General features: G+C 32.3%; 10 protein-coding genes, 4 long non-coding RNA genes and 1 pseudogene across 26 annotated transcripts; 7 read left to right on the top strand and 8 right to left on the bottom strand.

The window, feature by feature from the left end:
* Positions 1–15,405: 15,405 nt before the first annotated feature.
* On the bottom strand, positions 15,406–21,339 carry LOC139493157 (uncharacterized). The gene is made up of 3 exons (XM_071281328.1): positions 20,867–21,339; positions 18,532–18,687; positions 15,406–16,622 (listed from the first exon to the last, which is right to left on the bottom strand). Exons 1-3 carry the CDS (start codon positions 20,930–20,932, stop codon positions 16,449–16,451), a joined length of 396 nt encoding a protein of 131 aa, XP_071137429.1. The 5' UTR covers positions 20,933–21,339; the 3' UTR covers positions 15,406–16,448.
* A 7,216-nt stretch (positions 21,340–28,555) lies between these two features.
* Positions 28,556–30,214, top strand: LOC139493156 (uncharacterized). Its single transcript, XR_011656931.1, has 2 exons — positions 28,556–28,649; positions 29,668–30,214. It is a non-coding gene; the product is annotated as an uncharacterized lncRNA (long non-coding RNA).
* A 6,135-nt stretch (positions 30,215–36,349) lies between these two features.
* Positions 36,350–40,099, top strand: LOC139492315 (uncharacterized). Its single transcript, XR_011656788.1, has 2 exons — positions 36,350–36,507; positions 39,454–40,099. It is a non-coding gene; the product is annotated as an uncharacterized lncRNA (long non-coding RNA).
* Positions 40,100–63,762: 23,663 nt separating this feature from the next.
* On the top strand, positions 63,763–65,266 carry LOC139492194 (uncharacterized). The gene is made up of 2 exons (XM_071280376.1): positions 63,763–64,930; positions 65,259–65,266. The coding sequence occupies exons 1-2, from the start codon at positions 63,763–63,765 to the stop codon at positions 65,264–65,266; spliced, it is 1,176 nt and encodes a 391-aa protein (XP_071136477.1).
* Positions 65,267–71,546: 6,280 nt separating this feature from the next.
* On the bottom strand, positions 71,547–73,544 carry LOC139493155 (small conductance calcium-activated potassium channel protein-like). Its single transcript, XM_071281327.1, has one exon. It carries the CDS (start codon positions 73,047–73,049, stop codon positions 71,667–71,669), a length of 1,383 nt encoding a protein of 460 aa, XP_071137428.1. The 5' UTR covers positions 73,050–73,544; the 3' UTR covers positions 71,547–71,666.
* Positions 73,545–110,195: 36,651 nt separating this feature from the next.
* LOC139493161 (intermembrane lipid transfer protein VPS13A-like) lies at positions 110,196–258,440 on the bottom strand. Its single transcript, XM_071281335.1, has 88 exons — positions 258,331–258,440; positions 254,444–254,588; positions 253,678–253,721; positions 241,497–241,517; positions 240,370–240,412; positions 234,873–235,070; positions 233,852–233,919; positions 228,554–228,712; positions 227,989–228,087; positions 227,211–227,268; positions 220,719–220,852; positions 219,630–219,820; positions 219,115–219,259; positions 218,435–218,558; positions 212,429–212,523; positions 211,851–211,987; positions 211,633–211,724; positions 210,567–210,682; positions 208,972–209,115; positions 208,310–208,386; positions 207,530–207,608; positions 204,041–204,128; positions 203,604–203,727; positions 203,233–203,386; positions 200,592–200,733; positions 199,853–199,910; positions 198,506–198,774; positions 197,731–197,772; positions 195,625–195,698; positions 194,663–194,805; positions 194,020–194,174; positions 191,520–191,630; positions 190,184–190,287; positions 187,659–187,703; positions 186,493–186,627; positions 186,096–186,170; positions 185,067–185,287; positions 182,960–183,101; positions 182,126–182,210; positions 181,121–181,272; positions 180,146–180,303; positions 179,794–179,882; positions 179,130–179,386; positions 178,003–178,116; positions 177,214–177,375; positions 176,879–176,966; positions 175,856–176,031; positions 175,106–175,234; positions 174,384–174,612; positions 173,745–173,963; positions 168,812–168,981; positions 166,275–166,343; positions 165,769–165,810; positions 165,209–165,333; positions 164,305–164,467; positions 163,897–163,974; positions 162,054–162,077; positions 161,255–161,335; positions 159,841–160,034; positions 159,121–159,232; positions 158,225–158,359; positions 157,387–157,476; positions 156,887–157,114; positions 156,292–156,393; positions 155,777–155,887; positions 154,112–154,264; positions 153,250–153,375; positions 152,216–152,349; positions 150,740–150,878; positions 149,721–149,820; positions 149,219–149,379; positions 148,108–148,158; positions 140,725–140,964; positions 138,412–138,555; positions 135,282–135,433; positions 134,886–134,991; positions 130,367–130,432; positions 130,041–130,097; positions 129,553–129,689; positions 128,866–129,061; positions 128,029–128,104; positions 126,944–127,029; positions 126,374–126,497; positions 124,272–124,395; positions 123,782–123,848; positions 123,031–123,179; positions 111,631–111,760; positions 110,196–111,266 (listed from the first exon to the last, which is right to left on the bottom strand). The coding sequence occupies exons 2-88, from the start codon at positions 254,535–254,537 to the stop codon at positions 111,147–111,149; spliced, it is 10,620 nt and encodes a 3,539-aa protein (XP_071137436.1). The 5' UTR covers positions 254,538–254,588; positions 258,331–258,440; the 3' UTR covers positions 110,196–111,146.
* On the top strand, positions 258,346–274,561 carry LOC139493164 (citramalyl-CoA lyase, mitochondrial-like). Of its 4 annotated transcripts, none has more exons than XM_071281343.1 (9): positions 258,346–258,478; positions 260,651–260,930; positions 261,446–261,634; positions 263,301–263,499; positions 264,017–264,130; positions 265,160–265,338; positions 270,913–272,991; positions 273,059–273,557; positions 274,177–274,561. In XM_071281343.1, the coding sequence occupies exons 2-7, from the start codon at positions 260,652–260,654 to the stop codon at positions 271,006–271,008; spliced, it is 1,056 nt and encodes a 351-aa protein (XP_071137444.1). In that variant the 5' UTR covers positions 258,346–258,478; position 260,651; the 3' UTR covers positions 271,009–272,991; positions 273,059–273,557; positions 274,177–274,561. The 4 variants fall into 4 exon arrangements, with proteins under 4 accessions (XP_071137444.1, XP_071137442.1, XP_071137445.1 ...); XM_071281341.1 differs by having other exon boundaries at positions 273,059–273,756; positions 274,390–274,561; XM_071281344.1 differs by lacking the exon at positions 258,346–258,478 and adding an exon at positions 258,880–259,065.
* Positions 272,554–468,029, top strand: LOC139493162 (protein TFG-like). Of its 5 annotated transcripts, none has more exons than XM_071281337.1 (8): positions 272,554–272,566; positions 456,380–456,557; positions 460,608–460,691; positions 462,602–462,814; positions 463,547–463,702; positions 464,157–464,438; positions 465,569–465,849; positions 466,536–468,029. In XM_071281337.1, the coding sequence occupies exons 2-8, from the start codon at positions 456,386–456,388 to the stop codon at positions 466,719–466,721; spliced, it is 1,374 nt and encodes a 457-aa protein (XP_071137438.1). In that variant the 5' UTR covers positions 272,554–272,566; positions 456,380–456,385; the 3' UTR covers positions 466,722–468,029. The 5 variants fall into 5 exon arrangements, with proteins under 5 accessions (XP_071137438.1, XP_071137441.1, XP_071137440.1 ...); XM_071281340.1 differs by lacking the exon at positions 272,554–272,566 and adding an exon at positions 455,046–455,143 and having other exon boundaries at positions 462,602–462,748; positions 463,550–463,702; XM_071281339.1 differs by lacking the exon at positions 272,554–272,566 and adding an exon at positions 455,046–455,143 and having other exon boundaries at positions 462,602–462,748.
* On the bottom strand, positions 293,615–315,816 carry LOC139492193 (nidogen-1-like). Its single transcript, XM_071280375.1, has 8 exons — positions 315,771–315,816; positions 314,918–314,971; positions 312,171–312,245; positions 304,863–304,973; positions 301,342–301,494; positions 300,449–300,685; positions 299,500–299,685; positions 293,615–293,742 (listed from the first exon to the last, which is right to left on the bottom strand). Exons 1-8 carry the CDS (start codon positions 315,814–315,816, stop codon positions 293,615–293,617), a joined length of 990 nt encoding a protein of 329 aa, XP_071136476.1.
* On the bottom strand, positions 333,736–336,065 carry LOC139492314 (uncharacterized). Its single transcript, XR_011656787.1, has 3 exons — positions 336,027–336,065; positions 335,066–335,164; positions 333,736–333,925 (listed from the first exon to the last, which is right to left on the bottom strand). It is a non-coding gene; the product is annotated as an uncharacterized lncRNA (long non-coding RNA).
* LOC139492156 (uncharacterized) lies at positions 378,093–406,437 on the bottom strand. The gene is made up of 9 exons (XM_071280298.1): positions 405,639–406,437; positions 390,447–390,599; positions 389,661–389,897; positions 387,977–388,162; positions 386,129–386,347; positions 385,813–385,965; positions 384,298–384,534; positions 379,532–379,717; positions 378,093–378,184 (listed from the first exon to the last, which is right to left on the bottom strand). Exons 1-9 carry the CDS (start codon positions 406,435–406,437, stop codon positions 378,093–378,095), a joined length of 2,262 nt encoding a protein of 753 aa, XP_071136399.1.
* Positions 407,264–438,808, top strand: LOC139493154 (uncharacterized). The gene is made up of 7 exons (XM_071281325.1): positions 407,264–407,391; positions 428,846–428,985; positions 430,780–431,705; positions 432,285–433,103; positions 435,152–435,354; positions 436,457–436,525; positions 438,665–438,808. Exons 1-7 carry the CDS (start codon positions 407,299–407,301, stop codon positions 438,785–438,787), a joined length of 2,373 nt encoding a protein of 790 aa, XP_071137426.1. The 5' UTR covers positions 407,264–407,298; the 3' UTR covers positions 438,788–438,808.
* LOC139492097 (uncharacterized) lies at positions 415,913–425,309 on the top strand (annotated as a pseudogene).
* Positions 445,455–454,880, bottom strand: LOC139493153 (uncharacterized). Its single transcript, XR_011656930.1, has 2 exons — positions 454,770–454,880; positions 445,455–446,266 (listed from the first exon to the last, which is right to left on the bottom strand). It is a non-coding gene; the product is annotated as an uncharacterized lncRNA (long non-coding RNA).
* Positions 468,030–472,062: 4,033 nt separating the features above from the next.
* Positions 472,063–521,618, bottom strand: LOC139493151 (DNA-directed RNA polymerase III subunit RPC2-like). Of its 6 annotated transcripts, none has more exons than XR_011656929.1 (28): positions 521,480–521,618; positions 515,635–515,691; positions 515,470–515,502; positions 514,286–514,350; positions 503,666–503,741; positions 503,085–503,185; positions 501,422–501,637; positions 499,645–499,876; positions 498,814–498,930; positions 496,761–496,946; positions 495,701–495,814; positions 495,137–495,247; positions 494,320–494,409; positions 492,424–492,586; positions 491,510–491,663; positions 490,988–491,062; positions 490,424–490,522; positions 489,598–489,725; positions 488,920–489,005; positions 488,478–488,601; positions 487,552–487,710; positions 486,738–486,864; positions 485,418–485,561; positions 484,897–484,971; positions 483,069–483,174; positions 482,733–482,829; positions 480,710–480,907; positions 472,063–472,590 (listed from the first exon to the last, which is right to left on the bottom strand). XR_011656929.1 is itself a non-coding variant. In XM_071281321.1 (28 exons), the coding sequence occupies exons 1-28, from the start codon at positions 521,528–521,530 to the stop codon at positions 472,368–472,370; spliced, it is 3,399 nt and encodes a 1,132-aa protein (XP_071137422.1). In that variant the 5' UTR covers positions 521,531–521,612; the 3' UTR covers positions 472,063–472,367. The 6 variants fall into 6 exon arrangements, 4 of the variants coding, with proteins under 4 accessions (XP_071137422.1, XP_071137424.1, XP_071137423.1 ...); XM_071281321.1 differs by lacking the exon at positions 515,470–515,502 and adding an exon at positions 483,913–483,930 and having other exon boundaries at positions 484,923–484,971; positions 515,602–515,691; positions 521,480–521,612; XR_011656928.1 differs by lacking the exon at positions 515,470–515,502 and having other exon boundaries at positions 515,602–515,691; positions 521,480–521,614.
* Between the last annotated feature and the right edge of the window lie 55,098 nt (positions 521,619–576,716).

Here is a 576,716-nt window from a genome sequence, read left to right as displayed (position 1 = left end):
TATATAGAACGTCGTGTTTGAAGGTTTGTTATTGTATCAGATATCTGTATATAGAACGTCTTGTTTGAAGGTTTGTTATTGTATCAGATATCTGTATATAGAACGTCTTGTTTGAAGGTTAGTTATTGTATCAGATATCTGTATATAGAACGTCTTGTTTGAAGGTTTGTTATTGTATCAGATATCTGTATATAGAACGTCTTGTTTGGAGGTTAGTTATTGTATCAGATATCTATATATAGAACGTCTTGTATGAGGGTTTGTTATTGTATAAGATATCTATATATAGAACGTCTTGTTTGAAGGTTTGTCATTGTATCAGATATCTGTATATAGAACGTCTTGTTTGAAGGTTTGTCATTGTATCAGATATCTGTATATAGAACGTCTTGTTTGGAGGTTTGTTATTGTATCAGATATCTATATATAGAACGTCTTGTAGTGGTGGTCAGTTGCAGTTTTGAACGCTCGTTTTTGTTGAAAGGGATATTTCCAACAACAAAAAATTAGAGGCGGGTTATATCAATGAGACATCAAACCTTACAGGTCGATGAAACATTTAAGACGCCATGGCTTAAACCGAAAAACGATTAACAAACACAAATTAACAAATCATCAAACACTACGTAATGACTAGTCACATTAATAATAAGGATGATAGTTCAAATAATAATAATGACAAATGTCATCATTAGTATGAATGTCTATAAATCTGTTGTTACATATGATATGAATTTGAATAAAAGTAGTGAAGGCACTATACATTTGTATATGACACCAGTGGATCATATATTGTCGATACTCCCTTATTGCATGAGTTAAACATAGTTTTCTATGGCGTTTAAGTTGCTGAATCTTAAATTTTCTGCTAAGTGTTTTGTGGATCGTTGTTCGTATATTAGTTCGTCTTGATGTTGTCTGAATTTACCAATGTTTTTTACTACCAATTGGTATCTTGTCCTTTTATCATTTAGCGGGAAGGTCTGAATTAGTTTTATTCTCATAAACCAGTTAAGACACACTCGTGGTCTTATAAAAAAGGCTAAAATATAACTTGAAAATATTTGAACAAAGGTGAAATAGTATTATTATACACATATACATAAACAATCTTGAAAATAAATTCTTTTATAATTAGAATTAAACATTTCTCTCTGTAATATAGTCAAGAATGCATCGATACACTTCTCTCTCTAATATAGTTAAGAATGCTTGATACATTTCTCTCCCTAATTTAGTCAAGAATGCATTGATACATTTCTCTCTCTGATATAGTCAAGAATGCATTGATACACTTCTCTCTCTAATATAGTGAAGAATGCATCGATACATTTTTTCTCTAATATAGTCAAGCATGTATCGATACATTTCTCTTTCTGATATAGTCAAGAATGCATCGATACATTTCTCTCTCTGATATAGTCAAGAATGCATCGATACATTTCTCTTTCTAATATAGTCAAGGATGCATCGATACATTTCTTTTATATAGTCAAGAATGCATTGATACATTTCTCTCTCTAATATAGTCAAGAATGTATTGCTACATTTCTCTCACTAATATGGTTAAGAACGCATTGATAAATTTCTCTCACTAATATAGCAAAGAATGCATTGCTTCATTTCTCTCTCTAAGATAGTCAAGAATGCATTGCTACATTTCTCTCACTAATATGGTCAAGAATACATTGATACATTTCTTTCACTAATATAGCAAAGAAAGCATTGCTTCATTTCTCTCTCTAAGATAGTCAAGAATGCATTGATACATTTCTCTCTCTAATATAGCTAAGAATGCATTGCTACATTTCTCTCTCTAAGATAGTCAAGAATGCATTGCTACATTTCTCTCTCTAATATAGCCAAGAATGCATTGATACACTTCTCTCTCTAATATAGTCAAGAATGCATTGATTGCGGTTGGAGATTTAACAGTGCATCTCATCAAACGTTTACTGTTCTAAGATGTCTAAATGTCATTAAAATTTAGAAACATTTTCATATTGAATTTGGTTTCTATTCAATTTAGTTTTAGGATGTATATGATAAATGGTGCTAAAAAAGCATTAAGACAATTGGTGAAATCTTAGAAATGATTTAAGGAAAGCAAATTGTAACACATTTTTAATAGAACGTTTGTCATACGAATACAATAAACAACAAAGTATAAAAGACATGTAATTGTTTAGTTTCTTGTGTACAATTTGGAAATTAGTATGGCGTTCATTATCACTGGACTAGTATATATTTGTTTAGGGGCCAGCTGGCCAGACAGGGAATTTCTCGCTACATTGAAGACCTGTTGGTGACCCTCTGCTGTTGTTTTTTATTTGGGCGGGTTGTTGTCTCTTTGACACATTCCCCATTTCCATTCTCAATTTTATGTAAAAACAACTCAATTTAACTTAAAAACAATATAGGTAGGTGTTGATATAAGAAAGTTTTATCATATTTTGATGATTTTTTTGTGTCAAATTTACCATGCTGTCAATTTTGTAAAATAGTGATTTTTGTCAGTTTTAAGAACGAAATGCATATTATTTCAACTTTTTTGTTTTTAAATAAATGAAAAAATACATATCTAAGAAATTTGAAAAGACAAAAATGATATGGGATGTACATGATACTTGTAAAATCATTTTTTGTATCCTCACCCATTTTCTCAAAATTTTGGCTAAAAAGACTGACTTGATTGGTGTAAAATTTGAAAACTGGATTACTCAAATACTATTCACTATAAATACACAAATTTTTCAAAGAGTTATTTTTGATTATGATATTTTTAAAATTCATTGATATCTTCCACTTGCATCACATGTTTTGAAAATAATTCCAGAACCAGATTCCAACGAGACTGAAACGTCAGAAGAATACATCCTTAACGATTTCAATAAGGATACAATGTCAGGCATCAACGTACCTTGTTAAATATAACTTCTGATAATAAACAAGTTTTATATCTTTATCGATACTTGACGAAATTTGATTGAAATAAAGCTTTTAACAGGTCGACGAGATACTCTGAATGGAGATGTATACAACACCACTTCAACAAAGTGTTTATGACAGAGATATAATCAGAATAACATTCTAAACATCGCTCCCTAGAAAAGAATATAATGTTTGTACTGAAAATAGACATATCTTCTTATATCTATGGTTTCCTTTTATGTGACAAAGTGCGTAATATGCACAGCTGGAGGTTGAAGGTCAGTGGAAAAATGATTTTGTTAAGAAAAACTATCAGAACAATTGTAACATGTTCATGCCTATAGCAGCACGTGCTTCGAATTCCCAACATCAACTGTTTCAAAGCAATATTAAAAGAAAATCATGGTCATCATATAATTAGCTACTCTTAAACAAAGCTAGTAATGACAGCATAACGATAAACTGTATCTGTTTATTTCAAATCTTCAACTTCAGCGTAAGAGAGCTTTCGAATGAGCAAAAGTCCATATTATTCAATTTGAAAGTACATGCATGTAGATTGTATATGAATCATTAAAAGGTAGTTCCATATACAATTTCGTAAATGTATAATATTAGTCCTTTAAACATTAAACACCATAGACTCAAAGTACATTCCACACAACGAATTTTAACGATGGTGTATATCATTTAGCTAGTTGCTCTCCCGGTCTCGCTGACGACATTTCATGTATTGGCACAACCCCGTCAGGTTTACAGCTGACTATGCGCATAGATGAGGATTTTGTTTCAATGCGAAGAAATCATGTGTAATGCAATTCTCCCTAAATCATCTAGAGGTTCGGTTACTATACGATTGGCATATTGCGAACAGTATTCTTCCGTTAGCAGCAGATTATACTCATTTGTGTATTGAGCTAAACTATAAATTTAGATCAGCAGAAAGGACCACAAACGCATGTAGAAGAGGCAAGAACACATTTTTCGCTCTTAATGGTGTTTGTTCAAAGTCAGCAAATCCATGCGTTCTACTAAAACTTTATAAATCTATTGTGTTACCTACTGTCTTGTATGGTAGTGAAATTTTGGCTAATTTAAAGCCAAACGATATAACAACGTTGAATTGTTTCCAGTACATTATAGTTAAGCGTATTTTGGACTTGAGAACTTCCGCTAGATCGGATATGTGTCAAAGTATACTCGGACTACATCCTATTACTTCAACTATAGATATAAAGAAGTTGCATTTCTTACAAAAGCGTTGTAACCTTAGTGGCAAATTGTTAACGAAAAAACTATTTCTTGTACGCCTGTACACTTATTTTATTGACACCGAACGTTAACATTATGGGTTCATTCCAGAAACTATGGATATCTTATACAAATTATCTTATTGAATATGTGATAATCTTTTTGCGAGATGGAGTTTTCCCTACAAAGATACAAAGCAATCTTTGAAAGTTAAAGTAAATAATACGGTTGACAAAGTACAAACTGATGAATGGACTCGTCGAATACAGAGTGACAATTACTTTTCTCGTTTTAGAAATATTCACCTCTCGGTGAAAGTCCCTGATTGCTGCAAATGCGCAAGATCATAAAGAGAAATTATAAACGCATATTGCATAACGAAATTACTAGCTGACATCCCTAGAAACACGGGAATCATTTGCGAACTATGCAACAGACCATTTCTAGATGTATACGTACATACATGTTGTATTTGTTGTGGTACTCAATCAATCCGAGATATATTGTTGGATTTCATTATTGAAAGTTTCCCATTACAATTATTTGTTGAACTGTATTCATACGATGATGAACAGCTTTACTGCATTCTTTTGGGCAAACAAGTAACATCAGTCAATATTGACACTTAGTCTAACAGTTTTCGCAATCTGTGCCACGTACACGTTGCACACTGTGTTGCTGAGTATAGCGCGTTACGAGAGGGATGATACGGTAGCGTGCCAATACATGAAATGTTCTTTTGGTAATATACTATAGTAATTGTACAATTGGTAATATACTATAGTAAATGTTCTTTTGGTAATATACTAAAGTAATTGTACAATTGGTAATATACTATAGTAAATGTTCTTTTGGTAATATCCTATAGTAATTGTACAATTGGTAGTATACTATAGTAAATGTTCTTTTGGTAATATACTATAGTAATTGTACAATTGGTAATATACTATAGTAAATGTTCTTTTGGTAATATACTAAAGTAATTGTACAATTGGTAATATACTATAGTAAATGTTCTTTTGGTAATATACTATAGTTATTGTACAATTGGTAATATACTATAGTAAATGTTCTTTTGGTAATATACTAAAGTAATTGTACAATTGGTAATATACTATAGTAAATGTTCTTTTGGTAATATACTATAGTAATTGTACATTTTGTAATATTGTATTGTGTTGTCTGTTTTGTAAACTTTTGTAATTAAATCTGTTAACATATAGTATGTTGTTCATTGAATCTCTTGATAGAGGAAATAAAGAAATGAATGAATGATAACCCTTGTCTGGACATGTATTGAAATATAAAACTAAAACAGAGAGAAAACTCTTTTAACAACTACATAACTACATAATGGAAGATACACATCCTCAAATAAATTGAAAGTCCAAAATAAAACAAAATTGCTTCCAATTAAAATTAGGACAGTTCATAAGTTTATAATTTTAAATTCCGAAAGTAAGGAATTTGATAAAGTAAAGCCATGCTTATCGTTTTATTTTTTACGTAAATTGTTCTGCTTTAGATTAGGCCGTTAGTTGCCTATATTTGCTTAAATCCGCTTCTTTTGAACTTTGTAGATTCTCATATAAAAATCATTTTATTTTATAAGAACGGATTGAGTAAATTCGTTGTATTTAAGAATGTTAAAAATACGGAGTTTTAAGACAAAATTAATTTCAAAATATTGTGACTTTGTATAAAAATTTAAACTGAGAATTTATGTATTGTGTCATGAAATTGATTTCATGCATTTGAGTAGGACTAGAAAAGAAAACAGAAAAAGTTAATCAAATTTAACGGTGACTAAAAATCCAATCAAACTTAAAACAAAGGGGAGAATAAACTTAATTGAATTGTTTTAACCAGGAAATAGGCTCTGTTCAGCTGACACAACATGGATATTAAATCAAAGAAAATACTAGCTCAACTAGAAAAAATAAATAATAATTTTGATAGTTGATAGTGTAAACATTTGGCACAAGTACATTCAAAATAAACATGCATGAGCAAGTATTTGAGATATTCAATAAAAGTCAATTAACTGTCAAATTTGTGTTCATCGGTTTGACTAAAATTCATATATTTGATTTAAAATAACATCTTTTAACGTTTAACCAAATTAAAATGACTCAAAACAAACAAACAAAAACCAAAAAGCAATGCATGGACTCTCTATAATGTATCAGCATTTCACTGAACGACATCTACCAAACCTTTGAGATGACTCCAAATACCGACAGTCTAATCACCAGATACAAATTTAATTATCAATAGAGAGACAAGCACGGACAACCGTATAGGTGTCAGACCACCAATTAAAAATCCCTATCTGTTCAACCAAATTTTGCAATTTTCACAGCTTTCTAAATATTTTACCTTAAGTTTAACTTCATAGAAACCAGGTATATCCTTAATGGTACATGTATCAGCTTTCTACATGCCAATTTTCACCATACCTTTAAAGCCTTCTAACAAAATAACTGACCATCAAACAGAGGTACTCCAAAACAAAAACCTGGTTTTCTGGAAATCTAAAATTAGTATACTAGGGAGAGCATTAATCCTCCGTTTTTAATGCAAACTCATAGACAAGTAAATTTTGGCTCAAAATGATCCAGATATGTTTCTCTTTCACCAACAGTTTCATTTCTGCAAATTTGTTGGTTAGTTTAAGTAAACAAGGACATCAAAAGCACTATTTTGTGTCAGAGTAGGGCTACTTTTACATACGTTCTAAATTGGAGGGAGTAATTGGTGGTCTGACACCTATAATGAACTGAATTGTCAAAAATGTAAATATTCGTTTTACCTGCATACATGTACAGTCAATGAAATTGTAAGTACTGGTGAGTCCATTATTTTACTCTTTAATGTTGATATTCTTTTCTGTTTAATGAATTAAATCCTGTTCAATATACTCCTGCCAGCTATCCACACTTTACCACAAAAAGAGTAAAATTCCGATGAATATATATATATATATATATAATGAAGGTCTACCAACTCGTCCCATCAAAATATTATTGTACGCCATATATGCGTATTCATGTTCTTGTTTCTGGTGTTGACATGTCATCAAGTGCTCGTTTTGTGTAATCATGCCAGAGATTTTCATAATTGTCTTATTGTGCAAACCTATTATTTGAGAATAAAATTATATAAACACCTATGATTCTTGAAAAAAGAAAAAAAAGAAAAGACTAACAATGTTATCAGTACACAAAAACAAACATAGAAAACAAAGGACCTAGCAATACCCCGCAAAATAATGAGGGTGAATCCAGGTGCTCTGAGCAGATTGTGCTTCTAATAACAATCCGATTAAAAACATGTTGTGTAAGCAGCTTATTTATATCATAAACTACCATAAATGATTACAGTTTTATTTTCTAAACCATAAATAATACATCTTAAAACTACCGTACAACATTGTAACAAAACTAATGATGAACAGTAAACAATTACAGAATGTTTTATAACTCTCAACAAAATGAATTAATATTTGCATGCTGATATCCATTAATGTAGTGCGACATTTGTAAGCCGGTACATTTCCTTTAAAATGTTAGATTGTAATGCATTGAAGACATTGATGAACCTTTATAACGAGTCTTGCAAGAGTTGTTTATGTGTGAAATAAATGAAATATCAATTGTACAGACAAAGACAACTTTGGTCTGATAATAAAATCGTTGTTTGCCAAGCAATGATTACCAGTATTCCCAGAGGACGTTATATTTGGGTATACAAATTCAATATCCTAGCTAGTTAGTGACGTCATTAAATCTCGGAATAAAAGATCTTGCTGTTCATATATAGTCTTTCTTATCGAATTGTTAGATTAATTTCAAGTGCAAGGTAAATATTGATTTTCATTGTCTTCCATAACCTTACTAAAATAAAGTAAAATCACAAAAATACCGAACTCAGAGGAAAATCCAATCGGAAAGTACATAATCACATGGCAAATTCAATTAACAAAACACATAAAAAACGAATGGACAACAACTGTCATATTCCTGACTTGGTACAGGCATTTTCAAATGTAGAAAATGGTGGATTAAACCTTGTTTTATAGCGCTAACCCTCTCACTTTGATGAAAGTCTCAAAATTCCGTTATATTTACAATGATGCGTGAACTAAACAGACATATCAAATAAAATAGTCAACCTTGTTTTTGTCAAAAGTTACATTTGCTATATTGCAAAAACGATATTAACTTATTTTAAGGTTTGACCTTGTCTCTCATTTTTTCGAATTTGCAAACCACTGAAATATGACGTCAGACTATAGATTTCATAAATTCAAAGGAAACACAATTTTGTATGAAAAAAAAGAAAAGAAACATAAAATGTGTGAAGATACCTCATTAAAAAGAGTTTGAGGAAAGTTAAAATAAAAAATGTTTTCTTGATATTATTCATAATCGGTAAATCTAATAGACACTTCTGAAATACAAATGTACCAGTTTGGTTATATTCCCTTATTTGCCTGAGTCGATGTGATTTTAATACATCTACATGTAGTTCATTTTTAGCTTTCTTGACCTTTTGTAATTTTTTCATATTTGTGAAGTATGGCCTATTCTAGACCATCTGATTAATATAAGACTTGCTTGAGGTAGTTTGTATATACTTGTATATGACCACAGACATTGTCTATCAGATAACATATGGATATATAGAGGATCCGGAAATACTATAATTCTAGACTTGATAACACCGCATGTAATGTGTCCAACGCCCAAAACTATTTGACCAATTAAGTTATAATATAACATTATTGCTGTCGCTGGTCAAATAAGTCTTTCCTCGTATGTTTCATCTAGGTTTATAACATATTTGACTGTTTTCTTGTTATTAAGATTATAACACAGTGTTGACTGCTGTACCCCAATATTTGACATGTTTACCTATTATGTCTGTTTGTTTTGTTTTGTCCACAAATCGTTATCAATATAATGGAATTTTATGCATTTTATACATGTAGCTATAAATAAAGGAAAGCGGTGGTCAAAAGTCATAAATCGATTCAAAAATTCCAAATCCGGATTACAAACAAACACAAGAGAGAAACACATCAACTATAAGAGGAAAACACATCAACTATAAGAGGGAAACACATCAACTATAAGAAGGAAACACATCAACTATAAGAGGGAAAACACTTCAACTCTAATAGGAAAACACATCAACTATAAGAGGGAAAACACATCAACTATAAGTGGGAAACACATCAACTATAAAAGGGAAACACATCAACAATAAGAGGAAAAACACTTCAACTATAAGAGGAAAACACATCAACTATAAGAGGGAAACACATCAACTATAAGTGGGAAACACATCAACTATAAGAGGGAAACACATCAACTATAAGAGGAAAACACATCAACTATAAGAGGGAAAACACATCAACTATCTTGACTTACATCTAGAAATTGACAATGAGGGTCGGTTGAAAACAAAACTTTACGACAAAAGGGATGATTTCGGCTTTCCAATTGTGAACTTTCCATTTCTAAGTAGCAACATTCCAGCAGCACCTGCATACGGGGTATATATCTCCCAATTGATACGATATTCCCGTGCTTGCATTTCCTATCATGATTTTCTTGATAGAGGGTTACTGCTCACAAGGAAGCTATTAAACCAAGAGTTCCAAATGGTGAAGTTGAAATCATCCCTTCGTAAATTTTAAGGACGCCATCACAAGTTGGTTGACCGTTATGGAATAACCGTTTCACAAATGATATCGGATATGTTCCTTACTTCGTAACTACAATCCCCTTCCCTTTCATGAATGTGACCTACCGAATTAGACTATTGACCGGATTTGTAATCACATAAGCAACACGACGGGTGCCACATGTGGAGCAGGATCTGCTTACCCTTCCGGAGCACCTGAGATCACCCCTAGTTTTTGGTGGGGTTCGTGTTGTTTATTCTTTAGTTTTCTATGTTGTGTCATGTGTACTATTGTTTTTCTGTTTGTCTTTTTTCATTTTTAGCCATGGCGTTGTCAGTTTGTTTTAGATTTATGAGTTTGACTGTCCCTTTGGTATCTTTCGTCCCTCTTCTATAAGAGGAAAACACATCAACTATAAGAGGGAAACACATCAACTATAAGAGGGAAAACACGTCAACTATAAGAGGGAAAACACTTCAACTATAAGAGGAAAACACATCAACTATGAGAGGGAACCACATCAACTATAAGAGGGAAACACATCACTTAGAAGAGGGAAACACGTCAACTATAAATGGTAAAACACATCAACTATAAGCGGGAAACACATCAACTATAAGAGGGAAACACATCAACTATAAGAGGGAAACACATCAACTATAAGAGGAAAACACATCAACTATAAGAGGGAAACACATCAACTATAAGAGGGAAACACTTCAACTTTAAGAGGGAAACACATCAACTATAAGAGGGAAAACACATCAACTATAAGAGGGAAACACATCAACTATAAGTGGGAAACACATCAACTATAAGAGGGAAAACACATCAACTATAAGAGGGAAACACATCAACTATAAGAGGGAAAACACATCAACTATAAGAGGGAAACACATCAACTATAAGAGGGAAACACATCAACTATAAGAGGTAAACACATCAACTATAAGAGGGAAACACATCAACTATAAGAGGGAAACACATCAACTATAAGAGGGAAAACACATCAACTATAAGAGGGAACACATCAACTATAAGAGGGAAAACACATCAACTATAAGAGGGAAACACATCAACTATAAGAGGGAAACACATCAACTATAAGAGGTAAACACATCAACTATAAGAGGGAAACACATCAACTATAAGAGGGAAACACATCAACTATAAGAGGGAAAACACATCAACTATAAGAGGGAAACACATCAACTATAAGAGGGAAAACACATCAACTATAAGAGGGAAACACATCAACTATAAGAGGGAAACACATCAACTATAAGAAGGAAAAACAGATCAACTATAAGAGGGAAACAAAGGAGCAGCAGAAACAACGAAGTTCAACAAAACATACGCCCAAATACATAGAAACAAACTATTTGCTATCTGTCATATTCCAGACTTGTTACAGGACATATTTTGAGAGAGAAAAATTGTAGGTTGAACCTGGTTTAATTGCATGCCAAACCTCCCGCTTAATGACAATATTAAAAAAAATGTAACTGAAACAGTACGTCACAGAAATACATCACAAACAAATGCAAAAACATTCATAACAGAGAAACACACACACAAATAATATAACAGTCGACAGAGCATGCAAACCCCGAACAACAACAGATATATTCTATCAACGATAAACACCTGCGGATATCAATAACAGTGACGCGTTTACGTAACTAACATGCAATCTCGCAATTTTTACAATGACTAAACAAATACTTCATCCAAACCATTTTCCTGACAGTGATGTTATGGAAAGGAAATTTTTTAATAATTTGGACTACAAACGATAAGACATACATGTAACAGGTTATAAAACCAGGTTTAATCCATCATTGTCTTCATAAGAAAGTGCTCAAACCAAGTCAGGAATAGGACAGTTGTTATCCAATCGTTTGATGTGATTCAGCTCTTAATTTTGCAATTTAAATAGGAACTTTCCGTTTTGCCCGGCTTTTTCTTTTTCTTTGTAACTTTAGTTTTTACACAGAACAGGATATATGATAGCACGTAAATGTTAATATAATATATCAGATCACTGTTCAGCAATAAGGGAAGATAGTGACAAAAAAATATCTCTCATCAAAACCGCTGATTAGTTTGGAGATTTTGAAACATAATGACATGCACCTGATTACCTTATTGATGCAGATAATTATTCCTTTTATTGTCTACAGTACATATTCAAGGTCACACCGAACTATAACATTGATTGGAACTTGTTCCCTCTTCATTTTCAGTGCATCCTGTAAAGTATTAGATCTGCACACATTCCTGCATTTGATTTAATAACCTCATCTCATATTGCTAATGGGATTTGTCCAATCAAATGTGACTAAAAATCTATTGAGAATTATAATTATAAAATCAGATTTCTTCATGGTTTTGATCATATTAAATAGATTTTCATTTACATCAATATGAATGCATCAAAGTACAATCAATTATATCAAACCCATTACGTCACAACATTGTAATGTTAAATAGTATGTGAAGCTGTTATGTCCTTTTTTTGTTGTTTTTATTTATATTCTTTTTATCTCCTCTGAAAGAACCCTGAGCAATGTAATACATGTATATAGACTTATATTTGTAATACGTTATATAACTATTACTATTGAACTTGTCCATAACAGTCTCAAGTAAAAATATTAAAATCGCTGCATATTTTTATAGTAATGGTAATAACTCATTATTTATCAGGATCACAAATACATACAACCTAAGAGTTTATTCAAACGCCTACTTTTAAACATACAGATTAGGGAAAATACCTTCGAACAATCGTCATAGACACAACTTGGTTTCTAATTTATATGTAGTTCCGACTAGTTTCATGACTCGCCAAAACTAATACGTTGTAGCTTCTACACAAATTTACACGTATTTCATGGTAAGCAGTCTTCTTGATATCAAAGAAAATTGAAATAAAATAAATTGCAATAACTTATGACTGGGGTTTCACTTTTGCTCGAGGTTTCTGGAAACACTGTACATTGTAAGTTTCACACAAACGAACAGTCAAAGACTGAAATATATCTTTAAAACAGGATGCATGCAATTTTATTGTATCTGTTTATTTGCTTATTTAGAATGTTCGTCAAAAATATTGAGCTTCAAAAATATTAATTTAAGGCAAACTGAAGATGCTACAATGTAATCGTGTCTATTCAAAATGTGTTGACGGAAATACCAAATTAAAACAACACACGGTGTCTTAATTGCCTTTCTGGATTTACCTTCATCCGGAACACTCGACGCTCGAGTATTTGAAAGCCAAGGATGTGTAGGAAAACCGAAAGATTTGAAGAATTATATGAACTAAAAGCAACAGACAGGTCAACTTCGCATGATGGAGTTATGGTTATATTTGAATAAGATTCTCGATTCAAACTCGTTTATAAATGTTTTTTGTCTATATGTCTTTTTCCATTTGTGTATCTTTGCTTTAAGCTTTTAATGACAAATTTTTACAAAGAGAATAAAAAAACTAGATTCCTCATATTTACTGCATAAGAGTGTTGTGCTTACTTAACTGGAAGAATTACACAAGTAAAAGCGAGTACCCAAAATTTACATGAACTGTATTGATGACCACGCAGAGACAATAAATCGTTCAACAGTGAGGTCGTTTGAAGGTATTTAAAGTACTAATTTTAGATATGGAAAACAAATGTGCTGAGCCAATGTCAAGTAGCAATTACGAAAATTAAACAGGAATACCAGTACCACTGCTAAACTATTACATTAAATAATTAAATGTTTTACTGTCAAACGGAACATTGGCTATATCGATTCATACTTACTTAACTGTATTTCGTAATGACAGACTAGACATGCAGAATATATAATGAAGATGTGACTGAATTTACATTACAAGTTTCACGGTAACATTGCTAAATAAAGGCAACAGTAGTATACCGCTGTTCAAACTCGTAAAGCCATGGACAAAAAACAAAATCGGGGTAACAAACTAAAACTGAGGGAAACGCATAAACATAAGAGGAGAACAACGACACAACACTACAATGTAACTTACACTAAAAGTTAATTGTATGAACAGTTAAAAGTGACATTCAATTAGCATTAGTGAAGTCCAATAACTACAATAACTAAAAACCAAAAGGAAAATAGTTCAACTAATAAACTGACACCTCATAACAATATGTCAAATCCGTATTCTGATTTTGTTCATGTATTTTGTTAAAGGTACATGTATTTCTAATTAGGTACAGGAAGTTTTAATAAGGTACTAGTATTTCGCATTGTAGCTGTGCATCCGTTCTCGCAACCTTTGTAGTTTATGGGATTCCCTCAAGTTTTATTTCATGGTTATGTTGTTTTTTCTCTTATAGGTAAATTTTCGAGAAATAACATAGGTAGATTACTGCAGTCCTAATTCAACACATAAATATGCCATCGGGAGGCAATGAAAATGAAGATACTCAAATGTTTGCATGACATAAAAAAAACTTCTTTGCATGAATCAACACATGCTTTGAGGGTAACCCGTTTGGCTGTTACGGTTTGACGAATTTACATTTATTCTGGTTGGAAACATTGTATATGATTCCTCGTGAAAGTAGAGTTCCATGTTCCCTGAACGCTCAGAACTCTTTTACAAACATACCTTCATTTCCAGCGACAGTAAGATAATGTATGTCCTATATCTGGGTCAATTTACCTTTTTGATTTATCACATTTGTTCTTTTCCTAAATATACATGATAGACCAAAATGGTTTACTTTTACAAATTGTGACTAGGATGGAGAGTTCTGTCATTGACACTCATACCATATCTTCTTATATACGAAATCATGGCTTCTGAACGCAAACAGAAAATCATCAGACAACCAAAAAACATCTTACACACTTCTATTTTGAATATTGATTTTTTAAACATTTAGGAGTTAACTGTATTGTATATTGAACTACGACGGCATCTATTGGGGATTTGATGGTCGCAAATTAAGTTTACTTTCGACTCGTTAGCGGAGACAGTAAACGGGTATTTGCGACCATCAAATCCCCAATGGATGCCGTCGGAGCTTAAAATACAATATTGTTATCTCCATTCTAATGATACTGATAGCAAATAACGTTAAAACATGTATTTAAAATCTGTCATATGCCGTCTGCGCTTGCGCGTACGTCCGATAGCATCAATTGTCAATTGATGGCATGTAGATAAGTGACGTTATCCAATCAAAATGGATATTACAAACGTTGTTGCATTAGAATTACTTATAAATGTTGATCTAGGATAACAACAAAGTCAGTGACCTTCTGCCATCACGACAAAAAAACGTAAAAACACTATCTAAAATAAAAAGGGAATACAGAAGTTACTTACAGATTTGACGTGGTTTCACAAAACATAATAGTCAAGATTAATTATAAACAAAACACGCTTCCATACTCCCAAAAGGGTTTTTGAAGAAAATTAATACTCAAGTTTACTGAACCATTAGTATTTAATTTTTGCATTTGACAAGTCAATCAAAACAAGAACAAAAAACAAACAATTTTTAAAAATATAATTTTATTCATAAAAAATACACGGAAATAATAGATAATACAATGAAAGAAGAAACTTGAAAAGTTTTGCTAACATAATTGATTATATTAGAACGGGAAGGCTTCGGACAAAATGTTTATCACTTCGGAAATAGAAAGGAGGATATAGGACATAGCACCTAAAGGGATTGATATGTACAGATTAGCTTAACAAAATAATGTAATGGTAATGACAAGTTTCTGCCATGTAAATAAATGTTTAGATTCATCACACATACCTATGTAAACTCTCAAACGTCACATGACAGGTGCTTATTGAGAACTTAACCTGTAAATGCTCTATCTCGACAATCATAAACACCAAATGGAAACAATAGGTATAACTGATTGATACAGCGTTGATTATCAACAAGAAAGTTTATGTGTGTCTCACCTCTTTTGCATATTTCAGCCAACTGAATATGTTTAAATTGCACAAGAAAGTTCAACACAAATTAATAAAGAAGCTGATGTATAGAAATAATGCTTGTCTTTCAAAATTGCAACAAGTAAATAGATGTAAATAGACATTAGCAGGCGCTCTTATCTGGACATTATGCCTCGTTAGTAGGTTTTGCCAAACTGCAACATTGAATGGTCTATGAATGGAAATGCAGGAGCGATTAAAAAAAATACACTTTTAATCCCGTCTTATAAATCTCCATCTTTAAGATGACAGAAATATCTATCTCTAATTTCCCAATGACAATAGTAGAAAATGATTGTAAATAACTTATTCTACATGCACCTAGCGTTGGCTTGTTCCTCCTATTATCTCTCCCCACACCCTATAGTGGTAAACGTTGTATGCTGTCTTCGATTGTTTATAATGAATGAGAAACTGATATGTATAGGTAGTTAGAGATGTTGAATTTCTATAAAAATTTTCCTCCTTTCACGCCATAGAGAACATCTTTACAAATGATTCATATAACATGCAGCAGAGTAAAACAGTATTATTCCAGTTAAAAAAAAATCCACTAATCCATTCACTCACTGTACAAGATAAGGACTACCGAAGATAATCAACACATTCAACAGCCAAGGCAGCAGATGGTTGGTTGAAATAAATTTTGGGCACTAATCCTTCACAACATATACGAGTGCCATATTTGGTTGAAGCCACTTTTGAGTCAATCATTAGTTTGCCTCGTTTGGTACAGTCCTTTTTAACTTCTGATCTATCCTAGAAAGAAAATGATTATTGTTATTAACACATACAATACTATATATAGCTCCCTTAGATATTGTAAGGAAAAGTTATTATAATGCACGACTTTTCTACTATGTCTACTAGTATTAAGATCTTAAATTATTTCGTTCATTGAATTTCTGAGTGTCTTTTTGTGGTATGTGTCGTCGGGTTACAGTATCATTGACGTATACCCTTCGTCGTTCTTTCATATTAAAAATGATACTTAAATCTATCCTAAGGCAGAGATAATAATGGTACCAGAACACTATACACAGGCAAATTTCACTCACATCAATTTCACGTGAATATAATTTCATGTGAATCTCACGTGAAATTCACATCAATTTCACCTCAAACGAGCTTATACGTGAAACTCACGGGAAATCAGTTTTTGTGAGTTTTTTGTGAATCTTATGTTAAACTAATGTGAATTTAACATCAAAATCACGTAATTTTTTTTCATGTGAAATTCACATGAATTTCTAAAATAGAATATTTCAAATAACATCTAAATTTTCAAATTTAATTGAAATCATGAAAAATGTCAATTTTTGTTGTTGTAAATTTCACATCAGATTCATGTGAATCTCAATTCCCTTTTACACAATAGTGCTTCTCTTTATTAATTTTTAGCTTTTGCTAATATATATTTTAATTCTGTATTACTAGCTTTGCTAGTCATGTGCACTTATGTCTGTGTTCTTGCATAATTAGTTGTATGTTTGTACTTTAAGAACGTTGGTTTTTAAAGCCTTACTATTTTAGCGACAATCAAAAAATTTGGTTTGTACCACCTCACTATATATTATATAATAAATTACAATCCATCGAAGGACATACCTTAAGGCAGAGGTGGCAAGTGTACCAGAATACTATACGATATGTTTCCAACATATTCTAAGACAGAGATTACAAGGATACCAGAACACTATACAATGACTTATTGTACACCTGACGATTTATCCTAATGACGAAAGAACAAGATACCAGGACACTATACAATGACTTATTGTACACCTGACGATTTATACTAATGACGAAAGAACAAGATACCAGGACACTGTATTATAACTTACCGTACTTCGGAAAACATATCCTAAGGCAGCATGTATTATTAGTTACATAGTGTGCTAGTGACCTAATACGGTATATATATGGAGTCAGTAAATTCCCATATGGAATTTACTGACCCCATATATACCATATTACGTCACCAGCACACTATGTAACGAATTTATCTTACCGACTATCTTAACGTGTAAAATTTAGACTTGTGATCTATCAAAATGACCAAGCCAGTACTGTTAGCATTGAGAAACTACTTCCATTGATCCTACAAGAATAGCCAACGATAACAACGTGTGAGGTTTAATTGTGTTTAATGAATTTATTTCAATCTTAATCATCCATTTCTTCGTCTGTTGAAACTTCAATACTGTTAGCATTGAGAAACTACTTCCAATGATCCTACAAGAATAGCCAACGATAACAACGTGTGAGGTTTAAATGTGTTTAATATACTGTTAGCATTGAGAAACTACTTCCATTGATCCTACAAGAATAGCCAACGATAACAACGTGTGAGGTTTAAATGTGTTTATAAGAATTTATTTCAATCTTAATCATCCTTTCTTCGTCTGTTGAAACCTTTAAGATTTTTTCTCAGTTCCGTTTTGTTTTTATAAAGGGACGTAACACCCCTACTAACCGTGTTTGAAATAAGCCCCTCCTCCTACTACCTAATATGGTATATAAAGGGACGTAACTCCACTACTAACCGTGTATGAAATAAGCCCCATCTCCCTACTAACCTAATATCAAATATACACGGTCTTCACGCGGACGCTTTTAACCAATCACATTCCTAGAAATGTATAGGAGGTAAGATAATATAACTTACCGTACACCGGAAGACATATCCTAAGGCAGCATTTACAAGAGATACAGACACGGTTTCGCTTGAGTTACAACATTTTAATGATGAACATGGCATATTATAATAAGCATAGCCAAGAGTCCCATTACAACATGGTCCGTTGGAATCAAATTCATATATCTGTAAAAAGAAATGGAATATTTCTTTAATTTTGTTATGAGTTTGCTTTTATTTCTCAGGGGATTATATATTGATTTATTTATTATTATGCAACTTGATATACACATTAAACAACTTAAAGGCACTACGTTTGTCAGTTAGGCTCCAATATTTACGTTTCACTTAACAGAAACTGTTTTATTATATCAAATTATTGTTTATATTTATCATGTCAATTTATTAAAGTGTTTTTGAAATTTTGCATTGATATCGAAAGCAAGTTAAGAAAATTACAGCACTTAAAAGCTGTATAATAATGGATCATAAAATCATAAAAAAAATGTTTTAGATGTAAACTTGGAAGTTTGCCGTTTCAAGTGACTATTTATGGTATTATTCTATGTTTTTTCTAGTCTTCTGTCTACAAATATTGGTTTACAATAACACAGATTCCTTGTAAAGGGTCTTCGCATAATCTATGTGCTTTGTCTAGTAAGTAAACTCGTAAAAATAGGTACTGCTTGTATTTTTATATATGTGTAGTCAACAAAAAAACATGGAGATGGTGGATATAAGATATCTTATCATACATAACTATTCTACTTTATGTTAAAAGAAGTGAATAAAAAACTAAGCGGGATAGTCAGTTGGTATTTTGATTATATATAAGGGGGTAAACCACACAAAAGAAAATACTTCTGTAGAAATGAGAGATTTTTTTTTGCCAAGTGAAATAGAATCAAAGTTAAAGTAGCAGTCCAACCATAATTTAAATGAATTTAAAATCTTTTTCTAAAATACAAAACTGAAAAAATTAGTAAGGTCCACCAAAATTGTCCATCTCTCCTATATTAATATAGTTTGGTCTAAAAAAAATACATTTTCGATGTACGTTTTAATATTTCTGAATTGACAAGGTTTTCTTATATTAATGTCGCTCCTTTCGTGTCTTAAAGTTACAATGTTAAACTTGATATTCGAATATATCTGTACGCTTCTATTTGAAGGAGTCTCATAGGAATATATCTGAACGCTTCTATTTGAAGGAGTCTCATAGGAATATATCTGAACGCTTCTATTTGAAGGAGTCTCATAGGAATATATCTGAACGCTTCTATTTGAAGGAGTCTCATAGGAATATATCTGAACGCTTCTATTTGAAGGAGTCTCATAGGAATATATCTGAACGCTTCTATTTGAAGGAGTCTCATAGGAATATATCTGAACGCTTCTATTTGAAGGAGTCTCATAGGAATATATCTGAACGCTTCTATTTGAAGGAGTCTCATAGGAATATATCTGAACGCTTCTATTTGAATGAGTCTCATAGGAATATATCAGAACGCTTCTATTTGAAGGAGTCTCATAGGAATATATCTGAACGCTTCTATTTGAAGGAGTCTCATAGGAATATATCTGAACGCTTCTATTTGAAGGAGTCTCATAGTATTTTTATTTTATTTCAGCTCGACGTCAAATCGTTAACTTATGTTTATGTTTTGCCTTTTTGTCCTTGTAATCTTTAAATACATATATGATCTGCAGTTTCAAAGGACAACAATTACAGAATAAAATAAAGAAATAACCAAATGATGTATATCCTTAGTCTCATATATTTCGTTTTACCGAGGAGTTATATTACTGGAAACTTTGGTGTACTGCTTTCCACATTATAGACTAGTTTGCGGCTTGATAAATATAAATGAGTAATAATTATCTCATCATATTTTATCAGTTTACAAAACTTTGAATTTTTCGAAAACTAAGGATTTTCTTATCCCAGGCATAGATTGCCTTAGCCGTTTTTGGCACAATTTTTTGGAATTTTGCACGTGTTTGGCTCTATAAACATTTGTATATGAGCGTCACTGATGAGTCTCATGTAGACAAAACGCGCGTCTGGCGTACTAAATTATAATCCTGGTACCTTTGATAACTATTATCAGCAGGTCACTTTCAAGGTCCAGGAATTTATATTAGTATAATGTTGTTAAATATATAATATTTTTGGGTATGCTTTTGATACAACAATAAACGCTCTTCCAACATATTAAACAAACAATAAAATATCGAGTAAATAATATAGAATTTCAACTGCTAATAGAATATACCATAAACAATTTCTGTAATCAACTTTAAATAATTTGATGAGACAGTTATTAAGCAAAAATCAAATCACAACAAATTTCTCTAGTCTTACCTCACTATTTATATCACTAAATAATAAAACTAGAATTGTAATCCAACATAATAAATCACACATCATATTAACCTGGACAGAGAACGTATATAGATAACCATACTATCCCTTCAAGCTTTAGACATGCACAACTTTCTGCATTTGATTTTATAACTGCTGTAATCCTTTACTTTATATTGTTAATGAAATCTGTCCAATCAACGCTTGAACAAAATCCTATGGAGAATTATAATTACAAAATCACATTTCTTCATGGTGTTGATCGAATTAAAAGTATTTCCATATTAATCGATATTTCAACAGCAAAGTAGCTATCAAAATCAATTATATTATAATAACTGAGTTTGATAACAATTATTTTGATAGTTGTCTGATTTTTTATAGTCCAAAAGAAGACAAGATAAATATTTGAGGTTATAACGTGTAGTGACGAGTTCCTGACAACAACTATCAGATTACCTACAAGACTATGCTTGTAACTTATAACGAAATGATTTTACCAATATTTTTAACACGACCAATCATTGTTCGACATTTAAACTATTACATTTGACTACCATTCCCATTTACAATATGAGATGCATGTCCAAAACCACAATCGAGATTCTTTTATCAGATAATGGGTAATGTAGAACTGAAGTACCGTTCTGAGATTAGAAATACATTAGGAAAAATAGAATTTCACTCATCCAAAACGTCATTAACTGTTTGACTAACTTTGCTGTACTTAAGGACTATGTGTGAGGTGTAGCGTTGATGGTTATTCAGATCTTAGCTGGGTGAATTAGGAAATAATGTATAAATGTAACATGAACTTTATAAACATTGCTGTGAGGTGCATTTTGGGAATGAAATTACATTATGTGTGATGAAAAAACTTCAGCGGTAGGGATAAATGACCTACTTTTTAAAACTCCTCTGAAACAAACAGTTGTATATAAACATTTGTGCTATATACGACTGTACCCGTTTAGAAAGTGGTTGGTTGAGCGCTCACAATCTTGACGTAAAACCCAGCCATATTTTGTATGTACCTGTCCAAAATTACGAGCCTTTCATTTAGTGACTCTTTGTCATATATCTTTTTCGTGTATATTTTTTTCATATATAAGAACTCGAAAGAAACTTAAATACAGAAAGTCCCTCATTTAATACAAAATGTAAGCTCCAACACATCAAAGGATGCAAACAACTGTCATATTCCTGACTTGGTCTGGCATTTCCTTATGTTGAAAAGGGGGATAATAACTTTTTAAAACTCTGATATGTATGGTAATTTCCAATCTACAGACATCTTGTGAGAGCTATAGTTTTCAAAGGTACCAGGATTATAATTTAGTACGCCAGACGCGCGTTTCGTCTACATAAGACTCATTAGTGACGCTCATATAAAAATATTAATAGAGTCAAACGAGTACAAAGTTGAAGAGCATTGAGGATTCAAAATAATAAAAAGTTGTGCAAAATACGGCTAAGGTAATCTATTTGGGATAAGAAAATCCTTAATTTTTTCTAAAAATTAAACGTTTTGTAAACAAGAAATTTATAAAAATAAAAAATGACCACATTATTGATATTCATGTCAACATCGACGTTTTGACTACTGGGCTGGTGATACCATCGGGGACGAAATGTCAACCAGCAGTGGCATCGACCCAGTGGTGTAAATAGTTATCAAAGGTACCAGGATTATAATTTAGTACGCCAGACGCGCGTTTCGTAAACATAAGACTCATCAGTGACGCTCATATCAAAATATTACTAAAGCCAAACGAGTACAAAGTTGAAGAGCATTGGAATCCGAAATAATAAAAAGTTGTGCCAAATACGACTAAGCTATAACGGCCAATAGTAATTTTGAAAGTATGAAAGATAAGGAATGGGTGAATTTTAGAAGTAAATTGTATATATCGACGCGTAAAAGAAAACACATCAGTGTAGATGGATATCAACAGTTTCAAGACAGACATATTGTGTAGTAGTAATATAAAGAACTTCAAAGTTGTGTAAACCATTGTATACCTCTGTTTGGTTATATTATTAAAATGAAGGACATACATTCCAACTGGTCAAGCTTAATCAAATGTCGATGAATGAGTTGCAAAACACTACATAGATGAAAGATTGACCAACACTAACTCCGTAAAAGGTGAAGTTTCGTAAGTAAAAGTAAACAGTATAAGTGTAATGTATAAAATAAAAAATCAACAGAAAAATGACGTTTGTTAGAACTTTGAGGACAACAGTAATATCATTCTCAAGAATTACATGGAAAATTTAAGTGCAACAGTACGATTCTTCTGAAGAATTACAGGAAACTTTAAAGGACAACAGTCAGATCATTCTGCTTTCATGCTTCGAGAACCGTAATTAGCCGCACAATGACATCCGTTAGATATCACTTTCTCTTTCTTATATTCCTTGATTATAGCTAATGATGATTCTCAATAACTCCTACAGATTATTCTAATCAACTGGAAATATTGCAGAGAAAAAGGAAACTAGAAGATAATAACCCGTTGGACATTGATTCCCTACTGGGTTAAATAAAGCACAGATAATTATTTCCAATGTTTTGATATTATCCTTTGTCTGATATTTGAAACGCCGATACATTATTTCTTTCATTTGATTCCATAACACAAAAATAGTTATTGCATACTTTTGATGATTCCACAGTTATTTCTTTCATTTGATTCCATAATACAGCAATAGTTATTGCATACTTTTGATGCTTCTATAGTTCTATTATTCACTTGATTCCATAATACAATAATCGTTATTGCGTACAGTTGATGGTATTTTGTAATGGTTGATATAATTTTAGTCCGTTTACTGTTGATTTTTTTTCAAACCGAAGTCATGACCCAGTACCTTGTTATTGTCATATTCTTTCGAAACGTTAGATATTCATCCATTAGGAGTAAAAGATATAATTGTATACACAATAAAAAAAATGTCTATCACAACTTTTAATTCTGTAGTTAATACTTTAGAATGAGTGTTAATATGATTACTATAAAATACCGAAATATGTTAGAGTTTGAACAATGATCTGACAAAACTACTCCTACTTTTCAATTTTTTAACGTCAAAATAAAACGATGCTTCTGGGTAAGGTATTCTATGCCTTTGGTATCTTCTTTTAAATAATCCATTTGTCCTTTGTGTATACCAATAGCATAGTTGGATTAATCGTAATATGTAACGTCCAATAATATATTTTTTTCTATTTTTTCAAGGTTTTACAGATCTGTCTTATAGAACTGTATTTTGGTAGACATTGATCATTCTGATCTGTAATTGTAATTTCTTGTGTTGAAACGTTGTCAAAGTTTAGTGTGTCATCTGTTGTTACAGTACCATAACTGCAGAGTTACGCGCGTTTCTACACTGATTGTTTTGTATGACCTTTCCTGTACCATTTGCTTTTCATTGAATCGATGTTAAAAAAGGGGGATATGCCAAAGGGACATACACACTCCAAAATCGGACCAAGGAAACAAATTTCAGAGAAGGAGGTTTGAGATATAAATTATATTCGTATAAACCTACCACAAATGCATGTGTCCATCGAAAGTCAGGAACCTTGTCAGTGGAAGTCTTAAGTCTTATTGTTTTATTATTTGTATAATTGATGATGATTGCAGATTTTAAACATTTTCTGTTTATGTTCAAAACTTTTCAGATACGAGCAAAAGTAAAGCTTTAAATTGAAAACTTTTTAAAATCTTCACCCAAAAATCCGTGAAATCAACCAATATACAGTTTCTTAATTAAGTTATATAGATGAACTTTTGAGGAACTGCAAAAATAGCAGAAAATAAAAGAATATTTACAAGTGATATACAATGTAAGCCATTAGACATCTCTGTGACATTAATCCGATGTTGTATTTGGAGACATGAAGCAATTAGGTAGATTTCCAATCTGAGAACGAAGACTTGATTATTACTGTATTTTATCAACATTAGTCTGCAACACCTGGTGCCGTCTATTTATCCTACAATATTTATAGCTGCCAGACAAGTAAATTCAAATTAGTTTTTTTCATATAATAGAAGGAATGTTCATCTAAAGATACAAAAAAATCAGGTCTCAATTTAAGGAATAATTGTACACTCCTGTTGACTTTTTTAGCTCACCTGGCCCAAAGGGCCAAGTGAGCTTTTCTCATCACTTTGCGTCCGGCGTCCTTCGTCGTCCGTCGTCGTCGTCGTCCGTCGTCGTCGTCCGTCGTCGTTAACTTTTACAAAAATCTTCTCATCTGAAACTACTGGGCCAAATTTAATCAAACTTGGCCACAATCATCATTAGGGTATTTAGTTTAAAAATTGTGTCCGGTGATCTGGTCAACCAACCAAGATGGCCGCCATGGCTAAAAATAGAACATAGGGGTAAAATGCAGTTGTTGGCTTATAACTCAAAAACCAAAGCATTTAGAGCAAATCTGACAGGGGTTAAATTGTATATCAGGTCAAGATCTATCTTCCCTGAAAATTTCAGATGAATTGAACAACCCGTTGTTGGGTTGCTGCCCCTGAATTTGTAATATTAAGGACATTTGGCTGTTTTTGGTTATTATCTTGAATAATATTATAGATAGAGATAAACTGTAAACGGAAATAATGTTCAGCAAAGTAAGATTTACGAATAAGTCAACACGACCGAAATGGTCAGTTGACCCCTTTAGGAGTTATTGCCCTTTATAGTCAATTTTTAACCATTTTTCGTAAATCTTAGTAATCTTTTACAAAAATCTTCTCCTCTGAAACTAATGGGCCAAATTGAACCAAACTTGGTCTCAATCATCATTGGGGTAGTTAGTACAAATAGTTTTAAAATTGTGTCCGGTGACCCGGTCAACCAACCAAGATGGCCGCCATGGCTACAAATAGAACATAGGGGTAAAATGCAGTTTTTGGCTTATAACTCAAAAACCAAAGCATTTAGAGCAAATCTGACATGAAATTAACTGTTTATCAGGTCAAGATCTATCTGCCCTGAAATGTTCAGAAGAATCGAACGCCCCGTTGTTGGGTTGCTGCCCCTGAATTGGTAATATTTGGCATCTGGTTGGTTATTATCTTGAATATTATTAAAGATAGAGATAAACAGTAAACAGCAATAATGTTCAGCAAAGTAAGTTTTACAAATAAGTAAAACGACCGATATGGTCAGTTGACCCCTTTAGGAGTTACTGCCCTTTATAGTCAATTTTTAACATTTTTCATAAATTTTTGTAGATTTTTCGAAAATATTTTCCACTGTAATTACTTGGCCAAGTTCATTATAGATAGAGATAATTGTAGCAACAAGAATTTTCAGTAAAGTAAGATGTACAAACACATCACCATCATCAAAACACAATTTTGTTATGAATTTATCTGTGTCCATTGTTTAATATGCACATAGACCAAGGTGAGCGACACAGGCTCTTGAGAGCCTCTAGTTGTATTATGCAAGTGGTTTCCGAAAGATTGTTTAATTGTAACTTGGTATTCTAAACATAGGAAATAATTTTTCATGAATGTATATTTTTCCTTCGTGCATTTTAAGTTAATTTGTCTGTATAAGGCTATCCCAGTAAACACACGACGTACTCCCGACGTCGGTTAATGGTCGTCTGAACGTCATGTCGTGAGTTTACGTCGTACCAACGTTGTGGGAACGTAAAAATCCAACGTTGGATGCAGACGTACAGACGACGTTATAAAATTACGTCGGATTCACGTAAATTTAGTACCTTGTCAGGACGTAACATTTTATCACGTTGTAACAACGTGCTTATAACTGTCATAATCCGACGTAACATTTTGTTACGTCGTATCGACATTATAAGAACGTAGTGAATACATTGTAAAAATCTGGTTTTATGGGACGAATTTTTGGGGTATGTCATAATGAGTATTCCTGGATATATCGATCATTCACCTTCACTAGAATATATTTACGATTTTTTCGATTTAAAAAAAAAAACTCCCCCTTTTTTCCCGCAGACATAATTTGCACCAAGATGTCAAAGAAAATATTACAAATCCAATTTTAATGTTTTAATATATGTATTTTATATGAATATCTATTGTTTAATATATCATTAAAATTGTGTCATCATTGATCACTTGGATTTCATTATCGTTTTTTACGATTTGATTAGTGTAACGTTCAGCAGTACTCGGGTTTTACCGCTGCATACTATGAAAAGTCTGAGCATGCGCACTTTTGCCGCTTGATATTTGAAAACAGTGAGAAATTTGCAGTGGAAATTTAGCTTGATGCAGATTCCAGAACAAAGAAAAAGGTAAAATAATGATTGCACATTACACCAAATAGGTTCTCCATGATAAAAACAAGTTTGATTGATGAAAATAAAACAGCTGTTACCGTGTTGGGCGCCTCTTTCAAGTCTTATACGTGACCGTGTTGAAATATGATACTTTTTCTTATACTGTCAATATATTGCACTGATACAAGATATTTTAGCCATAATGTGTGTTATTTGAATCCATTTATCAAATTGCTTGATTAACTTGTGTTGTTTCTGAAGATATATGCAATTAAAAATAAGTAATAACTGTAGAAGGTAAAAAAAAGGGGGAGGGGTGCACAGCCACAAGTACTTGTTTTCTATCTGTGACAAGAGCTACTATCCCTATATATTAAGGCTACAAGTGTCTTTTGCTCTGTTATTTTTTGATAATCATTGAAGCATAAAAGTCTTATCCATGTTATCAATATCAGAAAATGTGAAGCTAAACATCTCAGCACTTAAGATATCTGGGTCCATTACAAACTCCGCACATTTCAAACTTGGCATATTACCAACTCGGCCTATTAATGATAATACTGCATATATCACTGGGGGTCGTCGCTAACATGCATGAAATATTTGCCACTGGATGTCGAGCAACAAACGATCAATCATTGTATCACTGGGTCTGACATGGAAATAGACAATTGTGCCAATATAAAAGATGTTGTAAAATATAGGCGTCACAGAAAAAAATTAAGATAGCCATCAAAGTTGTCGTAATGGGACTAGGTTGTTGTAGGAAGGCGTCCCAGAAAAAAATAAAAATACAGCCTTCCAAGTCTTGAAAGTGTCATAATGATTTAGACTAGGATCTAGCCTTGTAAATTGGGTAAAATTTTCTTGTTTTCAGGGTAAAACCCAGTTTACAGGTGTTAAAAAACAGAACATAGGGACATCTTTTTTTCTGTACAATTTATAGTATGAAATCTACATGTTTATCAATGACGAGCTACATGTACAATCACTAAATATGTGATCAGAAACAATGTTGTAATCAATCATAAAACATATGAATTTTGGAATGCATTTTAATTTTAAATTTGTCACTTTGTTCTCCTAAAGAGTTGTTGGACTAACATGCATACAATTTTTTTTATATAAATAAGGCGGTGAATTTTCTCGTTTGAATTGTTTCACATTGTCATTTTAGGGCCTTTCATAGCTGGCTATGCGGTATGGGCTTTGCTCATTCTTGAAGGCCTGACGGTTACCTATAAATGGTAATTTCTGTGTCATTTTGGTCTCTTGTAAAGAGTTGTCTCATTGGCAATCATAACACATCTTCTTTTTTTTATGAAACAGACAGAAGAATATAAAAGATAATTGAATGTATTTTTAATTTTTTTTCCACAGTCTTGTATATAAATCCACAATCTATCCAATGTGTCTGAGGTTGAGGAAATCATTGCAGTAACCATGTAACAGTTAAGCATGCACCAGCTCAAAAATTTGGACCAAGATTTTAAAAAGGTAAACATCAGTTGATCAGCTCTTTTTATGTCCTCCTTAACTGAGTGATATAGTTTAACTCTTGTACTGTACGTACATACATGTACATTGAACTCAAAATTGGATTCTGTTATCTAACGTTTGCCTAAACCACATGTTATGCAACTAATACACAACGCTTATTATCATAAAACGCAGAGTTTGAATTTGGAGAGCATCTGCTTTACTGTTCTCTAGATATGTCCTTTAAATTAAGTTTGATAAGATATTTGTGGATCATGGACACATTCTTCTTATATTAATTTTATTTATCAAATTATAATTTGTTGATTTTATAAATTGCGTTCATTGGCATATGCTATGAGGTCTTGTTGTATTGATGTACATTCTAAATTTATTAAGGTAGAATCCTTTGCATATCTTAAATTAATTGAAAAATGACAATATTGTGAAACCAAATTTCCTTTATTTATTATTTGGACTCATTATTATTTGTAGAATAACCACTGGTTGCTCCAGAAAATATGATGTCCCCTCTCCCCCAGGGAAAGCTCTTTTCTTAAATTTTATTTGGGGGTGGTTGTGTATGAAATACCAAAATGCAAAGGGAGTGTTGTTCTTATTAATTTTTAATTCTGTCGGTGCTGGGATTTTTTTTTAAAGGGCTTAGGGCTGTCCCTTAGGGGCCATCATAGTATTTTCTGGAACAGACATAATATTATTAACACATGTTCAATTTAACAACAAATTTATTTTTTAAATAAGAACAAAGGTTAATCATAAGTTATGAATAATTATATACTGTTGAAATTGTGTTTAATTTCTAACATACATCATCAAAATGTGTATAATTGGCAAAGATACAAACATCTCAGTAACAACACAACATAATTATGAATCTGCAGTTTATTATAGGACCAGCAATAGAAAAAATATTGATTATGTTTAAACACAGGATAATTTTAAAGAACTGCTGTAATTCACAAGTTGGGATCAATTTATTTTTTTGTATTTTATAATTTATGATTTTTTTTTTCAGAGATCTGAAACCAACACAAGACCAGCTGGGTCAATATTCCTAATGCGCCTCCAAATGAGGAACTAATGCGCCATCAAATGAGGAACACAAAAGTTGTGTGTAAACAAAAATGGTCTCTGTAGTGATATTGAACATGTTTCATTTTTAACAAGTGACTGAGCTTTACCATTTGTTTTGATCTGGAAAGTAGAGGATCATAGTATAAATATGTAAAACTATGGAGTTTTTTTAATGTATTCAAAGTATTAAATTTTCAAAGAAATTGTTGCGTGAAAAAAAATCGCACTTCGTATTCTGAAAATTTAACCACATATATATGTGAAAATGTCTTAGCTTCGAAACAAGCCATCCTACATATCCAGTGTACTATATTGACTGAGCTAGAGTAGAAAACATTACCAATACTAACTACATGTATGCAGAAACAATTGTGCAAATTGCCCAGCTGAATAGAGGGCAGAAAACCAACATTTGGAATGACATGTACAATGTATACAACCAACACAAGACTAAAATTTGGAATAAAAATAAAAAATTCAGAAACAAACTATTATTTTTTTTATTGGTTCATGTAGCTACATGTACATTGTAAGAAAAAAGAAGTCTTAACTTTTGGATATGTCTATCATTTTGGTCTCATTAGCAATCATACCACATCTTCTTTTTTATACTATCTCTAGTTGGTCAATGGAAAAAAAGCAATAGTTAGTTGAATTGAATTTCAGGTATTTTCTTCATTTGGGATATTTTTAGAAGTGTGTATGAATTGTGTAGAATATATATATTTATAAATTAGACGGTCAGATTTTGGGCCGATTTTCCTAGCTTGTAATCTTGTGAATCCAGCTGAATGAATTTTCAGTAAATATTAAGGTAAATGTGGTAGTTTGTTGTATTTCTGAATAATTCATTAAAAATGGTTTTCCGTCGTCAAAGTGAAACCTAGCTGTCTACATTCTAGAATTTCCGCCATCATAGTGAAATCTATTTTCTAGGCCACTGAAACACTAAACATTCAGAATTTGAAGCATGTACCAAGATGTCATGTTGAAGGCTGTACATGTACCTATAATTGCTAACATCATCAATATTTGATTTAAGGATAGAGGGTTGTCTTATTGGCCATCATACAAAATATCCTTTTTTGAAAAGTATTATGTGTTAAAAGAAAGAAAAGTTGCATTTGTTAAATGGAAATGTGTAATTCTTGTACTTCAGTATTGCAAAAGTTAAAAACTTAAGACTTTATTAACCTTAAACAACTATTTTTGGGAAAACTAGATATTTATACATTTCACACTGAAACCTGCCAAAAAGATTAAAAAAAAAAACTTTTTGACAATTTCATATACAGCTGGCAGTTTGGAAATAGAGTACATATCGACATCTGTCCATCTTTCCCACATAGAAAAATTTACAACTTAAAACGGGTCAAAAGGAAAAAAAGACCCTGTTTACATACTTCTTCAATGGAATTGCATTGATTCTATCAATTAAATGAGGACAACGAAACATTTATAGTTGTGCTGTGACGTTGTTACAACGTTTTATGATGGTAATAAATTACGTCACAAATTACGTTGTGCCAACGTTGTGTGGATGGTTGTCAGCACGTGCCTTGGAGTCCACAAAATTACGTTGTACTAACGTAATTTTACTACGTTGTCACAACGTAATGTCAACGTTGGATTGTTTACTGGGATAGTATTACAATAGTCTTTTTTGACTTATATATTCTCTTCAACGAATGAGGTTTTTTTTCATTTTTAAACGTTTTGTCTGAATCATAACTCGAGAGTAATTGCAGAAAATTTGGGTGTAGTGCATGCTGAGTAAAATGTGTACCGATTAGTAGTATTACTCTGTCAAATCACTCAGCTCGCTTCTGTTGCAATTTCATCAGTTATTTTTTGCTCTGATTATTAGCTACTAAATGAATTTATGACATATTCGACATATTATATCGTTCAATTATCGCGCTTTTGAAAAGTAACACTTTTAATATCCCCGTAAAATAATTTTCTTGTCTGTTCGAAATGTGTTTCTAATTCAAAACGCTTGCAATCAGCATTAATCATACGGTTGTTATCCAGATACTTTAGATCTTTTGCGTTCATGTTAAACACAATTCACTAGGGTTTTTTTTCAGTTAGAAATAACAATGTCAAATATAATGATTTCGGTGGAATATAATTCATTGATTCCCTCACTTAACATCCTTGTGTTCATGCTAAGAGCACATTAGACAATGTTTCTATACATTCCATTGTGTTCCTACTGTCTTTTGTTAATGGAAGTTTGTTGAAATATGAAACAATATACTTCACGATATCAATCATTAATGATTAATTAAAGCTCAATTTCTATGTTTGAATAATATGGATTTAGTTGTTATTATTTGCAACTTTTGAAGCGAAATGGAATGCATTATTGTATATCAATAAAAGATAATTGTTTAAAAATTAATGAAAACAACCATAGAAACCCATTTAAAACATTTATGTGTTTCTGTTATGGCATGTCATTCCATAAAGTTTGAATTTAACTGTAGAATCTAAATGATATGCAGTTGGTTTCCTTTCCTAAAAGAGTTATCTTAAAAAAGAGTTTTAAATTTAGAGTTAAGTCAAAGTAAATAACTATTTGGGTGGAAGATTAGGAAGAAAAATTTCCAGAAAACCACAAATCCAAAAGAAAACACGAAGGATGTTCAAAATGAATTGCATGTCTTCTATTGTTGCTCTTATGACACATACAAGCCAATAGTTTAGACGTTTAGAGTGAGACGGGTAACCCGGGTTATATGAAATTGCTGTTTACTCTATATATTATACACATTTCTAAAGTATCACTTGTTTGATTTCATCTCATTATGAATTATTTCTGTTTATTTCCTATACTGGTGTTAATGTTACGAGTGTTTTATTTCTAATATAATTCAGTCATTTCTGTTGACATGATCGTTAAACTAAAAGCTTTTCAAAATGAACAGTAATGATCTTACTGCAGTAGCAATATTTTACATTCAAGACATATCTCTGATGGCTGATAAACTATAATGCATCACATACAATGCTACGAGTGAGACATTTTGACTAAAAGTTCAATACAAAGCCATTCTTGCAATCAATGAATGATATCTGGTTTCATGTTTGTTTTTGAAATGTGAATTTCTTCTTGCGCGTTATTCCCTACAGACATAACAGCATATACGACAAAATCTAAAGCTGTCATAAAAGTGTAACACTAATAGATATGGATGAAATTTATGAGGGTATTGATGGGATATACAGAATAGACATAAGAATTAATTGGATCAAACGTAAAGACAAAAGAATAATTAACAGGGAATAGGGCGTCATTCAAAGAATAAAGATAAGGTTGCAAATAAATAGAATGTAATGAGATGTTGAATTTGAAAGGAAAACATCATGTTTTTCTGTATATAATGATTCTTTTTTAACATCCTTCTTTTATGTAACGATTTCCGGAGACAACATTTTTTATTTGAAGAGTTTGATGCGATTGAACAATACGTCAACAATAAAAAAAAATTACTATTAATGTTTAAATTTATTCAAATCACTTCTATTTTTATGCTTATTATGACACTTGATAACATGTATCAAAACGTTTGTTTCTATGTGTTGTTGCGTTTGTTTTTTATTGCACTTTGGTGTTTCTGTTGTTATTTTACCGATATTTTTTAACATTGTCATACAAAAAGTCGGTTCAACCCACCACTTTTTTATTGAAATGTCATGTACCAAGTCAGGAATATAGCAGTTGTTATCAACAATTTCGTTTTTATGTATGTTGGCGTTTGTTTTTGTTGCACTTTATTGTTCATGTTCTTCCTTTGTTTTCCTTTTATAGGTTGTGTGTTTTTTCAGTTTTAGTTTTACCCCGATTTGCTTTCTCTTTATCGATTTATGACCCTTCAACACCGGTTTACTACTCTTGCCTTTATTTATTATCCTCATACAACCATTTAATCAAGTGATATGTTTATCTTTTCTTGCAAGTAACCTGTTGAAATAATCATTGATAACTTAAACAAGACTGTTGTAAATTCAAGTTGAGAATTGGTATATAGTTCATGTGATTCCTTCAGTCGCCTGAATTTATTTGGTTCAACAAGTGAAAATGACAAAAATCAAATTATATTTGTGCGAATCGCTTTTCTCAATTTATCTCAATTTGAAACGCGCAAAATATACCAAATTGATGGTCAATGATTTTTTTTTAAATATGTGAAGAGCTATATGGGTTGAAAATATTTTTTCAATTTGCAAAGAAGAGTTTTTTGGGAAAAAATACCGATTGTCCAACAAAAGCAGTATCGTTTTAAGGGGACGTTAAAGAAAGTTATACTTTACATTTTAGTTTTACTTTCCTTACCCGTATACGTCAATTACACCGACTTCGTTGCTATAGAGATCAAATCCAAATAATTGCTTAGTTTAGACAACATAATCATTCCAGTAAGTTTTATTTTCGTCGCAGCGTCTTCGTGCATATAATGACAACATCTTGTTTCATTTAGTCGCTGATTAATGACTGATTTATGTGTTATACAATCGTTTAGTTATGCCAACAACAGAAAACATGAACTCGTTGTAATTGTAGTCCCGAAACGTAACTTACATCCTCCTTCGATTTCCATTTAATTTACTCAAGATATCTACCAATTTACAGAGAGTTTAGGCTGATGAGCTCGTATCTTTAAAAAATCACAAAAAGTAAAATCATAAAAATACTGAACTCAGAGGAAACTTCAAAACAGAGAATCCTAAGTCAAATGGCAAAATCAAAAGCTCAAACACATCAATCGAATGGATAACAACTGTCATATTCCTAACTTGGTATAGGCATTTTGTTTATGTAGAACATGGTATTATAGCTAGCTTAACCTATCATTCATGCATACTTTATTTAAATTGAGGACAACCCAGAGATTATACAAATGGTATTAATGCAACAATTTGAAGTTGTGGTGATTGCGATTAGTACAATTACATTTTGCAGTTTAAAAGCATGCTCGAAATACAATCATGTTTGCTAAACATTGCATATGACCATCGGTCAATTATCTCTTGAGAATTGACAATAGCAAAAAGAGATGAAATAATAAAAATACCTATCCTATTTCTATTTGTTAACAGTTTATACATTTCTATCAAATGTGTAAAATGTAATTATTCAATGCTTGTTTATGTGATAGAAATAAAGAAACATTCTATAACAATTTCTTGATTTAGAACAAACTGTATGGTTTCAAAAGACAAAGGAAGCAGTTTCATTATGCCTTAAGAGATATATCTAATTAAATTCGACGGATCTTTTGATTAAAATGTGTTGCACTCTGAATAACCCGCATTCGCGTAATTCAAAAGTTTGTACAATATTGTTTAGGTTATTTCATATAGACAGGAAAATATTGCAGTCATTCCTTAAAATGTAGTTAAATTCCATATTAATGAATCAACCATGAAAAAACGTTGACGACTTCAAGGTCACATGACAAAATTATGTGTTTTTAGCTGATAATCAAAACATATTTCAGGCCATCAGAGGATATGTGACATTCAAAATTCAATTATTTGTTCATACAACGGTTAACGGTGTCATTTATAAGGTTCATGTGGACTCTATGGCTAAAATGGTCGTATTTTCACCTCAAAATTTACTCTGAGTACAGACAAACCTGCACATCTGTAACAAATTTCAGGCATAGCATGCCCTAGATAAATGAATTTTAAGTTTGTTTCATGTTTTAAAAAAAACAAACACTTACCAGGATTTTGCCGTGCACTTTTTTTCATTCCTCCAGAAGGTGCCAAAATAAACTAAGTTGGGAAACAGGTTTGAGAACTTCCCAACAGGTAAAAATTAAAGTGAGCATTTTTATTGATATGGACATTACATGGACAATAGCTACCTGACAATAATTGGTTATTTAAACTGTGTACCTGAGTGGACCATATCAAGATAAACTCAACTGTTAGTTAATTTTATCATCTTCTGCAGAGACGAAAAAAAGTGTACGGCAAAATCCAGTTAAGTTAAGAATTTTCTAAATCATACAATGCATTTGAATTCTATTTATCTAGGGCATGCTATGCCTTAAAACTTTTCCAGATGCACAGGTTTGCCTGTACTCAGAGAAAAATTTGAGGTGAAAATACGGCCATTTTAGCCATAGGGTCCACATGAACCTTAATGCAGAAACTTTAACAACAATATTCAAATGATCATGCCATTTTATAAGGTAAAAACTAAAGGTATAACTCGGTCAACTAATCTCCGTGAGTGAAATAAAGTCACAACTGAAGTTGCGGCAGTTCATCAACAAAAAAATTCAATGACATGGTCGATTGTTGTTCATTAAAGAAGAAGATCAACATGCGTATGTGTTCGCAAACAATATCAATAAACACATATTAACCAGTATACGGTACGCATCTTTCGAACATAGAAAGGTAAATGATACGGTGTGAACTTAAAAGTAACAGACAAACACCGCCTCCGGTTAAATTAGTTTTTAAAATAACTAAATTATTACTCCATTGGATATTTGGTGGATATTTACTGTGGATTATTTTATTTTTATTCTGTTACACCGTTCCGTAATTTATATAGTTCGTTTCATTATATTCTTAATCTATTTATGTGTTCCAGTCTAGGAGGATTATTCATCTTAAACGTTAAAACATCGTACCGTCGCTACCTTTCCCTCTCTCATTCGTATCCGTGACAGGAAAATTGCAAGGTCATTACAATCACGAGGAACATTTCGTCGAGACGTCATCCTGGACACAATTCGTGGCTAACCACAGAGTGAGTTAATTATATAACATTGTATTTAAAGCCTTCAAATTGCCTTTCGTATGATTGAACCTTTTCTCCGTGAAATACTGGAAATGTAACCGTTCTTGAAAGTACAACATTTTCTTGGATTCAACGGACTGTGCAATCAATTATTTTGGACATTTCATACACTAGACACATTAATTCAACACATTGTAAAATTGTATTTTATTTGTTTTTCAGTTTTTTACCTTTTGTTAGATTGGTTTAAGAATAAATTGTCAGCACCTGATATTCTTATTGCTTGCGCCCAATCGTGGTTATACTTAATGGTCAGGCCATTACAATTTTCGTTGTGCTAATTTTTGTGGATTGCGGAAACCTTGCACTTTTGTGGATATTTGATTACGTGGACAAAGTCTGGATATAACTTTATAGAAATTTGTTTTTCGTTGAACATTTAAATTCATGGTTCACCTGTACCCCGAAATCCACGAATATTGGTTTCAAACGAATAATAATGAATCCATATAGTAGTTGTCTCATTTGCAATCAGTAAAATTTTGTAAAGATATTAACCTTTATATCGCTACTTTATGTTGCATGATATATTCAAATTCACGAGTATGATGTATAGTCCGTTTGACTTCTATAAATCTTCAAAACATAATTCTTAAAAATTCATTTTTAAAGATAAATAGTTTTTTTCTTCATGTATGTTAATGTATGCTATATACGAACTCTGACTATGAATAACATAATTTTAAACCTATAATCAAGAAAGTTACTCATTAGGTCTCTATGTTACTTCAATTTATTTTAATGTAAAATACTCAATGGAGTATGTATGAGTAGTGTAACAGCCTTCCATTCAAAACAAAAACATTAGACATGTGCTCTTAACCTGTTTCATTGTACCATGTGACTTTACTCATTTAAATAACTCTGGTCATGTGTGCATGCTTTTGTATTTCTCATTGAATACAGAAAGCTCAGTAATCACATGACCAGAGTTATTTAAATGAGTAAAGTCACATGGTACAATAAAACAGGTTTAGAGCACATGTCTAATATTTTTGTTTTGAATGGAAGGCTGTTACACTACTCATACATACTCCATTGAGTATTTTATATTAAAATAAATTGAAGTAACATAGAGACCTAATGAGTAACTTTTTTGATTATAGGTTTAAAATTATGATATTCATAGTCAGAGTTTGTATATATCATACATTAACATACATGAAGAAAAAAAATATTTATCTTTAAAAATGAAATTTTAAGAATTATCTTTTGAAGATTTATAGAAGTCAAACGGACTATATATATTCTTGCTTTTGACCTATCTTAATGACAAACCTTGAAGATATCACAAAAACTCCTAGATTGGAAGAAAATTGTATGATTTCAAAAGACAAAAACAGTCAGTTCCATTAAGCCTTGAGACATATTCATAATTACTTTTGCCTTCGACGAATCATTAAACTTGTGTTGATTGAAAGAGAAAAAGTTATTACACTATATCAAGGTTTTAAAAAACTAATCATATTTTCAGTGGAAATCTTTGAAGTGCACATAATGTATATATTGGCTTCTAGCACATATATCAAAGGAGATTTTTCTTCGTTTTATGTGTATGCTTTGTGTAAATACATATTTTACCACTTCGTTTATGCATTAGTGTAATGAAACATGATTATTGCTGCAGTTCGAACGTGACTTGTGATGTATGTAGACAGATTTTATTTGTTATGATTACCGGGATGCTGCCGCATTGGAGCGCGTTTAGTATCTTCTATTATTTGCAAATAATCGTGACGAAACCGGTACTGAAAAGACAAATGAGTTTTGAGCAATGTGAATCGCACTTAAAATCCGATGTAAGAGTACTTTATCCCCCCACCACCCCCTAATAATACAAAATGTATCTGTTATAATGTATAATGTATAATAAAATTTTACACACAATTCATGCATCAATGGCGTTATATTTACTATATTGTCTCATAAATGACATAAAGACGGTTTTTAAACTTATTTCGTGTTTATTTGCTATTGTTTTATTTATATACACACAATAAATCTTTCTGTTAAAAAACAAGATACATTGTGTTACTAGGAGCTCTTTTGTTTTATGTGTAAGGTTCCTTGTGTTACAGAACATGATAGATAATCCCTCACTAATGCTAAACTAATTTGCAAGAATCTGAAATACCGATTTAACTTGGTGTTGAATTTCGCTGTGACAAAAACGGTAAAATGTACAGTAAAGCATAGAAACGGACAAAACAACAACAAAAAACACGGCGTATAGATAAAAAAAAAAAACAAGAATGTGTCCATAGTACACGGATGCCCTACTCGCAGTATCATTTTCCATGTTCAGTGGACCGTGAAATAGGGGTTAAAATTTTAATTTGGCATTCAAATTAGAAGGATAATAATACCATAGGGAACATGACTGTGTACTTAGTTTCAAGTTGATTGTACTTCAACTTCATCAAAAACTACCTTGACCAAAAACTTTAACCTGAACTTCGCACTATCATTTTCTATGTTCAGTGGACCGTAAAATTGGGGTCAAAACTTTAATTTGACACTACAATTAGAAAGATCTTATCATGAGAAACATGTGTACTAAGTTTAAAGTTGATTGGACATCTACTTCATCAAAAACTACCTTGACCAAAAACTTTAACCTGAATCCGGACGAATGGACGAACGGACGCACAGACGAACGAACGGACAGACGGACGAACGGACCTACAGACCAGAAACATAATGCCTCTCTACTATCGTAGGTGGGGCATAAAAACAGAAAACAGTACAGAAACAAAATGATCATAACGAACACCAACAACACAGAGTATGCAATCTGTTGCTATGGAATGGTATGCATTTTTTCATTAGTGGCACAACTTGTGAAGTAATAACAGTTAAGCAAACCTAGATTTCAGTAGCGTTTCTATATTGTAGAGACAGATCCATGACAATCTGAATAAAGACACAGTACTATTGCAACTAGGAATAGGTCAACGTAATGACGAGTTCACATCAGCAATTTCTTTTTGTCCCGTCCTTACAAACACGGTACATGCGGGAGATGTAAATCAAATGACCACACATGACCAGGTCAAGCTGTAGTAACAATGCCACTTCATAAACCTTCAACTCGCAACGATAGTTTTGAGACTGAATAAGACTGCTACCTCAACTGCTAAACCGTCCATCTGATGCCAGGGCAGACAAATTAACACCAAAAGAGTTTCCAGTATACTGAAATGCCACAGAACGATACAACAAAACATTTTAAGGTTTAAGGTTATGCAGTATAATTGTCAGACAGAGACCAAATCAGAAGAAACAGCACTGACCTCAAACATCCCCAACAAAATTGGTCGACATCTTTGTCAGTTATTTGTTTTCTCTCAATCGATTTATAATTTATGAACAGCATTATAATACAGTTGTCTGTATGTACAACTATTGTCAATTGAAAATTAAAAATAATCTAGTGTTGCGTTTTAAATACACTTGACAGGTCGTCTGTGTATTACGGGATTTAAATTGTGCAAATTGTTACTGTATAAAATGTGACTGTGTCAATAAATATAAATATCAATATTCATCCGCAGTATATTAACTGAACACACCATTGGTCAAATTGATATTAAAGTTGTTTATTCTAAAAATGTTTAATTGTATTGTATCTGCAAAATTCAGAAATATTAATGTTCATTGACATTTTCAATGTGTGTTGTCACAAAGCACTCAGCAGCAACATTATATAGAAAATAATTGTCATCAAACAATGATTGTTAGATGTAAAATTAATCCCAGTGGGTTTGTTTTCTTTAGAAAACACAAACTGTAGTTTGTATAATATAACACTATCCTGGTTATCTCATTTTACATTTTTTTTTTCAAATATGTTATGATAACATATGGTTTAAAAATTGTTTGTATTAATTCGTGTGAATCGAGAGAAAAAAAAAGTTCGAAAGCAAAAAGAATTGAAAAAAAAAGTAAAATCACAAAAATACTGAACTCAAAGGAAAATCAAATCACATGGCAAAATCAAATGACAAAACACATCAAAAAACGAATGGACAAGAACTGTCATATTCCTGACTTGGTGCAGACATTTTCAAATGTAGAAAATGGTGGATAAAACCTGGTTTTATAGCGCTAAATCTCACACTTTGTTGCCAGTCTCATGAAATTCCAATGATGCGTGAACTTAACAAATAGTCAAAATATGGGTACAGCAGTCATCATCGTGTGACAAATTTAAAAGGAACAATTTATCAGAACACAAAAACATCGATCTACAAACACAGTCTTTGTATCGCGTGTCTGACGTCAGAAAATTCAAACTATTCAATAATCATATGTGCAAAAAAAAAATCAAAAAAAAATATTGAACCATCTAGTGTATCTTGTTTCAATCCATCCCCCTTTTACATACATACGCAAGCATGTGTTGCCCAGGAAGATGCTCAATTAAAGCAATTGTATTTATGAAAATCATTGATTATCATAGTTCTTTACTTCAGGTTGTCAACAAACGTTGATTACAGAAAAAGGCTTAGAAAATGAATTGTAGTTTGTTTAAATTTTAGTTCACAGAAATTCATAAGTGGAAAACCTCACTTAAAAAAACAGAATCAATTGCAATTGGATCAACAGAGCATACAAAATACGAACGAGTGCGTTTGGTTCGTTAAACACCTCTTGTTGACGCCATTTAGAAACTCTACTAAACCTGCCAAATAGGTTGATGACGAGTTAACTGTTGGTTAAGACGATCAAACGTAGGGTGGTGTTCGATTGTCAGTCGAGTAAACTCGACAGCTTCTACTAACATGAGTTTGAAGAATGAAACGGAATTTAATGAGGCTGTCATTAAAGCGAGATGGTTAGCGCTATAAAACCAGGTTTAATCCACCATTTTCTACATTTGAAAATGCCTGTACAAGTCAGGAATATGACACTTCTTGTCCATTCGTTTTGATGTGTTTTGTTATTTGATTTTGCCATGTGATTATGGACTTTCCGAATTGATTTTCCGCTAAGTTCAGTATTTTTGTGATTTTACTTTTTATTGAAGGTTCCCATTTTACTGCAACATATGAGTATTTTATCAATAAATTATCCAACTTATAGATTGAAAATAAACTGACAACCCTAAAAAAAAAAAAAAAAAAAGAAAAATCGTTGCTTTGCTAGGAGGTACGGAAAGGTTGTGGGTTTTATCTGAACTATTTATTTAAAAATTATTAAATCGACACAAGCATTTTATTGAACCCAGCTTTAATCGTTATTAGTTTTCCCAAACCTTGGTTAATCTATTTAATGGTTAAATATTACGACTATTAAACTGGGTTATCTCACCATGTCTTATCAAATTTACAATGATTTAACACGTTCTTTCTGGAAATTGACTCATTCCATTTTATTTGTTTCTAAATTAATGAGAGCTTCGTAGTATAAAATTTATTTTTATGAGGGAAAATATATCCATGTTAGCTATATATCATTCATAATCAAGAAAAATGTAAATCCTGACTTGATAACCTAGACTATCAGTTGCACTGACAGTAATTCAAGACTAAGTTGGAACAATTTTTATCACTAAATGTAAAAATGATGAGATTGGATACGGAATTAATTGTGAAAAAATGTGAACTTAGTCGACAGTCAGGAGACAAAAATGGGAATCACTAAAATGTGATCTACAACATATGAACGAACTGGAGAAAGGAAACTATAGGATAACAGTTGTGTTTACAAAAATCAACTGGTAATATGCCAAAGCTATTTAAATTGTGTTTACATCCTGTTTAGCTGATACACTTATATGTATACTTTTATATATTTCTCAGTCTTTGGTTTCCTGTTGTTTTTTGTGTTACACTGTTTGTCTGTTTGTCTTTTTCGATTTAAGCCATGTTGTCAGTTTGTTTTCCACTGATGATTGTGATTGTCCTTTTGGTATCTAATGCCTCTTTTGACATTGCACAGCGGCATGCCTTTCTCAGAATGTTTACGAAGTCTATATAATAAATCCGTTGGAGTTGAAGAATGTAAATAAGTTTTCAATAAGTTGTTATTGGCTTTGAACTAGCTTTCAATAACATCTAATTCTACAAAATTGTTATTTTATTTATGTTTTTGTAAGTTGCTTTTGTTGTTCATACCAGTATAAAGCCATTCCAGCTGTTTCTTATAGCTTGTGCCTGTGATGAGCTCTAAATCGTTGTTCCATGTTGAGGATGATTAAGTGATCGCAGATATATTGAACTCCTTTTCATTTTTGTATCTGTTTATATTTTATGTTGTCTTTTACAGTAAATTTACGTTGTTTGTATTGTAGCAGGTCCGCTTCATGTTTTGCTATTTTCCTCGATTTGGTCAAGGATAGGACACTCTAAACTAGAAAGTTTGCCAACCATTTTTCAGTAGTAATATTCCTTCTATTCAATAGAACGAGATGTTTGAATCTCAGTTAGTACAATATGCTCGTGCATTTACGGCCTCCAATACCTAATTGATCAATCGATACGATGTGTTGCTGTCGAAAACTCAGAAGACACATGATTTCGTGGTTTAATATCTTACAACATATTGAAAAATCTTAATATGATCAATATGATTATAGTATTTTTAAAATATTTTGCAAAATTGCACAAGCACTGTCAATGTTTATGATAAGATTGCAACTATTATCATCTGATCTAAGTTTATAAGTACCATTCATTTTTCTTCCGACCGCATTTAATACAGAGTGATACAACTAGAATGGAAATTATACCATATTTCTTAGCCTTCCCTAGAAAATGTCTCAAATGGATTTGTTCTTGATGAAGTCTAAAGTTTGATTACAATGACTCCCTGGAGATTTGCTGTAAAGCTTTTACAAAATGAAAGGTGTCAATAGTCTTAACATGAATAGTAATATACAACCATGATTCCTCTGTTAAACTGACATTTATATCTCAATGTAGTGTGTATTAGCACAAAATAAGACAATTTCTTTAAGAAAGAATAGCATGTTTCCTTGTCAACATATGGGGTTTATTGTTTAAATTAATGATCCCTAGAGAATAATAAGGTTTTATACTCTTTAATAAATAATGGTGAAGCAAAATTTTATTAGCAATAATTGTTTATTTGAGAATGTAAGAAGCTTTGATATTCGACAATCAATTATTCATTTTATTATTTGGTGGGCCCGAGACATGTAGTAAGCCGCTGAAGAAACAACAAACATATAGCCATAATGTAACTAAACATTTGATTGCGAATGCGAGAACCTTCGGTATTCGATAAGCTATACATTTATTGTTTATTGGGTCTCCAGACGTTTAGCAGGCCGAAGAAGAAACAACAAACATATAGCCATGATGTAACTAAACATTTGATTGCGAATGCGAGAACCTTCGGTATTCGATAAGCTATACATTTATTGTTTATTGGGTCTCCAGACGTTTAGTAGGCCGAAGAAGAAACAACAAACATATAGCCATGATGTAACTAAACATTTGATTGCGAATGCGAGAACCTTCGGTATTCGATAAGCTATACATTTATTGTTTATTGGGTCTCCAGACGTTTAGCAGGCCGAAGAAGAAACAACAAACATATAGCCATGATGTAACTAAACATTTGATTGCGAATGCGAGAACCTTCGGTTTTCGATAAGCTATACATTTATTGTTTATTGGGTCTCCAGACGTTTAGTAGGCCGCTGAAGAAACAACAAACATATAGCCATAATGTAACTAAACATTTGATTGCGAATGCGAGAACCTTCGGTATTCGATAAGCTATACATTTATTGTTTATTGGGTCTCCAGACGTTTAGCAGGCCGAAGAAGAAACAACAAACATATAGCCATGATGTAACTAAACATTTGATTGCGAATGCGAGAACCTTCGGTATTCGATAAGCTATACATTTATTGTTTATTGGGTCTCCAGACGTTTAGTAGGCCGAAGAAGAAACAACAAACATATAGCCATGATGTAACTAAACATTTGATTGCGAATGCGAGAACCTTCGGTATTCGATAAGCTATACATTTATTGTTTATTGGGTCTCCAGACGTTTAGTAGGCCGAAGAAGAAACAACAAACATATAGCCATGATGTAACTGAACATTTGATTGCGAATGCGAGAACCTTCGGTATTCGATAAGCTATACATTTATTGTTTATTGGGTCTCCAGACGTTTAGTAGGCCGAAGAAGAAACAACAAACATATAGCCATGATGTAACTAAACATTTGATTGCGAATGCGAGAACCTTCGGTATTCGATAAGCTATACATTTATTGTTTATTGGGTCTCCAGACGTTTAGCAGGCCGAAGAAGAAACAACAAACATATAGCCATGATGTAACTAAACATTTGATTGCGAATGCGAGAACCTTCGGTATTCGATAAGCTATACATTTATTGTTTATTGGGTCTCCAGACGTTTAGTAGGCCGAAGAAGAAACAACAAACATATAGCCATGATGTAACTAAACATTTGATTGCGAATGCGAGAACCTTCGGTATTCGATAAGCTATACATTTATTGTTTATTGGGTCTCCAGACGTTTAGCAGGCCGAAGAAGAAACAACAAACATATAGCCATGATGTAACTGAACATTTGATTGCGAATGCGAGAACCTTCGGTATTCGATAAGCTATACATTTATTGTTTATTGGGTCTCCAGACGTTTAGCAGGCCGAAGAAGAAACAACAAACATATAGCCATAATGTAACTAAACATTTGATTGCGAATGCGAGAACCTTCGGTATTCGATAAGCTATATATTTATTGTTTATTGGGTCTCCAGACGTTTAGTAGGCCGAAGAAGAAACAACAAACATATAGCCATGATGTAACTAAACATTTGATTGCGAATGCGAGAACCTTCGGTTTTCGATAAGCTATACATTTATTGTTTATTGGGTCTCCAGACGTTTAGTAGGCCGAAGAAGAAACAACAAACATATAGCCATTATGTAACTAAACATTTGATTGCGAATGCGAGAACCTTCGGTATTCGATAAGCTATACATTTATTGTTTATTGGGTCTCCAGACGTTTAGCAGGCCGCTGAAGAAACAACAAACATATAGCCATGATGTAACTAAACATTTGATTGCGAATGCGAGAACCTTCGGTATTCGATAAGCTATACATTTATTGTTTATTGGGTCTCCAGACGTTTAGTAGGCCGGAGAAGAAACAACAAACATATAGCCATGATGTAACTAAACATTTGATTGCGAATGCGAGAACCTTCGGTATTCGATAAGCTATACATTTATTGTTTATTGGGTCTCCAGACGTTTAGTAGGCCGAAGAAGAAACAACAAACATATAGCCATGATGTAACTAAACATTTGATTGCGAATGCGAGAACCTTCGGTATTCGATAAGCTATACATTTATTGTTTATTGGGTCTCCAGACGTTTAGTAGGCCGAAGAAGAAACAACAAACATATAGCCATAATGTAACTAAACATTTGATTGCGAATGCGAGAACCTTCGGTATTCGATAAGCTATACATTTATTGTTTATTGGGTCTCCAGACGTTTAGTAGGCCGAAGAAGAAACAACAAACATATAGCCATGATGTAACTCAACATGCTTTTTTGCTTCATGCATTTGTTTGAGACTTCAAACCTAATAAAACAATTAATACCGCAAATATTTCATCCGAGATGCTAGCGCTGCTGAGTAGACAAAATTAACATGCTATATATCAAAAAGTAAAATAACAACAAAAAAAAAGAACTCCTATATAAAAACTCCAAAACGGGATGTCCGTTATCAAATGGTATAATTAAAAGCTTAAACACATCAAACGATTGGATAACAACTGTCATATTCCTGACTTGGTACAGGCATATGCTGATGTAGAAAATGGTGGATTAAACCTGGTTTTATAGGTAGCATAACCATTCACGTGTATTACAGTCCCATAATAGTCAAAAATCTAGCAAAACATTGTGTATTGAAAACTGTGTCAACCTTGGTGTGTATACCTATAAAAAAAAATTATATTCTTAAGCAATCATGGAGATTTTATTGTTATAATTTAAATTGATACTAGTACTTCATAAAGCAGTAACGTCATTTCCTTAAATCGGTACCTTGCGTATTTTGTTTTTTGTAACTTTTTGTAATACTTTGGTTACGAGACAGTTTTTTGCTGTATCTGATTTCATTTTACATACAAACGTCACGTGATAACATCAGAAATATATGAAGTGTTGGATCAAACAACAACGTCTGCATTAAAACGTCAACAAGAGAACAATTTCACCTTACTGTAGGTTTTCATTAATTAAGGAGTCAAACTAGAATAGCGTGGTCGACAATGTTAAGTTTAATCTATTTGAAGCATTGCTTTTGCTTTATTCGGCTGTGTATATATATATATGGAAGTTTTTAACGACCTTGACTGGCTATACAGCCCTTGCACGGTCGGCATTCGGCTGTGTATAAACTAGTCATGAACATAGAAAAAAGTTCATATGGCAGTACGGTTCTTTCCATTTGATTTTTAAATTACTTTACATTTTATTCTGAGGTTATTGTGTTATAATTTATTGTTAAATGTAACGCGTCTTCTTACTGGCTGACAGTGTTTGGTTTATCAGCTCATAGATATAATTTTGTCATGTGACCGTGATGTCATCGACGTTTTTACACGTTTTAACCAAGTTTACAACGGATTTTAGAATTAAATTATAAGCAATGACTGTAACATTTGTTCTGTCTATTCGAAATAACATACGCGTATTTTTCAGTGTGCACCACATTTTTTATGTTATTTCTTCATAGTTGTAAAAGGTACCAGGCTTATAATTGAATTTGCCAGACGCGAGTTTCGTCTACATAAGACTCATCAGTGAAGCTCAGATCAAAATAGTTATAATGCCAAACAAGTTCAAAGAGGACCCAAAATTCTAAAAAGTTTCGCTAACAAATAAATTAAACCCTGTCACATTGTTTGTGCATGAGCCTCTAGTCCAGTGGTTTTCGTTGGTTGCTGTTTGACATAATTGTTTTTCAGTTATTCACACTAATCAGGCCGTTACTTGTGCTTTGTACGTTTTCTTTTTCAAATAACTTTGTATTTTCCTTTTAAATAGTACAATACGGTATGTCTTTCCCGTTTGCTTGTTTTCTTGTTTTTGTTCTGTTTTGTTTTGTTTTGTTTAATGTATCTTTTTTTCAGCATTAGAATGTAGTTGAAGGAATAATTGTAGCTGATCACTTATACTCAAACAATAGCTTTTCCTTAAGAAAGAATGGAAGAGAAATGTACAACTTGCAAAAGACTGAAAATAAAATTATAACCAAATTAGGTCGCAGACGTTTTACTTAATCGAAAAAAAATATATTTGATCCTTTATTGTCCATTGAGACAAATAAAACTGTAAAAATATTGCCTTCCAGTTCATTGACAATACAATGTCGAAAGGTCGATGCTTCATTACAGTAAAAAGCTGACGTTATGTACGACTCCCGCCATTAATGTGAGATTTATCACGTCTTTACAGTGATTAGGGTAGGAAAGGTTACTACTGATTGCATCTTATTGCTTTTTTAATTGTCTCTATTCACTTACTTTCACCAGACACACTAATTGGACGAGAAAAAATTGCCGAGAAGTCAGAAAGGTTATGGATGACCGATTTATTTACTCACTAGATCATGGGAACAATAATATTTTCATTGCCATTTCTCAAAGTATTTTAAAACGATGTACGTATACCTAACATATTTTTAATCAGACTACACTACTAGATGAAATATCATTTAATTTCATTAAATCTAATAGACATTCTTTAATAAATAAATCAAATGTCTTCCAACGTCTTTAATTAATTTACAAAATTGGTTTCCAGTCATTTAAAGAAAGGATGCATTTGATTGTGGAGGTGGGATTAATAAAATAAATGTTTGCTTTGACCTACCTCTTTATACTTGCAGGCTAATTTTGAAACCTTTGTATCTGTGCGATGAAGACAATGAAATACAATTTTTCTCTAAACTCGCTAATAATTTTCTGAACGGACGTAGTCATCACTTTACAACTATCCTATTACTGATCGTGCAATAAAGTAATAAACTAGGAAATTTTATTTATGGACAGCCATACCCATTTTGATATGGCAATACTCTCTTTAGAAACTTATGAGATTACAACTGAAAAACACGCATTCCAATAAAACTAGAGACACACTTTGGTTCTTAAGAAGGATAAGCGACTTCGGCTCCCCTCTTGGCACCTATCTTGCTGCTCAAGATAAAAAACATATATTAAGAAACCAAAAGAGAAACCAAGCGAAAGCAGGAAATATAACCCAACTAGATCACCGTTTTCATTTATCAAATGACAATACGAACACTAAAAATCCTGGCTAAGAATAGACGTATTTATCCAATTAAGTCTTGGACAGGGTTTGTTCTAGAACGTATAGAAATGCATATATTATTTCTGTAAAATAACAAGAATATGACACTGATGAATGAGTACTAAAAACGGCCCAAATGTACAGACCAACACGAACAATCAATGTAGATGATTTATATAATATATACAATGAAAATTCACGGATGCCGAAAACTTACGTAATCACTATGTTTATCAAAGTTCTAATTTGAAGCTATTTAAAAAAAAAACTAAATTAAATATAAACATAAAACTAAATTGATTAAATGTAGCAACAAGGACGGTGTATTTTAGTTGATTTCATTTAAACACTCATATATATTGTAAACCTCTCATGTGTGAAAAAAATTTAAGAACACATCTGTAAGGACACACCATTTAAATTTCAAGAAACTTAAACAAGATATAAATTATATGCCATAAATTACAAGAATTCATACCATCAATAGTCTGAAATAAACGGAAAACGGGAGGTAAGTCATTGTATGCATGGTAACTTTTACCTTAAGCTACTTGTAACATATTACATTGTATATTCGTTGACTTCGCTATATCAACACGCTTAAATATGATATAAAAAAAAAACATATTCGAAATTAAATAGTAAACTACGTGTACGCGCGGAGCTAGTATGCATAATATAATTTATTTTCAAATGTATAAGATGTTTTACATCAAATGATTTATTTACAAATGTAAACACAAGATAGATTAGGGTTTGTTTTAACGATGAACGTTAAATGCGATGTTCGTTTCAAATATATAAATAAAGGCAACAGTAGTATACCGCTGTTCAAAACTCATAAATCCATGGACAAAAAACAAAATCGGGGTAACAAACTAAAACCGAGGGAAACGCATTAAATACAAGAGGAGAACAACGACATAACACTAAAATGTAACACACATAGACAAAATCCCACGAGAATAACAAATATAACATATATATATAACATCAAAACCAAATACATGAATTTGGGATAGATAAGTACCGTGACACGTCTTATCGCAATGTGAATTTACACTCAAAAATAAGAGAAAACAAACGACACAACGTTAAAAACATTTATCAATATGGAGTACATGATAATGTGGCTGTCTAAAGTAAAATATCAAACATACCTAACTCACAGCAAAGTTCAAAACGGAAATCCGTAATCAAATGTAGAAATGAAAAACTTAAACACATCAAACGAATAGATAACAACTTGGTACATGCATTTTCTTCTGTGATAATAATGGATTGCATCTGGTTTTAAAGCTAGCTAAACCTCTCAGTTATATGACAGTCGCATTAAATTCCATTATATTTACACCTATATGTGAACAGCAAACAGATATGCATGTAATACTATGATAAAATGTTAAAATAGGGTTACAACAAGCAACATTTTGTTTTTATAATCTTAATTACTATAAAAACAAACACGAAAAGGCATACACAAAAAGGCATACACAAAAAGAACATAAGCAAACATTTAAGACAAGAATGCAAAAAATAACCATAGCACAATAACCCGATGACAGGATGTATAAGTACAGAACAATGTCATATGTAACAAAGAAACACATAAGCCATATAGACAAAACACTTAAAGCCATATAGACAAAGCACATCAACAAAAGATGAAAGAACAATAACACAATAACGGGATGTATAGGAACAGAGCCACGTCAAATAGATTACACCAAAAACAGACTTAACAATAAAAGTAATAATCACAAAGACAAATAAATACATACTGTAACACGTTATTAAATGAGGAATAACGCCAGTATCCAGAATCTATACTTCAAAACCATCGTATATCATTTGTAAAGACGATACGGAATATTTATCAACGATGTCTCGATACTTTCAGAAGATTTTATTTTTAGAAAAAGGACGAGACGTTCTTTGACACAACCCTGGTTCATTAACTTTTTACTTTGGAACTGATGACATTTTACAGAGTCTGAGTAGCAGCTGCATGCGCTTGAATACCTAATAAGTTGGGAAATATATATTCCATATTCAGTTAAGTTAGATTTAAGTTAAGGTAAATTGCTACTTAGGTGGAGGAAACTATCTCGTTTGTCATAGATTCTTGTACTGAAATGTCAAATTTGAGGTATAAGTCAAACAATGAAGAGGAACCCGTGTTTGCTGTATTTACTATTTTTTAGTTCTGGGGATATGTTTATGGAATCGAATCAGAAACGTTTCACTTGACAATGGATAGAAGATTATCAATATATCTGAATGTGAAACTAAAACCGGCTTCTTCGATCTTCTTGCTTTAGGCAAATGTCTGAAGGAACTCCGACTCATATTAAAATAAGGAGAAGTCGACAAGGAGAGGCGCACAGTTTGTTTCCATAGGAATTTCGACAATTAAGGAACCTTTATAATAAATATTATAATTTCAATATAGGAGTAGAAAAACCGAGCACAAAATATTCAAAGACATAGACATAAACTATACGACTCTTTGTATACCGTTAATTATGTGCACTAAGTCGAAGTTAAGAAATCTTTAAATTTTTACACAAGCGAAAATAAATCAGGACAACATATGGAAAGAGGAGGTTAATCAACAAAAAGAAACCAATTAACACACCTAACATAACTCATTATGATTAATGTATAAGCTAAGTCGTTATAACGAGATAGCCAAGTCGTTATTTTGAGTCACCTATGCCGTTTTAACGAGTTAGTCTAGGTAATATGCTGAGTTATATATGCCTGTAACAAATAATCAAGTTCTATAATGAAAAAAACTATATCGTTTAACAAGTAAGCTAAGTTGTATAACATTTTAAAAATAAAACGACACCCTGATGCTTCCTTAACAACCTACAATAACAGCCATAAAGTGGTTTTTTTTTACTGATTAGAAAATAAAACGTATTGGCTGTAAGATGAAACTATGTGAAATTATTTGGCATCAATTGATTTCAGGAAGAAAATGAAACATGTGGACAAATATTTCGATTGTAGACAGTTTTCTACATAAAAAAATGCTTTTGAATTACGAGCTCCTGATTTACAGTGTAAAATAGTGTGCCCCCTTAAAACTCATTTTCTTTTCGAACAAGCTTACATTATTTATGTATGTGCCTGTCCCAAGTCAGGAGGCTGTATATTCAGTGGTTGTCGTTTGTTTATGTGTTACATATTTGTTTTTCGTTAATTATTTTACATAAATAAGGCCGCTAGTTTATTCGTTTGAATTGTTTTACATTGTCTTATAGGGGCCTTTTATAGCTGACTATGCGGTATGGGCTTTGCACATTGTTGAAGGCCGTACGGTGACCTATAGTTGTTAATGTCTGTGTCATTTTGGTCTTTTGTGGATAGTTGTCTCATTGGCAATCATACCACATCTTCTTTTTTTACATTTACCAAAACTTAAGCAGATTCTTGATTTCTTTTCTTCAATTTAAGGTCCCAAAAATACCAATTTAAATATAATGTAAAATTACCGCCATTTATTAAAATTAAAATATTTCGAAAAGGAGATTAATAACGATCAATATTTTCCATGTTCTTAACTTATGCTCTTATAACTTATAAAATCCATTTTTAATTCTAGATTTTATTTAATTTCTCCCAACAAAATAAACAATCACTCGTTTAACGCATGTACATGCAGTCGATAGCTTTGATGTCGGCCTTTGCATATTGTACATAATATATGACCTTCTGATTAGACTCGTAAGTGATAAGATAGCTTAATATTTTAATATCAAAACCTAATACATGATATTTTGTAAATATGTAAACACAGTTATCATCTATCTATTAATTAATCTCACTCAACATACATGATTTTAATTATCAGTCTTCTATTTAGAACTTCCAAGGTGTCTGTTCGATAAATGAGTAACGGTAAGACACAAAAATATATACGTTGAACATAATTTTATTTTATTTTGTTTTCATTTGCAAATTCAAATAAAGCAATTTGTTCAGATACCACTTAATTTTTATGATTAATTTGCTGATCGAATCGAAGATCCGCAAAAGGCCATTATAATAAAACTGTTTAAACAATCTGACATTATTTTTTTAACATTGCACTTGTTACTATACTGTCAAATATTTGGCTTTGAACGTTCCTGATGAAGTAGGTAATAGATATCAGAAGATGTTGGATGAGTGCCAATGAGTCAACTCTCCATCCAAGTAACAATTTATAAACATTAACCATTTTAGGTTAAAGTGTTGTCTTAGTTTAAACATATTTATTTATAGTGGATTGGGAAATAAGTTTTGCAACTTATATTAATCCCTTTCCACTTTGCGGGTGCGAGTGCTGCCTTGTAGCGGCATTAGCCTACTCTTTTTCGAAATCTACAAGGGTGTCTTTAACGTGCAAGAGATATGGCTCTCTCTTAACACGGTTCAGCCATTTATCGTCCCCTTCCGACGGACTATCATCGTTTCCTCAAGACCATACTCGCAGATGGTGTCAAGGGAGAGCCGAAAATTGGGTCCTGAAATTTTCATCCCAAACGGGAATCGAACCAGGAACCTTTGTGTTAGTAGTCCGATGCATTAACCACTACACCACGGCTCTTCAACACCGAACAGCAAGCTACACTTCTACTTGTGCATAGGTACTATTTCTGTACTTAAAATCTGTAGTACTCGAAATTTATTTTTAATATTTCGTACTTTTTCATCACTTTATTTTTTTTAATTTTTTTTTTGTTATATTTACGTTCCTGTATTTCCAGTACTATATTAAAACCTACCTATTTTTTTTTAATTTAAATTTATTCAGATTGGTTCACTTCATCTTTATTGAAAGTATGAAAACTTTTTTTTCATACTTAGGCCAGGGCTATCGTTTTTTGTAAAAACAACAGCAGCCATTATAAGAATGACGCGCTGCCAATTTAGCTCTTGAAAACCGATAAATTTATCCACATATCACCATTACGATCCTTATAGGTCCGTTGTATTTTAAATGTATCAACTAGCTAATGGGCATTAGTTAATGTACTTGCCTGCATGCAGTCCAGTCGGAAACCAGGTTGAAATAGAACAAAAGAATCGAAGCTCTTTGTTAGAGAAGGTGATAAATGTTTACTGTATTGTTTACTATAGTGACAAAATTTTTAAAAGTTAATAGAAACAAACAAAATTGCAATTTTCTTCTCAATAACGAGGTGTTTTATTTTAAAAACACCATTTGCATAAGTTTTCAATTTATCTAGTACATAGTTAAGCAGAAAAATTAGATATCAAATCGACGACATGGGTATCTTTCAAGTTGGATGAAGAAAATGCATAACCTCCGATTTTTATGAAAAAATTACCACGGACGGAAAACATATCAATCTATTAGTTCAGTAATTTTCGTGTCTGCCCTTCCATTATGTGACTGAAGAAAAAATTCCAAAAATGGGTAACAGTTGTATCGAAAAGAGAAAATCGAGTGCACCTTTTTATGTTCGGGCGTGTTTGAGTTGAGTATTTCGTCTTGATATCGTACAAAGTAAGAATATTTTATACATCGTCTCGCTTCAGATTCTATCATTTTTATATATTAAAGCTACAGGTTGACTTTATAACACAAAAGCATCACAGTACTAAAAGATGAAATATATGGGTCAAGTGAAATACCTATCTAATGAGTCACAAAAACAGAGAAGGTGTGTTCGAATAGCTATTTTTTTACTGAAAGTACTTGACGACAGTCTTTCAAGTTGGATGATGAAAATGCATATTTCCGAAAAATTCTAATTTTTTGTCTGTAATTACTAGGGTTTACAGTCTTCATACACTAAAAATATCTAGTCTGCCCTTCCACGAAATATTTAATTAGAATTTTTTTAAATGTTTATGAATTTTCGAAAATTCCACCTGACAACCGATCAGACAATAGTCTTAAGTTGAATCAATGCAGACAAGATTATTAATTGATACTCATTAGTTAATTGATACATTTGTCTTTTAAAATACAACTGACATATAAGGATCGAAATAATGCAATGAGGATAAATTTGTCGGTTTCCAAGAGCAATTTTGGTAGCGCTTCATCCCTTCAATGGCTCCCATTTCTACGATTGTGAAAATGAACTGGTGTAATGGGGAGATAGTTTTGACGAAGTAGACTCCTGACTGACTCGACTTAAAACTAGTGTCTGATCGGTTGTCAGGTGGAATTTTCGAATATTCATCAACATTTAAAAAATTATAATTAAATATTTCGTGAAAGGGAAGATTAAAAAATTTAAATGGTTGAAGACTATAAACCCTAGATATCTCATACAATACTGACGTTTTTTCGAAGATATGAATTTTTAAGATACAACTTAAAAGTCTGACATCAAGTACTTTTAGTAAAAAAAAATGTGTTATTCGAACACACCTACTCTGTTTTCTTGTGTTTCATTAGGATGGTATTTCACTTGACCAATGTATTTCATTTTTTGGACTGTAAATTTTCGACGTTATAAAGTCAATCTCAATTCTGTAGCCTTAAATATGTAAAAATTATAAAATCTGAAGCGAGATGATGAATCAAATACTTTTGCTTACTTACGTTTATAAGAAATTAAAAAATATGCAAACACGCCCTAACATAAAAAGGTTTTCGATGCAATTTTTACCCATTTTCTTCTTCTTTTTTTTTGTAGTCACATAATGGAAGGGGAGAATACTAATTAAGGAAAAAATAGACTGACATATTCTCCGTCCGTGGTAAAAAAAAATCGGAATTTATACATTTTTTTTTAGATCCAACTGATTAAACACCCATGTCGTCGACTTGATATCTAATTATTCTGCTTAGTTATGTAATAGATACATTGAAACCTTATGTAAATTATGTATATATGATAAGATACTTCGTAATTTAGCCGAAACTGTCATTAAGGTCTTTCCTTTTTCAAAAGGGAAAGACCTTACTGTATTTCTTCTGTTTATTATTATTATTATTCTTTTTCCGCCAAACTTTGACGAAGTTAGCAGCCTTTACCGTAAGACGTGTCGCTTTCATGTTCACACTTTGTATCTGTGTCATGAATACCTATCCGGAACTCACCATGTGAGTCGAAATATTTTGTCGGTTCGGAGTAATCCCTCCAAAACCCAAAAACCTTGTTATCGTTCCAACACCGTAACCGTAATAGGTAGAAAAAAAAACGAAGGGTGAAATTTGTTCAGGAACAGACCTTGGTTCTTCGTTACATTTGGATCGAAAATATTCAACGACTCATTGGTAGGGTTATGCCCCTATTAAAATCGACCGGTGTTGATTGGCCACCAAAACCTAGGATCTTCACCATTTATCATCAATTCATGTGACTTTGAAAAATACCTCAATAATAACTCTTGTTTTATGTTTCTGAAAAGTCAAAATCAGCTTTTACTATATGACCAAAGGTCCTAGACCCATAAACATAATTAAGAAGTGGTTTTCGTATTTTGATAAGTTTGATGAAGAAAAAAAAGAAAATTATTAGATCGTGAAAAATGTAAAAACAATTAATATGAAATTCAATGCCGCTACCATTACTTTCGCTGTCTTCTCATTGCATACCCAGGTCCTAGGATCTTGGACTAACTTCTTTATCATTTAACAAAATTTTATCTGAAAGTATAAATAAGCACACAATAAATACATACGTGTTATAGGTATTTTGAGTTACTTGTTGCCTAAAAGACCATTCACATTACGAACTTGTTTTGCATCATATGTGCATTTCGAAAATAAACGTTGTTTAGTTATGAAAATAGCACTGTAACATGATAAAACAATTGGGTCAACCCTTATAACAAAAGACTATTAGGACGATATAAACCTTAAACAATATGATTGATATAAGCGTTCTTATATGCAATATTCCTTTCTTTACACGTAGATCCTACAATGGCAGACAGCTACCAAAACCAAAACCAAAACCAAAACCAAGACTCCGTTAACGTAGACGTGGGCGACGATCAAAATACTGCTATAGTAAGTAAAAATATTGATGTGATATTATAATACGCTTTTATCATTAAGGTTGCTCGTGTACACGTTTCTTCTCAATTGCTATGCAAAATTATTCGTTTTCCTGTACTAGAGGAAACAACCTGTATTGTGAAAATATTTTGAATAGCTTTAAAATCAATCTAATTAAAATATAGATATCCAATTTCGTTATACTACGTTATTACATATCTCATATGTTTTAATTAGATTGTAAAGTTGCTGCCTACTTGGAATCTAGGTGGTGAAGTAAAAATTATTTAATAAAAAGTTTTATGGACACCACCACATATTGGCTGACTATTTTGAAATATATTGTGCATAGATGATAAAGGATATGGTCTAATTGTCGTTAATTTTCTCGTTTGAATTATTTTACATTGTCTTATCGGGGCCTTTTATAGCTGACTATGCGGTATGGGCTTTGCTCATTGTTGAAAGCCGTACGGTGACCTATAGTTGTTAATGTCTGTGTCATTTTGGTCTTTTGTGGATAGTTGTCTCATTGGCAATCATACCACATCTTCTTTTTTATGTATTCTCCGAATTACACTTATCACTTATTTACTTACATAAGCAACACAACGGGTGCTGTAGGTTCTGCTTTTCCATCCAGAGCAAATGACATAACCTCAGATTAGTTTTCTTTTTGTAATATATTTTTCAATAATTTGGTCTACACTTTTTTGTTTGTATATAAAACGTAGTATAACGAAATCGGAGATCTATATTTAAATTAGATTGCTTTAGAATGCAAAGGTTACAGTCAAGTCAAGTCCTTGATTATTTTGAACTTTTGGTTACAAGATTCAAAGTAGGCAGCAACTTTATACCAAGTCAATCATAAGATTAAATGTAAGCTCTGGAATATCGTATCACCATTAATAGCATTTGTTGTATATTTTGTTTTATGTATTAGATGATACGTGTCAACTGACCTGTATCCTGCGGGTCATACCCGATAATTTTATCAAAACATACCCGGGTTTTTTTAAAGACCCGCCGGGTCGTCAAATAACGCGTAAATTCGGAAAATGGACCGTTTTACACTGATTTTTTAGCCCCTTTTAAACAGATTTATAAGTGATTTTCCTTTTTAAAGTTTTAAATATCGGACAATTCGGAATTCTACCTAGGCAAGAAATTCAAATAACTATTTTAACTGTCAAATTATGTGCCCCATTAAGTCCATAGCTTAAGGTCGTAAATAATTTGTCTTTTTAAAAATAGTTAGAGTTACTTCCCCTTGTGTGTATTTATTTACCTTAAAATTAGAACAATTAGAAAATAATATTTTGAAAACAATGTTTATCTGCACTGCCTTTGAATTGTTAATTTTTCTATTATATATTAATAATCATTCTACCAGTCGATTGCATCGGATGATTCATACTGAGAAGTTATACTTTAATATATCCCAGCAAACTAGCAACCAATCATATGGAGCTACTCCAAAAAAATCTCAAATCTGAACCATCCCTGTCAGATAACATTCAGAAGAAGCCCCTAACGACAAAATATAAGAACAATGAAACGTAAGGTCAATAATGGTGAAGATAAAACATACATAATTAAATGAGAAAATTAAATTTAAAAAAGCTAAAATCCACTCTTGAACTGCAAAGTTGATTACGTCACAAAAATGAGCAACCAGAAGCAGCATTCTTAAGCATAAATTCTTCACAACACCTTCAAATCATCTAAAGTCTTACCATCATAGTTATGACACTGTATAGCAAAGGTTCAGAATGATAGAGATGCAGATGATGCAGAATATGTTTATGATAAACATGCTAGCAAATCAAAAAATGCAATTTATGATGAAGCAACAACAAATGATACAACATCAACAAATGATGCCACAACAACAGTATTTACACCAACAACTATTACAGCAATCATCTTTTCGACTAAATCTGGGTTTCTCAATGTATTCCCACAAGTCAATACCGGGACATATTTCATCGCATCCTGGCTGTCTTCAAAATATTATAGCAAATGTTCCCATTGAAATAAATCAGCTTCTTCTCAATTATCAACAGCCAATCTTCAAACAAAACGCATATCAACAGCACATGCATCACTCTGCTAATTATCAACCCATACACAGAGAAAATAGAAACAATATGCCACCCCAAGCAAGACCAGCAGAATTTAACAGAAGCTCAGAACGACCACCATACATTCTTGAAAAGCATCACAACAGGACTAACCAGGATACATCCCCAATTCCAAGATTCCATAGCCTAAATATGAATCAAAATTCTGCACAAGCGTCTAATAATCAGTCTTAACAGAAGGCTCAAGTTGAAACGAACTGCATAAATCATTCATATGGCACTACATTATTATTTTCACCTAGGGAAATTCCGTGCAATAAAACTTCGGCTAATATAAATCTGCGAGCAAACCTACAATAGACACTTCCTCAAGATGATACCTATACAACCGAAACCATGCATAACTGCACGTCAACGTCTGTAAGAGCTACATCCCATCAGGCAAATTTAGACAAGTCTTTTTTAGGGGTTGACAAAATCAACTGATCCAAGCATAGTCAGAATCTCACAAAGCCAGTAAAATTAAAAACGAAAAACGAAAAAGAAAATATCAAAGAGTATCTAAACTTAACCAAAATTAATCACTGATTATATGAATTTCAAAAACAAATCTTCTGATGCCATCTGTTCAAGTAATACAATTCAGAAACTACACTGTAATAGCAGTTGAGCTAAAATCTCCGTTTAACTTATGTATTTATCTATCTTCCCGTCAAGGAGTGGACTCATTTTTAAGTGTATATACTCCAGCTTATTGCAAGTGGCTCAGTCTATATGCCTACTAACTCTGGAGACTCTTATCTGACATACACTGAATGTCTCGATATCGTAAGCTCCATCTTATCATGATATTTATTTAGACTGTATTCTAGACAATACCACCTCTACAATTATCTCTAAACTATAAAACACATGATAGATGTCCATCAAATACTTTAAGTCATGTGCGTGTAAGTGCACAAAATCGAAGTAACATTAGTTTTAAAAGTCGCAGGAGTTGTCGTTCCATCAGAGATCATCAAACAGAAAAGTCCTAAATTCCAGGCATCACCAACAACCCTAAGCTTTCTTCAAATCTGTAAAGGAAAATATCATCTTTGGAAATCGCATTGTAAACATGATGACCATTTCAAGTCTGACAAAATGTTTGCACAACGCAATCTGAAAAGACAAATGAGGAGAGAACAATACTTAGATAGAGTCCATTTTCACAAAGAAGTGAAAGACAGTCCAAGCAACGAAATGTTCCATAGGCTAATTCGTCGTAATAAAGGCGAAAAAAACAAGGACTCGATATGCATAATGGAAATGTTGAACTTCAGTATTCTGCCACTTATCAAAGCTTCTTAAAATATTTCAAGATCCCGGCTCTCCCCAAAGACAAAGGATGTGAGTCAGAAGTTCTTGACCTATGTTATGTCTGGCACAAAATCATCCACCAATTGAGCGAGCAGGAAAATATGGCAACCGAATTCAGCACTTAAAATATCTGCGATGTCATTAAACAGCTTCATTCCAGCAAATCAACAGATGAATTAGGTTCGCTGCTGAACATTCTAAAAATTCTTCAGCAATACTTACACAATTTCTATAGACTGTTTTAATAATATCATGCATTCAAGATAAACTTATTCCACATATATTTAAATCTGGCATTGTAATACCTGTGTTAAAAAGTAAATCCAATGATGATGGACAACTACAGGGAAATTGCAGTCACACCTGTTGTTTCAAAATTCTTTGAATGTACCATACTACCATCTCTGACTCAAAACTCTATACAGTCAACTCTTCAATTTAGATTTACAAAGGGCATGTCTTAGCTTATGGCTGGGATTATTATCTCTGAGACTAGAGCAAAAGTTAAACATCTCACATTTGACCTCTGTACCTGATTTTTGTTGATTGTCAGAAAGCATTTGATGTATTGGATTATATGATAATGCTGGATGAAATACATGAATACACATAAAATCATTCAATGTAGACTGTACGGATGTATAAGTACCGGGCCACGTACACTTGTATTTTTATCCATCTGATGAGTTAAGCCTTTTTCAACTGATTTTTATAGTTCGTTCTTATGTTATACTGTTATACCACTGTCCAAGGTTAGGGGGAGTGTTGGGATCCCGCTAACATGTTTAACCCCGCCACATTATTTATGTATGTGTCTGTCCCAAGTCAGGAGCCTGCAATTCAGTGGTTGTCGTTTGTTTATGTGTTACATATTTGTTTTTCGTTCATTTTTTTTTCACATAAATAAGGCCGTTAGTTTTCTCGTTTGAATTGCTTTACATTGTCTAATCTTGGCCTTTTATAGCTGACTATGCGGTACGGTGACCTATAGTTGTTAAAGTCTGTGTCATTTTGGTCTTTTGTGGATAGTTTGGCAATCATACCACATCTTCTTTTTTATATGTAGTAAAAAAAACTTATACAGTGGTCTAGTCTCAAAGTTCAAATAGAAAGGAAACATTGGTAATAGCTTCCAAATTCATCAAGGCGTACGCTAGGATGGAACCCTCTCTCCATTTCTCTACAAAGTATATGTCAACAATCTCCTTGAAGATCTTAAATCACATAGCTTAGGACTTAAAATACGCATGACATATGTTGGCTGTCCAACATATGTAGAGACGATGTAGCCTTCATTAGCAACAGTGAACAGGAATTGCAATGTATGCTATCTGTCACAAATCATTATGCCAACCAGTCTTGAGTAACCATGAATCTAAGGCAGTCATATTGAATAAACCTAAAACTAAAAACGTTAACCGATCTGACTTACAATGGACATTTGGCAACATCTCTATATATCCTTCAGAAGATACTACTCACCTTGGTCTAATAAGAGAAGACATAAAGGAATATGAAGTAAACATCGAAACACGTATCAACATTGCTAGAAGATCCTTGTATTCCTTGATGAACACTGATCTGCATGGCACAAATGGTCCTAATCCGCAAACTTCTTATAAAATCTATCCTACTACGTCATTCCACGTGTATGGAGATTCTACCACTTAACAATAAGCAAATAGACATCTTGTCACGCTTCCATAAAAAAAATCCAGTCAATGCCTGCAAGAACAGCTACTGAAGCAGTATACCTCATCATAGGCGCACTGACACTTAAGGATGAAATCCATAAAAGACAACTATCTTTCCTTTATAACATTGATTCACGCGACAACTCAAAAATACAGGATCTGGTAGATAGACAACTAGAATTTGGATAATCTACATGTTAGCTATTTTCTGTAAGGTCACAGGTACGTTAACCTTGTATGATTTGCCAAACGTTGATTCACTAAAGCAACGGCCACCATGAAAACTAAAATTGAAGAAATAGTATATAAAACTACTTTGGTGCACCTGGATAGAACTCTCTTAAAAATTGGATCTGTACACCCTGTTTGGACCAGCTTATCATAAACAATTTCAGATGTGAAAAAAGGAGTAATTAATGAAAATACGTCTTTTAACTGGAACTTACCTTTTTGAGTCAAATAAACACAAATTTAGTTTTGGGAAAAGAGTCTTCCTTATGAAGATGCTGTGGAACATCTAATGAGGACATATCACACTTTTAACCTCTCTGTCCTGCATTATATCAGCAAAAAAAGATATATTTAATTATTGGCACGTCAGGATGGACCGCAAGATTTAAAAATCAATCAGATAGTTAAATTGATTATTGACAGTACGTTTTTGTTGCCTGATATTAACAGTCGTACCGATTTCGACAAAATTCAGAAAATGTCTACCGATATGTGTTATAGGTTGATAACCAGAGAACTTGTATTCTGCAGAAATCAGAAATCCATCCAATTAACTGTAAATAAAGTGAAACCGTGAAGTGAACATTTGTGGTATGGGCTGTTTGTACATATGTGATAAGGTAGAGGCAGGGGTGTCCCTCTTATTTTATTGTATAAAGCATAAGTGATCTCGCTTTTTTATATTTTAATCTATGAACCTTGGATTTTAGTGTGTATATTCTTAGTTTTACTAGAAACTTTTATGTGTGTGACATTAACTTTTTTATAACTCCTCATCCGGGAATAATTCAAACAAGAAGGTGTTCCATAATTAGAATTTAATACGTGTAGAAGAAGAAGAAGAAGACATTGTTGTGTGATATTTTGTGTTAAATGTATATATCTATTGAAGATACATGTTATTTAATTGAATTATGATAGAAGAAAATATTCATAATCAAGTCCTAGAGTGAATTACAAAGTCTAATAACTAAGTGCTGTAGCTTGAGCTTTGATAAAGAACTTTGAATCATCTTGAATGGCATATGGAGAGGAGTGTGGCTAGGCTTGAAATGATACGGTTTATTAAATACATTAAAATGGCAACGGCTTATGCAATGCAAAAACAAAATTAAAGCATATTTTCAATAAGTGATTCAACATGTGCTTTTGCCCTCACCGTTCAACGATTTTTAACACTGTCTACAAAATCGTTATAGTTGGGTCAAAGTATGATTACTTATACAATTGAGTCAAAAAATTGTTGGGGTAGTTAAGAAACAGTGGAACCATGTTACAGAATAGTGTTCATCTGCTTCTTAAATTAACAAAAAGAATGAACGTAATATTTATACATCACTTAACTAGTATATAATTTACGACTTTTTTAATATTTCAGGGAGAAGCACCTTTGAAATATGCCGAATTATATAATCAATTGAAAAGTAAAGAAATTGGAAAGTTTGCACATTTCAATTCAAAGTAGAGAGGAAAAGAGCATGTTGTAGTTATAACCATCACTTTATGTTATTGGAAATTTTGAAAGGTCCTCAAGAATGTGAAGAAAATGAGATAGAAATTATCGAGGTAGTTGTTGGCCACTATACATCATCGATAGAGATATGTACAGATGATAGTAATTTTGGAATAGGAAAATTTGTCTGTGAAATAAAAGAAATAAAACGCGACGGAAATTGCGAGCTTTTTGATTTTTCATCGGGACTTTTTCTTATAAAACACAAACCGTCTACGTCAGATAACAAAAGGCAAGAGCGTCTTTGTGAACGATTAGGTGAGCGTGACTACGACTTTAGACATAATAATTGTGAACATGTAATAAACTATATTATATCTGGAGATGAACAAAGTGATGAAGCTGACCAGAACTCTTTTTGTGCTGATTTATGCACAACTACAATTGGTGACATCAAAGAAGTTGGTTTAAAAGTGGCACTCATTATAGCATTTGTTAGTTCATTGGCAGGTTCATTAATACGTTATTCCTATGTAAGTTTAATTGTTGCAGGTACGATTCTCTATACGTCCCATGAAGGCGTAAATGGGACTTGTTCTCCTCAAGAATGGAATCACATTCCATTTGGAAAAAATGTCATTGAGCATGCCAAACACGTGTTAGAACATCATATTAAAGTAAATTTATTAGACGATCCGTCTGGAGAGCGAATCATAGCGGATATCGAATCAACATTTGATGAGGCTTTTATCTGTAAAATTGCTTTCGATTTGGCTAGTGATGCCATCTTCAAAACAATCTACTTTTCTATATTGGTAGCGGTGTCAGTTGAATCTTTCTTTCTCATAATGAAAATACACATAACATTTTTTCCCCTTTGTAAAAAACACAAAGGTCCCCTTTATGAAAGTCACCAACGTTCCCGGTGCTGTTCCGAATGCTGTACAAGGTACTGCTGTAACAGTCGTCTTTTGTGGAGAAAAATTATCGTTAGGGTTTATGCTGGATATTCATCAATTTGTGTTGGAATTTTTTTTGGGTTCTTAGGACAAGCAATTATTTCACCTCCAGCGGTTTATTATTTCATTTTTAACCTGATATCTAGCATTGTTTCCCGATATATTTTTTCTATTTTCATGGGCAGGTTTTTTGATTGTTTGTACACATGTTGTTGCAAGAACTGTGGTGAAAATGATAGGGATAACTTTCATGAAAGGTGTAAAACCGCGTGTCGTGAATGTTGTATTGAGACTCTATGCTGTAGAAAAAACAAAGAAAACCAATCCGCATCCACTTGCTCATGTTGTTGTTTATCAAACTGTTCCAGTAGATGTTGGAATGGATACGCTAGTATAAACGGTAGCCATGAAAGCACATGTAAATGTAGTTGTCTTTCAAAAAGCTGTCTTGCACGATATATTTGTTTTATCATTTTAATAGGTATCTGTATTGTAGGTATAGTATATCCTTGCATACATTATTTAGACTGAAAAACTTCTTAGAGATGTACCGTTATTTCTAATATTTCCTTGTATGTTATTTACAGACTTTTGATTGCGGATTATATTATTTTTCGACGGATAACATCATCTGTGGTAATATACCCTAGTACTCGGTCAAGAAAGAACAACTAAATTAAGTAAAATCAAACATATACATTACGTTTTCGTCATAGAAATACATATTACCATACATAAGAAAGCATGCTGATGATGGAATACGAATCAAAACAAAAAAATAGAAGAAAAAAAACCAACAGCAAAACATCGGTATTCTTACAAAAGTTTCGTAGTTTTGGTAAAGTCTCTTATCTTAAAAACAATATTACAACAGCAAAATATTAAGAATAATAATCAACTTTTTTTATCATTTTATTACATTATAACTATTTAAAAATTCACATACATAAGCTATAACATAGCCCGGATATAAAGTCGGTTCCGAACCGATACCGGTGTTAACACCAAATCGTTTTTATTGAAATTGTTTGGGATGTTTTTACAATTTTCTTCGGGAATAATAATATTTATATGCTTTAAAAGGAATTTCGGGTCCTTTGTGCTCTTATCAAACTTTTGTGGGATTCTTAGTGCTCCTTTGTGCACAGATGAGGTCCTTTGTTGTGTTTTTAGAGACCCCTTTAATATGGTTTAATTGCCTCAGTACATGTGTGTTTTACATGTAAAAAGAAAGCCCTATGTTCTTTAACTCGTGTATTACTTATTTAGTATATTCAAAAGGTCTTGTTATCTAAGTTAAACATGAAGTTGCAATTTTGAATAAATGTTATTTTGACTTTAATACCTCTGACCAGGTGTGATCTTACTAATAAGTTTGATCCAAGCTTAGGTACATTTTATACTTCATACTTCACCACTAATAAGATGAACAATTTTATTAATTCCTTGAATTTTATCCATTTTTGATATAAATTATATATAATATAAAAAAAAATGTATTACAAAACATAATAATAGATATATTTCTAATATAAGGTTTAATACTTCATTGTTTTGTTGGCTGTTGTTATATATATCAATTAAAAAGAAATATATTTCAACAGTTAAAAAAGTAGAGGTTATTTTGGTCCTGTATGGTTCAGACTGGTCGAGTATTGTTCAGTTCTTTGGTTAAGTATGGGTAAGACTGGGAAAATAGGTTGAGTACAGATCGAGAATGGGTTAAGACTGTTTCAGACTGGTCGAGTAATAGTTCAGGCTCTTTTCGATGGTAAAGATAAGGGTCAAGTACGATTCAGTACAGTCGTGTGTGGTTCAGACTGGGGTCGAGTAATGTCAAGTAAAAGTCAGACTAATTTAGACCGGTCGAGTAAAAATCAATACAGTCGAGTACAAATATAGGTCATATCAGATTTTTGCTAGTTTGTAGTATTATGTGTTACATATTTATTTTTCGTTCATTTGTTTTACACAAAACGTTAGTGTGCTCGTTTGAATTGTTTCACATAGTCATTTTGGGGCCTTTTATATCTGACTATATGGTATGGTCTTTGTTCATTGTTGAAGGCCGTACGGTGATCTATAGTTGTTAATTTGGTTTACTCCTTGTTTGTTTACTTCTAATTCTACCAATTATCTATTAGTAAAGAAAACAAAAAGGACAAAAGGTTTAATGAGCATGCAATTGTATAGTCTGTTTCAACTTAAGTATACGAATACGAATCCCAATTTGTTTATTATAGTGACATTGTGTATATACACAGTGTATGTTAATACAATGTTTGTACACCCGGCCTATTAGACCTATAAGTCACTAAAAATATAAATCTTAACATCATTTCAAAGTAGAGTCCTGTTGTTCAATTATTCACATAAATGAATTGTCTGCGTTTTGTAAATGCTTGTAAAATATATTTAGCTGTTCTTCCTGAAAAATAATTAAGAAGTTGTATTTAAAATGGTTCACACTGGTGTAGTGATAAAAATGTTTCTTTGACGTGTATGGTTGAGTAAATTTCATTACGAAGTTCATTTTATAAATCACAGATAATAAGGAAATGAATTTCATTTTCAATTTGATTTTACTGCACATTTTACTTAGTCTGCTGTCATCAGGTTCGCCACTATTTTCATCAATATTTTGGGTTAAGGTTCACGCATGCTTCAGCAGAGAATTTTGTTTTTTCAAAGTTTTGTATGTTGGCAGTTTTTAATAATGGTATATATTAAGGTTTGTGAACCATGTATATAGTTTGTTAGTGTTTTATATATATTAAGGTAATTGTATAGAAAAATAATAAATAAATCAAATATTTGTCAAAAATTTAATATCAATTCAATCAATTCATTTAACATACATGTACAATGATAAAACAATGACATTCAGTTATTAAAGAGTCTTTATAATTCGTTAGTTTCTGAATGATTTTCATGACTTAAAAATATAAATACACCAATACAAGTTATCTTATATTGCAAACATATTTTTTATAACATATGAACCAATTTTATTATTCTATTGCATAAGAAAATAAATAGTGCACTATTGGAAAATAAGTAATATGGAGCACTATATGTAAAAGACGAGAAATACACATCAAAAGTCACAAAACATTATATCACTTAATTGTTCAGTTCAAATGGAGAAGATAGGATGCTGCATCAAAGTAATCTATCACGTTGATGAGTCCTTGTTGGTTTCTGTCTATCAGAAGTTAGATTTTGATGTGTATTCCTCTGTATCGTCGTCTTTTTGTGGGCGGGGCTTCTCCTGCAGCATACTGGATGATATTACATTCTGTTAGTGCCTTGGTCTTCTTCAGTAACTCGATGATATCGTAGATGTTGGGGTGGGCATGTTTGAGTCTCTTCTTAAGTTTGTTGTTCCATCCTTCCAGGAGTGCAGGGTCATTCTGAATGAAGTTTATTTCTCACAAAACTACATGTCATAGTAACAGAGAAAATATATATTTTCTATACATTGTATAAGCATGGACATGTGTGAACAAAACGTAACTTAGCTTGGAGTACTGACTTTAACCTTTTTATTTTTATAAACTTACATAATTAATCTAAAATGATAGTATTGTCTGAATTGAATAAACCATTAAATTTGTATGTTTTTTTTTGTATTTACAGTAAAATTCAGGTTAAAATTTCTTTCTCTAATTCCTAATAAGTTTTGCAAGTCATAGTATAATGAATTTTACTTGAATTCATAGATGACAAAGTCCGTCGTTTCGTGACAGCCTCGTCATCTTCCCGTTTCAATTAGTAATCGGTGACTACCACATCTAAATTTGAAGTATACACATAATAAATAATATATATACAATATGTTGAGATGATTCTTAAATTCCAGATTATTCTTAAAAATTCTTTAACAAAGGCATTTAGGTAACAGGATAAATTATTAATTCTACTCTTCAAAATAGAATACATAGCCTTTATTCCTTGGTCTCGTAAAGCGTGGCTACTGAACAGTTGCATTTATATTCGATTTGTTGGAACTAATTGGATCTTGTTTAAATCTAATTTCAGAACAGTGTATTTATTAAAAAAAATTTAAATAATATTTCAAAAAGTAAAATGAAATTTGAATGACATATATTCTAATCTTTAGTTTCATTATTTTACTTTTTTCAGAATGTACCAATAATTAAAACTGATAAATTGTTAAAAAAAAACAACATTCTTTTGCACATTTTTCCCCTTTTCTTTTTTCTGTTTGTCAAATTTAATACCTTTTTTCTGCACATTTTCCTTGATTAAATAGCAGAATATAATAAAAAAAAAAATACAGTAAAATAAAGGGTAAAAAATAGTATTTACGGAAGCCGTAAGGGGACACACAAAACATTAGAAAATATTTTTTTTAATTCGAGATCACGATAAAACATTACCGTTTTACCGAGATCTCGATAAAAAATATATCGTTATCTCGAGAAAACGAAATTGTTATATCGAGATCTCGATAAAAAATATATCGTTATCTCGAGAAAACGAAACTGTTATATCGAGATCTCGGATTATTATATCGTTATCTCGAGAAAACGAAACTTTAATATATCGTTATCTCGAGAAAACGAAACTGTTATATCGAGATCTCGGATTATTTAATCGTTATCTCGGTTTAATATATCGAGATCTCGATAAAAAATATATCGTTATCTCGAGAAAACGAAATTGTTATATCGAGATCTCGATAAAAAATATATCGTTATCTCGAGAAAACGAAACTGTTATATCGAGATCTCGGATTATTATATCGTTATCTCGAGAAAACGAAACTTTAATATATCGTTATCTCGAGAAAACGAAACTGTTATATCGAGATCTCGGATTATTATATCGTTATCTCGAGAAAACGAAACTTTAAGATATCGTTATCTCGAGATAACGATTTAATAATCCGAGATCTCGATATAACAGTTTCGTTTTCTCGAGATAACGATATATTAAAGTTTCGTTTTCTCGAGATAACGATATAATAATCCGAGATCTCGATATAACAGTTTCGTTTTCTCGAGATAACGATATATTTTTTATCGAGATCTCGATATATTAAACCGAGATAACGATTTAATAATCCGAGATCTCGATATAACAGTTTCGTTTTCTCGAGATAACGATATATTAAAGTTTCGTTTTCTCGAGATAACGATATAATAATCCGAGATCTCGATATAACAGTTTCGTTTTCTCGAGATAACGATATATTTTTTATCGAGATCTCGATATAACAATTTCGTTTTCTCGAGATAACGATATATTTTTTATCGAGATCTCGGTAAAACGGTAATGTTTTATCGTGATCTCGAATTAAAAAAAATATTTTCTAATGTTTTGTGTGTCCCCTTACGGCTTCCGTAGATATCTTGAATGATTTTATAGGCCAAGATTTACTGGGAAATATTATAACGATTTTATAAGATGTACGTTTAAATTATTCAACACTGTCCTAAATGTCATTGGAATCTGGGTATAATCTGGTTTACGGTAAATTCTGTTACTACACTTCCTGGTTTGTTGCTAATAGAAACCAGAAACTAACGTTATTGCAAAAATCTGAGATTATTTATATACTCAAGAAAATCTTGAGCCATTCTTTGACAGTATTAAAAGATTCTGTGGAGACAAATTGTTTTATTTCAGTAAATAGTTTTATGTAACAACTGAATTTACAAACACTTCAATTTTATTAATGAAAAAGTACATTTGACGTTTTTATTTCAATCAATGGTATGTTAACGTTGGACCGACATTAGATAATTGTGTTCCGCTTCATCCTTACTTGACAACTGAATGATTGTTTTTCGTTGTTTTAATGCTAACATTCGATAAATTTAATTTGTGTCCTGGACTAAATCAACGTTACTTTATTTTCTAAAACCAACATATGGGATTAAAATGTCTCGCTTGACATATGATACAGAAAACTAAATGTTGGAGCATTTTTTTCTATTTTCTTTTTTTCATTTACTGTTTTCAAGTATCATAAATGATTTTAATTCTGTTAATTGACATTTGCACATGAATTGATAAATTACTTAATATACACAATATTATCGCTCTATTTGCTCTACTACCTTGCAGTAATAGTTATGTTGTATTAGATATATCAATCAGCAGAGATATTCGAGTGGTATGCGATGCATAAAAGTCATTTATTTACTTTTATTCCGAAAATTTTGTAAATAAGATGGTTCAGAAAAATTGCCATACCTACGTTCATTTTTATATTATGGTATCTACATATGAATATATTATAAGAAAAAAAAACATTTGAGGTTCAAATTTTCTTTCCGTTTAAAGGTGAAGATCAAGTTTTAGTTATTGACCAAGCAAGTCGGTATACATCATTAATCTGCACAGGTCGGGTGACCCTCTAATAAAGAATGTGTTTTTCTTTATCGAAATATTATATGTTAAAGAAAGGACAGTAAAGATTTGTAGTATACTTGCAATATAATCAACATTTCTATTAACACTGACGTTGTGAGTTTGAATACCGCACATGGCATGTGTGTTCGAGTCCAATCTTAATTGACTAGCATTGTTAGTGTTCCTGTCGAAGGTCTTTGATTCTCTACAGGCACTCCAGCTTCCTCCACAAATAAATAATTACCACCACGACAAAGTCAATTATAGTGCATAAAGAGGCGTTAAACACCAATATTATATTTCATTACAGGCAAATAAGGAAACGTTTGTACAGAAAGGAAGAAAACAGTCTGATGTTTGGTCGGGTTATTGTCTCTTTGACACATTCCCCATTTCCATTCTCTCAATTTTAGTTGGTCCATTTTATGGTAAATTTGTAAGAATTTTCAATACGCAATTGGTAATTTTATTTATGAGATAAAAATGAAATGCACAGTAAAATGATTTATTGAATATGTTTAGTCTGACTGTTAATCTTTGTAAATTTCAACATAAGCATTGAAATTCCCTGCCAAATAGTAAGCGGTGTTTATCATTGTATTTACTTTATGTTATATTTTTTTCTGTGTTACAGCTGTATGGATAGCATTTAATTTTTCATGAATTGAAAGTATCTTTGATTCTAAGTTGTCCATTTTGTCGTCTAAAATTCCTTGCCTTACTTTTACATTTTCGACTGACCTTGCCATTTCGGAGTGAGATTTATAAAGTTCCACTAGTGTCGTAGAAGAATCAACCAATCGTCTTTGTGCGGCTTTTATTTCACGGATGTTGTATATAGCCTCTAGTAACTTCCTTTGGTAATTTAAACTATTGGATGAGTTCTGCTTGATTCGTCTATATTTGTAAATGAACCACCCAGACCTCATTACATTCGCTGCTTCGTTTTTTAGACGTTTATCCAAATCGACATCAATTACAAAATCATGTACATATTTTTCTGACCTTGAAAGTTCAAGTTTTCTTGCCAGAACCGCCACAACAAGTGCGGTAACTCCAGCACCAAATATTCCCGTAGTTACTGCTATTCCTCTTCCACAGTACGTACTTGGTACAATATCCCCGTATCCAACGGACAGGAATGTTATAGCTACTAGCCACATTGAATTTAGGTAGTTCGCATGAACTGCTTCATCGGGAGAACTATCATACATCTCACATAAACGTAAACACCAACTAGCTACAAAGAACATACACACAATGATCAATGTCAAAATATAGGTTGGATGTACGGCCATGAAAGACTTAAATATAAACCTGAAATTAAAATGAATTCGATTTAAAGCTCCTAAACTTTGAGATGACGCATCTTGATAAAGACGGCTGTGTAACATCACTGTCCGACATACCAAATACAGACGTAAAAACATTGGTAGAGACAACACAACGTCTAGTGGTACGTCGTCTGTACGACTTATCTCCCCTTGAGAAACAGTTCGTTCCCACCATATTGTAAAATCACCAGGTATTGGATGTATAATACATGTACAGAATTCTACAACAATTTTTACAACTCGTCTTGGACTCATTGCAATTTTCCAGTCATCGACGCTGTTATCTACGATAAAAAGTTTAACATCAAGTCTATGATAAATAAATAGAAATATCAAAAGCGCAACTGTTGAGGCAGTTACCATCATTTTGATCAGATACGATGGAAGATCTCTCCTTGTAAATACTCCAGCATGCGTTAATTCAGTTTCTATAATCATTAAAAATATTCCAGCTATAGCAAATCCCAGAGCAGCATCATTTGCACGTTTGCGCCGATAATATAATTCTTTCCTCTTCGCAAGACGGCTACCCACCGTTTCAAATCGTCCTATAACTTTTGGAGTCACACTATCTGTAGACTCGTTTAATGTCTTGTACTGGACGTGATTCCCGTTCATTCCGACGAGAGGAATTCCAGGATCTTCAACCACTGAACTCATAGCACTGTCATCAAATGCTCCCACTAATAAATTTTATCAGCTAACATTGACCAGTCTCTCACCATATTTCATAATTAGACAGATAACCGGTTTTCTCCTTGAAATAAAATGCAACATTCTAAATCTACGGTAGTTTTAACAGCTCTATATACTGGTGAATTTGTCCCTTTTATATGTTCCATTATTCCATGTTTATACTACAGATGTTATAACAGTGTGTCATTACAAATATAATATCTTTTACGTATCTCATCAATTATTTCTTATCCTTCAAACAAAATGTCAAATAGAAATTGTATCTGTATCCAACCAATAACACGTTACGACCCTGTCCATTTCTTCTCTCACTACATTACGTCTGCGCATGTGTTTTCAATACAAAGGTTAATTCCTAAAAATTAGAGACAATTGTTTTCAAATATATACATAACCACCTCGCGGATTTGTATCACTAGAGGGGAGTATATTGACAACACTGAGATCAATACATTGACAATAAATGCTTGATAAAGTCTTGTATTCTCATTATATCTAATTGAACCGTTGATATTTATGATTTTATTGATATTTTTTTTTCTCAAAGAATAAAATTTATTGTCGTATCATCTTCATCTTTGATTGGCTTCTATAAAATTCCATTATTCTGTGTTAACAAACACTAATGTAACGTAAAAACAATTAAAACTTTCGTTCTATAAGAAATTCTGTTAAAATTTTATTGTGTCAGCACAGTGTAATTGGATTATGAAAGTAGATATTGATTTTGTGTTTTGTATTGAGATTAATAATTAACTGTTATCGTGGGTTTGATTGGTATTTTCGACTGTTTGTAAACACTAGAATAATGCGTTTTAATGTCAAGTATAGAGAATATAAGCTTTTTTAGCATCATTATTTGCAGTTCAGTAAATATTTTTTTTATCACATTTAAAAGCAAAATATTATATGATAAAAAAGAATATTAGTAGGATATAATATATCAGTTATTGACCAGAAATCACTGTTCGCACATGACAGATTAAAAAGCAAAGCAATAACGGTTTTATGGCTATTCTTCATCTCAATGTCACATTTGAATGCGTCAGAATGACGAAAACCCCTAACCTTAATGCAAGTCCAATGCGTACGACTCCTATAATAGCATCGGTTTGAGGGGAGCTATTTATCAAATATTGATCACGCTATATCTATGCATTATATATTGAAGACATTCTGCAATATTTTCGCCTGAAACCACTTTCATTCAATTTTGATTCGCTTTATTAGTGAAAGACGAAGAAAAACACAGCTGCGAGGTAAGATACAAATATATGAATTGTATTTGACATTTTACTAATAATGTCAAAAGTTGTCCAAAATTTTCACTCAAAAATAAAGAAACATTACAAAATTTTGACAACCGCAGTTCACAACGTTAGGTAAAATGTCGTTGAACAACAATTTCCGTAAGCAAACTTGCAAAAGACGAAAAAAGGTAGACTTGTATATACACATTGGAGAAGTCATTTAAAGAAAAATGTAAACATCTAAGAGCATGCACCTCAAGCAAGGGAAAACTGTACAGAACATGACAGATGAACTATCTTAATATTACAGAAAACTTTATATTGACCAAAAAAAGATACTCTGGAGTAAGAAGCTTAATTTAGTTTAATAAAATTGAGAATAGAAATGGGGAATGTGCCAAAGAAACAACAACCCGACCATTGAGCAGACAACAGCAGAAGGTCACCAACAGGTCTTCAATGCAACGAGAAATTTCCGCATCCGGAGGCATCCTTCAGCTGACCCCTAAACAAATATATACTGTTCGGTGATAATGAACGCCATACTAAACTCCAAATTGTACACAAAAAATTAAAAGTTAAAATAATACAAGACTTACAAAGGCCAGAGGCTCCTGACTTGGGACAGGCGCAAAAATGCGGCGGGGTTAAACATGTTTGTGAGATCTCAACCCCCCCCCTATACCTCTAGCCAATGCAGAAAGGTAAACGCATAACAATACGCACATTAAAATTCAGTTCAAGAGAAGTCCGAGTCTGATGAAACATATTTTATTTGCCGAATTAAAGCAAAATGGATTAGACACAAGTAAATCATACTTAGGAAGTCTTCTCCATAATACAATATAAAGTTACAATAATAGTATAATGTAATGGACATGCATATAAAACAAACTGTTTATACAATATAATACTAGCTTTCATAGGTGAACAAAGAGGAGAGAAAGTAAAAAGAGAAAAAGAAAGTTTGAAAAGTCGTATAATTCTGTGACGATGACTTGTGAAGTGATGACAACAATGACGTTCTGTGTCAGTAATAATAACGCTCTATCAAGGCATAAGAAATCTGTTTGACCTTTTTATGAAATTTTGAACATGTTTGAAAATTTGAATATTTGGTTCGTTCGAAAGTTCCAATTAAGTGTCCGCAAATTAATAGTTTTGTATCTAAAACAAAGTTTTCAGATAGCCAGTTAAGGTTATGGAATAAGGTTTTTCTACACAATGTGTATTTTGTGCAAACGAAGAAGTAGTGGTAGACATCCTCAATATCGGACCTACAATGGCAAGAAGGATCATCTATATGACTATTTACCGGATTTGTAATCACATAAGCAACACGACGGGTGCCACATGTGGAGCAGGATCTGCTTACCCTTCCGGAGCACCTGAGATCACCCCTAGTTTTTGGTGGGGTTCGTGTTGTTAATTCTTTAGTTTTCTATGTTGTGTCGTGTGTACTATTGTTTTTCTGTTTGTCTTTTTCATTTTTAGCCATGGCGTTGTCAGTTTGTTTTAGATTTATGAGTTTGACTGTCCCTTTGGTATCTTTCGTCCCTCTTCTATAATATTAGCTCTAAATAGGTCATTGTTTAAGAATGAAGCGGAACATCGCGATTGCGTCAAGATAGTATTTAATTTCCTTGGGCCGTACAAATAAAACGTTTCAATTTTACATAATAGACTATCGTTTTTTTTAATTCTTCCTTAAATTTAGAAATAGAGTCGACACTGCGAATTTTTGGATCAAGTTTATTCCATTCACGTATAGTAGAGGGAATAAACGATTCAGTAGTTAGGGAAAGTCTACAAAATGGAAAAATAATATCATGACCATTTCACAACGGGTAGTTGGTTGTAATTTGTACACAAGGAGGTACAAGATTACATAGATATTCTGGTGCATGCTTTTGGTTCATGTTATGAAACATCTGTAATTTTCTTCTCCTTCTTCTTTCAAAAAGAGATTCCCAGCCAATCTCAGAATATAAAGTTTCAGTTCTTGTAAATATTGGTAGACCTGTTACTATATTTGTGGCCTCTAATTGCAAATTTTCTAATTTATGTGAGTAGCCTATTCCACAATAATCCCACACTTCCGTGGCATATTCAAAAATGGGTCGAATAAAAACTAAGTATAGTTTTTCTAAATTATTTCGAGATAATCGGTATTTACGTTTACGTAAAACATTTAAGTGTTTCTTTACACTTATAATTATACTTTCAATATGATTGTTCCACCACTGAAATTAACTCCCAGGTGCTTATGAGATGTACTTAAAAGGGTATTATTTTACCATTTAAGGAAAAGCTAAGGTCTGGAGTCTCAATTTTTTTTAAAAATGATCATAATTTCGGTTTTATCTGGGTTAAATGACATAAGCCATTTAGAAGACCAAACATTCAGCTCTTACAAGTCGCGATCGATAACAGATTTCATCTGTTCTCCGTCGTTACCAGAATAAATGAATGAGTGTGTCGTCAGCAAATAGCCGACACAGTGAAGTAAGATTATCAGCAATATCATTAATATATAAGACAAAGAGAAGAGTGCCCAGAACTGATCCCTGGTGAACACCAGCTGATACATTACAGAAGGAAGAAGACGAGTTATTTAATACTACTCTCTGTTGTCTGTCGTGCAAATAATCCGGAAACCAATTCAATACGTTTCCGTCAACACCAAAAGCTTTCATTTTACATATAAGACCCCTAATATAAATCTATAATTTAATGGCAAAGATGAATCTCCCTTTTTGAAAATGGGTATCAGATTTGCTATCTTCCAGCTAGTTGGGTATAATTTATCCCCTCTCTTCGGAATTTATTAAATATAATATGGAGCGGAACTGCTCTGGACACAGCTTTAGCATCTTATGACTGATCACACCAGGACCAGGTGCTTTGTTTGGATCTAATATTTGAATAATATATATTTTTCTTTTATATTTACTTGGATATCTGAAAACTTACTATTAGTTTTTGAATCACATTCGGGCAAATCAACATGATCATTATCTAGTTTTGAAATCATACTAAAATATTTGTTTAACAAATTACATTCTCCTCATCTTCATATCCAGTATCATTCAGTTCATTATAATTTATGATATTTTGGAGAGGGGGTATGATTTCTGAACCTTTTTTTGGATTTAATTAACGTTTTCATTAATTTCCAATACGTTTTTGAGTTTGAGTGTTGTTTTGATATTAGACAGTCCAAATTTGTTTCAAAATTTTCTTTTGCGATTTTTTTCATATTATTTACTTTATTTCTCTGTTTTTTGTACTTCATAATATTATTTTCACAATTATATTTAATCGCTTTTTTTCTTAATCTGTCTCGGATGCGAATTTCACGTCTTATGTCATTATTGAACCAGTGTTCGACATTATGTCGTACAGTTACTGTTTTAGTAGGAATGCATTTTTTTAGCTATTTTCAAGAATTCTATTGTAAAACATTCACACATCTCATAAGGGGTTTTACTTTCGGGAAGCATAGTATTCCAGTCTATTTCGTCTAATTTCTCAACAAATTTGGATTTATCAACCCGATCGTATAGCCATATTTCTCTTTTAAAAGATTTAAAGTCGGACATTGGACATTCGAGTAATGCAATAGGTGCATCATGATCACTAATTGCAGATGGAGTTTTTAGAACATTTGAAAAGGAACATGACATAGAGTCACTAATAATAATCGGATCTAGCAGAGTGCTACTATGGTCCGTTACTCTAGTAGGTAATTCAATAACATTGGTTAAATTGAACAAATTTAATGTGTCAATCAGTTTGTTATAATGCGTAGTAAGTAAGTCAGAGTTCAAATCGCCCGTTATTACCATCTCTCATTGACCTGCAAACCCATCCCAATTGCGTGATTTAATCGTACCCAGTATGTTTAAGAAGCTTAAATGTACGTATGAGGAAAAAAAGATATCTTTGGTCACATAAAAGACCAGTTCAACAGCTTCATTAAAAGTCTAAAAGTGTTTCTTGCCATGGAAGACCGTTTGACCGAACAATGTTATTATCTAATTAAATCTCAGCAAATTTCTTGGTATTTATTCTTCCTCTGAAACCTTGAACAGTTCATACCTTTTCTGTCTTATGCTTTCGAAAAATAACTTTTTCAGGAAAATGAGTTTACAATTTATGAATTGCTAAAAATTACTTGATGTTGCTTAAATATAATGTTGAGAATTCTTCTATTGGACCTATGTTTTATTAAATGTATGTCAGAGTGCTTCGCCAAAGGTATGTTCATACTATGCTAAGTTATTTGAAAATATTAATTTCATCAAAATCAGGCTTTGAATGCTTAATTTGAGATAGGGTTTGAGTGGACGCAATATTACTCACCTTTATAATACACGAAAACTGTCTCGGTGGCAAACTATGTACATGTCGTTCTACAGGTCATACTGGCATAACATAACACTTCAAATACAATACTGGCAAAATCTATATAAATAACATATACAATTAAAATGTCAATTGTTCTTGAACAATTGAGAGGTCTTTCCTTTTTGAAATGTAAAGTACATGTTCCTATAGGCGTAAAATGCATTGAAAAGCTCTCAAACACACACAAAACCGTTAAAAATGACAAAAACAACAAATTCGATAATTTGGACATGACCTTGACTTTTGACTTTGTAACCTTTGTGAAGGTCATTGGTCCATAATGTCATTGTAAAACACCCCATGGGTCTAGGAATTTTCGTTCAAGAGTTAAAGCTAATTTTACCTTTTTAGAAACCGTTAACGGGGGTTATGCCCCTTAAGAATATGTCAAATCCTTTCGGTCAAAATGTAAAAAAGTTGTGCCTCAGTCACCTAAACATTTTTCACTGTTTACTATTTCTGTAAGATTAACCGTTTTTGAGATATCGACAAAAAAGTTGAAAGGTCAAAGATCAAGGTCAACCTTAAAAACATTTAAAACACACTAAAAATTCTTAAAATAAGGTCAAAAACACATAATTCGCTATCTGGGACATGACCTTGACCTTTGACCTTGTGACCTTTGTCAAGGTCATTAGACCCCAATGTCATTGCTGAAGACCCCATGGGTCTAGGACCTTTGGTTATATAGTAAAAGCTGATATTGTCTTTTCAGAAACCTAAATCAGGGAGTATGCCCCTTACAGAAAGGTCAAATCTCTTCGGTCAAAATGTAACAAAGTTGCGCCTTAATGATCCAAACACTTTCCACTATTCAAAACTTCTGTAAGTATAATAATTTCTGAGATTATCCGGTTACAAGGTGTTAGGTCAAAGGTCAAGGTCAACATACACATTTGACCTTGAGGTATTTTTCAAAGTCACATAAATTGATGATGAATGGTGAAGATCCTAGGTGTCTACGACTTACGGTTTCTGAGTTTGGGTGGCCAACCGACACCGGTTAATTTTAATAGGGGCATTACCCTACCAATGAGTTGTTGAATCCTTTCGATCCAAATGTGACGAAGAACCGGGGTTTGGTCCTGAACAAATTTCACCCTTTGTTTTTTTTCTACCTATTACGGTTATGGTGTTGGAACGGTAAAAAGGTTTTTGGGTTTTGGAGGGATTACTCCGAACCGACAAAATATTTCGACTCACAGGGTGAGTTCCAGACAGGTATTCATGACACCAATACAAAGTGTGAACATGAAAACGACACGTCTTACGGTTAATGCTGCTAACTTCGTCAAAGTTTGGTGGAAGAATAATAATAATAATTAAAAACCAATTGTTCAGAGAACAATTGAAGGTCTTTCCATCAAAACAATGTATTTTGATATGAAAGTTGTGAAACTGAGTTTAAAATGTCATTTCAATCGTCAAATGATAGCTTCTAGTACGCTGATTCCAAAAATATTTGGTTTCCATACATTTTTTTTTAAATAAGGGAGATAATTTGTTACTTCCGGTTTGAAAAAAGTTACTTACGATTATATTTGAATATTTACTTGACACTGATTCCAAAAATATCTGGTTCTATATACTTTTATATTAATAAAGTACAAAAAATAGCTACTTCCGGTTTACAAAAGGTCACTTCCGGTTGTTTCTTTCAAGGTTAAATGGTTTGATACCTTTTTCCAAAAGTTTCATAGCTTTATAATGTATACATATAAAATAAAAGCAAAGGTCAAAATCTAGAACGTCAAATTAAGCTATGACCTTGAGATCAATTTCAAGGTCATGAACTAAGGACCTCAAATCAAAAGACCATAGGTCTTAATTATATTTGGTTAATGACTTATATCACCAAATACGTATTTTTAAATACAAGAGGGGAGAAAACTCCCTTTTACTTTCAACGTGCCCTTGCAATAAAAATCTATGTGTTACGACATGTCGCAACTAACAATTTAGTAAAAATAATTTGTTGATATCTTATACGGTCTTTGGATATAAGTGAAAATAAGCCAAATTCAAATATTAGAATATGACCTTGACCTTTGACCTTGACCTAATTTTCATTTTTTTGGACCAAGGACCTCAAATCAAAAGATCCTAGGTCTCTATCACTTATGGTTTATAAGATAGAAATGCATATCACTTATATCAGATGCATAAGGGGAAATAACTCTCATATGGAGCAGTCATATTGCTTCGGTCAAAATAGGACAAATCATGCAAAGGATATAACGAGCAATTTTGTAAAATAAATTTGTCGTTATCGTTTACGGTTGCGAAGGAGTTGTGCGCACAAGGAAAACAGTGTTTGGGGAGATAACTCCTACAAAGAAAAGTATTCGGTTACTCAGGGTAAATTTCAAAAGCGCATAAACTGTTCGATATCATATACCAAATATCAAAGCGACATATTGCGAAACAAATGTTTATCGCGAGAACAAAATTTGGCGGAAGAAAAAAAAAGAAAAAAATAATCAGAAGAAAAACAATAGGTCTTTCCACAGAAAAGTGGAAAGACCTAATAAACAGAAGAAATACAGTAAGGTCTTTCCCTTTAGAAAAAGGAAAGACCTTAATTATCTGTTTACTAATCTTCAGTATCAAAAAGACCTCAGCATGATGTTATTATAAAGTTAGAAATATGTAAGAATATTAAAACGTCAATTAAAAGGAATATATGGAGTCTCTTTATAATAATACTGAACTTAATTATTTTCTGAAGAGTGGATGAACTTTATTTTATAATTATGTCTAATACTCGTGAGAATAGTAAAATAAGTGACTTTGAAACTCTTTTGTTCATGTTACTATTTGTAATGGAAGTAATCTACAGTTCTCATTAACAAACTTATCTTTAATACAAACATCACTCACTGGTTGAGCAAAGAATGTTTCATATGTCCGCAGTCTTCCATTCGAAAGTCAAAAGTTGTTCAGAATTTTATAGCAGTGCCTGTAGATTGAAATGTTTTTTTGTTTTTTGTTTTTATTTTTTTGTTGTCTAATTAATTATGGTGGGTTAGATGTTCAATTTTGATAGTACAAAGCTAGAAACATTGTATCATAGGAAACAGCAGGGAATTATTTAAAAAAAAACATGAAAAGGGGGGTTTTAACACAAGACGATTTTGCTGTGTTGAAAAAACAAAACGCGGACATTTTACGTCTTCTAGTAAGTGTTGTTCAACCATGGATGTATAACATAAATGTATAGAAATCTGTTACTAGCCAAAGTTTTGTTCTCTTGTCTTTGATCGTCGCTGCCATTAAGTATAATACAGTTTTGAAACTCTTGCTGTCTTCTGCCATTATGTACAAAATAAAGGTTTAGAACTCTGTTATTAGCTGGAAGGTTTTTCGGTTCTCTCTTAGCATATATCATCGCTGCCAGATTTTAGTTGGTAATATCAATCTTTTCGACATGTTTATACAAATAAGTTAATAGAAAGGTCAAGCCTATTATAGTCAGCGTACCATTCATACACAGTCATCAAACAAAGACCATCTTATTGTTAATATAATATTCCAGCAGACGACTTTGATTAAAACGTCATTTCCACTTGCCAAAATTATCGATCGGTATATCTCAAGTTGGAATTATTATGTCAAATTGTGACTTTTTTATTGTATGCTTCATATGAAGTAAATTACAAGGACAACTTTATCATATATATTTTTAAGTATATCTTCATCCTAAATCTCAATAACAAATCATATGACAATATCTTAACCAGAAATCAAGGACGGAACCAGACTAGGATGGAAAACTGTCTTGGGATAGTTTATTGTAATGATAAATGTTCCATATATCAACTTGTTGTTTAGGCTTTACCGTATTATTACGTTTGTAAAAAAAAAGAGGCGAAAGATACCAGCGGGACATTCAAACTCATATGACGAAAATAAGATTATAAGACAAACGACAATACACAAAACACAACATAAAAAAATCTAAAGACTGAACAACACAAAGCCTACTAGAAACTTGGAATGGTCTCTTGTGCTCCGGAAAGATATTAAATGTCGATCTGCAATGCATTCGGTCGAATCGTTGATGTTTGGTTTTAACTGCATTTGAAAATGATATTTGTCGAACGTAAGTTTTGTTACTTATTTCTTAGATATCAAAATGACTTTGCCCTGATGTTTTTAATTTCAAATTAGACAAAATATCTAATTGAAATTTCACCACTGATACAACAGATTTTTTGGCTTTTTATTTAATATTATTTTACTTTCTTTCTCCTGTAATGAATTGTTTCATAGTCAACTTTTCCCTTCTCATTTTTTGTTTGTATGCGATTGGTAAGGATTGGATTCTGCAAACCAAACGATTGAAACCAGAAAATATACACGCAAGTGCTGAACTAAAGTTGGATTTTCAATGATTAATATACAGTTTCCTATATCCTATACTTAATGTGTCTGTTAACTTACATGCCTTAATGTTTTCTTAAGTATTGAATGGTTAATTTGGTAAGTTCATATAAATAAATAAAATAGATACAATAATTTTAGTTTCTTGCATGACATATATTTCAAAGTATATCTAAAAAATAAACTAATTATATAGTTTCAATTCTGATGTGTGACCTTTCACTAACCATGAGTAACTTTGTTATATTTCAGACAATTTCCATCAAAACCCAACAATCTTGTCGCTTTTAAAGTGCCTAATAAAATTCTTCACATTACAGACAATTGTGAAATTGAATATAAAATCTTCAGATGTAATCCCGAAAACACTTAATTCACGCAAGGCGGTCATATCATACCTTTTTCAAGTTTGTCTTATTCCTTTGACATCAAAACAAATTTTGTATTTGCAATGACAAAACGACAATTACCCTTGTTAGAGAAGGACCAGCTCAGCCTTTTTATCAGATATAATAATAATGTTAACAACCTTATTTTGATGGTGAATTTTCATCTGCAAGGAGGTTCTTACACAGCTTGAGAATAAATCCATGGCTGATTGACAAAATCCAATGGTGCAGTACTACCATAATGGTTATACATAGTAGTTTGTTCTCTAATTTATTGACATTACACTTGCTGTAACATATGTCATTTTTGTATTCAATTAAATTACCAAATTATTTAAAGAAAATAAAAGTTCAGGAACATTACAAAATTCTTGGACATGTTTTGAGCATATATGTATAGTTCTTAGAGAAAAGTTTCTTCAAATAATATAAATATGTGCTTAAAAGTTGTTTTTAATGTCCTTACACTGAGGGGTTATCCCCTCATTTTGGTGTGTTGTTCCCAACCTGATAAAGGTCCTTCTTTGTGCATGATTTTTACTTGGAAAAGTCAACAATCATTTAATATCTTAACAGTCTTCTAGGTACATGCTCAACATTTCTAATGATATAATAACTAGAATCATGCAAACAAACTTAAGAAAAAGGTTTGTAAGCTCATCATACAAATTTGACACTTTTTCTAGACCACAAAACAGCACACGCAAAATACGTCGGAAAGAAATGTAACCTTTGAAATTGCTGTTGCGCACTAAGACCCCCATGGACACTTTCAAAGGTTGGCAGGTATGGAAATCGACTCAGGGTTAAGATAAGTCAAGTAAGTAGTTTCGGTAACGTGGTCTAAGGTAATAAATCACAATGGACCAATCACATTTAAGTATGCGAAATCATGTGAGAGTTACCAACCAACCACCGAGCCAACCACCTCTAAATGCAGAAGGTATACAACAAACATTCTATAGTGACTATGATAGACATTTATTAGCAATTGATTTATTACATAGGGTATAAGCAGCGGAGAAGGGGTCGCTTCACAGTAAAGATTATATTCATCCGAACTTACAGACTAACATGGCACCATATTTACTGTCTAAAGAACAACAGAAACAAATATAATCAGATTTTTTATATCTGGGGAATACATCTGGGGAATTATATCTTCTAATTAACAAAATTGGTTATTAAATAAAATATAAAGAAAGACATCTAAAACTTAATAAGTAAAAATGCCAGTCGATTCCGGAGTCGATTCCTGAGTATAATCAAAAGTTACCTTATTAGAAGATTTATCTGGGGAAATGTGTTTTATCAAGCGGAAGTGAAATAGCAGCAGTGTGTCGTCATATAAACATGCCTATACACCAGTGACGAAAAGAAAAATAGTTTTTTTCCAGGCTTTTCATGGAAGTTTACAGTTGTGATAAAAAGAATTAAAGTTGTTATTTTATGAATTTGGTACTGGTAAATTTAAACATTTCATTTTATAACGAATTTTAACAAAACAATGTCATTAAAATAATAAACTATTTCTCCATTTTTAGACATTTTTGGTAAACAATGAGCTAATATTTCGCTACTAATTGTATACTAGTTGGTAGCCTAAATCATTGTAAGTTGCGACTCCATTAACATACTTTTTGTTTAAAATTTCTCAAGGTCTATTTCAAACACTATTTAACTCACAGCAATTTCAAACAAAGACTAAAACACTGTAGAAACATCACATATTTTTAAAGGGAAGGGTTAATATTTAGTTTAAAGCCGCCATATACACAGGTGCATATTTGTCTAATTTTCGATCAGTCTTCATCAAATCTCAACCGTATCTACATGTAGCTACGTTTTTTCAATAATACTACAATACAATATCGTATGACAAGATCATGACATTTATCAAGCAATCCTACAAGCAAATAAAATTTAGAAAAAAATATTGTGCATCAAAATTTACAAGTCAGCTTTAAATCTTAATTTGAATCAATTTGTATATCTCGAATTGTGATATGTCTGGTCTGTATTAGATAGTTATGTATAATAATACAATACATTTTAACATGTTATTCTGTTTATCTGTAGACGCAACAACACTTTAGAACATTACTTGGTGATTAGAGAAGATTGCAAGCATATAAGTAACTAAACCGATTTGATTAAGCCAAAAAGACTACTAGAGTGATAAAGTCACCCAACAACACAGACAAACACAAAGACATTTAACGTGATGCATCACACAAGACAATACAAAACAAAAGAAACAAGAAAAACAAGACAAACAATAACACAGAAAAAAAGACAATACAGAACAACAGAAAACAAGACAGTACAATACAACATAAAACGAGACAAACAATAAAACAGAAAACAAAACAATACAATACAATACAACAGAAAACAAGACAATATAAAACAACAGAAAACAAAAAAAGGTACCATACGACAAAAATGAAGACAGAACTATACACCAGAAATACAAATTAACATAAAACACGACAATAAAATACAGTCAACACAAACAAAAAACCCCAAAAGAATATGATAATACAATACAAAACAAAACAAAACAACAGAAAACAAGACAACTCAATACAACAAAAAACAAAACAATACAATAGAAAAAAGACAAAACAATAAAACATAAAACAACACAACACAATACCGTACATTAAAAAAAACTAAGACAATACAATACAATACAAATTAACAGAAAACAAAATAATACAAAACAACAAAACACAAATCAGTACCATACAACATATAACAAGACAAAACATAAAACAAGACAATACAATATTACAGAAAACAAAACAATAGACAACGAAAAAGGTACAATACAACAAAACAGAAGACAGAACTATACTCCAGAAATACAAAACATCATAAAACACGTCAATAAGAAACAACACAAAACAAAACAAAGAAAATATGACAATACAACACAAAACAACAGAAAACAAGTCACTCAATACAACAAAAAACAAGACAAACAATACAACAAAAAACAAGACAAACAATAAAACAGAAAACAAGACAATACAAAACAACAGAAAACAAGACAGTACAATACAACATAAAACAAGACAAACAATAAAACAGAAAACAAAACAATACAATACAACAGAAATACAAAACAACATAAAACACGTCAATAAAATACAACACAAAACAAAACAAAGAAAATATGACAATACAATACAAAACAACAGAAAACAAGACACTCAATACAACAAAAAAACAAGACAAACAATACAACAAAAAACAAAATAATACAACAGAAAAAAAGACAAGACAGTAGAACAAAAATCAAAACAATACAATACGACAGAAAAAAGAAAAACCAAGACAATACAATACAAACATAAAACAAGTCAAATCGAACAAAACAACAGAAAAAAGACGAAAGAAAACAAAACATTACAACATAAAACAACACAAAACAACACAAAAAACAAGAATGAGTCCACAGTACACGGAGGTCCTACTCGCACTATCATTTTCTATATTCAGTAGACCGTGAAATTGGGATCAAAACTCTTATATTTGACATTAAAATTAAAAGGTTCATATCATAGGGAATATGTGCACTAAGTTTCAAGTTGATTGGACTTCAATTTCATCAAAAACTACGTGGACCAAAAACTTTAATCCGGAGGCGGCACAGACGAACGAACAGACGAACGACCGTACGGATGAACGAACGGACGCATAGACCAGAAAACATAATGCCCATGAATAGGACAAAACAATTCAACATGAAATAAGTCGAACATTACAGTAAAATGCAAGACAATAAGATACAACAGAAAACAAGACAATAAAACGACAATAGAAAGTAAGACAAAGCAATTAAGTGAACAATACAGCAGATACCAACAAAACCTTATATAGAAGAAAACAGGACAATGCATTACAATAGATAACAAGACAAAACAATTCGATAAAAACCCCAACACAATACAATCCAATTCAATCTTATCCAACAGAAAACAAAACAATGCAATACAACAGAAAACAGGACAAACCAAAAAACCAGTACAACAAATACATTTTGTAACATGAAAAACAATTAAGTAAAAAACAAGACAATACCAAACATAAGAAAACATAAAAATACAACACACAATAAAGTGGAAAACAAAATAAAACTATGCAACAGAACACAACAAAACACAACACAACACAACAGAACACAACAAAACACAACAGAATACCATGCTACAGAAAAAAAGTTAAAAACAAAAACAAAAATGGAGTTTTATTCACTTTTAACGTTTGACGTATTTATTGTTAGAGGCATAATGACAAAATAAGAAACTACTCAAACCAAACAAAACAACATATAAAACATAAGAAGGTTCCTGGACCTATGTGGCATCATAAAGTGTTGACGATTGAATCAAATGTTCAAGCGATGTTGTCACAAAATGTCAGGAATGATTATTGGCTTGCTAAAACGACATAAAAAGCGGTAGATGTCAAGGTTTATATTGCTTTAGTGCACTTTAATTGCCTGTAAGTTGTTTTCTTGGAGACAGAAAAATAGGTCAACTTACCAATCAGATAAATGTTTAGTATAGAATGAAATCTATTAGGTGAAATCAAGCTTCTGTATGATTGATATTGGTTTGATTAGACGGCTCGCGTGTCATGTTGTGCTCCCATTATAGTTTCAAGGAGGACATTGACAGTAAGAACAATGCCGCAGTAAAAGAATATTATTGAATTGATAATCGCGTGAGGATACCACAGTAGCTATCGTTTCTTATAGAGTTTATAGAGAGAGTTCTTTACAATCAAATCATTGACCATAATTAATTGACTGACGATAGTATACATAGCGGCATGGCTTTGTTCATTGTTGAAGGCCGTACGATGACCTATAGTTCTTCATTTCTGTGTCATTTGGTCTCTTGTGGAGAGTTGTCTCATTGGCAATCATACCACATTTGTTTTATATATTTTTTTATGTATACAATTGTGAGAATGGTCCTGTTATAGACTGTAGGTTCTGCGGGCGGAAATTCAAAATCCACGATAAAAAGCAACAATGCAATAACGTGGGGGTAAATGGGGAAAACGTAATGTTTGGTAATGTGTTACACATGAGCCCAATTGACATGGAAAATATTTGTCTATCAGTTTTTATACAATGACGATTATAGTCGATTTATAGTGCGTATAAAGCGTTTGTATATCATACGTCACAAGAAACCCGTCATCTAGTGATTTCTTCCAAATAAAAACCCAGGAACTATTACACAACTTCACTACATGTAGAAAAACACAATTGTCGTATCTATTTTTTTTTTATGTTTTTTTACAGAATTCCGTGTCTTCAGTTATACTGAGTCTTTTGATTTGGTCCCAGACTCTTGTTGAGAGTTGGCATCTTGCCATATTTTCTTATTCTTATATTGTATACATTATTGACAACGGTATAGACTCGGGACGATTAAATGTTTGTCTTGTTGTATATAGACACCAATCTATAATTGTTAATAAAATATAATTTGACTTTATTTGTCGCTTCGTAGCTTTCTCATTGACGTATTACCCCTGGTACTTCCTTATTCCTTCGTGCTACAGTACAACTCTGGATACAGTCATATTTACCAGTCTACTAGGAACGATATCACTCTCACATTACATATTACCACTGGTACTTCCTTGTTCATTTGTGCTACAGAAAAGCTCTGGATACAGTCATATTAATACCAGTCTACAAGGAACGATATCGCGTGTATTAACTTGATCACTACTTAAAGAAGATTTATAATGTCTTCAGAGATCAGAAAATCTATATTTCAAATGATAGTCGGTGTAAACCTCTATTAATAGTGAATAATCACGTACTAGGTTTAAATGCATGTCTTTTATATAAAATATGAAATGAACTTTGGTTGAACCTGAGGCTAGATTGGTAAGAAAAAAAAGTCTAATGTAAAATTTTCCTCTGAAGAACGTAATCAATATGCAAAGGTCTGGAAAAGAAACAAGACAAACAATAAACTTCTTATATTAACGGAAATGAATTCTTGTGTCTAACAAAGTCAATTTATAATGGTAATTGTTTTCTTTTAGATGCTACTGAATTTGTATCGTTTAATTGCACTGGCTTCGGGAACATTAAATTTAGATATCGTAGTTATATAAACACTCTATAAAATTAAGTTTGTATTTTAATTTAAAGACATTGTTTTATTTAAAGGATGAAAGAAATTTCATTGATTGAGTAAGGGGTTCTTCTGTTGATCGATGTTTGCTTTGCACATACAGTTTATATAGTGTAGATACATCTATAACAGACCAACAATATAGATTCATCAATACATTTATATACTTGTGTTCTATAATTTAATTATGCTATGAGATAAGTGTTAATTTTAATTAGTATCATTGTTCCTGTCATGTAATTGCGGTTATAGTTTGTATCATGTAATTGCGATTATATTTCGTATCATGAAATTCAGAGTATTGTTTCTGTCATGTTATTGAATCAGGGTTCGTATCATGAAATTGCAATTGGAGTTCGTATCATGTAATTGCGATTAGAGAATTTAGCTCGTATCATGTAATTGCGATTAGAATTCGTATCATGTAATTTCGATAAGAGTTCGTATCATGTAATTGCAATTAGAGTTCGTATCATGTAATTGCAATTAGAGAACCTAGTTCGTATCATGGCATAGCGATTAGAGAACTTAGTTCGTATCATGTAATTGCGATATGAGTTCGTATCATGTAATTACTATAAGAGTTCGTATCAAGTCATTGCGATTAGAGTTGGTATCATGTAATTACGATTAGAGTTCGTATCAAGTAATTGCGATTTGAGTTCGCATCATGTAACTACGATTAGAGTTCGTATCAAGTAATTGCGATTTGAGTTCGCATCATGTAACTACGATTAGAGTTCGTATCAAGTAATTGCGTAAGAGATCGTATCATGTAATTGCGATGAGAGTTCGTATCATGTAATTGCAATTGGTGTTAGTATCATGTAATTGAGATTGTTTATATATAATCCAAATTGTCAAAACGTTTTTTTTTTTTAAATAAGTACTAATAATATAAGTAGACGAAAGAATAGTGTTAAACTTGTCTCCCTTTTCAGATTTTATTCATGTCTGGAACGGATCAGAAAACTCTGAAGAAAATGTGATTTGAATACAAAGAAAATAACAGGTCTGAATCAAAAAATGGTTGTCAGTTTTTATGTGACATTCGGATTAAATCTTGAAGCAGAGAACTTGTGCAAATACCATCAGAAGTTTGATACTGAGTTGTCAATGCTGAGATTCTACAATACAGGTTTGTAGTTGAGAAAGGTGCAGAATTAGATAGGCTTTTTGGTATATATATAAAAAAAAGTCATGTTTAATCCTCGTTGTCATTTCTTTGTTCTTTGTTAGAAAATGATAATTTGAGATCGTAAGAATAAATAGCGCATTCGTGTAAATTTATGTATAATACCGGTAATTTCAATTATCACAAGCAAATAGCATCAGAAGTTTGATACTGAGTTGTCAATGCTGAGATTCTACAATACAGGTTTGTAGTTGAGAAAGGTGCAGAATTAGATAGGCTTTTTGGTATATATAAAAAAAAAAGTCATGTTTAATCCTCGTTGTCATTTCTTTGTTCTTTGTTAGAAAATGATAATTTGAGATCGTAAGAATAAATAGCGCATTCGTGTAAATTTATGTATAATACCGGTAATTTCAATTATCACAAGCAAACAAAACTCCGCAAAATAAGTCTTAGAAAAGTGAGATTATCGAAAGCAGCTCTAAACTCCCATTGTTCAAGACCAGTTTGTACAAGACGTGAATTGAATGGTGATTATAAAAAAACCTTTAGTAAATATTTACTTAAAGTTTCAGAGGAATATATCAGATTGCAATACCACTACAACTGATAAGGGAAAAAACATTACACTTAAACATTTAATTCTATATAGCAAAATGTGAAAAAAATATTATATTTAGTTTGTTTGACATTTTTACAAATGTTCTGCTAAATTTAGCAAACATGTATTAAAACAATTCTTCACAAACCTACAACATTCACACAGTGATTCTAAAACAATGATTTTTCCCAGTGTGTAATTTACAATGTTGTCAGACAGACCAGAAAATAATTATCTGGATGTATAGATGAAAAACAAGATAATCCGTCAGCGTCATCCTCGTCCTGCAATATCAGGTGTAAATTTTGTGTTCTGGAATCCCATAATTGTAGGTGTGGGTGCTTTACTCAGTAAATGACAAATCGAGTCTGTTGATACGGTATCGATGAAACAGAGGTACCCAGAAGGGAAATTTTATGTTTATATTCAATCATCTTAGTATATAAATGAGTTCATTATGTTTAAAGCCTTATATATAACGAAATTTTTCAGATATGATTCGATTGTTGTAAAGTGATGGATGCAAGATCGTCTGAGACATTTCCGAATGTAAATCTGTTAGGAGCCTATAAGATATCCGGCGTTATAATGATAGCCGGGAGAATCACTCTTACATCATCATGCCATGGTAATCATTGGTCGTTTGGGTAATACAATAGAAATGAATTCCGAATCACAATGCAAAATTAGTAATTTAGGTGTCTTATTCTACAAATACAAATTCCCAAAACATTTGGATTGGAATGGCATCGTGTCGGGTTGTTATTATACAATCGATATCAATAGATATAATCATGTGACCTGATAAAATATCAGATTATACAAACTATTTTATGATGTAGAATTATATTAATATGATATTGTGTTTATTTAATTTGTAGACTTTTGTTCTCTACTGTTTAATAAAACCAAAGATTTGTACTTTACAAATCCTGGATAAAACACAGCAATCTTTTGTGATTATGTCCCGCTGAGTACGAGTATCAGGTACTCGCACCAAGGAATTGTATATTTAAATATACAATTCCTTGCTTGCACTCAGAAATTATCCAGTCAAAATGCTATAGATTTGGTGTTTTGTGCTGAAATAAGCTGCCTGTATTAATCAGATTATCTGCGATAGAGATATCAATATTAATTTCGTGCTAAGTACCAACATTAAGAGCATTTTGGTTAAATAATGTTATTAAACACGTAATTAGCTTGAGATGATATTACTGAAGTCCAGTTCGTGTTCACCGTATTCTCGCCGTTAATTAAAATTATCAGATAAATCCAAAATATATAATTTAGATGTTCTTTGGGGTCCAAGCTTTGCACGCTATCCTGATTAAGGTTTATATGTAAATAAAACTGTATTTACTTGAGGTTAGTGTATCTGTTGAAATTGACCAATCTAATTAAAAACCGATCTCTCATCGCTCCCGTTTTCTGATATGTCGCGTAAAAACCGATCTCTCATCGCTCCCGTTTTCTGATATGTCGCGTGGGAGATCTAACGAAACCCGCTTTGAGGTCACATGTGAGTGAACTAGAAGTTATGAATTTATAATGATATGCAAATAAGTTGACGACCTATTAATAAGCCAATCAAAAAAGTTTATGAATTATTTTGACTGACGATTTCATCGTAAATAAAATGAGTTACATCCCTTTACCTTACGATAAACTTTCAAGATCGTGGAAGACTCAATTTCATTGGTCGAAAAAGACACACCTACGAGGTCACTCACATGTGACCTCAAAGCGGGTTTCGTTAGATCTCCCACGCGACATATCAGAAAACGGGAGCGATGAGAGATCGGGTTTTAATTAGAATGGAAATTGACATTATCGTTCTTATAAATCATTCAAGTGAAATGCGTATTTCTCTGTATCTAAACTAAGCTGTCAAAAATACTCAATTTCATTCAGTTTCAAAGCTTTTATAGTGTGTGTATGATTTCTGATTAAGGTGGGTCATCGGTTTATTACCTCAAATAGAATGTTTATATACTTTGCCGAAATGAAGATTCTATTAATACGATTTTTCAAGAATAAAATAAAAAGTATGAGTCAACATGCTAATTTTCAAGCTTCATGTCGTGCAAAATTACCCGAATATCAAAATTGCATAGATTGTCACTCATTAAAAACACATTTTGTAAATAAAAAGAAATCCTTGAACTTAGAATTTTGAAATAAACATGAGAATATGCAATAAGAAAACGAAAAAAGAGTGTCACCAAACTTGTTTTTTTAACACTAGAACAAAGTAAAATTTAGTCCAGTATAAAAGTTTATTTATTAAAGTTATCTCCCCTTAATTGGCTAAATTGAAAAATTGATTCTAAACATTTATTTGGTTTTTACATTTTTTTGGAAAATGCAACTAATCCCTTATGTTGTTTTTTTTTTATAATCAAAGAGCTGATAGCTCTGAGGTGGAAGAAGGTGAATAAAAGGTAATTTGAATAACCATAAAAGCAGCCCCACTAACCAAGGCTGCTTTCTTCCATTTATTGTTTATTGAGATACGGAGGGACATATGACCCCCCCCTTCTTTTTTCTTCAAAAAAACTAAATATCACTAAAATAAAATTTTGAATCAAAACCAAAAAGTATACAGATCTTTAGATTAATATAACAAAGAAGTGTGTAAAGTTTTAAGCAATAATCATAAATTGTTTTTGAGATACGGCGCGACATGTAAAAAACCCCTCCCCCTTTTTTACAAAATACTAAATAACAGAAGAAAAAAAAATTGAATCATCACCAAAAAGTATACAGATGTTTAGATAAATATAACAAAGAAGTGTGTAAAGTTTTAAGCAATAATCATAAATTGTTTTTGAGATACGGCGCGACATGTAAAAAACCCCTCCCCCTTTTTTACAAAATACTAAATAACAGAAGAAAAAAAATATTTGAATCATCACCAAAAAGTATACAGATGTTTAGATTAATATAACAAAGAAGTTTTAAGCAAAAAAAAAGAAGAAGAAGAATTTAAGAAGAAGAAGAGTTTGTTTGCACTTGCAGTTTTTAAATCCTATATTTAATAAAATAAATCAAAATCAAATGTCCTGAAATATTTATGTGAATTATTATCTTTCATCCATAGTTTGTCTTGACTTGTCAAGTAAACAAATTAATATCCATTTAGACAATTATTTACATTTACACACAGGTAAACTAATTTGGCTATAAATAGATCAAAGCATGTCTGTGTAGAATCTCTAATCTAAAATCGTAATCGTTATAATTCTATTTCTTTAAATAATCAAATTTAATTTATGAAAATCATCATGATTGATAAAATAGTATTGCATAAAGTTTACGTTTTCGGAAGACTATTTATGTTTAGGTCATGGTTCTAGAGGCTTCTTCACATATGTGTAAACAAACCAATATGGCCACCACACGTGATTACCTTTGTACATGTGAAACAAATATTTCTGACAAAAGTCAGATTTCTCTTGTCAAAAGGGATTTAAATGTATATTGCAATAAATTATACAGTTTAGATTATATTTCTTCTTCTATGAGCATTTAGAGTTTAATCAAAATTCTCCCAACAGCAACGTACTCGGCTCTTGTCAACTGAGTCTTGAATAATTTTATAAATAGATTCAAACGATTTGAAGTAGAAAGGCATCTAATTCACATGACAAAGGAAAACAATGAATAAAGACAACAATTTAATGAGAAATGGATCCTTTCTATTTATTTAATACAAAATCTTCGATCTTGTCTGCAAATTCGTAACTTCAAGGGCGAACATGTATACAGGGCGATTTGTCCCGATACTGTTACTGTTACTGTTACTGGTATGTTCCTCCTACCAAATTCACGCATGCGTACTTTAAATATCCACAGTAAAAACATTCGGTTACAAGTAAACAAATAACGTTCATGCAGCTGAGATGAAATCTAATAATTAACATAAATAAAAGGGTACATATTTACGATAGTGATTGTTTTTCAATCCTAATTTACAAATTAAATGATTCAGATGCTTAATCATGTGTAAAAATCGGTGTTTATAATATGGAAAATGAATTTGGGTAGTATAATTAAAACATTAGATGACGGAAGAGAGCGTATACAATGCGTGGAAGTCTTAGGAAAAGATAATAACAATCTGATATTAATATCTATTTATTTGCCATCAACTGGAAGTCGAGATCATTATGAGGAATTTAAAGACACTATAGACCAACTTAATGAAATAGTGCTAAAATATCAAGATACACATTACATAATAATTGGAGGAGATCTAAACGAAGACTTAGGAAACATCGATAGAATAAACAAGAGAAAGGACTATCTGGAAAAATTTGTAAAAGAGACTGGGCTTAATTACGACAATGAAGGAAAGACATTCGTAAAGGTCAATGGAGAAGAATGCTCAGAATTGGACTACTTCCTACATAAACTTGGAAAAATCAAGCCAACACACAAGCAAGTGCTAAACAGCGTTATGAACAACACGTCGGACCATCATCCTATAAAAATGAAAATATTATATGAAATCTCGAATGATGCTGATTGCAAAAATCTAACTAAGGACTGTACAAACCGAGCTGTCAAATGGGATAAAGTTGATATTGACCTATATGTAACCATTACAAATGAACAGTCAGATTCTATACTGAACATGCCGCTAGAAACATTAGAACAAGCTACATCCGTCTTAGAGCAGGTACATGGATTTCTAAATGATGTTGCCGCTACATGTGCCTCAAACAAGCCTAGGTACAACGCAAAACCTAAATTGAATGTATGGTCTCCAGATATAAAGTTAGCCCTAGACGAGATGCGTAAATATTATGCGCAGTGGGTCAAGCAAGGAAAAATAAAGGACCCTGAAAATAATATATACCAACAAAGATTAAGAACTAAAAAGGAATTTAGGCGACAGGTGCGAATTGAAAATGCTAAAGTCAACGATACTGAGAAACAACGCATAATGGAAACAAGAACAAAGGATACAAAACTATTCCATCAACTTGTAAAAATCAATAGAAAGAACAGGGGTAATGCTATCATGGATCTGCACGTAGGAGACATATGTATGTCTGGTGAGCAAAATGTTATGGAAGGCTTCAAACAGCACTTTAGAAACTTAGCAACTCCAGAGGAATATACAGTCTTAGAGAATAGACAATATCACCAGCAAGTAGAATATGAAATAGGATTAATTACAGAGATGGTGAAAGATAAGAATATACCACCAGCCACACTAGAAGAACTACAAAAGGCCATCAAATCAATTAATAAAGGAAAATCTGCTGATATCTATGGAATCACTGTCGAACATATATTGCATGCAGGAAAAATTTGGAAATGTTGCTGCTGAACCTCATAAACATAATATTCAAAGAAGGCAAGGTGCCAGACATGCTAAAGGAGGGATTACTCACCCCCGTGTTTAAGAACAAAGGCGAGAAAAACATGGCAACAAATTACAGAGGAATCACTGTATTACCTGTACTAAACAAAGTGATAGAAACAATTGTGAAATTAAGGATCAACCCAGCAGTACTTATAACACAAAATGTAACTCAACGAGGATTTACAGCAGGCTCAGGACCGGCAAATGCAGCATTACCGGTCGAAGAAATATACCGTGAAGCCAAAGACAACAATCAAGAATATGAACTTGTACTGCTGGACGCAAAATCAGCCTTTGATGTAGTTATACATTCCCATCTAATGAAGCGGCTCTATCATGCGTGAATTGATGATAAACACTGGACAATCATTAAGAGTATGCACACAAATGCAACAAGTGCAGTTAAATGGAATGGCAAAACTTCAGAGCTATTTAATGTACTACAAGGAGTACGCCAGGGAGGGATCCTAAGTATGGATCTATACAAGCTTTACATCAATCCTCTACTTAACATGCTGGAAACATCAAATTTAGGATGTAGAATTGGAAATATACTCTGCAATACTAGCGTAGATGATGTCGCACTCATGAGCAAAAAGACAACCGATATGCAAGTGCAAATCAATATGGCAAACACCTTTGCTGGCATGGAAGGATATAAACTACAGCCAAAAAAAAGCGTCACTATTAACATCAAACCTAAGCCAACAAAGAAAGAAACGCTACTGGAAGAATATACATTGAATGAAGCTATTATGCCAAGAGTTGACTCAGCTATGCATTTAGGAATAATCCGAACGAACTCTATGAAGCAAAATATCATAGCAAATATTGAGGAGAATATAAAACAATCAAGAAGAAGTGCTTATGCTCTACTTGGCAGTGGCTTCCATGGTGAAAATGGACTGGATATGGAAACTATAATACACCTGTTTAAAATCTACATCTTGCCGGTGTTATTATATGGAATGGATCTACTAACACCACAATCTCTGGATCTAGAGAAATTGGAAAAATTTCAAAAGAAAATGCTCAAGCAACTGATGTCACTACCAACTAATACACCAGATCCGACAATTAACATCTTGACGGGAATACTACCAGTAGAAGCGCAAATACACTTAAAGGTCATGACCCTATTCATAAATGTATGTACCCAACCCAACGAAAGTTTAGAAAAACAACTAGCAAGGAGGCAATTGTGCATCAAGTCAATGAATAGTAACCGCTGGTTTATTCAAGTAAAAACAATCATGCTAAAATACGACCTAGGAAATGCAAGTGAGTGGCTAGATATTCAGATGAAAAAGGATGAACTGTTAAATAAAGCTAAAAAAAGGTATCAATGCCTACTGGATTGAACGAACAACATCTCTAGCTAAGCTCTATACCGGCCTTCGATACCTTAACAGTGATATATTCATGCCAGGAAAAATACATCCAATATTTCGAATCAAGCACCAATCTCCAAGAGACAGCAAGAGAGTACCTACCAAGATCAAACTATTAACTGGAACTTATATTCTACAACCTCTAAGATATAAGATATACAAAGAAGGAACTGAAGATCATTGTATAGCCTGTGCGTGTAAAGAAGAGACATTAGAACATTTGCTTATAGAATGTGAAGCGTGGAATTACCTGCGAGATCCAATATTACAAACAATTAAGAACCTACTAACCACAAACGGGAATGTGCGAGTAGAAGATCTCACATGTGAAATGACAATTCAAGTATTAATGGACATTACAAAAATACAAAAGATGTACAGAATCACATCTGACCTGATATCTCAAATAGAATTCCAATCAAGAAGACTAGTGTTTCTCATACACAACGCACGATATCAACTGGTGATGAAAGACCAAGCAAAGAAAAAGGCTGCCTAAGAGTGGGGGCAAGGATGGGAGGACAGCAATGTAAAATTTAAACAAAACATTTTGAAAATTTAGTCTACTTAATACTATTTTTAACAGTATAATCATTCTCATTAAATCTTAAGAGTTTCAGTTCATAAATATTCTGTGAATTAACTGTAAATAGTTGTAAAAACATCATCTTTCTAATTGTTCTCATAATACACAGTGAATAATTAATGTCAAATTATCTTTAAAGATATAAAGGCGACTTCCTAAAGATCAAAGACCAAAATCTTGTCTTTTTTCATTTTGTAAATTATCTAAAAAGTGAATTATCTAAAAAGTAAATATGTGACCTAATCTGTAAATATTATATTAAATATTGATCAGTAAACCAAAAATAAAAAATCATAATTTTTCCTTTAATTATATGTTAAAAGTCTTAAACTGTAAACTTCCTATGTAAAGGTCAAAATAAAACCTGTAAACCTCCTTTATAAAAACACATAAAGACTTAAAAAACGTATATAGTGTATATAATGTTGTTGTGTTACGATTGTTAATTTATTCTTCAATTATTTTTTTGGTGGTGGAACTGTTCGACGTACAAAGTATGGTTACCCTATAAAGGGTGTAAAGATCCAGAGAAGAAGAAGGTGTCAGGAATCAGAAGTTGTTATGAAATTGTAATACACAGAAACGAATGCGGCATACGGAGAATTCAAAGATTTTAAAGTCGGCACTTGAAGTCTTCTTCCACCAAAAATAAATATTTGTGCACATAAATTGCAAATTTGTGTCAAAATTTGCAGATTGAGTCAAAGAACTAGGCTGATTGTGTACTGGTATTGTACAACCCAAGATGGCAGTTTGCAGTTTATTTACCTTTAAGGGGGCTCCTGGTTACAAATATTTTTTTTTTCTAATATAGGATTTCGCTATATATTTTTTTGTAAATGAACTTTATCATATACTTAAAAGAAAATTGAAATAAAAAAATGGGGTCACCGTTCATTTAAGCTCACAATCTGCCTCCAGTAGAAGCATACATTTTTGTTAATGTCCTTTTTTCTGTTGAGCTAAAATAGGAGAAATAGAGGGAATATCGAAATAAAAAAATAATTTAATTACAGAAATCGCTTAAATTTTACAACTATTTAGTTTATGTACAGCTTATTTGAAAACAATAATAAAAAATATAGGTCACTTATTTGAAAACAATAATAAAAAATATAGGTCACTGATGAGTTAAAGATATTTCAAATCAAGGACGTATATTAGATGTATGTTATGTTAGTTATACGTCCTTGTTCAAATTTAATGCAAAAAAAATGGCATTTTTGCACCAAAGGGAGATAATTTGGAGCGCTTTCAATGATATAAACATTTTAAAAGTCGTCTGGGGCCAAACTGAATCGTTTTTTGGGGTTGATTTTTGTACCATATCATAAAGTAATAACTAACAGTATAATAAATAAAATTTGTAATGAAAAAACAAAGGTTTAATTTTTTGCTGAATTTTTTTTACCCACGAGCCACCTTAAGAGCAGAATGTAGATCTAAAAAATGTACCAACTCTACATAATGCTTAATGTGTGTTATATTGTATAGATGAGGAAATTTGTGGCAGTTAAATGTACTGTTGACGAAGGTAGATGTATACATCAATGATACAGCAAACCAACAACAAAACTATCACAAATAGCAACATACTGTTCGAGTCTTTAACAAATTATATACTAGTGTGATGATTTTGTATCTAAGGCTAGATTGTTTATAGTAGTAACTGTTCTGCAGAAGCCTTATTTAATGCGTTTGTATATAATTTAATAAAACATAGAGAAGAGTAAGATGTTTCGCGGGTAAACTTTGGGTCAGGTCAAACGTGAAGGGGTGTTCCAAAGGAAACTGTCAGTACGAGTATGTATGTACTGGTAGATTCCTCCGTTATTCGGAGCACCCCTCGAGAACTGCGAGGGTACAGTGGAATCCGTGTACACTCCCTTTCGGGATTAATGGAGATGTGTCACTAACTTATTTACAATGTGCAATATTTACAAGGACAATCCCCACCCCAACACAAAGGGAGTGCTAGGACACCGGGATATCTATTATTATGGTGGAGGAAGCCGAAGTACTCGGAGAGAACCACCGGGACACTCGGCGGAAACAGACAAACCGAAGAGATATCAGTACCTGATTGATCTCCAGGTCAAAGCAGGGGACAACTTTGACCAACCGAGGCCCCCAAAGTACCCATCCTAGTTTAAACTCCGGTCTGGGTACAATGCAGAGACGTGTGTGAGAGGGTGAAAATCACCCTTCTGATGTACTGATATTTTTAGCATCCCGAGTCAGAATCGAACTCAGGACCTTCAGCACTGTAGCCATCGGTCTTAACCACTAGACCACGAACTCACACAGTAATGAGACACTTTGGAAGAACACCCCTCCTATAATAATGGTACGGCTACCATTGGGGTATAAAAGCTGGAGAGATTCCTAGCTCAGGGTCGATTGTTAGAAGTCTTAGTAGACTTAAGACCACGGTACGTTGATATTCGAGATCGCTCGCTCGTATATATTATATATTATTACTAAGTGTAATAAAGAACAGGTCGGTGCCTGTTATAAATACGGACTTGTACATTTACAAGCGGAACCGTATTGTACCGTATAGGACAAGTGTGAGTCTGTGTGACCACCTTGTAAAGTACATAATTGTACCAGAGGAACAAAGACGAAGTGTGTAAACTTGTAGGGTACATTATTGTACCAGAAGGACAAGTTTGTTCCTGACCTAGGACAAATTTGTACCAGTTGTGTATATATATATATATATTGAAGAAGAATTGTTTATAGCTAGTTTATTAAAGATTGCAAAGAGCAGTTGTACATATTTTGGTTCATTGATGTTAATTTATAAATAAAGATTGTTGGCACTGGCTACGGTTACATGGAAATGTAACAATAATAAAAATATTATTGTTACATTGGAGACTAATTGCCGGAATGCAAAGTTGGGTAAGGAACCGATTAATTACGAATGTAACAATAATTATTGAGGCTACGATTACATTGCGTTATTGTTACAAGAAAAACAGCAATGTACGCTAGATTTATTGAAACGAAACGAAACTGAAACAATATCGAGACACAAATTTCATACAGCTATACAAAATTAACGCACTTATCAAAAATTGAAACATCAAAAGCAAAGTTTGCTAACTGTGAACTAACACTGTGAACTTCTGTTTACATGTATACAATTGAGAATGGAAATGGGGAAGGTGTCAAAGCGACAACAACCCGAACATAGAGCAGACAACAGCCGAAGGTCACCAATGGGTCTTCAATGTAGCGAGAAACTCCCGCACCCGTCGGAGGCGTCCTTCAGCTGGCCCCTAAACAAATATGTATACTAGTTCAGTGATTACGGACGTCATACTAAACTCCGATTTATACACAAGAAACTACATTAAAAAATCCTACAAGACTAACAAAGGCCATGCAAAGGCTCCTGACTTGAGAAAGGCACAACTTGAATTGCGGCGGGGTTAAACATGTTTATGAGATATCAACCCTCCCCTATACCTCTAGCCAATGTAGAAAAAACAAACGCACAACACTACGCATAGTAAAACTCAGTTTAAGAGATGTCCGAGTCCGATTTCAGAATCCATGGAGGACGTACTATAAAAAAATCCAAAAATTGTATGTTATACTTGTATGTATCGTAAATATAAGATAATGTCTTCAACTTTTATTATTTAGTACATATTACTAGTCCCATCGAACATTGCTGTTTTAAATGTAACAATAACACAATGTAACCGTAGCCTCAATAATTATTGTTACATTCGTAATTAATCGGTTCCTTATCCAACCATGCATTCCGGCATTTAGTCCCCAATGTAACAATAATATTTTTATTATTGTTACATTTCCATGTAACCGTAGCCAGTGCCAAGATTGTTTGTTATATATATTTTGTAAATAGAACAATTTTGGATCCAGTATCAAACTGGTAACGAACACATTCCAAATAGAAATAGACACGCTTACCCTGTGTACACGTTACACTAGGAACATTTTTTGCTAGTTTGAAAAAAAATGTCCGAGAAAAGAAATTTCTTGTAATTTTATACTAATCTTTTTTAACTTTTTTATTATGCAATCTTCTCTCTGAACCAATTTTGTATATCAAACATTTTTCAGAAACAAATGAACCTAATGACTTCATACATGGTAAGCAGCTTGGCAGTTATGAGTAATAACCTCTAAGACACATATTTCCTCCTTTCTCAATTACAAATGAGGGATAATATACTTTTGCAGAACAGTGTACTATGCATATTCTTATTTTAAGTATAAAACCAGGGGCGTAGCTAGAAAGAAACGATGTGCAAGCAACTACAGCTGAGCGGAGCTAGGCGAAAAAATTTTGGGACCCTTTTACGCAGATTTTTTTTCTTTTTCGGTTTTCGGTCATAGGACGGTTAAAAGAGGAGCTATATGTAGATAGGACTTATAAAAAAATTATGAATGTAAAACTATTAATAAATCTTCTGAATAGAGTAATACATAAACAACACATATATGTGATACAGAATTTACTCAAAATTGTCCAAAATCTGCTCTTCAGGTCTATAGGCAGAAACAAATTTCTCTATTACTTTAATTGTCAATATTCACACTGAAATCCCGATGAATATGCAGAAATGCTAGTAACTGTCGTTGATCATTGTTGATCGTACATTTGTTTTCAACATACGTAGTACATTGATAGATTTCCATGGTAGCACTCGCGAGATGTTATAAACCATGCAGCGTATATGTGTTCGGCATCGAACGACCTCCCAATTGAATTCGTCAAAATTACATGCCAGGTCAGTTTCGTACTGTCTCAGACAATGTTGAGATTTGTTCGTTTGTTATAATTTTTACAACACGATGAAGCAGATACAGCGCAAAGAAGCGATTTTCTGATAATACTAGACGCGACTCTCCAGTTCCCTTATCATATGGTCTATGAACGCAAAAAATAATGACTGTTTTGGCGTGTTTGCAGGGTGATTGGCTCTGGTAGTCTCGGCATATATTCAACGATATCATAGGGTTCTGATATTTCTAATGCCAATTGGTACATCTCATTCCAAACTGATGAACCGTACACTGTAAAATGTGCTCCAAAAACTACATGTCTTAGACTGAGTATTACAAATTCAAAAAGATACAAGTTACTGTCCGATTTTGTCATAATCTCCAGTAAAACTTTTATTTTGAAACCAAATGCTGTTATTTAATGATATTTCATCAATTAAAAAAGTGACAACATAGGTGTTTCCTTTGACATTCAATCTATAAATTTTTATTTTGCCATTTTTTTTTTGCATGCCGAATCAATGTGCACGCAACTGCGTGTTAGTGTATAGGGAGCTACGTGCCTGAAAAACATATCAGATTCGTCCTAATAGACAATCTTCAATCATCATATATACCTATAAATGTTGAGGGTGGTTTTTTTACAACCTTGACTACCCATGAAGGTCTTGCATCATCTGGAAATATACTAGTACAGTGTAACCAGTGTTATTAAACACACTGGGGGACAAGAAAAAAATTAGGGATTAAGCAGGGTGTCAGAATACTCAGGTTTTTTCTGCAAAGATAGGCATATTTTGGAACCATGAAAATGTGACAGTTAAAGCAGGATGTTCAAATATTCAGGTGTTGGATTAGACAGGTTACACTGTATACCTAATCAGAGAATCATCACTGTAGTCTTACTGTCTGAAATAATTATAGACCTCTGATGTTTTATAAGATTTTATTTATACAACAAAGACCACAGACTATTATAAACGTGTGTACTAACAATTATTATCACATTATGTTTGTTACACATAAAACACATTAATAAATAGTCATAGCTGTAATATGGCTAGAATACAACAAATATGGAAACTTAAGATAACAGCGCTAACAAATATTGAATATAAAAGATTTAAGTTACAAAATTTAAAGTTGTCATGGTTTTTCTTTCAGAATATATTAAACATAAATAGAATTAGATTATTAAATATGATTAACTTGTGGTATTAGCTTTTTTGGGAGGCCGTGACCTAGATTTTTTTCTCTATCAGCCACACTGATTTGTTGTAACTGACTGTGTCAGAACTTATAAATCTTATATCCATGGTTACTAAATTGCAGATTGTTTTGACCTTAGAATTTCTTTTTTCCATGGCAGTTAGAATGTATTTCTTTCCATGGCAGTTAGAATGTATTTCTTTCCATGGCAGTTAGAATGTATTTCTTTCCATGGCAGTTAGAATGTATTTCTTTCCATGGCAGTTAGAATGTATTTCTTGCAACTACATGGAAAGCAATGATTTTGTTTCAAATGGAGGAAACTTTACAATTATCAATGATTTGAGTCTGGCATATCTATAGAGAGAATATACAAATTATATTTAAATACCTCAATATATGAACCAATATACATTATTTATAGCACATTTATACTTAATGTGTTGATGGCAATACCACAATCTATTGGAAATTTGATATAGTTTTAAAAAATTTAAAAAGGTAAATAAAATGTAATTGGTTCTATACACCAAAAGCTTAATTCCAGGAATATTCCAACTGATCTTTTGTCTATTTTTTAACTATATATATAGCTATGAAAGGCTGTTGAAATATTGCAACTAGAAAAATAAAATATTAAAGCATAACCTATTCACCATATTTTAGTATAATATTAAAACAACTGTGGTTAAAGTAATATTACTCTGTTCCAGTTCATCTCTGTTTTACTGTTACAGTAACACAATAATGACACATCCAGCACTGGCCCAGCAGATTGTCAACAAAATAAAAACATAGTAATAATCTATATGACAATGACAACATTGTGAACAATTACCCTATCAGCTGGTTTTAACAAGAATCACATGACTTGTTACTCTGCATCATGGAGCAAACTCACAATTAATTATAATTAAATACAATAGGGAATCGTATATTTTACAAAGAAAAGGAAGTCTATGAATAATGAATCGGTTTGAGAAATATATAACGTGTTTTGATGTTTGACAATTTAAAGTTAAATTATGTATAAATATCACCAAAGTTCACGGTGTGAGTGCAATGAACTGAAATAAAAAGTCTTTTGTTTACTGGTATTCTGACAACGTATTTATTAGGAACAGTGAAGCTATAAATATATAATAAAATAATTGTGGAGTAAATTTATAAATATTAATTACTTTTATTATCCTGTGGGAGAAAATAAACTGAATGCATTGAATGGTAAAATAGAATAATTAAAATATCATTAAAAAAATATTAAGATTAGTGGAGAAGAAATTATATAAAATTAAGAGATACTAGTAGGATTGCCAATGAGACAACTTGTTATAATATTCATCAGATTTGAAAGCATGTGCATGTAAGCAATTATAGGTCATTGTACGATTCATTCATAATCGTAAAAGTTATCCTTTTACCTGAAGGACTTTTATGCACTTTATTTTATGACGATTATTTTATAGTCTAATAAAGTCATTAATGATGAAGAGAAATTTTCCAATTGAATGACTAACATAAAAAATCCTTATTCAAATTATGTGTCAAAGTAATATAATAAATGTGTTTGCTAACATCTAGTTGACCCTGCTCCTATACCAATGGGTCAATGAGAAAGAAAGGGGTCAAGTAACTTCAACTGCTTAAACATAGTAAAAGGTCTATATGCTAATGTCTATAATGAGTAAAAGAATAAAAAAATAAATCTTAAAAAAGATATAAGAAAAAATTAATCTGAGAATTTTACATGCAGTAATTCAAAGAAATCATAAATAACAAATAACTGGACAAGAGGTAGCAAAATATGACCTTTCACCTCATAGATAGAAATAATATAAAAATAAAACAAGAATGTGTCCATAGTACACGGATGCCCCACTCGCACTATCATTTTACATGTTCACTGGACCGTGAAATTGGGGTCAATACTTTAATTTGGCATTAAAATTAGAAAGATCATATCATAGTTAACATGTGTACTAATGTAAGTTTCAAGTTGATTGGACTTCAACTTCATCAAAAACTACCTTGACCAAAAACTTTAACCTGAGCTTCACACTATCTTTTTCTTTGTTCAGTGGACCATGAAATTGGGGTCAATACTTTAATTTGACATTAAAATTAGAAAGAACATATCATAGGGAACATGTGTACTAAGTTTCAAATTGATTGGACTTCAACTTCATCAAAAACTACCTTGACCAAAAACTTTAACCTGAAGCGGGACGAACGAACGGACGAACAGATGAACAAACGAACGAAGAACGAACGGAGGCACAGACCAGAAAACATAATGCCCCCCTACTTTTGTAGGTGGGGCATAAAAATAAATTAAATTCTGAAGATAGTTAACTGAAATCCCTTCACAGTTTAATAAAAACAGAGTAGTCGTATGAATACCAATCTTACAGTAATCCACCAAAGACCAAAGATGTGAGCATCCAAAGGTCCTCTAATGTTTGCTCATAAAGAATTACAAAACAAAGAAACAAAGTTAAAGAAAAATAATAAACATAGTATGGTAACAGACTAGAATATTAAATATATATACAGCTATAACATAACAATAATTATTAATCATCATTAGAATATAAAAGTATTAAATAAAAGAATGAAATAAAAATAACTGATGTATATAAAAAATAAAAAGTGATATAAATAATGAGTAAAATGAAAAATGAGTACACTCAGCAAACTTAACTTTAGAAAATCAAAACAGGTGAGTTGCACCTTCATAGCTTGACTAGGGTTACACATATGTCATTCTATTATAGGGAACATTGTAGTCCCTTCGTAGCTTGACTAGGGTTACAAATATGTCATTTTATTATAGGGAACATTGTAGTCAATGTGACTATGTGTTTGTTAGCACTTCCAATATTAGGAAACATAAAAAAAAACCCAAAAAACTAGATTTCAACTTAAACCTACAGGTATGACAAATGAATGTATGAAGAAAGATGAAAACCTTAAAATCTACTTTTAAATTGATGTTTCATTACAATTTTGAGTATCTTAATCTTTTATGAAATTCATCTTTTTACCTCTTATTAGCTACCTAGTATATTATATAATACATGCAGAAGTTATCAGCTATTAAAACGTCCTTGACGACATATGGAATATAAACAGTTTAACACATGGAATGTTAAAAGTACTGGTCTTGGATATATATGTGTATAATATTACTGGCTTTATATATGTATATACTTATACTGACTATGTAAGAAAGCACATTGCTAGCACTTTGGCTGTAAAATTGGATAAATATGAATTAAATACATGGCACTTCTTTACAACATAAATGGCTTTAATGTATCCATGGCAACAAGTAATGATCAATTTTAATAAACCCAGATTTCTATAAACATAATTTACTATTAAATGATATCAATAACATATTTTGAATTTTTTATAAATATGTATTCTTCTTTTTTTTGCCAAAATTGTTTTAAAGCATTTCTTGCTTTAATATTTTGAAGAAATGTTATTTGAACATGAGTAAAGGTTAACTCAGGAAATTACTATAAATTCAACTGAGTTGCATTGTTTGGGTTGACCAAAGAGGATCATAACAAAATTTTCTACTATTTAAATAGCACTTAGATGTTAATATTAAGATGTAAATTATCCCCCTTGAATGAAGAAAATGACACATTATATTCTACGCAACTGTAACAATTATAGACCCGTCATTACAAAGCTAAATAAAAGAGTGCAACGAGAGAGTACACTATACATAGACAAATGTATGGATGAAGTCAAAGTACAATAGATGAGAATTATCCCCCTTGATTGAAGAAAATCAAACATTATAACTTCTAAAGTACTGCAACAAATATAAGACCCGTTTTTGAAAGAAATTACATTCTACATTGACAAATATTTCTTCTTATGTATGGATTAAGTAAAAGTAAAATAGATAGTTATGTCCCTTGAATGAATAAAATCAGGCAATATAACTTTCCACAGAACTGTAACAATTATAGTCCTGTCATTAGAAAGCTAAATAAAAAGAGAAACAATGAGAGAGTAAACTATCCGTAGAAAAAATTATTTCTTCTTATGTATGGATGGATGAAGAAAACACATTTTTTTTTATTAAAGAGCTTACCTATAATTAACAATAAATATTTCCATAAATGTTAACAAAATGTAATGAAAACTAGAGGCTCTAAAGAGCCTGTGTCGCTCACCTTGGTCTATGTGCATATTAAACAAAGGACACAAATGGATTCATGACAAAATTGTATTTTGGTGATGCTGATGTGTTTGAAGTTCTTACTTTACTGAACATTCTTGCTTCTTACAATTATATCTATAATGAACTTTGCCCATTAGTAACAGAGAAAAAAAAATTGACTAAAAAAGGCAATAACTCCTTAAGGGGTCAATTGACCATTTAGGTCATGTGGACTTATTTGTAGATCTTACTTTGATGAACATTATCGCTGTTTACAGTTTATCGCTATCTATAATAGTATTCAAGATAATAACCAAAAACAGCAAAATTTCTTTAAAAATTACCAATTGGAGGGCAGCAACCCAACAACCGGTTGTCCAATTCATTTGAATATTTCAGGGCAGATATATATTGACTTGATTAACAATTTAACTCCTTGTCAGATTTCCTCTAAATGATTTGGTTTCAGAGTTATAAGCAAAAAACTACATTTTACCCCTGTTCTATTTTTAGCCATGGTGGCCATCTTGGTTGGATGGCCAGGTCATCGGACACATTTTTCAAACAAGGTACCTCAAAGATGATTGTGGTTAAGTTTGAATTAATTTGGCCCAGTAGTTTCAGAGGAGAAGATTTTTGTAAAAGATAACTAAGATTTACGAAAAATGGTTAAAAATTGACTATAAAGGGCAATAACTCCTAAAGGGGTCAACTGACCATTTCGGTCATGTTGACTTATTTGTAAATCTTACTTTGATGAACATTATTGCTGTTTACAGTTTATCTCTATCTATAATAATATTCAAGATAATAACCAAAAACAGCAAAATTTCCTCAAAATGACCAATTCAGGGGCAGCAACCCAACAACGGGTTGACCGATTCATCTGAAAATTTCAGGGCAGATAGATCTTGACCTGATAAACATATTTACCCCTGTCAGATTTCCTCTAAATGCTTTGGTTTTTAAGTTATAAGCCAAAAACTGCATTTTACCCCTATGTTCTATTTTTAGCCGTGGCGGCCATCTTGGTTGGTTGACCGGGTCACGCCACACATTTTTTGAACTAGATACCCCAATGATGATTGTGGCCAAGTTTGGTTCAATTTGGCCCAGTAGTTTCAGAGGAGAAGATTTTTGTAAAAGTTAACGACGACGGACGACGACGGACGACAGACGACGACGACGCCGACGGACGCCGGACGCAAAGTGATGGGAAAAGCTCACTTGGCCCTTCGGGCCAGGTGAGCTAAAAATAACAATAATATTGCACATGATTTCTGACCGCCACACGGAAGCCATTATAAAGTAAATATTGTTCTATATACATGACAACAACAACACATAGCATATAAACACAGTGGCTTAATACTTGTCACTTCAACACTTTCATCAGATCTGTACTCATTAATATACCATATCCCTTTGTTTCTATTTTATATAGTGCATACATGCCATGGCATACACACCATATTCATCTATCATTAGGTATTCAATCAAACAAACTTTATATGATCAATTTGAAACTGAAAATAAGAAAATGTTATCATAATTTCAGAGTTTTGTCAAAAAATCAGAAAATGATTGTTTTTAAACCTAATTTATTTCTTCAATATACTATATTCAAGAAGTCCACATCAAAACATCTATTTTAAATGTCTATAACAATTATATATGCAACATTGAAAATGTCATTTCTTTTCAAAAGATTTTTGACATGTTCATGTGTATTTTAAACCATAAACATTATATTTCTAACATTTATAAAAACTAACAAACAAGATATCACTAGTAACACAATTCTTAACAATATGTCATTCATTTTTCCAATCTTGAACATCATAACATTTATTTGTTCAGCAGATGATAAAATATTTTTGACATCCCCTCTATAAAACAACAATGTATACTCTAACAACCATGACACGTGTAAACCATATCTTATAAATTTTTGCATGATACATTTGAAGCAAAAAATATATATTTTTCACAATACAGATTTTTATACAAATAGTTATAATTTTCTGATTCCCTTCGCTTAAAATTTCACAACAAATATCTTTTAATAATTTACACCTAAATTATATTGCCTTACAACCAATTTTAAAATGTAATTAGCTATGATAAAACATCATACACACAAATTTTATCTTGTACATATATATGTAAGTTGATAAAGCACATATCCCAGTAGAATAGGTGACCATTTATCTGTATATTTGTTGTTTGAGAACGTTTTCTATCCTCTCATGTAACCATTTCATTATTCCAGAATCTTGACTAGAAATGTCAACATGGTTCCCAGAGAAAACAGTTCCTGTATTGTCCTGTAACAGATAATTACCAGGTCAAATAAATGGAAAGTAATTCAAAGCTTGAACATTCTTATTTTCACTTTTGTATATACTTCTGTCCATGTAGACACTCCACATTCCAATGTTGACTTTGGAAAGAAAAAAACATGCTCAAAAAGTGATACAATGAAGGATAAATAAATTGCTTTTTTCTCTCTCTATTTATAAGGCTATATATTGACTTTTGAGCTGGGGGATACTGACATTCAAAAGAAAGAAATAACTGGTGGAGAGTTGTCTCATTGGCAATCATACCACATCATCTTATATTTATACTGGAACAGGTGTCAGAAAGTCAAGAGATAAAAATGTTCTCCATATGTAATAATTACTTTACCTTTAATGTTATCACTATTTTCTTGTCTTCGTCCAGTAAGGCAGGTACTCCAATTATACTCTTTAACTCTATTTCCCATTCCACATCGTATCCACTGGAAAATCTATTCCTATCTAGGTACAGAATATGTCTGTTCAAATAGAAATAACAACTATTTATTACCCTATCATTCATTTATATACTGATGATAATGGAAAACAGTGAGAACTTTAAACTGACAAAAAGTATCCTGCTTACTATAAACAAAGCTTTTAAAATAAAGGATTGCATACTCTAGATTTATTAGTTGATATTCAATCACTTTTTGTAACTATTGGAAAAAACTTCTCTGATTGATTGTTTCTTTAAAGTTTTAACACACATCTCTAGCATATTCAATACAACAAAATTACTGAATTTCAGTCCTCAATGCTCTTTAACTTCATACTTTATTTGGCCTTTTTAACTTTTTTGGATTCGAGCGTCACTGATGAGTCTTTTGTAGACGAAACACGCATCTAGGGTATATTCAAAATTTAGTCCTGTTATCTATGATGAGTTTATTTACTATTAGTTGTGCATGTAGTGTTGTAAAGAACATCAGAGTATAAACACTGACCTGTTGGTTATAACAACCAAATCTGCTCTATCATTATAACTAAGTGGAGCAAAATCTATAAATAAACACTGACCTGTTGGTTATAACAACCAGATCTGCTCTATTGTTATAACTAAGTGGAGCAAAATCTATAAATACAACACTGACCTATTGGTTATAACAACCAGATCTGCTCTATCGTTATAACTAAGTGGAGCAAAATCTATAAATACATTACTGACCTGGGTTATAACAACCAGATCTGCTCTATCGTTATAACTAAGTGGAGCAAAATCTATAAATACAACCCTGACCTGTTGGTTATAACAACCAAATCTGCTCTATCGTTATAACTAAGTGGAGCAAAATCTATAAATAAACACTGACCTGTTGGTTATAACAACCAGATCTGCTCTATCGTTATAACTAAGTGGAGCAAAATCTATAAATACAACACTGACCTGTTGGTTATAACAACCAGATCTGCTCTATCGTTATAACTAAGTGGAGCAAAATCTATAAATAAACACTGACCTGTTGGTTATAACAACCAGATCTGCTCTATCGTTATAACTAAGTGGAGCAAAATCTATAAATACAACACTGACCTATGGTTATAACAACCAGATCTGCTCTATCGTTATAACTAAGTGGAGCAAAATCTATAAATACATTACTGACCTGTTCATACCTGCCAAGTTTTGAAAGTGCCCATGGGGGTTTTAGTGCGTGACAACAATTTCAAAGGTTACAATTCTTTGCGACGACTATTTTGCATGTGCTGTTTTGTGGTCTAGAAAAAGTGTCATATTTGTAAGATGAGCTTACATGCCTTTTTCTAAAGTTTATTTGCATGATTCTAGTTATTATATATCAGTAGAAAAGATGAACATGTAGCTGCAAGACCAGGAATTAATTTCATGTGTAAGGATATTAAATAATTGTTGACTTTTCCAATTTAAAATTATGCACAAAGAAAGACCTTTATCAGGTTGGGAACAACACCTAGGGGTATCCCCTCAATGTAAGGACATTAAAAACCACTTTTTAATGTAAAAATTAGCACATTTTCTGAGTGATATTCATATTATTTGAAGTAACTTTTCCCAAAGAATTATACATCTTATGATTTATCTGGTATAATATGGTCAACACATGTCCAAGTATTATGGTATGTTCATGGCCTAATATATCATGTATATCTTCTTTATTTTTCAAAATAATTGGACCCTACATTTAGAACAGTAGTTCTAAATATAATGTCAGAATTTCCCATTTAAATTAAGTTAAATAAAAATCTACATTTTTCATTTTTATTTTTCACAGAAGTAAAATGACCCCTTGACTAAGGGAAGTCCCTCATTTAAGGGATTCCTCATGTGGGTTTTTTTGTTTTGTCCATGTGAAAAACGAAAAATAGTACATTACTGTAAATGATTTGGTATTTTAATTGAATACATATCATTTGTTACAGCAAGTGAAATATCAATAAATTAGTGAATGAACTACTATTTATTATCTTTATGGTAGTACTGCATCATTAAAGTTTGTCAATCAACCATGCTTTTATTGTTATTCTGTGTAAGAACCTCCTTGCAGGTGAAAAACCATTTGCCATGTTTACGATTTAAAAAAAACAGGAAATCAACACAAGTCTTTCTTTCTTTTCTTTTCTTCGTATAAGCTTCCTATTATAAGGAACACCCCTTAACGGGTAATATTAAAATATCAAAATATTTAAAAAGGGGGAAGAAACAAGGATAAAATATATTACATTAAGGTAAAATCCAGAGGTGGTGCACTATACATAGACAGTGAATTGCATAAAAAAACAAAATCATATCATATAAAATATAAAATTATTTACATAAAAATGATAAACCGATCTACAGAAGTCATTTAAATCAAACAATTAGTCAATCATTTTACCAGTAAATAGGTTCTTATAGTTTTATAACAACACTGAATATTTGTTATAAAATATAGTGAAATAACTATATATACTATAACATTAGTTTATAAAATTTAGTCTTCTATTTGAATTTTCCATTGTCTATATTTCAGTATCTGTATCTTAATGATAACTGTCATTCGTCTAGCTTTTTCAGTAGAGATATCCTCTTGTAATGAAGCTTGAAACAGAAGTGTCTTGAAAGCGATTCCAGTTTAAGAATTAACTCTTCTTTGAATCCAAGTTGTTTCGTATACTTTGTACAATCCAATACCAGTTGTGTAACTGCTAGTTTATTGTTAAATAGCAGCTCCCAAGTTCCAGGGGGAGAGTTTTCAGTCACAAGTTGTTTAATGGGAGTGAAGTATTCTTTTCTCTCATTGCATAGAACTGGACACTGTGTAAGAATATGCAGTATATCCTCTATTTCCCTGTGGCATAGCAGGCAGATGGGGTCAATTGTATATTGGCTGAACTTGTGCTTGTCGGCTTGCACCATGTAAGTCCCTGTGAGCATCCTTACTTTAGTTGAGGCTTTTCGAATTTCTATCAGATTCTGCTCTACTGAGTCCCATACTGGATGAGTTGAGTCTGCATTGCCAAAGTTGAGGTTTAGAAATTTTAAAGAGGACATTTGTTGAGCTTCCTCTTTGAGTTTGAGGGTCCAGAGGGATGTGATTTCTGTTTTTACTAGTTTCTTCCAGGATAGTTTTGATGGAATTGAGATGTTTTTGTCAAAGATATCTGGTAGATTATATTTTGCTAATAATAATGCAGTTTGGAAGAAGAAGCTGTTGTTGTTGTCAAAGTTCACTGCTATTTGTCTGTTGATGATTTCTTTTATTTTATTGTTGGAGCAGGTTGTAAGAGAATGTAAGAATGTCAATTTTCTCTTGTGAATTTCTGCTTCTACCGGGAGAACTCCGAGAAGTAAGTATACCGCAGGTTTTGCTGTTCTTGTGGCAAGAGTTTGTATTGCACGCAGTGTACCAATATGGAACCTCTCCAAAATCTGAATCTGGGTCTTTGTTAAACAAAGGATTTCAAGACCATATAGAAGTCTTGGTAGCACATATGTCCTATATATTGTGTAGGAGATTTTAGGGCTTAATCCATTTGTACCATGCAGTCCTGAATTCATAAGGGCATATTTCGTTCTTCGTGCAGATTTTATACGGTCTTCTATATTTACTTCATTTTCCTTTTTGCTTGATCTTTTTAGGCCTAAATGAGTAGTTTCGTTTGAGAGTTCAATTGTATTATCTGATAATTTCCAGGTGTTTGTTCTGTGATTCATTGCAGATCCGTAGCAGATAACTTTCGATTTTGTTGGGTGGATATTGTAATGATGTTGATTTGCATATCTTCCAATGGTGTTTAGCATAATTTGTAGTTCTGCTGGATCAGAGCTTAACAGGGCGATGTCATCGGCACAGGTAGGCGCTCCACAGTAAATATCTCCCAGACTGAATCCTGTTGCATTTTTCTCTAATTCTACAAGGAGATCCTCTACAAAAATTTTATACAGATGAGTTGATAGTATACCTCCCTGTCTAACTCCTTGGAGTATATTAAAGCTGTCACTAAGTTCTCCTTGCCATTTGACTTTGGAAGTAAGGCCAGAGTATAGGTCTTTGATGACAAACCATAGATCTGGGTGTATATTCCTATCTAGCGTTTTGTCATGGAGTATCAGATGCTGGACTACATCAAAGGCAGATTGCACATCAACAGTAGCCAGATAAAGAGTGTTGTTTTTCCGTTCACATTTGCATTCTGATATAATGAGACTAGCTATAAGTGGACATAACCCTTCTGTAAATCCATATTGTAGATCAGTGTTAGGAGTAATACTGAGTTTGCCAAGTATACAGAGTTCATGGAGTTTTGATATCACAGGGGTTACAGTGATTCCTCTATAGCTGGAGACTAGGCATTGATTTTTTTCCTTTTTAAGTACAGGAGTTAGAATTCCAGACTTGAATTCAATTGGGACAGTTCTGTGAATGAGTATGTCATTAAATATCTTTGTAAGCGTTGGTGTGACTGTTTCTTTAGCAAGTTTTAGATGTTCTGCACATAGTCCGTACTCATCAGGTGATTTGCCACTGTTTAAATTGTCAATAGCTTTGGAGACGTCATCTTCTTTGTATGGTTCTATTGTTATTTGTTGGTTATATAGAACTTCTTCCACGAGATGCTGCCTTATTTGGCATAGTTCCAGATATGAGTTATCAAATTTTGATTCTTTTGGTATACTAAGATCTTCATAGTACTTTGCGAATGCCTTTCTCTGTATAGCAGGATTAAATTCTAGTTCGCCCTCTATATCTATACCCGTTGAATTTGTTCTAGGTTTAGATCTATTCCTGTTTATTAATTTGTAAAATAAGTCTGTGGATGGATTATCCATAATTTGCTGATATAAATTCAGTCTATCTTCAGCATGTTCCTTTCTTTGCTGACTGCGGAGATTTTTCTTTTCTGCTTTTAGTTGTATCCTAACTGGGTGGTCTGCTTTTTTGCCTTCGGATTTCCATTTTGAGTATAGTTGTTTGCAGTTTTTTAGATGTTTTTTTACTCTAGGTGATGCCTTCCATTTTGGACCTTTCAGTTTGATGGGTTTGGTTGGTACTGCTTTGTTTGAGGCTGCAAGTAAGGCTTTTGTGATATTTTGGATACTGTTAGATGGTTTTTGAGTCAATTGCAGCTTTGAGATTTCAGTCTGAATAGATTCTGTGTAGAGAGGGAGATCGGTCTGGTCCCATTGAAGTTTATGAACTGTTTGGATTTCTTTATTGGCTTTGGTTACATCAGTTGGAATGGTAATGTTAGTTGTTACTGATACTGGCACATGAGCTGAGACATTTGAAGATGAACTATTCCAAATTGTATAGTTTTTAAAGAGATTTTCTTTAGAAGAGAAGATATAATCTATTTGGGAACTTGATTGTCCTGAATGGTGAAAGAAAGTTTGCTTGTCAGATTTATCTTTATCAGCAGCAAGGTCAAGTTCTTGAATGAATTCCTTTAATAATTGATCATGCTTATTATTTCTGGTTTGTAGAATTGTCCCATTCAGATCCCCGCAGAGTATAATAGCGTGAGTATTTAGATATTTTGTTGCTATGTTATGAATGAGGTCGAGACATTCTCCATATTCGTAAGACGAGTCTTTGTCCATAGTTGGCATATAGACGTTTATAAGACATACGTCAATGTCTGATGTCAAGTTCAAAATCTAGGATGTTAGAATTATCTTGAGAGAAAACGTTTTTGATTGGCTGATTAATTTGATCATGAGAAACATAGAATTTGATTGGCTGAACACGAATGTCTTCCTTGGACACAGTTCAAAATCGGGAACCATTATATTTTTCGTGTAGATTTTCACAAAATCGTGTTTTAGAGGGTTTTTCACGATCACGATCGTGCAATCGTGACAAAGGGTCAAAATCGTGTAATACACGCCTAAATCGTGAAAGTTGGCAGGTATGCCTGTTGGTTATAACAACCAGATCTGCTCTATCGTTATAACTGAGTGGAGCAAAATCTATAAATACATTACTGACCTGTTGGTTATAACAACCAGATCTGCTCTATCGTTATAACTGAGTGGAGCAAAATCTATAAATGTAACAATTAATTTGATCCCCCCTGTAAAATGGTCCGGGAGATAAAATGTCTTTGAATATTTTATCCTCTAGGATAGAAAATTGCCACAAATTATATCCCCAACACTAAAAAAATATCCACAATGATGGATATTATTTTAGTGTTGTGGGATATAAAATGTTGCAATTTTCTATCCTAGAGGATAAAATATTCAAAGACATTTTATCTCCCGGATCATTTTACGAAAAAATAAAAACAGTCCGAAGTAGGAATTTTGGGAATATCTGTATACTACATGTATTATAATCTGTGGATATTATTTATGGGATAGTTCTATTTTATCTACATCTTCTGATCCATGATCGATATTTGATTATTTTTGGGTTTAAAATCTCTTTTATTAAATTCAAAACATATTTCAAAACAAACACTGTTAATTATTGATGATTATACAAATATAAATATAAAACTTACCTTCATTAATTCTGTAGTACAGCTTATTATTTTTAATTAAGAAGCTTTGGGCACGTTTTCGTAATGCTTGTGTCTCATTTAAAGAGCTGTTTTTGGGGCATTCTTTATTCAGCAGATATTTGTACAAAACGTTATACTCCTCTCCATCCATCTTGACACAAATGATTATCTATTATCATTTTACTTGTTTCTTAAAAGCAATGTGCCATTTGTTAAAACACTTCATTGATCAAGATGCAGTAGGATAGTATTTACATGACATTGTATCCCATCGGATATAATTGTACTGAAATATTATCCCAAATGGATATTATTTTGTAGAAATATTATCCCTAGAAATGATAAATTTCTTGGTAATATTATCCCATGGGAAATTATTTTACTACTCACTTTTATCCTTAGGATATATATCTACATTGATTTTATCCTTCGTAGCGGATAATCTTTTTTTAGTAGGGTGCCCAGTATCGAAAAAGACGTCTAGTTAACGAGTTTAAGTTAACGGATAACATACGGCTATATGTATATGCAAACGATTGGAAAATCATTATATTTTTTAATCATGAATGTCGTCGTATGCTGCCGTGGTCAGATTTTTCAAAATTTTGTGGTTTCTTAGGGTACCCACAGATACCTCATCATACAGACCATCTTCAACACGAAAATTAAAATTATTGCTTTCTGTGTTATTTGTTCAAATGATACTTATCATTTAGCTTAAAAATTAAATTTATCATATAACGAAAGCTGAAAAGATTTATATAATTTAAGCATAGATATTTCATGATTTTAGTCAGGCTATTTTTTTAGCTGAAATTTACCACATTTTGAACAAAAGAAAATTTATTACGTGTTACTTTCACGGGATTTTTACTCTGATTACATCAATACCACATGGTCCATATGTGTGCCAAATATCTTTTGTGTAATGTTAATCGGTGAGAAGAAAAAAGCAATTTAAAACACAAATTTAGTGATAATTTTGCCTTGTTTCAAACACGCCTTTTCTCGTGCCGTTAATCGTTTTGTAGCTTACACTACCAGGTCATTAACTAGGACCATTGTCACTTATTTCATTTATTATATTTCTTGCTTATTGTATGGTCAAATTGTATATTTTGAATAGTCCAGTTAGTTTGAAGATCGTTGTTTTGTAATTAGAAATATTTTTTGTTGATTTTATACCTTTAATCTTTTTTTGTATTGATAGTTTTGTTATAATTGTAATATACAAATCAAATCCTTCGATCACGTTTCAGACCCGGAATATGGCACACATTTACAGTCATGTTAAACTATGCCCATCAAGCCAGAAATGAATTAGCGTGAAAAACAAGGGGATAAGTGTGTTATATGTCAGTGTTTTTCTACTGAATTGCTTATTAATAAGCGAGGAATAAGCACAAACAAAAGCTTTATCGAGGCTATGGGAGCACGGAAAGATTTGAGTTTATTGTATGATGCTTCAGACCTAGACCATTTTCGTACTGATGATTACAAAATGTTGTAGCATCATTCTTGCTACAAATCTTACACTAGCAGACACAACTGAAGTTTTTTTTAAAGCTGAATCAAGTTCTTGTTCGTCTGTTAGCATCATGATATCATAGATCAACAGTAACTATGATACACAATAAAGTCATATTCTAGCTAGCACTTCCAAGGACCCTATATCAGCACAGAAAGAGTATTTAGGTTTTAAGAATTTGTTGTACGCCCGATGTCATAGATACTCGCATGATTTTACATAATTATGCATGCTATTCATGAAGACAAAGAGATAGGTTGGAAAGGAATCAAGGGTAGGATAATAAGAAAGTCACAATATAGATGGTATAATCTTATGCTTTCCTTGCATCCACTCCATGCAGCATACACAGGAGCTATGGTTTCAAACAGACACTATAACTTGTATATAAGATTTTCGCATCTATATAGATATAGGAAGATGTGGTGTGGGTGCCAATGAGACAACTCTTCATCCAAATAACAATTTAAAAAGTTATCCATTATAGGTCAATGTACGGCCTTCAACACGGATCCTTGGCTCACATCGAACAACAAGCTATAAAGGGCCCAAAAATTACTAGTGTAAAACCATTCAAACGGGAAAACCAACGGTCTAATCGATATAAAAAAAAACCGAGAAACACGTATAAGTTACATAAACAAACGACCCCTTCTGTATACCTGTCCACGAAATATATAATAGTCTCGGGTTTGCCATCTGTAACTTTCTGCCATGCTGTTACATGATGCGATACAACGTATTGGACCCTATTTAGGATCAGTATGCGCACTGTTTTTTTAGTCTTGAAGGACAGTCCAGATGATTTTACCGATTTGTCAAACCTTTCTTATTGTGACTTCGCTGAACCTATAGATGCAGATCGAGATCTTGTTGTCAGGTTGAATGATCTCAAGTCAAAACTAAAAATAGATCACCGTGACCTAAACAATTTGGGCGTAAAATTGGCTACAATTTAAAATTTCTCACTTGTCAACCTTGCGAATCTACTTTTAAACAATATGTAATAAGAGTTTCACTCCAGACGTAAATTTGATGTCTTCCCATGTAGCAGAACTACCTTAACATTCTCCTCTTCAGAATGGACAATGACTTGTTCCTTTCTATCTCGAAGGTCATATGTCATCTGAATTGCTGCAATATTTAGTTTCTACTTGTAAGGGGAATTCTGTGTTTTCAAAGGATTGCATTTGCTTCGAACAAAATCTATCATGTATAGATGTATGCCCATGTCAGGCAAATGACATATGTCAAAATGTAAATACTCGTGTGGTTGTAGTTAGACACATTGATGACGACGAAGATGACGATGTATAAGATTTCATTTTTCTGTATCAGTATCTTATGATAGTTAGCTATCGAATGAAAATAACGCAGTCCATAATATTTTCTAAATAATAAATAAAACATCTACTCAATTTTGAAATCGTGGGAAATATAATAATAATCTACCTAGTGGGGAAAGATATGTATTAAAACAAATAATAAAAAAACCTACTATATGTTCTTTGACGTTGGTCGGGGAACTACAGAAGACCATAGAATGTAGTGTAGGTAAAACTAGCCATGATCATAATTTTCTGTTTGCATTTCTTTTTCGTGTTTTTGCCATACTGAAGTCTGCTTGTCTTCATTTTATAAGTTTTTAATGTTCCTTTGGTTTCTCACGCCTATTGTGTTTGCAATTGTTTGTAAAATACATCGGTGCTGTACATAACCCTCTCCCTTATTATATTTTTGGAATACTTATAAACATTAAAGCCAATTGTTGCTCATTTGCTCATCTGTATATGTAGGATAGGGTGTTTTACCTGTTTCTAATCACATGTTTTGTTTTCAAAACTTTTACCCCTCCCCCCTTTTCTCTGTTTGTAGTAATTTGTACTTCTGTAAAGCGAAGCTATACATAGAGCTTTATATTCAACCAAATTCGACGTTAATTTCGAAACAAATTATAGCCAATTTTTGCTCATTTGGTCATCTGTATATGTAGGATAGGGTGTTTTACCTGTTTCTAATCACATGTTTTGTTTTCAAAACTTTTACCCCTCCCCCTTTTTCTCTGTTTGCAGTAATTTGTACTTCTGTAAAGCGAAGCTATACATAGAGCTTTATATTCAACCGAATTCGACGTTAATTTCGAAACAAATCATTTATATATACTCCTTCACACCCAATAACAGAAAGTTGATTTTTGCCTAGAAATTGACGAACACCTAACTATCAAAAGACGTGAAAATCACAATTATTTTTTCGACAAATGATTAAAGTTAAGATCTTAAAAACATCTTTAGATGGTACTTGTACTGAATTGAATACAAAAAAATCAAATTTAGAAATTGAAATAGGTCAAGGTCACTGTTATTTAACAGCTTTTTGAAAATTTCAAATCTGCACCCTATATGCAAAAAGTCAATCTAAAGTCATTTTTGGCGATAAGAATATAAAACAAGTTCTAAATGTAGATACAAAAGATATTTTTCTACAAATTGGTTGTTTTTATTTTGCTCAAATTGCATATTTGTAGGAGAAACAAGCTATCTAAATGTGACTGTACATTTTTCTTGATTTTTTGCTTTGACCTTTGACCCTGATTTAAAAAAAACGTGACCACGGCAGACAACGACGACAACGCTATTTCGATGAGGCTTGTTCTCCTCTTTCCAACGATATAAAATATAGCCGTATGTTATTCCGTTAAGGCAAATCGATAAAATTTGTTGATAGGGCACCCTACTATTTAGAGTGGGACAACTTTTAAAGGTAAACAATATCCATTATTTACTAATATTTCATCTGTAGGGATAGTTTTTACTTAATATATTGTCCCTTGGGAACTTATATTCTAAGGATAATATTTAAGTTTACATAAATACATTACTGACCTGTTGGTTATAACAGCCAGATCTGCTCTATCGTTATAACTAAGTGGAGCAAAATCTATAAATACATTACTGACCTGTTGGTTATAACAACCAGATCTGCTCTATCGTTATAACTGAGTGGAGCAAAATCTATAAATACATTACTGACCAGTTGGTTATAACAACCAGATCTGCTCTATCATTATAACTAAGTGGAGCAAAATCTATAAATACATTACTGACCTGTTGGTTATAACAACCAGATCTGCTCTATCATTATAACTAAGTGGAGCAAAATCTATAAATACATTACTGACCTGTTGGTTATAACAACCAGATCTGCTCTATCATTATAACTAAGTGGAGCAAAATCTATAAATACATTACTGACCTGTTGGTTATAACAACCAGATCTGCTCTATCATTATAACTAAGTGGAGCAAAATCTATAAATACATCTGTCTTGAAGTACATTCCTCCTTTCAATGTGTTCAGTAGATGACAGCCTCTGGCCATATACTGGGAAAATGGCTGCAAACCCTGAAATAATAGATGAAAATTATTAATATTTAGCATTGAATTTTTTGGTTTGAGGTCAATGTGTGGATTGACATATTTTAGTCCCTGTAACAAAAAATTAACACTTTTTCTATTCAAGTATATATATACGCCATTCAGTCATTGTTCGTATAGTGTTCTGGTATCATTCTGACAACTTTTGTATAGCATTCATTCAATGTTCAGTGATTGTCCATACATACTTCATTTAGCGTATGGTATATAGTATAGCTTAGGTTATGATATACATCATTGCTAGGTGTATGGTACATGTCATCATTAAGGGAATAATTAATGGTATCGTTCAACTTTTTGTTTAGGGTATGGCCTATGGTATTGTTTACTGTACCTTAATGATATGATATATGTCATTTGAAAGACATACACTAAACCATAGGATATATGTTGAAAGAGCTTTTGGGGTAGGGTTTATGATATGAACTACATTTGGTCAGTGCTTTGATCTGCGTTCAGAAGTATATGCACATTTTTTAGGGATCGTTCGTACATGTTTGGGCTATCATTTGCGTTGTTATATTTCAGAAGCCTCATTCTGACTTTTCTTATGAATGACTTTTTCTTACCCTGTATGGATTGACATATCTTGGCAGCCTCATTCTGACAATAAATCCACCATCCATTTCTGCTGTTCTAAATTATAAAATAAACTACATTGATAAAGTAATAATACAAAATTGATCATAACCGCATAACCCCTAGTGTTTGCAATCAAGATCACGATAGCTATGCCCATGACTTTTTTATCAAGAAAATAGCAGAATATTGACTTCACTGCAAATAATTGGTGAGAATGCTGAAAGAATTTTCATATAAAAATTGAAGAACAATTTTTCTTTAAAAGGATATACAAAACAACAAAATGCAAAGTTGAACTAAAGAGGTCACTCATTAATATGCATCTAAACACCACAAAATACTTCATTATCAGCAAGCTTGCTAAAAATGTTGATATGATATCTTGGAAGAATAGAATGAGAAATAAGAGAGAATGGAAGGGCAAACCTATATAACACTAAGGGACATGGGCTAAAAGGTATTATAATTATATCTGACCTTCTAACTCCATCAAATGCCAAGCTGACTAGATCTAGGACTCCTCCTATAGGCTGTGTTATCAAGCCTAGCAGTCCTTTACCAATTCCTTTAAAGAATCCTTCAACCCCGTCCTCTGTAGCACCTATAAACAGAATACAAATTTTATTACTTTCATTCAGATCTTACATCTCTTTCTCCTATTTCTAAATATAAAGTAAAATTCATGAAAATAAAGTCAAATTCATTAATTTCATATCAAATGAAACTATACACTATGCATTCATTTATTTTGGTGGGTGCAAACTTTTGTGGATTGAGTGAAATTTTGTTTTTTTTGGGAAAATTTGATTTCATAGTTGGCCGAAGTCTGCGAAGAAGTATATCAAAATTTTCTACTGCCTTAAATTCCCAGGTTCAGGTTTAACCACGAAATCCAAGAAAATTGGTATACCACAAATGATAATGAGTTCAAATCAGGTCTTAACTATGCCACATCAAAACTACCTCATCATGAAAGACCCTGCTGAAATATGAAGACCAATGTCATATATTCTCTGAGGCTTTACTCAAGATCTGCACAATATGTGACTCTCCAACCAGTTAAAATATGACAGTGTAGTAAATCTCTGTGTTGATGTATGAATTCATCATATGGCCTGTAGACATGCTTGACCTGATCTTTTATGGGATCCAGGAGTCGGTTTCACAAAAAAACTTAAGACTAAGATTGGTCTAAGTCATGAACAAATCAGTACACTTAATATCAATCTAAGGCCGTGTTCACACCAAAAGCAATGTACAGTAAACATGTTTACATTTAGTGTAATGCGATGTACACTGGTTTCACATTAAATTTGTTCACATCTATAAACCTTGTTTAGTTACCTGTACATAAGATTTGTTGACACTTGTAAACTATATGTCACTTAAATGTTCATTACGTAGAACTGAATGCAAAATTTTCGAACAACTTTTCTAGCAGTAAGAGAACGACCATTTGACTTCAAAAAGGGGGATGTTTTAAAAAAAAAAAAAAATATGTTGATCCCCAATTTGATAAAAAAAATATTCTGGTCATAGAATTGATAAAAAAAATATTCTGAATCCAGAGTTTCCCCATAAATTACAGTGTTAAATATTGAAAAAGTTATTTGACTGCTGGCATCTAAAAATCTGAATAAAAACGTTCAAATCTGACTCAGGACCCACCCCCCTTTTTCAAATTAAGTGGTTGCTCCTTTATGAAAGACATTTTGACGACTTGCAGTAGTTGACAATACTAAAGATGTCTCGATTATGCAGCGTAGGCTGCAGCAGTGTGCTTACAGACAAAGAAAAAGGTTTGAGATGTTAAGGATCACTACATGTATTTTTTATCTTTTCTGTTTCTTTCAAATGCTATGTCTTCTCCAAGGAGTATTTAAAAAAGGGAGCTGTTGATGTTTTTTTTTTTTACTTCTAAGCTTATTTTAAACGGATCTGAGATAGTAGACAAACAATACAATTTACCTCACACTTTTTTTAGTAATGCATTTAAGAGTGAATCGTTTTTTAAGTAAAGACCAGTGGCAACTATTTCAGTGTACGTCCATTAGATTCGAGAAGACCTTTTCAAATGAATTATTTGTTCGGCAATGATGATGCTTTGAGTCTTAATTAAGGGTTAATAAAGCTACCTAAAAAAATTTTTTAACAAATAATTATATCAAGTTGAGACAAATATTTCTGTAAAGAACTTTATTAATAATTGTTAAAAATATCAATTTTATTCAAAAATTATTCCTTTCTTAAATATACTTGGTAAAATTAAAGTTATAAATGCCTACACTTAACCTACACAATGCCTACACTGACTATCGACTGCATGTAGACAAAACATGATTTAAACTACATGTAAACATTGAGTTTTATCAATGGGAACATATTTGTGTTTAGTTTACGTGTGAGTTACACTTACACAAAACCGAGTTTAGGCCGATGTGAACATGGCCTAAGTCACAAGTGATCATAAGTGTTTTGTGAAATCAAATCCAGATCAATTTCTGTTACATTCTATATTTCATATCAGAGAATTCCATCCATGGTTAATTTATAAGGTCTGGGTGCCTGTTCAGACTTACCATGTAGGGGGTCTAGAACAATTCCTGTTAGTCCATATTTAATACCAGATAGGAATCCCTGTCCAGCAAGAGCTAAGCTGTGTGGTAAATCTCTTGGTGGCTGGTTTTGCCTTCTTTGTCTTTTCTGTAAGAAGATTTAAATCAGTTTTTCATCAATAAACTAATTATATCAATGGTCTATAGAAAATTTTCATTTTTTTTCATGAATTTGTTATTGTGGATATTGAAGTCAGAAGTAAAGGTTTAATCACAATGTCACAATTTACTGTAAAAAAAATCTTGAACATTTGAGATGTCATAATGCTTAGTTTAACACCTCACAGTAAGAGTTAATTGTACATGACATTATTTATGTGGATTGACATTGGGTCAACTGTAGTAACTCAGTCATAAAACATTCCTCAAAATTATTCATATATTATGCATAACTCAGGTAAGTGATGCATACATATGAAAAAAATGCCAGCAAATAAATTCCTGTTTTCAACTGAAAACATCCTCTCATTACATAATTAATAAAATATTTTTCTTTAAAAAGAGCCTGAAATCTATACTAGAAAATATACATACTCTCTGGAATTCCTCATCAAATGACATGTATGCAAAGGCGTTCCCTAGCGACCCAGTTACCCTGGCAACTGAATTTGATGTTCCTCCTATAGAAGATAAAATAATGCATTAAAATTTGTAATTTTTGATTGAGTTAAGCCTTCCAATTTACATGTTATAGTGTGTCTTCTATGTTGTAATGTTATACTTTTGTTTCAGAAAAGGGAGAAGGTTTGGTACCATTAAATCCCGCTGCAAATGTTTGCACCTGTCCTAAGTCAGAAATCTGTTGTACAGTAGTTGTCGTCTATTTCTGTGATTCATACATGTTTCACGTTTCTCGTTTTTATATAGATTAGACCGTTGGTTTTCACATTTGAATGGTTTTACACTAGGTAATTTTTGGGGCCCTTTATAGCTTGTTCGGTGTGAACCAAGGTTCCGTGTTGAAGGCCTTACCTTGGCCTATAATGGTTTACTTTTATAAATTGTTACTTGGATGGAGAGTTGTCTCATTGGCACTCACACCACATCTTCCTATATCTATTTGAGTAGTAAAACAATATTTAAAAAATTATTTATGAAAGGAAAGCACTTATTTACTGAAACATTCAGAAGGCCAAATGCATATTAGCGTATAATTATTCATTAAAATAAGATGTGGTATGATTGCTAAAAGAGACAACCCTCCACCATAGACTGAATGATGTAGAAGTTAATGATTATTGGTTATTGTATGGCCTTGGCCTTCACCCTCCACCATAGACTGAATGATGTAGAAGTTAATGATTATTGGTTATTGTATGGCCTTTAACAATGAATGAAACCCAAAATGTATAGTAAGCTATAAATGAGAAATGTAAAACAACTAATGGCTGCTTGATTGAGGACAAAAACAATAGCTATTGCAATGTATAGAACAAAGTAAATCACACATACTGATTCCATGTATGAACCTGGTAAATCTATTAGGATTATATGATATAGTTTCATATTCATTAATTCTATATATCCTATTACCTTGAAAAATATTGATCTCCTTGTCTATAAATAAAATTGAAAGGATATGAATGTCTGTGTTATTAGAATAAGGTGTTTTTACTTACCTACAATATGGCTGATGGCACTCTGGAATCCTCGAGCCATGTTTTCTGAAAAGTTCTCATCACCTCTCAAAGTATCCTGTAAAATAGTATGTAAGAATTTCTTCTCATTTTTCTGTTTTCTATCCTATTTAACGCTATAATTAGGTGTACAAAATTGCAAATTTAGAATTTATGTATCCTGCTTTTTTTTTGGACATAAAATAATTTACTACATATATATTCTTTTCCATTAATCTTTTAACTGTTAAATCAATCCTAATATAACTCTATTGCCCCATGTCTATTTTCTCAATTCATTTAACCTGATTTACAGCTAGGAAAGAACCAAACCAGAGGATTCTCCATGATATTAATTGTGAGTAAATTAATACACAATATTTTTTCTTTTCAAATAAAACAAATTGAAATCAAAATCAAAACTTTACAACAATATGAATTTAAAGTAAAATAAATGTGGAATGTGTCTATGGGGCACAGATCAATGATGTGGCTTGTATATCATATAAAGATATAAAATGACATAACTGAAGAACGGTGAAAGTGACGCTACCCAAAATTGGACTTGATCTAAATTTTGCCAGGTTTGTACAAGTCTCATACCATTTGGTTGAGGCAAACTAAAGTTGGAAAAAGGAAACCAACTTTGGGATTTATGAACAGACAAGGGTAAAACTTAATGCCCACTCCGCTATGACAGGAGCATCAAAACATAAAGGATCTATATAAGTCAACCTATTATGAGAAAAAAATCATTCCCTATGTCTACAGAAATAAAAAGTTAGACACACTGTTTTGCTAAGAATAATCTATTACCAATAAGGTACATAAATGCCTTACCATGACAGGTTCATAAAACAATTCACTGACACCTGTGGTTAGATCTTTAAACAGTCCGTATGGATTACCCAGGACATCTAGACCCAGTATGATAACATACAACTGCATCATCAACTGTTGTCTGTAATGTGCTAAGGCCAATGACCACATCTGATCTCTAGTGATGTGTAATCCCTTCTGTTCAAAATGTACCATTCTGTCAAAATAATAGATGGATCAGAAATAAATAAAACAACACATAAAGCACACTATACCTGCAGTGGCGGTTCCCTTTTTGTAAGGGGGGGGGGGGCCCACTCCAGGCACTTTTCAGTGATTCCCTATATAATTAACAAATTGTTCCCACGAAAGGGGGGAGGGGCCCAAGGCTCCCCCTTGGATCCTCCTATGACCTGGCTTTTAAAGTTACCCATATAGTATGGGTTTTTTCATTGTTGAAGGAGTATGGTGGCCTATAATTGATTATGTTTACTTTATTTGAACTCTGGTGGAGGGTTGTCTCTTTGGCAATCATACCACATCTCTTTATTTTTGTATTAACTCCAGGGTTTGTTGTTCATATCTTTATAGAATGTTATAAAATTTCTCCATTGTCCAGTACTTAATATAGCAGTATACATGGGAGTTGCACATTCTAGTATCCCTCATTAATAATGTTAATATATCTTATAAGGTATAATCACTTACTTAAGTTCATTGTCTTTGATTTCAGTCAAAGTAGCTCCTACTGAATTCCTTAGGAACTCCTTTATATCTGAGGCTAAAGATGGCTGATCTTCTCCACAAGTATGAGGTGTTCCAGACAAGGAGAAACTTACATTCAACTAAAAATATATCAAGCAGAGTTGAAAAGTACAAGAGAAAAAGATTCTGCAACTCTTGATGCAATTTGTGAATCGATCTTTCAGTTCCCTATTTATAGATATACAAAGATGTGATATGAGTGTCAATGAGACTACTCTTCATCCAAGTAACAATTGTCCACAATATAAGATTTTGTTATTTTTACATTTTTAACTATTTTTAACAAAGATTCACTTAGATATACTTTTTAGTGTATCAATAACATTAATAGATAATAGTGTAATTATGCTATTTTGTGAAGGTCATATACAAAACTAATTTCAATCTGAGATCACTCCATTATGATGATGCTAGAAATGTTTCAAAATTACCTTGATTGGGGAAATCTTGAAAAATTCAAAAAATATACGATCTGGTAGACTGGAAGCCTGAAATGACAAAACAAAACATTTGTAATGACAACCAACACTGTCTTTAATTGTTTTTCACAATTAACTTTTTTTACAACAATCGTCACACAGAAATCTATGCAGTAATGGGATCAATCTTGTGAAAACATGGATAACATCTTAAATCAAATTCAATTATGTCTAATTTTACCCTTCAAATACGCTTGCCTAAATATAATGGAAGCCTGTATAATTCATAATGAAACAAATCTTGTAATTAATCTTAAACTGCTTAAATTAATATTTACCATAACATCAGCTATTTCATGGAGGGGTCTCTGAGCCATCAACAAGTCTGATCGTAATCTCTCACTCTGAAATTATACATCAACAAATATAAACATATCAATTTCCATTTTAATGTTATAACACAAAGAAGCTAAATATCCACTTGTTAAACAGATAAAATATTTTTGAATTTTCAAGATGCAGAGATTTATTGTTAGTAAAATCAAAGCTGGACTTTTTCTGATTTTTTAAATATATCAATAACGTAATCCTAGGCAAATCTGAATAAGCTTATTACTGAAAATTAAACATACCAAGAACATTAGTCACAAGTGTTCAAATTACAGAATATGTACATGAAGGTTGTAAATTTCCCAAGTCCAGCAAAATGTGAAAAAAATCTTTAAACAATTGCAAATACATGTATATAGAATGTGCAAAACTTTAATATTTGCACAATTTTTCTGTGAAGTCTTAGGTATATTGGATGAGCAGTGTTGGTGAAGTCAAAATTAACTAATTCAAAATGTGGGGTAAAATAAAAATAAGTTCCTGGAACAGTTAAAACTCAACTTCAATGACATGCATTTTCCTACTGCAAAACATATTCCCTAAAACTGCAAACTAAATAAATACTTCAGTTTCAATATACAATATATAGATAGAGCTCAAATCTGCTCATCAATAGAGAATATTGAAAAGATGTATTTCTTTCTTTTACATTGACAAAACACTGAGAAGGCTGTTTTTAAAGATATTGTAAATTTAACTGTACTGATTTTACTTTAACTTCATGTCTCAGGCATGATTTAAGTTTTTTTTTTTTTAATGGTAAAAAAAATAACTCATGAATAATGAATAGACCCTTCTAATGATAATTCTGGTTAATCTGAGCCAAACCAACACATTAGTTTCAAAATGGTGATTTGAAATAATATCTTTCAGCTAAAAAAGCAAGCATCAAAGCAGAGTTCAGAGAACAATTCATTGCTAGAGCAGAAGTTATAATATAATAAATGGAATTTATACTGTAAGTACATTTCTTTACTGGCCAGTTCAAAATATATATACACTTGAAATACTGTAAAAAAATGTTCCAATTCTATTTGTCTAATGCCAAAATCTGTAGTGGGATACTGGAAGAAATAAACTTGTTCTGTTTTGTATCAATTTTAAAATACCATTGGATTCATTGCTTTAATGATATGCTACATTTACCAAGTCAGTGATTCCATATCTGTCAGATTTTGTAAGGTGCATTTTAGAAAATTGAAAATTGTGATGCTTTTGTGCTCATGTGAATTATGCAACAAGAAAATGCTTCAACGTATGTGTTAACAGGCAAATATCATACATTCTTATAAAAATTGGAAAAGTCATTTATAAAAATCAGCAGTTGGTATTTAAACTAGAGGCTCTCAAGAGCCTGAATTGCTCACCTCTTATTATTTTGCTTAAAACTTTCATCAATGATTATTTTTGCTTTTCAATATATATTAATGAGTGGCTTAACAATGCCATTTAAATGTTAATTGTATCTGTCATATTTTCTTCTAAAGCAAATAAATGCATTTTACCCATATGTTCCATTTAACCATAGTGTCCATGTTTCTTGACATACAAGGAAATAAAATACAAAATTTATACTAGATTCATTTGAGAAGATTTTTAAAGTTAAAAAACATAAACAACTTGTGTAAAATTTCTTTAAAGGGCAATAACTCCTTAAGGGGTCAATTGACATTTTGGTCATTAGAAACTTATTTGTAGATCTTACTTTGCTGACCATTTTTGCTGTTTACAGTTTATCTAATCTTTATCTTCCATTATATTCAAGATAATAACCAAAAGCTGCAAAATTTCCTTAAAACAACCAATTTAGTTGAAGCAACCCAACAATGGAATGTTCGATTAGTCTGAAAATTTCAGGTCTGATAATCTTGACCAATTGAACATTTTACTCCGCGTCAGATTTGCTCTAAAAGCTCTAGCTTTTTTAGATATAAGCCAAAAACTGCATTTGACCCCTATGTTCTATTTTTAGCCAAGGCAGCCATGTTTGTCGATGGATCAAAACTTCTGATACAATTTATAAACTAGATACCCTAAGGAACATTTACTTAAATTTTGAAGGTATTTGGCCCAGTATTTTCAGAGGAGAAGATTTGTTAAATAGTTTACTACGACGACAGACGATGACAGACGACAGCGGACGCCAAGTGATGGCATAAGCTCACATGGGGTCCAAAGACATGGTGGGGTAAATAGGTATGCAAGAATGTATTAAGGAATAAATATTCACAGAAAAAGATAGAAAAATAATGATACAGAAAAATTGAACTTGATTCATGAGACTGTTTATTTTCTGTTCTTCATCTTAAAGGCCATGGTATTGTTTTATTATCATGTCAAGAAATCTGAATTTGAACATTGTCGAAGTTGACAGGTTGAGGGCACCTGTCAATAATCAAATCAAACATTTCATCAAAAATACATCAAACCAGAGTTAATATATTCACAAAAATCAACAGTATAAGAATTATGATTGAAGTTAATGTATCACAGCAGAATTGTGTAGCATATCTATAGAATTGTCTTACTCTTGTTAACATGTCCTGAAATTAATTTGTGTGTTAAACATCATCACTTTACAATATATATTTAAGGAATGACTGTAATATTTTTTCAGTCTATGAAGAAATAACATAAAAAATTTGGGGCACACTGAATAACGCGCGTAGCAGGTTATTGAACAGTGTGCACCACATTTTTTTATGTTATTTCAAATAGACAGAAAAAAATATTACAGTCATTTCTTATAATTTAATTCTAAATTCCATTTTAAACCGTAGAAAACCATGAAAAAACGTTGATGACGTCACGGTCACATGACTAAATTATAGGTCTACGGGCTCATAACAAAATAATGTCAGCCAATTAGAAGACGTGTTACATCCAAAATTAAATTATATATATATAGATATAATATATGCCATGGAAGAAAACCATAAGACCTAACAATTTTGATAACATCATGTCGACTTGAAATAATATGCATCACATTGAAGTTTCTTTTATGCTTTGAATCCTAGAAGTTGACAGACAGAGAGAGACAATGGGATTAATTTCTATGTCATTTCGTCTTTGATGGAGAATTGACTCACTGGTAATTATACCACATCTTCTTATTCTCATATTAAGAAATAAAATACAACAGACAAGTGAAAACTCCAATTTTCCCACTGTGAACTGTCCCAGTTTAGAAAAAATTCCAGTGCTGATACTGAACATATTTACTTGACATCAACTATACAGAGAAGGCCTAAACTCTGCCACTAGGAATTCTTGGCTTTTCATCAATTTGTTGGCTTACTTGTAAAACAGTAAAAACATGTTTTGGAATATCATATCAACTGAAATATATGCAGGTGCTTTTGAAATGTTAAAAAACAAGGCAAGTCAACAAGTGAAAGAATATTGAAGTAATCTTTTTGGTAGGAAATTTTAATTCTTAAATAGTCCTAACAATTAATTTCGAAATGTAGGTATAACATAGGTTCCTTTTCTTAACATGGGTATGAACCTCTTGATTTATACAAAGGTCACATAAACATAACAACAGTTACTGTGGATTCATTTTTACTTGTGGTATACCAATTTTCGTGGGTTACGTGGATCACAGCGAACCACGAATTTAAGAATTCAACGAAGAATAATCCCGATAAATGTGTATGGAGTCGGATGTTTATTTACGGTTATGTTATGCAGTTCTAGTATAGTGTTGACTAGCGATAAACATTGTAACATAACACATGTTTTTTATTGAAAGAAGATACAAGTAGTTTAATAAAATCAATAATAAATATATCGAATATCAGTGATAATTTACTTTTTGAAATTGATTAAAACTGTTCATGGAAAATAACTGCAAGTTGTTAATTACCGTGTCATACTTTGGTTTACTAGTGATTGAAAATCAATAGGATTAAGTATGGGGATATTGCCCATAGGTAATATTGTTTATGACAGGAACATTTATTTTCACACCTTTTACTTATATGACTGTTTATTATATCGTGATTAGGGAAATGAGCTTTCAATCATTAAGTTTTGATTGCCTTATAGAATTCCGACAAGCATTTATAAATTGTAAAACAAACAAATAATTAGTTGTCTTTGTCCATTATTGTAATAGAAATTTTCAATGAACACTTTAACCTAAAATGACCAAGCGAGGATTTTGACAATTCAAAACTTTTTCAATGAATTCCTTATTTTTTGTTTGTTTTATTATTGATTAAACCAAGGAGGTTATATGATCTCCTAAATCAAAAACAAATCAACGAATTATGTATCTGAATTTTTATATTGTTGTTATCAGCGATCCACGAATTTACGTATACCACGAAACGTCTTTTTTTCACTATCCACGAAAATTGATACCCACAAAAATAAATGAATCCACAGTATCTGCAACTAAATCTAAGGAATAATGATTGGTATGATTTGTTTGCCAGATAAAAGCCTATATAATTTTACCTCTGACTGTTCTTTCTGGAACAATGAAGAGAAGACATCTTGTATGGATACAATAAAACCCCAGTCTAACTGTACATTTAATTCTTGCATAATTATCTGGAACTGTCTGCAAAAAAGCAAAAAGACTACTTCAATCAGTGTTTGGTGATATTGATACGACTAGATTATATATGGAATATTTATTTTTAATGATATATTTCATTATGCACTAAAAAGGTTTATTCAGAATAGTCTGTTTTGTTATACTTAGGAAGGTCAGATATTGAAAACTATGGAAGATCAAATACAAACAGAAATACTTTTTTTTCAAAAACCACGATTACAGGTTTAACCATCTAAATTGGTAAACCAGTCCTACCGGTACTCTGTGGAAGTTTAAAAACTAATATACTATACCTAAACGTATCAATATTGTTTTCAGGAACTTTTCTTCTGATCATGCCAAACTCTAAGAATGGTTTGGGTCCTTTCTTCTTAACTATGTACATAGGTATTGGAGAGGAATACAGAGCTGTCTGGAAATAGGCATCTAACAGCTGATTGTCTATCTGTAAATTATAAAACTGGTTAGTTATATACAAAGATATTTATACTGAATCTGGACTGTGTGTACCAACTGTAGATTTATTTGTGGGTATCAATTTTTGTGGATTGAAGACAAATTACATTTCAATGGATGTTGGATTTGATGGATTTTCCAGTCTCTGCATACAAAACCTATATAAAATTTGTAATTTGTTGAACATTTAAATTTGTGTTTCATCTAAAAAAAATAGTATCCAAAGAATAATAATGAATCCATGTACAGCAAGCCGGAACTTATGTCATGTGTTTAGACTGACATGTGATATATTTAGACATACCTGAACTTTGTGTACTTTAGCATGTATAAATGTCTGGTGTTCTGACAGACTGTAATGGAACAGTAGACCACGACGACACACCCTCCTTAGCTCTCCCATGTAGGGTTTAGACATACCTGAACTTTGTGTACTTTAGCATGTATAAACGTCTGGTGTTCTGACTGACTGTAATGGAACAGCAGGCCTGGAGGACACACCCTTATTAGTTCTATGTAAGGTTTAGACATACCTGAACTTTGTGTACTTTAGCATGTATAAATGTCTGGTGTTCTGACTGACTGTAATGGAACGGCAGGCCTGGAGAACACACCCTTCTTAGCTCTCTAATGTAAGGTTTAGACATACCTGAACTTTGTGTACTTTAGCATGTATAAATGTCTGGTGTTCTGACTGACTGTAATGGAACAGCAGGCCTGGAGGACACACCCTTCTTAGCTCTCTAATGAAAGGTTTAGACATACCTGAACTTTGTGTACTTTAGCATGTATAAACGTCTGGTATTCTGACTAACTGTAATGGAACAGCAGGCCTGGAGGACACACCCTTATTAGTTCTCCTATGTAAGGTTTAGACATACCTGAACTTTGTGTACTTTAGCATGTATAAACGTCTGGTGTTCTGACTGACTGTAATGGAACAGCAGGCCTGGAGGACACACCCTTCTTAGTTCTCCCATGTAAGGTTTAGACATACCTGAACTTTGTGTACTTTAGCATGTATAAATGTCTGGTGTTCAGACGGACTGTAATGGAACAGCAGACCTGGAGGACACACCCTTCTTAGTTCTCCCATGTAAGGTTTAGACATACCTGAACTTTGTGTACTTTAGCATGTATAGATGTCTGGTGTTCTGACTGACTGTAATGGAACGGCAGGCCTGGAGGACACACCCTTCTTAGTTCTCCCATGTAAGGTTTAGACATACCTGAACTTTGTGTACTTTAGCATGTATAAATGTCTGGTGTTCAGACGGACTGTAATGGAACGGCAAGCCTGGAGGACACACCCTTATTAGTTCTCCTATGTAAGGTTTAGACATACCTGAACTTTGTGTACTTTAGCATGTATAAATGTCTGGTGTTCTGACTGACTGTAATGGAACAGCAGGCCTGGAGGACACACCCTTCTTAGTTCTCCCATGTAAGGTTTAGACATACCTGAACTTTGTGTACTTTAGCATGTATAAATGTCTGGTGTTCAGACTGACTGTAATGGAACAGCAGGCCAGAAGGACACACCCTTATTAGTTCTCCCATGTAAGGTTTAGACATACCTGAACTTTGTGTACTTTAGCATGTATAAATGTTTGGTGTTCTGACTGACTGTAATGGAACAGCAGGCCTGGAGGACACACCCTTCTTAGCTCTCTAATGTAAGGTTTAGACATACCTGAACTTTGTGTACTTTAGCATGTATAAATGTCTGGTGTTCTGACTGACTGTAATGGAACAGCAGGCCAGGACACACCCTTCTTAGTTCTCCCATTGGTAGGTTTAGACATACCTGCACTTTGTGTACTTTAGCATGTATAAACGTCTGGTGTTCTGACTGACTGTAATGGAACAGCAGGCCTGGAGGACACACCCTTCTTAGCTCTCTAATGTAAGGTTTAGACATACCTGAACTTTGTGTACTTTAGCATGTATAAATGTCTGGTGTTCTGACTGACTGTGATGGAACAGCAGGCCTGGAGGACACACCCTTCTTAGCTCTCTAATGTAAGGTTTATACATACCTGAACTTTGTGTACTTTAGCATGTATAAACGTCTGGTGTTCTGACTGACTGTAATGGAACAGCAGGCCTGGAGGACACACCCTTCTTAGCTCTCTAATGTAAGGTTTAGACATACCTGAACTTTGTGTACTTTAGCATGTATAAATGTCTGGTGTTCTGACTGACTGTGATGGAACAGCAGGCCTGGAGGACACACCCTTCTTAGCTCTCTAATGTAAGGTTTAGACATACCTGAACTTTGTGTACTTTAGCATGTATAAATGTCTGGTGTTCTGACTGACTGTAATGGAACAGCAGGCCTGGAGGACACACCCTTCTTAGCTCTCTAATGTAAGGTTTAGACATACCTGAACTTTGTGTACTTGAGCATGTATAAACCTCTGGTGTTCTGACTGACTGTAATGGAACAGCAGACCTGGAGGACACACCCTTCTTAGCTCTCCCATGTAAGGTTTAGACATACCTGAACTTTGTGTACTTTAGCATGTATAAATGTCTGGTGTTCTGACTGACTGTGATGGAACAGCAGGCCTGGAGGACACACCCTTCTTAGCTCTCCCATGTAAGGTTTAGACATACCTGAACTTTGTGTACTTTAGCATGTATAAATGTCTGGTGTTCTGACTGACTGTAATGGAACAGCAGGCCTGGAGGACACACCCTCCTTAGCTCTCCCATGTAGGGTTTAGACATACCTGAACTTTGTGTACTTTAGCATGTATAAACGTCTAGTGTTCTGACTGACTGTAATGGAACAGCAGGCCTGGAGGACACACCCTTATTAGTTCTCCTATGTAAAGTTTAGACATACCTGAACTTTGTGTACTTTAGCATGTATAAATGTCTGGGGTTCTGACTGACTGTAATGGAACAGCAGACCTGGAGGACACACCCTTCTTAGCTCTCCCATGTAAGGTTTAGACATACCTGAACTTTGTGTACTTTAGCATGTATAAATGTTTGGTGTTCTGACTGACTGTAATGGAACAGCAGACCTGGAGGACACACCCTTCTTAGCTCTCCCATGTAAGGTTTCATCATCCTCAGTTTACCCACATTACTGAAATCAACCTGAAATACAATGTAAAGACTGATACACATGTTATAATTCAAAACTAAAGTAAGTAGGAAAAATGAAAAAATTCTTTCCATAGAATTTCTTATTTTGAGACAAAACAACTTATCAGCAAATTACATTGTCTGTAGAAAATTTATCAGGGATGTCACATTGTGTGAGGAGAAAAGACCAGAAATAGATAGACAGATTTAGTAAAATGTCAGCCGCTCAATTTTGATGGGCCCTCTCAACAAAAAAGCTAATATGGTGGCTGGTGGTTTATAATTTACAATATCAATATGCAGAAAACACGATAATCCATAATTCTACATACCTGCCAACTTTTGAAAGTGCCCATGGGGGTTTTAGTGCATGAAAACAATTTCAAAGGTTACAATACTTAGTGACGACTATTTTGCGCGTGCTGTTTTGTGGTCTAGAAAAAGTGTCATATTTGTAAGATGAGCTTACATGCCTATTTCTGAAGTTTATTTGCATGATTCTAGTCATTATATATATATCAGTAGAAAAGATGAACATGTGGCTGCAAGACCATGAATTAATTTCATGTAAAAGGATATTAAATAATTGTTGACTTTTCCAATTTCAAATTATGCACAAAAAAGGTCCTTTATCAGGTTGGAAACAACACCTAAGGGTAATCCTTCAATGTAAGGACATTAAAAAAACACTTTTTAAGTAAAAATGAGCACATATTCATATTATTTGAAGAAACTTTTCCCAACATCTTATGATCTATCTGGTATTATATGGTCAACACATGTCCAAGAATTTTGATATGTTCTTGGCCTTATATCTTCTTTATTTTTCAAATTAATTGGACCCTTCATTAGGAAAAGTTGTTCTAAATATAATGTCAGAATTTCCCATTTTTAAGAAAAAACATCTACATTTAATGATTTTTCTATTCTATTAAATGACCCCTTGACTACAGTAAGGGAAGTCCCTCATTTAAGAGATTCCTCATGTGGGGGTTTTCGTTTTGTCCATGTGAAAAATAAAGAATAGTACATTGTACTTTAAATAATTTGGTAATTTAATTGAATACCGGTACATAAATTTATAACATTTTTACAGCAAGTGTATATATATAATATCAATAAATTAGTGAATAAACTACTATTTATTATCTTTATGGTAGTACTGCATCATTAAATTTTATCAATCAGTCATGCTTTTATTATTATTCTGTGTAAGAACCCTCTTGCAGGTGAAAACCCATTTGCCATGTTCACGATTTTAACAAACAGAGGAATACAACACAAGTTCAAAATCTAGGATGTTTGAATATTCTTAAGAGAAAACTTTTTTGATTGGCTGATTTATTTGATCATGAGAAACATAGAATTTGATTGGCTGAACACAATTGTACTCCATTGGACACAGTTCAAAATCGGGAACAATCATATTTTTCGTGTAGATTTTCACAAAATTGTGTTTTAGAGGGTTTTTCACGATTACGATCGTGCAATCGTGACAAAGGTTCCAAATCGTGTAGTACACGCCTAAATCGTGAAAGTTGGCAGGTATGATTCTAATGCAATTATTTTGTAACAATTGTTCTGATTGGATAACAGCAAGCGTAAAATTCTCTATCTCCTTGTCTGTAACTAAGGAAGCCGACATTTTGAATTTCGGAATGTATTGACATGTTATTTCTACAATAATAAACAAAAAACTCACTTGTTGCGCCTAAAAATCTTCTTTTTGTCAAATTTTATTACATTCTGAAGCGGCACAGAAGCCAGAAAACGGCCGGTGTTTATGTTTGACGCCGGAAGCATACCTATGACGTCACCTAGTGTAGGGACCAAAGAACATAACATCTTTTCCCGGAATTTTCTTTAATGAACATTTTACACTGAAATAATGATTGAAATTTAATTATAAACTTGTTTTGCATTAGAATAGAGATAACTGTATTGTATTTGAAGCTTTGCGGACGTCCATCGGTAGTTTTACTGTCGCAAATACCCGTTTACCTGTCTCCGCTCCGCGTCGCCAGGTAAACTAAATTTGCGACAGTAAAACTACCGATGGACGTCCTTAAAGCTTCAAATACAATACAGTTATCTCTTAAATATACAGCATCAGAATACAGCTAGACTACAAGAGTAATATATTTTATTTAACTATTGTCCCCTTCCTATCCCATAACAAACCTCAATCCTGTCTTCTAGATTGGCATGTTCCACTGCATGATTCCATTTGTCCTCCAGCCAGGTGACCAGCGTGACATCCTCTAACATTTTCCATTTGTTTTTGACCTCTATCTCCCACATTGAGGGCATACTACTGATGCTGACGTAGGCCACCTCCTCTTGGGCACGGTTGATGATGGAGACACCTATACCACTCAGAGATAACATGAATACATAGTTAGCCTGTTCTCCTTCTGTCATCTGTAACATACATAGATACTAGTAAAACATAAATAAATACAAAGATATAAATATAGACTGGAGACAAAATTACTGAATTCATGGGAGGGTAACTCTTGAAAATAAATATAAGACAATACAATGTCAACTAAATATTTATTTACCTTGGAAACAAAAAAATCTAAAAATTGAAATAAATCTCATGGACTGTAACTACATGTTTTTCAACACTTTAAACAAAATGAGATTTAAGTTGGTCACAGTGACCTTAATATTTGTGAAAAATTAAAAGATGAAATGTGTTAAACAGCTTTATGAAAAATTGAGTGAAAACTTGAACAAAAACGTATCATATTTTTTTTTCTGAACAGCTTTGAACAGTACAAGAATAAAATTGAGAATGGAAATGGGGAATGTGTCAAAGAGACAACAACCCGACCAAATAAAAAACAACAGCAGAAGGTCACCAACAAGACGAAGACTGATTTAGAGACATTTTTATCATATTGCCATAAGTTACCATTGTTTTCTAAAATGGCTCAACTAAGTCTGTCAAGCATGAAATGAAGGTCAGAAAGAATGTTCTAATTGACAAGTGTGTTTACCTAAAATCTACATGTGCTGCAATGAGTGTTGTTCACCCACTTACTACTACCTCAAGTTCTAGAAGAGACTCAATTTTTAATAACGTAACTAGAACAGATGAATCTTAAACACACTGTGATATATGACAAGAGACATTTAAGTTAAGGTAATTGACTCAAATACTTTTGTTGTACTGTTAAATAGATATATGCATTTATTTTTGTGATTTTACTTTTTAATTACAGACACAAAATCAATTTCAATGTTTCATGTTATAGTTATTACTGATTGGAAAGTACAATGTAAATAGGATATTTCCAATTCTTTAACTAGGACCAATAATTTTATACAAGATTTTTCACCGTTTATCCACAATGATTAGCATTAAAGGGAAACTTCGCAAAAAAATCAAAAATTGATATTATGTCCATTCTGTATAAAAAGGCTCAAATTTATAGATATTAAAGTTTTATTCCGCTAGATAAGAGATCAACATCGATTTTAAAATTTGAGTATCAATTTTCTACGCTCCGCCATCTTGTCATCTTCTACGATTATAATCACGATATGTCTATAAAACACAAAGGACCAAAACTACAGTAACCGATGTAGTCGTAATTGCGTGTCGATATCTTGTCAATCGTACGATTGTTTTATCTGACTAACTATAGACTTGATACGGAAAATGTTCTTATTTTTTTTTAAATGACCATTATTATATATCTGTTATTTTTAAACTGTTAATATTGGAATTAGTTAAAGAGTCACAGTTCAAATAATAAATAAGTGTTCCGTGAAAATTGTTTTCAAAAATCTAATTCGTTCATAATTCTTTAAAGTAATAAACTTTATTCAAATAAATTCGGATCTTTCCTCATCTGATCACCAGCATGGCTAAAGGTATTACTCCCAAAGGTATTGTGAGTCGCGTGAGGACTCAGGTGACACGTCCGGGTATTCAAGCGATTTCCTGTCGGGCTTGCAAGTTCATGCATCGTTTCACTTCTGTAGGTATTGATCAGTGTACACGGCAGACTTATAACTTTCCATTTTGAACTATCAGGTGTATAATACACATCTCTGTCTTGTGTGTCCGAAAGTGATATGATGCCAATAATTTAACTCGTACGCTTGTTTATAAATAACATTTCTGGTGTAAAGAATATTATTTATGAAAATATAAAAAATACCACAAAAAAAAAAGATTTGAAGAAATAAAAATCTATATACATATTTTTTCCGAGGGTTAATTTGGGAAAATGTAATTTGTCAATAGTAAAGGACAGACTGGTACATACCAAAAATATTGATTTAAAAAATGTACGCACTTGTCGATGTTGGCTTATACGCCTGGATAGAAAGTTACGGAACTATAGTGCAATTTAAAATATATACATGTATCAGACTATATTGTATACCAAAAGAAGAAGAAGAAGAAGAAGAAGAGAACCAGTTTGATTTAAATACAGGTCGATATATATCTTGCTTTGGTTCATCGAAGTTATGAACATAGTAAAATCCCAGTTTTATGTATCAATTAGATTGTTCTCGAATAAAGGAAGAAATTCGTCATCATCACAATTGTTCCGACATTCATGTAAAATATATGCAACTGGACGTACACTAACAATCCCAAAGGGGTGTGAGTATTTTCTAGGAAAACTATTGAGTATTAAAGTTTCAAATCAATTTCGGGATTTATTTTCTTTCTTGCCGTGATATATGATAGCAATTTAAAGAATAAACTGCTTGTTCGCTTTAGCGGTATCAGAGACATGTATATATGTCTCTGGCGGTATTCTTGCCAGTTGAACAGCCTTATAAGTTACATTCAAAAATAGGGAAAGATGACATAAAATTCGCTGTCTTTTGTTTTTGAACATCGTTGGTCAAATAGATAGAGTATTATACGTTGTGAGACGAGGACTATTTCAACAAATACTATAAATACAAGTGGAAGTTTTCGTTTTTTGCAATTTGAGAGTAAATGATGTATCAAACGTTCAAGAATACGCATGTAAAATGTGTCACTGGATATAAAAAAAAATCAATCTCAAAACCTACTTCCGTATGGAACTTCCCCTTTCAGTGACCTGCAAATTTAACAGATGATACACTTTATAAGATTTGCATGTCCAACAACGACCCACTACTCTACATGTGTTACTGACAGCCTAAGATAGTAATTCTTCTGTTAGGTCAATTCTCTTTCGAACAATACCAGAAAACATGGAAAATAAGTTCTTTAAATTTTGACTCTGGAATTAACACCATTTTTTCGTGCGACAAACTTTATTTCTGGCGATGAGCAGACATGGACGGAAAACAATAAACAGATAGGTTTAATATTTGTTCATTCATTTAACATGTATAATATGAATACGATTGTACTTAAAAAAAAACTTATATAGTTAGTTTCAAGAACAACCGGGTTCAGACAAACTGTTATGAAATCGATGCTGTTACTTATGCATTCACCCAATTCAATATTACGATCAAAGAGAGAAAATTAGTGGCAACATAGACATTCCGTTAATAACGGCATAAGTATGCAGTTAGTACACGAACACCAATCTGTGTTTTAAAAACTAGCGATGGTTGCTAAGGATATCTTGATTTCGGGAACTTTCTGCAGCTTCCATTTTATGGAGCTCTTCTTCGGTATACCCTGGCTCTAGTGCGTACCCAATATGACCATACTCGTCAAAATCTGACTCTTTTGACTGACTGGAACCACTGTTATAGTACTATCATTCTCCGAACAAGATTTTTATTTATGATTTTATGATAAATTTTTGGACCATATATAAACTGTTCTATAAAAACAAGCACGCAAAAATCATAAGATAGAAATATAAGTAATATGTGAGTAAAGTTAATTGAATCATTTAAGTTAATATCCTTTGGGCTCGAATGTAGTTAACTAATAAATGTGTTTTATAGGATAGCTCAAATCCTCATCCAAATAATATAATCTAGTATATGTAATAAAACCCTTCCTACTACACCGAGTTTTAATGCCAAGCGGTAGACATATTTTAGGTACCAATTAAGTAATTGAATGAGTAATAGATAACAATAATTAATCATGAATGTGCAAAGATTTAAAAACAAAAGTATTTTTCTTTGTTCGTACATATTATACTCCGCTTCGGTAGATTTATCTACTTATCTTCAGATAGTTTCAGATATACATTAATACATGGCTTTCAAAAGTCTAAATGTAAGTGTTCTCGTACATTTTTTGCCTAATAAAGAAAATCAAAATGCTTTGGTAAAGCTATTTCTAATTCCCCCTTTTTAATGAGACATACATCAAGGACAAGAGGTGTATATCATTTCATTCTGACACATGAATTAAGTTTCCCGTCTTAACCGAAAATTGTTTAAATTTTATTACTTAGTAAATTAATTTATTTGAATTGAAATAAATGATACAGCAAATATAATTAAATAATTCCACGGCGATCTATTTTTATTTGTAACAAACTTGAAACTTGAATTAGTATTATAGATGTGTATATTGAATGCTCACTTGTTTTATAATCCACTGATCCGAATAGACAGTCACACCTGGCAAGGTGTGCCCTAGAGGCGTGGTTAAATACCGAAGTGCAAATAACAATTTACCTTTCAACAAGCCATCTAAGAGTATTCAATTTGCCACAGAACCGTGAATACACACATCGTATAAATCTAGTCAAAGCAGAGATAGTAAAAGGTCAATAAGAGTACACCAACATATTGTCTTTACAGATTATTGTACTTTAATTTGTTCACCTCATATATCAGTCCGAAAATGCATTAATTAATAAATTTATAACTTTTTTGGTTGTCTACTAAAATAATTCGAATATATACGTTTAACATAGAAAATTTATCTCATGAATGTGTACAATTGCACGTCTGTGCGTCTTATCTTCTTATTATCGGATGTTTATTAGATAAACCATAAGTCATCGGCGCGCTTACGATTACGTTTAAATATCATTAAAAACCAAGACTTTTACTGATTGTATTTTAAATCCCGGCATGCAAAAACCAGGAGAAAACGTCACGACCTACAGGAAGTAGTTAAACAAATTTCATTAATTGTTGAATTTCTCCTTTTTTACTGGACATATAGCGATAAAACTTTGTGAATATATATATTTTGTCATAATGAACATATTTAAACCATAAGTTAAAAATCGCGAATTTTCCCTTTAAGCAATTAATTGGAATCATAGCGAAAATGCTTATTTTAAAAGCTTATTTTTTAAGCTTCTTATTTTCCTTATATTACAGATGCTTATTGAATTATCTCTTATTAGTATGAATTAATAAGAATCATAACAGATCACACATTCTACCACACATTATGGTTTAATATAAAAGATTAAATAAAGCTACATTGATTCGACTACTTCATTCTTGATTAATTTGAGGGAATATATTAAATATGTCATATAGCATATATAATTATAGTTTTTAAACGTACTAATCATAAAAAGTCTATTTATCCATCGATTATCATAAATAATCATAAAAGGTTTTGTGAAACCCTGTGTCTTTCTAGCATTTGCTGCTGTGTAAAAGTCTGATGTTGACTGCTTTAAACTATTAAAGCGCATTTACAAATTTACAAATGAGACTGAATCCAAATATTGATGCTGCTGCTGACATAATATGCATGCAGGAACCATGATTATTTTTCTACTACAAAATGCTGCAGGATTGACAATTAAGATAAATAAATATTAAGTTCATTCAACAAACCGAAAACAGATGGAAAAGTTAGTGTCTGAAAAGCCCAAAAAGTGTCAACACCCTACGACTTATCACTGTGAAAAGTGTGAAAAACATATGCTGAACAAGAGGAGTGATGGAGAAGATGAGTGTAATATACTCCCAACTAATGTGGAGAGGGAAATAGCATTGTATATTTTGTATCAAATTGTGATTTCAGATGTTGAAATTCAAATTAAATCTTGGAACGCTGCATTCAAATAAATCTTTGATATCCATTTTCAATGAATTTTAATTTTCAAGTTTGGTGGAAAACCTATTTGTTTCTAAAGCATGATTTATTGTATTTTCTAACTGTCTAAATTAAAGTACTTCATTTTGTTCATTGTTTAAAGTCATATATATGGTGATATAAAGTCGTTAATTCCTATGTCATTTAATCACTCCTTTATGTTATTTTTATAGTACATGTATAATGCAAATGTTGAAATTAATAATTTAAATCTGTATTTACTTTTTTGTTAATAAGAATAGAAAATAAACAGCTGTGCCATGAGCGCATGATACGGCCGACGTCTTGTGTGGAAGTTTTATGCAATAATCATAAATAGTTTCTGAGAAAGTTTTAAGCAATAACCATTTATTGTTTTTGAGACATGGCGGGACATGAGAAACCCCCCCCCCCCCCCCCCTGTTTTTTTTTTTTTTACAAATATCACTAAAATAAAATTTTGAATCAAATCAAAAAGTATACAGATCTTTTGATTAATATAACAAAGAAGTGTGTACAGTTTCAAGCAATAATCATCAATTGTTTTTGAGATACAGCGTGACATGTAAAAAAAAAAAACCTCCCCTTTTTTACAAAATACTCAATAACTCAAAAATAAAATTTTGAGTCATCACCAAAAAGTATACAGATCTTAAGATTAATATAACAAAGAAGTGTGTAAAGTTTTAAGCAATAATCATAAATCGTTTTTGAGATACGGCACGACATGTAAAAACCCCCTCCCCCTTTTTTACAAAATACTCAATAACTCAAAAATGAAATTTTGAATCATCACCAAAAAGTATACAGATCTTTAGATTAATATAACAAAGAAGTGTGTAAAGTTTTAAGCAATAATCATAAATCGTTTTTGAGATATGGCGCGACATGTAAAAAACCCCTCCCCCTTTTTTACAAAATACTCAATAACTCAAAAATGAAATTTTGAATCATCACCAAAAAGTATACAGATATTAATATTAATATAACTAAGAAGTGTGTAAAGTTTTAAGCAATAATCAAGAATCGTTTATGAGATACGGTGCGACATGTGAAAAAAAACACACCCCTGTTTTAGTTACAAAGTGCCGTAACTCAAAAAGTTTAAATCCTATTTTCACCAAAAAGTATACAGATCATTTGACCATCATAAAAAACAACTATATTAAGTTTCATGAAATTTAGATAAGTCGTTCTCAAGTTACGGTGCGACATGTGTATGCCGGACAGACAGACGGACAGACGGACGGACACCGGACATTTGTATACCATAATACGTCCCGTCAAAATTTTGACGGGCGTATAAAAACAGCACACATCACCTACTGGTATTAACCAAAAATATAAGTAATTATCATTGCTCTTTTTGAGTTAGTTCTCCATAAAATTTAACAATTCTTTTAAATGAGATTACACCAATATATTGTATAAGATACTGAAATTTTGTTATATTATTTCTGATATTTTAAAATACCAACAATACATTTGTACCTGTATATATAAGTATATAACAAAGAACATACACTACCATACAAAGCTAAGGGGTGTATATTAGATTGGATATTAGCCAGGCATTATACCTTTACTCCGGTACCCATGTCATGATCCTTGGTCATACTACCAACGTGGCTCTAGATGGTGCAACATAAATAGAGTTAAATAAAGCAAAAACAACAAGCTAAGCAAATCAAATTATAACAATATATATAATATGTATCTCATGCAAACAATATAATATTAATCACATGCAATGTAGCAATTAATCTGTACTTGCCAAATTTTTCATGGGAGAAAATTTCAGTGAAAATGCATGAAATTACCAACTATGTTGTGCTAAAGACACTATATAACTAATCTAACATGCACAACCCTTTTTTTTTTATTTTTGCATTTTTGAAATGTATAAAGAAATTTATATATTTATGTGGGAGACCAAACATGCAAACTTTTTCTTTCATAAAAATGGTTTCACTTTAAAACCAAATTTTGAAATGAAAAATATAAACATGCAAAAACGTGACTAATAAAATAAAACAATAAATTATTGAACATAACAGTAACTTATACATTTGTAACAATCTACCAGAATTTTAGTGAATCGGGACTGAATATCATTTCTTTCTATCACAAGCTAAAATAAATATACAAGTGTGCTAAGACAATGTTAAATCATTCATGCAGATTACACAACAGAAAAGAAGCATATATTTGTATATATATATAGTCACATGCATCTAAATTACCAGGCTGATGCTAAAGCAAACTGATCTTTTCATTCTAAAAGACTAATCTATATAACCTATCCTTCTTCTATAGAAGAAGTCAGACTAACTCCAAGCAATTAATCTATATCATGGAATTAACTTTCATTTCATTTATGGAATAAGGTCCTCCTTTGTGTGCCTATAGAAACATGCACATTTACTTGTGTTAAAGCCAGTGGAATAGTCTCAAAACTTTTCCCACATAATTTTAGTTACTACTATTTACTACTTACTGAATAAGGTTTAGAACACCATAGACTATAGAGTTTTGTAATTTGACTGTGAAGAAAGGGTACTACAATAAATAAATGACAAAAAAATATCCCCAAAATTAAGAGTATTAAGAAAATTGGATCCATTAAAGAGACTTTTCTTGCTAAAGTTTCAAACTTAATAAATAATGAAGACAATATTTGATGTTAATTACCAGTCTAGCTGCCTCAGCTATTTGTTTATCACAAGTAAACAATACCACTCTCTGTTGACCATCCAGGAATGATACCCAGTATATTGTCATCTTGTACGACTTTGTCTTCATCTTGGCTTGGTGTTTGGGACTATCTACAGTATCTATTACATCACTATCATCTGAAAGAAATATGAAATAATATTCACTTGGCAAAGGTGACCTGGGACTATTTACTGTATCTATTACATCACTATCATCTGAAAGAAATATAAAATAATGTTCATCTGGCAAAGATTACATATCTTGTCTCACATTATACCAAACTTTAATAATTACACATATCACAGCCATAATTTTCAAGTTTTCAATGCAAAAGATTGGTTAGCAGTAAAATGATCGAAAGAATGTAAAACACTTTGGGATATACATTATTGTTTTTTTCCCGAACACCTAATTGAAAATATGATGGCAACTTAAAACTGTGCCACAATGTGTGGCATGATAAAAAGAATACACCTACCATCAGGACTACTATCTATTCTGTTAGACTGATCTTTATATCTGTAAGTATCTGCTACAGGCACTTGCTGTACAGTCAAGTTCTTACAATCATAACTATCCTACAAAAACAACTTGCTTAGATCAAACTTTCTGAGAATATATCTGTCAATTGACATTTAATATACAACTCCTTTATTTTCATCTAAATTGAAGTTTTACATGCATAAAGTAATCCTAGGTTCTGACAGTTATCCCATGTGGTCTTAAGGTGGCTAGGGTGTCTTAATTAAAATTGATAGAATTATTTGATAACTTGTCAAAGTGAAGTTTTTATCATGCTTTTTTCAAAAATATATCAAAAAGTATGGATCACCGGTCTTTTTTTTAGGCTACAGGGTTGACAATTAACATTAACATTAGCATGGAAAACTAAATTTTGTGTAATAAAAAAAAAACGTACTATCAGAACTTGAGAATGAGAATATTGCTCTTATTGCTTTCAGATAAGAAATAGAAAAAAATGGGGTCACCGAAATTTGTTTTCTTGCTACATATCAAAATAGGTAAATTCATAACACTTTCTATTATAAAAATTACTTTATCTGAGTTATCTCCCCTTATTTGGCAAAGTTGAAAAAATCTACTCAAACATGTTTTTGAGAAATTACAGCTGTAACTATAGTATAATAAATTACATACAACTCTCAAAATTTGCACATTTCATCAAATACCTAGACCAAAGCTTTCTGCTTCTACAAAATCCAAGATGGAGGAAGACACCCAAGCCACCTTAAGGGGAATTGAGCTTTGAGATTGGGTCTATACTTTACCTTGGTAATATCTAGCTCTAGATTATGTTTATCAGACCCTCCATACACATTTATTAGATGGGGTCTATACTTACTATAATGATATCAAGTTCTAGATCCTGTTTATTGGACCCTCCATACATGTTCCAAATAAGTTTTTTGGTGCCTGCAGGTTCATCCCAGGTGGTTTTTAAGGACATTGGTACATTAGATGGGGTCTATACTTTACCTTAGTGATATCTAGCTCAAGGTCCTGTTTATTAGACCCTCCATACACATTCCACATCAGTTTCCTGGTGCCTGCAGGTTCATCCCAGGTATACAGCACTGACTGGTCAGCTCCTAACACTGTCATCTGGTGCTGGTTACTGTAATATATTATAATAATTTGGTGGTAATTGGTAGGATTTGATACTATTTTTGGTTGCTGTTAAAAATGATAATTTGTTTTGGTTAATTCTTAACTTAATACATTGAAGCAATTTATGAGTTATTGTGCAGATTTTACAGTTTTTCAGGATTCATGTAAAACATGTTTGACCTATAATGGTTTGCTTTTTTTAAATTGTTATTTGAATGGAGAGTTGACTCATTGGCACTCACACCACATCTTCCTATGTCTATTAACTATATCATTTATTTAAACATAATGGGTTAACTGTGTATTACATGAATTGAAAGTTTTTAAGAATCAACTATAAACTAATAAGTAATGTAAAAAATCCTCGTCACTGCACGTAATACATTATATTTGACTTTTAAATCCTTTCGAATGTTTATATTCCTGACTGCTATACTACCAATGTCGTAATAAATGAATGTAATAGAACTTTACCATTGATGTATTACAAAGAAGACATCCTCACACAAGTTTTCTATCCTGACAGGCAAGTCACCAATGTCATAATCAGTGAATGTAATAGACACTTACCATTGATGTACATGTATTACAATGAAGACATCCTCACACAAGTTTTCTATCCTGACAGGCGAGTCACCAATGTCATAATCAGTGAATGTAATAGAACTTTACCATTGATGTATTACAATGAAGACATCCTCACACAAGTTTTCTATCCTGACAGGCGAGTCACCAATGTCATAATCAGTGAATGTAATAGACACTTACCATTGATGTATTACAATGAAGACATCCTCACACAAGTTTTCTATCCTGACAGGCGAGTCACCAATGTCATAATCAGTGAATGTAATAGAACTTTACCATTGATGTATTACAATGAAGACATCCTCACACAAGTTTTCTATCCTGACAGGCGAGAAACCAATGTCATAATCAGTGAATGTAATAGAACTTTACCATTGATGTATTACAATGAAGACATCCTCACACAAGTTTTTTATCCTGACAGGCGAGTCACCAATGTCATAATCAGTGAATGTAATAGACACTTACCATTGATGTATTACAATGAAGACATCCTCACACAAGTTTTCTATCCTGACAGGCGAGTCACCAATGTCATAATCAGTGAATGTAATAGACACTTACCATTGATGTATTACAATGAAGACATCCTCACACAAGTTTTTTATCCTGACAGGCGAGTCACCAATGTCATAATCAGTGAATGTAATAGACACTTACCATTGATGTATTACAATGAAGACATCCTCACACAAGTTTTCTATCCTGACAGGCGAGTCACCAATGTCATAATCAGTGAATGTAATAGACACTTACCATTGATGTATTACAATGAAGACATCCTCACACAAGTTTTCTATCCTGACAGGCGAGTCACCAATGTCATAATCAGTGAATGTAATAGACCTGGGAGATTCTATTCCTCCTGAGACATTAACACACATTGCTCTCTGAAGATAAAAACATTGTCATACATGTGATTTAGTAATCTAAAAGGACCCTTACGATTTTTTTGCACATGTGAACATATTATTTGTTTCGTTCTTGAGAAATGTATTCAAGAATTTAAATGATTTAATTTACATCATGTCCAATTTATCCCTTTCTGCATACAAGATTTGTCAGTTTTGATCATTTTATAAATATAAGAATAACCATGGACACAGTTGCCCCTGCTAGCAAATATACAGCAATTTCAATACTTTTTTTCTATTTATAAAGTGACATAACATGATAATATTGAAAGTAACATCACCTATTACATATATATCGTTCTTTGTTACTTTTTTTTATTATATACCCCATCTTCCATTCTCATCATAATGTTGATCAGCAGATAAAAAAAAGATGTTAGTATTTTTACATATTAACTAATGATCTTGTCCCTAGGTAACACGGCTTTGATCTACAGGTACAGAAATGTTATTGTTTTTACTTGTCTCTAGGTAAAGCATTTAACACGGTTTTGATCTACAGGTACAGAAATGTTATTGTTTTTACAAGTATGTTTCCCTTTTTATTATGAGTATATAATCACATACAGTGTGAAAAAAGGTATTTAATTATTTGTATATAAGTTCACCACCTGGAGTTCAGTATATTGCACAGAGACTTGATAAAAATTACATCAGCCCTTTTTACAAGGAAACAGTTGATTAAGTACAAAGAAAGCTGTTATTATAGGTAAACTTACCATATGGTCTATCCTACAAATATTTTTACACAATAGTATTCAGAAAATGTACAAAAAGTTGATATTTAAAAAATGCCATTCTCTATTCTAACGAGAAACCCACATAATGTTTGTTACAAATTATTAATAATGCTTCTATTTTTGTTTTTAAACGTACCCCATTTTCCATTCTGAGTACAGTGTTACACACAGTGTTGATTGGTATGTAAGACGAGGATATATTACTGTTGTCATATCGTACACATAACTTCCCATTGTCTGTACACGGCCAAAATGGGCTGCACTGAAAACACAGAAACACAATTTTTTCAGTTACAACTAAGACAAAACTTTCTGTAAAAGTCACCTGAACATTTAAAAATTCTCAAAAAGAAGGAAAATAAGTAACAACAAGAATGTGTCCACAGTACACGGATGCCCCACTCGCACTATCATTTTCTTTGTTTAGTGGACCGTGAAATTGGAATAAATTCTCTAATTTGGCATTAAAATTAGAATGATCTTATCAAAGGGAACATGTATACTAAGTTTCAAGTTGATTGGACTTCTACTATATCAAAAACTACCTTGACCAAAAACTTTATCCTGAAATTTGCACTATCATTTTCTATGTTTAGTGAACCTTAAAATTGGGGTCAAAACTCTAATTTGGCATTTAAATTAGAAAGATCATATCATAGGGCATATGTATACTAAGTTTCAAGTTGATTGGACTTCAACTTCATCAAAAACTACCTTGACCAAAAACTTTAACCTGAAGCGGGACAGACGGAGGAACGAACGGACAGACGGACAGACAGACGGATGGACGAACAGACAAACGGACGCACAGACCAGAAAACATAATGCCTCTCTACTATCGTAGGTGGGGCATAAAAAATTGACATTTCACAAGTTGTGTAAGAACATTCGAATTTTGTGTCAACCCTATTAACTGCTGTCAATCTTTGATATTTCACAGATAGCACAATACGTGTACTATCTTACATTTTTGATAGGTACATAAATATATAATTTACCTGATTTTTCTTCAGGTCTAACCACAGATCTTTTTCCTCATTTTTCTCCATGTACCAGAGGTTGTATGATGATTTATTGATCACCAAGAAAAATGGTGTGATTGTCACAATTCTGGACAGCTTCAAATGTGACCACTGACACTGTAGTAAAAGCTAAATAAAATAAAGAAATTTCATCCAGTCATAATTAAAAGCTAAAGACTGACCACTAAAAAGTAGAAAAGTTATATGAAACAATTATTATCTGTCTCTCATGTTCGATCAATTGTAAATGTGGAGTATAATTATAGATTATAAATGTGGAGTATAATTATAGATTGTAAATGTGGAGTATAATTATAGATTGTAAATGTGGAGTATAATTATAGATTGTAAATGTGGAGTATAATTATAGATTGTAAATGTGGAGTATAATTATAGATTGTAAATGTGGAGTATAATTATAGATTGTAAATGTGGAGTATAATTATAGATTGTAAATGTGGAGTATAATTATAGATTGTAAATGTGGAGTATAATTATAGATTATAGTTAATCATCTCAAAAAGATTGATTTTCTCACTTGAGGTGGTACGGCAAAAGTGAGCAAAGCAATCCAGTTGAAATGACAAATGTTAATCTGCTATCATACTCTAATTTCACAATTCTTCAAACATGGGACACAGATTATTGATTGGTAATTTTTCATATCTCTCTACTGTGCTGAGAAAGGACTTATCAGTCAGTTAGACCAAAGAAATTTTTTGTAAAATAGTGATAATAACCCTAATTGGGTATACCATTTATAAATGTCAGAGCATAATGAAAATGTGTTGAAAGTTGAAAGTTGATATTGATGTAACCACACCTATATTAGATCTTTCAAATTCTTAAAAGTATAAAGAATCACTGAACCCTGAAACTGTAGGAAAATACAAATAATTTAAATCAATAAAACTTTTTAATAATTTCCCAAAATGTAGTTTATATTATGCATTTATTCTTTAAATATGCGTCACAAAATAAAATTAAATATGAAAAAATAACTCTTTTAATTTGTTTTCAAAGAAAAAAATAGAATGAGGTCATGAAACTTGTTTGTATGCTACCAAACTAAATGATAGGTAAATTTACTGTTACATTCCTTTATAAATGGTTATTTGTTTGACTTATCTCCCCTTGTAGGGCTAAGTTGATATAAATTGAATCAAACAAAACATATTAGAAAACAGTTATCTATAGTTGTTAATTTCAGTGTCATTTAATCTCCTGTGGAGAGTTGTCTCAATGGCAATCATATCCCCTCTTTTTTTATAATAAAATAACACATATTATTCGCTTCATTCAGATTAAAAGTTTTACAAATAAATTGCATTCCTCTCTCAGAATTTGCATGTTTCATGAAAGATTTAGACCTATTATTTCCAGAAATCTAACAATCGAAGAATACAGAATAACCCATCAAACCACCTTAACTAATTTAAAAGAAAAATTTCAAGTTGAAGTTGAACTTGGCACATAAATCAGTAGCTCTTTCCACAAAAAATCTTGTGGTTAGAAATACTTGTAAGTAAAACACAATTCAATATAACTTATTATCAATAATCAGAAGTTTTTTTTGTGAAAAGAATTGGATATTTAGAGAAATTATACTTTAGATTTAAAGGTACTATGAATGTAACTTACCCTATACTTGATTTTCCTTTCTTTGTCATAACAGATAACAACACCAGAGTTCCCTACAGTATCCATGGAGAATGACTGGGACCATTTAGACTCGTATACTTTTAATTTAGCCTGAAAACATACATTTGGTACAATGCTGAAATTGATGAGATCAATTCTAAACTGTTCTGTCACATATCTAATCTTTTTATTTTAAGTGTTGCCCGACTTTGCAAACATTGCATACAACATAAATGTTAGCTTTTCTCATGGAGATTTTAACTGTTGGTTTATAATGTAACAGTTTTGAGTATATTAAGACATTCATAATGATATGATACAAATAAGAAGTGTTAATCCTCTATGAAAATCTATGTTATATCTGTTGCTTGATGCATTATTGGGTCTAATTGAGTACTTTGTGCAATTTGCGTACCTTGACATTAGTTTACCTTTACCAAACACATTTTGTTTTTAAGTGTCAACACTAACTATGGATCTTCACATTTTTATTACCTCCTTTTACTATACCTTACCTTTTTTCGTTTGTGCTTTTTAAATCTGAAGAGAATGGATGGAGCAACAGAAGAATCTGCTGATGGTAGAGTACAGTCATACACTGCATCGGAATTAGATCCCTGGAAAATAGAAAATTTATTTAAGAGTGCACATGCTGAAGTTTCTTACCACATTATAAATTTTAACTGATGTGATGATCTTTTGAGATATGTGTTATACGACATGTACAATAATGTATCAAGAAAACTATATATTGATCAATGATTCATACAATTGATTGACTGTTCGATACATTTTTTGTAGTTGTTTATTCACATCTAATGATAAATATTTTATACTAAGGACAATGACAAATTAATACAATTTAGATATATTATGGCAAAACAGACATGTACACTTTACAATATATTTCGAAAAATAAAATATAGTTAACCTATTACCCATAGCAACTGAAAACTGACCACACCACCAAAATTTAGCAATAATCTTTAAACTATGAAAAGGAGGTCAAGGTCATGTGATACCAACCATAAATAAACAAAACATGCACAAATATATACTCTTATGACCAGCTGTTTATAATTTGTTGTATGTTTCTCATGTGATACTAACCCTAATAAGTATAGGAAGATCTGTTTTGTTTATTATCCAGTAGGGACTATAAATATATAAATCTAATGACATTTTGACACTAGCATTAACTATCAAGGCTAAATGTTTGTTAGCATTCTCATCCCCTCCGTCATAAGATGTCATTGTAACTGCTTTGAACTCTTCTAAATTCTGAGAATCCAGCAAATCAAATATTCCTGCCCAATCACAACCTAGGTAATCCTGAAGCTGTAAATAAACAAACAGAGATTTTGTCTGATTATATTAATCTTTAAAGAATAAAGATATGAGAGTAAAATATAAAAAGATGCAACACATTGGTAGTTAAGGAATGAATACACAAACAAAGTTTTATTCAGTTAAAAAGAAATTGAAGTCCTAAATTAATTTTTTTTATAATTTCAAACACATTAACCATAGATTTTCTCAATTCTATTATATTCACAACCAAATGTTATGTGTAACTAAAAAAAAAACAACAACAGTGAAACCCAAGTTACCTGTAAGTGTAGTTTGTAAGATTTGCTGGATTCTACTGTATCCAATGGGGTTGATTCTCCATGTTTTAATTTGCTGAAGTTTCCTGATCCCTAAAAAAACCAAAATTAAAATGCTTCATTAAGTATAGCCTGAGATGACCGCAGAGATCAAAACCAATACTGTGCTAATGAGCAACACTGTGTAATTGAAGACTTTTTGCTATTGCGCATTGGAAAAATGAAAAATTTTAAAGAATTAATCACAATTACTGTTTACAAAACTTTGAATTTTTGAAATACCAAGGCTTTTCTACTAGTAACGTGCGTCTGGCACAAATATGAAATTTCAATCCTGGTATCTATGATGAGTTTATTCACATTTAAAGTTTTTGTAGTAAATGATTCATGCAAGCTACATATTTATTAGATTATTTTTTATATTTATCAAATAGTAGGTTAAATAAAACATCCACATATACCACATACCCACCCCTCGCTTCAGTTTTTAAGGACCATATTTGTTCTATTAGAATAGAAAAAGTTCATGGAGGCCACTGATTTGCTGTATATTTACACATGACCTGGAGTGTTATATTTGTAAAATTCAAGAAAGAAGAACCCATGACCTTGATCTGTTCAAATTGTTAAGATCAGTAGGGTTATTGTACTTCGATCAAGATAATACCTAAAGGGTTAAGAGCTAACAAACTACTCTCCTACAACCAATGCCTGGCCGTGCTTGTTTATTTCACTTTGTTTTTTTATCTAGTGAGAATTTTTGGTTGATTCAGATTTCTGATCTTTGTTGCATAGTAGATGGATTTGCCTTTGTACATGAAAGGACATGATTATAACTAACCTCCAAAGAGTACTGTAGATCATAGGGTAGATAGTTATGTATCAGGACTGGAGGTTTTAATACTAATGTGAAATAGGGCACTCCTTTTGGTACTTCTTGTCTTGGTGTCAACTTTTTACCATCTGCAAGATAGACCTGTACAAAAATATAATACAATGTGTTTACTAATGAGTGGGTCTCATTGGGGTCTAAGCGTGTCGCGGGACTGCCGATTTTTTGTAAGCGTGACACGTGAAAGTCAAATTATTGTGTAGTGAAAACGGGAAATGAGGTCTAACGGGACCCGGGAAATGACAAAAAAATGAGAATTGCTTATGTACATAGTGTAAGCGGGATATGGGAATCTGACAAAACAGTAAGCAGGATCCGGGATTGAAACCCCCCAATGAGACCCCCTAATGAGTTCGGTTTTAATTTAAACAAATATTTGTGTTAAAAGACAAACTTATCCTGCTCTCACTATCACATTTCCTTTTTCCGTGAAATAAAAAATATGGGCAAAAATTCTAATTTGACATAAAATGTCACATTATACAGCACATGTGTACAAGTTTCAAATAATCTACCCATGATTTTATTGCAGCTCAAACCAAAAATTCAGCCATTATTTTGATAACATGGTCTCATCAAAGTCAGCATCAAACATGAACAAGACAAAAGAAAATTTGTCTTGCATTAAACTTTTAGATTTAAGATTTACCTATACCAACAAAATCCACTGAAATTGGTATCTAAGTCACAGTATATTCAAATATATTTAAATCAGAATATTCTGAATAACTTAAACAAATGAAGATTTCTAATTAATTTCCACTTCTCTCTTTAAACTAAAGTTGATTACTATTTGTTGTACTCAGACAAACAATTGTATGACTAATTGTCCACATCAATCTAACCTTGAAGACTTTATCGCCATCAGTTCCACCTGTACACGTGTATGTCTTGGCTCTTTCCTTTGTTCTCTGTATGTCCTTCCACCAAATTCCATTATTATGGATTTGAATACCTCTGAAAATATTTTTACTCCTTTTCAAACTTAAATTTTTAGACATTTCTATGTTTATATGTTATATACTAGTTTTTATGGTTTTGGTTCATTTTTTTGTTTGGAGTTTGAAAGTGTTGTGTTCATCTTTGGTAAACTAGTATGCATTATTGTATAGGGGCCACCTGAAGCCCCCTCTGGGTGCATGATTTTCTTGCTGTGTTGATAACCTATTGGGGGCCTTTGGCTGTTTTCTGCTTTCCGACACATTCCATATTTCAATTCTTAATTCTATACTTCTTCAACACTTTCTTTTCAATGTATTGTTAGTAGTTTAAACAGATGGTAAATATTTGTGACAAAGAATCTTACATGCTAAAAAGAAGTCTGGCTTTCCATGAAAACATCTTTGATACATAAACCTTACTCAAAATAATATCAATTAACTTAAGGTGAAAATAAACTTTCAAATGCCCCAAAAGGCAAGGTCTGACCGTGTAAGGCACTTATGGGTAGTCAAGGTTGTTAAAAACCAACCTCATCTTTGAAACCATGTCTCATATGCATCCAATAAAAATCTCTTTTTCTATATAAGATATGTTTTTCAATTGCAGTGTCTTTTTATACTCACCTGAGGTCTGTAGGAGCAACAAACAGATCTGAGTTATACGCCAGGAACAGTGGAATCACATACTCCTGACCTGGTTGTAATGTCTTTAGCTTGGAGTATTGACCTAATTCTATGTAGGTCACACTGATCCCGTACTGTTTCAGATCTTCAGTTTTACAATAAATATCAACTGCAAAGGTTAAACTGTTCTCCATCTGAAACAGACAATGTCATATAGGAATACTAACTCTTTACAAAATACAATTAAAATGTATGTGTAGATGTAATTTATTCATAGGTCTTTAAGCAACACTTGTGATCATATTTACAAATTATATAAATGTATGACAATAACTTAAAATTGTATATTGGTGGGTTCAAGAAAGAACTGCACTCCCTCCAATTCCTTATGCAGATAAAAAGACTGAGAAATCCTCAAAATATGAAGCTTACTTATTTTCTATAAATAGATACTCAATTATCATATGAATTAATTTCCTTCAATTTGACAAATTTACACCACTGAATAACGTCATTGCATGCATTTTTTGTTGTTGTAAATTTCAAATATGCACACAAATACAAAGCTATAATGTCCAATTTTAAGAATCATACCTTCGTGGATACTAAACATTAATTTCACGATCCAGAGGGAGATATGAAGATTGGAAATATGATTTGTCAAGGGTGAACAAATCTTCATATTTCCCGAGGCCAAGGGAAATGAATGTTTTATTCCACTATCTATGCTTTGTTTACTATCTGAACTTCATAAATTAGTTTGTCTACATTTTTTTCCTTATCCGCTTGTTTGTATTACTATTAAATACAAACATGCACATTGATAAACAGTATGAATAAACAGTTAACTATTTAATTTGAATATAAATAAATTTGAACATGCTAATGATAAAATTATTTGCTATCGCTACTTAGAAAATAAGAAGTTCAAGACATTATGTACATAAACCTGGCATAACGTCGCACGATTTAGTCCCGACATTTCAGAGGGGAATATGAAGATTAGTTCAATGACAAGTGGGATAGTCTCAACCAATCAAATATTGTATAACCTATCAATATGAATAAACAGTGGAATACAAAAACTTCTCTCACTTATTAGGAGTAATCCATTAAAACAACTGCTTGAAGGTACAAAGAGTATATTTTTAAATGGGTCAGGGGTAATAGATGCTTTTATGTCCATCGATCTGAGGTATGCAAAATTATCAATGAAACATATTAGTTTTTGGAGAATTTTGGAAAGGATCTGACTCTGTAACATCCATTTGAATGATATGCCTCTTAAAAGTTCCCTCAAAAACCAGGTTTTATTTCTTGACAATTTTTTTTTCATGACAGAATCATTTGTTCTATATTTTCTATATTTTTGATGACATCCAACCAAGTTACACACCATCCTTATGTTCCTTACCTTGAGTGGCGACATGATTTTTATAACTTTACTACCATGAACGACATCAATATGTAATAGGTACCAGTACTTTGTGGAATGCTGTCAAATGTAAAAAGTTCTTGTCTCAATTATGCATATTTAACAAATCTCTAGTTCATAGTTTCAAAATATTTTATTGTTCAAAATGACAAATGGATCAGATGGAAGTTTAACAACTTAGCAACGTCTTCTCTAGTCCATAACATGCCTTCAATTTCTTGCAACATACTGTTAAGACATTAGCAATCCTTATTCTATATACAACTTACTTAAATCTATCTTATATTATTATGAAGCATGTCACCTAGCACTTTTTTTGCAATAGTCTTCAGAATTGCTGTAAATTAATCAATTTTCTTGTAATGATAAGAATTTTATCACATTCTTTTTACAACCTTTATTTACAGATCAAGAAAGAACTTTTGAAAATTTCCCTTTTAAAACATTGCTTCTAAATTAATATCATTGTGTCTCTCATAAACTATATCTAATACATGTACAACACTATGAAGGTAACTGAGTTGGTATGGTAGGATTTTTACTGAATTTGGATTTGTAAAATACTCTGGATAGTTATTCTGCCAAAACATGCTGGTTCTGAAAATTTCATCACACAACAACATTTAAGGAATAACAACATCAAGCTATATCGTAAATAACACATACTTTATCATGCCTATATCTATTTAAGTATATCAATATAACTTTATCTTAAATGTCATTATCATGATGGTATCATTATATCATATACAACAACATTCAACAATATCCAGTTTACCTTTCTGTCAATTATTTCCTCTGGCTAAGAAAGAAAAAAACCCTGAACATTATAAAAAGTCAAATAACAAAATACCATCTACAAGGAAATTCCAAATTGGAAATTCATTTACCAAATGGCAAAAACAGCATTTTGTATTTGTGAGGATAGCCAATTAATTTATTTCGCCTCTCATAGTTTAATCCAAAATACAATACTTTTGTGTTAATTATACAGTCAGGTAAATAGTATGAATTATTATACTGATACATTTTTACTATTCAGTATTTGTTATTTACAAAATTTCCAATGCAACACAAGTGTAGTATTTTCGGTTGGCATTGAAACTTTAATTTCTGTTAATATGTCACCAAAAAAATTGATCAAACTAATTCTATTTGGCAACTAAACAGGGTGGTAAAGGTTTTTTTCGTGCAACGAGTTTTGTTATTAATTTTCCACGTGCAGCCGTGAAAAAGGTTCATTATTCAACGTGTTTTGTGAAATCGGTAAAAAAATCAACATGCAAGTAATTTTTAATTGTTCCTTCATCATGAAATGGCAATTTTATTTCGCATTTTTCCGTGCAGATACCCCCCTTATTATGTTACGCCCCTCACTAAAATACAACCAAGTAATGTAAATTAAATACTGAGTTGGTTTTTTAATCGACACAAAAACCATGTTTCCTCATAAAGATACAACAAGTGAAACTGCGAGCTACTGCTCACTGATGATACCCCCGCCGCAAGTGGATAATATTAATAGTGTAAAAATATGCAAGTGTTCGGTAAACAGGAAGTTGTCGAGTGATGAATCTGAAAACGCATCACACGGTATAGCTGACTTATATAAATCCTGAAACCAAATTTCAGAAATCCTTGTATTGTAGTTCCTGAGAAAAATGTGACGAAAATTTTTAACTTGGTTATCATGTGTAAAATCATACAAGTATTCGGTAAACAGGAAGTTGTCGAGTGATGAATCTGAAAACGCATCACACGGTATAGCTGACTTATATAAATCCTGAAACCAAATTTCAGAAATCCTTGTATTGTAGTTCCTGAGAAAAATGTGACGAAAATTTTCAACTTGGCTATCATGTGTAAAATCATACAAGTGTTCGGTAAACAGGAAGTTGTCGAGTGATGAATCTGAAAACGCATCACACGGTATAGCTGACTTATATAAATCCTGAAACCAAATTTCAGAAATCCTTGTATTGTAGTTCCTGAGAAAAATGTGACGAAAATTTTCAACTTGGCTATCATGTGTAAAATCAGACAAGTGTTCGGTAAACAGGAAGTTGTCAAGTGATGAATCTGAAAACGCATCACACGGTGTGGCTGACATATATAAATGTTGATACCAAATTACAGAAAGGGTGGATGTGTAGTTCCTGAGAAAAATGTGATGAAAGTTTCATGGGACGGACTGACTGACTGACTGACGGACGGACTGATGGACGGACGGACTGACAGACAGAGGTAAAACAGTATACCCCCCCTTTTTTAAAGCGGGGGTATAAAAAATTTCAGGCAGAAAGATACCTCTAGAATATAAGATGCATGTACATTTCAACCAGAAATGATTAAGCACCAACCTTGCATGACCCTCAATAGAAGGTCAAGATCGTTTGGCATCCCTGTAGTAGTAGAATCGATTCAATGATATAATAGGAAATCTTAAAGGTTTAAAAGATTGTTAGGACTAATTGTCAATACCAAATATACAGCGGTTTTATATTTCAGTATAAAGTTATTGACTAAGACACTTAGGAAAGACTTAATCTACATCTTTGTAAATAAAATTCCATTTGAGTTGATTGTCAAATTATGCTCTGTTTTATATACAACATACAAACCTTGTCTGGAGTAAGGGGAAATAACTGCAGACATGCTCTCTTGTGGAATATTGTTGAAGATAAATCAAAACCATCAACCTTCAAAAAAATTAGCATCAGCTATCATTTGGCATATCAAAATTTCATAACACTTATAAAATGCATTATAAAAAGTTGATAAAAGAAAGAGTTTGCTTTCATAAATAACTCCAATTGAAATCTTAATTTTCTTTTCTCAACAAATCTTGACAAATAACTATAAAGAAATATTGGATTGCCATTTTCTGTCTTTTAGCAGTTAATGTATTGTTATTTTGAGTCTTGCTATTTCACTTTCTATACATGTATTCAGTGATGGTATACTTGACCATGTATTTATACTTTATTTTTGTTACTGCTAAACAACTTTTAATTCTCTAATGTTCTAACCTGAATTTTGAGTCGGTTGATGTCCATCTTGTCACCTGACAGGTAATCTGGGTCATCATCAAATACAAATGCTCCCGATGATGTCATCATGTTACCGAAGGCTGCCAGAGTCTCGGCCACAAAATCATCTGATCGGGACACCAAACCATCTACATCATCACCACTGAAAATACACATAAAAGTGGTCTGAACTTATACAGAAAATATAAAAACAAGCATTTATAGTCAAAATCATCTGTACAGGACGACAATCAACTCATCCCAAAACAAGAATGTGTCCAAAGAACATGGATGTCCCAATCACAATATCATTTTCTATGTTCAGTGGATCGTGAAATTGGGGTAAAAACTCTAATTTGGCATTAAAAGCAGAAAGATCATATCAAAGGGAACATGTGTACTAAGTATCAAGTTGATTGGACTTTAACTTCATCAAAAACTACCTTGTCCAAAAACTTTAACCTGAAGCGGGAAGGACGGATGAATGAATGGACGAACAAATGGATGAACAGACCAGTAAACATAATGCCCCTCTACTATTGTAGGTGGGGCATAAAAATAAATATATATAGAACAAGGAAAAAGAGACATATATATATCATAATTTTTTTTTTTAATAAACTGGTTTTTGTCTACATGTGCTCATAAAAAAACCTTAGAAATTAACTAAATTGTGTTGTGCACATTTAAAGTTTGAACTAAAAATGATATCTAATTGCAGGACTTGTGGGTGAAAATGCGTCCTTTTTTGCAGCCAACTTTATAGCATTAATATACCATATTCTGAGAGAATCAAGTTCTTCTTTGTATCCCACTCTGATCACCCCTTTTTATCGTTCTTCTGTGATATATTTAATTACCATCCTAATACCCCCTTTTTTTATTCATATAAACCAGAACCTACCACTCTTCTTTGATATCAGGTAGATCTATCCTTTCATCGTTTTCATCACGTAGAACTATTTTGACCTGGTTATCATCTTTTCCTTGTCTTAACACATGACATTTCTTTACATGATTCTCATGGACCTACAAATAAATGAATAAATAATCACATGAAATATAAATATTGTCCTAAACATAATAAGGTTGAAAATACATATTTATTTAACCTATGTTATAGATTTCTATGTCCAATTGTCTTTATTTCTAACATCCAGAATTTGTGTCATGCACATCAAGATCATCATCTAGAGTGTTCTTCCAAACTGTTAATAGGACAAGCATTTCCGTAAATCAGCAGCCCAGCAAGATATAAAAAACTATTGAAAATAACCTTTTCAGGAAGGGTGGGGAGTAACTTGTCACAATGTCTAGCCATTTATGAATTTTGATAGATATGGGCCATACAACTCCCATAAATATCTTACTTCCATTTCATTTTACCACAGGTGGATAGTTGTCTCATTGACAATCATACCACATGTATTTTAATATGGACTAGCTGGGAAACTATATACATACCTTGATATCAGGGTGAAGAACCATAGAGGTGTCTAAACCAAGCTGAAATGTAAACAATATACTCATCATGTTCTTATTTCATAGATCTTGATCTTTACAGTAAAATTTAGGGAGGCTTGGCATAAATAAAATTTCAAGGTAGCACAAGGGATAAGGGTTGTTATAACTCAATATCTGACATGGAATCCCTAACAAAGTAAGAGAGCCACATAAACAAATTCTATATCCTATTTTTTCAGAAAAAAAACACCTTAATTGATTGTATTTATGTAAATAACTATGATTTTATATAATATCCACTTTATATCTTCTATGGAATCATGATACAAAATAATTTCAAAATATATTTGAGTAAAGTTAATTTTTTACTGATCTATTTAATAAATATGCTTTTGCAAAGCTCAGAAAAAAATATTATGACAAAAAACTTTAATTGAAAGACAAGTTTTTAACCAGAAATATAAGGTTAAGAATTAGAGAAGTTTTTTAATTGGATTTTAACAAACCTGATTATTGATTTCAAATGCTGGTCTAGATTTGCTCTCGCCCTCCACAGCCTCAGGTGTCATCATAGCCTATAAATAAATATCAATATTCTTAAAACTGTAAAAGATAAGTATTAGTTATAGCAATTTACAATTGGAACAAACAAGGAGCAATATCTACTCTTAAAGATTTACAATCAATTAATGCCATTTGATTATGACAGTTCAGAATGATGTTGGGATATCGTGTAAGTGACTTTTATAACAGCATCGACTCAAATCAAGCTGTAATATCACATTTCAATATCAGTTAAACCTGCGGCTGAGGATGTCTTAGTGATATTTCAGGATTTAGGTTATTCAATTTTAAATCAATGCCATTTCATCCTGTATTATCTGAATAGATACCAATAGTAAGAATGAGATTTTAGAAGACTTAATTTTAGTATTTGTCCAATTCTGAGAGGCAATGACAATATCTATCGCACATGGCGTGACATAAGTTTATAAAGAGCTTGGCTATGAGCGAATGCTATACCCTTGGCTTTTTCAACTAACTCCTCAATGTCATAACAGAAATTCATAAAAAAAAAAACATAAAGGAGATGATTATTTCAAAAGATATAAACCAGCCACCAAAGTTTTATGAAAACTGCTCCATAGAATTTTTCGGGTTACTGTCTAAAAACGGGAAAATTACACTTTTTTTAATGAATAAAACCCCACAACTCAGAAACGTAAAATCTAAAATTTATAAAAATCAAAAGGGAGCTCATGTCAATAGATATAAACAACTCAACAAAGTTTCATGCAAATTGGTTGGTAAATTTTTTTTTGAGTTATTGTATGACATGTTGACAACAGATGGACACACAGACAACAGTATACCATAATACATCCCATAAATGGGCATATAATTATTCATCATAAGAGGTATAGACAAAACAAGCTCTATGACTGACTTACATTAGAGGCCATGATACGACTGACTTACATTAGAGGCCATGATACGACTGACTTACATTAGTGACATCAGTGAGGACATCTATAGCCTGCGGTGTAACATTCAGAAGTAGTTGGTCCTGAGAGGCCATGATGATGTAATACGACTGACTTACATTAGTGACATCAGTGAGGACATCTATAGCCTGTGGTGTGACATTGAGAAGTAGTTGGTCCTGAGAGGCCATGATGATGTAATATGACTGACTTACATTAGTGACATCAGTGAGGACATCTATAGCCTGCGGTGTAACATTCAGAAGTAGTTGGTCCTGAGAGGCCATGATGATGTAATACGACTGACTTACATTAGTGACATCAGTGAGGACATCTATAGCCTGTGGTGTGACATTCAGAAGTAGTTGGTCCTGAGAGGCCATGATGATGTAATATGACTGACTTACATTAGTGACATCAGTGAGGACATCTATAGCCTGCGGTGTGACATTCAGAAGTAGTTGTTCCTGAGAGGCCATGATGATGTAATACGACTGACTTACATTAGTGACATCAGTGAGGACATCTATAGCCTGCGGTGTAACATTCAGAAGTAGTTGGTCCTGAGAGGCCATGATGATGTAATACGACTGACTTACATTAGTGACATCAGTGAGGACATCTATAGCCTGCGGTGTGACATTGAGAAGTAGTTGGTCCTGAGAGGCCATGATGATGTAATACGACTGACTTACATTAGTGACATCAGTGAGGACATCTATAGCCTGTGGTGTGACATTCAGAAGTAGTTGGTCCTGAGAGGCCATGATGATGTAATATGACTGACTTACATTAGTGACATCAGTGAGGACATCTATAGCCTGTGGTGTGACATTCAGAAGTAGTTGGTCCTGAGAGGCCATGATGATGTAATATGACTGACTTACATTAGTGACATCAGTGAAGACATCTATGGCTTGTGGAGTGACAATGAGAAGTAGTTGGTCCTGAGAGGCCATGATGATGTAATATGACTGACTAACATTAGTGACATCAGTGAGGACATCTATGGCCTGCGGTGTAACATTCAGAAGTAGTTGGTCCTGAGAGGCCATGATGATGTAATACGACTGACTTACATTAGTGACATCAGTGAGGACATCTATAGCCTGCGGTGTAACATTCAGAAGTAGTTGGTCCTGAGAGGCCATGATGATGTAATACGACTGACTTACATTAGTGACATCAGTGAGGACATCTATAGCCTGCGGTGTGACATTCAGAAGTAGTTGGTCTTGAGAGGCCATGATGATGTAATATGACTGACTTACATTAGTGACATCAGTGAGGACATCTATAGCCTGCAGTGTGACATTGAGAAGAAGTTGGTCCTGAGAGGCCATGATGATGTAATATGACTGACTTACATTAGTGACATCAGTGAGGACATCTATGGCCTGCGGTGTGACATTCAGAAGTAGTTGGTCTTGAGAGGCCATGATGATGTAATACGACTGACTTACATTAGTGACATCAGTGAGGACATCTATAGCCTGCGGTGTGACATTCAGAAGTAGTTGGTCTTGAGAGGCCATGATGATGTAATATGACTGACTTACATTAGTGACATCAGTGAGGACATCTATAGCCTGCGGTGTGACATTGAGAAGTAGTTGGTCCTGAGAGGCCATGATGATGTAATATGACTGAGGTCGAGGTTCCTCTTTCTCTCCTTCCTCTGTATTATCTAACTGCGGACCAGCATCTAATTCATCATACATACTTTGATCTGTAGAAAGGATGTAAGGTTATTTGTTTTACTCTATCAAACTTGTGTTAAATGCACAAAACAAATAAAATGGTTATACATTTCCAAAACTTTATCGATTTATGCAGTATTACTTTGAAACTTTTGAATTCCTTGGACCACAGAAAATTTTAAAATAAATGCGTATCATACACAACTGAATATAGTAAATAGAAGAAATACATTTATATGGAAATGAATATAAATTATGACACTAAATGCTTTTACTTAAATCATTTCACAATTAACATGTTAGTTTCTTATACCAACTGAAGAGTCCAAAAGCTTATCTTTATTTAACATTGTTCTTCAATGGAAAAACAACAAAACAAATTGACTTGGAAAAAGTCTTTATCTACTTCATAATTGTCTGTATCATGATTTTGATGATATAAAACATAACATTATATCTATAAATTTATTCGACTATAAAGTAATGAGAAATTAACTCAATTTATGCTCTAATCAATTTATACAATAAATGTTAGTGTTTATCAATGTTATTAATTTGTTAAATCAGATATATCTGAATGAGAACTTCATGCATATAAGTCATATAAAGCACACAATCAAACTTAGTTTCATTGTCCCTTTTACACATTTTAGTATATTAGCTGTAATAATAAAGTCATAAAATACAACGTTAAAAAAACGGCAATAGTACCATGCAAATAACAGGATTAAATACTAAATCTACAAAGCGGTTAAACAAAACACCATCTCCAAACAAAAGCAGGCAAAAATTAGTTACTTGTCAGATTTTCAACTATTTACAGAAACAAACCCCTTGTTCTAGTTATAATTTTGGTCTTCATTTCATATTCAAAATAGTGTTATTCAATCACATATCACCAGGTACAAACTGAGTAAAACAAAATACATGTAGAGATTTTGGTTATGACCAGGTCTTGGATGTTAAGTTAGCTTACAATGTTAGAAATATATTTTATAAGTATGAAGGGGTTACTTTCTATTAGTATATAGTCATAACTAATTATTAGTAAAGTACAAATTGCATTTTTTTTATGAATGTGTCTTTCTAGAAGTCTAGTTTTTTAATCAAATATCATGATTTAATTAGAAATGCCAAACTAGTTTCATAAAAGATACAAACAGATTTCAACTTGTCTGTAATGGATGTAGCATATAACGATAATCTGACAAGTAAAAAAAAACATAAAAAAATAACCTTGACAACATGGTGAACAACAGGTAAAAAGTCTTTGTAGTCCGCCTGCAAAAAAAGGTAAGATAAAAATAAAAGTGAAAAAGAAAGTAAGAGAAAAGCTTTCAAAAACTATATCGTAAACATTTATCAACTTAAATAATGTGTGCAGTTAAACAAGCTATAACTAAGCTATCCTACACTGCTAGGAATATCCTAACCCTTTATCACCTTTTCCTTTAAATTTATTCATTCATTGATTTGTGTTTAATACCACTTTAAACACTATTGTGCTATTTTATGACAGTCAGCATTTATTGGTGAAGGAAGACACAGTGCTCACCACAACCTTAGACAGGAAAACTGACAATCCTTGTCAATTAAGGTTGGAGTCAAGTGCACCTGTCCAATGCCAGATTGGAACTCACATCTTTTGTGTTGACAGGCTTGTGGTACAGTAATTTGACAACCAACAGGAAGACCAGTCTGCCACCAAGGCCAGGAGGGATTTGGGGGCATAACCACAAATTTTAGAACCCCTATTGTACAGGCAACAGTATGATTGTCATAATTGAATGAAAACAGAAAAATTACACCCAAACTAGAACATTTTGATTTAAACCAACCATCTCCACATTATTTTCACTGGGTTTACCTTTTATAAATTATAATGTTGTCTTTTTTCGATTAAAACTTTTTGACTGTCCCTTTGGTATCATCCTTTTTTTCTATACATTCTTTAAACAGATGTTATATGCAAAACAGAAATTTCACATTACTGAGCAGTAACTTAAATAAATTCGATCCAGATGCTCCGCAGGGCGCAGCTTTATACGATCACAGAGGTTGAACCCTGAATGGTTGGGGCAAGTATGGACACAACATTCAAGCTGGATACAGCTCTAAATTTGGATTGTGATTAAATAGTTGACACAGCATAGGTTTCTGACACAGAATGAATGTGGTCTAATGAACTTAAAAAAAATTTTTTGCCTTTGAGCAATTCACTATGCTGTTGAATATTAATCCTCTCAAAAAAATGTTTGAAGAAATTTTCTTTTTATTTGTGAAATCTGAAATGAGAAAAATTTAACCCCCCCCCCCATTTTTTTTTTCACATCCCCCTTTCCCTTTTACCAAAACTGATCTCAATTCAAATTTCTAATGGAGTTTGCAACAATAACTACTCATTTAAATACATCATAAAATATTAAAATGTAACAAAAGGTGCTTGTTATCACTGAATGGTAAAGATTGTTTTAATTTATCAGTTGGTAGTAAAAGTGAATATACATTGTATATTGTATAAAACAATGATTTAAGTTGACTCAACTACTATTCTGGACAAAGAAAGATAACTCCAATCAATTGAAAATTTCTTGCTATTGCACAATATTGTGCAATTAGATATTTCATGCTATTGCACAATACTGTGCAATTGAAAATATTTGCTATTGCACAATACTGTGCAATTGAAGATTTCTTGCTATTGCGCAATACTGAGCAATTGAAAATTTCTTGCTATTGCACAATACTGTGCAACTGAAGATTTCTTGCTATTGCTGAATACTGTGCACTTGAAAATTTCTTGCTAATGCACAATACTTAATATAATAATTTTGGATCCTGATTTGAACCAACTTGAAAACTAGGCCCATAAACAAAAATCTAAGTACATGTTTAGATTCAGCATATCAAAAAAGCCCAAGAATTCAATTTTTGTTAAAATCAAATTTAGTTTAATTTTGGACCCTTTGGACTTTAATGTAGACCAATTTGAAAATGGGACCAAAAATTAAGAATCTACATACACAGTTAGATTTGGCATATCAAAGAACCCCAATTATTCAATTTTTGATGAAATCAAACAAAGTTTAATTTGGACCCTGATTTGGACCAACTTGAAAAATGGGCCAATAATCAAAATCTAAGTTCATTTTTAGATTCAACATATTAAAGAACCCCAAGGATTCAATTTTTGTTAAAATCAAATTTAGTTTAATTTTGGACCCTTTGGACCTTAATGTAGACCAATTTGAAAACGGGACCAAAAATTAAGAATCTACATACACAGTTAGATTTAGTATATCAAAGAACCCCAATTATTCAATTTTTGATGAAATCAAACAAAGTTCAATTTTGGACCCTTTGGGCCCCTTTTTCCTAAACTGTTGAGACCAAAACTCCCAAAATCAAACCCAACCTTCCTTTTATGGTCATAAACCTTGTGTTTAAATTTCATAGATTTCTATTTACTTATACTTTAGTTATGGTGCGAAAACCAAGAATAATGCTTATTTGGGCCCCTTTTTGGCCCCTAATTCCTAAACTGTTGGGACCTCAACTCCTAAAATCAATCCCAACCTTCCTTTTGTGGTCATAAACCTTGTGTTTAAATTTCACTGATTTCTATTCACTTATACTAAAGTTATTGTGCAAAAATCAAGAATAATGCTTATTTGGGCCCTTTTTTGGCCCCTAATTCCTAAACTGTTGGAACCAAAACTTCCAAAATCAATCCCAACCTTCCTTTTGTAGTTATAAACCTTATGTCAAAATTTCATAGATTTCTATTCACTTAAACTAAAGTTATAGTGCGAAAACCAAAAAAATGCTTATTTGGGCCCTTTTTGGCCCCTAATTCCTAAAATGTTGGGACCAAAACTCCCAAAATCAATCCCAACCTTCCTTTTGTGGTCATAAACCTTGTGTCAAAATTTCATCAATTTCTATTCATTTTTAAAATTTTTGCGGTCGTATAAAAATAATCTGTTTTCAATAAAAATCTTACAGACCAAACATATAGGTATCAACTGTTACATTGTGATCAAAGTCATGTAATTTTATTGTAAATTTTAACGTTTAATTATATATTTATAGTCAATAGGCTATTAAAAACTAGAGGCTCTAAAGAGCCTGTGTCGCTCACCTTGGTCTATGTGAATATTAAACAAAGGACGCAGATGGATTCATGACAAAATTTTGTTTTGATGATGGTGATGTGTTTGTACATCTTACTTTACTGAACATTCTTGCTGCTAACAATTATTTCTATCTATAATGAACTTTGTCCAGTAGTTTCAGTGGAAAATGATAGTAAAAATTTACAAATTTTATGAAAATTGTTAAAAATTTACTATAAAGGACAATTACTCCTTAGGGGGTCAATTGACCATTTTGGTCACATTTGACTTATTTTTAGGTCTTACTTTGCTGTACATTATTGCTGTTTACAGTTTACCTCTATCTATAATAATATTCAAGATACTAACAAAAAACAGCAAAATTTACATGGGCCAGGTGAGCTAAAAATAGGTCTTTGCATGCAATTCCATAATCCAAAAGTTCAATAAAATAATCTTACTTGGAAGAAATGAAAGAAGAAATGTTCTCCTAAGAAACTCCATTCTGTCTAAATCAAACAGAATCGCAAAATAAAATTTACAACACACATTCACAACATGAAAAACCCTATGGCATCAATATTCTATTCATGACATAGAGTTACCCACAAAACCACATGTACCCACAACATTTAGTTGTCCACAACACCATATGTTACCCCACAACACCAAGTTACCCATTGCTATATGTACAGGTCCTTTAGAGGTTATAAAGACGGGTTTATCAAGAGAAGGATCAACCAAGTCCCCATTATCATCGTTCTCACTTATGTCAGCATCCTCACTGCTGTCACTGTCAGAGAATATCCCTCCCAGTTTGTTGGTTATACTTTGTATAAGTCCGTCTGGTTCTGTGTCAGACTCACCCTGTATACTCCCCGGATGACTAAGGGATTCTGTAATAAGTCACGCCCATTAAACACCGAAATCAAACATTTGTTTGAAATTGAATTACTTTACATTATGTGACTTGTAAGCTTTCCTAAACAAAGTTAGTGAATTGAGATTATAAGTTTATTCTAATCAACTCATTTTTTCTACACAAATGATCAATCTTTTTAATTAAGGCAGATAATTCAAAATTTAAAAAAAATTAAGCAATAACCTCCCATTTTTTATCCAGGAAATTACCTCCCTTTTTAAATGGTTTTCATTTCAATCTTTGAAAGCATACAAGAAATAAGATAAAAAGTGATGCTATACTGTTTACTATTTATGCCTTTTTATTTGAAAATTAGATTTTTTAAAGAACGATCAAATTGAAGTAATTTCAAAATCTTTCTTATCTTAGGAATAAAATAATCAAATATAATTACTGCGTTTACCGAAACTTTTATCACTAGCGATTCTTGACCTGGTCCTGGGAAATTTGTGTCTCATCACAGTTTTCTCTACTATAGAATCATCTGTCTCTGATTCTGATGAACTTGAACGTCGCTTACTCTCCTGTAACAGTTTCTGGACATTGTTTCGGTAAGTGTCCTCCAAACTGAATCCATCCTGAACATAGTTAAATGTCATTGGATAGCTACGATTCCTTATTACCTAGAATAAAAAATATGCATTATCAGTTTCCCATTAATCTGCAACTTAATAATTTCTTAAAATAATAAATCACCACAGAATAACTAAACTAACATCTGGAAGTCATCTCATTATTAAAATTAATGGTGAATGTGTCCATGTGACACAGACGATGCCCTACTTGAATGTAACTTTATAAAGGGACATATCTTAAGAACAGTAAAAACGATGCTAACCAAATCCATACTTGGTCCATACACTGACCTACCTTCATCACACATTCCCATGGTCTATACTGTCCTTCCTTTTCAGAGACTTTTTCTATCAAGGGTTCCCATACACTGACCTACCTTCATCACACATTTCCATGGTCTATACTGTCCTTCCTTTTCAGACACTTTTTCTATCAAGGGTTCCCATTAACTGACCTACCTTCATCACACATTCCCATGGTCTATACTGTCCTTCCTTTTCAGAGACTTTTTCTATCAAGGGTTCCCATACACTGACCTACCTTCATCACACATTCCCACGGTCTATACTGTCCTTCCTTTTCAGAGACTTTTTCTATGAAGGGTTCCCATACACTGAGTTTTTCGTTGAAATATCTGGCTTCCATTTGAATGTCACTGGTCATTTGGAACTATAATGAAACAACTAGGTGTCATCTAAATTGTTTGCTATGTATAAATTATGAAAACTCTTTTCATTTAAACAAAATAACTTTCTATCACTCATAATAGTTCTTATATTTTGCAAATATCCCAATCTTTTAACCTTGAAATTTGACATCAAACTCTGAAAAAGATATTTTGTGTTAATTAAGCCATTCAAATAAGCTATATTTTTATACTGTTCTTCAGTAAACATTTACAGGAAAGGGGGACTAAAGTAATTCAACAATCTCATTGAATAAAATCAATCACATCATATCAAAATATTACATATACATTACTGCATCATCATAATACAAGAAGCCTTCAGGAATTAAATGAAGTGCCTTCTCTTAATCTTAAGAAGTGTCTCTCTTACTTGACTGACCCTGACTTATTAATTCTATATTTCATTTAACTTCCATCAACTAAAGTATTCAACCATTCCCGTAACTTTTTAGACTATTTTGTCCCTCCTTATTTATCATCAATTTATTATAGTATTCTGCCCTTCTGTTAACTATCCCAACTTAATTCTTTAGTATTTATAAAACTACATGTTGAAAGTTAAAGTTCTTTATAATTGAATGTATACCCCTCTAATGTCTCACCTGTTTTTGTAAGTCAGAAATCTTGGCATCAATGGACATCTTAAGATGAAGTAAGTCAACATCATAATCTAGGTTCCTCACTCGGAAGTATGAATTCATCTTTTTGATTTTCAATGTGATGGATTCAGTGGGAGCTTCTGCAGGCACAAAGGGATCTATGGCACTTCCTTCTTCATCTAGAAAACGTAATGTAAACAGCTTAATGATTGGTTTAAAGTAACGTTTTAAAATGTTTGAAAAATTTGAGGTGTTGAACATTTGTTAATTGATGTGTTCCCATCATATAAATTAAAATCGTTACTATATAATGTGACACATACAGTGGATATTCGATCTGTGCTCTAAATTTACTGTGTTATTATAACATTAGCTAGCATGTTAAAAATTGAGCTCAAGTTTCTAGGTGTAATACCACCAAATCATGGTACGTCACATCCGGTTGTATACGAAAATAGGTCGAAAAGAAATATTCCCTTGAATTTGACAGTTGTAGGTAATTAATACTACATTTTATTGTAGTAAAAGATTTCTGTGTCATAAACATATGTCTTGGGTATTTCAAAGGACCATTATTTTTTTATTTGGGATTTCTATAGAATATTTTATAATCTTGAGGTTACATGGTGACTAAACCTTGTACACAGATAAAATAAGGGGAGAAATTTGATTGGTTAACTTCCAGTGATGGTTATTTTCTTATATGCAATGAAATGTTATGTGAATTTTTTTTTATAGTACTGGACAGGATAAAACTTTACACATGCCAAGTATTTCTTTATTTGAAACAAAGATAAATTCTACAGATTTTTTTGAAAAGTGCAAATTTAACAAAGACTAATAGGGGAAAATCAATGGTGGTATTACACCTCAAAGTCCAGTACAGGACAGGGTTCAATTTGATGATATGTAATTCTAAAAATAATGACTACAAGATCTTGTCAAAATGTAAAGTAAAAACTCATACAAAAGGGAGAGGAGATTTCTATTAGCTAGAATGTTTGATATTTATTTTTCAAATCTTACCAATTCTGGCCCTCCATTTATCAGCTGATACAGATTTGACTGACCACATGTCTGTTTCTGGTACGGGTTCTATTGAGGTGTCATCTTCCTGGTAATAAATCAATGTATTGTTTTACAACTCATTCAAAAGATATGGTGTATTATATTTACTATATGCATTAAAAAAAACTATTATAAATAAACAGCCTTTTTAAAGCTGCTCTTTATATTAATGTCACAGTTAGTCTTTCAACACAGCAAAAAAACTTACAACCTACTGAAATTTAAAGACTGACCTAGCACTGCTTTAATCTGTCTGTGTAGCATAAACCTGTGGTTGGGTGTACATGTATTACCTTTTTCTCTGGACCAGTCAGTAATTTAGTGACATCAGCCATGAGATGTAATACTGTAGGTGTTATATAGATGTCCAGTTGTGGTAGTGTTATACTGTAGTCCGTCTTGTTATCCTGAACACAAGAAATACGGGAAAAATCCACATTACAAGGCTTTATTACCTGAAAAACATATTAAATGTCACATAGATACATAGCTTATTCATCAAAACGTTTCATTCTGGTTATATCGGCTTAAAACTGCTTTATTATTTAAAACAATACTGCATGGATGTATTCACTTTAAATTGGTGTCTTAAATTTTGAGTTGAAGGTAACACCAAACCAAAACAGATTCTAGCTTTGAATCTCTCCTTCTGATTATAATTGTGATTATTTAAATTTTGACAGAATATTCATTAAACCTATTTATTTTTTCTGGATATTTTATTTATGTTGTGTCTTGTGTACTATTATTTGTCTGTCTTTTGAGCCATGGTGTTGTCAGTTTATTTACTATCTACGAGTTTGACTGTCCCTCTGGTATCTTTTGTCAGTCATATCTAGAATTAAGCCTTCTTTGGCCAAAATTCACCGTGATTCATTTTTGAGGTTTTATAATTTCATTCATGTACATTGTATTAATAGGAGATCACTCAAGTTTTACATATTCATGCCAATTAATATTCCATTTATTTTTCTACTCCAAAAGTGGCAAAAATAAATGTCTTTTCAATAATAGGTTGGATAACAGTAATAATCATTTTTAAAAATAGTTATGTATATCTGGTTTCTTATTGTTCTACTTACAGAATTTTCATACAGTTCTGATCCATGGAGAGAGGTATACATTTTCATTGATTTGATTGATGCCTGTATTTTCTGTATACTGGAATCTGTGTACATCTCAAACTCTATGTCAGTCTAAAATATAAAACATCAGGGAATTAAATTTAATATACTCTATATCAGTCTGTAATGTAAACATCAGGAAATTAAATATAATATACTCAAACTCTATATCAGTCTGTAATGTCAACATCAGGGAATTGAATCTTATAACCATTTATCTATGTCAATCTCAGCCTGAAATGCAAAACTTTTAAAACATGTAGGGTTTGTAGTATGCAATTTCTGTGTTAGTATGAAGACCAATATATATATTTCAACATGCATTATATCCTTTGAATTCTTTCACATTTTTCATGTCATAGTTAAAACATATTTATATATAGTGGATTGAGAAACAAGTTATTACAACTTATATCAATTCCTTTCCACTTTGCGTTTTCCAAGAGTTGCCTTGTTGCGACATAAGCCTGCCCTTTCCAAAATCTACATGTTGACTAAATGGTATCTGTTTTCTCATTGTTGAGAACTGTCCTACAAATGTTTACATCCACTTCATATAAGCTCTGGTGAAATATTTTTATATTAAGCCTAAAGTCATCTTTATAAATATATCTTATCGTCCTTCCCTACGCCTATATCACCCTGCTCTGTCGCTCCGTAATTCCCGTATCAAGGCTCCAAAACGAGACCAGGCATTATAAGTGACGTCACAATGTGAGAGGAGAAGTTATCAAGCTTGCTTTCGTCAAGCGTAAAACCATCTTAGGAAGAGGGAAAAGACCAGTAAGAGAACGATACAGATTATCGTGTTTTTTTCATATAGATATCGTAAAATATCAGCCGCTGGACATGTGAAACTTTTTAGCTCTTTCACTGCGCTCTCTCGCCAAAAAGGTTCATTGTGGCTCGAGGCTGATAATTTACGATATATCAATGTGTAGAAAACCCTATAATCCATACTTACATCCTTCAGCAATTATAACCCTTTAACGGCACCTTAGTTTCCTCGAATTTACTCACTGCACTTTCAGAGCTAGATATATAATAACCATAATACCATTATCTAAATATAAAACAAAACTTACATCTAAGACTAAAATTCTACTGGTATCTTTCTCTGGATCAGCAAACAGAACAATCTTTGGCTGTTTAACAATTCCTTTCACCTGTAGGACTGAGTTATTAGGACTGGAATCCAGTTGATCTGATACCAGACTGGTTCTCTGTCTAGACTGGTCTATTGGTGGTACATCAGATTGGAAGGCTGATTGGTAGAACTCATTTAAAGCCAATAAATACGGAATGTTTAAATTAATTGTCACTTTATCCATTCTAATATCAGCTGAAAAACAAAACAATAAAATCATATATATGGCTATATGACGTCACAAACTTGAGACTTATAGGGGAAATCAAATTCAACATCTTCCAAAATAATTATGTCAGATATACAACATAAATGTAAGTTTAATGTGTAAATCCCATCATTTAAAAATAATTCCAAATCAAATGAGTGAAAATAGTGTAATAAAAGTAGTAACTTAGCACAATCGACATCCTTACTAACACTAATTTTAAATTCTCCAAGAAATTGCACAAGCATTATTGTGATAAGTATATTTTATGATACAGAAATATTTTTGTTTATATTCAAAATATATGAAAAAAGTGGGATATTGGATGTCTTGGATGTTCTACCTAGCCATACAATTATAAAATTGATGCCCTTTGAGAATAGATATAACTGACCTTCCTGGTGTCCACTTGACCTTGATTTATATACAACAGATATCAATGGTAGGTTTTCTTGTTGAGATATCTGGTGGCAATAAAATATCCTGAAATCAAATTTGTTTCTTTAATTGCTATTAAATTCATTGAAAGGTTTATACACGACTGTTTTGTACAAAATTTCATAGTTATTACATTCAGATTTTTTTCTATAAATAGATCACAAAAGATGCTATTTTGGTTATCAGCTATGCTGTCATGTAGTGAAGTTATAATGCAGTATTGTTGTTATGCAATTACTTATATTCATGCTTATTTCATATGCAACTTTTATTGACCAGGTTACAGTCTATCTTTAGATTTTACATACCTTTTAACAACTGGTTTACTGTCAGACTTAGTGTCATCTAGAGACAGGGAATGTAGTGTAATATTAACATCCATAGTAATGTCAGCTTCAGGGAAAGTGTTAACTCGGATGTTTAATTCTCCAATCTTACATGAACTTAGTTTGTTCCTGTGGTAAATCTGAAATACACAATCTAATGTGTCAAAACTCAAACTCTTTTTATTAAGCTTTTAATATTCAATATGAATAGAAAGGAGACAATACCTTTTCAAAATAAAAGTTTTTTTTAAATGAACAAGAATGCATGCACACTCTTTTTAATAAATCAAAAAGTATAAAAAACAAGAGTGTGTCCAAAGTACAGGGATGCCCCATTGGCACTATCATTTTTTATATTCAATGGACTGTGAAAATGTGGAAAATCTCTAATTTTGGCATTAAAACTAGAAAGATCATATCATAGGGAACATGTGTACTAAGTTTCAAGTAGGCTGGACCTCAACTTCATCAAAAACGACCTTGACCAAAAACTTTAACCTGAAGCTGGACGGACGGACGGAATATCGAACAGACGAACGAACAAACAAACGAACAGACGGCACACATACCATAAATGGGTCATAAAAACCCAGGAAGGAACTGCTCATCAAATATGAAGATATTCTGTTCGATAGAAATCTGAGAAAAGTGTGATGGAAGTATTTATTGAGTAGACAGGCGTTATGACAATTAACTGACTGAAGGGTGGACAAGGTGAATGCAATGTAGCCTACAGAGTAAGGATGATGAATGGCTACATTATAAAAACATACAAAAATAAAGAGATGAGGTATAAATGACAATGAGAAAACTATCCACTAAATTGTAAATGAAGTAGGTGGTAGCAATTATTGGCAACTGTATGGCTTTCATAAATGAGAAAAACCCAAACTGTATAACTGTTTTCAGTACTGTTAACTTATCATTGCTCATGACGAATATTCCTCTAAATTATACCTGGAGTGGAGAAGCTTCAATATCAGTCTTCTCATCATACAAACACAATGTTAGACCCTGTAGTGTAACTAAAGCATTGAAAGCAGTCTCTGACGTGTCTGCAGTGGGCGAATCAACAACGTCTACTCTGGCAACTGGACTGGAACCTACATCTGTACAAACATTGTTATTATTATAACATTGTATATTCAAATAATTCTTATATGATTTGCAGATCTATGAATACTTTATTCCGAATTGGTTTGTTAGAATTATGCCCCTTGGTTAACAATTGGATAGACAAGATGTTGCCAAACCTTCATTGTATTCCATTCATGCGCAATACACATGCATGGGATCCTTGGGGTTCAAAGCAGATGGAGATTGTAAAATAAGTTACATAACAGTGAATGTAATCTATTCTAATGCATAGAACTTAAAATGTATAAAATTAATTATAGAATAACTAATGGAATAATTCAAATAGAGAAAAATATTCAACGAGTGACCTAACAACACATTAATTCATGAATGCGCATAGCGCATGAGTTAAATATCAGTGTTATTCGGTCACGAGTTGAATATTTTTTGATATTTGAATTCTTTAATTAGCTATTCTTTTTATTACATTGGCAAATGGGTTTTTTTTTTTAAAGAAATTAATGTAAAACATGTAAGGAAATAAATCTTTTTTCAACGCATTCATAATTTGTTTTGATCCGCCGTTATCGACGTCTTGACAACGCCTATTGTTGTATGACATCAGAGGGTGAAATAATCACGTTTTTTTATTTCACATGTGAAATAATCGGTTTTTATCAAACTGGAAAATCAATGTAATCCATTGCAACCAATGTAATAATATTAAATAACATTCTGAGATATTTCGTAAAAAGTGTGTTTAACCCTATAATATATTTCTAACAGCAGAAAACTAGTCAAATGGTAGACTTGATATCTTTTTTCTTGCATGCATAACATAAATTCAAACGGTCAAAATAAATTTAAAATTAAAATTGAGCATACCTTGAACTGATTGTGGAGCACCTTCTTTGAAATTTTTCCTGAGTACATCAAACATCAATTTTATATCTGATTGCTGAACATTGATCTATAACAGAAAATGTTGAAATTGATTGTACAAAAATCTCAACACTATATTTTGGGAAATGTCATGAAGTCAATTTTAAGGGTAAAGTTTTGGTAACTGAGTTTTTTTCAGGCATCAAATCAAAAACTTTTAAAAATCAAGGAAAAGGAAACAGCCTTTTCTACATTTGCTTTCTTTTCCACTAGATAGCAAAGTAAAATATTTCCTGATATAGATATTTATAGATTATCGTTGATCATCTCATCAAGATTGATTTTCTCGCTTGAGCCAGTACGGCGAAAGTGAGAAAAGCAATCGAGTTGAGATGACCAATGATAATCTGTTTATCGCTATTTTACCTATGGAGACGTTGTTAATTTCATTGACAACACCACATGCCCCCTTAATTTCCTTTAATATTTTTTCATATCACTTGACTCCTCTGAGAAAGGAAATTATAGTCAGCAAGATCAAAGGACAATTTTATATAATAGCGATATATAGATATACAGGTAAATTTTAATTTCTATTAGAACGTGTTATGAAGGCAAACATATTCTGTAAATAAATGTAAATTCAAGTAAGTATATTAAACCCTATTAGTTCATACAAAAACTCTTTTGGAGATTTTAAAAATAACCATCTCTTATCATAACTTCTCTCTACTCTTCACTTGTTCATACACAAAATTAAGTCCAATTCAAAACACTTATTTACAGGAACCAAATTTTTGGGTACTAAAATTTCCTGAATTAGAAGATTTGTGTTACCTTAATGAGAGCTACATCTCCAGATATGTTATACATCAGCCTTGACCTAAATGGTGCCAAGGCCAATCCAAAGGTCGCTTCAAAGTTCACAGGTTCAACAATATGATACAACATGTGGAATTCATTCTCCTTTAATCTGCCACTGTAATATAAAAAGATAAAGGTTCATCTCTGAACAAGACTTAATGTTTGGAACACAAATTCATTTCCATGGAACAAACTAACAGCCTAAAAAATGACTGAATCTAAAACTTTAATAGTTCAAAAAAAATATATGTCAATTTGTAATTATTATCTGATGTAATTATCTCCACTGGTCTACACCTTTAATAAGCTGGATTCACACAAAAAAAAAAAAACACCCCAAAAACACGCTATTCTTCCTTATGTTGACTGATAAGAAAGGGAAATCCTTTATAAGATGAATCACTGGAGTATACCAGTTCAACTTACACTAGCATTTTCATGCAAAAAGCAAAAATCTGATCAAAGTATGGAAACATATACCATTGTTATATCGTAAAGATAAATGAACAATTTTTTATGATCTTTTCAAGATATATAAAAATAAAGAATTTTAGTATAATTGCCAATAACACAACTATCTATCAGAGACCAAATAACAAGATTGTTTATAGCAATTATAAGTCACTGTACATCCTTCAACAATGAGAAAAAATGTTTAAAAAGGCATATTAGGAAGCTGTGGTCATTTAAACAAAACTGCTGCAAGTTTATTCTCAAATTATCAAAGCAAACATGACATATTACAGGATAACAAAGGGTATTCCTTCACACTATAACTTAGTTAGATACCAACTCAACAATGGTTATGTAATTAACATGGATTCAAACAATGGGAGGTATTAACTGTGGTCTTACCTCATTACCGACATTAATAGCCTCTCTCCACTAAAATATTACAATGGGAGGTATTAACTGTGGTCTTACCTCATTACCGACATTAATAGCCTCTCTCCACTAAAATATTACAATGGGAGGTATTAACTGTGGTCTTACCTCATTACCGACATTAATAGCCTCTCTCCACTAAAATATTACAATGGGAGGTATTAACTGTGGTCTTACCTCATTACCGACATTAATAGCCTCTCTCCACTAAAATATTACTACTAGTTTTAATCTTATTCTTTTGAAATATGACAAGTACAGAAATGAACTGTATTGTAAATTCTGAAATTTTCTAGTGCATTTCTTTTTAGATGCCCAATAATATACAAAACTAAAAGATTAATTACTATAATTTCATGAAATATTGTAAATAAATAATGCTTTCAAAATTTCAATGCAATAGATTTTTTTTTTAATGTGAAACCTATCACAATAAAATTCCCCAAAAATTAAAGCATTGTAAAAGTTTTAGAAATTTCAGTATGATTCACAATCTTTTTTTAAAAATGAAATGATTCATAGTTCTCTTTTCTTTGTATTGAAATTTTTGTTTTCATGAAAATGCCTTAATTGCTTTCCATTTTTCAATACATTTGTCTTTCTGAAAGACTTCATTATTTAAATTTTTTAAATACAACTAGAAAGATCTCAATCCAATCTAAGCATTGATATATATGTACAGAATCCTAAATAAGTGTTTAACCCATATTATGATTATTTCTTTAATTCTGGTTTACCTGTAAAAAGCTAGCTAATGGACACTAATGACATTTTCACTGCTTGAACAATTAAACAAAAATAACAAACAATAAACAATAAACAGAAGAAGAAACTGTTAAATGGAATACAAATACATCTTTTTGGCAAAGTATGCTAAAACAGTTTTATTACCTCTGACTTGACCTATAAAGATATTTCAAATTTGGCTATAGTAATATGTTGAAATGGAGATATAAAAAAAAGTATTTCTGATTAAGCTTATCCAAGACTTCCATCAAAATTTAATGATATTGTATATACAAACTGCAAAAACTGACCTGAACATATACTTAGTAAAACATGTTATTTTTAGTGATAAAATAGAGAATGGAAATGGGGAATGTGTCAAAGAGACAACAACCCAACCAATATTTGTCAATATATATAGTATCAAATTCTCTAGTTTTATGGACATCTTTGAATTTTTCATACATACCGTTTTACTTCCATTTCTTTTAGGTGAGCTATAAAATAATTCCAATCTTGCTCTTGGCCATCTGACAACATTTCTTTTTTAAATGAATTGTCAATTTCAAACATTCTGAATTGAAGCATGAAAATGTCTGCACATGTGGAATGTTTAGGTATCACAATGGTTGGTCTATGCATAGTGACTCTAATTGCTATCCTCATGGCCGATGGGTGAATTTCTGTCACCTGTAAACAAAAAATAAATTGAGAATGTGTCTATGGGACACAAATGATTCCTCTGCTTGTATATAATGTTATAAAGGGACATAGCTCCACAACGGATTTTGTTCAAATTTCATATCATTTTGTTGAGGCAAACCTACCTGTTTATAATGTCTTACACTAATTCCATTGGAAGTTGGATGTGAATTATTTGATCATGTGGATGCATGACTTTTTTATTAGTTGTTATTGGCTTTGAACTAGCTGTCAGTAACTACGAGTACCCTCAGATCTGCACTTAGTGTCTTTTTTGTTGGGATGTACATGTACCAGGACACATCCACTCTGTGTATTTGTCATATGTATTTCTATTTGTACCTATCTGATGAGTTAAGCCTTTTTCAACTAATTTTTATAGTTTGTTCTTATGCTATATTGTTTCACCACTGTCCCAGATTAGAGATGGGTTGGGATCCGGCTAACATGTTTCACCCTGTCACATTCTGCATGTATGTGCTTGTCCCAAGTCAGGAGCTTGTAATTCAGCGAATGTCCTTTGCTGCTGTGTTACATATTCATTTTTTGTACATAAATAAGCCCGTCAGTTTTCTCGTGATGTTGATTTTGGTCCATTTTCCCATAATTTACAACAGTTCAATCCAGAAATGAAAGCTTAACACTGTTTCTTTTATCAGGATCTACTGATATTAGAGGCAAACATTTAAATTACATTAGTCATCTCTATAGGTCTAAGTTACATTAGTCCAGTTTTAAGATTACCTGTTTAGAGACCATGTCCCTATAAGTTACATTAGTCCAGTTTTAAGATTACCTGTTTAGAGACCATATCCCTATAAGTAGTAGCAGCTTGAACAATCTCGGGAGTCTTAAATGGATCAAAGAAACCCTGAAAACAAATAACAGAAAATTTAAGTCAAGATTTTGTGTTAAGGCTTTCTGGCATGCATAAACTATAGTAATTTCATTCAAAAACAAAGGTAAAATTTCAACTGCAATCCCATCATGTCAACCTAGCACAATATAATACCAAGATTCAATACTGACTTTTGAACGTGTTTTCAGTTGAAGGTTCAGAGTCTCACTCTGAATCGACCTTCAGTAATTTCCTAACAGAACTTGCTGATGTTAGACAAAACTCAATCAACTGGAGTATACTTACTGTACATAATTTCTTAGAACTACTGATATAAGCCTTATCTTCAACCTACCACAATACTGTAAAAGAACTTGCTGATACAAGCCAGTTGTAGATGTCCAATCCTAAGTCTCACTCTGTAGTCTAATTTATCACCTATATTATTGTCTTTTTTCACAATTTTGTCTTTATTATTAAACTTTTCAACCTGTAATATAGAAAACAAGAATGTGTCCATAGTACACAGATGCCCCACTCCCACTATCATTTTCTATGATCAGTGGACCGTGAAATTGGGGTCAAAACTTTAATTTGGAATTAAAATTAGAAAGATCATATCATAGGGAACATGTGTACTAAGTTTCAAGTTGATGTAACTTTAACTTCATCAAAAACTACCTTGACCAAAAACTTTAACCTGAACTTTGCACTATCATTTTCTATGTTCAGTGGACCATGAAATTGGGGTCAAAACTATAATTTGGCATTAAAATTAGAAAGATCATATCATGGGGAACATGTGTATTAAGTTTCAAGTTGATTGGACTTCAGCTTCATCAAAAACTACTTCGACCAAAAACTTTAACCGGACGGACGAACGGAGGCACAGACGGACGGACGGACGGACGCACGAACAGAGGCACAGACCAGAAAACATAATGCCCCTCTACTATCATAGGTGGGGCACAAAAATGCTTTTATTCCATAAATATTTTTAAACCACCATGTTGAGAGATGCATAATTTTTTTTTCTCTGAATCTCTAAAAATAAAGAGATATGGTATGCTTGCAAATTTACTACATTTTTTAATATTAATTCCCCAAAATGCCATTTTTAATAACATAACAACAGTATTGTAGCTATATCCCTTCTGAAAAGTCTGTTTAAAGGTTTGGTTAGCTTTTGAGGTGAATGAAAATATTTTTGTACTTTGTATAGAATATTACCTAAAAAGATTAGATGTGAAATATGTGAACGTATAAGATGTCTGCATGTTGATTTATATTTACCAATGATGTCCTTGTACCGATGATAAAATTTAGAAAATGTTTTGACTAGTTTGTGATATTGAAAACCCCGGTGTAATAAATTTTCAGTAATACAGAGATTTCTTTTGCTTATATCAACAAGCAATTCTAACAGGTTCTCCTTATTTTTATCATAACTTCTTAATAGATATAGCATTAATGATTATCTAATCTCATATTATGATCCTCTTGCTTGGCTACTAATATTACCTTTAGGTCAAAGAATGGGTCATCTTCTTTTTCTATTATCAAAATCTGAAAAATTGAAAAAAGATTGTGGAAGTTTTTATAACCTTCACCTTGAAAAAACAATGAAATTTCTGCTTCATTTTAAAACCTTAAATGATATCTTTACATTATAATCTTTATCTGCGATGTAATGTTCTTAAATATTTAATATTCACAATCAATGATATTTTTTTTTGTGAAATCGAGATGAGATACTGTGTTTTTCATTGGGTTTATATCCTTTCAACACTGCTATTGAGTTTTGAAAATAAACCAAATTATTTCTCACTATTGGTATAGTGTCATATTTTAGTATAGTTTTATTCTTTTTTAATTTTATTCAATATCTTTTTGCAATTTACATCAAAGTAACTCAATTAAGATAATATATATACTTTTTATGAAAGCATAACTGGTAAAATTTCTGATCATGGCCTTCTAATTGCTTTCATTAAGATCTAGAACACTCTTTGAAGGTAGATATATTTTGATAGGATATTTAATGTACATGCTGGTATACTGTGGATTCATTATCAAGCGTTGGATACCAATTTTTGTGGATTTGGTGGGTATAGGTTAACCATGAAATGAAAGGCTCAACCATTGACAAATCTTCTATAGGCATACATATGCAAACTTCAGCAAAACAACGAAATTAAATATCCATGAACATGTAAGTTTTTCTTAATCCATGAAAACTGGTACCCACGAAAATAAGCGAATCCACAGTAATTGTACCTACATTTGGATAGAGTATATGTTTGATAGGATATTTAATCATTTGTTAATGCTGGTATAATTCTACCTACATTAGGATAGAGTGTATATTTGATAGGATATATAATATAGGTATAATTCTACCTACATTAGGATACAGTGTATATTTGATAGGATATATAATATAGGTATAATTCTACCTAAATTAGGATACAGTGTATATTTGATAGGATATATAATATAGGTATAATTCTACCTACATTAGGATAGAGTGTATATTTGATAGGATATATAATATAGGTATAATTCTACCTACATTAGGATACAGTGTATATTTGATAGGATATATAATATAGGTATAATTCTACCTACATTAGGATAGAGTGTATATTGATAGTATATATAATATAGGTATAATTCTACCTACATTAGGATAGAGTGTATATTTGATAGGATATATAATATAGGTATAATTCTACCTAAATTAGGATAGAGTGTATATTTGATAGGATATATAATATAGGTATAATTCTACCTACATTAGGATAGAGTGTATATTTGATAGTATATATAATATAGGTATAATTCTACCTACATTAGGATACAGTGTATATTTGATAGTATATATAATATAGGTATAATTCTACCTACATTAGGATACAGTGTATATTTGATAGGATATATAATATAGGTATAATTCTACCTACATTTGATAGGATATATAATATAGGTATAATTCTACCTACATTAGGATAGAGTGTATATTTGATAGGATATATAATATAGGTATAATTCTACCTACATTAGGATAGAGTGTATATTTGATAGGATATATAATATAGGTATAATTCTACCTACATTAGGATACAGTGTATATTTGATAGGATATATAATATAGGTATAATTCTACCTACATTAGGATAGAGTGTATATTGATAGGATATATAATATAGGTATAATTCTACCTACATTAGGATAGAGTGTATATTTGATAGGATATATAATATAGGTATAATTCTACCTACATTAGGATAGAGTGTATATTTGATAGGATATATAATATAGGTATAATTCTACCTACATTAGGATAGAGTGTATATTGATAGTATATATAATATAGGTATAATTCTACCTACATTAGGATAGAGTGTATATTTGATAGGATATATACTATTGGTATAATTCTACCTAAAATAGGATAGAGTGTATATTTGATAGGATATATAATATAGGTATAATTCTACCTACATTAGGATAGAGTGTATATTTGATAGGATATATAATATAGGTATAATTCTACCTACATTTGGATAGAGTGTATATTTGATAGGATATATAATATAGGTATAATTCTACCTACATTAGGATACAGTGTATATTTGATAGGATATATAATATAGGTATAATTCTACCTACATTAGGATAGAGTGTATATTTGATAGGATATATAATATAGGTATAATTCTACCTACATTTGATAGGATATATAATATAGGTATAATTCTACCTACATTAGGATAGAGTGTATATTGATAGGATATATAATATAGGTATAATTCTACCTACATTAGGATAGAGTGTATATTTGATAGTATATATAATATAGGTATAATTCTACCTACATTAAGATAGAGTGTATATTTGATAGGATATATAATATAGGTATAATTCTACCTACATTAGGATAGAGTGTATATTTGATAGGATATATAATATAGGTATAATTCTACCTACATTAGGATAGAGTGTATATTTGATAGGATATATAATATAGGTATAATTCTACCTACATTAGGATACAGTGTATGTCTGTTCAGATCTTTTATGGACATCTCTTTCAGTCTACAGTTAAATACAATCTTCTTATGTCTCATAATCAGCTGACTTTCCATTCCTGTAACAGAATATTCACATAATAAATCAAGTATTAAAAGAATTGAAAAACAAGGATGTGTTCAAAGTACATGGATGCCCCACTCGCACTATCATTTTCCATGTTCAATGGACCGTGAAATTGGGTAAAAAATCTAATTTGCCATCAAAATTAGAAAGATCATACCATAGGGAACATGTGAACTAAGTTTCAAGTTGATTGGACTTCAACTTCATCACAAACTACCTTGACCAAAAACTTTAACCTGAAACCCTCACTTTCATTTTCTATGCTCAGTGGACCGTGAAATTGAGATCAAAAGTCTAATATGGCTTTAAAATTAGAAATATCATATTATAAGGAATGGTGTAATAAGTTTCAAGTTGATTGGAATTCAGCTTCATCCAAAACTACCTTGACCAAAAACTTTAACCTGAAGCAGGACAGACGGATGGATGAGCAGACCAACGAACAAACAGATGAACGAACGAACAGACAGATGGACGCACAGACCAGAAAACATAATGCCTCTCTACTACCGTAGGTCTAATCCTTAAACATAATATTCACATAGTAAATAAAGTATAAAGAATTAAAAGAAAAAGACTAAATCGATTTTCAGGAAATCTTTTCCCATATGTTCCAAGTAGAAATCTATATGTGACTGTTTTATCATTACTATAAGTTTTTTATAAACATTGCATCAAACGTTTATGTAATTTTATAACTTTGAAATAAATTTAGCTGATGAGCTTCAATATGTTAAACCAAATTATTTTAGCCCTTTTTTGTGTTTTGCCATTTTCAACTGATTTCACAGCTACTTCTTTTTCATAGATTTCTTATTTTCTTGATGTAATTATAATAGGGAAGCTCTAAGTTATATATTCAACACAACATATATTCACATAATTATTTTACTTGTGAAAATAAATTGCTGTCTCCAATAACAGATACAGCATAACAAATGAAGCTGAAGTAATGATATTTTGTTATTTTCTAAAGCTCCTTCAAACTAAGCAAGCAAGATATATTTTAATGGTTAACACAATAGAATTAGTAATCTCCTATCCATTTCTTAGAGTAAATGATTAGTAGAAAGTGATGGAAACTTAATATTTGTAAACACAGACAAGGCAATCAGAGAAGACTACCTAATCCATGAGTAAGATTGCATCACAATTCCTACCTTTGAATTCCATCTGAGAGAAATGTTTATCTATATTACAGAATGAGTGTTAATATCTTCCTACCTTTGAATTCCATCTGAGAGAAATGTTTATCTATATTACACAGCTGAAGACTGACATCTTTGATACATGTGACCAGGTGTAATTTGATGGTTGGTCTGTCACTAGAATCAACTGAAATAGTAAATGAATGGGTACAGATAATTGTAGAACTGGGCATGCCCAAAAAGACAAATATTGGACTAATCAGGCATGCACAAGTCATCAAGTTTTATAAGTTCTGAGCACTATTAGTAAAATGCTGCATACATCGTATTACATGATTAATTTTAGTACAAGAGGCTGTCACAACGACAGCAAACCAGATTTATTAATATTTATTTGTGTCCTGGCAATATCACAAGAACCATTACTGATGAATGGTGAAAGTGAAAATCGTCAATATCAAATTTGACCTCCATTTTGTCATCAGTATCAACATCTTAAAATTTGAAAAGCTTATAATATTAGATTGAATGGTTCATGAGTAAATGCAACAACGTGAATGGAAAAGCCATTTCACAATCTTTCAAGAACCATAACTCCTGAACGGTAAAAGTCAAAATCGACATTATTGAACTTGACCTCTAATTTGCCATCAGTAACAACATATAAAAATTTCAAAAGCATTGGTTGAACGGTTCATGAGAAAATGCACGGACACGACTGGAAACACCATTTTTCAATCTTTCAAGAACCATAACTCCTGAACGGTAAAAGTCAAAATCGACATTATTGAACTTGACCTCTAATTTGCCATCAGTAACAACATATAAAAATTTCAAAAGCTTTGGTTGAATGGTTCATGAGAAAATGCAAGGACACGACTGGAAACACCATTTTTCAATCTTTCAAGAACCATAACTCCTGAACGGTAAAAGTCAAAATCGTCATTATTGAACTTGACCTCTATTTTGTCATCAGTAACAACATATTAAAATTTGGGAAGCTTTGGTAAAACAGTTCATGCGTAAATGCACAGACACGACTGGAAACTCCATTTTTCAATCTTTCAAGAACCATAACTCCTGAACGGTAAAAGTCAAAATCGCCATTATTGAACTTGACCTCCATTTTGTCATCAGTAACAACATATTAAAATTTGGGAAGCTTAAGTAGAACAGTTTATGCGTAAATGCACGGACACGACTGGAAACTCCATTTTTCAATCTTTCAAGAACCATAACTCCTGAACGGTAAAAGTCAAAATCGTCATTATTGAACTTGACCTCTATTTTGTCATCAGTAACAACATATTAAAATTTGGGAAGCTTTGGTAAAACAGTTCATGCGTAAATGCACGGACACGACTGGAAACACCATTTTTCAATCTTTCAAGAACCATAACTCCTGAACGGTAAAAGTCAAAATCGTCATTATTGAACTTGACCTTCATTTTGTCATCAGTAACAACATATTAAAATTTGGGAAGCTTAGGTAGAACAGTTCATGCGTAAATGCACGGACACGACTGGAAACTCCATTTTTCAATCTTTCAAGAACCATAACTCCTGAACGGTAAAAGTCAAAATCGCCATTATTAACCTTGACCTTCATTTAGTTGTCGGTAACAACATATTAAAATTTTTAAAGCTTTGGTTGAACGGTTCATGAGTTAATGCACGGACAACATTTGATTGCCGCCCGCCCGACCGCCCGCCTGCCAGCCGTACATCCCCAAATCAATAACCGACATTTTTGTCACAAAAATCCGGTTAAAAATCATTGATATTCTATTGCATAATTTTACAACTTCTTACATGATTATGCTTGGCTTTAATTCAAGTGCACAGTTCAACAAACTTTGGTAAAACTGCGCATTCCATAATTATAAACGAATGCACAGTTTAACAATTGTATGATGGACCTGGTTGTATTCCTTTTTGTGCATCAGCATGCACAGTTTTACAATTGTTTGATGATCTAGGCTTCATTGTTTTACATGCATTTATGAACTGCTCGTTTGTACAATTTCCTGGGGAATCGTGCATAATGTTCAGATCATATGAAAAATGTAAAACAATGCATGCCCAGTTCAACAGACAATTGTACAACTAGGCATGCACAGTTCTACAAAATATTGTGACAAAACATACCTCAAATCAATCAAACCTTACAAGAATGAAAAAAAATCAAAAGTAATAGCAATGTATAAATATTATTCTTATAATTTTTATGTCAATGACTTGCTTCAAAAGAGATTATCAAGCAACAGTATTCAATAAGTAAAAGTAACTGTATTCAGACAAAATCCAGCTAAGTTTAATAATGTCATGAATTTATAAAAGAAAAAGTAAATTGTGTCTCCTTATGGTGTTACATGTATGGAATAAATCTATGTAAAGAAATGTCTGGTAGATTGGTAAGAAATTATAAATTATACACTTCATTCACTTCAGCAAAAATAATTCAATTAAGGTAGAAAAATCAGGTGAGTATTACTCACATCTTATTATAAAAGAAAGAACACAATATATTCAGTCAACAGTCTTGTGATTTAACAACAAATAAATAGCATCCATACCTTCATCAGCCATTCCTTTAAGCATACCAGTGACTTGGTTAATTGAGTTAGACAATCTACTCTCTTGTCTCTGTAGAGGGGGAGGAGCCAGGCGTCTTGTATCAGCTATCCTTAGATTTGGACCAATGTTCACTTTTTCTTCAATTTTTTTTAACCTGTTGAACATCCAAGTATCAGAAGTATTACAAGTGTTACTTATTTTTTTTTATTATTTGTGTTTAATACTGTAGTATGTAATTTCAAATGTTTCAACTTGAAAATAAAAAAATTACAAAAAAAATTATCAGAAGTATTATCCAGAGAAAATAGTACAAAATGATTGTAGATGACAATAAGATGACTTAGTCTACACAAAATTCTGTCTCCAAGCAAATGATATATATGCCTCCAGTGGGGGGAGGTAGTGGCTTCAATCTCTGTTGGGTAAAATCAAAGACTTTTAAATTGGTATTTCCTGCTTCTCTGATAAACATCTAATTTTTAAAAAGGAGTAGGTGTAAATACTGGTTGGCTAGGAGTCAGAACCATGTCTCATAATTTCATTTCTCAGTACTATTGTCAGTTAACATATTTTTCTATTGGACTAAACCATTGTTTACTAAACTTCTCTGAAATTAAGATTTAATAAAATATATCAGTGTACCTTTCTTGCATACTATCAGCAAATTTCTTGAGGGACCCCATGACTGTCTGATCAAATATAACTGACACATTATGGCATGTAAAGCTGGCTGCATTCTCTATGTAATTGTAAACTTTTCCAAAATCAGGACACTTTGGTAAAACCTACATAATATACAATCAGCAATAAATATAACAATAACAGTAGATATAAAGTAAACATGACATTCAGTAATAGTGTGTTTGATTAAAAGGGGTATAGAGTAAAGTTTATAAGACAGCAACCAAATGACAAAAATACCTAAAAGGTATGCAGTAAGTATTTATCTAATTTACATTTATTTATAAAAAAACTTTCAAAAATGAAGTTGACAGCGATTAGTTTATATGTAATTTTGATGTAAATTTGATTATGTGATGTAAATGTTGAATTTAAAATGACAATATTTAAACCTTTGAACTATATAAAAGGTTCCAAGTCAATGAATCATGACTGGAGGTGCAGGGCCAAATAATCTCTATTGAAATGAATCATGACTGGAGGTTCAGGGCCAAATAATCTCTATTGAAATGAATCATGACTGGAGGTGCAGGGCCAAATAATCTCTATTGAAATGAATCATGACTGGAGGTGCAGGGCCAAATAATCTCTATTGAAATAAGAAATGGTAATGCAAATATTACTAACAGCGACGTCACCATGTGTGAGGAAACTTTATCAAGCTGGCTTTCGTCAAGCGTAAATCTGTCTTAGGGAGAGGAAAAGACCAGTAATAGAACAATAAAAAGATAATCAGGTTTTTTTGGTATAAGTATTGTAAAATATCATCCGCTCGACACAATGATTTTTCCCTCGTTTGTTGCGCTCACTTGCCAAAAAGGTGTACATTGTGTTTCATGGCTTATATTTTATGATATCAATTTGTAGAAAACCAGATAATCTATACCAATAACTAAAGGCAATCTGTCCTTAGTTAATATTACCTGTCTATAACTAAAGGTGATTAGTTTTTTATCTGATTCTGTTCTCAGTAATTCTAAGTATGCACCTGAAGCTCCTACAAAGCAGATCACATGACAAAAGCATTAATTAATAATTCCAATCCCAACAACTGTTAATTCATTAATATTTGTTGGATACAAATGTTCTTGGATTCCATGGGTTCAGGGGAACTGCAAATTTAAATGTTCAACAAATTACAAATTTCCTAAAGAAATACATGCTGACTTTGCCATAGCCAAAATATCTACGAAAAGTTTTCCTCAATCCACAAATATTGGTAGCCACGAAAAATAAATAAATTAACAGTAAACAATGACTGAACATGCAAACAAACAGCAAAAACAACACATTCAGATTAATTTGTAAATATTGTAAAAACTTGTGTACATGGCGTAAACTGATGGTAATTTGTGTTTGTATAAATGACAATAGTTTCATTCAAATATTTTAAACAAGGACTATGATTATTTCATATTTTTTTTCTCTGAGAATAATTAAGATGTGTTCTTTTATCAAACAAAGAAGGACATATAGTATACAAAATGTTCCTCTCCAATAAAAATATTCTGAATGGAATAGAATATCATTCCAGCTATTCTAATATCCAATCCCTGGGGGTTGAAAATACAGTTTTGAGAGGGAATTATCATAGTTGAGAAAAATCATATTTCCCAAGAAAGATTACAATATACACAAGTATAAAATCAAGTTCAGTATATAAATATATATATATATTTAATTGTTAACTACTATTGCAATTTTTTTTTATTTTTTTATAATTGTATATTGTATATTTGCATATTCTAAAGTTCTTTGTGAAAAAAACCTTGTAATCCAAATATTAGATGTGAAAAAAAACCTTGCAGAATACATAATTTATAACATATCGAATGTGTAGTACTACATGAAATAGAATTTTCACATGTTGTGTCGTGTGTGCTATTGTTTGTTTGTCCTTTTCATTTTTAGCCATGGCGTTGTCAATTTGTTTTAGATTTATGAGTTTGACTGTCCCTCTGGTATCTTTCTTCCCTCTTTTAAAAATTACAAATAACTGTTCCTGCAGCATGGACCAATTCAACTAGGATTAATATCAAATAAGTATAATTTTATATAATTAACATGTGCTCATGGGCTATAAACAATAAAAGAAAATATATAATGCCAAAAACAACTTTTGGCAAGACAAAACAAATCTCAATTACTGTAAGCAATTTTGATTTAAACCCATCAAGTTATCTTAAATTGCTATTGTTACACTGATGAGTTACAAGAAAATATGTCTACAAATATCATCTTTAATTAAACAATAGCATTTATATTATATAAATATACAAAAACATGACCTGTAAGGAATATGATTATAAGTGATAAGTTTGTTTATAAGTAATATATAAAGTACTTCACTTATGAGGGTGGGTAGTTAGTGTTGATAAACTATTAGTATTTATAAAGTTATATGCAAGCAAATACACCCAAGAAGCACCCCTCTTATCATGCTATGAGAAGTTTCTTTTTCAAGAAACACCAACAAATTTTGAAGTTGCTCCAGAATGTAAAAATCCCTCAGAAGTATGATAAGAGCCAGTTTTTTTACCCTTTAGCTGCAAAAATAGTATTCAAGCCTTCCAAATTACGGTAATTTTATTGATAAATGAATAAATTCATATAATTCAGACGATTCAGATGTCACTATGATCTAGTTAACATAAAATATTTGACCTATAATGGCCTTTTATACACATAATTTTGGTTAATATAGGTATGAGTCAAGGCTGTACCCAAAAGATATTTCACACACATTAACATCTTCAAATAATACATTTTGCTGTAAAATATCTTTTAGCTAGGAAAGCTTTGGTACATACAGAAATATTATTGACAAGATCTGAATATGGGGTTAATTTTGGCAGTTTTGCAATATAAATATAAATACAAATATCTGCCAGACAAATGACTTTTGGTAGAATTCTAATACTTTTTGATTTTCAAAATTAGGGGTCCAAAAAAGTGGCTTTCTCATACCTTCTTCATTTTCAAAAGTGTCTGTAACAAAAGTTAGTAAAATTTCCCAACAGTCTACTTACTGGTCTCCATAGGCACGGAGTCTTTCATTATAACAACTATTCCTAATTATATCATAATAAACAGACATTATATGTTTGTACAATGACTATTGATCTGATAGCTGAGGTCATTGTATCTTTCATTTTGGTTTTAAGTTTATAAAGTATCATTTTCATTTAAAGCATACGAAATTAGTTTTTATTTAAGATTAACAGTAAACTTTAAAGAGCTTTTGATATATTCTATTTGTTTCAAATTTGCTGGTGATTTCCAAGTGTAATACTGGTAGACACAGATAGATCTGAATTCCTTTTAAACTAGGTACTCAGCGAATCCTATACTTCTAATCTGGAGTTTCTGCACAACAATAAAGACTCTGTTACTGTAAACCAACTTATTTTCGCGGATACTTTATTTCGCGTTCTACCCTTTCTTGGCCACTTCGCGGCTATTTTATTTCGCGCTTTTCTTATTTACTTGAAGGAAAGATCTAAGTTTTACATGTTCGCGACAATTTATATTAGCATTGTTTTTCTACTCGCGAAAGTCGCAAAAATAAATAGCTCGCGAAAATAAGTTGGTTTACAGTAATATTCGAAAGGAGAAGATCTCAGAGTGAAATATTTTATCATTAAGTTCAAAATAATGAACAAATCTAAAAATTCTTTTTTAAAACCGATGCTTTAATTATACTTCAAAATAAAATGTGCATTTGTATCTCTCTATCAACATGGAAGTCCCAATACTACATTTATCAAAGTAAAGTTATGTTTCCTATGGTTTATAATAACATACTTTGATGTAATTTGTCAGCCATTTTGAATGCACCAACACTGGCATACATAGCATATCCACAGTCTACTGGTTTCCCATTCTTATCTAGGTACATTGTACTGGCCATGTCAACAATAACAGGATCCAGTCTAAACATCAAGTATTCCTTTCTTTGTTTGGCTTCTTGTAATGATAATTGTATCACAAGTTCTACAATCTGTATACGAATATACATTCTCATTCGGTTGTTGTCTGATAAATAATCTTCAACAGACCGTACAGACAGAAACCTGAAATATAAAGCCCGTCATTGATTAATATACATCCTCATTCGGTTGTTGTCTGATAAATAATCTTCTACAGACCGTACAGGCAGAAACCTGAAATATAAAGTTCATCATTGATTAATATACATCCTCATTCAGTTGTTGTCTGATAAATAATCTTCTACAGACCGTACAGACAGAAACCTGAAATATAAAGTCCGTCATTAATATACATCCTCATTCGGTGGTTGTCTGATAAATAATCTTCAACAGACCGTACAGACAGAAACCTGAAATATAAAGTCTGTCATCAATATACATCCTCATTCGATTGCTGTCTGATAAATAATCTTCAACAGACCGTACAGACAGAAACCTGAAATATAAAGTCCGTCATTAATATACATCCTCATTGGATTGTTGTCTGATAAATAATCTTCAACAGACCGTACAGGCAGAAACCTGAAATATAAAATCCGTCATTAATATACATCCTCATTCGGTTGTTGTCTGATAAATAATCTTCAACAGACCGTACAGGCAGAAACCTGAAATATAAAATTGTCATTAATATACATCCTCATTCAGTTGTTGTTTGATAAATAATCTTCAACAGACCGTACAGGCAGAAACCTGAAATATAAAATTGTCATTAATATACATCCTCATTCAGTTGTTGTTTGATAAATAATCTTCAACAGACCGTACAGGCAGAAACCTGAAATATACAGCCTGTCATAAACATCTTATCTGGAAGATTTTGATTTTTCATTCAAAGGTTTCATGATTAAGTGCCTTTATTTAACCTTTGACAACCAGGAGTCCATTTTACAAAAAACTTGAAGAACAATTTAGTATGCTTAAATAATAGTTGTAAGACTTTTTGTGAAATCCACTCCATCCCTTTTCAAAATCTTAGCTCAAACACAAATTATTTTTTTTAGGGCTAAGCTGAAGCCCTACTCCCAGTGTATGATTTTCTCGATCTGTTGCAGACCCTTTGGTTAGATTGTTGTCTCTTTGATACATTCCCATTTTCATTCTCAATTTTATAGCATGTCCTACAATGACGTTCTCCTTCTGACTTTCCTTAGTAACATACCTATTCCATTTATCATACTCATCTTCTGAATCATCAGACGCAGAGAAAAAATTATCATCTGAAAATACAAAATTATTTGTCAGTTATATTGTCTTTCTTTAATAACAAAAGACAGTTTAGGTATGTTCTTGAGGGTGTTTTAAAAGCATAACATTAAAATTAATTAAAAATCTGTAAGGCCAATGTTAAGTACTGTATATGGACTTTTCCATATGTCCTTTTTGTCTGATTACACAATAATGATTTCACCTTTGCATGGTATGTCTTTAATTGCAATGTTTATTGATTTTATTATTTCCCCGTTTATAAGTGCTGTTCATGTTGTTTGTCTGTAGAGGGGGGTTGGAGGGGTCCTGATCCCCAAATCCCGGGCTTAAAAATACGAAATCCTGAGGTCAAAAATTTAAAGAAATTTAAATCCCGAAATTCCAAAACTTGAAAAAAAGAATTCCTGGATCCTGAAAGGATCAATCGTGAAATCCCGAGCTTAAAAACACCCGGTCCTGAAGTCTAGAAAAAGACCAAAAAATTGTGATATTGCTGCAATGTTATTCAAGTCATTAACTTACACTTTCAAGTATTACCATTTTGTTTGTGATGTTAATATTTTGTAGGCAGTATGATCAAATGAAGATGATAAGGATAATAATATGATGTTATTACCAGCACCCCTTGGATAGTGTGGTCTATAAGCAGGGTTATATCACAAAAGGGAATGACATTTATTTGATTTTAATACCAGCATCCTTGGGATAGTAAGGTCTATCTGCTACAGACTCATCCTCAGGAATAGTAGCTTCTATCACAGTACGACTCAGTATTGTTCTTTTTGCCCTTCTTAGCAATGCTATGTCTGGTTCTAACTGGATGTCTGATGGATCCTAAAAATAGAAATATAAAGTAAAACGGCTTATTCTCATTTCGCCTTAGCTGTCAAAATTTATATAGAAAATTAGTCCCAGTTTGCCTTAGTACAAATTTTCAGGTACACAAGAATTAACTAAGGCGAAATGGGAGCTTCTGTAAACATTGTGATTATGTTATGTTTTGTTTGTATTGCAATTAGTTGATATTTGTTATTTTGATGTCAAATTCTACCATGAAATACTTTTTAAAGGAAAGATATTTTTTTTAATTTTTGGTGTCCCACTTTTTATAGTTGCTCTTTTTTTTTCTGAAAGTGTTTTTTTTTTTTTACTCATGTGTTATATTTTGTAAATAAAGTCTTATTAGAGATGACAAATTGGATATGAACATTTCATATTTTAATGAATAAATAAAGACAAATAGCATACAAGTACAAGGCACTGATATACGCATTTGAATGCTCAAGGTTAATTTAGTTTCCAAGTTTGAGGATGTAAGATGCTGCATCACCATACTGAATAGGGTTCGACGACTTACAGAAAAGAGCGACGATTTACAGAAAAGAACCGAAAAGGACCGAAAAGGACCAAAAAGAACCGAAAAGAACCGAAAAGGATATCAATTTTTTTTGTAATCGAAGGAAATAAGCAAATTGCAAATCATTGAAAACCTTATACTGTGAGAGGACTAATTTTAACTCACATGTATGTGAAAAATTACAGGTAGGGTTGGATGCCTATTTTATAGAATAGAAAAATAGAAAAGATTTTTTTTTATTCACCAAATAAGGGCCCCTAGGAGGGCATATAGCCATACAAACAATATATATATAATATGCAATACACAGACAATAGATATGTAATATGAGTAATGAAAAAATACTACAGGAAACACGCAACAAAATAATAGCAATATACTCTAATAATTCAATAATACTAGTGTTGACATTGACTTATGCGCTCCAGGTTTATTAGTGTATTTTACCTATAAAAAGATAAACAATTTTCTAAATATTTACCTTAACAAGGACTGTTGGCAGTCAAAACTTTAACACTATAAAAAATCCATGTATATATACATGGTTTTAACTTTATTTAATAAATATATATGTATTCCTTTTCGGTTCTTTTCGGTCCATTTTCGGTTCTTTTTGGTCCTTTTCGGTTCTTTTCTGTAAATCGTCGCTCTTTTCTGTAAATCGTTGGACCGTACTGAATATAGTCATTTGTATCTTTGTGTAGGGTTTCCTTTAAAGTGGTGAATCTTTCTTCTATTTATCTATACTTCTTTGATTTTCCTCTCATCTTGCCACCTGCTGCACCCTGTACTTTCTTTGCCTCGTAAGCTGCTTGCTCTTTCTTGAACACATTGATAATTTAAAATATGTTTGGATGTGCTGTTTTGGCTCTCTTTTTGAGCTTGTTATGCCAGCTCTCTAAATGCTTATTTGTCCTGGGTCCTTCTGTCTGGTGGTGGTTCCAGATTTGTTGTGGGTATCTGCCCTCTCTTCATATCACAATTATACGTTATCTTGGTGCAGGCATTAGTCTGTGGTGCGTTTTCCAAGGTGTGTATTCTTGGTTAAGTATTTGGTAAACGTGATTGCAGTTTTGTCTGGTAGAGTGCTTATCTACTACTTTCGAATGAAGGCAGTTTTGTGCAGTCTCAGTGGTCTGTGCATCTCATGATAAACTAATCATTAGTAATTTGTTCAAATCTTGAAGAAGTCAAGTCATTGAATACCATGGATTTTGCTTAATACATATAATTAGCACAGTTTTGAAGATTTTTTAATATTTATTTTATTAAAGTTTCTGTTATGCAATTAAACAAGTCTGTGGGAAAATATGTGGGTTTTATTTCTATTAAACTTTTTGTGTTGCAAAATGTAAAGGATAATTACAATATTTTGATTTTTCTAACTGCATGAATTAAAAAAAGTTGCAACTTTTATTAAATATGAAACAAACAATATTTCAAGAGAAGCAACTTTCCAACTACATTTTTTTTATTGTAGATTTTTCCTGATTTCACAACTTTTGAAATCATAAAAATTGTCACTTTTATTAAAGATAATAATTCAAGAGAAACAATTCCCTAATTACATGTTGTTCAAATTGTTATAAAAGCACAAAGATTTAATTTGTTTATTTAACATTTTTATCTAAATTCACATTTCGCCTTAGTTCAATTCCCATCTGGCCTTAGTATATTTTTTACCTTTTTTACCTGGAATTCACAGCTAAGGCGAAATGAGAACACACCAGTAAAACTGAGTATATCATGAACAATGTGATCAATTCTATATATATAATATACATGACATACTAAATCTGTCCTCAATAAGGTTATTAATTCTAAAAATAGAATTATACATGACTAACAGAATCTGTGCATAATAAGGTAATACATCCTAATATAGAATGACCAATGCATATGGTAATCTAAATATATCCCAAATAATTAGATCAATTCAAAATATGAACAAATTAATTTCAAATTTATTAACTTACCAGTTTAGGTGGAACAGTCCCCACAGAATCCATTTGATCTTCTAAAGCTATAATCTTTGGTTTAGGGAAGTGGAATACAAACATGTACAGTATCAACAACTGTTCATCTGTCACGGTCAATGTCAAGGAATGGAGCTTTATATCAAACTTGTGGCTGGAAGATAATTATAAAGATAAATGTGAAAATAAAGTGTTATTAAATTAAAAAGGCCACAACGCAAAAATTGGTTTGTATACTTTTAATATATATTCACTTTATGAATGATTTTGATTCTCTGCCATTACAAATATTTGCAGAAGGACAATGTTTGAATGACAAAATGTGCAGACTTGAAGGCTTTATCTGTTAAAATTGTAGTAAAATTACGTACTGTGGATGGTTATAATTATCGGCCATACTGGTTTTGTAGAAGGCTATGTCTAATGAAGAGTTTGGTAAGATGTGGTACTTGGACTGTGATTTATCCATTGTCAATGGTAGGTGCCAATCCTCATCTGAAAATTAAGAGAGAAGTATAAAATATACTGAGGTAGCACTGTGGAACCTGTCCAAATCAATCTCCATCAGGACTGTAATTTTTGTCATTCCATTTTTTCAGTTTTAATTACTGAAGACCTTGTTGTATGCCCTTGAACAAGAACCATGTCTAGCTAAAGACAGGTTCCAATTTATTTGAATCTATTTTGATTAAAGCATCCAATAACTGAATAAAAGTTTCTGAACAGATAATTTCTAAAAAAAAAATTTGAATAAACATAAGCAATTTTAAACACTATAAGTTTTTAGGGATAGTAAAAATACACTTACTAGAATCAGCCACTAAGATTTCTACTTCAGTAATTGTCACTAAAAACTTGTCATACAATTTCTCATGGAGTTCCTCTGTTGATGGATTCTATAAGTTTAAACAACAGTAAATTAACAGTCTCAGGATACCAATCGTTCACACAATTGTATTATCTTAAAAAGTCTGAAATTTGTATAAACATAAAAAATCTGCAACTCATACAATCTTTAATTGAGTTAAGTTATCTCCATTGAAATTGTATAGTGTGTCTTTCTATATGTTATGATGTTACACTATTGATTCAGATGAGGATTAAGGTTTGGTACCATTAAAACGTTTAAACCTGCTGCAATTGTTTATACCTGTCCTAAATCAGGAATCCCATGTCTAGTAATTGTCGTTTGTTGATGTGGCTTACAAGTGTTTCTTGTTTTTCATTTTTGGGGAAAGACGGCTTCAAGCCGTCAATTCCCTAATGGGTTGGCCAGAGTATCATTCCCTCACGTCAATCATTTTGTTTTGATAGTTTGGAAACCCCCTCAAAATGTCATACTGAAATTGATGACAAGGAGAACAGATTGACTTTAAATACATTTTTTACACATTTCCCTTCTGTTTCTCATGAAATTATCGTATATTGAGCTTTCCCTTACACTATATACGTTTCTTTTACAGTCCGGAAAAATCAGTATTACGAAATATTCTAAATATATCTAACCTAGTGACGTCATTGTTAGAATGCCACACTACACAGGGATATCCTTTATTCATTATAAAAATCATTCACAGTACTTGTATACTAATTTAAAATCCGTATTTGTTAAATATAAACCTAATGATGTTTGCTGTAGTGAAGATGATTCACACACCAACATGAAATGCTTGAATCTGAGGCTATAATCAGATAATATGTAGGTCAACTTTCGCGGTAAACAGTGTCAATGGGGATACATGAGATTGGGGAGAGAAACGGCAGTTTTCATTGTTTCTGTAAAGTTCTGTTTTTAGAATCTTCCTCCAATTCAGGAGCACCTCAATTGATGAGTAATTTTACAATAAAATCAAAGTAAATGTTTCTGAACATTTAAAATGTGACATTTAGTATATGAAAAGTAGTCTTCTATATAAAAAAAAATGTGTACCAGCATAATTATTGGAATGGTTAAAAAAAAAAAAAAAAAAAAAAAAAAATGTTGCTTTTTGTAGTTTATACCTATTGAGATTGGGGAGAGCAACTGCAGTTTTCATTCTTTCTGTAAAGTAATGTTTTTAGAATCTTTCTCCAATTAAGGAGCACCTCAATTGATGAGTAATTACCCACTAAAATGAAAGTTAATGTATATGAACACTAAAAATGTCACATTAAGTATATATATGATAAGTAGTCATCAATTAAAAAATAATTTTGTGTACCAACATAATTATTGTAGTGGTCATTTTTTTCTCATTTTTTTTTTTAAATATTGCTTTTTGTAGTTTAAAGCTATTTATTCATGAATTTTACAGATATATCAAAATGTGGGATCTGGAAACAAACTTCACACAGCTTTTTAGCTCACCTGGCCTAAAAGGCCATGTGAGCTTTTCTCATCACTTGGTGTCCGTCGTCGTCGTCGTCGTCGTCGTCGTTAACAATTTTTCAAACATCTTCTCCTCTGATACTACTGAATGGATTTGAATGAAACTTAGCATGATTGTTCCTTAGAGTATCCTGCACAAAGTGTGTGCTTCGATTTTTGATCCGTCAAAAAACATGGCCGCCGTTACTTAAAATAGAACATAGGGGTCAAATGCAGTTTTTGGCTTGTATCTCAAAAACGAAAGCATTTAGAGCAAATCTGATTGGGGTAAAAATGTTCATTAGGTCAAGATCTATCAGCCCTGAAATTTTCAGATGAATCAAACAAACCATTGTTGGGTTGCTGCCACTTAATTGGTAATTTTAAGGAAATTTTGCAGTTTTTGGTCATTATCTTGAATATTATTATAGATACAGATAAACTGTAAATAGCAAAAATGTTAAGCAAAGTAAGATCTACAAATAAGTCAATTTGACCAAAATTGTCAATTGACCTCTTAAGGAGTTATTGCCCTTTAAAGACTTTTTTCACAATTTGTTCATCATGTTGACTTACTTTAAAAAATCTTCTCCTTTGAAACTGCTGTATCAATTTCAGCCAAACTTAGGCTAAATGAGTTTAAGAGTTTCAGAGTATCTAGTGTAAATTTTATATTTCATTTCCTTGTATGTCAAGAAACATAGCTCCTATGGCTAAAATAGAACATAGGAGAAAATGATTTTTTTTTTGCTTTTGAAGAAAATAGGACGATTCAAAGAACATTTAAATAAATTGAAAAGCCAAAATAATCATTGATATGAGATTAAACCAAAAAAATTCAGGTGAGCGATTCAGGCTCTTGAGAGCCTCTTGTATATCAATCATATTTGATTTTATAAGTACATGTATCCCTGTGATGAGAGTTGTAACTGGGAACTTTATCAATGGAAAATTAAAACTGAATAGATTTTTCAGTCCTCACTTTCTTGAGAATATTGTTACAAAAAATTGAGAATAGTCTTAGCATGATGTTCAGTTGTACATAATTAAAATTTTAAAATATAATGTAGTTGTTGTTAAATTCAATTGAATTTTAGATAATTAACTCCCAACTTATAATAAATCAAATGTTTTGATTTAGAAGGTGCAGAGCTCATTGGTCCAAATTGTCTCTATGATGAATTCTTGACTAAGGAAATGAAATAACAATAAACAACAATTAGTTTCATTATTGTCAGCCTTTCTATATGTTCTAGCTGTTCTTTTGCTCATTCTTTCTATGTAGACTATCAAAAGATACCCCCCTATAAATTGGAACATTGGCCGTCTTTTCCCTTCAGAGCTCTTCAGCTCTTTGATTATATAGATTAGACCGGGACATTTTCCTGTTTGAATGATTTTACATTAGTAATTTTTTGGGGCCCTTCATAGCTTGTTGTTCGATGTGAACCAGGTCTCCTTGTTGAAGAACGTACTTAGACCTATAATGATAATTTTTATAAATTATGACTTGGATGGAAAGTTGTCTCATTGGCACCCATGCCACATCTTCTTATATCTAATCATAAAAAGTCTGCAATTTGTATAATCATATAAGAATTTTCAATTAATGTAACCTCAGGAATTATGTAGATTATTTTAAAATGGACACTAATGCAAAATTAATAATTGCAATTTCAGGAGAATCTATATACTAATGTATATAGATATAGGAAGATGTGGTATGAGTGCCAATTAGACAACTTTCCATCCAATTTATAAAAGTAAACTATTATAGGTATGTATGTATCAGATACCTGAATGTTCAGTTGAATCATTCCTTGCAATAATTTAAAGTATCTGTACATCATAGATTTTCTTGTACTTATGGGTTTTTCAAAGCTGTTTTTTTTTTAAATGTCAAAAAACTTGAAATAATGCTGACTTTAGTAGTAACTATAGTAAATGTACCTCTAGTGTTTTGTCTTTGTCCTGTAAATCACTCCTTACAGTAAATGTTCCCAGATCTATAACCAATACATGACCTTCCCTGCAAAACAAAATTGATTACACATTCAACAGACTTAACAAAAAAAAAAATTATAAATAAGTTTCTTGGATAGGACTAATTGCTATCGTCAAAATTTCTTAAATTTTTGATAAATTTTAGCATTACTTTTCAATGAAAAACAAAATGATAAATTTCAGCATGAAGACCCATTTTATTTTCAATTCTTTTCAGTAGATAAAAGCAGCTATTAACTTACATAACAAGAATGTGCCATAGTACACGGATGGCCCACTCACACTATTATTTTCTATGTTCAGAGGACTGTGATATTGGGGTAAAAATTCTAATTTGGCATTAAAATTAAAAAGATCATATCATAGGGAACATGTTTAAGTGTCAAGTTAATTGGACTTCAACTTCATCAAAAACTAACTTGACTAAAAATTTTAACCAGAAGTGGGACAGACGGATGGACAAACAGACAATTGGACGCACAGACCAGAAAAGATAATGCCCATAAATGGGGCATAATAAAAGGGGCATAAAAAAGATGCTTGATTTCACAACACCTGGGTATTGTTATCTGAAATTGGAAACTCAATATTTTTGTAAAACAAGTAACACTAATTAGGTTTAGAAAAATTGAATATAGGGAGGTTTGAAAAATTCACAAGAGCAAAAGTTCAAAAAGGTCACAGATTTTTCACTTTTCTTCACTCACAGGACTTAAACATATTTACCTTTCACTATCACTTAGTGTTCCTGTTTGTGGAATGACAATATATGGTGATTTCATGTGGACAGAAATATGGAATGTCTGAAAAACAAAATGATGTTGGTATAAATATGATAATGAAATAAGCTTAATACACACAACAAAAAGTAAAAACATTATCAATATTTATACAGAGATTTTAAACCATAGTTTTGTTTATAATACAAAAGGATGTTTATCTATAGAGATGTTAAAAAATGTTCCAGACTTTAACAGGTCAGTGGCGGACCCCGAGAGGGGGTTCTGGGGGTTGGAACCCCCCATTTTTCTTGATGATCAATGCATATGAATGGGGACATATAGTTGACACCCCCCTTTAATCCTGGATTGGGAACCCCCATTTTAAAGATGGCTGAATCTGCCCCTGCAGTTGCCAGATAGTTTGAACTTCAATCACTGTATATGTAGATCTTAGTTTAATTCTGTTGAAAATGTACAGTATCTGTATCTAACCCTTACCTAGAAACACCCATTACATAATCTTGACCATATGTGCACCCTAATACAAAAATATAGGGACATCTTGAGAAAAAAAGAAAGCCATCAATTTATGTAATATTGCACACAATAAGTGTCTATGAGCTATTTTTGTTGACAAATTTTTCAAATTCTCTTTTGATAACTTACAGATTTTTGTTCTATTGCATAAAGGAGTGTATCTCTGCTGTATTCCACAAATCCTCTCAGTTTAGACATGGCTATTTCATTCAAGTCTACCTCACTTTTCTCATCTGGCATTTGGAAGAATGATAAAACTTGTGTCACAGCATGCTGAAATAAAAAGAGCAATCAAATAGCATTAAGGAATAATCAAAACATAAATAACGAAAAAATTTCAAGTGTCAAAACTTAGTCTCAACTAGTCAAAACATAGATCTTTGGCTTACAGATATATATTTGGATATTTGTCTGATGATATTTTTATGGTAATGTTGTTATCAAAGACATGATATTAATTTTGGTCTTTTATTTTCTCAATATCAAACAAGATTGTTGTGTTATATACAGTCGACTCTCGTTATCTCGAAGTCAGTCGGACCAGAGAATTATTTCGAGATACATGTAGTTCGACTCAAACGAAAACCGGAAGTTTGACAGACCAAGGGACACAACTCTTGCTTAGCTTGGTAAAGCAAAAATAAATCCGGATGAATATAGGAAGAGGATCAATATTCTGGTATCAGATCGACGGTCTTTCATTATTATAATAAAATTTTTAAAACTTATTCAATTGTTTCAGTTACAACTTTTTCCTATGGCCTTTATCCGAGAGAGTAGTTTCCAATCGATCTTGTAGTAATTTAGGTCGTTAAAATTTGACAAAATTGTTTATTCTCGATACAAGAGATTTTAGAAAATTGAGATTTCTCTTAATTTTGTTTCATCTCTTTTTTTTTTCAATAGAAAATACAACAAGATAAAAGACGCCGATTTGAGAAGTTTTTAGGTGATCATCAATGGAAGTCTTAATCCTCACTTTATACACACCCAAGCTCATTAGTGTAAATCACGATTAATTGTTTTGTTAACATTTTAAATACTTTGTCATAAACATTAACAATGTATCACTAATTATCTATGAAAATTCTATAAAAGAAAATCTCAGGTAAACACTCGTGGAAATAGCATGTCATAAATCAATACAGTGGTCAGTGAATGGAAATTTAATTACACATGTATTGTCAGATTAACTCTTTAATCCATGTAAATCCCGGAGGTCATGTTTTGACATATGTGTATTAGTTCGAGATAAATTATGAATTTAGAATGTTTTTGTTAACCTTGGGACTGTAAATTTAGTTAGACTCAACCGAAATTTCGACTCATCCAATTTTGACTCTGACATCAGGAGTCTAAATACATACATTTATATGGAACAAAGTTGGGGACCACGTGAAAACTTCAACTCATCCGAAATTTTGAGTCAACCGGGTTCGAGACAACGAGAGTTAACTGTATATATCTATTACAATTTCTATTTCAATGTTTTTCTCCATTAGGCCTATTTGTCTCTTATTCAAATTTGGCATATATATATTTTTTTAATTTGAAGTTTTCAAAGCTTTTCAAATTTGTTATTGAATATACTTCGAACTGTTTTGATTCCTGTATCACTGATGAATAGATAGTACCAGTAGATGAAATGCATGCCAACTGGTCTATTATAGTCTAGTATCTTTAATAGAATTTTTAAACTATCTTCCAATTAATTTTTAACAAACCTGATCATAAAATATTTCTACAGGTCTAACATTCAGGATGAGGGCTTGGTCAGCTTTATATACATAAGGCAGTGGGTTTAAGTAGTAGTCCAACATAAACATCTGTTTATCTGTAGCTATAAATATACACACATTTATAGGTTAAAATTAAAACAGGGTGTATTCTTCTTCTGATGATATCATAATTAACAATTTGACATACTCATAGTATCAGTCTCAACATGAAAGTAACAATCAACTAAATCAAAAGGCACTGTGAAGGAAACCCCTGAAATAATTTGGATAACAAAAAATAAAAAAATACATTGCACCATTACATTATTTGGTTAAGATATTGACATTGTTTGTAGTTGATTCAACACCAATTCTAGACAAAGGAAGATAATTCCAAATTAAAGATGATTTCAACAATGACATCATTTACATTTTAAAAACAGATATTAGATTCCTACACCTTGCAAAAGTTATTTAATTTTCTTGACAAGTATAAAATAATTGTATGCCTTGAATATCTGAGCTTTTATTACATTGATAAATTTCTGGAAATGTTCATGGATAGAATGTATAGAATTTTATGATCAATACACTATATTTTGTGTATCAAAAAAGGTAGTGATCAGCCTTGGAACATTTAAATATCAAGTCAGTCCTATAAGGTTTTCATTGTATATCATGCAATCTTTACCTAAAAATAATCCAATAATGAGCTGCTCATTGTTGAAGGCCGTACGGTGACCTATAGTTGTTAATTTCTGTGTCATTTTGGTCTTTTGTGGATAGTTGTCTCATTGGCAATCATACCACATCTTCTTTTTTATATAGAAGAAATGGATAAATTTATGACAAATTACATGATGGCTAATCTAATGATGAGATCAGTTTATTCATTTAATACCTTTTTAAACTGTTAGTTATTTTGACATTGAGTTATTGTGTTGACCCTTGTTTTATGTAGGAGACCATACGTTGACCTAATGATGTTATTTTTTTCTTGCTAGGTTGCTGCTTCCTTAAACCTGATATCTGTTTTATTTTTACACTACTGTTTAGATATTGATGAACTTACTATAAAGTCCTCCATTAGAAGTCAGGATTGTGAAAGGTTTAAATCCAAGTGTGGCGCCCTCTATCTTGAATCCCTCTGTTTTACTCAGAATTCTGAAATTAGACAATATATAATTTTAGATTTTAAACACAAATTTATTGATCTAGATCTCAATGCCAAAATACAACAATAGTCAGTGTTTATAGGAAACCAAGCCCCTGTTGTTTATGCATACATACCTTACTCCTTTCCCTTCAGGTCTGTTCTCGTATGACGTCAACATCTCACAAAGTGAAGCCTTCAGGATAGTTTTCCTCTTACTAGTCAGTGTAACATCAAACTGTTTGATTTCTAACTGTATTTTGTAAGCTATGTACTACAAAATAAAATGATAAGACATTTTTACTAATTACTTAAGAAATAAAAGTGTATATACAAAAATAAACTGGTCCAATTCTGTGTTCAAAATCTACTTGTATTCATTTTTTTTAGGATGGTGTGTAGAATGGAGCATAAAAAGATGTCTGATTTGGATTTTTTTTTATACTTACCCTTCACCAGCTTTTGTTAATTTTACATATGATTGTTGTACTTTCTACTTTGACATTTTAAAATAATTTTGTTCAACCAGCTATCTAATTTCTATGGTCGTTATATTTTTAATTTTGTAAGTGGCATAATCATTTCTCTAATTGAAAAATGTGGCACACTAAGAAGAAAATTGCTTGTACATCATTGTTAGGACTTAAATAAAAAAATTTGAATCCCCACCTCTACTTGAAATTACAAAATCATCACAATTCTAGTGAATATTTACATCGTCAGGTAATTTCTGTTGGTCTGCTTCCTCTTTATAACCAATCTTATCATACAATTCTTTCTTTTCCACTTCAGACAGTTCTCCCCATATTCCTGTAAATATTATATTGTCAACATTTTATAAATTTGCCAGTCTCACCTGGTGCTTTGTAACACAAATATAAATTCCACAACTGCAACAAGTGCATTACAATATTTCTCCACTCGAGACACTTAAGTTTTAATATTTAAGGTAACACGATACCGAATGACGTTACGCCATGAGTTATCGTTCCTGACGTTATCGAATAACGTTCACACATATAAGCCAATGCAGCGGGTTTTGTGTGACATTTTTAACGGTAACTTTCCCTAGATGCAGAGTGCCGAGAGTTTTGATGCAATACGGTTATTTGACATAGATTGTTTTATCGTTTTCCGGCAATTATTCTGCTCATTGTTAATCTTTAAAAAGTATTACTTTACTTTTTAAATATTCTGTTTCTTTGATATTTAAGCATCTGCACGCTTTATCTATATATTTTCTTATGCATAACAGACACAGTTTTATCACTTTATTTTTATTCTTGGTATAGATATATGAAGATGTGGTGTGAGTGCCAATGAGACAACTCTGCATCCAAATAACAATTTATAAAAGTAAACCTTGGTTTATTTTTGCAATAAGCACTTATTCATGATTCACGCCGTATCCCCATGAAATTTTGTTTTGAAAGTAGAAATCTAATTTATAGAAACTTATGATTATGTGTGAAAAAAACGGGGAATTCTACAACTATTAATACGTTTTAAAATGGTCATCAAAAACACCGCTCGGACAAAATGGAAATTTATTTGGATGAGAATACGGATATAATTAGGGTGAAAAGCACAATACAAGCAGACGTTGAAAATCATACAGAAAATAGTTTGTTTGTATGGAATGTAAAAAAGTGGTTATTTAGCCGAATAACTTTTCCTGTGTTCCATGTGTAAATAGTCTCTGAATATTTTAAAATACAGTGCCAGCTTTATAATCGTATAAACCAGGTCTACTCAGGACGGACAGCAACATCGGAATGAAGCATTAGAAAGTTAACGAAGGTTGAGTAATACATGGACACTTGATTCGGCAGAAATAAAATAACAAAATTCAGGTTCCGTTACAGTCTGAATAAAGCAAGCCCAGAGTATCCACTTGCGTCTACAAACGCAAGTTGATAGTTACTAACGACTGGCTGTAGTCAGACCGGTTCCGTGTTCCCTGATTCCGTTGTAATTTTTTTTCTCGAAATGTACATGCAAACCAGACTTGGGGTAATTGTAATTGTAATCATTAATCAGCTGTAATTGATTACAATTTTTCAAGTAATCATTGTAATCATTAATCAGCCAAAAACCTGATTACATGTAATTTAATTTAATCAATTACTTTTCAAAACACCCTGTAATCCTGATTACTTTTAGATTACATTCTGATTACAATGCATTTCTTTTTAACTGTGTTTATGGTCAAGAAATTAACCTTTTTGTTATTCTTATTTAATAAATATTAAGCATGTTAAGATAGTTTTGTTTACTTTATAAAGCATGTATTAATTTGTATACTTCAGTAAAAAAATTAATTGTTACAGCATTAGCCTAAGAAGAGACATATAAATACAATTATGTCTTTGGCCTTAGTAAAAGATATTGTACATATATTGACAATTTAAAGATGTACATATATATTTATTTGATAATAACTGTTATATTCTAGTAATACTTCTCTTTAAACCTGAATTATAATCTTTTGTTAATATTGTGATTTTGTCAACTTTGAATTGACAGGTAGGAAACCAATTAAGGTTTGTTTTTATTGCAATTACCAATTGAGTATAGCTGAAGGACAAAAAATTCTCTAATTAGCACAAACAAAATTATAAGTTGGAAAAATATTGTTTAAAATAAGCAAAATTTTATATGTATTTGGACTGGACATGTAAAATGCAATGATGTTTATTTAGTACTTGTATTTTGTTTACAATTTGAATAAACAATTTTATTGAAATTTTACATAGATTTTTACTGCTAACTTTATTTCATCCATATTTCAACTTCCATAAACTGCACCTTGAAATACATACAAGTCTGGAAGAGGTTAGAAGACAAAAAGCAAACTCTTTATAAAGTTTTATTCAATTGAAGTCAAAATAATTCATAGATCAAGGATGACAAAGTGTAATGGATTAAAACCTGTGACACAATGTTCATGTATGTAGTGAACTTTTGTGCTTTATTAGATAGATGAAGTTAAAAGTTATCATTTTATAATATATGAAACATAGTCCTTTCTAAAAATGCTATAACATATTAAACGTTTATTCATTCAAAATGTTTTGTTTTTAAAATTCATTGTAATCAGATGTAATCATGATTACTTTGCCAATGTAATCATTAATTTAATCAGACACTTTCAGAAATGATGTAATCATTAATTTAATTTAATCGTACAAATGACAAAGTAATTGTAATTTAATCAATTACATTGAAAGTAATCGAACCCATCTCTGATGCAAACGACTGACTTTTTATTATTCAAACGGCAAGAGACTGTAAAAAAGCTAGATCCGTTGAAATCATTTAGATTTTATATTCGGGTTAATTTACTCTTGCATGGGTATTCGGTGTTTTTTTAGTTTTGAGTTGGAAATAATGTACATGTACAAGTTGGGAGACAAAACGACTGAAAGAAAATTAACAAAGTTACCTTTTAGGGCTCTGAGGGCCATATTGCTTGCATACTAGGCGTCGGAAAAGGCCCGGAAAGTTTCTTTCTTAAAATTAGTGTTTAGAACAAGTATATATAATACATAAACAGCGTCAGTTAAAATTTTCCCGACCATCATCGTGGACGCCCTGCCTCTATTGCAAAACCTACCTATTGTATTTATTGTTAACTTGTTCTCGTTCTGAACATGCATGAAATATTTCCCACTGGACGTTAACCAACCAATAATCAAAGCAATCAATCCTAAAATTTACACCCGTCACTTGTAACTTTAGTTGTTAAAATTTAAATCATTGCCTCTAATTTTTTTCAAAACATTCGACAAAGTTTAAACGCAGACCGCGAGAAGACCAAAATTGAACAGTTACGCAAAACTTAATATCTCCGTTACCGCTTGCTCATTATGGAAGTGGGGTAACATGATACTTTATTTGTAAAAGTACAAGTACAAATAAAAAAAAATTGTGTACATGTACATGTTATTTGTACAAAAGTTGGCTGATAGAATGATAAATGGAGATATATGATATACAATTTATAAGATAGCAACAGCTGGGCATGAATCAAACGACATCAACACCTTGAAGACATCAAGAAAATCGTGACTAATGCTAATTGGAATAGTATCTTTACACTTCTTATTTGTAGTTTTAGTAAACGTTGGAAAAGTTTGAGTATGTGTAGTATAATTGTCACAGTAACATTTCAGTCTCTTGGTAAATATTAGTTTAAGTCTTAAAACTTTTGCTCTTCTCTAGAAAATTCAAACTATAATGAAATATAAGGAGATGCGGTAAAATTTCCAATTAATCAACTTTCCACCAAAGAAGAAATGAGGGAAATGCTAGCCTTCTTACATTGCTACTACATTTCAGATCTCCAAATTACCATTCCATTATATGAACTGCATATTCAAAAATATGCATTGTCACCAAATTACTTATAGAGCACGTATCATCATATTGTTTAACATTTGTCCGTTCGACCGTTAATCCCGCACTTGGTATATATAGGGTTAATTTGGCTAATTATTAAGAACTGCAGTCGTTTTGCTTCAGCTTTAAAACTATGTACCTGGTGTTACTACTCATATTATGGATTTATCTGGATTTTCTTTTTTGTTTCATGACAGGTTGCTGGATTAGGCATTTTGATAAAATACAAAGGCACACAGAGTACAGACTCCGGCTTACATCTAATACAGGTTGAATTTTTAGCTGGAACTTTTAAATTTCGCAATTGTTTTACTTATATAGAATGCATATATGATCTCAAGATGTGTTATGTAAATATTTTTTCACAAATGACAGAATGTTGAAATTTGTGAAATTTTGCATACAGTTTGCTAACCCGAATAATTCAGTCCCTCCCCGTAATCGATCTCTTCTACTTACTTAGTAGTAAGCGGGATATAACGACTGAAATATTCGGGATAACAGTTTGCAAGGTTTGTCCGACTTGCTGATCAAACAAGTAACACATTTAATACACCACGCAGAGTACATTATACTACATGTATTGTATGTACCAAGTCAATAATATGACAGCTGTTTATCATTCTTTTGATGTTTTTCAGCTTTTGATTTCGTCATTTGGGATTTTTTCGTTTTGAATTTTTCTTGGAGTTTTGTTATTTTATTTTTTTGGAATGTGCATTTTATCAGGATCATTATTTTTCCTCATAATTTTCACAAATAACAGAATGTTTAATCCTTTTTGACTGATGCATCAAATGTGTCTTTTATAAACAACTGTTTTCAAAATATTATTGTATCGTCCCGAACATGAATGAACTATTTGCCACTGAACGTTAAACAACCATCAAACCGAGCATTTAAAAACTGTTAAATGAATCAAATTTTTTTAAAATACTATATTTCTGCATCACGGGATGCAGTGATGATACCACCATTGTCTAATATGACGGAGTTAAAAATCAGTAATACGGATGAATCTCCGTGAAATGTTTCATTTAATTTTCACGTAAACTTAACAAAAATCTGATGGTATTTTTATGGTTTTAATCAAATTTTAGAACAAAGGTATTATTTAAATAATTTTTTTTCAAATATTTACGTGAATTTAACGTGTACAAAATTCCGGTGATTTATGCATGAACTATTGTCATAAGATTCACATGGAACCTGTTCACGCAAGTTTCAAGTATATGCTCGTTTGATGTGAAAATCAGACGATATTAATATTAATTCATTTTAGTGAAATTCCATGTGCAGGACGAAATAAAATTATATCTGATTCAGTAGAATTTTATATTGCATTACTAGGAACTTTACGACCGTCGACAGGGGAAATGAAAATAAAATATACTCATTCAGATCCCGACACATATTTTTTTCTCCATTTCTCTGAGAAGGAATAACGTTATATTCCGTACACCATATTAACGTCACACGTTTTTGGTCAAATTCCAGGCCTATCGATCAACTTTGAAGCCATTTATTTCAAAAACAAGGATGGTGACATATGAGTTTCTATACGTGTATGGATTCACTATGCAATACTGGATATTATGTTAGTTTTTTGTTTTTCTCCGTATATAAGAAAATAGCCATCCATTCGAAAATTTAAAAAAGTAAGCCGAAAAAAAGGCATTTCCCCTATATACCTAAGTAAATTTGTCGCCAAAATTGACGTTTTCCTATGAAAATTACAAAAAAACAAAAATGGTGACCCCCATTTTTTATTACATATTCCGATGTAACTCGATTCAAAGTACACGTATGCCAAAAATTTTGGAAATCAGGAGATATGCCATTCGGTATCGTGTTACCTTAAAGCATGAGGCTGGCCAAGCTTTTTAAATAATTAAAATTTAACTGTTGAGAGTGGAGAAATATCATAATACACGAGTTACAGTGATGGAATCTGTTTCTCTTATGATTTTTATCCTTCCCTTTTAAAGATTTGAGGAAAGCTGTGTACTTTTGATGTGACATCATCAGGCATGGTCGCCCTTTTTCATGACGTCACAATAAGAGAATTCAAAGGAAAACAAGAAAATTTAACGTCACAATTAAATTTCAACAAATCATTTGGTGAGAACAGATTTTTCACTAGAGAGGAGAAATATTTTTCTCACAATGGTCAGGAAATGTGAAAATAGCACAAAAATTAGAGAATCTGATTTTATCCATACATTTCAAAATAAAAGAAAATTATGAGAAGCATCTTTGACAAGAAGAGTGTGTAGTCATTGAAATTGTTTCCTGGGAAAACATGATTTATCTAACCTACCATCCTTGTCGGGAGTTTCAATTTCCTCTTCAGATTCCTGACTTCCTCCCCAAGGCCACCACCATGACCCTTCAGACTTCTCTTTTTTCTTTATCTTTGCTCTTTCTGGTACTCTTTTCTGGAACTGTTGCATAAACAAATTTGTAAATACAGGGACAAGTTTGTGAATAAAATATATGTAAATCACATAAAAAAGTAGGGGTAAAATTTCCAGCATCAAGTCTTCTGATAAGTATAAGACAAAGTGTCATATATAAGTGGACTGGAGGCTATGAAACCTCTAATAAGAATAACACAAAGTGTCATGTATAAGTGGAATGGAGGCTAACAAACTTCTGATTAGGATAAGACAAAGTGTTTTGTTTGAGTGGGATGAAGGCTATGCAACTTTTGATTTGGATAAGACAAAGTGTCATGTTTGGATGGAATAGAGACTATGAATCTTCTGATTAGGATAACATAAAGTGTCATGTATAAGTGGAATGAAGGCTAACAAACTTCTGATTAGGAAAACACAGTGTCATGTTTGGGTGGAATAAAGGCTATGAAATTTCTGATTCAGATAACACAAAGTGTCATGTTTGGGTGAAATGAGGACTAGGAAACTTCTGATTCAGATAACACAAAGTGTCATGTTTGGATGGAATTTGGACTAGGAAACTTCTGATTCAGATAAGTACCTCCACTTTAGCATCCTCTCTGGCAGTCATGATGTTATGTACATCCATCTCATATTCTAGGTTTTTACAACGTATCGTTACAGTCTCATCGTTTGGATTCTCCAGGTGTTGAAGGTACAGGTGTTTGTAATCTTTAAATAGTTGTCTTTAAAAAAGAAAATATATACATGAAATAAAATTTAATTGAAACTAATTGTGATTGATAAATTTGTTACCTATAATCTAATCAAAGTTAAATTATGGCCTACAATTTTATTTTGTCTCTCTAAAGAAACATATGTTTTTAGTTTTTCTTATAATTTGTTTTATATTTGCATCAATTAAAGGACTCATTATACTATTGGTACAGATTTCTTTTGGCAATTGATTTTTTTTACTGAAGTTCTCAGCATCATGATAAACTTTTTAATATCAATAATTTTATAATTTTGAAGCTATAAAATATTGATTAACTGAATAAATGGTGGTTATATAAATAATAATATGTGAGAATAATCAAGTGCTATATTATATACCTATAGACAACAATTCTTGACCATGAAAATGGTCTGACTCTCTCTTGTAGAACTGATTGGTAGGCATATTTCCACCAGGATTTGCAATTGGACTTGACCGGACGTTCTTTAGGATTTGGACGGTATTTTCTGTATTTCATATTAACCCTTAGCCTATCCACTGCATCAAACCATTTCAGCATGCTAGTATACTGTAATAATATTGAATCAATTAAATTTTAGAAAAATCTAACCTCCTGTACTTACGAATTAAATTTTAAATACTTTTTATGCATTGGATAAGAATATGTCAAAGAATACTTCTTAAGGTCGACAGGGTGTCTTCCTCCATTTTGGATTTTGAAAAACCAGAAAACAAGGTCTAGATCTTTAATAGAATGTGCAAATTTTGAGAGATGTAGGTAATTCATGTGCAAGAATGTTCCTTTCAATATAGAAAATGACATGTTCTATCATATTTATGGTTGTATAATACAAAAAATGAATACTTATGTTTGATTCATTTTCTTCCTACTTTGAATCTAAGTTCTTTACTTCATCCTCTAAGACCTTCTTAACTATGAAGTTAAAGGCAACCATGAAGCTGCCATTAAGGGATGTAATGAAAGTTAGTTACTATATTAAAGATACTTCTTTCCTCAAAATCAGCAAAAGAGGGTTGGCAGATCTGAAAATCTACAAATTGAAAAACCCTGACCTTATATATATACAAAATACAGCTTATCTAACACATTTTAGCATCTTTTGTTTACGTTTCCTTGTTGTACTGATTTTCAGTTTCACAAGCGTATATTTTCCTGTAAAAAGCTAATAATCTTATGTCATCGTTCTATGACATTGGGTACCTCATTCATAAAAAAACATATGATGCGATAGTAAGTTGGAACAGCCCAACAATATATTCATATTTTACCATGGGTGTGTACTCAAAGCGTTTGAAGAACGTCATGTTAGTATATTAAATATATCTGTTGTCGTTTCATGTAATTGGTTACAGAACTTTTTAGCATACCTGATTCCTGGACAGGTAACACGCTATGCATTTACATGATTCAGGGGGAGAGAACTGGATGTAAAGTTTTGGCATACCTGATTCCTGGACAAGTAACAATCTATACATTTACATGATTCAGGGGGAGAGAACTGGATGTATAGTTTTGGCATCTGTAAATCATCTGTGTTGTTCATTATAATCTTCGCTTCAACTGATACTGGCTTTAAAACTGAAAAGAAAAAGGACGCAACCTCATGAAAAATGAAAATAAGTCAAATCATTTAAATATCTTTTTGCACAAAAGAGAATAATTTGGTATGAAATGAATGCCTCTTTCATTAAATTACAGTGGGAATTTGGCCCCTTCTGTCGTCACATGCACAGCAATTACAATTTCATTTTCATATACAGACTGTAATTATAATAATAATGGTTGTAATTTGTAGTACTTGTACATCTATCTTGTTTTTTGTTTATTGTTTTGTACATAAATCAGGACAATGCTATTATATTTACCATTTAGGCCAGTAGTCTCCTTGACAATCATACAACATTGTCTTATTCTTATATTCCAATTGTTACCATTTATTTTGTAATTTTCAACTTATGAGATTTTAGTTGTTTTTCTCTCATTTGTTTGCACCTATCAGGAACCTGTTGTTCCATGGTTGTCATATTGTTGAAGTGGTTTATAAGTCTGTAGGGTTTTTTTTGTTTTTTTTTATAAGTGTGTCTTGTTTCTCTCTTTATAGAAATAAGAGGATGTAATATGAGACATCTCTCCAGTCAAATCATAATTTGTAAAAGTAAACCATTATAGGTCAAAGTGTGATCTTCAACATGAAGCCTTGGCTCACACTGGTAACTTGGATGGAGAGTTGTCTCATTGACACTCACACCACATCTTCTTATATCTATTGAATGTCCCTTTAGTATTTTTAGCCTCTCTTTTACCTGTCTGTAAAGAAAATAATCTGACACATAGTGTAGTGGTTATGTACGCCTCTCTTTTACTTGTATGTAGAGAACATTCTCTGACACATAGTGTAGTGGTTATGCATGCCTTTCTTTTACCTGCAGTATGTAGAGAACATTCTCTGACACATAGTGTAGTGGTTATGTACGTCTCTCTTTTACTTGTATGTAGAGAACATTCTCTGACACATAGTGTAGTGGTTATGTACGCCTCTCTTTTACCTGTATGTAGAGAACATTCTCTGACACATAGTGTAGTGGTTATGTACGCCTCTCTTTTACTTGTATGTAGAGAACATTCTCTGACACATAGTGTAGTGGTTATGTACGCCTCTCTTTTACTTGTATGTAGAGAACATTCTCTGACACATAGTGTAGTGGTTATGTACGCCTCTCTTTTACTTGTATGTAGAGAACATTCTCTGACACATAGTGTAGTGGTTATGTACGCCTCTCTTTTACCTGTATGTAGAGAACAATCTCTGACACATAGTGTAGTGGTTATGTACGCCTCTCTTTTACTTGTATGTAGAGAACATTCTCTGACACATAATGTAGTGGTTATGTACGCCTCTCTTTTACCTGTATGTAGAGAACATTCTCTGACACATAGTGTAGTGGTTATGTACGCCTCTCTTTTACCTGTATGTAGAGAACATTCTCTGACACATAGTGTAGTGGTTATGTACGCCTCTCTTTTACCTGTATGTAGAGAACATTCTCTGACACATAGTGTAGTGGTTATGTATGCCTCTCTTTTACCTGTATGTAGAGAACATTCTCTGACACATAGTGTAGTGGTTATGCACGCCTCTCTTTTACTTGTATGTAGAGAACATTCTCTGACACATAGTGTAGTGGTTATGTACGCCTCTCTTTTACCTGTATGTAGAGAACATTCTCTGACACATAGTGTAGTGGTTATGTATGCCTCTCTTTTACCTGTATGTAGAGAACATTCTCTGACACATAGTGTAGTGGTTATGTATGCCTCTCTTTTACCTGTATGTAGAGAACATTCTCTGACACATAGTGTAGTGGTTATGTATGCCTCTCTTTTACCTGTATGTAGAGAACATTCTCTGACACATAGTGTAGTGGTTATGCACGCCTCTCTTTTACTTGTATGTAGAGAACATTCTCTGACACATAGTGTAGTGGTTATGTATGCCTCTCTTTTACTTGTATGTAGAGAACATTCTCTGACACATAGTGTAGTGGTTATGTACGCCTCTCTTTTACCTGTATGTAGAGAACATTCTCTGACACATAGTGTAGTGGTTATGTACGCCTCTCTTTTACTTGTATATAGAGAACATTCTCTGACACATAGTGTAGTGGTTATGTACGCCTCTCTTTTACCTGTATGTAGAGAACATTCTCTGACACATAGTGTAGTGGTTATGTACGCCTCTCTTTTACCTGTATGTAGAGAACATTCTCTGACACATAGAGAACATTCTCTGACACATAGTGTAGGGGTTATGTACGCCTCTCTTTTACCTGTATGTAGAGAACATTCTCTGACACATAGTGTAGTGGTTATGTATGCCTCTCTTTTACCTGTATGTAGAGAACATTCTCTGACACATAGTGTAGTGGTTATGCACGCCTCTCTTTTACTTGTATGTAGAGAACATTCTCTGACACATAGTGTAGTGGTTATGTATGCCTCTCTTTTACCTGTATGTAGAGAACATTCTCTGACACATAGTGTAGTGGTTATGTATGCCTCTCTTTTACCTGTATGTAGAGAACATTCTCTGACACATAGTGTAGTGGTTATGCACGCCTCTCTTTTACCTGTATGTAGAGAACATTCTCTGACACATAGTGTAGTGGTTATGCACGCCTCTCTTTTACTTGTATGTAGAGAACATTCTCTGACACATAGTGTAGTGGTTATGTACGCCTCTCTTTTACCTGTATGTAGAGAACATTCTCTGACACATAGTGTAGTGGTTATGTACGCCTCTCTTTTACCTGTATGTAGAGAACATTCTCTGACACATAGTGTAGTGGTTATGTACGCCTCTCTTTTACCTGTATGTAGAGAACAATCTCTGACACATAGTGTAGTGGTTATGTACGCCTCTCTTTTACCTGTATGTAGAGAACATTCTCTGACACATAGTGTAGTGGTTATGTACGCCTCTCTTTTACCTGTATGTAGAGAACATTCTCTGACACATAGTGTAGTGGTTATGTACGCCTCTCTTTTACCTGTATGTAGAGAACATTCTCTGACACATAGTGTAGTGGTTATGTACGCCTCTCTTTTACCTGTATGTAGAGAACATTCTCTGACACATAGTGTAGTGGTTATGCACGCCTCTCTTTTACTTGTATGTAGAGAACATTCTCTGACACATAGTGTAGTGGTTATGCACGCCTCTCTTTTACCTGTATGTAGAGAACATTCTCTGACACATAGTGTAGTGGTTATGCACGCCTCTCTTTTACCTGTATGTAGAGAACATTCTCTGACACATAGTGTAGTGGTTATGTACGCCTCTCTTTTACCTGTATGTAGAGAACAATCTCTGACACATAGTGTAGTGGTTATGTACGCCTCTCTTTTACCTGTATGTAGAGAACAATCTCTGACACATAGTGTAGTGGTTATGTACGCCTCTCTTTTACCTGTATGTAGAGAACAATCTCTGACACATAGTGTAGTGGTTATGAACGCCTCTCTTTTACCTGTATGTAGAGAACAATCTCTGACACATAGTGTAGTGGTTATGTACGCCTCTCTTTTACCTGTATGTAGAGAACAATCTCTGACACATAGTGTAGTGGTTATGTACGCCTCTCTTTTACCTGTATGTAGAGAACAATCTCTGACACATAGTGTAGTGGTTATGTACGCCTCTCTTTTACCTGTATGTAGAGAACAATCTCTGACACATAGTGTAGTGGTTATGTACGCCTCTCTTTTACCTGTATGTAGAGAACATTCTCTGACACATAGTGTAGTGGTTATGTACGCCTCTCTTTTACCTGTATGTAGAGAACATTCTCTGACACATAGTGTAGTGGTTATGCACGCCTCTCTTTTACCTGTATGTAGAGAACATTCTCTGACACATAGTGTAGTGGTTATGTATGCCTCTCTTTTACCTGTATGTAGAGAACATTCTCTGACACATAGTGTAGTGGTTATGTACGCCTCTCTTTTACCTGTATGTAGAGAACATTCTCTGACACATAGTGTAGTGGTTATGCACGCCTCTCTTTTACTTGTATGTAGAGAACATTCTCTGACACATAGTGTAGTGGTTATGTACGCCTCTCTTTTACCTGTATGTAGAGAACATTCTCTGACACATAGTGTAGTGGTTATGTACGCCTCTCTTTTACCTGTATGTAGAGAACATTCTCTGACACATAGTGTAGTGGTTATGTACGCCTCTCTTTTACTTGTATGTAGAGAACATTCTCTGACACATAGTGTAGTGGTTATGCACGCCTCTCTTTTACTTGTATGTAGAGAACATTCTCTGACACATAGTGTAGTGGTTATGTACGCCTCTCTTTTACCTGTATGTAGAGAACATTCTCTGACACATAGTGTAGTGGTTATGTACGCCTCTCTTTTACCTGTATGTAGAGAACATTCTCTGACACATAGTGTAGTGGTTATGTACGCCTCTCTTTTACCTGTATGTAGAGAACATTCTCTGACACATAGTGTAGTGGTTATGTACGCCTGTCTTTTACTTGTATGTAGAGAACATTCTCTGACACATAGTATAGTGGTTATGTACGCCTCTCTTTTACCTGTATGTAGAGAACATTCTCTGACACATAGTGTAGTGGTTATGTACGCCTCTCTTTTACTTGTATGTAGAGAACATTCTCTGACACATAGTGTAGTGGTTATGTACGCCTCTCTTTTACTTGTATGTAGAGAACATTCTCTGACACATACAGAGATCTCCATGGCCTGTTAAACGATGGCGCCCCGCCATCGTTCAAATGTCTTGCGCCATCGTCAAATGCCTCGCCCCATCGTTAAATTGTCTTGCGCCATCGTTAAATTGTCTTCCGCCATCGTTCAAAACTTCATCATTTTTTGTAGCCCGACGCCATTTTTTTTTATCAATTATAATCAAATGCATGTAATTGCATAACCCTTAGGCTTTTTATGTTATAATCCAACACAGTTATAACGCCTGAGGGATATCCGGATTAAGATCGCTAATCACTTAATTGTACCTGAGCTTGTACGGGTAGATCAACAAACCAGACAGGAGAATACTATCTGAGGATAGACGATCCATTTGTCGAATTAATCAACTAAGTTTCAGCAAATGATTATGATAATTTAGATTAAATAAATAAATTAATAATCCAGTTACAAAGAAAACAGTTTAACAAGTCGAACACGTGCTTTATTTTGACTTACGCAATCAGCATCCCCCTTTTTTAAGAAGTACAAAATATGACGCAAAACAGTAAATATTATTTAATCACAAATAACTCGAGTACCGGGTACTGCTGTAACGATAATTTAGAATGACTTTAAAAGTTTAAAAGTAAAAACTTATAAATATTTCCTGTAAAGAAATATCGTATCGTAAGTCCGAATTCATTTCGTATATTACAATCAAATTGATACATCCGCGTTTCCGGTTTCTATTCAAACTTGAAAGATGCATGTTGCACAGCATCAATTTGTCAGATAAAGTCATTAAAAACCTTTTCATTTTCTTTACAAATCTCTTTAACCTTTTACATAACCCGTACGAATCGTTTTGTTGTTGCTGCAAATCAGCCATACCGGTAATGGGTTCTGAATTTGACAGTGTCCATGAAAAATAAGCTCCACATCATATGATTTTGAACCCCCATAACAATTACCAAAAAAACAAGAAATCTACATGGGGACCTTCATGACAGCTTTTGGTCATTCTCGAATAAGGGGGGACCATGAAGACTTGGCATTTGAATGGTTAAAAACGGCAATAAATGAACATATTGATACTTCTAATTCTATAATGAAAATTCAAATAAATATAATTTAAATAAGCAATGAATAAGCATGTTCACCATTCCTTGTATGGAGGGAAAAAATACTTCCGATCACGCTACACTGTACAGCGTAGACACGGTTTGTAATGGTGAAAGTTCCTCCATGGTTCAATTTTCATCCATGGAGATCCCTGACATAGTGTAGTGGTTATGTACACCTCTCTTTTACCTGTATGTAGAGAACATTCTCTGACACATAGTGTAGTGGTTATGTATGCCTCTCTTTTACCTGTATGTAGAGAACAATCTCTGACACATAGTGTAGTGGTTATGTACACCTCTCTTTTACTTGTATGTAGAGAACATTCTCTGACACATAGTGTAGTGGTTATGTACGCCTCTCTTTTACCTGTATGTAGAGAACAATCTCTGACACATAGTGTAGTGGTTATGTATGTGTTTCTTTTAGCTGAATGTAGAGAACATTCTCTGACACATAGTGTAGTGGTTAAGTACGCCTCTCTTTAACCAGTATGTAGAGAACACTCTCTGACACATAGTGTAGTGGTTATGCACGCCTCTCTTTTACCTGAATGTAGAGAACATTCTCTGACACATAGTGTCTATGTACTTACTGTGCTCAAATTCCTCGTCATTTATCCTGTTTGTACTGACAGCCATCTTTAACAAATTCTAAAATATATAAAACAAGCATTCTGAGAGAATTGCATTACAATACATAGTCCCCTACCGCGTAAAAATTCATTATACTGGAACAAAATGCTTACTTGTCATTTTCTAAACAAAAAGAAAATATCAAGTCATGACTAAAAACAGTGAGGAAAACTGATTATATGAGTAAATATTTTAAGTCCAAGGACCATAACTCTGCACAAAATTATAATACCAAAACAAAAATTTAAACTTGATCTGTAACTTGTCATGATAAAACTATATTCAAAATGTTAAATCAATATCTTCAAGAACGAAGGAAAAAAAAGTGTAAAAAACTGATTTGCTGTACTGACGGATGGATGGATGGACATACAGACAGACAGACAGACAGACAGCAAACCTAAAGTGCCCCTTCGACTTTGTCAGTAGGGGACTAATAAGCTATGCAACTGGTAAAATAAGACTTTAAATATCTGAGCGGTTAATCTTAATTGAACTAATAATTATACAAAAGCATTAAAACAAATGATAGATTTTGGTTTTTGAATGTTTTTGAAACAATATACCGGTATATGAAATTGACTAAATTCATTAAAATGTGAAATTAAATGAATTATTTCTTGCTAAAAAAATGATCAGTTTTACCTTATTCAGAAAGTGATAAATTTTTGCCAGTCAAATATAAATCTACATATGCAAGCTAAGGTTAACTGGAAAAGATTATGTAAATCCCTTTACCTTCCATTTTCCACTTTTGATCCTTTCTGGTTTTCCAACAAGGTCTAGATCCTTCACACAATGATTCCAGTAAAGAGATAAATTTGTCAGTTTACCAAGCTGAAACAAGTGGCAATTAATTAGAAAGCAGAATCATACAGAGATCTCATATAACCATAACCAAAACAGGAGATGATTAAGGCTGTGTGTTTTCTTTTAAACAAGATTGAGAATGGAAATGGGGAATGTGTCAAAGAGACAACCACTAGACTAAAGTGAAGAAAACAGCTGAAGGCCTCCAATGGGTCTCCAACACAGCGAGAAAATCTCACACTTCAAGGTGTGCTTCAGCTGGCCCCTTAACAAATTGTCTTTGTTTTGTTAGAGTCGTGTCTCACATATACTTTTTCGTATGCAACAAATTCAATCTATATTAAAGAAGAATTTTGTAATGTGTTTTGTGGTTTCTTCTTGATCTACAATATTTCTCTTTTCTCTCTTCACTACTTATACAAAGAAGAAACTGAGTTAACCAATTAAAATCAAATCAAAATAGAAACTTGTGAAAATAGAAGTTTGTTTTTACCTTATGAAGAAGTGTAGCTTGACTGTCTAGTTCTGTTTCTTGCCAGTTCTTATCTGTGGTATGAACTGTAAATTGGTTTAGTATTCCACCCATGGCAAAGGAATAGTCTCCATGTGTAATAGAATCCTCGTACCTCACATGAATGTTGCTAAGGGTAATCTACATTCCAAATAAAACATAGTGCAAATGTAAGTTGAAATTCACTTTGAATGTTACTAAAGCTAATCCAAATAACACTTAAACAAGACACATTTTATGACAAAAATTAGTTCTGAATTTGCATACTTCTCAGGATTATTTTTCATTGTACAGAAAACTTCATGCCTACTTTTCTATAAAGATCTCTCTACAAACTTTTTTCACACCAGTTTTCAGTTGTTTTACATATACTTTGTATTTTGATAAAATTGTTGGTATAGAAAAGTGTGTGTTGAATGTAAATACATCTCAAGTAGAATTGTCAAGGTATGAAAACCACCTCAAATAGATAGTGTAACCTCAATGATTCAATTGTCTTGACAACAAATAATTTAATCTTGTTTTACCCATGTGAACTGCTTACCCTCTCAAAATAATATAAGCAGAAACAAGCAAGTACATGTTTTGGTAAAAAGAAAAAATCATTAAACGTAAAGATACACAAACTCTATGAACTGAAGACAAATCTGTTCAAGAAATTGGTCTATGAACTCTGTAAAGCAGTTAACAATGAGTCACTGATTGGCAAAGTATGACCAGGACAAAGCAGTTAACAATGTGTCACTGATTGGAAAAGTATGACCAGGACAAAGCAGTTAACAATGAGTCACCGATTGGCAAAGTATGACCAGGACAAAGCAGTTACAGGATACACATTTTTCAGAAAATGATGAAATATCAATAAAAAATCTATGGGGAGGAGAGTGCATATTTAATTCATTTGCTACAAATCAAAGAGGGGTAGCAATTTTATTGACAACAAACTTTGAGTATAAAATACATAAAGTAAAAAAAGATGATCAAGGAAATTTGTTAGGAATTGATATGGAAATCGAAGGAAAGAGAATGACCCTAATAACCTTATATGGTCCAAACAAAGATACACCAGATTTTTATATAAAACTGAGTGGAATGATAGAAACTTTAAACAATCCATCAGTTGTTATAACTGGAGACTATAATTTAGTACAAAACCAAAGTCTTGATACATATAATTATCAAAATATTAATAACCCAAAGGCTAAGGAGAAAGTTCTAGACTTAAAAGATCTTTATAATTTAACAGACCCCTTTAGGGAATTTAATCCAGATTTAAAACAGTTCACATGGAGAAAAGCTAATCCCATAAAACAAGCAAGATTAGACTTCTTTTTAATATCCCAAGACCTTAATCAAAATGTAGTTGATGTACAAAATCACAACAGCTATAGATCAGATCACTCCCCAATAATATTAATTCTGAAGATGAATGATTTCATACTTGGAAAAGGATTATGGAAATTTAACAACTCACTTTTACATGATATTGAATACTCCAAAACTATAAAAGACACTATACTTAAAGTAAAAGACCAATATGCATCATTAGTATATAATAGAGAAACGTTAGAAGAAATTAATGATTTAGACATCCACTTTACAATAAATGACCAACTTTTTTTAGAAATATTACTTACAGAAATCAGAGGAAAAACTATTTCCTATGCATCTTATAAAAAGAAGGAAAGAGATAAAGAGGAAAAAATATTATCAGAAAAAATTCAGAAATTAGAGGAAAGCATCTTAACAGAGGAAATATTAAATGAAATTGAACACCATAAATCTGATCTTAGAATAATAAGGAAAGAAAAAATGAGGGGATACTATATCAGGTCAAAAATGCAATGGATTGAAGAAGGGGAAAAGCCATCTAGTTTTTTTTTGAATATGGAAACTAAACATTTTATAAATAAAACCATCCCCAAACTAGTTAATAAAAAAGGGGAGACAATTTGTAAACAAGATAAAATATTAGAAGAGGCCAAAAATTACTATAAAAAACTTTATACTAAAACAGAAAGCTTGAGTGAAGTAAATCTTAATAGTGAAATACCTGATTCTGATATTAAAAAATTAAATGATACTTTAAAAGAATCTTTAGAGGGGGAGATAACTTATAATGAATTGACAACAGCTATGCGTAGAATGAAAAATGAGAAAAGTCCAGGGTCAGATGGTTTTACAAATGAGTTCTTTAAATTCTTTTGGATAAATGTAGGAAAATTTGTTTTCAGATCTATAATTTATGGTTACAAAAGGGGGGAATTATCAATAACTCAAAAACAGGGTATTATTACTTGTTTACCAAAAGGTGATAAACCTAGACAGTTTATGAAAAATTGGCGACCAATAAGTCTTTTGAATACAACATATAAACTAGCATCAAGTTGTATAGCAGAGCGTATGAAATCTGTTCTACCCATTATTATTAGCAATGATCAGACAGGTTTTATTCCTGGAAGATATATTGGAGAAAACACTCGTCTCATATATGATATTTTATTCTATACAGAGGTAAATGATTTGCCAGGTCTTCTCCTTCTCATAGATTTTGAAAAAGCTTTTGATTCGGTATCATGGAAATTCATAAATGAAGTATTAGACTTTTTCAATTTTGGACCCTCTATAAAACTGTGGATAAAGACTTTTTACACAAATATAAGCTCATCAGTATCCCAAAACTGTTTTTTATCAGATTTCTTTCAGATTCAAAGAGGCTGTAGACAAGGGGATCCTTTATCACCTTATATTTTTCTTTTATGTGCTGAAATTCTAGGAATTTTAATCAGAAAAAACAAAGAAATTAAAGGAATTAAAATTGATGACACAGAATATCTTATCTCCCAATACGCAGATGACACATCAATAATACTTGACGGTACACCTGAATCTCTAGATGCATCTCTTCGCTTACTCCAAAAATATGCTGAAATGTCTGGTCTCCATATGAACTTGGACAAAACAAAGGTGGTGTGGATAGGCAAAAAAAAATATAGTCAAGACACAATGTGTGTAAAATGGGGATTGGAATGGGGTTCCAGTAGGTTTACATTACTAGGAATAAACTTTTCTGTCAATTTGCATGAAATGGAACTGTTGAATTATGGTCCAAGAATTAAAGAAATTGAAAATATAATAAAAATTTGGTCTAAACAAACATTAACACCAGTTGGAAAAATAACTATCATTAAGACACTAATTATTTCAAAATTGAACCATCTGTTTTTAACATTACAAGCACCATGCAAAAATACTTTAAAACAACTAACTGACAAAATTTATTCATTTATTTGGGAAAACAAACCTGACAAGATAAAAAGAGAAATATTATGTTCTGAACACAAATTAGGAGGGCTGAAAATGATAGATATTGACAAATATATAAAAGGATTGAAACTAACTTGGATAAGACGGTTGTTGAAAAACAACCCAAAACTAAATAAGCTATTAGAAAGTACTGAAAAAATTAGTATTGAAAACCTTGTTTATTTAGGCCCAACAAAAAGATGTAAAAACCCTTTTTGGGAAGAAGTTTTTAAAGCTTGGACAGATTTACAAAATAAATTCATACCAAAAAATGAAGAGGAGTTTTTATCAGATTCGCTCTGGAATAATGTAAACATAAAAATAGGAACAACATCCATTTTCTATAAAGACTGGATAGATAAAGGGATCTTTTTGATAAATGATTTATTAAACGATGAGGGAAAACTAATGACTTTTCAACAATTCCAAAACATTTATAAAATTAAGTCAAACTTTCTTACTTATAATGGGGTCATTTCATCAATAAAATCATATAAAAAGGCTTTAAAAAACTATATATCTATAAACAATTGTTATAAAACACTAGGACCAATTATGCCAAATAATATAAGAATATTTTTTTTATCAAGAAAAGGCTCGAAAGATATGTATAATGTTTTATTTGAAAAAAGCAGTACTAAACTTAGATGTGAAGAAAAATGGTCCTTAACACTCAACAAAAGTTTTGATTGGAAAACTGTGCATAATATGTCTTTTTACTCCACAAAAAGCTCAAAACTCCACTGGTTCCAATATAGAATAATACACAGAATATTGGGCACAAATAAATTTTTATTTAAGATAAAAATAAAACAAAGCGATAAATGTACTTTCTGCAGTGAAGTTACTGAAGATATTGAACACATATTTTGGACATGCCATAAAATAGCAGATCTGTGGATAAGACTCATGGACTGGATTTATAACCAAACACAAATAATTATTCCATTTAACATGGATATAATTTTATTTGGAAATTTAGGAAAAACAGAAAATAATAAAATAAAAAACTTAATAATACTTTTATCAAAATTCTTTATCTATAGAACAAAACTGTGTGAAAATCAAGTAAATTTTGCAGGGCTAAAAAACTATCTAAAAGAAAATCTAATACTAGAAAAGAATATATTTTTTAAAACAAAGCCTCTTCACATTGCCAACCTCTACTGGGACCCCTGGCTTCCATTATTAGAATAATTTACACTTAAGCAACTTAATTAGCATTACCCTATGTAATGTTATTGTGCATTTTATTTTAGCCTTTTCACACCATCATATATGTTTTTATTTAATATAATGTTATATGTTGTTTATTGTTTATTGTCTTTTGTTCTTGTTTTGTGCCTAAAATGCATATACATTCTCTAATATCTATTTTGTGTTTGTATGAATTATTTGCAATGGAAAACCAACTTTGCCAAATCTATTTAATTGTTGCCAAAAAAAATACTGCTGCCAAATTCCAAATTTCAAGGACTTTCTATTTTTTATTTTTATTTTTTTTTCTCTAGTTTTTATTTTTTGTTTTTTTGTTTTGTATTTGTGTTTTTTTTATTTATTATTTTCTCTTCTCTTCTCACATTCTCTCTTAAATAAAATTCTCACTTTATTGATCAATATTGAAATAATTGATACACAATAATATACTGTATATATATTTTGTAATTTTGAGTACTAACAATTACTAACAATTTTTCTAAATATACAATCTAATGTTTAACGAGGCCGGGATAAGGTACCGGTACTTTCTGTATCAAACTAACAAATGTGAAAGTTTTCAATAAAGTATGTAAAATTTAAAAAAAAAAAAAAAAAAAAAAACAAAGCAGTTAACAATGAGTCACCGATTGGCAAAGTGTGACCAGGACCAAGCAGATAACCATGACAACAAGTTTGAGTTGACAACTACTTTTAAACATACAATTTAGAACAAGGTCATAACATGTACAATGTACTTATAATTGTGTAAATTACCGTAATGTTATTGAGAACATATTTCCAAATCTTCTCAAATAACCCTGGGTTCTTCTCTGCTTGGCTAGCTGTAAAAATCAAACCAAATTAAGATTTGAGACACAAAAGATTTTAAACATGAAAACCACCATGACTGTAAACCTCCTTAAAAATGGAATTTAAAATTAATTAAAGACTGTAATAGTTTTTTAATCTTTTTGAAATAACCTCAAGAATGTGGTGGACACTGTTTAATTACTGGCTACATAGGTTATTCAGTGGTAACATTTTTGAAATTATTACTTGGAATGGACAGAAAAATCATTAGTCATTCCTTAAACAAATGATCTAAATTCAAATAAAACAAGTGTAACTGTGAGCTACTGCTCACTGATGATACCCCGCCGCAAGTGGATAGTGTTGATAGTGTAAAAATATGTAAGTGTTCGGTAAACAGGAGGATGTCGAGTGATAAATCTAAAAACATGTCACACCGTAAAGTTGACATATATAAACTCTGAAATCAAATTTTAGAAATCTTTGTATTGTAGTTCCTAAGAAAAATGCAACAAAAATTTTCAACTTGGCCATCATGTGTCAGATGATACAAGTGTATATAAATCTAAAAACATGTCACACCGTAAAGTTGACATATATAAACTCTGAAATCAAATTTTAGAAATCTTTGTATTGTAGTTCCTGAGAAAAATGCAACAAAAATTTTCAACTTGGCCATCATGTGTCAGATGATACAAGTGTTTGGTAAACAGGAAGTTATGAGTGATGAATCTGAAAACGCATCACACGGTATAGCTGACTTATATAAAAGCCTGAAACCAAATTTCAGAAATCCTGGCATTGTAGTTCCTGAGAAAAATGCGACTAAAATATTCATGGGACGAACGGACTGACGGATGGACAGAGGTAAAACAGTATACTCCCCTTTTTGAAAGCTGGGGTATAATAATTATATAAATCAATGTTTGATAAATTGACTCATCAAAAGAGTTAAAGAGTTCCTCTCTATAAATGTATTACTGACCAACTTTCTGATAGGCTGTCTCCTCAAATGACCGTAGTTTAGCTTGTTTGATTGCATTGTGGAGGTCTTCATCTTTCTTCTTGTCATAAGGTCTGTCTGCCACTGGTCCAGCTATGATGTATAGTCCACTTAATTCTAAAGTGACCGCTGTACTGGTCCCTAACAGGTTTGACCATGGTATGGCAATCTTTACATATTCTGAAAATAAGTTGACACTAAATATATATTAGTAATTCAATTCCTGAGTGTCAAATGAAAACAGGAGAACAGGGAGTAAAACTGAGCATTTGCCAATCTTGTACGATAAACATCTAAACCAGTGGCAGATCCAGAACTTTCAGTAATGGAGGGCCCACTGACTGAACTTAAAAGGGGGGTCCGGCTCCCTAGGGCCCCATGGATCCCCCTATGTTATCATTGACAAAAGTTATGAATACAGAAATCCTGCTGTGTTTTTTATATAAAATAAGTTACACCTGAGTTGACCCGATAACCACATCATCTAACAATCAGTTCTTACAGTGATGATCACATTACCATTATGGCATAGAAAATTTACCAGCAGTTGCAAGAACTCAAACATCATGCATATATACCAATTGGGAATATGTTGCTCCAAGCCATTAACCAAGACTTGTTCACTGAATAAGTTGCACTGATTTCAACATGTTTTCTTCACTGGTCAACAGTTATCCATGCTTTCTTCACTGGTCAACAGTTATCCAGTGAATAAATGTTTTAAGTCCAGCAGATTACCATCTTTTTAAACCATGCCATCATTTTTTTTATCTTATTTTAATCTTTTTCTAAATGAAATTTTATAATTTGATGGTATTTCTCCTTAAAAAATAGAGGTAAATTTATATAAACTGTGATGAGAAGACATGAACTTAGATGTAATGAAATAACTGTTGAATTTGATGATTTACCAAGAAAACCCTTTTAGATATCAGCTGAGAATTATATTAACTATCATACTCAATATTTTTAATATCTAAAATACTGTAAAGCCGTTACAGTTATATTCTGCTGTATCAAACACATATAACATATATAACTAAGTTATCAGATGTATTATGTCATATCAATTTATTTATTTAGGTTGCATTTATTGTTTATGATAAATTGTAGATAAAATGTTACGTAATGTACCAGCTTTTTATTATCACTTGATGTCAACAAGCTGTGTTCTGTTTCAGGTCTCTTATTCTAAAACTTTTTTAGTTTCATAGAGTATGGGTATTGATTTATAATTAAACTTATTTAACTGCATGGTAACAATCTTTCAGAACAAACTTTACACTGAATATGTAATAAAAAGAATTTGTATTATCCTATGATTATTGACAATGATTGAGCCAGTCTTAGAATAAGAACAAATATGTATTAAGTATATGTATCCAAGAATAAAGTCTGATAATTGTAGAAGGATATCATATTTACTGACATCTGTCATATCTGTTCTAATCTTACAGATTCATTAATATCTGAATGTTCAGTTTCTGTAAGTTTTGATTCATATTCACATAGACACCATTAGTTTAAGCACCTGTTAAGTTATCTGCATTAAACAGTATGTTAAAACCGAAACTTATCATATTGATGAATAGGCATGAGGCAGTATATCTTTAAAATAAGATATAAATATCTCATATATTGTTTGTCATGAGAGATTTTAAATATTTTAACTTTTTTATTATATATTTGGATAAAAAAAATCTTGATTTGAATTACAATTTACAAATTTATCGGTTTCCTGTTTTCTGACATTTTATGATACATATCTCAGTTTTCACTCAATGTAGTTTAAACTGTGGTCAGTTTCCTTGTTCCAAGTAAAGTTACATTTGACAAATTTCAAGGTTTCCTTTCTTTCAGAGAATTTATGATAAAATACTGATTTGTGGTCAGGAAATTTGTGTTATTAATAATTAAAGAACCTTAGTGAGCACGCTCACATACCCCACGTCCCCACATTGTCATTGGAGAAATTAAATAAGTATAAGAAAAAATATTGAATAATAATTTCCTGTCAATATACATAGTATGTCCTTATTATCTACAAAATTTCATGAAATTCTGTTGTGTGTTGTTCAGAGGAGTTGAGATGACAAACTGTTGCAGAAGTACATTGAAGCAAAAAAGTTCAAAGGGGCTTAACTCCTAGAAAAAAAATTGAACCGTAATTTCCTGTTGATATGCACATCTACATAGTATGTCCTTATTATCTACAAAGTTTCGTAAAATTCTGTTGTGTGGTTTGAGAGGAGTTGCGATGACAAACTGTTGCAGGGAAAACGGTACTATTTATTCTGCCATAGGCGACAATGTTAACATTTTCTAAATTTACCACTTTTTAAGATAAAAACCTGGATAAAACAGTTATATGTTGTGTTAGTAATTTATTATTCTGTTTTAAAAATTAAAGCCAAATAGTATCATGACCAACTTCCAACGGAGCTTGTTTATGTTATCCATGCCCACCGTCATTTTGCACCAAATTTATGAAATTTTGCAAGTCTTTTCGAATAATTCTGTAGAAAATATTTCAATAGGTTTTAAAATTTATAGTGTAAATATACACACTGCAGTTATTCATAGATAAATAAAAAATATATTGTACCCTTACATCCAATCACAGCGCTCCTAATTTGACTTCCTTCGCCTGCCTTGGGTACACAAAAGGCCAACCTAATGCTGGGAAAAATTAAATACTACCGTTTTCCCTGCAGTAGTACATTAAAGTTAATAAGTTCAAAGGGGCGTAACTCCTAGAAAAAAAATTGAATCGCAATTTCCCGTCAATATGCACAACTACATAGTATGTCCTTATTATCTGAAAAGGTTTCGTGAAATTCTGTTGTGTGGTTTGAGAGGAGTTGCAATGACAAACTGTTGCAGTAGTACATTAAAGTAAATAAGTTCAAAGAGGCGTAACTCCTAGAAAATATATTAAATCACAATTTCCCGTCGATATGCACAACTACATAGTATGACCTTATTATCTGAAAAGGTTTCGTGAAATTCTGTTGTGTGGTTTGAGAGGAGTTGCGATGACAAACTGTTGCAGTAGTACATTAAAGTAAATAAGTTCAAAGGGGCGTAACTCCTAGAAAAAAAATTGAATCGCAATTTCCCATCGATATGCACAACTACATAGTATGTCCTTATTATCTGAAAAGGTTTCGTGAAATTCTGTTGTGTGGTTTGAGAGGAGTTGCGATGACAAGAAACAGGACTGACGGACGGACTGACGGACGGACGGACTGACGGACGGGTCAAAAATATTATACCCCACGCAACTTTGTATAATAATGCTTTAAATGTGAATTAAATGTAAACTTTAATTTTAATTTTCTCAGAAATCCTCTTAAAAAATGTACAAATTTAGGATGAAAACTTAAAGCTATGATATTTTGTGACACTAGCCAGTTTCTCATGACAAAAGTCATCTTTTATTACATTTTTAACTAGGTAAGGGACCCCCTTTCCCAATTTCAAATCATTGCATACTGCAACTGAGTACTATCTAGCTGCGGAACAGTAGCTCTTAGGTCCTTATGTTAATTTTTGACTATTTGCAGACCATTTAAAAATAAATCTGCAATTTCTAATATAATTGAATTTTATAAAAACTGTTTAATATTACAACAGAATGGGTTCCCACTTGAGAATACAATAAACACTGCAGTAATACAACTTCTTCTATTATAACATCAATGTATATATACCAAAATGATGAGAAAATCATTAAATCTGTCAACGATTTATCAGATTACAGGAAACTCTGCCTCCTGGGGATTTTATAACTTTTGTCATTACTTCAATATACTTGTCACATTACAAATAAAAAATGTTCATCTGTGCATGAGGATTAACTATTCCGCTTTGGTTTCATTTTCAACAGCATTATTTTCAAATAATGTTTTTTTTAAATTACATGAAATATTTAACACATAGATTTTTTCTATTGAAATCAAGATTAAACATGATACCAAAATTAAAGTAAATGATAAAATTCAAATAGAAATATAATAAAGCTTCCTTTACTCAGGGGAACATTTGCTTAAGATAATACATTATGAAACTAAGAGAACATGGCCATTTGAGATCATTATTTATTTTAGAAAGTGACATTTTATAATCAAATCAAAAAGGTTTAATTGAATTCTAATTATAGAGTTTTCAGAATACTTGACAATTACAGATTGATTGAAGACATGAATTAACAAGATGCTCTTTGTTTAAAAGGCTTTATCATTAATGTTAATTCCACAAACTACAAATCAGTGAAAATTCAAACTACAAGGCAGTACATTTTGTGTTTTTGTCCTAACAAAGATTTGACTGTAGTAATAGCTAGGTTTAATATTCTTGTTCCTAACCTAAAAGTAAATTTGTGTTTTTGTCTTTAAAACATAGATTTGACTGTAGTAATAGCTAGGTTTAATATTCTTTTCCTAGCTATATAGACAGAGCTAACATTTTGTGTTTTTGTACAAACAAAGATTTGATTGTAGTATTGATTACAGCAAAACATTATTTTTTATAACACTAATAAAATATCCTGTCCTTGATTTTCTATTAGTAATTCAGACTAATAGTTTTATCAATAACAATTGTATAAATGAACTGTATGACAGAACTTTCATGTTTAACTTCAGGCAATTAAATGCTGAACGCATCACTTTTGTGATAAAAATAGATTCAATCCTTCAATGCAATATGGTGGAGTACACTTCCCTTACTGAAAGCTAAATCAACTGTCTTGTGTATGAATAAAGAATGTCTGAATAGAATCAAAATACAGCTAACAGTCATCGTGACCCTTCAGACCTAATGATGGATGTAAATACAATATGCTAACCTCTTAATTGAACATCAGACTAGAAACAAAATTAATATTTACAATGAGTTCTGGAAAACCAATAATTTTGACATCAAAACCAAATTCCATAAATGATATCAACCATTCAGATAAATGAAAAGACAACCACTTATGATGTTTCTGAAATGAAACAGTATGTTACATTTACGAAGCACACAATTAGTTTTTGGGAGCTTAATTATTTTCCTCATTTACATAAGGAAAGAAATAAATTAAGTCTCAAATTTTAACTACCATATCAAATGCAGAGCTATAAATCGATGAATTAAACAGAGAAATCATTGCTAAACCAAAGATCCCTCCTTCCACATTGATTTGTCATAATTTGTTATTTCAGAGACCAATGTTATATACATATATATCATACATATGTATAATCAATTCCTAGGGGGGGATTGGAATCCTGATCAAACCTTACACTAGATGGTCCTGTCTGTAATTGTAACTTCACAAGTCAATTGTGCTCAAGCAAATATAAATTAACAGAGAGTTTTATCCTTTCTTGACATTTCTGTTCACCACATGATGGGGAGTATTTAGGAAGGTTGTTTTTAAGTATTGTATATTTTTCTAAATCCTTAATATAGACTACTTGGACAAAATACTTACCAACTTCTCCTGCCTTGACTTCTAGAGGGAATTCTTTACCAAGCTGTAAAATAAAGGCTACAGGTACCAAAGGGATAGTCAAATTCATAATAAAAATCAAATAATAAAAAATAAGTAATTGTGGTATAGGTTAATAAGACAAATGCGATATGTACTGTTTCATCCTTCATGTACTTAATTATAATTATTTATCATATACTTGATATGATAGCTTTTTCATATGTGTAATGAGCGGAAGTACACAAGCCATAATTGCCCACCCGGGCTGATAACCCATATCAGGGGCATCTCCTGCACAAAACCCATAATAGTGCCTCTCGTGCAAGTTACTTCCGGTGTTTCCGGTATCGGTTGTTTACTTTTCCATTGTGACGTCAGATATTTTTTATGACGACGTCAAAATTTACGGGAACTTTTGTGGGGTAGTTTAGTACTTGCTAACAAATGCCATTGACAATTATGAATCATTTTATAGTACAACAAACATGGAGTAGTAATGATCATAAAACTTTTCCAAAATTTCAATGTTTCAAAATGCCTCTATAGGAAATGTTACCATAATATAAGGAGGTAGTGATGCTGCTGTTGAACAATTATAGTATATTTGATTCATAATTTAACTTCTTTATAAAGTTTTTGACTGTTTTAGTTATTGCATTTATTTATTTGCCTAATACATAAAACTATTGTCGGAAGTATATGATAAAGCGATTAATACATTGCCTTTTCCATATCAGCCTGGGTATCATCCCTCGACCCATATCAGCACCTCAACTCCGTCTGGGGCTGATATGGGGGTCTCGGGATGATACCTAGGCTGATATGGAAAAGGCCATGTATTAATCTCTATATATATCACTATGGAAATTCTCATCAATCATTTAATTCAGGAGTTTGACATGCAAATGTATTTTTCATCTAACATTACAATGAACTTCAATAATGAAGCAAATCTGTTTAATATTTTGGGCATGTTTAACATATTACATCCTGTTATCTAATTCAGCTAATGTGATAGTCCATTTAAATATTTACATGTATAACTAAAGAACTGTGTTGATCGCAAAATTGAAAGATGTTTTTTTCCTTTTGAATTATTTTAATATATAAATTAAGTACTATCATACCTGTAATGTTAGGAGTTCAACCTGAAAAAGACATCAATAATCAGGAATGAATTGATCAAAACAACAAATTTAAATTTTGTAATTGATATAAAGTACAGATGTAACTATATGTGGTCTATTTACTTTTAGTTTTTTGTGTATAATTTGGAGTTTAGTATGACGTCCATTATCACTAAACTTCACAGCTACTTTTGCATCTAGGTACTATTTCTGTACTTAAAATCTGTAGTACTGGAAAACTACTTTTAGTATTCAGTACTATTTTGTTACTTTAAAATTATTGTAATATTTAGGTACCTGTATTTTATAGTACTTAATTTGTACTTGCAATTTAGGTACTACAGATTTTTGGTTACTACCGTTACATTTTCAGCATTTTGAAAGTTTTTCTATTTCAAATCTCTTAAAATTATGATTTTCAAACATGGAATATTGTATTATTTCTGTACCAAAATATTTATTACAAATCATGTACTGTAAAATACAAGTACCTAAACATGCTAAATATTACAATAACTTTAAAGTAAAGAAATAGTACTAAATATGAAAAGTAAATTTCCAGTACTTCATATTTTTAGTACAGAAATAGTACCTATGCAAAAGTAGCTGTGTAGTATATATGTTTGTTTAGGGGCAAGCTAAAGGACGCCTCCGGGTGCGAAAATTTCTCGCTGCATCATGAAGACCTATTGGTGACCTTCTGTTGTTGTCTGTTCTGTGGTTGGGTTATTGTCTTTTTGACACATTCCCCATTTCCATTCTCAATTTAATAAAAATTTAGACTGCAGAGATCCCTAATGTATAGAGTCTAAGTAATCTTCATCAATAAGTGAGGGATTCATTGAGAGCTGCTTGAATTAATGGAAGATTTTGGTGTGCCAACAGATAGGCCAATCTTACATTAATACTTAATTTTAGTTGGTCAGTTGAATCACTTGATATACAGTGAGGTATGACTACACTATCTTTTTCAACTATACATATTTCAATATACAATTTATACTGATTTCATAGTGCTACCCCTCACATCTACTACCATGACTATTATCAATTAATACTGATTTCATAGTGCTACCCCTCACATCTACTATCATGACTATTATCAATTAATACTGATTACATAGTGCTACCCCTCACATCTACTACCATGACTATCATAGTGCTACCCCTCACATCTACTATCATGACTATTATCCTGATTACATAGTGCTACCCCTCACATCTACTATCATGACTATTATCAATTAATACTGATTTCATAGTGCTACCCCTCACATCTACTATCATGACTATTATCAATTAATACTGATTACATAGTGCTACCCCTCACATCTACTATCATGACTATTATCAATTAATACTGATTACATAGTGCTACCCCTCACATCTACTACCATGACTATCATAGTGCTACCCCTCACATCTACTATCATGACTATTATCCTGATTACATAGTGCTACCCCTCACATCTACTATCATGACTATTATCAATTAATACTGATTTCATAGTGCTACCCCTCACATCTACTATCATGACTATTATCAATTAATACTGATTACATAGTGCTACCCCTCACATCTACTATCATGACTATTATCAATTAATACTGATTTCATAGTGCTACCCCTCACATCTACTATCATGACTATTATCAATTAATACTGATTACATAGTGCTAGCCCTCACATCTACTATCATGACTATTATCAATTAATACTGATTTCATAGTGCTACCCCTCACATCTACTATCATGACTATTATCAATTAATACTGATTACATAGTGCTACCCCTCACATCTACTATCATGACTATTATCAATTAATACTGATTACATAGTGCTATCCCTCACATCTACTACCATGACTATTATCCTGATTACATAGTGCTACCCCTCACATCTACTATCATAACTATTATCAATTAATACTGATTACATAGTGCTACCCCTCACATCTACTATCATGACTATTATCAATTAATACTGATTACATAGTGCTACCCCTCACATCTACTATCATGACTATTATCCTGATTACATAGTGCTACCCCTCACATCTACTACCTTGACTATTATCCTGATTACATAGTGCTACCCCTCACATCTACTATCATGACTATTATCAATTAATACTGATTTCATAGTGCTACCCCTCACATCTACTATCATGACTATTATCAATTAATACTGATTACATAGTGCTACCCCTCACATCTACTATCATGACTATTATCAATTTATACTGATTTCATAGTGCTACCCCTCACATCTACTACCATGACTATTATCCTGATTACATAGTGCTACCCCTCACATCTACTATCATGACTATTATCCTGATTACATAGTGCTACCCCTCACATCTACTACCATGACTATTATCAATTAATACTGATTACATAGTGCTACCCCTCACATCTACTACCATGACTATCATAGTGCTACCCCTCACATCTACTATCATGACTATTATCAATTAATACTGATTACATAGTGCTACCCCTCACATCTACTACCATGACTATCATAGTGCTACCCCTCACATCTACTACCATGACTATCATAGTGCTACCCCTCACATCTACTATCATGACTATTATCAATTAATACTGATTACATAGTGCTACCCCTCACATCTACTACCATGACTATTATCAATTAATACTGATTACATAGTGCTACCCCTCACATCTACTACCATGACTATTATCCTGATTACATAGTGCTACCCCTCACATCTACTACCATGACTATTATCAATTAATACTGATTACATAGTGCTACCCCTCACATCTACTATCATGACTATTATCAATTAATACTGATTACATAGTGCTACCCCTCACATCTACTATCATGACTATTATCAATTAATACTGATTACATAGTGCTACCCCTCACATCTACTACCATGACTATTATCAATTAATACTGATTACATAGTGCTACCCCTCACATCTACTATCATGACTATTATCAATTAATACTGATTACATAGTGCTACCCCTCACATCTACTATCATGACTATTATCAATTAATACTGATTACATAGTGCTACCCCTCACATCTACTATCATGACTATTATCCTGATTACATAGTGCTACCCCTCACATCTACTACCATGACTATTATCCTGATTACATAGTGCTACCCCTCACATCTACTATCATGACTATTATCAATTAATACTGATTACATAGTGCTACCCCTCACATCTACTACCATGACTATCATAGTGCTACCCCTCACATCTACTATCATGACTATTATCAATTAATACTGATTACATAGTGCTACCCCTCACATCTACTATCATGACTATTATCAATTAATACTGATTACATAGTGCTACCCCTCACATCTACTATCATGACTATTATCAATTAATACTGATTACATAGTGCTACCCCTCACATCTACTATCATGACTATTATCAATTAATACTGATTACATAGTGCTACCCCTCACATCTACTATCATGACTATTATCAATTAATACTGATTACATAGTGCTACCCCTCACATCTACTATCATGACTATTATCCTGATTACATAGTGCTACCCCTCACATCTGCTATCATGACTATTATCAATTAATACTGATTTCATAGTGCTACCCCTCACATCTACTATCATGACTATTATCAATTAATACTGATTACATAGTGCTAGCCCTCACATCTACTATCATGACTATTATCAATTAATACTGATTTCATAGTGCTACCCCTCACATCTACTATCATGACTATTATCAATTAATACTGATTACATAGTGCTACCCCTCACATCTACTATCATGACTATTATCAATTAATACTGATTACATAGTGCTACCCCTCACATCTACTACCATGACTATTATCCTGATTACATAGTGCTACCCCTCACATCTACTATCATAACTATTATCAATTAATACTGATTACATAGTGCTACCCTTCACATCTACTATCATGACTATTATCAATTAATACTGATTACATAGTGCTACCCCTCACATCTACTATCATGACTATTATCCTGATTACATAGTGCTACCCCTCACATCTACTACCTTGACTATTATCCTGATTACATAGTGCTACCCCTCACATCTACTATCATGACTATTATCAATTAATACTGATTTCATAGTGCTACCCCTCACATCTACTATCATGACTATTATCAATTAATACTGATTACATAGTGCTACCCCTCACATCTACTATCATGACTATTATCAATTTATACTGATTTCATAGTGCTACCCCTCACATCTACTACCATGACTATTATCCTGATTACATAGTGCTACCCCTCACATCTACTATCATGACTATTATCCTGATTACATAGTGCTACCCCTCACATCTACTACCATGACTATTATCCTGATTACATAGTGCTACCCCTCACATCTACTACCTTGACTATTATCCTGATTACATAGTGCTACCCCTCACATCTACTATCATGACTATTATCAATTAATACTGATTACATAGTGCTACCCCTCACATCTACTATCATGACTATTATCAATTAATACTGATTACATAGTGCTACCCCTCACATCTACTATCATGACTATTATCAATTAATACTGATTACATAGTGCTACCCCTCACATCTACTATCATGACTATTATCAATTAATACTGATTACATAGTGCTACCCCTCACATCTACTACCATGACTATTATCCTGATTACATAGTGCTACCCCTCACATCTGCTATCATGACTATTATCAATTAATACTGATTACATAGTGCTACCCCTCACATCTACTATCATGACTATTATCAATTAATACTGATTACATAGTGCTACCCCTCACATCTACTATCATGACTATTATCAATTAATACTGATTACATAGTGCTACCCCTCACATCTACTATCATGACTATTATCAATTAATACTGATTACATAGTGCTACCCCTCACATCTACTACCATGACTATTATCCTGATTACATAGTGCTACCCCTCACATCTACTACCATGACTATTATCAATTAATACTGATTACATAGTGCTACCCCTCACATCTACTATCATGACTATTATCAATTAATACTGATTACATAGTGCTACCCCTCACATCTACTATCATGACTATTATCAATTAATACTGATTACATAGTGCTACCCCTCACATCTACTATCATGACTATTATCAATTAATACTGATTACATAGTGCTACCCCTCACATCTACTATCATGACTATTATCAATTAATACTGATTACAAAGTGCTACCCCTCACATCTACTACCATGACTATTATCCTGATTTCATAGTGCTACCCCTCACATCTACTACCATGACTATTATCAATTAATACTGATTACATAGTGCTACCCCTCACATCTACTATCATGACTATTATCAATTAATACTGATTACATAGTGCTACCCCTCACATCTACTACCATGACTATTATCCTGATTACATAGTGCTACCCCTCACATCTACTATCATGACTATTATCAATTAATACTGATTACATAGTGCTACCCCTCACATCTACTATCATGACTATTATCAATTAATACTGATTACATAGTGCTACCCCTCACATCTACTATCATGACTATTATCAATTAATACTGATTACATAGTGCTACCCCTCACATCTACTATCATGACTATTATCAATTAATACTGATTACATAGTGCTACCCCTCACATCTACTATCATGACTATTATCAATTAATACTGATTACATAGTGCTACCCCTCACATCTACTATCATGACTATTATCAATTAATACTGATTACATAGTGCTACCCCTCACATCTACTATCATGACTATTATCAATTAATACTGATTACATAGTGCTACCCCTCACATCTACTACCATGACTATTATCCTGATTACATAGTGCTACCCCTCACATCTACTACCATGACTATTATCAATTAATACTGATTACATAGTGCTACCCCTCACATCTACTATCATGACTATTATCAATTAATACTGATTACATAGTGCTACCCCTCACATCTACTATCATGACTATTATCAATTAATACTGATTACATAGTGCTACCCCTCACATCTACTATCATGACTATTATCAATTAATACTGATTACATAGTGCTACCCCTCACATCTACTATCATGACTATTATCAATTAATACTGATTACAAAGTGCTACCCCTCACATCTACTACCATGACTATTATCCTGATTTCATAGTGCTACCCCTCACATCTACTACCATGACTATTATCAATTAATACTGATTACATAGTGCTACCCCTCACATCTACTATCATGACTATTATCAATTAATACTGATTACATAGTGCTACCCCTCACATCTACTACCATGACTATTATCCTGATTACATAGTGCTACCCCTCACATCTACTATCATGACTATTATCAATTAATACTGATTACATAGTGCTACCCCTCACATCTACTATCATGACTATTATCAATTAATACTGATTACATAGTGCTACCCCTCACATCTACTATCATGACTATTATCAATTAATACTGATTTCATAGTGCTACCCCTCACATCTACTATCATGACTATTATCAATTAATACTGATTACATAGTGCTACCCCTCACATCTACTACCATGACTATTATCAATTAATACTGATTACATAGTGCTACCCCTCACATCTACTATCATGACTATTATCAATTAATACTGATTACATAGTGCTACCCCTCACATCTACTATCATGACTATTATCAATTAATACTGATTACATAGTGCTACCCCTCACATCTACTATCATGACTATTATCCTGATTACATAGTGCTACCCCTCACATCTACTATCATGACTATTATCAATTAATACTGATTTCATAGTGCTACCCCTCACATCTACTATCATGACTATTATCAATTAATACTGATTACATAGTGCTACCCCTCACATCTACTATCATGACTATTATCAATTAATACTGATTACATAGTGCTAGCCCTCACATCTACTATCATGACTATTATCAATTAATACTGATTTCATAGTGCTACCCCTCACATCTACTATCATGACTATTATCCTGATTTCATAGTGCTACCCCTCACATCTACTACCACGACTATTATCAATTAATACTGATTACATAGTGCTACCCCTCACATCTACTATCATGACTATTATCAATTAATACTGATTACATAGTGCTACCCCTCACATCTACTACCATGACTATTATCAATTAATACTGATTACATAGTGCTACCCCTCACATCTACTATCATGACTATTATCCTGATTTCATAGTGCTACCCCTCACATCTACTACCATGACTATTATCAATTAATACTGATTTCATAGTGCTACCTCTCACATCTACTATCATGACTATTATCAATTAATACTGATTACATAGTGCTACCCCTCACATCTACTATCATGACTATTATCAATTAATACTGATTACATAGTGCTACCCCTCACATCTACTACCATGACTATTATCCTGATTACATAGTGCTACCCCTCACATCTACTATCATGACTATTATCCTGATTACATAGTGCTACCCCTCACATCTACTATCATAACTATTATCAATTAATACTGATTACATAGTGCTACCCCTCACATCTACTACCATGACTATTATCAATTAATACTGATTACATAGTGCTACCCCTCACATCTACTATCATGACTATTATCCTGATTTCATAGTGCTACCCCTCACATCTACTACCATGACTATTATCAATTAATACTGATTTCATAGTGCTACCTCTCACATCTACTATCATGACTATTATCAATTAAAACATTCCTTGGGGTAAATAAAATATTGGATGATTTTGGATATTTTTTAAAATTCATTGTGATAAGTGACAGATCAAGTCAAGATTCAAGTGGCAGATTATTTGTTAGACTGATATTAAAATTGAAAGTTCATCTACATTTGACCTGTTATTACTGTCCAATTAAAGTTATCTCTTTCAGCCTCAGAACATCTGTTTGGTTTCTGAACCTAAATTAACAACAGTCAAAGAAAACCTGGCTGAGTTCCTGTGTAGTATTATCAGTGTGGCTATATAAAAGTGGAATGTTGAAAGTCCAAGAATCAATAAGTCTCAATACCTTCAGTCAATAGATAACTTTGTCACCAGGATTAAATCGGTTGTCTGAGAAATTATTAGAACAGTATGATAACTCAATTTTTACAAAGACACGTTATGTACTGTACTACTGAGATTATGAGAATAATTACAGAAAACCATATCAATATTTCATCTGATGTTATCAAGGAGACATCATACGGATAAATCAAAGGGGACGTCATCTAAATGAAATTACACACGGACTAAAAGACAGTAAAATGTAATAAAGTCTGCACAATCAAGTTATCTGTAATTTGTTTTCATAATGATCTATCAAGTCAATTGGTTAGTCTGTTACTACAATCTATGATTACTCATAATCAACGTAAGTCTGTAAGACAACGTTCAACATAGCAAGTCTGTAAGACAACATTCATGTAAGACCAAGTCATCTCAGTCAGTTCATAAGACCAAGTAATCTAAGTGAGTTACTGAGACCAAGTCATTTCATTTAGTCCAGATAATTAACCAAGTCATATCATTTGGTCCCTAGGACCAAATCATTCTAAGGAGTCCATAAAACCAGGTCATCTTTGTGAGTTCCTAAGACTTAGTCATCTAAGTGAGTTCATAAGACCGACTTATCTTAGTTAGTCCCTAAGACCTAGTCATTTAAGTGAGTTCATAAGACCTAGTCATTTGAGTGATTTCCTAAGACCAAGTTATCTTAGTCCCTAAGACTAAGTCATCTAGGGACTAAGATATCTTAGTGAGTTCATAAGACCTAGTCATCTTAGTGAGTCCATAAGACCAAGTCATCTTAATGAGTTCACTAGACCTAGTCATTGTAATGAGTCCCTAAGACCAAGTCATTGTCAAGTCATCTTAGTGAGTTCATAAGACCTAGTCATCTCAGTGAGTCCCTAAGACCAAGACATTTTAGTGAGTCCCTAAGACCTAGACAACTTTGTGAGTCCCTAAGACCAAGACATTTTTGTGAGTCCCTAAGACCTAGACAACTTAGTGAGTCCCCAAGACCAAGACATTTTAGTGAGTCCCTAAGACCTAGACAACTTAGTGAGTCCTTAAGAACAAGACATTTTAGTGAGTCCCTAAGACCAAGACAACTTAGTGAGTCCCTAAGACCAAGACAACTTAGTGAGTCCCTAAGACCAAGACATCTTAGTGAGTCCCTAAGACCTAGACAACTTAGTGAGTCCCTAAGACCTAGACAACTTAGTGAGTCCCTAAGACCAAGACAACTTAGTGAGTCCCTAAGACCAAGACATCTTAGTGAGTCCCTAAGACCAAGACATCTTAGTGAGTCCCTAAGACCAAGACATCTTAGTGAGTCCCTAATACCAAGACATCTTAGTGAGTCCCTAATACCAAGTCATTTTAGTGACCAAACTTTAAAGACATAGTAATCTAAGTCATTCAAGTTATACAAGTCATATAACACATCTTAGTAAGTCTAAACATCTAGAAAATAAACAGTATGCGAGCAAAATATCTGTCAATACATTTTTTTTTCAATAAGTAATTCGACCTTTCCCGTATACCAGACTAAATAATCTGTGTAAGTTAATAATTCAACAAACCTAATACTGAGAACAATTTTGTTGGTAACTTTAACACTCCTAATTCTGACAATGCAATTAGAGCTGAACATGCGACTTGACGATATATCAAATGTAATTACTGTCAGAATATTCACTTCATTATCATGATTATATAATCATTACAAATATAAAGTTCTTCATAGAGAGAATATGGTGCAGAGTCTTCAAGTTACCAGAATTTGTCAACTTGAGAAATTCTAATTTCAGTAAAAAGGGTGATACTTATATTATGCAGATCAAGTTTAGATTAATTCGATAAAATGTTTTAAAAAAAGATGTGGCTTTCATTGCAATATCCAATACGTTCATTGTTGTTATTCAAATAAACACTTTTTGACTCCATTACTTAAGAAGAATTTTGAAACAATTTTTTTGGACTGAATAATAATAATTTTGACCAAAGCTGTCAGAAATAAGTTGAAACCAGATGCTCAGCAGGGTGCAGCTTCATACAACCCCAGAGGTCGAACACTGAACAGTGGGGCAAGTATCGACACAACATTCAAGCTTGATACAGCTCTGAATTTTGAATGTGATCAAATTTTTGACGTTTAATATAGGTTTCTGACACATAAAAAATGTCAAGATCTTACAAATCTATTATGCAATACTGTGCAATTAAAGATTTCTTCTTGAAACTTCATAAAAAATTTCAAAACAAATTTAACCCTTTAAAAAAAATTGGAACCCCACAAAACTTTTTAAATTCCTCCTTGGAGCAATTCCCCCCCCCCCCCACACTTGATCCCTACCTTTCTTTTGTAGTATGGAACCTTGTAGTACAATTTCAGAGAGATCCATACAATTACACACAAGTTATTATCTGAAAACTTGCATGTTTTGGCCCCTTATTCCTGCATGAATGGGACATTAAACCCCAAACTCAATCCCAGTCTTCCTTTTTTGGTATGTAACCTTGTGGTACAATGTAAGATATATCCATTCTCTAACATATGTAAGTTATTGACCAGAAACTACAAAAATGCTTGTTTTTTTGCCCCTTTTTGGCTCTTCCTGAACTGTTGGCACCATAACCCCCAAAATGAATCCAAACCTTCTACTGGTGGTAATAAACATTGTGAACAATTTAAGAGCAATTGAAATACTTATACACAAGTTATTATCAGGAAAGTAGAAAAATGCTTTTAATTTTCGTGACAAATTACAATGTTTAACATTGATGTTTAATGTCCAGTAAAAATGACAAAATATCAGATTTTCAGTGCTCATTAAGTATTTGTTCATAAATGACCAACAAACAAATAAAACAATAAAATGTCAAGATGGTTATGGTATACATGTAATGTTTCAGATTGTTAAATATTTTGACATCCCACAATAATTTACAGGATACACCATATCTACATGATCTAGGAACTTACTAAAGATAATTCTAAATCAATATATCAGTTCTAAATTATAAAACTTTCATATGAACATTTTCTGTAAGAGTAAACTTTAAATGGTACAGAAGTAATCAATTGTACCACTGTCATTAATAATATCAACAATCCTGACAATCAAATGATTGAGTTTGTCAATAAACAATTGAAAATCAATAAAATACTACAGGGAAGATATAAGTTAATTGTCAAATGATTGTGTTTGATGTACAATGATGTACTGTGAGGGAGTGGGGGTAAAGTAAAAGTTTGATACTTATATTAACAATACAGAGACAGAGAAATAATAAATATGTCATGTATGTGATGTACATGTACAAGGATTGAGACAAGGTTTTACACACAAATAAATAATTGAGAGCTACACCCCTTTTCATACATCCAATTCAAGGAAATGCCTGTATATTCTCAATGCTCATTTTAGCATACCAGTATGCATTATGTAATTTGTAAATGCTAATTCATTTTCATGACATGCTCTATGCTCATTTTAGCATTACAGGCAGTTGACATTATATTTGTTAATGCTTGTTCTCCTTTAGCATAGAACATGTACCAGTAAGCATTATATTTGTCATGTTCTATGCTTATAAAAAAGAAGATGTGGTATGATTGCCAATGAGTCAACTATCCACAAAAGACCAAAATGACACAGACATCAACAACTATAGGTCACCGTACGGCCTTCAACAATGAGCAAAGCCCATACCGCACAGTCGGCTATAATAGGCCCCGATAAGACAATGTAAAACAATTCAAACGAGAAAACTAAAGGCCTCAATTATTTATGTAAAAAAATGAACGGAAAACAAATATGTAACACAAACAAACGATAACCACTGAATTACAGGCTCCTTACAGACTTGGGACAGGCACATACATAAATAATGTGGCGGGGTTATAGTTGTTTTATATTTGTTGATATATTAAAATTCCCAAATGCTCTGTATATAATAGACAAAGATAATGATATATACAAATGTTGATATATGAGCATAGCGTATGACATGGAAGTATATTTTCTCCATACAATGTACAAAAATATGTATAATCATTTTTTTATTCCAATCAACTTAACCATAATACTTACAATAGCTTCTGGTCTGAGCCTCACATTTTTTAATTCTACTTTTCCTACAAAGCAAAACAATGATATTTAGGCACATCAAACATTTATTTCAATTTGTTTTTTTCCAAAAGGACATATACATGTAGGAGACAAACAGATGTCCAAGAAAGTAGAATTATACGTTCAATATGAATAAAATGAGACAGAAACACCAATGCATGAGAAACGGAACACAATGTCATCTTCTATGTAGATGTAACACCAAAGCATGAGAAACGGAACACAATGTCATCTTCTATGTAGATGTAACACCAAAGCATGAGAAACAGAACACAATGTCATCTTCTATGTAGATGTAACACCAAAGCATGAGAAACAGAACACAATGTCATCTTCTATGTAGATGTAACAAACAATCCTTCACAACAAAAAATGCAAATACAATATGTCAAGTCAATAAATTATCCAAATGTCTTTATCAAAGACAAATGCATTTTATAGAAACTACATGTATCTAAAAATTTGCTAAAACTGCTTTAAACATCGATGTCAACGATGTAGACAAGAGTATGAAACGATATTGACAACGTTGTACAATATAGTGTCAACATTGTCTACTTCACGATATGGTCAATGTCAACGATGTAGACAGGTGTATGAAATGATATTGACAACGTTGTACAATATTGTGTCGACATTGTAAACTTTCCGATGTTGACAATATTAGTACTACTTTGTATACTGGACAAGAATGTGTCATCTCCTTATTTTTATACAGGTAACATACCTTGCAAAAGACTATATTCTATTTCATCTTTGTCATAATCCAAATATTTTCCTAAATATGTTTTAATGATCTCATCTAGTTTGTTCTTGATCATGTTGAAATTAAAGGTCCCTTGACCCAATATATTAAGTTGTCAACATGGTCACTGAAAAATATAATAAATATATATGATTATCAATATATGTACATGTATGTATACATACAATGAATATAATCGCAAATTTCAGAACCTAAAAGAAAATCATAATAATATGCAATAACATATATAGTGTGCACCCCAAAATATTATTTAATTCACATTATGTGTGAATTTCAAATTTTAAAATGATTTTAGAATAAAATTGAGAATGGAAATGGGGAATGTGTCAAAGAGACAACAACCCGACCAAATAAAAAACAACAGCAGAGGGTCACCAACAGGTCTTCAATGTAGCGAGAAATTCCCGCAGCCGGAGGCGTCCTTCAGCTGGCCCCTAAACAAATATATACTAGTCCAGTGATAATGAACGCCATACTAATTTCCAAATTGTACACAAGAAACTAAAATTAAAATAATACAAGACTAACAAAGGCCAGAGGCTCCTGACTTAGGACAGGCGCAAAAATGTGGCGGGGTCAAACATGATTGTGAGATCTCAACCCTCCCCTATACCTCTAACCAATGTAGAAAAGTAAACGCATAACAAGAAGCCTTTAGTTTTAAGGTTAATTATTTGTTTTCTGTTTGACAAATGTTTAATGTTACGTATAATGTAATAATCTTGTTTTGTTCTACAATGTATGTCAGGCAAATCTAGTTCATAAATAAACAGGAGCATATCATACATGTAATCTATATATAAAAGATTGCATCTCATTATTTGTATTATAAACAAACATTGCATAATGTCCACATGTTTGAAGTATTTGTTATCTATTTTTTATACAATTAACTGTAATTTTATCTTTTAATCCCATTGTTTATTTGTTATTTGTAAACATACACTGTTGACAGACAGATAATACTTGCATTTATGGAGTTTTTATAGTAAAATACAAATGTACATGTAAGAATAAAAATAGCAATGATGTAACAAGTGCAATGTAAATTTTGCAGAACATAACAAAAGTAAATAAACGATAACGGAACAACGTACACTTCCACTCCATGGACTTGAGATGTGCATATTTTCAGCCTACAACATTATGGCATATCAATTAACTTAATTCCATCAGTGGTTCATTTAACAATGCTGAAATTTATTAGTCACAAACTTTAACATGTTAGGCATTAAGTTTCAAAGCCAAGTTATGGAAATGAGATGTGCCATTATGCTATGATACAAATGCAAACTTGTATTAATTGTTTAATTTCAAATTTTTTCCTTCAAAGATCAGGTTAACTTCGCCAATAAATTGTAATGATCAAATGATGTAAGAGCAAAACAATTCTAGAAATTTATCCAAATATTATATAAATAACATAAAAAATATGTAATTTTCTTGACTGCTGCTCAACTGCTTACATCGAAAAGATGGACATTATGAAAGGCATGCAATACATAGTTAAAGTCGGATGAATTTTGCAAGTTGGAGTACTTAATTAAAAGGTAATGTACTTTGCCTGGGGTCAAATGTTTAATTTGACATTCCTATGCAAAAAAATGAAGGTTTAAACTTTCCATTGACATGTTCATAATGTTATATTTGTTTCTAAAGCTCCCAAATGTGGGGGTGGGGTGTGGAATTTCTATGCAATAGGATGTGGGGAAAAGCAGCTATTTCAAGTTGCATTATGTAAGACAAGGTTAAGACCCTCAAACATTAGATTAATTAATATATGAAGGAAATGACAGAATGCATAGTATTTTCCTATTCTCAATTAATATGCTGCAAAATACTTGTACATGTATAACTGCAGCAAATATTACAGACAAGGGGAATAGCTCTGGTAGCATGGATGAAGGCGATTACATACAGACACATAAAAACACATTAGCTTCCATTTCTACATTTTAATCAGACAAAGATGATGTCACAAAACAAAAATGCAAAATACTGGAAAAAGGGGGACAACTCTCTCTTACACACAGAAACCTTATCCGACCATACATCATTGTACATACTGATATAACAAAAATAATTTAAATTGTTAGTCCATGGTCACAGCAGGGGCGTAGCTAGAAAGAAACAATGTGGAAGCAACTACTGCCGAGCGGAGCGATGCGAAAAAATTTTGGGACCCTATTATGCAGAATTTTTTTTTTTCGGGTTTTGGTCATAGCACGGTTAAAAGAGGAGCTATATGTAGATAAAAATTTATAAATGTAAAACTATTAATAAATCTTCTGAATATATAGTAATACATAAACAACACATATTTGTGATACAGAATTTACTCAAAATTGTCCAAAATCTGCTCTTCGGGTCTGGGCAGAAAACAAACTTCTTTATTACTTTGTCAACATTCACACTGAAATCCCACTGAATATGCAGTAATGCTATGCAACTTTCTTTGTTCATTGTTGATCGTACATTTGTTTTCAGTCAGTACATACGTAGTACCGTGACTGATAGATCTCAGGGCCATCATGGCATGGTAGCACTCGCGAGATGTTATAAACCAGCGTACGTGTTCGGCATCGAGCGACCTCCTAATTGAATTCGTCAAAATTACATGCTAGGTCAGTTTCGTATGTTTCAGACAATATTGAGATTTGTTCGTTTGTGATATTTCCTACAACACAATGAAGCAGATACAGCACAAAGAAGCGATTTTCTGATAACTTGACGCGACTCCACTCTCCAGTTACCTTATCATATATATGCTCTATGAACACAAAAAATAATGAGACTTTCCAATATTTTTTTGGCGTGGTTGCAGGGACCTGGGTGATTGGCTCCGGTAGTCTGTCAACCACATCGCCTCGGCATAGTTTCAACGATATCGAAGGGATCTGATAATTCTAATGCCGATTGGTATATCTCATTCCAAACTGATGAACTGTACACTGTAAAATGTGCTCCAAAACTACATATCTTAGACTGAGTATTACAAATTCAAAAGTAAAAATCTTGTAAAAGATACAAGTAACCTTCCGATTTTGTCATAATCTCAAAAAAAAAATTATTTTGAAACCAAATGTCGTTATTTAATTATATTTCATCAATTAAAAAAAGTGACAACATAGGTGTTTCCTTTAACATTCAATTTATAAATTTTTATTTTGCAATTTCTTTTTTTGCATGCCAAATCAATGTGCACGCAACTTTGGAGCTACAATCTTTTTCTGAATAAACAGCTTCATCAACACTTGTAACTAGGTTGTCAAACTAATATCCGAGATAGACGGAAAAGACACCATCAGTCTCTGATTCAGATTGACCAACTCATCTCTCTATCTTCTGCTTTTTTTTTTTTTTTGAGAAAACGATGTGGATGCACGTGCTGTCGTGCCTCCGGGTAGCTACGCCCCTGTCACACATTCATGATTTTACTGCCTTTCCTTACAGAACAAACCAATCTCATATGGAAGCCATAATTGACACTGTGTAAGCAGCCACATTAATTCAGGTTTTCCTACCCTCATGTAGCATCAGATATGGATCCAAGATGGGAAAAAAGGGGGGTCTGGTACTTGGAATCCCCCCTTTTTTGACAATCAATACTTTAGAATGGGAACACATGCCAATGGTTTGAACCCCCTTTTATAAATTGTTGAATCCATCCCTCTCCCTGAGCATGTAGATGAATATGTAGCGACCATGAGACCAGTCCAGTGAGTCTGTACTGTCCCTGGATAGTCTGGAAATCAAATAGGCATTTATAATGATTTTATAGATTATGCTAAATGAGCCAAAACATATGGAGATTTTTAAATGATAACATAACCCTTTTATACTGTTACCTGCATTAACCTAAACGTAGATAAAGTGCATCTTTTCACAACACACAAAACGAAACCACACAATCATCTGCTAAATTTGGCAAACGTCACGTGATAAATCGGAAACCAAGTTACGCCACCTATTGATTTTTTGCTGCAAGTGTGCAAGGTAAAGTCAAGTTAATATTGCTTTTATCCCATTATGGAACGATGCATCGCGTACATTACTAAGACTATAAGACCATATTTATACTAAATTTGGGAATTTTCAATTCTAAAGATATGCCATCGTATAAACAAGGGAAGTTTGCACATAACAGATATGGAATGCAAAAATTAGGGGAGACAACCACGTAAACAAATGCACGTGTTCGATTGTAAACATGCATATCAAATATTTGGTTACATCCATGACATGTTTTAAAATATCAATGTTTACTTTTATTCCGTATGCAATTATTTTTTTAGTCATATATTAGAACATTAAAATGTAAAGTGGGGTATTTACATATGGAAATTTTGTGTTTAATTATAAAACTGGCCTTCTGCCAGAAAAAATAATGATAAAGTAATGTACTTAAAACGAAAGTAGGCACATATTTTTGTTTACTTATTTGACAAATTGAGATTGCATAATCCAAAAGTAATTATCTATGACGATTTTATCAAGCTAATGTCAAAATAAAATAAACCTGTCATATCAGAAGAGGCAGTGTTGGTGTGACCAATCTTGCGGGATGGAACAGCCAAATAAACGTATTTACACTTTTGGTATTTAGCTGAATTGCGCCTCAGAATAACCTTTTGACGTCAACCAACAATCTCTTTTTAATTATGACGTCAATTGTTTTGAATTGTTATGTCAAAGTTTACGGGAACCTGTGTGATTTTACGTAATGGCAAACAAATTTGCATACAAGTGTAGATAAGTCTATTGGCATTTGTACGCTATGTGTATGCTTTTCATACATATGGATTTTGACCTTATTTCTTGCTTCTTAAATTAATGTATTACTATAAACTGAAGCTTTTATTGTCGAGCCTTCGACTTTAGTCGAAAAAGCGAGACTAAGCGATCCTACATTCTGTCTTCGTCGGCGGCGGCGGCAGCGTCCATAAATATTCACTCTGTGGTTAAAGATTTTGAAATTTTAATAACTTTCTTAAACTATACTGGATTTCTACCAAACTTGGACAGAAGCTTGTTTATGATCATAAGATAGTATCACTAATACCACTTAAGAAAGGTTGGGATTGATTTTGTGGGTTAAGGTCTCAATAGTTTAGAAATTAGGGGCCAAAAAAGGGGCCCAAAATAAGCATTTTTGTAGTTTTCAAAAAAACTTGTTTTTAAGTGTATGAATCTCTCTGAATTTGTACCACAAGTTTCCATACCATGAAGGGATGGTTAGTTTTGACTTTGGTGGGTTATGGCTCAAAATGTTTTTGAATTAGGGGCAAAAAAAGGGAAAAACTAGGTTTTTCTGGTCAATGGACAATTAAGACAATTTAAAAGCAGTGTAAGGGAGGTAATTCAGAAACATTTAACAAAAAATGTTAGGTATGTTCAGATTTACCTCCCTTATGCTAAATTGTAAATTATATATAATAAAATGTCAGGTTTTGGAATAATTGCAAAAAAAAGGGGGTGGTAGTAGTTTTCAATTATCTTTTTCCCAAATTTTTGAAAAGTTTGAAGAAGAAATCTTTAATTGCACAATATTCTGCAATAGATTTGTTAGATACAAAACTTAATTCATATAGTTTGGGGTGGGGGTTGAACTGCTGCAAGATTTGGTTATTCGACATTGATTTTTACATATATATATATCCATATGGTTCAATCAATTTTTCCCAAATTAAGTTAAGAGGGGGGGGGGGGGGGGGGGGGGGGTCAGTGAAAAAACTATGTGAATTAAGTCTTTTATCCTTCATTGAACTTTTGATGTCGTCCCTAAGTTGTGTGTCAGAAACCCATTTTATGTCAAAAATTTCATCACAATCCAAATTCAGAGCTGTATCAATCTTGAATGCTGTTTCTATACTTGCCCCAATTGTTCATGGTTCGACCTCTGCGGTTGTATAAAGCTGCGCCCTGCTGAGCACCTGGTTTATTTATTTTTTTAAATAATTTTTAATATTTATTAGAAATTATGAAGTTGGTTTTCCTGTTCATGTGTTGTTATTTTTTTTTTCGTTTTGCCTGCTTAAACTGTTTTTCAGAGTGAGAATTTTGGCTTTGAACAGATGTTTTATTAGATTCTACATGTACTCCTATGACATGATGTTCCAGCCACAATATAACAAATTTGTAGTGTACATAATGATATTTTTTTTCCAGAATGAAAATCCTCCTAGCCCTTCACCGACACTGCTATAAAGATGTAATTTTACCAACGCTGAAGAGAGGTGTATTAAACAGAATTCAGAAAACCAAGTTATCATGTACACCTGCATGCTCATATTCCAGTTTAGGGAATAATAATAAGAAAAAATATATCCCACGCAGATCTGTACTGTATGTCCCTGGCAATGATGAGAGGAAAATCCAGAAAGTTGTCTCCCTTGATGTTGATTGTGTTGTTTTAGACTGTGAAGATGGAGTAGCGGCCAACAGGAAGGTACATGCAATATGCTAATTAGATCAGGGAGTCATGGTATCAATCACAGAACATTATTAACTAGAATATACATCATATAAATGAAACAACTAAAAAGAATTAAGATGTGTATGATTGCTGATGAGTTTAACTCTCTAACTCTCTACCAATAACTATGTATGGTGTACATTTGTGTATAATATGTACCCCCCTATAACTCCCCTGCTGCATCTTGAAAAGAATACCATTACCAATTGTCTTAGATCTAATGACCATCTGTTAATTTCAGTCTGAAGCTATGAATACCATGAATACTATTGCCAGTTGCCTTGCTAATTTCAGTCTGAAGCCAGGAATACTATTGCCAGTTGCTTGGGAACTCATCTACATATGTTAATTTCAGTCTGAAGCTAGGAATACTATTGCCAGTTGCCTGGTAACTAATGTACATATGTTAATTTCAGTCGGACAAATGTCTGAACTAAGGAATACTATTGCCAGTTGCCTGGGAACTAATGAACATCTGTTAATTTCAGTCTGAAGCTAGGAATACCATTGCCAGTTGCCTGGGGTCGTTGGCAGGATGTAAGGCAGACATTACAGTCAGGGTAAATCCAGTCAGTAGTGGTTTGATGGAGGAAGATTTGAAAGTGGTGTTTAAATCAGAACATCCACCCAAAACCTTGATGTTACCAAAGGTTGACACACCAGAAGAAATAGAAAGAGTTTGTATAATTGATGTTTTTGCTTGTATCACTGTATTAGTTTCAGTCGACATACATTGTACATGCCATTTTGAAATATTGACTTATCACAAATAGATTCTGATTGGTTGCTTTATGATGTGGCTGAGTAACAGCAACAGCTATTGGCTTCAATGAAATAAAGAACTACAGACTTTTCTTGTCTCAGGATAAGACATCAAATGCTGGAAATGTAACTATGTGTATTACAGTTCCAATCAACTATCACTAATTCATGTTCATTTTACTAGGGAGATTGACCTAGAAATTTTACAGTACTAAGTGGCAAGTTTTGGAGTATAACACAAAATTTTGTCTTAATTTTGTACTTATCGGCCTAATAATTTAAAGAATTATATATCAGAAAATCATTTCTTAAGTGGCACCCTCATCAAATGAGTGGAAATGAATTCTTAACTTGTTTACTTTTTTTTTCTATTTCTCTCCGCTTCTTTAGTACCAAATTTCTGGTGGCGATGATACACAGTGATATTGCACACTGAAATTCAATATTGAAATATCAATTATTTATGCATGTTTACTTGCTTTGATTATCTGCAATATGTACCATTTGTTTTGCTATTCAACCATATTTCCTATGCAATTTTACAAAAATGCACTATCTGTATTTCATAACCTCCACCAATATAGGCCCACCTCCAGAGTGGTGTCTATTTGTAAATGTGATCAACAAGTAAAAGTCAACAAATTTTTAAAAAGCATTGGTGTATAACACACACTCTTATATATAAAGTAAAACCAATTGATATCAATCAATATTTAAAAATACCACATTTCAAATACTAAATAAACAACTACATGCACACATATTACCTTAAATGAGGATAGAGCGAAGCAGTCCTGAGCTTTTTAATAAGGCCAAACTTGTTATAATTTAATTTATTCAACCTTAATGAGGAACATTAAATTTTCATATGACAGATAATTTTGTGAGTAAGTTCCTGTATCTTATATCTAATTTAACTTAGTAAATTGATAATTTGTTTTAAAAGTCATAAAAGCGACATTAACAATATACATGATATAAATTGTGTATTATATATAAAACCTGTTACATGTTCCAGTCGCTAGTAATAAATAATAACAGATATATACATGATATATATTTGTCACCAATACATACAAACAAGTTTAAAGCTTCACTCTTCTGCTAAACTATTAACTTTTACAATGTTTTATATCACATTTTAATGATCTTTGTACAATGTTATAGGAAATGTCAAAGACTCCCAGAATATTTCTATCATTTAATATGGGAATTCATGACTTTTTGCTTAACACAGCTGAGCAAGATTGAAAGCATGAAGTTTTTTGGTGCATTAGTTGGAGACGACTATAAAATTTGGTACTCTTGAGCAGTTATGCTTTATTAGTTGGGGACAACTATAAAATTTGGTACTCTTGACTCTTGAGCAGTTATGCTTTCATAGTACAATGTAACGAGTGAATACTTCATTGAAATAGGAATAAAGCAAAAGAAATTACAAAAATTTAAACCTGAAGCAGAAAACATTTCTCATCAAACTTGAACTTATAATGTAAATAACTCAATGAATAACATGAAGTGATGCAAAATCATAACTATGAAAATAATAATCTTATTTATATGGCTTTTTTCTTTTAAAAGTTTACCAAGAGAATTAAGGATATTCTGTCAGACAAACAGAAGGCTGAGAAGTTTAGTTTGATAACGATGGTAGAAAGTGCTGTGGGTCTAATGAACCTAAAGGATGTTATTCTCCAGGCTTCGTCGCTCGCTAGGTCAGAGAAGCTGTTTACCTTAGAAGGTGTAGTGTTTGGATCTGATGATTTCTGTGCTGATATTGGTAAGGCTTTAACTTTTGTTGTTGGATTGCAGTATCTGACCCCATATCTCTGTTCTATATCTATGTAATGTATAATGTACATGTGATCTAAGAAGTTATATTTTGTATTGGAGATAGGTGAACTCTTTAAAATGTTGTTTTGCTTCGTATTGTAGCACACAATAGCATCTGTATATCGTTCTTTATTTAGAAGTCTAAAAACATCCTTCATTCCCCAAATTACCAATGTATGTAAAAACGGTATCATATACACTAATTACTCAATGTGAGTACTTATTAACAAATTGTTTGAACAGGTATACTTCAGCTATAGCTAAGGCTAAACCAATAATGCTTTACTTTTACAAAATGTAACTTGGATGGAGAGTTGTCTGGTTGGCACTCATACATCATCTTCTTATATCTATATCATGCTGTTTCATACCAAAAAGGTTATATTTATATGGTACATAACTCCTAACAGTCTTCATATTAATTCCGACTGAAATAAACTAATACATTTAAAATATTTGTTCAGGTGCTACACGAACTAATGATGCAAAAGAACTGTTATACGCACGTCAGAAGATAATCACATGTGCTAAGGCATACAGACTACAAGCCATTGATCTTGTCTACATAGATTATAAAGGTAAATAGATTCCCTGTTAAAGTGGACACATTTGGAAAATATACATACTGTCATTGACTGTTTTTCCTCTATCTGTCTTTTGGTCAGTCCGTAGCCTCATCAATATTTTTCGTCACATCGATATGTATCTTTCTCACAAACTACAATACAAGGATTTCTGAAATAAGGTTTCAGGGTTTGTATGAGTTATTGTAAATTCAGAAATTATTGCGTGTATTTATTATTACGATTTAGACTAAAATGCAATTTTCATTTTTGCAATATTCAGAAAAATCCGTTTTTAAAAATTTAAAATGCAAGTTTTAATTAGTGTGATGATAACCATGTCACATTTTTTCGAAATAGTAAAAACATTGCAATAATTTGTGAATTTACAGTAACTATACCATATGATGCATTTTCAGATTCATCACTTAACAACTTCTTGTTTACCTTATACTTTTAGAGGGCAGGGGTATCAAAAGTGAGCAGTAGCTCACAGATTCACTTGTTTATTTTGTAATTTAAATACATCCTGTACAATATAAATTCACATTTTTTACAAATTCTAAAACAAGCAACATGTGCTTATATTGATCTCTCTCCTTTTTATGTTTATTTTGGCCTCTTATACAACAAACCTTTAAATAAGTGAATTTTTCATTTCAAAATGTTAAAAACTTTTACTTTGATCTATTTAATTTCCTGTTGAACAAATGTTGAATAAGACTAGAAATTTCAACTAAAATAAAGTTTCTCTCATGAATGCCCTATATATATAGCTATTTTTGTGCAGTCTGTCCTGACTTAAAATGTATAGTCTTTTAGTATGTCTTTCAATATTTTCAATTGGTTAAATATGCCACTTTGTGACTTAAATAAAACTGATAGAATAGTTAACTCTTCCTCATGTTTTCCTTTAACATGTTTAATACAATTATTTTAGTTGTACCAACTTAATAAATGATCCATATCCCCTTGTTTGCATTGCTTAACACATAACAACGATTTATTTCTAGAGAAGCATTAACTGTTAAAGCTGTAATTTAGATTTAGCTGGGTTCCAGCAGCAAGCAGAACAAGGAGCTAGGATGGGATTTACAGGGAAGCAGGTGATACATCCAGGTCAGATCCCTATCGTCAATGCTGCTTTCTCTCCTTCAAAGGAGAGAGTACAGTGGGCCACAGAAATGATCCAAGCTTTTGATGAGTATCAAAAATCTGGACAGGTGAGATTTTATTGGATGTCAGTGTCTTACAAGCATTGAATCTGTTTATCTTAAGAGTTAATTTTCAACAATTGTAATCCCTATACAATAGCTAAATCACTTACTATAACTGAATATAGGAGTACATTATAAAAATTAAAGTAGTTAAATTATATAGTCAGTGGCGTAGCTAGGTCATTTTTACGTGTACGCCCGAACATTGACAAGGGATCGGAGGACCCAAAACAGGTCCATGTTAAAGAATTGCTGGTAGTGGGTTAGAGTTAGCATGGTTAGGGAGCTAAATCGCCAGAAGCCAACGAGTTATCGAGAATGAATACCATTCCTGTTATTAAAAACTCCTCAGTCATTTGTCAGTAGCAACATACTTAGATTCTAAATGGTTTAGTAGTTATGTTAAATTATTCGTTTTGTTAATTTGAAATACAATGGTAATTGGATTAAGATAAAATGTCAAAACCAGTAACTTAAAATATATGATTTAAAAGAGCCGTGGGGTAAAGCACACGACCAAAAAATAAATGTGTCCAAATTTCGTATAAAATGAACATGTAATAACAAATCTTCAGCTATGTCATGTATGTTCAGGTGCAATACTAGATATCGTAAATTCTGTGGTACCCTGGTTCCCGTTTGGGATATTCCCGCAAAAAGTGAATCCATTTATCAGTCCATTACTAAATGCGCGTCTGTCGTATATACTTAATTTAGTCCTGGTATCTATGATGAGTTTATTTACATGATTTAAAAAAAAATCGAACATTTTCTTTAGATAATTTTTCTTGATCTGGAATATTAGTTTCAGCCCAAGTTTCGTGACAAACTTTGAAGGTTTATGCATTTTTAATTGGAAAATGACGCAGTCATTGTTCCATAACTGCCGACCTGATTTCTCTGCCTACCGCGCTTGATTTCGTATTTACTAATTTCAATACAAACTGGAATGTGCATGTGTTCCTTATCATTATGCATGAGCATTGTGTAGTAATCAGCCAGGAACCAGTTTACAAACTAACTGGTTTCTGTTTATATTCCACTACAGTCGAACAAAGTGTTGTAGTTTGACAGGAACCAGTCCAGAATTTTGTAAACTACAAAACGTAATCGGTTATTATCATTCCGTTTTGGTGTTTCATACCGACTTATATGGTTTGAATAAGCTTAAGACCCTTCAAACATTAATGTGATAGGTATATTAAAGACTGTTTTACAAAAGGATGAAACTGTTTTGCTTTAAAAGTCGTACTATAGTGATATATGTTATGTACGGATTTCCACTCTCACCGGTTAATTTCTTCTTTTACACGTGCTTTTGAAACTTCCTGTTTAAACAGAATACAGAATTAAACATCGCAAGTTTTAAAATTGTTTTTTGAGTGAATTAAACTTATTTTAACAATCACGAAGCGTTCGGGAATCATTTCAAGCAGTTTCTTCTTCTCTTTGATGATGGAAAATAGGTTTTCTCAAGAAAATACCGCAAACGATCGCAGAGGAATTGAAACGTACAAGTCAAGTCGGCACCTGGTTAAATTGGCTTCAAGTCAAATCGGCACCTATTTGACGGCAATTCGGCTTCCAATAATATTTATTATAATATTTTCTATTCAATTAATTAATAACTGTTACCAAGTACATAGTGAATATTAGGTAAACAACGAAACCAAAGTGAATATGTTGTTGTGTATAAAAGTAAACAACGAAGCTATTGTTTTAACCATTAGACAATTATTAAAATTAAATGGAAAACTATGAGTCCCTTTCAATAAATCAAACTTTCATGCCAAATAATTAGCAAATTTAAGGTGGTTTTTTTTTCAGTAATGTTTAAACAGCATTAAACAAACAATCCTGTAAAAGACTCAACTGGTTAAATAATGCATAAAAATATCCAATATCTCATGTATTAGTCCAAATAATAATGACGTCTGACAAGGCTATTTTATTTTTTTCTGGGACGCCTTCCTAAGACGTTCGTAGGAAGGCTTCCTAAGAAGGCGTCCCAGAAAAAAATTAACATAGCCTTGTGGTCATAGGAAGGTGTCCCAGAATAAAATTTAAAAAGCCTTGCCAGACGTAATAATTATTTTGACTACTCATATATATCATTAAAAATACACCAAAAAATTCATGTAGTTGAGAAAAATAAATACACACAAAATGTACATGAACATCCAAAAAAGTGAAAGTTAGTATTAACTCTTTTTGCTTTAAAAATTTACAACTGCATTTAAGTTATTGAATGCTTTTTTTTTGTAAATTCATTGAGGTGTAAAAGCGTTGACCGAAGTACTTTTTGTATGAAGCGCGTAAGCGTAAGCGCTACATTCTAAAAATGTGCAAACGGTCAATGCTTTTGCAACCCTATGAGGTTACAAAAAGAAACATTCAATACTTATAATTACTTTTTTTAGCTAGGATCATGAAAACACGAATTTTATAACTTTTTTATTCAATTCATCTGTGCACTTTATTGTGGGACCACGTGTTATCATGAATGAAAAGTTTTATTGAGTGATGCAATTGCTTGAGGAATAACATGTGATGTGCAGTTAGTATTATAATGAAACATATATCAAATGTAATTATAACAAAATACATTACGTTGTAAGAGTTATCTCCCCAAACACTGTTTTTCTTGTGGCCACCTCTCCTTCGTAACCGTAAAAGATTTTATTTTACCAAATTGCTCGTTACATATTAAGGATAAGAATATTCGTTTGAACCATAGCTCTATGGGGACTCCATATGAGAGTTATTCCCCCTTTTTCATTTGATTCAAGCGATATGCATTTTCAACTGGTAAACCATAACTGATAGAGACCTAGGGTCTTCATGAGGTCATTGGTACTTAAAATGAAAATGAGGTCAATGTCAAAGGTCAAGGTCATATTATAAATTTTGATTTTGGCTTATTTTCACTTCTTTTCAAATACCTTATGACATTTTGACAAATAATTTTACATGTCCTTACTTGTATATTTTGGTTGAAAGGCTGCGCATACAATAAAAGGGAGTTTTTGTCCATCTTACATTTAAAATTACGCGTCAAGTGGTAGTACTCATTAACCAAACATATTAAAGACCTAGGATATTTTGATTCAAGGTCCATGGTTTGTGACCTTGAAATTGAGGTCAAGGTCATAGGTTAATAGGACGTCATAAAGCCATAAGAAACTAACATTTTAAACTGATTTTTCATATTTCAATATAAAAATAGATCTTTTCTAGTGGAAAGACTTCAATTGTTCTCTGAACAATTTGTTTTTAATTTACTTCATATTTTGTGGGAGAAGGGGGTTCAGACTATGTGGTATCAGGTCTGTTTGCGCCCATTACACTTTCGCACCTCGCACGTTCACACCCAAGGTCCGTTCGCACTCTACTCATTCGCGCCCAATTTTAATTCAAATTCAAGTTGAATAATTGGAAAATCATTATTGTTGTTTTAAATTGCTTTGGTGTAAATACTGAATGTATTTATAGCTTGGTATGAGTAAAACATTGAAGATTTTAAAGGAAAACACAAAAGATAATTGTTTTTAAGCCCTTTGATCTGAAACAATAAAATATAGGAACCAAAATATAGCAATCCACTATTATAACCAAAACATGATAAAATTAAACACACAGAAAAAAAATTAGTCAGAATCTCACTTCATTATGAAAGAGGTCAATGAAACAAAGTATAGCAATACACTGACCAAAACATGATTAAGAGTTATTCAACGCTAAATAAAACGTTGACAAAATACCACTTTATTTAGAAAGGATTATTATTATCTTTAACAATACGCTATCCAAAACATGATTAAGATTTATTCAACACAAAAAAAAAAATGCTGTCTCACTTTATTTTGAGACAATGACAACAATTATACTTATAAGAAAACACTTGCTTACAGAGTTATTAAACACAAAACCAATTAAGATTAGTTACGAACATGTAGGGTGTGAAAGTGAAAGGGGGCGAACATGAGTTGGCGCAAACCTGAATGGGCGCGAACGGACCCGGATTCAGCCTATGTACCAGTGAGAAATATAGAAGCCTTTCTACGGTATTTATTTGTACAATTCAGGTAGTCTTGACCTATTCATTTGTCTTAAAAAAAAACCAGCCAGTTGGCACCTTCACTTCACACACACACATATACGAATATCAATTATATGCTTACGAGACATGTTGCATTGTTAAACTAATTACGGTATGTGAAAATCAAGACTTGCATAAAAACTATCCCAATATTAGAGACAGTGGCGTCATTTTTCTTCAGAGCTTTCAGCTCTTTGATTTTTTTAAAAAGCCATACAGTCTGTCAGTATAATATTGAAAAATGAATAAACAAATTCACTTTCAAAACTTTGCTTTAAACCAAAATATTAAAGAATGCTTGCATTCTGCTTAATTTTCATTTAATTCGATTTGACAAAGAATTTGTTGTGTAAAAAATGTTAACCCCAGACTATAACTATTAGTACCTGTTATTTTTTTCCTGTAAAATACGGGAAAATTAACTGCATAAACAATATTATGCTCTCAGTCAGTTTACTCATTTGACCACAAACAGTTTCTGTTCAACTTCTGTAAAATTTCAAAAAGGTTTGGCAAAGTTATTGTTATTTAAAAAAAAAGTTTAACATACTGCACCTAAATATTGACACTGCCGACGAAATTAAGGATTGCTTTATATGTCTTGCTTTGGCGTCATAAATATGTCACAGGCTCGACAAAAGTGTAAACCACAAAACGAATCTCTAAAGATGATGAAGTGTTTTAAACAAAAGGGAAATGAGTATAGAACTCACAGTATATGTTCAGACTTGACAGAAAATAAACGAATATATAATATGATACCATTTGGCTGAAAAGTTAATTTGATCCGCAATTACAAGCTAATGAAGAAAGAATTATAAAGCTGGTGTGCTTCTTACAAGTTCTTTTTATTTTCTTTTGATTATTTTTTTTTTATCAAAATTCAAGTGTACGCCCAGGCGTTTTGACGTAAACGTAGCTACGCGCATGATAGTGTGTGATTAATAGTAATTTGGGTTTATTTTTGTTTGTTATCAGGTCTGATAAATATATAAATACCTTATATATTTTCATTATATGATTCCATTTATCTAATCATGCTAAAAGCAGGGATATCTTGCAAATATTTAAGAATTTATTACCTATGTTAAAACCCTCCTGGAAGAATTGTTGCTCACATATATAATGTAAGAATGAATGGGCATACATTGTCATATATTAAAATATAATTAGCTGACTAATATATTTTATATGAAGGGGGTCTCATTGGGGGGTTCCGATCCCGGATCCCGCTTACTGTTTTGTCAGATTCCCGTATCCCGCTTACACTATGTACGTAAGCAATTCTCATTATTTTTGTCATTTCCCGGGTCCCGCTGGACCTCATTTCCCGTTTTCACGACACAATTATTTGACTTTCACGTGTCACGCTTACAAAAAACGGCAATCCCGCGTCACGCTTAGACCCCAATGAGACCCACTATGAAAGGAAGGTTTGTTGTTGATATATATGACTTATTGAATCATTGCAAATATTTTAGGGAGCCTTTGTTTTTGATGGAAAGATGATTGATATGCCTCTGGTGTTACAGGCCAGAAATATTGTCAGCATGGCTCAAGCAGTATCAATCACATGATTACAGATCACCTGAATACAGACCATGTGATTCTAGTCACATTTGAAGAAAGATTTTATTGATATCACATATTAGTGCTAAACCGAATACTGTTTGCAATCAATACTTATGACACCTGTCCATATGCTAACTCGGTGAATGTTTTCTATTAGTATTACTCTTTGTTAATAGATCGATAGACTTGTCACCATGTTTTACCATTTGACATTAAGAGCATGTTGGCATTTTACTATTATAATATATTATTTTTTTTGAAACAGGAATCAATCAACATAAAAGCTTTCAAAAGAACCCTGCACATCTTTAGAAATACATTCAATTTGAAGTGATATGCAACAAATGGAAATATATAATTCTGTACAGAATATTTCAGAAATTCTTGCTGAAATAGTAAATTTTTGTTGCATTTTTGAGCTGGGGGTATATAAAATTATCAATATTATGAATCTCTTAGCATAGAAAAAAACAAATAGTTAGGGCCAAAAATAAAATATTGTTTTTTTTCCCCTCCCCTGACGGACCCAGTAAAATCACAGCGACTCGAAAAATTTTATTGGCCGTTCTTGTCCAGAATTTTTTTTTGCTATGTTGGTTTTTGGTGATATCTTTCCAATGCTGTAGTACACGTGTATTGTTTTTTTGTCATACCTTTCCGATGCTGTAGTCAACAAGCGTTTTAAATCAAGGCATTTTTGCATTGAAGCACTATATGATTCGAAATCAAGGAAAACAAATTAAACATAATGCCTTGCCACACGATTTGTGTTGTGTGCAGCATGGGTGATATTTGAAAATAAAAAATCTGAAGCATCTTTCAACCCACTGAGTGCACCTTGATTGGCTTTGTCTTTAACCTCTGTTCCTGTTTAAAGGATAAAATCTTTGAGTAAATATGGTCTGAATCGTGCTTTGAAATCAATCTACTTTGCCAGTCTTAGAACAGGTTGGGCACAAGTCAGAAAATGTTGGATACGTGTATTTCATTGCTTTTATTTTTCAATTTTTGGCATGAAATTTACAAAAAGGCACCTTTTACGTTATAACTGCATCAGTTGAATTTGTTATTCTCAAAGTATTCTAGGAACAACAAAACATGAATAAGTGAAGCCTTGTTTTTTCTAGAACTCGTAAAAGCATATAAATCTTTTGTTTAGGAATTAATTGACCAAGCTGCATGATCCAGGTGTAACTGAACATAACTGAATTATGTTCACTTCTATTGGAAATTTTTATTCATTGAATTTTAATTCCCAAGTGATTAACATATCTTTTTGTCATCTCATAATTGATGATCAACTTATGAATTGGTGAACACAGTAATTGTTTTGTTGTGAGTTATGCATCAAATTAGACTTGAAATAAGCTTGATTTTTAACTAATAAAACACTTACTATCATTAAACATTGTTATCACTTGTAGAATGTGTGCTTTTGTAGATTTCATACCATAAAATGAATAGGAAAAAAAGGAGGTCCCTGTATACTGTTTTTAACACCAGAAATTTGGGGTGTACACTAAATACAGGGAATACCCCACTTTTCTTGACTTATCTTATTTTGTAAAAATTCAATATAGAAAAATTATATCAAGAAATAATATAAAATAATTTGCCTACCTACCTACCCATACCCTGATAACTTCAGTCGGGGAGGGGAAACAAAGATATTTTTAATGTTGGCCTAGTAGGATAGTACCAATTAGGAATCTCACTGGATCTCTCATCTATGAATGAGCTCCCACAATTTTCATAATATCTTTATATAAATCCACATTTTATAAAATAAATATTTTGTACATTTTAGACATCTTTATGAATGGGCTGTTCTTAAAAGTCCTTTAGGATATTTTTTATCTTCATACGTTTAGGTTCTTTAATGGAGCTTCATATATTATAAATGCATAGACTTTAAAGTATCACTCTCTCCCCACACACACCTTATTATATAATGTTAAAACAATATAATTAAGAACTAATTCATGGGGGCTTGAAAATATTGTGAGTTTACCAAGGGTTGGCCCTTTATGACAAATACTTTACCCTGAGCAATAGCGAGGGGTAAAATTTCGGGATAAAGGGACATCCCGTGGTAAAATTACGATATATTCAAGCCCCCATGAATTATTTTGATTCTAATAGGACAAATATGGCAATTCTTTTGGATCGAAGCGCTCTAGGTGGAGGCAAATGATTGTCGTTCCCATAAATAAAGCCACTATAAATTGGCGTAAAAGAACAGAGCAAACTGAATTATTTACATGCTTACACTATTTACAATGACGTATTTAGATAGTTTTGGATGAATTAAATGATAATTTACTTATATGTCTTACATGTATTAAAAAAATGGCTTATACCACATTTAAGCATTTTGTTTACATTTCCTTATTGTGATGATTTTCTGTTTCACAGGTGTGTATTTTCCCGTAAAATGCTAATTATATTCTAAGGTCATTGTTCTATGATGTTGGGTACCTCATTCATAAAAAAGCATATGCCGTGGGAGTACGAACGGAACAGCCCTGGCAATATATTCATACTTTGATTTTCAGTCTGTTAGCTAATTGTCCGTCTGTCTGTCTGTCCTGCTAAAGTTTTTGGTCAAGGTAGTTTTTGATGAAGTCAGAAGTCCTGTCAACTTGAAACTTGATACACATGTTCCCTGTGATATGATTGTTCTAATTTTAATGCCAAATTAAGAGTTTTGACATCAATTTCACGGTCCACTGGACATAGAAAATGTTGTGTGAGTGGGACATCAATGTACTACGGACACATTTTTGTTATTTGTGTATATATGATTACTACATGTATATCCTTGCTATAATACTCCTGTTTTATACTGGTTATGGAATTATGAGTCTATGATTTGTAATGAGAAAGAAAGCATGATATACCTATTTATACTTTGGTTATGGTTTATAAGGAGAAAGTTTCTGCTTAACAAAATTGAAGCTGGACACAAGTCTGGTGATACTTAATATGTATATACTTTTGGTTTACTTTTATAGATTGTTATTTGGATAGTGAGTTGTCTCATTGGCACTCACACCACATCTTCCTATATCTATATTCAACACTTACTTCAACCCAGATTCCTAAAGTCCCAAAAAGATTTCACATGTTGAATCTGTGCACCTGCTATTTCCTTATATTTGTTAATTGTTTAGTATAGGCCATGCTTGTTTGTTTACCAACCATTGTGCACTACTCTGCAATTTGAGTATTTGGTCCCTATCTCTTTGTGATTCAATTTTTCTTATATAAGTACTAAGAAATTGTTAATGTAAGATGTATATAATTTAACAATGGAAATTGGAGTGTAGCATTCAATGTTTGGTCAGTCTTTAAGCAGAAATGCATTATTTCTAAAGATCATTTAGGGGTACTGTGTTTGAGTGACACAAAGGTAAAAGATGATTAAGAATTCTTGAGGAAACTGACCCCATTATGTAATGGTCATCGATAAAGCTCTGCTAATTACACACTATGTATTGTATGATTTTATATTTAAAGAGCTCATCTATGAATATGTAAATAAAGTTCTTAGATTTATTTGTTTGTTTATATATTTTCCTTGTGTGCATCTAAATTGTAAAACAACAAAAGTACAGAACTCTCAGAAAATTCAAAACAGAAAGTCTGTAACCAAATAGCAAAACTAAAAGTTCAAACAAACTAAACTAATAGGTATCAACTGTCATTCTCCTGACTTGGTTGTGAGGTGATTGTTGTGGTACTGTAATAATGTTGTAATATGTTTTACTGTTTATGTATCATTTTGTTCATTATTTACAAGTCTTTGACCATTCACTTACCGTTTATGTATCATTTTCGTCATTATTTACAAGTCTTTGACCATTCATATTTAAATGAAACTTTGTATCAATCACAACTATCCAAATGTTCCCTTTAACCGTATATATGACTCCAGAAGTCTGTTTTAAAAACTTTATTCTGCAATCTGGACAATGTGTTGTTCCTTGTCGTTTTATTTGTTTTTATATAAAAATGAGATCTGGTATGATTGCCACTGAGACAACTATCCACCACAGTTAAAATGAAGTGAAATTAAGCAATTATAGGCAACTGAAGGCCTTCACCCCATACTGTATAGTCAGATATAAGATGTTCAATGCAAACCAGAGTCAGGTTAATGTGAATATTGTGGTACTGTTATATTGTTGGTAATATGTGTTATTCATTTAATTCTCAATTTCCGTGGGTACAACATGGAAATGACAACGAATTATATATTACAAACAAATAGGATGTGCTTTGCTACCTTACACAACAATGTCAAATAAACACACTATCGTACCATTTACATTGAGACTACATACAGTTATTAAATTTTTTTGAACCATATTGTGTTATCTAATTCAATGGAATAGCTATGTTAAACATGACATTGAATACGATTCAATTCGTTCTCGATTTTACATACTTTAGTTTAGTTTATACATATTTTATTTGCTGAATTAAAGCAAAATGGATTAGACAAAATTAAATCATACTTATGAAGTCTTCTCCATAATACAATATAAAGTTACAATAATAGTATAATATAATGGACATGCATATAAAACAAACACTTTATACAATATAATACTAACTTTCATAGGTAAACAAAGAGGAGAGAAAGCAAAAAGAGAAAAAGAAAGTTTGAAAAATCGTACAATTAGTGTACCTTATGAACGAATTTTTACTAAGTCTTGCTAAAATCAAAGTGATGGATATCACCCATGGAAAGATTAGAAGAGTAGTTTGAATAATTTCATATCAAGGTATGGTGGGGAAAAATGAACATTTATAAAGCACTTTTACTGAAAATTGCATTAACAGCAGGTCTTTAGAAGGAAAAGTGTTTTTCCAGTATGAAGATAAAATGAGTTTAAATTATATAATAATGGTCTCTAGTCTTAATTCGAAAATTTTTATTTAAACTGCAGTTTATATCTTATCCAAACAATGTTGCCTGTTCTGAACATGTTTCAAAAAAACAAAAAATTGCAAATCAAAAATTCTTCTTGTAAATGTTACCAGCTATCCTTGAAAACAAAAAATCTAGACCAACAGCTAAGAACTTTAAAGTGTCAACAAGAATAATCTAAAAATGTTGTTTTGGGTCATTTTGTTAGTTGAAACATAGGTTAAATGACATTGCAAATAAAAAGTTGTAGAGTACTTTTTAAAATTTTAAAACTGTTTCAAGCCAATTCCTGATAAAAAAACAAATAAGTGAACTAATCTAAATTGTTGATTTATTACAGATGTCAGATTGGAAATTTATCAAGTAAATTATAGGCCTTACTTGAATACCTTTTATATCTTCATATTTATATTCATATTTCATATTTTTAAAGATCTTGTTAATCCGTTAATCATTTATCTTTCAGACATAATTTACAGAATCACTTTATGTAATATAGATCAAATGTGATAGGCAATAAATAAGTCTATCATCCTTATATATATCAATCATCTAATATATACATTTGTGTATTCAATTATGAGGTCAAATATTTGTATATTCAGATGTGTATTGGAGGGTCTGTATAGTTATGTGAGAGTGAGGTTGACAAGTTATGTGGTCAATTTGATTAATAGTTTAGGAGGTGGGGTATTGTAATTAAAGATCTACCTTGTCTCTGATTGTTTGGTGATAATGACAGTTGTCAATCATACTAGTATGATATCAATACCCAATTACATAATCAAAATGTTGTAAAAAAAACTGCACATCAACACACCTTAATGACATACATTCTTGAATGAACTGCTAGAAATATATACCCATATTTTTCAGTTTATGTGTGTATATTGTGCACATATATGTGAACTATATGGAACTATATTTCAGTGTGAATACATTTAGTAACAGTAGCTAACCTGTCGTGTTGTTAGGGAGGCCGGTGCCTAATAAGTTCTTATCTTTCCAAAAAAAGATATGCATGCCACTAGTGAATCCTTAGTGTTATGTGAGTTCCATCTTGTTTTTGATTGATTCGTGTTATAACTTTGTCTTGTTGTTTCTGAGTAGTGTTTTGGAAACTATGATATAAATTTTTGTCTATTTTACAGGTTGTACTTTGTAAATACAGCTGGTTCTCAAAACACGCCTCTTTTTGGGAGAGTTCCATCTTGTTTTTGATTGATTCGTGTTATAACTTTGTCTTGTTGTTTCTGGATAGTGTTTTGGAGACTATGATATTTTTTGGTCTATTTTACAGGTTGCACTTAGTAAATACAGCGGTTTCCCAAAACACGCCTCTTTTGTAGAGATCTTGAATATTGAGACATAACTTGGGAATGTTACAAGTAAATAAACATGTGCTTATTGTTTACATTGAAATCTGTGGTAATTCGAAGTAGGGGTAGTTATGAAAATTAGTGCTAGTTTAAACTCTGAGAAGTTCAGGGCATATAAACGTTGAAAATATGCCGCACAGCCCTATATTTTGACCTTTTAAAAAAATTGTGGTGCATATGAACTTTCAATTCTAGGATAAGATTTTTTTCAAAACTTCATAGTAAAAATGGTATAGTTTTAGCCGTAAAAGGAGTTCCTATGGGAAATTGCATTGTCAATATTTACACAAATGCAACCTACAGTAGCCATGTCTTTTTGTTGGTTTTATGTTGCTTCCTTGACATCGATATGTAAGTTATACAAGAACATACAAGAAGAATGTACAAAATAGGTTCTCTAAATTCAGGTTGTCTCTAACAATTGACTAATTTGTTAAACAAAATGTGACTTAATTATTTGATTTACCGCATGAAGTGATGTGCTCATCTTTTAAGTGTATACAATCATACCAACAAGTAAGGAGCTATTGCGTCCGATTTTGTAAGAGATAATTAAAATCTTTTTCGTCATTTTTATTCCTTATCGATCATTTTCCAAACTTTATCTGAATCGATTTTTACTTCTTGTACAAAATATGAGGTAATGTTATGTAAAATTAGTATGATATTTTGCATTGCTGCAAAATCAAAAATCAAAACGTTTGATAATGTATATTTATTGAATATATTTGTTACAGGACTACCAAAAACATACAATGGATTGAACATGTATTTGATTATCTCGGACGAGTTGATTTTCTACTTTTTGTCTTTGAAACGTTTATTGAGTTATTTCAAATAACTCAATAAATGTATCTTTAGATACGTGACATTTCTACCCTGTAGTTTAAAATGTTTGTTGAGCCGAGGGTTTTGATTTTCTACTGTGCCGGTTAGAACATTCATTTGAAGCTATTTCAGATGAGTTACATTTCTACCCTGTCATTTGAAATGTTTGTTGAGTTGAGGGTGTTGATTTTCTACTGTGCCGGTTAAAACATTCATTTGAAGCTATTTCAGATGAGTTATTTTTCTTCTCCGTCTTTTTGAACCATAACCTATCCTTCCAAGTTGTTTTCCAAATATTTGTCTAATCTGTTGACTTATGAACAAATACGCAAAAAAGTTGATCGAACATCCAATTTGTGAACTTACTGGCCTTATGTTGGCGAAGATATACCACCAAATTTCTGAATTGGCAAATTCTCCGCTGTATGCATACTTGATAAAGAAAAGAAGGTTTAAAAGTTCTGATGCAATAAAAACAATGCATATGATAACAACTGTAGTAGCTGATTTGAGGTACCTCGCTTTAGTTGACGACGAATCGCTCCAAGGAAGATTTTTCCTTAGACAGGTTAATTTACAGCATATGTATGTGGTACACGTGGTAACAACACACATAAAAACTATAAATATAGTATGGAATCCCTTTCTAAAATGAATATGGACATTGTCCACCGTGTCTGAATATGAATAGCAACACGTGTTACTTAATCGGCGCGAGTTTTTAGTCGTGGCAACTATTTCTGGAATCTGGAATAGATGCGATGTCAAAAATATGACCAATGTTGATCCTATGGAAAACTTCAATGTCATGATAATTTTCCCCTTTATCGGAAACATAATAACGATTACTTTTTGAGCGCATAGCGCAACAGTAAGCGCCGCTGAAATCATGTGGAAGGAGCTGGCTAGGGTATTTAAGGTTAAAATCATGTCGCACATCGTATATGGAAGGTTCCAATGTAGTACATTGTACTGGCCGCGCTCCATATCTTCTCCGTAAGAATGTATTCCAATTGCATCGGGAATTACCGTCAAGAGATTGGAGAGAGAATCTGATACTGCCAGTGCTGACAACAATATGGTAACGGGTGATCGGTTCTTCTCTTTAAGAAAAATACAGCAAACAAAGGTATTAACTAATGTTATTTCAATTGTAAACATCAGCTGAATATAATGCTAAACCGGTTCCGCCATGTAGATCCATTTCTTCCTGCATTCTAAATTGATATCAAACGAACAACTACCAGGTTTCCATGCAGCATTAACGTCGACTGAACTGAAGTGGGTGTTAAGTATCTGAAGACATTTTAGGTTAGGCAGGCGTAACACGTTTGTATCAATGATGTCCAAGGCATTTATTTCGGGATTGTCCTTATCTTTGCCATGCTTGCGAGGTTCAGGTTTAGCAAAATTTCTCTCCTGGTTAAATCTGAGATATCGCTTACAATCAAGTTTATCATATTGTAACGAATTGGTGAAATCTGATACGGAAAACGTGTCCCCTTTCTGTTCAATGACTGCTAACAGTGACTCTGTACAGTATTTGTCTACATAATACACGTTTAATTCTGTGAAATAAGGAATGGGTTTTGTATCTTCCCACCGAACCGAGATTTCATGAGTATTGTTAGACATGTGGCAGAATTTGCTTTCATTTCGACAACTGTCCTTTTGCAAGATGCTTTCTATATCAGACGATGATATTTCTATAAATCTTCCAACCTTCTGTTTTTCCATAAGATGATCCATACATCCCACTGTGAGTCGGAGAAAGAAAAACGAAAAATGTTCTGATTCAGTGAACCGAAACAAATGAATATCTTCGAATTGTGTTATTCGGTAAAATTTGCCATCTAAATTGAGTCCTGTTTTCACACTGCGGCAATCTAATACATTAGAACCATATGTTAGAAAAATCCTTGTTACTACCAAGAAAACAAAATAACGACCACCAACCATCTTTGTGAGTGGACATCAATAATCTGCAATTAGAAGGATCTGTGATGTTTCCAATCTGCACTATGTATTATTGAGTTCCATTTGACATTTTTAATTAGTCCGACAGTGAATATCAATATTAGGAGTAGTCGTTAGTTTTATGGTTTAAAAATGTTGACATTTTATTTAGATGAGCTGATTGTAGAATATACAGAAAACAATTTTGTCCTTTATTGTTTTTAGTTTTTACGATTTATAGTGTACCCGTATATAATAGGTAATAAATCCACTCATCATAGAATCCAGGATTAAGTTTGTACGTCGGATGCACGTTTTTCCTACAGTAAAGAGCGAAAGATACCAGAGGGACAGCCAAACTCATCAGTGACGCTCGAATAAAAAAAATTTTTCAGAAAGAAAACGGTAATTGTCTTTTTAAACTTTACCGTTGTCAGTTTATTATCGAGTTTGATTGTCCTTTTGTTATTTTTTGCCTATCTTTCAAGTCTTGGTATTTATTTGTGTATGCTAGAGCTCAGTTTTTTGCCAATTTTGCAAACTATGTCCCAAAATGTCAATGAGTGAACGTCCTGGTATCATTGTATAATTACTGTATTAAATAGGTTAAATATGTTAAAAAAAAACAATATCCGTAAATTGACAGAATACAATATTTATAATTAAGATTTCTTTTCGTTTTGTTTCCTTCCTATAAGCTTCCAAGTATTAGGAACTATTATTGTGATGCCAAGTGAACGAAAACTTGTGTTACATTGATTTGAAAATTCTACTACATATTTTCTCTGCAATGTTTTATTTCGTGCACAGAATATTTAAATATTATTAAATACCAATGCATAATGCAAATCATACAAACAGCACTAATTACATTTGCTGGGACGACATCAACAGCAAATAATTAGACTTTGTGCAATACAACATTCACTGTTCGATGTTAATTTTGAAATCTTATACTAGTATATAGTTTGCTAAGTGTGTGTTTTGTTTCGCATTGACGGAGTCAAAAACAAGACAAAGGTAAATGTTTCGTCGTCAGCGACGGCGGCGACAACAACCTATTGGTTTGTGATTAGTTTCAGATTAGGGTAAGTCAATGTATATTTTGGTAAAAATTTGTGTATGTATTATCAATAACTCATCACATTTCGGGACCGATTGAAGACATCTTTTGTGAATTTAACTGTTATAGATATTAAGTTAAAATTGGATAAATTCATTATTGCGACATCAATCAAATGCTAATAATATCCCAAAAACACGGAAAAGAGGTCATTATAAAGTCTTTCAAAATTTTCATAACACTATTCTAAAGCTAAATGTCAAGTTCTTAATCGTCCCTTGTTAATTAAAATCATAAATACATTGATAACCGGGACGTTTTATAGCTTACTATAAGGAATCAGTATTGCTTATTTCTAAGAGCCGTGCATTTAGTCTGTTAAAATGTATACAGCATTTGGTCTGTATAAATGAATCCGTCGTGAGTTTAGAGATGCGTCAAGAATGCTCAATTACAAAGTGTAAAATATCGGAAAACTAGTGAAAGTCTCAAAATGCACATTTCAATAAAAAGAAGGCAATATGATTGTAATACAACGAAACATTAAATTGTCAGCATGTTTTCTACCGAACAACCAGTAATCTTATTAGAATCACACGAGGCATAATGTAGATGAAGAAATAAATTATAGAAATCCAAACACAAGGATTGTGTCCATAACCATTAAATGTAAAATCTAAAAAGAAAAATCACAAAAATACTGAACTCCGAGGAAAACTCAAATCGGAAAGTGCTTAATCAAATGGCAAAATCAAAAGTTCAAACACATCAAACGAATGGATAACAACTTTCATATGCCTGACCTGGTACAGGCATTTTTCAATGTAGAAAATGATAATAGAACCTGGTTTTATAGCAAGGTAAATTTCTCAATGGTATGACAGTCGTATCAAATTCCACTATATTGACAACGATACGTGAACAAAACAAACAGACATAATAGACAACAATGTCAATAATTCAGCAGTCAACATTGTGCTATATTCCTAATCAATAAATGAGTAAACAAAAGTTGTCCCCCTTTTATCTTTTTTTTTTATTTTCCGAGGCTATCTTCTAATATTAATTTCTAAATTCGGCCGTTTGTTTTTTTCTCATCAAAAATTCAACATGCTCTTTTCCTGTGGAATATAAACAAATTATTTAGTTTGTCTACAACCTGTAGCATGACAAAAGCACGATAACCTATACTGTTCATGATAATTTTGAAAGCAACACGATATCAACTCCATTTGAATAAAAATTGTGAAAATACGATGCCGAGAGCTGTGGTATCAGATATTACTATGACATTTTTTATTCAAATGTGATTACTAACTGGGAGTTTAGAAGGACTTCGTCTTGCAGAAAATGTAGATCTGCCTCGACCATGCCTTATCATATATAAAGAACACAAAATTATGGAATTCTTTGACAAGTAAGGATGAACTTGTTTAGAAATCATTTCAAACTATCAGATAAGCCAATACCATACAAGTATCATAGGCTCTCAATGATATTAAGTCCTTTTTGCCACCTGAAATACCTTGTATATCGATGGATAAAGTTCCCACTCTCGGTTTAGCTTGATAAAAATAATACATATTTTACGTCCTCAAACATGTATATCTTAGGCTGTCCAAACGTGTTGGTCAACAGGTGACCATCTAAAGGTTATTATTCCAAAAACAGTGTCGGATTTTTTTTTCTTCTTTTTACTTTTTGTGTCGTCCAATGATCGTATATATCATATCTTATTTAAGTCGTGACATTGTCATTAATATTTAAGAGAAATCTGTGAAACTGATCATTATTCCAATTATAAACTCAATGAGATTTACAACGTCGATAAATGTCGTGAATAGAATCATATGTGACTAATAGCAAAATACAACATGTTTTACGAAAGAGCGGTTTTAAAAAGCAAAACGACTGTAACCATTCCCATATTTATTTTACTGTTCTATCAAAATTTACTTTCGTCTTCCTTAACAAAAAGGGGTATGATTTATTTTCTTTTCTTTTTTTATTGAGTATTTGCTATGCCACTTGGATATTGATATCTTAATATTCATGTTGGTGTCTACGTGCCTTTTTTCAAATTCTGTAGTTAATATAGTGTCTTGAAATGACTATTCTCAGTCTTGCAAGAGTGAAATGAAAACTCTCTAGATATCTATGACATAAAGTTCACAGGACATAGATTAAACATAGGTACAACAGTCAGACGACTCACCAAAAACAAATATCATAGTTTCCCCTAAGTGAAATAAAAGAAAAGAAATGGCTGTTTATAAAAAATGAAAAATAATGTAAGGATTCGAAACTTTAAAAGCAAATCCCCTCATCTTAATTAAAACGATTTTGTAATGGACGGATACATAAAAAAAAATTATGCATCACTTATACATGGACATTCTGATTTATCTCTTTTGAATTTTCAAAAACGCTGAGATGGCGACACGTAACTAACCAGTACAGATGGGGTGTAATAGAACCGGGGAGGAAATCTGAAATCAAATATGAATATCCAGACTGTTGAAATAGAAAAAAATATCAATAATTTATGACAATCATTAAAGTGACAACTATAACATTTTTCGAGTTTATTAACAGAATTTGTATTATAAATTTTAGATAGTATCATTATCCGAACGTCAACATAATGTTGATGAAAAAGGGCAAAAGATACCAGAGGGACATTCAAAAAACCAGTAGCATAGGTTGTCAAAGGTAATAATTCGGTATTTTTTCTGGACCTTCCTGAAACTGATCATTATTCTAATTATAAACTCAATGAGATTTACAACGTCGATAAATGTCGTGAATAGAATCATATGTGACTAATAGCAAAATACAACATGTTTTACGAAAGAGTGGTTTTAAAAAGCAAAACGACTGTAACCATTCCCATATTTATTCTACTGTTCTATCAAAATTTACTTTCGTCTGCCTTAACAAAAAGGGGTATGATTTATTTTCTTTTCTTTTTTTATTGAGTATTTGTTATGCCACTTGGATATTGATATCTTAATATTCTTGTTGGTGTCTACGTGCCTTTTTTCAAATTCTGTAGTTAATATAGTGTCTTGAAATGACTATTCTCAGTCAGACGACTCACCAAAAACAAATATCATAGTTTCCCCTAAGTGAAATAAAAGAAAAGAAATGGCCGGTGATACCCTCGGAGATAAAACCTTCACCAGCAGTGGTAATGAACCAGTTGTGTAAATAGTTATCAAAGGTACCAGGATTATAATTTCATACGCCAGACACGCGTTTTGTCTACACAAAACTCATCAGTGAAGCTCATATTAAAATAGTTATTAAGCAAAAAGAACAAATTGAAGAGCATTGAAGACCCAAAATTCTATAGGGGGCTAGGCTGTATGTTATAGTTAAAGGCTGTATTGTAAAAAGTAAAATCACAACAATAGTGAATTCTGAGGACATTTCAAAACAGAAAGTTCTTAATCAAATGGCAAATCAAAAGATAAAAGACATCAAACAAATGAATAACAACTGTTATATTCCAGTAAACGTCTTTGGTATTCAATATTCGGTCCTTCCGACGTTAATATTTAGACGTTTAATCGTTGACAACAGTAATATATCTATGTAAATCTATATTCAATCTTGATATCATTTATTTCTATTTTTTTACATAAAATATATAAAAATAAAAAAAAGACCGGTTAACCAGTAAACGTCTTTGGTATTCGATAATTCGATATTCGGAACCACATGTATGTTCTTCCCTCGCCGGGATTCGAACTTATGCTATAAAGATATCGAGACAACACAGCCTGCACTGTGTCCAGTGAATAGTGAACGCCGAGGACAATTTAAAACAGAAAGTTCTTAATCAAATGACAAAATCAAAAGATAAAAGACATCAAACGAATGAATAACAACTGCCATATTCCTGACTTGGTACAGGCATTTTCTTATGTAGAAAATGGTGAGTTAAACCTGGTTTTAAAGCTAGCTATACCTTTAATTGTCCTTTTTGCAATCATAAATTCTCTTATTTTTTTTAATATAAAATCAGTGAATAGAAATATGTATAATTTCACCAGGATATCCGAATAATGATTTGTCCATAAAAGCCTAGATAAATGCTTTGATTGACACATTGAAAAAAAAACAAAAAAACATAAACTCCCAGTTTTTATCTTGTTGGTTTTCATCATCAAATCACTGTAACTGAATTTTTTAAAAATCAAAGATATACAATCAATTTTGTGATCATTTTATATGGAGCTAAAAATAAATAAAGTTAAAGCAAATGTTTTCTTCTCGGTACTATATCTCTTCTATATATCAAACATCTTCAAACAGATAAAGACCAAACAGACATAATAAAGCAGCCAATATTCCATAGCAAAACTGATCTCCTCTTGATAGAACTATTTCTGAATGCCCTTTGTGTTGTGTATGTTTCTTCAGTGATGTTCCCTGTCAAATGAAAGTACGATACTAAAAACAAGAAGCAATTACATGATTGTTAAACATTCCAGTTTTTACCGAGCCAAACATCAAATGTTATATACTTTACATAATCTTCTTCTTGATCAATAAGAGAACCTTTTATGTAAATAACTTCACGACTATGTTTATGTTTTTAAATTGCTTTTTCGAAAATTTTAAGAGACATTTAATCTATGTACGTTTGTATTAGGGTGTTTTATTTCCGATTATGATATTTTACCGAATGTGGATTCCAAATTTATGCAAATAATGAATACATAGCAAAATAGGAGCTAACTCCAATGATGCACCCAATCTAACTACGTTTTGAGCTCATGTTATTACTTCAGTTATATTCGTTTCCTTTAGTTTATCATTTTTGTATTGTTATGATATTGTAATTATTATGTTTATTTATGTTGGCCTAATTTGTGTTGTATGGCCTGATAGTTGTTTACCAAATAATCTTATAACTGTGCAGTTTAGAAATCACTGGAACAATCACAGAATGATTGGAACTTTCTAGAATGATCCTTATAAAAGATGCGTAATTTAAACTTCTACGTTATTCCAGAAACTTCCGTTGTAACTTTCCAGGATTTTCCACAATGTTCCATTATAGAGTGTTCCAGAATTTTCCATGACAACACTATATATACAGACACTAAAGTTAAACTCTCATAATTAAACTTGGACATAGACATTGATAGACATTAGTATTCACAGCATTTGGATTGACACTTTTATTCTACAAACAACATCATACTGGATTGTGACATTAGTAGTGAACGTAATATTCAAATTGGATTCCGAAAGATTTCCGGATACAGATAAAGATAGCAGATTGGACTCATATTTTGACAGTTAAGTTAACAGTAATATTTGTGTAATACCTTTTGTAAACATTTGTATAATAAATCTTGTTAATTTTTATAATTGATTTGTGTCTTTTGTTGGCTACAATTTAAAGGCGATTTCTGGCCGTAACAGTATCACACATTTTGCAGACATTTTGTAATTATATGCCCGTTTTTGTCTGGTAAATAATAGCCGAAAAACAAGGTTGGTTTTTTGCCCACAGGGCCAATATCGATATCAGCCCTCGAAAAACGATACTTTTTTAGTTTTTTTTTCATCAAATTTTTTAAAAATTTTTGTTGAAATATCAAACATAATTTGATATATGCTTACTTTTTTCTCCAGCTTGAAAATATGTGATCAATAGATAATAACATGCCATTTTCTATAACGGCCCTGGTATCAGCCTTCGCTCCATACCAAGCCCTCTGTGTCGATACTGGAATCTTTGGCGGATACCAGGGCCAATAAGGAAAAACATCGGTAAACAACTGATGCTTAAATCTATACTTATTTTGTTCTTATAAAATGAGATCAAGGCGCAATGTTACAAACCTGTTCTTATAACTAAGGCATCAGTAGTTTACAAAAACCACTTTACAAAATAAGATTTAAGAATCATATGCATATTAAGATAATATCAGTTTTCTTTATTGGTTATAGCTTTGAAGCAATATACTGTGCATCCAAATTTGAAGTGTACGCACTATATTTCTACTCAAATGTTATCAAAATTTTTGATAAATTTTTTTTTATTACCTGCAGTTGTCGACATCGTGTTCATAGAGTGTGAAAAGGATAAGGGCTCATTAGTTCCTTCACGTTTTCTTTGTAAATCCACTGCAATAAGTAAATATATATGAACTATTTAAAATTGAAAGTACCGTACATAATTCTTAAAGTAGAGACAAAATTATCACAGTCCAGTCAGCAATAAATGGCACCCACTAGATTAGAAACTTCGGACTTGCTTTTTATAGGCATTTTGAGTGCGTTGCGTGATTAAACGTGTTTTTGGTCTACCAATACCTCCAATAACTTGTGAAGTTGTGAACACATTAATCAATTAGAATGGGTTTAACTCATCAGATCGATACTAAAAGGCAGATTTACCCCTATTTTTGACATTTTTTACCTTTGTGTCTGTTTGTGTTGTTCACGCATCGTTGTCAATGAAATGTAATTTGATGCGACTGTCATACAAGTGAGAGGTTTGGCTAACTATAACACCAGGTTCAATCCATCATTTTCTGCATAAGAAAATGCCTGTACCAAGTCAGGAATATGACAGTTGTTATTCATTAGTTTGATGTGTTTGAGCTTTTGAGTTTGCCATTTGCTTAGGTACTTTTATGGATTTTTACTTTTTATCCCACTATTTATTGCATCAAATATTTTCGGAACAAAATTCATTTAATATTATTATTACCATATATTATTTTTTACCTGCAGTTGTCGACATCGTGTTCATTGTCGGAGTATTCTCCGTAGAGGGTGACAAGGATAAAGACTCATTTGTTCCTTCACGTTTAACTGGCACATCCACTGCAATAAGTAAATATTTATTAACTATTCAGAATCGAAAGAAACCGTAGTTAATTCGCAAATGGGATAAACAATTCTTCTAATTTTTTTTTAACAAACAATTGGCATTTGCTTTGGACACACAATTATGTTCTCGTTCAGTTGGCTTAGGTATGACAAAACTTGGACGTTAGGGATGTCATATTTACATGTAGGCCTGCATAATACTATATCATAAATGAAATAAACGAAGTAAATTGTAAAATGTAATCAGCTTACAACTTTTCAAAATGCATGTATGCTAAAAATATTTACCACGACAATCATTTTAAAATTCAACATTTCTTTTTGATAATTCAGTACACATTTGTTTTAATTTTAACATCAAATATATTAAAATTGTAAAAAAGACCGGTTAACCAGTAAGCGTCTTTGGTATTCGATATTCGGTCCTTCCGACGTTAATATTTAGACGTGTAATCGTTGACAACAGTAATATATCTATGTAAATCTATATTCAATCTTGATATCATTTATTTCTATTTTTACATCAAATATATAAAAATAAAAAAAAAGACCGGTTAACCAGTAAACGTCTTTGGTATTCGATAATTCGATATTCGGAACCACATGTATGTTCTTCCCTCGCCGGGATTCGAACTTATGCTATAAAGATATCGAGACAACACAGCCTGCACTGTGTCCAGCGATTCAGATCACTTGGCCACCTAGACTGAACTTAAAATTCAGCTTTTAGTGGCCTAGTGCTATATTTCCTCGTCAGTAGAGTCTAGATGTATATATCAGTACATAATATATAAAGAATGATGACGGAACTGATTGCTGGTTAGCTAAATTGTCTATACTTAAAATACAGTCACAGAAAAAGTTATGCAAGTGAGAGGTTTAGCTAGCTTTGTAACCAGGTTTAACCCACCATTTTTTACATGCCTACACCAAGTAAGGAATATGACAGTTGGTACCTATTCGTTTTATTCTTTGAGCTTTTAATTATGCCATTTGATTAGGTACTTTTCGTTTCGAGAACTCCTCGGAGATCAGTTTTTTGTGATTCTACTTTTTTATAGATATAAATATATATATAATTTACTCAATAAAATGTATAGCGGTCACCTATCTACAGTTACTTAAATTTCGCAGGAAATCGTCATTTTAACGTTTAGCATGTTGATATTTTTAACAACCATATTATAATCATGGCGAAAAAACATGTCTTTAGTATTAAAATCAAAATGATAATCGGAGCCAGTTTGAGATGATGCAATATATAAGTGTTGAATTTGTGTATTCTTCGTGATACATTTTTTTCAGATTACATTTAAACTCGTTATTTTACTACGAATATTAACTATTTCGAATGTTTTATTCAATTTTAAACCGCTGTAATCCGCCAGTTTTAACTCGTCTTTACACACGAATGGTAGCTCTTCAAATTGAAAACATTTACATAATAAGAATGAATTGAATATCCAGTATAGATTTATATAACTTTATTAAAATTCAGGTTGCATCTATTTCAGGATAGAATAGTATCATCATGTATATGGATTTTTTTTAATGTTATGCTCTGATACGTTTACATTTGTTTACTTTTAAACGGAATGTTTATTTTTAGCATTTCAAAATGCAGCAAAATATTTGCATAAGAAAAAAAGACTTTTAAAATATTTCAATTTTACTTACCAAACAAAGACATTATTCGTAAATATAGCTCAACATGCAGACTTTTAATACGTTCAGGTATTTCACATCCAATTTTTTTATGGTAATATTCTTTATAAAGCACAAAGGTGTCAGTATTCACCTCAGAAACTTACAAAACCTTTGAATAAACTTATTAAGAAGGGATATAATTACGATACTGTTGTCAAGTCATTAAAGATTGCATATTTTGGCGTTAATATTGAGTCATTGATAAGGTCTTTGCATCGGAACTAAACACATTTATTCTAAAAACAGTTGTTGGCATGACACGGGTTATGTTCTTCTCATATATGTTATGATGGTATGATACTAAACCCCTAACGGGAAGGATTGTGCCTGATGTTGATATGATGAAATCATAATCTTTCAGTCAGTTTAATTGAAGTCTGGAGCTGGCATGTCAGTTAACTGCTAGTAGTCTGTTGTTATTTATGTATTATTGTCATTTTGTTTATTTTCTTTGGTTACATCTTCTGACATCAGACTCGGATTTCTCTTGAACTGAATTTTAATGTGCGTATTGTTATGCGTTTACTTTACTACATTGGTTAGAGGTATAGGGGGAGGGTTGAGATCTCACAAACATGTTTAACCCCGCCGCATTTTTGCGCCTGTCCCAAGTCAGGAGCCTCTGGCCTTTGTTAGTCTTGTATTATTTTAATTTTAGTTTCTTGTGTACAATTTGGAAATTAGTATGGCGTTCATTATCACTGGACTAGTATATATTTGTTTAGGGGCCAGCTGAAGGACGCCTCCGGGTGCGGGAATTTCTCGCTACATTGAAGACCTGTTGGTGACCCTCTGCTGTTGTTTTTTATTTGGGCGGGTTGTTGTCTCTTTGACACATTCCCCATTTCCATTCTCAATTTTATGTTCATATTCTCTTTTTCTTTGACAGTAATATGCAACTTGATTGATCCTGCGGATTCTATAATGGTAATGGTAATATTTCTAACAAACGACTACTTAGTTTAATGAAACTTTTGATTTCCTATAAGTAAGGATTAAAAATAGTATATGTGATGCTGAATTTACGCTTTCTTTAACAATAAAAACAGCACGAACGAATTTAGATGTTAATTCATAATATAGAAATACGAAAAATAACTTGTATCATACACATCTTTTTATTTATAGAAAGAAAAAGCTTCACTTTAACAGTAATGCCACCTTTTTTATTTGCACTTATACAATATAAGAATTTTTGCATATAATTGCTGCTTTTGATCAAATTTTAGCCATTAGTTATATAGGCATATGAGCACAAAAGAATCAAAAGAATATTTGAAGGGCCTGATATGTCACAATTCCGTTAACTATAAGAAACAAAACAATGATCGGTAGTCGGTTTCACAAAAAGACTAAGATTTATCTTAAGTCATGAACAATTCAGTATACTAACGACCGAACTTTGTCCTAAATGTTTCGTGAAACCGATTCCAGTATTATATACATGTACGAAAGTAGGTCTTAATTACACAAAGCAATAAAGTTGTGTTTCAAATATTTGACGACCGTCATAATAAATTTAGGTCTAACTTGATACCATCGGCCTAAGATTTATATTGTAAAGTTGCAATTTCTTCAGATGGTAAAAAAACTTTGAAAAAAATGATGATTTGGTAATCGATTATGTGTTTTCTAAAAACTTGTCATGATGACGTCGGATCAAATAATATTGTTCCGTGAATACATTATGACATCAATAGTGAATCTTTACACAATGAGCTAGTTATAACAAATCGTTGTAGACCTCTAAAGGTCGTAAAACAAGATCTTACATACCAATACCAAAATGTAAACCTACATATCAACAAAAAGCTGCGCCATGGGCGCATGATTTGCCTGTCGCTTTTTGAAAGAATATGTATATGGCTTCACTACTGTACTCAATGTCATAGTAGAAAATTATAAAAACCAAAATAAAACGGAGGTTATTCTAAAAGATATAAACAAGTAAAAAAAGTTTCACGAAAACAGATAAAAGCATCTTTGAGTAAGTGTTCGAACACTGGAAAAATCATTTCTAAATTATGAAACCCCATTAATCAGATTCGTAGTATCTAACATTTAAAAAAATTGACAGGGGGCTGACGTTAAAACATACAAACAATTCACTAAAATTTCATCAAAACTCCTAAAAGCATTTTTGTGCTCTGCCCCATTAGCTGGAAAATTCTGTTTATTAATAAATTACACTCCATAACTCAGGGACAAAGAAACAAAATTTATAAACATCGAAAGGGATCTCATAGCAATAGATATAACCATTTCACCAAACGTGCGTGCACATTGATTAAAACGTTATTGAGTTATTGTCAGACATGTTGACGAAATCCGGTCAGATATACGACAAATGGACAAAAACTGGTATACAGTGATACATTGTGTACGTCCTGTTAACGGGGGTATACAGATTAAATAAAATTTAACATAGCAATATTAAAAATTGAACGACATTCAACATACCAATTTCACCTGATAGTTCTTCATCTTCGGTGCTGTAAAACTCTTTTGGGGTCACTACAAATATATTATTATAGGTTATGATTACAACGGTTGCAATTAATTACCGTTATTCCCTAGTGAAATGAAGCATGTGAAAACCGAAGATCGTTAGTTTTTCTCGGTTGAATGGTATAACATAAGTTATGGCCTTTTATAGTTGACTATGGTAAACGGATGTTGCTCCTTATTATAGGTGTCAGACCACCAATTAAAAATCCCTATCTGTTCAACCAAATTTTGCAATTTTCACAGCTTTCTAAATATTTTACCTTAAGTTTAACTTCATAGAAACCAGGTATATCCTGAATTGTACATGTATCAGCTTTCTACATGCCAATTTTCATCATACCTTTAAAGCTTTCTAACAAATTAACTGACCTTCGAACAGAGGTACTCCAAAAATAACCCCTGGTTTTCTGGAAATCTTAAATTAGTATACTGTGGAGCGCATTAATCCTCAATTTTGAATGCAAACTCAAAGACAAGTAAATTTTGGCTCAAAAAGGTCTAGATATATTTCTCTTTCGCCAAAAGTTTCATTTCTGCAAATTTGTTGGTTAGTTTAAGAAAAAAAGACAATCATAAGCACTATTTTGTGTCAGAGTATGGCTACTTTTACATACGTTCTAAATTGGAGGGAGTAATTGGTGGTCTGACACCTTATAAAGCTGTATGGTGATCACAACTAGTAGCGTCTTTTTCAATAAGACGTTTGTGGTGAGTATCTTACTGGCAATCATACCACATTTTTTTAACTTTCATACTCATTGCAACTGAGTTTTCTTCTCCCTCAAGGACATTTAAATGCTTTGATTAAAAGTACCATAAACAGATTATAGCACATACTAGAAAGCTTGCAAAAAAGTGTTATATACAGAGATTTTATATATCACTATTCATTTTATCTATTTGCTAAAATCTTCATTGTTACAAATGTAAGACGTTCACGTACTTAATCAAACTCATCTTTTGAGTTTTGCTAAGATCCAATACCAAATTCAATTTAGATAAAAAAAAAAAAAAAAATGGCAAGAACTACACTTTAATTTTAAATTTAAAACCAGTCATAGTTTTAATAAAAACAATGATTTTGAGAGGTCAGTGCAAAGCTGTTAAAATACCAAGGAATGTAAAGTTATTGTTATTAAGATAAGCATGCATTGACGGCCATCATACCTGTATCAACACGTTAGGTTTGGGTGTGTTATGGGCCGAATTGATATCCATAAATTTAAATACTAGAATCCAACGTGACGAACTGTATCACCAAAAAACGGTATACAATCAAAATGTTCTATCTAATTTTGAAACACTAGTTTAAAAATAAACATAAAATAACTGGATGTTTAGAAAGTGTAATACATTAAATACTTCCCGAACAAAATTCATATCACATCACTTTTACCTGCAGTTAGCGATATCGTGTTCATTGTCACATTTTCTTCTACATTTGGCGAAAATAATGTCAAAGACTCGTCGATCTGTGTTTCTTCATTTCCAGTTTGTACGTCAACTGAAAAAAAAATTTCATATGATTTAAATTTAACCGCAGTTGATGCTAACATGATACTAGGGAAGAAATATAACTATGTTTATGACCGTCAGCATCAAGTGATAACACATGATTACAGACTTTTGACTTGGGAAAAAACAGGAAGGACATAGAGTGGTTAACATGTGTGTGATCGCTCATGTGTATCCTTAACGTATAACAGAGAGGAGGAAGAAACCAAAGGAAGGTACAAACGCACAAATGCAAAAACAAGCTGACAAAACCATTTGCAGAAAATCGGAAAGGATTGTGGTTACGACATTGGAACATATCCGTTGACACCAGTGAAACAGATTATTACAAAACGGTCAAGTGATCATGATGGCGTCTGTAAATTTTTCGAAAAGTCAATTTCAATTTAATCACTTGGGACTCTTTATTTGATACCAACAAAAACTGTTGTATGAATGAATATTACCTACCGAATTAGACTATTTACTGGGTTTGCAATAACATGAGCAACACGAAAGGTGCCACATGTGGAGCAGGATCTGGTTACCTTCGGGAGCACCAGATATCACCCCCAGTTTTTGGTGGGGTTCGTGTTGCTTAGTCTTTAGTTTTGTATGTTGTGTCATTTGTACTATTATTTGTATGTTTGTCTTTTCATTTTTTGCCATGGCGTTGTTAGTTTTCGATTTATGAATTTGACTGTCCCTTTGGTTTCCTTCGTCCCTCTTTTGTGTAGAAGAACAAATTTTAAAAATGAATTGGAAATTATTTGTTTGTTTATAAGAGTCGATAAGATTTTGTGAAGGTGTGGCAACCAAACTATTTTTTATTTGCGGTGTTTTGTGTTTTTTTACTATTTTTGGACCTGTACCGCTGGTTGACAGTTTACAAAAAAAAAAAAAAAACATCCGTTAAAATACCAGTGTTGTTGGAATATTTATATAATTCTTTGTCTTTTTATTTTCAGCACCCACATTTTATCACTACCACTTTCTCGTGCTAGGTTGACCTAAGCCGAATACTATATTTCCAAACTTTTCGTCCTTGGAGCAATCGATAATTCTGTGGATTATATTTGGATCCTTTATTGCAAATAGGGAGACATGTGAAGTTTGCCAGTCAGTGGGGACTTATCCAATGTCTAATGATTTATGGTATATATGGCATAAAATATCTGATATATAAAGTGTTATCCCATAAAGATGCGTGGTTAAAATTGATATGCGTTTAACATATTTAATTTAAAATGGGTTAGATATACCTTGGATGATTATATTTATCTTCTGAATGATGGGATGAACTGTCTTTATTTATTTGGTCTTTGGATGTGTGATGTATAAACTGGTTGTATCCAGGCGTTAGACTAGTGTGTCTGTTGGATTTGTATGAGCAGTTGAATAAACAAATTTACGTACGATAAATGTTGCCCGATAGCATGGGATTCTTAGTTTCCTAATTATTTCGATTTATCGTTGGAGATTTCTATAAAATTGTTTTTACAAATTTCATTGCCTACGAAATGAATATGATCTGTTTATGTGTTCGGGAAATATCAATTCAACATCATTAGTTTCGATTTAGGTCTATGTTTCAATATAAAAGTTGCACAGTTTTAGCCGTAAAATTTGTTCGTGTGGTATATGTCATTGTCTATATATACAGTAGTGCAACCTGTGGGATTAAAATTGATGCTCGATGCTCGATATGTGTACATCCCGCCATTGTGGTATTGTGCTCTGGTCATTTCTTTGGAATGCTACTTTTTTAATTACGCTTACGTGCTTTTTTAAACATATATAGATTGTTTAATTGTTAAAGATAATAACATAATGTTGACTGCTGTACTCCATTTTTCTACATTTTTCTATATTATTTATAAAAATTAAAAGATTATTTCTGTTTGTTTTGTGAACACATTAATGTCAAAAATATGGGATTTTATGCAATTTCTATATAAGTGAGCGGTTAAGTTAGCTATACACATGATTTAATCTACGTTTTCTATATAAGTAAATGCCTGTACCAAGATTGGAATAATTCAGTTGCTTTCCAGTCATTAATTTGTTTTAGCTTTTGATTTTGTCACTTGATAAAGGACTATCCGTTTAGAATTTTCCTTGGAGTTTTTTTTCTTTCAATTTTACATTTTTGATAGACGTATCTTAAAGTCAGATTGTAATAAGAACATTCCTTATTTACAATGAAGGATATTGCCTTGAATGATATTATAAAGACACTTATTGGCAAGGGATTGTTAAAGAAGGAAAATTTATTAACTATATCAACTCCAATTCAGAAAAGTTTAAAAAATACCAGTACCTAATAAATTGCTTTTCAGGTCGTATCAACTTAAATCAAATTAGGGAAGCAAACGAGATCCACTGGTTCTTACAGATAATGTATAACATATGCCAGTTTATCAATAGCTGATGTGTTCCTGGCCTTAACATAATGAGGGAGTAATTGGTGGTCTGACACCTAAAGAGCAAAAACAGTTGATCAGAAATCTTTTGTTTTGTTTATTCTTAATCCTTAATCAATTTGTAGTAAAAACATCCTTTTTGAGCATAATGCGACTCATATTACAAATTGCACAGCTCAATTTAAACTGACTGTAATGTAAGCCTTTGATAGAAAATACTTGAAAATCTCATTTTGGACTAAAGGAACATAAACTTACAATAACAAGATCAGTTTCTGTTGATTTTTCCTTGTTTGTTCTACTTCTTTAAAGACTTTCCACAATTTTTACAATGAGATTAGTAAAAAATCCAAGGTATTGAAGAGTCAAGGAATATTGACCCCCCTTTTTACACCTGGTGTCAGTAATGTGACTATTGGATGTGTGATGTATAAACTGGTTGTATCCAGGCGTTAGACTAGTGTGTCTGTTGCATTTGTATGAGCAGTTGAATAAATAAATTTACGTACGATAAATGTTGCCCGATAGCATGGGATTCTTAGTTTCCTAATTATTTCGATTTATCGTTGGAGATTTCTATAAAATTGTTTTTACAAATTTCATTGCCTACGAAATAAATATGATCTGTTTATGTGTTCGGGAAATATCAATTCAACATCATTAGTTTCGATTTAGGTCTATGTTTCAATATAAAAGTTGCACAGTTTTAGCCGTAAAATTTGTTCGTGTGGTATATGTCATTGTCTATATATACAGTAGTGCAACCTGTGGGATTAAAATTGATGCTCGATGCTCGATATGTGTACATCCCGCCATTGTGGTATTGTGCTCTGGTCATTTCTTTGGAATGCTACTTTTTTAATTACGCTTACGTGCTTTTTTAAACATATATAGATTGTTTAAGTGTTAAAGATAATAACATAATGTTGATTGCTGTACTCCATTTTTCTACATTTTTCTATATTATTTATAAAAATTAAAAGATTATTTCTGTTTGTTTTGTGAACACATTAATGTCAAAAATATGGGATTTTATGCAATTTCTATATAAGTGAGCGGTTAAGTTAGCTATACACATGATTTAATCTACGTTTTCTATATAAGTAAATGCCTGTACCAAGATTAGAATAATTCAGTTGCTTTCCAGTCATTAATTTGTTTTAGCTTTTGATTTTGCCATTTGATAAAGGACTATCCGTTTAGAATTTTCCTTGGAGTTTTTTTTCTTTCAATTTTACATTTTTGATAGACGTATCTTAAAGTCAGGTTGTAATAAGAACATTCCTTATTTACAATGAAGGATATTGCCTTGAATGATATTATAAAGACACTTATTGGCAAGGGATTGTTAAAGAAGGAAAATTTATTAACTATATCAACTCCAATTCAGAAAAGTTTAAAAAATACCAGTACCTAATAAATTGCTTTTCAGGTCGTATCAACTTAAATCAAATTAGGGAAGCAAACGAGATCCACTGGTTCTTACAGATAATGTATAACATATGCCAGTTTATCAATAGCTGATGTGTTCCTGGCCTTAACATAATGACTCATATTTTCCTTTAGCCATAGCGTTGTCAGTTTATTATAGACTTATGAGTTTGAATGTCCATTTGGTATCTTTCGCCCCCTTCTTTTCTAGGGAATGAATTTCAGTGTGACACAAGCGTTTTATAAATACCTTTATAAGGAATGCTCAAACCAAAAACTTTACAATCCAAGGATATTATTAATCTATGATATACATATACTTCAAATTATTACCGAATCCACCTAATGTAATCTTTTCTTAGGGAGATATTACCTCAGTTTCCCAATTACGTATGAATATTACAGCGAAAGAATTGAAAAAAGGTATGGTATACATCATCTCATTACCAAAGAGATGACAATTGACGCTATGAATACATTGTACAGTTATCTGAATAATGTCTTCCAAAAATGCAATTTTTACCAGTTTAGAAAAAAAGATGCAATTTTTGTTTATCGATTTCATACAGTTAAAACTTTCAAAATAAATAGAAATGAGAAGAAATAATTTGTGATGCATGATACGAACAAAATTTTTGCTTTTTGCATATTGTCGAATGTCCGTGGTAGAATTGTGCAGATCAGTATAGAAAATAATTGAAATTATATCTCACTGATTTGATTGGTTGAGGATAATCGGAGAACATCATTCTTTCTATCATTCATGACAAGATTTCTGGTTGACAGATGTCTCACAGTGTTCGAGCTGTGTCTAAATGGATTGTGTTGGCATTCATTAAACGTTATAGTCTGGTCCATAGTGAAATTGGACCTAAACCCATTCCTTTTAAATTTTCTCGTGGAACGAGATTTTATAACACCTATGAAATAAGGGAATACAACATTAAAAGAACTATATGGATATAGGTCTTCATCAATATTAACATAGAGTAGTCACTTGTCTTCCCTGTTTACGCTAAGAGAAAGCAAACATAAACGATTAATTGTTTCATTGGCAATCATACCACATCTTCTTTTTTTTTTATAATGACGATTATTCCATTTTGGTAATGAAAAAAAATCATTGTATTCTCACATGTTGTTGAAAAAAATTTAGTCTGATTTTTTTCCAGTTAATATATATGTTGATTTGTTTTGTCTTTTGAATTACTTGTCCTCTAGATTTGGATTTTTATGTATTCCCATTTTTAATCCAGATTAGACTATGTGATCTACGTTAAATGCACTTATACTGAAAAACTTAAATATGTATACATTATTTTAATACTTGGATGTCATTGTAACGTGCGATCACTAACGAATAAAAGGTTTACTTGATATCTACATGTCTTATCTATGGTCCCGATTGTGTCGACAATAAATATGTGTATATTGCCAGGATGAAAGTTTATCACAATTATTGCATTTGATCAAGTTGTATGAAAAGGTTTTGTTTGATTTTTTGTTTCTCCGTTTATACATATGTCTTCCTGTCCTGCTGTTTTGGCTTTTCTCCTCTTGATTTTGGTTTTTTGTTTTAATCTCAACACTAAGTGGTCTGTGTTTTCTACGTTTCACAATGTATGTATTTATACTGAATACTAAAATTAAGAAATTGTACATTATTTTAATGCATGATGTCTAATCAATAAAAGTTCTTTTACACTTCACGACGGAAATGAAATATATTGTAAACATACTATGAGATGCATGTTTGATTTCGACATTTCTTATCTGTTGTCTCGATAGTTATGTGGTTATCTAAGATTTTTGTTATTTACAGTAAATATCTATGTATTGAAATCATGAAAGAATATCAATATCATACACTTTAAAACAGTTGGGCATATATAGTTTCAGTTAAATAAGAATACCTCTGGAAACTGCTATGAGCTGTTCCGTGAAGTCATTAAATGATATACTGTCCAGCTGATCCGGTACTGTCCCTTGTACATGTGTCTGAACTATGAAATCTGACGGAGAGGTAAATAATTTTTGTGTAATTAACACTGTTTCGCCGCTTACATACTTTATCAAAGCAGTTCTGTTAAGTTTTCCACCTAAACAAACAAAAATGAATTCACCTTACATTGTATTGTTTATCTTGTTTGACTTTTATGTATCGACTGATATACTTCAGTTTCGAAAATTTGAACGTGCATATAATTCTATACATATTTTGAATAATATAAAACATCTCTTATCATAATACCACATTATAAGGAAAATTACATTGTTGATTGAACGCTCAGTTTATAGGCTGAGTTTTAGATGTAATATTGATATTTGGGTGAAAATGGCTGTCAGATTATTTTTTTTTTAAATTAACAACGTACATTTATATTTTCATATATACGAAATATAAAAATGCAATTTCTATTTTTATGATTTTACTTTTTTCTACTAAAGATTGCATCCTGAAAATTTGCGCGAATCTTTTTATATGTTGGTCTAATACTACTAGTAGTGTCATGTCTCTGTTTGAAAGATATATACATGTATGAACTAATCTTCCTCATAATAACAAAAAACATATATTCTATGAAAACGATTGGAATATACCAAAAGAGCCATTCATTGACGTAAATCAAATGAAAGCCGGAACCAAATTCAAATAAAAAAAGACAGTAGGCAGCGATTGAGTAAATTAACTAAAAACGTTCACCAATATAAATGTATAAGCACGTCAAAGTACTTTGTTCTGTTCCAGTGTTCGAATGAGCAGTGTTACATGTAGCTTTACAATACAGACACATATAGTCTGATGTTCCAAACTTAAATGTTTTCCTCTAAAATAAAAACTACATCTCATACCGTACATACCTGTCATCATGAAGCCATTTTTGGCCTTCCGTCCCTGTGGAACAGCAAACATCCATCCAATGATGTCACCAATGGGCTGCAATATTTTCATCATTGTTCTTACAATGTTTTGTTTACTTCTAATATGTGTTTCTATTCGTCCATTGGTTGTATATACATAAGAAAGTAGGTTCACATTCTCTATGAATTTGTTGTTCAATACACCATCAACTTTACCTCTCAGTTTAAGTCTTTTTCCTATTCATGTGAAGACAAAAGGTTTTATATCATCTTTAGTCACGAAGATTGACGTAGCATAATTAGCTTAGTGCTTATATGAATATATACATTTCAATTCTCGTTACTTCTCTTAGATTGAAAAGACAACAAAATACCATGATTTTCAGATACCGTTAAAACAATACACAAAATTATGAATGACATTCAAGTTGTGCAGTGCTTATCTTAAGAAAGTTAAGTGACCTAAAAAGTAAAATAACAAAAATATCGAACTTCGTGGAAAATTCAAAACGGAGAGTCCCAAATCAAATGGCAAAATCAAAAGCTTAAACACATCAAACGAATAGATAACAACTACAATTTTCTACATAAGAAATGCCTGTACCAAGTCAGTAATATGACAGTTGTTTTCCATACGTTTGATGGGTTTGATGGGATTGAACTTTTGATTTTGCAATTTGATGAGGGACTTTCCGTTTTGAATTTTCTTTGAAGGTAAGCATATTTGTTATTCTACTTTTTACAATGTTCATTGTGAAAACGAAAATATTTAGGAATTTTGTAAACACTTTAAATGTTCACAAACTAGATCTGACAATAGTTTAATAATTTTAAATCCGGAGATAAAAAGTGTCATATTGATTTGATATATTATTTTACACTAATTTACTAACCTGTTTTCAAACATCGAATTCCATTCCCGTAGAACGTAGTTTTACATTCGCAACAGGTGCCAGTTTCAAAGAAGACATACTTGGCGTTGACATGACAGGTATATGGTTCTTCTAAACATGCAGCAACACTCTTAGAAAACCCATATGATGTGTCTGAAATATATCAAGTACACACTTTGTATTTAGAATATTTTTAGAAAGGAATGTAACACTTAGCAGGGAAAAAGGATTTATGTCATAATTTTAACAACACATGCATTTATCGTATAGTTACTGTGTATGGTACATAGACTATTTTAGATATTTATATTTTAGTACCTGTTTAGTATATGTAATTATCGGGACATAGGGGAATGAACGAACATGTCACTGTATTATAGTTCCTTCCATTCGAGAATAAGAAGTATTCTAAACTCATAAAAGAACATCATTAGAAGATATTTTTCTGTCAGATTAACGGTTTACCGGACGAACAAAGTTTATGCAAAAATGAATCTCGTAATAGCATTATCACGAATTTTATAGTTTTGTTTTTGCAACCACAGACCAACAAACCTTTTAAGACATATGTCTCGGACAATACCAGTTGGTCGGAAGGAAAGCATCTTATTTCAGCCAGCACATTAAAAATTATAAAAACACAATTGTACAAAGAGCTTGCAAGCGAGATTATATATGAATACCAGTACCTTACTTGTAAAACTCGAAGTTTAGCTTTCCTATAAGTTCAACTTAAAAAAACATAATGTTAAACTTTACAAACTCCTTACCGAGTTAAAAGATGTCTGAATTTAAAGATTGCATTTAAGGTCACACGTAAATATAATTATCCATAAATAAATACCGCCTGATAGTTGCATGGTTTATTTAAAAATAAATAAATTTAACAAAACATTTCATCAACTTGACTTTTTCCAAATAACAAAAACATTATCATATAATAAAATCACCTTATTTACGACAGGTACATGCTTGTTGTTCGGTGTGAGCCAAGGCTACGCGTTGAAGGTCGTACATTGACCTATAATGGTTTACTTTTATAAATTATTATTTGGATGGAGAGTTGTCTCATTGGCACTCATACCATATCTTCCTATATCTATGTAAGACTAGTTACAGGTGTATTCTCTTTACCGGCCTCACGAGGGTGTAATTAAGATCGCTATTAAGGCTTATTGAAGACTCCTTGTTGAAAAAAAAAATCAAAAAGTTCGATAGGTAGAACTACTTCCATTCTAACGAGCAGTAATGATGATACATGTTTTGTCATATGCTAATATCTGTATGGGCATTTAAAACGGCAAAGACTCATCTCTTCTCTTAACTATATTTCTTTTGGCTCGGTGTCATTGACGATGTTGAAATGAAAATGAATTATTTGTGACGGAAACGATATAATAATATTATTGACCATGCCGTCAACACATCGTCATTTTCTGAATAACAGATAATAATAAAAGCTTTGTCTCTGAATTAAATAATTATACCATGTTAACAGATATTGTACTGCAATTAATAGACCAACAGTATATTTTCATCATGCTATCATCCTAAACAAGAACACTAAAGTTGAAACTTTCCTTTATAATTAAGCAGATTTGTTCATTAAATAAATGATAACGCGAAAAACAATAACAGGAGCGTATCATAAAGTTCAACAATTTAGGCGATTGCAGAAAAGACATAACATTATCGGTCGAAATAACTTTTACAACTAACTCTAGGCTGTATAGATCCTGTATCGTTCACCTAGGACTATACATCTTCAGTAATGGACACTCTCTACATGTTATATCTCTTTTATTGCTGATCATTTTCTTTGTGTACAGGTTCTCTCTTTATACTTTATAGTTCTATAGATTTAGTCTAAACACGAAGAACGGGAAAAAGCGTCATTCAAGATTCATTAATCTCTTCGAAAAAACACTGATAATTTCATATATTCTAGACTATGCTGACATTTTTACATCTTGCTGATAATTTTTGCTATTTAAGTTTCTATAAATCCATTATTGTTTTTAAAAAATGGAACAAGTGGTAAAATTGTCATTTGAGGGCATTAACTCCTATAAGAAGACAACTGACTCATTTATCTATACTGACATATTTACAGATCTTGACTTGCTGATCATTTGTGTTTTTAAAACTTTGTATTTATCTATTATAGTTTTAAGATAAAGGCAAATCGCTAAAATTGGCACAAGTTGTCCTTTAAGGGCACTTACTCCTATAAAGGGTTGATCAACGTTTTCACCAATATTAATTGTATTTGTACATTTTCTTGTCTTGTGAATCAATTATTTCTGTTTAAATTTTCTCTGTATCCGTTATAGTCTCAAAATAAATAATATGCATTCACACCAAACACTAATAACAATTTGTCATTTAAGGACAACTTCGTAATACAAGGAGTCGAATCACTCGTTCATCCATTCTTATAAATTCTATATATAAATTTTGGACTATTTTGAATCTCGGGTCTATTTCTGAAATTTATTCTTACATACTTTTGATTTTTTAACCCTGTATGCTAACATTGCCTATGTAAATTTTAAAATTGTTTGTATGCACATTAAACGACAAATTTATGTGACGTATAAAATTTTCTGACGTCAGACACACAAATCAATGAATGTGTAGTAGATAGATGTTTTTGTGTTCTGTTAAATTGTTCCTTTTAAAATTGTTATACGATGATGACTGATGTACCAATATTTTGACTATTTTATTTATTGTGTCTGTTTAGTTAACGCATCAATGTAAATATAACGGAATTTGATGAGACTGTCATCAAAGTGAGAGGGTTAGCGCTATAAAACCAGATTTAATCCACCATTTTCTACATTTGAAAATGCCTGTACCAAGTAAGGAATTTGACAGTTCTTATCCATTCGTTTTTTATGCGTTTTGTTATTTAATTTTGCCATGTGATTATGGACTTTCCAAATTGATTTTCCTCTAAGTTCAGTATTTTTGTGATTTTACTTTTTTCATCCATATTGACCTATTGGTGTTTTAAAGTTTGTATATTGTCTATTATAGTTAAGAAATAATCTGAACTCTTCATGATCGTTCGAGTGCCATCCATGTGATTTCTGTGAACCCAAGTTCTCACAGACGTGCTACTGAGAGCTGATTTGTTTTTTTAAATGTAGCTTCTATATATTGTATGTACCTGTTAGTTTTAACATGACGACACCGCGAATAAATATTTGTTAAAATATGTAGTGAAACAGATGTTGTTTAAATCTATGTCAACAATTGTTGATAGTTGTCTCAACGGCAGTCATACTCTTTAATTGGTATATTTATATTCTATATTTGGTATTATATGACGCAAAATATAAGACGATTTTTTTTAGTTTTGTTTCTGTAAAACTGGTCAAGGATTCTAGCTTATAAGTTAGTAAGCCAGATGTGCATGTCCTTAACGTCGGTGTCTTAAAGAATTATTTGAAACTATAAAGACATTAATGGTATTGTACAAATTCATTTCGAAATAGGAGAGAAGTAATTTTTGCCTGAAGATATTTCTGGAAAGTTAGTTGTGGTTGAAGTCGTAATCACAGTAGGTGTAGACTGATGATTTCCATTTTCCACCGATGGACGTGAATTATAAACTGGTTTTGGTACTGAAATTATATTAAACAAAACTTATGATATAAATAGAGGTGATGTATTCAGGTGTGTTAGATTACCTGACATTAATAACGTACTGATAAATGTCCTATAATAATACGTGATGTATTCAGGTGTGTTAGATTACCTGATATAAATAACGTACTGATAAATGTCCTATAATAATACGTGATGTATTCAGGTGTGTTAGATTACCTGATATATATACCGGGTAAACGTCCTATAATAATACGATATTAAATTTGAACAAGAATGATATACTTTGATTAATACAAAAGGTTTTCATATACTACAATATATATAAATATAATATATATATGTTGGTATGCGTCGAGCAGCATATAATAAAGACTGATATGATTGTTCATCAAACGACATTATCATATGTGAAACGGATATTCCATAATGGTCAACCAATTCGTGATGACGTCAGTAAAAATTACGAAAGGATGATTTCAAATTCCCTTATTAATTCGAACTCTTGGTTTAATAGCCTCCTTGTGAGCAGAAACCTTCTTTCAAGGAAATCATCATAGGAAATACAAGCCCTGGGATATCGTATCAACTGGGAGATATATACTCCTGTATGCAGGCGCTGCTGAAATATTGCTACATAGAAATAAAAATTTATAAATTGAGAAGCTGAACTCAGCTCTTACATCGTAGTCACCAAATTTTGAATTATTTAGTAAGATAAAATTGAGAATGGAAATGGGGAATTAGCCAAAGAGACAACAACCCGACAATAGAAAAAAACAACAGCAGAAGGTCACCAACAGGTCTTCAATGTAGCGAGAAATTTCCGCACCCGGAGGAGTCCTTCAACTGGCCCCTAAACAAACATATACTAGTTCAGTGATAATGAACGCCATACTAATTTCCAAATTGTACACAAGAAACTAAAATTAGAATAATACAAGACTAATAAAGGCCAGAGGCTCCTGACTTGGGACAGGCGCAAAAATGCGGCGGGGTTAAACATGTTTGTGAAATCTCAACCCTCCCCCTATACCTCTAGCCAATGTAGAAAAGTAAACGCATAACAATACGCACATTAAAATTCAGTCCAAGAGATGTCCGAGTCTGATGTCAGAAGATGTAACCAAAGAAAATAAACAAAATGACAATAATACATAAATTACAACAGACTACTAGCAGTTAACTGACATGCCAGCTCCAGACTTCAATTAAACTGACTGAAAGATTATGATTTCATCATATGAACATCAGGCACAATCCTTCCCGTTAGGGGTTTAGTATCATACCATCATAACATATATGAGAAGAACATAACCCGTGTCATGCCAACAACTGGTTTTTGAATAAATGTGTTTAGTTCCGATGCAAAGACCCTATAAGTGAAATCTTTAATGACCTGACAACAGTATCGTAACTATATCCATTCTTAATATGTATATTCAAAGGTTTTGTTAGTTTTTGAGGTGAATACTGACACTTTTGTGCTTTATAAAGAATATTTCCATAAAAAATTGGATGTGAAATACCTGAACGTATAAGAAGTCTGCATGTTGAGCTATATTTACGAATGATGTCCTTTCTCTCGTTAAAATCTAAAACATTGTTACATACACGAGCGAATCGTACAAGTTGAGATATATAAACACCGTAAGATGGTGACAAGGGAACGTCACCATCTAAAAATGGATAATTAACGATAGGAAATGAAAAATCATCTCTTTTATCATAAATTTTAGTATTCAGCTTTTCGTTAGTGATAGGGGGAGGGTTGAGATCTCACAAACATGTTTAACCCTGCCAAATTGTTGCACCTGTCCCAAGTCAGGAGCCTCTGGCCTTTGTTAGTCTTGTACTATTTTAACTTTTAGTTTCTTGTGTACAATTTGGAGTTTAGTATGACGTTCATGATCACTGAACTAGTACATATTTGTTTAGGAGCTAGCTGAAGGACGCCTTAGGGTGTGGGAATTTCTCGTTGCATTGAAGACCTGTTGGTGACCTTCTGCTGTTGTCTGCTCTATGGTCGGGTTGTTGTCTCTTTGGCACATTCCCCATTTCCACTCTTTTATTTATATGGTAATGCATAATTATAATTGACAACTTATAGTGTTTGGCGAAAGGTGCTTTATTATAGTAATGCAATAATATACAGTTATACCAAACATGATATCAATAAGCAACAATGAACATGGGTAATTTCAATATGAAGCACCTTAATCCAAAACGAAGTCACATAACAGGAATAAAAAAAAAAAAAGAAAAACAACATGTGTGTAATTATGATCTTGTTAAGTTTTGACAATTCAATAAAAGACGGATACAAGTATTAGATAACATACAAAGGTATGCCGGATAGTTTTTCTGCAGAACCGTGACCTGACTACAAGTGCAGAAAAACTATTCGGTTGGTTGTTACCGGCCTGTTTCTTTTGGTTTTTTTTCTGACTTGTACGACGGTTCAAGAAAGTATTAATACATTTTTCAAGACTAAACATTTGAGAAAGTAAGATAGCCATAACGCAGTAAATGTAAATTATAGTATAAACTCATTTTTTTTTCATTTCCCTTCAACCGAGATTTTTTTTCAAGAAAAAAAATTAGGAATCTAATAATTTGATAAAAAATAACCTTTTCAAGTAAAAGATGAATGTTGTACACATTTAAGACTTTTTAGAATGCAACTTCGTAAAAAAAGTAATATATTAAGAAATAGTTAAGTAGGATAACGTTTGATTTTTATGGATGAAACGGAAAACGGGGAGGGTGGGGGGCTAATTCATTTTAAAATAAATTAACAGCCTGTGATCTTTATTTTTGACCAAAAAATGCGGGATGTGCCATTTCATCCCCCCATCTCTCTTTAAAAAAAAATCGCGCGTTTGTTGCCAAATACATGAATTTAATATTCATTGGTAGGGGGTCCCGGGGTTTGGAACAACCCTTTTTTGATTATCAATGCATTTAAATGGGGACATAAAGTTGACCCCCTCCTCCCTGTTTTGTCCTGGATTTGGACCTGGATCTGCCACTGATATAAATCCGATGACAATATAAATGTATCAAAAGAATGAATGTCTTCTTCATTGGTGAATGAAATGCTTATGAAAAAATGGATTTTGTCTAAATATTATATAAATTCAGGCATATAGTTCAATTTTTTGTTTAATTCATGCTCGTCTCTAGATTTGCAAGTGTTGATCGGGATTAAACACGTGTTACATTATGATCCAATTACCGCACAAAATTGATGACATAAGTTGAATGATTTTCTACATGAACACTTTTTTTATAGGAATAATCGTGCATTGGTGAGTTTATAGGTTGCATTTTTGTAAATATTGACAATGCAATTTCCCATAGGAACTCCTTTTATGGCTAAAACTGTACCACTTTTACTATGAAGTTTTGAAAAAAATCTTATCCTAGAATTGAAAGTTCATATGCACCACAATTTTTTTCAAAGGTCAAAATATAGGGCTGTGCGGCATATTTTCAACGTTTATATGCCCTGAACTTCTCAGAGTTTAAACTTACACTAATTTTCTTAACTACCCCTACCTCGAATGAAAGGTTACCACAGATTTCAATGTAAACAATATGCACGTGTTTATTTACTGGTAACATTCCCAAGTTCTGTCTCTGCGATATGGAACACAGAGAGCATAACTGGGAACCAGTATGTAAACAAAATGAATTTTCTATGAATATCCAATTACTCCCCAAAAGAGGGGTGTTTTGAGAAACAGCTGTATTTACAAAGTGCAACCTATAGGGATTTTTATCTTTTGATAAGATTTAATTTTTATCTACTTATTTCCTGTCTTATTTTTATGGAAATATACACGTCAGTATCATCATTTCTTTACTTTCAGCATTGTCCAAAATACAATTCATGTCCATATATTGAAGAAAACATTTACTGACCGAATAATTTGCTTCATAAAGGCGGCGGTATGTTCTTTTTTTAGTATATTAACTATTCACTTTTCAACGACATCACCCAAATGTTTTTGTTTAAATTAGCACTATTTGCGGTATCGGAAAATCAGGAATCATGCAAAACATTAATTTGTCATCTGCTTGGCCATAATAGATTTTTTCTCATAAAATTTGGGATCAAAATATCTTTTTTGTTAGGAGAAAACCATACCCCCCCTTTTGAAGTTAAATGTCTAATCCCTTAGTGTACTGATATGAATAGTATTTTACTGGAAATGTTTGAAAAAAAGATATTGATGCTAACGTAAATATTGTGCTCAATAAAAAGACAGGAAATAAGTCGGTGAACCAAAAAGTTCAAATCTAATTGGAAGTTAAAGTGTCCATGACCTCACTGATCATACACGAGTGATTCTATTCATAACAAGTGTCCGTGTAACAACTAAAAAGAGTCCGTGTATCATCTAAAAAGAGTCCGTATAAAACCCGTTAAAGTACTGTTTTTCTATAGCTCAGCGGGGGGCAAAGTCGTACAAGCTTCACCACATCAATCATAATATAAGATACTGAAATAAGACAATGCGAAAAATACAGCTTGATTGACATTGTACATAATAATCATCAGTAAACCAAGCCAAGGACAAATATCTAAAACTAAAATTTCATCAACAACATTGTTATCACGTATAATTCGTGTAATTATTATCTTTGACAAAAAATGGAAAACAACACGTTAAATAATTTATTGCGTCCGAAGCGCTTTTCTGGATTGACCTTTATTAGGAACGCTCAAAGCCAAACATTCGAAATCCGAATATGGATAATTACCAAAAATCACAGTGTCACAATGTGTGCTACATTATGATACAACCTTGTTAATACAGGGGAGACTTTTGTACTACACAATCATTGGCACTAGTGGCCACAATTGAATCTAAAATCTCAAATACATAATTAAATGTGGCTGGAACATGCTCTTTGTTTAAAACCACATGCTAACGAATCAGCAGATGACGTAACAAGGGGAGGGAAATCTAATGCATGACGTAATCAATTAGGTACAATGGGAGTTGCCTCCCATTGAACGCCATGTATTTTTTTCAAACTGCACAAATGCAGCTAACTTCTATGACACCATAACAAAAATGACATCACAAGAGCCGTATTAAATATTTCAAGAAAGGTTGGCTAAGTTTACATATTCTGGCATTCAATACGAAAAAGAAACAGTACTGATTCACTTTTCCTAATGCATTTTTATCAGATTGTTTGAATAAGTTCAAATCGGCTATGTCATTGCCGAACTCACCAGTTGTTATGACATTTGATTGACATGTTAAATCCATCACATTTGTAACTTCATTGTTCTCGAGAACAAGCACGGTAACTAATACTTTTTTTAAGATTTTCAATGATCTCATATCGATCTACAACAATGTTCAAAGTCAGAAAAATGGAAATATTTCTGTAAGACCTAACATTTTGGAAAATTCTATTCCTTTTTACTCTGTCGGTGTGACTTTTTAATATTAAACGTATTGGTTTTTTTACGTTTATATGTGTGCGTTTACGCTCATCTAGTTCAAATGGCGTTTTTGCCATCATTTTTCGTCTGTCGTCCGTTAAATTTTACAAACCTTATATTTTAAACATAAAGCCAATAGACACCAAAGTAAGCCACAATTATTTTTAAAGTATCTACGTTCACATCCATGTAACCCAGTATTCAACTCAAATTGCAACCATTTTTTAAATAGTACACAGGGGTAAAAATTAATGTAAGGATTGCTCATTATCTCAAAAACTGTTATTATACAGTAAAATTCAAGTTTCCTTATAGAAGTATTTGACCTTAAATGACGATAATTGCATTTTTAAAAGTTTTTCGGTATTATTTGAAACTTTGATTAAAATGAAAAAATGATTAGTAAGATAAGATCACAAAAATGTAAAATGGCCGAAATCGTCAGAAAACTATTAATAGATGAGCAAAATGATGGTGGCTTTTGAATTGATAACTTTAACCGTTCGAAAATCCTTAGTTCAATAGTAGTACATAATCATCAAACAGAGGCAACAGTACTTTACCCTGGGCAAAAGTCATATATCGATTAAAAAAAAAACAAATATGGGTTACAAGCTTAAATGGAGGGAAACACACTGCTATAATAATTCATTATATATACTAGGATCAAAATTTTACATTTCGCCGGACGCGCGTTTCGAGACTAAAAAAGACTGATCAGTGACGCTCGAATCAAAAATGTTTAAAAGGCCAAAGTTGAAGAGCATTGAGGACCAAAAAATCCTAACAGTTTTGCCAAATAAAGCTAAGGTAACCTATTCCTGAGGTAGAAAGGCCTTAGTTTTTTTTTCAAAAATTCAAAGTTATGTTAACAGGTAATTTATAATTATGAATATATCAATGATAACTCAAGTTAACACAAAAGTGCTGACTACTGGGCTGGTGATACCCTCTTTGAAATAAATCTCCACCATCAGTGGCATCAACTCGGTGGTGGCAAATAAACTCATCCTTGATACCAGAATATTAAAGTAAGAACACTGAACTGCAACAAAAACATACCCTTTTGTCTGAAGAAGGTTAAGTATGAAGTATCTTGACCTCTATATTCCTTTTTATATTTAGTATCGGTTAGGTCATGTCTTGTGCATAAATTCAAGTTTCACCCATAACTGTGCTGTGAATATCCATGATTTTGAGGCATCTGTACCTTTTTGTCAATACAACGTTTCCTAAGCTACTGCTCTTGTCCTGTTTTATGTTTATAAATGAGTGTCAGGACTGACAGATTTATGTTAACATCCACATTTCGAAATATCTGTTAGCGACCTATGTTTACATGATTTGTTATGAAAAGGGAAGATCTAATGGTTATAGTCTGATCTTTGAGGTAATAAGCTGATCGGTGTGATCGCATTCACACATATAACATTCACAGAAACAATTAAAAAATACTTATTTTGCCTTGATTTTAAAAATTACTTTAAAATTATTTAATTTTTATTTCCAGACTCTACTAATCCTTTTATTTTATAAGGGAGAAAACTTTTGGCAATAGCATTTTGCAGTCTGATTGGAATCTAACATAGAGAAAAATATAGTCTTGTTTGTACATTATCCACTGATATTTTACCTTTTTTTATAGTCATACGTTCTTTCTTCTTGTTACTATCTGTATTATATTTTGTCAAAAAATTTTTTGCCAATTATGTTTATAAGCTTTAAGATTGTTTTTTTTTCTACTTACTGTTATCGACGCTACTACCAGAACCGCCGCTACTACCATAACCGCCGCCTCCATATTTTCCACGGTAGTTAACGTCTAAAATAACAAAAAAGCAACTTATGAACAACATACAGCATAATAATCTTAAAAAATCTTAAAATGGACCATCAGCAAGTATATGGCTTTTCTGCTTTTTTCCATTTTTATTCATTCCATTATTAAAACTGTTGTTAATACATATTTGAAAAATATAGCTTCATTTAAGTACACCATAAATTTTAGCCTATAGATCCTGGTTTAATCCACCATTTTCTACATTTGAAAATGCCTGTACCAAGTCAGGAATATGACAGTTCTTGTCCATTCGTTTTTGATGCATTTTGTTATTTTTGCCATGTGATTATGGACTTTCCAAATTGATTTTCCTCTAAGTTCAGTATTTTTGTGATTTTACTTTTTCCAATCTCATAGCTAGAGGTGAAAAATTAATTTCCTATATTAAATGTAACTGTAAGTTGATTTAAAGATGTACTTAGGTGAGGTTAGGTGATAAATCAAGAGTTTACAATTGATAATATAAGCTGTTAGAGCATCCATTAAGGATAAAAATAAGCTAAAAATGTTGATAGGTCATGGACCTCCTTTTCGAGATATTTGAGATATAAAGTAAGCCTTATATTTACGTTGGTATTATTTGGGTCTCAAAACAAAAAAAAGAAAATCAAGAATTTTGGTAAATTACCTTTCATGAGCTAATAAGTCTCATATGAAAAAATAAATGGGCGTTATGGTGCAAAATATTTTATAGTGTATTGCATGGAAAAACACCAAGGAGTCCAAACAATTGACACAAATTCTCTAACCTAACCTTAGTACATCCTTAACGATACTTTACTTTCAAGATGGTGTGGTGACAGATCAGCTGAATTACAGATCAGCTGAATATATATATAGGTACAGACATGTATAGTACTTATTGTACGTGCTAATATTGTGATTAGTTGTTACAAGAAGGGCTGTATAAAGATAAAAATGATATAGTTTAATTGTCCCACGCCCTGCTCGTTCGAAGTTAATTTTTTTAGACTCTATATTGAATTGACTATAAACAGTACTAATACAAGAATAGAATTAGTTGCTTGTAGTAACGTATTACTTTCTCTTGCGACACAGTTTTTACTATAAATAATTGTGCAGCTTGTTACCATTCAATATCATATAAATACATGTAATAGTTAAACGTAGCAATTACTGTGTATCCTAATGTGACTAATTTCGATTCGACCTAACTGCGAGCTCCTGTAATACTCATACATTTAAATGCAAAACTTTATATAGTATCATAAAATCAAGGTATTAATTTGTCAACTCAAAATACATTAATAAATTTATGAAGTGAAGAAACTTTCATAAATACTTTAATATCTGATACTCATTATAACCTTTTGCGTTAGTTTGGTAATGCATGTTGCCCCTCTGTTAACAATAAAAGGAGTTTGAGCATTACAAATTTAAATTGTTTGAAATATTTAGAATACAAACATAAATACAAACGTCAGCATGTTTATTTAACCGTTTTTGTTTTAAAACAATGATGCACAACTTCTAATTGAAAATGTGTAAAGCAATCAAAAATAGTGGAATGTTAACGTTGAATTGCCTTTTAAAGTAACTGACCTAACACTAGAGCGAATTTCAGCTGTTTCCTGGAAGTATATTTTTTAAGAAAAGTGCAATCTATGAGGTTCCCGTAACTGCATAAATTCAGATCACAAATATTGGTTACAAGAAAAACAAAATCTAAATTTAAGATTATAAAAAGAATGTTTTAAAACTTCAGCTTTTATTCCAGTGTAACATGTATATAAACTAAATATTTACAGTTATTTAATCGGTTTCAAATGTTTTTAAGTATAAAAAAAACGGAAAAATAAACTGACATGAATAAGAAAAAAAGCAACAACCTATAAATTCAATGTAAAAAAGAAATTTAAATCAAATATATATGATGGTGTTATTTATAAAAATAAAATTTTGTAAATTAAATGTAAAAAAAAAACCAATCAGAAGTTTACACGATTTTCCAAATTTCTCTAACTTGTAGTTTAATTTGGTAATAAATGTTTTGTAATTTTATATTCTGTAAACGCATCTTTTTAAAAGTGTATTTGAACAGCGGTATACTACTGTTGCCTTTATTTATACAGTGATACCGATTTTTTTAATATTCAAATAGCAAAAATCTCAACAACTACATGTGTATATTCCGTTAAAAAACACATTATATTTAAAAATTTTAAATACAAAGATCATTTTTGAAAGGTCAATGCAAAGTTATTGGATATCAATGAAGGTTCGGCTAGTGTTGTTAAGATTAGTATGAATCGATTACTTTAATAATTATATCAACAAATTAGGTTTGGGTTTTGTGTTTGTGCCGATCTGATTTCCACACTTATTAATACTTGAATACGATGTGATGATCAACTATGATACCAAAAGGCAGTGAAATAGCAAGATGTTCGATTGAATTTGAAACACAGGTTTAAAAAAACACATAACGTGACAGCACAAACGAAACGAAGCCGCATGCTGGCCTAAAATTTTTAAACAATATGGGAGTAACAATATGATAACTGCTGTAGTCAATGGTTGTAATATCCATTGCTTAAGCAGACAAAATTACAGTATTACATGATCATCATACAAATTATGAATATTTGTCGTGCACAGTGCTTCTAAAAAGCTTAATACCGGAATATATTTACCGAAAAACCCAAAAGATCTAATCTTTCTGCCTTGTTTGCCTCTTTGTGCGTCCACTGAAAAAAAATATATGAAAAATGCACAATTAACAGCTTTTAATGCTAAAATGAAAAAGAATTTATGATTATTGGAGTAAGCAACAAGGGACATCAACTTGATAACATACTTTTGACTTTTACATGAAGTATATGGCGTGGTTAACATGCTTTCGATTACTCAATCGTGTCCGAAACCTATAAGGGAGAGGCGAATGATACCAAGGGGGTATGAAACTTAACCCAAAAACACACTGACAATAACATGGCAAAAACACAAAAGACGATAAAAAAGACAAACCAGCATAGGAAACCCACTAGGGGTTGATCACAGGTACTCTTGAAAAGTAATCAGATCCTGCTCCATATTCGACACCCGTCGTGCTGTTCATGCAAGTACAAACCCGTTGATAAGTCTAATTTTGTAGGTCGAATTCACGTATAAGGTGACGGTTGTGTGGTTACGATAATTGGAACAGATGCGTCGTCATCGGGTAAACAGCTATTTTATAACGGTCAACCAATCGTGATGGCGTCCGTAAAATATGGAATGGATGATTTCAACTTCACCAATCGGAACACTTGGTTTAAAAGCTTCCTTGTCAGAAGCAAACCTATATCAGGCAAATCGAGATAAGATTTGCAAACCTCAGAATATCGAATTACCTATAAAAGTTGTATGGAAGAATAGATTGTAAATATTAGTTGGGAATTGTTTAACAAACTACCGATAAAAAACAGAACACGTAGTTGATGAAAGCTAGACTTAGTTCAAACCCCAATTTTAACAGATACATTTACAATTGGGTTTTTGTCATACTGATTACAGTGTCTCTCTGGTGTTTATGTAAAGGTGTAGAGGCCATAGTATTTACTAATTTGTTTTTGAATGTGTTATGTTTGTGTTTTTACTACTTTTGGATTGGTATTGCTGGTGGACAGTCCCCCGAGGTAAGTATAGCCAGTTCCCCAGTTGTTGCGATATTTACTAAAATATTTTATTTTCCTCATATTTCCAGTACACAAATTTTATCACTACCACATTCTCATCCAAATTTGACTATTATGTTTTGGCCCTTTCTTTTTTTGTCTCATAAACGTTACTCTTTTTTTAAACTTCCTGTAATAAGTTTACCTAAAGGAACTAATGATCTGATGTTTTTAAGTTTAAATGTAATTATTATCTTAAAAACATCTTATTTTGTTTCTATTTGAAATGTTTTCTTATCATACCTGTATTGTGTAATGTCTCGTTCATTGTCCCAGTCATTTCAAAAGAAGAAGGGTTTTTTTTTTTTGTAATTTGATTTGAACTTTTTTCGAGGAAAAAGAAAATGATTAATAAATAAAATTGAGAATGGAAATAGGGAATGCGTCAAAGAGGCAACAAGCCAACCATAGAATAAACAACAGCAAAAGGTCACCAACAGGTCTTCCATGTTGCGAGAAATGCCCGCACCCGGAGGCGTCCTTCGACTGGCCCTTAACAAATATATACTAGTAAATTTTAACATTTTTGTATTTCAAATTGTCAGAATAATTTGAAAGAGATTATCATAACTTCTAGATGAATTTGAATTATATTATAAATATAAATTATACATTCACATGGGGAAGAGCAACATATACACGATAGTTTGGCAAACAATATAAATATAAAAAATACTGATGTGTTTGACATAAAATATGCATAAAAAGAAAATATCTAAAAATGAACAAATTGGATAAAAGTATAAATGAAAACTTCAAAAAATGTGTTAATCGCCCTGTGGATAGTCTTGTTCAAAATATGTATACTCATAATATGGTAAAAAAAAAAGCGGGGGATAAAAGTGCAACATGCAGTACAACAAATGTTCAAAGCAAGATACGTTCAGGTCGTGATATCAAAATGGTTGAACCGAAGTAAATAACACGTTGCTCATTGCTGATGACACATTGGTGTAAACGTTACAAAGCCTTTATCGGACCTTCTACTTTGTTGTGACCGATTTCAACAGGTTGGAGTTTTTGTCACTTGTACTACGCATGGCTAAGTTCAAACGTATATATACAGTAAAATTTAATAATTTGTGAAACATAAGCAAACTTAATTCTGTAAATATAAATACGAAGATGTAATGTGAGTGCCGATAAGACAACCCTCTACCCAAGTCACAATGTGTAAAAAGTAAACTATATATAGGTCAACATTTTTACATAGTGCACACTTTTATTTTTTTATTAAGATTAAACTAATTACATTCCCACTGGCACACTAATATCAATTGGTATTTAAGGGAACTACTCAATACAATCAGTCGATGCACTCTTGCAGTGATATTGATCATAGTTATCAAAGGAACCTGGAATATAATTTAATACGCCAGACTCATCAGTGACGCTCATATCAAAATATAAAATTTGGATTTGTTTTCCCTCTCTATCCGGTGTTGTTACTTAATAATAAGTATTTGCACTGGCAAACTAATAACAATTGGTATTTAAGGGAAGTACTCAGTACAACGTGTCGACGCACTCTTTTCGTGATATTGATAAAATTGAGAATGGAAATGGGGAATATATCAAAACATAACACCCTACCAAAGAGCAGATAACTTTTTTTTGAAACTTGCACGGCTAATAATGTTTGTGTTGTAAAGTTTCTTTCGATATTATAGTTTCATACTATTCATGATCGGTTAAACAGCCATCCATGTTATGTGTGTGCACCTTAGTTTTTAAGACATGCTACTGAGAGATGATTTGTCTTTTAAGTATAGCTCCTATTTTTATATATTGTATATGATAATGGTTTTATTTGTACCTGCTAGTTTTTACATTACGACTCCAGTATCGTCTCTAAGAAAGTTCTGTGACTATCTTCTTGGCGCATTTATTTATTCTTAGTGGAATTGAATATTAATTTTTATCAACATAAAAGAGGGACGAAAGATACCAGAAGGACAATCTAACTAATAAACGATTAAGGCCTAATTAAATTTGGCAAATGTTTCATATGACTATACTTTTTTTACATTTGGAATGTTGTATTATATAAATGCATTATCAAAGATACCGAGATCCAATGAAATTTCAAATGGGGGAAGTCAATAAAAAATGATAAAATCATCTAACAAAAAAGAAAAGGAAAACAACTGTCATATTCTTGATTTTGTACAAGTATTTTCCGAAGAAAACCGTATAAAATATGTTTAAAGAAAGGATATCTGTGTTTGATGACGATGGCGATACGTTTTTATTTGAACGTGTTTTTATTGCTGACAAATAGCGCTGCGCTGCAGATTAAAAAACAAATGCTCTCTTGTCCATTCGTTTTTTACGTGTTTTGTCATTTGATTTGGCCATGTGATTATGGACTTACGATGAGATTCTCCTCTGAGGTCAGTATTTTTATGATTTTACTTTTTGAAATATTGCCATTTTGAGTTTTACTACATATTTTCAAAGTCATAATTAAATACTTACGATTTCTGCATTTAATTTTTCCACGAACTCCACAGTATTCTTTAGTCACTTTGTTTATCTCATTGATCTCATGACAACATTTGTCGACTTCTTTTCTGTCTTCTCCGATTTTCAAATGCTTTTTTTCACAAAAACAGTTTAAGTAAATGACATTTTTAACATCAACATAAGGGGTTTTACCAAGGTACACATCATATGATCCCAGAATATGCCCCCCCACGTCAATTACCGAATCATACCTTTGAATCTGTTCATCTACATGCACTGTTACTGAAAGAAACTTTTCTTTATCTAAAATCCGCTCTACTATCAACTTATGCCAGCGGTTGTCGTTCCACTTCCTGACCCTTTCTGTGTCAAAGGGTAGTATAGCAGATCTTGATCTACTATTAACACGATAAGTGAATACCAAATCAACATCTTTGATAGTTACCGTAAACTGATGTTGTTTGCTATTGTTGGACTCCAAATGCACTAACAGGCCACTGTTCCTACGAGTCATAAAATCAAAGCTGAAGATATCATTGATGCAAACATCTTGTAAACTATGAAATTCTGTCTGGTTTAGAAAAATGAAGCCATCTGTTTGAAAAGTCAAAATAAAAATACTGTACAACTTAAAAAGAAATCCTTTCATTTTTGTAGCATTTCGTTGGAAATTTTGCTAACCAGAAGAGACACACACTTGTATGTATTCTGATGCGCCCTTACATTTATGCTGTTTGCAAGGTTTGTAATATCAATCAGCAGGATATAATAGTGAAATATGAATAATAATTGTCTGGTGACATTTTATATTACGACTGATAATAAAGAGCAACTTTATGATGTTTATATCGTTAATGTAGATGCAACAAAAATATCACTGTATGGTGTGAATTGTTAAAAACTTAGAATAAGCTATGTGTAGGTTTATTTTACGTATTTCTTAGAAATCTACCAAATCATATAGTTGTCTGTTTGATTCTTTATACCGATTAAAGACTCTTTGGGTGAATATAATTGATAGAAATATTAAATGGAGGTTCGTGAATATGACAACTATAAAAAGCTAATAAAACATAGGCAAAATGGTTATAAAGAAAAAACGTTCTACACTGCATACAAGAGCACATATCAAGTATATGTTAAAAATTACAATTTTACTTAAATAAAATTATTTCGTTGTAAAATTGTTTCATCTGCGAAACATTCTCTTCTGTTTTTTTCTAAAGATATACTCGACGTTTTGTTTTAAAAACATTCATGCTTTTATTATCCTTCAAAGTCAAGGCAAAAAAATCAACAACTAGGTTCAAGAATAAATGTTATTTTTCCAAAATTTGAATTTAAATCAGATTTGAGCATCACTGATGAGTCTTATGTTAATACTAGACATATAACTAGACTATTGGTCAGGTTCTTAATTGTCCCTAGGAAGAGCTTACTATAAGGGATGAATTTTGCTCATTGTTAAAGTCATATGAAACGAGTGATCGGTGAATAATGTTAATCCAATTCTAAAACCAATGTATACAAATATCATAAACTTAGTTATGTTTCTATTGATAAAGATTTGAACGAGCGATGAAATTTCTCCAGCTGTTTAAGATTTAAATGTGTGTAACGGTACATATTAGATCTGTCATAGATACAGACTTAGAACGACTGATGAAGTATAGCAAATTGCCACCTAAGTTAAGTAATCAAATCAATTAAGAATATTTGTTATATATAATTACACAGGCTTGTATTCAAGACATAATATATATACAAAAGAAATAAAAAACATAATATAATAAAAAATGAAAATATAAAATTGGCGTTACGGGCAACATGCTAGCAATTGATATGTTTTTAAAAAATAAAAATAAAATACATATCTCAATTAAATTCACATTATTTGAGCATCTATCGCGGCACTTTCACTTGACGACAGAGTGTAGATGTGGTACCGTGACTTCAAATAACTTTGACCATTTACTTTAAGGAGAAAGTCACGAGCCACTTTAGTATACATCAAACAGAAACATAACTCGTAGAGTATTGAATGAAACCTCAAACAATGTGAACCTAATAGCAAAGCGAGCCTTTTAAAAGAGAGTATTTACAAGAGCTCGAAGCATAATTCAAAGAACAATATGTTACTTCAAAATACCTCTCTACGAGTGACATGTTGAGCGCTGGCCCATCCCATGTCAAACATAGGTAACTCAAGTATACCCACTCTTTTAGTTTATTTAATTAACTTTAATACCTGCATGTTGAGCGCTGGCCCAGCCCATGCTTAGAGGGTATGGGCTCACTTTGCCACCTGAGACGGATAACCTCGAGTGAAAAAACCATTTGCACACTAAAACATGTATCCAAAAGAACTGTTAAATGGACAAACAAATGATTCGTTCACCCGACGAGAGGGCTGCCCAGTTATCCATTTTATTCAGGGCTGCCTGAGAACTCAGGTAATTATTTTGTGACAAGTAAAGAATGGATGAAATTCATTATTACATTGCCCAAACGAAATGCTACACATGCTGCCCTTGTAACGCATTGAGTATCCCCAAAATTATTCCGAGACCGTGGTTGTGCCAAATTGAATATTGTTTGGATTGCTTAAGGACTCGTTCTTATTTCAACATCTCTGAAGATTTATGTTGTTAAAAGAAAAGGAGAATAGTGTCTTAGGAGTTGTATTGAGATATTTGAATTGGTTAAGGACTCGTTTTTATTTAATCATTTTAAAACCAATGCATACAATTTTATAATTCTTTGTCTTTCATATGAATTAACGTTACCTGGTAGACATGCGTTTCTTTGTTTACATTGAACATAATGTCATAACTTAAATAACGTCACAAGTACATCCCTAACAACAGAACCAAAATCGGAAACTTTACGGTATTTCCGTTTCTGTTTTTTTTAACAAATATGTAAGTTACAAAAAAAAATAATTCATACAGACTTCGTCCCCATTCACAGGTAATGCCTGCCTCATATTAACAAAAACTAGCCATTTAGCCATATGCATATTTATTTTTTAATTTTGCGTTCCATAAATAAGACTTTCAGATCCGTGCGTTATTCTATTAATGTTCACAGCATTTGTTCTGTATTTATAAATCTGTAATTGTCAAAAGGCCACATCTCCGTATTTGTTTATAAATAGAAGCTCTCAATGATCTGCCTTTAAGGATGTACTTAGGTGAGGTTAGGTAAAAATTAATAAATTAAGAATTTGAAATTGATACTATAAGCTGTTAGAGCATTCGTTAAGGATAAAAATAAGCTAGAAATATTGATAGGTCATGGACCTCCTTTTCGAGATATTTGAGATTTAAAATATGGCGGGAAAAGGCTGACTGGGACTTTTACCTTATATTTGCGTTTGTATTATTTGGGTCTCAAAACAAAAGAAAGAAAAATTAAGAATCTTCTAAAATTTTGGTAAATGAACTTTCATGAGCTATTAAGACTTATATGAAAAAATAAATGGGCATTATGAGGCAAAATATTTTACCTTGCATTATATGGATAAAAGTCTCAAAATGCACTTATCAATTAAAAGAAGGCAAAATGATTAGATACAGCGAATAAAAGATTAAATAGTGAACAACCACTAATCATATAAGGCGAATCGCAAGAGAAAGGTATTAAAAAACATATTATTTATTCAAGAAATAAACTATAAAAACCCGGATATGTGCAGTCACGAATGTAGTCCATAAAAGGTAACACGTAAATGAGTACACAAAATTGTCCGCGTTTTGTCTATTCATTTTCCTAGGGCTATCTTCTCATATTTATTTCTAAATTCCACGGCCGACACTCGGCTAACCGAGAGATTGGTCGGTTAATCTATATTGAGTATGCGGCTATATCAGCAGTGGGTCTGTTAATCAGGTTGGCTAAAGTCTGTTAATCAGGTGTTATCGAGAAAATCATTGAAAACTCAGAATGTTTCATTGTATAACCTTTCAAATATATGTTTATCATAAAAAATATTTATGTCTGACAAAACTATTCAATGTACTGAATCCAGTGGTGTAATTATTATTTTTCTAGCTTCTATATACGATCTATAAAATGAAAAGGCAAATTACTCATCAGTAAATTTATACACATTTTACACACACAAAATGACACTTGGGTTGAATTTACTTGCATGCACTATTTTGAACATCGAAAAAAGACAGGCATAATAAGTGTTAACCAAATTGATATCATTTTGTGAAAAATCTACACGAAAATCTGTATTTTGGTGACATAAATCATTCTTTATTAAAAACCTGGTCTGTTAATGGGTCGGATGTATAAAACCCGGTCTGTTAATTAGTCTGTTAAGAGTTATGAATGACAATAAAAGTATAATTTTATTACTTTATGGTGTGTTCATTTGGTAGGCTCAAGACGAGCGGCTAAAATATACGGAAACAACACTTGAGCAATGGAACATAAAATATATACAGAAACAAAACATGAGCAATGGAATATAAAATATACGGAACAAAACACATGAACAATAACAATGTAGGCAACGGATATTGAAAATTGATAAAAATGGTTTCAAAAAGTGTTAAAAATTAAAGTAAAATTGATTTTATCCGAGAATGGTCGAATATATCAGGTGGATTTTGTTAAATTGTCATGAATGACACCAATTTGTCATCTACATTGGTAACCAGTATATAAATCAGAGATTAACGTCGCAATGTAACTAAACATCAGTATATTGGGATGCCTCAATATAAAGAATAGAGAAAGAATAATGTGTAAGATAAATAAAATGTAGAGAAAAGTAACATAACCATTTAAAGAATACAGAAATAAACAACACCCCCCAATCCGTACCCTCATGGTATACACGAGAATCTGGATGGAGATGCAGAATACAAAATAAAAGATAAGGACAGTAGAGAGTGATGCATTGCTAAAAAAGAGAAGAAAACAAATTATTTAAGAATAAAGACATGAAACCCCCCTGGGTGTTGAAACAGTAACGGATTGCGATGTACTCATATTGGTGACAAATGCTTGACGTTTACATGTGGACACCTGCAGTTATGCACATATGTAGAAAAGGAACTAAACGGAATAAAATGAATTAAATTTTAATACAACCAAATGTAGCTGCATTCGCTCCTTTCCATTTACTTCTTTAGAATGATTTGTAAACAACAGATGACTAATTAAGACAAGAAAAAAAAAAACAATTGGATGATGCTGAGGAATTAGGATTAAGGTGGTACCGAACACTTTCACTAAAATCAATGTGGTTCGTTTAATTTGGATAAAATTTTGACAAAGTATTTAATTTGAACCTTTAACAGAAATATAAAAATTTCAAAAAATTTGAACCAACCGTTTTGTGAGAAAAATTAACTGGTTATATAGCAGTTTGACAAACTCCAATTTTGATCTTCGAGAAGCTTATTATTCCCTTTACAACACAACGTAATTGAAACGTATCACTGACTTTACAGAGTTATCTCCCTGTAGTGTTGGGTACCACCTAAACGTCCAGTGACAAATGTCATGTGCATATGAAAACGACAACACGTTATATATGTACCCTGTGTTGTATTAGAAAGACACGTTCAATCGGATTTGAGAACATGCTACTTTGAGCAGACACAAAAATTAAGGCTGATTGAAATCGTTAATAATAAATTCATGCATATTCCAGCGACCAACCCAGATCACGCTATATTGAAGTGACACACTCTTGAGTAAAATGCAAAGAAAGTCAAAATAAAAATGATTTTACTGGAAGGATAGTGTTGCATCGTATTATTATTTTTTGTCGAGCCTTCGACTTTAGTCGAAAAAGCGAGACTAAGCGATCCTACATTCCGTCGTCGTCGGTGTCGTCGTCGTCGGCGGCGTCCACAAATATTCACTCTGTGGTTAAAGTTTTTGAAATTTTAATAACTTTCTTGAACTATACTGGATTTCTAACAACCTTGGACAGAAGCTTGTTTATGATCATATTAAGATAGTATCCAGAAGTAAATTTTGTAAAAATAAAATTCCATTTTTTCCGTATTTTACTTATAAATCATGGACTTAGTTTGTTCTGCGGGGAAACATTACATTCACTCTGTGGTTAAAGTTTTTAAAGTTTTAATAATTTTCTTAAACTATCCTTAGTTTGTACCAAACATGGACAGAAGTTTGTTTATGATCATAAGATAGTATCGAGAAGTAAATTTTGTAATTAAGTAAATCCATTTTTTTCCGTATTTTACTTTTGAATGGACTTAGTTTTTCTGCGGGGAAACATTACATTCACTCTGTGGTTAAAGTTTTTAAAAAATTTAATAACTTTCTTAAACTATCCTGGGTTTGTACCAAACTTGGACAGAAGCTTATTTATGATCATAAGATAGTATCCAGAAGTAAACATTGTAAAAAGATAACTCCATTTATTCTGTATTTTACTTTTAAATGGACTTAGATTTTCTTCCAGTTAACATTACATACAGTCTGCAGTTAAAGTTTTCAAAACATTTATTAGATTCATTCACTATCCTAAATTTTTACTAAACTTGGACAGAAGCTTCTTACAATCATAAGATAGTATCAAGAGGAATATTTTTATTGATTTTTTTCCTCATTTTTGTTGAGCCTGCGATTTACAGCAAAAGTAGGCGAGACACTGGGTTCCGCGGAACCCTTACAATATTTTGTTTTACTCAAGAACATCTCATTTTTAACATTTTCAATGGGAAAATATAAAGGTAGCACAACTATTTTCGTGGCTAAATAACTCTTAACTGACACAATTTCAATTGTCCAACCCATTAACAGACTTTATTCACATAATTTTCACTAAAACGTGGTATTACTCACGTTATATTACAATTATGAAATATTTACTAATGTCAATTTATATTTAAGAACCAAAGTAGTATTTTGTGTCTTTTAAATGATATCTAAAATTGTTTGTTTCGCCTTTTATTAAAAAATTGCTATGCGTGTAATCATAAATACTACATACTTGCGCGACGCCTTTTACTTTTACTGAAAACTGCGCAGACTATGAAATGTTTTTAAAGGTGGAAAATGTTCTTTGATAGATATCATTTTGTCAGACACTTTTCTTTTTTTGATTTAATTCTTATAATATGCCAAAAAAATCTGTATATTTGATCGAGTTTAACATTAAATTGTGCGTTTTACTCTTAACAGACGTATAGCCAACCCGATTAACAGACCCACTGCCGATATAGCCGCATACTCAATATAGATTAACCGACCAATCTCTCGGTTAGCCGAGTGTCGGCCGTGATTTCAGCCATTTAATTTCCTCTTATCAAATACCAAACCTGTTCCTTTTCTGTGGAATCTTATCCAAATATATTAAACATACTTGTTTTAGACCAGTAATATTTCTTTATGAATTTTACTCTAAGTTCCTTATATTTCGGACACACTAAGATGAAATGGAATTTGTCTTTAATACACAGACGGCAAATTGCCTTAAAACTATAGCATGACATAAGGATGATCACCTATACTTTTCAGTGTCTGAGTAGAAAGTTGATGAAACAGGGTTATGTCAAAGAACGTCTCGTCCTTTTTCTAAAAAAGTTCATCGGAAGGAACCAAGACCTTGTTGATGAATATTCCGTATCAACTTCTCAAATAATACACGATGGTCTTGATGTATAGATTCTGCGTACTGATGTTGTTTATCATCTTAACAACGTGTTTTATAGTTTTTTCATTTGTCTTTGTTCTATTATTAATATTACTTTTACTGTTGAATGGTTTTATGTGATATTCGTCTGACGTTGCTCGGTACTTATACATCTCGTGAATGTGTTTGTATTGGCTTTCGTTTTTTGGTGGTTTGTTTTGTATATGCGACTTTTTGTATTTCTTTTGTTCTTATAACGTGACTCTGTACTTTAAAAGATCCCGTCAGTATGATATTGTTCTATTATATGTCATTATGATATATTTCTATTATGAATTACTATAAAAGTTGAACCACAAACGTCAAAATCATTCAATCGCGTAGTGGAATTAACAATTTGTGGATTCTTTTAAATTCTACTTTTGGACTAGTTTAAATTTCGGTCTATTTCTGAAATGTATTCTTACATATTTTTGATTTGTTAACCTTGTATGCTAACACTGCTTATTAAACATTTTAAAATCGTTTGTATGCACATTGAACGACAAATTTATGTGACGTGTAAAATTTTCTGACGTCAGACACTCAAATCAATGAATGTGTTCGTAGATAGTAGATGTTTTTGTGTTCTGTTAAATTGTTCTTTTCAAAATTGATATACGATGATGACTGATGTACCCATATTTTGACTATTTTATTTATTGTGTCTGTTTATTTAACGCATCAATGTAAATATAACGGAATTTGATGAGACTGTCATTAAAGTGAAAGGGTTAGCGTTATAGAACCAGGTTTAATCCACCATTTTCTACATTTGAAAATGCCTGTACCAAGTCAGGAATATGACAGTTCTTGTCTATTCGTTTTGATACGTTTTGTTATTTGATTTTGCCATGTGATTATGGACTTTCCGAATTGATTTTCCTCTAAGTTCAGTATTTTTGTGATTTTACATTTTTCATTATAATTTTGAAAAAAGCCCGAAATGAACTTCATTGACTTAAAAGGGAAAAATACAAATATGTTGCTGAGCGCTGTGGTATCAGATATTACTTACTCATACTATTTCACTAAACATCCCTTACAATATATAGTCTAAAAAACACTATCCCTCCAAACAATTTTCATGTTACGTTGTGTAAAGGAACTTGATATACATGTTTCAATAGAGAATTCTCCCCAATTGAAAGAGTTGGTAAAAAAAAAACCATTGTTGGTTATTAGATAAGTAAAGAAATCCCATCCCAAAACTAACTTTTATACCAATATACCAAAGGTAGAATTATCAAGTTTTAACAGGGCGTTCTTTTGTTTTGCTTACTTTACAATTATTACGTCTATATTTTTTTGTGGATTGTGTTTCTGTTACATTTTTCCTCCAAATGTACGTACTACTTTGGGCTCAGTGGATTTACACTTGCAGAAAAGTTGGGATTTTTTTTCATATTTAAAACGTTTCTGATAACTTATGAAAAATCAGACTCTATCGTCCAAGAAAATTTACGGCTGCCATTCCGAGTTTAGTGACCATCAAAGAATATATTTTTCTCTTCTTTTTTCAAGTTTTAAATTTCCCAACTGATTGCGTAACACATATTATCCTCATCAGTGTAATTACTGTTATCGGCAAATGATTGGCCGAAATTTCAAAATTAAGTTATAAGGTCAAAATTTCTTGCTTTTTTTCTCAATTTTTTATTTTAATGTTTAAAAAAAAGGTGTCCATGCCTGATCACATATAAAGAATAAACCTTTCTGGTTTCTTTGAAAAGTAAGGATGAACTTGTTTAGATATTGTCATTAAATCACAAGAGAAACAAATTCCAAATCAATATTGTAGACTGTCAATGCCTCTAAGTCGGTTTTTTTATGAAACACCTTGGATATTGATGGATACAGTTTGCACTGTATTTCCTCCTCCAATATGTATATGTAAGGCTGTCCAAATGTTTGGTCATCAGTTTTACCATCCAAAGGTTATTATTCCAAAAATACTTGTCGGATGTTTTACTCCTTATTGCTTTTTTGTGTCGTCCAATGATCGTATATAGCATATATTCTATAAGTCTTGTCATTGTCATGGATATACAAGTGAAATTTGCAAAACTGATTATCATCAGAGTTATGAACTCTATAAGATTCAACGCCGTCGATAAATGTCGTAAATAGAATCACATGTAACCAATAACAAAATACAACATGTAATACGAAAGAGTGATTAGTAAAAGCAAAACGACTATAACCAGTACCATACTTATTTGACTGTTTTATCAACAACTTCTTCTTTAACAAAGAAGGTTATGATTTCTTTACTGTTTGTTTTTTTATTGAGAATTTGCTATGCTATATATATATTGATATCTTAATATATGGTGGTTGGGCGTTATACTTGTTGGTGTCTACATGTCTTTTTTCAACTTCTGTAGTCAATATATTGTCTTGCAATAATTATGGTCAGAAAGTCCGAAATGTCAAGAGTGAAATGAACACACTTTAGATATATATGACTTAAAAATACGGATGCGAAACTAAAGCAAATCCCCTCATCTTGATTCAAACCTGTCGATTTTGTAATGAACTGATACATATGCATCACTTATACATGGCAATTCTGATTTATCTCTTTGCAATTTGTAAGGACGTTGAGACACGTGTTTAACGAGTACAGAAGTAGTGTTATAGAATTGGTGAGGAAATCTGACAGCAAATATGAACATCCAGACTTTTGAAATAGAAAAGATGTCAGTAATTAATGACAATCATTAAAGTGATAACAATGACATTTGGTCTAGTATACAAACAGAATTTGTATTATAAATTTTAACAGATATACTCTTTATCCGAACGTAACATAATGTTGATGAAAGAGGAGCGAAAGATACCAGATGGACATTCAAAATAGTATCATAGGTTGTCAATGCTACTGATTCGGTATTTTTTCCTGGACCTTGTTTATCGATGGATACAGTTAGCACTCTCGCTTTAGCATGATAAAAATAATACATATCTTTCGACCTCAAACGCGCGTTTTGTCTACATATGACTTAACAGTAATGATCAGATCAAAACAGTTATTAAATAAAACAAGAATAAAGTTGAAGAGCATTGAGGACCCCGAAATTCCAAAATTTTGTGTCAAATACGGATATGGTAATCTGTGCCTGGGATAAGGAAATTGTTAGAATTTGGAAAATATCATACTTTTGTAAACATGATATCCTTCACCAGCAGTGGCATCGACGCAGTGGTGTAAATAGCTATCAATGGTACTAGGATTATGATTTTTATAATCAAAACGCGCGTTTCGTCTGCATAAGACTCATCGGTGACGCTCAGATCAAAATAGTTATTAAAGGGAAAATTCGCGATTGTTTACTTATGGTTTAAATATGTTCATTATGACAAAATATATATATTCACAAAGTTTTATCGCTATATGTCCAGTAATAAAGGAGAAATTCAACAATTAATGAAATTTTTTTAACTACTTCCTGTAGGTCGTGACGTTTTCTCCTGGTTTTTGCATGCCGGGATTTAAAATACAATCAGTAAAAGTCTTGGTTTTTAATGATATTTAAACGTAATCGTAAGCGCGCCGATGACTTATGGTTTATCTAATAAACATCCGATAATAAGAAGATAAGACGCACAGACGTGCAATTGTACACATTCATGAGATAAATTTTCTATGTTAAACGTATATATTCGAATTATTTTAGTAGACAACCAAAAAAGTTATAAATTTATTAATTAATGCATTTTCGGACTGATATATGAGGTGGACAAATTAAAGTACAATAATCTGTAAAGACAATATGTTGGTGTACTCTTATTGACCTTTTACTATCTCTGCTTTGACTAGATTTATACGATGTGTGTATTCACGGTTCTGTGGCAAATTGAATACTCTTAGATGGCTTGTTGAAAGGTAAATTGTTATTTGCACTTCGGTATTTAACCACGCCTCTAGGGCACACCTTGCCAGGTGTGACTGTCTATTCGGATCAGTGGATTATAAAACAAGGGAGCATTCAATATACACATCTATAATACCAATTCAAGTTTTAAGTTTGTTACAAATAAAAATAGATCGCCGTGGAATTATTTAATTATATTTGCTGTATCATTTATTTCAATTCAAATAAATTAATTTACTAAGTAATAAAATTTAAACAATTTTCGGTTAAGACGGGAAACTTAATTTATGTGTCAGAATGAAATGATATACACCTCTTGTCCTTGATGTATGTCTCAATAAAAAGGGGGAATTAGAAATAGCTTTACCAAAGCATTTTGATTTTCTTTATTAGGCAAAAAATGTACGAGAACACTTACATTTAGACTTTTGAAAGCCATGTATTAATGTATATCTGAAACTATCTGAAGATATGTAGATAAATCTACCGAAGCGGAGTATAATAAAAAAAAAATACTTTTGTTTTTAAATCTTTGCACATTCATGATTAATTATTGTTATCTATTACTCATTCAATTACTTAATTGGTACCTAAAATATGTCTACCGCTTGGCATTAAAACTCGGTGTAGTAGGTAGGGTTTTATTACATATACTAGATTATATTATTTGGATGAGGATTTGAGCTATCCTATAAAACACATTTATTAGTTAACTACATTCGAGCCCAAAGGATATTAACTTAAATGATTCAATTAACTTTACTCACATATTACTTATATTTCTATCTTATGATTTTTGCGTGCTTGTTTTTATAGAACAGTTTATATATGGTCCAAAAATTTATCATAAAATCATAAATAAAAATATCTTGTTCGGAGAATGATAGTACTATAACAGTGGTTCCAGTCAGTCAAAAGAGTCAGATTTTGACGAGTATGGTCATATTGGGTACGCACTAGAGCCAGGGTATACCGAAGAAGAGCTCCATAAAATGGAAGCTGCAGAAAGTTCCCGAAATCAAGATATCCTTAGCAACCATCGCTAGTTTTTAAAACACAGATTGGTGTTCGTGTACTAACTGCATACTTATGCCGTTATTAACGGAATGTCTATGTTGCCACTAATTTACTCTCTTTGATCGTAATATTGAATTGGGTGAATGCATAAGTAACAGCATCGATTTCATAACAGTTTGTCTGAACCCGGTTGTTCTTGAAACTAACTATATAAGTTTTTTTTAAGTACAATCGTATTCATATTATACATGTTAAATGAATGAACAAATATTAAACCTATCTGTTTATTGTTTTCCGTCCATGTCTGCTCATCGCCAGAAATAAAGTTTGTCGCACGAAAAAATGGTGTTAATTCCAGAGTCAAAATTTAAAGAACTTATTTTCCATGTTTTCTGGTATTGTTCGAAAGAGAATTGACCTAACAGAAGAATTACTATCTTAGGCTGTCAGTAACACATGTAGAGTAGTGGGTCGTTGTTGGACATGCAAATCTTATAAAGTGTATCATCTGTTAAATTTGCAGGTCACTGAAAGGGGAAGTTCCATACGGAAGTAGGTTTTGAAATTGATTTTTTTTTATATCCAGTGACACATTTTACATGCGTATTCTTGAACGTTTGATACATCATTTACTCTCAAATTGCAAAAAACGAAAACTTCCACTTGTATTTATAGTATTTGTTGAAATAGTCCTCGTCTCACAACGTATAATACTCTATCTATTTGACCAACGATGTTCAAAAACAAAAGACAGCGAATTTTATGTCATCTTTCCCTATTTTTGAATGTAACTTATAAGGCTGTTCAACTGGCAAGAATACCGCCAGAGACATATATACATGTCTCTGATACCACTAAAGCGAACAAGCAGTTTATTCTTTAAATTGCTATCATATCACGGCAAGAAAGAAAATAAATCCCGAAATTGATTTGAAACTTTAATACTCAATAGTTTTCCTAGAAAATACTCACACCCCTTTGGGATTATTAGTGTACGTCCAGTTGCATATATTTTACATGAATGTCGGAACAATTGTGATGATGACGAATTTCTTCCTTTATTCGAGAACAATCTAATTGATACATTAAACTGGGATTTTACTATGTTCATAACTTCGATGAACCAAAGCAAGATATATATCGACCTGTATTTAAATCAAACTGGTTCTCTTCTTCTTCTTCTTCTTCTTTTGGTATACAATATAGTCTGATACATGTATATATTTTAAATTGCACTATAGTTCCGTAACTTTCTATCCAGGCGTATAAGCCAACATCGACAAGTGCGTACATTTTTTAAATCAATATTTTTGGTATGTACCAGTCTGTCCTTTACTATAATTGACAAATTACATTTTCCCAAATTAACCCTCGGAAAAAATATGTATATAGATTTTTATTTCTTCAAATCTTTTTTTTTTTTGTGGTATTTTTTATATTTTCATAAATAATATTCTTTACACCAGAAATGTTATTTATAAACAAGCGTACGAGTTAAATTATTGGCATCATATCACTTTCGGACACACAAGACAGAGATGTGTATTATACACCTGATAGTTCAAAATGGAAAGTTATAAGTCTGCCGTGTACACTGATCAATACCTACAGAAGTGAAACGATGCATGAACTTGCAGGCCCGACAGGAAATCGCTTGAATACCCGGACGTGTCACCTGAGTCCTCACACCCTCACAATACCTTTGGGAGTAATACCTTTAGCCATGCTGGTGATCAGATGAGGAAAGATCCGAATTTATTTGAATAAAGTTTATTACTTTAAAGAATTATGAACGAATTAGATTTTTGAAAACAATTTTCACGGAACACTTATTTATTATTTGAACTGTGACTCTTTAACTAATTCCAATATTAACAGTTTAAAAATAACAGATATATAATAATGGTCATTTAAAAAAAAAATAAGAACATTTTCCGTATCAAGTTTATAGTTAGTCAGATAAAACAATCGTACGATTGACAAGATATCGACACGCAATTACGACTACATCGGTTACTGTAGTTTTGGTCCTTTGTGTTTTATAGACATATCGTGATTATAATCGTAGAAGATGACAAGATGGCGGAGCGTAGAAAATTGATACTCAAATTTTAAAATCGATGTTGATCTCTTATCTAGCGGAATAAAACTTTAATATCTATAAATTTGAGCCTTTTTATACAGAATGGACATAATATCAATTTTTGATTTTTTTGCGAAGTTTCCCTTTAATCCAAACAAGTGCAAAGTTGAAGAATATTGAGGACCCAAAATTCAATAGCTGACTATGCTATATGTTTATTGTTATAGTTGAGCAAGTAAAAGTAAAATCACAAAAGTATTGAACCGAGGAAAATTCAAAGCGGAAAGTCCCAAATCAAAAGGCAAAATCAAAAGAAAAAGACATCAAACGAATGAATAACCACTGTTATATTCCTGACTTGATTCATGCATTTTCTTGGTGGATTGAACCTGATTCTAAAGATAGCTAGACCTATAATTTTCTTATTGTCAATCATATTCTCTCATTGTTTTATATAAATCCAGTACTAGTGAATAGAAATAGAAATTTCACAAGGATATCTAAATAGTCATTTGTCCATAAAATCCGAGATAAATGCTTCGATTGACACATTGAAAATAAAAAAATATTAAATTTCTAGTATTCAGCTTGTTGATTTTTGTCATCAAATCATGATAACTTCACTCTTTAAAAATCAAAGAAATCAAATAAATTTTGTGATCATTTTATCTAGTGCTAAAAATAAATAAAGTTAAAGCAAATGTTTTCTTCTTGGTACAATATCTCTTTTATATTGATCAAACATCTTTAAGCAGAAAAAGACCAAACAGACATTATAAAGCAGCCAAAATTCCATAGCAACACTGATCTCCTCTGGAGAGAACCATTTCTAGTTGCCCTTTTTGTTGTATATGTGTCGTCAGTGACATTCCCTGTCAAATGAAAGTGCGATACTTAAAAATAAGAAGCAATTACATCATTGTTAAACATTACAAACAACAAGTGTTATATACTTAACATGAACTTCTTCTTGATCACTATTTTTTGTTAACTTGAGGTCATCATTTTTTTATCACACATTTTGTACTTATATGCCCGTTTTTGCATGACCAATAATAGAGTGTTATTAACTAGCTGTTTCTGTATTGGTCCTGTTATAGATTCGAGGTTAGCTGTAATGGACCCGAGACTCGAAGAGTATTGGCCCTGGTTTTCTTTCTCGTATTGGCCATGTTCGAAAAGCAATATTAACTCTAGATTTATATCGACAGTGGAACGTTTTCAGTTTTACACATGCTGATTTATCCGTATTAGGGCCCTGGTATCAGCCTTCGAGCAATACCAAGCCCTCTGGGTTGATACTGGAGTCTACGGCTGATACCAGGGCTATATGGAAAATGCCATGAAATAATCTTTAATAAATTTACGAGGTTCGAACATCGATAAACAATTGTTGCTTAAATCTATTTTAATTTTTGTTTTTATAAAATGAGATCAGGGCGCAGTGTGGCAAACATGTTCTTAGAATTAAGGACAAATAGTTTACAAAAAACACTTTACAAAATAAGGTTTAAGAATCATATTCATGTTAAGACAATATCAATTTTCTTTATTGGTTATAGCATTGAAACAATATACTGTGTATGCAAAATCCAAAGATCTTTCTTTAAAACCAGGTTTAATCCACCATTTTCTACATTTGAAAATACCTGTACCAAATCAGGAATATGACAGTTCTTGTTAATTCTTTTTTGATGTTTTTTGTCATTTGACTTTTGTCATGTGATTATGGACTTCCGATTAGATATTTCTCTGATTTCAGTATTTTTGTGATTTTACTTTTTAGAATACATGCAATCAATGTCTCTTTATGCCACATTTGAAGTGTACTCACTATATTTCTCCAAATGTTTGATAAATCTCAGAAAAAAATCATATTATATAAACAAAGGCAACAGTAGTATATCGCTGTTCAAAACTCATAAATCCATGGATAAAAAACAAAATCGGGGTAACAAACTAAAACCGGGGGAAACGCATTAAATATAAGAGGAGAATATATTATATATTACCTGCAGTTGTCGACATCGCGTTCATTGTCAGAATATTCTTCGTAGAGGGTGCAAAGGATAAGGGCTCATTTGTTCCTTCACGTTTTCCTGGTACATTCTCTGCAAATAGTAAAAATTCATAAAATTTGAAAAATTGAAAGTAACCGTATGCTCAAATTTGAGAAACAATTATAACAGTCAGCAATAAATGGCAACCACTGGATTAGAACCTTCTGACAAGCTACAGGAATGTTGATGATGTTGTGTGGTTTAACGTATTTTTGAGTCTCAATACTTCCCTTAATCTAAGATAGTGGTTAAACTGTAAAAAGAAGAAAAGATTCTGACAACTAAAAATTGAATTCGAAATTCTATCAAATGTATCAACAATGTTTTTCCGGACTGTTAACCATGTTTGTCCGGTGATTGTACGAGTGTTAAACGATTTGTGTGGGTGTGGAGGTCACACTACTTACAATATTGTTCCTTATCGTGTAGTGTTTGTACTTTTACGTGTACAATATATCCCTGATGGTGTCTGTATTTTGTTTGATCGTGGTGTAACAATATGATAAGCATAATAATACATATATGGTTTGTATACTATAGCCACAGTTAACAGTGTTTCACTTTGTCAAATGTTGTTGCGAGTGCAAGGTTTTCTCGATTTTATCTGTGTCAATTTGCGTAACTGCGCGCATATAATGATGTATTTTTGTGTGTGTTTCAAACAGCCCGAGGTAACCGTTCTGTTAATCTTATATGCCACTATATTTTGTATTTCGAACTGCATCTGTATACTTCGTATTTTTGAATAATACCCGTCTTGTGTCCGCACTTTTTGTTACAATGACTCTTGATTTCATGTATTTCGTCAGCAATCAAATTAGAGATTCAGAGATATTGTAAAACTAAAATTGCAGGGTCGGCGTGAATCAAATGTGGATATATATAAAAAATTTTAATATCATTTTATCATCACCTGTAGTTGGCGACATCGTATTCATTGTCACAGTGTCTGTAATAAAGGATGAAAAGGATAAGGACTCATTTGTGTCCTTATTTTTTGCTTGTGCACCAACAGCAATAAGTTAATAATTCTACTCCGTGTAACAGTAGAAATTCAAAAAAATAAGGATAAAGCGAGGTTAATCTAATAGATATGTACCAATCACCAAAGTTTCATGAAAACAGTGCAAATCATGTTAAATAAATATAAAATCCCATATTAAACTCAGAAACTTAAAGTCTGAAATATAAAATATATTGAAAAGGAGCCGACATGAATATATATAAACAATTCACTAGAAATTCACCATAACTGCTGAAATCATTTTCGTATTCTGTCCGATAAACATGAAAATCCCCTCTTTTATAACAAACACACTATAAGTCGTAATTTTTTTTAAAAATCAAAAGGAAGCGCACGTGCATGCACGTTGATTAAAGCGTTATTGAGTTATAGTTAAACATGTTGACGACAGACGGACAGACTCACAGGAATTCGGACGAACGACGCTATTCAATGATACGTCCAGTAAATGGGCGTATAGAAAGTAAACGAAATTTAACATAACAATACCAAAATCAAACAACAGTTCATATGCGAATAAAACCTGATAATTCTTCACCTTCGGTGCTGGAAAACTCTGTAGGTTCGCGGTTCACTACAAATATATTATTATAGGTTATGATTACATTGGTTGCAAAGAATTTCCAGTTTTCCTAGTTAAAAAAAAACCGATGATAGAATATGTGAAATGAATGAAAGCAACAGTAGTATAGCGGTGTTCAAAGGTCATATATCGAATTAGAGAAAACAAATCCGGATACCTAAAAAACAAGAAGTATTAAAATACATCTTTGTTAAACATTCCAGTTTACCATCAAATGTTATATTCTTTACATGATCGTCTTTTTGGTCACTAAGAGAACTTTTTTTTATTATCAACTTCACGACTATGTTTATGTTTTTTACTTGCTTTTCCGAAAGATTTTGAGACATTACATCGATGTACGTTTGTATTATGGTGTTTTATTTCCGATTATGACATCTTGACCGAATGTGGATTCCATACTTATGCAAATAATGAATACATAGCAAAATAGTGGCTTACTCTATTGACGCACCCACTCTAACAACGTTTTGAGCTCATGTTATTACCTCAGTTATTGTCGTTACCTTGAGGTTATCATTTTTTTTATCACACATTTTGTACTTATATGCCGGTTTTTGCATGGCCAATAATATAGAGGTATTAGCTGGCTGTTTCTGTATTGGTCCTGTTATAGATTCGATGTTAGCTGTATTGGACCCTAGACTCGAAGAGTATTGGCCCTTGTATTTTTTTCTCGTATTGGCCCTGTTATATTAACTCCATTTATATCGACAGTATAACGTTATCAATATTGCACATGCTGATTTATTCGTAATTGGGCCCTGGTATCAACCTTCGAGCTATATCAAGCCCTCTGGATTGATACTGGAGTCTACGGCTGATACCAGGGCTTATAATTCATGCTATATGAAAAATGCCATGTAATAATCTGATACAATTACATGGCATTTTCCATATTAGCCCTGGTATCAGCCCTAGACTTCCATGTCAAGCCGATGGCTTTAGCCCGAGGACTTGATAAGGGTCGTGGGCTGATACCACGGACCATATGAAAAATGACATGTAATGATCTATTTATGACATTTTTTCAAGCAAAAGAAAAAAGAAAGCATATACCAAATTATGTTTAATATTTTCAACAAAAATTCAAAAACACAATTAGCGAAAAAAACTTAAGAAATGTATCATAGTGAGTTAAAAAAAATCGTATCACAGTGAATAAACTAACTTTTGTGAAAGGTTTAACAAATAATTAACAATAAATAAATTAATTCTCAGAATTATAAATTTTAAACGACGTTTATTATTACATTTCTAAATAATTCTGTGGAAGAATACACCATACTATGATTTTGAAATATGTTCCGCTTGAACTTTCGATGTCATACAACAATCACTTTTCCATTGTGGCGTCAAATATTTTCTAAAGTCTGTATGATGTCAATATTTTACGGAAACTTACGGATTTTTACATTTCTTTTTACTACAGCAGATTCGTAACTTTCTAAATTTCTTTTTATTGTGTTCTCATTTTTCATTTTTTTGTATGAATTTACATGCATCGTCATTTGATATTTAAGAAATCTCTCCTTATCGTCTAGCTGCTTCGGACCACTTGTTTACAAATAGATTTTGATTGACAGGTAACTGGAAGTTAAACTCGGGTGTTCGATATGGATTTCGAGGGCTGATAACCAACCTTGACTTCCGCCTATTATTGGCCATTCAAAAACGTACATATCAGTCCAAAATATGTGATTATCTATTATAAATTTACGAGATTCGAACATCGATAAACAACTGTTGCTTAAATCTATACTAAATTTGTTCTTATAGAATTAGATCTGGGCGCAGTGTGGCAAACACGTATTTAGAATTAAGGCGCGAGTTGTTTACAAAAACCACTTTACAAAATAAGGTTTAAGAATCATATTCATGTTAAGACAATATCAATTTTCTTTATTGGTTATAGCATTGAAACGATATACGGTGTAAGCAAAATCCAAAGATCTTTCTTAAAAACCAGGTTTAATCCACTATTTCCTACATTTGAAAATACCTGTACCAAATCAGGAATATGACAGTTCTTGCCCATTCGTTTTTGATGGGTTTTGTTACTTGATTTTGGGATGTGATTATGGACTTTCCGATTAGATTTTCCTCTGATTTCAGTATTTTTGTGATTTAACTTTTTAGAATACATGCAATCAATGTCTCTTTATGCCCAATTAAAATTTATTCTCACTATAACTCTTCTTGAATGTTCTCCAAATGTTTGATATATCTTTTATTTCCAGAAAAATATTCATATAATATATTATTCATTACCTGCAGATGTCGACATCGTGTTCATTGTCAGAATATTCTTCGTAGAGGGTGAAAAGGATAAGGACTCATTTGTTCCGTCACGTTTTCCTGGTACATTCACTGCAATAATTAGATATTAATAAAGTATGCAAAATTGAAAGAAACCGTATGCTCAAATTTGAGAAAAAAATCTGATAGTTAGCAATAAATGGCAACTACTGGATTTGAAACTTCTGACAAGCTACCATCATTTTGATGATGTTGCGTCGTTTAACGTATTTTTGAGTGCCAGTACTTCCCTTAATCTAAAATAGTGGTTAAATTGTAAAAAAGAAGAAAAGATTCTGACAACTAAAATTTGAATTCGAAATGTTATCAAATATATTAACAATGTTTTTCCGGACTGTTAACCATGTTTGTCCGGTGATTGTACGAGTGTTAAACGATTTGTGTGGGTGTGGAGGTCACACTATTTACAATATTGTTCCTTATCGTGTAGTGTTTGTACTTTTACGTGTACAATATATCCCTGATGGTGTCTGTATTTTGTTTGATCGTGGTGTATCAATATGATAAGCATAATAATACATATATGGTGTGTATACTTTAGCCACAGTTAACAGTGTTTCACTTTGTTGAATGTTGTTGCGATCGCAAGATTTTCTCGATTTGATCTATGTAATTTGTTATTTTGCGTATGTGTGCGCATATAATGATGTATTTCTGTGTGTGTTTCAAACAGCCGGAGGTAACCATTCTGTTTATCTTATATGCCACTATATTTTGTATTTCGAACTGCATCTGTATACTTCGTATTTTTGAATAATACCCGTCTTGTGTCCGCATTTTCTGTTACAATGACTCTTGATTTCATGTATTTCGTCAGCAATCAAATTAGAGCTTCAGAGATACTGTAAAACTAAATAGTGTAGGGTCGGCGTGAATCAAATGTGGATATAAAAAAAATAATCTATTATACACATGTATCTTTATACTTCTACTTGATGTAATGCAAATGTTTAATAAACAAAATTTTCCAAAAAAATCAAATCATATCATATTATCATTACCTGTACTTGGCAATGTCATGTTCATTGTCACAGTGTCTTCAATAAAGGACGAATATGATAAGGACTCATGTGTGCCTTCATGTTTTCCTTGTGCACCCACTGCAATAAGTAAATAACTTAACTCCATGTAATAGAAGAAATTTAAAAAAAAATAAAGATAAAGCGAGGTTAATCTAATAAATATGTACCAATCACCAAAGTTTCATGAACACAGTGCAAATTTTTTTAAAAAAAAAATATCATAACCCATATTAAACTCAGAAACTTAATACATATAAACAATTCACTAGAATTTCATCAAAACTGCTGAAATCATTTTTGTATTCTGTCCGAAAAACATAAAAATCCCCTCTTTTTTTTTCTTAAATAACAAACACTCTATAAGTCGGGGACAAAAAACGTAAATTTATAAAAAAAAAAAAAAAAAAAAAAAAAAAAAAAAGGGAGCTCACGTGCATGCAAGTTGATTACAGCGTCATTGAGTTACAGTTTAACATGTTGACGACAGACGGGGACAGACAGACAGGAATTCGGACGAACGACGCTATTCAATGATACGTCCAGTAAACGGGCGTTTAGAAATTAAACGAGATTTAACATAACAATACCAAAATCAAACAACATTTCACATACGAATATCACCTGATAATTCTTCACCTTCGGTACTGGAAAACTCTGTTGGTTCGGGGTTCACTACAAATATATTATTATAGGTTATGATTACATTGGTTGCAAAGAATCTCCATTTTTCCTAGTTAAAAAAAAAACCCGATGATTGAATATGATTTATGTTAAATAAAACTTGATTATTAAAAATGTGTAATAGATAAAAGCAACAGTAGTATACCAGTGTTCAATGGTCATATATTGAATTAGAGAAAACAAATCCGGATAACAAACTTAATACTGAACTCGATGCTTTCACTCCAATGATGTCATACAGCAACAAGTGTTGCGAAGACATTGTTGATGACGAAGCATCAAAATGAAAAGATATAGTGCATTGCACTGTCTTCTTTATTTACTCAGCTGCATGTGCCTGGCTCATGTCAAGAGCCTGTACGTGTTGTTCGGTGGTTATTGTGTTTGTTTTATCTCATATTTTGTTTTGTTTATTGTGTTGAATTGATATCAAGGCGTTATTTTTCTGGGTTAAATGGTATAACATGTACATCACTACTTTCATGGCCTTTTATAGCTGACTATGGAAAATAGATTTTGCTCATTGTTGGGAGCTGTTGTAAACATCTATTTCAATTGGACTCTGGTGAAGAGTTTCCTTTTGTCTATCGTACCACATATTTTTACTTTTATACTCATTCCATCTGAGTTTTCTTCTCCCTCAAGGACATTTAAATGTTTTGTTTAAAAGTACCATAAGTAGATTATAGTACATGGTAGCAAGCTTGCAAAAAAGTGTAATATAAAGATATTTCATGTATCCCTTTCCATTTTAACCATTTACTGCAACCTTTATAGTTTAAAAGAATAGACGTTAACGGACTTAAACAAACTCATCTTTTGAGTTTTGCTAAGACCTAATACCAAATTAAATTTTGATAGCAAAATGGCAAGAAATACACTTTTATTTTAAGTTTAAAACACGTCATATTAAAAAAAAACACAATTATTTTGAGAGGTCATAGCAAAGTTGTTAACATAGAAAGGAATGTCAGGTTAGTGTTATTGGGATAAATGTGCATTGATGACCATTATAACTGTATCAACACGTTAGGTTTGGGTGTGTTATGCGCCGAATTGATTTCTGTAAATTTAAGTACTAGAATCTTGCGTGACGACCTGTATCACCACAAAGTGGTACACTTTTAAATGTCAGAGGCGGAATTAGAGGGGCCCATGTGCCCAGCCCCTCTTCCTGGGAAAAGTTTGGTTGATTATATAGGGAATCACCGAAGCATGACCGGAGCGGGTCCCCTTTTAGGCAGTCAGTGTGCCCTCTCTAATGACAAGTTCTGGATCCGCCACTGGATGTTCAATCAGAACTTGAAACACTGGTTAAAAAAGCCATAACGTAACTGCTTCTTTAATCACGAATGAAATAATGTCGCGTGTTAACCTTAAACATGACTTTACCTGCGCCTTTAAATATGATTTTTAATTATGGAGGTCAATAGTGTATTACCCATTGCTAAAACAGGAAAAAATACAGTATTTATGAACATAACATAAATGACGAATTTTAAGATTTGTGCACAGAGATTCCAGAAAGCCAAATAATTGAATATATATACCGTTGAGGTTAATTCAACATATCAACACAATCAATACAATTTATCCAAAGTACAATGAAACAGCATACCTGATCACTGAAGACTGTTGAGTACATAATTAAAACATCAAAACATAAAAATAGTCATAGAAACCCCTCAAAACACATCTAAATAAAAGTATAAGAAAACGACCTACTAAAGAAAGGGGTGTACTTAGAATTCAACTTATTTTTAACTGAAAATTTCAAAAAGAATCTTAACCATACTAGTACAAAAAAACACTGAGATTGTGACTAATTTTCATCGACTTAGATATGCATGAGTCAGTGATATGAAGCTATTTCTAATCATATTCCGTTTACTCGAATTTTTTTTTGTGGATAGTTATCTCATCTGTAACCGTACCTCATCTTTTTTTTATAATTAAAGGTAAATAACTTTGAATGTGTGCCGTATTAGGCACAACTTTTTGGAACTTTTTGTCCTCTATGCTCTTCATTTTTGTACCTCTTTTTTTGGAAGGGGGGGGGGGGGTGCTTTCTAATGTTTTTCATCAGAGCGTCACTGGACAGTCTTGTGTGGACGAAACGCGCGTCTGGCGTATTAAATTTTAAACCTGGCACCTTTTGTTAGCTATTATTCATGTGTTTCTCTGTCCTATATTTTCTCCCATTTATTTGTATTGTAGTCCTATCATGATATTGTCATTTTAATGTTATATTTAACATTACCATAAAAGTGCGAGGTTTGACATGCCACAAAACCAGGTTCAACCCACCATTTTTTGTTTATCAAAATGTCCTGTACCAAGTAAGGCAAATGGCCATTGTTATATTATAGTTCGTTTCTGTGTGTGTTACATTTTAATGTTGTGTTGCTTGTGTGTCGTAGTTCTCCTCTTATATTTGATGTGTTTACCTTAGTTTTAGTTTGTGATTTGTTTTTTTTTCTCAATCGGTTTATGAATTTCGAACAGCGGTATACTACTGTTGCCCTTATTTGATACATTAAATACTCCCCAAACAAAATTCATATCATATTACTACTACCTGCAGATGGCGACATCGTGTTGATTGTCACAGTGTCTTCAACATTGGGAGAAAACAATGACAAAGACTTGATCTGTGTTTCTTGATTTCCAATTTGTATATCCACTGAAAAAGCGAACTTAACTAAAGTGGATGCTAAATTGATACTTGATAACTTGATTAAACCAGATTTAATCCATCATTTCTACTTACGATAATGCCTATACCAAGTCAGGAATATGACAGTTGTTGTCCAACTATGGTTATTACCGTCAGCAACAACAACTGGGTTACAGACTTTTGTCTTACAAAAGGCACATACAGGATATGGCGTGGGTACCTTGTTTTGGATCGCTCATTTTTGTTCATTACCTATAAACGCTAGAGAGGAGAACGAAACCAAAGGGATATTGAAACTTCTAAGGCCAAACAAACTGACAATATCATGGCAAAAAAACAAAAAAGAATAAAAAGACAAACAACAGTATACAAAATACAACATATATAGAAAACATTACCAGGGTTGATCATGGGTGTTCCAAAATGGCAAGCAGATCCTGATCCACATGTTGCACTGTTCGGGTTGCTCATGTTAGAACAAACTTGGTAATAAGTCTAATTCGGTAGGTCACATTGGCAGAAAAGAGATAGGGCAGTGGTTATTATTTCTAGAACATATCAATTGTCTTCATGAAAAGATATTTCAAAACGATAAACCAATCATGATGGCTTCTTTAAACTTTTCGAAGGAATGATGTTAATTTCATCACTTTTGTCTTTGGTTCGATTGTTTTTTTGTGAGCGGAAACTTCTATCAAGAAAATCATGACAGGAAATATGAGCCCTGGAGTATTGTATCAACTAAAACTGTCGTTTTGATGACTAAATTTTAAAAATCAATTGGATATTGTTTGACTCGTCAAACCGTTACTAAGTAGAGGGCAATTAGAAACAATTTAAGACAACCTAAGACAACACATAATGAAAACTGAAACAAGTTCAATTTTAAACCTTTTTTCAACAAACAAATTAATCAGACTAATTACCATGTTGATATGATGATTATAAATTATGTGTAGGTGCGGCGGAAATGCCATTTTTTATCTGTTTATAATTGTTATGATGTTTTTTTGTTTGTTGTATTTAATACTTTTGAATCAGCGAGGATACCATCGGTCAAATAGCCAGTGTTCCGGTTGGTGGAATACTTTATATTTTTTTGTTTTTATATTACCAGTACATAAATTTCATGCTTGGTTGAACTCAACAGGATTTTGCTGTACCCTTTCGGCTTTTGTCTATTAAACGTTACTATATTTTCAAACTTTAAGTCACTGTAGTAATCGATGGAATTGAAATTCTGATGTTTTGATGTTTGAAAGTAATGTTTATGCTAATTACATCAAAGTGGTTTTTGTTTTTAGATTTGAATGATTTGTGATCTCACCTGTATTTTGTGATTTCTTGTTCACTGTCCCAGTAACGTCAACAGACATAGGATTATTTTCTCGTATTTGGTTTTCAACTTCATCTGAGGAAATAAATTGAATAAAAATGCAACGCTATAAGCATGGAAAAGTAAGGTTTAACACTTCGGTTTATTTCATAAAGTATGCAAGAAAAATCTGATAAAGGTTTTCATAAATGTTATTGATTGGACGAAGAGAAACATAAGGAGGATATTTTGGCATGCAATTTGAATGAAAAAATGCAAACTTGTTTTGAATAAAATGTTATGACACATACCAGAAATATATGGAACCGACCATATTGTATAATATTATAAACGAAACTTTCTAAAAGTGTGCCAGTCACCCTACGGATATATACAATGTCAGTCTTATTCAGAATATACATACTCAAAATATGCCTTGAAGAAAAGTACAACAAAAGTTCAAAGCAAAATACGTTCAGGTTGTAACATCGAAAATAACACGTCGTTCATTGCTGATTTCCTATTGGTGTATACGTGTGATTATACTGCCTTGAATAGACCGTCGTCCATGTAGTGACGGCCTTCAACACGTTGAAGTTTATTCTACTTGTACTATGCATGAATTAGTGTAAGAATGTATTTAGTGAAATTTGATCATTCTTTAAAATTTAGAGTACTAATATTTTTAAATAGTGCACATTTCTTTTATATATTAAGATCACACGATGTACAAATATAAATTTAATGACGGTATTTGTAGGTTGAGACAGCTGCTTTGAGCGACTCTACGGAGGAATGCTGTCCCAGTTTTTATTATTCCGTGGAAGCATGAAAGTTGATGTATTTGTGCTCAGGAACATGAAATTTGGTATGAGAGTGTGTGCATGGTGCGGGACTGTTTGAGCGGTTGTAATTATCTGTCGTTTCTTGTGATTGCAATGAGTTGATATGAAACATGACAAGGCGTGCGTCTGTGTGCAAGGTGTTTATGTGTCGGTTAAATGATATTATCAAGACATTTATTGGCAAGGGACTGTTAAAGATGAAAATGTCTCCCTTATGACAAATACCCAATATTTTGGTTGTTAGGTCGTATCAATTTGAAAATTAATTTGAAAAAAATGTTTTATGATACAAAAGGCAGAATCAAAACTAATGAGTTGAACAAACACTGAAAATATCATGTTAAACAAAAATGTTTGAACATAGAAATGGTACAAATAATAACGTTTCGGATTAGGTGTTGAATGTTATTTCGTGTGGATGTGATGAATACTTATCGACTTAAGTCTAAAAGGTGCAATGTTGTTAATTAAGATATCGTGAGTAGCTGGGAACATATCATGCAGTAGTTGTTTCTTTGCTAGAAAGCATAGTTGAAATAAAATATACCAAGCTAGTGTAGCGTCTATAAAAACACCTTGCCAATCAATTTGTTACTTACACCTAGGTTGCAACTGTTTTTTAATCTTGAGACAGTAGTTGTGATCATATCAACAAATAGGAAATACAATGAAATAATTGGTGAACAATTGGCTAAATTCATACGCACTTATTGAGTGATAAAATGGATTGCAATGTTGATTGATTATGTTAAAGTGGAAATTGCACAAGGTCTATATATCTATATAAAGCCTTAATATACAATTGAACACATTCTTAGGCGTATGTTGTGCTGTTAAATCGTTATTTAGATAAATAAAAGGTTTGTGCTCTTGCAACACCATTGCATTCTGTGTACGCCTGTCAAAGGCAGGAGCATATAGCGCATTGATTATTTTATAGTTTGTTAAATATTGTTCTGAACTTAATCTCAACCGTTTGACTGTCCCTCTGGTATCTTTCGTCCCTCCTTAAGATATCGCGATTTGATTGTTTGACGTCTATTGCTTACTATACAGAATGGATTTTAATATTTTTTTAAACCGTACGATGACCTTTAGCTGTATTAATTTACGCCAATTATTTATATATGTCTCAATGACAGTCATACCCCCTCTTTTATTGGTATAAAGATATTCCGTACTATTACTATATGACGCAAAATATGGGATGATTTTTTAGTTTTGTTTCTGTAAAACTGGTCAACGATTACAAATTGTTAGTTAGTTAGCTAGATGCTTAAGACGTAAACAGAGGACTCATTGTGTCTTATGAACTATTTGAAAGTATGAATAAAGAAGTATTATTGCACAAAACCAATTCAGAATAAAACTGAAGTAAACTTTGCCTGAATATATATCTGGAGAGTTATTCGAAGTTGTAGTCGTGACCACAGTAGTTGAAGGCGTATGGTTTCCATTTTCCATCGATGGACGTGCATTATAATATGGAGCTGGTACTAAAATTATATTAAACAAAACGAATGCTATAAATATAGATGAGGTATTCTGGTATGTCAGATGGCCTAATATAGGTGGCTCTGTACCTAAAAATTCCGTCATTGTGTTATTGTGCTATGGTTAATTTTTGTATTCTTGTCTTTCATTTTTGCTAATGTATTTTGCATAATGCCTTTTTGTGCATTTTTTTATACATATTTGTTTGCTTTTATAGTGATAAAGATTATAAAACAATATTGATTTCTGTTCCCCTATTTATGACATTTTTACCTATTTAAATGTCTTTTTATTTTGTTCACACATTGTTGACACTTTATTGGACTTGTATGCGACTGTTATACAAATGAGAGGTTCAAAAACCTATAAAAACAGAATTAATCAACCGTTTTCCACATAAGTTATGTACCAAAAGAAAATCGGAATGCAATATGGTGGCTTTTTCAGACTGAAAGAATGTAGGATCTAACCCTTCAATGTATTTGTCAACCTCTGTTCAAAATGATCGTTACAAGTAAATTGAATTTGAATGAACCATTTGCATTTTATTCCATTGTATATTTTGCATCATGTTCGTTAGCAGTAATGTTTCAGATTTCAATACAAGTTATACGAAAACAATTGCCAACATGGATTGTGATATCTAAAATTGTATATGTTATATATGAGATCAGCCCTAGTTTTAGTGGGGTTCGTGTTGCTTATTCTTAAGTTTTCTATGTTGTGTCATGTGTACTATTGTTTGTCTGTTTGTCTTTTTCATTTTTAGCCATGGCATTGTCAGTTTATTTTCGATTTATTAGTTTGACTGTCCCTCTGGTATCTTTCGTCCCTCTTTTATATAAAATAATAGCATTTTCGTTTTTGTTACTGGCTTTATTAGCAAGAATATCAAGCGAGTACGGCAGTGCGGACTGATTAAGTCAATACATGTATACCATATTCTTTAAATCGGAAATTTGTGTTAACTGCATGTAATGTTTGGTTGGGATTATAAAGTAAAATGGGAATTTGTATATATGAAAGGAGTCCAGTCCATGATCTGAAATATATAAGCAATCGAGATCACAGTGAAAATGTGAAATGTGCAAAATACTAATATACTGGTTTATTGTAAAATAAGACTTCATACAATTACAGAATTTTCCAAAAGGTTGCTTTGAGTATCTGCAAACAGTACCTGGCACATTGTAAGGTTAAAATTGTCTCTTCGTAAATTGTACGGAAGCCATTACGATTGTTCTGACCTTTATCTAATATATGTTTCACAGGTAACAACAAATACGTTCCGGTTGTCTTAAACAAAATACCACCTTCTTTTCCCTGAATATTACCTACTGAACTAGTTCACAACCGGATCAAATGAGCAACATGACTGGTGAAACATGTGGATCAGAATCTGCATACCCTTCTTATGCACCTTAAATTATCCCCGACCTTAAGTGTTCTGCAGGTCGTTGAGTCTTCGATATTCATAGCTATTTGAGGTACCTACATAATATTTTATTGTTATTGTCCCTGCCACTATATACACCAGAACCTTCCAGCTTTCCTACTATTCCTGCTTCTAAAATCAGTAGACATATGTAGATATAAATACATTTAAAAGTCAAATAAACACCAAGTACAATTATACACGTGTAAACATATTTCAAACAATGACCTCAGCCAAACCAAAAATAAAAATATAAAAATTACATATGAACATAAACATCATTAAAATCTAAATAATAATATTCTTTGGCTTATGTTATGATGTTATACTGATGTCTATGTAATGGAGACGGTTGCAAATTAGTACATTCCATATATGCCAATAAAGGGTCTGTAGTTTAGTGGTTGTAGTTCATTTTCTTTTTTTTTTTTGCTTTTCGTTCATTATTCTGTAAATAAACCAAACCACATCTTTAATTGGTGTATGTATGTAAATATTAAATGAAACCAACCTCCTCTGACTACGGACTTTCCGCTTGTGTTCGTTGTGGTCACAGAAGTTGAAGACATAAACCGGAGTGCATAATTAATTGCTCTTGGTACTGAAATCATTATAAAATTAGTGTATAAAGTAGGTTATAAATACAGGCGAAGTAGTTTGGTGTGTTAGATAACCTGGTATAAATAATTGATGATAAAGGTCATGCAATAATAAAGTATCCAAATTCAACAATGTGCCATCTGTTGAGTAATACAATCGATTCTCATATAATACAATATATACAAGTTTATGTTTACAGCATGTCTAACTGGTAAAAAGGAAAAGGTTAACACCTGGAGATTTGAAACAAATACCAAACACCGTAACATGACATGAATATCAACGATTTCTGTCAGTTTTTTTAATATTTATTTGACATATGGTGTTGTTGGAAGACATTTGGATCTATAAAGCGTTCTTTGTTTTACCACTTTTAATCATTTATTAATTCTCTTTGCTCTAGTATATCGAAGGCTTGGCCTATTTTATTATCATTTGACCTTTTGTATAATCCTTTAAGGTGTAACACCACTAATTCGGGCCCGGCCAAATAGCACATACCAGAAAATAGTATATATATAACACAAAATAGTTCCTACGCATGAATGTAACTTTCAAAATAGGTAAAATGTTTAGTTATTATTGGCATTAAATATAAGCTGAAGGACTGGTGATCATTGTAAAACACTTTTTGACCCCTAAATTTGGATATTAAAAAAACTACATAAAATTTAAGAATGAGGGTACATTTTGATTCAAAGTACCTGTTTTGGTACATTAGAAGTTTCGGGAACAAGTTCTTTCCTATATGCCATTAAAGGTGTTCTGATTTTGTCAGTACAAGACACCATACAGTGTTGCTTTGACATGCAATGATTGTCACTTTATTTGAACTTAAAACAAAAGAGGTGTGTCTATTAAAAATGGATGAATTTAACATAGAAAGTAATTAGTGGTGTACTTCCTTAAGTACAAATTGCGATAACTATTTTCTTCAGTGTGAAGTTTCTATAAATTGTGTCAAATAAATTCCAGATTTTTGTAGAACATCCACAGCCTTTCCCTTTTTACTCTCATATTTGACAATAAACTCATCATAGATACCAGGACTAAATTTTGTATATACGCCAGACGCGCGTTTCGTCTACAAAAGACTCATCAGTGACGCTCGAATCCAAAAAAGTTAAAAAGGCCAAATAAAGTACGAAGTTGAAGAGCATTGGGGACCAAAATTCCTAAAAGTTGTGCAAAATACAGTGCTTGATATATAAAGAATTATTGGATGTAGTGCTAGCAACGATTTTCTTAAAGCAAGTTTATAAATGTAGGGTGCGCTCGACTCTAGTGACTCAGCACAAGTTTTTGTGGAATTTAAAGGATTTTTTGTAAAAAATAAACACTAACACATCATAGAAAAATAAGTGAGTAATCTATGTTTAAAATTTTATAACTAAAATTTCTGTATTAAAGTCAGACTCTGTGGAGTTTTTACAAAAATCTTGGTTTTATTTGCCACAAAATCTCCTTTTTCTATTTAATGCAATTAATCAATAAAAGATAAAGCTTTGCACGAAGTTTCCCCTTGATATATGTACACAATGGCCTATCTCTATTATTCATTATCTTTGCTCTTTTGATACTATTGCAGTTTCAAAAATTCGTAATTCACTAGGCTACAGAAGGGTCCATAAACCTTAACTATATTGCCCTTTTGGTTTTCTTATTCGAGCGTCTCAGACTGTCTTTTGTTAAGTGCGTCCGGCGTTTATCATTATAAGCTTGGTATTTAAGATGATTTGAACTAGTCAAGGATACTAGTTATCCAATAAGTAAGCAAGATGATCATGTTATTAACATTAGACAAATCAGTTGGAAGTATAAACTGATTAATAGTATTGCATATTATATACATTTTGAAATAAAACTGAAATAAACTTTACTTGTAGATATTTCTGGAGGGAACGCCATGCTTGTACTCGTTGTGGTCACAGTTGTTGGAAACTGATGATATCTTTTAGACAACGGGAGTGGTGCATAATACATTGGTGTTGGTACTGAAATCATATCAAAAAGATAGACAAATGAAAGATAGGATATAAATACAGGCGACATATTCTGTTTTGTTAGATAACCTGGTATACATAACGTAATAATAAAGGTCATATACACATACAATATCCTAATGTTGACAGGAATAATGTACCCAATCTTGGGTTGGACTTAGTATTTTTGGTTTACATACTGTTATTTGGTTTAACTAGTGTGATATATCTTTAAATCTAATGCTTTTCTCATTTTATTAGTACTACACATGATTTTCATATCAAACAATTCGGAAGTAATTTTTAACTTCATTTTGATTTCCCCTCCACGGTTTCCTGATTTGAGTGTCACTGATGTTAGGAAAAACGTGCGTCCGACGTTTACTATTATATTATTTGTATTTAAGATGATTTGAAGTAATCAATGATACTAGTTCATCAATAAGACAGCAAGATGAAATTACACAAGACTATTCAGTGTCTTAGAAATCAATTGGAAGTAAAAACCGATAAATAGTATTGCATATAAACGTTGTGAAATAAAACTGAAATAAACTTTACCTGAAGATATGTCTGGATGGTACGTCTTGCTTGTAGTCGTTGTGGTCAGATTAGTTGGAAACTGATAATGTCTTTTAGACAACGGGAGTGGTGCATAATACATTGGTTTTGGCACTGAAATCATATTTACAAAGATAGATAAATGTTAAAAATGAGTATGAATACATGCGACGTATTCTATTGTGTTAGATAATTTGGTATAAATTACTTAATGATAAAGGTCGTACAATATTTCGTATTTAAGATGATTTGAAGTAATTGAGGATACTAGTTCATCCTTAAGTTAACAAGATGGTCGTGTTAATTACATCAGACTCTTCAGTGTCTTAGAAATCAGTTGGAAGTATGAACCGATCAATAGTATTGCATATTTACATTTTGAAATACATTTAAAATAAACTTTACTTGCAGATATTGCTGGGAAGTACGTTTAACTTTAAAATCACAGTTGGAGTCACAGTAGTTGAAGACTGATTGGTTCCTTTATATTTCAACGGGATTGAATAATATATTCGTTTTGGTACCGAAATCATATCCCAAAAAATAAGAGAAAAAAGTAAAGAAAAAAAACCGAAAAATTCAGGCGACGTATTCTGGTGTGTTAGATTTGAAGATTTTCATACAAAAAGAAAACAAATAGTTATTTACACAATACACAAGATATCATACATTATGAGATAAATACACAATGAAAAAAATACAAATATACTGGTATGTACAACAATCTTTTGCAATAAATGTGTATTCAAAATTCAAAAATAAACCTCTTTTTAGATAATACATGTTTAATTTTTTTTATACATGGGGTAAACATGTTTTGCTATGTAATTTTAGAAGCCGGAGAGAAACGCACCGATGTATTTATTGACACCTTACCGTCTACAGCGTCATTTTTTACTATCGCCAATAATAGAGACTACACGCAAATACAAGATAGATTTGAAACCGAAGAAGTAAATGCAAATTTACCGTCTATAGCGTCATTATTGACAAGCGCCGATACGAGAGATTACCCGCGAACACAAGATAGATTAGATTACCGCCAAAGCACAAACATTCGTCAGAAACCTTGTATTTATTGCAACGATATGCACGACCCCGCAAAATGCTTAAAGGTTCCAGATTATGAACACCGGATAACAATTATTAAACACAAGCACTTATGCTTTAATTGCTTGGGATCGCACCGCGCATGTGAATGTAGATCTCAATTTCGTTGCAGATTCTGTAACAAGAATCACCATACTAGTATATGTACCCAAAATACCGACAGATCGTACTTTGATAAAACCGCTAATGTAAGTAGATATGATACGTCAGTTAACGCCGTAGTCAACAATGAAAGTGTTGCCACTGCCACAAGTTTTCATTCGTCCACGATGCAATCCCGTTCTAGCATATTATTGAAAACCGCTGTAGCACCCGTTTGGAGTGAACATCAAGGAATGAACACGAATATATTGTTCGATGAAGGAGCACAGCGTTCTTTCGTGACCGAGGAATTAGCTTCAAAACTAGACATAAAGGCAGAAGGTACCGAATTGATCAATCTTTCTACATTTGGAAATACAAGCACTAGAGTCCAACACTTACCGAAAGCAATTATACACGTTGAGCCAATAGAAGGAGAGAAAATACCCATTGAAGTTTTAGTAGTTCCAACTATAGCAAATCCGATCACAAATTATAGTGCAAATAAAACCCGAGATTGCAAACATTTAAAAGGATTAAGATTAGCGCACCGGATCACGAACGACAACAATTTTAAAATATCTTTACTGATAGGAGCTGATTTTTACTGGGATTTTGTAGAGGATACCGTTATTAGAGGAATAGGTCCGACAGCTGTTAAGTCTAAACTTGGTTACCTGTTGTCTGGTCCGACATCACCAGATGTGAATCGTAAATCGGGACTAGTAGGAATGTTCAACATTTTGACAAATCCTAAACCGGAAGAGTTTAAAATAGAGTCACTAGGAGAAGTCGACACAAAACATGAAGATGAAAATATGTACCGAAAATCGTCAGTAGAATTTCATGAAAATAGATACGTACCGAAGTTGCCATGGAAACATGACCATGAGACCTTACCAATAAATGTTATTACAAAACAGAGAACTGATCACGTTATAGAGTTTCATGAAAATAGAAGGGACAACAGAATCAACATCAGTGTCGGAGATATTGTACAAGTTTATGACGAAAAACCACGAACTCGGTGGAAAAAAGCAATTTTCCCAGATCGTCAAACTTTATCCGCTAGAGATCAACAAAGAGGACCTACCAAATACAGCAGATGAGACGAATGAAGTTGATACCAGAAGAACAGTGCCTATGCCAGTATGCGAAAAACATCTTAAAACTTATACAAATTCTTAAACATTAATTTTGTGTTCGATTTGAAAATCGTTATAGAGACTGTTAATTTTCAATTTTGTCATAGTGATTTCAAGAGACAGTAATTGCCCATCATATTTTTTCGTTTCATATATGGACATTTAAAGAAATATTTGAATTTCATACAAAGATATACTTTTGCGGCCCCCCAGTATGTTGAGAATATTATGCAAACGTTAACGTTATGTTTCCCGTATTTACGTCTTATGTTTATGACGTTACTTTGTACCTTTGTATGGGCGCCTTCGATATAGATTTTGAGCATAAAAGTAACACAACGCAAAGTATTGAGTTTTAGTCGTTTATTACAATACAACATCATTCTAGACCAAACTGTAGGATTGAGATCGTATACCGTATCAGTAACAGCATTTTATAGTACATACTATTTCTTTCTGTTGATAAAACATAATACTCCATTTGTTTCCGTATTTTCATTTTTTTCGGAACTCTTCTAGAAGCTGGGAAACATAAGAATTGACCTACTTTTGTTGGCGTTCGTTTTTGTTGCACTTTAGTGTTTCTGTTATTCCGTTGTTAACCTCTTGTAGTTGATGTGTTTCATACGGTTTTAGTTTGTTGCCCGAAATTGTTTTCTCTCAATCGATTAACAACTTTTGAACAGAGGTATACTATTCTTGCCATTTTTTATAATGATTTGTAATGTTTATGGTCTGTCAAGTACAAACAGACCCGTCTTGTTACCTTTTAGATACACATGATTATTACTTTCCGCTTTCTTTGATGGATAACATACAAAGACGTATTTTAGAAGTCGTCATTATTGAAAGCTTTTAGATATTTAAATGATATAGTGGCTTTCAATAATGACGACTTCAGTATAACCACTTGATAGATTTATCCTGCTGAACTGACTTTATATAAAGCTTATATAAACAATGAACACGGTGCTTTCCTTTATCTTTAACGGGAAGCATAATACTTAACTGTACGATAAAAGAGATGATTTGTCAGTTGTTAATTATTCCTTTTTACATGGTGACGTTAACGTGTCACCATCGTATACTGTTTATTTATCTCAGCTTGTTCGATTCGCTTGTGTTTGTAAAATGTGTAACTGTGTATTTACTGAGTCATTACTGAAAAATTATCATATCATGGTTTTTGATAATACAAACTAGTCAAAACATTACTAAATATCATCGATACAAGGACGTCATTCCTTGAGTAAATCAACATGCAGACATTGTATACGATTAGGAACTTCACATCCAATTGTGTTTGTTTATTCTATACAAAGCACACAATTGTCGTTATTCTCCTCTAAAGCCAACCAAACCTTTAAACTGACTTATTTAGAAGAAATATAGTTACGATACTCTTGTCATGTCAATAAAGATGGTATATTTTGTAATATATATTGATTGGAGCATATGCTTTATACTTTGAAAAAAACCCACATCTATTCTAAAACCATTATGTTGGCATAATACGGGTTATGTTTTTTTCATATCTTTTATGATGATATGAAACGGAAACCCTTACGGGAGGGGTTGTGCCTGATTGAATATGAGAAAGAAATACTCTTTCAATCAGTTTAATTGAGGTTTGTAGCTTGTATGCCAGTAACTGTTAGAGAGGGTTGAGATCTCACAAAACATGTTTAATTCTGCCGCATATTTACACTGGTCCCGCGTCAGGACGTCACACTAAACTTCGAAACTTATAAATAAACTATGAGTAGTTTAAATAACATACAAAACTGACTATTGTTATTCTTGGATGTTTGTTTTTAGATTACCGTCCAATTATATGTTTCGGAGTTTAGTGTGATGTCAATTTTACTTAACTACATTGTAGTGAATATTTTATTTTAAGTGCTAGCTGAAGTCCAAATCCAGTTGCATGATTTTCTCGCTGTGTTGAAGACTTGTTGGTGGACTTTGGCTGTTGTCTGCTGTTTGGTCTGATTTTTGTCTCTTTTACCCATTTCCATTACTAAATTTATTTTGTTTCGTTGGAAAACTTCACACGAGTAGTTTATGCTGAACCTATCCTTACCTAAAGGGTTAAATCGAAGGTCTAATGAGTGCAGATTTACTGAGGAAGATTTTTTTAACTTGCAAGCAAATATTTTATCAGCATTGTTTCAAAGCTTGTATTGAACAAATTGAACCAAATTGGCTGCAGAAATCGAACTTTTTCTTAATACAATTGAAATTGGAAATGAGGAATGTGTCAAAGAGACAACAATCCGACCAAAAACCAAATAACTGCTTGACTGTTTTACATTTCATTAATGATTGAACAAACATAAAATCATATTTTGTTTTTCTTTATATCTCATACCTTATGCCCCTTTAAATGTATGTTGCTTACCGAACTACATTTTGTTTCTTTTATTGAGTACTTACATGTTCCATATGTATTGCCTCTGCCTCCACCACCATTTACTCCATTACCTTCGTGTTTGCTATTCAATCCCAATGGGACGCCTAAATATCAGTAGATCATGGTTAGTTTTTAGTACATATAAATCAAATGTAAAGGGATTATCAAGTGCAACAATGCAATGTTAAGACATTGGATCAGAAAATTGAAAAATCAACTTAAAAAATAATCTAGGCATTAAAGATGAATTTTTTTTTCATTTTCTTCTTATGACCGTACAAAGAAGAAAGCTTCAACAAACACAAGAATGTAAAAACAAAATATTTACAAGAAGACAGGCTTCGAAATTATATCTTTTTTTATAAATCTCCTTTTTATAAAATTTCCTCATCTCATATAATAATTATATGCTTTTTTTCTTTTTAAAAGGGAATATACATAGTGCCAGTGCTTACATTATATTAACACTTATCCATACACTCACAAAATAAAACTAGGGAAAAAACATTTACTTATATATGAAAATGATAGAATAGATTATTTTTGGCACAACATATCTGTAGATGAACTCATTAAAAAAAATATAGAGACAAACTTTGTTATTATTTTCTCTACCAGTGGAGAAAAGTTACAGTATTTTAAAACAAGGTAACAGTGAGCTCAATCTACAAGAATAGATAAATGAGAACTATAATGAACAGAGCTTACTATCAGATCTGATCCCAAGAGAATGTGTTCTTTTAATATCAAAACCTCATAGTTGCTATCTGATTGAGTTATACCAATGCTAAGCCAAAAACTTTTTGACAATGTAACATTCCCAAAAATATGTTTTAATGTCTTTTTCGTTTCATTGCAAAAACTACATAGTTGTGTTTCTTTTAGTTTTTTTTAAGTCTAAAATTACACTCATAATTAGCAATATTTTTGGCACCTTGCAAAATGGTACACTAATAATTAATGCCCGCTCTAGATAAACAGATGAAGAAGTAAAACACGTTTTGTTTAACATTTTATTGGTTACCTTGACTGCGAGTGAGGGATGAGGCATGACCCCTGTGTCCCTCGTTAAATATGCCTCTATTAATTCAAACATATATATATTCCTTCATATTTTAACCTTCATTCACTTAAGATTTTGCTCCTATCCAAAAGTTATCACAAAACCAGTAGTTTATACATATAGAGAGAGAGCCGAGGTGATCGACCGCAATTTTACAGATCAAACATTGTTGAAGCTGGGGTTAATTCACGACCAGTGACAAGACGTATTTTGGAGAACGACAACAATTTTTTTTTTAATTACAATTCCGAAAAACCGTAAAACAATGAGGTCCAACCATAAATTCCCGGTATGATAATAAAAGCTGTGTACAGTATTTATTGTTAACATGATGGCGTTCAAATAATGCATGAAATATTTGGCACAAGACGTTATGTCTCTTGTTTGTGTGTCCTTAATGATCGAAACCTAAAATGTATTAAAAAGAAAATCTGATAAACAGTTTATGATTTGAAGAGCTTTTAAAATATCAGAACTGTTGAAAGGGAAGTCAATTCTGCTGAAAGCCCGCCGCCGTTATATAAAATGTATCTTGAGAGTTCATAAGTAACAAATAATTTACATAGTAAACGATTAATTCATCTGCGCAAGAACTAACTGCACTATAACTTGTTGCATGTTCGTTCAGTCAAAATTTAATTCATATCTTACAGATTTTATTTGCAATTATGATAATCATTAACAACCGGAATTGAACTTATACTTATAAATGACAAATTCGTCAACTGTTTCCCCCATCATAGAATTGCCTTAACGTTATTTCTTTCATTTGAGACATACATGTTTTAGCTCTAAAAACGTTGTGGCATTAACAGTTGACACGTTTTGGCGATAACAATCAATAAGAAGTAAGCAATATCCTTTAACTTTACGTTCCGCTATATAAATGATGTTCTCTCACTTAATAAACTATTATGACTATGTTGAACGAATCTATCCCATCTAACTAGAGATAAAGGATACTACAGTTACAGCCTATTCTGCCTCATATCTTAACTTACATCTTGATACTGACAATGAGGGTCGGTTGAAAACAAAACTTTACGACAAAAATGTTGATTTTAGCTTCCTAATTATAAACTTTCTATTTCTATGTAGCATAATTCTAGCAGCGACTGCATGCAGAGTATGCATCTCCCTATTGATATGATATTCCCGGGCTTGTGTTTCCTATCATGATTTCCTTGATAGAGGATTGCTTCTCACAAGGAAGCTTTTAAACCAAGAATTACAAATGGTGACGTTGAACTCACCCCTTCGTAAATTTTACGAACGCCATCACGAGTTGGTTGACCGTTATGGAATAACCATTTTACAGATGATATCGGATATGTTCCTCATGTTGTAACTACAATACCCTTTCCTTTTCACGAACGTGATCTACCGGATTAAACTATTTACCAGATTTGTAATAACATAAGCAACACGATGGGTGCCACATGTGGAGCAGGATCTGTCTACCCTTCCGCAGCACCTGAGATCCCCTAGTTTTTGGTGGAGTTCGTTTCGCTTAGTCTTTCGTTTTCTATGTTGTGTGTACTGTACTATTATTTGTCTGTTTGTCTTTTTATCTGTAGCCATGAAGTTGTCAGTGTATTTTTAATCTATGAGCTTGACTGTCCCCCTGGTATCTTTTGTCCCTCTTCTATATTTGTTTTCTGATTTAAAATTAAGTGTATCAATTTGATAATATTAAACTACAATCGTGTTCCCCGGTCATAATGATTGAATAATTTTGAATATATAAAATACCTTCTGAACTTTTGAGAAAAATCAGGGTTATCAGTAGTTGTGTTTAACAGTTGAAACAGCAAGAATATAGACACAAAATTTCATAAATAACTTGCACGACAATAAATAGTAAATGATCAAAAGAAATATTTAGTTTACGAAGAAGTATCGACAGCATCTAACATACATGGTTCGCTTGAAATAACTTTTTTTCAGAAAAAAATTTAACCATACACATTTTGTTTTGAATAATGGCTTTATTTTTGTCATGCCGGGTAAGATAAGTGTATAACTTTAAGTTGATTTTTGAATTCCCATATTATACATACTGATGTTGATGTGGTTCATAAGTGTTTCTTATTTCTAGTTATTTTATAGATTAGACTGTTGGTTTTCTCGTTTTAATGGTTCAACGCTAGTTCGATTTGAACCAAGGCGCCGTTTTAAAGACCGTACTTTGACCTATAACGGTACTGTTCCAAATTGTGACTTGGATTGAGAGTTGTCTCATTGGCATTCCATTATCATACACACACACACACCATACATACCCCCCCCCCCATATACACACACACACACACACACACACAAAGAGAGAGAGAGAGAGATTTCTTACTTTTTTCACAGTTAACTCCGACAAATGGCCATGTACATAAACATCTATATCCACTTATTTCGTGTGTACAGATACCACCGTTGTCACATGGACCAGATGCACATACATCCGTATCTGTAAAATATGAAAACAAAAGATATCAAGGTCGACATAGTATCTTCCTACAGAGGTTTAATATCAAATTATAAGAAGAAAATATTAAGGCGGCCAGATATATTCACAGGTCAGGGAAACCAGGTATGCTTAAGACACAAAACGACGATTAGACAAATTGTGGTTATGAACAGTTTGCAGTTCCTGTTCTTTTAGACAAATATTGATATATACATACGTTTTGATGGAAATAAAGCAATAGTAGGTTACCGCTGTTCATTAGTCATAATCCGATTAAGCAAAAACTAATCCGGGTAACATACCGAGGGGGACACATCAACTATATGAGGCAAGCACCAGAACAACAGAAATAACGAACTTCAAGAAAAAGTAAACGCCAACATCCATAAAAACGGACTGTCATATTCTTGACTTGGAACAGGCCATTTTAAGAACAAATGATGGATTAAACCTGGTTTACTTGCAAGCCATGCTGATTGTTTGCAGGGGAGCGGCGTGTACAATTTGTGGTACACACATATAGAATAAATAACACAAAATACTGGACACACGCCTGATTAACCATTATTGTATCTAGTCTTCATCGTTTATCAAACTGATTTTGCAATTGCTTAAACTTGTCACGCTGTGTTAACTGTACACTTATCAAATTGTTTCGGAAAAAAAAATATCATAATCCAAGTGGTAACAATAATTTGTTTATAAGGATAGATATGGTAATGATTTTGTTCAGAAAAACCATAAGATAAGCTAAATTTTACTTGTCGCAACTCGGTTTAAACATAAATCGTCAATAATGTTTGTTATACGCCTTAACTAGAAATTAATTAGTCTTGTATTTAACCCCGGCATCTCTCCGGCTTCTCCTCAGCCTCTCCCCGGCCTCTCCCTCTAATATCTTTATCCGCTTTGGTGGGGTTCGTGTTGCTCAATCTATATTTTTTAATATTGTGTTTTATAGATATAGGAAGATAAACTCATCATAGATACCAGGACTAAATTTTGTATATACGCAAGACGCGCGTTTCGTCTACTAAAGACTCATCAGTGACGCTCGAATCCAAAAAAGTTACAAAGGCCAAATAAAGTACGAAGCTGAAGAGCATTGAGGACCAAAATTCCTAAAAAATTTGCCAAATTAAGCGAAGGTAATCTATGCCTCAGGTAGAAAAGCCTTAGTATTTCAAAAATTCAATATTTTGTAAACAGTTAATTTATAAATGTAACCATATCAATGATAATTCATGTCAGCACAAAACGTGCAGACTTTTGGGCTTGTGATACCCTCGGGGAAATAAATCTCCACCAGCATTGGCATCGACCCAGTGGTTGTAAATAAACTCATCATAGATACCAGGACTAAATTTTGTATATACGCCAGACGCGCGTTTCGTCTACTAAAGACTCATCAGTGACGCTCGAATCCAAAAAAGTTAAAAAGGCCAAATAAAGTACGAAGTTGAAGAGCATTGAGGACCAAAATTCCTAAAACATTTGCCAAATTAAGCTAAGGTAATCTATGCCTGAGGTAGAAAAGCCTTAGTATTTCAAAAATTCAATATTTTGTAAACAGTTAATTTATAAATGTAACCATATCAATGATAATTCATGTCAGCACAAAAAGTGCTGACTTTTGGGCTGGTGATACCCTCGGGGAAATAAATCTCCACCAGCATTGGCATCGACCCAGTGGTTGTAAATAAACTCATCATAGATACCAGGACTAAATTTTGTATAAACGCCAGACGCGCGTTTCGTCTACTAAAGACTCATCAGTGACGCTCGAATCCTAAAAAGTTAAAAAGGCCAAATAAAGTACGAAGTTGAAGAGCATTGAGGACCAAAATTCCTAAAAAATTTGCCAAATTAAGCTAAGGTAATCTATGCCTGAGGTAGAAAAGCCTTAGTATTTCAAAAATTCAATATTTTGTAAACAGTAAATTTATAAATGTAACCATATCAATGATAATTCATGTCAGCACAAAAAGTGCTGACTTTTGGGCTGGTGATACCCTCGGGGAAATAAATCTCCACCAGCATTGGCATCGACCCAGTGGTTGTAAATAAACTCATCATAGATACCAGGACTAAATTTTGTATATACGCCAGACGCGCGTTTCGTCTACTAAAGACTCATCAGTGACGCTCGAATCCAAAAAAGTTAAAAAGGCCAAAAAAAGTACGAAGTTGAAGAGCATTGAGGACCACAATTCATAAAAATTTTGCCAAATTCAGCTAAGGTAATCTATGCCTGAGGTAGAAAAGCCTTAGTATTTCAAAAATTCAATATTTTGTAAACAGTTAATTTATAAATGTAACCATATCAATGATAATTCATGTCAGCACAAAAAGTGCTGACTACTGGGCTGGTGATCCCCTAGGGGAAATAAATGTCCACCAGCAGTTGCATCGATCCAGTGGTTGTAAATAAACTCATCATAGATACCAGGACTAAATTTTGTATATACGCCAGACGCGCGTTTCGTCTACTAAAGACTCATTAGTGACGCTCGAATCCAAAAAAGTTAAAAAGGCCAAATAAAGTACGAAGTTGAAGAGCATTGAGGACCACAATTCATAAGAGCATTGAGGACCACAATTCATAAGAGCATTGAGGACCACAATTCATAAAAGTTTTGCCAAATTCAGCTAAGGTAATCTATGCCTGAGGTAGAAAAGCCTTAGTATTTCAAAAATTCAATATTTTGAAAACAGTTAATTTATAAATGTAACCATATCAATGATAATTCATGTCAGCACAAAAAGTGCTGACTACTGGGCTGGTGATCCCCTGGGGGAAATAAATCTCCACCAGCAGTTGCATCGATCCAGCTTTTTTAAGGCTGATTACTTTTAATATTAAGACTTTTCATATACGAATAAACAGCTGACATTACTCCTTGATATATAAGAAAGTTGGTATCAATATCATATGTTTTTTAAAATTCCTTCCAATTCATTAAATGTCCGTCATTATCAATTAAATCATTTATTATCTCGACGCCCTTTTCAGTCTATTTTTTATACAGAGGGATTTGATTACCAATTTTAATTTCTTTAATTTATTATTCTAAAGATTAGATGTGATAAAATCATATTCGTACTTAATAGCTACTTTGGTTTGTAGTTCAGTCCAAGCATTAAAAACCTCCTGCCAAAAAGGATTTCTTACTTGTGTTCTTGGACCTACCAAGAATAATTCATCTAATTCATTTTTTTCCGTACAAGTTAGTAACTTACAATAGCTATTAGTTTGTTTGATTATTCTTTTTATCCAAGTTTTAATCCTTTGATGCATTGTTTTAGATTTAACATGTTAAGTCCACTCAGTTCATATATTTGAGCAATTGTTTCTCTTTTAATTTTGTCTGGTTTACCATCCCAAATAAAATCAAATAATTTTTTTATGAATTGATTTAGTAATCCATTATTAAGATTTGGTAAAGTTAGAAATAGGTGATTGAGCTTTGAAATTATAAGACTTTTAATTATAGTTAGTTTTCCAATTGGGGATAAGTATTTGTTAGACCAGCTTTTCGTTGTTTTTTCTATCTCTTTAAATTTGGGTTCAATGTTTAGTTTTTCCATTTCTTGTAAGTCTACTGAATATTTAATACCCAAGAGCGTAAATCTGTTGGAACCCCACTCCAATCCCCACTTTACACACATTGTATCTTGGCTATATTTCTTTTTCCCAATGCAGACTACCTTTGTTTTCTCTAAATTCATCTTGAGACCAGACCATTCAGCATATAGTTCTAAAACACAAAGAGATGCATTTAAAGATTCTGGTGAACCATCTAAAATAAGTGTGGTGTCATCAGCATTTTGTGATATAAAAAATTCTGAGTCTTCAATAGTAATACCTTTTATATTTTCGTTTGTCTGCAACCTCTTTCAATTGTAAAAATATCTGATAGAAAATTATTCTGCGTTATTGCTGATTTGGTATTTGTAAAAAAAGTTTTAACCCAATGTTTTATGCAATTTCCAAAGTTGAAAAAATCAAGAACTTGTTCTATGAAAATCAAGGATATTGTATCAAAAGCTTTTTCAAAGTCAATGATGAGGAGAATGCCTGGGATATCATTTTCTTTAGTGTAGTGTAGTAAATCGTATATTAATCAGGTGCTTTCACCAATAAATCTACCGGGTATAAATCCTGTCTGGTCATTATTAATTAAGATTGTTAAAACTGACTTTATCCTTTCTACAATGCAACTTGATGCTAATTTATAAATATTATTTAAAAGACTGATTGGCCACGAATTCTTCATATATTGTTTTGGTTTGTCACCTTTTGGTATGTAAGTTATAATACCTTGTTTTTGGGTAATAGACATTTCCCCTTGATTATAGCCATATTTAATTGATCTATGTATGAATTTACCTATATCAATCCAAAAAAAAATTAGGAATTCATTTTTATATCCAACTGATCCAGGGCTTTTCTCATTTTTCATTCTTTTAATTGCGTCAGTCAATTCTATAAATGATATTTCCCCTTCTAACGACTCTTTCATATTTTCAGATAATTTTGTTATATCTTTAAGGGGTACAGCATTGTTCAGATTAATATATTTTATTGTCTCATTTTTGGAATATAGATTTTTGTAATAATTTTTGGCTTCGTTTAGAATTCGTTTTTGGTTTTCAATTATATTTCCTGATTATCAATTGATTTAGGAATTGTTTTATTTACATAATTTTTTGTCTCTAAATTTATGAAATATTTTGAAGGTTTCTCTCCTTCTTCTACCCATTGTGTTTTTGACCTTATGTATTGACCCCTCATTTTATTTTGTCTGAGAATTCTAAGTTCTGTTTTCTTTTTTCCTATCTATTCCAAAATTTCATCTGTTTGGGTTATTTCTTCCAACTTGTTTATATCTTCAGATAGCAAATGTTCTGATTTATTTGTTTCTTTCTTTTTAAATGAAGCATATGATATTGTTTTCCCCCTTATTTCAGTTAACAATGTTTCTAAAAATAATTGATCACTAATTGTGAACTCAATTTCACTAGAGTCTACTAAGTGTAGGTTTTCTCGATTATATACTAGCATACCTGTCAACTGACCCGGATTTTGCGGGTGTGACCCGAGATTTTCACAATTCTGAGGGATCACCCGGATCACCCGCCGGGTCATTGAAATAACCCGGAAATTCCGAAAATGACCCGATTTCACCCGTATTTCTTAGCCTTGAGATTGATTTTCATAAGTAATATTCCTTTGAAATACCGGCAAATTCGTAATTCTTCCATGAACATGCAGTTCATCTAGCTATGTAAACTGTCAAATTAAGTGACCCATTAAGTGCATGGCTTCACTTGACAGCTTTGGTGTCAAACATACTGTTGATTAACACCAATTACCTTAGCTTTAGGTCGTAAATAAATTGCCCTGTTGTTTTACAAAGATATTTCAACTAAGAGTTACTTCCCCTTATTTGTCACCATTGAAAATTATTACTTATATTTACGTTTTATGGGTGAAAAAGATTAAATCATAATAATATAAAATTCAAATACATATTGAAAAATAACTTTTCATTATTTTTATACCTTTATACAATTTTTTTAAAAAAGTTGAAAATTATTTTTTACATTTATACTTCCTTTAACTGTATTACTATATTTTATCATAGTCTAATTTCCTTCTCAGTTGGGAGATGAATGTTCATACATGTAATACCTCTACATGGTATGTTTAAAGGCTAGTAGTCTCATTTTAAAATTACATTTGTAAAATAAATTTTAGATGATGACAAAAAGTAAAGGACATAAGACTGTGTGTCACACAAGTTTATAAAAATCTTTAAAAGTGTAATGAAATAATAATAAATAAGATTTAAAATGACTTAACCAAGTGAACATGCATTGATGTTTTGGTATCTTTGATATACATTATAAGAAAATGTACCATAAATACTGAAATTCAGCTCGAAAAAATTCGTACGCGTTATGACCTGAGATTTGATTCTTCAATGCAGGTCATGACCTGCATTTTCATCGTCACAGGTTGACAGGTATGTACTAGAGAAGCATATTGCTCTTTAGTTTTATTTATTACCTCTTTAACAATATGGACATAATCTGGATCATATAGAAGAGAGTTGTTAAATTTCCATAAACCCCTCCCAATTCTAAAGTTATTGAGTTTTATTTGTAAAATAATAGGCCAGTGATCTGATCTATAACTATTTTGTATCTTTGAGTCATGTACATTTGGATAAAAGCTCTGTGAAACTAAAAAAAATCTAGTCTGGCCTGTTTTATAGGGTTTGGTTTCCTCCAAGTATATCTTTTACTTTCTGGATATAGTTCTCTAAAGGGATCAGTTAAGTTGTAAATTTCCTTTATATCTAAAACTTTTTCCTTGGCTTTTGAATTATTTATATTTAAGTAATTAAAAGTATCAAGGTCTTGATTTTGCACTAAGTTATAATCTCCTGTCACAATGACGGTATGATTATCAAATTCTTCAATGATTTCACTAACTTTATCATAAAAGTCAGGGCTGTCACTATTTAGACCATATAATGTAAGTAAAGTAATATTGCTATCTTCAATTTTAATATTCAATCCTAATAGATTACCATTTTGATCTTTTTTACTTTGTAAAATCTTATATTCAAAATTATTATTAAATAAAATGGCCACTCCTCTTTGATTTGAAGAAAAGGAACTAAAGACACATTCTCCATCCCCATTGATTCTTAACAAATTGTTTATCTTTTTCAGAAAAGTGTGTTTCTTGAAGACAATACATGCTACAATCTATTGCTCTTAGATAGTCTAAAACATCTCTTCGCTTTTCAATTCAATAAAGTCCTTGGCAGTTGTATGAGACAATCTGAATAAAACTATTTTTCATTTAGAGTATAAATGACAAAAATAGTTTGAAACAAAATTTATATAAAATGACAGAAAAAGTCCCACACAACTGGCAATAAGTAAAGAAAAGTTAACACAATGTATGTTATGTAGTAATGGTCTGGTCTCTGATTCAAACATGATGTTAATAGTAATACTTCTGCTATGAATTTCTATATCTTCATTATTTGCAAATAAAATAATCAACAAAATAATAAAACATTGTAAAGAAAAGAAAAGAAAAAAAAATGAGTAAGAAATAAATGAAAATAATAAATAAGAGTAAGTTAAAAAAAAATACAAGATATATACCTGCAAATGGTATAGTCACCCAATTTACTGAAATTACAATTTATAGTCTGCTGTGGGGGGGGGGGGGGGGGTATTTGTTATACTTTGATCAAAGGTTAACATATGAAATGATCATTCATTGAGTTGAAAATATAACTTGTGTTATGAATAATTCAGCTGTACTCATCATATCATTCTTTTGCAGTATTAATTAGTTAATATTTTTAAATATACTGAGTACAGCTCTTGTTTCAAACTAAAACAAATTCCAAGTGCAATGAATATCTTTTGAGTTATTTCCCTTTGATTGTAAAAAGTAGATTTGTGTTAAATCTTGAAATTATTTTTGTCTTTACTTTTCCTAAATTGTCACCTAAGGATGTTTTAGTTAAAGTTATTTTTATTTTCAAGTTTCACTGTCAAGGTTTCATTGCATGTTTATGAACATCGTTGGTATAAATATTATCCATTAAGAAGTCTATACTATAGTTCCATAACATTAGTCCTAAAAGTGGAATATGTAAATGAAAACAATATATGTAACAATAAATTAACAACTACTACCTGTGTTTAAGGAGCAATATAATGAGATATTGCAATGTATACCAAAGCTTCCTATGCAAAATATGAAGTCATAGCTTATTGGACAATCATGACAATGCTAACTTTATGCTAATTCTGATTTCATCTACATTTATCCATGTGTTCAGAAAAAGAAAGGCCTGCTTTAAGTTTCAATATAAGTTATAAAGAAATTAATTATCACTGTTAATTAAGAAGCTTCTTAAATTATTAAGTCTAAGTTATATGATTATGTTTACATTGTTTTGTAGTAACATTAAAAATTGTGATTAATAATAATATAGGGTTATTGCATGAATATTGGGGAATATTGTCCCGAGTAGAATTTTATATTGCACGAGCTTGCGAGTGCAATATATGTTCTACGAGGGACAATATTCCCCAATATTCATGCAATAACCCTTTTATTGTATAGCAATATAATATTGAAAGTAAAAATTGGTTTAAACTAAGATTTTGTCGTTGATGACGTCATGAATTTTGAAGATTTATTGCACTAGTGCAATATTGGAATTTATTGCACGCTAACTTTTGGTTACTTTCTGTGGGAAATATTATATTGCTATACAATAATATGTATTATTCCTGTTTTTATACATGTATGTGTCTGAGTGTTTCCACATACTATGTACATGTATCATATTATATTATATGTAGCCGTCATTTTGAACCAATTAATATTCTTTACCAGGATACATGTAAGTAAGTCATGGTTATATAGCGAGAGTTCTTGTACATCATTACATGTGTACATAAGTAAATCTATTATCTATGGAACCTATATATCAGATAAATCAATATGAAATTAATTCGCCATCGCAGAATCTAACGCAATGTGAGTAAAACGTACACCAAATTATTTTGATTGGTTTATGAATAATATAACGTAACTTAATTGGCTAAAAGTTTTGTTAGTACATGTACATCTAAGTTTCAAGAATAATAATTTAATAATTGGCCTTTAGCTTCTGAAACGGTGAATTGTCAAGTTTGATAACAACATGCTAAACATTCTAGAGGCATATATTTTGGTTTAAATACAAACCAAAAGCAGGAAATTTGCAAATCAAAAAAGCTAATACAATGCAACTTTTTTCTAAAGCAAAACATAAATAAAAAAATCAAAGCAAAAACACAACATAAATAGCAAAAGATAAGAACACAACATAAAAAAAGATAAGCACACAACAACAAAAAATAGAATAAGAAAATGCAAAAACATCAAACAAGCGCACTATTTACTTACTGTTCTTTTTTTTTTTAAAACCTGAAATATATATATACATAGTTTAAGAAACATGGATACATATATATATATATCTGTATCTTACATTAATTTGTAGGATCCTTTACTATAGATAATTTAGCTGATCTGTAACAATAACATCTTCATGCCTTATATATCATGTACTACAGTACGCCGCTAGATTAAAACTGACGTGGAAAGGTAACACACGGCCAGCGGAAGCTCTTTTTTGAGAGCCCAGGTGGTCGTGTGGTCTAGCGGGACGGCTGCAGTGCAGGCGATTTGGTGTCACGATATCACAGTAGCATGGGTTCGAATCCCGGCGAGGGAAGAACCAAAAATTTGCGAAAGCAAATTTACAGATCTAACATTGTTGGGTTGATGTTTAGACGAGTTGTATATATATATATATATAACACGTCAAAAAGGGTACAACATCACCATTAAATAACTATAAAATATACAAATATTAGATATTTCGGATAACAGATATCCTTCTTCAATAATAGCACGATGTCAAATAAATCATGTCAATATATTTAAACTGAGATACTTTTTCTAAATCTTGAATTTATACAATTTGAGCAAACACCACAGACGCTGATACAATTTTAAAATTTCCAAACACGGCGCAAAGATTACAAAGATATGCCAAATGAAAATAGTTATTTTCGTTGTGAACTGGCACAACTCTAGATTTCCAAAGGTTGTGACAGTTGAGATGTTATAACTGCATTGAGAGCAGTCCTGAAACAAAAAGATCAAAAATGTCCTAACCGATCCAGGATGGTATAAATTAGACAACGGTATTGCCCTACCGTTGTCTAATTTATACCATCCTGGATCGGTTAGGACATTTTTGATCTTTTTGTTTCAGGACTGCTCTCAATGCAGTTATAACATCTCAACTGTCACAACCTTTGGAAATCTAGAGTTGTGCCAGTTCACAACGAAAATAACTATTTTCATTTGGCATATCTTTGTAATCTTTGCGCCGTGTTTGGAAATTTTAAAATTGTATCAGCGTCTGTGGTGTTCGCTCAAATTGTATAAATTCAAGATTTAGAGAAAGTATCTCAGTTTGAATATATTGACATGATTTATTTGACATCGTGCTATTATTGAAGAAGGATATATGTTATCCGAAATATCTAATATTTGTATATTTTATAGTTATTTAATGGTGATGTTGTACCCTTTTTGACGTGTTATATATTATATTTTGTAGTGTACAGAATCATATTACATGATCCATCGCCCTGTAAGATTGATCGTTGACTATTTATTCAGTCATTTTATATATATATATATATATATATATATATATATATATATATATATATATATATATATATATATATATATATATAAGTACGTCTGAGTCAGTGACAACCCTACAACAGATGTATCCATCGGATCGCCATCAATGATGGTGATACATGGCTGTGTACATAATGTATATACAACTCGTCTAAACATCAACCCAACAATGTTAGATCTGTAAATTTGCTTTCGCAAATTTTTGGTTCTTCCCTCGCCGGGATTCGAACCCATGCTACTGCGATATCGTGACACCAAATCGCCTGCACTGCAGCCGTCCCGCTAGACCACACGACCACCTGGGCTCTTAAAAAAAGAGCTTTCGGTGGGCATGTGTTACCTTTCCACGTCAGTTTTAATCTAGCGGCGTACTACAGTACATGATATATAAGGCATGAAGATGTTATTGTTACAGATCAGCTAAATTATCTATAGTAAAGGATCCTACAAATTAATGTAAGATACAGTCACAGAAAATAATTATATTCATAAGTACGTCTGAGTCAGTGACAACCCTACAACAGATGTATCCATCGGATCGCCATCAATGATGGTGATACATGGCTGTGTACATAATGTATATACAACTCGTCTAAACATCAACCCAACAATGTTAGATCTGTAAATTTGCTTTCGCAAATTTTTGGTTCTTCCCTCGCCGGGATTCGAACCCATGCTACTGCGATATCGTGACACCAAATCGCCTGCACTGCAGCCGTCCCGCATTTATAGATCTAAATAGCTGGAGGGAAAACATGAAAAATTTAAATAAATAACAAGCATGCTTGTCAAGAGAAGAAAATATATACATCGTATGCGCTTGTTATTTAAGTACATTTCAATGACCGTCAATATATTTTCAAAAGTAAATTAAGTGGATCATGGAGACAAAAGCCAAACAAACAATCCTCATTTATAAGGTAAGCAACAGAGAGCCTCCCTCCTTAGAAACCAATTATCTTTTGAGTTTGTACGTGTTTGTAGGAGAATACGGGTTCCGACAACCTTGCTTCTTGTTTGCAGATGTTCCTCATTCCTAATTTTGTAAGCCATCTTTGCAAGCTCATGCCTCGATTCTTTCATGACTGGGGTAAATCATCAACAATGCGCATATGTTTGTTTGACAAATAATAACCTTTAGATAGGGCGTACTGCTTGTCTACATGACAGATAAAGCGGACTATTATAGGAGCAGACCTTTTAATCTGGTCTGATGTTTGCCTAGATGGAATACGATGAGCATTGGCGATAGGGAAGCTTTCGGCCTTTTCTTAATCTATTTTTAGATCTTTTATGAAAAATGTATTAAGAACCGCATGTATATCTTCATTATCACTCTCTGGCACTTCATAAACAACGGCATTGTTTTCTCGTTTTAATGGTTCAACGCTAGTTCGATGTGAACCAAGGCGCCGTTTTAAAGACCGTACTTTGACCTATAACGGTACTGTTCCAAATTGTGACTTGGATTGAGAGTTGTCACATTGGCATTCCATTATCATACACACACACACCATACATACCCCCCCCCCCTCATATATACACACACACACACAAAGAGAGAGAGAGAGAGAGAGAGAGAGAGAGAGAGAGATTTCTTACTTATTTTACAGTTAACTCCGAAATATGGAATTTCACATGAACATCTATATCCACTTATTTCGTTTGTACAGATACCACCGTTGTCACATGGACCAGATGCACATGCATCCGTATCTGTAAAATATGAAAACAAAAGATATAAATATTACGGCGGCCAGATATATTCACAGGTCAGGGAAACCAGGTATGCTTAAGACACAAAACGACGATTAGACAAATTGTGGTTATGAACAGTTTGCAGTTCCTTTTCTTTTAGACAAATATTGATATATACATACGTTTTGATGGAAATAAAGCAATAGTAGGTTACCGCTGTTCATTAGTCATAATCCGATTAAGCAAAAACTAATCCGGGTAACATACCGAGGTGGACACATCAACTATATGAGGCAAGCAACAGAACAACAGAAATAACGAACTTAAAAAAAATGCAAACGCCAACATTCATAAAAACGGACTGTCATATTTTTGACTTGGAACAGGCCATTTTAAGAACAAATGATGGATTAAACCTGGTTTACTTGCAAGCAATGCTGATTGTTTGCAGGGGAGCGGCGTGTACAATTTGTGGTACACACATATAGAATAAATAACACAAAATACTGGACACACGCCTGATTAACCATTATTGTATCTAGTCTTCATCGTTTATCAAACTGATTTTGCAATTGCTTAAACTTGTCACGCTGTGTTAACTGTACACTTATCAAATAGTTTCGAAAAAAAAAAACAATATCATAATTCAAGTGGTAACAATAATTTGTTTATAAGGATAGATATGGTAATGATTTTGTTCAGAAAAACCATAAGATAAGCTAAATTTTACTTGTCGCAACTCGGTTTAAACATAAATCGTCAATTATGTTTGTTATACGCCTTAAGTAGAAACTAATTGGTCTTGTATTTAACCCCGGCATCTCCCCGGCTTCTCCTCAGCCTCTCCCCGTCCTCTCCCCCTAATATCTATATCCGTTTTGGTGGGGTTCGTGTTGCTCAATCTATATTTTTTAATATTGTGTTTTATAAATATAGGAAGATAAACTCATCATAGATACCAGGACTAAATTTTGTATATACGCCAGACGCGCGTTTCGTCTCCTAGAGACTCATCAGTGACGCTCAAATCCAAAAAAGTTAAAAAGGCCAAATAAAGTACGAAGTTGAAGAGCATTGAGGACCAAAATTCCTTAACAGTTTTGCCAAATTCAGCTAATGTAATCTATGCCTGAGGTAGAAAGCCTTAGTATTTCAAAAATTCAATATTTTGAATACAGTTAATTGATAAATGTAACCATATCAATGATAATTCATGTCAGCACAAAAAGTGCTGACTACTGGGCTGGTGATACCCTCGGGGAAATAAATCTCCACCAGCATTAGCATCGACCCAGTGGTTGTAAATAAACTCATCATAGATACCAGGACTAAATTTTGTATATACGCCATACGCGCGTTTTGTCTACTAAAGACTCATCAGTGACGCTCGAATCCAAAAAAAAAATAAAAAGGCCAAATAAAGTACGAAGTTGAAGAGCATTGAGGACCATAATTCATAAAAGCTTTGCCAAATTCAGCTAAGGTAATCTATGCCTGAGGTAGAAAAGCCTTAGTATTTCAAAAATTCAATATTTTGTAAACAAATAATTTATAAATGTAACCATATCAATGATAATTCATGTCAGCACAAAAAGTGCTGACTACTGGGCTGGTGATACCCTCGGGGAAATAAATCTCCACCAGAAGTGGCATCGACCCAGTGGTTGTAAATAAACTCATCATAGATACCAGGACTAAATTTTGTATATACGCCAGACGCGCGTTTCGTCTACTAAAGACTCATCAGTGACGCTCGAATCCAAAATAGTTAAAAAGGCCAAATAAAGTACCAAGTCGAAGAACATTGAGGACCAAAATTCATAAAAGTTTTGTCAAATTCAGCTAATTTAATCTATGCCTAAGGTAGAAAAGCCTTAGTATTTCAAAAATTCAATATTTTGTAAACAGTTGATTTATAAATGTAACCATATCAATGATAATTCATGTCAGCACAAAAAGTGCTGACTACTGGGCTGGTGATACCCTCGGGGAAATAAATCCCCACCAGCAGTGGCATCGACCCAGTGATTGTATATAAACTCATCATAGATACCAGGATTAAATTTTGTATATACGCCAGACGCGCGTTTCGTCTACTAAAGACTCATCAGTGACGCTCGAATCCAAAAAAGTTAAAAAGGCCAAATAAAGTACGAAGTTGAAGAGCATTGAGGACCAAAATTCATAAAAGTTTTGCCAAATTCAGCTAAGGTAAAATATGCCTGAGGTAGAAAAGCCTTAGTATTTCAAAAATTCAATATTTTGTAAACAGTTGATTTATAAATGTAACCATATCAATGATAATTCATGTCAGCACAAACAGTGCTGACTACTGGGCTGGTGATACCCTCGGGGAAATAAATCTCCACCAGAAGTGGCATCGACCCAGTGGTTGTAAATAAACTCATCATAGATACCAGGACTAAATTTTGTATATACGCAAGACGCGCGTTTCGTCTACTAAAGACTCATCAGTGACGCTCGAATCCAAAACAGTTAAAACAGGCCAAATAAAGTACGAAGTTGAAGAGCATTGAGGACCAAAATTCATAAAAGTTTTGCCAAATTCAGCTAAGGTAATCTATGCCTGAGGTAGAAAAGCCTTAGTATTTCAAAAATTCAATATTTTGTAAACAGTTGATTTATAAATGTAACCATATCAATGATAATTTATGTCAGCACAAAAAGTGCTGACTACTGGGCTGGTGATACCCTCGGGGAAATAAATCTCCACCAGCAGTGGCATCGACCAAGTGGTTGTATATAAACTCATCATAGATACCAGGACTAAATTTTGTATATACGCCAGACGCGCGTTTCGTCTACTAAAGACTCATCAGTGACGCTCGAATCCAAAAAAGTTAAAAAGGCCAAATAAAGTACGAAGTTGAAGAGCATTGAGGACCAAAATTCCTAAAAGTTTTGTCAAATTCAGCTAAGATAATCTATGCCTGAGGTAGAAAAGCCTTAGTATTTCAAAAAATCAATATTTTGTAAACAGTTAATTTATAAATGTAACCATATCAATGATAATTCATGTCAGCACAAAAATTGCTGACTACTGGGCTGGTGATACCCTCGGGGAAATAAATCTCCACCAGCAGTGGCATCGACCCAGTGGTTGTAAATAAACTCATCATAGATACCAGGACTAAATTTTGTATATACGCCAGACGCACGTTTCGTCTACTAAAGACTCATCAGTGACGCTAGAATCCAAAAAAGTTAAAAAGGCCAAATAAAGTACGAAGTTGAAGAGCATTGAGGACCAAAATTCATAAAAGTTTTGCCAAATTCAGCTAAGGTAATCTATGCCTGAGGTAGAAAAGCCTTTGTTTTTCAAAAATTCAATATTTTATAAACAGTTAATTTATAAATGTAACCATATCAATGATAATTCATGTCAGCACAGTACTGGGCTGGTGATACCCTCGTGGAAATAAATCTCCACGTGAGTGCCAATGAGACAACTCTCCATCTAAATAACAATTTATAAAAGTAAACCATTGTAGGTCAATGTACGGCCTTCAACACGGAGCCTTGGCTCACACCGAACAACAAGCTATAAAGGGTCGCAAAATAACTAGTGTAAAACCATTCAAACGGGAAAACCAACGGTCTAATCCATATAAATAACGAGAAACGCGAAACACGTATAAATTACATAAACAAACGACAACTACTGTACATCAGATTTTTTATGCTTTTGTTTGTCTGTCATTTTTTTTGCCATGACATTATCAGTTTAGTATCGAACTGTTCTAATGTCCCCTTGGTATCTCTCGGTCCGTCTTTTTCTAGTGAATGAATTTGAGTGTGTTGCAAGCGTTTTCATGTATACCGTTACAAAGAATGCTAAATCCCCAAAAGTTAAAAGTTTCTATTTAAATAAAATAATAAAACGATTTATTTGTGATGCATCATACTAAAAGAATGAAAGCTTCTTACAAATTGTCGAATGTTTGAGGCAGAATTGTAACAGATAAATAATGAAAATTATAAAAATTATATCTCACAGATTTGATTAATCGAGGTAAATCGGAGAACATTTTTTCTTCTATCATACATAACACGATTTCCAGTTGCCAGATGTCTTAGAGTGTTCAAGCTGTGTCGAAATGGTCTGTGTTGGCATTCTTTAAATGATATAGTCTGATCCACAGTGAAGTCGGACGTCAACCAATCACTTTCAAATTTTCTTTTAGAACGAGATTTTATAACGCCTACGAAATTAACGAATACAACATTAACATAGGATAATCACTGGTTTTCATTGTTTTACGATTAGAGAAAGACAACATTAAAAAACAATATTCCATATTTTGTAATTAAAAATACACTGTATTCTATAATGTTGTCAACAAATCATTAGTCTGATTTTGTTTTCAGATCATAAGCCAGCTTAACTAGCACTTATGGTAGAGGCATCGAATTGGAATAACCATAACTCTCTCTACATGATCACTCTAAAACGTTTCGTCACTCGATTTAATCTCATACGAAATTTTTTTTCGAAGTTGATCAGGTCAAGTTTTCAAACTCCTAAAAAAAAAATTTCTTTTTTATATTTATTAAAAAGATATTGTCATCTTGCTTGGTTCCAAATATAAATTAAACTCTTTCAAGAATGAAAACGTAGTTAGCATTCGAATATCCATCAGGACATTATCAGGATATTAGTGTAACCTTTTTTTACACGATCTTAAAAAAAAATGGGACAGAACGGAACAAATTTGATGTAAAATACTACATGAATTTTTATTGGTTTGCAAAATCAAGAATTTAGAAATTTTAGTAACTTGTGTAGTTTATTTAAATTTTATTGTACTAGGGAAATAACCGAAATTTGCACGTTTGCACAACAACATCTTACGCCATGTTTCATCGTCTTTCCATTATCAGTGACAAATTACCTAAAAACCACAGATACTTCATTTAAAAGTCACAATATCATATATAATGATATCATTCAAAGTTTACAAGTTCCGTCCAGCCATGGGAACACAGAAAATCCCTCTGCAAGCAATAAGGTGGGAATAAACAGTTAGAAGTTTAGTTTTGCATTTTGGCCCCGGTGGATTTTTCAAAAATGAAAGTTATTGTGTAATAAAATTGATTTTTAGACATGCAGCTAAGTACTAATTTAGCCTTCAAAGATGGATTATAAGATCATCAAAATTATATTTCACATGTTTTATTGGCTATTTTCTGTTTGACTCTCCGTATTTTCATAGCTAGACCTGCCATCGGTCCAGAAATTAATGTAATGTTTACAAACACTTTTTTTCTACACGAAGTTTTGGACGCAATTCTACAAAATTGAGACGAAAGACATATGATTTTCATTAGAATAACTGAAAGATATATGTAAGCAGCTTCAGAAAAGGTATTACTTCAAGCGATTGAAATTCTAATTTTAGCCAAATTTTGGGGAAATATGAGACATCTTTTCCACCCTTTTTGCAATATTTTATAGGAAATAAAATGAACATTGTTGCAATGGATACACCCAAAAGAAACTATATTTTACCATTTTTATACTGGATATAAAATCTTTGGACGATTCTGATTACATACATATGCATGTATATGACACAAATAGTAAGCTTAATATTGCAAGAAAGCAATGAAAAGGGGATGGTAAAATTTATGAGAGCAAATTTTGATATTTTTTCCTAACTGTTTATTGCTACCCTAATTTCGGGAGAAACGTATCCGGAGGTACTAAAATCCGGTGCTGTCGTTAACCATAACTACTATTATTTGTATGTCTGCTACAGCATTCCCCATATCAAGTTACAGTGATAATGACGTTGGTTATACTGTTGAATATGATCACGGTTATTCCTGTAGCTAACAGACAAATGCAAAGTGAAATTCGAAATGTAACAAAAGTTTTAAACAAAAGAAAATATATATTCAAATTCACAATATTCTAATTCTACAGACTGTACTAACTTTAACAAACTCCTAACAAATCTTGTCATCAATTATGACACATATCTACCGTCGGACAACAACGACGACAGGATAGCATTACTCGATAGCAAATGTTTGACATGTTCCCCAATTCGATTTTATTTACTGTAGTATAAAAACTTGAAAAGTAAGCTAATAAAATATAATGAGAGAAATGATATAAAACTGAATCCGAATTAGTACATAATATTGATGTAGAAACCCACAAACAGAAGCTGATCAGGAATACTGCTGAGCAGTGTTCTACCTTCAAATTTTAAATAGCATCCTAGAAAATAGCAAAATCTTTAGATTATCAAATTAACAATCCTATTCATGGTTTCTTAGGCTTAAATGAAAATGAAAAACATTATCATAACATTATTCTAAACAGGCTCACTGTAAATTCAAACTCTTCTTTTATTAATTAGAATGATCCTCTTGCTGATCACATATACATATTAGATGCAGGTAACTGGGAACACAATATGAACATCCAGCTAACTTAGAAATTAAAAATAATTCAACAATTGTTGTCAATACAAATTAAAAAAAGAACAAGTTACAACTTTCAAATATATTGAAAAAGATATTCCAAATCCTTCACCTTTTCATGAAAATCAACAGAAAATTAATTTAATAAAGTTAAGGATTGTACTATAAGGGAGCAACCATTTAGCTTGAAAGGAGGAGGTATAGTTTTTCGTTTCAGTCAGATTTTTTCATTGAAGCGCTTCAACACTATCAATCAAAATGTTTTGGTCAAAATTAACACTATAAGGTATAGGGAAAATTTGGATTCAGAATACTTTTTTTTGTCCTTTGATTGAACAGAATATTTTTTTATCATCAATTTTGGAATTATCATATTTTTAGGTCCTCTGCTTGAAAAGAATATGTTTTTCTCATCAATTTTGGAATCAGAATATTTGTTGAGCAAAATACCATACCCCCTTTTGTCTTTTGAAGTTCAATGATCGTTCCCTATACATTTTCCATCTGAACTTATTAATTTATTTTAGACAAAAACTATATGTAAGAGATTCGTACTGATCATGCATAAAATATTTGCCACTGGACGTTGAGCAATCAACAATCAAGCAATATCTATATGATATATAGGACATAGTCTTTGTATAAATCTGGCATGTAAGGTAGCACCTTCCTTATAGTATATGTGTGTGTATAGGTGTGATGTATCGTTAACTTTTTTTTGACTTGTGATTGAAATGTCCTCTAGATTTGGGTTTTCTTTTTGTATTCCCATTTTGAACCCTGAAAACATACATCTACGTTTAATGCATTTATACTGAAACAATTATTTTAAATATTTAAAAAGTATGTTAACGCTTGGATGTCACTTATGAATAGAAGTGAAATTGAAAATGGAAATGGGGTACTTGCAAAAAAGACAACAACTTGACCGAAGAGCATATAACAACCGAAAACACTACCAATGGGTCTTCTATGCAGCGTGAAAATCCGCACCCAGAAGTTGGCCTCAGCCTTGCTTAACTTTAACATTTCTTATTTGTGGTCTTAATTGCAATTGTATTTTTTTGTGTATACAATTACTTTATGTGTATTGCTAGGATGAATTCTTATCACAATCCTATTTTCAGGTAAAGTATAGTACCTCTGGAAACGGGTTCGTACTGTTCAGTGACGTCATTGGGTAATATACTTTCCACTGGATCTGGAACTGTTCCATTTATAAATGTCTGAACTGCGAACTCTGACGAAATGATAGAGAAATGTTGTGTAATTAACACAGTCTCCCCACTCTGATACTTGATTAAAGCTGTTCTGTTCAGTTCTCCACCTAAAACAATAACTTGGTTATTCATTAATCATAACGTATATTTTGCTTACAATCTATGTTTTTTCCTCTTGCAATGTTATAATAACATTTGACATTTTGATTGAATTACGTCACCAATTATAAAAGCATCAATACACAATTAATGCTACGAAAACGTTTTCGCAAGCGCCAACGACGTATGACAGATTTTAAATGTACGATTTGACGTCTTTTTCTGTTAGTTTTATTAGAATGGAGATAACCATATAGTATTTTAAGCTCCGACGGCATCAATTGATGATTTGATGGTCGTAAATAACCGTTTAATAGCTCCGCTAACGCGTCGCCAGTAAACTCAATTTGCGACAATTAAATCACAAATTGATGCCATCGGAGCTTAAAATACAAAACAGTTATCTCATAATTCCTCAATACCTACTAACTGTTATTAGGGAAAACGATCTCGTCGGACTTTGTAGGGTCCGTTTTGTTCAATATGTAGTTTTTAATGTTATGATTTGTATACTGGTGTTACTGTCTCTCTCGTTGTTCATGTTTTGTATATCGACTTATGCATTTTGATTATCCTTATCTATTTTCAGCAACGTTTTGCGTACACACTGGTATATTATTGGGTTTTTGTCGGGGTTGGGGAGGGTGTTGCAAACGGACATCCATCAATGCGAAACAAAACTATAGTAATTCGAATATTTCACAGGGGAAAAAAACGATTGAGCAAAGAAACTTTAACTTGAACAAAAAATGAACGAAAAACAATAAACACATAAACAAACGACAAACATTGAACTACAGGCTCCTGACTTGGGATTGGCACATACATAGAAAATTTGGTGAGGATAAGCATGTTAGCTGGATCCCAACGCTTCCTTAACCTGGGACAGTGGTGTAACAGTTCAACATAAGAACGAACTATTAAATAAAGGCAACACAGTAGTATACCGATGTTCAAAATTCATAAATCGATAGAAAAAAAACAAATGCGGGTCACAAACCAAAACCAAGGGAAACTAATTAGATACAAGAGGAGAATGACGACACAACATTAAAATGTAACACACACAGAAACGAACTAAGCATTAGACAAAATCCGATGAGAATAACAAATATAACATCAAAACTAAAAACATGAATTCGGGATAGAAAAGTACCGTGACACGTCTTATAATAATGTGAATGCACACTTAAATATAAGAGGAAACAAACGATACAAAAGAAACACAACGTTAAAATGTAACACACACATACACGACCTATAATATAACAATGACCATATTCCTGACTTGGTACAGGACATTTGAAAAAAAATGGTAGGTTGACCTGTTTTTTTAGCATGCCAAACCTCCCTCTTTAATGGCCATGTTAAATATAACATTAAAATGACAACACAACATTACAGGACTACAATACAAATAAATAGAACATATTTGACAAAGAAACACACGAATAATAGCTAACAAAAGGCACCAGGTTTAAAATTTAATACGCCAGAAGTGCATTTTGTCCACACAAGACTTACTAGTGACGCCCAGATACAAAAGTTTGAAAGCCAAAACAAGTACAAAGTTGAACAGCATAGAGGACCAACAGTTCAAAAAAGTTGTGCCAAAAACGGCCCGGGTTTTCTGTTAGGGACCAGAACATCCCTATTATTTAGAATAATTTATACTTTTGCAAACTGTAAAATGACTATATAAAAGATATACATGATAAAACTAAAGTATTGACTAATTACAGAAAACAACCGGATACATTACATAAACCGACAAAATCCAACACAATCCAACATAAAAATGGACACACCCGAATTAGTCGAGGCCTCAACGCAAATTAAAGTGACTTCACATTTGAAATTGAAAAAAAGGACAAAAAAATGATGTCACATTTGAAACAGCACACAAAAAATGACGTCACATTTGAATGAATAAAACTATCTATCAAAAATAAGATAGAATTAGGATTGATTTAAGATTATATTTGTACTAAATACTGATATTACATTTAATAACAATGAAAATAGCTATGCTTATTAATATCAAACTGAGGTAGCAATTAGACAATTAAATATATTCTATGTCCGGTTAATTCTGAATCAAACTGCAAACGTAATACATCGTACAAATTACGTTGAACCAAATCAAATCTAATAAATGAAGGCGGTGATTAATGTTCTTTAACATAACACATGAATATAACCGAAAAGACGTCAAGACCTTTGACAAAATCCGATGAGAATTACAAATATAACATCAAAACTAAATACATGAATTTGGGATAGAAAAGTACCATAACACGTCTTATAGCTATACGAATTCACACTCAGCAAAACAGTCACAATCGGGAACAAGTCAGGTTCGCTAATTAAAAGATTTCACGACGTAATGACAAACCACAATCTAACATGTGGTAAAAATGTCCTTAGCTAGTTTGGTCAAAGACACATCGTATGGATCAACCAATTCGTGATAATGTCCGTAAAATTTACGGAGTGTCAATTTTAATCTGTCCTCCTCATAACTTTGTTGGAGTAGTTTCTGCATAAGGAGCACACTCCTGTATATGAAGTCCATATAGTGTGAACAAGCACGAGAATAACGTATATATTGAGATATGTAAACACCATACGAAGGGGCAGAGGTTATGTTTCTGCTGAGAAATGGGAAATTGCAAAGTTGAAATCGTCCCGTTTATCATAAATTTTCGTGTGAAGTCGTCCATCTGCGTCAATTTTGAGGAAAAGATCAAGGTATGAAGCAATCCTTCGAGTATCAGTAGTATCCTTAATTTCAGGTTCACTGGGATATATGAGATGTAAGTATTGGCTGAAATATGGGTTATTCAATGATAGAACATCATCAATATATCGGAAAGTAAAATTAAAGAATTTCGCAAGGTGCTTTTTCTTTTTGTCTTTTAGAAGGTTTTGAATGAATTCTGCTTCATACGAGTACAAAAACAAATCGGTCAGTAGGGGTGCACAATTGGTACCCATTGGAATACCGACTGTCTGTTGAAATATAAATCCTCTTAACTCAACAAATATATTGTCGATCAAAATGTCCAGCATTTTGATAATATCATCTACAGTATATTTTCTGGTAGATTCAGTGTGATTCTTCACAAAATATGAATTATTGTAACCCAAAACAAGAAATTTGTTTCTACGATTCCCATTTTTATAGAATAAGCTCTGTTTAATGAGATGTTGAAGTCGATCTTTATGCTGAACTTTTAAAATCAGTTGAAAAAGGCTTAACTCATCGGATGGATAAAAATACAAATACTACAAATACAGGTGGACGTGGACGGGTACTTGTACATTCCAACAACAAATACACGTCTGAGAGTACTCAAACTTACTGACAGCTAGTTCAAAGCCACTAACAACTAATAAAAAAAATCATGCATCTAAGACTAAATTATCAAATAGTACACATCCAACATCCAATGGATTTAGTGTACCCGTAAAGACTTCATATCAGTCAGAGAAAAACATGAGCTTGAGCCAGCTTCTCGTATTTATTTTTTACAATTCTATCATTTAGTTCAGCTTCTATTCACATAATGATGTTTTTTCCTGTATAATCCATACAAAATGTGTCATTTTGTCACAACCTATAGCTTGAGAAAATGCTCGGTGACCTATTATTTTTATTATTTGTTTTGAACATATATCAAAATATACTACGTTTTGTCAAAGTATGAACAAATTCTATAATTTTTAATATAGACTCTAACCACCTGAATACCAATAAAAACTATATTCAGTGAACTAATTACTGTGTTGAATTGGTAAATTTTTATGAAATTTTTTTTAAAGAAGATATTAGTTTACCAGGATTGTTTCTAAATTTCAGGGCACGGTAAGAACAATTTCCGTAAAAATGAGGATGTGTTATCCCATTTTCTACATTGACGCCTGATGCTGTAATTAAAATTTAAACTTCTGCTGGTTTTTTTTTGTATGTGTATAAAATAACAGTCAGGAGGTATAACGTTTTGAAAGGAATAATCATTAAATATACTAGATAAGTTGATAAGTTGATAAATGAATTCCTCTGCTGATATATTTAATTTTCAGAAAATGACGTTTATGATCTTCAGGTTTGTCGATACGCAGGAACAGCCTTTGGTGGAAAAAGGCTGTAATTATACGCGAATATTCAAATAGTGGACTGAAGAAAGAGATGATGTCACACTCCTTGAAATATCATGTAATTTACTAATTGGTATTTGACCCAGTTTATATAATAATTTATGCCTATCATTGTTTTTAAATATAGATATTACCAAGAGTATAATTTATACGATGTTTAATTCATAAATTTCGATTGATACGTTTTCCATGAAATCTCTTATATCTTTTATCCATAATATCCATGATATCAATAGAAGTTGTAGATATGATCCCTTGTCCAAGTATATTGTCATTTAGACCCAGGGGATACGGTTTGACGTTGTTCATTGTCGTTTGCGTTGTCTTTTTCGATGCAGACAAACAAACACATTATGATATTCCAATTTATAATGCTTTCCTTTATGACGATTTATGATGTATTCAGATAAAAACAAAAACCGCATACCTGTCACGGTGAAGCCATTTTTTGCATCTTTATCCTGTGGAACAGCAAACACCCATCCAATAATGTCACTAATAGGTTGCATGGCTATCAGCAGTTTTCCAACGTTTTTTTGCCAACTTCGTAAATGTGTTTCTATATATCCCGTTGTCACATGTATAAAAGCAAGTAACTCAACATCGTAAATGGCTTGATTGTTTAGCTCCCCACTTACTGTTCCTTTAAGTCGGAGTCTCTTTTCTGTTTGTGTAAATAAAAAAAAGTTTAATTCCACATCAGACCACGAAGTTTGACGTAGCATCAAAAAATGTTTTTTTTTTTTTAAGGAGTAGGTCCGGTAAGGACCGATTTTGGCCTCAAATTTCAGGTTCATCTTACGAAAGATTTTGACCACTTTTTAAACACTTAAGTGTCTATTTTATTTGAATTAATTAGTTTATGTGGAAGATTTTAACAGATTTAGTCATTAAAAACGATCCGATTCAAGCTCAAATATGAAAAATCTACCTAATATGCCGAAAAATTTCACTTTTCAGATGGTTTTTGGTTAAAATGAAAGTGGCCGCATCCGTGTTCATCCTCAACCTTTATATATGTTATGCATTATCATAAAATACAACTTACATTTCAATATAAAGGATGAACACGAATGCGGCCACTTTCGTTTTACACGAAAACCGTCTAAATTTAACTAAAATGCTAGAATTATGAGGATTTCAGTAATTTAGCATGACTTAATGGTGCTAGTACCGGATATATGTGCATTTTATTGTCAAAAACAGCCCATATTTATGTAGCAGAAGCATTCTACTGTTCAATAAATAACTAAAGGTTTACATTTTAACAATTTTGTAAAACTGCTATATTTTGGGGCCAAAAAGGGGTCTTACTGAACCTACTCCTTTAGTATAGTTCCAGTTAAAATTTCCTTTTACTCACGATTAAAACATGTAAGCAAACACCATGACATGCAGAATAGGAGGAAACATATTTGAAAACGTTTTGTTCTATTTAAGATACAGAATTATATAATCAAAAGATATTTTATGTACATCTTTTAATTACGCAGTGTTGACTAAACTGTCGAATGTTCACTGTGCAAACAACATTCATTCACATATATGAATAAAAAATGAAAAAAAAATTCGAAATCTTAGATGTACACATATATTTATATCAATTATTTTATACTTAATAGGGAAATAAAGAAATGAGATGGTTCTTTGTTATCATTGATATGTTCATAATTATAAATTAACTGTTAACAAAACTTTGAATTTTTGAAAAAAAACTTAGGCTTTTCTAACTATAGCTATATTTGACAAAACTTTTAGGAATGTTTGGTACTCATTGCTCTTCAACTTTTTACTCTATTTGGCCTTTAAAAAAAAATGATTCGAGCGTCACTGATGAGTCTTTTTTAGACGAAACGCGCGTCTGGCGTAAATATAAAATCTTGAACCTGGTATCTATGATGAGTTTATTGTAACACTATTCAATAATTTTAAATACACTTACCTGTGTTCAAGCATCGAAATCCATTCCCGTAGAATGGTGCTCTGCATTCACAACAGACACCAGTGTTAAAGTAGACGTATTTGGCATTGACATGACAAGTAGATACTCCTTCTAAGCATGTACTAGAATCCATTCTTAGCACAGTTGTGGTATCTGAAACATGTCAAGTACACACTATATTCTGAAGCATAGTATCAATATAGAAACAACAAATAAAAATTTCTATCTCAAACACACAATCATTCTCAAAAACTTTAAAAAAAATTATTTGTATATATAGTCATTTATGTCTTTTATAATGTCTAATTTAATTTACCATCAACAGCTCCGATTTGATTGGTCGATGAAAATCGGAGAACATTATTCTTCCTATCATTCATAACTGTATTTCTGGTAACAACATGCGTCATACTGTTGAAACTGTGATTGAATGAGTTGTGTTGGCATTCATTAAATATTAGCGTCTGGTCCATCGTAAAATAAGATGCTAACCCATTCATTGAGTATCGTCTTGTTGAACACGATTTAAAAACACCTATGAAATAAGAATGTTTAAAAGTATAAAAACTAAAGATCTTGATTAATGTTACACAATACCCTTGTCATCACTGATTACTGCTAAGAGGGAGACACGATAACAATAAAAAAAAGTACGTGTATAACTTTCTTTAAAATTGAGAATGGAAATGGGGAATGTGTCAAAGAGACAACAACCCGCCCAAATAAAACACAACAGCAGAGGGTCACCAACAGGTCTTCAATGTAGCGAGAAATTCCCGCACCCGGAGGCGTCCTTCAGCTGGCCCCTAAACAAATATATACTAGTCCAGTGATAATGAACGCCATACTAATTTCCAAATTGTACACAAGAAACTAAAATTAAAATAATACAAGACTAACAAAGGCCAGAGGCTCCTGACTTGGGACAGGCGCAAAAATGCGGCGGGGTTAAACATGTTTGTGAGATCTCAACCCTCCCCCTATACCTCTAACCAATGTAGTAAAGTAAACGCATAACAATACGCACATTAAAATTCAGTTCAAGAGAAATCCGAGTCTGATGTCAGAAGATGTAACCAAAGAAAATAAACAAAATGACAATAATATTTGTATAGAACAAAAGTATTGCATTTGATCATGTTGTATATAAAGCTTTTGTAAGATTTGTTTTCTCCGTTAATATGTACAAATGTATGTGTTCCTGTCCTGCTGGCTTCGCTTTTCTCCTCTTGATTTTTATTTTCTATTTCGATTTCAACCCTTAGTGAGCGATGTTTTCTACAAGAGAAAGGGGCGAAAGATTCCAGAGGGACATAACTAAACAATCGAAATAACTGACAACGTCATTGCTAAAAATGAAGGGAAAAACAGAACAACAATAGTACAACAAAGACAACATAGAAAAAAAGAGACTAAGAAATACGAACCCAACCAAAAACTTGGGTTGATTTCATGTGCTCTGAAAGGGTTATCAGATCCTGCTTCACATGTGGCACACGTCGTGTTGCCCATGTTAGTAAAAACACCTGTTATAAGTCTTATTCGGTAGGTTGCATTCGTAAAAATGCCACAGGAAATGTATTTACGACATAAGGAACATATCCGATATCATCTGTGAAACGGACTTTCCATAACGGTCAACCAAGTCGCGATGGCGTCCTTAAAATTGACTAAGGGATGATTTCAACCTCAGTGTTTGAAAGTCTTGGTTTAATAGCTTCCTTGGGAGTAGCAATCTTTTTTCAAGGAAATCATGATAGGATAGAGAAGCCCAGAAATATCATATCAATTGGGAGATATATACTCCGTATCCAAGCGCTGCTGGAATTTTGCTACATAGAAATAGAAAATTATCAATGTGGAAGGTTTGTTACAATGTATGTATTTATACTTAACACTTAATATAAGAAATTGTACATCAATAACAAATCTTTTACACTATACGACGGACATGAAAGGGAGACTGTTAATTATTTTGTATACCTACTATGAGATATAATGCTTGTTTGATTTTGATATTTCTGATCTGTTGTCTCGATAGTTATGTAGTAAGTTAAGATTTTTGTTATTCGCAATATATATCAATTTATGGGACACATAAAAGCTTTTTCAAAATTAAACAATGTTATACAGTTGGCATTAATTTTCAGTTAGATTGGAATACCTCTAGAATGGCTTGTTATCTGTTCCATGAAGTCATTATATGATATACTGTTCAGACGATCCGGTACTGTCCCTTGAACAAATGTGTGAACTTTGAGCTCTGACGAAAAGGTAAAGAATTCTTGTGTAATTAAGACTGTCTCGCCGCTTGCATACTGTATTAATGCAGTTCGGTTCAGTTCTCCACCTAAAACAAATTGAATCCCAATACATTGTTTAAGTATTATGTCTTTCCTTTATTTTTCGACTGATATACCTCAGTTTCTGTAATATTAACGTACATATAATTTTATAAATATGCATTGGTTTTTTTGGCCTAATTTGAATAATAAAACCCCTCTTGTACCATACCGTAAATTGGGTTATTTTGATTGTAGTTTTATTTTGGTTTATTTGGTGTCTCATATGAAAGAGCCACAATTAAACACACAAAAATAAAGCAAACACTAAATATTGAAACGCCAAAATCGAGGACCGGTACAACAATATTGTTATGTTAATAGTTGGAGGAAATATCTTATTATGTTATCATGTCTTCTGTAAATTTCCTACAATTCTTTGCATTGCCAAATCTGCAAATAACTATCAGGTATAATTTTACAAAATAACTATATAATTTTTATTTAATTGTCAATTATCTAAATTATTAAGAAAACCCAATATGAATGTGTATTCACATATGGAATAAATATTCCCGGCAATTGGTGATTAGACACCGTTATTGGTGATAAGAGTATCAAAACTCCTTCGAATCCCATATCTTCTATTAATTAAAATGTACTGCCAAAGGCATACGGATAAAAATTTAAATCCTTGATCGTTAATCATTAACATGTAGTTGCAATAGAGTTTAATGCTTAAAAACAAAATTCATATGATTTTTGTGAAAGATAAATAATCTATTTGAAATCACTTTTCTTTTAGCGTTCAACCCCCGAGATACGGAATTATTTGCAATTGCATTGATATTTTGTCAATATACATAATCGGGTCAATAAGGGAAAATACGAATGAGCCCGCACACTTCTAATGTTCCAAAATTAAACATATCAATTGGATGAAGCACCAAAATTACACACACCACAATAAAACACCTGCCTTTTGAGTGAAAACCGCCAAAATATCCCGACGCCAACATTTCCCAATTTACGGTATAACAAAACTATAAGGATAATAACATTGTTCATCGAAGGCTTACTTTATACGATATTTTTAAGCAGCAACATAGGCAATTTGGAAAAAAGGGGCTGTTAAAATTTGAAATATGTATTTCTAAATTAACAACGAACATTTACCTTTTCAGGGCACTGACATAGAAAATATAAAATGCTATATCTACTAAAGATTACATCCTGAACATTGGCGCTTATCTTATTCTAATTTGGTCTGGTACTAGTGTCAAAAGAGCCATGCATTTATTGACGTATATTAAATGGAGGCAGGAACTAAATTCGAATTAAACAAAAAGAAGTTATTAGAACATTAAATTTTAACACAAAATCAGAGACTGTGTAAAGTTACAAAACATTTAATCAATATAGATGCATATACCCAACAAATTACTTTATTCTGTTCCAGTGTTCGAATGCGCAGTTTAACCTTTGTAATACAGACAAATATAGTCTGATATTCCGAACTCCAATGTATTCCTATAAGATAAATACTACATATTATAGCATACATACCTGTTATCATAAAGCCATTTTTATCCTTCTTCCCCTGCGGGACCCCAAACATCCATCCAATTATGTCACCAATTGGCTGTAAAATTTTCATCATTGTTCTTACAATGTTTTGTTTACTTCTTATATGTGTTTCTATTCGTCCATTGGTTGTATATACATAGGCAAGTAAGTCCACATTCTTTATGGCTCTGTTGTTCAATACACCGTTAACCTTTCCTCTCAGTATTAGTCTTTTCCCTATGTATGTAAAGACAAAAGGTTTAAATTGGTACGTTAGTCATGCAGTTTGACGTCGCATAAGAACCATTAATACTAAAAGGGATATATGTTTTGTTCAAATCTCGTCACTTCTCTTGGATTAAAAAAAACGCGAAACAAATCTCATCATTTTCAACATAAGAGGACAAATACTTGGAAAAGTTTAATTCTATTCAAATTACCGTGCAAATTTTCTGAAAATTATGAATTACAAATCAGGTTGTTAAACAAATTAACCATGTTTACAATAGTCATGATGGAAATAACAATGAATTACGAATTTTTTAAACATTTTAGATGTGTAAAATTACATCTGTCAATAGTAATTTTAAATACTGAGATAAGTGATAGGTTAAGCTAGCTATAAAACCAGTTTCAATTGACCATTTTCTACATAGGAAAGTACCTGCACCAAGTCAGGGATATCACAGTTGTTATTCATTCATTTATGTTTGAGTCATTTGACTTTCTGTTGTGAATTCTCCATGGAGTTGGTATTTTTGTGATTTTTTTATGTGATGCACTAACCTGTTGTCAAACATCGTATTCCGTTCCCGTAGAACGGCGCTTCACATTCGCAATAGACGACTTTGTCAATGTAGACAAACCTGGCGTTGCCATGACAGGTATATTCCCCTTCTAAACATCGAGTAACACTCATAGAGACCATAGATATTGTGTCTGAAATATATATCAAGTACACATTTATTCTTTAAATGTCCTATACCAAGTCAGGAAAATGGCCATTGTTATATTATAGTTTGTTTCTATGTGTGTTACAATTAAATGTTGTGTTTCTGTTGTGTCGTAGTTCTACTATTATATTTTATGTGTTTCCTTCAGTTTTAGTTTGTTACCCTGATTTGTTTTTATTCTCAATCGATTTATGAATTTCCAACAGCGGTATATTACTGTTGCCTTTATTTATTCTCCAAAATAGTTAAGAAAGGAATATAACACTTTTTTAAACAACATTTATATGATATTTCTAATTACACTTGCATTTGCTTTTGCTGTCATTACAGTGTATGGTACAGTGACTTTATAAGACATTATGTATCTTATTATCTGTACAATATATGTAGCTGTCATGAATGGAAAAGTCACTTCATTATTGTCCCTTCAATTTAAAAGATAAAAGTATTATAAATTTAAAGAATAACATCCTCAAATATATGTGTCTGTCAGAATTATGAATTTGATAGTTTTTGCTGAACCTAAAACCAACAAACCATCTACGACCTTTACCTAGTTGATCTTATTTTAAGCATTTTATTCTAGCTAAGAAAAATATAGAAAAAAACTTTGTCCAAAGAGCTTGTAGGCTAAATCAAATATGAAAACTAGAATATGTTGTACACCTCGAAGTTTTTGCTTCTTATAAGTTGCTCGAATTGACAAATATAAATAATGACGACCAACCAGTCATCTCTACGAAGTCCTAACCGATTAAAAGATGTCTGAATTTAAAAATTTCATTTAAGTCACACGTATATAGAGTTATACTAGAATACATACCACCATTCTTTTAATGATTTATTTAGAATCCTTCAATTCAAGTCCAGTCCTATACTATCCTAATTTATATACTAACGGAGATGTAGGGTTTACGTAAAAGACACACCAAACACACAAAAAGGCTAAATACAGTCTTAAACAATCAGTTTACATACACTATTTCAGCTCATAATCGTCCTACTTTAAGAACATGTGTATACATTTAATAGGAAAGACCTTTCATCAACATGATGTTTTTTCAAAAGAACATAAACAATATTACATAAGATAACCGCTGACGAGCCTCCTGATTTACGACAGCCACATGAATAAATAGCGGGATCATACTAGATACCAATTCATTCATCATAGATACCAGAATTAAATTTTGTATTTACGCCAGACGTGTGTTTCGTCTACAATAGACTCTCGAATCCATAATTGTTAAAAAGGCCAAATAAAGTACGAAGTTGAAAAGCATTAAGAACCAAAATTCCTAAAGGTTTTGCCAAATACAGCTAAGCTAGTCTATTCATGAAGTAGAAAAGACTTAGTATTTCAAAAATTCTAAAGTTTTGTAAACAGTTAATCTATAAATATGACCATATCAATGATAATTTATGTCAGCACAAAAGTGCTGACTACTGGGCTGGTGATACTCTCGAGAAATTAATATTCCACCAGCAGAGGTATCGACCCTGTTGTTGAAAAAGAAAGAAAAACAATTTCTGGGCAAATGCTCTCTATATAGCAACTTCTTCAAGCTTTAATGACTATTGCAATAAAACTAATGTTGCTATGACAATAAATCAACCTTTTCAGAAACACAAAGATAGTATTGACCAAGCCAGCAACTCAACGCCATTCCATCAATAAAATTAACATATAAAATCTACACCTTTAAAATAATTAACAACACTGCGGATGAAACATTAGTATACACTTATAAATAATGGCCTTTGGGTTTAACTACATGTATTAACAAGACGAATGTACTACTCACGGTTTCTGACCTTTATCTGTATTTGATCCGATTCTTTGGTCTCACTGGGAATTTTCTCCAGGCATAAATTGTCGACTTCGCTCCTTTGTCTTCCGAGTTCCAAATGCATTTTCAAACATTTACAATTTATGTAAATTGCATTTTTCACATTAATATGGGGGGTTTCACCAAGGTAGACGTCCATTGGTCCTCGAAAATGTTCGTTTTGCTCCATTACTGAGCCAAATTGGTGAATTTGTTCATCTACAACCACTTTTAATGAAAGATACTTTCCTCTATCTAAAATACGTTCTACGTTTAACCTATGCCAGCGGTAGTCGTTCAACCTGTTAACCCTTTCTGTTTCCTCATACGGTAATATAAAAGATTTTGTGCTATTATTTACCCCATAAGTGAATTCCAAATCACCATCTGTAGTAGCTACAGTTAAGTGATGCTGTTTAATATTCTCCGACTCTAAACTCATTAACAGGCCACTGCTCCTACGAGTTCTAAAATCGAATTGGAATATATCATTCATGCAAACATTTTGCAGTCTATAGAATTCGGTCTGTTGTGGTACAATAAAACCACCCGCTTGGGTAGTCAAAATGACAATACCGTACAACCTTAAGACAAACTCTTTCATTGTTGTAGCATTTCTTTGAAAAAAGTCCTATGCAACAAACATACACTTGAACTAATGGTAGTTCGCATTAATTTTTATATTGTTTGAAAAGTTAGCATTTCTGATTATATTTTTTTTTAATTAATAAATCATTATATAATGGTATAGGATGAATAATAATTCCCTGGTGAAGATGTCATCATTATCTGTTAGATAACAAAAAAAAGGAAACTCGTTATCATTAACATAGATGCAATTCAAATATCACTAAATGAGGCTAATTGTTGAACACTAAGCTTAGAGTTTGTTTTTTTTATATTTCATAGAAATTTAAAAAATCATCATTTGTATATTAGAACCTTTTCATAGATTAGAATATTGGTACAACATCAAAGTTATCGAGCTCTAAGGAAAATTGAAAACGGAAAGTCCCTTAAAGGGTATACCCATCATGATTACAGTGATACTATTTGGCCCATAGCTTGGGCAAGGATGATTACTGCTACGGAAAGTCCACACGTCGGTTGGCCTACGCACTGCATCTTTAATAATAATAACTAGTAATACATAACAAATAATAATGAATAACTTCTTCCATAGGTACAAATATTTGGTTTGTAAGTTTTTCTGTATCTTTAGAAAATGTATTTCAAACGGGATGACGCATCGGAAAGTTTACGGTAATTTTATTAGTCGAAGAGTTTTTATTGTAAGAGTTATCTCTCTAAACACTGTTTTCTTTGTGGCGAGATCTCCTTCTAATCGTAAAATAAAACGACAGATTTATTGTACTAAATTGATCCTTTTATCCTCAGAATGATTTGTCAAATTTTAACCGAATCAATTCGTAGACTCCATATGACAGTTATTTTCCCTTTTGAATTTTAATTTAATGTAAGGGATATGTCAATGTGTCACATGAATTATAAGTAATAAAGACATAAGGAAGGTGTATTTGAGGTCGTTGGTTCTTAACAAATTAATTTGAGGTCTAGGTCAAAGGTCAAGGTCATGTTCTAAATTTTTACTTTCATTGTTCCGATATCTCCTCCGTAACCGTAAAAGAAAGCGACAATGTATTGTACTAAATTGGTCGTTCAATCCTGAAGATGATTTATCAAATTTAACCGAATACATTCGTAGACTCTTTGTGACAGTTATTTCCCCTTTTGATTTTGACATAAGTGATATGTCAATGTAACACATGAATGGTAAGTAAACCAGACCGAAGGTATGTGTATTTGAGGTCCTGGGATCATAAAAATGCATTTGAGATTAAGGTCAAAGGTCAAGGATATGTTCTAAAATTTGACTTTTCATTGTTCTGAGATCTCCTCCGTAACCGTAAAAGAAAGTGACAAATTTATTTTGTTAAATTGCTCGTTATATCTTAAGGATGATTTTTCAATTTGAACCGAATCAATTCGTAGACTACATATGACAGTTATTTCCCCTTTTGATTTTGACATAACTGATATGTCAATATATCACATGAACGGTAATACAGATTTAAGGTATGTGTATTTGAGGTTCTGGTTTCATAAAAATAAATTTGATGTCAAGGTCAAAGGTAATGATCCTGTTCTAAAAAAAATTCTTTTCATTGTTCCGATATGTCGTCTGATAATCTTTGAGATATATTTAAAAGAACAAGAGAAAATATTTGCCTCATTTTGATGAATATAAAATACATTTGGTCTGAAACAATTCATTGACATCTTGTAGGAGTTATTTTCCATGAAATGGTTCAATTTCAGGCTAATTGTTTATTTCTACAACGTGGTACATGATAAAGCCATAGGGTCTTTTGCACGATGTTGGTTGACATGTAAAATATCAACCGGAAGTGACCTTCAGTAAACCCATGATAGCCATTATTGAATTTATTTTAGGGAATTGTACCCAGAAACTATATGTTTTTTTTCAATAATGCATATATAAACTTATCATTTGCGACCTGAAGTGACCTTCACTAAACCGGAAGTACCTAATATCTCCATTATTACAGGAGAAATTATATATAAACCATATAGTTTGGAAACCAGTGAAATTAAAACTAACGTGTCAGACCGGAAGTGATATTTTTTATTTAACCGGTAGTTGACTATTATCTCCCTTATTTCAAGCAAAAATGTATAGAAAAATTTGTTTAGGGGCCAGCTGAAGGACGCCACCGGGTGCGGGAATTTCTCACTACATTGAAGACCTGTTGGTGACCTTCTGCTGTTGTTTTTTTTCTATGGTCGGGTTGTTGTCTCTCTGGCACATTACACATTTCCATTCTCAATTTTAAATATTTATTAATTAAATCAGTATGAAGAAACATATGCTAGGACGTCAATAGTTGCTTTGGGTAAACTGGAAGTAGTTTCTCATTAATAATTTAGAAAATTAATGTGGAAAGACCTTCAATTATTCTCTGAACAATGTGTTTTTCATTGATATATACGTATGTACTTTCACGGTACTACAATATGTCGATACTTTATATTTTTGTATTGCGCAAAGTTAAGTTTATCGTTGATTGGTACGTCTTTATACTAAATCCATTGGATTTTGAATGTGTGCTGAATGATATTTTAGTCTAAGATACGTGATTCTTCTTTTTATTTTTTGTTATTTGCTTTGAACTAGCTTGTGAGTAACTCAATAAATCAATATCTATGTATTAAAGACGCTCAAATTCAAGCTTAATTATGAAAAATCTATCAAAAATGTCATAATATATTACTTTTCAGATGATTTTTTGTCAAAAATGAAAGTGACCGCATCAATGTTCATTCCCAACCTTTATAAATGTTATGTATTATCATCAAATACAACTTACATTTTAATGTTAAGAATGAACACAACTGCGGCCACTTCCATTTCAGACGGAAACCGTCTAGAAATTAACCAAATTGCTAAAATTTCGAAGATTTCAATATTTTAGCATAACTTAATGATGCTAGTACCCGATACATGTGCTTTGTATTGTCAATAACAGCCCATATTAGTGTAACAGACGTATTCTACTTTCCAATAAATAGATAAAAGTTTACATGTAAAAAAAATATGTGAAACTTCTATATTTTTGGGCCAAAAAGGGGTCTTACTGGGCCTACTCCTTTAATATGATAACTTTGGTGAAATCGGTAATCATGACTTTGACAGCTAAGGCCTCTTTAACAAATGCAAGATCAAAAGATCAAAAACAGCATACGAATGGAAAACAACTGTTATGTGCCTGACTAGGTACACGCATTTCCTTAAGCAAAAAAATTGTGGATTAAACCTGGTTTTTAAATTTCACAATATTGACAAACAATTTGTGAACACCACAAACAGACAAAACAGGTAAACAGGTCATCAATTGAGGTGCAGAAGTCAAATTCGTATTATGATTGTAATCACTATAAAAACGATCGACTATGTCAACAAAGAAAAACAAATGGCATGTATACACATCTATTTAAAGATCTAATTACAATAAAACCAGGTTTAAACCACCAGTTGCTACATTAGGAAATGTCTGTACCTAGTCAGGGATATGGGAGTTGTTTAGACAAAGAACATAGGGAAAAATCAAAGACAACAATACAAAACATTGCCATACTGTTATGGCCAAGCTCAAAAAGACCAGTCCAGTTGAGTGATACTTACCGTTATCTTGATGTTATTTGTTCGTTAGATAATCAAGAATCTCCCAAATATACTGCCAAATTTAACCTTGAAATAAATTAAAAATAAACAGCAATATTTTGTTCTTTCCGAGATTTTGATATATATCAGTTTACACAAGAAACTCTACATTGACATTTTTGACAAGGGATAGTCTTTTATTAAATGAAAATATCAAAAGTATAAACACATCAAACGAAAGGAAAACAACTGCTATATCCCTGACTTCGTACAGTCCTTATGTAGAAAATGGTGGCTTAAACCTGGTTTAATTGTAATTAGATTTTTGAATATTGTTTTATTGGTATACATTTAGATTTTGTTATCTATAAACGGAAACCATACTGAATGTTATTGTTATACATGTATGCACTTTAACGGTACTAGAATATGTAGATTACTTATATTTTGATATTGCCCAAAGTTGTTTAGATCTGACTAGTAATCACGTCTTCACACTAAATCCAGTGTATGTTAGATCTGTACTGCTTGTTATTTTAGTCTTAGATACTTTGAATTTTATTTGTTGTTATTTGCTTTGAACTAGCTGTCAGTAACTCTGAGTAACATCCGATCTGTTCTTTGTGTCGTTTTGTTTTTTGTGATAAGGGATGTATAAATACCCTATACCATTCAGTCTGTGTTCTATCGATGTTATGAGTTACGCCCTTTTCAACGGTTTTTATATTTTGTTCTTATGTTGAGATGTACCATTACTGTCTTTCACATGTTAGTGGAGGGTTGAATGCTTCAAATCATGTCTAACGCCGCCACATCCGTTATATGATTTTTGTAGTCAGGCGCCTGTAGTTCAGTGGTTGTCGTTGGTTCGAATTCATGCCTGTCATATACTAATATGTTTTTTGTTAATTGTTTTGTTATGAATTAGGCCGTTAGTTATCTCAATTGAATTGTTCAATATTTTTCATGTAGAGGCCTTTTACAGCAAACTATATATATATGGCATGAATTCTTCTCGTTGCTAAAGGCAACAACAGAAACACTGAACTGCAACAAACACAAACGCCAGCATACATAGAAACGGATCGTTCGATAACAACTCATTTCGTTCGTAAGTCATAAACAATTCAGTGTACTAACGATAAATCTTAGTCTTAATGTTTTTTTGTGAAACCAACTCCTGCAGCCTGAAACCAAGAATGATAACGTTTACTTGTTTAATATAATTTTGAAAACAGTATAGGATAAAATGCATTTTAAAGGAATTTATTTGTGTATAAACTCGACCAATTCACTCACAAACAAACTTGGTCCAGTTTATACATCAACAAATTCCTTTAAAAATATATTTAATCCTACACTGTTTTCAAAATTATAACATGTATATCGTTTGACATGTATGCTTTATAAATGGTTTTCTGTCTAACTGTATTTCATTTAAAAAAACATTTTTGAATACGTTATTCAGACACATTTCAATTTAAGATCAGCAAGTGTTCTGTCACCAATAAATGGTGATCATCAAAGGGATAACTACAATATATAAAACTGAATTGGTAAAAAATAAAACTTTGTACTATATAGGGAAAGAATCAACATTTAAGCCAGTCTTCTGCCATATGTGATCTGGATGTTTATTCTTGTCAAAGATATATCTGAGCTAGCATTGTATAATATGTTTTGATGATAAAGATTTTATCTCAAAAACATTTGATTATATAAATTATGTCTATAAATCAAATAAATGTCATTCTAAACACTGTGACAACAGTCATTAATTATTAAAACTATTTCTGTTTCCATATCGATTTGTAATGTATGGAACAGATGACTTCAAAATTATCGTTTTTTTAACTTTTGATTTCCGATTTAAGTTGATTCCTTTTTCTTTTTTAACATCTTTGTGCAGTCTTAGCGACTGAAAGTTCCCGTTTCGCAAAATATATTTTGTCATTACATTAACATGATTAAATAGTTGAAAGTTTGGTGAATATGTTAAACGCATATTGCTTATCGAACTGTTAACAAGGCATACCACAGATATAGACAATTCAGCTCATATTTCAGGAGAAATGGTAACAAGGCATACCACAGATATAGACAATTCAGCTCATATCTCATGAGAAATTTCGCTTTTATTTTAGACACATCAATTTTTCTCAACAGTGAATCACCTGAATCAGTTTATTACAAAATGAGAGGTTTAAATGCAAGATAGGAAATGTTTCAGTTCCACTCAGTTTTCTCTCTTTCAAAAGAGAGACTGTTATTGAGGATGATGTAGGGTTTCGAATACAATCTGCCATTTGTTTCCTATTTTTAGATCCGTAAAGGCGACAGTTGTCATCGATTTTGTTGTTATATTATGTTTTTGTGGATTCTGTTCTATGTTTTGCAAGTTTTATTTCACAGTTTTCCTAGGCTGTCTTTGATTCATTATGTTTGTGCTTTCCGGGCTCTCTGGATAAGAGAAATGTGGACGTGATGGTGGTGGTTGTGATGGATAACAAAGATTAACGAGCGTACATACTGACTGTTTGTCCAAAGATGCAAATCAGTATCATAGTTGGCCAATGACGTCATTAAAGGTTCACGAGCGTACTATTATTATTCCAAAAAACGTGTCAGTATCATAGTTTGTCAGTGACGTCATGAAAGGTTCAACATCGTGTCTGCTAATGGGTGCTCCAGAAACAAGTTTAATGAGGTCTTTAATATACACTTATATATCAGTGGCATAGTCTGGTAATCATATTCTGGTAGTGACTTCTTATAACAGGTCTACGAATGTAACTACTGTCGGCAAATGACGTCATAGAAGGTTCGCTAGCATACCTGCTAATAAACTGGAATCCGCTTGTATTATCGCTACACTCAAACTTGAACAAAGTGTAGTAGTCAGCCGAGAACCAGCTTAACCTGCTAAGGGTTATTCTAAGTACACGTGTTAGTCACACGGAAATCAGTATGATAGTCTGCCGATGGTGTGATAAAGGTCATTCCAATGCACGTGTCAAACACAGGAAAATCTGAAACATCGTCTGTCATTGCCACTTCGTCATTTTTTTTTTCTTTTGATAGACTTTGTAAATCGGTTGATAAAAATTGCTAAGTCAGTACTGTCCTTTAAGCTTAATTGGTTTCGCCATAACAATATTTAATAGTTTTGGCTTGATTGTCCCAATATTTGGTCATTAGATTATCTGCTAAAAGTTTTCTTTCTTTCTTTCTGTCTTTGTCTTTTTTTACTTTTACGGATTTCTAGTCCTCAATACTTTTTTCAAATCGTACTTTATTTGGCCTTTTTTAACTTTTAGATTCGAGCGGCACTGATGAGTTTTCTCTATAGACGAAACGCGCGTCTGGCGCAAAAAAAAAGTTCCTGGTATCAATGATGAGTTAATATTCTTTTATACCGTCTTATTATTGTATGTATACAACACATCTTCTTAACATTTTGCCATTATTAAGGGGAAATTAGATAAAGGCAACAGTAGTATTACCTTAGCTGTATTTGGCAAAACTTTTAGGAATTGTGATCCTCAATGCTCTTCAACTTCGTATTTTATTTGGCCTTTTTAACTTTTTTGGATTCGAGCGTCACTGATGAGTCTTTTGTAGACGAAACGCGCCTCTGGCGTATATACAAAATTTAGTCCTTGTATCTATGATGAGTTTATTTACAACCCTTTGGGTTGATGTCACTGCTGGTGGAGATTTATTTCCCCGAGGGTGTCACAAGCCCAGTAGTCAGCACTTGTTGTGCTGACATGAATTATCATTGATATGGTTATATTTATTATTTTACTGTTTACAAAATTTTGCATTTTTTAATTACTTAGGCTTTTCTACCTCAGGCATAGATTAACTTAGCTGTATTTGGCAAAACTTTTAGGAATTTTGATCCTCAATGCTCTTCAACTTCGTATTTTATTTGGCCTTTTTATAACATTTTGGATTTGAGCGTCACTGATGAGTCTTTTGTAGACGAAACGCGCGTCTGACGTATATATATATATACAAAATTTAGTCCTTGTATCTATGATGAGTTCATATACCGCTATTCAAAAGTCATTAATCGATTGAGAAAAAACAAAACCGGGTTACAAACTAAAACCGAGGGAAACACATCAACTATATATAAGTGGAAACCAACAAAACAACAGAAACAGTAACAAAAAGCAAACGACAATGCAACATGCATAGACAAGAACTATTAGATAACAAACATACTTCACTTCTAGGAATTCAAAACAGAAAGTCCCTTATCAAATGGTAAAATCAAAAGCTCAAACAGCATTTTCTACATAAGAAAATACCTGTACCAAGTCAGGAAAATGACAGTTGTTAACCATTCGTTTGTGCTGTTTGTGCTGTTAATTGTGCCATTTGATAAGGGACTCTTCGTTTTGAATTTTCCTCAGAGTTCAGTATTTTTGTGGGTTTTTTAATGGACGAATAGAAAACATCTTGCTAACTTGGTACAGGCATGTCGGTATTTAGAAAATGGTGCCCTTAACCTTGCTTTAAAGCTAGCTAAACCTCTCACGTGTAGAACAGTCGCATAAAATTCCATTATATTGTCAAAATAAACGAAAGGAAACCACTAGCTTGAAAAAGGAAAATATATAGTATGCCGGTTAGATTACTTCTATTATCACTCAATCATCACAGTGTTTTGTGTTTTGTTCTTGCCCATCTGTGATTCTAATACGTTTTTGATCGGCATCATTTTATTTTATTCCTTTCCAAACATTAAACACGAAAGTTTATCCGTTATAAATTAAACCTTAAGATCTCACTCAAAATCCCCCAAGAAACAAATTTTACAAATAACAAACGGGCGATTATATTATTTGTTCAATTGATAAGATCATGAAAATAATTTTCTTCGTCATCAATTTCCTCTCGTTTTATTTATGATGATAAAATGACTTTCGTTTTGGTATTTTCATTCTACAATACGGCTTCAATACACATAGTAGTTGTTTTCAAAAATGGAAGTCATCTGGGTATTGTATATTCTTTAGGTAACATTTATTTATTAACACCACCCCAGTCGTCATTCATTTCAGTGTAATAATATAAATTATATTGTATTTTTTTATAAATGTCCTGTCTGCAAAAATAAGAATTATTCGAGATACTAAGGATTTTCTTATCCCAGTCATAGATTACCTTAGCTGTATTTGGCGCAAGGTTTTTAAATTATAAGTCCTCAGTACGCTTTAACTTTGTACTTGTTTGGTTTTATAACTATTTCAATATGAGCGTCACTGATGAGTCTTATGTAGACGAAACGTGTGTCTGTCGTATCAAATTATAAGCATAATACCTTCGATAACTATTTACACCCTTGGGTCGATGCCACAGCTGTTAGAGGTTTCGTCCCCGATGATATCACCAGCCCAGTAGTCAGCACTTCGGTGTTGACATGAATATTATAAACAACTCATCTAAACATCAACCCAACACTGTTAGATCTGTAAATTTGCTTTCGCAAATTTTTGGTTCTTCCCTCGCCGGGATTCGAACCCATGCTACTGTGATATCGTGACATCAAATCGCCTGCACTGCAGCCGTCCCGCTAGACCACACGACCACCTGGGCTCTCAAAAAAGAGCTTTCGCTGCCGTGTGTTTTATATATATATATATATAACTCGTCTAAACATCAACCCAACAATGTTAGATCTGTAAATTTGCTTTCGCAAATATATATATATGGTAATTTTGATAAATTTCCTGTTTGCCAAAGTAAGATTTTTTTCGAAATACGAAGAATTTTCTTATCCCAGCCATAGATTACTAACGCCGTATTTCGATCAGGTTTTCGTATTTGGGTTCTCAATGCTTATCAACTTTGTATTTGTTTGCCTTTATACCTATTTTGATATTAGCGTCACTAATGAGTCTAGTGTAGACAAAACGCACGTCTGGTATATCAAATCATAAGCCTTTGAATGCTAGCGAAGATAGATGATAATTCTTTCTTTAATGGGTCAAACTATGTAAAGCTACAGACTCGCAGAACATATTGGCTACAAATACAAATTCTATAAAAAAAAAAAAAAAAAAAAGCAAATACCGAACTTCAAGAAAAATTCGACTCGGAAAGTGCATAAGCAAATGATTAAATCAAAAGATCGAAACACAAAAGAATAAAAAAGGAAACAAACGACAAGCATTTACTTATGTTGAAAAAAATTAAGGATTAAACCCGATGATTTTTATAGCTAGCTTAATCTCTTATTTGTATGACAGTCGTTAGAATTGCAATATATATTTTTTTTATATATATCATTCAAAGCACGGGGCTCATTGTATATATAAAACATTGCAAAAGTTTGAATGCACTAGACCATTCTTGTGTCGACTGTTATGGAATATATGTGTTACGACACCGGACCATGCTTGTGCCGACTGTTAATGAAATGTAAGTGTTACAGCACTGAACCATGCTTGTGTCGACTGTTATGGAATGTGTTACAGCACTGAACCATGCTTGTTTAGACTGTTATGAAAGTTAAGTGTTACAGCACTGACCAAAGCTTGTGTCGACTGTTAATGGAATGTAAGTGTTACAGCACTGAACCACGCTTGTGTAGACTGTTAATGAATTTAAGTGTTACAGCACTGAACCATGCGTTTGTTGATTGTTATTGAATTTTTAAAAGTGTTATTATAGCACTGGACCATGCATTTGTCGACTGTTGTGGAATTTAAGTGATACAGCACTGGGCCATTTTTGTTTTCGACTGGAATATAAGTGTAACAGCACTGGACCATGTTTTTTTCGACTGGAATATAAGTGTTGCAGCACTGGGCCATTTTTTTTCTCGACTGGAATATAAGTGTTACGGCACTGGACCATATTTTTTTTCGACTGGAATATAAGTGTTACAGCACTGGGCCATGTTTTTTTCTCGACTGGAATATAAGTGTAACAGATTACATGGATATGAATCTATTCGTAGCCTTATTCTCGATTGTTACACACCTGAATTGACCTTCCGAACGAATTTTTACGTGAGTTCTATCTTGATTTTTATTGGTTCGTGTTATTACTTTCTTTTGTGTTTTCTGAGTAGTGTCAAAAAGACTATATTATTCTTTTCGTCTATCTTAAAGTAGCCATGGTGATGTCTTTTTATTGTTTTTATGTTGCTTCCTTGACTTCAACTCTCCCTTATATGTAAATTATACAAGAAGAATATACAAAATAAGTTTTCTAACTTCAGATAGTCTTTGACATTTGACTAATTTTTTTTAACAAAATCTGCAAAAAAATATTTAATTTAGTGGACGAAGTGGTGTGCACATCTTTAAAGTATATACAATTATACCAAAAGATTTAGAGGCTATATTGCGTCCAAATTTATAGGAGTTGATGATTACAAAATCTTGTTTGTCAATTTTATTCCGTATCGAGCATTGTCTTCACTTTATTACGATTGATTTGGACTCCTTTTACAAAATATGAGGTAATTATATGTAAAATTAATATGATGTTTTGCATTGCTGCAAAATCAATAAGAATGTGTCCAAAGTACACGGATGCCCCACTCGCACTATCATTTTCCATGTTCCATGGACTGTGAAATTGGGTAAAAGTCTAATTTGACATTAAAATTAGAAAGATTATACTATAGGGAACATGTGTACTAAGTTACAAGTTGATTGGACTTCAATTTCATCAAAACTATACCTTGACCAAAAACTTTAACCTGAAACTCCCACTTTCATTTTCTAAGTTCAGTGGACCGTTAAATTGGGGTCGAAAGTCTAATTTGGCATTAAATTAAAAAGATTATATCATAAGCAACAAGTGTACTAAGTTTAAAGTTGATTGGACTTCAGCTTCATCAAAAACTACCTTGACCAAAAACTTTAACCTGAAGCAGGGCGAACAGACGCACGGACGAACGAACGGACGAACGGAGCCACAGACCAGAAAACATAATGACCCTCTACTTTCGTAGTTGGGGCATAAAAATAAAAACTTTTAATAATGAATATTTATTGAATATATTTGTTACAGTACTACCAAAAACATACAATGAATTGAACATGTATTTGATTATCTCGGACGAGTTGATTTTCTACTATTTGTCTTTGAAACGTTTTTTGAGTTATTTCAAATACATCAATAAACGTATCTTCAGATGAGTGACATTTCTACCCTGTCTTTTGAAATGTTTGTTGAGTTGAGGGTGTTGATTTTCTACTGTGCCGGTTAAAACATTCATTTGAAGCTATTTCAGATGAGTTACTTTTCTTCTCTGTCTTTTTGAAACATTTACCAATCCTTCCAAGTTGATTCCCAAATATTTGTCTAATCTGTTGACTTATGAACAAATACGCAAAAAAGTTGATCGAACATCCAATTTGTGAACTTACTGGCCTAATGTTGGCGAAGATATACCACCAAATTTCTGAATTGGCAAAATCTCCGCTGTATGCATACTTGATAAAGAAAAGAAGGTTTAAAAGTTCTGATGCAATAAAAACAATGCATATGATAACAACTGTAGTAGCTGATTTGAGGTACTTCGCTTTAGTTGACGGCGAATCGCTCCATGGAAGATTTTTCCTTAGACAGGTTAATTTACAGCATATGTATGTGGTACACGCGGTAACAACACATAAAAAAACTATGAATATTGTATGGAATCCCTTTCTGAAATGAATATGGACATTGTCCACAGTGTCTGAAAATGAATAGCAACACGTGTTACTTAATCGGCGCGAGTTCTTAGTCGTGGCAACTATTTCTGGAATCTGGAATAGATGGGATAGGAAAAATATGACCAATGTTGTCCCTATGGAACACTTCAATGTCATGATTATTTTCCCCTTTATCGGAAACATAATAACGATTACTTTTTGAGCGCATAGAGCAACAGTAAGCGCCGCTGAAATCATGTGGAAGGAGCTGGCTAGGGCATTTAAGGTTAAGATCATGTCGCACATCGTATATGGAAGGTTCCAACGTAGTACATTGTACTGGCCGCGCTCCATTTCATCTAAGTATGAATGTATTCCAATTGCATCAGGTATTACCGTCAAGAGATTGGAGAGAGAATCTGATACTGCCAATGCTGACAACAATATAGTAACGGGTGATCGGTTCTTCTCTTTAAGAAAAATACAGCAAACAAAGGTATTGACTAATGTTATTTCAATTGTAAACATAAGCTGAATATAATGCCAAGCAGGTTCCGCCATGAAGATCCATTTCTTCCTGCATTCGAAATTGACATCAAACGAACAACTACCAGGTGTCCATGCATCATTAACGTCGACTGAACTGAAGTAGGTGTTCAGTATCTGAAGACATTTTAGGTTAGGCAGGCGTAACACGTTTGTATCAATGATGTCCAAGGCATTTATTTCGGGATTGTCCTTATCTTTGCCATGTTTGCGAGGTTCAAGTTTAGCAAAATTTCTCTCCTGGTTAAATCTGAGATATCGCTTACAATCAAGTTTATCATATTGTAACGAATTGGTGAAATCTGATAAAGAAAAATTGTTCCCTTTCTGTTCAATGACTGCTAACAGTGACTCCGTACAGTATTTGTCTACATAATACACGTTTAATTCTGTGAAATAAGGAATGGGTTTTGTATCTTCCAACCGAACCGAGACTTCATGAGTATTGTTAGACATGTGGCAGAATTCGCTTTCATTTCGACAACTGTCCTTTTGCAAGATGCTTTCTATATCAGACGATGATAAATCTATAAATCTTCCAGCCTTTAGCATGTTTAGTTTTTCCTGAAGATGAGCCATGCATCCTGCTACGAGTCGGAGAAAGAAAAAAGAAAAATGTTCTGATTCAGTGAACCGAAACAAATGAATATCTTCAAATTGTGTTATTCTGTAAAATTTGCCATCTAAATCAAGTCCTGTATTCGCACTGCGGCAATCTAATACATTGGAACCATAAGTTATAAAAATTCTTGTAACTACCAAGAAAACAAAATAACGAATGCCAACCATCCTTGTGAGCGGACACCAATCATCTGCAATTAGAAAGAGTTGTGCTGTTTCCTATCCGCACTATATATATTAATGAGTTCCATTTGACATTTTCCATTAGTCTGACAGTGAATATCAATATTAGGATGTAGTGGTTAGTGTAATGGTTTCAAAATGCTGACATTTTATTTAAATGAGCTTATTGTAGAATATACAGATAACTGAACGTTTGTCCTTTATTATTTTAAATGTCTATGATTTACCATGTTTACCGTATATGTAATAGATAATAAATACACTATCATAGAATCCACTGAGGATAAAAAAAGTTTTACGCCAGATGCACATTTCTCCCATAAAGAATGTCAAATACTGGGGATTACTTTCCCATTTATTCAAGTTTTTTTGGGAGGGGTTGTTGCTAAGTCTTTACTGAGTTTGCTATGTTGTTTTTTGTAAACTGTTTGTATGTTGGTCATTTTCTTTTTTAACTATGGCGTTGTCAGTTTATTTTTGTTACATTTTATGTTATTTCCTAACTGACCGAAATATAGAACAGAAATTCCGTAAATTAAAAACAGTATTTTCTATTTGCGGAAATATTGCAATGTCTGCCCGTTGTTGTTTTATAATAGAGGGGAGATAATCCCCGGGAATTTCAACATTGGTGAAATGAAAACATTGGATTTGGACAAGACAAAATGTTCTTTCTTATTTAGTTCTAATCATATAACAATCCATGTTTATGAAAACGAAATTAAAAAGGTAGAATAGATCAGAAATACACAATAAAAACCTGAAAACTACTACGATCATTGTTTCACCTGTGATTTTTACTCTGACTACTACATTTACTAGAAAAACATTTTCTTTTACATTGTGAAAAATACTCAACTAAGAGGGACATATTTTACCATAAAGTTTCAAATATAATCGTTGATCCTACAAAATTTCAAAAACATGAAAATAATATAATCTTTTTATTAAATAATAATTCATACACAATCCTAAAATTAACTTCCTCTTTCATCTCAGACAGTTTGAACCTGCGTAAAGCAGAACAAACTCTATAAAATTGCTAATAATCATTGTTCATAATATTACATATTAATATTGTCATTATTTTCAATACTTAATATGTTTGACCAACTATGTAATTGATATATTTTTTTTTAATCATTTACTGTTGATGCTATTGATATCGTTCGATGATATTGTTCTAAATATGCCTATTGATATTCTATGCATTATTACTATTTGTATACCAGTTGTATGGGCCATTGCCAATTATTGTAATTGTGTTTGTGCCAATAAAATATTTGTATTTGTATTTGTATTTATAAAATTGATTTATAAACGTATTTACACTTTTGGTATTCAGCTGAATTTTGTCTCCAAATGACCGTAGATCGCCTCCGAATAACCTTTTGACATCAAGCAACAATCACTTTTTTATTGTGACGTCATTTTTTTTTAATTGTTATGTCAAAGTTTACGGGAACCTGTGTGATTCTACATAATGGCGGACAAATTTGCATACAAGTGTAAATACATCTATTATTTGGCAACATCAAAACCGAAGCATCAAAACTGTTCACAACTGGTTTAATGTCTTACTCTAAACCACAATCTGTTTATTTCAAATCTGGGTCTGTTCGCCAAAATTATGTTGCTCCCATATAGTACTGCAACTGACATCGAAAAAGATGCTTAGTTAACGAGTTTAATGGTCCGGAATAACACACGGCTGCAAATTGTTTTAAATGATAGAATAATATCTATATTTTAATTTCCGTCGGGTCGTAAAAAGTTTCTATGGTCACATTTTTGTATTTTATCCCTTTAATGGGGGTACCCCTCAATTTACGGTTTTGGGTAGTTACCTTAAAATCCAAAAATATATTTTTTGGTTAAATTTCCCGCTATTTTCGTAAATATTTTCTATGCACATATCATCAAGGATCATCGGAATGATGAAGACATAAATATAATATAATCTCCAAGTAAAACTTTCAAACTTAAAGTTAGCTGTTTTTTAGATAAAAATTTGACGCGTTTTTCTTTGAAAACGAGAAAACATGATTCAAAAATAGTATTTGACATTTGAGAGGACAAAACATATTATTGCGATACTGCATGCAAATTTTGTTGGGCAAATTCTAAACAATTTTGTCAAAAACTCACAAATAAAAACATCATTTGTACCTTTTTTAATTACGGAAATTTCCTATCCGTCAATCAGCTCCACCATTTATTTTTTCCTTCACCATCAATTTGATAGTTTCGATGTGATTATGTAGATTTTGTAGGAGAAGTTAATTTATTTTTGAGTGATTTGAATATATATATATAGTAGTTCTTTCGTGTATTTTCTGTAAATAAGTTATATTTTTGATAATAAAATTTTGACTTTATATAAAAGTTAACCAAATCCTTCGGATAAGAGGTTTTTCCGGATAATGACTATAGTTGACATTGTGTGAAAATACATTGTATGTCAATGTTTAACCTCAGAGCAATTAATATGCATGCAAGTGGGGGGGAGGGGGGGGGGGTACTATTACATTCGCAGAGATTTGGTGTGTGACAAGGTGATGCTAAAACCAACTTCTCTTAATATTTTGCTTTCCGTGTGCGAATCATTAGTGATGTTATGAGACTTGCACCAGAAGGCAAAATTGGTGCGTCTTTAAATTAGATTGATTGATTGATTGTTGGTTGCTTAACGTCCAGTGACAAATATTTCATGCATGTTCAGGACGAGAACAAGTTAACAATAAAAACAATAGGTAGGTTTTGTCATAATAGATGCCATTCGGGATGATGATTGGGAAAATGTAGACTGCCACTGGAAAATGATGGTATATTGGATTGGGACAGAAATTTTCCATTGCAACATGCCACCTTTGGACTCCTCAAAGAGTTGATGCAAGGGTTTTTAACATGCAAAGAACGTGACACTCCCTTTACACGAGGCATCGGACTTAAGGTCCCCATTCTGACCGGACGTGACTGCGAACTTGATACATCCCGCACAGCCAAAACGCCCCACTTCGTTTTACTGCCGGTCGGGAGAAGACCAAGTGACCATATTTCGTTTCCCCAGTCACCCTTGGGGAACTTTAGATTAGAAACAACAGAAATCCATAGATGTGATCAAACTGATCGACATGTATTCTCACAACCTGACACTTTTATACGATTTCACGCTCAGTTTCTTCCTTGTAGTTTGGATATGAAAACAGGGTTTTTGTGTAAAAGACAAACCTTAAAAAAAACAAAACAGAAAACTACGCAAAACTGAGTCCTCTAAACGTGTTGACAGTCTTTTAAGTTGTGCTTATTAATGTGAGTTATCATTTATCCATGTATAACCAAGTACTCATTGAAGTCAACACCTGTGCAATTAAGTAAAACAGTTACTGAAAAAATAGGATTTGAACTTGCTGTCAGTTCATTAATAACGATTGTTAGTGATATGATTTGTTCTTCCATAAAAAAAAACCTTTCTCATGTAGCACATCCTCTATATATACCGATCAATTTTACCCAAGATTGTCTCTGATGCTTAACAAACTGCCAAACTCCAGAACTAACTAGATATTGTGACACCTTACAATTCAGACACAGTGGGGTCAAGGGATATGAAATATAGAGTTTAGCTCTGAACTCAATTTAGGGGATGCCATATCTGCTGCAGGAAAATTGAAGTCTATGTTAAGACTTTTAGAATTACACCAAGGTGTGTCTGAAAATATTAAGGATACATTAAAAGAAGAACAATTACTTCACCCTGCCACCAGTGCTCTTATGAGCTATATGTCCTCGTTTTGGTATTTCTATGGAAACGCATAGCTTGTTAATAGATATAGGGAGATGTGGTATGAGTGCCAATGATACAACACACCATCCAAGTCACAATTTATAAAAGTAAACCATTATAGGTCACGGTCTGGTCTTCAACACGGAGCCTAGGCTCAAAAGTTCATTTGTTAGTTAATTGATAAAAATAACACAAAGGCGCTTCTGAACCGTATATTATCCCTAAAGATAACAAAAATTCGTAAATGTATGGCTATTACAATCAATCGTTTCTGTAGCAACATTCGCCCCATTACATTTTGGATTGGCAGTGCAGATACATCATGCATATGCATATGGGAATATGGGTCACGAACATTGATCGAAACTTTGTACTCACATTTCTTTTGTGTTTCCTATGCAAAGGTAAGACTATATCTGACGAGTTTGACCGAATCATGACGGTATTTACGCTCCAGATAGCATTTGTACTCAAAAACTCTGTTTGCTTTGAACAAACTCTGTCCTACGCCGAACTTGTTCTTATAAAAAAGGGAAGTGTCTTGTAATGCTAATACGCGTACTGAATCCGCATATGATGACTAAGAGATTGATTCATGTCACTATTTTATGAATACTTGAGCTATTGTGTGTCGCTTTTAAAAGTTATATAAGGATCATGACTGATTTTGAATTACAATATTAGAAAATTGGCATTGCATTGTATAATTTTTCATCCTTTCCTTAAAAAATTAATGAGTTAACTTTTTTACCAGGATTATCCCACTAAAAAATGTTCATGCACCAAACTGACTTTGATTTACACTCAATTTTTTTTAAACCTCGCATTCGCCTCGGATGACTATAGTATATTTTGTGTTATAACTGCTGTCTAGACTTTGCAAATACACAATTTGTATTTACATGTATCTATAACTAGATACTAATTTTCACAAAATACACAACCTTTAAGATGCAAAATTAAAAACACTGTTTCAGCACTTGAATTTTGTTTTTTTTCAAAGATAGAAAAAATATTGAAATAATTTGATAAACTGGTGTTTTATACTTTAGAAAATAATTCTGTAATATACTATAGTGAAATACTATACACAATATGAAAGTTTATGGATATGAAAAGGTCAAGGCCACTTCTTCTTTTGCTATGTCTTAAATGGAAAAAAATCAGAAGGTTCCAAATCAATATTTCATATAAGTAGTCAAATTTGTCGTTTCAACATCGTTTATACAATATGCTTATGATTGAATCGTTTTTGTAGCATTCTATTGAATAAATATCAGAATATTTCTCCTTTTTGTCCTTGTGGTTGAAATGTTGATATTTTTAAGTCTGACCTTTGACCTCAATTTCACAAAATTGTGACCACTCTGGATTTTTACGACCCAACTTTTCTTATTGTACACGTTTTCCTCTTTCCATCGATATATAATTTAGGTGTGTGTTCTTCCGGACCATTAAAGTTTTAAAAAATGAACTCTGGTTGCAGTACTAATACTCATTCTTCCCTTTCAGGTCCCATCACACACGTTTGTGTAGGATTAAATTAATAAATATTACCTGCCATTAAATTATGTCCACAGGATACTTTTTCACAATAAATTGTGTCCATGGACATAATTTTATTATGAAATGTCTTCCTAAAGATATTTACCTATGAAATCGTGTCCACAGATGTGATCATGGTGATATTAAAAGTATCCTTCATAGAAGTCTATTATTTCATATGAAAAAGTGTCTGTCTCTCAATACCTACAAAATATATACATAGCTTCAGTTCTTTATTCTAAATTGAAGCTTTTTTTTCTTTTTTCTATTTTCTATATTTTTCTATTGATGATCAACTGAAGACCATTTGATTTGTCACTGAGACTTGTATTAAAAGAAAGGTGGAAAGATTCCAAACACCTATCAATTTTGTCACAAGCCATATGGTCCGAGAACACAATTATTTCGTAGTGCATTTCTTTTAGAACATAAATGAAAATTAAAAAAATCCCACCTGCGCTTTCTCAAAGAAACTTTTACAGTGTGTTGTACTACTTTTGGGACAAATTATATCAAAATTATAGAAAACTTCATCAGCTCTAACTCAAAATATGGACAATTTTATGTTTAGGGCGTCTTGAAAACTTTTGACAGCTTCCGAAGTGCTAATTTTCAACCTTTTTCAGCTGGACCAAATCACTACTTTCCTTTAAAATTCTGGAACCAAATTTTTTTACAGTGTAATTTCACCCCCCTACTTGCAATTTGAGGCATTAAACATGGAGAAATAAATTTGGAAGGGGTATACAAATTAATGGCAAGTAACCCACTGTCAACACTAGGAACTATATTCGTGAACAACGAAAATCAAGGGACGACAATTGTGGTCTCGGACCATATGCAAGCTGTTCATAATCATGATAATATCATTCAGAAAAATCACTAAAAATTAAACATCAAAACTGTTCACAAATGGAAACAGTGTTCTCCCCAGGGCTTTTTAGCATCATGGTAATGTGATGCTATATTTCTTGAATGGGATGCTATCTCACTCTCATCCGAAGTGGTTTTCTTATAGATTATGTAATGGATGTGATGCTTTAATTTTTAGAAACAAGATGGTATTTCAAATTTACTATATGCTAAAAGGAATGACACTTTTTGTTATAATGTTTAATCCGCCATGTCTGCTTTGATCATGTTGATAAAAGTTCCTAAATATGTATGTTTGGGTAATAATTTAAAAATCATGAACTTTCCCCTTTATCAGTCAGAGATATAACTCTATAGGGTTATTACAGAAATAACTTGCGTGTGTTATGACAGATTTTCTTCCTAAAATTTTCTAAATCTGTAATAACATATATGTTTGTTATTTGTAAAATTATTTCATTTATAGTGGGCTCTAGGGAACTCTTGAGACTTTGCGCAGAAACTAAATGCATAGCCTTGATAACTAATTTCTTAAGTAAATTAATACATTTTGATTAACCATGGTGAATCAATGAGAGGAGGCTATTAAGGATGTTCGCTGGTCATGTTTTTGGCAAAGTTGGCGCACTGTAAATGGGGTGTAGTCGTAATATAAAAGCAAATAAATATTTCCTATGATTTGTTTTAAATATGAATTGGTTGTTATTAATAAATAAAAAAATTATTTAAAGCAAAAGAATTTCCGCGATAAGAAATTGTTTTAACTAAAAATACACGATTTCCGTTTCCGGTTGATTGTAAACAAAGGTGTCGGCTGCAGATGTTATATTGAAAAATCTTTTTATACACATTTTTAACCTTTAAGATTGTTTTTATACATCTTTGTACGTTTTACTTTTTATATACATTTATAATCAGTAATGGCTAAGCGTACGCCAGGTTTTAAATCTGTAAAACAGCAGTGAAAATCGGAGGCAGTATCTGAAGCTCAAAGAAGACGATGGGACAGGGAGACTTCAAAATTATTTGACACAACATTTGTTCAGGACCATCCATACGCTGCTGGGACTAAGCTGTCATCTCCAGATATATCTAACTGTGTTCACGAGGAGATAATTGAAATTGACGGCAGTAACGTAACCGCAGATTTTTCAGAATGGAGAGTAGGTTGTAGGGTTGTAGAATTGGGAGTTTTGGCTGATGGTCTAGCAGCTTGCAAGAAATGTGGTCTTCCCCTTTCTTTGCAAAACTGCAGTACCATATAACCTCTCACGGTCTAGCTGCGATTTTAAAGATAGTGTGTGCCAACACAGCATGTCTCTTCACCAACTTACATTGTAGTCCCCACAGGAAAAAGACATGGAAAAGTATGGGATGTCAACTCCAAATTAGCAGCAGGTAAACATTTAGTTGTAGTAAACATGTACAAGAAAAAGGGGTATATTTAAGGGGGTGTTAAAAATGCTAAAGGGTTATTTTCTTGCAACGTGATCACTGTTTTTTATTTCACATTCAGTCCTGCAAGACGTGCCTCATTCAATGTGTTCTGCTAATTTAATTTAATGTATATCATGATTTTCAAATGCGTAATTTGCGTGCTTGGTATATATTTTCAAATAAATTTCTAACACTAACCAGGGATCGTCAAGTAAAAAAGTGATAGAATTTTGTTTTTTGATAAATAGTTAAGGCCTATAAAGGTCAAAGTCTTTATTTTTCAAGCAACATTCATGAATAACAGAAATTATTTTATATTTTATTACCATGCAAGCACCCCTTTACCATCCTCATATATATAACACCTTTTATCCCTAGTTGTGTACAAAAAAAAACTACCTTGATAGCTTGGTAATCATGGTAATATCATATTTACAAGTCAGGTAATACATGTACATGTATGCTTCAGTGTCATTAAATAAAATGGGGTTTTGGGGTATACATGTATTTACCATCAATGATATTGATGCAGATAATAAATTTGTTATTCAGAGTACTACTACTACATTGTAGTACAGAAGTGAACTTATATCATTAAACAAAATATCTCTAACACTAGGCATGCTACATTTGTAGGTACAAAAAATATTTTTTTTACATTGTATATTCCATGATATAAATCAAAATAAGTAAACATTGAATTACTGATATATGCATATGCAATACAAATACATGTACAAAAATGTACATGTAGTGTCAACAGAACAACTCAGCACACATCATGCACTTAGTAATATTTTAGAGTGATCACAGTGATTATTAGAATAAAATGTAGGATGCAACCTCATAATTAATTATCATTTTAGATTTAAACAAATCATTATCCCACTATGTGGTGGAAGTATGTATCCTATTAAAAGCACAATACCTGAACTTTTTTATTGTATTCTGTAGCAACATAATCAAGTTTTGAGTAGATAATTTTGTGTATTGAGCATTAAGATTAAAATCTGGACCAATCAAATATGAAATTACCTCCAAATTAAGTAATAACCATTTATTTTATGTTATTCTTCTAGCTATGATTCATGTAGGACTTGGGGAGCAGCAAGTGAATGGAATTTTAGCAGAGCTCAATATTCCAACAGTCAGCCATTCCATGTTGGATGAAAGACAAAGAGAAATTGGAGGGGTGATTGAGCATGTTGCAGGGGAGTCTATTAAATAATGAGTAAGAAATGACAAATTTAATGTTTTAATAAAAGAATGATTTTTTATGAACATAAATCTTATACATATTTGTAATGCTTGATCAATTTTTAATTGCGTTATTTTTCTATCCACTATAAATGTTGTGAAAATAAATTGCTTGCAACAATATATCGGTTTACAGTTTATTAAGAATATTTACATGCTGACTATTTGAATTTATTGCTTAACTGCCCTTGGCTTGGTTATGAATGTTTAAAATAAATATATATATGAAATTATTTTCAGATGATTTTTCTTAAATATCATGTATCCCTTCTCTTTATTAATTGTACCAACTTTCATGATTTCTTTACTTTTGTATATATATATGTGTTAAACATGTATTTTCTACTTCAGATGTGATGGAACAGATGACTTAACTGTCTCAGTTGATGCTGTCTGGTAAACAAGAGGAAGTGGTAGAGCATACAACAGTCTGACTGGTAATTAAATATTGACTGAAAAAATTAAAGATCTATATTTAAGTTTTTCCTGGATACAATATAAATGTAGAAATGTAAAAGTATTACTCTTGTATTTATTTGACCTGGCGGGACAGTGTATAATTGTATAATTACATGTAGTAGTAATCTACTGTAACTTTGATAGTGTTACAACTATTTCTTTCCAACTATGCTAGTTGTAGGTGAATGAAATGTATGATATGATCAGTATATTGATAAAAAAAGTAATGTTTCCAATTATTTCTGCCTGCCAATATTATTGCTTAAAGCAAAATTATATGAGCATAAGACAAACATGTGTGGCATTAGGTGTTACCCATGACCGTCTGCCTTTATATTGGCCTGTCCAATATTTAGTTAACATATGAGTTTTTCGCATTTTAATACAATGTTTATTTCAACTAACCACAGATCAATATAATAAACAAGATTCGTATGATTGCAAACGAGATCCACAATAGACCAAAGGAGACAGAAATTAAAAAATATAGGTCCCTGTATGGCCTTCAACAATGAACAAAGCCAATACAGCATAGTCAGCTATAAAATGTGAAACAATTCAAATGAGAAAAAAAATATATATGTAACACATCAAAAAACTACAACCACAAAATTACAGACACCTGCATTTGGTCAGACACATAGTACATACAGAATATGGCATTGTTAAACATGTAAGGGATTACCGACCCTCCACCTGTTGTCAGTGATGTAACAGTACAACATGATAACAAACTAAAAAAATCAGTTGAAAAAGGCTTAACTCATCAGATGTATACATAGAAATAAATCAAACAAAACCATAGAGTGGAGGTGGCCAGGTACAAGTTTGTATATCCCAACAACAAAAAGACATTAAGTACTGATCTGAAAGAACGCACAGTTACTGACAGCTGATTCTAGGCCAACATCAACTAATACAAAAAATCAGGCATCTAAGACAAGCTTGCAGTTCAGTGGTATCACTTTTACCTTCTTAAGTTATGTCCCTTTTCTGTTTCACCAGCTGAAGCATCTGTGTTTATAGAGACATTCATTTTTATTTAACAGGGCATTGCTCAATGATAGGTTCCAAAACCGGGAAGATTTTGGGTTACAAGTGGAGATCAAAGTCCTGTAGAATATGCCAGAAAGCTGAACATGAAGGTAAGATAGTAAGAAAACATACATGCAGAAAGAACTTTACTGGGAGTGCAAAGGCCATGGAACCGGACATGGTGGAAGAAATGGTCACCGACAGTATAGAAAAGGGGGCAAAAATCACAGCCATTATTGGAGACGAAGATACCACTACTATAGCAAGACTTAGGGCTAAAGTTGATCCAAGAATAAAGAAACTCTCAGACAGCAACCACATTAAAAACCTTTCAGTTCCAGTTTATATGATTTAAGAAAAAAACATTCCTGTCTCTCTCAAAAAGTTATTAACTACCTGATTAAATGCTTCAACTACCTCATAGCTAAAGGCAAAGGCAAACCAGAAGAAATTAAACAAAATTTAGATGCACTGTCAAAGCATCCTTTCGGAGACCACAGTGATTGCAATGTCAGTTGGTGTAGGTTTATTGAGGAGCCTGGTCTGAAATATAGGTCATTGCCATATGGTAAACCTTTACATGACAAATCTTTTCAAACTTCACTTACAATTTTATTAGAGAAATACAGAAAAAATCGCGAAAATCTTGCTAATCTAGGAAGCACCCAGAGCAATGAGAGCTTTAACAAAAGTGTTGCCGCTAAAGCACCAAAGAATAGGTTTTATGGTGGTTCTGGAAGTTTAGGCTACCGTATAGCTGCTGCCGTAGCACAGAAAAACAAGGGTCACCAATACACGGTAGATGTAAGGAAGTGTGTTGCCTGTCAGTGATATCCCACTTGTACAAATAATTATTTTTTTATTCATGGGTTTAAAACTTTATGTTATTTACTTGTCAGAAATTCTCAGAACAAGTTTTCAAGGGATAGATAACTACATGTAGTGATGCTAGTATTTTATGAATTTTGTTATCTTCTGAGAGTAAAAAAATATTTACATGTACAAATGGGTTATCAGACTGCATGTTCAGTTTTATGATTCACAAGTTTTATGTTTTCAGAAATTTGTTATATTATTACACTGTTACAAATTTTAGAGACCAAATTTTATGGTGTACTTTATACACATATAATCCCTTTTTGAGGGAGAGTTTAATTTTGCATGAAATGATGGATACCGTCTCACCTATTTTAGTTTTTGATTCATTACTAATAATCAAAAATAGGGCTGTTCTAAATTTTAACTTATAAAGGAGGATAAAGGCTGCACTCAAAACAATTTGTTTTGGTAGGCTGTGTTTTCTTAATAACAATTATGTAAGAATTGTATGTGAAATTAAAAAAAAAATGTCATGGTCTTAATAAAGTGCCCCTTATATCCCCAACCTCCCTACCACTCACACACCCATGTGTTTAATCTTGAACAGTCCTATTGAATGACAGCACATGTATATCCATAAATGATAATGCCAAATAATTAACATAAAGAAACGATCTATTGCTATCTGTCTCTTTTATAATCAAAAGTCTCATTTCATTTTTAGAGACATACAGTATATAAGTGTGCATGTATAGTAAATCAACTATGTTTCTAGTAATTTTGTCATCTTCTGGAATCAAATGTAAAACCTGCATTGTTTTTGAGAATCAAAATAACTTTTATTCTTATTTCTTTAATATCATTTTCATTGCAGGTAAATGTATCAACAGGTCTATCTCCTGGGATATATACCCAAAAGTTAGCTACCCTCAGAGATCTTCAGGCTAGAAAGAGGAGAGCTGTTGCCACTACCCAAGCAGCAAAACTACGCAGAATTACTTTAAAATCAAACCGGTAATTAAGCCTTAATTTTCTTCAGCACACTATTGTGGTTTTTAGCTCACCTGGCCCCGTGAGCCAAGTGAGTTTTTCTAATTACTATGTGTTCATTAACTTTTACAAAATCTTCTTCTTTGAAACTACTCGACCAAACTTAGCAACAATCATTATGGGATATTTTGTTTTAAATAAGTGTGTCAGTTGACCCCACCTACTAACAAACATGACCCCCATGGCTAAAAATAGAACATAGGATAAAAGTGCAAGTTTTGTCTTTTATTTTGAAAAACATTATGAATGAAAAAATCTGACTAAGCAAAAGGGTTTAAAATGTTGCGCTCTACCAATTGTCCATAAACATCAAAATTCATGTTGATATGGACTTGCATTTCAGTTTTAACAAATTTTAAAAGGAATTAATAAAATTGTGACCCGTCTTACAACTTATTTACTACTAATATAAAAAAGAAGGTGTGGTATGATTGCCAATGAGACCACTATCCACAAGAGACCAAAATGACACAGACATTAACAACCATAGGTCAGCCTACAGCCTTCAACAATGAGCAAAGCCCATACAGCATAGTCAGCTAAAAATAGAACATAGGGGCCAAATGCAGTTTTTGGCTTATATCTCAAAAACTAAAGCTTTCAGAGCAAATGTGAGATAATTGTTCAATTGGTCAAGATCTATCAGCCATGAAATTTCAGACGAATCGAACAAATCATTGTTCGGTTACTGCTGCTCAATTGGTAGTTTTAACCAAATTTTGCAGTTTTTATACGATAGCAAAAATTTTAATTTTTCGTCATATATTGCTATCATGTTGGCGTCGTCGTCGTCGTCCGAATACTTTTAGTTTTCGCACTCTAACTTTAGTAAAAGTGAATAGAAATCGATAAAATTTTGACACAAGGTTTATGACCACAAAAGGAAGGTTGGGATTGATTTTGGGAGTTTTGGTCCCAACATTTTAGGAATTAGGGGCCAAAAAGGGCCCAAATAAGCATTTTCTTGGTTTTCGCACTATAACTTTAGTTTAAGTGAATAGAAATCTATGAAATTTTGACACAAGGTTTATGACCACAAAAGGAAGGTTGGGATTGATTTTGGGAGTTTTGGTTCCAACAGTTTAGGAATTAGGGGCCAAAAAAGGGCCCAAATAAGCATTATTCCTGGTTTTCGCACAATAACTTTGGTATAAGTAAATAGAAATCAGTGAAATTTAAACACAAGGTTTATGACCACAAAAGGAAGGTTGGGATTGATTTTGGGAGTTGAGGTCCCAACAGTTTAGGAATTAGGGGCCAAAAAGGGGCCCAAATAAGCATTATTCTTGGTTTTCGCACCATAACTTAAGTATAAGTAAATAGAAATCTATGAAATTTAAACACAAGGTTTATGACCATAAAAGGAAGGTTGGGTTTGATTTTTGGAGTGTTGGTCCCAACAGTTTAGGAATAAGGGGCCCCCAAAGGGTCCAAAATTGAACTTTGTTTGATTTCATCAAAAATTGAATAATTGGGGTTCTTTGTTATGCCAAATCTAACTGTGTATGTAGATTCTTAATTTTTGGTCCCGTTTTCAAATTGGTCTACATTAGGGTCCAAAGGGTCCAAAATTAAACTTAGTTTGATTTTAACAAAAATTGAATCCTTGGGGTTCTTTAATATGTTGAATCTAAAAATGTACTTAGATTTTTTATTATTGGCCCGGTTTTCAAGTTGGTCCAAATCAGGGTCCAAAATTAAACTTTGTTTGATTTCATCAAAAATTGAATAATTGGGGTTCTTTGATATACCAAATCTAACTGTGTATGTAGATTCTTAATTTTTGGTTCCGTTTTCAAATTGGTCTACATTAAAGTCCAAAGGGTCCAAAATTAAACTAAATTTGATTTAACAAAAATTGAATTCTTGGGCTTTTTTGATATGCTGAATCTAAACATGTACTTAGATTTTTGTTTATGGGCCCAGTTTTCAAGTTGGTTCAAATCAGGATCCAAAATTATTATATTAAGTATTGTGCAATAGCAAGAAATTTTCAATTGCACAGTATTCAGCAATAGCAAGAAATCTTCAATTGCACAGTATTGTGCAATAGCAAGAAATTTTCAATTGCTCAGTATTGCACAATAGCAAGAAATCTTCAATTGCACAGTATTGTGCAATAGCAAATATTTTCAATTGCACAGTATTGCGCAATAGCCAGAAATATCTAATTGCACAATATTGTGTAATAGCAAGAAATTTTCAATTGATTGGAGTTATCTTTCTTTGTCCAGAATAGTAGTTGAGTCAACTTAAATCATTGTTTTATACAATATACAATGTATATTCACTTTTACTACCAACTGATAAATTAAAACAATCTTTACCATTCAGTGATAACAAGCACCTTTTGTTACATTTTAATATTTTATGATGTATTTAAATGAGTAGTTATTGTTGCAAACTCCATTAGAAATTTGAATTGAGATCAGTTTTGGAAAAAGGGAAAGGGGGATGTGAAAAAAAAATGGGGGAGGGGGGGGGGTAAATTTTTCTCATTTCAGATTTCATAAATAAAAAGAAAATTTCTTCAAACATTTTTTTAAGAGGATTAATATTCAACAGCATAGTGAATTGCTCAAAGGCAAAAAAAAATTTTAAGTTCATTAGACCACATTCATTCTCTGTCAGAAACCTATGCTGTGTCAACTATTTAATCACAATCCAAATTTAGAGCTGTATCCAGCTTGAATGTTGTGTCCATACTTGCCCCAACCGTTCAGGGTTCAACCTCTGCGGTCGTATAAAGCTGCGCCCTTCGGAGCATCTGGTTTGTTATTATTTTGATTATTATAAATAGGTATAATTTGTAAACAGCAATAATGTTCAGCCAAGTAAGATCTACACAAATTTACTATACATGTATATATGACCAAATTGTTAATTGACCCCTTAAGGAGTTATTGCCCTTTAAAGACGATTTTCGCAATTAGTCCATCAAGTTTGCTTACATTTAAAAATCTTCTCTGAAAAATAGGTGAGCGATTCAGGCTCTTGAGAGCCTCTTGTTTTCAAAACACCCATCTTATCTGAGTGAAAAAAGGAGAACACTGACTTCAATACAATGTAATCCAACATCTAACAACAAGCTCAAGTAGCCCATATGACACAAGCATTCAGTACATATATACAGGAAGAGCATCAAGCAAAGTAAATTCATATTTTGAAATTAACCATTTGTTTTTCTTTGAATTTCAGGAATCAGAAAACATCTGCGTGTGAGATAAGAGAAGGTACAACTTATAAATCAAATGCAGCCCTTTGTGATTTGAAGGAAGAAGATATAAAGGAAATACCACCTCCATCATCAAAACCTGAAAATAATGCCATGTGCTTGAAAGATGCAACAGAATATACTCAAATATATTTTGATATTGAAGCTACAGGTCTCAGTAAGTTTTAAGCCATCACATTGTATCGATCATTTGTTGCGATTTTGCCTTTTTGCATCATTAGCGTTTTGATATACTATCTGGAAAACTACAAAAATTAGAAGTTAGGATTAAAAAACAAAGAAATTATATTTCACTCTTGATAAAATACAGATGTATTTTTTATTATACAAGACAGTTGACGGTAACAAACATTTGCTCTTTATTTAATTTGAAAGTAATAAAAATTCATTCTAGATTCTTTTGTTATTATTTTGAAATTGTTAATATTCAGCTCACTAATTACGAAACATATTAAACGATTTTATGTTCGTTTGACATGTACTTCCTGTTAACACCAGAGTTTTATATATACAGTGGCAGGTCATTTTCTATTAAAGGTTGGGAACAGGATTATCAGATATAAGCATTAAACTCACTGACCCACTTATTTGTTTTTCACTTATTTAATGACAAGAAATCAATCATCTAAATTTATTCTTTGATTTTTTTACAGGTCGAACATCACACATTACTCAGCTATCAGCGATTAGAGGAGAAGAAATGTTTTCTACATATGTGTTGCCATCTTGTGAAATTACCTCAAAAGCAGCAGAAATAACAGGATTAACTTTTCAAAACAATTCTTTATTTTTATGCCCCACCTACGATAGTAGAGGGGCATTATGTTTTCTGGTCTGTGCCTCCGTTCGTCCGTCCATCTGTGCGTCCGTTCGCTTCAGGTTAAAGTTTTTGGTCAAGGTAGTTTTTGAAGAAGTTGAAGTCTAATCAACTTGAAACTTAGTACACATGTTCCCTATGATATGATCTTTCTAATTTTAATTCCAAATTAAAGTTTTGACCCCAATTTTACGGTCCACTGAACATAGAAAATGATAGTGCGAGTGGGGCATCCGTGTACTTGGGACACATTCTTGTTTCATAATGAAATTGTGCCAGCATTAAACATAAAAGCAGGTCTTATTAAGTTTATCCAATTTTTAGAAAAATCTGAAAAAAATGTTCTATTTGGACACAATATTTTCAATTATGACTGTCCTGTGTTGTATAATGCTTTAGATAATTGTAATTTACTTTCTAGATTTGAAAGCAATATTTTAGGTTTTGTTGATACTTTGAAATTGTTTAAAAATGTATATCCAGGTCTGCATTCATACTCTCAATCTAAATTATGTTTAACACTTCTTGATTTTACTTATGGTGCTCACAATGCTGAGGAGGATGTAACTGCATTGCAAAAGCTTGTCAAAGAAAAAATTCATAATACATGTCAAATGAAAACTGCTTTTTATTCAAAAAATTGTATTTTGTATCAATATTCTTGTTTGAAAAAACTACATCAAAATCTTCCATCATTGAAATTACTTATTAATACTAAAGTCATAACCTTAAGAACAGCCACTGTCATAGCTAAGAGTGGGCTTAATTTTTATCTGACATTTAAAGTTAGCTTTTACAAGAAATGGTATATCTGGAATTAAATATAGTTTTACAGAAAAGTGTGGATCATCTGTTAGAGTTACAAAATCATCTAAAATTATTTCAAGTGTATCAGATTTTTTTGAAAAAATGTAGAGAAGCTTTTTTGTTAACATTTTGTAAGGGAATTCAATATTTGCTATACCACTCTTCTCATTCAAATCAATTTATGAAAATACCATATATCAATCAGAATGAAATTTTAGAAAATGATTTTACTTTGAAATCAAGTATTATTTGTGGAACATTATATGGACAAATTTTCTATATAAAGTAAATGATTATGTGTACTTTTGAAGCCGAAACTTTTTATCGCCTTAAAGTAGTTATGCAAATGAATGATCTGAAAACTATACCAATACAGAACGACCAGTTTTTGCAATTTTAGCAAAACTGTTAGTTTAAAATTTTTATTTGTTATGGCTTGAATATTTACTTGGAATATCTGTCATTTTCTTCATACCCAGTTAACCCTCATTATGGTGTTGTGATCCGTGCATTGTTATTGAATCTTGTGCAATTATATTGGGTCAATTTATTATTAATTTACCTTGAAAGTGTTTATGCTTTTCATACAAGTATATTGACTTAATCAGACCATGCTGTTTGGTGTCAGCTAAGGCTCCTAGTTGAAGACTGTACTTTTACCCCTAATAGTTTACTTATATAAATTATGACTTGGATGGAGACAAGATTAAGTTATTGTTATAAGTTCTGTTTATTATTAACTTTACATGGTAGGTCAATGCTATTTGATCTATGCAATCAATTGGAGGTGAACATGTCAGTCTGACATCTGTAACTGACCATGTCTTAAATTTTAAGGAGTGACAAAGTTAAGTTTTTGTGATAAAGTCTGTTTCCTCAGTAACCATATATGGTAGGCCAATGATACTTAGTCAATGGATTCATCCAGATGTGTACTTGTCAGTCTTGTGTACACATGTCACTCAACCATGACCTCATTTGCATGGTCCAAACGTTAAAATTACGTGATTAGGCCTGTTTTTCAATATTCTTCATAATAGGTTAATGATATTTGGTCTACATTCATTTGAAGGATTATTGTGTGTCGGACGCCTGTCAGCTGACCATGACTTCTATTTCACAATTCATTGATCATGTGAAATTTTCAGGAATTTCCAATCTTCAGATACTATAAGCAATATTTTTTTTCTTATTAGGTGTATGGAATTCATTGTATGCACTCTTGTGACACTGTTTTATGCATGTTCTTCCAGATAGTTAGAAAATTTGGTTGCCTTTGCTGATAAAAATTATAACAAGTTGATGTAACAAACTTTGAAATGGATACATGCAGTTGAGAATACATGAATAATTATAGATTTTTCTTCACTTTTTGTGTTATTTTAGTTCTAGCTTAAAAAAAAATAGCACATGATGATCTATTTTTCTTTTTCAAATTTTAGGGAAAATGCATTTGAAAGATTTTGTGACATTTTTTTAAAATTGAAATAAAATCACAAGGTATATTTTAAGAAAATAGAGAAAAATCAAACATTTCTGTACTTTTTGTTTTGTTTTTGGCATCCATTTGTAAATAAAGCGCATGGTGGTATATTTTTTTTTCTTGGAAATGTATGAATAAGATTTTCTGAAAAGTTTGTGAAGTTGTATTTATTAAATAAATGTTTATTCTAAGAAAATAGAGAAAAATCAGGCATTTTCCCGTACTTTTGGTTGTTTTCAGCTTTGTAGCTAAAAATAAAGCGCATGATGATACATTTTTTTTCTTGGAAATTAAGGACAAATGTATCAGGAAGATATTCTGAAAAGTTTGTGAAATTGTATTTATAAAATAAATGTTCAATCTAAGAAAATAGAGCAAAATCAGGCATTTTCCCGTACTTTTGTTTGTTTTCAGCGACTAGCTAAAAATAAAGCGCATGATGGTATATTTTTTTTTATTGGAAATAAAGGACAAATGTATGAGGAAGATATTTTGAAAATATTGCGGGGATGTATTTATTACAAAGATGTTTATTTTAAGAAAATAACAAGAAATCATGAGTTTTCCCGTACTTTTCCAAATTTTAACTAAACTGCTAAAATAACACAATTTGTTGATTGGTTTTAAAGAAAAAAATATTGAAAAATGTAACACTGATATGTATTCTACTTGTTTTGCCACCAATAAAAATATTTGTACACTGTAAATGTATTGTGCATCCTTTTTTATAAGAAACCTGTTTCTCTAGCTTTTCACAACTATGCCATATATGGGTATATTTAAAATGAGTATACCGAAAAAAAGAGTGCATGAACCCATATTTTTTTTTACATTTTCCCTACACGAGTCATCATATTTAATGTTTTTATTCCGTCTAGATGTTTTAAATGGACTAACATGTATTTTACTTAAGAATGAAGCCGGTTGATGATTTGATCCTAATGAAATGTGCTTCAGGCCATCATAAGGGCTTGTGGTTAAATGTATTTTTAACTGAAGATGGAAGATGATTTTATCCTTATGAACTGTTTTGTACTTACACGCCATCATAATGACTTCTAAATGTAGTGATGTTTAAATGAAGCCAGTAGATGATTTTATCCCAATGAACCTTTTTTTCACTTTCTGGCTTGTGGTTTTATTTAATTAACCCTCTTGCTGCCGAGTTTTTTTCTTGCTTTGTCGCGCCAAAAGCATCTTGACGTTTCTTGTCTGTGACGTTGCAAAACTTGTGCCTATCTGTAAAACTGCGCTTTCCCGCCATCCATAATTTTTCCTGCGTCAATGTAGCCGTAATTATGAAAACGATGTATAAGTATTTTTACGGAAGTCAAATATGCTCTAAGATTGTCATAAACGATGTTTTTAATACAAGATAATTTACAAATACAACTTTTAACCTTGGAATATATTTTTTTTAATCTTTCTTGTCTTAAAATAAAGTGAAAATAATATACCAATTGCTATACTAGCTTTAAGGAGGCTCGAGGGTATAAAAATTTCAGAAAAAAATTAAACATTTGTTCTCCATTACAAATTTTATTTATTTCCTTTTGTAGTTGTTACTTTATCATATGGTACAAAAATCATTCAAAACAATCAATTCGTGTTGGCCCCAGATGACTTTCAAAATGTATACATCATTGAAAAAGTTCCAAATTATCTCCCTTTGGTGGAAAAATGCCATTTTTTGGCTCTAAAATTGAAATATCTTTTTCAACTCATCGGTGACCTATCTTTTTTATTATAATTTCCATATGAGCTGTACTTAAACTAAATTATCGTAAAATTTTAGCGATTTCTGTAATAAATTTCTTTTTTTTATTTCGATATTACCTTTATTTCTCCTATTACTTCAACAGAAAAAAAACACCTTTACAAAAATGTATGCTTCTTTCGAAGGCAGATTGTGAGCGCAAATGAACGGTGACCCCACTTTTTTATTTTATTTTTCTATTAACTATAAGATAAAGTTAATTTATAGAAAAATATAGAGAAATCCTAAATAAATGATTTAGACCCGCGAACCCCCTTAAGGGCGACTTTGTTTTATCTTTGTCAAGTGAAATGCATAAATGATTCTTAACCACCTATAAAATAGTGAAATATTTAGTCTCGTTTTTTTTATTAGGTAATTGGTATAATTACTGTAAAAAATCTCTCAAATCATTATATAAACGGCAAAACAACGGCACTCAATGAAAATGAAAATAAAAACAAAGCGTGTACAAATTCATAAAAATAAATAAAATCTCCGAGCAGCTGTTCTATGATTCTATGAACTACTTCTTGTTGTAAAGTATCAATAGTGTCAGCTTAAAATTATCATGATTTCAATCTTTGTTTCGGTAGACGAGGAAATATTTTTTATATAAAAATTATTATCCATATTCATTTTGCTTATTTTTTAATCATGTTAACTTTGTTATAATTTTGTTGATCACTTATTGCTCAAAATTTTAGAGAATACAAATTTAAAAAAAAAACATAGTAAAAACGAGGAAAGAAATTCTCTGAAATGAATTTCTATTGTCTACAAGTGAACCTGAATCAATAATAAATCAGTTTCATTTACTATGATAAAGTACACACTGTAATTGACATACACGAAATATCTTTAAATCTGTTAATTGATAAATTATTCTCTTCTCAACGTTCAGTGGCAAATATTTCATGCAATATTAAGGACGTCTGAAATTCAATATACAATAAATCTATTGCTCAATGAGTCCTACTAAGTAAAAGATCTGTGGTGAATGCCAGAAAAAAAGAGGTTGCCACTGGGAAAGGATATCTATGATGTATATATGATAGGAATAGAAATCATTGTGTCTACTACTAAAACATCCCCATTTCGAATAAAAATAAACATTTTTAAGGCATGCAGTGCTTCCATGATGAAACAGGTTTAAAATGTATTGAAATATCGTATTGCAATATAAGTACATCGGTTAACATGTGTGTACTTTAAGTTTTACAAAAAAAAAATCCTAGCTGAGATTTCAATCGTGGTATTTGAGCCCTAAATAAAGTATCCAGTTCTTTTAAATAAAGCGTGTACGGTGTATTGTGAATGAATATTAATATTTAACGTAATCAAGTATTATAAATAATAACAGTTACCTTTTTTATGATTATTTATCAGGGATAAGATTTTTGATTTATATGAGATATTCTTATTGATAGATGTACGAAAAAAAAACCCACCGTAAAACAAATTTCTCAAAAGAATGCAACATTTTACATGAAAATGACGAACTAGATAATTAGTAAACACGTTAAATAAGTTTGTATTATAGTACTAACAAGCTTATGATCCTGTATCATTTCTTGACATCCGTTTAAAGTATACTTTTAAAGCATTTTATTCAGTTTGCTTCATTCCCGCCAGAATCGCCCTTTTGACGCCGTATTTTGACGTTGTCAGTGCCCTTGAGTATTGTGACGTTACAATGGACCTTTGACGTTCTACACAATCAACAAGATTTGTGTGTAGAAGCCATAAATGTCCCTTTGGCAGCAAGAGGGTTAAAGCCAGTAGATTATTGTGATCCTTATGAATTGTTTTTGTACTTTCAGGCCATCATAAGGGCTAGTGGTTACATTAAAGATTTCAGTGTAACAAGTGTTGTCTTAGATGACTGGATATTGTATTGTTTGACCTCAGACGGTCATTTGTTCAGGGTCAGCAGACAACAAATTTTTAGTCAGCAGCAAAAGTAAGTTATTTCCCTTTACTGAATCCATTTCTATATCAGATTTTCAACCTTACAAACAGGGTGATATATATATATATATATATATATATATACCTTCAAGAAATTTGTTTTGGCATAGATTTTTACGAACATTGCATTATTTTTCTTTACTCATGTTTTAATAGAATAAATTATTTAATAGTTTATATTATAGAATCAGGCAAAAGGTCACTGATAATAATATACTGACAGTAATAATGTTTGATTCTATTAGGTTGTTTTGTTTTAATTTGTTTATATTCTCACAGAAAAAGAATAGCCTTTTTTATATTAAGACTTGAATAATTAATTTGTGACCACTGCCAATGAAACCTGCAGTTAGTTTGTCCTATAAGTCATTATAAGTAGAGCTGAGTTTTCAAACTGCCGCTTTATTTAGATTTCAGAAATCTATTCCTCTGAAATTAGTTGATCAATTTCATACAAACTTGAATAGATCTAGAGTATCTAGTTTCCTGATGATTTTTCTGTCAACATGGTCAATCAACCTATCAAACACAGACAAAAAGACACAACATTGTTTAATATTTAAAGTTCATATGGATGGAGAAAATATAACAGAGCCAAAATGTTAAAATCTACATTATTTTTGTTAGTAGACTAATGTACTTACTTTCTATTTCAATCAAGATAATCAGATGTTTCCTTACCCTTTAATGATGAAAATAAATGGTCACAACCGTTATAAATTTCATGCGTCCAAAGTGCTGTTCTGGATTTACCTTCATCATTTATTATAACCAGAATTTAGGAGGGTTACATATTACATACACCATGTCAATATGTCTGTATTGTCATCTATTGAACTTCCTCTTTTTATCAGCAGCTAATGACAGTGATGAGTTCAATTTATTTAGCACTTTTCAGATAGGTCAGACATGTACATGTTCACAAATCCTTTTATTTTTTTTCATATTGAATAAACTTCAAAGTTTTCTGTCACTTCTCTCTCCACTATTCAGTCAGAGCTAAGAAATATATAAGTCTAAATGTGCTTATGACTCATAGAGGTCTAAATTTGTAGCTTTCAAGATTTGTCTCCCTTTAATTTAAGACAAATTTTGACTTCAATTTGTCAATAAATGTTAACAAGAAATATTTGACAGTGACCTGAATTAAAATGTTGCAAATATTGACTCCTAAAAGTCGATAAGTTACCAAAAATGGTCATCATCAAATCCCATGCACATGAAAAAAATCTAGCATCAACATGAAATTATTACAACATTGAAAGACAATGCTTTGACTTTAATAGAACTAAAGAGAAATATGCATGAAAACCTGTTTACTTCCTTTACAATGCAACCATCTATACCCACACAAAATGAGAAAAATAAAAGAGAATTTAATATAGATAGCTCAGGTCCTTGTGAACTCTCAGACAGGTTTATGATGTTATAGGTGGTGCACTTTGGCCACCAATCCAATAAAATCTTTTCATAAACATATTACTAAATAGACCTTAACAAATCTGTCATTTTCTATCTAAATAAGTCTTGAAAATGAAGACACATTTTTATAATAAATACCTTTTTTGACTTCTGTAAGTCATAAACAAAAAAGACTTGTGTAGGTCAAAGCTCTGACTGATATTATATCTTCATATTCTGTCAGTAGCTTGGTAGTGATGAGTTGTAGAGCATAACTAGTTGCTGTCATACATTTATTTGAGTTACATTGTACATTAGTAGTCTTTTAGAAGAAGGTGACATTTACTATGCTTATACATGTAACTTCATTTGATATTATTTTCAGAAGTCTTTCAGAAGAAGATGACATTTTCCAAGATTTACTTACAGCCAATGACCTTGAACTTTCTGTAGCAACAGAACAGGTGTATGTTTTGACATCAGCTGATTTAGTCCACAACTTTGGTCAAGGTTATATCATATCCATTTGTCTCTATGGTTACAATTTGTTGACAGTTTGTCATCATGAAGGCTATAATGAACTGGATCTACATTCAATTCATTCACATTCTGGTCAATATACATTAACCTTAAGGAGAAAATTTGTGTTAAACTTTCCAAACACCAACAGCAATGTGCCACAGTCTTCTAAGGTATTTTATATGGTTGCTGAATCAGAAAATCTACATGTTAAGTCCAGTGACTGTTTAAGGATTTCTAGGAACCTGTTCAAATCATTGCTAGGTAGTGAACTTGCATTAATGAATTCAGCAGTTATTCTGGTTTGTCCTCCATTTGGATCTGTTTTTTATGCACCTATCAAATCAATAGATGATGAAATGACGGAAACAGTGTTCCATAAATTGACTTTATTTTGCCACACAAGTAAACAAGTTCTTGGAATTGACAAAATATGGTTTCCCACAAAATGGGAAGAAGAGAATAGAAATGAAGAAAATACAGAAAAAGAAATTAAAAATCTGGATGGTTTGTTTTTGGTAACAAATGATGGAAAATGTATTCTGATCTCCTCGTGGAGTAACAATGGAGCACAGTTTGTACCTATTAATATACCGGGTCCTGTAGAATGTTTTAGTATCTTTACAAACACACTGTACCATTCTAACTGCAGAGATCTGATTGAAAGTGAAATTTGTGCTGAATGTGATAACAAAACTGGCACAGTAACTGCACATATTGTGAATCAACAAAGTTTAGGGATTTGTAATGTACAACATGTGGTTACTGTGCAAGATCAGTCTTTAGTGGAAGGTAAAAATAATAACATTATACCGGGTTTTTATCGTTTTTGTCAATATGTTTTTAGTCAAGGATCGAATTTTATTACAGAAACACATCAGTAGACAAACATATTTGTTGCTGCATCTTTCACAGGAATTAGCCTGAAGGGTCCTTCTAACTTGTCAGTTGTGAAATGTTGAACAGCAAACAAATGTCTCTAAAGTCAAATAAATTTATGCAGTAATGCAAAACTTCTATACCAGTCATAGTCTTACAAATTTTTGAAATAATTTTACATAGATTATCCAAATGATGAATGATCTCGTTACAAAACCAAACTTACCAAATGACAAGAAACATTCAGATATACAAAAGATAAATACTGAACACACGAACATGTGATGGGATGTTCATGTTTGAAAGGCTACATGTTGAAGACTGTACTTTGACCTATAATGTTTTACTTTTACAAATTGTGACTCAGATGGAGAGTTGTCTCATTGGAACTCATACCACATCTGCCTATATAATGTATATATATATTTAATTTTTGTTTTCAATGTACTACATGTATGTATATAATCTGATTAGTATAATTTTATGTTTTAGGTACTCCTTGTCTTTTGTTCTACCAAACAAAATCTGGTCAATGTTGTGTTGTTAGTCCAGCAAAGATTGAGAAAAATACACAACATTCAGGGGGAGATAACCCAGGACAGCAGATCAAAGATGTTTTAGTTAACCTGGAAAAATGTCATATAGAAAAAGAAAAATTGACTGCGTTAGAAAAATCTCATCACACTTTTATCAGCCAACTTAGTGTTGCTAACTTTTTAATATGTATTGAAGGGAGTGATCAACTTTTTAAACACAAATTTACTCTGCGATATTTACCACATTCTTTAGAGTTTGAATTGAACTATGAATTAACTAATTGTAGTAATGTTTACTTTTCATCAGATTGGAACCTTCTTATGTCAGTGAAGCGTATAGAATCAAGTTTAACAAAGTCAGTCTTGTTTAATCTGCACAAAGGATTAAAACTAAATGAGTGCATTGCAATCTCAACTGTTTTACCTGATCAGAATGTTTATCTCCCTTATGAGGTGCAAATTCAGCTTCAGTTGGAAATTCCAAGGGACATAATTAACAATACTGATTGCTCTGTAATTTTACCAGTGATTTTAACTTCAAAAATTTTAGATATCATTTATTTTATTGGGGATGAAAAACACCACAAAAAGTTTATGAATGAACCAGTATTTGATCATAAAAAGGTAGTGAGAGACTTGGCTTTAAGTCGCCCAATAGCAAAGTGTCTCCTGAATGCTGACAATAGTGGTGAAATTGTTCATAATCCAGTAACATTACTCATACATAAACCACTAGATATACTGAACCTCAGAGATATCAGAAGATTAGGAAAAGGTTACTTCTTGTTATTTATAGGAAAATGTTTTAAGATTTCTTAAGTACAAGGAAAAAGACAGGCAACTCCTCATCCAAAAGAATAAAGACTTTAAATACAAATTTTCATAACCAAAAACTAGACTAAACAACAACAAAAAACCCACCAAGATAAAAAAAGGGGAATGCAGGTACTCTCCAGGAGGAAGCAGTTTCTGCATCACCTGACAAACCCTTGATATTGTTTGTATTAAGTAGAATTTGATGACAAGTAGTACATGGTTACATTTCACAAACAAGTAAATAGGTTGGGAGTTGTGGTACATGATTTTGAAATGATGCTATTAAGAAGTGTAAAGTTATCACTATTATTTTAGTTTTAATATTTTGTGATAATGAATTCTTAAGATATAAATAACCAGAAGTTTGAAATGTTTGGAGTCTTGACAAGCTCTGAATTAATGAGGCTTGTGGGTATAAGATTTTCAGACAAAAAATATACATGAATTTTTCATTACAAATTTTATTTATTATCTTAAATAGTTGTTACTTTATCATAAAGTACAAAAATCATTCCAAAAGACCAATTTGTGTTGGCCCAAAGTGACTTTTAAAATGTAGATATTAATAAAAAAGCTCCAAATAATCTCCCTTTGGTGCAAAAATGCCATTTTTTAATTTAATTCTTTTTTATTTTGATTTTACCGATATTTCCCCTATTACTTCAACAGAAAAAAAGGACATTAACACAAATGTATGCTTCTTTGGAAGGCTGATTGTGAACGTAAATGAACGGTGACCCCATTTTTTCATTTCATTTTTCTATTAAGTATAAGATAAAGTTCATTTATAGAAAAATATAGAGAAATCCTATATTAAATTTTAAAAAAATATTTAGACCCGCGAGCCCCCTTAATTAGAGATAATCCTAAAAATAACATCAATGTCTTCCAAATGACAAAACAAACTTATCCTAAAGGCAGAGATATACATTCTCAACAAATTTATATTTGTAATAACATTGAAGACAGGTTCTGACTAATTTTTTTCCTTACAGTATGTTTTTGTGGTGTGAATATTGACATAAACCAAGGTCAATTCCAACTACAAGTACTCCATGTACTGTGGTTCTATAAGCCCTTTCATATATTAGTTATATACATTGAGCAGTGGTGGATCCAGGGAGAGGGTTTCAACCAGGTTGGAACATACCCCCCTTTTTTTTAACGATCAATGCATTCGAATGGGGACATTTAGTTGGAACCCCTCTTTCTCCTTGGTTGGGAACCTCCCTTTCAAAAATGGCTGGATCCTCCCCTGCCTCAATTTTTGCACACAGACACACACACACAAATTCCTTACATGAAATACTAAATGTTATATCTTCTCCAGTACTCTAGCCAAATTTCTCTGATATTATAATGTTGTATTCTAGTGTTATTAACTGGTGGTTTCTGTTTTGGCCCTGTTATAGATTCGAGGTAATTCTCTGATAAAGAATTTATAACGGGGCCAATACAGAAACAGCCAGTTCATAACACTTTTACTAATGATTAAAATGATTTTATTCAGAATAATCTAAGAAGTTGAACATAAAGAAGAATTTCATATATAAAGTTGTACATGGATTTTTTGTCAATATTGTCAGATGTAATTTCTGAATTCTGGTCCAACTACTTATTATGCTATTACAATTTATTTTATCTGGCAAATATCAAGTATATAAATTCAAATGTATTTTATGCAACAATACATTCAAAATGAACTGTTAAACAACCTGAGGTGTAAGAAAATTGAAACCAGAAGTGAATGCCCCGTATTAGCCAATGGGCCAATACAGCTTTTTCCATATTGGCCCTGTCGAAAAATATTTAAAACTCCTTATTTTTATTTGATAGGACAGTGTCATCAGTATTGCACATGCTGATTTATCCCTATTAGGGCTGATTTGCTCATATCAATATAATATTATAATATAAGTTGTAGATGAAGCTGCCATATTGAGATATCTTCTCCAGGACAGTAACCAGATTTCTGATATCAATATAACATTATAATATCTGTTGTAGATGAACCTGCCATATTGAAATATCTTCTGAAGGACTCTGACCAGATTTCTGATATCAGTAATAAAGCGTTAACATTATCAGTCTGTGGTGGGAGTAAAGTCCATGTTGATGTCAGTATAGAGGACCAAATAGTTATCTCCCTTCAATCCACAGACCTACCACTGTGTACAGCCATAAGAGTGGCCATATTAGACAGGTTACAGGTGATTATAGAGTTATCTCCCTTCAATACACATACCTACCACTGTGTACAGCCATCAGACTGGCCATGTTAGACAGGTTACAGGTAATTATAGAGTTATCTCCCTTCAGTCCACATACCTACCACTGTGTGCAGCCATCAGATTGACCATATTAGACAGGTTTCAGGTAATTATAAAATTATCTCCCTTCAGTCCACAGATCTACCACTGTGTGCAGACATCAGACTGGCCATATTAGACAGATGACAGGTAATTATAGAGTTTTCTCCCTTCAGTCCACATACCTACCATTATGTACAGCAATCAGACTGGCCATATTAGACAGGTTTCAGGTAATTATAGACCAGTAGAAGAAGTTTGGTCCTAGATTTGTAACTAGCTACTGAAAATTATGTAAGAAGCTCCACTTACCGGTAAGCATATCTAAACATAGTTAAAAGTGTGAGGCCATTGTGATCTCCTTTGTTTTTAAGAAGGTTGCATAAATCTCCCTCACTCCTAGTTTCGTCTATAAACTTTTAATCCTTATAATGAACGCAAGGAGACATGGGGTATTTGTTAGCATAACAGCACCCCAACAACAGAACATACTATTGGATAATTTAAGGAGAACATAAATTTATCAAGAATGAATAGTGGTTAATGTCAAGCTCTGTTAATTTATAACTGTTAAAAAAGAGGGGTGAAAGATACCAGAGGGACAGTTTATAATCTTTAAACCTTGTGAAAAAAATCAATAGAAACAAAAGTGCTATTAACACTCACTTCTCCAAATGCATGTACACAATAGATATTAAGATATGACATACACCAACAACCAATCAGGCTCTGACAGACACATGATAAAATGGCAGGTTTAAAATACTTTTTGTGATCTGAGCTCCCTGCCTTTTTAATCTTAATCAGAAAGTAAACAGAACACACACAAAAAACATATACCGTGATACAAATCAGTACTGGAAAGGCACTTAACTTTCAAATAACGATAGTAGTAGGTTTCTGCAATCGTTACCAAATAAGTGCATTTGTTAGAATATTAATACAAAATAAGTATTTAAAATGCTATGTTGTTTTACATCAAAATGTTTTCTTCTTATTTTAGGGTCTTGACAAGAATAAAGAAAACAGTTTCACCATGACTTCAATTCAAACAAAGTTAAAACTTCATCAGGTAAGACTGCTAAATTACTACAGGTGTCATGTGTGTATTGTTAATGTCTATTAATTACAAGTACAGCAATTCTGTCGGTCTAACCAGTTAAGATTGCCAATTTAGAGTAAATGTCTTGTGGTTACATCAATAACAATTGCCCAAACTTCAGCAAGTGTCTTGTGGTTACATCCATAACAATTGCCAAACTTCAGCAAGTGTCTTGTGGTTTCATCAATAACAAATGCCCAAACTTCAGCAAGTGTCTTGTGGTTTCATCCATATCAATTGACAAACTTCAGCAGGTGTCTTGTGGTTTCATCCATAACAATTGACAAACTTCAGCAAGTGTCTTGTGGTTTCATCCATAACAATTGACAAACTTCAGCAAGTGTCTTGTGGTTAGATCAATAACAATTACCCAAACTTTAGCAAGTGTCTTGTGGTTACATCAATAACAATTGTCAAATTTCAGCAAGTGTCTTGTGCTTACATCAATAACAATTGCCAAACTTCAGCAAGTGTCTTGTGCTTACATTTAAAACAATTGCCAAATTTCAGCTTGTGTCTTGTGGTTAGATCAATAACAATTACCCAAACTTTAGCAAGTGTCTTGTGGTTACATCAATAACAATTGCCAAATTTCAGCAAGTGTCTTGTGCTAACATCAATAACAATTGCCAAACTTCAGCAAGTGTCTTGTGGTTACATCAATAACAATTGCCAATCTTCAGCAAGGTTTCTTGTGGTCACAGCAGATAAGATTTCTAATTACAGCATGTATAGGATATATATATATATAACTCGTCTAAACATCAACCCAACAATGTTAGATCTGTAAATTTGCTTTCGCAAATTTTTTGTTCTTCCCTCGCCGGGATTCGAACCCATGCTACTGAGATTTTGTGACACCAAAACGCCTGCACTGTAGCCGTCCCGCTAGACCACACGACCACCTGGGCTTCACAATAATAAAGCTTTCGGTGGCCGTGTGTTTCCTTTCCTCATCAGTTTTAATCTAGCAGCGTACTACAGTACATGATATATAAGGCATGGAGATGTTATTGTTACAGATCAGCTCAATTATCTATAGTAAAGGATCCTACAAATTAATGCAAGATACAGTCACAGAAAATAATTATATTAATAAGTACGTCTGAGTCAGTGACAACTCTACAACAGATTTTTCCTATTTTCTGTGACAAAACAACAAAAAATTTGCAAAAGCAAATTTACAGATCTAACATTGTTGGGTTAATGTTTAGATGAGTTGTATATATATATATTTGAGGAGCTACATTTAACTGTTAGAAAAGAGACCAAGTAATCTAAGGTCAACTTTGTATTACAGTGCTGGAACTTTAGGGTTTTTTAACTATTCCACAGAAAGTTTATGATTTTTATTTTATTTTGATTATTTGTGTTTTAACGTCACTTTTAAGCACCGCTTTTGGGCTATCTTGTTGGGGCCAGTTTTTATTGGTGGAGGAAGCCAAAGTGCCCGTAGAAAAAGATTGGAGTTGAACGCACAAGCATGAGCAGGGTTCAAACTCACAACCACTGTATTGACTGGCTAGTAATAACAGTAGTTACTACTTAGACCAATCGGCCACCCAGGCCCCAGAAAGTGAATGAAATTTATATTGTCCTGCATACTGATATATCATGTCAGTGTCAAAGCTCTGACTATTGGGCTAATGATACATGTGATCCCCTCACTAATTTCCACAGAAAGGTCACATGATTTAGCTCCTCCAATCAGGTCTCCTTTTGGTCACATCTGGTACTATTAATTAAGGAATACATAAAGAAAGATTGCTTTAATGGTCTTCACTAGTATACAGAAAATAGTATATATATAACATCAATGTAAAACAAAATTATAAATTCATGACTTGGGGTTGGGGTCAAGGGTTCAAAGCCTGGCTGTGCCAAACGAAAGACTTAAAAACTGGTATGTGCTGCTTCTCAGCAGCCAAGTATTGTTTTTATTGCAATTTTAATTTTATGCCCCCTCCGTAGGAGAGGACTTATTTTAAAAGTTTTATCCATCTCTATATCTGTCTGTACCTGTCAAAGTTGGTTTCTGTTCTCTAAATTTGTTTGCCTCAACCAAATGTTGTTATTAACTGAGTATTATAGTTCTATGATTTGTTCCAGGAATTAATGAATGAGCTTCATCAGCTGGAGGAGGATAATGCTACTACTGGTTCATCAGATGTTGGTAGGAGAACAATACTAGACATTTACAAAAAGTTAAGACAGATACATACTTTTATTTAATAAAATCATTTTAATATAGAATTTGCGTGTTTTGTTGTTCATACGTTACTTCTGTTGCAGAAAGCAAGACATAGAGATAGTGATTCAGCGGTGGTAGCATTAACTAACTTCTTCAAAGCTTGATATTTTAGAAAGGTAGAAGACCTAGATCCTTTATACTTTTTATATAGATGCCTTATGTTATGAAATTTCCATGTCCACAGTCCTAGGGCTCATTTTCATGGTTCAGTGCACTACTTGAAAAAAACTAAGATTTTTTGTTACCGGTAACTTAATTTCTCTCTTGATAGGATAAATATACATTTGTATTTGGTAAATGCATACCTTGCAATGCCGTCATGCCTGTCAGACAGTTTTCATTTGAATCAAACCTTATTTAATAGATCATTGAACAAGGTAAACTTTTCATGGTCAAGTCCATTTCTCAGATACTGTACCCAATATGTCTACTATATTTGGTGTATGGAATGACTGTAAGGTGTCATCTGACCTTGACCTCATTTTTTATGGTTCAGTGATTAGTTCTTTTTTGTGTTTTGGTCTGTTTTTTTTTTATACTGTATGCAATAGGTCAACTTTATATGGTGTATGGAAACATTTTTATGATGTACATGTCAATCGGACACTTATCATCAAACATTGAATTTGCCACTGGACGTTAAGCAACCAACAATCAATCAATCAATCAAACGTTGACTCAATTTTATGGGTAATTGGTCAATGTTATGTTTTCCTGGTTTGTTTAAAGATACTATAAACAATATGTCAACTATATAAAAAGTGAAAGCATGGACTGATTGTGAGGTGAACATATGTCTGTCCGGTAGGGTTGATCTATAAACCTTTATCTCATCCTCATGCTTCTTTGGTCAATATAAAGTTGACCTGGTTTGGAGGGTTTCTTGTATACCATCAATAATAGGTGAACTATATTTGTTGGATGGAATAATTGTAATGTGTACATGTATTATTGGCTTGGTTTATCTGACCTCACCCTAGTTTTCTTTGATCAAGTAAAGTTAATGCAATACTTGAAATAAAACTAATTAGGAATTTCATCATAAAATTCAATGGTCAGTAAAGCAGGCGAGACATTTCAGTGTGTCCACTCTTGTTTTTTGTGATAAGAGCAGAATGAATGTATCTGTGTCACTGATTGATGCAATTAATAATCCCTAATTTGATTCTTGATCAATATTGAGGCTAAACAAGACCAAAAATGCATACTACAGATTAAGGAGCAAACATTAGGTCAAACATTGAAGGAACTCCAAACACAGAGGGTGCCAGATGAAGCCATATATCAAGAAGTTATTACTTGTAGTTGAGTCTTTGCTTTTACTTCTTAAAATGCTGTATGATGATTAGCCAAAAAGGAGAAAACACCAATTTCCAAGTCTTTGGGGTCACCAAGCTATTAATTTATACCACCACCTCCTGCACTCAGGCCAACATGGCTACCACTAAAGTGATTTATACAATTTGAATAGCACAATAAGGTAGCAACCAATTTTGTTTGTTTATTACACACATTTCTTTGATATAAATAGTTGTATTTGTGATGTTGTGTAATCCTTATGTGTATTTTTTTATTTCACTGAATTTCAAAGGAAATGATTTTTTTCAAAATATTGTCGTAGTAATTGTGCACATGCACCCATACACTGTTGACTGACTGTACCCATTTTTTGTTATAACTTGGGTATATGTTAACCAACAGTATAAGTTTTCAAAAAAGTGCAAATTTATTATAAAGGCTTTATGCAGTCTTTGGCAAAACCACTTAATGGAATAATATGATATTCTATGAAAATTGATACCCCTGAAAACAATGAATTCACAGTAGGCCAGAACTAATATAAATTCATATATGTCCTAAACACTTCAACACATACTCAGCTCTTTCATTTAATTTATGTATTGAATATAATTTTGTTAAAATCACAGAGTCACAGTATGAGAAATTCAATTTTCTGAAACAATTTCACAAGTTTGAACACCCTAGCACAAAGTTTGAATGTATTATGCTTTGATTTTTGGGTTGCTGTCTAAGTGATTTACATTTCCTGTCTTATTCAACATGAAATGCTCAATTTCATACACAATTGTTATGGAATCTACAGATAAAATCTTAAAAGGAAGTCTCATTCGTTTAGTTTATTCCTAAAAACCAAGCAGTAAAAATAAGTGTAAAAACAAAATAAATCATGATATAAATGATGGAATGTGCGTAATACAACAAATGCAAGTAATAATAAAACTACACTAAATTAGTACATCTCAAAATGGCCAATTTTCTCTTTGCCATTATGTTATAATAATTACATGTTAACTCTAATAAAAAGGTATAGAAGAATAGGGTAAGCATCAGATTAAGTTATAATAAAGCAGGTTTTTTACCCAACATTCGTACCTGCAAAGACATTTGCTACTTAATGAAGGCAAGAAAAAAAAATCCCTCGGCATCAAAGAAATAATAAGAATAGCCTTTCAAGATGTAATAATTATTTGGACTAATGCTTGACAAACAGAAGAAACTAGTGAATACATTATACATTCCTTTGTATAATTTACATATACAAAAATAAAATGGGTCAAAAACTGTTATGTTTTTTATATTGAATCGATATATATATAAGAAAACAAGTAAATGAAATCGCTGTGATGTTTTGATTTAAGGAGGCTCGAGGGTATAAAAATTTCAGAAAAAAATCAAACATTTGTTTTTCATTACAAATTTTATTTATTTCCTTTTGTAGTTGTTACTTTATCATATGGTACAAAAATCATTCAAAACAATCAATTCGTGTTGGCCCCAGATGACTTTCAAAATGTATACATCATTAAAAAAGTTCCAAATTATCTCCCTTTGGTGGAAAAATGCCATTTTTTGGCTCTAAAATTGAAATATCTTTTTCAACTCATCGGTGACCTATCTTTTTTAATATAATTTCCATATAAGCTGTACTTAAACTAAATTATTGTAAAATTTTAGCGATTTCTGTAATAAATTTCTTTTTTTTATTTCGATATTACCTTTATTTCTCCTATTACTTCAACAGAAAAAAACCATCTTTACAAAAATGTATGCTTCTTTCAAAGGCAGATTGTGAGCGCAAATGAACGGCGACCCCACTTTTTTATTTTATTTTTCTATTAACTATAAGATAATGTTCATTTATAGAAAAATATAGAGAAATCCTATATAAATGATTTAGACCCGCGAACCCCCTTAAGGATGATTTATTATGAGTTCTACATGTAATTCAGCTTACTAATGTATTGGCATTTATAGGGCAAGATAAACATACAAGTAACCTACAACCGACAAACTAAAGCATTTGATACCTATTACCAGATTCTGTTTCTGACACTACAAAATAGTAAGTTTCAACGTTTTTATAATTATAAAAACAAATCACTATATTTTACATGGTAAACTTGACAATGAGATAACTATCCACCAAAGTTCAAATGAATTGATGTAAGCAATTATAGGCAACTGTACAGCCTTCAACAATGAGATAAACTCATCTATATCTGTTTTTATATAGGATTACCTCCCTTTGCTGAATTGGTTTACATACATCATGTACATTATTTATTGTTAAATCTTGTTGTCATTACCCTAACCTGCATACTATTTTTCAATACAACGTCAGAATTACATACATGTGCATAACTTTATATTATATATACATGATGTATGAACACTTATTTAAACCAATATTTACTAGCATTTAGTTATCAAAAAAGTTCAAAATAAATAAAACACACACATATACCTAGAGGTTACTCTTTTGTTTCTTTTGCTACAGTATTTTTACAGGAGCTTGATGGATATGTTTCACTGTTAAATATGTTCCTCATCATGCGCATTAATTTCAGTGAAGTTTTTTTTTATAGCAGATGAGATTTTTCCTAACTAAAGGTAGATACCTCCATTTGTACTTAACTCATATCTTGACTACTGTGACATTCTTTTGCAAGAAAACAGAAAAATTAGATTTTATTACACCCGGTCATACCTTAAACCAACTCCAAATCAACAATTAAGAACAGGTTATAATGGGTTATCAGTAAATACGAGCATACATATATACATGTACAATGTATATGCATCCTTCAATAAATACAATGTCATTTTTTTAGAGTAAAATAAAATAAAAAAACACAAACTAATACACATATATATATGTTAAGACTAGAATATATTGCCGTGCAGAGCTTGGTAAATTTGATTTAAAAAAAATAAAATAGATAGTACTATATATGATGTTATGAACATGATGAATACACCAACAACTTTTTACAACAAATAAAGGCAGATGGATGTATCACAGTATCTAACTATTGTAATTTGTTAAATCTCTGGCTAATAATATCATCTAGTCAACTCTTTATATTCAACATTTTAAAAATCAAGAGGCTCCTTAAAATCCAAATGACACTTATGGTGTAAGTATCCCTTGGGAAGCTTAAGAGTCTGTGAGAAAGTCACTGAATTATAATTCCTAAACTACAATTAAAACTAAATGGTCTCATCCCAGTTCTAAGTTCCTTTGATGTTTAAATTTGTGCAATTTTGTTACTCAGTTTTAGCTCCTTAAAGCCATATTGCATTTTCAACCATTACAACACTTAACAAGAACCCTTTGAAGATATATCTTTCTTAATTGATTTCATTTAATTTCATCTTTTCTTAAAATGAAATCTGATTTTTCCGTTTAAGTTTCAAAAGTTAACTTCAATCTCTACGGACATGACTGAGGGCACTAAAATATATATGTCATTTCAATTCTACTGTCCATTGGTTAACAAGTTCTTTAACCAAATTGACCTTTTCATGAACTAGATTAGATTCTTTATTGAACACAAGAAAACAATTATATTTTAATAGTTTTAATCTTTATCTACTATAGGCGATTCATGAAAATACATATATATGTAAAAGTTATATTTTAAATAGATTTTAAATTTTCCTCAATCTTTTGGTAAACTACCCTTCAGTATATAGACTTCTATTATATAGTGTATAATGCAATGGAAAGGTGAACTGTCATAAATGGTCTCTAAACTCCAACAGGAGCTTTTGCTAGTAGAAGCCATATCAATTATGTGTATCAGCAAGGAAAAATGTAAAAGCAAAAAAATATAGCATATATATGCAATGACCTACATGTAACTGATCATAACTTTAAATTTGTTTTTAAATAGTCTAATTTATTTTGAAAATTGACATTTGTGAACAAATGCCTCCAATGTTAATACCATTGGCCAATAAATATACAACCTTTCATAGATGATTATTTTGCATTTTTATATATATTTTCACTTGGAATCACATATTTCCTATGAAAATTATCAATCACAAAAATAAAGTACAATGCGTTATTTTGACATAATTGCTTATTTATGTAACAAATATTTTTTTTATATAATAATTAAATCAGATAAAATATTATACAAGTTATAATTTTCAAAATGAATGAACAAACATGACAAATATAAACATGATAAAGTGAATTTATGATATTGCAGAAAAATACACCATGTCCTATTGATATTAGAGTAGTGATAAGAGTAATGATAATGATTATTGCACTATTACCATGGTTACATATTACAAATAAGAATATCAATACACTATTTTTTAATGTTAACCCTTCATCGATTATATGAACTTCTTACATATTCTCTAATCGTGTTACATGTAATATGTTATATTCATACATACAATGTAATCACTTTTCAAAATATCTGAAGAATCAAAATCTTTTACTTAGACCACTTTAAACTAGAGAATCACATGTCTAATGTATGTAGAGGGTTAATCAATACAGATAACTGATAATTTTAATAGGGTAAAGAGGCCTACCAACATTCATGAAAGCCATTTTCTTTGTGACCCCCTTACTCATGTAAGTTTCTGCATGAAAATAAGACACATACATGTCATAAGCATAATAAGATGGTATATAAAATAAATACATTTAACCTTTAAAATTTTCTTCAGATCTAAATTTGAGGCAATAGAAAAATATCTTATATCATAAAAGAATACTATATTAATCAAGTTCACAATAAATAAAAGATATTTCTTTATACATTATCCTACTTATTTTAAATGACAACAGATCAAACATCCTGAACTATTTGTCTTCCCTTTTTAACAAGAAGATCGATTAATGAATTAAAACAGCTATATTGTTTTTGTCTGGTCATAAGAAATGTGCTAGATCATGTAAATACAAATGATGAGTTGATATAAATGTTTCATTATAACCCTGTGTCAATAACACTACTGCTCTTTTTTTAAATCAACAAATGTTTAGTATGCAAATTTCTAAAATAAATTGTACATGCAGTTACTCTTTTAAAAATACAATGAAATATGCAAAATTTTAGATCATAACAAAATAATTTACATTCTGTAATATGTGAAAATACCTTTACTTGTCATTTTTAATAACGTTTTCAATTCAATAGATTTCCAGTTTGCAACACTAAATGGAGGGATTTATTGGTATGCTACTTAATCAAATAATTTCAAACAAAATAATTAAGCATTTTGTGGAGCTTTTTTAATTCTTAAAGAAGAAGTAGCCCAGTATTTCAATGTTATGTATAACCATTTATAATTTTAAAATGATCAAATAATAGAATGTTTTACATTTAGATACTACATATATATAACAACATATAAAGCTACTATTTTTTTCATTAGTCATGTCTCAGATCTTCTATACATTTTCTGGACAAGATGCAATGAGCTGATGAGAAAAAGCAAATACATGTATTCTTGGGACTTTTATCGAACTAATATTCAGATAGCCTTTTAACCTCTGGTCACAATGAAATCTATCACTTATGTTTAAAATTCTAATGTATTACATAAAACAATGCAAAATATCCTTCAATTGTATCACAAGTTATTGACCAGTGGCAGTGCTGACATTATAATGTTACAGCAAGGATTATAATGATAAAGATAAGAATACCACTGACAAAGCTGACATAACTCATGTAGACGGCCCGTGTAGCTCTCTTCTGGGCTAGCCCATACAGTCCTTTACCCAAATGTATCTTCGCTTTCCAGGCATTCTTGTTGGCATAAGCACCAATACACATACAAAATATTACACTCAAATATGTGAAGATTAAGATCTGGTTAAAAGATTTAAATGGACGTGGTGTCAGATCTTCCTCTGGAACTTTTCGTATGAGATGAGGAACAGTGACAGTTGTCTCCCTGTAAGGGTTTTGTAAGGTATTTTGGTATGCTGGTTCGATGGCATAGGAGGGAATTTCAGGAGCATGATTCTCCTCATGACTCTCTAACAATGATACAATCACTTGATTCTGGTCTGTCTCGGCAGTTCGATTTAATTCCTGGTTTTCATGAAGAGGCTGGTTTTCAACATGGTTTTCTCTATCATTATGCACTGTTGAGGCCATTGTTCAATTGTTTTGTCAGATCTGAAAGTATACATAAATTCAAAATTGATAAACATGATAAAAATGAAAACAAAACGTTATAAATTTCATGGCATTATCTGAAGCGTATTCATGGATTTACCTTCATCAGGAACACTCAAAGCAAAATATTTATAAGAAACAAAACAGTTGAAGAGGTCATTATCTTATATATACATGATATATATATAAAAAGCATTTTAAATCTATTTCTTACTTTCAATCCTATAATTTGCAGGAAAATGACTGGTTAAAACCTTTAATACCATGCATATATATCTAATCTTAGACTTTAAATAAATGTTGGTTTATTATAAGGGTCTTATATAAATGAGTTTTTCTTATCAATGATAATTATCATGCTTATATGTCCTCTGGGCAGTGAGCTGATGTTTGAAAATCTGTTTGAAAGTGCATAAAGATGTAATTTGTAAATAAAACTAGTTGTGAGATCTACATTTCATACATATAGAGATCAGTTTGAAGAGTCTGCATGGTTCATGTGGTTAAATCATCAGAGCATTCATCATGTTATGAATATTTTGAATGAAAGGAGATGTGAATTTTCATAAATGATGAAGCAACCCAAAAAGTACCAAAAACAACCACCAAGACATGGTAGATCTTAACAAAAATATTCTGAAAAAGTGTGTATGATCAGTCAAGGGTCTAACTTAAATAAGTTATTAGAGAAAAATAACATGCATGTGTTATTACAGGTACTTTTATGAGTTGTCTACTCTTTTTTCCTTAATCTGTAGTAACATATGTTTGTTATCAGTTAAATATGTCATAAATATTTTATCTTTTGTAGGCACTTGGGAATTGTTGAAACTTTGCGCAGTAGATTAATATATTACCTTGATAACTAATTTTCTAATTCCATTAATACAATTTTGATCAACCATAGTAAATCAATGAGACAATGCCTTTGAGGGAAAATTAAGCTGTAATAACAAGGCTTAGTTATTACAGGCATGTAACTTATTATATTAGAGTAAATGAGACACTTGGGAATTACTTGGAATCTTGCGCAGTGCCTCATTACAAGTTCTGATCATCATTTCTTACAATGAATTGAATACATTGTGATATATATGCATGAGCAAAGGCTTTAAAGAGATATAGAGAAGCTGTAATAACACACGTTGGTTATTGCAGGAATAAATTTTCTGTAATAACATAGGTGTACTATGAATGATTGGTTAACTATGAACTGCTATATATATGTTTGCAAAGTTTAGTATACATAAAGAAAATTATAATATCAATAGAACTTGTGAAAAATTTAACAAATAAAGTTTGTATATTGTCCTCTTGAAACATGTAACATACATATGTTATTACAGTATTTGATATTTTAGCCCACAATAACGACATGTTTGTTATTTTTCTCTAATAACTTATTTAAGTTAGACCCTTGACTGATGATATTCTCCCAGTGTGAAAATATTGGACTGGACATGTGTACAATGGTGTACATGTAAATGAAACCATTTCTTTATAATCAAAAGGGACATTTCATAAGGTTGATTGTGCTGAACATGCACAAAATATTTCCCAATGGGCATAGACATTAAGCAACCAACAATCAATCAATTCTAACCCTGATGGGACAATTTGATCTAGATTGTAAAGTATGCACAGGAAACTTTGGTCACAATTATAAAGTGATTTAATATGAAACCCTTCAGTCAAGTGTAATTCATATCACTGTTAAGTGTCAATATCCAACACTAACTAGCTAAGGGTTTAAACATGCACAGAGACAATTGAGAGGCAAATATTCATGAAAGTGGTAATGAAATACTAGGTGATTTGATATATGCAGAGACCAAGCAAAACAAAAGTGAGCGAGTGCAGAAAATTTATTTTTAGCAGATAGCTTTTTATACAAATAAACATTGCCAATCATTTTTAACATGTTCAAAATATAAAAAAATAAATTTCTTTCCTTTCTCTAATAATTCTATCATGTTTATGTCAGCATGTAGGCACATTACAATTAAGAGTAGCAGATTTTTGAATACCTTGACCCTCTTATATCTCCCAAGATTATACTTAATATCATGATAATCTGAACTTTAATCATTTTACAAAAATCATTTTAATGCAGGGTTTCAGTAAATTGTAACTGTTATACACACTTATTGTCTTATATTGGTGAGAAACACCTTAATGGGATATTTCATAGATACATGTATGTGATGTAGAAATGAATAGGCTGATTATAGTTAAACAAATCTGTGTTATAATCTGAATAATTTCCTATTAAATATTAATGTTCTAATAAGAGATGCTTAAGGTTTTTATATGTTTAAATTTTAATGATTGTAAGATTCAGGCCAGTATTGCCAAAGATTAGCCAGTAAAATCACAGGTTTAACCACTGAGGCATGACGTAATCGTAATCAGCTGTAATCGATTACATTTTGCAATGTAATATCATGTAATCAGTAATCATGCAATTTCTGATTACTAGTAATAGCAATCATGGTAATGTTAACAATTACAGTGTGAAAGACAGGTGTAATTATGATTACTTTAATTACTTTGAGATTACACTCATGATTAATTGCTGATTACAAATTTTGTATATGAAAATAGTACATGTACTAGATAGACAATATAAAAATAAGAAGATGTTAAGCATGACTAAAAAAATATCAAACTAGTATTCACTATGATGAATCATTGTTCTATGTAATTAATCATATCATCTATATACCTGATATACCATGGCTGTATAAAAAGTTTAGTAAAACCAAGTTAGGCATGAACAAAGATTGAAGAGTGAAGATGTCACATTGTGGGAATTATTTTGGAAACAGTTTAAATAAAAATACTAAAGGATTTAATATTTTTAAATGCTTCATTGCATATTTGTGAGATTGAGTTTGAAGGCATGGTGTGTTCCTTGATCAATGTTGATATTTTAAGAAATCTTCTAAAATTTTGGTATAACTTCATGGAAATTCAATAGCATAATTTGACTTTGATGCTTTTCAAAAAAATAGTTTATATTGATAGGGGATTAATACAGGAATCAAAAGAGCAAAAAACATAAATAGGACAATGTGATCAATGGTGTTTGTTTTCCAGATATTAGCCATTGAAATTTTGGCAGGAAAATATTATCTCTTGACTTTTCATAGCTTGATTATGTTAATCATTTACAGGTTTAATTTCTCAAAAACTATTAAAAAAAAAAATTATATGACTATTGCAGATGGCTTATCAATGCGGTGGTTGTCGTTTGTTTATGTGTTACATGTTTGTTTTTCGTTCATTTTTTTGTACATAAATAATGCATTTAGTTTTCTTGTTTGAATGGTTTTACATTGTCATTTCCAGCTCCTTTATATGTGGTATGGGCTCTGCTCATTGTTGAAGGCTGTACGGTGACCTATAGGTTATAATTTTTGTGTTATTTTAGTCTCTTGTGGAGTCAGAGAGTTGTCTCATTGGCAATCATACCACATCTTTGTTTTTTTTATATTTTATATTCTATTTAACACAGAAAAGGACACAAGTCTATGCTCATGATGATCATGATAGGACCAAAAATTTTTAAATTGAGTGCTCCTTTCATAACTTCATCTTTAACTTACATTTTTAACAGAATAATAGATACAAGTACATTACCCAGTGTTTTAAAGAATGCAAGAGTAACCCCTGTTTTTAAAGCTGGTGAAAAATTCATGGCTACAAATTATAGACCAATTTCTGTACTTCCCGTTTTATCAAAACTTTTAGAAAAGCATGTTTCAAAATATTTGTATGACTATCTAAAAATATTAGATCTTTTACATCCCGCACAGTCTAGGTTTCGACAAGAACACTATTGCCTAACTGCCCTTATCAATTTCATAGATAAATGGATACAGGATATGAATGATGGTGATATCAACTTAGCAGTCCTGTTGGATTTTAAGAAAGTTTTTGATGTAGTTGATCATGATATTCTCTGTAAAAAACTTGAAATTTATGGATTTGATAATACTGCTGTTTCTTTTTTTAAATCATATTTGAATGAAAGAACTCAACAAGTACAAATTGGTAATGCTCATTCTGAAAAACTTTATATCAAGTATGGTTTCCCCCAAGGCTCCATATTAGGCCCCTTCTGTTTATATTATACATAAATGATCTTCCTATTTATATGAAAAATTGTTGCACTGATTTATATGCCGATGATTCAACTTTACATCTTTCTGGTAATAGTTATCAAACTCTACAGTCAAAGGTACAAGAAGATTTACATGGTGTAGAGGAATGGTGCAATGATAACAATATGTTCATCAATAAAAATAAAACAAAATATATGATTATTGGAACGAAGAAAAGAGCAATGCCACATTACAATGACAGTTGTTTAACTATTAACAATCAAGTGATACAATCTTCCACATGCGAAAGTCTTTCAGGCATTAAAATTGACCCTTCCCTCACATGGACAAACCAAATTGACGTGATCTGCTAAAAAATATCATCTAGACTATATCTACTATTAAAGATTAAAAAATTTCTAAATCTAGACTGCAGAAAATTATTCTATAATGGTTATACATGTATCTTGCCACTAATTGATTATTGTTGTATAGTATGGAGTAGTTGTAGCAGTGAGGGTTTAAAAAGGATATTAAAATTACAAAAGAGAGCTGCTAGATTAATACTAGAAACAGACCCTTTCGCTCCTTCTGCGCCCTTATTCAAACACTTAAACTGGATAACAGTTGAACAGAGAATAAACATGATAAAATATCACATAGTGTGTGATGACATTTAAGTGCAAAAAATGATGCCCTATCATATCTTGTTAACAAGTTTCATTATTTTTCAGACAGAAATCCATACCCCTTGAGAAATGCTGTTCAAGGAAACCTCATACTCCCTATAGCTAAAATTAAACCAAAAACAGAATTGTTCAAAAAATCTTTTTTATGTATTCTGAACCATTCTTGTGGAATAATTTGCCAATACCGTTGAGAAATATTACAAATGTTAATTCTTTCAAATACAAAATAACAGATCATTTATCATTTTTATTGACAATGACTGAAATCAAGATAGCTGTTTAAATAATATTAATCAGAGCACTGTAAGCACTGTATGCAGTTAACCAAAAACCAAGGCAAGCATAGTTATGAAAACTGTGGCAATGTTGCTTCTTTTTATTTTTAAAGATTTTTAAAAAAGAACAAACATTAAACATTCATATATCATGTATATTGTACATTTATGTTCATTTAATGAATTAACCATTAAGGCAAAAATTTATATTTCATCAAGGTTTTCAAAAGCAACACATGTATATCAATTATATTTTTTTCATGGTCGTGAGTCTGCAGTGGTGGTTTAGGGGTGGGGATCTGGACTGTTTCCAAGCTCTAAAACAGGAGGGGTGGTCACCCTAGGGACTTCCCCTATCAGTGATATTGTTGGCTATTTTCAAAACTACCTCTACCCTTTTTTATTGGGAAAATATGCGTAATTTTCATCAAATTGGGAAATTTAGAATAAACCATGAATTTGACTGAAATTTCAATTTACAGACCCCCTTTCAAGAGTCAAACCCTGCTTTGAAATAAGACCCCTTTTTGTCAGTAATGATACATAAATAGACCCTCAAATCTGAACATATAGTCATTTTAGGCATAAAAAATGTATAAATGAGTGTTTTTCAGTTTGTATTCATGCACAATTACTACTGAGACTGCACTGATTGGGAAAAAAGTTGTCTTTTTGGGAATAATTTTAAGCCATTTTTTTCAAATTGGGATTCTTCTCCAGGGGAAAAAGCCTTTATTCTCCACTAATTTAAGGCAAACAATATCACTGCCTATATTTCATTTGTTTAGTTATATAGTCCCAAACATTAATGTATATGCATGAGGGGTGGGGATCTAGATCCATTTCAAAGTTATCAAACAGGAAGGGGTAGAGGACTCCACCTATATATCATATGATTTGCTTACATTCAGGTATATAATCTAGTTGCACTATTTGTGAAAATAAAGTAAGAAACTTCCAGCTATTTTAAATGACCCTTCAAAATTGAGAAAAAAATACCCGTTGAAATTGCAGCAATATGTTTAGACTTTAAAAGCATCTCACATGCATTATCAACATTAAAGAAAATTTATACTGTCGCCAGGAACATATTTATTGTTAGAATGTTAGATATACTGTTCCCAACTGTCACATTCTATTGGATTTTTTGACATTAAAATTTGTCAAAAAGCTAGTAATTTTGAGTTTCTGTACAAAATATTTTCTGCTTTTTCTTTCTTTAACATATATCTTTTCGTTTTCAATTCTAGTTTTTATATTTATTTACCATGCATAGATGTATTTTGTCACCTGTATGGAATTTTTTTAGTTGATCGCCAAATCTTGACTTTCTCTTATCTGCTTCCGGAATCGGATCCGATATTGTAATTGGCATCCATTTTGTTTTCAAGGTTGTTATTGTCAGTCAGATACGATTTTACTTGATTTTACACATTATTTGTCGGCGATTTTCTGTTTAAAGCTAGCGGTTGAACAAAATGACCATCGCTGTCATGAATTATAATGATGAAAATAAGTTTTGAGATCGTTTATTTGGAGACTTTAGAAAAAAGGTTTGCAAAGTTATATACTATTTTCTTTCAAGTGGCATGTCGGGCGTAGCTAGTAACCAAGTCAAAAGTTTGACTGCAAAAGTGGAAGGTCGCGGACCTCGGATCACCGCTAATTTAAACCCGTCTACATATTGAAAAGATAGGCAAATTTCATCTTCTAATTTAAAATTGCTGCCAACAGTCATGACATTATGAATTTTAATTGACTACTGACGTAGTTGACTACGTATTGATGACAAACAATATTCCTTTTGCCATTTGGGAAATCTAACTACCTGTCTTTAGAAATTTTCGGCGATTAAATATTTCATACATTTGTTCTTTGATATCTTGGCCATAAGCTCAGGGGATAATAAACTACATAAGGATTCCTAATGTGCTCTACTTCCTTCATGCAACTTCAAAACTTTTGGATAAATCGACGATCATTTAAGGTTTTTCTGGTCATATTTTTTGTAATCCAGAATTAAAAGTATGAAAAAACTGTTCAATTAGTTATTGGGTAGAACACAAATCTAGGGTGCTCGCAGAAGGCAGCTTAACTGCCTAAAAACTGATTATATCATCATGTTTATTTTTTCATCACATTTCATCAAGTTGAATTGAACATTATTATCATACTTGACTTTTTATACTAATGTATGCAATAATCTTCAAAATTGACAACAACACTTCAATTGGACTGCAATTTTATTATCTAATGTCTACATGTTTCGCCTGCTTGGCAGGCGTCTTCAGGACAATTTTTATACAATTTATTCTGCCTGAGGTACTCAAAGTGGTACATATAAAGTGACGTTATAGTTAACAATGGTAGGTATTAGTAACGTAATGGTGGATATAATTGTACACAATAAAAATAGAATGATTAAAAATAGATTTAAAAACGAAAGTGTTTTAGTTATAAATAGATTGATCTTAAAATGTTCTGTTTCTGGTTAACATTGATGTACATGTATATGTTTGCATTTTGTTTGATTTTTCATAATGAGGGCCTCAGGGAAGATTAGTTATATAGCTAACTGTGTAACCCTCTTAAAATAAAGCATTGATGTTGTTGTTGATGGTATGAGTGCCAATGAGACAATTTTTATGTCAAAGTAACAATTAATTCAAAATCGTAATTAAGCATGTTAAGGTTAAAATATGTCCAGTAATATCAAGGCAATGGATATCATTTAATACTTTAATCATATCAAAAAATATCCTGGTGGACACAATGTCCTGTGAGAAAAATGTCCACATGGACAATATTATGGTAGACTACTAGTGAATAATGTCCATGTTCACCGACACTTTTTCATACCTTTTTCATAGGAAATTGTGTCCAGGACACATTTAAATAAGTAAATATTGTCAACGAACTATGTTAAGGTTAAAATATGTCCAGTAATATCAAGGCAATGGATATCATTTAATACTTTAATCATATCAAAAAATATCCTGGCAGGCACAATGTCCTGTGAGAAAAATGTCCACATGGACAATATTATGGTAGACTACTAGTGAATAATGTCCATGTTCACCGACACTTTTTCATACCTTTTTCATAGGAAATTGTGTCCAGGACACATTTAAATAAGTAAATATTGTCAAAATGTGTCCGGTGAACATTTTTTCATGGAGGACATTATTAAATCCTACATATAATTTAATCTCGTTAGTCCAAATAATTGTGACGTCTGGCAAGGCTAGACTATGTTTTTTTTTCTAGGTGTCGTAAAAAAAAATTAAATTAGCCCTGCCAGAGGTCATAATTATTTGGACTACGTATGTTCCAAAAATATAAACATAGTCATAGGCTAGCTTAGTCAATTACATGTAGTAGTGGCTATAGTCAAATTTCAGAGTTTTTTGTGATGAAAGAATAGAATGTGTACCTGTAAAACGCTCTGTCTGTTTTCAAACGATATACATTTTTATAAAATCGGAAAACAGCTATTTCTCATTCGATCAAATCGAAAATCAGGAAAATAATGAATCATCAGACTAAAAAAAAAACAATTATCCGTGACGGAAATGAATGTTTCGGAATTATAGTATTCATAAATATTTTATTAAAAGAATTTATAGACTTTATTTAACATAAAGAACAAAAAATGCTTTGTTTAGGATTGTCCTTTTTATCTCATATAATATTTATGTTGATTTTACCTATAATTTATTCGTAAAATGTTACAAGCGGTAATGCTTTTTCGTGGGCGTAAGCAATTTGCCACCTGACATAAATTGAGTCGTCACTTTTTCTTATTTTGTAAGTTTTCTAATAATAATAAGAACATTCAGTGACTATAATAGCAATATACTCAGCTGAAGATTTACGGGAACACTTAGATAACAACATTTAAGTTTTTGATTTTTAAAGAGCTTGTAATTTTCAAGTTCCATCTGTTTGATCTACTGACACTGACATCTTCAAGTAATTTACAAATTACCCAACTCCTACATCCTAATCACCCCACTTTTTCACCAACTCGCCCCACTTTCTGAAAAATCGCACCACTTTTGTTTACCAGCTCACTCCACTTATGAAAAAGGGTAAAACTCCATTTAAAATACATGAAATAGTTTGGGTAAATTGCTGCTTTTATGAAAAGGGTAAAAATCCGTCTAATATAAGGTCTGCCAACTCACCTGCTTGTGACAATTCTTGTGACAAATAGATAAATTCTTATGAATTTAATAATGTCAACTTGACACAAAAGATGCAACCCGTTGTATATCTATCATTGTCCCTGTTCCTGTCCCAATTTAATCATAAATTAAATCAATACCTATGAACACCTTAGATAAACATGCTTTTCACGTTTGAATGGTTTTACACTAGTCCAGAGATGCAACTAATCGTCGGACTTAAGGGGCAGAATTTATGCAGGTTCCGACAAAACTTGTTGATGTGCAGGACCTGAAGGCCGGCAATATTTTAGTCTGCTTGGGTCTGTCAAAACTTAATTCCCCGTCAGTCTTGGCAGAGTATTTTGTTTATAAAATTGTGATCATCTTTAATAAAAGTAAATTTCCTTTTCCCTCGCTCTTTCTAACTTCAGGAACCAGTATTTCCGCCCAGTGACAGTCTTTTCGTACCATGTCCATCTGGCCCCAAACCAATTCACGTATTTTGTCATGTTTCTGGTTTTAGAAATTCGCTCTTCAGGAAGGATTTCTATTAAGTATTGTTGATAAGTTCAGGAAATATGTCATGGCCGATTAAGTTTGTAAGTGGGTCGAAACCCGGTTAAATGCCAAACCAGCACAGTATTGCGCAATCATTATATATTTACATGTACTATGATGAAAATAGAAGTATTATCATTTATCAGCAAAAATATAGGCATTTTTTATTATAAATGATAATTGGGGAAATCAACAAGGGCAGGACAAAATTACTTGATACAGATTATAAGGCATTACACTTCGGCTTTAAAGTATGTATGTTGTATGTATCGATAGAACAGGTTCAACAAGCAGAGTGTAATAATGTTATTTGCAGGTAAAAATGGATCTAAGTGGGAAGTTGATCATTAAAGCTCAGCTTGGAGAAGATATAAGAAGGATTCCCATTCATAATGAAGACATAACTTATGATGAACTGATGTTGATGATGCAGAGAGTTTACAGAGGAAAACTGAAGAATAGTGATGATATCACCCTAAAATATAAAGATGAAGGTAATACACCATGTACACAGTACATACATACAGTGTACATGACCCTAAAATATAAAGATGAAGGTAATACACCATGTACACAGTACATACATACAGTGTACATGACCCTAAAATATAAAGATGAAGGTAATACACCATGTACATGTACACAGTACATACAGTGTACATGACCCTAAAATATAAAGATGAAGGTAATACACCATGTACACAGTACATACATACAGTGTACATGACCCTAAAATATAAAGATGAAGGTAATACACCATGTACACAGTACATACATACAGTGTACATGACCCTAAAATATAAAGATGAAGGTAATACACCATGTACATGTACACAGTACATACAGTGTACATGACCCTAAAATATAAAGATGATGGTAATACACCATGTACACAGTACATACATACAGTGTACATGACCCTAAAATATAAAGATGAAGGTAATACACCATGTACATGTACACAGTACATACATGTGTACATACAGTGTACATGACCCTAAAATATAAAAATGAAGGTAATACACCATGTATACAGTACATACATACAGTGTACAGTCAGGGGACTTAGGCCTAAAAAAAAAGATATGTGTTTCCGGTAACATCATTTTGAAAAATAGGGTCGGTAGGTCGGAATTCTTTTTTTTTTTTTTTTTTTGACATCGTAAATGAAATCCGGAAAATTATCATCGTTTTTCCAAGTCCGGATCCGTAATTAGTTTCAAAAACCGGAAGTGTGCCATTTGCAATGTTTTTGAAGCACCTGCTGTGCAAATTTCTGGATTTTAACCTATTTGGAATACCTTTTGACATTAATAAAATGTTTTACTGACTTTGTATGCAAGTAGAAGCAAGAGAGAAAAAATATTATGTCATCTATCAGAAGCCTGTGTCAAAAACGGGGTCGGTTGATACAATTTTTTTTTTTTTTTTTTTGAAGATCCAATAAAAAAGTTAGGGTCGGGCTAAAAAACAGGGTCGGTCGGGTTACCGGAAACATCGATCTTTTTTTTTCTCGGCCTTACTGAAATAAGTGATTTTGAAATCACTTATTTGAGTAGCAAATTCAAAGTTTTGTCACAAATTGGGATTTTGTAGTTTTTTTTTTTTTTTATGATACTTAAACAAGTGATTTTAATGTCATTATCCTAGATTCAGTACAAGGTCATCACCTGAAATGACCTGGTCATCCTAGACAAGACAGATGTTAACGTTGGTTCTGATAAGTTTAGAAACATAATTAGTCCCTGGATCATTTGTATTCTATATTTAAAGCTACAATAAGATTAAATCACTTCTTCTAGTGATTAATTTGTACTACTTAAATAGGTGATTATTGAAGAAAGACAACTCTTACTTCCAACTTTTATGGAAATAATGTTACTTAAACCAGTGATTTAGAAAATCACTCATTTAAGTAAGTCCCCTGACTGGTGTACATGTACATGTCATGTAGTGAAATTCTCTATTGCTTGTTCAAAAATTTACTGTTTAGCAGGATTAATTGGTTGATTGAGGATGTTGAAGCCACTTCTATTACTCAGTCTTGGCTCATGAAGGCAAGTTTTTTTAATGTTGGAGGAAGCTACAGTTCCCGGAGGGCTATTCCAGAAAAAAATGTATGGGGGGTTGGATGGCACTTTTTGTCAGCACCCGCCACCCAGACTATTGTAATTGAGACTTATAGTGCATTATAGTGTGAAAAGTTGCACTGATACCCATCCCCCATGTATTATTAATATAATGTGCCTTCCAACCCCCCCAACCCCATACATTTTTTTCTGGTATAGCCCTTAGTGTAACACAAAATGTAGCAGGATTATTGCTAGCCCTTTCATACAAGTATACTAACACACTGATAAAATCGCTGTCATTTATTATAATATTTATATTTGTTTATAATATTTATTATAAAATATAATCATGATAATATTCAGAGAATCAACTGGCAATGACTGGTAAGTTCAGAAGTTACTACATGACTATATTGTATTATGAAAATTCATGAAATTATTGATGTTGTAATGTTTATGTCCTTTTGGAAATAAAATATCTTTTTCTTCTTCTTCTTGTACTATCAGGAATATATACTCTTCCCTCTTCTGAAAGGGTTTTATTGTCCTCTGCGTTGCGTAGGGTCTGTCCCCATGGTCTTCTAAGGGCTTCCAGAGGTATAATTCTAATCTTGTCAGATTTTAATGAAGGTTAAGATAAGAAATAAACATGTACTATTCTTGCCATATAGCAGTCAAAGATATAACTCTATAGGGTTATTACAGAAAATAACTTGTGTGTGTTATTACAGATTTTCTTTCTAAAACTAGGGAACTCTTGAGACTTTGCTGCGCAGAAACTAAATGCATAGCCTTGATAACTAATTTCTTAAGTAAATTAATACATTTTTGATTAACCTTGGTAAATCAATGAGACGAGGCTATTAAAGGATAAACTAAGCTGTAATAACAAGGCTTAGTTATTAAAGGAATGTAACTTATTATATAAGACACTTGGGAATTACTGAGAAACTTGCGCAGAACCTCATTACATGCTCTGGTCATTATTTCTTACAATAAATTAAAATATATTGTAATTAAGCATGATCTATGTCTGAGCAAATGCTTTGAAGTGATATAGACATGATAGAGAAGCTGTGGTAACACCCTTTAGTTATTTCAGGCATATTTTTTCTGTGATAACATATAGGTGTATTATGCAAAGTGGCAAACTATGAACTGTTTTACATGTATCTTTCAATAGTTAAGTATATGTATCTAGACAAACGTAATATCAATAGAACTTTTACAAATTTTAACGGAACTAATGATGTATATTGTCCCTTTGAAACATGTAACACGTATGTTATCACAGTTCTTTGATTTTTTAGTCTATAATAACAAATGTATGTTATTTTTCTGTAATAACCCTATAGAGTTATATCCCTGACTGTATAGTAATGTAATTTATATCAAAGGTTTATGTCAACCATTTCAGGAACCAGTTTTTAAATTAGTGCTAAACCAACTTTTTGTTGAAGAAAAGTCAGAATAATAATATAAATAAAATACATGTACTTATGTCAGTCAGGATCCTTTATCATGTTTATACTAGAGAAAATACCAAAAAAATCTTTATTTTATGAAGTAAAACCTTTAATATATATATATGTATAATAAATTATCCCCTTTACTCTTTCAGCATGTTCAGAAAAATCTACTTGTGGAAGTTATCTTTTAAAGCACATGAAATTGACATGTTTTGGAATACACTGCATTTTCAATATTTTTGGTACATTATAGAAATTTTGTTCTCTGGATCTAAAAAAGTTTACATAGAAGTTAAACCTTTCATTTGTACATCTATACCATTATTGGGGCCCTTCAGCTGTTGTCTGCTCTATGGTCGGGTTGTTGTCTTTTTGACATATTCCCCATTTCCATTCTCAATTTTATCATGACTATTATATGAGAAGACCTTATTTTGTGTGTCACTTATCCTCCTTCCACAATAAATTAATCATCATGCCTTTGTGTCCTATAGGTATCATGCATAGTTGCAATTGTCATCCATTCTTATGATTATTCCGCTTTGGTTGTTTTGGAAAGAAAGCAAATATAAAATCTTTTGGATATTGTTTCTGACTTTTTAGTTATTGTCAAGACTTCCTTTTAGAACTGTTTAGCATTACCTGATTACACATAACTTTCATAGGTACTTTTTACATACGTTCATCCTCTAAATGCCCTCGATTTTTATGGGTTTCTTGTATATGTAGTCAGTGATAATGAAAATGTAAAATAGGATCAACATAAGCATGATAAGTGTCTAGCAAATTACTGATGAATAGGATTTGTGTTTAACATGCATACAGCAGTAGACCTTAAATGTTTCCACTATTGAAAACATCTGAAAGGAACAAAATATTAATAACTAAAATTGAGAATGGAAATGGGGAATATGTCAAAGAGATAACAGCCAAAGGTTTACTTATAAAAAATATTTTAAACAATTTATGATATTTGTTATAATATTTATTTACTTTATTTCAGATAATGATCTGATTACTATCTTTGATGATTCAGATTTATCATTTGCTATACAGTGCAGTAGAATTCTTAAAATTACATTGTTTGGTAAGTAATGGTTAAACCGTGTACATATTTGATTTATGTTAGCTATATTATTAACATGTTTGTGGTAAGGAAACATTACATCAGGAGGCTGGGAGAGTTGGAACCATAATTTATAAATTCTAAATTTAATGTGGAGGGAAAAGTTTATAAATTTGTTAATCATGTCCTTTTGTGCATTTTGTATTGATTGACAAACTGGCAGCTTTTCTATTTTTACAATTTTCAGAAAAGAAATTTAAAGTTGTAGGACTTTAGTTGTCCAAATTTATTTTTCAGAAAATATTAAATAAAATTGAGAATGGAAATGGGGAATGTGCCAAAGAGACAACAACCCGACCATAGAAAAAAACAACAGCAGAAGGTCACCAACAGGTCTTCAATGTAGCGAAAAATTCCCGCACCCGGAGGCGTCCTTCAGCTGGCCCCTAAACAAATATATACTAGTTCAGTGATAATGAACGCCATACTAATTTCCAAATTGTACACAAGAAACTAAAATTAAAATAATACAAGACCAACAAAGGCCAGAGGCTCCTGACTTGGGACAGGCGCAAAAATGAGGCGGGGTTAAACATGTTTGTGAGATCTCAACCCTCCCCCTATACCTCTAGCCAATGTAGAAAAGTAAACGCATAACAATACGCACATTAAAATTCAGTTCAAGAGAAGTCCGAGTCTGATGTCAGAAGATGTAACCAAAGAAAATAAACAAAATGACAATAATACATAAATAACAACAGACTACTAGCAGTTAACTGACATGCCAGCTCCAGACTTCAATTAAACTGACTGAAAGATTATGATTTCATCATATGAACATCAGTCACAATCCTTCCCGTTAGGGGTTTAGTATCATACCATCATAACATATATGAGAAGAACATAACCCGTGTCATGCCAACAACTGGTTTTTGAATAAATGTGTTTAGTTCCGATGCAAAGACCCTATAAGTGAATCAATATTAACGCCAAAATATGCAACCTTTAATGACCTGACAACAGTATCGTAACTATATCCCTTCTAAATAAGTCTATTCAAAGGTTTTGTTAGTTTTTGAGGTGAATACTGACACCTTTGTGCTTTATAAAGAATATTTCCATAAAAAATTGGATGTGAAATACCTGAACGTATAAGAAGTCTGCATGTTGAGCTATATTTACGAATGATGTCCTTATACCGATGATAAAATTTAGTAAATGTTTTGACTAGTATCGTAACTATATCCCTTCTTAATAAGTCTATTCAAAGTTTTTGTTAGTTTTTGAGGTGAATACTGACACCTTTGTGCTTTATAAAGAATATTTCCATAAAAAATTGGATGTGAAATACCTGAACGTATAAGAAGTCTGCATGTTGAGCTATATTTACGAATGATGTCCTTATACCGATGATAAAATTTAGTAAATGTTTTGACTAGTTTGTGATATCGAAAACCCTGGTGTAATAATTTTTTTAAGTAATACATAAATTTTCAGTAATACATAAATAATAAAGTTTGTTTAGCCATTTATATAATCATATGATTTTATTTATCGTTTAAAATTCATGAACTAGTCTATCTTCCATTTTTGAAGATTTTTAGTTTAGTCATTCCAGAATTATGGGAAAACAGTTAAGAGCATAATCTGATGTACAGTAGTTGTCGTTTGTTTATGTAATTTATACGTGTTTCTCCTTTGTTGATTTTTATATGGATTAGACCGTTGGTTTTCCTGTTTGAATGGTTTTACACTAGTAATTTTGGGGCCCTTTATAGCTTGTTGTTAGGTGTGAGCCAAGGCTCCGTGTTGAAGGCGGTACATTTACCTGTAATGGTTGACTTTTATAAATTGTTATTTGGATGGAGAGTTGTCTCATGGGCACTTACACCACATCTTCTTCTATCTATATCTTCTTTTTACATCAACAGTAAATGGACAACCACAGCCCTTGGAGAGCAACCAGATAAAACATCTGAAAACTGAGTTACGGCAGATTAGAGACCGTGTTATACAGATTATAGATACACTAGAACCTCAGTCGGATATCAGTAGCTCTGTAGATACAGTATCTAAAGGTACACACTTACATTCACTAGAACCTCAGTCAGATATCAGTAGCTCTGTAGATACAGTTTCTAAAGGTACACACTTACATTCATCATGTTCATACACAGTGTTTGCATCTTTTTATTTTTTCCAAATGATATTAAAATCGTCAGTCATTTACCTATTAAAAGAAATGTATATATTTCTAGTCAGAATATGTTTGATGTTTACTGCAATGCATAAACAACGGCTTTTAAATGAGTGCTAGTTTACAAATTTTGAAAGGTAATTTAGGAGACTCATGCTGAGTTCACACGTAATTTGAATCTATTCGCATTAACTAATTTGAATTAGTTTAATTCGCATTAGAAACGTTTTATGCCTAACGTCAATCTAATTCGAATTGCAATAAGCGTCAAATTCGCTAAACTGTCCTAACGACTTTGACTTTCAATTTGAATTAACAAAAGCGTATTTCTAATGCGAATTGGATAATTTGAATTAGCTAATTCGAATCAATTCGAATTAAAAAAGAAGAGTGTGAATGTGATTAGCCAATTCACTTTGCTTTCGATTCAAATTCAATTCGAATTAAATATCCGCGTGAACAAGGCATTACATTGTAAACAATATATTTATTTGAATGACAAATAAGATAGCTATTCATTTGATCATTGAAAGATTGAAGAACACTTAGTAAGGGATACACATGCTATTAATAAATGATCAATTTGTTATATTCTTGTATATCAGTTTAAACAGTAGACGTATATACATGTATACTCTAATATCATAAACATATTCTTCTTAAATGTATGATGTTTCAGAAGAGCCGATGGTGACAGAGAGTACTAGGCAAGCCACACAGCCAACACAAACAAGGCCCACCAACTCTGCCCAGGGCAAAGAATTTGATCCCCTGTCATCTCAGAAAGTTACAGAAGAAAAAGTGATGTCATCGTTTGGAATCAGTTCTCAATCAGGTATATACACGGTACACCCCTATGTCATATCCATCATAAATATACAATGTCAATGTTTGAATTATGTTGAAAGACAAAAAAGCATGATTTTCTTTTAAATTGCTACCATTAGGTAATTTAATAAAATGACAATTAGTTAAATAAACAGGCTAAGATATTTTTACACATACATAATTGCCTTCAAACATAAAATATTTAAAATGGGGATAGTTTCTGATTTGAATGCTTTATTTATTAATGGTGTTACACACGAGACTCAGTCTCAAATTCTATAACAACTGTAATTATTATAATGACTACTGTTTATTTTTGAAAGAAATGACAACTGTTATTTAGAATTTGAAGATGAAATACATTTCTATCTTCATTGTTCTTTTGTTCTGTCTTCTCACAGGTTCCAGTATATTACAGAGTTCTAACATGACACAGTCTAATTTATCTTTACTAATTGCAGAAAGGCCAGGTACCCCTGATAGCATCAATTCTGTAGGCTCTGCTTCAAGCACCAACCAAAGACAACAGCAGTCCACACCCTCCACACCACAACACATGCCACCTCCTCAACAGCCAGTGGCACAACCACCATCACAACAGCCCATCCAAGGCTTCCAACCTGTTCAACCACAGCAACAAACACAACAACACCCTGGACAACCTGGCTTCCCACAACAACAACAAATGTATTCTGGACAACCAGATCAAAGACAACAAATACCTGGACAACAGCAACAACAGGGTTGGTTACAATGTTCCTGTTTACTGACCAAAATATGCATTCTTTCAATTCCACAATTGCTGTAAACCTGAAATTCCTTATAGAACTAAATACAGATACATATAAGTACCAATATTAGGCAGTATTGGGAAATAAAAAAGGGGGAGGAATGAAGTATTTTGCATATATTTTATCAGTCGAGGGTCTGTTTAACTTGAACAAGTTATTACAGAAAATAACAGGCACACTGTTATTGTGGTAATTCTAACAGAGTTATCTCCTCTTGTTGTGAATTGTGTTGAGTTAACACATCAGTAATTGTACAAAGGAACAATGTCTGTAATTAAGCCTTTTACTTATCACTTCATTAGGTGAAATGCAGATCGGATCTGACAGATACTTTCAAATTGAGTTTTGTTTTGTTAAGATCTTGTGTGATTTCCACATGCTTACATTATTATTCACGCAATTCTCTGTGAAACAACAGGCAAAGTGGTTGCCAGCTTGTTGTATTTTCATGATAATTTCATCTTTAAGATAAAAAAAAATTGAATCCCCTATGCACTGAGAGAAAAAAAAATAAAATAAAAGGATTTTATAGTATTTAATTGGAAGGTATCATTGATGAATTGCTAAAATAATCTCAAATACAAGAAAGTTTAAATCGATTCTGCTAAAAAAAGATAAAGTTGTCATCAAAATACAACAAACTGGTAATTACTGTGGCCACATTGTTTCACCAAAAATTGCAGGAATAATAATTCAGAGATTTTAACAACAAATAAACAGCGGTAAATTTGCACTTTCTAGCCTATAGTACATCATCCATGTTTTTGACCTTATTTCTATAAAATGAACTGAACTGACAGCTTATAATTATTTAAGATTAGAAATAAATTTGATTTATCAGGTTTAATAAATTTTTGAAACTTTTGATATCATTTTTTTTAATATTAGCTTTAGCCCTATGTGGCATTTCATGATCTTTTATTTTTATTTATTCTGTTTTGCTATATATATGTAGATACATATTTGACAAAAAGGAATGTATTTATGACTATTCCAACATCAGAACTCAGTAATAAACTTTATTTCAACTGTATTGATTTGAATTTATATTTAGCTTGTTAAAGTTCTCTTTCTTATTACAGGATATGGAGTACCAGGCCAGCCTCCCACTTCACAACCACAAAGATTCCCTACCCCTCAACAGCCCCACGCACAACCTGTTCCTGGTCAGCCAGGTTACCAAGGACAACCTCAACAGAATCCTCAACAACCCAATCCACAACAACAACAACAGTACGGACAGTTTTATGGACAACAGAACCCACAACAGCAACAACAGCAGACCCCACAACATCAACAACAACAGGTTCCACAGGTATCACAGGCTCCCTGGAATCAGCAACAACAGCCACAACAGCCACAGGTATTAAATATAAAGGTTAAGGTCACACTGTACACAAGTCAAGGTCAGAAGATCTCACTTTGTACTCAAAGAGAACCCCAAACCTCTATGCAAGAAACTACACATTGGCTTTAGTGAAGGAAGTGTTGTATTTATTGTACCCTGTGCAACACATTGTGGGGTATTATAGAAATACAGCTGATTTATATAGTTTTGTATCTCTTTCAATATTTTATAATATAAATATCAAAGTTCAATTAATATTTGGCTTAAATTTTATTTATTTCTGTGGTTTATTGTCGAGCCTTTGACTTTAGTTGAAAAAGTGAGACTAAGCGAACATTCATTCCGGCGGCGGCGGCGTCCACAAATATTCACTCTGTGGTTAAAGTTTTTGAAATTTTAATAACCTTCTTAAACTATACTGGATTTCTACCAAACTTGAACAGAAGCTTGTTTATGATCATCAGATAGTATCTGGACTTAGATTTTCTTCCAGTTAACATTACATACAGTCTGCAGTTAAAGTTTTCAAAACATTTATTCCGCGGAACCCTTACAAATTTTATTTTAAGGCATTCCTCAATCCTCAATCTTAAGGCCTGTTGGCACGAATTGTCCCAATGGGCAGTTTTCCTCTCTGGTGCGTTTTCCTCAACATATTTTTCTTCTTCATTTATTAATGATATTATTTTCTTAAATTTTAGGCTGTATACCAAGGTTATGCTGGACAACCACAAGCCCAGCCTGGCGCCATGCCAGGTGGATCACCCTCTGGTACCCCAGGGACAGCTAGTCCAAACCCATACTCTAGAGGGCCAGGCTCTGGATATGGAGGAGGATATCCCAAGCCATCACAGGGATACCCAACTACACCACAGGGATATAAATGAAATTGATATTGTTAGGAATTTTCAAATTGACAAAAAAATATTTATCTGTTATTGATCATTTATGGACAACTGGTTGTGGTAAAGTTGGTGATTTAGCAGAAAAGCTGATGTTTATTAGCCCAAGGCTGTGTCTATCTTCGTCAACCAGTCAATTCTCTTTTTCTTTCCAATACTGTCTATATAAGTGTATATTCACACAGCATTTGTTCAATTATTTCAAATCATTAAATATGAGATCATAAAACTGAAATATTGATATAACTCACTTTAGCAATAGTGAAAGAGAGCACTTTTTCTATTATAATTATGCTTATTTATAATAAGCCATTTTTTTATCTATCATATAGACATATATATATAAGTGTGTTCCTATTCAAAATACAGATAGATTTTTTTGAATTTTTAAAACTGAATGGAAGTTGTCTTAAAATTTCATTATTATTAGATGTTGTTATCATTTAAAAAAAATCATGAAGCTTTATGTGTGTTTTCTCCCATAGCTGATCTAAGAGTCTGTCTTTGAATTTTATAAATGTGCAATACTTAGGTCTGTTGTTAATTGGATAAATTATGTGGATTCATTATTATTGGTGGTATATCACTTGCCATGGATTTCCTGGGTATAGGTAAACCACCATAAATAATTACATAACATTTTCAACAAAGTTCAACTTTTCTATAGTCATGTATGAAGGCTCTGGCAAAACCATGAAATCAAACCCATACTTTAGAGGCAAGGCTCTGGATACGGAGGAGGATATCCCAAGCCATCACAGGGATATCCAACTACACCACAGGGATATAAATGAAATTGATGTTGTTAGGAATTTTCAAATTGACAAAAAATTATTTATTTGTTATTGATCATTTATGGACAACTGGTGGTGGTAAAGTTGCTGATTTAGCACACAAATATTTATTTTTCCTCAATCCCCAAAAATGGGTATCCATAGAGGTAAATGAATCCACAGTAGTATATATGTTATAACAGTTGTTTTGAAAAGTGAAAAGTAAATGGAATCAAGGGAGTAACATGTAGTTAAAATATTGTGTTTCTGTTTAATAAATTTATGTCGTTGCTAAAAAAGACTACTTGTATTTTATTTTTTTACCTTTAAAAACAATGATGTTCACAGAACAAATGAGAACTGTTTAAAGGAAGTATAGTCTTTATCATGTTTATGAGATGCTGGGATTTTGACATTAGATGGATCAGAAAAGCAAAATTTGTTTTCAAATACTGTAGTGTATCAGACATGTAAATTGTTTCATTATAAAATATAAGACGATTAAAAAGTGCACATACTTTGTTTGTATTTGATTGTACTGTTGATATCAAGAGTGAATAACAGGGACAACAATTGAGAGCTTTGTATTTATTTTGCCAGAAATGCTTCTGAAGGATTGATATTATTTGAGAATATTTGCACCGTATGTAGTTTGAGAACCCTTTAAGAGTAAGAGTAATTGACCATGAGTTAATTTCACCCAAAGCAGGGTTCACATGAAAATATGATAAAACTTACTGGAAGTTTAATCTTTATGAGTCTATTTTACTACAATTTAACACACTACCATGAATTGAAAATGTTACAGATCACTGGACTTTTGCTTTTGTTTAAGATAATTGTTTTTTTGCCAGTTTTTTGTAAAAATTTGCATCCAAGGTCATCTAGATCTGTAGCTGACATGCATTGTTTTCACAACTCACTTAGATCAAAGGGACTTGACACTTGTTGTGTTTGTATGTCACATATCGTTGTCATAACTTAATTTTTACAAAATTCTGCTCTGAATCTATGGTGCTGATTGGGAACATATGTTCATTTAAATATACTTAACACACTGTAAATTGTAAATAAAGTTGAAATTATTATGTGGTGGCCAAACCAGTTCTTGGGGTGAACACTTAATTTTCCAAAAAATCTGGAGGCCTGTGAGACGACTTTATTTGATTAAAATTGGTAAAATCACGATAAGAAATACAATAAAGTTATGTGTATTTCTAGCTTTTGTCCTAATTTTATAAAATGTGAATTTATTGGAGGAAAAAATTATTTGTACTTGATCAAAGTTTGGAATTTTGACAGTGGATGTCTAATTTTGTTTGCTGATAAATGTCTTTATTTTGTCTTCTGATACCTTATAGGTACCAAAAAGAAGTATTGACGGATACGATGTGTCTGTATCTTAACTCAATAGCCACATCTTCGATCTAAGATACAAAATTGTCACAATAGTTGCTAATCTGTACTATTACCGATTGTGTTGTACTCCCGATTGTAAAAAAGAAGATGTGGTATGATTGCCAATGAGACAACTGTCCACAAGAGACCAAAATGACACAGAAATTAACAACTATAGGTAACCAGATGGCCTTCAACAATGAGTATAGCCATTAACCCATACCGCATAGTTGTTTTGACACAGTGTGGATTTGCATGGCGGATGATGCATACCTAGCAGAAGACGTTCCCATTATTGACACACTGCTCCTTTTGGATTTAATGTGATTCCCTCAGTTTGGTGATTATACTAGAGGCTCTTAAGAGCCTGTGTCGCTCACCTCTATGTGCATACAAAAGGACACAGATAGATTCATGACAAAATTGTGTTTGGATGATGGTGATGTGTTTGTAGATCTTCTTTACTGAACATTCTTGCTACTTACATTTGTCTCTATCTATAATGAACTTGGCCCTTTAGTTACACAGAGGAAAATATTTTGTAAAAATTTACAAAAATTTACCAAATTAATGAAAATTGTTAAAAATTGACTATAAAGGGCAATAACTCCTTTAGGGGTCATCTGACCATTTTGGTCATGCTGACTTATTTGCAGATCTTACTTTGCTGAACATTATTGCTGTTTACAGTTTAACTCTATAATAATATTCAAGATAATAACCAAAAACAGCAACCCAACAACCCTTTGTCCAATTCATTTGAAAATTTAAGGGCAGATAAATATTGACTTGATAAACAATTTAACCCCTTGTCAGCTTTGCTCTAAATGCTTTGGTTTCAGAGTTATATGCCAAAATCTACATTTCACCCCTATGTTCTATTTTTAGCCATGGTGGCATCTGGGTTGGTTGGCCAGGTCGCCAGACACATTTTTTAAACTAGATACTCCAATGATGATTGTGGCAAAGTTTGGTAAAATTTAGCCCAGTAGTTTCAGAGGAGAAGATTTTTGTAAAAGATAACAAATATTTACGAAAAAATTGGTAAAAAATGACTATAAAGGTCAATAACTCATTAAGGGGTCAACTGACCATTTTGGTCATGTTTACTTATTTGTAGATCTTACTTTGCTGAAAATTATTGCTGTTTACAGTTTATCTCTATCTATAATAGTATTCCAGATAATAACAAAAAAAGGCAAAATTTCCTTAAAATTACCAATTCATGGGCAGCAACCCAACAATAGGTTGTCCAATTCATCTGAAAATTGGGGGCAGATAGATCTGGACCTGATGAACAATTTTACCACAGTAAGTTCTAAATGCTTTGGTTTCAGAGTTATAAGCCAAAATCTACATTTTACCCCTATGTTCTATTTTTAGCCATAGTGGCCATCTTGGTTGGTTGCTAAAAACTTTTAAACTAGATACCCCAATGATAATTGTGGCCAAGTTTGGTTAAATTTGGCCCAGTAGTTTCAGAGACGCTGGACGCCAAGTCATGAGAAAAGCTCACTTGGCCCTTTGGGCTAGGTGAGCTAAACTAGAGGCTCTCAAGAGCCTGTGTCGCTCACCTAAGATCTATGTACATATCAAACAATGGACACAGATAAATTTATGACAAAATTGTGTTTTGGTGATGGTGATGTGTTTGTAGATCTTACTTTATTGAACATTCTTGTTGCTACAATTATCTGTATCTATATGAACTTGGCCCAGTAATTACAGTGGAAAATATTTTCTCAAAATTTACAAAAATTTATGACTATTGGTCTATGTGAATATTAAACAACAAAGGGTGCAGATGGTAACATGACAAAATTGTGTTTTGGTGATTGTGATGTGTTTGTATTGAACATCATTGCTGCCTACAATTATCTCTATCTATAATGAACTTAGCCCAGTGTTTTCAGTGGAAAATGTTAGTAAAAATTTACAAAGTTTATGAAAATGGTTGTAAATTGACTACTGTGGATTCATTTATTTTCGTGGGTACCAATTTTCGTGGTTTGAGGAAAACTTGCATATTCGTGGATATTCAATTTCGTGGTTTTGACAAAGTATGCATATATTCCTTTAGAAAATTTGCAATTCGTTGAATATTAAAATTCGTGGTTTCCCGGGACCCACGAAATCCACGAAAATTGGTATCCAACGAATAATAATGAATCCACAGTATAAAGGGCAATAACTCCTAAAGGGGTCAACTGACCATTTCGGTCATGTTGACTTATTTGTAAATCTTGCTTTGCTGAACATTATTGCTGTTTACAGTTTATCTCTATCTATTATAATATTCAAGATAATAACCCAAAACAGCAAAATTTTCTTAAAATTACCAATACAGGTGCAGCAACCCAACAACGTGTTGTCTGATTCATCTGAAAATTTCAGGGCAGATAAATCTTAACCTGATAAATAATTAAAACCCTTGTCAGATTTGCTCTAAATGCTTTTGTTTTTGAGTTATAAGCCAAAAACTGCATTCTACACCTATGGTATATTTTTAGCCATGGCGGCCATGTTTTTTGATGAAATGGGAATTAAAACACGACTTTATTCTAGATACCCTAGGAATCAATCAGATGAAGTTTGGTTTGAATTGGTTCAGTAGTTTCAGAGGAGAAGATCTTTGAAATAGTTTACGACGACGACGTCGACGGACGGACAACGACGACGGACGTCGACGGACGCCAAGTGATGGCAAAAGCTCACATTTCCTTTTAGGAAAGGTGAGCAAAAAAGAAGATGTGGTATGATTGCCAAGAAGACAACTCTCCAACACAGACCAAATAACACAGAAATTAACAACTATGGGTATATGAATGGCTTTCAATAATAAGTAAAGCCCATACCACATAGTCAGCTATAAAATGTCCATTAAATGAGAAAATGTAAAAAAAATTCAAACAAGAAAACTAACAGCCTAATTTATGGACAAAATAATGATAAAAAAACAAACATGCAAGATAGAAACAAACTACAACCACTGCATTACGGCTCCTGACATGGGACAGGAACATACAGATTTGGTGGGGTAAAACTGACTTTGAATTGTATCCTCTTAATTGCTTTCTGAGATTAGAACATTGTTACAAACTACTGTTCCTTATAATTTAGGAGTTTTTTTTTACTGGATTGTTAAAATACTGCTATAACAAAATTCTCTTTATTTTTATCATCCATAACAAAAAATATGTTAACATGTTCTGTTAAGATGCAACAGTCTCTCAAAACATTGAAATTTGTTTTAACAAAATATTCATAATTGCTTTTGCCACCAAAAAATCCTTTAATTCTGCTCCTCAGATGCTCTCGTCAGAGTTTTAAGTTCATCTAATCTCCACAAACACAAATAGCTTTCTTTCACCATGTTTTCCTTCTTTCAAAATCACTAGCTGGTTTCTGATCCCTGTCGTAAGTAATGACAATCTGTTACAAAAACTACTCAGGTTTTTAGCTACACCTCATTATATCTCTTCAGAGACAGTCTTGGTACTATATTCATTGATTGAAGTTCTTGGAATAACAATTTACATGCATAAGGCATTTTTAACGTGGATACATTTCTTGATGATTTACAATACTGGCACCAGCCAGAATAACAAAGTAATCCACACTGTCCACACACATCCACCACAAAAGAATCACTAGAAATCATTAGTCTTTCTAACAACAACATACTGAAAATAGAGAATTAAACAGATAAAAAACTAGTACAGAGGATGGAATATTGTCTGGTGAATTAAGGGCATATCCAACAGTTTATTTCTGACGGTAAGAATTTTTTCCCTTTAAGATATTTTATTCTTCAATGGACAGAGAATTAAATTTTGCCAAAAAAAATATATGTTGTCGATTTCGTTTTTGCAAAAAATGCTGCTGAAAATTGAACATTTTTGCAATTTTGGAGTAAAAACGTTTTTTTATTTAAAAAAATTAAATATGATTTTTTAATCAACATATACTTATATAATTGGGTTCATATTGAAGCAAAATAATTCAAGATGGTAAGAAAAATCTAACTTTACCCTTTAACGCATTAATTCTTACTCATATAAAGCCAAAAACGTCATGGTGGACCCAAACAACGGCAAGAAATGAACATTTGAAATGCGCATTTTTGATTTTTTTAAATATTTCTAACGGTGTCAATTTGGCCAAAGTAAGATATGTTAATGTTTGAAAAAAATGGAACGTCATAACGTTTTGAAAAATATTTGTCACCATACTCGTTTTTGAAGAAAATTGAGAAATATAATATTGTTTACTCAATCCCTCCCGTAAGCCTCATAAATTGCGCCAAAAATTAAGACGTTTTCCGAAAATAACGTTATATTTCCCCGCTAATATTTCAAAGGCAGTGCGACGGTGTGGCAGATAAATGTATTTATACAATTTGACTTTGTTGGATAGTTGTCTCGATAGCACTCATATCGCATCTTCTTATTTATAATGAACTATAATGAACGCAATTCTGCGCCTGTCCCAAGTCAGGAGCCTCTGGCCTTTGTTAGTCTTGTATGATTTTAAATTTTAGTTTCTTGTGTATAATTCGGAGTTTAGTATGACGTCCATTATCACTGTACTATTATGCATATTTTAGGGGCCAGCTGAAGGACACCTACGGGTGCGGGAATTCTCGCTACATTGAAGACCCATTGGTTGCCTTCGGCTGTTGTTTGCTCTATGGTCGGGTGGTTGTCGCTTTGACATATTCACCATTTCCTTTCTCAATTTTAGTATCTGGACGAGATAACAATTCAGTTAGTTTTACTATTGTGTTCGTCAAAATTGTGAAACCCGGGTGTGAAACATACAAACCGTGGAATTACAAACTATTTAAATAGTCCCTCTTGTATCTTTTATCCCTCTTTAAAAAAAAAAAGTATTACACGTTAGAAATCAGTTTCTGTGTATTGGTCTATAGTACAAAGCAGGGTTAGTTTTCATATTATATTTCCATTTGATTTTTTTGTTCTGAATATTCATTTAGTATGCCACTTGACGTCCGTCATCCATAATCATTATTTATTTTACCGTTACTTTACAATGAAGCGTTTTGCTTATACTGATTTATATTACACCGTCTATAATTTCACAAATCGAAATTAGCCAAGAGCACGTGAAATTTTGCAACCAAACACTTGTCTAAAAACTCACTGACTCCGTATTATTTATTCATTTTGCAGTTTCGGGTTTTTTATTCTTTATAGGCTTCTAGTTATAAAAAAATCTGTATGTTGACTCTTAGTGTTTTGAATTATATGGGTCGTTGGGTTGCTGTCGTATAAATGTATACCTTTAAAATCTTTTTCAAAACAAAAGGATTGATTTGGGTATGGAAATATTCACATCTCTGGACTTCTCCCGTCCGACAGTATATCTTTGCTAAAATTTGGTGCGGCCGTTTAGCTGCTCGGATGTATAAATTTGCAGCCTCGTTTAGTTGAAATAAAAATGTCGAATATCCGATGTATAGTGCAGTGAGAGTTTCGCGCTATCTATACGTTAAAAGAACATCTAAATAAATGATTGAAGGGATATATGAACTTCGAATAAAATCTCTAAACAACAACAAAGGTTACATGAATCTTCAAAATATGTCACATTGCTGATTTTAACACATCTGTTGCGCCTTTTGCAGTTGTAGATGAAAAAAAAACTTTATTTAACAAAAGAGATCAGTAAAACAATAAATTGAGAATAATCGAAAGGGCCGAAAAGCGACCCTGACTGCCGTTGTTTTACGCTTCAATATATGAGTTATTGCATATACACAATGGAGATTTTTTTCTGTTCTTCTGCCCTCGACCTAGTTTGGCTGCGTACAATGTAACCACTGATGTTGACAACTATATGTTATTATTAATTATTCAAACAAATAAATTCAAAGAAAAAAATGTGGAAATAAAGTCTAAAATTTTCGTTTAAGAATAAAATATAAATAAAAATTAATTACCAAAACTGAAAAACTGTTTGAGACAATTATCAGTTGAGAACTTATGATTATGCATCACTATATGAAACTGATAAATTGATTGCTCCCGTGCTCCAGTGGCAAATATATCACGCATATTTATGACGTGGCGAAAATGGATCTGAAGTAATTCATTGATACATTATCATGATAAAGAGTTTGCTAGCGGTAAAACGTATGCCGTACTAGAATAAAGTTGAATAAGATAAAAATGTTGGCCCCCACCCCCCTTCTCCAATTTTGAATTATGGTATTTCGATGGCTGTTCTTTTTTTTCCTATTCTATTATGGACCTGCTGATTTTGTAAGGGGGTGTTTTATTAGACCCCGTTCACACTAGGACATTTTTATCGATTTAAACTAGACCGGTTCACTTTAGATCGGTTAAAGGGCTAATGTGAACGCATTGAATCGATCTTCAATCGGTCTAAACTAAAACACCAAAAGAGGTAGTTTAGTTTGAATCGTTCTAAAGTAAACCGATCTTACTTTAGATGTGAACGCAGAGATCGGTTTAAACTAGTACGATTGAATCGAAAATAATGTATGCGCATGTATAGCGGCAAAACTATCTCAGAGGTTCGTTGTTTAACCCATATTTCTCTGTTAAAAGACCTTTAAAACAAACTGTAAACATGTTGTCCTCGCCATAGCATAGATTTGCGAAATCTATGTCTTCTTTTTTTTATGTTGATTTTTTTCTTTGCAGGAACCGCAGTATTTCCGGCGTCGTGTTGTAACTTCGTTGCTACAGTTATTTTTTTCAAAATTAAAGAAAACACCACTATCAAAATTTTAAATTGTGATTCAAGAGAAACAATAACTTTATCCAATTTTTTCTTCAAGTGTGTGTATCAGTGTATCAGCACATGAATTTGATAAATCAGTTCTATTTATACACAGTGTTTACAGTTTTACGGGCAAAAAGGTTAGATCGATTACATTTTTAATTGTAGTGTGAACGCAGTGGTTCATATATCACTACAAATTGCTCAGAGTCTGAATTGACCAGTTTTTGTGCTCGACCAGTAAAATCGAGCACACATTTTACTCGACCAGTCTCGACATTGTCTCGACTGTACTTAACTGTACTTAACTGTACTCGACTAGGTCTCGACTTTACTTAATTAGTCTGATTCAGTACTTGATGATCTTTGTGTAGTCTGAAATGGTCTTGACCAAGGCTCGACCTGTCTCGACCTGTCTTGACTAGTCTCGACCTGTCTCGACTAGTCTCGACTCAGTCTCAACCAGTCTCGACCTGTCTCAACTAGTCTTGACCTTCAAATTTAGTTTTGACTGGTGTAGTCAGCTAATCTAACTAAATTAAATATTTATCTTACAAAATTCAAACTTATTAGGTAGTTTGATTTATTGCTGTGAAATGAAAGAATTTAATTTTACGATAGGTAAAAAATAAAAATTATTATATAAATTCAGATCTATAGGTATCTTTAATTTTTTTTATAACTTTTTCAAATCAACTTGGATTTTCATCAAACTATGCAGGTATCTTAGATATATCTTAAGCTGTCTGAATCCCATGTCATTTAGTTTTTTGTTGTATTGCTGTAAAATTTAAGAATTTAATTAATCTTGGTAAAAAAAAGCTAGGATTTGCAATTTCGGACAAAATAGAGATAGTACACTTTAATTTTTTTAATAACTTTTTCAAATCAACTTGGATTTTCATCAAACTATGCAGCTGTCTTAGATATATAGTAAGCTTACTGAATCTTAGGTCATTTTGTTTTGTGTTGTACTGTTGTCAAATTTAGGAATTAATTAATCCAGGTCAAAAAAGCTAAAATTTGCAGTTCGAACAAAATAGAGATAGTACACTTTAAATTTTTTGATAACTTTTTCAAATCAACTTGGATTTTCATCAAACTATGCAGCTGTCTTAGATATATATTAAGCTTACTGAATCCCAGGTCATTTTGTTTTTTGTTGTATTGCTTTCAAATTTAAGAATTAAATTAATCTAATTGGTATATATAAGGTATATATAAAATAGTTATATAATTCCTTTAATGTTTTATTCCTTTTGATATATATTATATAAATATATCAAAAAGGGATGAGACATTAAAGAAATTATAAAATATTTCTTCTGATTTGTGGTGATTTATAAAGCAATACCTTCTGCTTTGGGCAAACTTATTAAAAGATCACATCTACCAGAGAGTTTTAAATTCTAAATAACATTTATTCAAAGTTGCAACATCCTGTTAAATCTAAATCGCAAAGCTTTTTTAATTCACTAGATAAGTAATACACGAGTGTAAGAAAAGTAGGGCTTTCTTTTTACCTGTAAAACTCATGTGTACTGATGTAATTAAACCATGTATAGTGCATGTCATTTAATTTGACAAAACAAATATTTTAAGATAATTTTTGTTTTAACAAAAAAAAAACGTGTTTATTTTGTTTAAGCTGATTTGAAAAAGTTATGAAATCTTAAAAAAGACACCTATTTTTTTGTTAAAACAAAAATTTAATATCATTTAATATATGAGGAAAGATATATTTCTAATATCGTAGTTTTTTTACCTAGATTTATTATATTCTTTAATTTGACAGAAATACACCAAACTAAATAACAACCTATGATTCAGTAAGATCAATATATTGCAAAGATAGTTGTAGAGTTTGATGAAAATCTAAGATGATTTGAAAAAGTTATGAAAAAAGTTAAAGTGTACTATCTCTATTTTGTCAAAACTGCAAATCCTAGCTTTTTTTACCTAGATTAAATTAATTCTTAAATTTGACAGCAATACACTAAACTTCATAACAACCTCGGATTCAGTAAGATTAATACATCACCAAGGTAGCTATATAGTTTGATGAAAATCCAAGTTGATTTGAAAAAGTTATTAACAAATTTAAAGTGTACTATCTCTATTTTGTTCGAACTGCAAATTTTAGTTTTTTTTACCTAGATTAATTAAATATTTGAATTTGACAGAAATACACCACACTATATAGCAACCTATGATTCAGTAATATCAATATATTGCAAAGATAGTTGTAGAGTTTGATGAAAATCTAAGTTGATTTGTAAAAGTTATTAAAAAAATTAAAGTGCACTATCTCTATTTTGTTCAAACTACAAATTCTAGCTTTTTTGACCTAGATTAATTTAATTCTTGAATTTGACAGCAATAGGACAAAAAGACAAAATGACCTTGGATTCAGTAAGCTTAATATATATCTAAGACAGCTGCATAGTTTGATGAAAATCCAAGTTGATTTGTAAAAGTTATTAAAATATTTAAAGTGTATTATCTCTATTTTGTTCGAACTGCAAAATTTAGCTTTGTTGACCTAGATTAATTAATTCTTAAATTTGACAACAATACAACAACAACAAAAAAATGACCTTGGATTCAGTAAGCTTAATATATATCTAAGACAGCTGCATAGTTTGATGAAAATCCAAGTTGATTTGAAAAAGTTATTAAAAGAATTAAAGTGTACTATCTCTATTTTGTTCGAACTGCAAAATTTTGTTTTTTTGACCTAGATTAATTAATTCTTAAATTTGACAACAGTACAACAAAACACAAAATGACCTTGGATTCAGTAAGCTTAATATATATGTAAGACAGCTGCATAGTTTGATGAAAATCCAAGTTGATTTAAAAAGGTTATTAAAAAAATTAAAGTGTACTATCTCTATTTTGTCAAAATTGCAAATCCTAGCTTTTTTTACCAAGGTTAATTAAATTCTTAAATTTTACAGCAATACAACAAAAAACTAAATGACATGGGATTCAGTAAGCTTAAGATATATCTAAGATAGCTGCATAGTTTGATGAATATCCAAGTTGAATTGAAAATGTTATAAATAAAATGAAAGATGCCTATTTGAAGGCCAAGACTAGTTGAGACAGGTCGAGACTGGTTGAAACTGAGTCGAGACTAGTCGAGACAGGTCGAGACTAGTCAAGACAGGTCGATACAGGTCGAGCCTTGGTCAAGACCATTTCAGACTACACAAAGATCATCAAGTACTGAATCAGACTAATTAAGTTAAGTCGAGACCTAGTCGAGTACAGTTAAGTACAGTTAAGTACAGTCGAGACAATGTCAAGACTGGTCGAGTAAAATGTGTGATCGATTTTACTGGTCGAGCACAAAAACTGGTCAATTCAGACTCTGAGCAGTTTGTAGTGATATATTAGACCGATAGAGATCGATATGTTTAAAGATAATGTGAACGCTAACTGGTTTTATTTAGATCGATTCAAATTAGATCGATAAAAAAAAATGCTAGTGTGAACAAGTCAATACCTACAAGAAGACCTACACCGGTTTTTTTTTTTTTTTGCTAAATTATATTTGTTTCCTCATACACCTTAAACACCAAAATCGTCAGATATTTTCTACTTGTATGTCAGTGTATATATTACAATGTTTTCCTATTTCTGAATTTTGTTTAATTTTTTTTATTACAGTACGTGTCATCTTTTGTTTTATATTGTTAATGAGTTAAAGGTCGTATTCATATAAAGAGCTACTGTACATTAATAGCACTTCAACGCAAAGCTATATGCATGATAAATGTTAGTTTACATCGTATTTTTTTCTCAAGAAACCTTTTTTTTTCATCTTTCTCAAGTAAAACCAAACTTTGAGTTTTCTATTTTGAATGACAAAATCTCGGAAAAGTTTGGTAAAGAATTAATTATAATTTGCATTTTAATGCAATAATAAATCATTCCGCATTGCTTCTCGTTGATTCCTACTGCATGCATTGAAGATAATTTCAGTAAAACTGAAACTTAAGTGAGTATGGTCTATCAAAATTTGAGTTCTATTTTCTGTTGATATTCTGTATTTTTTTGCCGATTCCCGCCGTGCCCTTTCCTTTGATGAAAGAACCCTCCCTTTCCAGACGGCCATAGCAATAGACCACTTTCGAGTTCATCCGTCACCGGCAAAAACTCGTCAATTATACACGCCTTTATGACGTCATTTACCAGATAGAGGGGCTCGCCTGTATCCCTGCACTATTTACGTTCATCAAGCGTCTTAGTGATCGTCTTTGTGCAGGATAAACTAGAAATAATGGTTGCTCTGTAGGTACTTACTGACATTTCCCTAATGACAGCAGTGTTGATTGTCAATTTTGAGAATTCAATTTGTCGAATAATTCGTACAATATAGAATTATAGTTTTCCAACCACTCGCTCAACATTGGAAGGAAGTGACGACGCCCCTAAACGCACAAATGACGATGATAAAGGCGCGTATAATTGACGAGTTTTTTCCGGTGACGGATGAACTCGAAAGTGGTCTATTCCAATGGTGATTCCGTTATGACGTCGTTGAAACAACGTTAAATTACGGGAAACAATAGACGACGTTTACGTTTGTTATTACCTCCCCTGAAACTGTTGGATATGCCCTTAAATACTAATGTTAATGAATAGCGTGTTTTTTAACTAATTTGTTCTATTATAGATTTAATCTAATAGGTCTTTTTTCATCATGGAACTTGAAAGTTTTAACATAAATAAAAACAATCTAACTTGGTTACTGACAACAATTATTTCACATGTATCTGAAACTGAGTTGACACGATGTCCAAAATGGCAAATGACATAAACATTTTAGTTTGCAATTTTTATGCTATACATTTCTATTTTTGTAATGTTCTATATATCTGTTAATTTGCTTGACATTGTTTTAAGTTTTTTATATATAGAGATCACCAAGATGTTGTATCCATTTCATTTTCAACATGAACAAAAATTTCATAGAGATGAAAACAATTTGCTGTCGATTTAATTAGATGCCATGACAACACTTACCTAGCACCATAACCAATCAAACAGTCCCTTTCCATTTCCCCCAGACGTAACCCTCCATCTCTAGCTCTGCCCTCTGTAGGTTGTCGTGTCAGGACAGCGCGGGGACCTTTAGATCGAGCATGCATTTTGTCCATCACCATATGTTTTAACTTCTGGTAATAAATAGGACCAAAGAAAATATAGGCAGATAATGGCTCCCTGAAAAATAAAACATAATTTTCACACAACAAAATCAAGACTTTTATGAATTCTTTATTACTCCTGGATACCGTTTTTTTTAAAGATTTTTTAGGGTTTTACATCTTATATAAATTTGTTAAAACTATGAAATCAATTATCCTTGCTTTAAGTATTTTTTCCTCAAAATATGGTGCATAGTGAATCTTTTGTATATAATTATAAAGAAATAACCTAATTATTTTTTTATGTTTTTATGGCCCCGCAATATAGTTGTCGGTGCTGTATAGTTTTACCCTTGTCCGAAATTCCGTAATTCCGAAATTCTGAAATTCCGCAACAAACCATTATAAGGAGCCTTGAGATATTGGGTTGATTTTTGGTATGTGAGTTAACTATAATGAGTTACAGATCAAGTTTAAGTTTCGTTCTGCTCCACTAATTTTTGCCGAAATTATAGGCTTTGGATTTTGAGAAATTGTTGAAAATCGCAGTTATACAGACTTTTTTACTAAACGCCTTCAGATATTGGGCTGATCTTTGGTATATGAGTTAACCATGATGAGTTACAGATCAAGTTTAAGTTTCATTCTGCTCCGCTAATTTTTGCTGAAATTACAGGCTTTGGAATTTAATAAACTGTTGAAAATCACAATTATACAGACTTTTTTTTCTAAAGGCTTTTGAAAATCACAGTTATACAGATTTTGTGTCCACATGTGTTATTGAAATTGCAGATTTTTCAACTTTTTGGGACGGGGCCATTCGTGTAGTTTTTTACAAATCTAGTTTCTGCTACTTCCCTTAATGTCACTTTTTTCTAAGCAAGTGTTTTTAAACCAATTGAAGACAGACATCTAAATAATACACTGCTTTTGAGTTATGTCATTCACATAAAAGGTTATCAATTATGCCCGCCTTTATGGAGCGCTTTTATGATATCAGATAAAGGGGATCACCTGTAGCCCTAGGCCTGCACTTTTAAAGTTCATCACAGATCTTTGTGATTGTCATTATGCAGGATAAGCTAGAAATTATTTTTTTTTTTCGGTATGTACTTCATCCCAATACCCTAATGACTACATTGCTGATTATCAATTTGATTCCCTAATGACTACATTGCTGATTATCAATTTGATTCCCTAATGACTACATTGCTGATTATCAATTTGATTCCCTAATGACTACATTGCTGATTATCAATTTGATTCCCTAATGACTACATTGCTGATTATCAATTTGATTCCCTAATGACTACATTGCTGATTATCAATTTGAAGAATTTAGTTTGCTGAATAATTTGTACAATATAGAATTATATTTTTTTAACCACTTGCTCAGCATGTAAAGGAAGTGACTATGCTCCTAAACATACGAATCTTGTTCACTTAAACCAAAGTTATGGACAGAAATGCAACAAACTCGAGAGTAGTGTATTATAAGCATCATAGAGAGCCGTGGTGTAGTGGTTAGTGCATCGTACTACTAACACAAAGTTTCCTGTTTCGATTCCCGGTCCAGGTTAAAATTTCAGGGACTGAATTTTTGGCTCTCCCTTGACACCATTTGCGTGTATGGTCTTGATGAAATGATGTTAGCCCGTTGGAAGGGGACAATAAATGGTTGACCTGTGTTAAGAGAGACCCATATCTCTTGCAAGTAAAAGACACCCTTGTAGATTTTGAAAAAGAGCATGCTAATGCCGCTACCAGGCAGCACTCGCACCTGCAAAGTTGAAAGGGACTATTATAAGTTGCAAAACTTGTTTCCCAATCCACTATAAATAAATATGTTTAAATTAAAAGCAAATACCTTTATTTTAGTAAATATTTTATCCGTCACTTACCCTGTGATTCCAGAGGTAACATAATCCTTTCCTAGATAATTAAATCCATGTCTGACGAGATCCTCTGATAGATCCGCAACTTTATCTCCAGCGAAGGCTGAAAAAATAAGGGATATATCAACTGATAAAGAGATACCCTGATAAATCTGTTTGTTTGTTAAAACCAAGCATTTAAATATAATCGTGTAAAATATCTACATGGTAGACATAAATCTGAATTTAAATGCAACCCTCTTGAAATTGAACTTTTAATTTGGTTTAAAATGACATATAGATAATTTACATGTTTGAATTATCAATTGACTAAACTGCATATTATTTTGATTTCTAACAAACCTGTGCCATCATGAAATTTTCCATCTAAGACACCAGCCTTGCTGCCCATCAATTCTAATAATTTACCAACTGTCATTCTACTGGGGTAACCATGGGGATTCATTATCTACAATACATATACAATATGACAATTACTTATAGACACAGATGTTGCCCCCGCTTGAATACAATATTATAAAGGGACAATAAAAGTGACACTACCCAAATTTGTACTTGATCTGAGTTTTGTGTATAAGTCTCATAATATTTTGTTGGGTCAAACTTACATAACAGAACAAAGCTAAAAATGTAGCAATTTTCATTTTATAAAGGGACATAACTCTATAACGGTTAAAGTGAAACCACCAAAATTCAAACTTGATCTGTGTTTTGTTGTAATAAGCATTGTGTATAAGTTTGATCACATTTGGGTGACACAAACTCAAGTTAGAGAATGGAAACTAACAATTTTGCAATCTTCCATTTTTAAAGGGGTATAACTCTAGAACTGTTAGAGTGACACAACTCAAAGTTAGAGAACGGAAACCAATTTTATTTTTGGATGATCAGACATACGTTCAGACAAGGGTAAAACTCAATGCCCCCTCCGCTTCGTCAGGGGCATAAAAGCTCACTCGTCAAGAAAAATACATCTGCTTTTGTATATAAATCTTCAGGAAAAAAGGGAGAAACTATAATGCCCTCCTGATAAATGTTTTTCAATGTACATCCAAGTACTTCTTTAACTCTTCATTTTTATAAAACATGAATGGAAAATTTTACATAAATGTAATTGTAGTTGTATCAAGCAGGATATTTAGTAAAACGTATCAACTACTGCATAAGTCTTAATATTTAAACTTACAATATCTGGACATATTCCCTACAAAATAAAAGATATTATATTTTAGTTTAGTTTAAGGAAAAATAAAGCAAAAACCAATTTCTTATCATATAACATCCTATGTTTTTTATATATATATAAATTGACAAATATTGTACATCTCCTTTGATCAATAACTAAGCTGTATGTTTGTACTCCTTCTGATCCAGCTACTGATTATAAAATCTTGATTAACGTACACCCAAAACAGTCCATGTATCAACTTATCTTTCAATCTTGATTTGTTGAATTTGTATATAATTTAACTATTCAACAAAGGAGTAGGTCCAGTAAGACCCCTTTTTGTTCAAATGTAATTTTTTAGTTATTTATTTGAAAGAAGAATGCTTCTGCTACACAAATATGGGTTGTTTTTGACAATACAATGCACATATATCAGGTACGAGCATCATTAAGTCATGCTAAATTAATGAAATCTTCACAATTTTAGCATTTGAATTAAATTTTAGACAGTTTCCGTCTTAAATGAAAGTGGCTGCATTTGTGTTTATTCTTAATATTGAAATGTAAGTTGTATTTGATGATAATACATAACATATATAAAGATTGAGGATGAACACGGATGCGGCCGCTATTATTTTTGACAAAAGACATCTTTTGGCATATTTGATAGATTTTTCATATTTAGCTTGAATCGGAATGTTTTTAATGACTAAATCAGTTAAAACCTTTCACATAAACTAATTGAATCAACTAAAATAGACACTTAAGTCATGTAAGTGTTTAAAAAGTGTCAAAAATCTTTTGTCAGATGAACCTGAAATTTGAGGCCAAAATTGGCCCTTACCGTTCCTACTCCTTTTAAAGTATTAACTTTTTAAATATTGCTAAAGTAACTCATCTTTCTTCCATTCACTTTTCTTCAGATTGATCTTAGTATCTGAGCAATTTTGATTTCAACACCAGATTTTTTATAAATATATCTTCATAAATTTGAAATAGTACAATAAACTAGTGGTGTTAGAACTTACCAGGTCAGTAAATGGCATGTCTTCTTGTGGCACTATCAGTCCACACACCCTATAAAATTGTAGAAAAAAGACATTAACACTAATTAATAATTAAAATTTCACAGTATACAATAAGTCAGAAAAACAAAAGTATATGTTACCATCAGTTGATTGAGAACAAAATGTTGCAGCAATATTGAAATAGTAGTTTTTAAATAGTTTTAATATCAAGCAAGTATAATTAGGCTCTGTGAATTAATGCTTTTCCAAAAATATATGTGCAGGGCATTATTCCTTACATACAACACAGTTTCTGTCTATACATTCTTCTAGAGAGAGTAAGGTGGAATCTGTGGAAACATCTTCAACAAGTTGGTCTGTGGTCTTGCTGGATTGACAAAATTTGACAAAAACTATATAAAGAGCTAATATAAGGATACATGATTAGATTCTTTTTTATTTTTTTTACATAAAATTTAGATTTATAAGAATTTACACTAATTTAGTTAATCTTACCCTTTCTGTCCATGCCTACTGCTAAATTTATCGCCTATTTCTGGTCTCCTTGTCTGTCGTAACAACATTTTTATGAGGAAGGACTCCTCTGTGTTAGAAGAAATCATAACCTTTTCTATATATGACGGTTCTATTCCTTTATACCTAAAAAAAGAAATAAAAGTATTTATAGCATTGTTACAATTATCTCCCTTAGAACATGAACATTTTTATGAGGAAGGACTCCTCTGTGTTAGAAGTAATCATAACCTTTTCTATATATGACGGTTCTATTCCTTTATAGCTAAAAAAAGAAATAAAAGTATTTATAGCATTGTTACAATTATCTCCCTTAGAACATGAGCATTTTTATGAGGAAGGACTCCTTTGTGTTAGAAGTAATCATAACCTTTTCTATATATGACGGTTCTATTCCTTTATAGCTAAAAAAAGAAATAATATAGGGTTATTGCATGAATATTGGGGAATATTGTCCCGAGTAGAACTTTATATTGCACGAGCTTGCGAGTGCAATATATGTTCTACGAGGGACAATATTCACCAATATTCATGCAATAACCCTTTTATTGTATAGCAATATAATATTTGAAAGTAAAAAATTGTTTAAACTAAGATTTTGTCGTTGATGACGTCATGAATTTTGAAGATTTATTGCACTAATGCAATATTAGAATTTATTGCACGCTAACTTTTGGTTACTTTCTGTGGGAAATATTATATTGCTATGCAATAAAAGTATTTATAGCATTGTTACAATTATCTCCCTTAGAACAGGAACATTTTTATGAGGAAGGACTCCTCAGTATTTGAATAAAATCATAACCTTTTCTATAAAGGATGGTTCTATTCCATTATACCTGCAGAATTCAAATAAAGTATAGCATTGTAAGATATCTCCCTTAAAACATAAACGTTTAATATGATTCAGTATACAATGTATGAGCTATATTATCTGATAATTCCTAAAGAAATTGCGACCTTGAATGCCTTTTCTACATATTCTGGCCTTTGGCTGCCAATTGTTTTCAAAACAAGGTATCCCGGTGAAGGTAGAAAGTACAACAAACAGTCAAATTAGTTCAGAATCTTTGATGTTATTGGACACATAATTTTTTGGTGGATATTGAATTTAAATCAATCTGCAATTTGTATGAAAGATAACATTAGAAAATAGCATGTTTTTGTTGCTGATGATATTTAATAATATTTGATGACATCTAGATTTCTATTTTGATAAGCTTGCATTTTTTAATACAATCTCGTTGACATTTATGCCCTTTTTCATTTCATTCAGCCAGGAGGTCCAGTCAAAACACTTACATTATTGGCACGTCCCTATAGTCCACTTGTCTGGGTTGAGGGGGTCCAGCAGTTGTTGCTAATGAACTGACAGTAACAGCAGGGACGGCTTTGTTTACAAGAACTTGTCTGTTATCTATCCTCTCACCTACAATCATACAATATACATTAAACAAGCAATAATCAATCAATAAATCAATTTATAATTTCGATAAAAAAAAAACCGAAGCTTTTTCATTTACCTCTTTTAAAACAAGAGTCGATTTAAATATAGACTTGCCAAAATACTCAGACTCAGGGTATGTAAAAGTTTCAAAAAGATTTTTTTTTTATCAATACAGAGGACAAAGTTAATTTTTGAATAAGTACAAGTTTGATTGAATCATGAATTGACAGTATCTTTTGTAGGAAAATATTTAATCAAAGTATGGTTTGTTTGATCTCAGTTCTTCATTGGTCAAAATTCAATTATTACTTTGTATTTTCTTGCTTTCCTATGAATTTCCTATTGTGACGGCATGAAAAAAGGCGACCATGCCTGTAACGTCTCATAAAAAGAACACATTTTTATGCAGATACATGTATTTTGAAAAGTACGAATAATTTTGCCTGCATATTATTTAAAATCATTTTGAAGAGACAGATTGAACCATTAAACCTTGTGTAATACAATATTTATCCATTCTCGACAGTTAAATTCTTAATATTTAAAATGCACGGCCAGCCTCATGTTTTAAATTTGAAAATTAACTGCCGCAATGTGATAAATATCGAATCACACTTGATGCAGTGGTAGAATCTATATGTATATCCAACACAGGAATGATATACCAACCTGGAGCACCAATACCATCTGAGTCTAGTGGTTCATGTTTCCAGATCTGTTTATGTGTGGTAGCATCTAACATTGGACCCATTACTTTGTCAAACGTGTCATTAGCATACCTCTTCAATACAACAGACTGTTTTCTGTAAACCAAACATCTACCAAAACCTACAATTTTATATGTAAATGTATATATAATATATGATAAATATCAGCTATAAATAAATATGTTTCTTATTTCATCTAATTTTTGTGCCATTTTCACATTTCTTGATCTGTGCAAGAAAAATATTTCCCCTCACTCCATCTGTTGACTTCAAAATTTCTTGGTTTCTTTTGTATTTTCCTATTGTGACGTCAAGAAGGCAACCATGCTTGATGACGTCACGTATAATGAACACAGTTTTCTGAAAATCTTTGAAAAGGAAGGATAAAAATCATTAGAAACACAGATTCCAACACTATAAACTTATATATCACGATATATTTTTCTGCTCACAACCATTAAATTTTAAATTTTAATTATTTAAAAACATATTAAGAATTAACTGTCGAGAGTGGAGAAATATCTTAACACACTTGTTACAGTGGTGGAATCTATATTTCTGAAACCACTAGCATATCTTATTTTAAGTCAGCTTAGTCAGAATAGTGTCTGGGTATGGTGACATGTCTGATATATTTGAGCCAGCATGTTTATAAATGTAGGTCTTTAACAAAGCAGGTTTCATAATCATATCATAATGCATTTTTTGTACTGAAAATGCCTTCACTATTTGCCACAGGACATTTTAAAAAAGCATTTATCATAAATCAATCAATGAGAACATCTCTATATTACATTATGCAATATAAAATGATTTAGTTGTCTCCCTTTGAAAATATGAATATTAATTAGAAATTATTACCACATTGACATACTTAATTGCACTTACCTCTGTCCACAGAAGCTTTGTTAAGAATAAGAGCATCTTCTATATCATACCCACTGTAACTCATAACAGCTACCGTAGCATTGATTCCTGCTGGTAACTTGTCAAAGTTTATCATTTCTATAGTCTGAAACAGAGAGGAGGCCAATTAAAATGTTTGTCTTTAGAATGTTAATTTGTATTCATCTATGTAGTAGCTAAAAAATATGTCACAAAAATATCATGGGAAATAAAAACAGATTGGAGTCAAGTGCACCTGCATGTCAGAGCAAGTTTCGAACTCACAACCTTAGTGTTGACTAACTAGTGATTACATAAGTAGAACTACATTATTAGACCACATGGCCACCGAAGCCCTTAGAACCTAACAGAAATCAAGCAGTCACGGCAGATCAAACCCCTGAGCCAGGGAGGACCCTGTATATTGTATCCATTGTAATCTTACCTTAGATTTGACAAGTGGTGCCTGTGGATAACACAGCAGGTATAGTAATGTATCAATTCTATTTCTCTGATTATAACCTATGGTTCCTGTCAAAATAATAAAACATATATAAATCTTATTCTTTTTTAAATTTTAATTCATCATAAATAATATGCTATTTGAGTGTATCAAGGCCTCTTTGTAACATAATTTATAGGTCAGTGCCGTGGGTATGCAATTTTATCATTCATATTTTTTTCAATTTCTAACATTACAAATCTTGTCAGGGAATTGTCAATATTACCGTGTATCTGTGCTCTTTAATGCATACTTGTAGCATGACCATCATCAAGCAAAGAATTAAAATTGGTGCTCTTAGGCCATCTTAAAATTGAAGTTAGGTGAGAGCTTTTGCTCCTTGCAGTGTTGAAAACTCACTATGCAATATTTATCACAATAAAATAGCTGGTCCTTTGAATTTCTTTTGTCATGAGCAGTTACAGATTTCTGCATGTTTGAAATATTATAATTAATACCCCTGTATTCAATTATATAAAACTACTTTTTTTTAATGTGAACTGCTGTAATTTCCATATAAGGTTGCTTAATAGACAAGTTAACATAAAAAATCAGTACCAGTAACTAGCTTTACTGCAATTCATTGAAATAACCCATCCCAAACTTCCAATTATAACCTACCCATAGCCTGTTTCCCCATGGCACACTGATATGTATTCCTAGGGGACTGGTTATGATGAGGATAGGGTATTAGTCCAGCACACACTCCCAGTATTGTGAAGGGTTCTATCTCTAGATGTGTTGTATCACTAAAACATGCAAACATATATATGTTCATCAATGAACTGCTTCATAAAGTGTGTATGGCTCAACTAGCAAATGTTTTTATAAAGCATATGGTTTTTCTTTACCAACACCATCTCCTGCCAGGCACAACATTAAGTCCAACTATAGGATAAATCCCTTTAGTTTCAAACGAAATATCAAAACTAAATTATCAGAATCTACAAATGCATAGAATGCCATATTCAAAAGAGAGGAAGAAGATCCCAAAGGGTCATCTGAATTTATAATTTAAGAAAAACTAACAACAGCATGGCAAACAAGGAAAAACATCACAATTGACAAATAACAGTCTACAAAACACAACAAGGGATAATCAATGACTGAACCCTACCAAAAACTGGGGGGGGGGGGGATCTTTTGACACTACACTACGAAGGACAAATTTAATTCAGTGTAAACCTCAAGTTTTAAAAAGGTATATTTCTATTCTTTTCAAAGCAAAAGTTCGAAACTGATCATTTAGAGTTGAGTTTCGCCTCTGTGAGCAAGTTTTGTTCAGTCATCAAAATTTAAGATTTTTATACAGAATGTTATAAACATTCATTAATCAAGTCAAGATTTCAAAACGGCTTAAAGTAATGAAAATGTAATTTATCAAGAGGTATTTTACTAGATCATGTAATTTATTTGTAAATATTCTCATCTTTATATTTAATCCTACCTGTTGATCTGAGATTCATACAAAGCTATCATACAATCATTTTCTTCATTGACATCTAAATATTCCACTAAACCTTCCTTCAGAAAATCATCAAAACTCCTGTCAATGAAAACAAAAGTATAATTCTGTTTTAGTTTGATTCATTGCATACCAGAAATAAATAATTCTGAATACAAAATGCACATATTTCATAGAAAGTTATTCAACATATAACAAGTAGCATGTGCAAATGTTTGTAGCATAAAAAAGGTATTGAGACTTAAAATGTATATTTCCTTGATAAAGATTTTTACATACTGCATTTAAAGGTAAAAGTTTTTTCTATTCTATCAGTATTACAGTTAGATATAGTTTGATCTTGTATCTTAGACTTCACTTTTTTGTATCTCTTCACAAGATAAAACGATAAATGCTACTGGAATATAAGACTTTACTCCTGTCTTTGTCTATAGAGTCACAAATTAACCTGAATTACTAACTTAATTCTTGTATTTTTCTACCAATCCACTTATAATTCTAAGTTGTTAATTTTAAATGCATATACTCATCAAATAAAATGCATACCTGAATCCCTGACTTAATTCTTGTATATGTTTATCTTGAACCAGAGGTCTTCTATTCTTCACTATTATATAAGGTCTGAAATTTATAGTCAATGTTATCAATGGCTTATATGTTCAGTATCACAACATACTTCAAATAACTTTATCATGTTTTTAAATGGGAATAATATCTAGGACAAGTGGTCAGTTAAAACTGAAAATTATCTTTAATTATAGAGATCAAGTCTCTTTACTTTCTATCCTTGTTAAATTATGCTTTATTTTGCAAAGACTGTACATTTTATATGTATAAAATAAAACTGAGAATGGAAATGGGGAATGTGTCAAAGAGACAACAACCCAACCATAGAGTAAACATCAGCCAAGGCCACCGATGGGTCTTCAATGCACAGTTTGTTAATCACTGATTTAGATTAAAAGGGGTAGTGGATTTAGAGAGGCGAGTGTGACCACACCACATATACATGTGCCTGACCACTTTTGAAACATATTAAGATATATCAATGTATTACTAGATACTCACCGACACAAACGACCACCATCAGTTGATATATATACACATTTATGACTATGATTACAACACACCGACACAAACTCATTAATAAATCCAGCTCTTCTCATCTGTCTAATTGTTTTTACAAGTTTGTTATAGTTTCTCACAACTCCAAGTATATTTCCTGTAAATAAACACAGATATATAATTATATATGGTCTAATTATTATATTTTTCAAGGAAATATGCTACCAATAAAATTGAGAATGGAAATGGGGAATATGTCAAAGAGACAACAACCCGACCAAAGTGCAGAAAACAGCCCAGGGGCACCAATGGGTTCTCAATGCAGCAAGAAAATCCTGCACCTGGAGACTGCCTCAGCCTGCCACCAAACAAAAATGTGCACCAGTTCTCTAAAAATGGATGTCATTCTTAACTTCAAATCGTATATTAAATGAACTGAAATAAAAAAAAAACATACAAGACTAACAAAGACCAGAGGCTCCTGACTTGGGAAAAGGGTGAAAATGAGGCAGGGCTTAACTTGTTTCAACCCTCTCTATATCTGTAGCCAATGTAAAATTAGGAAACACACAGCAATATACACAGTAAAACTCAGTTTAAAAGATGTCTGGGTTTGATGTCAGAATTGGTAACAAAAGAAACTTAGCAAAATTTCAATGATACTGACAGTTACTGACATGCCAGATTCAGACCTCAATTAAACTGATATAAAGATTACCGTATGTCTTCATCATATGAATATATGTACAAAAATAAATCAACTGGTTAAAAAATAAATATAATACATTTGATGTGTGCTATAAATCATGATTCTTTGTTTAAAGTACATGTGTGTTTGATATAAAATGTCTGATTATTTAAAAGCTTTCAATTGTCAAATATATCTTTAAGGCTGAATCAATGTAACAACCACATACCATTTAGAAAGACAATGTAAACTTCCGAGCTGGTCATTTCTTCTCCACTCAGGAGCTGTATATCCTCCACACCCAGGTTAAAGGCCAGTCTAACTATAGGGGCTTCCTCTAAATCTGTCGTTATATGGGTCATCAATGCCAAATTTTTCACTAAACCACAAGCCTGAAGTAATAGAAAGTTTGCTGTATAAAAATTTAAACAAACTAGAAGTAAATTAAATAACTATTACTAACATACTAAAAGTGATCTCACTTTACATACTGTAAAAAAAATATCTCATAATGGAGTTACACAAAAAGAGCAGAATCATTTTATATCACTCAAAGGTGTTAGGCTTATAATAAGATAGCAGCCAATGACACAAAGTTAAAAATATACATTTAAAGGTACGTTTGTGAGTATGATGTTTCTATTTGATTATTGTTATCTTCTCACATGTCTTTTTTCTTTGCTGTTGATTTCTATCATTCCTACAATATTATCTGTTTTTGTTTCATTATGTTCATATATTTCAGTAGCTACATGTTTATGGATTGATAAAATTACATATAGAAACATATATTTTTGTTGACCACTGAAATTTGTTATTCACCCTTAACATGTACTCCATGAAAAGAAGATTACAATAAATAATAATGAATCCATCTTTTTAAACCTATTGGTTTGATATACTCTAATTGTCATCCCTAGGTTTTCTAGTCTTACATTCCCTTACTATATATAATTACCTCCCCTTCTGGAGTATCACTTGGACATAACTTTCCCCACTATGTATAATTACCTCCCCTTCAGGAGTATCACTTGGTCATAACTTTCCCCACTATATATAATTACCTCCCCTTCAGGAGTATCACTTGGACATAATGTTCCCCACTATGTATAATTACCTCCCCTTCAGGAGTATCACTTGGACATAACATTCCCCACTATATATAATTACCTCCCCTTCAAGAGTATCACTTGGACATAACATTCCCCACTATATATAATTACCTCCCCTTCAGGAGTATCACTTGGACATAACATTCCCCACTATGTATAATTACCTCCCCTTCAGGGGTAACACTTGGACATAACATTCCCTACTATATATAATTACCTCCCCTTCAGGAGTATCACTTGGACATAACATTCCCCACTATGTATAATTACCTCCCCTTCAGGAGTATCACTTGGACATAACTTTCCCCACTATGTATAATTACCTCCCCTTCAGGAGTATCACTTGGTCATAACTTTCCCCACTATATATAATTACCTCCCCTTCAGGAGTATCACTTGGACATAATGTTCCCCACTATGTATAATTACCTCCCCTTCAGGAGTATCACTTGGACATAACATTCCCCACTATATATAATTACCTCCCCTTCAAGAGTATCACTTGGACATAACATTCCCCACTATATATAATTACCTCCCCTTCAGGAGTATCACTTGGACATAACATTCCCCACTATGTATAATTACCTCCCCTTCAGGGGTAACACTTGGACATAACATTCCCTACTATATATAATTACCTCCCCTTCAGGAGTATCACTTGGACATAACATTCCCCACTATGTATAATTACCTTCCCTTCAGGAGTATCACTTGGACATAACATTCCCCATTATGTATAATTACCTCCCCTTCAGGAGTATCACTTGGACATAACATTCCCCACTATGTATAATTACCTTCCCTTCAGGGGTAACACTTGGACATAACATTCCCCTACTATGTATAATTACCTCTCCTTCAGGAGTATCACTTTGACATAACATTCCCCACTATATATAATTACCTCTCCTTCAGGAGTATCACTTGGACATAACATTCCCCACTATGTATAATTACCTCCCCTTCAGGAGTATCACTTGGACATAACAATACCCACTATGTATAATTACCTCCCCTTCAGGAGTATCACTTGGACATAACATTCCCCACTGAGATGGCTGTAATGATCTAGGTCCACTCACTTTCCTCGTCTTTTCAAACTGTTAAATCAATAAATAAATTTAAAGACCAGACTTCAAGCTGTTAGGCTTCAAACATATCATATGATCTGCGTCTGATATACATGTACAGTGCTAATACTTTGATTGATTTTGGAACATTCAAATATGAAATAAAGATGAATGTTAATTATTGTTATTGGGTTCTGATATTGCATCAATTTTCAAACAATACAGATTTTGCATAGAGATTTTGTTTAACCCAAAATGAGTTAGCAAATGTATTGGTATTCATTTGCATAAGTTCGATTTCTATCCGATGCAGATCATGTTATTAAACATAGAGTAAACATATATAATTTGAGGTAAAAGGTATACATCCATGAAACAGCAAGCTTGAAACCCCCTGTCAATGAATGGTCTACAACTAAAGAAATGTCAATAATTATAATATATCTTTTTCTAAATCATGCCATGTTTATACATGTAATTGAATAATGATTGAAACCATTTGCCATATATACATATATGTCAGTTTAATTTGTGAGTTATCTCCCATTGACTGTCAAAATAAAAATAAGAAAATCAGGTATGATTGCAATGACAAAGAGACCAAATGACATGATTGATTGTACAATTTCATGGTGGCCACTTTCATTGCTGAAAGTACATTAGTTTGAACATACAGCTATTAATATTTGCCCTCCAAATAATATATTAAATTTATAGAATTAGCTAATTCATTCACGGTTAAGAGCTGTAGACTTACCTGACTGGATATTCTAGTCATCATCCCTAAAGCTGATATGTAGGACAATCTGGACAGGACTTGGGTCACACCTGATCTGTCCATTTTAAATCTCTTGATTGACCAGTTACCCTACATAAACATAAAAATTCAATATCTTTAAGTTTCAGTTTTATACCAAAACACAACAAATCGATGGAAAACTAGATATTTTTATAGGCATGACTAGATATCTTGTTAAACAATCAGTTGAAATAGAATGATTAGCACAATATTCTTTTAACTTTAATTCATATGAACATTTTTTTACATACACCAAATGAATGATCTGAAGAAATAGAGAATAAACAAACAAAAAACTGACCAGAGGTAGGGTTAATGTGTCTGTCCCAAGTAATGAGTAAATAATTCTGTGGTTGTTGTTAAAATTATGTAGACATCCTTGTCTCACTGGCAATCATACAATATCTCATTATTTTTTTTTATAAATGAACAAATAACCAATCAAAAGAACCCAAACATTTTGACATACTGATCACAAACACAAGTTGTTATTTGAATAAAGAAGTATATAACTTAACATACTGTAGATATAGCATTGACTAGCCCATTGGTGATCTGATCTTGTCTGATGTGTCGAACAATATCAAACTGTGCTGCTCTAGGCTTAGGTATGGTCAGGTCGGCTATTCTTTTTAACTGTAACAGAAAATATGAAAAAAAATACAAAATGTGTTAAAATAAATGTATCACACCAATTGAGGCTGATTACCAAATTTGTACTAACCAAAGGCAACACGATTACAAGAAGTGCCAATAGGTTCTGCTTTAATACTTTACTAAAGCAGGCCAGATAAGCTAAAGTTTTGGAGGGGTTGATGTTACTCAGCCTTTAGTATTCTATGCAGTGTTTTGTTGACTTCAAGACCTGTCTTTTCATTGTCTTTATTTTCTGCCATGAAGTTGTTAGTTTTACTTCAACTTATCTTGTAATGCTCCATTGGTATCTTCAGTCTTTTTTGTCACATCAATGTGGTAGAAACAGATGAATAACCATTTTTTAATGACTCACAAAGAACCCTGATAATGCTTGGAATGAAATTTAATGACGAGTTTTAAATCTTAAAGATTTTATATTTTTATGAGAAAATGTAATTTCAACCGTTTGAAGGAACTGATTTAGATTGAAATTAATTTCTTCTAGTTGTCTGCCCATAGACCGTTATTTGTATTCCCACGCTTCATGGGATATAACCATTCAGCATGATAAGGTCGACTCTATTAGACGTGTTTTCCCAGCTAAATTTTTTATCTTGCTTATGTGAATTTATTTGATATTTAGTATGTTTAATGTTTTGATTTCAGTAGTAATTATAAATTACTGACTATATTTTGTCGACATGATATTATGTATCATAATGTGCAATTAAAATCAGCACATGGCATTGTCGTGTGGGTATTCAATTTGAGCTTTAGTTTGGTTATTTATTAGCGTTATGTGTATAGAGTTGGGTAATCTATGGACGTTAGTAATTGTAGAAGAATACAATTGTGCATTCCTATCATAAGTTTAAATACGTATTATTGTGCACTTAATGTATAGGTTGCCTTAAATATATTCATATGATACACAACAATTGTTTACCTCTGAATTGAATTTCTTGAATAAATCTTCAAATAATAGTGACAGCAGCTGGCCAGCCAACTCTAACCTCTTGTTACCATAGTAATCTCTGTCATCAGCTTTGACCTTGTCACCTTTAGCCAATATGACCCTTCTAACCATCAAGGCCATGTAAGCTGATTTTAATTTAAAGTTCCATTCTTCCACCTGTCAAATGAAACACAAAGAGATTTTTACAAGGATATAATATACTGTATAATAATTTCAAATGTATAATGTATTTTCCATAAACTTTCATGGGTTATGGTTTTTGGATTAATGTATCATTCCTTGAAAGCTTTTACAATAATTAATATTTGAAAATGACATGAATTTTAATAATTTCACATTTCTTATCATTGCACAATATGGTTACTCAAACTTTGGAAGGAGATTCTAAATAATAATTTACATTACATGGGAGATAACTCATATTTTGCCAATGATTTACATTATAAAGAACCTTTGTAAAATATTTAAATTATGTATAATATAGTGATAGGAAATCCTAGTATTATTAGGTATTAGCGAAAACTCATAGGAATGATGAATGGACTGATCAAACTAATCTATGTGAAAATTTCTAGACTAGCAGGGAACAAAGAAATATATAACAATTTTCCCAACTAATTCTCAGATAAATGTCTGATATATTTTAGAATACATTGATCTTACTTTGGATTCATCATTAATTATATGAATATGAATCTTTTTTGTGAATATTTTGGATAAATATGAACAGCAAATGGAACTGTACTACACGACAACAAATTAAATCATACAACAAATACACAGTTAATGCAGGGATCTCCATGGCCTGTTTATTGATGGCGCCCCACCATCGTTCAAATATCTTGTGCCATCGTCAAATGACCCGCGCCATCGTTAAATTGTCTTCCGCATTGTTCAAAACTCAAAATCATTTTAAATAGCCCAGCGCCATTTTTTAGCAATTATAATAAAATGCATGTAATTGCATAACCCTTAGGCTTTTGATATTATAATCCAATACAGTTCTAACGCCTGAGGGATATCCAGATTAAGATTGCTAATCACTTGTACAGGTAGATCAACAAAGCAGACAGGAGAATACTATCTGGAAGATAGACATTCATTTATCGAATTATTAAACTAAGTTTCAGCAAAAGCTTATGATAATTTAGATTAAATAAATAAATTAATAATCCAGTTACAAAGAAAACAGTTTAACAAGTCGAACACATGCTTTTATTTTGAATTACACAATCAGCATCCCTCTTTTTAAGAAGTACAAAATAAGACATAACACATTAATATTATTTTATCGCAAATAACTCATTACAAGTACTGTTGTTACGATAATATAGAATTACTTTAAAAGTTAAAAAGTAAAAACTTAAATATTTCCTGTGAAGAAATACCGTATCTTAATTCCGAATTCATTTCGTAGTTTACAATCTAATTGATACATTCCTGTTTCTGGTTTAAATTCAGACTGGAAAACATGCATGTTGCATAGCATCAATTTGCTAAATACAGTCATTAAAAACCTTTACATAAGTTTGTCAACTTTTGCTTAACAAATCTCTTCAACCTTTTACAAAACCCGTACGATTACGAATCGTTTTGTTATTGCTGCAAATCAGCCATACTGGTAATGCCTAGTGGGTTCATGACTTCTGAATTTGACAGTGTCTGTGAAAAATAAGCTCCACATGATTTTTAACCCCCATAACAATCACCAGCATTAGCGATAAAATTACATGGGGACCTTCATGACAATTTTTGGTGATTCTCGACTAAGGGGGGAACAAGAAGGCTTGGCAATTGAATGGTTACAAACAGCAATTAATGAAAATATTGATACTTCTATAATGAAAATTCAAATAAATATAATTTAAATAAGCAATGAATGAGCATGTTCACTATTCCTTATATGGAGGGATGAAATACTTTCCATCACGCTACACTTTAATTTAACTTTTAAGACCATGATTCATTTATTTATTAAACTTTTATCAGAAATAAGACTACTTGAATTATAAGTAAAACTTACAGGAACATGAGCCAGCACAACATCATGTAGAACCTCTCTGGCATCATCCATCTTTGTTCTCTTACCAACTCCCCACATGTGCCTCTGTCTTACTCGCTTACCAATATACCCTAAAGCCTGAAAAATATTAGTATAAATCATGACTAACTCCCCACATGTGCCTCTATCTTACTTTCTTACCAATATATCCTAAAGCCTGAAAAATAACAGTTTAAATCATCAATCCCACATGTCAATGTACCTCTGTCTTACTCATTCTGGCAACTTTCTATGCAAATGTCTGTCTATTTTAATATCTATGACATTGAACATTGGGTATAAACCTCAAAATCAAAAGGGACATTCCTCTCTTTATAAGTTACACTTAAATCAGTTCAGGTTGCAATTTTGTTTGCAGTAATTGATTTAGCATCTAGAAACCACTTTTTTACACAACTTTCAGTCTTTTTTTTTAGTAACTACAACATTAGCCTTTGACAAAGTGACCTCAAAATCAAACTGTATCTTCCTCTAGTTATATGTGAAAGAAGGTTGTAATTTATACAGCAATTGAGTCAGGATCCAGAAAAAAAGAAACTGACGGACTGACAAGTAAAAAAATATACCAGTAGTAAACTGTTGACACAGAGAGATGTCTCGACTGTGTAATTTTTCTTGTTTAATGCATCATTAACCTACAAACTATGTAATAATTTTTTATGGTTAACAAGACATGACTGACCTGAACCTGAAAAATTGGTTTAAAGTTACAATAAGCTTTTCACAATTAATCATCTATTAATCATACTCCTCTATTAATGCACTGATTGTGTCCAGAATTGATTTACATACCTGATTTTGTGTGAAGACCTGAGCCCTATGACATTCCTCTAGACAGGGAGCAAAGGCAGCTAGCACCTCCTCCTCACTACCGATCATCTGTACAATCTCCTGGTCACACTCTATACCCATGGCTTTAAATGCTATAGCTATAGGTATATCTTCAGAGAAGGTGTTGTGACGTAGATAATACTTGTCATTCTTTGTTGTAACATAGGTCTTACTCTTTCTCTCATGTGTGGAACTGAAAAAATGTACCAAAATTTAAAAGACAACATCAAATTTTGTTTCTAATTTTGAAATTTGTTATGCTATAATAAACAGCTGCGCCATGAGCGCATGATATGCCCGACGTCTTGTGTGGATGTTTTATGCAATAATCATCAATAGTTTCTGAGAAAGTTTTAAGCAATTACCATTTATTGCTTTTGAGACACTCCCCCCCCCCCCCCACCCTGTTTTTTTTTACAAATATCACTAAAATAAAATTTTGAATCAAACCAAAAAGTATACAGATCTTTAGATTAATATAACAAAGAAGTGTGTACAGTTTCAAGCAATAATCATAAATTGTTTTTGAGATACGGCGCGACATGTAAAAAAAACCCTCCCCTTTTTTACAAAATACTCAATAACTCAAAAATAAAATTTTGAGTCATCACCAAAAAGTATACAGATCTTTAGATTAATATAACAAAGAAGTGTGTAAAGTTTTAAGCAATAATCATAAATCGTTTTTGAGATACGTCACGACATGTAAAAAAACCCTCCCCCTTTTTTACAAAATACTCAAAAATGAAATTTTGAATCATCACCAAAAAGTATACAGATCTTTAGATTAATATAACAAAGAAGTGTGTAAAGTTTTGAGCAATAATCATAAATCGTTTTTGAGATATGGCGCTACATGTAAAAAAAACCTCCCCCTTTTTTACAAAATACTCAATAACTCAAAAATGAAATTTTGAATCATCACCAAAAAGTATACAGATATTAAGATTAATATAACTAAGAAGTGTGTAAAGTTTTAAGCAATAATCAGGAATCGTTTTTGAGATACGGTGCGACATGTGAAAAAAAACACACCCCTGTTTTAGTTACAAAGTGCCGTAACTCAAAAAGTTTAAATCTTATTTTCACCAAAAAGTATACAGATCATTTGACCATCATAAAAAACAACTATATTAAGTTTCATGAAATTTAGATAAGTCGTTCTCAAGTTATGGTGCGACATGTTTACGCCGGACAGACAGACAGACAGACGGACGGACGGACAGACAGAAGGACGGACACCAGACATTTGTATACCATAATACGTCCCGTCAAAATTTTGACGGGCGTGTAAAAATAGGAAAACAAAGAGAAGGAGCAGCTAACCATTATAGAACATTCTTATTTTTGGTGTAGTTCGTGTTGCTCAAACTTTTGTTATCTGTGGAATGTTGTTAGCCTTTTCTTTGTTGTTTGTTTGTCAAAAGTGTTTGTTTTCCTTCAAATAATGGGTTTTTATTGATCCTTGCTATTATCTCATTTTTTTTATAACTTATTATACTGTATATTCAGATATTATTGCGAAAAATATGACAGAGTTGTAAACGCAATAGTTTAAACTCACATTTTGAAATATTTTATATAAATTAAACAGAAGTTTTCTCAAAATTGTAAAAATTAAAATCGCTATGAAGTCTTCAATGATAAAACCCAATAATAAATGCAAGCAATAATTTCTGAATTTACAGTAACCTGTTTCCTTTCCACATTTACATACTACAACAGATGAAGTTTATACCTAGTAACTGAACATTCCACAGTGTTTTTCCTGCCACTGTTCAGATCAACAATCATTCTATTTTTAGACAATTGTTCCTGTATAAGAATGACTTTCTCCACTCCCCTGACAATGAAATACCCTCCAGGATCCATAGGACATTCATTAAGTTTGGCCATCTCTGCTGGACTCTTGCCTGTCAGGACACAGTTAGAACTCTTTAACATCACAGGCATTCTGAAATTATATTATATTCAATTTAAAAAACATTGTATATACAGTCGACTCTCGTTATCTCAAAGTCAGCCGGACCAGAGAAATATTTCGAGATACATGTAGTTCGACTCAAACGATAACCGGAAGTTTGACAGAACAGGGGACACAACTCTTGTTTGGCTTGGTAAAGCTCAAATAAATCTGGGTGAATATGGGAAGGGGATCAATATTCTCATATCAGATCAATGTATTTGTATGTCATGGTCTTTCATTATTATAATAACATTATTTTTACTTATTCCATTGTTTGAGTTTCAATTTTTTCCTATGGCTTTTATCCAAGAGAGTAATTTCCGCTCGATAGTTTCGTTATTCAGGTCGTTTATAGTTGACAAGAGATTTTAGAAATTTAGATTTCTCTTCATTTTGTCTTATCTCACTCTTTCTTTTCAAAAGAAAATACAAAAAGATTAAAGATGCCGATTGAGTATTTTTGAGGTGATCATCAACAGAAGTCATAATCCTTACTTTATACACACCTAAGCTCATTAGTGTTAATCACAATTAATTGTTTTGTAAACATTTTAGATACTTTTTCATGAATATTAACAATGTAGCACTAATTATTTATAAAAATTCTATAAAAGATAATCTTAGGTAAACACTCGTGGAAATAGCATGTCATAAATCAATACAGTGGTCAGTGACTGGAAATTTAATTACACGTGTATTGTCAGATTAACTCTTCAATCCATTTAAATGCCGGAGGTCATGTTTTGACATATGTGTGTATTAGTTCGAGATGAATAATGAACTTTGAATGCTTTTGTTAACCTTGGGATCGTAAATTTAGTCAGACTCAACAGAAATTTCGACTCATCAGGAGTCGAATTGCATACATTTAAATGGAACAAAGTTCGGGACCACACCTAATTGTTTTGTAAACATTTTAGATACTTTTTCATGAATATTAACAATGTAGCACTAATTATTTATAAAAATTCTATAAAAGATAATCTTAAAGGGAAACTTCGACTCATCTGAAATTTCCAGTCAACCGAGTTCGAGACAACGAGAGTTGACTGTATATTAAAAATGTTGGAATATTTGATAAATAATGTCACAGTAATATTTCTATACAGTGGGCATGGTTGAAAATGATATATAATGGAAAATCTGAGGGAAGACCTTATAAGAGAATGATTCCAGTGATATTTATTAAATTGATTTGAATAACAACAGGAGACTACCAATTTTAACACAAACAGTTGTTTACTTCTATGTCATTTGTCTCTGGTGAATCATTTGATTGTCTCATTGGCAATTGTACCATGTCTTCTTATTTTTAAATTGAAAGTAATCAAAAGTAAAACTAAATACAATTATACATAGCTGATGGGAAAATAAAAAGAATTTAACATGAAAGTCAAGATCTAGAGATGATACAAATCAGAATGTCATTTCATACCTTCCTATAGGCATATTATTCCTGACAATTCTCTGGTTCCCTCTGGTATACTCTATATCTACTGTAATAGGAGCTGAGTAAGTCATGTCCCGTAATCGACACTGTAAATAATAAAAATGGCAGAAAAACTTTAGATACTTATCTTTTCCAATACTAATTTGCTGTTGGCATTAATTTACTGGAGCTGCTAATTTTTTCAAAAGGTCTGTGGTTGTCTATAGACACTATGGTTTCACTATGAATAACAATTGGCAGCCAAAAAATTGCGAAATAATGCTGAAAGTGATGCTTAATACAATCAGTCAATCAATCAAAATCTGCAACTTCAGAATATCCATATTACCTTTTGACAATAGAAGTAAGAAGATGCTGTTATGTAGAGATGTACAGCTTGCTCTATGCAGTGTGAGTATTTCTCCTTGTTGAAGGCTGTATGGTTACCTGTAGTTGCTAGCTTCTATTCCAAGCATTTGGTCTCTGGTGAAAAGTTGACTCATTTGCAATCATACCACATCTTATTTTTATATATTACTATTTCTTTTCCCCTCTTTCAGTTTATTTCCCCTTACTTATATGCATACCTCGTGTGGAGAAATGGGTTTGGTAATGTTGAATCCTTCCTCTACATCTGGCATACCAACATATATATTGGAATATCTGAAACGGGAAAACAATCACTTTCTGTTAATAAGCTAGCATCAAACCAATAGCTTAGTTTACTTGATTACACTATAAATTTATTATGTAGTCTTAATGTTATTCTTCCAAACTTCAGACCAGTTTTTTTTAAGTATTATAATGTGGTAAGGTTACGTAAGCTAGACATGACGAGTACGGACTGGGACGAGAGAACCAGAGAGTCCAACCGGAAGTGTGTGTGCGGAGTAATCCTTCTCGTGTAAAAGACAGTGCAGACGAGTGTCACAGATATATTGCAGAGACTATTTGAGAGCATTTAAGAGTGACAATATTTAAACCTACAATCTAAGCCTTGCCGATCACAGCACAATTGGTAAGTTAGCTTAAATATACATCAAATGGCGACTGCGAGCTGGGTTTAAGTGTTGTGAAAAGCTTTTCAAAGGGAAAGTGCAGAAAAAAATAGTTCGTGAGCGCGAACACGTTGTATGATCTATCGACAGTTTAACAGGATATAACTGTGTGGAATTCATGAATAAAGGATAAATGTGATTCAGTATATCATTTTGCAACAACAGTGAGTAGTTTTTTGCTATTTTTGAAATTTTGAAAAATTTTGTCACGGAAAAATAGTTTTCACCAAAAAGCCGGCAAATTAACCACAGTATCCTATTATTAGACGTTTTTGGAAATTTAGTCTTTTGTCTTTTTTTTAGCCGTTAGTCGGAAAATTAGATTTTTTTTAACCATATCACCGTGAAAACGGTCAAATGGGCAAAAGTTAAATATTTTTTGAATAAAATCAAAAACAAGTGTTCAGAGAACAATTTATTAAATGGGACTTTGAATTTTTTTTCTTCTGAAATTTGAATTGTAAAGTTATATTTTTTTTTTTCTTCAAGAGTAAAAGTGAAATATTATATTCGCGTATACAGTTCGCATAATAAATCCTGAGTGAAATTTGAGTGCGTTAAGTGAAAATAAAATTCATTAAACAAGATGTCTTATTTAGAACGTGACATCAATATGGACAAAGTGTGTGTTAATTTTTGTGGTTATGATGAATTGTTGTTAATTCCGTCCGTTGGTCAGATTACTGCAGACCGTATTTGGGAATTGCGTAAACAAGGGGATATAACACCAGAAATGTTAGTGACTATCCCGCATATAAGAATGGATGTTGTCCATCAATTCATTGACTACACCTCTCTTTGTGATGTTAAATTTGTGGACCATGTCGAGGATGATTTGGAGGATTTTGCTGACAAGTGTTCCATCTTTTCGGGGGAGGAGCAAAATGAATATGGTGAAGAGGAGGAGACAAAAGTTCCTAATTTGCAGACAATTATTGAAAAAAGTGAGTCCTTGATACCACCAAAGGCATTTAGTTTTCAATATCCACAAATGCAGCTGGGTCAGGAATCTCAAGAGAAGAAGATTAAATTTGATCTTGTGCAAGAACCCGTGAAAACGGGCAAAGTTCTGGTTAGTGTACCAAAATTTGAACAAATGGCTCCATGAAGCTATTCAAGTCCGGTAGACAGGCATGAAAAACCAACATTATCATTCCGACCAAAAGCAGTAAGCACAGGCATTGCTCAGAGAAAGCGTAAAGTGGGACAGTCAGTAATGCGCCCTGTCGCACCCCCACAGTTTACACCACAACTACAAACTATGTTGCCAGGTTCAGTTTCAGCAGGTAGTAATGTGTTTTCAGCACCAAATATGCCTGGAATGCCAAGCACAGTATGGAGTACTTTGAGACCAGCACCAACAGGTACTTACTGTTACAATGCACAACCAATCAATACAGCAGCTCCAACAATGACAACTTTTCAACAACCATCTGGCTATGGGATAGGCAGTCAATATCCGAGCCAAACATTTGCGCCAAGTACAGCAGCCAATATTTCAAGATCAATGACTAATAAGGCTTCTACTACCCCGTTGAAATCTCTCAAGTATGATGGCACAGACAAGGGAGATGATTGGATATCCTTTTTGGGCAAGTTTGAAATGTATGCAGATGTAGCAGGATTAAGTGAACAAGATAAACGGGCACATCTATGTTGGGCAGTAACAGGGAATGCAGCAAGATTTTGCTTGGGGCGTGTGCGCCGTAATAAGGACATATCATATGCTGAACTGGTGAAATGTATGGAGAAGAGATTTAATTTGAGAAAATTAACAGAGACTGTAAGAATCCAGTTCCAAAGTGCACGACAATCCCCTGGAGAAGACCTAGACGATTGGGCAGAGCGTCTTTTGAGTTTGGCGGACAAAGCGTTTGGAGAGTTGCCAGAAGAATTTGTTACAAGTGAGGTTATCACGAAATTGTGCCATGGTACTGTGGATAAGCATGCAGGAAGTGTAGCAGCATCTTTTCGACCTAAAACAGTAGATGAGGCATTGGAACGATTCAAGTGGCAACAATACAATGACAAAGCCTTGTTTGGTCAGGATGTGCGTACCCGTAATACACGGGAGATCCAAGAGCCAAATAGTGAAAATTTTGAGGAAAATGCATTCCAAGTGAATAATGTGAAGATGGATTCTCAACAGCAATTAGTCCAGAGCATAGATAAATTGACTGAGAATGTTGACCGTAATTTGAAGCACATTCAGTCAAATATTGGTGATGTTCAGAGCAGTGTTGATAAAAACATCCAGGCTGTACAAGCAGAAATGAAAGGGATGGAGAGAAAATGGGAAAATGAAATGGAATACATGAAGGATACCATCAATCAAATCAAGAAAACCGGAACAAGCAGTCAAGGCAGGTCGCAGTACAGACCGCGCCAAAATCAAGGAAGAGATAGATAGACATGGGAGTGCTATAATTGTCACGAGTTGGGACACATTGCAAAGTTTTGTCCAAAGTCTAATGAAACACCAAAAGAGGCTTTAAACTTAAAAGGGTCGGGCTAAAAGGCGTTGGTCCGTCCCACACTGTTGAAAATCGCCAAAATGAAAAGATCAATTTAGACAAAACAACATTTAACGATGTTGACACCGAAAAAACATTTAACGATGTTAAGAGTGTAAATACATTTAACGATGTACAAAGTGATAAAACATTTAACGATGTTCACACAGATAAAACAACATTTAACGATGTTGACACCGATACAACAGTGTGTGGAAAACCAGAAGTTTGTGAGGAGGAAAGTGTTGGAAATAAAGTTGACAATGTTTTTGATATTAAATCAGTGGAAAAAAAGGGACAAAAAACAACTGTGGAAATACCGTTAACTACGGTCCATCCCCCAACAGGAATAGACGTAGGTAACCAGGTGGATATCAGTGAAACAAGTACAGTGACTGATGGCTCCGAGAGCATATTTACAACCATGCAGTTAGGTAATTCATCTCTTTTGAGATTGAGCTTAGAGTTAGGAGATACACCGTTGGTGGCGGCTGTAGACACCGCTGCGGAAGTGACCATTATTTCAGATAAAGTTTTTGAATCACTCAAGAAGAAACCGCCAATGTTGAGAGAGACGGTTATGCATGCTGCCGGCCGGGGCATTAAAATGAAGGCCTTAGTAGTAGGTCCAGTGAAATTAAGGATTGGTACAAAACTTTATGAAACAGATGTGTATGTGGCGCCAATAGATGATGACATGTTGTTAGGTTTGAACTTCATGGTGGCGTATAGTGTAACGGTTGACCTAGAAAAGCTCACATTCAATATAGGAGGAGAAATGTTAGAAATGTCCCCTGGACCGAGAAGAAGTATACCTGTTGTATCCAAAGTAGTAATTGGAAAAAGGACTGTAGTTCCGCCGCATTCAGTTGTACACGTGCAGGCGAAGTTAGAAAACCAACTTGAAAGGTATATACCGGTAATTGAACCATGTGATGAACATTTGCCAATTTTAATTCCAAGATGTCTTTATAACAATCAGGATAAACCTAGTATCTGTTTGGTTAACGCTAGTGACAGATATTATACACTCAAGAAAAATTCTGTAATTGCAAAAGCAGAAGTGGTTAATGAAATTGAACCCAGTGTGTCAACGAATCAAATCACAGAAGTTAGTGAAGAAGGGCAGGTAGAGTTATCTCCTGAAATTAGACAGTTATTAGATAGCTCTAGTGTGAATTTATCAGAAAATGAAAAACAACAGTTAGAAGCGCTATTGTCAGAATACACCGACATATTTTCAAAAGATGAATTTGACATTGGTACATTCAGAGGAGTAGAACATAGTATTGACACAGGACAAGCACAACCAATCAAACAAAGAATGCGAAGAACACCGTTACAATTTGTGGAAGAAGAAAAACAACAATTAGCGAAAATGTTAAAGTCTGGGGTAATTGAACCAAGTATGTCTGAATGGGCGTCAGCGCCAGTGTTGATCAGAAAATCAGACGGGAAAGTGCGCTACGCGATTGATTACAGGAAACTCAACTCTGTAACGAAAAAAGATGTTTATCCGTTACCATTAATCGAGGAATGTCTGGATACACTCGCCGGAAATGAGTGGTTTTCGAAGTTAGACGCTAATAGCGCGTATTGGCAGGTAAAAATGGCAAAGGAAGACCAAGCAAAGACCGCCTTCATAACAAAGTACGGACTTTTTCAGTTTACGCGCATGAGTTTTGGACTTTGCAATGCACCATCCACGTATGCACGTGCTATGGATTTAGTATTGCGGGGTCTTACTTGGCAAATTGTACTGTGTTTTTTGGACGATATTCTTGTCATGGGGAGAAATTTCAGTGATCATATCCAAAATCTAAGGGCTGTGTTTGAACGCTTCCGTGAGTACGGAATAACGTTGAAACCGAAGAAATGTGATTTGTGCAAAAGGGAAGTAAGTTTTTTAGGCCGAACAGTCAACAAACAGGGTATGGCAATCGGGGAAGAGTATGTAGAAGTGATAAAAAATTGGAGAATACCGAGTAACACGAAAGAAGTAGAGCAGTTTCTCGGCTTTGTTAATTACCATCGCAATTTTATTAAGAGCTACTCTAAAATAGCTAAACCATTAACAGAGATAACAGGAAAGAAACCATTTAGATGGGACCAAAGTCAACAGGAGGCTTTTGACGTACTGAAAAGTGCGTTACAGACCACACCAGTGTTAACGTTACCAAATTCAACTGACCAGTTCATTTTGGATACGGATGCCTCTGATATGGCCATAGGCGCGGAGTTATTGCAAGTGCAAGATGGTAAGGAACGCGTTGTGGCCTATGGAAGCTTCACATTGTCACCAGCTCAACGTAGATATTGCACCACACGCAAAGAATTGCTGGCAGTAGTTCGATTCACACAGCATTTCAGACACTATTTATTAGGTCGAGAATTCATAGTGAGATCTGATCATAGTAGTTTACAGTGGCTGATAAGTTTTAAAGAACCACAGGGGCAGCTAGCACGATGGCTAGAGGTTTTAAGTCAATACCATATGAAAATCAAACATCGCCCAGGAAGACAACACGTTAACGCGGATGGTTTGTCTCGACAGATTGCTGGAAAACCTTGCCCGGAAATGTCAATTTCTGTGAATCCAGAATCTCTTCCGTGTGGAGGATGTAAGTATTGTGTTAAAGTTCATGAACAATGGCAGGATTTCCGAACAATTGACAATGTGATACCGTTAGCTGCGGTCCAACATGATGTCAATAGATCAGGAGAAAAAGAGTACCCCGGTAGTACATCTGGTGTAATTCAGGGAGCTGAGGAAGGATCAAGGGAGTGTAATACAACAACTATGGTTTTAGACGGAGTTTTAGTGAACACCGCATCTTTAACTGAAGAAAGTGCATTTGGAATTCAGTATACAACTGACCAGTTGTCATCTGAACAAGCAATAGATCCAGACTTGCAGTTGATACTACACTGGCTACAAAAAGAGGAAGAACCACCAGATAATATAGTGTACATGGCAGGACCAGCAGCCAAGAAATATTTAGTCAATAAAGAACAATTCTTTTTAGATAAGGCAGTACTTTTTAATAGATCAAAGAGTGATCAGGTTAGATTAGTTGTTCCAAAGGCATATATTCAGGAGGTATTGATTCTAAATCATGACCTTCCAATAACTGGACATCAAGGTATAGACCGAACAACAGGTAGAGTTAAAAAGAAATTTTATTGGTACAAAATGGGAGACATGATAAAAGAGTATGTTAGGACCTGTAATGTCTGTAATAAGAACAAAAAGCCAACGAGAAAAGCAAGATGTCCATTGACCCAGTATCATGCAGGAGCACCCATGGAGCGAGTCCATATAGACTTCTTAGGACCGTTACCCGAAACAACAAGGGGAAATACAAATATATTGGTTATGGTAGACCAGTTTACTAAATGGGTAGAAATTATACCTCTACCATCACAAACAGCTGAAGAAACAGCAAAAGCAGCTGTGAATGAGTTTTTCACACGTTTCGGGTGTCCATTCTCTATACATAGCGATCAAGGGAGAAATTTTGAGAGCAATCTGTTTAAATCGGTGTGTAATACTCTACAGATACATAAAACAAGGACCACCGCTTATAGACCATCTGCAAATGGTCAGGTAGAAAGGTATAACCGGACTCTGATGGATATTGTAAGATGTTTCGTGAACAAATCACAAAGGGATTGGGACGAATATCTCCCACAACTTGCTAGTGCTATTAGATCATCAGATAACAGAATGACAGGAATGACACCTAATAAAATGATGCTTGGAAGAGAGGTAAACATGCCAATAGATTTAGTTTTTCGACCACCAACAGAAGAGAGTGATGAATGCGAGGAGGCATATGTCAGTCGATTGATTGAAGAGATCAGACAAGCGCATGAAATCGCGCGTCAAAAACTTAAAACTTCGCAGGAATATATGAAAAGGGACTATGATATAAAGATGAGAAAAAATGAATATGTTCCAGGTGACTTAGTATATATCATAGATACTGCAAGTGTCAAAGGACGGAGTAAGAAACTTGACCCTCCATGGAAAGGGCCAGGTATAATAGTTGAGAAAATTACGTCATATGTTTATAGAGTAAAACTAGAGAAGTCAGTGTTCGTGATAAATCATGACCGAATGAAAAAGTGCAATGATCGCAATATTCCGGCTTGGCTGAAAAGAGCGCAAAATCAGTTACGGGATGGTGAAAATATTTTAGTAGATAATGGAGACATTTATTGCATTTGTAGAAAAGGGGATCAAGGTGCGTTCATGATACAGTGCGACCTTTGCGACGACTGGTATCATGGGACTTGCGTAAATGTCACTCCAGAAGTGGCCGAGACTTTCGCGGCGTATCACTGTCCGAAATGTCAAACACTGAATGATATATAGTGGGCCGTGCAAAGTGATAGTGTATATAGGAGTTATAATTATTGTATTCTTTATATTTCAGGATTTATCCAGTTTTGACTGTGTTGACATTGACATTTTTATTGACATTTTTTCATATATTTGTGTACGTTTGCGTTTTTTATTTTTTGCGTAGTGTAAATATATATATATATATACGGATAGTTTGAGTTAGTACTAAGTGCTTTACCGTGTAGACGGTCACATACTGCACTCGAGGGAAGTGGTCATTTTAAGTATGGACAGTAATAAGGAGGAAATTGTTTTTGAGGACATTTCAAGTTCTGAAGACACGTTGTTAGATGCAGAGAGCATAGGGACAGATTCTGTGGCGGATATGGATGAGTTTGAGGATAATCCTCATATTGGCTATGATGAAACCACTGGGGACATTGTAGTGAACGAACAGATTCCCAAGTCAGATTTACCATCTAAATTACCAACATGGACGTATGAACAAATTATTCAAAAGGAGCGCACATGCATTGTTAAGGAAGACTTGACCAATATTAGAAATTTACTGTCTCAGTGTGAGAATATTGAGTCATCAGAATCTGAAACAACAGAACCTCGTTGGTATCCAAAGATGACAGAGAATATTGAAGAAATATCAGAAGGTAGCTTGCATTTACAAGTTGAAGAAAAGAAGGATGATCCTCGGAACTCACCATGTCCATTTGAGGGATACGATTTTGTGGGAAGAAAACTCAAGTTTCATGTGCAGCACATCCACATGCCGCGCATCATGTGGGACAATCCACAACCACCAGTGAGGCAAGAAAGATTAGCAGAGGTCCATCAACTGAGGGGTAATGTGCTACAGTATCTAAGTGAGTGTCTGACTGGACACAGTTCTATGACCGAGCTTATAAGATGGGCAAATAACAACATTGCCAAAATGATACCCAAGAGAAGTGAGATCCTCTCTAATGCAAGGATCCAGATGGAAGGGCTTTGTGAGGAGCTGAAATGGCGTAAACCAGACAGGTATGCTCTTAGGCCAATAGTGTCACCTTGTGTGTTAGTTCACTGGAGATACCAGGTTTTGTTTAGCCAGTATTTGCTGAATGAACAGCTATCAGCATATATGTGTTTTGGGCTGGAATTCATGAACAATATTGAAAACTTTGAAAAATCGCCACTTGAATATGCCAAGACATACTCTCTCATTGCCAGAGTGCTTGCCATGAGAGAAGAATTGAATGTCGACATAGATGAAGAGACAAATGAGATAGAAACACCGACAATAAAGGATACACCACTGGTAGAGTCCGACAGAAGAATAGTGAAACTTAAAAGAGGGACATCAGATGAACCAGTTATCCCTGTAAAAAGATCCAAACAGGAGCACTCCAGTGAACTACGTGTACAGAAGAGGAGTGTTCCTCTGGATGTGTTTGACTCTCACTTTCATCTGGATCGTGCCAGTACCAGAATATCTGGTAATCCGACCGCTATTACCATAGAGCGTTGGCTCGGAGAGCAAATGGAAAGACCTCCAGTAGTGCCAGTAAATATAAAGGGTGGCCTGTTAATATTTTGCGACCCAGAAAAGTATCCGGAGACAGTTCCGTTTGATTCAAAATGGAAAGTGGCTATTGGACTTCATCCCAAGAAAATATATGAAGCATCACCACAGTCAGTAGGCAGATTTTTTGAATATGTGACCAACTCGCGTGTTTCAGCAGTAGGTGAGGTGGGGCTGGACAGCAGCATGAATCCTGGCAGGGCAAATTTAGATAGACAAGAACAATTTTTAAAAGAAATAACCGAATGGATTAAACCAACAATGCCACTTATTTTACACATTAGAAGCAATAGACAAGATACGTATTCCAAAAACCTGTATTACAGAGCTTTACAAATTTTTAAACACCGTTGTCATCCAGATCAAATTTTTATATTACACTGTTTTACGAGCGATAAAGAGACAATAACTTCATGGCTTTCAAATTTTAGAAACACATATTTTGGATTTACACACCTCATAACAAAATTCAACCAACAACAGATTCAGGCTCTTCGCTACATCCCTGTCAACAGACTACTGGCAGAAACTGATGCACCATACATGCCACCGAGGGGGATACGAATAAACACCCCAATATATGTTGGAGAAGTGGTTGAAAAACTAGCAACACTGAGGTACGTTGACCTCCAGACAATGGCATTGGCAACCTTGGAGAATGCCCAGAGAATTTTTGTTTAAGTGTCATATACTTATTTCGTTGTGTATATAATGTTAGTGGATAAGATGTATGCACGGAACAAATAGTGGTATACATATATGTAAATATGTTTATTGGACTATTCTGGATTAAAAGATATAGTACAAGTGAACAGGCCGAGCTCCAATAGTGTTTATGTGTAAATAGTTCACATGTATAGGACAATACAATGTGATTGTTGGATTATTTTTTTTATTGGATAATGTGTACAGTGATTTAAAGTGAATCGTATTCGTTAGGTGATGTAAGTTTGTGAAATGTACCCGTTTACACGGGCCCCCCGTTTTCACAGCTGACAAAGTTAACGCTAATTATTCCATGCTCAGTGCGAAAGGAGCAAAGGAGGAAATGTATATATGTTTTGTGAAGTATAACGTTGAAATGCAGAAATGCTAGGTATTTGGCACAGGGAAAATAAATTTCTTTGCGTTGGAATTTTTTTTATCCGTTTAAGTTAAATGTGATAAGTAGAAGATTAAGTTTATTTCTAGGAGAAAGCTCTAGTGCTCATAGTGTTCATATAGAAAGTCTGTTAAAAATATAAAAGAAGATGCAGGAGCATCCCTCCGTCTTTTAAAAGGGGGGAGGGTGTGGTAAGGTTACGTAAGCTAGACATGACGAGTACGGACTGGGACGAGAGAACCAGAGAGTCCAACCGGAAGTGTGTGTGCGGAGTAATCCTTCTCGTGTAAAAGACAGTGCAGACGAGTGTCACAGATATATTGCAGAGACTATTTGAGAGCATTTAAGAGTGACAATACTTAAACCTACAATCTAAGCCTTGCCGATCACAGCATAATTGGTAAGTTAGCTTAAATATACATCAATAATATAAGTTTCCACCCAATTTAGATAAGCAAATGATGATCCTTGATATCATAAAGCAATGCATAACATAACGTTTCCATCTTTTTGCTGATTACTGTTTGGTTTGTTAATCTAGGAAGAATTAAGGTCTATCATTTTCAATGCCTTTCAAGTGGGCAAATAATTTGGTCCCCGTTCAACTTACTTCATATAAAAGTTTGGGTCAGCATCGCTAGTGATCTTGTCATTAGCCTTCATTATCTTCTTTATCTGTAAAAATATTTTTAAAACAATACATAGTAGGACAGAAAAAAATAATTTAATACACATGCAATATAAAATGAAAACTCAATAAACTATGAAACTATATTATAATATTGTGAGTAAAAAATGCATATGTTGTTCTGTTTAACCACTGTCCCAGGTTAGGGGGATTGTTGGGATCCTGCTAACATGTTTAAACCTGCCACATTATGTATGTATCTGCCTGTCCCATATCAGGAGCCAGTTATTCAGTGGTTGTCATTTGTTTATGTGTTACATATTTGTTTTTCGTTCATTTTTTGTACATAAATAAGGATGTTAGTTTTCTCGTTTGAATTGTTTTACATTGTCATTTCGGGGCTTTTTATAGCTGACTATGTGGTACTGGCTTTGCTCATAGTTGAAGGCCGTACACTGACCCATACATTGTAGTTCTGTGTCATTTTGGCCTCTTGTGGAGAGTTGTCTCATTGGCAATCATTATACATCTACTTTTTTTTATATATATATACATCAATTATGTGGAAACAAAGCATTACAATGACCTTTGTAAGAGCTCTAATCTGGTTTTCATCTCATTCTATGACTATATTACAGTATTATAAGCACTTTTATACATCAATTTCCAGCTTCTTATTATACCAGACCTGGTTCTTTTTTTAATTTTAGAGCTAATCAGTGTTTTTACATATCTACTTTGCAAAGTATGAAGGCATTCAAATTTTTCTTTTTCATTAAAGCATAAAAATATCAAGATCGATTCAATAGTTGAATTTTTCATCATGTTCTAAATACTTGTATTAAAAGTATATTTTACCTCTAATCAATGTGTTGTTTACATTGTATTTCAGTATATTTTACCTCTACATTGATGAAGAAGTTACATCAATCAATGTGTTGTTTACATTGTATGTCAGTATATTTTACCTCTACATTGATAAAGAAGTTGAATGAATCAATGTGTTGTTTACATTGTATGTCAGTATATTTTACCTCTACATTGATAAAGAAGTTGAATGAATCAATGTGTTGTTTACATTGTATTTCAGTATATTTTACCTCTACATTGATGAAGAAGTTAAATGAATCAATGTGTTGTTTACATTGTATTTCAGTATATTTTACCTCTACATTGATGAAGAAGTTAAATGAATCAATGTGTTGTTTACATTGTATTTTAGTATATTTTACCTCTACATTGATAAAGAAGTTGAATGAATCAATGTGTTGTTTACATTGAATTTCGGTATATTTTACCTCTACATTAATAAAGAAGTTAAATGAATCAATGTGTTGTTTAACCAATCCCTTTACTTTCAGGAATGCTGGTAATAGCTTCCATTTCTCCTGTAAATATACAACAATTACAGAGATTAAAAGTAGCAATAATTTTCACCTTAGTCCCTACATGCCAAAAGATCATATTTAATAAGTTCTGAAATAAAATGAATTAACATGATTAACAAGAAGAGAATGTATTATTGGGATGTATATCTATGCAGTCTTTGATTTATAACTATTTGCCTGCTTGCTTTGTTAGTATTAATGTTCGCTCAAGTATTTTATTTAATTTTTACATCTGAAATCATTAATAGATTGATGGGGATTGTATAATGTTATAGTTATTGGATAATTGAGCAATCATTTATACAAACAAAGAAAGCAAGCCCATCAAACTACTACATTCATTAGAAAAAAAGCTCTTTATGTGCACATCTATGTAGACTCTGTTTAAAATACTTAAACTGTGTCAACTTTGGTATTTAAGATTGAACAAGCACGGTTCGGTTTATAATTTGTATAATGTTAAAGATAGCTTAAGCTAAAAATCAGAATAGATTGATATGATTCATTTCACATGATCATTATCATAATGATAAAGAATATATATGAAATATTTATAAATACCTATACATATTGTTTCCTTTTTTAAATATTGGTGCTGGTTTGAACAGTTTAGTTTTTTTTATAATTTATTTATTGTGTACAGAATGGCCAATCATAACTATCCACTGATCTAGCATGCTTGTTAGAAAGATTGTTGACTAATATCTAGAAATTATGTTTGCAATAAAGTGTTTTCATTCACTAAAAATAATATATAATCTGATATACATGTGCTGTTACCTAATATCAAAAGGTTTTCATTGGTTGCCTTTTATCTAAGAATATTACATCAAGTAAACAGGTATATCTTTATGTAAACATTACTACATTCATGTAAGCATACACTTCTCACACATTTGTAAGATAAATCTATTTATCTTTTATCAATTATTATTTGTCTTCCTTATTTATTTGCCCTATCACTTTTGTTCATAATAAAACATATAATTTTATTCATATGTTTTCAACTTCAATTTTTCAAAGAAAACACATTGTTATTAAATGTTATTAAAGGCCATCTTTTGAATCTACATGTATATGTGATAGGATTGCTGTCCCATTGGTGTAATCTTAATATTTTCTTTTGGTAAAAATTTGAGTGGTATACTATTTCATTAAACGAAAGGAGGAGTTCATTTTATTTTCCAGATAGTCAAAATCTGTTTCTTGAGAAATAAAAAAATAAATAAAAAGATAATGGGAAGGCATATATATGTTGTGTACAAGTTGTAATGTTGTACAAATTATAATTTGTACAGATTTTTTGTTCAAGTTAGCAGTGTTTTATGAACTGCTTAACACAAATGGATGATGCAAGCACACAGTCTTTTGTTTGGCATATTTCTGTTATATTTTCACAACTACATGATACAATCAAATACTGGGCATTACTACACAAACATTATAAGACAATAAAAAGACTTTTTATGGATACGAATATCGTATCAGGAGAAAAATTAAATTATAATTTAAATCATTCAGGTATCCTCATTTTCACTTTGAGGACAAGGAGAATAGAACTAAATCTTAGGTTTAAGTATATAATTTGAATTTAAAACATTGACCTAGAACATTTTAGAAGATAAACCTGTATCACCTGGTACAAGAAGGAGTGTGTCAAAAAACTTATAATTTGTACAAAAACCCTGTACAAATTACAATTTGTACAAACTTACATCTTGTACACAACATATATAATGGGACTACATTAGAACAGATGTGTGTTTTAATTTGGATTTTCTCAAGAGTTGTGTAGTTATAGTGTTTGAAGCATTTCAATGTCTGAGCTGGTTGGTTTTTTTTTTTTTTGGTATTTGTTTCAAGTGTACCTAAAGGTTAGCTGCTCTGTTTCTGATTTGATTTTTTTGTCTTTTTAAACACTACTGTTAATTATAACATGTTTAAGATAAGCATTGGTTTTGGGCTATTTCGTGGCGGACAGTTTTTATTGATGGCAGAAGCTGGAGTGCCCAAAGAAAACAGTTTAAAGTTTATCTCACATGATTTGTTTTGTAAAGCACAGAACTTTTTGTCAGTTTTGCAACAATTTGCTTTTTATGTGCCATTTACAAACACTATCCACAAAACATTGCAAAATAAGATTAGTCCTTTCAAATTTCTATAACTTAGTTTTTGTATTCAAATTAGAGAAAAGTTATAGGCATAACAAGTCTTGCTTCTTTTCTTCTTTGTTCCAGAGATGTCCATTTTAGGTGTTGGAGCATCATGCTAACACTGGAATGGTTATTGTGTTTGTTTGATACATAACATGTGCCTCTTTGGACCATCTTGATTCTTCTGTCAATTTCTGTTTTAATGTATGGATCCCATACTGGACCACTGGTATTTGGGGCATGTGTGAGCCAAAATTTGTTCCTTTGAAAAAAGTTCCAGTGGAATTTATTTCACAGGAAATATGTTCTGGGAGAACTTTTTACAAAGACAATTTCCATATAATCTGTTCCATCCCTATAAAATAAGTTCCACACTTACCTGGTGAAATAAGTTCTGGGTTTGTGATATTTGTTCCTTACATAGTGAAATAAGTTCTGGGTTTGTGATATTTGTTCCTTACATAGTGAAATAAGTTCTGGGTTTGTGAGATTTGTTCCTTACCTGGTGATATTAGTTCCTTGTTTGTGAAATATGTTCCACTGGTTAAACAAGTTATCTTATATACTGAGCACTTGTCATCAGTGGTTTAAAGTTATCATTCAAGTGCATTATAAAACCATGTATTATATTGTCAATTTGATGATGTAATATTAAAATAAAAAGTGAAAACAAGTTATTCAATTTCGATCCTGTGGAGTAAAGCAAATATTTTTAGAATAAAAATACCCAAAATGTCACTAATAAGCTAAAAAAGAGTAGAATGAGAAAAATCATTCTGAAAAAAAGTATACAGCTAGGAAACTCAGACATGTGACAGAGGTTGAATACAACATAAACATAAATTTATACAAATTATGATACACTGCCATCGCTTTTATTTCTCATCCTACAGTCAAATCATTCCTTCAATTGCAAATGTACTCAATGCAAGCACAGTACAGCATCCATTTTGCATTATAACGTTTTAAGTGTTACAAGAAAATATTTCACTGTTGCAAAGGCAGTCTGCACCAAAAACTTTTTCAACTACTAGTCCGAAGACCAATATTCTGACATTTTTCTTATTTGGCCAAACAAAGTTTTGCAAAAACTCACTAGTCCAAATGAAATTTTACTAGTCTGGGGCATCGGACTAGTGGCTAACCGTGCAGACTGCTGAAAGGTATTTATTTTCTGTGAAAAAGGTTTGAGCAGGACTTATTTATTTATTTCTATGAAATATCTTCATTCAAAACTAATATCACAGGGACTTATTTCCCTCTTTTTTCTTATTTTTACGAAGTCCCCAATTACGGTAGAAAAATCAATAAAAAAAAAAAATGAAAAAAAATCGGGAAAATTTCCCGAATTTTTCATTCTACTAATGAACTCAAAATCGTTAACTTTTTATTTCAGATCTAGTCCCTGTTCCGGTTTTCCCCGCATTTGCGCAGAAATCTGTCTTGTTTGCATGAGACTTTGAAAAGAAAATTATATGTGAGCCAGTCCATGTGAACAGGTACAAAAACGAAAAATTTACGAAATTCTAAAAAGTGTGCATAATTATTGGTAGTAGACTTGTGATTTATAAAACACATTTACTTTCCCTCATATCATCAAGCTGTGAGCTACACGCACCTGCGAGTGTTGAGACCCCCCCCCCCCTAGTTTTATCAAGATTTTTAGTGAATTATTTCATATATTTCAATCATTTTCAAAGTACAGTTTAAATGGCTTGATTTGCCAATTGATAATGTTAAACCTGGTAGCAGTGGGGATAAGGCTCTCGCTTACGATGCGGATAACAATGCAATCAAACCGGGCAACGGTTCGAATCCCGTGCAACTAAGGTTGATTTATATAATATTAAATAACTTAACTTAACTTAAATTTCAATTTCTAAAACACAAGATGTCATAGTTTTTGCATTTTCCCTCATGTTTTAATGTTGTCTTTCTTTCTTTAAACCTGTAGAACTGACGGAAATTATTGACTTTTGTCTCTGAAGTGTCATAATTTTTTGTAGTTTCTGGTCGGTATAGCATTAGTCCGGGGAACAAATGATTTTACACTTGCTCAAATACCAAAAATTCAGATATTTCTACGTCTTTTTCGGTTTTAGTTGACAAATTCGGGATAGAATTGACAATCTTATGAATGTTTACATTAATGTAATTTTTTTTCGGATAAAATCGTTTTTCAAAAATACTATAACAAACTTTGATAACGTGTCCTGTAAAGTTTACCAAAAGGACTTTTTGTACCTTTTCGCATGGACTGGCTCATGTATCAGTCTAGTAAAATATAAGATTGGAACTCAATACAATTTCATTTTAAATAATTGTTTGATTTGAAAAAAACGTTACCTGATGGAAGCGTTTCTTTTGTTTACATTGAATATGACGTCATAATTTAAACAACGTCACAGCTAAATCCCTAACCACAGAACCGAAATCGGGAACGTTACGGTATTTCCGTTTCCTTTATTAACATGTTTGAGGTAAGAAAATAATACATACAGACTTTGTCCACATTCACAGGTTATGCCTGCCTCATATTATGGGGACGAAGTCCCCAATTACGGTAGAAAAATCAATAAAAAAAAAAAAAAATCGGGAAAATTTCCCGAATTTTTCATTCTACTAATGAACTCAAAATCGTTAACTTTTTTTTGTCAGATCTACTTCCTGTTCAAGTTTTCTCCGCTTTTGCACAGATATCTGTCTTGTTTGCATGAGACTTTGAAAAAATTTATATTTATCAGTCTAGTAAAATATAAGATTGGATCTCAATACAAATTCAATTTTAATAATTGTTTGATATGAAAAAACGTTACCTGATGAACCATTTCTTTTGTTTACATCGAATATGACGTCATAACTTAAAGAACGTCACAGCTAATTCCCTAACAACAGAATCAAAATCGGGAACGTCTACGTACGGTATTTCGGTTTCTTTTATCAACGGGATTGAATTCAAAAAATTAATACATACAGACTTCTTCCCCATTCACAGGTTATGCCTGCCTCATATTATTGGAACAAAATTCATAGAGCTGTGATTTTTGTTCTGGAACTTGTAAACAACAAATGACTTATTTCACATTTGATAAAAAAATTAGTTCCAGAACAAGTTTCACAGTGCTTCTGTGATATAAATACTGGTGGAACATATTTCCTATGAAATTTGTTTCGGATGGAACAAATGTCTGACACGCCTGAACAAATATTTTGTCACACATGGATCCCCCTTTTTTTTCACTTTGGGCTCGTATGGATAGTAAAAATAGGTATTGTAATCGACTAGTAATGGATTGTTGAGACTTTATATATGTCGATACAGTGTAGATAACTTTTTTTAGTGAAAAAGAAAAGGGGGGTGCATGCCCCAAATATCTGTGTACTGAACTGGCTTTACATTGTCTCATGAGTTTTCGTTTATTTTACCAAATTGATTTTTCGGATGAAATGGATGTCTTGTCCCTTACCCTTTGAGTTCTTATTAGACTCCTTTGAGCCAAATTGTGGTCAAATGTCCTCCTTTTACTTCTAGCGGTGTTTTAATAATTTAGACTGTTAGAGGCCGGCTGCTGTCTTAGCTATAGCTTTTAAAACTATTATCAATATATCTAGACTACGCATGTTCTAAAACTTACCTCAACACTTTTGATAGGTGCTGAAAGATCTGTTTTGTCAGAGGACGACATATCTTTAATAAATAAGTTTATTTTCTCATATTTTACATTTCGTCATGGGCGCAGACATCTTTTTTTGATCTCCCTAACGAATGACCCACACTCGTCCTACTGCAATATCGTCCCAAAAGTTCACTCGCTTAATATCAACTGTCCCACTAATGTAAAAGACTTAAATCCCGCTATAAAATTCTCCGTGAATGAAAGACGGATATATCGGTTAAGTAATGAATGTGAGTAAAGTTCTGCTTAATAAAGGTAGGCTAACTTGCACCATTTATAAAACTACAGTAGATGCTCTAAAGAGCCTGTGTCGCTCACCTTGGTCTATGTGAATATTGAACAAGGGACACAGATGGATTCATGACAAAATTGTGTTTTGGTGATGTTGATGTGTTTATAGATCTTACTTTACTGAACATTATTGCTGCTTACAATTATCTGTATCTATAATGAACTTGGCCCTGTAGTAACAGTGGAAAATGTTAGTAACAATTTACAAATTTTAACGGAAAATTGTTAAAAATTGGCTATAAAGGCTGAATAACTACTTAGGGGGTCAATTGACCATTTTGGTCATATTTGACTTGTTTTGAGGTCTTTCTTTGCTGTACATTTTTGCTGTTTACAGTTTATCTCTATCTATAATAATATTCAAGATATAATAACCAAAAACGTCAAAACTTCCTTTAAATCACCAACCAGGGGCAACGGGTTGTCCGATTCATCTGAAAATTTCAGGGCAGATAGATCCTGACCTGATAAACAAATTTACCTGTGTCAGATTTGCCCTAAATGCTTTGGTTTTTGAGATATTAGCCAAAAACTGCATTTTACCCCATATGTTCTATTTTTAGCCATGGCGGCCATCTTGATTGGTTTGCCGGGTCACCGGACACATTTTTTTAAACTAGAAACCCCAATGATGATTGTGGCTAAGTTTGGTTAAATCTGGCTTAGTAGTTTCAGAGGAGAAGATTTTTGTAGAAGTTAACGACGACGGACGACGGACGCAAAGTGATGAGAAAAGCTCACTTGGTCCTTCGGGGTCTAGTTGAAGGTTTTGAATTCTCAAAGATCTTTAATATGCTGAATCTAATTATGTGTAAAGATTTCGAAATTTGAGCCCCGTTGTTAAATAACTGAGGCTCATTTGAATTTTGAATTATTGTGTATCTTTGATATATATGCCTTATCTAACCGTATATTTAGACTTTTGAATATTGGACCTGCTTTCAAATTGGTCCACATTAAGGCCCAAATGGTCCAAAGGGTTCCAAAGGGTCTGAAAATAAAACTTTGTTTGATTCTAACAAAAAAATTAATTCCTTAGAGCTGACTCTAACCGTGTCTATTGATTTTGGAATTTGGGCCCTGTTATCAAACTGGTAGACACTGAGCTCAAATGGGTGAAAATGAAACTCGGTTAGATTTCATAAAAAATATAATGAACTCTTTGGGTACTTTGATATGCTGAATCTCACTATGTATTACAAATAGAATAATAGGTAGTTTCGTTTTTGATACTGACTATATCATGTGGAATATCTAGACGAGCCCGTTAGGACCAATTACCGATAAATCGATATATCACTATTGCCCGCGTCACACTGTCCCGATTTTTATATACGATGGACACACGAATGCGAAAATTGTAAGTTCGTACGAAGTTGGTCCCGATCTCGTTAAAATACCAAAAAGTGACTGAAGCAAGTACGATGAATAACGAAGTCTGTACGATGGTGCCGAAATTATATACGATAGCAAAAGATGGACATACGAAGGTTAACCGAAGACGGGTATTTAAGCTTCATATCTCAGCCGAAGCCTACACGATGGATCACGAAGGCTACACGATGGATTACGAAGGCTACACGATGGATTACGATGATGGCGCGATGGCCATACGATGTCTAAAAGACGTCGTGTACAGCTTACAATGCATTTACGGCATCACGCGTTTTAAATTGTTTGATCAATATTGAATATATAAATATGCATATTCAATTTACCATTTTCTGTATGTGTCATATACAAATATAGTGTCCATATTTGTCCCCAATATGTTACATACGAGGGGATGCCACGCTCGGCATTGCCTTGTTTGAACTGTAAAATGTGTGCACTAGTCTGAATAATCACCCATAATTATGCCCATGTTTACTGATCTATCTTAAAGGTAAGGTAATGGGTTCGTTGATCCCTTTTATTCAAAAATAGCTCTTTCCAGGAGAATATCATAATAATATAGACAAAAGGGAGGATGTGGGGAAAGCAACAAATGCGGCAAAATGTGACATATAGAAACATAATGGTTATGGAGTAAACATTCTTGTGACAACAACTCAGTCGATACATAAAAAATCAGAATAATGAAGAAAAAGTTGGTTTCCCTATATACGTGTACCTGCAGTGTTGGTGTACGAGGCGCATTTATGATTTTCATTATGTTACTTGATATGAAAAATTGACAAAAAATAATATTTTACTTGTAAATCCTGAGCCTGTAACAGTTGCTCTTCTTGTTCCGTTTGAATTAATAGAAACAACGCCGCTGTCGACTTTCTTGTTCTCATAGTATCATATGATATGAGCTCCATGTTTTGTGAACGTCTTCCTTAACTGTCGTATTAGACTGACCAGTGCATATCGCGCATGGCACTTTAAATGTATTTTAGCGCAAAAATTAACTTACATTTAGCTGGATTTATTGCCGTCGTAGTTCCATCTTGTCGCCTTCGTACTTTTATTCGATGGCAACACGACGGGATTACGAGGTCTTCACGAAGTCGTGTTGCCATCGTAAGACCTTCGGGTAGCTTCGTGATTCATTCGTGTAGACATCGTAATGTCAAAACTGCCCGATGGAAACGATGGAAACACGAATGCAATACGATGTTCAAAGATGCATTCCCGGTGACATTACGATGGTGAGGATGGTGATACGAACTCAATACGAACCCTCAACATCGGACGCACCTTAGGGGATTTTTTAACATGTTAAAAAATTTAGAACCCTTCCCGAAGTTGTCCCCGAAGGCTAAAAAAAAGTGGCCGATGGTTCTACGATGGTTAAAGATGGCACTACGAATAGCCCGATCTGGATACGATCAGTCCCGATTTTGAAAATTTCCATAATCGTGTTGTCATCGGCGTAAAAATCGGGACAGTGTGACGCGGGCATATGTAAAAGCAAAAGTATTTGGTATTTTAAATTTTAATAGAATGCATGCATTGGAAGATTTATACGTTAATTCGAATATGAAAGTGAAATATGCGAGCTAATAATACGTGATTGAAGAGTCATTTTGTTGGGATGTCATTTTTAAGTCTAATTCCATAAAATGAATTTTTAACAATTTGTTGTGTCATACGGTGATCCTGGTATAAAGGAAGTTTTTGTTCAAGATCATAAAAAAATGGCCTAAAAAAATATCTAAATTCTTAGAATAGTGATTTTTTGACTTATTAAACAAGAAATTATTTACCTGTGTAGTGGTCTTCCATTCTTTTTCGATCTGTTGTTTATCCAGCTTAAATTCTCCAATAACAGCATTTGTTTGCCTTGTTTGTTTGACATAACTGTGACATATAGTATATGGACACTATAATTATTATTTCAACTTGAATATATTTTCTTTATATCATTTTCCAATAAAAAAAATAAAAAGATGTGGTGATGATTGTCAAGAAGAAACTTCATACCATAGACCCAATAACGTGGATGTTAACAATTATACGTCAACAATAAAATAATTCCGTATCGCAAAGCAGGGGCGGATCCAGCCATTTTAAAAAGGGGGTTTCTAACCCAGGACAAAAGGGCAAAAAAAAAGGGGGGGGTCCAACTACATACACCAATTCAAATGCATTGATCGTCCAAAAAAGGGGTTCTTACCCCCGAAACCCCCGGATCCGCCACTGCAAATTATCATTGTCGGTCATAAAAGCTCAGAGAGCTTATGTTTATTTGTTATGTAACATGCCGACTATAAATAAAGCTTTTGAATTGAAAAAAGTGAGCTATAAAAGGTGCCGAAATGACAAATGTAAAACAATTCAAACGAGAAAACTAACGCCGGTCTGATTTATGTACAAAACAAGAATGTGTCCATAGTACACGGATGCCCCACTCGCATTATCATTTTCTATGTTCAGTAGACCGTGAAATTGGGGTCAAAACTCGAATTTGAAGAAAAAAAACTTTAACCTGAAGCGAACGGACGAACGGACGCATAGACGGACGGAGGCACAGACCAGAAAACATAATGCCCCTCTACTATCGTAGGTGGGGCATAACAAGTAACAAATGAAAACCACTGAATAACAGACTCCTGACTCTAGACAGTCACATACAGAGTGTGGTGTAGTTTTTTGCTGATGCCATCTCTAATCCTGTAACCTCGGACAGTGATGTAACAACAGTTCGACATAAGGACGACATTTTGCGGAGTCATTTAATACCTATCCAACATTACTGTCCAATTTTGATCAGCGATTACATACGATCATAGTGTACGTACATTCTTCGTTTGATTTATTTATATGCCCAACTATGGTTATCATTTGATAAAAATTGGACTTGAAATTATCTTATCCTAATATTTTGAAAAATCCATATCAGACATTAGAGGTTCCGACAGGGTTAACACATCAACTTAACAATGAAAACCTTCGTTACAAGTTTACGTCGTACTCTGTAAAATAGTTTTACATATATCGTTCATTTGTTTACTTTATTGACAACACTGTAACCTGTACAAAATAGAATTTAAAGCCCTAGAATACCCCCTATGTAGATAAAAAGACGATCAGGAAGGGATTCACACTTGTTCTAGATATCAAAAGTATTCTTTGAGATCATAGTTTTGTTAAAACATATTAGATGGATTTATGACTTGTGGTGAAATGTGGAAAAAGTTCGTTATTTTCGCGCTCTTACAACTGACTGTCATGGTATGTTTTTTTATTTATATTTTGAACGATACATGGTGGTTTTTTTTTTTACATTTATTATACAATTGAATATACATTCATATTTAAGGACTTTAAGGACATTTGAAATGGCTTAAGCAGGATTTTTAAAAAAATGAAAGAAAGGGAGCGGAGACACTTATCGAATAAAAAAATCTGTGCGTAAGCATAATCTATAAAACAAAACAACTAGAAAATGAACAGACAATGTTTTGTCCTTAAGGAAAGAGAAAATAAAATCACCACAGCCTCTGATTGATCCACACCGATTCCAATCTTCTTAACAGGATTAATTCCTAGGTACAATTCGTTTCAACATATGACTGTGTTATTGTATAAGACAACTGTCAACCATATATTAAAAGACGTGGATGTACGCATTTTTAAAAAAAAATATCGTAGGTGTTGTCTGCTCTATGGTCGGGTTGTTGTCGCTTTGACACATTCGCCATTTCCTTTCCCAATTTTGTTTCAACAATGTACCAACTTCACATAATGTATAGTCGACAAAATGAGGAACAATTCAAAGTATTAAAAAAACCACAACCATGCACCGAATTAAGGGCTCTTGACAGGTGCAAGACGGTGTTGGCTGTTTAAACGTGTTTGTATGACCATAATTATTCTTAACTGAAGACTGACAGATACATTTTAGTTAAATTTTGTTCTAATAAGATCAAAATAAATATATGTACCAGGACTTTGGATGAGGAAACGATACGATTGTCTACAATTTAACTCTCTGAGCAGCGCACATGGCACATGGCCTTGAAAGAAGAAGTATTTATCATTTCATTATTAATATTTTTTTTCGTAAAGCATTAACGTATCAAATCACTACGACGATGCTGGATGTTTTGTTGAACAGAAAACGCTTTGATAGTTCTTGAAGAGTTTGTAACTTATCTTTGAAATTGGTGTATATAATTAACCCTTTGATTCTTTTGTTTCGAAATTTAAGATGTGAATATGATGCAACTGCATTCATTAATTTGATTTTATAAATTAAAATTTTACTAAAGTCACTTTCTTTCCAATTGGAATATTTACCCTTCGATAGCCAACATACATAAAACGGACAGTTTGACTGCCAATAACTGGTTTTTCCTCATATGAAAATGCCTGTACCATGTCTGAAATGTAACAGTATTTATTTATTCGTTTGGTGTGGTTGAGCTTTTGATTTTTCACTTTGATAACGAACTTTCCGTTTGGAAATATTTCATGCAAGTTGGAGTTAGGTAATATAATTATTTTACATTTTATTTACTGCAGTCTGGATCAGTCTTTTATACTTAAATGGGATGGGAGGGAAAGTCAAGCAGATTCTAACTATAACTTTGTTGTCAAGTAACTGATGACATTTTAACTTGGAAAAACTTCTAAACATATCGAACCACAATCATTAGAAAGGACAACTGGTATTTCTCCGCAAAATTATTTAACGATTCAGATTGATACGTTGTGTTAAAAATTATCAGGACATTGGTAAACTGTTTCTATGTAATGAGCATGCATCAAACGTTTAAACAGGAAACCGTAAACAGCGACAATTTATAAATGGTGTGTTATAAAATGCTTATATTTATAATTAAAAGTTCCAACGGATATTGTCTCTCTTTTACAGAATGGAGAGAAGCAGTTGGCTGCAGGTAACATGTCTTCTGATTTTTTTCATATAGAAAATATCGCATTGAATAAGCTTCGTTGTCTTTTTCTTTTACAATTACTCTAAACAGAAGACGTTTGTTGGTTTCCGTCATTTTATCATATTCCCTCATTTCAGTCACTCCTTCAAAAAACAAAAGTTTTCTTAACTAAATATATGTGCGTTCGCTACAAGATAACATTGAATATTAATAGAGACAACAGTTGCAACCGGTGTTCAAAGGCCACAAATCGATTTAGATTGTTTCGTTTGAAGGAAACGTTTTTCAACGGTCAAACGTCATTCTTATGGGAACCAACTGTGATCTTATTCTTTTAGACTTGTTATTTTTATTCAAATGAAGAAGACTTCATACACGATCGAAGAAAAGCTTGCATCGTATTGAAATGGCAAAATCTAAAGCTCAAATACTTCAAACGAATAGATAACTAAAGGCAACAGTAGTATACCGGTGTCCAAAGCTCATGAATCGACTGAGAGAAAAAAAATCCGGGTTACAAACTAAAACCGAGGGAACACATAAATTATAAGAGGAGAACAAAGGAACAACTGAAACACTGAAGTGCAACAAAACAAACGCCATCATATATAGAAACGGAACTTGATAAAAACAGCCGTATTCCTGATTTGGTACATGCAGTTTTAAGAAAAAAACAGTGGGTTGAACCTGGTTTTGTGTCTAACCAAACTTCCGGCTTTATGACAATGCTAAAACATATCGTTGAAATAACACTACGTGACAGAAATACAGCACAAACACACGCAAAAACATTCACCATAAAGAAACCCACAAACTAAAAATATAATAGTCAACACGACATGCAAACTACAAAACAACAATGAACATGTTCCATTCACGACAAACACTCCAAAGGATATAGACAGCTGTCATATTCCTGACTTGGTACATGCATTGTCTTATGTAGAAAATTTGTGAAGCTATTGAGCAAAAGATTTCTTCTGTCCTCGTTTCTTCGAGTTTGACATCACCTTAGGAGACTGAACACCGAATATGTAATGATCACGAACATCACGAACTGTGTTATATTTGGAGATGGATATTCTTAATCTGATATTACTTCTAGATCGTGGTTGAGTTCATATAACCAAATTATTGGTTCATTCTTTAGTGTTTTATAAAGTATTGTTTGTCTCCCCCCCCCCGAAGTATGGATGTTAATTTTCCCTCTACAGATCTTTGATCATTGCAGAATTCATTGTAACTTAACTAATTAACATCAGACGTTGCTGATCATAACAACTTGGCCTGAACCACATAGCTAACTAAATTCAATACGTGTAAGATAAACTTTGTCTGAAAAATTAAAAAGAGAGGGAAAAGATATCAAATGGCCACTCAAACTCATCAGTCAAAACAAACGGACAAAGCCATGGCAAACACACTGAAAACGACAAGAACACAAATAAATTTATAGAAAAAACAACATAGAAATTTAAAGAGTGAGCAATATAATGGTAAAATTATGTGTTATTTTACGTTTAAGATCATTGTATTCAGCATGACGTTTGCTAAGCAAATACTTTAGCATGAAATACAACTTTATAAAATATCATTGATTTTCCCAATAGCTCATCACAGACCCCAGGATAAAAATTTGTGTACACTAGACGTGCGTTTCGTCTTCAAAAGACCCATAATTGACGCTTGAATAAAAAAAAGTTAAAAACACCAAAATCTTGTCAAAAATGATTGAAGACCGAGAATCTCAAAAGGTTATGCATAATATAGCGATAAAAGTAATATATTCCTGGGGTAGATAATCCTTAAAATTTAAAAAAAAAGATGAAATATAAGAATAAGAAGATGTGGTTTCATTACCGAATTGGAGACGTAGAAGTTAACAACTATACAGTTTTGTAAACAGTTAATATTCAGCAGATGGTACTCTATGAACCAGTAATCTACCAACAGTACTGGCAGTAGAATACGTTATATCAAAGTATATATCAACGGATTGAATGCAATTGAATTAAGGTTTACAACTTTGCTAATGAAGTTAAATATAAGGCAAGCTTGTTTGAAAATTCGTAATAGGAATCTGTATTCAATTTGTAGCAAACAGCACATATTCTATTCCAACAACAACACCAACAACAACACCAACAACAACACCAACAACAACAAAACATACAACAACCGTACCAACAACAACAACGGTACCAACAACAACACCAATAACAACAACACCTGAAGCGAGTAAGTATCGTTAACATTTATTTGTTTAATGAAAGTGGCGTATTCATGATATGTAATTTCACAAATGTTGATAAGTGCCAGTCCGTTGAAGTGAATAAATATCAAACCAGCAAACGATCTTAATATAAGAATGTTCTATTTGATAACAATAGAACTGCATAGTAACAACTGAACATATTAAAAGTAATGAACAGTCGAAATTAGGCCAAAGTAATCACAGTACGACCAAATTCCTAAATGAAGAATCAGATTCAGTATCCATATAATTAACAGATATAGATGTACATTTATACATTACGTAGAACAAACTGACACAAACGAATTTGGAAAGAGTAAAATAATTTAAACGAGAAACATAAAGGCATAGTTTATAAAATAACATTCCCGAAAAACAAATATGACAGATATTTCCATTCCTAATTTTATAAATCAGCGATTGAACCAGATTATATAGTATGAATCTAAATTAAATACCATAATGTTTTCAGTTGATGGAGAATGGTCAGAGTATACAGAACCAGATTGGAGTAGTTGCTCAGTGACATGTGGTAATGGAACACAAACACGAACACGTATCAGAACATGTACAAAACAACAGTATGGTGGTAAGCCATGTTCAGGTCCCCCAAGTGACTCACAAAATCAAAATTGTAGTTTGAACCACTGTCCAGGTAAGATGTACAATACGACTAACTAAATATTTAAAGGAAAATAAAAGATAAGGAAATAAGTGGTATAAAATGGCAAAGATCAAAAGCTCACATACATCAGAATAATCGATAACAACTGTCATATTCCGTTATTGGTACATGCATTTTCTTCTGTAGAAAGTGGTGGATTTATAGACTAAAGAGTAAATACTCGCAGGTCAACATGTGTCCTAAGATTAATGTGATACCAAACTTCTGTAATAAAATAATATGAAAGAGTGTTCGACATTAAAACAATCAACAAGCTTAGAATGTTATGATGACGACACAATTAAGCAATCTTTGGGAGAAAATTATGATCATTTGTCTAACGTCTTTACTAGTTTTCATCAAATACCATTGGCCACAGAAAACGCCTGATCTTGGTTCGTGTTTCTGTAACAATTTTAGTCTTTCAGAAGAAATCACAACAGTCAGAGTCAGGAGCCAGTGGTTTAGTGGTTGTTGATTGTTGGTGTGGTTCATACAAGTTGCACAGTTTTCTATGTAGATTAGACTGTTGGGTTTCCTTTTTGAATTGTTTTAAACTATAGATTGTCGGACCCTTTTTCTTGCTGTTTTTATTTCAGCCAAGGCTCCGTGTTGAAGGCCCTTCTTTAACATATAACTGATAACTTTTTTATTTATTGAGATTTGGATGGAGAGTTGGTTGTCTCATTGGCACTCGTACCACATCTTATGTATACGTAAAAGATGCAACAACAAATAAAACCAGACAATTTTGGTACATATAACATACTGATGAAGTTGTCAACATAATTAAAACTTAGCTGTTGTTCTTACGACATCATATATTTAGCAGTTTTGATACCAATTATAAATTTACAAACAAAAGTTATACAGCCAAATACTGAATAAATCATTCGTAGCTCTTTAACATGTCTATATTATGGATTCGGTTCATAAAAACATTTCTGCTAAAACGTAAATTCATTTAAGTACTTGCATATCTAACTACATACAGATCACAACGAGGTTTAAAGGAAACCTGTCAATCTTAGCTACTATCTAAACGTCTGATGTGTCTTTGTGAAATGCCCGTAAGGGAAATCAGGCCATAACGCATCAATGGAGTAACGCTAGTATCAAAGTGTAGGACAAGAACAGATCAGATAGTCTACAAACAGCCTAAGTAAAACCGCATGAAACAAATCATAAAGAGTTCGATTCTTGTTTTATAAATAAACTTCTTATCAAACGCTCATATCCAAATATTTTGAAAGAACTTTGTATGCCATAGCTGCATGCATATTAGCATGTCATTGATATCTTAGATACCAGGATTAAATTTTGTATTTACGCCAGACGCGCGTTTTGTCTACAAAAGACTCACCAGTAACGCTCGAATCCAAATAAGCTAAAAGGACCAAATAAAGTACGAAGTTGAAGAGCATTGGAGACCAAAATTCCTAAAAACCTAAATCTGTTCCTGAGGTAGAAAAGCCTTTTAAATATTTCAAATTTTCAAACGTTATGTAAACAGTTGAATTATAAAAATGACGATATGAAAGATAACTCATATCAGCACAGAAGTGCCGACTACTGGGGTGCTGATACCCTCGCGGAATTAAAACTCCACCAGCACAGGCATCGACTCTAAAAGCCTGTGAATATAATGAGATTTCCATTTATAAATATTTTTGATAGGCTATATAGGCTTGATGTTAACAGTTTTTGTGTAATAGATGTTGATTCGAGCTGCAGATGTTCTGAACAATCAACTTAAATTTAATACCCTAACGTTTTCAGTTGATGGAGAATGGTCAGAGTATACAGAACCAGATTGGAGTAGTTGCTCAGTGACATGTGGTAATGGAACACAAACACGAACACGTATCAGAACATGTACAAAACAACAGTATGGTGGTAAGCCATGTTCAGGGCCCCCAAGTGACTCACAAAATCAAAATTGTAGTTTGGACCACTGTCCAGGTAAGATGTACAATACGACTAACTAAATATTTAAAGGAAAATAAAAGATAAGGAAATAAGTGGTATAAAATGGCAAAGATCAAAAGCTCACATACATCAGAATAATCGATAACAACTGTCATATTCCGTTATTGGTACATGCATTTTCTTCTGTAGAAAGTGGTGGATTTATAGACTAAAGAGTAAATACTCGCAGGTCAACATGTGTCCTAAGATTAATGTGATACCAAACTTCTGTAATAAAATAATATGAAAGAGTGTTCGACATTAAAACAATCAACAAGCTTAGAATGTTATGATGACGACACAATTAAGCAATCTTTGGGAGAAAATTATGATCATTTGTCTAACGTCTTTACTAGTTTTCATCAAATACCATTGGCCACAGAAAACGCCTGATCTTGGTTCGTGTTTCTGTAACAATTTTAGTCTTTCAGAAGAAATAACAACAGTCAGAGTCAGGAGCCAGTGGTTTAGTGGTTGTTGATTGTTGGTGTGGTTCATATAAGTTGCACAGTTTTCTATGTAGATTAGACTGTTGGGTTTCCTTTTTGGATTGTTTTAAACTATAAATTGTCGGACCCTTTTTTTTGCTGTTTTTTTTCCAGCCAAGGCTCCGTGTTGAAGGCCCTTCTTTAACATATAACTGATAACTTTTTTATTTATTGAGATTTGGATGGAGAGTTGGTTGTCTCATTGGCACTCGTACCACATCTTATGTATACGTCAAAGATGCAACAACAAATAAAACCAGACAATATTGGTAAAATTGAGAATGGAAATGGGGAATGTGTCAAAGAGACAACAACCCGACCAAATAAAAAACAACAGCAGAGGGTCACCAACAGGTCTTCAATGTAGCAAGAAATTCCCGCACCCGGAGGCGTCCTTCAGCTAGCCCCTCAACAAATATATACTAGTCCAGTGATAATGAACGCCATACTAATTTCCAAATTGTACACAAGAAATTAAAATTAAAATAATACAAGACTAACAAAGGCCAGAGGCTCCTGACTTGGGACAGGCGCAAAAATGCGGCGGGGTTAAACATGTTTGTGAGATCTCAACCCTCCCCCTATACCTCTAACCAATGTAGAAAAGTAAACGCATAACAATAAGCTCATTAAAATTTAGTTCAAGAGAAGTCCGAGTCTGATGTCAGAAGATGTAACCAAAGAAAATAAACAAAATGACAATAATACATAAATAACAACAGACTACTAGCAGTTAACTGACATGCCAGCTCCAGACTTCAATTAAACTGACTGAAAAATTATGATTTCATCATATGAACATCAGGCACAATCCTTCCCGTTAGGGGTTTAGTATTATACCATCATAACATATATGAGAAGAACATAACCCGTGTCATGCCAACAACTGTTTTTAGAATAAATGTGTTTAGTTCCGATTCAAAGACCTTATCAGTGACTCAATATTAACGCCAAAATATGCAATCTTTAATGACTTGACAACAGTATCGTAATTATATCCCTTCTTAATAAGTCTATTCAAAGGTTTTGTAAGTTTCTGAGGTGAATACTGACACCTTTGTGCTTTATAAAGAATATTTCCATAAAAAATTGGATGTGAAATACCTGAACGTATTAGAAGTCTGCATGTTGAGCTATATTTACGAATGATGTCTTTATACCGATGATAAAATTTAGTAAATGTTTTGACTAGTTTGTGATATCGAAAACCCTGGTGTAATAATTTTTCAGTAATACATAAATTTCTCTCGTTAAAATCTAAAACATTGTTACATACACGAGCGAATCGTACAAGTTGAGATATATAAACACCGTAAGATGGTGACAAGGGAACGTCACCATCTAAAAACGGATAATTAACGATAGGAAATGAAAAATCATCCCTTTTATCATAAATTTTAGTATTCAGCTTTCCATTAGTGATATAGATATCAAGATCGAGAAAAGGGCAGTGGTCATTGTTAGTATTAGCTTTATTTAAAGTAAGTTCAACAGGATAAATTTCATTAATATACATACTGAAGTCGTCATTAATGAGAGCCAAAATATCATCCAAATATCTAAAAGTATTATTAAATTTGTTTATCAGATGTTGTTTCGATGGATCTTTGCTTATTTTTGTCATAAATTGTAACTCATAACAATACAAAAACAGGTCCGCAATAAGTGGTGCACAGTTAGTCCCCATTGGAATTCCGATAATCTGACGATATACGGAATCCCTAAAGCGAACAAAAATGTTATCTAGTAAAAATTCAAGGGCATATATAGTATCAAAGCATGTCCAATTAACATAGTTTTTTTGTTTATTGCAATTAAAAAATGACCTAAAAGAGTTTGAACATATATATTCACATTCTGATTTTTGAATGCCCATTTAATTAGGTGTGTGAATTTTTTCTTAATGAGAATGTGAGGAAATGTGGTATACAGGGTAGAAAAATCAAAACTTTGAACAGATTCAAAATCACCAACATAAGCATGCAATTTATCAAGTACTTCCAACGAGTTCTTGACACTCCAAAAGTAATTTATTCCACCATTTTCGAAGGCCTTATTTGAACAATTTATTATCAGGTTTTTAATTGTACCAAGTGTGCTGGTAAGAAGAATAGACAATTTAGTAGTTGAACAATGGCTTGATGACGAAATAAATCAATATTTGTAAGGGGTTTTGTGTAGCTTCGGAAGCCAATAATAGTTGGGACTTTCATTGTATTTGGCTCTGCTTGTAAAGCGGTGGATAAAAGTTTATGTTTGTTACAGATTTCGTTTTCTGAAAATGGAGTAAGTTGGAATGTTGGTGAATTGGTGATTTCCTTTTTCAGAACCTCAATGTAAAATTTACGTCAAACAATAATAATATTATTAGCAGCTTTATCGGCCGGAACAAAAACAAATACCTTGGCTAGTTCTTTTAGTTTATGTTTGATACATATAACATACTGATGAAGTTGTCAACATAATTAAAACTTAGCTATTGTTCTTATGACATCATATATTTAGCAGTTTGGATACCAATTATAAATTTACAAACAAAAGTTATACAGCCAAATACTGAATAAATCATTCGTAGCTCTTTAACATGTCTATATTATGGATTCGGTTCATAAAAATCATTTCTGCTAAAACGTAGATTCATTCTAGTACTTGCATATCTAACTACATACAGATCACAACGAGGTTTAAAGGAAACCTATCAATCTTAGCTACTATCTAAACGTCTGATGTGTCTTTGTGAAATGCCCGTAAGAGAAATCAGACCATAACGCATCAATGGAGTAATGCTAGTATCAAAGTGTAGGACAAGAACAGATCAAATAGTCTACAAACAGCCTAAGTAAAACCGCATGAAACAAATCATAAAGAGTTCGATTCTTGTTTTATAAATAAACTTCTTATCAAACGCTCATATCCAAATATTTTGAAAGAACTTTGTATGCCATAGTTGCATGCATATTAGCATGTCATTGATATCTTAGATACCAGGATTAATTTTTGTATTTACGCCAGACGCGCGTTTTGTCTACAAAAGACTCACCAGTAACGCTCGAATCCAAATAAGTTAAAAGGACCAAATAAAGTACGAAGTTGAAGAGCATTGGAGACCAAAATTCCTAAAAACCTAAATCTGTTCCTGAGGTAGAAAAGCCTTTTAAATATTTCAAATTTTCAAACGTTATGTAAACAGTTGAATTATAAAAATGACGATATGAAAGATAACTCATATCAGCACAGAAGTGCAGACTACTGGGGTGCTGATACCCTCGCGGAATTAAAACTCCACCAGCAGAGGCATCGACTCTAAAAGCCCGTGAATATAATGAGATTTCCATTTATGAATATTTTTGATAGGCTATATAGGCTTGATGTTAACAGTTTTTGTGTAATAGATGTTGATTCGAGCTGCAGATGTTCTGGACCATCAACTTAAATTAAATACCTTAACGTTTTCAGTTGATGGAGAATGGTCAGAGTATACAGACCCAGATTGGAGCAGTTGCTCAGTGTCATGTGGTAATGGAACACAAACACGAACACGTATCAGAACATGTACAAAACAACAGTATGGTGGTAAGCCATGTTCAGGGCCCACAAGTGACTCACAAAATCAAAATTGTAGTTTGAATCACTGTCCAGGTAAGATATGAAACATTATGTAAGGTTTATGACCCCTTCTGTAGCCATTTTTGTACAAATTTTTCAAACTTTAATTGTATCAAAACTACAGATGTAATGAATAATAGAGATATGCCATTTTGTACATATACCAAGGGGAAACTTGAAGCAAAACATTATTATTTATTGTTTCATTGCATTTAATAGAAAAAAATTACTTTGAGGCAAATAAACCAAGATTTTTATAAAAAAAAATCCATAGCCTTTAATACAGAGATTTTTGTTATAAAATTTGAAAAAAAACAGATTACTCACTTGCTTTTCTATGATGTGCTAGTGTTAATTTTTTACAAAAATTCTAAGCAACATGTAAATTCCAAAAAAAATCTCGTGATGAGTCACTAAATTCGAGCGCACCCTAAAGGTTGTTCTTGATGTGGTCCATATTTTAATTTGTTTAAACCAATAGCTACATTAATAAACCTGTTTTAAGGAAATCAATGCTAGCACTGCATGCAATACTCTTATATCTATAAATCATGAAATTGCCAAATATGAGAGTACAGGGATAAATGCTGAGGATTTTCTATAAAATTTCCATATGTTTAGCATTGAACCAACACAAGGGTACAAAATCCTTAATAAGTCATTTGCACAAGCAATGAATAGTTATACTGTCTTCACTTATTGAGACGTAAACTGAAATTTTTTTTTATAAATAATTTATTGACTAGTTTGATAACGTTTGATAAATAAAAGAGGAACGAAAGATACAAAAGAGACAGTCAAACTCATAAATCGAAAACAAACTGACAACGCCATGGCTAAAAATGAAAAAGACAAACAGACAAATAATAGTACACATGACGCAACATAAAAAACTAAAGAATAAGCAACACAAATCCCACCTAAAACTAGGGGTGATCTCAGGTGCTCCGGAAGGGTAAGCAGATCCTGCTCAACATGTGGCACCCGTCGCGTTGCTTATGTGATAACAAATCCGGTAAATAGTCTAATTCGGTAGGTCACATTCATGAAAGGAAAGGGGATTGTAGTTACGACGTAAGGAACATATCCGATATCATTTGTGAAACGGTTATTTCATAACGGTCAACCAACTCGTGATGGCGTCAGTAAAATTTACGAAGGGATGATTTCAACTTCACCATTTGGAACTCTTGGTTTAATATCTTCCTTGTGAACAGCAACCCTCTATCAAGCACGGGAGTATCGTATCAATTGGGAGATACGATATATAGATTAAATAATATAAATTAGATATTATATGAAGCAATCCTCGTCAATCTAATAACTGGTTTTCATTTTGTCTCTAATCTTGACTAGCAGCAGTCCTCAAATTTCGCATAAATGAATAAATATTTTCGAGAACTGCAACATGTCAGTGACACTAGTTAGACATGTTAGAGAAGGATTTGCAGATAACAAAATCATGAAGCGATAACGGTTCAAACGATACGTCATTTCTGAAATCTTGTCCTTACCGGAAAAGATCGTCAATTTTGTAAGCCTTAATTACGTCATTCACCAGATAAAAGGCGCGCCTGCATCCCTGCTTTATTAAAATTTTTGAGTATTACAGAATCGTCATTCAGTAGGGTAGTAAAGAACTAATTTATGTACACATGGTACAGTAAGTATGTAATATTGATTATCGTACGACGGAGGAAGGTTGATCATCTTATTAGATTTAATGTCCCAAATTTTATGTGAAGTATAACATCAAACTTTCCACCTGTTTGCTGAACATGTGCTGGAAGTGACAATGCCTACATTTTTGTCGCGTGGGGATGGAAGTCACATGGCAGATTCAACTATAAACAGTATCTCGGAACTGCTGTATAAGCTGATCTTTTATGTATCTTATATATATCATATAGCTTATTCACAATTACATCCACATCTTACCGAGACACATACATTGAGGGTTGACCCGGTGTGTTATAATGAAAATGCCATATCATATATACACTTTATCATATACACATCTATCACGTAGATTTTTTTATTTGACATAGGTAGCACTCCACAGTTAGGTGTGTAGTTTCGCATTTTGGCCCCTGTGGATTTTTCAAATATGAGAGCTAGTGTGCAATAAAATTCATTTTTGGATAGCTGAGTATTGAAATAGCCTTTGTATTGGGTTTTTATGAACATCAAGATTATGTAATGTATGTAATATAGGCTGTTTTCTGTATGACAGTCCGTATTTGCATGTCCCTACCATACATTGGTCCGGCAATTATTGTAATGTTTTTTTCCAACATTTTATCGCATGAACTTTGTGATTGGATTTTACGAAAAAATGAGGCGAAAGACCCCCATTTTTTATTTGATCATTAGGAAGATTTATGAAAACAGTTTCTAAAAGGGTATCACTCAAAGGCATTGAAATTCTAGTTTGATCCAAATTTTGGGGGGATATGTGACATGTCCACCCCCCTTTTTGCAATATTTTATGGTAAATAAATGCAGAATGTTGCCTGAACTGATTACATACATATGCACATGTACAACACAAACAGTTAGGTTAATGTATTAGAAATCCAGGAATAGGAGATGATAAAACTTTTTGTGGCTCATTTTTAATTTTATTTTCTAACTGCGGAGTGCTACCATACGTCATCTGAGAACGTCATATAGAGAAGAACCTTTGATATGACGGCATTAAGATTATAGATTTGACATGACGTCATACAGATTATATGTTTGACAAGACGTCATATATATTATAGAATTGACATGCTGCCATACAGATTAGGGTTTGATAAAGCCTTGCAACAGTGATTGAAATTCTGCAAGGTTCCATGTTGAAGGCCGTACTTCAATCTATAACTGTTAACTTTTTATTCATTGAGATTTGGATGGAGAGTTGGTTGTCTCATTGGCACTTATACCACATCTTATAATTTATACGTCAACGATTGAACAACAAAATGAAACCAAGCAATCTTTGTTAATAAATCATACTGTTGAAGTTGTTAACATGATTAAAACTAAGCTGTACTTCTTACGACATCATATATTTAGCAGTTTGGACACTCGTTATCAATTCACAAACAAAAATTATTCATCAAAGACTGAATAAATCATTCGTAGCTCTTTAACATGCCTATGTTATGGATTCGGTTCATAAAAAACATTTCTGCTAAAACGTAGATTCATTCTAGTACGTGCATATCTAACTACATACAGATCAGACCGATGTTAAAAGAAACCTGTCATTCCCACATCTTCTTTTATTTGTATTCAAACACTGAAACAATTCTATAGATTGATAAACTTACGCCTTCTCATCTCCTGAACATTGAGTTAAATCTGTATTCTCTTGTTTGTGTAATTTAGTGCAATATATTCTGTTTTAATGTCAATTTAGATGATTCAACGCCACCCAAACGACAAAATAGAGAAATTAAATAAAACAATGGTGTTTCGTTTATCAAACCTACAGTACACTTGCTATTCTATTTTGTTTATAACATTCATACATTCGTTTTTGAATTGAGTTTTTAAACAATTTCTATATCTATTTCCGCTCTATGACCAAGAAGGTCATATTTCAATTAGACCGGTTTGCTTTTTATAAAGAACATTTGTATGCAATTATCAATAATGCAGAAATGAGAGAACACTGTCCATACCAGATATATGCTTTATATTTAAAGGTGACTTTTAGTTCCCGTTTTCAATTATTAAATGGAAGGTATTTGACATCGAAAATGTCACATGTGTACAACAATATTTGTACTTCTAAAGTAGATAGTTCTATCTTGTACTCATTTGAATGTTGTTGGTTTTTAATAATTATTCTATTTTCCATGACGTAACATGTGAAACTATATACTTCAGTATTAGATACACATTATAACGAAGTAATACTTGTAAGATCAATCAAGTCATAAATATATAATAAGATATTGATATAAATATTAAAATTAATTTTGTTCATTGATTAAATGAAATGCCATTTCTGATCCATTTTTACTTTTTGTACAGGGGTTAAGAAAGAGTATTTTCCTATATTAATCCAATATTTTAAATATTCTATCCCACCATCTTTTATGGGGTTATGTTCTGACATTTACATTTATATATATATATATTTGTTGACAACATCCACAGACACACCTAAAATGATTTCTATTGCACTGAAATGCAGTAGAATGCCATAATGTTTAATCCAATCTATAACGGATAGCCAGACGTTTATGTTACATTACATTCCCCCAAAATGTGAAAATTATTTTCTTTAATTTCTGAACAAAATAAACATAGTTCAGTTTCTTTTAATTTATATTTCAATAAAAATGTATTACATGGTAGAATCCTATGAACAATCTTAAATTGAAATGTTTGTAGCAAAAAATTTCTGGTTATAATGAAGGGGTTCGAACTCACAACCTCAGTGTTAACTGGCTAGTGATCTCAGTAGTAACTTCTTGGACCACTCGGTCACCGAGGCCCCTCTGCATATTTAAATTTATTTCCAATTTATTTTGGGAAGATAAAGATACCATTTTATTATCCTCCAAAAAATAATTTATAGAAAATTTATTTTCAATAATATCCAGTTTTGAACCACCTTCTATTATACATTTCCATCTATTTGGAATCGCACTTACAATACCATAAAACTCCTAAAAATAGTATTGTTATCATATTTATTTTTAAATTCATCATATGAGAATAATTTATTATTATCTGACATCAGATCACTAATAAAGAATATACTTTTTAATATATTTGACCTCAATATCAGCTTGCCATCCATTTTGAAGTATGGGTTCAGCCATATCAACTTGGCTAGAATTTCAGTTTCAGAATTGTTTTTTTTACTTTTGATAACTATTTAAACCACTGAGTCAATGCCACTGCTGTTGGAAGTTTCGTCCCCGAGGGTATCACCAGCCGAGTAGTCAACATTTTGTTGTTGACATGAATATCAATCATGTGGTCATTTTTATAAATTTTCTGTTTACAAAACTTTGAATTTTTCGAAAAAACTAAGGATTTTCTTAATCCAGGCATAGATTACCTTAGCTGTATTTGGCACAACTTTTTGGAATTTTGGTTCCTCAATACTCTTCAACTTTGTACTTGTTTGGCTTTATAAATATTTCAATTTGAGCGTTACTGATGAGTCTTATGTAGACGAAACGCGAGTCTGTCGTACTAAATTATAATCGTGGTACTTTTGATAACTATTTAACCACTGGGTCGATGTCACTGCTGGTGGACGTTTCGTCCCGAGGGTATCACCAGCCCCGTAGTCAACATTTCGGTGTTGACATAAATATCAATCATGTGGTCATTTTTATAAATTTCCTGTTTACAAAACTTTGAATTTTTCGAAAAACTAAGGATTTTCTTATTCGAGGCATAGATTACCTTAGCCGTATTTGGCACAACTTTTTGGAATTTTGGTACCTCAATGCTCTTCAACTTTGTACTTATTTGCCTTATAAATATTTCAATTTGAGCGTCACTGATGGGACTTATGTAGACGAAACGCGCATCTGGCGTACAAAATTATAATCCTGCTACTTTTGATAACTAGTTAAACCACTGAGTCGATGCCACTGCTGGTGACGTTTCGTCCCCAAGGGTATCACCAGCCGAGTAGTTAACATTTTGTTGTTGACATGAATATCAATCATGTGGTAATTTTTATAAATTTTCTGTTTACAAAACTTTAAATTTTTGATTTGATGATAGTGTATGCAAAATAGGTTAAGGATATTTGAGATAGGTAAATGTTAATATTTCTACTTTCCGACCTACAGTAAATGGTAATTGGTCCAGTTACACAACAGAATCGAAGAATTGCTCTAAAGCCTGTGGTGCAGGTTTTAAAACGGAACAACTAACAAGAACCTGTACTAATCCAAAACCCCAATTTGGAGGAGAAAATTGCAAAGGCCCCTCAAGTGTAACGAATCAAGTTCCATGTAACCAAGGAAGATGTCCAGGTTTGTTATTTTTTCAAAGACAATGCAACAGCCAAACATATATCGCAATTCATTAAACAACCCTCGAAAAATGTTTATTTAGAAACATTAAAGCCGTTAAAATTGTTAAAACATGTAACATTATTATGAGAGCCATGGTGTAGTGGTTAGTACATCGGACTACTAACACAAAGGTTCCTGGTTCGATTCCCGTTCGAGATGAAAATTTCAGGAACTCAATTTTCGGCTCTCCCTTGACACCATTTGCGAGTATGGTCCGTATTAAGAGAAAGTCATATCTCTTGCACGTTAAAGACACCCTTGTAGATTTCGAAAAAGAGTAGGCTAATGCCGCTACAAGGCAGCACTCGCACAGCAAAGTGGAAAGGGATTAATATAAGTTGCAAAACTTGTTTCCCAATCCACTATAAATAAATATGTTTAAACTAAACTAAACTAAACTAAACGTCCATTATCACTGTACTAGTATACATATTTTTTAAGGGGCCAGCTGAAGGAAATCTACGGGTGCGGGAGTTTCTCGCTACATTGAAGACCCATTGGCGGCCTTCGGTTGTTGTCTGCTCTATGGTCGGGTTGTTGTCGCTTTGACACATTCCCCATTTCCTTTCTCATTTTATTCATATTAGAAATATTTTTTTTTCATACAATTAAACAATTTTGAAATATTTTAAAAACAATACTAATTAAAAGTATTGTACAGTGATATTGAATTATTGCATATGAATGATATTACGACTATTGTTTACTTATTTTGCATGACTATTTCGGGTGATATTTGTTTCACAATACTAAATTTGATTTTTTTTTTTTTTTTTTTTTTTTAAATTTAAATAATTCGTATATCAAAATCAACTAATTGTTTTTACAATTCACTGAATTTAACCCGGGAATCTGTAAAAAAGAACTTAGATATTTCAGTAATTTTGTTAAATCTCTAGGCAAAATGAGGTATTTTATAAAATCACTAATCAGTACGAAATCTCAGATTTTACAAATCATTGTAACATATACATGCTATATGAATACCTATAATTTCCTAGAGAAAAAAAAAAAGAAAAACATTATATTCATTTGGATCAATTTATAAAGTGTTTTGCATCTACACAAAGATAAAATTATCAAACCTTGATACGATCCGTTTGGTAAATGGTCATATAGAATTTCAAGTATTCAGCTACTCACTAAGTAGCATGTTACAAAATAGTTCTTCTTAATAGAAAACGAAAATATTCATCTCAAATTTATATTAAGTATACTGTTCATCGGATTACGATGTGTTTTAAAAATACATATTTTTTTAGATCCACCAGAGGACATACAGAATCAGACTCAGACATCATCAACTATTTTCTTAAGAATAGTTCCAGCAAACATCAACTATACAAGCTTTCTTGTATATGTCAGATCAAAAGAATTGGAAGCACTTTCTACTAACTATACAGTTACCAATTTGAAGGCCGCAACATGTTACAATATAAGTGTACTAACTAAATTTCGTGATATCATATCCAGCCAGGCAATAAGTCGCAACTTCTGTACAGGTAATATTATTGCGTTATTATTTCCTTAACCTGAATATTAATTTAAAAAAAAGTGTAAATTAAACAGTGACAGCAATATAATAAAGGACACATTTGTATAACGTAGAAATCCTGAAGACAGTCGAAGGGAATTTTTGTATATCATTCTTTTTGATAATCATTAGACTAACACATAATGTTTTACTGGCATGATAACACGGGTTATGTTCCTTTCATATATTTCATGATAGTATGCTCCTAAACCATTAGAGGGAGGGATTGTGCTTGATTTTCATACAATAAGGACATAATCTAAAATCTTAAGTCAGTTTAAATGAGGTCTGCAGCTGGCATGTTAGTAAATGATTGTCCATTTTTGGAGTTTATGTTTAGGATTAAGTGTGACATCCATTGTTAATGAAATATTACACAACTTGCATCTGAAGCCCGCCTCAAGAAGGTCCATGATATGCTCGCTGTGCACGCATTTGGTGGCCTTTGGCTGTTTTGTTTCATTTGGTAGGGATGTAACTCTTTGACACATTCCCCTTTTCCATTTTTAATTTTATTACTTGATATTTCAAACCTTAGATATTTTATAATTCAAAATTCAAAACGCAGAATTTTACACAGTTTTGTTCTAAAAACATGTCAGTACCGATGTACTGACTACTGATCAGCTCATGATAACTTCGGGAATTAAAAGTCAACTCGCAGAGGAATGAACCTATTGCTGTCAAATATAAAAACAAGAAGTAATAAATTGTATGCGTCCGAAGCACAGTTCTAGATTTGACTTCTGTAGGACATCTCAAAGCCAAAAAGTTGAAAGTCAAGGGTGTATAAGTACTGAAAAATCTAAATCTACAACAGGACAGTGATCGCTGTTAATATTTATGATTTAAAGCAAGTTCGACAGTGTATGTGCAAAGAATTCTTGTTAGCAACAGAATACCATTAAGGTAACGGTAAATCTTTTTGAATTCACTTACTTGAATATAATTTAGATCTTCAATAGGGCTTACAATACGTTTGGAAATAAACTGTGATTCATGACAAGACAGGATCATGCCTGCTTTGATTTATCTTATCAATTTTCTGCTCTGACGGCCGGTCGAATACAAATTGATTTGCGAGTACTTGGAAGTGTGTTTCTTATTATAGAAATATGACATATTATCTTACCTCCTATACATTTATAGGAATATTCGTTTTAATATAAAAATAAGAATGATTTAGAAACAGATATTTAAAGACAAACTTAATTATTAGACATTTACTTTTGTTGGTTTAATCACATTCGAAGTACAAAGAAGACTGATAGCAATGTGAGTGTTTAACATCTCAACATATATAAGGAAAGAAGAATAATCACCTGAAAGTCATCCAAGCAAATTCTCACAGCCAGTGTAGTTTTTCTTCTTTTAATTGTCTCTTTTTATTTTTGTCACTTATTTAAGATAATTGTCTCTTATTTGAATTATTTTTCACATATTTGGACAAGTTGTCACTTATTTTATAGTCTTGTATCACACCGTCGTAGTCACTAGTTTTAATTCCTAATATTCAATTATTTGTATATGTGACCTTCTAACTGCCTAATATTCTACTATGATAATAATATATTTTTTCCTATGCTCCTTTATCAAATACACAAAACGTGAACATGTTTTGCAGCACCTCCTTCTCCAGAAAGTGCCTCTCTATCTGATGTAACAACAACATCTATCACCATAGTAGTACAGACACATTATTCGTTTGATGTATTTATGAATGGAAAACTATTTTCAAGTTTTACTCCAAAAAATAAATTTGGTACGGAAACAGTAATGATCGAGCACCTAACTCCGGGTGCAACATACCACAACACTCAGGTTTATTGCATTTCTAATGGTTTGAGAAGCTTAAGTAAAAGGATATTTACTGGAAATGAAGACAATACGATACATTTACGTAAGTTGCAGGAAGTAAATAAACATATTATAAATGTATAAATGTCGTTAAAACATATGGTAAAATCTCAAATGATTTTCTAACATATATAAAAACAATATACATACAACAATTACATGAAGAATTAACAGAAATAAACAGTGATTTGATTTATTCTCTATTTTGACGTTTAATTTATAACACCAAACAACAGAGTAAACACAAACCTAACAAGCTGACGCATTTGATGTTTCATAACCTAAACCTTTGTGAAAAGGCATTTAAGAGATTAATTGTTGCCACCACAAATTATCGTTAGAATCCACCAAAACTTAAATAATTATAAGATTAGATCAGAAGGCTTAACTTCGCACGAGTGAATATCAGTTTGTATTAACAAAATGAACAAAACGATAAAACACGTATCATTTATTGGTTGAAGATATATATGATTTTAAGCAACCTAAAAAGAACAGCGAGATTGGTGCCAGATTTTTTTTTAGTTACAAACACTCTCTCGATACAATATACTTATTTCATACTTTAGCTAAGCCACAAAAATAATTTTGCCATACTATATTATCTATATGTGAAATGAGTACTGTTCAAAATGACATATAAATGTAGTAAATAAACTCATAAAAGATACCAGGATTAGATTTAGTAAATAATTTAGTGACAATTACATCTTTCAGCACCGGAACCACCTTCCAGCATCAACATATTTACACAGACGAATGATTCATTGAGTTTCAACATAACGCACGGCCCTGGTTTATTTGACCATTTCAATATATCCTTGATTGTGAAATGTAAAATATTAACAGCTGACATTAATTCGACTTTTACAATTGCTTTCTTTGGTGATCTTAATTCTGGCACTCTTTACAAGAATATTACGGTTCGATCCATATCCAATAACACATTAAGTGTTCCGACGCCACCTATAGAACATACTACAAGTAAGTTAGTTTAACGGACAACATGCAACTTTTATCATTGTTGACATGTGAATAATTAGGGATCATCATTATAATGTAGTTCAACTGAATGATTAAAATTATGAAAAATGAAACTAACTACATAAAAACTAAATACTTGAACAAAAGACGTGCAGTTAACAAACTATAGCTAGGTGTTCATTTCAATGAACAAGTCTACACCATTGGTTGGGGGACAGCTAAAAACAACCTTCAGTTGTTCGTATTTTTCGCTGCATTGAAGATCTATTACTAGTGTACAAGCTGATATCATTGTGACCCATCTAATAGTATGAATTCTATTGTAGGTTCCAATAATCTAGGGGCTCATAAGATCGTTATATAGTAAGAAACGTTGTTTTGAAGTTTAACCCTAGTAATATATTTTTTAGATTTGAACTTAATTGATTGTCCATAATTTCATTTTCATACCAGCCATCGGTCCAGAAGTTATTATTATGTTTGCTGACCGTTTTGTTTTTCGCTCGATTTTTTTTAGTGAAATGAAATGCATTTTATTTGTATTTGAATTCTGATGGATAAATGTAAATAAAATGCTTAAAAAGATTGAATTTCTATATAAGACCGAATATTATAGCATGTCCTAGTCCTTTTTGCAATATTTTGTACAAAACAATTACAGATTGTTGCCATAGTTACAACAAATATATCTTATAGTTCACTGCTTTTATCTTTTAAAAATCAAACATATGGAATATTTTTTCCACATCTTAGCGCTTATAGGTTGCACTTTGTAAATACAGCTGTTTCTCAAACCATAGATATAGGAAGATGTGGTGTGAGTGCCAATGAGACAACTCTCCATACAAATAACAAATTGCCTTTTTTGGGGAGATTTGAAATATTCATAGAAAATTAATTTCGTTTACATACTGGTTCCCAGTTATGCTCTTTGTGTTCCATCTCATAGAGACATAAATTGGGAATGTTACCAGTAAATATACATGTGCCTATTGTTTACATTGCAATCTGTGATAGCCCTTCATTCGAGGTAGGGATAGTTTAGAGAATTATTGTTAGTTTAAACTCATAAAAGTTCAGGGCACATAAACGTTGAAAATATGCCGCACAGCCCTATATTTTGACCTTTGAAAAAAAATGTAGTGCATATGAACTTTCAATTCTAGGATAAGATTTTTTTCAAAATTTCATAGTAAAAACGGTACAGTTTTAGCCGTAAAAGGAGTTCCTATGGGAAATTGCATTGTCAATATTAACAGAAATGCAATCTATATCGCGCACAAAATTACATTTACTTTAGAGAATGCAAATTGTTAAAAGTTATGAAATATAAAAAAGAAGATGTGGTTTGATTGCCATTGAGACAATAGTCCACAAGAGACCAAATTGACACAGACATTAACAACTATAGATCACCGTACGGCATTCAACAATGAGCAAAGCCCATACCGCATAGTCAGCTATAAAAGGCCCCGATAAGACAATGTAAAACAATTCAAACGAGAAAACTAACGGCCTTATTTATATAGAAAATGAACGAAAAACAAATATGTAACACATAAAAAAACGACAACCACTGAATTACAGGTTCCTGACTTGGGACAGGCACATACATAAATAATGTGGCGGGGTTAAACATGTTAGCGGGATCCCAACCCTCCCCTAATTTCGGACAGTGGTATAACAGTACAACTTAAGATGGAACAAACAAAAAAAAACAGTTGAAAAAGGCTTAACTCATCAGATGGACAAAAATACAAGTGGACGTGGCCCGGTACTTTTACATCCCGACACAAAAAGACACAATGAACAGATATGAGAGTACTCTAAAGTCTATTTATAAGCTTGGTTCTTTGTGATCTGTTTTTCGATCTTTTTATGTAAACCACTTTATTTGTATGCGTAAATTTTATGGATCCAAATGTTACAAATGTGTGTCTGTGTAAATAGTTATCAAAGGTACCAGGATTATAATTTAGTACGCGCGTAAACCTTTTTTTAAATCACATTGCGCAAATACAATACTTATATACTTGTAATACAAATGGGAAAAACACCAACATTCAATCAAAACTTTATTGACGCATATGAATGTTTAATAAAACGTTAATCATTTCTTTTGGCTATTTTTATTAGAACGTATGTGCTGTTCGGTTTTCCTTTATTGTAGTCCATCGTGAGCGTTTTCATATATATAACCTCATATTTTGGTTACAACTATTATTATTATTTTTCATAGATTCAAATCCACCATCGAATGTAGATGTGGAAAACCAAAACGATACTTCAGTAGCCCTGTCCATAGCCAGGGAATCTGGAAAATTTGACAAGTTGTTTGTTTGGATAGAAAGAGTTAACATGTATGTTGAAACGCCTCAAAAAACCAAAATAATTATAGGAGGACTTGAACCAGGCAATCAGTATTTAGCAATGGTTGGAACGACGACATCAAATGGCTTAAACAGTACAGCATATAACTTAACTATAAACACAAGTTAGTATTTAATATGCTTATAAATCTTACACCTAATGGGGGCTGGCTTTAAGTATAGAATGGTTATTATAAGATTATCAGTTGACTGCAAAGAGGTTCTTACATCTATTAGATAAACATTATAGAAAGATATAGATCGTTGTTAAACCCTGATCGCTTTTTGTTGTTATAGGATATGAGAAGATTTGGTATGAATATCAATGAGACAAATCTCCATCCAAGCTCCAATTAGTAAAAGAGCATTCTTATAGGTTAGTGTAGCATTGGCTCAAACCGAACAGCAAGCTATAAAGGGCCCTTAAAATGACTAGTTTAAAACCATTCAATCAGGAAACCATCGGTATAATCCATATAAAAAACGAGAAACACGTATGAACCACAGCAACAATCGAAGACCACTGAACAGATAGAAATGCAGCGGGTTAAAAAATTTAAATAGGCGCCAACCTTCACACAACCTAACACAACAGTGTGACATCAAACTTAAAAAGACACTTACAATGGTTGAGTGTTGCACTTACCAATAACTAAGAGATAAAAGGTATGAACATAAATAAATATCTACTAAGCCAGTATGCAGATGACTTATGTCTTTTATTTGATGAGAATGAGCAATCTATGGGAAAATGCTGATACAGTTTAGAAAAGATTTCACATTGTGCTAGACAAGGGGCTTGATGATTGGTCATAAGCCTCAACCAAGGGGAAAACTAACAAGTACAAGATCACTAGCTCCACCTATTACTATTCAGACAGTTGATATGATAAAACATTCTATATATATTGTTTAGCTTTCTGTGGTCACTAAAAATAATGACCTGGATGAATAAATTTTTAAACCCCTAGAATATGTTCCCATGGAAAACACTACTGCCAGATCAATTGAACACATCCGGAACAGACAAAATATGACCCCTGATGATATGCAAAAGAAAGGCGTTTTACTTAAGTGGAATATCCTTAATGACACTGCAGAAGTGATCATGTAACAATATACAAGATGGCTGAATAGTAGCTTGAGAATAAATAATAAAACAGTCTTGTACAAAAGTTGGTGTGAATCAGTAGTTTTCTTTGTAGGTGATTTACTTGATGAGGAAAACAAATTTCTACTTTGCAGGATTTCCACCTAAAATATAACTTTAACATAACTTTCCTTGGATATCATTCTATAACTCATGTGAAACCAAAAGCTTTGTAAGACATAATTGAATTAAAACAAAACCATTTAAGGAACCATATAAAAAGAAGATGTGGTATGATTGCCAATGAGATAACTATCCACAAAAGACCAAAATGACACAGACATTAACAACTACAGGTCACCGTACGGCCTTCAACAATGAGCAAAGCCCATACCGCATAGTGAGCTATAAAAGGCCCCGATAATATAATGTAGAACAATTCAAACGAGAAAATTAACGGCCTTATTTATGTAAAAAAAAATTAACGAAAAACAAATATGTAACACATAAACAAACGACAACCACTGAATTACAGGCTCCTGACTTGGGACATGCACATACATAAATAATGTGGCGGGGTTAAACATGTTCGCAGGATCCCAATCCTCCCCCTAACCTGGGACAGTGGTATAACAGTACAACATATGAACGAACTATAAAAATCAGTTGGACAAAAATACAAGTGGATGTCAATTCTTTCCAAACAAATTCCTGTCAAAGTTAACGGAAACAAAACAAGAAGAAAAAATGTGTTAAGTACTAAACACTCATATGGAAATTTGGATTTTATTTATAATTTTTACCCTTTTGTTGTACTAAAAATAACAAATCAAGTTTGTTCCAGTTTACATTTTTGCATAGGAAGAACTCTTTCTACAAATGCATAATTCAAGAAATCTAGGCTAAAATATTATGTTCTTTCTTCATTGAATCTTTTCTAAGAATGTACACGAGTTTGAAATTTTTGAATAGAAATATGTACTAGTTCAGTAAAAATGGACGTGACACCTAACTCCGAATCATCTCAATAAACTAAAATTAAAAAAAAATTAAAAAAAAGTTTATTAAAGGCAACAGTAATATACCGCTGTTCAAAAGTCATAAATTGATTAAGAGAAAGCAAATCCGGGATACAAACTTAAACCAAGGGAAAACACATCAAAAGTGATAAACTATGTATTCTATATTGAAATGCTTCCGGCTTCTTTTTTGGCCGAAGATAAATAAAAAGTCAATTACACAAATTTTGTTTTTCTTGAAACTCTGACATCGTTATTGTTTTCATAAGACCCAGACAGGCCTGTAGCAGTATATTTATTAAACCGGACAACAGAATCATTAGGCATCAAGATTGTTCAAGGTCAAGGAATAACAGAATGGTTTTACATTCAAATCAATGACAGATATAACGTCAAAGGAAAAATAAACCAAACAGAATTGGTCTTAGAAAAGCTTACACCAGGACAAATGTACAGTGACATAAAAGTCCAAGCAGTATCGCATGGTTTGTTCGGTGAAATTGTAATTATGAATGACACCTCAACAAGTAAGTTCTTAAAGTTATTTACATAAAATCTGAAAACAACACGTTATTAATTGCATACGTCTGTACCGTCTTTCTTCATTAACCTTCATCAAATTAAGGATACAGAAGTAAACTGATGTTCACAATAGGTCATATATAGATTAAGCGAAAACAAACCTGGTCACAAACCAAAATCGAGAGAAAAACATCAACTCAAGGAGAAAAAACAACGGATCAGTAGAAACACTGAACTGCAACAATAATAAACACTGTTATAAATAGAAACGGCATAGTTGATAACAACTGCCATCTTTCTGACATGGTACATAGTATTTTAAAAAGCGTGATGGCTTGATTCTAGTTTTAAGGATTACCATATCTCCCGCTCATGGTAATGTCAAAAGTACCAATAAAATTACAATATGACGTGACAGGAATATAGTGCAAATACACACATATAGGCACATTACAGAGCAATACGTAAATATATAATGCAATAGGACTTTAAAACATGTAAACCACAGCATTACAACGGAAACCACTAAGAATTTTACAGAAATTATATACATCATATACATTGAAAATTAACACTTATATATTGAACTTCAAATATAAAAGCTGTGCAGTTAAAAGTTTATTTGCAACAAGCAATCAATCATTGATATTCTCAGATTTATTAATTAACTGCTTCCAAGACCGCAAATTTCATAATTGTTCGAAATACACGAAACATGTTTTAGCCCACAACAACTTAATTTCGAGAGTTACTGCTGACATTTTAAAGACGTTACGCGCGTCTGTTTTTTTTTTTAAATATGTAAAAACCATTCGCCTGTGTGAAAAAAGATTTATACCGTACTTCAATTAAAATGTATCCTACTTAGTTACATTTAAAAAAAAAATGAAAAATAGTAAATGTTTGAATTGCATTCGATTGTTTTTGATGAAAAAAGTTTTTGAAGAGTTATTTTCTTTATGTGAAAGTACAATATAACCAAATTGCATTTATTATACAAATTTGAATTTACATAAATTGCAGTTCCCGATGCACCATCATTAGTTCAAGTGATCGACAAAACAAATGAAACCTTAATGATTATGATAGTTCATGGAAAAGGAATAGTTGAATCATTTCATATAGATATCGATGGGACAAATCATTCGCAGAAGGCAACATCGGATTCTAATACAACTTATGTCAGAATAGATCATCTTACTCCCGGAACATTATACAAAAATATAACCATTTATTCAATATCAAACAGATTAAGAAGCGGCGCACGAAAGATAGATGCAAGTGCTACATGTAAGTAATAAACCACAAGAATTCTATCTGAATAAAAATAAAAATGACTATATGATAAAATATGATAAAACGTCTGCGCGAAAATCATCGGACGGCGATTGTATTTTATAGGTTATTGTTTTTTGATTTTACTGCCTTATATGTGTTTAAATCTCTGGTAGGACTAGTTACTGGAATTGTATTTAGGCGATGACTTTATGTATCAGGGCAGCAACAACGCGCGTTCATGTCCGGTTTCGAACAGTTATGAATAAAATACACGCGTAAAAGAAGTTTTCTAACTATTTTATGCTATCCCCCAAATTAAGTTTATGACCCTAATTTCACAGTCCTCTGAACATAGAAAATGATAGTGCGAGTTGCATGTTAAAGGTCTTGGTTTAATATTTTGGTCAAGGTATCTTTTTATGAAGGAGAAGTCCAATCAACTCGAAACTTAGTACACATGTTTCCTATGATATGAACTGTCTCATTTAATTGCAAAATTAACTTTAGTACCCCAATTGTACGATCCACTGAACATAGTAATTGATACTGCGAGTGAGGCACCCGTGTACTATAGACCCATTCATGTTTAAAACTGACTTCATAAGCTCGAAAATTAGCTCGTCATATCGGACTTTCTGAGAGAATCAGTATAAAAAAAACATCATTATGCTATATTTGAGGCTTATTTTGATCTTGTATCATAAGATACCTTTAATAACCTTTAAATTATAGCTATAAATAATCATAAACAAGTAATCGATAAACGCATCACAAGCAGATTTACATTTAAAACAAACTTTATTGAAGTTGAAGCTTGGCCTACGTCAAACATGGGTTTAACTGTCGCAAATTGAGTTTACCAAGCGACGCTATAGGTAAACAGGAAATTTGCAGCAGTCAAACTAAGTTTCAAAGATTTAACGCGTGCTGTCATCAAACCAGAACAATTGATACACATCATCATGATACTATTTTGAATTGAGGAGTATTCACAGTCTACAATATTTTACAATGTAGAAAGGAATATCCAATGTTAAGGACTCCCAAACAATGCTCTGGTGTTAAAAAGTCGTAGAGAGGTTTGTAGTTACCAATCAGAAATGAAAAAAAATTCTCGCATGATTTTGAAATTAATGTGTATACGAAGTTGTAACTAGCCAAAACTGATAATCTCTTATGAAGTTAGAGTCGTTGAGTTTGAAGTTCTGTGCACAAACTTATTTGATTGCTAAGTGTATCTTGGACTAAGTGTCCACTAATTGCAGTTTCCGCTAGTCGAGGGAGTTGTCCAAAGTTTAGCTAAATGTTTCGCGGTTACACGTCTGCCAATAATTTTGCATATTGCCCAAGAAATCATATCTATTGGTCTCGGATAATTTTATGAAATCGTTATCAATGAGACAACTATCTCTACGAAATCGCTCATCCTTTGGAAAGTCTATCATTCAGGTTAATCGCACTATTGACAATGTATTTTCACAGACATTTGGTCTGGAATCTGACCATAAACATATAGTTTTTCAAAAACTTCAAAAGTGTTTATTAATTAGATAATATCTTAATTATATCTGGACTGAATCCATGTTTTATCTACAGGTATCTACACAAAAACTGATAACGACTTCAAATGATTAATGACTCGGTATTCATTGCACACAGTTATATAGAAACATCAATTTCTGTTTTGTTCAGTAGTTCATGTGTTGTATATGTTAGTTCAGAGAATCCATGTATATGTTTACAATGAAATGCTCGAAAGTATCTTTGGTTTTATCCCATTCAAAAGTTAACAGATTTAACCAACACGATCCAGTACTGACTCTAGCAAAATAAGCATTGCGACCCTTTCTACATGAATGCAGAATATCTGCACTCGATGATATCAACTGTCCTTAATATTCAGTTGCCTTGATCTCAGTTGAAACGTTAACACTTTTATCACCTAGATTGAATGTATGGTCTAAATCATTTCTTTAGCACAAGATAACTGATTTGAGAGGATTAATCTTCATTTAAGTGAATAATCATACGCACAATTTAACAGAATTTTGAGTCTTTGTGGAATGAATGATTGATTACTTGTACGCATATTTGAAATATTTGCAGTTTTAAATATTCTAATTCATGTAATATGTCCTCAATGTAAACCACTTGTTATATCACTATAACAATCATAAATACATTGTAATGCTTTACTATTAATTTGGTACAGTTTGTAAATTAAGCCGCTATGCCAAACCGTATCCAACACACGGGAACTGTCATTACATACGTACAATTTGCATACTAATCCTCATAGGTAATTTATATTTTCTTGTAACTAGAATGAGGCAGTGATACAGCTAAACCCATTATGAAAATCTTGTTGGGAGTGAGTTATAATTTTTCAATTTATATTTGCTTCTTTAATACAGTTTCGAACAGATTATAATTTTGGTTTCTATCCACTTTTTCGATTTCGTACATGGTTAATTCACCTACTAGGAGGAGGACAATATTTGTTACACATGACTTGAGATTAACATTGTTGGTTGTGATGTATTATCTCCGACAAGTGGTTGGTTTTATGGTTTTTCTAACGAGATATTTAGTGCACAAAGAGTGACATCAAGCACGGTTCCTTCGAATATTTCCCGGTAAGTATTGTCCATGTGTACGTAATATACAAAACGTTTACGATTCAAAAATTCTTTTTTTCGCAGATTTCTATTCGACGTAAGAAGGAAAGTTCACCCTCAGAGTCTGCTTGGGCTAAGCCATTTCATTCGAGCTAAACGTTCCTCTGTATGTGCTTGTTTTATTTCATCCGACCAATACGGCATAGTTTTCGGATTAAACGTACCCGACGGCATTTTTATATTTGCACCTTTTTCAATTTATCTGTAAGTTTACTAGCTAGTGTATCTAAATTGGACGAATTACTTAATGACCAGTACAAGAGCTCAACTGATGTTTTATTTGTAAGTTAATTGTATGCATCAATGCCATATTCGGATGCTCTGACCACGACGGACCATTACAACCATTTGATGAACTACCAAACATATACGGTATTCTCACTTTAAGGAAAACAGGTAGGTGATCCGAAGTAAGACTTTATTAAGGGAATATTTTTACAAGAAATTACGTCACCAGCTAATTTCTAGCTGACCAAGAAATAATCCAGGATAGTTGGATTTGGAATATACGTGAATGATGAACTAACACTCAACTAGTGTTGGAATCGCCCGCTACAAAGACGTGAGTAGTTTTCGGTACGCTATTTTAAAATCTCAGTAATCTTTCATAGACGGGAGAGTTGATTAGTTTAATGTTGAACGTCAATATTTTCTTGTACATTATTGCAACGACACCTAATTCCGCAAGGGTATCACCTACCCAGTAGTCAGCACTGTGCTGACATGAAATATCATTGGTATGGTCATATTTATAAATTAACTGTTTACAAACTTCTGAATTTTTTTAATACTCAGGCTTTTCTACCTCACGATTAGATTACTTGGGATATTTTTGGCAACACTTTTAGGAATTTTGGTTCTCAATGCTTTTCAATTTAGTATTTTGTTTGGCCTTTTTAACTGTTTTGAATACGAGCGTTACTGATTAGTCTCTTGGAGACGAAACGCGCGTCTGTCGTATATACACATTTTAATCCTGGTATCTATGATATGTTGATCTGTTCTACATTTCTGGTTTCAATGTTCACTCTTGTATCCGCTATACCTAAAGTATGGTAATTATTGTCTAATGTGTACAGAAATTGTAGAGTGGTTAAATACTTTATGACCCGATAATACGGCAAAATAACAATTCGTTTACCAAAATATTCTACTAGGCAAATTATTGATGTCATGATACGGCATACATTCCAAGTCACAAGAGAAAGCATGATTTTAATTATTTTAAGTATAAAAAATGTACATGAATGTAATTTAAAGCCATCTTGATAAAGATGTGTCTCCGTTGAATTCTTATTATTTAGCCGATCGTTCCGTGCACAATTCTTATACTAAGGTTTGCAGAAAATGTTGTTAGGCCAAAAGTCACTGTTTTTGAAGTAATGCTTTGGATTCAATCGAAACTTTTATCATATCAGAAATTCTTCCATTACGTGATTTGAACAGTATGACGTGCGTAATGTCAACTCCACGTTGTTTCGCATAGCTCAATAGGCTCTCATTACTAGAGGAACAAAATTTGTAATGTAAAATCTGAACGCCCGTTTTCGGCTTACACCTGTCTAATTTGCTGGTTTGGGATAATAATGACTGCGATTGATACATACGGGAATTCAAAATTTATTATTACCAGTTTCACTAACTAGTATTTCTGTTGTTCATTGTATGCATTGTTCTAGAAAATCTTCTAGAGGTATATACGCAAGGTAATTTAGGATCGGATTGTTGGGGGTTGATCTTATACATCATACGTTCTTTTTCGGTTGAAATCAATGAATCGATTGACACATTAGACAGTGGATTTATTAGTAATAACAAGACATACTTGTGGAGACATGTGTCCCCCTGCACCTATTATCGACGGATGTTTAATTCTTTTTGGGTTTAATACGGATTGACTTTTTCTAATGTCTTTTGCAGAAAAGTAATTGCATTTTTATTTTGCAGTTTATGCATTATGATACACAATTATACTTTAGGTAGTGTTGTTTATAGTAAATTACGTCTTAGAAAGATATTTTGAGAAAAATCTTCAAAGGACTATAACAAAAATGTTGTTCAGATTGAATTTTTCATTTGTTCTATTCAACAGATCCGTCCTCGCCTTCACTTCAGGTGAAAGACAATAGTATCAATGTCATTCGAATAGTTATTATGAAAGGAAATGGCGGTGTTGAAAAATATAAAATTCTGGTAAATAACGAGGAAGTCATAAACGTAACATATAAACAGTCGTCACAGGAGGTCAATATAACAGACAGAGAGCCAGGAAAGATGTACAATATAACTGCCAAAGCTATTGCTTATAACATAGAAAGCAACCTGTCGTCCAATATACAACAAGCTACTTGTAAGTATAGTAAAGACATTATAAATTTATCAAACAATTGTCATATGATCATGTCTTACATTTACAAAACATTTTATTTTGTCTTTAGGTAAATGTTATGTTTAGTAGATATATGGAATAGTGCTTCATTTTTAGAGTCCAAACATTGAGATGGTATTTAAATCTTATTTTTGTTCCTGTTCAATTGAATTTTATCACTATAAAAACAAAACAGTAAATAACAAAGTAGCACAAAAAGGGGAATAAATGTAACATTAAATTGTCAAGTCAGGCATTTTGTAAAATCACTGAAATATTAAGTGATTTTGTAAAATCCAAGAAAATATTAGGGATTTTACAAAATCACTGAAAAAAGAGTTAGGGGTTATGCAAAATTCCTGATTACAAGTTCAACTTGATATAATAAATTTGTTTTCTTAATATAAAAATAGACTAATGATTTTGACTTGCATTTGTTAAAGGATTTGTATTTTAAATTGCAGATTTAAACACTATGAGTTAAAATTAGTGTATAATGATATTTAATAAAAGGTATATAAACGGATGTGTAGACCTCAATTTACCACGATCATCAACTGTGATAGGAATAACAACATTGCATAAAAGGTCTACTTCTTCTAAAATTCTATTAGACCGACTTAATATATATTTCGCCAGTTTTACCATTGATTGAGAAGCGTTTGCACTTTTTCAGTTTGCATTCTTCGCAAAGTTCCTTGTAAGGTTCTGAAGCTTTGAATGAAATATTTGCATACTTTCTGTATGCCTCCTTTACCATTTTCTCTCTACCACAATGATCGATTGATATGTTAATTGTCTTAACTATGTTGTACAAGTCTTTCAGACATATATAATACTTAATATTTTCATCTGATAAATAGCGTTTTTAAAGATTTATTTTCATATCTCCACATTTCAGAATTTCATACTAACATTAAACAAATATTTACGTTTAATTTTATTTGGACCTGAAGAGTGGAGAAAGTTAAAAATTATATCAATCTTTTTCTTCTCAATTAAACTAATTCCCATGAGTTAATGCTAATCGAATTCGAATTACGTGTAAACGCAGCATAACTTTTGTGTGTTTTGTTTTGATTTTAATGAAGTCTGTGTCTATGTTTCTAAAGTTTGTCAGTTGTTTAGTCAATGATAAGTGCTCACTTAGTGTTCAAATAAAGGTTGGATATCCTCAAAGTTGTTGAGTGTTACTGCTGTATGCATTTTTAAAGACATTTTTAATCAAAAAGAATTAATTTTTATTTTCAAATTCCCTATATAAAATCAGTAGTCTGTAGAATAGATATTCATTATTTCAGTGAGTTTGTAAAATCACTTGTCAAAATCAGGCATTTTATAAAATTACTAATCAGTTCAGGGATTTTATAACTCACTAATCAGTTCAGTGATTTTACAAAATCCCTGACTTTACAAATTTGCTGAAACAAAGCATATAAGCAAAAACGAAAGACAAGAATACAACATTTTGAAATGATTCTATTTATTAGTACAGAGAAACACAAAAGGGAATAAAGACAAATCAAATTAACAAAACTGAAAGGCAAGAGTACAAAAAATAACACAACTTCGGGATGTATAAATACAGAGTCACGTCAAACGTTTAAAAAAACACATTAGGCATATACACACAGGACATTAGCAAAAATAAAAGACAATAATACAAAACAAATATCATAGAACCATACCACGATGACAGAGTGTATAAGTACAGAGTCACGGCAAAGGGATATAACCAAACTCAGACTTACTGTAAAAGTCATATTGATAAATGGTTTGATTCTTATTCATTGTACAAGAACCATTGACACCTCATTATTGCATTATAATACCCCATCACTAGTATGCGTTAGGAAGAGGTGTCTTGTCAATAATCTGACGTCTTCTTATAAAGAGGTATTAAGAATAATCTAAGTTTATCTATAAAAGACACAAATTTACTGTTCAGATATCATTTTTCATGTGTTCTATTCACCAGATCCATCTCCGCCTTTACTTCATGTGAAAGACAATAGTATAATTGCTTTTATCACTACAAGTCAGGATAATGCATTGTATTGATATGGAATTACTGCATTTTTATTCGAATGTTTTAAAGAGAAAATAGCTTTAATTTCTTATAAATGCATGTTTAAATACAAAAACAATAATTTCAATAATATGTTTTATTCTAATTTATTGTACCAGAACCATTATTACAACATTATTGCATTATTATACCCAATTATACTTCACGAAGTGCCGTTTTGTTGATAAAGTTACCTCCTCTTAAAGAGAATAATTAAAGTAAAACTATTAAAAAAAACTATTCAAAAATTTTGTTAAGATATAATTTTAAATGTGTTACATTCAACAGATCCTTCTTCGCCTTCACTTGGTGTGAAAGACAATAGTATAAATGCCCTTCGAATAGTTATCACAAAAGGAAGTGGTGGTGTTGAAAAATATAAAATTCTGGTAAATAACAAGGAACTAATTAACGTAACGTATAAACAGCCGTCACAAGAGGTCAATATAACAGGACAAATACCAGGAAAAATGTACAATATAACTGCCAAAGCTATTGCGTATGAGAAAGAAAGCACCTTGACCAATATACAACAAGCTACTTGTAAGTATAGTAAAGACATAATAGAATTATCAAGCAGGTCGTATGGCCATATCTTACATTTATTTGCCTAAAGGTAAATGTAATGGGTATCACCAGTCCACTTTTAGCCCTTATGTGTTGACATGAATATCAATCATATGGAAATTTGTATAAATTTACTGTTGCAAAAGTATGAATTTTTCAAAACACCAAGGATTTTCTTATCTCAGACGTAGATTACCTGAAACCATATTTTGCACACTTTTTGATAATTTTGGGTCCTCAATGCTCTTCATCTGTATATATATGGAATAAGGCTTCATATTTATATTCCAAACATTGAGCTGGTATTTCATACATTCAATGTTTCCTGTTCAAATATTTGGAAAGCAGTATAAACTATTCTATAACGAAATTTATAACCAACTGATAAAAATCGATATCAAAATCATACAGATTTTAAAGTTAAACATTGACAATTCAAGGCAATAAATAAGTTTATCATTTCTGGCATGTTGGCTTGATTTCATTATGGAAACCGTTAAAAATGTTATATAAACACTGATTCGGACCGGGCACAGAGAAAATAGTTTATATTCAAAACAAAATAGTTTCTACGCAAAGCTGTAACTTTGTCAAAAAGTAAAACCTATGGAAGAAATTAGAATCAAATGTCTGTTTAAGGATTTTAAAAGGGACACTGTTGAATCTTCGTGGAATGTGTCTGTTGAATAATAAAGCAACTAAAAGAAACGATGCTATGAGGGCATCATTAGTTACCCTGTTGCTCTAATAGGAAGAACTTTTATTTTACTTCCCTACGGGAATCGGGACGTTTGAATATGTAATAGACTATTTACAGGTTACCGACTTTTGACTCCGCATTGTAAAACTGTCCAACTGGTTACCTTTCTGTGGTTGGACATTAAGAAGTGCAACCAAGCTTGTAATCGGTACTACTTTTTCATGACAATTAACTGCTTAAAATTTTGTTAACACGACAAAATCATCGGGAAACAGTAAACTTTACCCTCGATTATATGTTTGATATTACTTATGTTGGTTTGCTCTTACTTAACCGAGTACTAGAAGGTTTAACCGCAAAAAAATGTAACCTGTTGAAAAATTACATAATCCGGAGTCAAAAGTCGGTACTATGATTATAGTCTGTAAAATTATTTTTATTTTTATTTTTTTTTCAGCAGAAGTCAGGATAATTTATTGTATCGATATGAAATTACTGCCACTATATTCGAATTTTAGTAAGAGAAAATAGCTTTAATTTCTTACAAATGCTTGTTTGAACACAAAACCAATAATATCAATAAGTGGTTTTATTCTTATTCATTATACCAAAACCATTTATACAACATTATTGCATTAGTATACCCAATTATTCTTCACGAAGTGCCGTTTTGTTGATAAACTTACCTCTTCTTAGAAAGAGACTCTTAGAATAATTTAAGCAAAACTATAAAAAAAAACTATTCAAAACTGTTGTTCAGATATCATTTTTCATGTATTCTATTCAACAGATCCTTCCTCGCCCTCACTTCATGTGCAAGACAATAGTATAAATGCCCTTCGGATAGTTATCACAAAAGGAAGTGGCAGTGTTGAAAAATATAAAATTGTGGTAAATAACAAGGAACTCATTAACGTTACGTATAAACAGCCGTCACAAGAGGTCAATATAACGGGAAGAACACCAGGAAACATGTACAATATAACTGCCAAAGCTATTGCGTATGAGAAAGAAAGCACCCAGACCAATATACAACAAGCTACTTGTAAGTATAGTAAAGATATAATAGAATAATCAAGCAGGTCGTATGGACATGTCTAACATTCACATTATATTTGCAATGCAGTTTGCATACAATATTTCAATGTAACGCTGATAAATCTTCTATCAAAGATGTAAGAAGATGTGGTATGAGTACCAGTGCGACAACTATCAATCCAAGTCACAATTTGTAAAAGTAAACCATCAAAGTACAGCCTTGAACACGGAGCATGGCTCACACCGAATGTTTAGCTATTAGGGGGCCAAAAATTACTATTATAACACTATTCAATCAGGACAACCAATGGTCTAATCTATTTAAAAAAACGGCATACGAGAAACTCCTAAACATCCACCGTTTTCTCATTTCATTGGCAATCATCACCACATCTTCTTTTGCATATCGTAAGTCGATAACAAACTGATCACGCCATATAAAAAAGGAAAGTTAACAAATGACCAAATGACAAACAGAAGTATACAAAACACAACTTAGACTAAAGACTAAAAACATGGAACCAACAAAAACTCGGGTTGATCTCGTGTGCTCGTGAAGGGTTAGCATATCATTGTCTAAATGAGTCATCAGTCAAGTTGCTCATTTGCGTCCAGTAACAACCAGAAAATATATATAGTCAGGTACTAGCAGTTATAGGTCACATTCGGGGAAAAGAGAATGGAATTGAGATGGAGCTTTTGATTTAGAAATTTGATTCAGGACATTCAGATCAAGATACAAGATATTACCTCAAAAAATATATCAAAGAAAATCTATATAATTTCAAAACACATGATTTTGGGAGAATACAGCACGTACTTGAACCCTAATTTTACAGTCACCGATTATATTTATATGACGAATTTATGAATTTATAAATGTGCTTGTTCTGTCATTACAATAATTAAATTATAAGAAACGAAATAGTTGAGGAGGTTTATCTTCAAAACACAAATAAACACAACATTCAAAAGTACCGAGGTACTGAGCTGGTGTTATCTATCAGGACTAATACAACTGCAATCTGACATGATCTTCTTTGAATAGAGACATTTCGAATATTCTTAGTATATAAACACAAATACAACAAATACATGTAGTTTCCCATTCGTAATCAGTAGGTTTTTTTAAACAGATCCGTCTGCACCTACTCTTCAGATTATAAACAGCAGTATAAATGTCATTCGAATAAATGTCAAGAAAGGAAAAGGTGGTGCTGAGAAATACAGAATTTTGGTAAATGGCAAAGAAGTCAGTAACGTAAAATATACAACTCCGACTCAAGAGGTCAATATACCAGGCAGAACACCAGGAAACATGTACAATATTACTGCCACAGCTATTGTTTATGACAAAGAAAGCACATTGTCGTCCAATATACAACAAGCTACTTGTAAGTTTTTGTTAGACATTTGATTTAAATAAAAAAAACAAAATGTTTGAAAAATATATTAGTTACACGTTCCAGGTTTCCTGCTTAATTTCTTTATATATGTAAAGACAAAAGTAATGCGTATTACCTATTGTGTCGCTTTTGAACATTGCAATTATATATTCAAAATGCAGTTTTCTTCCTTATTTCCAACTATAGTATCAATTGTTCAGATCAAAATGACCGATTCGACTAAGCTTCATGCTTATCTGTAAATGATAAAGTTCGGTGTTCTTATTTGAGTTTCGTGTCGATATGTTATAATTACAAGGGGGAAATAATTGGTTTCTGAAATATGTAACATTTTAGATGTCAGCAGTACAATGACAATGATAGTAGTTTCTACAGTTGTGAAATGTAAAAGTTTGTTCGAGCTTTAAACAAAATTAATCAATGTTTTTTGTAAATTCACATTGCGATAAGACGTGTCACGGTACTTGTCTATCCCAAATTCATGTATTTGGTTTTGATGTTATATTTGTTATTCTCGTGGGATTTTGTCTGATGCTTGGTCGTTTCTGTGTGTGTTACATTGTAGTCTTGTGTCGTTGTTCTCCTCTTATATTTAATGCGTTTCCCTCAGTTCTAGTTTGTTACCCCGATTTTGTTTTTTGTCCATGGATTTATGAGTTTGAACAGCGGTATACTACTGTTGCCTTTATTTAACACTTTCAGAGAAATTATTTTTTTTTAAATGCATTTGTAGCGACTTACTAGTATTAAATAGAATCTGACCATAATTTCCAGATTTCACTAAATGAAAAGAAATTAATAATTGGTTTTCATAACAATGGTGAATGTAAATTTTACTTTTCATATTATACAGTTTATAAACACAACAGCTTTTGAAGAATAAAGAAGCAGGACTTTTTTTTTAATAAAATAACAGTTCCTGGTCAACATCTTTCCATTTATTCATCACGAATTATGGATTACTTAGAGGTGAGACCATTTGTCGAGTCTCTTTATTTTCAATTCATTCAATCATTTATCCTTAGTGTTCCGTATTAATAAAATTTCAATATATTTAAATAAATATTATATGTAGTTATATACTACTGTTCGGTGTTGCGGAACAAATATCAAATTCAATACAAAGTGGAATTGGTGTTTATCTCATTCAAAATTAGAGCAGTTATATGTTATTTTAAAGAACTTTCGGATTTTATTTTGATATCATTCAATAGGAAATTCCCTTTAATTAAATGAATTTTTCATAGACATGAAAAAAGTACCAAAGTATTGTTCATATTCACAAACATTTAAGGAAGAGTGACGTCAGGTTTTTCAAAATGCTCTTGAAATTTGTTTAGTATGTGACTGTCATGCAATTGAGAGGTTTAGCTGGCTATATATCACGATTAAATCCACCATCTTCTACATAAAAAATGTCTGTACTAAGGCAGTTGTTATGCATTCGTTTAATGTGTTTAATCATTTGAATTTGATATTTGCTTACGGAATTTCCGTTTAGAATTTTCCTCGGAGTTCGGTATTTTTTGTAATTTTAATTTTCATCATATTGTAAAAAATGTTTTCCCCGACTTAGTATTTTTCTAGGATTTTGATTGGTTAACGTATGTCGTTACAAAACCCATATCCCCTGAGTGTTGCTAACTCATAACCACGGACGTTGCTACCCATTACATCGGGGAAATTCACGCGCGTTTTCCAAAATCACATGGATATTTCTTATGAAATATCGAAATATGTAGATTATCCATGATGTGAGTATAATTTTTTTTTAATTATACATCATTTATTGAAAATCATTCACAGATTATACGTTCAGGCATTTCACATCCAATTTTTTATGGTAATATTCTTTACAAAGCACAAAAATGTCAGTATTCACCTCAAAAGCTTACAAAACCTTTAAAAAGAAGGGATATAGTTACGATACTGTTGTCAGGTCATTAAAGATTGCATATTTTGGCTTTAATTTTGATTCACTTATAGGGTCTGCATCGGAACTAAACACATTTATTTTAAAAAATAAACAGTTGTTGGCATGACACGGGTTATGTTCTTCTCATATATTTTATGATAGTATGATACTAAACCCCTAACGGGAGGGATTGTGCCTGATATTCATATGATAAAGACATCATCTTTCAATCAGTTTAATTGAGGTCTGGAGCTGGCATGTCAGTTAACTGCTATTGGTCTGTTGTTATTTATGTATTATTTATTTTCTTTTGTTACATCTTTTGACATCGGACTCGGACTTCTGTTGAACTGAATTTTAATGTGCGTATTATTACGCGTTTACTTTTCTACATTGGCTAGAGGTATAGGGGGAGGGTTGAGATCTCATAAACATGTTTAACCCCGCCGTAATTTTGCGCCTCTCCCAAGTCAGGAGTCTGGCCTTTGTTAGTCTTGTATGATTTTTAATTTTAGTTTCTTGTGTATAATTCGGAGTTTAGTATGACGTCCATTATCACTGTACTAGTATACATATTTTTTAGGGGCCAGCTGAAGGACACCTACGGGTGCGGGAATTCTCGCTACATTGAAGACCCACTGGTGGCCTTCGGCAGTTGTCTGCTCTATGGTCGGGTTGTTGTCGCTTTGACATATTTTCCATTTCCTTTCTCAATTTTACATTTGTTGGTTTGATACAGAAAGTACCGGTACCTTATCCCGGCCTCGTTAAACATTAGATTGAATATTTAGAAAATTTGTTAGTAATTGTAAATATTCAAAATTATAAAATATATTATTGTGTATCCATTATTTCAATATTTATCAATAAAGAGAGAATTTGATTTAAGATGGAAAGTGAGAAGAGAAGAAAACAATAAATAAAACACAAATGCAAAACAAAAACAAAAACAGAAAAACTAGAAGAAATTTGGAATTTGGCAGCATTTTTTTCTTTCTTACGATACAACATTAAACAAATTTGGCAATGTAAGTTATTCATACAAACACAAAACAGATATTAAAGAATGTATATGCTATTTAAGGCAAAAACAAGAACAAAAAAACAATAAACAAAATATATCAGTATATTATATAAAAACATATATGTTGGTGTGGAAAAGGCTAAAAACAATATACACAATAACATTACAAAGGGTAGTGCTAAGTTGCTTAAGTGGAAATTATTCTAGTAATAGAAGCCAGGGATCCCAGTAGAGGTTGGAAATGTAAAAAGGCTTTGTTTTAGAAAATATTTTTTTTTCTAGTATTTGATTTTCTTTTATATAGTTTTTCAGCCCTGCAAAATTTACTTGATTTTCACAAATTTTTGTTCTATTGATAAAAGTATAATTAAGTTTTTTATTTTATCATTTTCTGTTTTCCCTTAATTTTCGAATAAAATTATACCCATGTTTAATGGAATAATTATTTGTGTTTGGTTATAAATCCAGTCCATGAGTCATATCCACAGACCTGCTAGTTTATGGCATGTCCAAAATATGTGTTCAATATCTTCTGTAACTTCATTTGCAGAAACTACATTTATCGCTTTGCTTTATTTTAATTTTAAATAAAACTTTATTTGTGCCCAATATTCTGTGTATAATTCTATATTGAAACCAGTGGAGTTTCGAGCTTTTTGTGGAGTAAAAAGACATATAATGCACAGGTTTCCAATCAAAATTTTGTTCAGTGTTAAGGATCATTTTTCTTCACATCTAAGTTTAGTACTGCTTTTTTCAAATAAAACATTATACATATCTTTCAAGACTTCTCTTGATAAAATATTTTCTTATATTTTTCGGCATAATTGGTCCTAGTGTTATATAACAATTGTTTATGGATATATAGTTCCTTAAAGCCTTTTTATATGATTTTATTGATGAAATGACCCCATTATAAGTAAGAAAGTTTGATGTATGTATAATTAGATACTTAATCCACTAACGATTTTATCTTATTTTATGGATTATTTGCACTCATTTTAGGAAATGCATCACCATTCTGCCACATTGTTAATGAATGGGACTACTGACCTAGCTATGCAAATGACCAACGTTGACGTCACACCGTCTATAATGTAACTCTCACAACTTTGAGCGCCACATTCGATCCAATTCACTTTCTCTGTCTTTAGATTAAAACCGTGTTATAGTTGTCTACCTGTGGGGTTCTACCAAAGGTAGTACCCTACACCCCGTTAAAAATATGCCAAAATCCCAAATTTCAATGAAGGATATTTAAAAAATAAAATAAAACGTTACTTTCCGTTAAAATTTATGGTCGAATTTCTCTAAAAATCGCCAGATTTAGAATAAGAGCGGGGATACATTCGTTATCTACGTTCATATCCGTAGATGTGGATATTTTAGCACCCTTCAGTACCATGTGCACACTTCGCCTGGTCCTCAGATTGTACTTGGATACTTAAGGGTGTTAAAATATCCATATCTACGATATGCACGTAGGTTACTTATAATGTAAACGGGGAAAATCTCATCAAACAGTCACTTGATTCCCATTTATATAAATAACTGATTATTGTAAATACTTGTATACCACAAAAACGTATGGTATGACGTAAATACAACACGGATGTCCTTTAGTTTAATTATACTTTCCAACTACATTAAAGACCGTACGATACACAGTAAACCATATAGTAAATAATCATGTTACTGTCAAAGCTAAGCTTAAGGCATCTTCTGAAAATTTGAGGTCTCAAATATGTATCGCAAACGACTACATAAAACGAAACCCGTAACAAATCGATCATTTCGGTCTCTAGTAAGTGTTCTACTACTTATATGTCTATGAGTTTAACGAGTTCCATAACTTTTATGAAAAATTTGCTTGCAACAAAACTTATGAAAACATTGGAATTAACAATTGTTTTGGATGTTTAAAATAAATAACGTCCTTTTGAAGGTCTCTTTTATTCGGTTGACAGTTGTGAATTTTCTACTTTTTATATTATACTTACATACAATATTATCAAACAATAGTTTTCCTATCTAATTAAGGTAGCACAATACAAAAATTTTATACCTCCAATTCCCCAGTTTTAAAATGCAGTAACTTTCTTTATAATGCATGAAATTTATAAAAGTGGTGTTATTATTATACAAATAATTTGAAATCAATTATAATGTTAAGTGTGTCTTCAAAATTTTACAGGAACTTTCCACTTTCAATTGAAATTAGCTTCTTCATCGATACCCCGAGAGGTTTGATTTTATTATATGCTGTTCCTAGAGTCAATATCTACAAAAGGGTGTCTCAGATGTCAGATATAATGTATAGATCAAATTGTACATCTCATAAAACATTATCTACTTTTATGTGGTAAGGATGTTTACACTAATTACAGATTGACGAGAGAATGGAATACGATAGCCATAATTTGATACACCTTTTGTAGGTTATGCTGTGTTGACATTTCCTATATAGTTATGAAGATGAGAGAGCTAAATTCGTTCAAGTGAACTGACCAAAATTGTGCCATTAATCGCATAATAATTGATTACATAATGGGTGAATAATAAAATTATTGCATTCATTTAAAAGATTAGTCTTTTATCTATCTATATACACCTCTTTTATTTATTTATATGCAGTCGTAAGAAAGTATCAGCATTAAAGGTTGGAGATTGAAAGTAAAATAATGTTGGTATTGTGCTACCTTAAATGGTCATTTGATAAATGTTGTTGCATATTGGTTACGTGCAACTCATAGAAAGTCAATTTTTCTAATGACAAGTGTGAATATGCTAGATATACTTTCTGCGCTGTGATGAGATGATAAAAGCAGCAAATTTTCTCCTCAACAACATTTATGTATTTTCAGCAATACAGTTTATCGACGGATTGTATGTATTCCGTTGGGCACCAATTATACCATTAAATAGCAAACTTGTTTTGTACTGCTATAAACCACAGTATAATATCAAAAGAAATTTCAGACCGAAAGATTGTTTATGATTTGTATACTTTATAGCGTCAATTTACTGTACTGTAACAGTTGTCTAATTTATGTTTCTCAACAAATGCTCGGGGACAAAATATCTGAAAAGTGTAAGCCTGGTTGAACAAACGAAGATATTATCTCACAGAAAAAAATATGTTTTAAGAATCAATTGAAAAAAAAAATACAATACAAAACTTTAGATAATATAAATATAACGCAAGAGGAAGTTTATGACCAACTGAAATTTTTATAAAACTACAGAGCAATCTCTCTGTTTTCTGTTTTTGGTAAAACGACGGAAAATGTGTTTTTAAATAGTTATTTCATTTTGTTTCTGGCTATAAAAAAGTTACAGATTTTCAATCAGGTTTTATGCCTGAAGATAGTACTGGTAATGAACTTACTTATATTACCAACAATGTTGCCAAAGCCCTTGATTCTGGAAAGGATATCGGAGTTCTGTTTTGAAATATCAGTAAAGCGTACTACCGGGTCTGTCATGAAGAACTCCTTCATAAACTAGAAACATATGGGATATGAAGAGATTTACTGAAATGGTTCAAAAGTGATATCTCTGAGAGAAGACAAAGACTTGGCATAGGAGGACAGACCTCTGATGTTAAGAGTATTAAAGCAGGTGACCCCTAGGGCACAATTTTATGCCCTTTTTTTATTTTTATTGTTTATAAATGATAGTGTTTGTGACATAAAATGCAACATCAGACTTTTCGCTGACGATACATCATTATATTTACTTGTTGAGGACGAGTATTCTACTGCTTAGATAATGAACTCTGATATTGTAAAAAAATTTACTTATGCTCTCAACAATGTCTCACTAATTTTAAACCAAGAAACATTACCATGACCGTATCTAGAACAGCAAAACAGCAAAACAGCCCAGGTGTTATTTATAAAGAACTTAGATGGGAAACATTAGCTGAAGGAAGAGAGAGAAGAAAAATCCAAATGTTTTATAATTTTCACAAAAATAATGTTCCAGAATATTGGAGAAATTTATTTTCTCCAAAAATCCAAAGTTTGACGGTCTATCCTATACGCAATAAAAATGACAACATTATTCCATTCTGCATAGTTCGACCATAAGTCTTTGAAATGATCTTGAAGTTTAAATTCGGGATCTGGAATCAAAAAATAAATTTAAAACTGAACCAACAAAACTTTACCCTCAGAGATTTTTTTACCGAAGCAATATGAATTTGAGTATTCTTCTAACCCAACTTCGATGTTTTGCATCATCCTTAAACTATGGTCTGTATAGGGTTAATATCATTTATGACCCTTCTTGCCGCTGTGGTGGTTATCGGGAAGATTCCTATTTATTCTTTGTCTTAATGTATATTATATTCAGACAGACGAAATAAAATGTTTGAAAGTCTGCCCTGGCTTCCAAATGATTGTAAAATTAACACAGAACTACTAACCTCGAGTATTTGTCTTCTTTCGCTAGAGCAAAAAGATCGGTTTGACTTGTGTATTATCCAATTTGTACTTGAACAAATAAAATATAATTAAACTCAAACACCAAAACCCCATAATTCACCAATGTATATGAATGATACGTTGATACAAGAGGTTGAAAAACATAAACATGTTTAACCCCGCCACATTATTTATGTATGTGCCTGTCCCAAGTTAGGAGCCTGTAATTCAGTGGTTGTCGTTTGTTTATGTGTTACATATTTGTTTTTCGTTCATTTTTTTATATACATAAGGCCGTTTGTTTTCTCGTTTGAATTGTTTTACATTGTCTTTTCGGTGCCTTTTATAGTTGACTATGTGGTATGGGCTTTGCTCATTGTTGAAGGCCGTACGGTGACCTATAGTTGTTAATGTCTGTGTCATTTTGGTCTGTTGTGGACAGTTTTCTCATTGGCAATCATACCACATCTTTTTTATATCTATAGAATAACTAATCGAAGAATTCAAATAGAGAAAAATATTCAACGAGTGACCGAACAACACATTAAATCACGAATGCGCGTAGAGCATGAGTAAATTATCAGTGTTGTTCGATCACGAGTTGAATATTTTTCGATATTTTAATTCTTTGATTAGTTATTCTTTTTATTACATTGGCAAATGTTTTTTTTTAATAAATTAATGTTAAACATGTAAGGAACTATATCTTTTTTCTACGCATTCACAATTTGTTTTGATCCACCGTTATCGACGTCTTGACAACGCCTATTGTTGTATGACGTCAGAGAGTGAAATAACCACATTTATTTCACATGTGAAATTATCGGTTTTTATCTAACTGGGAAATCAATTTAATTCATTGCAACCAATGTAATAATTAGGGTAAATTTTCAAGAAAGCGGCTGTTGAGAAAGTCATTTTAATTATATTATTGATAAAGCTCTTAAATCTTATGAGGAGATTAAGGTTTATGGTATCGCTTAATACCAGTTATTAATATCAGTTTCATCAGGCCTATTCTCGAATAAGCCGATAATGTGTGGGATAACATACCTACTTATGATTGACAAACTAGAGAGCATCCAAATGGTCGTGGCTCGTATCATCATAGGTGCCACCGAACTTTATTTTAAAACTGAACTTGTAATGATACTGGTTAGGTATCCCTGAGTGGAGAAAGATTCAGCATGGCATAGTCATAGACTTATTAGGCCGCAAACCATTTCCACACCACCAAGATATAATATTCAAACATCATTATCAAATAGTGACTCACCAGTGATAAGGAAAACGAAAATATGTTTATAGTTGTACAAAGCTTCACTTTGGAAACAGGGATAATTGGTTCATAAACACTTATTTTTATGTCGATTTAGATGTTGAAACATAATTTAATTTAACCATATTTTTGAAAAATACACAATTTCCGAGTTACATGTGATACCACAGTAATAAAAACGAGATGATCTCTTCTTTTTTCTTTTTTTTTTTGAGAAAGGGGCAAACATGTAATATGAATCAAAAAATTATATATTGTTTCTTACACTATGATCCCAACTTTGTCATTTTTGTTAAAGGAAGTCGGATTTATATAAGTTTTTCTTGTTTCAGAATCCCTGTATTACTAATGTATACATGTATTTTGTGCACTTTTGAAAATGAAATATTGTTTAAACTAAGAATTAAAGTGTTCCAAATCGAAATTTTCCATAATAAAAAAATACAACATGGGTTTTTGCAGACATACAGACGTGTTAAAGACCGTACTTTGACCTATAAGACCACACCAATTCCATTTCTTATTCTACGGATTTTTCCAATTAGGGCGAAAGACGGATTTGGAAATTTAAAAACAAATTATAATCTGCAAATTTTTTAGGCGAAGCTTGACAAGTAAAGGCCTGTGAATATAATTATTCTTTTGAAAACATATAAAATCATATTTTCTGACAATATTGATCAAATCAAAACAAGATGGTATGAAACTAGATTTACTATCGTACTTTGATATTTCTTTAATTTAGCAACTGCTGAAGTGTTGTATTTGTCCTTTTCACCAACACATGTATATTCACTTTTAATTTCAGCATATTTATGACTTCTTGTATTACTGTTAGTTTCTGAGGACAATAGATTTTGAACTCAATAATTGAATTATTTTATCAACTGCTTTAAATGATCTCGATTGAATTGTGATAGATGTCTTTCTTCTTTCAGCAGACATGACTTATAACGAGCAACACGGCGGTGTATTCTCATTTTTCCAGAACACTCGTGTTCACCACTAGTTGGGGGGTTCGCAATAAAGGCAACAGTAGTATACCGCTGTTCAAAACTCATAAATCCATGGACAAAAAACAAAATCGGGGTAACAAACTAAAACCGACGGAAACGCATTAAATATAAGAGGAGAACAACGACATAACACCGAAACGTAACACACAGCTGTTCGTTGATGTGTGTACATTTTAGTGTTAGTGTAATATGTTGGTTGCCTGTGTCTCCGTCGTTTTGGTGATATCATTTTTTATCTGTCTTTTTTGCACTGTATATACAAATAAGATTTAGTATAAGTGCAAATGATACAATTTTCCATCCAAGTCAAAATGTATTTAGTATAAACAATGACAGGTCAAAGTACTGCCTTCAACAAAGAAAGTTTGGCCCAGACGAGTCAGCAAGCTGTAAAGGACCCAAAAAATGACTAATCTAAGACCATTCAACAGGAAAACCACAATCATCATCATTTTATAATTTTTTAAATCAAGCATAGCATGAAGATATTATTTCCCATATGTACGAGAACTATACAGATATAAAATGAACACTTTATTATACTGGCATATCAATACCGGAAATCTGACTTTCATCGATCAAAAATATTTTTTGTGAGAATTAAGAGATCAAAAGTTGTACAGTTGAGGTTATTAAAGATTAAATAGGTATAATCCTGCATGCGGTTGTAGTTCTGTGACTGCTATTAAAGTAGTCTCAGATTAGGCGTTATTAAATATATTCGCTAGATCATATAAGTAGTCAAACCTACCGATGGGGATCTTTCCATTTCTTGATTTGGACAATGGTTGTTTTATTTCGTTGGACACTTCAATTCGTGGATAAAGTCATCCACGAAAACCACGAAAATTGGTACCCCACGAATAAAAGTACTTTCACAGTATATACAAACTGAGAAATATATATCAGTCATTTATATTTGATATCATTTTTATCTTCTGTAGATCCACCTGTTCCACAGTTCAATGTTATAAGTATAGCAAGCAGTGAAATAAACATGACAGTACAGCATAATGCCGGCCATGTAGATAGATTCAATGCAAGATTTGAAAGTATACAGACCAACGCAAATTGTAAATCTATATCGTTTACGACAGAATTATCAAATCCAACTTCTTCAACAGTCAAGAATTTGACACCTGGCGCTAAATATAAAATAATTGTTTCAACAATTTCAAATAATCTAACTAGTTTTTCTGAAACAACAAAGACCGTGGTAACAAGTAAGCATTTTGATTATATTATAAGGTATATCTTTATATAAGGTAATCAGATAACGAATTTGGAATATATATGTGTTAATAATGCAGTTATAAACTAACATAAGTTGATGTGTACAATATATGGGTTGACAAATTTGAAGGTGCAATGTATTTACCTTTCCAATTTAATTTACATAGATATAAGAAGACGTGGTATTAGTGTCAATATGGCAACTCTCAATCTTAGTCACAATTTGTAAAAGTAAACCATTATAGGTTAAGGTACGGTCTTCAACACAGAGCTCCTGCCGAACAGCAAGCTATAAAGGGCCCAAAAAATTACTATTGTAAAACCATTCAAACGGGAAAGCCAACTGTCTAATCTATATAAAAACGATAAACGAGAATCAATTATAAACCACATCAACTAAAGACAACCACTGAACATCAGGCTTTTGGCTAAGCACAGGTGCAAGACATGCAGCGGGTGAATATACATTCATGAGTATTTACAATACATTTAAATGAACTGTTTGACTTTACTCTTGGAACCAATCTTTTTTATCGTCTTTTTCAAAATACTTATTTCTGCTTTTAAATTATTCTTACTGTATTATTCTTGCACTTCATCACCCTCTTCCCCTCAAAAATATTTTTTTTATTAATATCTTTTCACTCAGTGGGTCTTTACATCAATAAGAAACATATTAATTCTAAAACCAGTTGTTAATTTGATACGGATTATGTTCTTCTCATATATTTTATAATGGTATGATACTAAATACCTAACGGGAAGGATTATGCTTCATTTTCATATGATACATGTATAGCGATAATCTTTCAATCAATTGGATTTTGGTTTGATGCTGGCATGTCAGCTACTGCCAGTTTATGCTTCTTGCTAAAAGTAAAATCACAAAAATACTGAACTCCGAGAAAAATTCAAAAAGAAAAGTCCATGATTAGTTAAAATCTGTTTTAACAATTAATTACAGGTGAATCAAACAATCCGATATCTATCAACGGACATATTTCCCCAAATAACCAAATAAACTTTTGACCCAAATAGCTTTTCTTTTAAGACTCATGCATTCCACTTTTAACTTTGATTATTTCGTATACACAATGTTAAATAAGCTCTTCAAAACAATGGAATTATAGCGTCAACGACTGTGAACAATATCAAACGATACCAATGTATGGTCGTAGATAC

The sequence above is a fragment of the Mytilus edulis genome, chromosome 10, assembly GCF_963676685.1.
Source record: "Mytilus edulis chromosome 10, xbMytEdul2.2, whole genome shotgun sequence".
Taxonomy (NCBI): Eukaryota; Metazoa; Mollusca; class Bivalvia; order Mytilida; family Mytilidae; genus Mytilus; species Mytilus edulis.
The sequence above is the reverse complement of the archived record's forward strand: the minus strand, read 5'-3'. Positions and strand labels throughout refer to the sequence as shown.

What these genes read in the sequence shown, in the direction of transcription:
- LOC139493157 (XM_071281328.1), bottom strand. Translation starts at nt 20,932, where the DNA reads ATGATGTGTGATTTATTATGTTGGATTACAATTCTAGTTTTATTATTT. An exon ending in TTAGTGATATAAATAGTGAG is followed by an intron (nt 18,688 to 20,866) that starts GTAAGACTAGAG and finishes TTCTTTTTACAG; the next exon opens with ATATATGAATTTGATTCCAA. An exon ending in GATATGTCTTCCGGTGTACG is followed by an intron (nt 16,623 to 18,531) that starts GTAAGTTATATT and finishes TTTTCTTTCTAG; the next exon opens with GATAGATCAGAAGTTAAAAA.
- LOC139492194 (XM_071280376.1), top strand. Translation starts at nt 63,763, where the DNA reads ATGTTATTGGAAATTTTGAAAGGTCCTCAAGAATGTGAAGAAAATGAG.
- LOC139493155 (XM_071281327.1), bottom strand. Translation starts at nt 73,049, where the DNA reads ATGAGTTCAGTGGTTGAAGATCCTGGAATTCCTCTCGTCGGAATGAAC.
- LOC139493161 (XM_071281335.1), bottom strand. Translation starts at nt 254,537, where the DNA reads ATGATCAAGAACAAACTAGATGAGATCATTAAAACATATTTAGGAAAA. An exon ending in AGTAAACCAGTTGTTAAAAG is followed by an intron (nt 179,883 to 180,145) that starts GTATGTAAAATC and finishes ATTTGATTTCAG; the next exon opens with GATATTTTATTGCCACCAGA. An exon ending in CAGAACTGTATGAAAATTCT is followed by an intron (nt 177,376 to 178,002) that starts GTAAGTAGAACA and finishes TATGTTTTTCAG; the next exon opens with GTAATAAAGCCTTGTAATGT.
- LOC139493164 (XM_071281343.1), top strand. Translation starts at nt 260,652, where the DNA reads ATGAAAATCCTCCTAGCCCTTCACCGACACTGCTATAAAGATGTAATT. An exon ending in CACCAGAAGAAATAGAAAGA is followed by an intron (nt 261,635 to 263,300) that starts GTTTGTATAATT and finishes TTCTTTTAAAAG; the next exon opens with TTTACCAAGAGAATTAAGGA. An exon ending in AGTATCAAAAATCTGGACAG is followed by an intron (nt 265,339 to 270,912) that starts GTGAGATTTTAT and finishes CAAATATTTTAG; the next exon opens with GGAGCCTTTGTTTTTGATGG.
- LOC139492193 (XM_071280375.1), bottom strand. Translation starts at nt 315,816, where the DNA reads ATGGCCTCTACACCTTTACATAAACACCAGAGAGACACTGTAATCA. An exon ending in CTTTCCAGAAATATCTTCAG is followed by an intron (nt 301,495 to 304,862) that starts GCAAAAATTACT and finishes GATATATTTCAG; the next exon opens with ACACATCATATGGGTTTTCT. An exon ending in AAATGGCTTCATGATGACAG is followed by an intron (nt 299,686 to 300,448) that starts GTATGTACGGTA and finishes TTGTTTGTTTAG; the next exon opens with GTGGAAAACTTAACAGAACT.
- LOC139492156 (XM_071280298.1), bottom strand. Translation starts at nt 406,437, where the DNA reads ATGGCTCATCTTCAGGAAAAACTAAACATGCTAAAGGCTGGAAGATTT. An exon ending in AATACGATGTTTGACAACAG is followed by an intron (nt 389,898 to 390,446) that starts GTTAGTGCATCA and finishes TTACATACATAG; the next exon opens with GGAAAAGACTAATACTGAGA. An exon ending in GATAACAAGCCATTCTAGAG is followed by an intron (nt 386,348 to 387,976) that starts GTATTCCAATCT and finishes CTTATTTCATAG; the next exon opens with GTGTTTTTAAATCGTGTTCA.
- LOC139493154 (XM_071281325.1), top strand. Translation starts at nt 407,299, where the DNA reads ATGAAAACATTGGATTTGGACAAGACAAAATGTTCTTTCTTATTTAGT. An exon ending in AGATCAGTCTTTAGTGGAAG is followed by an intron (nt 431,706 to 432,284) that starts GTAAAAATAATA and finishes TTTATGTTTTAG; the next exon opens with GTACTCCTTGTCTTTTGTTC. An exon ending in CAAAGTTAAAACTTCATCAG is followed by an intron (nt 436,526 to 438,664) that starts GTAAGACTGCTA and finishes GATTTGTTCCAG; the next exon opens with GAATTAATGAATGAGCTTCA.
- LOC139493162 (XM_071281337.1), top strand. Translation starts at nt 456,386, where the DNA reads ATGGATCTAAGTGGGAAGTTGATCATTAAAGCTCAGCTTGGAGAAGAT. An exon ending in CCTAAAATATAAAGATGAAG is followed by an intron (nt 456,558 to 460,607) that starts GTAATACACCAT and finishes ACTTTATTTCAG; the next exon opens with ATAATGATCTGATTACTATC. An exon ending in TGGACAACAGCAACAACAGG is followed by an intron (nt 464,439 to 465,568) that starts GTTGGTTACAAT and finishes TTCTTATTACAG; the next exon opens with GATATGGAGTACCAGGCCAG.
- LOC139493151 (XM_071281321.1), bottom strand. Translation starts at nt 521,530, where the DNA reads ATGTCGTCCTCTGACAAAACAGATCTTTCAGCACCTATCAAAAGTGTT. An exon ending in TATAGGGACGTGCCAATAAT is followed by an intron (nt 485,562 to 486,737) that starts GTAAGTGTTTTG and finishes TTCTTTTTTTAG; the next exon opens with GTATAAAGGAATAGAACCGT. An exon ending in TTGATTGGTTATGGTGCTAG is followed by an intron (nt 472,591 to 480,709) that starts GTAAGTGTTGTC and finishes CTCTATTTTCAG; the next exon opens with TATGTTGTTGTTAGAAAGAC.